The sequence below is a fragment of the Zosterops lateralis genome, assembly GCF_965231275.1.
Source record: "Zosterops lateralis genome assembly, chromosome: 1".
NCBI lineage: Eukaryota > Metazoa > Chordata > Aves > Passeriformes > Zosteropidae > Zosterops > Zosterops lateralis.
In genome coordinates, this window is record NC_139762.1 from 61135235 (window position 1) to 61651454 (window position 516220).

The 516220-nt window shown below is 38.4% G+C and overlaps 2 protein-coding genes across 5 annotated transcripts; both read right to left on the reverse strand.

The window, feature by feature from the left end:
• Positions 1 to 57102: 57102 nt before the first annotated feature.
• On the reverse strand, positions 57103 to 442362 carry CDKAL1 (CDKAL1 threonylcarbamoyladenosine tRNA methylthiotransferase). Of its 4 annotated transcripts, none has more exons than XM_083860251.1 (17): positions 442310 to 442362; positions 440524 to 440561; positions 438720 to 438886; positions 435740 to 435852; positions 375156 to 375240; positions 322529 to 322625; positions 314697 to 314745; positions 300502 to 300622; positions 270229 to 270332; positions 203227 to 203268; positions 201505 to 201671; positions 186937 to 187082; positions 160824 to 161004; positions 144742 to 144804; positions 84282 to 84365; positions 79961 to 80125; positions 57103 to 57422 (listed from the first exon to the last, which is right to left on the reverse strand). In XM_083860251.1, the coding sequence occupies exons 3-17, from the start codon at positions 438884 to 438886 to the stop codon at positions 57216 to 57218; spliced, it is 1791 nt and encodes a 596-aa protein (XP_083716377.1). In that variant the 5' UTR covers positions 440524 to 440561; positions 442310 to 442362; the 3' UTR covers positions 57103 to 57215. The 4 variants fall into 4 exon arrangements, with proteins under 4 accessions (XP_083716377.1, XP_083716378.1, XP_083716379.1 ...); XM_083860252.1 differs by having other exon boundaries at positions 438720 to 438908; positions 442310 to 442359; XM_083860253.1 differs by lacking the exon at positions 203227 to 203268.
• Positions 442363 to 446664: 4302 nt separating this feature from the next.
• On the reverse strand, positions 446665 to 488495 carry E2F3 (E2F transcription factor 3; the record flags this gene model as incomplete). Its single annotated transcript, XM_083881226.1, has 7 exons — positions 446665 to 448964; positions 449677 to 449812; positions 452119 to 452231; positions 454662 to 454822; positions 455376 to 455595; positions 457996 to 458107; positions 488178 to 488495. 7 exons carry the CDS (start codon positions 488493 to 488495, stop codon positions 448699 to 448701), a joined length of 1326 nt encoding a protein of 441 aa, XP_083737352.1. The 3' UTR covers positions 446665 to 448698.
• Positions 488496 to 516220: the final 27725 nt, after the last annotated feature.

Consider the following 516220-nt stretch of genomic DNA (forward strand, 5'->3'; position numbering starts at 1 on the left):
CTGACCCAAGTTTTGCAAGGTATGATTTATAGTTCCATTTTTCTTGCACAGTATGTGGAAAAGCCAAGAGTAAACAGTCCTTTTAGATATCAGGAATCCAACAATCTTGTATCCTAGGATAGCCAGTGTGATGCAACTTGTCTAAATATATTTTTGTTAGGTTTTGGCAATACTGTTTCTCACCAGGCCTCATGTAAACCTGTAGAGATTATAGAGATATTCCCAATTCATTTAAGTGCTCCATATCATATAATTTGTTTATAGAATAGGCAGTTCACAAAAACTAGGGAATGCCAGCATTGCAACATAGGCAAAATATTTTTAAAGAGAAATTTTTTTTCATTTATTTTTAAAATGAATCCCAGAAATAGAAACTCTCATAATATTCACCTGATTTTAGAAATAGGGGGAGACATACTTATTTGGAACAAATTTGCATAGCCACACAGTTTGGATTTTATTAGCTGGCTAGACATTTTAAAAAAGAGAAAAGAAAAAGGGATTTTGCAAGAGCACTACCTTTTTTTTTTGTTGCTTTTATTTGTTTGTTTGTGGTTTGGGTTTTGGTTTTTGTGTAGCCCGAAGTATCACAAAACAATTCCTGCTAATTTGCTCCAAAAATATTGAATACATATTGTATTCTATTTTTGCATACAAGAAAATGGCTTATTTTGAAACCAAATTGACCCAAAAAAAAAAAAATAAAAAAAAAAAAAAAAAAAAATCAGCACCTCCAGTAAAAAAACACACATCATAAACCCAGGATCTGAAGTCTGAAACAGTGCTACTCAGATATTATTTCATAATGCTACTGTGATATTTATTTCACAAAGGGCTGTACAATGCAGGAGTCACTCTCAGCCTCCACCAGTGTCAGACAACACTGATGTCAGTGGCTCATCACTCCAGTCTCCTTGCTGACACGTGACCCTGCTAGTGACAAAAAAAGTGAAAGCAAAGCTCACAGTGAAAATGAAAACAGAAAATTTACTGAGCTGAAAGTCGTTCTGCAAATACCTGGGCGCATACAGCACAAACAATTCTCCTGTGTCTGTGGTGTCCACTGCTCTGCTGAACACCCCAAGTGCAGCATCTTTCTCTAAGGGCTTTGTCTGCAAAACTGTGTGGGACACCAAGCAAAGTTATCCTCTCCAGATTCCCAATCAATTCAGTAGGAAATAATCTCTTAAAGCTCAGGGTGTTGGGACTGATTTTAGTGGCCTATATTGTTGAATTTTGAAAGGCACACAATGTATGCTGTCCTCACCTTTTTACTTGGATGCACGTGGAGTTCTTGAAAAACAACGTGATTTTCAGTGTGGGTGGAAGGAGGTTTTATGCCACTGGAACAAAAACTTTCATGTCAAACTTTTGAAGTAGGGATTCCAAAAGTGAACCTGCATTGCCAAAAACAAGAAAAGGGATGACACCTGGAAGTCAGATATTTGGATTTGAATTAGGAGCAAGGAAAAGAGTAGCAGTTCCTGGAGAGTGAGCAGAGATTCATGGGGAGAAAAGTGTAAATTTGGTGTGTCTGTGTGGATGTTTGTAAACATTCTGTCATCTCAATAAAAAAAAAAGAAAAAAAAATTATCAGCTTTTAGAAGACAGGGCTCTGTCTCTAGAGCAACAAGGCAAAGACCTGGAAGGACAGAGCTGCACCAGGCAGGGCAGGTACACAGACCTGAGGTGGCTGTGTAGAGACTAAAGCCTGACTTATTTTTTTTTTTTTTTCTGATTTACAAGTTACACATTCAGGGCTTGACAACAGCAAATTCAAATAAGCACTCTTGTAAACTAAGAATATTACAAGGCAGGATAACTTAAAAAAATACCATTTTCTCTACAATGAAAATCTACTTCTACAGTTAAAATTATTTTTTCATAGGAACTGAGGTTTCGTGGTGAGATAGAAGCAGCAGGATGGGGAGGAAATTTAAAATCTGGTCACTAGGGGAATTTGCTTTTAGGTCTTGTTTTTGACTGTTCATGACTAGGGTTTTACACCTTTCTCTGCCAAACATTTAGCAGGGAAGCTGGCACAGCTACAATAGGCACAGCCTGTCCATCTGAACCTGCAAGACATACCTGATGATAAAGCAGATGAAAAAACCTGTGTGCAAGACATGAGATACTTGATAGGAAATAAAGGATGCTCTCACTCCTCACTGCACACAAACACACTTTGGATAATATTTGTAACAATAATCAGACTTTATTTAAGTCAAATTTATTAAGACAACTTCTTGGTCAGAAAAAGGTTAATTTCTATGAGAAAGATGGGTAGAGTATGGCAAAAAATAAATGAGAGAAAAAAAAATATTTAGTTAATTAAAAAAGAAAACTAGTAAAGACCAGGATCCGGAAACAGCAGTTTGTATCAACCTATTAAACTGATGGATAACAAGCTCCAGAGGGAGGAATTAAACAAGCTGAATGAGCCTTCAAGTCTCAGAAGAGAATTAAAAAGCATAATGTCTCATCTTGGGAAGATTGAACCTTTTTTTTTGGTTTAGACAAAATAAAATTTATAGCTTTGTTTGGCAGCCATAACCATTTTTTTTAAGACTAAAATAAACATTTAGATTCCATTTTTGCAGTTCTCATAGAAGCAAACTCTGTGTTTCAGCTGATGGGAATATTTCATGAAATAATAGTGCCCTTCAACCTACAGGTACACAGACAAACATACAACTGCAAGATCAGCAGCTGCCCATTTTTCTCAGACTTCTGTAACCACAGTCATTTAAGCCATCCCACAGAACCACATAATCAAAATCTCTTAAAAAACCCACAAACTCCAGACAACCAAGAAAAACAAAATTGCCCCAGAGAAAGATACAACCACTGATTAATTTTTCCCCCATTATATGGTGGCCTAAGTGTACAAAGTGTCCCAAATGCAGCCTGTCTGAACGCAATTGACAAATATGTCAATATTAGATCTCCTTAGGACATGACAGAAGGCAGCAGTGGCAGTAAACAAATGTTCTTGATTCAAGGCCTCTTTCAGCAGAACACTGTGAGGCAGACTTGGTGCAAATGAGAAGGCCAGTGCAATCAGACACACTTTGCTTTTCCTGAGCCAAATCACTGCTGAGAATTCATCACCAATCCATAACATGTTAAGAATGATGGAAATGATTCTATACCGTCTGTGATGTACAGGTGTCTTTAATTATATTTTCCAGGCATGAGAAACAGCAGTCATTGGCAGATAAAATAAGTAAGAAAAGAAAAGATAAGAACACCAGAACAACTGAAGTTTGGCAGCAAAGGACTCCAGTGTTCCCAAAGAAAGAGGCACATTTCTACATAGTCAGTACTGCCTGGAGAAGTATGTCCTCTTCCATTTAGAGCAGGGTGGGTGGAAGGGTGAATGCCCTTTCGCACAAACTTTACCAGATGCCTGTAATTATCCCCACAGATGTGAGGAATGCATCTTTCTGATGTGGAAAAGGATCAAAATCAGAAGGTTCTGTAAAAATCTCACTGAATTCTGTCACTGGGTGTACAGATTTGGGCTTAAGTTTATAATTTCTAAAGAAAATATTTTGGTATTTACTTTTTATTAAGTATTTGGACAGCAAATAATAAACAAGATGTTATTAATAAATAAGCACTGTTTACAACGTTTCCCTGAAGTAAGCCCCAAAATTAAAAATGCAGTTAACAGAAGGACCAAACATTTTTTAGTGATAAGGTAAAGCAGATTTTTCCATCAGCAACTTGAATGTGTTCCAGCTACAGAAATCAATAGCTTCAGAGGTCAACAATGCAGAGGTGCATAGGCTGAATCCTGAAGTGAAGAGGCAGCTAATGCTGGAAAAATGCCAAAGCTACATTGAAATTACTGGTGGCACCCTGACCTGACACAGCAAACAGAGGAGGGCATGTTGGTTAAGCTTTCAGTGAAATTGTCTGCAGTACTGGAAAAAGGCAGAGAAGTAGCAGGAAAAGCAAGATATTATTAGCTCTTTCAGTAAAAATTGGTCCTGTCAGGGCAACAGAACTGCTACAGTTAGAAAAAGGAAGTACTGCTTTCCCTGGCTGATACTATCTGTGAGGAGGTGAACTCAGAAGTACTAGGTGAGTAGGTAAGAATTTTTAGCTACAAAGCCTACTGAAAACCAACTGGGTCAAAGAGCAGACAGTCTATCCTCATTTCAAAGAGTGTGGTCATTCAGGGAAATGGAAAACTAGAGGACAGTTACAAAATGGACAGATGAAAATGGGGAATAGAAGCAATAGAAATTAGCAGAATTAAAGGGGGAGCAAGTCCTTGTTTTATTTTGGGCTAAGCAAACAGAAAGGTGTGTCAGTGGCTGTTTTACACTGTGCAGCTATATTTTACAGTGCCCTGCAGAAGGGACTCTGCTGTCCTATCCATTTTGCACCAAGTCACTTGCTAGAAGGTTCTTTCAGGAACATAATTCCTGAGGCCAATTACAATTCTTGAGTGCCAAAACAACTATCCCTGTGGGATGGTAGAACCAAGCTGTTTCATTCTAGACAGGTCCCTTCCTTCCACTGAGAACATGCAGAAGGACAGTGGTGGCATTGTCCCTTTTCCCATGCCACAACAAAACACTGGCACCTATGTGCTGTGGCTTTCCTCAGCAACCAGCAGGACCCCATCCCTGGTCAGGGAGCCCAGCCTAGCACATGCACATGGAAACTGTGGAGCAGACAGTTCCTTACCCAAAAGTTGCCCAAGAACAAGGGGAAGGACTTGGCTGCTGTAAACAAAGAGCAATTCATGCTCTTTCCCTTAGCCACCACCTTTGCAGTTCCTCATGAGACCTACCTGGGGAACACAAATTTTCTCCTTTCAGCTGAGAACTTCTCCAAGCTCACATCCCTCCAGCATGACTGGCTGAATGTCCTTCAAATTGTGAAGAAAGAAGGCCCCAGGAAGAGGACAGTGATTATAGAGAGGCACTCACTTTCACTGAAACAATCCATTTTGAATTCCTCTATTCTAAACAATCTATATTTTTAATCCAGCTGTGGAAAAAGGGGTGGAGTGATCATTCTGGACACAAACCAGTCACTCCTGCTGTGGAACATGTCTTCAATTAAGAATGAAGTGTAGGAGGAGATGCTTTTGCCATCTTTGTTAAACTGAGGAATAGCTTTGTCGAGCCATTGATTTCACCAGGATTTCCCCAGAGGTCAGATACTTAGCATCAGAAAGAGTGGGCCAGCCATGCAGGTAGTAGCAATATTTATGGATGCTTCACAGATCAAAGCCACATTATACCAGGCACTGAGCTAACAAACCACAGAGCTCACCCAGTGAGCTGCTACTTGCACAGGTACCGGAGCACTGGCAAATACAGATGCCTGGGTGGAGCATTGGGAGTAGCAGATTTGCAGCTCCAAGTGTCCTCCTCCAGGTCTGTCAGTAAACACTGATCCCAGCCAGAGGAGCCAGCAAGGTGGCATGAGCCAATGAAACAAAAAGTGTTTAGAGGGGAGGGTTTAGTAAAAATGTGTTCACAGAAAGGGTGGTCAAGCTCATGACCAGGCTGCCCAGGGAAGTGGCTGAGTCACCATCCCTGCAGGTATTTAAAAGATGTGTAGATGTGGTGCTCAGGGACCAAGGTTTAATGGTGAGCTTGGGAGTGCTGGGTTAACTATTGGACTTGATCACCTTAAAGATCTTTTCCAACCTAGTCCATTCTATGGTTTGCAGGATAAGCAGCACCCACAACATGCAACTGTTAGATCATGATCAAATATTTTTGAATTTGTCTTACTAGAGAAAAAATTAATCGACCTTAATTTCCCTTAAATACACACCAATACAACTCTTTCTTACCTTCACTTTTCTGTTTTCAGCCAGCACTTAATGAATTCCTCTCCCCAACACATCCGCCCTATCCTGACCCCTCTCTTTTCCCACTCCTCCTCACATCCCCCCTGAGAAAAATATACTTTAAAAAAAGATATATTGTACTAACACTTGAAATTTTCTTTCTGTTTCCCCCCACTAGTATGCATGAGAACTCCCTCAGAATGCAGCACCTTTCAGAATCTGGCATTGACCTCTACCAAACCACAGCACAATAGTTTGGTATTTATCTAATTGCTAAAAAGAAAATTTTTTCCTACATAATATGACAAAAGGTTTGCTCTGCTAATAAAAGAGACTGAACATTGTTTCTGAACAAGCAAAGTCTTATTTTTCTGACTCCTCAATATAACTAAACAGAGAGGTTAATATCATATTCCTAAGTAACATAGCTCTGCTAATGTAAATTATTTTTTGCAAACACTGTACAAGTTCTGATTAATGAATCAAATCTGTTCAACCTGCACCAATGCACAAGCCCATCATACTTTATATGACCTTGAGGTGATTGACTGTGTGTTCCTTTCCCCAAAGGGTATTTTGTGCTTTTTCACTTTCTTGTTCAACCTTTTCGTATCCATGGACTGCAGTCAGTTGCAACAGTAACACCCAAAAAGGAAGAAAAGAAAAAACCCACACAGATGGCTTTTAGCTCATGCCTCAGGACTCAGACCTTACTAAGAAAAAAACCTTCCTGAAGCAAAAGATCTTCATGTCAAAGAATAAAATAATGTATCCTCCAGACTAAGATGCAAAGTGGGAGGAAACATGGCACAGACAATGCCTGTTTGTCCTCCTGAAGCCTCCAAACTCTCTGGTTATCTTCTCTGATCCTATTCTTGCTTTCCCTAGGGAAGGCAGTGCTTCATGTGTATTAAATTAATCACAGAGCTTTTACTGCACAAATGGGCATTGCTGCTGAAGTGCCTCTAGCAATAGTTTGAGGTAGGTGGCTGCATCCTGGCAACATTTTCAGAATTACCCTACTGGGTAGGAAAAGGGCAACATCCACTCGTTTTTCAGAGGCTGTCAGGAGACTATAGCACAATGCGACAGAAATTATCTTACACATATAGCACATCAGATATAAAAGCTAAGCTTTTACTGGGGACATTAGTATTCTTTACACCAAGCTTCTCTCAAGGCAATGTCACAAAGAGGTGGAAAAGGCCTTTGATTTGATTTCTACCCAAAATGTCCAAGTCCAAATGCCTTAAAAGAACAGGGTTTTTTTTCCTACCAAAAAGTCATATTTAATTTGGAGAAAAGAAGCTCACGTGCATGACAGAGTTTACTTGGCATGAAATTTTTAAAATAAGCTGAGTGCAGTACCACCCATCTGCTAATCATCATTACCTGAAGAGCAATATATATTCTGGGTCTGACTTGCTGTAGAAGACCCAAGGCTGACAGGATTGCCTGGCACTTTTCAAATGCATGTAACTGTACTGAACTTTTCCATGTTTCACAAAACTACATTTATTTGAGTGGTCCAGCCAAAACAGTTCAGCAATCTTTGGAAAAGTGTGAAAGAATACCACTCCTGCCTTGCTGCATTCCTTTCTGGGAGAAGGGAGGGGAGCAGCCATGCTGGTACTGCACAGCCAGTGCAGCAATACAAATTTAACTCAGTTCAGGAATGGGCCCAAGATCATATTTCCATTTGATTAGCCAAGGCATATGGATTTTATGCTTGCTACAGTTAGAGAGACAACGACTTGAGCTGATAGTAAGATAAGTGGTCAAAATCCTAATCCCTCAACATTTTGGAAGAGATTTGAAATGCTAGTATGAGTTCATACTCTGTCAGCACTCTGCATTACGTGGCTGAGGCACTTTTGATCTAGAGACTGTGAAATCCAACCTGCTGCCAAAACACAGACCCATGCTGCACCCCTACTGCTATTGCTCTTAGAAATATCTTATCTATTTCTGGCTCGGAAAGCTGGGAAAGGAAGGCCTAAGGAGCTTTTGTTCAAACCTCATTGTCCATCAGCCTGTTCTTTTTCTGGGTGCCCACACACTCGAGAAATTGATACTGTGAGCTGTGCAGTTCCTCTCAACCTCCAGAGCTCCTTGCTAAACTGAAATTATATTTGATAAGAATTTCATTAAGAGGGAAGAATAAATGCACACATTCACCATGCAAGGTGCCCACAAGAAGTGTCTCAGTTTCCTTCCAGATAATCTCAGGCAAAAACATTTTCTAGAGCACAGGGAGAGCCAAATTCACCCAAGGTGAGTTTGGCTGAGGGACTTCAAAGATGAACATGAGTCCGTTTGCTGTTCTATCCTCCCCTCCCCAGGCTCCAATACATTGCCAGCTGGGCTCAAAACACTACAGTGATATTTTCTTGGCAAGGCTCTTTATAACATGTTTAAGAAAACTAATTATTAGAAACACAGCCCACCTGCTGCATATGTTCTTCACTCCAAAATGAGCTGAGGTATCAGACAGAAGGGAAATAACAGTAGGATCAACTATTGATTTGCAGGTTAAGAACAGCTTCATAAAACCAAAGGCAAATAACACTATCATGGATAGTTATATGAATTTGGTGCACCCCAGTAAAAACTACAAGAACAGGTGAGCTGCAATCTTCCTTAAAATTTGTTTCCCATTGAAATAAAAGCATTAGATTTAAGAATGGCAGTTTAAAATAAAGGCAACAATTTGTTTCCAGCTGGTACAATCATTTAATAAAATGACTGTTGTGCCTCCAGGAAAAAAAATTCTTCTTTCCTTGGCAACAAACATGATTACCCTGGTTTTGGACCACCAGTTAAGTTCGTCCACAAAGTGTTCTCATTCTAAGTACATGACATTGAAAAATAATTATTTGCCATATGGAATATAAGAATTTTTTAAAAGCATCCCAGAATGTGCAAATGATTTGGGGGAAACATAAAAAAGTCTAGCAGAAGGTTGAAATCACTATTATAATTATTCACCTAATGTTTTAATAATAATAATTTAAAAAAACCCCAGTCTTTCCTTTCAACCAAATCTAAACTCCATACTTTGTAGGTGTTAAAATTAGCACCTTCAAGCTGCAGGGAGAAAAGGAGAAGAGACAGCTTCCAAACAGCACTAGACCGGATGCAAATACTACCTGGAGCTGTAGTTAATTATCTTGCTGATGTTAATTGGCCTTGTTTGTCAACAGCCAAAGAAGAATGAGGTGCTAGGTGCTGCAGAAGGCTTAGTGTAGCACAGTTTTAAGACTGCTTCCTTTAAAGATATCATTTACTTAATGTATAATAACTATTTCTCTTCTCCAGGCTCCAGAGCAAATATTTGAGTAATAAAAACAATAGTGATTATATTGTTCCTTTTTTATTATTATTTTCCTAAAGCACAAATAACAGAAGAGAGAGGAATAAAGATGTTTATGGCAGAACTGTCCCAGTGGTACAGTACCTTTTTCAACATTTTGATGAAGCCATTTGTTTCGGCAAAATAGCTGCATGTTTATGAAACAAGGTTATTTAGTACATTAAGCCTGGAGCTGATATGTATTGTTTCCAAGCAGAAATTTGAATGGTATAAAGAACACACTTTATTTCCCTGTTCCAATGTGTACTGCTTCTAAAAATGAAAAATAAAATCGGGAGAGATACATCTGATGGCATTTCTTAGAAATTCAGTCAGCAGCAGCTTCATAATCCCCAGCGTGCAGTGAGGTGATCATAGCTCAAGCACACATTCCTAACAAAGGGAACACAAATGTACAAGGAGGATGGGAATAGCTGTAGGTGCTGCAATTCAATGAGAGAAGAAGCTCATGTGGTTAAACAAGACCAAATGCAAGGTCCTGCATCTGAGTTGGGGTATTCCCAAGCACAAATCAGGCTTGGTGGAGAACGGATTGAGAGCACTCCTGAGGAGAAAGACTTGGGACTGCTGGTGATTGAAAGGCTGACAATGTGTTCTTGCAGTCCAGAAAGCCAATTGTGTCCTAGGCTGCATCAAAGGCAGACCAGCCAGCAGGGTGATAGAGGGGATTGTCCCTCACTACTCTACTCTGGTGACACCCCACCCAGAGTGCTGCATCCAGCTCTGGGGTCCCGCAGCACAGGAAGAGCATGGACCTGTTGGAGCAGGTACAGGAGGACCACAGAAATGATCAGATGGATGAAGCACCACTGCTATGAGTAAACACTGAAAGGGCTAGGGTTATTCAGCTTGGAAAAGAGAAGGTTCTGGAGAGACCTTTTTGTGGTCTTTCAATACCTAAAGTGGACTTAAAAGGAAGATGGGGACAATTTTTTAGTGGGATCTGTTACATTAGGTCTAAGATTAATGGGTTTAAAGTATAAGAGGATAGATAAGCAAAAAAAAAAAAAAAAAAGGTGTTAAACACGGGAAGAGGTTTCCCAGAGAAGCTGTGGATGCCCCCCAAGGACAGGTTGGACAGAACTCTGAGCAACTTGACCTAGCTGAAGATGTCCCTGCTCATTGCAGGGGGTTGGCTTGGATGAAACAACCCAAATTAATTCTGTGAATAAATTCATAGTCCTCAGCAAAAGCTGAGGACTCAATTCATCTCTCCTTTGGAAGGAATGTAGTAGGAGTGGAAAAAGTGGTGGGAAATAAATACTTCAGGAAATTTTGTTACCTTATAGAACTACACAGTAAAGTGGCAGGTATACAACAGCACAAAGATGTACTCAAAACCCAGATATTTATTACTGACTACAACTTTACTGGGGAAAAAACCCATATTGTGCTGCTCCCTGTCTGACTTTGTGTTCAGAAAGCCTCTTTAGAGTAGAATTGGCCAAATGGGAAGTAACACTTTAGCATGAATAATATATTCCACGGGAAAGTAGTCATTTTGTCTAAATTCAAAGGAAATTACATAAAAATGGAGATTCTTATGGAGGTAAAGATATTTCCTTTTGACACTTAAGCTCCTTAGTATAAGTGACATTATGACTGTGGAGGAGTCACAACCAATTGTGCTTCTTTCTCAGGTCAGTCTTTCCCAGGAGCTCCAAATCAAAATGGACAAGAAATATAAATGGGGTTATAACATACAAACATAGGACTAGACTGTAATACTTTCACTCACATTAAAGAATAATTTCTTATTTGAATAATCCCACTGATGTCAGGACTGCTGGTGAAATAAAGGACCTTTTTTTCCAAAAAAACCCCAATGAATCAATCACAGACAAGGCAAATATCCTGTGCAACCTGTGATTTGAATATATTTATTTGATGGCCTTACTTGTTTGCTACTTTCATTTTCATCATAACCGCTAAAGATTCCACTCTGTATTTACTTTGGCTAACTTCAGTCAAAAGTCTGAGGTTTCATCCCTTTCTAATCTTTCACAAAGTAATGAGGTTCAGCTGTTCAGATCTGTTTTCCAGAGTTTTGGTAGTCCTCCCTCTACAAAGTCTCTTCTCAGTGTGATTGAGGAGAAATAATTGGAATTAAATAACTTCACGGAAACAATTTTTTCTGCTTAGCTACAACTCATAATCCTCTTTAAAGAAGGCACAATAAGAAAACACAGTCGCTTCATGAGAGAGTAATAGTGAAATTTAGCATTTACAAGTAACTTTGCAGAGATTCTGGCTTCCACCAAGTGTCTAATTCATCATAGGTTTAGAGCTGCTTCATAGCTTTAATCATCTACAGCTTTGTATGTTCTGTCTTTGATAGGGTTTTCCAGTCCAAGCCAGTGGCCCTTCTGGAGAACAACTATTCTCTTCCAACAGCTTTCTTCTCTCATAGTTGCATGGACTTGATGCTCACAACAGCACCAGACTTACAGTTCTTGAAACCAAACCTCCCTCTTTATGTGCCAGACACAGCTCCAGCCTGCTCCCTGCCTGGCCTAGAGGCACATGAAACTCCTCACAGCCATAATCCCACTCTTTAAAACATTCTTTGTGCTTGTACATGAGAGAGAGAAACACAAGCAAGTAGTGAGGCCACTATGACAATTCAAATCCTGGCCTGTGCTGCTGAGTTACCAACCAATTTCTAAATGAGTGCTGCGTGGGAAGGACCTTTGTTCATTGGGAAGTGGGTATCACCTGTCTGTTTCACAGGAGTCAGTGACTCTAACATGGCAAGCAAGCTACTGTAGCTGACATCCATCAAATTCTAACCTGGAACATACAGAGCTTTTCACATCTAAATTGCTTTTCCTCTGTTGGCCGTGATTTACTGCAATCAACACTCTTTTAAGGTAAGATTCCAGCTTTGCTGATATCAGGGGTAATGGAGCAGAGATTTCACCTTCAGTTCACTGAATTGCAGAATATTCAGGTTTGGAGGGGACCTCCCAAGGGTCAGCAGGCCCAGTCCCCTGCTCAGAGAAGGGTCAGCTTTGAAGTCAGAGCTTGGTCAGCATAAAATCTTGGCTGTATTAGGAGAAAAATGGATTGCTTTTTCTTCCTGGAAGAGGTTTCCAAATTAAGGCATTAACCTTTTATAATTTTACATATATCTATATATAAAAATATTCTCAGTTTCTACTCTTTGGTGTAGAGCACCTTTTATGCCAAAACCACTCATCTTTTCATTGCAGTACAGCCACATGAAATGAAATTGCTACAGCCTGTTTTTTGCACACTCTCCTGCTCCCAGCACTCCTTCAGAAGCTGCTTTTTGCCTCCAGCCCTCAGCAACGGAGATTTTGCCTCTCTGCCTGCCCACGGCTGACTTCCTTTTCTGTCCCTTGGGCCCGATGCCCAGCTTCTGCCCTTTCTCCCCCCGGGGTGCAGCCACATCACCACAGAGTATGAACTAAGAGCAGATTTATTAGGCTGGCCTTTGCTCTGCTCCAAATTCCATTTTTAATATTCCTGAATCTCATTAGTGAGCACACGTGGCCAGCCGAGAAGCAAAAGAAAAGGCAGAGATCACTCAGGGCTCCCATTAACAGATATTTTAAAATTTTGCTTTAAGTATAGATATGAGTGGGAGACTAAGGCATTTTATCTGTGCCTAAAGAAGTCAGTGGCAAAATTTGCCAACTCTAATCTATGCAGCATACAGGTCTGTTATCTGCTGCAAAATGCAAGATAAAACAAACAGCCCCCAGCAGAAACTCTGTGAAGAAACCCTCCAGTCAAATGTGTCATGAGAAATACAGCAAGGAAAGGTTTTCCCCAGATGAGAGGAAGGACAGAAGTGTAGAAAACAGAGGTTACACTTCCTTTTTTGGGAATGGTTCACTGTGGTTTTAAAGAACAAAAAATGTGGTGTGTCAGCCACTGGCAGAGGAAAATGGTAAGTTATACTATTTTCAGCGATATTTCTAAACCTTTGTTTAGTTTGGCTTCTTCCCCAGTCAGGTTGCTCCTTAACCTCCTGTCCTCAGCAATGCTACTCTCTCCTCCTTCAGTGCTAGGCAGCAAAGCCCTTAAAGCAGAAGGCATCCTGGGGGGAGGAGTGTAACACACTCGGAAACAAGGGTTCATTTAAAAGACACCCAAAGCTCAGGCTGAGTCCTGCTCTCTGCCTGCACTTGAGGAATCTGTTCTGATAGTAGGGCTGCCTGTACTTATGTGTACAAAATGCTGGGGTTTTCTCATAAGGGTTGCAATGTGATGCCATATTTACTCTAACTGAATTTTGAATACTGAGTCCACTTACCCTATCCCTACACATCCCATTATCACATCTCTGAGTTCTTGTACTCACAATCTTGGAAAGGATATTTTTTTGAAAATACTATAGTTTGTACTGCACGCACAAAATTTACTGTCCTTGGGAATTACAGCCAATTTCAGCCTCAAGGCTAAACAAACCAACCTCTTTGTAGGAAAATAAATGGGAAAAATGCAACATAAAAATGTTACAGAAAATCGGCATTCTCTTGTGCTCTTCCCTGTCAGACACACTCTTCTCTGGCTTTAACCATGTGCTTAGACTTTGATGACACGAAAGGGAAGAATTCCTGCTGCTTCTTCTCACATGTCAATAGCATTAGTAACATCACTGTCTCATCACTGTCTATAATCTTGTCTTGCTGATGACACCAGATGCCAATTTTATACAAGCTTTCAGTTAATATTTTATATACCACAAAGCCCATAGGTTATATTTTGAATCCAATATGCACACACATTCTCTATAAATTATTTTATCTGCTTTTATGGCAGTGTTGGGGCTATCTATATCTCACAAGCAAAGAAAACAGTGTTAGAAATTAGCCACGTGTAAACACAGTGAAACCCACAATAGGACTTCAACATTAAAAATGCTCCCGTTACCATCTTCAGCTTCTGGTGTTTGACTTTCTTCTGGAGCTTTTCTTCTCTCCAGCTTACATGACCTGCTTCAAGTCTTGGCTTATAAGACAAGCCTCCACCCCTCCAGGGGTAAACCTAAACCTCAGAGTGCCAGGCACCTGGGGGTGCCTACATCTCCACTGTTCTATGGGAACCTGCTCTGAGAATTTCAGTGATGCTGAAGAGAGAGTTCAGTTCTGCACAGCAGGTTTGGCTCTTCCTGTAGCAGGCCGCCACCTAAAGCAGGGGTCTCGCTTCCCCAGCCTCAAACTCCAATTTCCTGCTCTTGGGGCAAAAGAAACTTCTGAAGACACAAGGACCTTCAAATGCTGAGACCCTTCCCACTAGTGTAACTCCCTGCTCACTGCAGAAGCAAAGGAATACAGCAAGGGAATAGCCATTATGAAGGCACTAAGCCTTTAGACTGAGTTAACATTACCCATTAAGTGCACTCTCAACCCCTTGTGGACTCATTTCCCTCAGTTGAGGTCTCTAGCCCAGGAGTTTTCTCCCCAGCCCAGCACTGTTATGCTTGGTTTTCTCTGCAGTGTAGTTCTATGGTGCAAAATAGGGAATACATTTTTTAATTTGTATTTAGGCAGAAGAAAAGAGAATTAATAAAGGTGGACCGCAAACTTACTTGGATGCTTACTGCTCTTAGTGCCTGTGAACATGTCCTTGTTGCTCAATTCCCTTTATCTGCTCAGTTTGATATCTAGATCTCATTTTGAAGGTTTTGTACATTGACCATTTGTTCCAATCTCTTCTTAATCTGCTTGTGGCTTCTTTGTTTAGCCTAAGCTTTCCCCATGTCATTTTTCTCACTAGAACTGGTTTCCTCAGCTGCTTCTGCAGAGTGGTCTGCTGGCATCCAGGAGACACAATGCCATCTGCCTGCAGTGACAAAGATGTGAAGGGGCCTTCATTGCTCCATCAATAAACCTCAGGAGTCTCCTGTGCCCTGCAGGACCTCCAAAAAAGTTCCATATAGCTGGTATCCCAGACAAGTCACATCTGAGACTGCGTCCCACAGAGCCTAATGTGAGTCAGCTCTGTGTGATGAGTGCTGGAGGCTGGGTAAGGACTGCACTGTCACAGCCATGCAGTGTGCACAGGACTGCCCTGTCAGAGGGACAACCTGCAATGGCCACACCTGCCTATCTGTTTGTCTGAAAAATACCATACCAGTTCTAGTTAGGCAGTAATTTCCAGGCAGAAATAAGAGATCTTTGTGAGGTAAAGGCTGCCAAAAGAATACATACAGGCTGTATTCCAGTGATAGATTAAAAAAAAGGATAGCTTTCATCAAGACCAGGAGAAGTAATTCCCCAAGCAGGAGGTGATACTGCTTTCTGAACAAGCTGTCTGTCTCACATGATCTTTGGGAAGGAAGCCATGTTGATGATGATGATGGACATGCATCAAGCTATCCCTGAAAAGCAGCAGGAAGGGAAACACCACCAGTTGGATGGGGAGAAGGATGTCTTGAACATCCAAAAGGATTGTGTAAAAAATACCACTACAACTTCCATGGGACACAACCTTGAGGCATGAACAAAGTTGAGCCCCGCGCATCCTTTACCTGTCCTTTACCACAAACACATTCTGAATAAACTGAGGACATGTCTGAACTTTCTGAAGTCACAAGACTATGGCTACATCTACAATGTGAAGAACAGAGAATACATCTGTTGATCGGACAGATTACTGCACTTGTGGTCTAACTGGGGGTATTGCATAGGAAAAAAGATGCCAGCCAGAAAGGTAGGCACTAGAGGGCTGATGATACAGAACTGGTGCAATCAGCACTACAGGGAATAAATAATCCATGATGACCAGCAAAACTTCAGAGTCTGACAGAAAAAAATCATAATGGTTATTAATAATTGAGGCCATTCTCAAAGTGCCCTGGAGCACTACATGTATTCCCTCAAGGACCGTGACAAAGTGTGGCAGTGATCCTGTCCTGCACATCTGAGGCAGTGACTGGCTGATAATCTGCAAGAGACCAGTGCTGGCGCCGGGGTTATCAAGTCAAGTCTCAAAGATAAGGCAGCCAACTGGCCCTGCAGCAACCACTGAAAGGCTGCTGCTCTCTGCAGTGTGTTTGCCTTTCTGCCTGCTGCCTCCTCCTTCTCCCCTTCTCCTGGAGGTGCCTCAGCACGCTGGCAGGGCTGGAGGGTGACAGGCGGGATGTGGCGGGTGCAGGCACAGTTCCAGGGAGTGCCAGCATCGCTGCTTAATGTCACCCCATGCAGTGCACAGCGTGGGTGGCCCTGGTGCTGATGAGGTGCCTCGGAAGCTCCTCACATGGACATATGTGGGGCAACAGCACAGCCAAGGCCACACCTTTCCCATAGCCCTCCATCTTTGCTTGTCTCAGTTCAGCAAGAACCCCATATCTTCATTTGCTCAGTCAGTCTCCCCACTCAGCCCAGGTCTCTAAATAGGCTCATTACATAAGCACTCACTGACATATTGCAGTGGGAAGGGCACATCCCAGCCTGTCACAACTGACAGGTAGCATATTACACAGAATAAGGTCTGAAGTCCAGGCTCAGTGGAAATCTGCAGGGCAACTCACATATTTACATTATATCCAAACTCAGTTTTCTTCTTTTCTGTCACCCTTTATTAATTCTTCCCTGGTTTTACTGCTTTATGTTGTACATTTTTTTTTTAGGAAAGTGACACGTGAGGGGTTTTTTCACCACAAAGGGCCATTGTTATTTCAACTATCAGCTTTTCCCTGTGTGCCCTAACACCCTCTCACAGCACTGTCATTATCAAAACAGCAACAGCATTTCAGGACCCACGTACAGACAATATATACTAACAGATTTAATGGTCTTAACTAGCAAAAAGTCAAAGGTTTCCCCACCCACCCACCTTTTTTGCTATTTGTTCCATTTGGTATCCAAATGTCAGCATTTATTGTCTGCAAAATGACTGCTGAACCAATGATTATGGTGTGGCACATTTCCTTTGAGTGACAGTGTCTGCACAATGACTTTTCTCCAACACACTCGGCAGTCAGCATTAAATATTCTTGGCATGCAGCCTGAATAACAACACACATACTGAGACCTGCCAGCATTGGAAAGTCCCTAAGTCCCAGGAGCTAAGATTAATTGCTAGCTATTCTTAAAATTTTCTCACCACTCCACCCAGTTTCTTGGGTCTTCCCACCCACTACAGTCTTACAACTGCCTTTCTGGAGTTTCATAAACCTTCCCGAGACAGTTTCGGATGAGTGGAGAGCACTTAAACTCCCCCTTGAACTGACTGATTTCACATGCCAACAGTGCTTTCCTTGACTTTACGGGGGGAGGCTCGATGGGGTAAAGTTTTACTCCCCTCTGTTACCACTTCTGAATTTTCCCACAATAATTTGTTTCTGAAACAGAGAATGGAAAAATATGACCTTTATGAAAAAGGCGGCAGAAAGACCTCCTGTAACTTGCTTAATCCCTCTTTTAAACCAGGGTATGAAGGCAAGTCCTGTGAGATGTTAAGCATCATTTACTTCCATTAAGCACAGATGAGGTGAGGGCATTTGTAGTAGACTACAACCTCAGAACTTCTCATTACTAAGCCCAAGTTTGTGCTAGTGGTGGAAAAACACAGACGGAATGATAATATCACCTATTTCTAAGCATAGATCAGCCTTTTGCTTAGGTCACATTGCTCTCTGAACAAGAGGAAGGTTTCACAATCATGAATCACAACCCCCTTTCACCAAGGAATCCAAATATGATGAGAAATGGGAGAAACAACCACATGGGAAATGAGAAAGTCCCTCCTCTGGCATTTCCAACTAAAAGGAAAGCAGGAGTTATGAAAACTTTCACATACTGTTCACTTTGGCTTTTTACCCACAGTGGTTATGATCAGCTTTGAAAAACCACCAAAGTTTTTGATCAAAGTTTTCTGGATAAGACAACTTGGCTTATTAAAGTAGATTGGCCTTTTTTTTTTTAATGAAAGGTGTGGGTTTCCCTTAAACAGATGCCTGTAAAGGCATCCAGTTCCTGAAGGCTCAAGTATCCTGGTTGAACCAGTTTTAGTGAATGAGTCAGTTCTCTGATAGAATTTACAAAGAAAAATGCAGCTCATTTTCTTCTTCTTTCACAAGTTTCTCTCCACTGCTTCTTGCTAGTTCACCTGCTATCATATTTAGGACTGAGTTAGGAACTCTAACAGAGGCTTTATATTACTCACCAAAAAAGACTGTTATGTTGCCTGTTTCTATTTCAGACCTTTGGCTCCAACCCCAGGCTTTCAACTATTAGAGAAAGCAATGCCAGACTTTTGTTTTCCTGTCAGCTTTTTTTTTTTTTTTTTTTTTCATAGGTGCCCAAGAAGCACTGGCAAAATATTTCAAGTAGCTGCCCATGCAAAACGTATCTCCTAGCTATCCTGTGTGTATATAATTTTAACAGCCTGACTGCAGTACTTCTAATTGCATTTGTATCTCTGCATCACTTGAGCATCTACACCTGAAAAAACTCTCAAAATCAAACAAGGAAGCAGACATCATCATGCGAACCTCCAAGCAACTTTTCCAGCACAGTTTCCATAATGGCCTATGTACGCAAGCAGATCTACATCTTTATTGTTTTACTATCTGATTAAAATACAATGCTTTTAAAAAGCAACTGCTCGCAGGTAAAGAGACACAGCCACCCTAACCCTCATTCAGGCTTGGTTTATACTAGGTGGTGTTTTGAATATACTGTCCAAAAAAAAAAAAAAAAAAAAAAAAAAAAAAAAAAAAAAAAAAAAGTACCAGATCTCCTTTCAACCTGCAACACTTCAAGTTATTGGATTATAAACTACTAAACTTCACTAAAAGGAGTTCCAGTCACAAGATATTGTTTCAGCATAAATATTGAAGAAACTGATGAACATATTTCTTTTAAAGTTCAGTCATCGAGGTTAAGGTAAAGAAACAGGGGGGTTTTTTTGCAATTATTCATGAATATTATGAGAAATTTTACCTATGGACCTTCTCTATAAAGTACTAGTAAGAATCACTCAGAAAATAGTCAGAGCTTGGAAGGCAATGAGGTTGAAATGCAGCAGTAAAAAAAAATAATTCAAATTGTCAAAACCCAACAGTGTAAATTTTAGAAACAAACATCTCAAATATTAGTGATGAAATGATGGTACCAAAGTACCATACTGATTCAAACCACTGGGCACATTTTGGAAGTGGAACATATTTTGGTAGCAAACTGATGAAACAGACCAAGACTGAAAACTAGCATTTTGTGGAGAGCTCTCCCATCAGCTACCTGGTAATTGGCCTGATGTGTTTCGAAATCTTTTGATGTTTTGGGAGTTCCATCTTTGCTCACTGCAGTGATTCCAATGACACCCTCTGGCAGAGATTAAAAATATGGGACACAGGAAGCTTCCAGTATGCTCCTTACCCATCCTCACACACATTCTCACACTATAATATATATATATACAGCCAGCACTAGGCACCATACATTTAAATCTGTATTTCACACTTCCTTAAGGCAGAAATTCCCTACTTGCTGCCTCGCTCTTGCTCAGTGGATGAGGAAAGTTGCCGAGCCCAGCAGCTGCTCTGGGAGGGCTGTGGATGGGGGCATTTTTCTGGGAGATGTCTCTCTCTTTCTGGGGAATATCTGAGTGTGTTTGATCAAGGGGACTTGCTTTCTGGGAAGGACTCTTCCAGACATCTGGCTTTCCAAAAGCAGGGAAGACTCGATCAAAGCCTGGGGCATTATGGACTCATGTTGCACTGACAAGAAAAAATGGGCCTGGTGGCAGTCCACACCAGAGAAACGGCTATTACATGGATCAATGCATTTCAATTTAGTATTTGAAAAATAAAAGGGCAAAAATGATCTCTTTTTGTAGTAGTTTTCGGTTTAGTGGCCATTACTATCCCTTTTAATAAGCACACCACAAATATTTTCAGACCCACAGAGTACATGAGCAGTGCCACGAAGTGTGCAACACTGAATGCTCTCAAAATAGTGTTATTGAAATGGCACATGAGTTCAGGAAACTTATGACCACCTCTGCAAGAGAGGATGGACACAACCTTCCTAACAGAATAATACAAAGATGTAAAAGCAACTCACTACCTGTAACTTTAAAGCATACTAATGTAAAGGACAAAAGATTTTTCCTCATATTAAAAAATAAGGAATGTTACAATTACAAGCAAGGTTTTCTCCCTGTTCCAGTTGTTTGTAAGTGCTACAATGTGAAAAGAAAATATGAGACCTTAGAGTCACTTATCCTCTGGCTCTGTTTTTTCTCTAATTAATTAAATGAGTGGAAAGTGGGAGTTCAGGGCCCATGGATCAGCATCACCACAATGCATTTCAAAACTGCTCTGTGAGGACAACTCCAAAAGCCAATCACAGGATACTTATTAAAGAGGCCTTCTGATGTAGCCCTTTATAGCAAAAAAACCTGCTGGATGCCCCAAATTACTCAGTTACACCTCATTAAATTATATCAGTTTTTGTTGCCAGCATATTCTCCATGCAGCCCAATGGCTTTGTAACTGAAGCTGTTGGAAACCTGTTTAATTGCTCAATTGGGTTTTTTAAAACTTCTTAGGCAGTGGGTAAAATACTGTAATTTGTTAGAAAATACATTAAAATTGAAGAAAAGGGGAAAAAATAAGAAAGTACAAATCAGAAAATCAATGCTGTTACATTAAGGTTTTTACTAGGTTCCTTTAAGCTACATTTGCTTTCATGTTCTTGACCAAAGAGCTCTCGGGTAAGGAAACATTCATAAGTTGTTTCCTGAACAAGTCTCCTCAATTACTGTGCTGCCACTGCAATTCAAACACTTACAGAATTCTTTCGAAGGGCAGCAGCAGCATTAGCACAGCAACTGGGGTGGTCTTGTTACTTTAAACCTCTTTGAAAATTCACAGCCTGCAATCGTCTCACATGCCAGTGTCCACTCTGGCTTGGAGGCAGAGGGGGAAAACACTTTGGAGAGGCCTATTAAATAAATCCTGTTTTCACAACAGTAAAATCCCTAATAGTTTTGATTCAGTGAAGCAGTGCTCCCAAACAACTCCCTTTGTTTTCAATCACTTTTATAATCACTTTTATGTCTCAAACTAAAAAGCCAGACCAGAATACCTGTCTGTGTGTGTACACACATATAAATTACCTCAACAGACCAATTTTTTAGGACTTCTTGTCAGCATGGAGTAATTTTTTATTTTTAATGTTTCAAGAAAATTAATCTGACTCCAAAAATAGATTTGAATCAATTTGTTCCTCCACACTTGACAACACTCCTTTGTTAGCAATTCTGTATTACTGGGAAGACATACATCACTTAATGAAAAACACAGACAATAAAGGCCTTGGAGTTGTGCTGCTGCAGATCCATTATCAGTCAAACACTCCTGTGTTTATTCCAGTTGAAAGGGGGAAAAATAATCTCTCGTTCCTCTTCAGTGCAAACTCCAAATAATTTTTTATATATTAAAAAAAAAGGAACTTTAGGGCCAAAAGGGAAATTATTTTAAGTGGATGGGCACCAGACACAATGCATTCCATTCAGTTTCTGTTCCTGCACTTACCAATCTCTAGCTGAAACATTAAACACTTAACCCACAAGATGCAAAGGGATTTTGAAAGACCTCTCTTCAGGGATGAAAATAATTATCTCCCAGGCTTTAGGTTCCAAGGGCTTAGAAGTGGGACTGCACAAAGGACTAATTAAGTTGGAAATGGCATCAGAGTGTGGTCTCCTGAAAAGGTGAATTTATGGGCTGCAGTGCATTGTGAGGAAAGAATTTTTGTACTGTTTGTAGAAAAATAAAAGAGCTCTCTAGAAAGTGATAGTTTTGTATTCTCAGCCCTAAAACCCACCAATGTCATGCTTGCTGGAGACACAGAAGTAAATGCTAGTACAAGGAATAGTGATTTTACGGGGTCAGGTAATCCTAAAGGAATACAGAGGAAACTCCAGAAGGCAGCCCCCAAAAGGAAATACAAAGTAGCTGGACGACAGGGGATCCAGAAAAACTTTTATTTGCAGGATTACAGCTAGATCTTCTGAATCTCTCTTTCCCACTCTGCAGGGTGCCATGTGGTAAATTAGTGCTAATGAGACATTCAGGTATCTGGGAAAACCTTGTCACAAAATTAAAAAGTACATTATAAACGTTGGGAAAGGGGAGACAAAGAAGGGAAAATATGCATGTTCAATGGAATGCTTTTCATACCCTCGTTCAACATCACATAGTTGTAAGTAAAAATTATGATATAAAAGACCAGCAATAGCTTCTTTTATATCCTTACATTGTATATATGCATACAATGTGTGTGCTTTACTGCAGCACCTATGTAATGAAGTGAACAAATTTCTGTTTCACATAATAAATGGATCCTTAGCTGAGACAGCATAAGATCATTTCCACAGGGTTTATTAGCAGATCTTTACTCCTGCTATGTTCTTCGGATTCACTGCTTTTTTAAAGCTTGGCAGGCAGAAGGAAAGAAGCTTCCACTTCTCTTATCAGCACAATTAATCACAGCCCTGCTTAAGCCACTGAAAGCTAACTAGGAACAGGTCAGGAACTGCAGCCATAAACTCACTGAAGATTAGTCATCTATTCTTAGTAAATATCTAATAGGAGGAAACAGGGAAGGAAATGGAGAGTGGAAATGGGCTCAAGACTCCTGTGGACTTCCTTGGTACGTTACAGAGGTGCATTCCTTAGCCAACTCCTCACAGAAAGCGTTCTGGTATTTGTGTACAATTTGATGTTTAACTAAGAAGTCTTGTCAAAATTGACAGCATTTGAATTAGAAGGCAATGTCAAATTTGCCTGAAAAGTCTGGGGGAATAATCATTGCAGATTGTTCTACATTTATGCAGTGAACTATATACATTCATCTGATACTTATACAAGATTTCTAATTTAATTTAAAGGAAGAATAAGAGAAAGAGTGTGTTTGTGCTGGAGACAAAAACATTTCTAATATGAATCTGCATGCAGCTAGAGGTTAGAAGAAGAGGAGTGTCAGCATCAATCAATTTACTTTCCAGTTAGGTGAAGTCCCAAAGTCAAATTTTAGTAAAAGTCAATAAAATTCATTTCCACTGAAACAGTACGGGCCACAGCAGTTGTGTAAAATCACACACTGGGCACACAACCATAACAGATGCAAATAGCAATTTGCTATCAGCTGGAGAGTAGCCATGAATTACAGACCAAAACATGCAAAACAATTTTATCTTCAAGGTTTCACAGAAAGGCATAGAAAAGTAGGAAAAGCAGCTAAAAAGAACAGGGAGCTAAACTTATGCAGTCTTGTATATCCTTTTGCAATGTGGCTCCATTTTTTTCTCTACAGCAAAACTTTGCCACGAACTTAACAGGCACATCAGTATTAAAATAAATTGTGCTCATCATAGGAAATCAATTTATTCTCCATACTGTACCAAAAAAGCCCATGGTCTGAAGACTAAGCAGTGTCTGTGGTTTGTCTGTATGCACCTGCTTTCTGACCAAATTACAGTGAACAATGTTTATACAGTTATTTACCTCATTATCGACACAGACTTCCAGAATCTCAAGGGTCATCAAAAGTTTGCAGGAAGTGAGTAAGTAAAATCGTTTGGCTGAACCAGACTGCCAGCTCTCCACCCAATCAAGGTCAAATAGCTGCGGGGGTGTGTGTGGTGCAGTGGTTTGTGTCTTCTTTTCATCTGTGCTTTGGTGAAAACACTTTTCCTTGCTGGAAAAAAACCCACAAAAAATGTATTCTGTCCCCATTACCTGAAAGGATGTTAAAAATAAAGAAAATGCAGGTATGTACAAAGGATGGCTGCAAGATCCTGGAGGAGTAACATGGTTTTGACAAGGTATCACTTATAGTTTCTGATGAGACAAAATTATAACTTTGACCTTTTAGCTGAAACAAAAGGCTAAAGAATCTTTAGGGCAGCACAACCACTTACTCCTCTGAAAATTAGAAGCTCTGATTATTATCCTAGCCTAGGGGAAAAAAGTGCAATTCAAAAATTGGTTGTTCTTCTGACAGTAAATCTTGACTGTTTTTAATGAAAGTTTCTCTCCTTTATGAAGTATTTCTTGCTAAAAAAATGGGACAGCACATTAATACAGGGCTTTAGATATCCTTAAAGTCAGGTTTAATTGGGGCAATTCCCTCCAGTGAATTGAAAGACAACATTTGTCTTCACTGCCTGTTTGGAATGCTAAACTGAAAGCAGGGCTGAAATGTCAAGGTAAAATAATGCTAATAATTATTCTGAATGTTATATTCCCCTTGACCTTGGAATTTAAGAGGCTGAGATGAAGGCCTTTTGTCGAAAGTCAGGAAGTCATCTGGAGACTTCATTGACATTTATGATTAATACAATCTGGCAACATTAGGGGAGGAGATAGAAAATATGTGATTAGCTTCCAGCACAGGGTAATTTCATCTTATATTGTTGTGGGATCTTCAGATAAAGAGCACACAACAACACATCACTTACAACATTACTGCTAGAGCTCTTAAGTGAGAACATGAGCAAATTTAATACAACAACCATAACCTCTATAAAACAAAATTCATACCACTGCCATGAAAGAGAAGAAAATATTCTCCATTTTGTACTAGTAATGATTTCCTCTAAGTCACAAAAAATAGGGCACAAAACTTCACTATTACATCTTGTTATCACAGAAGATTTTCCACTTAATTTGCAACTTAACACCAGAATGATAACTCTGTGGGGTGAAGATTTTATATATTAGTGTCCTGAAGAGACACTTGTAGACTTTATTTGCACCTCATATGTGTCGGAAAATGCTTCTTCTTTATGCCTCTTATGGTGAGTGCCAGAGGAGCTTCCATAAAAAATAGTGGAAGGGGGCAGTGCTCCTTTGATTAGATCATACTCCAGGTAAATGAAACATCTGCAGTTGGGGACAAAAGGTAGAGTGAAGGCAAGTATTTGTTAACATTTGCAGTTAACCCTTGCTGCAAGCTAAGGATTCAAGGAGATAATTTACTGACACTTCATGCTTGGCAGCTTACTCCTTCAAAAATCTCTTATGAGATTTGTCTATTTTAAGTTTACAGAAAGAGGTGCATTTGAAGACATAACCCTACTGAGGATGTTGGCAAGTAAAGTTCTCAGAACATGTCCTAACATGCCCTAGCAATGACGTGCAATAAAGAAAGCAGGTCTCATTGTCTGTCCTGATTCAGTGCTTGATCTTAACAGCTAAGCTGGGAAATAAAACCAGAGTGAGAAAGTAAGGAACCATAGTGTAAATGTAATTTTTCTTTAGTTTGGAATTAAAAATAATTTGAATTACTGGAGATACTTCCCTTTGGAGTATGTCTACCAGGCATGTAAAAATAGCGTATTTTCTCCATCTATGTTTTTAATTGTGGTCCATAGAAGTCTTAAATGGGTATTTGCATGGTGAAATCCTACAGCTCATAAAGCTCATTTTAGACTATTGAATAAACGGGACAACTTTTAAAGATGATCCAAATAATGATTCCAGTCCCTAGATGAGTTTAACCTGGAGAGAGTTTATAGTCTTTAACCTAGAGAGAGCTTATAGACTTTAGTTTATTAAATGCTCCATGCGATCCTCCTAAGAAACATCTGAAAATCCCATTAATAAATTTTATTAAAAGGAGTTTGCAACTATTACAGCATATTGAGGACTTTTGCATCTGATGCATCCTCTTTGAACTAGACATCTTTATGAATCTCTTTTGCACAGTGCTTTTCACTATCAAAATTTATTATTCAACTTGTGAATTTTCCATTAAATGCAAACAAGATGAGACCACAGAAATTGTTAGTGTTCTTCAATTTATGAAAACTGAGTTAATATTTTGACTTATGAATTCAGTAAATATTGTGCAGACATTCCAAAAAGAATAGAAATACATAGCCTAAATAAAGCAGACCAGATTTTTTAAAATGAGGGAAAACATAGAGAGTGCTACATGACGGTTCAATTTTAATATTCAGTTACTGCTACACATATGTACATGAAACAGCTCCCTGCATATGTCAGTACATTGGTAGGCACTAAACCAGCCATCTGTGTATTCTATATCCTCTTTACATAAATATAGTAATTGCCAGTTTATTCTCTAGGAATATTTGCATAGTTTTCCACATTCTTTTCTAAAAAAAAGGTCCTACAGAAATTCAGCATGTAACTGAGTGTTTTCATATATAGAGACCAGAGGTTATAATTTACAACTAATTTCCCTTGAAATATCAGTGCTATCAGGATTTCTCCAATGTAGGACTGAGCTTTGCAAGGACAGGTACGTTTCCAGTCACCTCCAAAATTAGGCATAAGCTGGATCACAACCGTGTGTGTCCCTTTCCAGCACTGGCTGTCTGAGGGTTTAGCATACAGAAAAAGCCAACTGCACCTTCACACTTCATTCTCCAGGAAACTGAGTGAGATCAGAAGAGGATGAAACTATGAGATTAACTGGAGCTGCCCAGAATGTGCTGTAAAAGTCATTAACCATAGAAAAGAAATTGGCTGGCAAAACACACGAACTCCTGAGTGAAACGGTCCACCTGGTCCAGTCTGTCAGACATGAAAGAACTGTAGAAGCTGCTGCCAGACTGTTTCTAACCTCTCCCAGTTGGAAAATGGCCAAAGCAAGGCTTTACAAAAGATGGCTCTGCCCAATAAGAGACAAAAGCCACAGACTCAGGCATTTTTTCCCAGTGAGAGTTCCTGCAGCAGCAGGGACCACCAGTGGGAAGGGAGCGCTGATCTCTTCCCCAGTTGGGCAGCATTTTGAACACACTCAGGCTCTGTGAGCAGCCAACATACCACAGCTTGGAAACACTCAGAGATTCAACCAAGAGTAAAAGCAAACATTTGAGTCAATAGCCCATTGCCCAGATCAGAAATACTCTTGGGAGCTGAACAGGAAGCTGGATGAGGAAGGAAGTGCAGGTTTAGTGACAAGTGCTCAGCCAAGGCTCCCGAGCCTGTCTTCCTCAGCTACTGCCAGGAGCATTGGCTAATAATCCCCATAATCTCTAATCCAAATGTTGTGCAATGATCACACACAGACATCTTACATGAAAGTAGTTACAAAACAGAGAGAGCACTATCACGGCTACAGACTTTTATCAAGCTGTATGTATCTGCAATGTATCTGCAAGTACATTTTGACACAAAGCAAACATAGGCTTAATCTGTGTTTTTGTACAAATAAAAATGTTAGCGAAGGGATGCTACCATGACAGATTGCAGGGGTGTAAGAAGTAGGTGGGAGTATGTGGTTATGGTTCCCTTATCTGTGTGGAGCAAATACACTGGCTGGGATCCAATTTTGAGGGGATGAGGCTGTGTAACAGAAGAGGGTGATGGACACCTTGTCATGAATATGCAGCGAAGAGCCCCTGGGCCAATCACCCCATGAGGTATCTGTGGCTTCTGCCATCTATGAATGCTGTGGGTCCATTTGGCCCTGAAGACATTAAGACTGGGAACTCCAGGCCTGAGTTTCCAAAGCTAGATGTTTCCACAACTCTCTCTCTGTAATTTCTTCTACAAGGCTCAAAGCAGGGGAAGGGGAAACAAAAACTGTTGGTACACCACTTCAGAGCACAGCGAAAGCTGGACATTTATTTCTCTACACATAATGACTTTTCCACAGCAGTAATATTTTGCTGCATGTGAAGAAATAGTTCATGGATTCAACTCCTTTGGTGGTGTACAACCTAGATAAAATGACAACAGTTACAACAATTGGTATTTTTCTACTGAGAAATTTTCAAGCACCAACCTTACAACTGAAGGTATCATTCACAAATTTCTTTCTTTGATGAATCCTACTGAGTTTCCAAACAGCACATGGTTGCAAGAAATTCATGTACTTGTTCCACGGAGGCTAAAATTAACCCAGTGGTTTCAGTGTTCTCAGCAAAAGAACTCTAAGCAAAGCAAGTCAGTAGGAAACCCTGGAAGTGGAGCTTGAATTTCTAATAGATACAGGACATTTCTACAGCCAGGAACACAACCTTTGGGATTCATGGTTAAACATCTGCATATTCAACACTGAGCCAGCCTGAAGATTATTTAGGAGATAATGTTAGGAGACAACTAGTGTTGAAAAGTACCTGCAGCTAGTCAGCACATCTTGCTTTAACACCTGTGGCTAAAAGAGAAAAGAGCATTTATGCATAAAACGTCAGGATTACGGAAGCATAAGTTTATTCAAAACAGCCAGTGCCAAAGTATTCAGACAAATAACCCCCAAAAATTCATTTAATAAAAAAATCAACGCCAACAAAGGTATTAAAGTCTAAAGAAACAGTGGCTGGGGTTTGTGAAAGATACTGCATGCTTCTACGGGTTCCCTAAACCATATCTATCCTGGAGGCAAAAACCTGAAACCATTAAAAATACATAAAAATGAAAACAATGCCTGGAGGGCTTCACAAACACCCATGCCCTCCACAGTGTCCTGACTGCATCTCCTTAACTGACAAAACCTGATTCTTCACCAGTTCTCCTGGGAACTTTCAAGTTCTTCTCTGCTTAGGCTCTGGCATGGGTTTCAATGCCCAAGATGTCAACAGGGCTTATCCATGCGGGTCTGACAGGGTTCACTACTTCTGTTCTTCCCTCTCTTCTTCTAACAAAGAGCAAGTACCACAGTATTGTCTGCCTGAATTGTAAGTGGACAAACTTCAAAGAAAAGGAGTTTTAGAGCTATAAATGGTCTCTCTACACAACTCTCCTATCTATTCCCTATGAAAAGAGTTTAGGAGCCTCAAGCTCCTCAGACCTTTCAGTAAGGTTTTTACATGAGGATATAGCTTCTTAGCAACTCCTTTGCCCTGATCTGAACAACATTTTAAATTCTTTGTAGTCCTACTGCTTTCCAGTAAAAACAAAACAAGCTGTTTAACTTCATTGCAGCCTGGCAGTTAATAGCTCCTGTATTGTCTCTTAATCACACTGAAATATCTGTTGAAGGATGTATCATTGTTTTAACTTCCTGCTAGCTTTTTTCTTACACAGCCTGCCATTAAACTAAATGAACTGTATTCATATTGTAACCATAATTTACAAGATTTTAAAGAGACATGACACAGTCCTTCTAAATCCTAAGTGGCCCACAAAGAAGGTGAATGAGAGAAGAGTTATTCTATGTCAAAAAACAACAACAACAACAAATAATAAATAAATAAACACTAGGAAAGGCAGGTAGGGGGTCCAAAGCCAAGAGAAAAGGATGCTTCTTTACACACTGTGTTGAGACTGTTACTGCACTCTCCTTGCTGTGGAATGCTAAAATTTACCTGGTCTAGAAAAGTCTGGAAATTCCTGGAAAAGAGTTTACATGACGACTTGCTTTGGCTCAGACAGTCCTTGAACTATGAGTCACTGGAGCCTGGGAAAATGTTTAGAAATATTGCTGCATACTCACCTTGTTTATGCCCTTTTGTCACTGCATTCACTATTCCCATCACCCTGTTCCTGAGGGCACTCCATTGCTATGTCCAGGCACAGAGAGAGCTCCAAGCTGACCTTCTCCTCCTCACACCCATGCAATATTGAGACCTCAAAGTGAAGATATGTCTGGCATTAGGTTGACAAGAACTGATATTGCATTAGATTTTGGCTAAAAGGCCAAGATGTGATGTGGAGGCAAGTTAGAAAGTCTGATCCAGAATGGCAGTTCCTACGGTCTCGCTATGGAGTTGGTCCATTCCCTGTCTGTGCCTCTGTAGAAAATCAAGGATTTCAAAATTCAAAGCCACTGTTCTGTACTAACGCCATTTCTGGTGTGAGATACTAATGAGTGGAAAAAATATGTGCCTTCATCTTTTCTTCCACATTTCAAAGTGCACAAGATTGTATTATAGTGCTTGATAGTTCCTTTTGTTTCCATCCTAACTACTAATCCGATTAGCTTATTTTCCTCATTTTTTCTTGGTTCCACAACATTTCAACACACCCTCTCATTCCCTCAATGAATCTCACTTGATTGCTATAAACACAGCTCTTTTGGAGCTCCTTCAATCTTAGACTCTCTGAAAATAAGAATATATTTGGCCCTTTGACATCCCCAAAGATTTGTATAGTATCAATCTGATTTTTAATTAAGAAGCTGTGGTCAGATAAAAATTAACACCCCATCCAAAGTCTGTGTTATTTGTGGAAAAGATGATAAGCAAGTAGCAAACTACTTGTCCTGTTCTCTATCTATAACATATTGCTGCATCCTGGAGACTGGAACCCACATAATAATCCTTCTGTTATTATTAGTCTGAAGGCAGCTTCCTTCATCCCCTTTCCTTACCAATTGATGGCAAATCCAGCAATTCTAGGTTCCTGAACAACGTGACGAGGCTCAACCCGTACACCACATCCTTTTTGGAAAGAAGATTTAACCCCCCCATAACTGTGAGTAACTGCACAGTGAAAGAAAAATACCCTAACACCATGGGACAAAGCAATAAAATCCAGGAACTCTTTCACCCATACATTCACAAATGCACCTAGATTCCAGGCTGAAACAAATGGCCAGCAAGGGTGGGATGTGAGAGGGACCTGAGGTGCCCACAAACTAATGATGTTGCCAGTTAGCTGAACCTGCAACCTCCATGTGCTCCAACCCACTTTGTGCAAATCATATAATACAGGTCCATGCTGTGTGAAACACATGACTCAAAAAATGTTCCAATAACTCCAGTTCACTTCATTTTTTTGTACCAGACAGTATACAAACAGCACCAACTTTGCACTGTTAAATATCCTTTCAATATTACTTTTTTGAGACTCTTCTCAACCAGAGTGAGTAGGAACTGTCTGCAGATCGTGGTTACCCTTAGATAAATCCTGATAGGTACCAGATACCTGCAGTCAAGATGATATTTTCATTAAATGAGAAAAGACAAGCATCCCATCTAAAAGAAAACTAGTAACTTTTGAGAAAAAGGGAAAGGCATGATGAGATGATACCACACTATAAGCTTTTGTTGTGAGCAAACAGAATCCTATAGTTCAAAGTAATTATCTCATCAAGTTCCACCTCATTAGGATTGAAACTAGACATTATAATGAACAGTGGACTAATAATTCACCAATGAGAATTTGGTTTTAGTCCAGCTTGATATCTTCTCTGTAATATATTTGTTGGTTTCAGCTCATCACCCCCAACTTCTCTGGACAAGATGACACACCTCTTCATTTTCTATTCATCATAAGCCTATGGGTGAATTAGTAAATTAGATTAAATTTCCTTTCCCAGTGCCAGAGGGGCACTGGGAAATTTGCATGAGCTCCCTTCCCAGGACAAGGCGCGTGGAGAAAAGGGAGAAGCAGGAATTGTCAGAGCAAGTTCAGTTTTGCCCCCTGGACCTTCTGCATTTTTGTGGAGGAGGGCAGAATGCATCAACACACCCTTTCTTCCACTCCAAAAAGATAGTGCCATGATGATAAGTGGGAAATCACTTCAGAAATTAAAGGTGGTTACAAAATATTTTAGGACATTAAGAATTGTCTGCAGCAGGACAACTTTGTGGTAGATAGGAAATGGCAGAGTACAGATTATGGAGTCATTAGTCATGCTGTCACTAAGAGGATTAAATTTTGCTACTTTCTTTTCTTTAATATTCTTCTCCCCACTGGGATTTTTTTTTTTTTTTTTTTTTTTTTTTTTTACCCCTGCACCTGCCCTCTAGATATTAGATAACCTGAACATGAAAGAGAAGAACCTTTTTGACAGTGGAGCTGAAATCCTCCTGTTTTGTCATGCATTCAAATGGGAACCAGACCAACTGAATCCTGACCTACTTATCAGACTGAAACTCCTGCTGGGAAGTATCAATAAAAAGACCCACTGGGAGGTCATTCAGACTGGCCATGGCTATTATGGAAATTGTGAAAGAGAAGGTAGCTATAGTTATAAAAATTCATTTTTAAATGGCCTTATTTCTTTAGTATGTACCTATCCAAAGTGTGATAACTTTCCATTGCCGTTTTCCTTTAAAATAAGCTTCCAGGTCAAGTTGCAGTGACAATAAATAAGCCTGCCTCATTAATCAGACTACAGCACTTAATGGACCACTTAACAGAAATTGTTTCTCTGAGGGTGGCCAAGGGTCTTCACTGGCAGTAAACACAACATTGCTGAAGGCCTGACAGTGTCCCACCACCTTTATCACACTCCTGAGAGTGCAAAAAGTGATTTCAGGCTCTTTCAAAATTTATTTTTAGCCCACATAAGGTAAAGTAACGCAATATCACTGGAGCTTTCAGTGAAAGCTTTTTGAAGTGAAAGATAAAAGCCTTGCAGCTCCAATCCAGCACAGATGCAGTGGGTAGCAAAGCAGGCTCCACACTTGCTCCTCAGCACGCACGTTCCTACCCAGCCTTTTCCCACAGTAGGCAGAGGGAAGGGGTTTTCAACATCCCTACGAACAGCTGAGTGCCTGGCCTCCTTCTGCCTTTTTAAAATGAGCCCCAGCTGAGAAGTCTCTGTCCTGCATCACATTTTTGGCAATTTCTTCAGGGCGAGGCAAGTTGTTTCTCTCTGCAGGCTTCTAATCCCTCCCTGTGCCGACTTGACTTCAAGGATAAACACTTCACCAGAGAGGCCCGTGATGAGCTGCATGTGAAGGTCATGCTACCTTCTGCCATCCTTTCCCAAGTTTCCTATGACTCTATGCACCCTTTCAAATCTGAGGTCATCTCTATGGTGCTGCCAACTACTACTACAACAAATGCAAAACATTTTAAAGGTGTATCTGCACACACATGTGTGTATTTTATATATCTATATCTCTCTGTATATATATGAATGTATTTATGTATATATTCTGAAAAAAAAATCCCCATAAATTAATTTTACAGTCTCTTAATTCTAAAAAGGAGTCAGATTCAGGCAGTTGAGCACACTGAAGGGTCAAAAGAAAAAAAAAACCCAATAAATAAATAAATGTCTCTCCACTTTTAAAATATAGCTGGAGGGTAACAATCACTGAGCTAAATTCTCTGGTTTGTGTTATGTAGAAGGTCAAACTACATGGCTGTAATGGTCCCTCTTGGCCTTAAATACCTATGAAAAAATATGGCACAGCTTTGCCTTTGCTGCAGATAATAGGACATTTGCTTTGCCCACCATGTCAGAAGCCTGTGCCTGGTATCTGCCAGGGAAACAGATATTTTTATTAATAATTTCAGATTAAAAATATTAAGTGCAGAAGTCAAGAAATTCACAGAACCAGTCAGTGTTGTTTTTAAAATCTTGCCTATGATCTCATAGTTTCTACTAAAGCTGATGATGTTTCCATGGCATTTTGGATTTGCCAGTGACCCAACTTCTAAACCATTTAATTTTTTATTAATGTAAGTTAAAATATATTTGTAGTTTATACACTTTTTACCCATTTAGGCTGACTAGAGCTCGTTTGGAGGAAGTAACCTTCAGTTTATTAGCTGAGGGCACTGTACAAGCCTCTAAGGCACAATACAGCTTTCACAGCAGGAAGCCCCTTCTTTGTACAACATAGGTAATATCCTACACACCCCAGCTTCTCTGTATCTCATGATAAACCTCTCCCATTGGCCAAACAGACTTAGCTGGTAATGTCCCAATATCATCATGTTCATTTTACCTTATCATTAAAATGGTTATTTTATGTTCTGTCCAAAGGGTAGTGGGATCTAGATAGAAACAAGTAAGGTGTTGACAGAAAACCCAAATCCCAAGTGTTTTTTTCCAATGGGGCTCTGGTAGCATGAAATAACACTGCTGGCTCATGATTTGGTAGCATAATTTCTTGATTTTGAGTGATTTTAAATATACATTACATGAATATTTATCAGCATTTTATAATTTTGCGCCTAATTTTAAACATCTTCCTCCACTACTCTGCCCCAGAGGCATAAGTGTACTTCATAAAGGTAGAACTAGACAAATAGCAAGAGAAAATACCACAACACCTTACATAAATCACAAAGATAAAAGATTTTTTTTGTGCTTGGTGGGAAGGGGGAGAAGTGCAAGTGATAAGAGATACACAGGGGCCAATATTTAATGTAAAATATTTCTGCATTTCCTTCAGATTTTTAGGAGGGGGAAAAATATCCAAACCAGGTAGGCATGGGCTGTGTCATTTGAATAACACGTTTAAAATGCTGTCACTGTTCCAATTAATATGTTGCAGCACAAGGGAAGGAAAGACCTTCCAATAGTATCGTTTAAGAGAGATGCTGAAAGGTATTTTAAGAGAGATGCTCAGAGGTATTTTTTTCCTGGATCTTGGAAGGTGACATATGAGTGGCTATTAACATAATCACTCTCAGGTCAAAATTCTTTCAGGGAGAGGATCTCCCTGAGATCCTGTGAGCATCTAATGACATCTTTTCATGAGCTTAATTTTTTGGCTATAAGCATATTGCCTGCCCCATTGTTCTTTGTGAAATAAAGCTGATGAGCAGGGCAGATCTTGAAGGGATTTAACACTTCTTCTAGCAGGATTACCAGCTCCTTGCATTCAAACATCATGAGTCAGTCTCGCTACAATCATAAGATTTTATTAAATGTAAAAAGTAATTATGCCGTGGTTTGGATTTTTTTTTTTTTTTTTTTTTTTTTTTTTTTTTTTTTTTTTTGCTAATTCGCTTTAAAAGAAAAGACGGAACTCCTGTTTAGACACTTCAGCAGTGTTTCCAACTATTTCTTGGCAACCATAAGGCACAGAAATGTGCTTCAAGAAAATGCAAGCTAAGATCCTCATACACTGAGGTGATAGGTACTGGAGTTTGGTGAAGACTCTTAAGTGATCCAAGCTCACAAGGAAATATGATGCAATTACAGAAGGGAACAACTACAAAACTCAGCTCCTTAAGCACTCCTTTAAGTCCTCCTTAACTGTCAAAGAATTCACTTTCTTCTCTTATCCCAGCTATGCAAATTTCCAAGCTCTTTCCACAGGCTGAGGCACTTCTGTCCCCATACAAACACCCATGACGTCGAGATTCAAGGAAATGGGGATACCTGATTTGCTGTTTAAAGCTCACTCACCTTGTTAAAACAAATTTTATAGAGTTTTCTGGGAATTAGGGATAAAACCACAAGAGCCCCAGCATAAAACCCAGCAGAACTGCAGTGGCAAAGACAGCCCAAGCTTCCCTGACCACCATGAAGTACCACAACATTTGTATTGATCAAAATGATGGGAGTTGCAAACACGGGTTTGCTACCCAACCATGCAGACTGAAGAGAGCAAGTGAAGAGCCTGCCAGTCTTGCTGCTGATGTGCCCTGAAGGCCACAGGTGAGGACAATACAGTGCATTAAAAATGACCACTCACCACCAGACTGATCAATGACATCTCTAAACTGCTTATTGAGGTTTCCATAGCAGCCTTCCCAAATTGGAAGTGCAACTTCTCAGCGCACAGAGTACTTCCTTTTTGTTTGCAAAAGGCTTTCTGAATTTTCTATAGAACTCTTTCTGAAACACTAATATTTTTTCTACTTCTATTTATTTTAACCAGTAGTTAGGAAGATATAATAAAAGCAAAACTTAACTCCTAATAGAAAGGAGCAATTGTAGTTGGTAGGTACTTCAACTGTGAGCCTGATCTAATTAGAGGTCAATGAGCACACTGTTCTGAGGTGTAGGGGCAGAGATAGTTTTTTTCCTTGATTTAGAAAATTGAACAGTTGCAAGCAGGACATCCCCCCTCACAAATTTGTTCCACAGTTCACAATAACTGGATGTTGGTGCAGAATTGTTCCACACCTCTGGCAGATGCTGTGCCTTTGAGAAGGACTATTCAACAGTCCTCCTGAACACAATGAAGCAGGCTGTGCAAATACATTTTGAAGACTCCAATATCATCAGCCTGTTAAAAAAGATCTTTTATTTCCCTTTTGATCATAAAAGGGCATTATTGGAGCATGGGGAAGTCATACTCACAGTGCCATTTGGAACATTTTACTGACTACAGTGAAGAATGGGTATGAAAAAATAAAGAAAATAAATCTTCTTTTAAAAAAGGAATTTTTTAAAAAACATTATTTTCAGAAATCTGAAATTGAACCACAAACTACTGTTCCAGGCCAGCAAAATACTGTTCCAGGCTGGTTTATCTCTCCACACTGGAGAGATAGACTGGGAAAGCAGGAAATACTTAACCCAGTTTCACAGTCAGAGAAAACCTCAGCTTTCACTAACAAGAAAAGAGACACACAGCAAATCTACTGCCAGAGATGAGGAGAAACTGGAAGCACAAATCTTAAATATTCCAAATCATGATAGTGACAAATCAAAAGGAAAAAAATATTTATTTTTAATGCTATTTTCTTGTGATTATCTTAAGAAAGATAGCATCATATCCAAGTTACTTTTGAAAACAGAGCATTGTGTTTCTTGTATATTCAGGACTGCATCTGTTTCCCAGGCCAAAACAGGCATTTGTTCTACATATCAGCCAAATTCCTGGTTTGGAATTTGGCCCCTCCAAATGGATTTCACCTGGTATTTCTCCTGTTTTACCTGAACACCACCCAAAGCCTCCACTGCTGAGCTCTTGTGTCCTCAGTACAGAGATGCCCCACCTGGGGCACCACGTGTTCACAAGACTGGCCAAGGACATGCTCTACAACCACTTCAACATGGCAGGCCATGAAGGGCTCCTGTTGCACATTATTTCATAATAGTAGTTTGATTTGTTAGTATATTGGTTTGTTAGTTTGATTTGGCCTTGCTTTAAGATTGTAAATGAAGGGCTGTTTGGCTGGCTTTTTTTTTTTTGCCAGGCCTGCTCCTGTTTCCCATGCCCCCTTTCTGTTTTTTTGGTATTTATAACTGCAACATTTTACAGCTGCATAAGTGAAAAGCAAGGTATCCTGGATTTTCACACATCTGCCCATGTGAAATTACCTCATTAGTAATTACCTCATTATTAAAGTCAAAATGAAGCTAACATGGATTGCTTGTACAGCCTTGTTACTTCAGAATGCCTAAAAACAATCTAGAAGGGTACATACCAGTAGAATGTGTTTTCCAGAAAAGGAAACTGATTTTCTCATGTTTTCCTTGCATGAGCTTTATTTCCTCTCCCAAGTAACAAAACTTAATATGGGATGAGCCTTTTGTCACTTACTTTTAACTTACATTGAAATATGGCATGGCTATTATCATGGGAATAAAAACAAATTTTTGTCAGACTAGCAAAAAGTTTATCTGTTTTATTTCTTAGAGGCTTTTTAAGATTTCAAGACCCTAACCTTTTGCTATCACATTTCTGTCCAGTATGGCTGCAAAGAACATACAGGTTCTGATTTCCAACTTGTTTATACATATTTAAAAGAGAAGAAAATGGAGAAGGCAGAAGTGGGGGACAAAAAAAAAGGAAAAAAAGGGGGGAAAAAAAAAAGAAAGAAAAAAAAGATTTTCCACGGTCACAAAAGCCAGTCATAGAAGCACAGCTGGGTGTCGGATCAGGATCTCTTGGCAGCCGGCCACAAGAGATGCACAACAGAGAAAAAACATTTCCTGTAAGGAAGCATTTGATTTTCAAAGCTGCATGAAATGTTCACAAGAAAACCATGTAAATGCCCACTGGATTGGGGGTGGGGAGGGGAGGATTTCATTAGTAACTGGAAGCCCTCTCTTGTTTCACCAAAAGATTTGCTCGTCACAAGCACTGCCAGCTAGCCTGAGGTGGTTTTCATGTTTTGTATCAAAACCAAGCAAACACGAAGTCTCTAGCAGTTTCGATGTGAATTTGCTTTGAAGTTCATTTCAATGCGACACTAGTCAAACTCCACAGATAATGAAGGATTTCAGTTCCTAAAGAAAGCCAGCAATGTTTTCCTGAGTCTCTGCAAAAGGAGAGGACAGGTTTCTGTGAAGTGCCAGCTAGTACAGTGGTGCTGTAGATACACACTTATACTGCATGCAGCTGCAAGGGCTGAAGACATTCCAGCTGCTCCTCCTCTCCCACACCCCAGTTGTTTACCACCAACCCACTGCTAAGGATTTACTGCCCCAAAGGCACCCCAGCAGGCCCACATGTGCCCCCCAGCCTGCAGCAGTGCACACCCAGCCCTGCCAGTTGGAGCCAACAAAAAACAGTTTGAGATAAGCTGATGAATCTGTACTGCAAGAGATGAAGGTGTGCTTGCACCATCCTTTCCATCAGCCAGGTAGGAGCAGAAAGAGATGGAACCTCTTTGACTGTGGACAAGCCAAGTGTAAAGATACCAGCAAATCTGCTTTTCTTCTGGATTGCTTACTTCACCAGGGGGAGAGTGAAAACTTTACTGTATTATTAGACTTCTAGCACTTTGCTTTTACAGTTGCACTCCTGCTGCATAAGGATTTACCACCAAAGTGTTGTACAGTGTTCCACAGACCACATTCCCCTTCTGCTATGTGCTGTACCTGGGCAGAACAGAGTGACAGTCCCAATCCCAAGGCATTCACAGCCTGTGCATAAAATGGTAGGACAGAATGGCCAGGGAACAGAGTAAAATAAGGAAATGTCAGCCAGACAGTCTTTTAAGGGGTAACATGGGAAGGAATAGCCTTATGATTGCATGCTAAGAGCCAAAAGAAGCAGCTTTACAGAGCTCCCACAGGATGCTCCTTCTGAGTATGGAAAATGTTTATAAAAAGAATGAGTGCTCAAAGAAGACAAGGACTGTGTGTTAACTCTTCAATACTGAGGAGGTGATTATAGGTAGGGAGAAGACAGGTCATGATAAGCCCTTGAAGTAATAACAAGTAGCTTAAATTTCAAGAGCAAGGCAGTGGGAAAGCACAGAGAACAGACAACATGGTTAAACTTAAGCGTTGGGAAAGTTATCTTTGCAGGAGCACTGGGGATTGGTACGGTACATCTGTCACATTTATGACAGGATGAGTACAGTGATTGATCCATAAGATAACAAGAGCTGAAGTTATAACAGCGAAGTTGTAGTTGTCTGGGTAGAGAGAAAAGGACGTATTGCATAGATGGCATGCAGAATGAAGTTAGGAAGACTGAGTTATAAATGAAAGGGATGTCAAAAAGAGTGAGCTTAAAAGAGGAGGAGGTGATTCAGATTCACATCTTTCCTAATGAGGAAGGTGCATGGCACACCTCATGAAAAAAAGACAGCATGCCGTAGTCATACAGGCTTTGCTGTGGCTTGCCACTGAAACACAGCAGAGCCAGAGGAGTTCTGTGGCTCTGGGGCTGAACAGCATTGTCTGAGTTCAGTGCCCAAGGGATCAAAGAAGGATAAGGGTAGAGAGTATCATGAAATACAAGAGCAGAGACAATGACACCTGAAGGGGCCAGAAAGGAAAGCAGGTCAATGACCCTGTTATGGACAGTATCAATACACAATTGCAGAGGAGAGGTGTGGAAGGTAGGCAACGGAAGGCAGATGGCACCTGTGCTCACTTGCTCTTGTGAGAAATTTGCAGAATCATATGCAAACAACCTGGTCCAAGGGGCCAGTGTCAGCAACAATAAAAATGCTTTACCTGTATAATACATTTGTAGTCCCACACCTGTAAAATGCTCCTAATGTTAACTTACCTTAACCCTGCTGTTTAAAACTGTATCTCTCCCAGCACTCCTTTTCTGCTACAAACATACCAACACACAGGACAGTGTCCTGTAGGATGAACGCTGTATTAAGGGCAAAGCTGCATCTCTTACCAGCTCAGCACTAACACTTCCCTTGGCAGTGCTCTTTACATACAACCAACAAAACCAGACTGCCCCTCAAAGTGTTTCCCCCTTTCCATGGTTTAGTGGCACAGGAGTGTCAGTCCAAAGTGGCACCATCACAGTCCTGTTCCTGTCATACTTGTAACAACATTCCTTTGTCACAGGCCATGCCCCTGTGCCTCCACTGTGCTGGAGTCCTTGGCTTCTCACAGCAGGGCAGCCAGGCCATGTGCTGAGAGAAGGAAGGCAGGCCCTGTCACATCTCTCTGCCTTCAGAGACATCCCTGCTTCTGGGTGTGTTTTCACCAGCTCCACCACACATGCTCCAGCCATGTAGCTCCATGCCTGGAGACCTGGCTTGGAGGCCCCTGCAGGCACTCTACAGCTCAGGAGCTCATTAATGCTGTGATTAATCTGGATGCCAAGCACATGGTAAGTCAGTCACATAATATTAAGCTGAATTCTTGGTTCTCTGGTTTAAGAAATAGGGCTTCCAGCAATTTCTCCTCCTTGGATCCAGTGATGTTCCTGTTTTACTAAGTTCCCTGCCCCATGCTTACTGCAGCATGTTCCCATCTAGAGAAAACAGAAAGGAGAAAACAACAGCTTCCGTTAGTAAGTAGTTTGGATGCCAAATATAGAGGTTGCACAAGATTTTATCCACCTCTTGGTGGGAAAAAAAAATAAAAAAGACACTTGGATAAAAAAAAATCTGAGAACAGAAAGTTTTTACCACTTAGAAGAGTTACTTATTTATAAACTTGGATCCATGCTACTCTTGGGTAGAACACAAGCACTTGTGTTATCTGCAGTTATCTGCACCTTGGCTTATGTTTCCCCAGCAGTCAGAACCCCCTTCCCCCAAGTTCTCCTGCTACCTCCTGTACCTCCTGCAGCAAAATGGCACCAAATAACACCTGGTTATGCCCAAACTCCAATTTCTGCCATGAGGATGAGGCAGAAATGCCAAAGGCATTGTGCTTATGTAGGACAAGAGATCTTTCTTTGGATTGCCTTGTATTTTTGCTGGGGTGTGAAACAGAAATCTGTCCATGCCTGCTCTGTATCCTGCTGTTAGGAGGCTGCTCAATAATTCAGTTATCTCTCCCCAAAGGAGGCTCCGCTGGCCTGCTGCTTGCTCAAGCCAGTTACTGCTGCTCAGCAATGAAGTCTGAAGGGCCACAGACTTCCAGGGGCCCCTTTGGCACCAGCTCTTTTGTGTTCCAGTGGCCGGCAGCAGCTCCTTAACTCTTTGACAGCCAAAGCTCATTATCATTTTTATATAATTAAACAGTGCTGCTCATTCTCCTCAGTAGATTATCACAGCAAATTGATGGTTATTTGAAGGAACTGCCACAATAGGAGACAAAACACTGGCAACAGATAAAACAAAAGGATGCACACAAAGCTCTTTAATTAAAATCCATGAAGGGATATGAATTCTAGCAGAGATTTTAGTTACCCTGCTGAGTCTCTTTCTGATTAGCTACAATGCATCTGCTGGCTTTCCTAGTATCCATCTGTACTGTTGAAGAGAAATTTATTCTGGCTACGGAAGACGACCTCAAAGATGTCAGTTGTGGATAGTCTAATAGTTTATTTATGTTGACAAAGTGGTTCTGAGTTCTCCTTGATGCACTGAAGTGAAGAACCATCCTCTTTACATATAATGATGTGCTTAATATGTGCACACACACACAAATAACAATGCCCCACACAAATAACACTGAAAGGCTAACAAGAAAGCCAAAAGAGGTTGGAAAATTTTGAGGGAAAGGATTTTTTCTCCAAATTTCTGAAACTTCTTACCACCACAGTTACTTTTTCTTCTGGCATGCATCATCTGTTTTCTCCTCATCCTGCCCCACCTCCTTCCCTCCAGCATCCAGGGGCAGAAACTACAGTGAAAGCTAATGGATGGTCAAGGAAAACAAGTCATAGGATATATACTGTAAGGCATATTGATAACAAATTAGGCTGTCACTTTGAAGTCTTTCTTTCAAAAAAATAAAAATAAAAATAAAAGAAAGAAAAAAAAGAAAGAGAGAAAAAATAAGAATTGAAAACAGATCTGTCATGGAGCATTTTTAAGAAGCGGTGCCACAAAACCCTTTGGGGCTTTCCACTCAGGTCATAAGGGATCTAGCTCAAATCTCATGGGTCCTTAATCCACAGAAAATTGACAGCACAGTTCTCAGTGACTCAGTGTGGAATAGTGCTGCAGTGCTCATTACTACTGCAGACCTTTAATCAGAATATTTTTAGTCACATGCACCCTTTTGGCTCTACAGAGCCTATTGAGACAATAGACAATTTGCACATTTATCATAATTAATTACCTGCTGGCACAATAAAAGCCCTTACCATCCAGTGTCCAATTCAGAGGAATGTATTTGATGGAGGAAGGCCAGACTATAAGATGCACATGCACAGCCTCAAAACACTCATGAGAAAGGGCTGTTCCCTGTGCTAAACGTGGTGCAGGGGTTTTTCCCTCAGAGCCTCAGGAACTTGGGTGGATGAAAGAGTTCTTCCTTATCCCTTTTGGAGCTCTGAAAACATCCCAATTCTGCCTAATTTATACAACCCAGTCCTCAGGGTCCTTCTCAGTTGCCAATACCCTACTGTGAAGGCTCCATTAAATCTTTTATTTATTTGTCCATAGAGGCCACTGAAGAATGTCACAAGGTATTTCCCTTTCCAAAGTAGGTTCAGCTAAACATGAATGAGGCCCTAACATTATTCTGGAGAAGGGTGTGTACTCGTATTTTTGCCAGACTACTGACAGGCTGCAGGGAGTAAATATTCCCCAGCTTGACTTCTGACCACCTTATGTGCAAGTAGGTGCAGATTTGTTACAGTCATGACTTGGCAGTATTTTGTGTTCATTCTATTTGTGTTCATTGTAATGTCACATGCAAAAGAACACAAAGTTCAAAACAATGGGGGGAAAAGTATCACACCGATTCTCCCCACACAGGCCTCAACCTCTGCTGCCCCACTGAGCAAACTTGAAGTCTAAGGCCAGATTTTTTTTTAAATTATAATTAAATAGTAATTAAAAATGGAACACTCCAGCACAGTTCTGGCAGTGAGATTTCATGCTAGCATTGAACAGTAGGTTTACTTGTAACTCAGACAACTGCACACCTTCCAAAAACTCTTTTTAGCCTGATCATTCCCAAAGATGTCTGTCCCGAACTATGTCCAGAAACAGCTGAACAAAAGAATCTGGCCAATTTCAAGTACCACTAGAAAGGACCAATATTTTCCCATTATGAAAACTCAACTCAGGAGAATCTACTTTTTTTTTTTTTTTTTTTTTTTTTTTTTTTAAATAATCACATACAATTCCTATTACAAAACTAAAGGTGGTTTTCCATTTGACTTGGTCTGGGTAGAAAATACATTCCTCAGCTGTAAAGCTGGTAGCACTCTGCTGACTCAAAACTTAGCAATTCTGTTCAGGTATTCTGCACAGACGAAAACTCTACCTCACTCCCAAATGCCCCAAGTGCATTCAAGATACACTTGTAAGGCTTGGTTTCTTTGCAGCTTCTGTCCCCAACTTCTTATCCTTGAAGTTAGTAAATTCTTGGCACCTTCTACTTCATTAGATTATAGAAGTCCAACGTCTGAAGGAGGGATTTTGGCACTATTACTGTAAATAGCTGGAAGCCAGTGTGATGACTGGTTACTTGTATTTATTTAAGTGTTCCTGTGTAGCATCCAAAGTCTGTTGACACCCAGAAGCACTGCATTCTGCAAAATGCTTTAAAAGCAAGCAGAAAGTAAGTTTCTGTTGCTGGCAGCTAATTCTTTTAAACTTGGAAAATGATAAGCTATGTAGTACATCTCCGGGTCACAGCAACCTTTTATAATAGCATAATCTAGAAGCGTAATTTTCTCACATCAAACAGTTTGAGGGAGATGAATCTGCTTCTCTATCTATTTCCAGTGTTATGAAACCACGATAAAGAACCAAGCCAATAGCCCAAAAACATGCTTGCAATCTGGAACATCTAAGGTACTTGACAAAAGCATTTGAGGACTTATGCATAATGTAAGCAACACCCTTCCCAATATAACATTAAAAACAAAGTTACATTGCTGAAAGAGCTAATGCTGCAGATGATGTCCATGACCAGTGGCCCTGGCCTTCCTCCTGGACAAATCTCTTACTGCTGCTGAGTATTACAAAATCCCTGAGCTGTGAAGGACAGTGATTGTCCCTGGGACCCCAGATTCTGTGGGATGCTGCTAACAAGTTAAATACATTAGGTTTTGCAAATTCTGAAAAGTGGAATTGCAATGTATTTGCCCAGGAGGATTTTCCAGAAGGTGGTTTCAGTATTGCACTGTAATGGGGTTTGAAGAAAGGGTCAATCCTGTTGTTCTGTTAAATTACATATCTTTCCAAGAGTGAAAAGAAGGGCAAAAACAGTTCAGAAATTATATGACGTGGTTAGTTTCTTCCAGCTATAGCACATCAAGCCTGTGTACTTTAGCTAGGTGAAAGACTGTCTGAAAAAAAGCACTTTTGGGAGGCTTGTTCAGTAAATTGTTTTTCCATGTCTTTCAGAAGAAGAGTTCATGGTACTTCACAAAAGTTGGCATGGAACTCCCCAGGTACAATGGTACATTCAGTATGTACAGCTACAAGAGCTATGGAAAGCTTTTTTTCTATAGGAATTTGAGTACCTGAGGCAACAACACTCCTCTAGTTTGGAAACTAAGCAGACATTTTTGTCTGTGTTTACTCCTAAGGGAAAGTAATGTGAGCATCATAAGGCTGTGAGTTACATCAATTTTAAAAATACTGCTTTGAATTAACAGAAAAGTGACTAGGAAAATTCTTCCTCCTGGAAATCTAGTTCCCAGCTGATTATTTATGTGTTGATATTCATTCTTTCCAAGTAAACAAAGAAATAAGCTCCTATGAGCCAAGTGAATCAACATTACTGGAATGAATATCATTCTCTTACATTAATTGTTTTTCCCCTTCCTCCAAGCCCTTAAGAAAGGGCCAGAAAACCCACCTCAGAAAAAAAATTCTGTCTGCAGTGACCTTATAAATTAAAACAACAGCAGCGATAAAATTATAGGGAGAGAAGGATTTAATCTTTCACTCAAAACATGCATTAGAAAGAATTCTATACTCTAATGCATATCTGCAAAGAATTATGAAAATGTGCCCTTTCTGGTGGGCTAAAGAAATATGAGATCAGCAGACGTATCTGAAAATACAGATAAATTAGGATTAAAAAAAATAACTCTGCATACAGTTCTGGTGCTGCCTTTTTACCCCAGGATTGCAGTCCATGTAGCCAGATATATTCTATTTCCAAATAAAGGGGAAGCAGAATGTTGTGGTTTGAAAACAAAACGAGTGAGAGGCTCCAAGTCAGAGATATAATTTAATGAGAAGAAAGGTAAAAAGGTAAAAATAAAATAAAATAAATGCAATAACACAAAGAATCACTGACAGGGTCAGAATACAACCTGAGCAGGATGGTGGAAGCAGTCCAGGTGAAGTGCTCTTCCTGAAGCAGTGATCCTGTAGAGAGGTCTGGGAGCTCTGGTCCTCTGGGAATCCAGTGGGTAAGTGCCCACTGCACTGTCCCAAATCCCAGCTTATATCCAGGTGAGAATGCTTGGCTCCTCCCCCTGGGCAGAGCACCTCACAATAGCATGAGAAGTGTGAAATGGGTCCTTGATGGCCCATTAACAGAGATAACCCTTGGAGGGAGTTACTTGTGACTCATGGGCCATTAGCAGGAGACACCCCAGAAGTCATTAGCAGAAAAACACCCCAAAGGCGTTAATGGGCCATTAGCAGAAAAGGCAGGGGGCTTGGGAAAACACTAGCCCACCTGGTTTCAACAGTTCATGAAGATGGTGATAGAATAAATACTTTGTGTACACCCTACACTGCAACCCAGGACACAGGACCTCAAAACCACTTTGTTGCAGTGGAATTAAAAGAGCCCACTCAGTCCTGTCATCAGGAGTGTCTCATTCTGACAATGATCCCCCACCACAACTGCTTTCTGTAGAGTCTCAGGCTGCGTGCAGACACTGCCATGTCACTAGAACTCATCCAACTGTGTTTTACATAGATACCAAACAACCATCATAACAATGTAGCCTGTTTGTGAGTGATTTTTCAATGTCTGCAATATAAAAGTCAATAATGGTCCCAGATATTGGTAAAGTGCCATTTCTAGTAGACACAACTGAAGGGAGAATTCCCGCTGCAAAAGATGCAGGACAACAGAGAGAAGTATTTCTCCTCCTAAGGCTAAGGCTAAGGGTGGGGGGTGAGGGGTGGAGACTGTCCTTCCAAAATCTTAGGCGATTATATGGCATTTTAAGATGCCAAACTTCTTAGTGTGGTTTTGCTCCAGTTCTAGGACAGCTAATTATGAAGGACAATACACAGCAGAAGCCAGCTGTGTAATTCAAGGACAGCACAAAGTTGTACCACGAAATACGTGGTCAGAGCAACAGGCAGTGATGTCAGATACATCAGGGAGAGTCTTCATTTTCTATTTGGAATGTAAGTAACTCAGTAGTCTGCCAAAATTCCATAACCATTGATCTTCTGTGAGGAACTGTTTCAGCCTAATGCAGAACACCACCAGCAACAACCAAAGCAAGGACCACTAGCTCACCAGCATGGCTGTGCCTTTTTGTAATATCTGATCAGCCTGCTGGCTGCTACATAAGCCCTTATGCCTGTGACAGCTCCTATTTTTAAAATGGAAATAAAAATCATCTTTATAGCACTAAAATTAAAAATCCATACGCTCCTCCACAGCTTACCTTCAGCCTCACTCTAGGCCCAGACTCCTGCAGAGTTGTAGAGTCCTCTGGAAGCCCAGCTTCACCCCATCCCATCCCTTGGACATGTGCTGCTCCCCAGTCTGCACCTCCACACCACAGAACTCCAGCTCACCCACAACACACACACAGAGCGGTGGGCACAAGAACATAACTGCATTTCTGTAAAAGATAGAAGGCTTATGGCAGTCTCAGGTATTTAGGCTGGCTGTGGAGGGAAAAATGATACCTTATCTGGCATCAAGCCTACTGGTACAAAGCAGCTTGACATATTTTGATCCACCAGAATGAGTACGTTTACACAACTCAGTGCTTTGTGTTTTTACTGTACCACCAAAACACAGCTAGAGAGTACACAAGTCTTACCATTACTGACTCCTTATCTTGGAAATCTTCTATGTGTATTTCATCCAAGTCCTTCAAGCACCCACTCAGTGTGTGTGCAATCCTGACCTCCCAGGACCGGTGATATTTGCACACCACAGAAACAATGGAGCCATTTGTCTTGCAAGCAGGCCTGAGCAGGGGAGACAGCTCTCTCCCTCAGCTGGCCCCAAACAGGGCATTTGTTTCAAACGACTGAATTTCAGAGCCTTTAGAAAAAGACACGGTGCTGCTGCTTAAACCTTATTTTCCTCTCTCTAAACTCACACAACCCTTCTCAAGCCACCGGCTACAGAATGAAAGACAAAAGTATACTGGAATACATATACAAGCAATGTATATAGTCTTTAGTAAATGCAAGCTAACCCAGAGGAAAGACTTACAAAAAAAAGTATTGTTAGAAATAGCAGGATGTCCACATTACTCCATTAAGAATACTGATAACAAACTGCTGTTTTCTCCTGGTGTTTCACAATGTAAACATCTAGTCATTTGCTTTCCACATGTTTTGGGAGCACTGGACAGACTGTCAAGCAAAGACCATTTCTGTTCTCACATATTTCTGTGAAGCTCTCATTAAAAGTCATTGTTTTCCTCCATGCTCACAAAAAACAAATTTGCATTTAATATCAGTCTGGCACAAGTACAGTGTTGCCTCCTTTACACTAATTAGGCTATTTAAAGATGTTTTCATCAAATGCATGATAGGAACTTCTGGATTTTACCCCTTGAAATGTTCTGCTGAATTTTTGCTAACATTTGGTAACAAATCTCATGGGAGCCTTTAATGGAAGTTAACATTTTTTTCATGTGTCACATTGCATGTCTTCAAAACAGAAGTTTATAACAAACTCTTAATGTGACTTTAAAGCTCCCAGTCCTTTTCTAGATATCTGCTTTATGTTTGCTCACATTGCTGACTGCCCAGAGTTTGGCTGGCTCTGACCAGATCTAAGCACGAAGCCAAACTGAAATGACGCAGAACTTACTCCTTTCCTCCTTTGAACTTCCTTAACAAATAGAAATTTAGCAGCCTGTGCATCAGGAAAGTAAGCAACAAGAGAAAAGAATCCCCCAAACCATAAACAACCAAAACCACCCACTCTCATGCCAGCTGTTTTTTAAACTGATTTCTATGGTTAACAAAAGAGACAGATTGGGAGTCATGAAAGATGAAGCATGTTCTACCCACATGAACAGCACTTCCTGGAGCCCACCAGCAAATTGAACTCACATTACAAAAAAAAAAAAAAAAAAAAAAAAAAAAAAAAAAAAAAAAAAAAAAAAAAAGAGGAGAGAAAAGGAAAAAAAAAAAGGTATATTTGTTATGTACCTCTATATATCAAAAAGGAGTTACTGGCCTAAAGGAGAGGACAGGTTGACAGCAACTTTGTATGTCCTTTATGTTCCACTAATCCTGAGCTGAACAGAAAAGATCACTGCACTAAACCCTATAGTTTAGCAACATCCTGCCTTCTCCATGGGCCATGACCTTAGCTCTGCAGTTCCCGAGCACACCTTACCTTACAGCTTCAGAGCTCTGTGGAGGTCTTCAAACAAGAAGTTTATGGTTCTGCTCCACAGTGCTTGCACAATAGTGATGTGTTTTCAGTCACGTATTTGCATGTCAATGGCATGCCTCTGCAACTCGGGAATGGAAATAAAGTGGTGGAATAAGGACCTTTCCAAAGCTCTACCAGCAAGAGGCACTTCAGCTGGTAAGACTCACAAAATCCTCTCTGGCAGTTCAAGGTGACATAAATCAGCCCTTGCCTTGCAAAGATGCACGCAGCAACATGAGCCATCCCAAAATGAACCCCACCAAAATGCTGTTTCAGTCAGATAAGCCACCCAAACTTCCCTTCAGGCAGTCTCATGGCAGCACTGCTGGTGCAAGCAAGAGCTTTCAATAGGAGGATGTGGGACAGAAAGGCAGCATCCTTAGTTTTAAATCTCTTTGGGCCACTGTGCTCACTTCTCGAAGCTGCCACATTGATCCTCCTTTCTGGGAAATTAGTTTCAGCCTATAGGAACTATTGAGACTCAAAATTTGTTTTTGTAAGAGTACCATGTGAGTTGCAGCCATTCTATTTTGAAATAAAAAAATTTAATCTGCCAAGAACTAGAAGGAAACATAACAACAACAAAAAAAAGTGTCTTTGTATTATTTAAAACTTGTCCCATATTGACAATTACAAGGTGTGGAAAGAACTGTCTATAGCATTCCTCTTCCATAAGGCCAAAATTTTGCTTTCCAACCAACTATGAAGTGTCTCAGAAAAGAGAAGTTTTATGCTTTCTTTGGCCATCACACCAGCTTGTTCTTACTGTCTGAAAGACAAATCGCATGTCTAGATAACTGAACTCTGATAATTAGAAAATCAGACTAGTTAGTGAACTGTCATTTTTTTAAAGCAAGGAGACCTTGTCAATTCTACCTGTCAAGCGAGTTTGGACAGATTGATAAACATTTCAAGAAAACAGATTAAAACCTGTTCTCTCCACAGAGCAGACTTTCGTTTATTTTTTTTGCTCACAAGCACATGATAAGAGAACACAGCACAAGACTTTCCACAGGACCAGACTTTATTACCAAAACTATTCCAGGTCTTTTGCTCAAGCTACTGCTGTGAATGGGAATGACTTGAAATTTGGTTTCATGGATTTCCTGGCAGATAAGATAGTATTTATGAGTTGCCTTAGCATTCCTACATTTGAAGCAATATGAAGTATGATTGGCAGCAACCCAATTTCATTATTCTTAGATGAGTCAATAAGTGTGGAAAGAGAAATGAAATGGGCAGCCAATCAACACACAAAAAAAATCAGATATTCTGAGGCCAAGAAAGTATTTATATGCTGATGACTCAACTTTTGCAGCAGTGTTTGCTGCAAGAACAGGAAATATACTATTGAACCCTCTTATGACAACAACTTTGATGTGAAAGGCCTGAATAGCTCATTCTGCCTGCTGTGATTCAGAGAGTCGGAGCTGTAATCCTGAATCTCTGCAAAATGCATTCACTAGAGCTTCTGAGCTCATTAAAGGACATCAGAAATACAAGGGTCCTGCAGGACACATGGTAAGTAAATGCCTTTTGAAGACTATGGAAAGAAACACAGGTGACAAAGGGCTGGCCCTGGAAGCTCTGCTGCTGTTTTACTCAATGTGTATACATATAAGGCTCATCCACCTCTACAGTGATAGATGACTGCTGCTACACAGTCTGGGAAGAGAAGAGATCCTCCATGCTTCTATCATGGCATGAAATCTTCTTATACTGGAATTTTCTGAACTCAGAACCTACAATTTATCATATCCTTTCATGAGTATTTGTGTTGAGGCTTGAGACAGCCACTTCTTTACAAAGTTTAGGAACTGCCTCTTATCTGCTGCTTATCATTTGTTTTTCTTCTTGCACTGCAGATGTTGTGGAGGATGTGGTGAAAGCAATGTAAAATAATGTCCTGGAGCAGTAATTCTTCCAGCAGATATATGCTGGGGCAAGGCTATCAAATGAGCTGTGTGTCTGACTTTAATGACACTATAAATTGGTAGAAACTGAAAATTTATCAGTGGATTTAGATTAGTTAACTTCAACAATTCTTAGTATGCAATACTGGCAAATCTGTAGATAGAGACAGTAAATATATTAAATTGGTTGCCAGCTAGAGTTAATTTTCTTGATACTCCTGGTAGTAATTCACAAACCAACTGAAAACTTTCAGTTTAGGTTCAAATCAATATAAAAATTAATCCTACCCCTCCTACAAGTTGATGCAGGCTTACAGGGCATGCTAAAAAATGCAAACAAGTCTAATCTTAAAACCAGAAACATAAGTGAATTATTTTTTCCAGTATTATTTTTATTATTTCAGGCAGATAAAATAAAAAAGTTTCAGGAACCTGAATATGTGCTTCCAGAAAGAAAAAAAAAAACCAAAACCAACCAACCAACCAACCAACCAACAAACAAACAAACAAACAAACAAACCCCAAATAAACCCAAATCAAAACAAGGTGTCTCTTCAGAGCAGCACAGGGAGGAGCTATAGAAGTGCAGGAGGTTCAGATTTGTTCTAAATTTCCCTCTCGCAGATCCAAAGCTTCTATCTGCTGTTAGGCTCTGTTTTATCCTTCTGCTGGAGAATGTCATTCAGATTACCCTTTTCACCTACTAAACAATCCAAGCAGGACAGAAGCAAATTAATGCTGCTGCAGCATGTCCAAGCTGCTATCTGTCTTTTCTAAATTTCCTTAATATTACCATAATACTTGGAGATTAAGCTGTCCCTTGAGTGTGAACGTCTTTCTCTCTGCCACTGGTTATCTGAACAGCTGACTTGGTTACTTGCTCTCTTGTTTCCTCCTGCAGTCTCATACTAACACTCATGTCACACACAGTCCTTTGTAATCTCTTGTATAGACTTCTTGTAGTTGGTGATTTCTAGATATTAAGTTTTATAGCTCATAAAGCCACTAGTGGATATCAAATTTAATATCTTCAGCTGACATCAATGATGTGTTTTATCTCTCACTCTGAATTATAGCATTTCTGGGGTTTGCAAGTTCAAAACTAATACAGCACAGCAGAAGAGGCCTTTTAATCCTGCTTATTAGCAAATGGGAATTTCTGACATAACCCAAAGGCTCTGGCAGACAGACACCACACAGCTGAAGGACAGACACTGCAGCACAATGGTTTCCTAGCACTGATACTCCTGGCAAATGAGCTCCACTGGAGAAGCAGCATTCTTGTTTTCAGGGAAGAAGCCACCTTACTCAGACTAATACTTACCCTTCTGAAAACGTCATCTTCCATAAAACAAAATGAGGTGCTGATAGCTTGGATGAAGCAGTTGGAAGAAAGGGTAAGAGAGAATGCAAGCTCACAGTGATATGGAGGTACTTAAAACCCAAACAAAAAGCTGAAGCTTGCAACCACTAATAATGCACTAATAGCATGCATTATTTACTGCGTGCCACCGGACTAAGCAAGTTTCTTAGCCAGCCACAGTTTACCCATTTCCCCTACCAAGCAGTAAGAAATGTAAGGCACTGAGAAGCAGGGTGAGAGGGGACAGAGTTGGGATGCTCTCCTCCATGAAACTGTGTGTGCTCAGCTCACAACCAGAGGCTGGGGGAGCTGGGCAGCATTCCTCTGGCTGTGGCACCAGTGTGGTGGGACAGACTGCTCCAACACAGCACAGGAACCCAGGTTATGAGCATTTGGGAAGGCTGCCTGTGCAGCAAAGCCTTCCAAGCACCATTAAAGTTTTATTTTTCAGATTATACTGTAATGATATCCTAACCATGAGAAGACAAATTTCTCATCATGTCATGATTTCATCACATTAATTTCTCTCAGATCCCCAACTCTTACTATGTGCCAAATAATCATGACCTTTTTTTTGGTGTGTTTCATCATCTCCAAGCTTCTCCTGTAATCTGCAATCCATTGCCAACTAACATTTGTACACCACTCCCCACAAACACCACCCAGGAAGAGAGTAGACACAATATTTTATGCTCACTTAAGCACAACTATCCTGTTTTGGCACTCAAAGACAGATGGGACATTTAAAGCATGCAAGTTGTAGGCACAAATCTGCATTACACTCTGGTCACCAACGAGGAAATTCACCCCATTACCTACAACCAGTATTAAGCAAATCACACAGGGCAGATCATCCTCTATAAAACATCACGTTAAGACCACTTTTTAAGAAGAATGGCTATAATTGCTAAATATTTTCCAACAAAGATTGTTGAAAGGATATGCAAATATTACTCTATTCAGAACATGACTGGACAGCATTAATGATCCAAGTCCATAATGACAACTTCCCAAGTGGGGACTCTGGGATACCAGCAGTTGCAGTGACGTGATTTTTTTTTTTTTTTTTTGGTATTGAGCTTCTTTAAAATTAAAATAAACTATTCATAATTCATCTCCCTTCCACCGACTGAAGAACCTCCACTTAAAGAAAAAAGCATTCACTTGAATGTTAAGAGCATGCATGAATCAAATATGGAACTAAAAGATATTTAATGATATTTGCACAAACACTTTCCAGCAATGACTCTGATTTTAATTATCCAGTGGATGAACTCTGCCTGTGAACAAGTCAAATGATATTTTGCAGCCAATTCCTAACTCTGTGTCCATGTCTCCTGGACCAAACCTGCTTTGCAGCTTTTGCACAAATATTTTTCATTTTGCACCCTTGTTTTCCAGCCCCTCAATTTTTTCCTCTGCTTTTTCATTTCTAAATGTTCTTTTTTTCTATCTATACAATCAACCACAGTGCACACAAAATATAATGTGAGATATAAAACTGTGAAAATAAAATCTGGGAAAGTTGCAAGCAATTTTTATAGCAAAAAATACATGTTTGAGAAGACATAAATAAAGATTTTAATAAGCCTCACACAAACAGGCACATGCCTACTCATTCCTCCAAATTGTCAGAGCTCTTGCATAAGACTTCTTTTATATTCGTCTTAGTCCCTGAAGTTGCACACGTCTTAAAGTTAAAAAAGATAGACTTGTTATTAACACACAAATGTTCATAGACATAACATCTTTACAGATATCCTCCGTGAGCAGATCAAGCCACTCTCCATATGTATTTAAACGCAGTGGAAGGCTGGAGTTTTTAACTTGTCAGATCTGTGCCTGGGTAAGAGGGGCTCTATTTTCACTCTTGGAGCAGGGAGAGATTAGCAGCTTGAAATCACTTTGACAGTTTCAGTTACTCTCCTGCATACTGCAGGGAATTTTAATTCCAACCTGTGAAATTGTAATTGCTTTTCAAGAAGAGCGGAAGGATTCTGGGTAATGGCCACAGCCGAGCTCAGTGTCAGAGTTCCCAGTTGCTGCCACTTCTGATATTACTTGCTGTTATTCAAAAATCACTCCAGCTTTCCATATGGGAAGTTGAACTGGACAGTGAAAGTGAAACTAGATTAACAGTAGCTGTCAGATGTTCAGAGATGTACAAGGAATTATGTAAGAGAGGTGAATCTCCTCAAAAAGCACCTCCTTTTTTCATCTTTGTCTTGCTTTATAGAAAAAGCTTTACATAAAACACTTCTTCTATGTCATACTCCTTTTCTAAACAAGTATACCATTTACTAGAAAGCTACAATGAAAAGACTAAATGACAAAGTTCTCCAGCATGAACAAGTAGAAAAGAAAATGTGTGTACTTAGTGTTGTTCACAAGAGATTTAAGGTATCTTTGCTACTCAGAACCCTGTGGTTCTGTGGTTTCCAAGATGCGTCACTGCAAACAGCCAAAGAGAACTCAGAGCTACCAGAAACACTTAAGAAAAATAGTTGAGGCTTTCTTGCTATCAAATGGAAATGGTATTCTTTTTTTGCTCTGACAAAAGGTCATTGAACGTAGATTGCTTATTAGCAGACATATTCTCTAGTGATGAGTGTGTTCAGCATGTGTGAAAGTGGGATCAATTGACTATGAGGTAACTTTTCCTGCAACGACCTTGTTAAGCTGGAGTGCAGCAGATTTCTCACCCACCCTGATGGCTTGCAAAGTGGGAATACTTGGAAGTAGGTCTCAAACATAAAGTTAATGTAAAAATTAAAAATGCCACCTGCCAGGGCACTTAGGGTATTCAGGGAGCCAAACAGGATCAAAAATCACAGATCAGATGTGTTCAGGTCAACTCATTCCACAAGGAGGGTGTACTTGGTACAGTTCACCCCACACTCACTGAGGCTTCCCAAGCTGCACCAGCAGCCCCAGGCAGTCCAGGCTTGGTCCAGCTGAGCTGTTTGACCAGAACTGATCTGCTCAGCTTTAGTTGTACAGGAAGCTTTAGTTGTACATAAACACACCACAATGACAAACACAATGCTGCTCTACAACACAAAGTGTCAAAAACCTCTCTCAAAATCCAAAGGAAGGCAACAAAATACGTGATAACACTCCCTACTTATCAGATTAAAACTCAGTTTAAGAATATAGGCAATGTCATTTACAAAGTCTTCTTTGGCCTCTTTCAGTATATTGCACTATTTCTAAGAAAATAAGCTGGTCCCATTAAAATCAACGATGCACAGAATCTAAATCACAAGCTTCGTAAATCTCTGTAATAGCTGATGCAATGAGTCTGTAATTGCCACGATTAGATAAGCTAGAGTGGCTGACAGAGATAATGCTAGAGGCACACAACATATCTGCATAGATTATTCCCACCACATGCGAAAATTTGGCTAGGATATAATGATTTTGCCAATCCACAGTTTTCCTGAGAATCTTGCAATCTGTGGTACTTTGCTGAAAATTTCAACTCCCAGAGTCATGCTGGCGGGGATTTTTTGAGAATTTCTCAGAACTGTTAAAAAAGTAAATTACTGATTGTTATATATTCCTTGTTGTACAGAAAAGTCTGAGAAAAAAAGCAGCCCAACAAACAGAAGCAAATTAAGGGCATTTTTTTGCCTTTTTTTTTTGTTTGTTTGTTTTGTTGGGGTTTGTTTGATTGTTTTCTTTTAAAACTCATGGATTTTGAGTCTTAGCTTATGACCTTCAGTGGTTGCTATAAGAAATATAATATTTGAGTCATCACACACCTGATTTCCTGAAGACTGTTGTTATAATTTACAGGCTGCACTTTCAGAAGCATCATGGTGGAACTTCCTGATTAATTGTCTGTAATTATTATGAATCCCCAATTTATAGAGTACAAAGCACTCTTACTAGGGGATTAGTCCTCTGCACTGTAGGGCTGGTTTTGGCTGGGATAGAGTTAATTTTCTTCACTGCAACTAGTATGGGGCTATGTTTTGGACTTGCTGCTGCTGAGCAGGGCTTGAACAGAGTCAAGGCCTCTTCTGCATTTCTGGGAATGGCTGAGCACCTGCCTGTCAAAGTAATGAATGATTTATTTCCTTGATTTGCTTTGCTTGCATGTGCAGCTTTTGCTTTACCTATTTAAGTGTCTTTACCTCAACCACTAAGTTTCATCACTTTTACCCTTCTGATTCTTGCCCCTACCCCACTGCAGGAGGGTGAGTGAGTGTCTTACCTGCCTGCTGGGGTTAAACCACAACAGCCATGTAAGACAGCTCAGCTCCATCTGGATATGACATAAACATTTTAAAAAACCCTCAATAGTGCCTGTGTTATGATTTTAAACAGTCTGCAAGTGGAAGTTTGGATGAAGATTCAGAAAGGTGACAAGGCATGAACAAACCAACAATATGATGCAGTCAGGTGCTGGAAGAACTGGGCACACAGTCCAGTCCCTGACTGCCCAGCACACTCTCAGGATGTGTGGAGATCCTGTCATGACAAAAATGGCTTGAAGAAAGTAATTAGAAATTTTCATTGTGTAAAATGCAGCCTCCCCACTAAAAGAATAATAATTGTTTTATTGAGCCAATGCACAGCTAAGAGATTCCCAGGCAGTTCTCTAAGCATTGTATAAATTCTACAGACTGTATTAAATTCATCTTTTAACAAAACTCTATCACCATTCAGTTATAAAACCCCAACACCTTTATAACTGTTTCTATGTAAAAAAATAATTCTACTTGTATTAACAAAGCTTAATAACTCATTGTGAAGTTGAGAGATGCAAGATGACAGGCAAAAATTCTTTCAGACCTGACAGCAAAATAAATAGCAACAAATAACACTTTAATGGCCTTTCAGTGTTCATTCTAATGTAAAAAGACAGATACCAAACGATCACACTGCATCAAACAAAATCTTTTGGAAAGCTTTAAATATCCTGCCCATAAACAATGACCAATATCACTCAATGGAAAGATTCGTTATAAACTTAATGCAATTTTACCTGATACAGCAATTATGAAAAGACTATGTAAAGCAAACATTGCATCATTTCAAAAGAGAAAAAAAAAAGTAAAGATGCAACGAACTCTTCTATCAGCCAAGGATCTCAGGTTTTGACAAGATAGGTCTTCCCACAGCTTATTAATGTTCTCTCCTTTGAATGACAGGAAAGGCAAAGAGTGAGTACAAATTATTGCCCAATTCATATTAGTTTTTTTTTTTTTTTTCTCTTAAAAAAATGTTGGTAAAAGTGTTTCCTTTGAAGATTTTGAACAGCAGTTTCATTGTTTTTATAAAAGCCCCATTCAGTTCACTGTTCTGTTTTCATTCCTCCATAGTAAAGCATAACAAGAACTGCCAGTAGAGCCAGGCTGACAGACAGGATCTTCAGTCCACCTCCTTCTTGTTGCCATGGGAGCTGCAAAGCCATCCAGGAGCTGAGCTGTGTTTTCACTGGGATCTCAGCAGAAGGCTGTGCTTTCCAGTTTGTGCCATTCTGTGGTGAACGTCTGAACTCCTGTAAAGAAATGCACACATTAGACTGAAACTGTTTTATGTCTTTCTGACTGTACACACCAAATACAATCTCTTCTTTATACTGAGGTTCAAATTAATGTCCCTTTCAAGAAAAACAATTCAACCTGCACCGCATCATCATCAGGCCATCAGTTTTTTGTTCAGGAATCTTATAAATGCCATACAAAATCAGTATTTCTAATGAAATTAACTGCCAAATCAATGCAGCTGTTAGCAACAGAAACAAATCTCCACGCCACAGACCTCACTGTCATCAGAGCAGCTGTTTGATGGTTATTTTTTTATTTGTTTTGCTGCCATCTCACTATTTTCCGATTTTTGGCTTCTCCAAAAGAAATGTCTAACCAGTGATAAAGGGGACCACAACACTCAATCCTTTGCACAGCAGGGATCTTCTAAAGTCAATCATCGACTCCTGGTGTGCCAGCTCAGTGGTGCTTGAAAATCCTCCCAAAGGGCTTTTCCTTTCCCCTGACCCTCAGGAGGCAGCTGTGCTAAAACACTCACCTTCTCATTCAGCATATTGAATCCCAGCTCCCTGCTGTGCCTGCCATTACCGTTCCCAACCTGACTGCAAGCTCCAAGATCCCCAAGAATATGATGTCTTTTAACTGCACCACAAGTTACAGATGTTGTGTCACTATTTCAGCAGAAAATCCAAGTGAAAATAATAAAATGCTCTTTTCTCTCACACCCTTGTTCAGTTCAGCATTGTAGATATTCAAAAGGAAAAACATCATCCAGTGAAACTCTGATGACATTTGCAAGAGATGTAAGTGGTAAAGGTGTAATTAAACAGAGGGGTAACGATGCTGCACCGTAAGATTCAATATTTCTTTTGATCATTTCTGTTTTCCTCCCTCTATTTGAATAAGCTCTCAGGAATTCAATTTAGTTCAGCTAGATTTTTAATTGGTTTGAAATTTTCCAGTTTAAAAAATGTTTCTGATTAAACCATTATGTGTTTTCCCCTTTCACATTTTGTATAAAACAAATCAGGGACCCAGAAAGTACCTATCTGGATAATCCTTTATTTCCAAGAAGCTGAAACAGGGACGCATGAAAATACAGACCAGATGCCCGCTCTTTTACCAAACATATTTCTGGGCAAACTCAAAGAAATATCAAAGTTCCAGGAAAGGTGCCTGCCCATGAAAGTGTGACAGCACAATTCAAACCTTCTGTAACTGCCTCCTGTTTTCCATTTCAGCAGTCAGCTCCATTATAGTAATTGTAGAAGGAAAATAATGATTACTACTTGTTAGGTAAGTAAGCATCAAAGGGACAAATGACAGCCTGGAATAAGTGCTATTCTAACAGCTGAGTTATTGCTGACTTAGATCCCAATTCACACAGGCAAAGGGTTACTGATCAAGTGAACTACGAAATGAGGATGACTTCTCACACATGCTGCACCTAGAAGAACATCAACTGGGTAAACAGAGGAAAGGAAACAGGTAAGCACACTGGGATGTAGTTCTCTACAGTGTGGGGCACAGTAACAGCACCATTCCAGAACTTCAATCTATATTGTGCAGAACATGTTAACTTAAACAAAAACTATCATTAAGTTATTAATTACTATCAATTTATAAGGCATCTGAAATTTTAGTACTTGGCCACAGCTATTTTGTCCTCCCAAATCAAAACTGATTAACCTTTGTCAGAAGATTAAACTGGAAAACATACAGGATTAAGGATTTTTTACAAATTAGTCAAAATTATTTTGAAAATTACTCTTTCTAGACATTTATAAAGCCTTTATTTTCTTTGCAGGTCTCACAAACCTCTACTAATGTAAGGAGCCTAATTTATGGTAATGACCTGTTTTTACATGTATTGTTGGTACCTTAACACTAAGGCTAAAGTGATTTAAAGGAATGGATAAGGCTGTAAAAATATCAGTTCAACTAAAGTCTTATTTCTTCTGATACTTATTTTTCACTGATTCATGACCTAAAATTTGTCTGACTACAAGCACTCTATTGACTCCTAATTAAATATTTCTACACTGCATGATAAAAGCCATAGTTATTTAGTCATACAAGACAAGATGCTATCCCTTGGCAAACAGATAAAAAGGGCCAGAACCTCATAAATTATGTTGGACCTTCTCCTCAGTGCTCCTCTTCATGCTCAGCTTCAGTTCCTATCCACATGTCTCAGGAAGACTAGGGACAGCCAGCAAAATGCCCTGAACACAAATTACAAGCTGTAAAATGTTTTGAGATACTTTTATGTTTTCCCCTTCACTAACAGTTAAGCACATCAGTGTTTCATGCATTCAATCATGTTTCTGCAACTTAGTTTACAGTAGTGGTTTCACTGGCATTTCATTTACGTTATGCAGTTTTTCTGTTTTCCAACACAAAATCAAAGAGTTTCATCTTGCTGGTATAATTTTGATCATACATAGCCTATACTGCTTTTTTTTTACCATACTGTTTTCTTACACCTCTACTGCAACATGCACTGCATATGCATTAGGTAGTGCTGCATACTGCTAGTAGGACAGAATGGCACAAGAGATTTTAGCAAGGTTTAGAAAGTTCCAGTGGTGATGAACACTGCTAGGGAGTTATCCTAGTAACATTTCATCTAAGTCAGCCTGTACAGCTGTGAAATCTGTTTTTTTCCTTACTTCACCGTATTTCCAATAAATGAGATGATCATACTGATACACTAAACCCATTTTTTGTTTTCTTTCAGTAGAAAGACAAAAATGTATCGATTTGCAAACTGAAGTGACTCTTTTCTTAATGACCTATATCACAGCTTACCACTTAAACATGCTGTGTTTCTGTTTGATCATGTCCATCTCTTCAGGTGATCCTGCCAAATATTCCATTTCAAGGAAAGTAAAGAGTGAATTCATCAGATCCATGTTTTCTAAACACTATTCTCTAGTTTGGCCCACAGTTCTGCCTGACACATGAGTAATACCATAGGCTTCCACAAAAATTTCCTTTATTATCATCACAGAATATACATTTGTTTAAAAAAAAAAAAAAAGTACATCTGGCTCCCTGTGACTGAAAGGCTCTGGTAGAAAATAATAGTCTTTTTGTCCCCATCCTGAAATTCATACAGAGCTTTTAAACCCACAATAATCACTCAGAGACACCTGCAGGTGGATGCCTCTTCCCCAGAGTCTGTTGTGCAGCTCAGTAGGAGATGGCACAAATTCCCCAGTGTGAAGAGGAGCTCTGCTAAAGGGACCGTGTCACTGCACCCTCTCCCTCCTGAGTAAGGGCTGAGTGGCCCTTGCCACACAGGACAACAGTGAAGGGTCTATCAAGAATATAAGCAGTTCTTCCAGACACACAAGTATCATACAAACAGCTGTGTTAGTGAAAAACACTGTATATATAAATTATTTGCACTTTTGGTGTAAAAAAACCTTGGTGGAGGTAAAGATCTCATTTTTTGAACTAGCATTTGCACTAGTCCACTCTCCATGCTCTCACTTAATAGAAGAATTAATTCTGAACAATCCTTATTTGTATCTCTGTCTCTAGATACAATATTCACAGTGCATTAGCTTTCCAAGAAAATCTTTAAGTAATTTCCGTAATGTTCTGAAGTGATATAGAAATTGTATTTACCACATACAATCATTAGTCAGAGTGCAACAGTTCCTTAAGCTGAGCTCAGAAATCACACTTTTGTAGCTGCAAGAGTTAGAAAGATTACCATAATGATTCATTTCAGAGGAATTTAGAACTAAATTCAAAGCCTCTTTTAACAAAAAAAATGCTTGGAGGAAGCCCTAAGGTAAAAAAGTTTCAAAAATATGTGTTTATACTAGTTTCAGTCTTGATAGGCCACAAACTCCTTGGTAGACTTGTTAAGCATTGCTCTCACTAAATAGGACCACAATGAAGGAAAAGTGCTCTTACTCTTTAAAACTATTAATCAAAAGGAAAGGAGGAAGGGAAATTACCAAACTGAAATGCAAAGACAGAGACTTTGAGGAAAGCATCTTGTATTTCCATGGAGGCAACCTTTCATCTTGTTTTGGCAGTCACAAAGTAAACACAAGACTTTGCTAATAAGGTATAATATAAATTATTAAATCTTCTAGTGTATGATCAAATGCATTTCAGATTATTTTTTGAATAATTCTGCCTTGACGACTGCCAGGAGTAATATATTTTGTGTACTCTTGCACAGACCCATTGATTGCTGTCTTTCTGAAACTCCACTCCCAGATTAAACCACCGTGCATGAAAGAAATATATAATCACATCAAACCCTAAGATTTGGCATCTGTCGATCATAGCCCAGCTTTTTGTAAGATCTCACTTCATGTTAGTCAACAAAGACATAAGAGAAACTCTTTAGCTCTGAGCTGAGATTTTAATAGATTCAAAACATTTCTTACATGCAAATTTCTTTTATGGCTCAGGGGCACTGTTAGAGCTTGAAGTGTTAGCTAACTGCTGTGAAAAACTACTTGACTGAGCATATCTCAAGATAAATTAGACTTCTGAATTTTTTAGCCCAACCAAGTACATCACACACTTGTACTACTGGCTTTAAAAATATGGACTTTTACATAATCATGCACAACAAGCCTGTGTGACAAATTTAAAGAAAACATGTTAAAATATGCATTACATATCCTGCTGCACTATTTGAAACTCTGGGCTATTACACTTTAAAGGCATTTTTCAGATTTAAAAAAACAAACAGTTACTGAAGGTGACACAGATTACACATCCAAAAAATATGTAAATTGAGTTTTATTGAATGCTTATGAAAGATACATTTAGTTCTGTAGGTATTAAGAGAACTTCTTTGATTTATTACTTTAAAAAATCTACCAGCTTTATGCAGATGTGGAATACTGATCTTAAATTACAAAATGAGTGGCACAGAAAATATTTTTTCCTAATGAAAATAACACGGTAATTCCTACAGGATGCATCCCTGCCATCATGTATTCCGATGAATGCCCAGTACAATGCTGTTAAAAGAAAATGCTGTCTACAAGCATCCTTGTGTCAGATGTTATCAGCTGTGCTGCATTCCTAGGAATTCACTGATTCCCAACACACAGAGTTTACTTACCCATTTTAAAAAGTGCGAAACCTTGAGGGAAAAAAAAAGCAGCCATGTCCTTTAGCAAAGGAATTTTGTATCTTTTTGGGCTTTGAAAACATCCAATGATGGAGACCACAACCTCCCCTGCTGGAGCCCACTCGTGGGGAAAATGCTTCTCTTGACATCCATCTGAACCTCTTATTTCAGTTCAGGCCCAGTGTCTCATCCTCCCACGTGTGCCAACGGCAGGCACTTGGCTCAGTCTTGTCAGGGAGCTCTGTGCAGGCACTGGGAAGCCTCAGCTGGGCTCTCCTGAAGCCACCACCCCTTCTCCAGCCCTCAACAAGCCTGGTGCCTCAGCCTGAGCAACTCTGTGACACAAATCTGAACTCATTACAGTTCCCAGCTCCTAATTTACATCAAGATCATTACAAATTACCTCGTCAAAGCAGGTCAGAAATACTCCTAGACATTGGACCACGGTCAGATGCAACTATGCAGGTAAAAATGGGAGGCTATAGAGATTGACTGACCTTAAGCTCCTTTGTATTAAATCTGACAGTTCCTTCCAGCTGTCATCCTTTATGGAGACCATATTTACTAGGGCCTTCCCTGACCTGCACAGCAAGTAAGCAAAATTTGTGTTCTTTCCAGTAACACCTGCATGATCTGTCTGATTCCTTTGATCAGCACAGAAAAAACAACTTTGCTCACTACTCTACTTTAACCTTGTTTACTACTACAATAATCTCTCATGTCCATTCTCTTTTCCTTCTACTTCTCATTTCTCTCATGCATCATCTGACCATGCAGCCTCTCAAATAAACAAAGGCAGAGATGCCACTAGGAACACAAATTTGTAATGTCATGTCATACAGACACACATCTGGAACTTCCTCCTCCTACATTAACATTAAATTCATATTTTAATATTCCTATTATAGAGTATAAAGTGAATTAATTTTCTCTCTGTAAATTCCCACCATTACTGTATGGCTGCATTTGTGTTTTTCTTGGCAGACATCTCCCTGCTCTCTGCCATATTCTCACCTAAGAGTAGGCCTGTGCCTACTTAGTTCTTTTTCCTCCCCCAGTCTTTCAGATTATTTCCTCAATCAGCCCTCAAAATTCACAAAGCACTTAGATGCTAGACAGAAGACTGAGCAACTGGGACTTATTAAATAACTGTGATGCACACTTTGAGGAGGAAGGGAACAACCAAAAAGCTCAACTAACACAAAAAAACAAAACAAAACAAAACAAAACAAAACAAAACAAACAAACAAACAAACAAACAAAACAACAAAAAAACACCAAGAGAAACAACCAACTTAGAAAACACAAGCCAAAAACCACCTCCAAAATGTTTAAAACACAGTCTTGTGCTGTTTTTCATCATACCCACTTGTTTTAGCCTGTTTCTTTATATTTACCCATAAATGTTTCATCCAGGACTTGACTCTTTTTTTACATATTTGTATTTTGTGCTGTTATCAAACTTAGTGATTCAGTATTATTCCACTACACAAACAATGCACTATCAAAATAACCTGTCATCAAGGTCAGACACAACATCTTTAAAAAAATAGTGTGATGCCTGGATTCTGAGATTTATTTTTCCAGAATAAGGTGTGTGGGGTGTCAATCACTATGACAGAATCAAAGGACATGACAGCCAGCATTCCAGCCAGCACCTGCAACTACAACAGGACTGAGAGATCATCTAAACAGAAAAAGTTTGCAATTCAAAAATCAGTCACCCAAGCAATTACTAGAAATGAAGAATGAACACAGCAGCACAATGTGGACAAATTCAGGATGGGGTTCTGTCACTATTTATCTCTCTGTGCATAGGACAGTTTTATGAAGGAGATGGCAGGTACTTGCTCTGGGCACTTATCTGGTAATTAGCTGGCTAACAGGCAAATCTGTTTCCTAGAGATCACCAGCACAAGCTTCATGGCTTTGAAAATACATTACAGTGAATCACTGAATGTACATTAACTTGTAGTAACACTAGATATCATTTCTCAGTGTGCATACCATGGCCTGTCTTATTAGATACAGTTCCATAGGATTCCAGCTTGCTCTTTCTTTAAAAGATCACTTAGATTTTTTATAGGGTTCTTTTGGGGGGGGGTGTTTTTTTTTTTGTTTTTTTTTTTTTTTTTAATAAAAGAATTTTAAGGCTATGTTTATAATACAACAATTTTCCCAGTTTATTTTGTTGGATGATAAAAGAATGACAGCATGTGAATGTACAAAGACTGCTCTACAAATGAGAATAGTAAATGAAATATGTTATACTTTTTCTACAGCACAAGCTTTCAGAGACCATCACCTTTTTGCTTCCCTTTTAAATCTTGAAACAACAGTGACAATTATGTGGAGGTCAATGGTAGCTACAGGCAAAGACACAAAAGGTTTCCATCAGAAAGAGTATCCCAGTAAAATGAATAGCTAAATCTGAAGATGTATATTCATGTCACAAGAACTACCAATATAACTGAAGGATATTCACATATCAACAGTGAAATGAGTAATACTGCTTTTACTCAAGGGACATTGTCTCACAAAATCAGGTAAGATTTTGAAGATCTTTCAGATAGAGCAAAGTAGAATAAACTGATATATGTACATATTCTTGGCTGAAGCCTTCCCCTTAATCCTAGAATATGTCATAATCCTGAATTTATAGTGTTTTCATTTCTTCCTACAGAACCAACCATTAAAATGGGATGTTCCACAGAGACTTATATAATACAACAACCTCAGAGACAAAGGATACAGCCCTTCTTACACTTCAATGTCCTGGATAATAAATATGGTTTAAAAAGAGCATTTTAAATACTTTGCAATGATACTAGGTTCCAGAGCTCCAAATTTCATTTTAGTAGGTATCTGTGGGATCTACATGCCTCCCTCATTTTACAGGGAGAAAAAATAAAAAAGATTAAGTGTCTCGACTGCCACAATGCAAGTCAGCAATCAGGTCTCTACAATTCCTGTCTCAGATTCCAGCTGCCACCAGAAGACAACATAGCCTGTAAAATCTTTTATGTCTGTCAAGTCTAAGTTTTAAAACCATTTTCTTAAAGCTAGGCAATGCCTTAATATGCAGTCTCCTGACAATTTCTCTTACATTTATTTTCAGACTTTTCTGTCTAGGATTAAACACCTCCAGCTCCTGGGAGTGCAGATGCTCACCAAGCACAGCTGGAAGCAGACCTTGGCAAAAAGAGGCATTTCATGTAAGCCTAAAATTTAACACTTAATACGGTGTGACTGATCTTGACCAACTTTGTGGGTTCAGTGATAATACAAAGGTTTTCTTTTCACATTGCCATGGCCTCTTTCCTTTAAGTATCCTTAGTTGTTTTAGGAGGTCTCCCACAGTGCCAGTTAGCATACTTTGAGCACCTGAGGGAGTGTCTGGAAATCTGTGTCTCCTTTTTAATTTCACACTCAGTCAAGTTCAGCTGCAGTTAATGGAGGGCTCTCTCATGGAAACATCAAACAATGGTTACTTTCTGTGATTAGCAAGCCTAACTGCTCTAACACAATCTCTCTATCCCCAGTCACCACAAATGATTCGTCAGCCCTTCCCCACAAGAAAGATTACATGAGAAAAACCTTTCTTGGCTTGCAGTGTATTTTATGCTAGATAATCATGATAGCACCTTGGCACCCTGTCTAAGACATCAAAGAGCAGTAAGTATCCAATCTGCAGGCTGGAACGAATATCTACCCTCAGGAGAGACTTCGTATCATTCACAGGGTGGTCTAACCAAACTTCTGCAGTTGTACAGGACTGAAGTGCCTCAGCAGAGACTTGCACCCTGTCAGGCTCAAATACTGACCATTTATACCCACTGGACTTCAGTCTTCTCCCACATGGGTGTTACACACTGTGCTCTATCAGGTTGTGTCTGATAATTCCAAGGATTCATAATGAGAAATTCAGTTCTTCTGGAATTAACTGAAGCAAAATTTGCTAATTTCCTCTTTTTCTTTGATATATCATCCCCTGGAGTTGTCTTAAATGCTAAAAAGTCAACACTGCAGCTTGCTTGAATACATGCTACAAAATTTTTATGATTTTTAAGTATCTATTTTCAAGCATCTTTAACTGGCCATGATCAATTTTATTCTTCAGACTAACCTTCTAGCAGATACTTTAGACATCTGTCCTATCTTTATCTGTGAAATGGGAAGACAAAAGCTGCATTTCAGGAGAATAATGTAAACATAAACTTATAACTGTTTCTGAAGCACTCAGAAATTTAGTTATGGGGGTCACAGGAAAGGTTAGAAAGAAATAAGTAACTCCCTTGAAAGAGGGGTTTAAAAAGCATGTAACAACACTAATACTACATGATAATGAAGAGGAAAAATATCTAACACTAATTTATCAAATTGGACACTAGGAATTTATTTTTTTTTACCCAAAAGGTTGTCAAACACTGGAACAGGTTGCCCAGGGAAGTGGCTGAGTCACTGTCCCAGCAGGTATTTAGAAGACATGTGGATGTGGCACTTGGGGCCATGGTTCAGTGGTGGACTTGGAAGTGTTGGGTTAGTGAGTGATTGGACTTGGTGATTTGTAAGGTCTTTTCCAACCTAAAAGATTCTGATATTAAAGGAATAGTCTCAGCTCTTTGCACAAAAAATTTGCACATGGACATGTGTGAAACTATTGCATAAGCACCTAATAAAAGACTAAAATACAGTACAGCTGGCATTTATACAGAAATGAGGATTGCTAAACATTCCTCTATTTAGAAAAGGCTACTGGTCTGTGAGAATACAGCCTGTAATATTTTAATATAGCTTTCTTTCATGTTTTGCTCTTGCTTTTGTCTCTAGGTGAGTACAAGTATTGATAGCAATTGACTCCTGCACAAGTGGTGTCCTCCAAATCATTTCAGTGTCTCTGTCTATCCCAGTAACTTTTGAACCTACTCACTTCAACAGCGGGAGAACACCAAGGGCTGGTAAAAAAAACCCTTGCCCAAATCTAAATCAGTGCTCCTGCTGAGGGAAAGGCCAGACCACAGCCTCAATGATCTATTTTATGCCACCACCCTGCTGATCAACCTGTACTCCTGAAACTCCAAATCACATGTGGTAGCTACACAAATCAGGAGAAGTTACTATAAAGTGAGATAAATACAAATAAAACAGAGCATGACCTGAAAGTGGCAAACATATACCAGGTGTCTACAGGGGTGAGAAATGCAAGCCCACAGGATGACAACTGTGGGGCTTAATGTAGTCTTTAACAAATTGATGGGTTTGGATTTTAAAATGTTTCATGTCTCCATACTAAAGCTTAACAGCACTACAACAGTTTTCTTTTATCACACAAGATACTCCCCCAAGTATAATTCATTCCTTTCCAGCTCTTAAGAGCTGCACATCTGGCTTTCCCCTGTGGTTCTGTGACAAAATCTGATTATACTACAGAATCTTAAGCACTCCTCACTGAAAAAATAATGAACTAACATTTCTTTGGACAAAAGACACATGAGCTGAAAAAGGAAAAGAATTCCTGTCATTCTAAGCACTACTTCCATCATTTCGCCAAATTAAAGTTCTTGTGTTTTGAAAAAAATATCTGTTTCAGAAATGGATATTCACAGCTGTCCTTTTTGTATGATAATTATGTTATCTGCACTTATCAGAGATTTTGTATGTGAGAATTGCAAAATAGTTTCCATACGGATAAGATAAATCACAGTCACACTGACTGAAATGACTTAACAATCACATGTGAAGTCATGTCAAAACAAGGATGAGAATTTAAAAAAAAAATCCTCTAGTCCTGATAACAGGACTCTTTCCTCAGGACCAGAAATCCATCTGGTCGATATTATGCATAGGTAGTTTTTGCAGCTATGTGATTTTTTTGACAAAAAGAGCCTGAGTGTACTGCCTACACATTTTTGTTCCATCAAAAGTACTTTCACAAACATTTCCAAGCCACTCCAATCCAAAATGGAGCATTTGTTCAAATTCTGTCCCAGTACACATATATAGGTATGAAGAAGGATCCATAAATTTGAAAGCCAAGACATTTAGTGAAGAATTTTCTTACACAAACTTACTTCAAAGACCCCCTCAATATACTGAGACTAAAGAAAAATAATAGTAATTTCCACGGGGCTTCTTCTTTTTGGTTTGCATTTGACATCTGGCTCTCTAAGCCAGCCAGGTTTCATTCCTTTCTCTATTTATCAATCACACATCCATCTCGGGTTGTAGCACTTGGGTGGTCAAACCTTTTTGAGAGCTCACATAGGCCTAGACTGCCATGCCTTGCCAATCAACCAGCCAGACAGAAATGCATCATGTAATTAATAGCCACGAGCTCTCCTGCTCCACACATCACATATGCTCCCACACACATGACACTGACCTGGCAGCCCTTGGGAAAGAGGGTATTGGATAACACCAAATGAGCCAGGTCAACTCTTTAGGTTGTCCCACACCAGAGGCCATTTCTGCCCTGGAACAGACAATGCTCACACGTGTGGAGAAGGCTTCTTTACAGGCCAAGTCTCACAAAACAGTGTTTCTACTGGTAAGACCAGGTAAAAAGGCAAAATAAAAACTGTCCTAAAGAAGACATTGATAGCACAGTAAAATCAACACTCATTTGCTGACTTAAGTTGAGCCAGAAATTTGGGATTAACTATTTTCTTATGGGCTGATGAGCTATCTAGATCGAAAATGGTCTACCTTTGGGTCCTTAATTATTCTGTGTGATTACCATCACCAGAACAACTAAAAATGTACATTTCTTCTAGAAAAATATTTATAAACATTTTAAAATGTATGCTTTTAATTTATAAATGATTTGTCAGCCCTTTTCCACAATATAGAATGAGAAAAATCCATATCCTTTCTTTCATACCATGGTGGCATTAATGAATGTGTAGAATAACTTTGGTTTCTAACTGCATTCTAATTAAAAATTACTTCATGCCAGTGCTTGTTAACTTAGTGATTAAAAGCTGAAGCACCACTGCAGTACAAACATTTTCCTCATCATAATTCCAGTTTTTTATAATATCTAGAACAGAAGAAATATGTCCTAGATCATGATTTTATTACTACACCACATCTTGGTGTTGTGATCCTGACTCGAGGAAAAGAAATGAAAGTAAATATGCTGGAATTTTAACAACCCATGGGCTTGAGTTTCAAGCACAGAAAAGCTGTGCTTGCAGCCCTCTGACTCTTTTGGAACCTCAAAACATAAACTGTTTCTGATGCCAACCTGCAAATCTGCTTTGAGTCAACTCCCTGAGAAAATGATGAACAATCTTTGGAATATGTTGTAATGAAAAAGAAAGGCTTAACACCTAAAAGACCCTGCAAACAGATGTAGCTCCAATTTTACCTTAGTGGGAACATGTATGGGATTTGAGCTATCCCTACCACACCACCACCATAACCTTTCATGCTAACCTGACGAGATCTTTCAGTGCAGAATTCCTTCATCCCAGTGCTGGATGAGACAATTACAACAGACCCAGTTGTAATTTCTGGCATTAGAATAAATCAGTGGAAAATCTTTTTGCATTTTTAAGAAGGGTTCCAAGGTCTGAAATAATAAACTGTAGGTGGGGTACTCTTCAAGTAATTTAAATACACAATGGGAAGTAGTCAGAGGAAGGTTATCCACAACCACAAGTAAAGCTGTTTTTAACAAAGTACTTAAATAACCAGTAATTTTTGTGTTTCTTTTACTTAATGGTCTTTGATAAAGCCCACAGGAACAGCTTGATTAGGAACTAGCTAACAAAAAAGAACTGATCCTAAAGCTCAGTTTAGGAGTCAAGCCCCATGAAAATTCATAGGCACTGAGCCAAGTTCCTTAAAGAGGGAACGCAAATTTTTACAGTGATTATTACCCCTGTAGTTTGAGAAGACTCCCTTAAAAAATATCTTAGTGGGAGAGATTGTAGTAGGAGGGCAAGGGTTTATTTCTATTGTTGTTTGGTCCAGTAAAACTGCAGCAACATGCTTTAATAGCTAAGGGCATGATAAAGGATCTGGAGGGAATGTTAAACTTGATATGGAATACAGCCTGCACAAACACAAAGTTACTGTACGTGACCTCTGAATAAGCACCAGTTTCTAAGCTGGCTTAGATGCTATAACATTCTGTGGACTGTCTTTGAGCACACAATCATTCTAATGTGTTCAACAGTCACCATAAGTTCTTTGGATATTCTAGAATAGTTAGGAGTATATCCTTGGTGGACTAAATTTAAGGCTGTGAATTTCACATCCACTTCACTGAAGTATAGTGTTTGAATATTTTAAGATACCTTTTTTTCCAACATGGCCATCAAATGGAACTTATTACTCAAATGCAATGTAATTTCAGTAAAAGACATAGCCCCTGCAAACGTGTCTTTGAATTTTTATATGAAGACATCTTCCCCCATTATGATTTAGTAGTGACAAAACCTTACAAAATTTATTTTTTTTACTGCAAAGCCTTTTCTTCTTTTTCTTACACTTTTTCTTATCTTATTGCCCTTGACACTACAAAATTAAAAACAAAAATCTCTTATCTCTAATAAATCTCTTATAAGTATATTAAAAGAACAAACATAAATCACTATGTCCAAATATTATAAAAGTCTGTCTGGGAAATTATGATTAAAAATGTATCTAGGTATCCTACTATAACTCACAATTAATCCTAATATTGCAGAGCAGTTCAATGTTTGTTCAATAGATTTGCCAGAATAAAAAAATAAGTTACTTGCAAAATTTATATATATCATAGCAATTCTCATTATCATAAAGGGAATAAGCAAGAACACAAAGGATGATTATTAGACTATTAGAAATCCATTAATCTACTCAGAATCTAATAAAGATTTTGAACATGTAATTATATTAAAGGATACAGAACATGGCAGTTTACCTTTAACATGGTTTGGTAGTTTTTTTGAAATGAGCTACACTTTTAAAACAGTTTTTAGTTTAAAAAATAGCTTAATCTCCTGACTGTAATTTTTATTGCTCTTCAAAACAATCTCAAAGGTAATGAATCATCTCACTTCAATGGTTTTGGCTACAACTACATTTCTAAAAGGCGGATGTTCAACATTCCAGAAATTTGTATGTGTGAATTCAAACCTCCTACTGACCTTTCATTTGGGGATGGGAAAAGCTGTATCATGAGCCACATGTGCCTTTTTTGTGCTGTCCCTTTCAAGTATTCATGTAGAAAGACTATTTTAATTACAGCTTCAACAAAGGAGGAACACATAAAAATAACATCCACTCAAGATATAAATATCTCATGCCTCTGACTGTATTTGCTCAGAGGGAAAGGAGAGACAGGGAAGGAATGGAGAGAGAAACACTGAAGTGTGCTTTTTTGTGATCTCAGGAGTACTAATAAAAAGAAAAGGGATGGCTAGGTACTGCTGGCAGAGATAAAATGTACACATGGGCTGAATATCCTTTACCTATCTTTGTATTAAAGTCTACTGGAGAGGTATAAAATACAACCTATGATCATTTTTGTGGATTGGATGTATGTTCCAAAACAACATAAAAATTGAGAAAAGTTGTGGCTGCTATATTTTTGTCCTGAAAGCCAATTAAAACTTACTGAACATTGCTATATTTATAATATATAAACTATATAATATATAAACAATATAATATATAAACAATAAGGGATTACCCAAACCAAGCACTATTTAATTTTTCCCAAATAGTGTGTTTTATAGAGATCTGATGGAAAATAAAAAATATTTTAAAAGGACCTCCTAAATACTACAGGGAGTATCAAGTAGTTAAAATTACCATGGCCACACATTTCCCTATGCTAACAGAGAGCAGAACCCACTCACTGATCTTGCAGTGCAGCGTCAGCAGATTGAGTACTAGAAATAATACACAAAAATAGCAGAACTATTTTAGCACTTAAGAGTTTTACTTTTGGAGGCAGAAGCGGTAGAACATTTCCATTTAACCTTTGCTTATTCCCCAGAAAATTACTTAGAGTTGAATCCTCCCAGCCATTACTATTTCCATTTATTGCATGAACTGCACAGGATTAACATAATTATGTAATTTAAGTGATTAAACAGTGACATTCAGCAAAATAACACTGTCTGTTGAGGAAATTAAAAGTAAATAAATTCAAGTTTAGATCTTTTCACCTGAAATGGACTGTGGTGAGCATTTGTTTGAAAAGGGTCTACGTTGTATGTGTTGTTTCAGCTGAGCTTTGATCACTGTAGTTGAAATTCAGCCCTGCCACAGGGATGGGCAGAAAGACAACATGTCCATTAAATTAAAGACACCAGGATAAAACTACTTTGTGAAGGTCTTATGCTGGCTCTTGGGTTTGCTGTCTTATATCACCTCCGTGTATTTTAGGCCTCTAAGCAGGGCAGAGAAATGTGTTGGATCAACACACTTGCGCTACCTTCTGTTCCAATTTGCAAGTCATCAAATGGCTAAATTTAAATGTTCATGGACTTACAGCATATAAGGCTAGAAACAAAGAAGTCACCCAGCCCATACCCAGGACCCAAGGTGACTGATTTACATTTACAAGTCTTTGTCACAGACATTGGCTAAGTATGTTCCTAAAGATCAGCATTGATTAGAATTCCCCAACCACTACCTGAGATTCAAAGCAGTATTTATCTAAATCCAGAAAGAAGAATTTACTCTGCCTATAAAAAGGACTCAACTGCAAGTTTCAAATTTTAAGCCAAGAAATGGGCATTCAAGCAGAAGAAAAATTCAAATCAACTCAATTTCTCAAATAGACAAAGCCAACACAGCACACATATAATGTGTAGATCATGAAAATCAGCATCTAAGAAACAGCACATGACAATTTTTCAGGAAATAATTAGACATTCGAAGGTCCTTTTAAAAAACATTCATAGGTGGCAATAAGCTCTGCTCTTCAAAAGGAAATACATCTCTTATTACATTAAATGTATAGAGACCTTCATGAAATAATTGAAGAAAAAAGTAAGAGAAAAGGATTAATTAGGAAGGATTTTACACCATCTTTTATGACCTCTATTTACAACTAGCAGGTAATACAAGTAACACATTAAATTAAACAGATTAACACATGCAAAAGCCCTAAGTACTTGTATGCTTTACCCAACAATCAGAGAATTGTTGAATCATAGAATGATTTGTGTTGGAAGGGACCGTAAAGGTCATCTGTTTCCACTTCCTCTGCCGTGGGCAGTGACACCTTCCACTAAACCAGGTTGCTCAAAGCTCCATCCAAACCTGGCCCTGAACACCTCTAGAGATGGGACATCCACAGTTTCTCTGGGCAACCTGTTCCAGTGCCTTGTTCCCTCACAGTACAGATTTTTTTCTGCATATCTAATCTCTTTTCGTTTGAATGCATTCTCCCTTGTCTGTCACTACCTGCTCATGTAAAAAGTCCCTCTCCATCTTTGTTGCAGATTTCCTTCAGATACTAGAAGGCTACTATTAGGTTAACCCAAAGTTTCCTTCTTTCCAGGCTGAACAAACTCAGTTCTCCCAGCCTTTCCTCATAGGAGAGGTGCTTCATCCCTCTGATCATCTTGCTGGCTTCCTCTGCACTTGCTCCAGCAGATCCATGTCCCTCCTGTGCTGAGGACCCCAGAGCTGGATGCAGCACCCCAGGTGGAGTCTCACCAGAGCAGAGCAGAGGGGCAGAACCCCCTTCCTCTCCCTGCTGGTGACATTGCTTTGGATGCAACCCAGGATGATCCTGGCCTTCTGGCTGAGTGCACATTGCCAGGTCATGTCCAGCCTCTCATGCACCAAGTCCTTCTCAGCAGGGCTGCTCTCCATCTGTTCATTCCTCAGCCTGTGTTCATACCAGGGATTGCCCTGCAGCACCTTGCACTTGGTCTTGTTAAACATCATGATCCCACGGGCCCAGTCCTCGAGCCTGTCCAAGTCCCTCTGGATGGCATTCCATCCTTCAGGTGCAACAACTGCACCGCTCAGCTTGGTGTCACAAAAAAAGTGTCAAAGTGGGAGACAGTTCAACTGAGCTAACAAAAGGTATGTTCCTAAGAATGCAAGAGCACCAAGTAGTGCATCGTATTTTCATAAATCATTACTTGAAATTGATTTTACATAGAAAATGTTCCTTTTTTTGTATGTATGTTTCTCTTTAATAGAAACCTCTCCACATTTCTCAAATTGCCCTTTCTTGGACTCTGTGATACAAAGATCCCTTTGCAAAGTAGCCTTCTGAGAGAGGTAAAAAATTATAGTCTAGACTAGTTTATCCTTCTTCTTTGAAAATTCCAGTCTTTCATTAGCATTTCTCATACTTTCTACAGTTTCTATAATTTTATGAAAGAATTGCTCTACTCACACCTCTATGCCATTTTTTGATCTAAAATTTGCTTCCTCATTCTCTTTTTGCCCTAAATCTCTAATCTCTAGTTCCTGTTAAGGAAGTAAATTTTCCACCACTTTGAAACTCCAGCACATGCAAAAACTCTGCTTATTAATTAAACTCGCATCTTCCACATTTCCTTCCAAGTCCTTGAAGGAAGTTTCCAATACAGAGATCTTAATTCTGACATGCTTTCTTTCATTTCTGTTCCAGCAGAAGGTATTTTCTTCCCCCTTCTCCATTTTATTTTGCCTGCAAGTGAAGCACCCTTTCTACCTGAGATCAGAGAGTTTCCTTTAAGCTATGCTTTGTTGAATTTTCTTTCTGGCAGGCTATAAAAAAGTGTTTGATATATGCATCTTTCCTGTTTCTTAATATCAGAAAAAAGGCTGGGTGATGTTTAAAGGTCATCTTTTGCTCATGTAACTAGAAAATATTTGTGGCTAACTGGAAGACCAGTAACATAAAGCTTTTTCATTAATATCCAGAAGCACAATAACCTACTGCAGTTAAAATGCAGGAAGGATGGGGGAGAAAACAGGAACAAGCAGAATGACCAAAAAATTGGTTGCTAACTGAAAATCACTGCCTCACTCCTCTTTTTCTCCAAAGAGCCCAATGACTTGAACAGCTAATAGCTTAACAGGCAAACTGTGGCTATTTCCAAGGCATGGGAGCCACAGAGATGTGCACCAAGATCCTGGACTCACAAAGGAGACATTGCAAATGGTATCTCCCAGCAGATGCCATTCACGGGGAAGTGTTAGACTTGGAGAATAATATCATCACAGAAACCAATGGAAAACAGAAAACTGAAAGATGTGCCTGTGTTTGTTCGAAAAGAAAGTCAGTCATAGATGCATTATAGAAACATGAACAATGAACATAAAATAATCATGACTGGGGATTAAACAGCCTGTTAAAATGATTTTTTTTTTCTTCCCTTAATTTTCCATCTGATTAAAATTTCCCACCAAAGGCCCTCAGACTTATGGGGCTTTGATTCTGGCAATGCATTGCAACTCTGGCAGGTAGCCAGCCTTTTATTTTTATCCCTCAGCCCTTTGGTCTTGTCTTCATATATTTCTCATCCTGCAGTACTTTTTTCCTCTAGTCACAGAACATATGTAAACAACCAGAATTATTTTTGGAGGACAGAAGCATAACATACTCTACTTCTGGTTCTAACAAGAGATCATATTCTTGCAGATTCTTACGTTTTTTCAATGACTAGTTTTGGGGAAAACATTTGTCTGTAAACAGGATACATTTATTAGGTATTTTACTTTATACTGCTGAGAAAGTCAAGATTCCTAAATGTGGCCAAATAAAACTAATACAAATATTAAAATTGGTTTTTCTTGTAAATTAGATTACATTAGACTCTTGATGCAAACTGCTGACTTTTCAAAAATATTATCCAAAGATAATATACTCAACATTATGTGAATTGCAAACCCACCTCCAAATCCTCAAAGACAAATTTACCAGAGTGCTTGAGAACATAAAAAACATTCTAAATTGCTTTTCTGAATCTCAAAATGTTGAAGTGCACTCTTAATACTTTATCAGCTTCAAGCCTTCCTCAATGAAAGGATGGAACATCTACGGCATTTACATCTTCTCTTTTTGTTCTTGTTCTTTAGTTTTAACAAAACTAAATCTTGATCAAAGGTTTGAAATACTTATTCACTGATATTTGTAATTGCAATTAGTAACTCATGACAGGTTTGTTGTCTGAATGTTCATTTTAAGGTTACTGTCACTACTTTTTAATGTCCAGTTCACATACATCCTATCTTAGATTTACTAGAACCAAATCCAAAAGTGCCTTTACAAATGTTCATGCTTTATTGACTTCAACTTGTGCCTATACGTCCTCTGCAATGTATATCCTTTAAACATGGTTCTATTACTGAATCATCAACTGCACATTTTAAAGCCAAGTAAGTCTACAGCAGATCTGTCAAATGAAATTTCCAAATGTGTTTGTCCCCTCAAATATCCCTCCTGTAAAATTGTGCCACTTGGAGACATCACTCCCTTTTGAGTGGCTTTTATAAGAAAATTTATGCTAAATTAAAAAAAAAAAAAAAATCCTGGCAAATACTTGTGCATTTTACTACTTAGTATGTCCACTACAATCTCTAAGTCTGATGGCTTTGACAGCTTTTTAACCCGAGCTGCTGACTCCAAGACTCTTCTGTCCTTCCTGTCCCAAATTCTGCCACAGGGCATAACATTATTGAATGTCAAGACCTTGTTCTAAGCTCGTCTACTTGGTTACAGTTTTTCCCTTAAAGAGTATAGTAACTGTAAGACATTCTACATAATTAGTACATTAATGGATATACGTATTCGCTGTGTTCTTCATACACTAAAAAAGCATGAAATGCTTGAAATATTTCAAATTAATTCTATATATATTTGCCTCCTTACTTGTCACAGACATACAATGTGTGAATATTTTATGGAGTCTCTAAATTTTCCTTTGTGTTTTTGCATTTTGAATTCCCTCTTTTTCAGTCAAATCTGCTGACTCCAGTTGGCGACCTACTTCTTTTATTTCTTTGGACCAATTTGCTGCCAGAGTCATGCAGCCAAAAAGGTAAAAAAAAAGGCCTACAACTGTTCCTTCAGACACACATGTTGCTTGTGGTGCTCGCTCTGAATTTGTCAGAAAAAATTATTGAGGGTTATGTATCGGATGAGAAAGAGCACACAAGTGCAGATAAGCTCTGATTCTTTCGAAGTCCTCCTCACAGCATCTCTAGAAGTATCTTCTTGCTTAGGATGAATTTATTGACTTGCTTTGACATCCTCACATGATGGTGCTCTCAATTGGTTAATTTCCTTAAAAGCTACAATTTCAAAAGCTTTCATTCTTTCTGTGAACATTCCTCATTAGGGAGAAGTACAGCTGTGATGGATTTTGAAACACCTTTTACTGTGTGCTATGAAAGTTAATGAAAACACCATTAATAATGAGCAGACCTTAATTCTTGCTCATATGTGTGCACAATGGAAAATCTATCCGAGGTTTTAGTTCTGCAAGCTGCAGAAAACACTTGGGATATTGTTAAAGACCCAAGATATTTTGCAACTTTTGAGTGAGTATCTAAATTCATCCATTCTGAGTTGCCTTCTTTGGCTTTCCCCAATCTGCTATCCATGCACATAACAAGCTATAAAAGGCTCCCATGACCTTCATATGTTGCCCCTTTTATCTTGCACAAAGCATCTTTGATTGGAACTATACATCCCAAGCATATGCAGCAGGAAGTGTTTCCCAGCAGTCCAACCAAACAGAGCAACTCAAATCGCATCTTGCAGCCAGCCAGAAATCCAAGGTAACTTCTGTTATAAACTATCTTTTTTTTTTTTTCTGGAAACCTAAAGAAAGTTACTGAGTTTCTATTTATATGTATGATTTTTCAGGGTGAAGTTCCCACTAGGAATTTCAGTTAATGTTCTATGTATTATACATTGGCCAAGTGTGATTAAAAGCTTTCAGCTACAGCTTCTATGTACCAAAGAGGTTCCATTTACTGAAATACTGAGATTCTATTTTTTTCCATTAAACAAAAGTTCCTAACATTTCCAGTGGACCAATCATATATAAGATACTCCCTTGAAGGAGCACTGGTAACCACAAAAGTCATGAAAAGCAATTTGCCTTAACATTTGCTTGCTGTAGCCATTTACGGGAGGATTCCAGGTACTTGTTCATGCCTATCCAAAGGGCGGGACAAGATTTATATATCTCAGTGAGTGCCTATGGAAATTATCAGTATCCTTGATTTTAATAATTTTATCTCTCATTTTAACATTAAAAAAAATCAGTCAAGAGTCTGCTTGCTTGTCCCCATGTACAAGTTTCTGGCAGCACATAGTTTAATGACAGTCTTGGTTCTATTCCAGCAGATTATTTAAAAAAAAATTCTAATGAAAAAGTCAGCTGTGTTTAAATAGCCACATAGTCCAACCAGACAATCTGAAGGTTTTGGCTGTTTTTTATCTCTTACAGACCCTTATCAGGCCAATATACACATACACACAGACAATATTAATGGAGAGCCTAGTAATGTGTTTGTGCCTAAGTGTCATGATCTGCTGAACATGTTACAGTAGGTGCATTACAGGAGTGCATTATTGCTGCTCCATGTTTCCACAGCCAGGCTTATTCAAGAGACCAAGGAGCTTAGCTTAGCACTGGTCACCTCAGGTATGCCTCCATGATGTATTTCAAATGTGACTACTTAGAACATAAACAAGGACATGTATATACTTTAATACTTATCAGCAATTTACTGTAAAAGCAGTAAGGTGGCTGATAAACTGCCAATTATCCTTCTCCCATGTGCTACATATTTTTTGGAGATCCTAACAACAGTGCTGGAGAAAGGACATCAAATGATGCTTAGAAATGTGATACACATTTTCATTTCACACTCCATCAGTTTTCACAACTAGAGCTCCATGAAATGTATGAGAATACCTGGCTAACAGCCATATCTACTGAGCTGTAAAATAAGAATCAGATCTCTTTTTAAAAGAGTTTCATTTTCTTTACATGATTAAATCAGATGTTGACCTTTTACCAAAATATATTGTAAATATTCCACATCTCTACCCATCAATTAATTTTGAATCTCTGAATAGTGTTTAGACCTGATTTAACAGATATGTAATCAATACATATTTTTTAAAAACAGCTTTGTAAAGCAAAGTAAACTGATTCATCCTTCCACTAAAGTGAAATACATGGAATTATATAATTATTGGTGTTTAATCTTTTCAATTCTAGTAATTTCTTTTCCCATCTTGCATCTAGAAACAAGTGTATTATTGCCTTTATAGTCAGCAAAGTAAAGCTACGGGCAGCAGCAAAAACACATTTTGAATGCAAAGTTCAATCTGTCAGAAAAGATTAAAGCTTCATGCATATATAAATGGGAACTATAAAATGATAACAGATACATAGCATGGAATCATTTTGCTTGAACAGCTGTGGATTTGCCAATGTAGTAAAGCAGAAAATGTCTTTTACTCACCTCTGTTAAACCAGAAACTTCTCCTTTTGCTAACGGTCTCCTGATGGATGCAGTGTGAACTCTGGCATCTGATACCGGCTCCCCCTTCATAAAATGTTTCCCAGCTTCATAAATATTCACTTCTACCATCTTACCCATTAACAGAGGATCCTTTGGCACAAGAACCTTTCAAATAAAATAAAGATATAGTTACTAAATACCACAAGGAACATTAGAGTCTCTAGTATACACTCACAAAACAGATTTTTGATAAACATCAGAGAAAATCCTAAAACATAAACATTTTAGTCACCAGCATACATTACAGCCCCTGGCACACTTGACCAGTAAGATCTCCAGCCTGTATTCTACAAGAGCTTTGCAGTGTTAGCTCAGCTCTTTTCAACTCCAAGTGATTCCTTAAGTCATGTTTTTTGATTGATGAGAAAGTTGGGCCTGGATTGCAGCTTTTGAATCCAGACCCAAACAGTTCCCAAGGGCATTTGTACTACACAGTTCTAACAGACTGCTGTAAAGCTTCCCATTTTCATCTCTGTCCCATGACACTTAAAAAAAAAAAAAAAAAAAAAAAAAAAAAAAAAAAAAAAAAAAAAATCTGAGTCTGTAAAGGCTTCAGGACAGAAAGTATACCCTTGTTTCTCTTTGCACAAGCCTTTATTTTGATTGTGCAGATCCTTTGCAGCTGAGATGCATGATTGACAATGAATGCCTGTAAAAATAGATGACTATTTCTTGGGTCAGCAACTAATGCCACTCTTTCCTGAATTTGCACAACCATGATATCAGACAGTCCCACTTCAAAAAAAAAAAAAAAAGACAGCACATAACAGATGTTCCTCGGTCATGTATTTAAAAAAAGGAAGAGCCCAAAATACAGGAGCAAGATTCTTCGCTGGAAGAATAAATGGACTTAAAATGGGTGTAAAATAGGTAAGCAGTTGAAAAAGAAAATGGAGTAATATTCTGCTGAAATTACATTTTTTTACACTGTTTACAATGAAAAATTGAATCATGGGGACTTATTTAACAACATTTACTTGAAGCTCATCCACACACAGAATCCCAGGATGGGTCAGGTTGGAAAGGACCTCAGAGGGGTCATCTGACCCAATCTCCCTGTTCAAGCAGGGTCACTGTTGAGCACATGGCACAGGATTGCATCCAGACAGTACTGGAATCTCTCCAGTGAGGGAGACTCTACACCCTCTCAGGGCAATCTGTCCCAGGGCTCGGTCACCCACACAGTAAAGAAGTTCCTCCTCATGTTCAGGGGGAATTTCTCGTGCATCAGTTTCCACTCATTGCCTCTTGTCCTCTTGCTCAGCAAGAAGAGCCTCAAAACATCCTCTGACACCTTCCCTTCAAATACTTATGGACAGTGATGAGATCCCCTCTCAGTCATCTCTTCTTGAGGCTGAACAGGCCCAGCCCCCTCAGTGTGCCCTGGTAACAGAGATGCTCCAGTCCCTTGAACATCTCTGCTGTCCTGCACTGGACCTGCTCCAGGTGCTCCATGTCTCTCTTGTCCTAAGAAGCCCAAAACTGGACACAGCACTCCAGGTGTAGCCTCACCAGGGCTGAGTAGAGCTTTTCAAAGGCAATGATCTCTGTATCTTGATTCTTTGATGCTGACATTGAAATGCCTTAAAATGGCTTAATTTTTAGGACTACATGAGCAGAAGACTTTCAGAGAAAAAAAATCTGTGCCACCCACATTTGGAGACCATTTTTTTGCCAAACACTGCCTCTCCATTTTCACCTATCACAACCATTGATTGTCCCACTTGAAGGAAATCCCCACCAGTGGTTTCCCTTCTTCCCTCAAGGCGTTCATGACTGTAAGTGTTTCAAGATCCTAGGATTCTGTTGAGCTTCCTAAGAATCTTCCAAGTAAAGCAGACATCTTTGCCTTTCAGAGATAGGCATGCTGAGACTAAGCAAAGGCAAAGCCAGGACCCTAACGCTCAGAGAGTGTTACAATGTGACTGGATCACGGTTCTTCCCATGTAGTTCATCTTGGGCAATTTAAATCAAAGGGAAACTACATAGCTGAGTATATCACTGAGCTGGTGACCTCTGTAAATCTTCTATCTCCTCATGCAAAAGGGAAGTAACTAAATATACACCCAACTACAGAAAAGGAAAGAAGTGAAAAAAACTGGGAGATAGTGTAAACAACCAAGCACTCAGGTTTGGCACACACTCAGGCATTTTTTGAAATAAGCATTTGTTAAGAAAAGTCCTCAAAAATATTGCTAAGAAACTAAGTTATACCAGCAGAAACTCTCACCTTGTCTGTGGATCTGGCAAAGCACTCTTTGGTCACTTTTGGTCACTACTCTGCTCAATGTAAACTGTATCATCTGAACCTCTACAAGTATCAGCTGCAGCTCTACCATTAAGTTTGCCAGTGCAGCTCTATTGATATGGGTTTAATAGCAAATTCTTTTAGTACAGATAAGCTCAGCGAAGACAGAATACATTTGATAACTATTTGAGTTAACAGAATACTACACCAGGACTCTGAGCTTCAGCTTAAATAATATATAATATGATATTTAGACTCTAGAGTGGTTTTCAATTTACTATCATTGAATTTACTGCTATTAATCTTAGTTACTACCATAGATTTTTGTGCTTGCCTGGGTGAGCAGTAGGATACCATCCTTATGAAACATGCCACATATAAGATTTTAGGGAAAAGATTTGCATTTTCTTAAACATTTCTTCTCCAATAGAATGTAAAATGATCCCCTACGTGACTATTTGCATTTCGTGAATTCTTTACCAGTCCCTACCATGAGCTGTATTAGGTGCTGTAAAAACACAACACAAAAAAATCAACACTTTGTTTCCTGTATATATTGCTCTTCATTTAATTTATTATGCTTCCACAAAACAAGAATTGAACGAAAAAACCCCAAGAAATTTCTTTTTAATCTCTTTGTGGAAGACCATGTTCCTCAACTCTGACTGATAAGCTACAAAATCAAAGAACATAGATACGTAAGACTTAGACAGAAGCTGGATATGCAACAAAAAAACCAAACCAAACCAAACCAACCGAACCAAAACAAACAAACAAACAAAAAACAAAACCAAAAAACCTCCAAAAAGCCACCACCACCACCACCACAAACAAAAAGAAAAGAGGTCTATCAAAAAGAAAAAAAAAGAGAAAGTAAGGTAAGGAAAAAATAATTAGTGACCCAGATATCTAACAGAAACAGGTATTTCAAGAATAGTGATGTTACTTACTACTAAGGAAAAAATAAATAAATACACTCTGTAACATAACCCAAAACCAGAAGAAAGCACAGCCATCATGTATAGTCTCTCCAGGTTCAGAAAACTGAGTACCTAATGGTAGCAAAAGCATAACTGTAGACAGCTTAGTGCAAGAAAATGGAGAATAAAACAATGGTGATTCAGGAAAACCGATTTTACTGATTTTAAGCAAGTCATCAGCTTTTGAGCAAAAATAACAGTTCTGTGAAATTGATGCATGTACTTCCTTCCCAGCTCAAATATCATAGTTTTGTGTGGCAAGAATTTATCTACAGGAAGTACACAGAAGGATATGAAAAAAACTAGAAGGAACGCCATTTAGGGGGACCTACACAAAAACATAATGAGGTTCAACAAGTCCAAGTGCAAGGTGCTGCAGCTGGGTTGAGGCAATCCCAGACTTAAGTACAGACTGAGAGAAGAACTCATGGAGAGTGAGAACTTTCCTGCCAAGAAGGACTTGGGTGTGCTGGTGGATGAGAGGCTGGACATGAGCTGGAAATGTGCATTTGAAATAGAAAAACCAATTGTAGCCTGTGCTGCATCCAAAGAGGGACAGCCAGCAGGGCCCCTTCCAGCCCAAACCACTGTATGATTCTATGAAACTCAACATGTCATGCTGAAGTGCTAATCTAAAAAAGTTTCTCACACTTCTATTGTCAGTTTTTTTTTTTTTTTTTCAAATTGCATTGCCTGAAACACTTCTCAGAAAGATGTATGCAAATTGTCATGACTCAACTATTCAGAAATCAATGCTTTGGGGACACAGAAATTAAAATTATTGTAATAATTAACACCTTTTTAAACCATGCTGTATACTCAAACATCCACTGTATATTTCTTAACACAGTCTCAGGTAAATTATATTTACAACACAATAATAAAACAAAATATCTCATAAAAAAGTGTTGATGGTCACATGCTTCCTGGAAAATGCTTCTTATTTATTTACTAGCTTTTTTTTTTTATCCTGACATGGGTTGCTGAGATTATCAGAAAGCAAAAAGATGTTATTTGGTTTATTTAACTGTACCTGCTCATAGAAAGGATTGTGAGCAACGTAGTAATTGGAGTCAAAGGATTCTTCTGTTACCAAAACTCTTTGCCTCTCACCAACCTGGAAAAAAGAAGATGAGAGATGACTCAGAAAGCAAACCAAATGAATAATATTGAGAAGACAACTGCAGCTACAAACAAATGCCCTTAGCGGAAATAATCAAATTCTTTGAGGAAATTCTGTATCAGCAAGAAAGTGGAGTAGAGAAAACCCTATTTGTAAGAGTCTAAAACTAACAGGGCCAAAAGTCAGAATCGAGGGATAGAACTGAGGGGCTGTAATGGCCTAACATGAAAATCCAGTTCAGAAATATAAACTGATTTTTACTTATTAATATGACAGCAAATAAAAATGTCAGATGTGAACAAAGTCCATTACATCTTCATCCACCTTATCAAAAAAATCTGCCATCAATCACCAGAAGGGTGTCTTTTCTTTAAAAGCCACACTTGTTATTTACAATACTGGGGCATCTCCTTATCCCCTCTTGGTGATCCCATTTTGCTGTACTCATGAGATCACACTGACTTCCATGACAGTGGAGCCAACACTGCGTATTACAAAGACTCAAGAAGAGTTTTTAACAACTCACAGACCCAACATAAAGGCAAAATAAACACTGGTCTGGAAAGACCTATGTTTCAATTAAACTTCCCAACTTCCAAATGCACTAACACAGTTTAAAGGAAGCACCAAATTTAAAATTAAATGGAAAACACCAAGACAAATCAGTTGCCTTTAGAGATGAAACAGATAAGGACCAAAATCTCACTTTCTCCAAAGTTCAAAATCCCCCACATAACACCTCTAGTCTTGTCCATTACTGAGTTTATGACAAAGTGTATAGCTTAATTCCTGCAAACCTGGAAGGACATTGAGCTCACATTTTTAGTCTGAGCCCATCTCTACTTTTTCCATCTAAATGTGCTCTGGATTATTTCCAAACTATTTGACAAATGCATTCTGCAAATTACAACTGTCTAGCAAGTTAAATTTACTCACTGCTTTTATTACTATTCTGAGACTCAAAAAGTTTTCACATTTTACTCCAAAGTTTTAATATCCATGAGCAAAGTTACATTCCCCTCCCCTCTCCCTGAAATATTCCCACCACATCCTAGTGGCAGCTGTTACACAGAAGTTTTAAGACCTCCATCATAAGTTCCATGTGAACTCTGCAAGATGCAGAGCACATAATAGTGTTTTGATTCTTAAAGGTACAAGCAGAAAAAGATAAGATTAGGATTTTGTCTTACAGCTAATGGCAGAAAAAGAACTTTAAGAAATAGGAACAGCAATGTCACATTGGCATTACAGTATTTATATACACACATATACGTATACACATGAGATATGTATATAATTCTCCTCCTGCTAAAACAATGACTTCACAGAATAACTCTTGCCTTCCCTTCCTCATGCATTTATCTGGACCATTCCCAAAGTAAGCCCTGGAAAGCAAGGGAGACAGCAAGCATTTCCCCAAAGGCAGATAGACTTCACTTCCCAGAACCACAAGTTGTGGGGTACACAGCAGAAGGGGCAAAATCCCTGAGTTCCAGACCCAGTAACAGAATCCTAATAGTATAAAATATGTATATTTTTGCACATTTTTAAGAGGTGCTTAAGACTTGTTTATAGCACATTTAGAATTTCAGTTCTCTGGGAAGTCTGGAACTACAAATAACAACAGATAAAACATACTCAAATTTCAGTAAAAATCCAGTGTAACCAACAGCATGGTGTTTTTTTATTATTATTATTATTACTGTTTTCAAGAAAAGAGTCATTAAATTTAAATCCCCAGAGGAGTTTTGCAAAACATGTTGATAAGGCACTTGAGATAACTACTCCAGTAATAAGATTACAGAAAACATTTCCCCTAAACTGAGAGGTTTTGTTACTTCTGTAATATTTGAGACCACAGCTGAAGTGCTCAAGTCTCAGATGTCCTGCAATACTATGAAAAAGATGAGGACAGAGTGTTAGACAAGCAACTTCTACCCTTGGGCAAACATGCTACCACTGAAAAGCACAAAGGCCAATACAAAGTCAGGTCCTCACATCTTATTTATTATTTACTGATGCCAAAACTTAGCAAAACCGGCTCAGAGAAATATTGGGTCTGTAACTCATTTCTCAGTTATTTTGTGGTTCCCTGGATCTCTCTGGTCATAACAGTCTACCTTCATCATGGCTATGCCTGTGTGAGACAGACTAGGCTAAATATGTTACCTTCATACTCTGAGATTACAGAACGGTAACCATATTATGCAGAAAAAATATTTTAAAAAATCAGAGGGAAGAAGAAAAGAACACCTGTGTTAGATCATTTGATATAAGCTGTGGTTTCTTCAGAGACATGCTGCCAGATTTTCTCAGCTTTGCTTCCAGAAGTCAAAAGAGGTCAGGTCTGCATGTCTCAGTGGGTCAGGGGGAGAGCTTCTGGGCTCAGAATTTCTTGGGAATGGGAGGAAATTAGGAAGACTAAATTCATCACATAGTATCAGAATGCCCAGATTTAAATTGAGGACCCAAAGTTCAGAGGAGTGAAATAGCCTATACCAATTTACAGTACATGCATACAGACAGACAGACAGACAGACACACAACACTAGCATGGCACACTGTAAGGAATGAAAAGTAAACCCAGTAATTGTTCACCTGCTGAAGTTATGGATCTGTAGCCTTGACCAAGGCTGAGCTCCCAGAGAGATACAATACTCAGCTATTTGCAGACTCTTTTGCCATAACAACAGAGAAGGAAAATTCCATTTAATGAGTTAGGCCATTGCGTATTCATGATCTACAAGACTAATTGGCTACATGCATTTGTAAGACAGAAAATTACTATCTATCCTGCATCCAAGTATAATTAAGAAGAAATGTAAGTACGTAGAACGCAGCTTTGGTATTGAAATTTGTTCAAGAAGTGGAATATGTCATCATTTCTGCAATTATTCCCCTGGGATCTCTAAGTGCCTAAGTTTCACCTCTCTCAGAATTTAAATATGCAGAAACCAGACATGATATCTAATAACAGTCATAATTATAATAACTTTGATGATTTTTTTTCAGGCATGTACCAGCAGAAGTAGTTCAGTATCTTATTTTTATTCCTATTCTTTCATCTGCTTCCATAGGTACACATGAGTTCCAACTCTCAGGGAACTACAATTCTGCCAAAGCATCTGGAACTGAGGCAACCCAGCCCTGGCATCTCAATTTGGAAAGGTTTCCTACAGAAGCATTTTTTTTTACTTTATGGATGACCTTATGAAAATATTTATGAATGACAGCAAAAAAAAACTTGCCCAGAAATTTTCCCCATGCCAAAGTGGACTGGTCACATAATTTACACAAGGGCAATTTGCTTTCACCAAAAACAGTGCAACAATTGCTGCTGGTCCAATCACTTCCTGCACTGCAACAGTTACCAGGAAGTTTGTAAATCTCAGAGTTAATAATCAAATCATTTAGGAACTTTTATTTCATTTTCATTTATCCTACAGGAAATTCTGACATGATAATTCTTTAACTCAGTTTTTCCTTTACCGGAAACCATGAAAAGTAGTTTTTCCAGCTGGCTGATTTTATAAAACAAATGAACAGCAAGAAATGTCCAAAATCCTTCTTGGCTGCAGTCAAATTAAGTTTCTTTTTTAAACCAAAACTGACTGAATCACATAAAACACAAAACCAATTTTTAACCTCTGTAACAGTTTGGGTGCGAAGGACTGTCCCTGTTTATGTGCTTTGACAGAATATTGCTACATAACATCAACAGTGGTGCCTGCTGTGATTACACTCAGGTAATGTATACCCCCCAATTTATTTTTTTTTGTCAGTGAAGACTATGATTGCACAGTTTGGATTAGTTACTTACTACAGCCAGAGCATGCGGCACCTGATTTTTCTCAAAGTTTTCTTATTGCTCTTTGACCTGTATTTTATCAGCTTTGTTTTTAAGAGTCACTGATTGGTTAAGAAGACATAAATTAATAAACACTGTATTTCTATACTTCTCCCACAGAAGAAAGCACACTGTCCATGCAGCATCTCCACTGATTTAGAGACAGCAACCAAAGCCTTCTTCAGGCTAAGTTCGATTCATAGTGGAATTGGTAAGCATGTCTCCATTTGTCTTGAAGGAGGCTAGCTTGGATTCTGACTCAAATCATCATGTAACATACTTAGTACAAGGCTTGAAAGCCACATAAAAATCTGCTTTCCTGTATTTGTTATTTAAATACGTCATAAAGCAAACAATGAAAAATACACACCATCACAATTTATGCATACATGTTTTAGCAGATTATTCTGATGTATAGAATATTTCTGGTAAACATGCATATTTGACCTTTACTAAGTATAACAAAGTTTAAGCAAAAGCAATGTAGACAGTGTTTATTCTACATCAGTTTTGGTTTACTTCTCTCCTGATTTTTCAGTTGTGGTCTAATTATTTTGAATAAATTTCAGTAATTATGCAGACTATGTATTCTTCACTATAAAGCAGAAATGAACTGCTGGACCTACTTTTTATAAATCCTGTGAATCCATCTGTAAATAGAAGCCACATTCCTGAAAATTATAATTAACCATTCTCTAGGTCTTCTGTTTACATGTTGTAGGTGTTTTCTTCACCTGACAAAGAAGCCGAAGTGTGCCACTACCTCCCTGTAAAAGAGAAAAAGTTTCTAGAAACTTATGATATGGTCCTGTTTTGATGATACCAGAACACATCTTTTTTCAAAATCTCCTTTGTACTGCTTTGTTCTGCTATGCTGCACTACTCCAAAATTTAGGATGTATACATCCCTCTCTTTCTGAAGGTAATCTTGGAGACAAAGTATGGACTTGGAGCTTTTTGACAAAGTTGTTAGGGATTTAAATGTGGATATTTGAAAGCAGTAACATTAAAATAGTTCAGCTCCTGAGCATGACAATTTTTATGCCTGGAAAAATATACTTTTTTAGCACACAGCATAGAAAGCTGCCACTTCACTAAGGCTCATGTTACAATGGCTGTCCCATTCCAGATGGGTAAATGCCTCTTTTTTATTATGTTATGTTCAGTGCATAACCCTGCACAGAACTACAGCAACAGAGTGACATAAATATTTAGAATTCCACATCTTTTACATCATAGAATAATGAGTCAGATTAATCTTTACAACATGCATCCCATTTTACCTGAGGAAAGAAACACAGAACTCAAGCACTCCATTGCTGCAGAGTAAGCAGCTGAATTCACCACACAGATTTCATGTATATCCCTACTTCTTCCTCCCAACCGAGACAATGCTGTCTCAGTCCTACAATGCCACTAATCAGCAACAAAACCAAAATTCTCAGTGTTTTTCCTGTAGTTATACTGCTCAGGTTTTTTCCAGCCTTAGAAACAGCATTGGGTGATTGTCTTCACATAAAAGAAAGTAGCTCAGCTCTTAACTAATGAACTCTGGAAACCCAAGTGAAAAGCAGACAACACTCAGCAAGGTGTCTCATTTCACCATCAACCAATATAGCTGACTTTGTTAAATCATCATTATTGAACTGCCTTTCTTTAAACAAAGCTGCAGCTTTTTTTTTTTAAAGATTGCATAAAAAGTACGACTTATGAAATAATACCTAGGCAAATGGCTTTTTAAAATTTTGCTTTAGGCACACTTGCTTCAGCCACACTGCTCTTTCCACAGCATCATTCAAAATTCAGAATGGACACAGGCAACAGATGCCCACAGAAAAAAACCCTTTCAACCATTTTCCAGGCTGGCTTGAGGCTGTGCAAGCTGGAAGGAAGGATTAGGTATAAATTAAAAGACAGCCAGCTCTAATAGTACACAATCAGCATAACAAAAAAGTGCTTTAGACCTTCGGCAGCAGGCACTGCGGCTCATTAACAGCAAGTGAACACCTTCTCTTTGGTCCCCTTATGAATTTGTTGGCATAGTTATGGGGGAGGGAAAAGGTAGGGAGAGAAGGGGGTGAGAGATAGAAGTAGACTGCTTCTGCTTTCTTGGCCCACTGCTCACGCTTCAGGGTAAATAGATCCTTTCTATTACTGTGCACCTGCATCTGACTGCTTCATTTTGATTTGGTCTCCTGCTGGGAAAATGTAGCTTCTCCCGGCACATACAAACCCTGCCATGCAGCTTAGATGAAAATTATATTCGGAGATGTGAGCGGTGACCTAAAAATGACAACTGGTCCTCAAAATATCTGATTCCTTTTAAATTCTGTAAGCTTGCGTTTTGCTTGTCTCTCCTTTTCATTGCCTAGAAAAAGGGGTAATAGAAGTAGTATGTTGACAACTCTGTCATACTGCATTTCTAAATTTCATTGACTGTGTACAATATTACAAAAGGAAAATAAGTTTTCTGAAATGGGAGATACATATTGCCCCTGAAAGCAGTCTCTCTCATTGGATCTTTCTGTTGTAAACCTCAGCTTAAGCAGAAAAAGGATGAGGTGTCAGAAACTGTCTTTTTTCTGGATCCAGCACATCGTTGCTAAGACGCTGTTTTGTTGAGCTCTCTGAAATGCTGTTTCCATGCATGCAAAATCCAATTCTGACTGTTACACAGAGGAGTGACCACAGAGCTGGGGAAGTTGCTACAGCAATATAAAACACTCTGGGCAAAACTGGTTTTGAGACTATCAGGTAGCATGAGCACTCAAGCAGCTGCCTTTACGTAATATTGGCAAAAGCCTCTCCCTCCTTCCTTTTTTCAAATGATCTAACAAACCCCATTAAACTGTTGCAAATAGAGAAAAAGCCTAAATAAAAAGATCATCTGAAAATAGGAACAAGAAACATCTGAGAAGGTAAAATATGCTTAAGGTCTTCTCATTTCCCAAATAAAAAAACTAGACAAAGAGTCTACCCTTAAGAAAACTTGACATTAAAAATAAAAGCATAGGAAAGCATATTATCAATGCTGATTTTATAGAATGGAAGATGGCCTTTAGGAGAATCTTTTCATTTTCAACTTCCAGCCAATTTGGCAATGAGATGGATTATGGTGGCATGAGTAAACAAGTATTTGGGTCCTTTAATTTTTTTTTGTGCTTTTTTTTTTCTAATAACAAGCTAAGCCTGTAGTAAAATGAGGCAACCAAGCTTAAAAGAATGATGGTCTTTGTTAGGAAAGGCCATCCTTATGCTTCTTCTGTGAAATTATTTAGAATTATTTAGATTGGGTGGTTTTGCTGGAAGCAGTTCCTTAAGATACACTGTGTATTTCCAAGTGATTTAAGCACAATATGAAGTGGTAGTTGCTAAGGCAACAATATGCAATTCCTGTTTCAGTGATCTCTCTTAACAGCTGCATAAGCCCAGGCAAGTATCAGTTATATGAGAATTTATAAATCAGCTTGGTAAATACCCTATCAAATAACTTCTCCAGGAATTGCTTTAGGAACTCACAATACCAAACTGTTTACTCAGGCTGAAGTCTTGTCTACACTACGGAAATAGAAGTGCTCAGCAGTGGCTCTGTCAGGAGGGTGCTGATGCAGCACAGACCAATGCAAGGCTGTGTTCAGCACCAGCAGCTGTGGGAGAGAATTGCCAGCAATAACAAAAGGCCCCAACGTAAGCACCACTTCAGTAAATCACAGGCCGAACCACAGGTTGCTTCCTCACAGACAAAACAAGGCAGGAAAAATTTAGGAATAGATAAAGATACTGGACTTGAGAATGCAACACTGATACAAATCAACAGTCAGTCCTGTCTCCCCTGACATAATGCTGGGAACACTCCAGTAGGACTGGGCACTCCTAGAATGCATCTGTAGTCTGATATTTTTTAATCAAATGCACCAAAAAGATTGTAAAAAAAGGTCTGACTTCTCTCCAAAATATCACTACAATTTTACTGCTCATCCTACAACTGAGGCCAGTGTTCTCTGTTCATCTCATCTGAGAACAAAGGGAGAGCAGATGGGACAAAGCAGAAAAAAACAAAGGTTCAAAATGACCCTGTATGCAAAGCCAAACCCAACTCTCCCCCAAAATCTACTAAAAGCTCTATTAATACATTTAACAACACATGAAATGTGTAAAATACCATTGTGAGTTAATTAACTTAGAATACAAAATGGTGGCACTAACTGGGGGTTAAAAAAGGCTATAAATATTTATCAGTTTTCTTTTCAAAAGAATATAAAAAATCCTCCTGCCTACACGAATCACAGGCTACCACAAAAAGCATCTCAACATCATCAGAACCTGATAATGTTAATGAGGACAGAATAATGATATTATTTTCTTTTATTTTGAAGGTAGACACTATATGATCAAAAATTACACACTTCAGGGGGTTTCTTCAGTCTAAGGCAAGGTGAGGCCCCAGAACTGCTGACACTTCTATCGGCATAATGCTGAATGACAAATAACATCAAGGGCTCACAGAGGGACCAAAGTGAATGAGTCATTAAATAATGATAAACGTAGTGTGACTCTATGTTGTTTAGAATTGAATAGCAACTACTGTCAAACTAGTTGGAGTGCATTTTACTATTTTTAAACTCTGTGCCAATTATTTGCATCTAAAAAGGGTAAGCAAAAGAAACACTTCTGCATTAGCATACTAGAATGATAATTCTGACCAATTCTTTATTATCCATTCAAGTAAATGAAAAGAAATCAGTTCAAGAAAATTTTAAGACAAATCATTTCTGTTCTAAAACAAAAATAAAGAAATTACTACTATGGACTAAATACCTTTCTAATGTCTTCTCTGTAACTTACTCAGTTCTCAAGGCTTAGCATAAAGCTAGCACAGGAATATCATCTGGGTGCTGTTGTGTACACTCAGCACATTACCTTTTGCATGACATCAGAAGAAATATGTCAAATTAAAGGCTTGACTCCTAAGTAAATTCTGTTCAATACCTACTCCACTGTGTGCCATCTTCTCTTTAAAAAATCCCTTACATAGCTCAGACAGTAAGAAGTACTTAAAAATTGGAAGAGACTACAAGCTTCTACAGTCCTTCATATTAAGCAGCAACACCCATTGCTCTATTTGTATTCTAATACAGCAGAAAGAGGAACCAGCTGTACAATTTAATTGCAAGGGAAATCAATTATTGAGATAGGTCAACAAGAATAACACTAGAATTTCTAACCCAGGTGTTATGTCCACATCATAAGCGTAAAAAAATAATAATTACAGCTGATGTCGAACCTTTTGTATGCAGTTCTGTGCATATCACATCACTAATCAGACTGTTGTGCTCTCACCTAGCAGGTTTCCTATTCCACACCAAGTGTACTGGCTACTTTATCAATTAAGCCAATAGAATGGTTTGGACATACACACTGAACAATACAATACAATACAATACAATACAATACCTAGACAGGCCTGAAACTTCTTATGGTAAAAAGCCTTTGACAACAGAAGAGAACTAGGAAAAAGAATGATCAGCAATTGTGTGACAAATCTTTTTAACCCTCTCTGTGGGTATGGCAAGAGGGGTGAGTTAAGTGTACATGAAAATGAGGATTCAGAGGAAGATTTACAGATTGTTCAGCAGTCTTGAACACTCAAGGAAGAGTGGCCCTGTCTATTTTTATGATATTTGCCGACCATCCACAAAGGAGGTTGACAGCTATGAAACAGGGCCTCAAGAATAAAGGCTCTTCTTATGCCTCTGTGAAAAAAGCCTGCAAATACAAATAGAAGCGTGCCATGTAAATACAACAATTCTCCAAGGAAAAAAAAAAATCAAATTTCTATTTATGCTCCTTCCCTTTTGTAAGTAATCTCCCATTAATTACAGTCAAAATGCAACAGAAAATCAGAGGCACAGGAAACAAATCACCATTCATTCAAAGAAATGTATTAATGAATGTGGCACACTAGGCAGAAATCACTGTTGTATTCCCACAATTGCTGTAAATGCTATATTCTAATGTTCTTAAAGCCCAACTTACCAAAATTATGTAGAAATACTTGTGAAAAAAGTTCACACATTTGTCTTTACTGTTGTCTTTGCTCAATCGTAGATTATATTAGAAAGTCAGTAGTATGCAGCATTCTGTTGTCTGTCCTGCCCTTTTTCTTCTCCTGTGTTTCCACCTTTCAGAGTACTATTTTCCCCATGCTTGACTGGAATGAAAAACCTGAGTACAACTAAACAATGCTCCCACTCCTCAGAAGTGTTCACTAAGAACTCAAGAGCAGCAAGATTTCTCCTGGCTTCTTTCCTCCTGCCTTCAACTTACTGACTTGCTCAACACATAGTTTTATTAGACTTTTCTATCATGCCTGGCCTAAGACAATTGATCTTTTTATTTTCCCTGAAAGTTTTTCTGCTCCTGAAAGGACTCTATGAACCCGTCTCATGTATTCAAGAAGAAACGCAAACCATTGTTTCCATTTCCTCCATGCCAAGATGTTACAAACATGGAGCAGGAAAACAGATGCCCACATGAAAAAAATGAAATTTACGGTTTTCCACTTTTAAGACCTACTCCCCTTTCACAGCTTACGCCTCTCCCTCTATTGTACAGCAGTAAAAGCAATAAAACCGTAAGATGCCAGATTATTAGTAGGCAAAAGGCTAGTAATTAACTTGAAATTGCCTTTTAAACAACTGAGATGGGGCACAAAATGAGCCAGGTCTAGGTCTTTTTAGTCCCTCTTACACTTTATCAGCCAACCAACTATGAATTCTCCAGAAGGATTTCTGCATTAGAATCAGCCTTGCATCATTTGTGTCTTTCTTCTTATATCAGAAGCAGCAAGAAGAGTGCAAGCTACTTTCCATGAGGTGATCACATAAAACAGGTATGTAAGACAAGAGAAAAGGATGATATTTACATTTTACACTGTTTTGTGCAATTATGAAGATAAAGTTGCCTGGCACAGTAGCTGTAGTTGGATTCCTCAACTATACTGGTGAAGAGCTCTGTGCTGATGGAAGTTTCATATTGCACAAGCAAAAAATATTGTCAGGAGTGCTGGCATGGTGTCTGGAGTATTATTATTAGCATACTATAATAAGAAAGAAATGAGAATGAAGCCAGCTGCCCAAAAATAAGAAAACTCCTGGTTAAAAAAAAATTAGACTGTTCCTTTCTCCTGCAGAATGTGGTAGAAATGACGCCACAACTCACCACACTAAAAAAAGTCATATCTTCACATTAACTAGTTACTTTGATCAGTTCTAGCTAACATAACATTTTTGCCAGTATCTCCTGCATCCTAGTGACTCTCCACATATTTGCACTTTCATCCTACTACTTTTCCTAGCTAATATGTCAAAAACTGTACAAACACCTCAGGGTCACATAGGTTTCTCATGCTCTGGAAACCTGACAATGATTACAGTAAAGATGGGGATTGGTGGTGGAAAACTGCAAATGGTGGCAACAGAACTCAGCAACCCAGAGGCATTGCACTGGTTTTGTGGAATGAAAGGGCAATTTTTGTCCAAACAAAGAGAAACTCCACTCAACCTTCAAATCAACATTACCTGAGAATATCAGCAGCTGCATCATTAACATGAAGTTGGGCATGCCCTTACATTGCTTTTTAGTTTTCAAGGTCATAAATTAAAAGAACTTACAGACATGTCTGCCAAAAAGGCCTTGCCATTTTATATAGTGGATTTTTTTTTTTTAATATATAGTGGATTTTATATATTTTATATCGTGGATTTTGCTATTCTATCATGGTTGAATGCCAGTAGAGACAGTAGAGCTTTTGCTATATTTTTTAAGGAGTACTGTTAAACTCTGAAGAATGCTTCTGATAAGGAAATATTTGCCCTTTCATTTGTTCTGTATAATCAAGGACAGAATTTCTTCAGGCAGTATGAGACAACTGGTCATGTTTGTATCTGAAGCACTTTGAAAATACATCTTTCAACTTCTGGCATAGAAACTCTGACCATGTAATAAATTTTCCAAACATTTTTCTAAATAAATTTCTTTAAGCTGCAATGAATTAAGGTAAGCCAGAGGGTGTGCCAAAAGTACCTGATGGTCCTACTAAAGGCAAAATAAAAAAGCTTCTAAAACAAGAATTCATCCTAGGTTTTTTCTTTTTATGAAGGCCAGATGGCAAGGAAGGAAATAGAAAGGCTCATCACTGCTAGTACCCAGCAATCCTCACGCAAGAGAAGGCTGATGCAGCCCAAGTCCAGTATTTATGAATGACATTAACAAACGGGACTGATTAAAAGAAAACAAGGACTTCATACAGAGGCAAGGAAGATGAGGGGTCTTGTTAAGTCATGCAATAATTTTTCTCTCATATAAAGAGTCCATTGCTAAGAAAAGGGCTAACTAACAGGTTTAACTTTATTGGTAATAATTGTGCACAGTTGATACTCCCTCTGCTCCAGGGTTGAAGAAGAGGTAATGCCTCACTTTCTAGGAAATTATTCATGACCCAGCTTCAGTGAAGAAGAGGTTAGCCTCTCAGAGAGGTTGAGATGAGTTATATGATCCAAACTCAAGAGAGCATGAAATAAATGCAGAACCTGGGAGAGAGGATATGCCATTTCATTTACACAAAGAGAAAGGAGATTGAATGAGGAAAGAAGTCGGCAACAGAAAATCTGTTTATGAAGGAAGCAGATCAAGTAGAACAGAGTATCTGGAAGGGCTTTTTGCAAAACACAGATCAAATAGCATTATCTGCTCATACTTCAGGCTTCTCATGCATCAAGTATAAATTATTGCATGGAAGAGAACATGCTTTCAGAATCTGTTTATTGAAGAGAGTCAGGCAAAGAGTTTGCTGCACAGCTCTCAAAAAGAATCAGCTTTAGGCCTTGTCACATCAATGATTTATAGGGTGACACTAGGGAAATCAATTAAGCTCTCTACGCGCCCCAGTTTTCCCATCTGTAAAATAGGGGCAAGCTGTTATTCAAGGAGAGTTCTTTTCCATTTTATAGCCTTCCTTCTTGTGTTTGGGTGTTTGTTATTTTGTTAATTTTTACACTATTCTAAGTATTAGTCTTATCTGGATGTGGTTTTATTTTAGCATTAGAATATACCTGTTCTTGCTTCATTTTAACTGTATCTTAAAATATGAAGGGAACACATACCTTTCCTAAAACACAGATCTTTCAGGAAAATATTAAAGAAATCTCACAGTAGGCATGAATAGAAAATACAAAAATAAGGAAGTCGGGCAAATAAATAAACGCTATTTATTTTCACTTTAAATTGTTTAACAATTTTGCAGCATTTTAGCACTTCAACACTTAGTAATTTGTTGAACAGAACTTCATAGAAAAGAATAATTGACAAAATACAGCCTAATCATCAGGCATCGAGGACAAAAAAAGGCATGGTTGTCCTTGGGCTTCTTGTTTCATAAATTTTCCTTGTTTGTTCTCTGGTATCCACAGAGTAAGAAATTCGCTATTCAGAAGGAACATCTAAATAAATACCTTGCTGATGTTTTAGACTGGAAAAGGAAACTCAGTCCAGAGCACTGGTAGCTTTTCTATTCCTACAGATAGACTTTAAATACACTGGTAACAATTTTCTTCACTTTTATACTATTCTACATTGCTTAAAAATGGGGTAAAGGATAGAAATAAAAGCAAAGTAGTTCAGAAGCACAGAGATCTAATTATTTATGAATGACTGTCAGGAGGGCTTATATCTATACAATGCTTTTGCCTGTACTAGGAAATTTACCCTTTTGCCTGTAGCGGTAATAATACATTCAACTTGTAAAGTGGGAAGAAAACAGCTAAGGAAAGGTTTTAAAATATAGTTTCTGTTTCAGTATGAAATGCTGCAGTCTCTTCTTAGGAGGAAGCCAGCACAAATGTGATTGGCAGATAGAGTAATAAGGATTTTTTTCTGTCCCTGCCACCTGAGCCCACTGTTACACTGTGACTTGCATGAAGGATAACCATATAACTGTGAGGCCATCAAAGTCTGACTCCAGCCCTGCCATGGTTTTGAAATTCTCCAGCAGACAGCAAAATTTCAACAACCAGGTTCTTCAATTATAGGAGGACTGGGAGATTAATTTAATGTGTTTAGATACTTGTCTTGCCATTGCAAATGTAATCTTCTTACTCAAGACACACCAGCTGCCTTGGGCATTAGAAAGAAAATTATTATTCTGCTATGCATGGAATAGTGCACAGGACATTGGCTGAAAATAAAGAGAAATGATGGTAAAGCAAACATCAGTTTGTGGTTACACTGAATCCTCAGCAAATGGCAAATGACTCTGAACTGGCAAATCCTTTTATCGTTGCAGTTTTTACAGTAATCTCAAATCTCTCCTTTATCTGCTTGTTTTTTGGCTTGTTTAACACAGAGACTGATGATCAGTGAAGCAAAAGATTTAGTTTAAAGGTGTCAGCTAATATCTACCACAGAGCTGCCACTGCTCTTCAAACTGGCTTTACAGATAAGAGCTGGCTGCTCACTGGGTGGCCACAACAATATTATTCGAGAAAATATCTTAAGGTGTTCATATTGGCAACTGGGTTACAATATACCATACATGTGTCCAGAAACATTAACTAAAGTCACTGAGAGGTTAACAGCAAATGTGTATGCTTTGTATACAAGATACTATTCCAGGAGAATGCTGTGGCTGGGTGGTCTGATTTAAGCAAACCAAGTTGAGTCATATCATGGAGTTATCTATTTTTATTGTTTCGTTTTGTCCTTAACAGATAACCCTTCTAGCTTTGTTGACTATAAGGTATTTTCTGGTTTTAATCCCATGGCATTATATTTTTAAAGAAAACACGTCTCTGATCTTTGTAAACTTCCATTTAGTTGATTTACTCCCCCTTCTTCCACAGGTTGCTCTTTACACTTGCACTTTCTCCTCCTTGGACAAAGCACTCTGAAATGCTGCTGCAGCTCATTGAGACCGTGCCATTTTATATCCAAAAGCAACAGTGTAAATTATAGACAAACAAAGCCAGTCTTGAGCACAATCTGGAGATCTGAAGTGTGTAGCTGGCCAGGTGACACTGTGTGGCCTTCAACAATTCCCTGTTACAGTGACAGTGTTTTGCATTTCTGACTGCTCCACCTGAGCATTCACACGCTGGAAGTCACTAACTCTCACATGAAATTCTGAAAATACTGTATTATTGTTCGTGTGTGTTACTGAAATACCAGACCACACAGTAAAACAGTTTTTACATTAGCCAGTTAAGTTTGAATAACACTTTTGTCATTTAGGTTAAGATGGGATAAGATTATCTCAAGTAACAACAGTCAATGTTTTCACAAAACCAGTCTGAATCAAGATCAAAGCAGCACCTTCTTGTTTTCACTGCACTCATGGTTTGAAACTGATTTCTATTTCTTGTGCATTTGCTTGAGGCAGTTAAAAATAAACGATCAGTTTAAACAAACAATTTGAAAAGAAAAACAGATAAAGGCAAACTCTATTCAGAACTTCAGTGTATTCCAAAGAGAATTTCAGTGAATGCACAGCAAAATCCCATAATTTAAATAAATTTTAATTTTATGACAGACTGATGCAGCCTTTCTGAGAATTATTTTCTTCAAAGACCATAATTGTTGTAAAGATATATGGCACACAAGGGAAAATGGATAGTGAGGACAAAATTCTTATTAGGAAATACTAAAATTAGAGTAGGAAGACTGTTGTGTCTATCAATACTTTGCATTGCATACACCTGATATTTGGATTATGTAAGAAATACTCACCAGTTTAATCAAAAGGAATTTGTTTAAATCGAAAGATATTATATACAATTATTTGAAGAATGGAGGGATTCCTCATTACAAGTGTACCAGAGCTGCATATAAGTTTTACATATGGATGTAATGCAATAAATCAGACGCAAAAATGTAACTCTTGAAAGTAGACAGACTGCTTCTTCACAAAATGTAATACCACGTATTTCCCTACTTTCCTAGAATTTCACTGACAACTTTAAGCTTTTAGAGTAATGGGTTTCACCCCTTGAGCACATGCCACAGAAGACTGAGGGAGGCACTGCACAGAGTTCACTATATAGGCTGGAAACCTAAAATTTGGTTGCATCATAGAAAAGAAACACATGTACAGCAGATCCATCTGACATTTTCACACTTATTTTAGAAGATCTCTTCAACTTCCTCATGATTTTAGTCTACATTTAGTTCATTACTAAGTCCTGCAATTGCAGAACTAAAATTAATCAGAATCCCATTTACTTTCTGAAGAGCACTCAAAAGTCTATGATTTTAAATTAATTTATGCAAAGAGAAAAGCTCTTGTCTTTGTAAGTATAATTCTAAGCCATATAAATCGAAAGTAAAGCTTTAAACCCGTAATGACCCCTTTTCCATCCAGTCTTAAATGGAATAATTAAGCAATAACTTCCATTCCATCTAAGTACATGCAGCAGTGATGGGTGTCTGCTTGCTGACTAAAGCCTGAAGCATTTAATTGACCTGTGGGAGCTGATTATTGCAAGTACAGTCATATGGCATAGAAGCTATCTACTTTTTGCTAGAAGAAATCTTTCAAAGTAATTAATAATTTTGGTAATTTAAAAAGATTATGCATAACTATTCACTCTGAAGAGACTTAAGCTGCAGTCAGCAAGCCTGCTACAGATTTTTAAAGATAATAATATCTGTAGGTGTACTCATTTGGGTTGTAAATTTGACTCTTCAGAGTAATAGAACAAAAACGAGTCATTGGCCAAGGGCTCAGTTCAGAACTCAGGAATTATCTCTGGATTTGCCTGGAGTGACTGACAATAAGGAATCCCTCACTGACTTTGCTTCAATCTGATGTTTGCTATTTATATCCTTGCAGCAGTTGTTTAAGAAAAGTCTCAGGCAAATAACATTCATACAATTGAAAACAGAATACATGTTGTTTCAGACACCCTTCATAGCTGCTCACAAGAACAGGCCAGTATTAGAACAGGCAGTCTTCTTGAAGCATGGGCTCCAAAGTCACGAGAACACTGAGCCTACAGAGACATTACAGTCTCCACAGATAATGCAACATAAATACATTTTCCTTAGCCAACCTGCACTGCAGACTCAAAGAGTGCTGGGGAAACTGCTGGGGAAAAAAAACCTGAAAAAACTCTTCTACTAGAAAGTGACAGTGTGAAACAAGGAAGAATTTAGAAGACACTTGTTTAGAAGTTCTCCTCTGTCTAAAGAATGGCACAATAAATTCACTCTAAGTATTGTGTCCATTGTTTGCTGTTAATAGATATTGCCTCTGGAGTACTAGGATCAAAAACAGATTAATGTTTTCTTAGCATCTCAGGTGATGCCTTTCATGCCTCCTCAACTAGACTTTTTAAAACTAAGAAGAATTACAAAATGTAAGTATCCAGTCACAATCATGGAGTGCTTAGCATATTAGAAGATGAATACTACTTGGTTTTCTACCTAATAATCCACCTTAAAAAACTATCAGGTCCTAAAAACCTTGAAAGAGAGGCGAAAACTTGGTAGAAATTTTCACATGAAAAGCAAGCTGTTCCTAACAAAACAGTTTCCTCAAGACAAAACTTTTCTCATAGAACAACTGAAAAAGACTCAAAGATCATTGAAAACCCAGTTCAGCAGTCCTCAAGGGATTGTCTATCCCTTGGCATGTGGATCTTCATATGGGAGACCATCATAAGCAGCTGCTTAAGAGATAACACTGACCACACAGACCAGGTGGGATTCAAACTATCAGAACTCATGCCTTACAATTTGAAAATCTGCTCAATTTGAAAAAAAAGAAAGCTTAACAGCCAATTATTTTCTTTTGATTAAAGACAGGGATGTGGGAAGGAGGGGTGTGGTGGGTTTGTTTGTTGTTGTTTGCTGTTTGCTTTTTTTAAAAACATCTGTCAAAATTTAGGGGACAAGAGAAAAGTCATAAGTACAATAAATACTCCTTGGTAAATCCCTTTATACAGTGTAGAATAAACTACCATTGAGTAAGATTTTACATATATATATTTTTGAGACAAAAAATATAGTCACATCCTGGTTATGAAATGGGAATTATTTCTAAGAGACAAGCTGCAATATCTCAATTTGCTGGAAGCATCAGATGGAAAACTTCAGCTATCAGTTACACATCCATCTTTATTTAATATATTCATACATGATCTGGAAAAGGGAGTAAGTAATATAGACTTGAAACCCATGGAGAAGATTAAAATGGAGGGTATATGCAAACACTGGTAAGAGAAAACAAATTGAACCATGTATAGAAAAACATGATTCCTATTCTGAAAATGTCAGCTAATCTATTTGGAAATACATAATTTGAAACACAGACCTTCTCTGGGAAACTTGGAAAGCAACAATGCTGAAAAAGATTGTTGGGAGGACAGAGCACTGGACATGAATTTGTAAAATGACACAGTAGTGGAAAATAACACAGACCCACATTATATTAGAATAAATACACATAGCATTTATATCATGAGTGTGGCACTAAGCCATTGAACCTAAACATTCCTTCAGGGCCTTGGAAATAGAGAGTTTAATTTTTTTTACTCTGAAAACCATAAGTACTATCTCATTCCCCTTCTTTTGCTTTTGGAAGTTTTACTAAATTAAGCCTACACTAAACTAGAAATCACTGCTATTTTCTAAGGCTGGTTTTGCCAATAGTGAAAAGAGCAAAATGCACAGACAAATGGCCAATCAGATGTGAGCAATGTTCTGCTTTGTGGTCACTGGACCCAGGCTAAGGCTTTCCCTTTCAGAAGTTAAATTACAGAAAGATTTTGGAATTCCAAGAAAAACAACTAACATGGGAAATCTGGAGCTGAAAAGTAAGGAGGCAAGACCACAAGGCTGACAAAGACAAGGAGAAAAGAATAACAACAAGGAATGAGGCTGTGCAGCACCTTTGGAAGATATGGTAGGACAAAACCACTTGACAAGGAACCTCAGTGTATGGGTCAGTCCAAACCACACCAATCAAAATATTAGGAAAAAAGTCCTGTGCCATGTGAACCTTTATTATTGCATGATACATCACATAAATAGAATTCTTTTCAATATGTAGCTTTTTTTAATCTTGGTTAGTTTGAATATGAATGACATTTTAGAAATGTAAGTATTTCTCAGCATGCATTTGAAATTTTTCTTAAAATTTCTACTGCTTTGGTTACCCTTTAAAGTATGTTCCTGCTGCAGCACGTATTGCCTTTGAATGTCAGGTAGCATCAATGCCCTTCAGAAAAAATATAGAGTTTTACCTTGAAATTGGATTGTTATACTTTAAAGGAAAATCTTTTTATTTTCTCTCCTCTGTCTCATCAACTTCAAATGTTGCTCAGTAGGTGAAGCCTGTCTACCATTATTTCCCCTTTTATTAGTGGTTGGTTTTTTTTTTGTTTTTTTTTTTTTTTTTTTTTAATCAAATAACTTTTTCACAATTAAGGGATACTAGATACAGTTGTTTCATCCCCATTTGGGTTTGTGTAATAGTGGAGTGAGTTTTGCAGTTTGTTATCTAATCTTTATAGCATCACTTATAAGTACAAGTGATCAGGAAAAGGCCTTGGAATTCTGTCCCAAAAAAAAGAAAAAGGGCCAAGACTGTTTTTTTACCTAGCACTAATTTTTCCCCGCTTAACTTGACTGCATGAGTTTATGATACAAAGAATCAAATAAACTGAGTACGTTTCTCAGAAATCCATTTAGGTGAGAAATGGATGCTTAATCCCGACATATTTTGACCTCCCTTGATCATCTTCACAATTTGTGTGGAGTGGGAACTGTCCAAACCATCCCCATGCTAATTATGTAAAAATAATAAGTGATATTTTTCTAGCTTAAATATAGAAAGAACTTTGGCAAGGATAAAGCAGCAGTAAGATGGGAAATCAGCATGTGCTCATCTTTACTGACCAACCCTTTAACACAGTGCTTCTCTTTTAACTGGATCCTTCACAGAAACCAACACAAATGAGGCCAGTTCTGGGCTTGCGATACACATGGAGTTTTTCAGGCAATATTGGTTCATACTCTTCGATGTGTTATGAATGTACTGTTGGATGACAGGAGCTTTATAAGATGTCAATCAACCAAACTATTCCAACTTTCAGATCATGTATTCATTCAGCTGCCCAAATCATAATGAGAAGTAGCGGAGGAAGTACATATTCTGGTATTTCTAATGCTAATTTGCTCACTGGCAGCTGCAAAAGTCCACTTTCTAGATTTTGGGGGCAAATGAAGATCCAGTCTAATATTATTTTCCTCTCTGACATCAGCCAGCTCTCAGATAAGGACAGTTTTAAGCTGTCTAGCAGCTAGAATTCAGTTTGGATACACTGAAACCTTATCGGAAATATTTGCAAGAGTTACCTTCGGCACAAATAGCGGGTCCCAGCTGACAACCCAGCTGTATCCCGGAGATATACATTTGCATACCTTAGGGAGTAACTAACAGTAATCTTTAGTTGGCAAAAGACTGCAGCCACTCTTGGAAAGTTACTTAAGCTACAATTGCCTGTGTTTACTCTTGCCAACTCGGCACTCACAAACTGTCCTCTAGCCCAGATGACAAATAAATAAAGGAATATTTTGGAACTTGTGCCTGGCTTGCAATTCAAACATCTAAGAAAGCATTAGCACTAGCACCAATACTATGTTGCCATTCATCTCATTTTACAGATGGAGAGGCCGTGACTAAGCTGAGAATAAATATCTAAAATTTTACACAGCCCAGATACAGCTTCCCAGGCTTTTGACTCCACAGGTGTGCTAAGTGCAGGCTATCTCTGCATCCAAGGACATTTGCTCTGTGATGACTGTGCCCCAAAGAATTGTAAAGTAGTTTGCTATCCTGAAATATTGAACAATTTTTGAGTCTCACTACCCAAAATCTGTGTCCCAACAAGCCTTTTTAGAGATAAACAATTAATATAATTTTTGCCTTTTAAAATAGTCCTTTTAGACTATTTAATCTCAAACTACAGTGACTAGAAATATTTTTAGAATATGTAAATTGTACTATAAAATCCACTTACTTTGAAGGCACTGGAAAAAAAATCCTACTTTGAACTAGAAAGAGACATGGTAACAAAAATACCCCCAAATCTTAGCAGTGCTTGATTTCTCTCTTAATTACATTTCTGAGTGATCAAACCAACATATAACTTCAGGAAGTCTATCTGAAAGCGAAGATCATTTAGCCTCAGCTATAAACCCAAAATAAATCTTACATATTTCTTTGTTCATACCCTCACATTTCAGTTCAATTTGTGTCTAAACTAGACATGTCCCTGTCAGTTTATGTTCACAGTTCACCCTCATCTTTAACCTTAAATCTAAGCAGAGCTGATAACCTCTCTTTCAAGTCAACATGTATTTTGTTGGATTGATCCAACCTCTCTGCCTTTAATAGAACTCAGCAGCAGCTGGTTTCAAACTGTTTGAAACCTTGGAGATCAAAGTTTGATGAACCCCTGTCATTCTCCCAAAGAATTAAGATCTGTGAAGAATGTATGCACCTCCTCAGGCTCAGATTTCAAAAATACAGCAACTGAAATGAAGAGAAATTGTTTATTAGAGAACCATGCCAAGCATATTCACACTGCTGGAGTAGGTATTTTCAATACAAACAGATACTTTCAACGAAGCTCTGCAGCCATCCTCACAACAAATTAATTTCCAGAGTTTGCAAGACAACTGGATTCTTCAGGGATAATACTGATGGAAATTGCTCACTACTAATAGTTAACACAGAGAGCATGTGGCTGTGCATAATAATGTGATATCCCGGATTAAATTCAGATTCTACATATATATGTGAATTGCTATTTTCCCTTTCCAAACTACCACTCAGTATGTGGAATGCTGACATACTGGCATAAACCACACACAGTAATTTGGGCTTTCTCTCATCAGCCAGATGCTATTTATTAGGCTAACTTTCACAAGTGTTCAATATACCATGGAGTTTTATTAATAATCATTAGGTTGCCCTTCATCATCCTATAGGAAACACCTACTACCTGTTTTGATTGCAAACTACCTAACCAAAAAGCATGACTGCCAGAACCTGAAGAAGTCTGATGAAATAAAGAACGAAGCAAGATCCCATCAAAAGTATTTCAAGAAAAAAAAAATCATAAATTAATCTCTGCAAATTCCTGTTTTTCCTATTGAATGCTTTGAGGTCAGGGTAGATATCTGCATTTGTGTGTTCAACTAGAAAAAAAAAGTGTTTCATATTTGGTTTTGCTTTTAAATTAAAGGATACCTTCCTTTAACCCTAAAGTTAACAAATTTTCTCCCTCTCTCCACAGCTTGCTGGATAATGACAACAAATGCAGTTTTTATTGATTTACTGAACTCCTAGGTGATATACTACACAACCTAATTAAGATACATAGAAAGTAATATCAGATTTGCATTTTTCAAATGCCAGATTTATAATTAGCCATTTTTACAAATGCAAAATATTTTTCTTTTCAGCTACATTTTTCTCTGAATTGACATGTATGTGTGTGTGTGTCCCACTGATCATTCATAACTTGAATTTATTCTGCCATATATATACACACCCACAAAAAATGCACACATAGACATGCACTCTAAATCTCACCCTGAATGTGTAATTCTTCCATCATCACCATTTATTTATCATATAGTCCTGGAAGAACAATCTCTCTCCAAGATAATTCACATGCCATGTGCAATCTCCAGTGACAGAAAACAAAACCCACCCTAAGAAAACAAACAAAAAAGCCAGTAAAAACACATTATCCTTTAAGGATCAAAAGCTGCAAGAAAGGGGAACAACTGTATGAGGATTTTGTGTGCTGAGCTTTGCTCAGGGTCCTTCTACCCCTCCTGCATGCTGTGCAAATTCAGTCACCTGAACACAAGACCAGAGTTGCTACATCAGACTCAACAGCGTGTGTGAAACACAAGTTCCTTCTTCCAACCCAGGGGATTTCTACAAAAAGCCTGTACACATGCCTTAGTGTACTTCTTGTCCCTCAGGTATTTCTTCTCCTTGCAACAAACACAAATAATGAGTTAGAGCCAGCAAATTGAACATCTGCAAGAACACCCATCATTCATAAACACAGTGCCTGATGTGTTGGCTGCACTGTTCACAGATCAGGCAACAATCAGTAATAAAGTGGATTTAGGTAGAAATTTACCTTTTCCAGTTAAAGAAATAGAGCATATGCTGTGGGACACCAGGTCCTGGTATTCTTTACATGGTACCTCATGAATTACATTGCTTATTTCTTCTTGGTTTATTGTTGATTTATTTTTTGTGCTACTACTATGCTATGTTTTGACTGACTTTTTAAATTGGTTTCTGTAGTAAGGATCCTTAATAGATAAAAAGCAGCAAAAGCAAATCTTACCTTGGCACCAAACAATCTATAGCTCAGGATTTTCTACTCAGATACAACTAAATTCTTATTTAGAATATCAGATTATTCTGAATATAAAAAGTTACCACTTGTACTTCTTCTTTTGTCTGGTATTATTTGATACTTTTCAAATTTTCACAGTGTTAGAGCACAAAGTTTAATTGGAATGAATGTATAAAAAATGAATTATTAGTTTATGTCAAATTTACTTAGCTACTTTTTAGAGTAATACACATTTAACTGTGTAATGCAATCTTCTTCAGTGTTCTCACCTTTATTTAAGTTTACAGAGTCCTAAAATTAATAAACAAAACATTACATTTGAGGAATTATTTTCTATAATGCACTCCCCATACTGATGATGTCTAAGTTGTACAAATGGCAAACAGAAGAACACAAATCTTTGGCAGCTCTGAAACTGCTATACTAATGGAATATCCAGTCAGACTGTGATAAGAGAACCTCCGATGCAAAACCCTGAACTCGGATCTCCAACGTGAAGCCCAAATTCATTTTGCAGCAAATGAAGAGGCAAATTGAAACAGAAACTTTTTTTCTTTGCTGAACACATAAGCTCAACATCTTTGCAAATCAGACTCTACAGTCATAGTGTATACTGTCAGACAAATTTTAAGGCAATTCTTTCCATTTTACTTACTACATAAAACATTACTTTTCTATATTAAGTAGATGACTGCCATACAGTAGGGCATGTTACAGATATCACTCTTAGGAAGACTCTCTCTATCAATAATAGTGAGATCAACAGTACACAATTCTAGATCAATCTCTGCTGAAGAACAAACTCATTCAACTCTTAGTTATTTTTAGGACAAAAATTTTATGACAAAAAACACCAAACACTTGTCATCAAACAACATGGTTGTAATGGTCTGAGCAGTATATTTTGAAACTTCAAATTCAACCATGCTGTCCCTGTTTGCAAACCCAAGAATATCTTGGTAAATCCCTGAATCCACAGGTTATTGAAATCTGGAGAAGAGTATTAGGTCTGGCTGAGCTGGAGCTCATTTTCCCTTAGCAGTCCTCACAGAGCTGTGCTGTGCATTGGCAGCTGGAAAGGTGCTGATAACACTCCTGTATTTTGGTTGCTTCTGGGCAGGGCTGGCACAGCATCAGCACTGTCTCTCCAAGATTCCCTCCACATCAAGGGGCTGGGAGTGGGCAAGATCCATCCACTACAAGAAGTCACCTGTTATGTCCTATCTGAGACTCCACATATCACAGCATTTTACACACAAAAAAGACAGGTTGTTGCAGGGGATGCAGAGCATTTTAACACTTGCTGTAGGCACAGCAGTGCATTGAAGAGTCAGCATTTGGGATGCAAGCTTTCTACAGGGTCAGTGGAAGGAGGATAAGTCGGAGACCAAATGAGTCAAAATGTCTGAAGAAGATGGTTTAGCAACAGACTTATGATCTTAGAAGATGCTTGAAGGTGTTTATGTTTTTACGTTTCAGGACATTTTTATAGTAGAAGACCTTAAAACTAAGAGGATCATACTGTTAAAACTGGGCATGTGCATACAGACAAATTCTGTACAAATGTAAATCACAGTATTTTTTTAAAAGCATATACCCAAAGTATCTTTCATCACATTAAAGCTACAACAGTAGAAAAACTGCAGCGCTGGATTCCCATTGCTGGGTCTCAGCTTGAAGTAGGACTTGTATGACTGCACAGACATTGCAATTAATATCACCTGAAAAAATGAAAAAGGTAGAAGATGCACTACAGTAAAATGGAACACTTTTAGAACTGAGAATCCTGTGACAGGATTCCCCACCTCCACATCTCACACATATTTGCCAAGTCCCTCTGTAGCTTTGTGCACACATGCAAAACAGTTTTTATCGTCCAGGGGAAACCACTATGTAAACCTGTGGAGAGAGAGGAAATAATAATGGCCCACACCTAGCAATGCCATGAAGTTCCACACCATTACACTTTGGAACATTTCAGTAAATGAGAAAAGACAGCCAAGAACCACCCATCACGTGAGAAGCTGGAAGGTTTGAGAAACCCAGTCAGTGTGTGGGTGCCTGAGAAGGGAAGGCATCGCTGCCACAGACCCCAGAGGTTCCCCAGGCTGCAGCTCCCTGGCTTTGCTGCCTCAGTGACGCCTGTTTGATGGTCCCCCCCTTCCCCTGTAATGCAGGGGTAGCATATCGGATCACTGCAGATGCTGGGAGCTGAAGGCAACAGAAAGAAAAGCTTTGACGTTCTGTCATGGAGATGACAGGACAAAATGGCCTGCAATAAACAACAGTTGAGCAGGATAATTTAATGCATTGAGTTCTTAAGCTTTTCCAGACGCTGAACTTAGCTTGGGATGTGAGATAAGGGGAGAGCAATTACTTCACTGAATAGAGTGTGGTTGTGTGAAACCAAGAAAAAAGAACCTTTCTGTGAATGCAGAAGAAATAATCCACATGCTCTCTTTTATTTTATTTTTTTAAGCCCTTTTTCCAGCCATCAGCTTTTAAGAGGATTCATGTGCCGGTCATATACTCTGCAGACTGAAACAATCAATGCTTCTAATCAATCTTTAGTAATTTTATTTTACCATTGTTGCATTGCCACTGCAAAACAAAACAAAAATTAAAGCCCAATAAAAAACCAGCAAGCCTACACAAAAACGTCCTTTCATTCTCCATCCTCCAGCAATCAGATTTACAAAAGTAGCTTTCTAACTGCTGCATATGTTTTAAAATCTGTGCAAGCCCCAGTTTCATACATCATTGTGGCAGTTCAGCATCTCTGTGCTCACGAAAGAATATATGAGCAGAGTTATGTTTGTCTGGAAATTGGCCCCTATTATTGGCACATAGACAGACTCGCAAGAAAATCATGCTGCTGGAGTACTTTCCATAAATAACAAGTTGTTAACCCACGCCTGTTGGGTCCAGTCCATCCTTTCTAAGCAGTTATTTAATGATATTGCACATACAGGGGAGCTGTGGGTAAACATACACAGAAACTGTCTCTCTGCAATCCAAATGACAGAATTGTGAGCCTCAGATTTACACCATACTTGAAAAAATAATGAGCACCACAGGTAATTTTAGAGCTGAAAAAAGATTTTTTTTGCAAGTCTAATGGGATTATATATGCTTCTGCAAATAAATACCCAATAGGCAAGGATCATCTATTAAATACTTGGACTGGCCTTTGTATACTGCACTTGATATCTAGAATGTTTACTGATGTTTGAATTTTCTCTCATGATACAGAAATTTAAAGACAATTTTCTTCTCATTTAACATACTGATTTTAATAATACTGCATGTACCATAGTGGGAATTTAATCTCAAAGACTCTTCATAAATTCTAAGAGAAAATGAAAATCATGCAGTGCAAATCAGGATTATTACACCTATCCTCTAAAGAAGCATATAAAACGTTTAAACTTACATTGTCATAAAGCAAGACAAAAAAGGAGACAAATCACAATCATTTTAATGAATTCAGCAAAATGCAACTGACACCAGCTGTTGCCTAAGTGGCCAGACTTGGAACACATCAAATCCTTGCAGGAAGTTTTGCAGGACCAGGCAAATGACAATTTAAAATCTCTCTTTCACATTATAAACACATAGCAATACAGTCACAGGAAACAGCTCTGTTTGCAGAACACTGTCATTAGTATATTGGCTTTCATTAGAGGTCACACTAGTTAAACACTATGTTTGGGAAGTTGGGAATTGGTAAAATCAAAATTCACAACTGCATCTTGAACACACAGACTCCTAGCCTTCCAATTACTAAATATTTGGCAATAAACATTAAACTTAATTGACAGGACAATATAATAAATTAATTGGCAATATGTTTTCCAACACGTATTTATAATTACTAATAACCCACAACTTCTAGTCCCAAATCCCTCTGAAGAAATACACTCTTATTCACTCTTTCCCAAAGAGGCTTGCCAGAATTTTCAAATTTCAGCACTTGCTTTAAGGTCAAAGCCAGTATCCTAAGGGAAATAAAATATTTCAGAGCACTCTGAGAAAAATGGTATTTGAAAATAAATTTTACACTTCATTTGTCAGGAACATCTTGAGGTGTTGTCAACACAAGAAGAATAATTTTCTAGAGATGTTTCTTTCATCACCTAAGTTCCAAATTTCCAGGGATGGGGAAATTACTCATAAGATTAATATTCTAGCTAAGGCAATGTCCCTCCCTCCATATCACTGAAGGAGAAGAACAGGATCTGCTTTCTATATGGAATATATACATTCCCGCATTTCCCTTTCAGTAACTGCTTGCAAATAAAGTTTTAGTGTGATTTTGCAAAATGGTCAACCATTTAAAGTTTTTTAATGTTTTTCCTGCACTTTTTACAGAAAGTTGAAAAAGAAACAAAAACCTTTATATATACTACAAGCAGTATATATATATATATATAGATAGATAGATAAGAAACAGGGCTACGGCACCTCCCTCAGAGACTTAATATTTTACCTGAATGGTCCAACACCGACCTGCAAAATTTATATAATACATTCAAACTTAGGAATTGAGAAATATTTTAGAGCTTTCTTAAGTGACAAATATTCTTAGACAGCTTCTTCAGTGATTTTCTTTAATACAAAGAACAGTTGGATATAAACAGTTTGAAGGAAATGTTACTTTTACCACTTCATAAAACACATGGCTCACAGAGACTGCTTGGTTAGCTAAAACTGCTTAATTGAACATGCAAGCCAAAATCAAATATTCAAAAGTTACCTAATTCACACCATGAATACTACTTCAGAGTTGAATCGGAATGACAGAGTTATTTAGGATTTTCTGCTGAGGATTTTTTCTTCCCTAGGTCAAAACAGCAGGAGAGGTAAATGATGCTGAGTGCAATTAAGATTTTTATTTGCTAATTATTAAATACCTTATTTAGATATCACTGAAGTTTAACAGACGAATAAAAACATCATCTCATTTTCTGCCTACTCAGGAGTCAAACATTTACTCCCTTCTGAATGACTGATTCCCTGTCAAATGCCCTTGTGACTCACTTTTATTTTTGTAAGGAAAAAATATCATTTATGAACTCGTTTTTAAAGAACTCATTTGTGACTGACCTTCTTTACATTCTCTTTAGTTTATAAAATACTACTTCATACATATGCTAATAAATTCTGCAAAAAGCAGGGTTTAGACACTTCTAAGAGACACAGTGAGCTAAGGCACTTCTGCAAGGTTTGGTTATCAGTTCCCTGTACTTCAGATCCCTGATGTTAGAGCAGTGCTCTTTCAGTACTTCACAAGTACTTGTGAAAAACTTGTGAATGCAGAGATGGCTGATGCCAATTAGAAATAGGTAGGAGGCCATATGTAGAAAGAGGATGATAAAAACTTAATGGAAATAATTAATTGTTCAGTGAGTACTGTGCATGCTTTGCAGCACATGTGATAACATGAGATCATGTAAATGTAATTCAAATGTACAAGGAAGTAGTAAAAGCTGTCAGACAACCATGAACTTGGTCTTGCTGATTCAGGAAATCAGACATTGTACAAGGTACAAAACCCAGTAGAGGCGATGAACTTGCTGCACCAGCGAACACCAGAGTCAGGCATGTGGTGTCAGGGCTCTTTTTACACATCTCTCATAAAATGGAGATTCACTACACCTTGAAGGCTACTCATTCAAGTGGAAGCTTGGTGAAACAGCAAGAAGTTGGAAAAACTGGCCAGCCAAGCTTGCCTGAAGAGGAAAAAGGGGTATTGGATTACACTTAAAAGGAGAAAAAAGTCAATGCGTTACAGCTGGATCTTATATCTCAAGGCACCCAAAAAGACTCAGAATGAACACATGCAAACTAAAAGAAACAAATGAAGTTTATGCAAGGAAGAGGAAGAATGGGTCATACTTTCTTGGCAAAGGCATAAAATCTATCTGTAGGATCAAACACAGACAAAAGCAACAGGTGAAAATTGGACGAGATAAGGACATACTCCATGAGAGGAAGAGCAATGAATGCACAGGGGAAGAAGCTCTGAGTTCAATAATGTGATTCTTCACCCAAGAGTGGTAGAAGAAATGAAGCTGTGAAATAGAGGCAGCCATTTATTACTCTGCCTGGGCTTGTACACTACTTACATAAAGAGTCTGGCATTTGGAACCTTTACAACGTCCATGTGCTTGTTAGACTGAAAGATTGACCAGCCCTGAAGAAACAAGTTTTAATAAGAAGCAGCCACAAAATTGTGCAACCTGAGTGTTTCTGAGCAAGTAATTTAATGCATGACGACACATGACATAGTTTTAGTAAGAAATGTATGTTTGTGTTTATATATGATGTCTATATAGATGTACTGGGGAAGCAAAAGAGAAAAGGCATGTTTCTCTTGGCCAAATTCATTGTACATAAGAGAAATTCCTTGTATTTGGTATTTTTTTCCTACAAGCTCTCCTGGTACAATTCCAGAGCTCCATTTGAGAATATTATTTCTATTAGTCTTTCGTACTAGAAATCACACGTTTTCTGCTTTTACCTTCACTTCCTAATATTTTTGCATCCATTCTTTGCTAAAATCTCTGCCACTCCAAAAGCTCTTTGTACACCCCTAACCATATTATCTGTTTTCTTTCCTCTCCCAAAATCATTATCTTGTTTCTTCTCTTCTAGGGAACCATCATTAAAAAAAATACTGAAATAATGAACAGAACTGAGTGTGGGAGTTGGTCTACTACAAGATGTAAACAAGGCACAATCTAGGTGAAAGTGGACCAAATGACACATCAGGGAAAAACACAAGCTTTCCTCCCTAAGCACTCCTCTTCAAGTCATGAAGGTGTTAATAACTGCTATCAATCAGGTCTTTCCTCTACAGGCAGCTACAGAGGTGAGATGTTTATCTGCTAATTAGGTATCAGTACTTCAATATGTTCTACCTTTTCCCTTCCAATTCTGACTGAAATAACAATGTTCTGTCCTCCAAAGCATAAAAAATCCCTTAAAATTACCAGATACCACATTCAAAACTTGTGATACCGAAAGGTTTAAGCACAGAAATGTCATCACATCACAGTAAAGGATATGAACGCTTGCCCAGCTATGACTCCTATCAATATCATACACATGCTGGCAAGACCCTTACTTTAACTATTTCTCTTTCACTAGATTGGTAGCTAGTTTTTGTACTTGCTTGTTTTGTAATTAGTAACTGTTTTTGTCATAACTTTGATTAACCTGTCAGCTTTACATAAATAATTTTTCCAAGGATCAAAAATGCTTTTTTTTTTCCCACATCCAGTGAGACATTAGCTATGCTGGCACCTAAAGTGTTCCACAATAGACTTAAAGAGAGAGTGGAAGACAAATCTTGCTAAGAGGTTTGCACTGCTCTTTGATGTCTCTGAATAAATCTGTAATGGCTGTAACCCCACGATAGAAACAGCTCATGAGCAATTAAAATTTAATTTTACTTCATTTTCACTCAGAGGGAATATTCACCCAATTTCTGGACTATAAGCACCTGGTACAGCTGTATGGTAAGATGGAGAGTTAAGCATAGCAAAGCAAACAAAAATTCCCTCCCGCAGTTACCTGCTAGAGGCAGATCTACTGTCAGTACCATCACAAAAAAATCTTTTTGTCTGCTTAGCCCTTCTGCACCTGTTTTTTTGCCCCAATAGCATAGGGAGGTGGAAACAACTTTATTCATAAGATGCCTTTCTCTAGAACTTGTAAATAAATAATGCTCACTTTCACCAAGGAACAATGCATTTCAGTTTGTTTTGTTTAGAATTAAAAGTACAGAAAATCCTGCTTTTTGGTAAGCACAAGGCTTTCCTTCTTATTTTTAACTTGCATTAATATTCCACTTAAATGTCTGTTTGTGCATACATTAATCGAAAATATTATCATGGTTTTCAAAGCACTGGAGGAGATTTTTATACTCTCTGTGTTAATAAGGACATCCTGCAACCACTGATCAGCCTTGCTGCAATTGAAATGATACTATTTATTTTAAATTTAGTTCTTACTCGTCAGAAGATACTTGTTGCTGATAAAGCATTGCAATTTATACCAATGTTATAGTAATTGCTAATTTAAAAAAACCAACCTAACAAGCACTTGGTTTCTCCAACATCATATTTCTTCCACAAGCAGCTTTTCCTGTCCTAGCTCTTTAATGCTATGTTAATGCAGTAGTGTGTTTTTCCCCATCAACAGTAAAATAAATCACCATGAACTACTTACTGTGTTTTAATTGCTTATGCACGTGTTTAATTTAATTTATATCATCATTTACCTCCTTGCTGAAATCACACAAGGTTTTCAAAGTTGCAGCCACCTAATACCAATCTAACGATCAAACTGCTTGATCAGGCTTTTATATTTAAAGGATTAAAGATAACAGCCATAATGTCCTATTAGACACAATGGCATGATTTCAAGGCTGTCCTATCAACCTCATCCTGACAGCTTTTCTATTTCCCACAGCTGCCTCGCTCACTTATTCCTTAGTGCACAGAAATAAAAGTATAAATCCAGGTAATGAAAACAGTCAAGCTGCTCATAAAATGTCATATTACTCTGAGACTGCACATCACTTCCCAAATAGTATCCTGTCAGTCACATGCTCATTCTTTAAGTGATGGAAGCGCTGGCCTGAAACAAGCTTGGAAAAAAAAATCCACTCTAAAACAAACAAACACAAAGCCATCACCAGTAAATTTCAGAATTTTTTCCTCTTAATCCCATACTTACAAGGCATGCAACTATTTAAAAAATAATACTGTTGTAAAAATAATTTTTTAAATAGCCATATACAACATAGAGGAGAGTAAAGGTGACAAGACATCACTGTGCTCATTGTGTCACTGACAAATCAATAACTGGGATGTGTGGATATGGAGATACAGCTCTTTTTTTTTTTTAGGACTATGATGGATGGAGTGTGTGACACTAACAAATGTCAGTGCATTCCTTCAATAGAAATTTATGCTGTCAACAGCAGAGTTTTAAAGTGCTGGGTTTGGTTTGGGTTTTTTGTTTGTGGGGTTTTTTTATCTTCAGGAAAGTTAATAAGTTTGTAACTGCTGTGACTAATCTGTAGGCTTGTGATTAACATCCTTGTTTAATATCTGCGATATTCCTGAAAAGATTTAACTCATCATCCTTATTCCAAACTTGCAAATTTACTGTTAAATATGGACTATAAAAGATTAATTTATATCTCTCCAAAAGTCATAAATCTGGTGACACAGAAAGACACTCAGAGAACTTGCAAGATTCACAAAGCATTCCTGAAAGCACTAACTGGCCAGTATAACCTACTTCATTTTTTCATTAAAGAAACGTGCTCGTCTTTAAGTAGGTTTGAGGAACTGTGAGCCTACTGGAAAGTGAGTAATCCAAGAACCAAAAGTTACCTCTCTGCACCCCTCACACAATCACAGTTTTAGCTGGCATTGTACAGATTTGGGCTTGCTGGTTTATTTTAAAAATTTAATATGGTAATGAATGTAAAAGCATCTCAAAGTGTAGACCAGGTTTTCCAACTAACGTCACACAACTGAGATTCACTATCATAATGTACACAAGTGAAACAAAAAAATTAAAGACTTAAAAGAATGCAAATCATCATTTGAGGACACTGAGAAGCTTCAGAGACATAACAAGAATGATGATTCTATTTTGTCCAGTGTGTAAATCGGCAAAAATATTCCTATGATCACTGTTCTCTATGAAGCTCTGATGTTTTTAACTTCAAATATTTCTAAATTCTTGCTTATGTCATTTACATCTTGTATATTATTAGAATACACACAACATAGTCTCCTTTTTATGGCAAGAAAATCTACACTTCTGGAATGTCTTCTTTTGCAGACTTGATTTCTCGCCATTAACACGGCATTAATTAACATCTCTCACATGTATGCAATTAAAACAAATTCTGTTAAGCCAGAAGACACTTCTGCAGCACGTCATGATGTGCAGTCATGCTGGCCATCCTGGAAAATCATTGGCAAATACTCCAAATTCCACCTCAGTGCTCTGAGAGGACACAATTTTACTGCACAACAAGAGGAAACAGGCCATAAAAGCAGGCTTACAGCTGAGGCAACAAAATATGCCACTGCCATTGAAGCAAAACAACTTTAATGGTAAAATCGGTATATGGAAACTTGATAACTGCTATCCTGGTAGCAACATGAAAATCAAGGCTGTAGATGCAGGCACAAGAAATACTGCATTTCTGGAGCCAGCTGCTTCTTCAGACAGAGCCAGGGAGCTCACCTTGCCAGCTGACGGAAAGTCACCTACACAGTTACTTAAAGAACCAAGAAGTAGTCTTAAAAATGAAGAGCTGTTACAGAAGGTGGATATAAGTATGTATCTTTCACTCATCAAATCCCAACATCCTACTCAACTAAAGCTTCAGGAACATCAAAACACAGACTCAGAATTTATTCCCAAGGATCTTTACATGCTTAACTGCTTCTTAAAAGCCTCATCTTCCCCACAGATCAGAAAGGATGAAGGAATGTAAACACTTTTCAGGGCCTTAAAGTTCATCTGTACAGGTGGTACAGATGTTAGAATTCTCCTTCTTTATTTTCAGTTTAATCCAACATTTCCAAGTGGTGCCTATGGACTACCAAGGACCTGCAGCCATGTGAACAGAAGTATTTAAGAGTCAAGTCTCTCTGCATGTGGTAGAAAGGAGGCCCAAGGTCTGACTCCTATCAGGAATCCTTAGAGATGATACTTAAATGTTCTGCAGGATTAAAAAAGAGAAACAATGTCCTGAGAAACACATATGACTAAAATTATTTTTGTGAAATGTAATTGAGTGGTTTCACAGTAGCTGAGTTACCTAATGGTAACCAAATTCTTTTATTTATGAACACAAAAAATAGACTTCGGCAGATGACTTTGGCCTGTTTTTCTTCATTAATCAAACTTTATTGCTTCAACTTTAAAGAACAGAGCAGTTTGTCATTCAAGCAAGAGTAAAATATATACACATATACATTAAGAATGTAACAGATATACTTGATAACCTTCCAAATTATCCATATTTTACAATAATTATTGTTACATAAAAGAGTCCTTTGACCAGCAATATAAATACAAGCCCTGGGATTAAAATTTACCATTGCAAACAACTTATAAAGATGTTTTTTTCTCTCTTGCCTCTTTTTTCTACAAATCCTAGATCTACTATAAAAAGATCTACGCTAGATCTACTGGGACCCGGACAATCTTGAGACTTGAGCCCATGAGAAATGCATGAGGTTTAAGAAAATCAAGTGTAATGCACTGGGGTTGGCACAGCCCCTGGTATCAGCACAAGTTGGGGGATGAAGAGAAGGAGAGCAGCCCTGATGAGAAGGATTTGTGGGTGCTGCTGGATGAGAAGTTCAACATGATCCGACAATGTGCACTGGCAGCCCAGAAAGCCAAACCACTCTGTGATTCTGTGGTTCAAACCGCTAAGTATTTTGCAAATAGAGTGAGAGAGCATGGATCCGCTACCAGCAGTTTCCCAATACATGAGGCAATTTACAGAGGATCAGAAGGCTAGGGCAAGGGCTTTATTTGGGACAGTATTTACATGAAATAGAACAAGCTCATAGTTGGAAGAAAACCAGGTAGAAATAGGAGCAAACCATTTCCACTGCACTCTCCCTCAATCTGCTGCAAATTAACCCAATTAGTTTAAGAATATTTTCCTCCTCAATTCAAACACCTCCCTAGATCAAAATCAAAAACATTTATTAACTGATGCTTCCAACTGTGACAGAAATTACAGTCATTTTTGTAGTAGAGATGGTGTAAAAATGCAATCTAAAAATATGATTAAAAGCTCAAAAGATGAGTAACCTGAGTTCATCTTGGAAATGGCTGTTTGGATACTGCTAAAGAAATGCATTTGGAGTTAATTAGTTTGCTTTTTATCTGTTCCTCAATTAAGAACTTCCTAGTCTCCCTTAATCATGAAACAGCTATTAAATTTAACAGACCTGCCGAGATGACCTTACACGAGAAGAATAAATTAATTGAACAGATTTTCTTAAAAATATGAGAATCGTTTTATGAAAATAATGGTACTAGCAATGTTCTGATCCTTCTAGACTTTGAATCATATCAAATCAACTCCATATAAAACATCTTTAATTTCTCCTGTAACTCTCATAAAATAAGAATTTTGGAACAGTGGTTATTCAGGTATTTCCTGAGAGTAGATGAATTCTTTTTACCCTTTACAAAAACAAACAAACAAACCAGAAGATAAAACAAAACAAACAAAAACCCACCAAAACCAAAAATCACATCAAAAAAGTGCCAACAAGTGAGATCACACATGGGTAAATCATGTAGTATTTCAGTCATTAACACTATATTGCAAAGAATTAGAATAATGGGGAAAAACCCTCTGGAAGATGTGATTAGAACACATTTCTACATACAAAACAAGGACTCATTCCTTCAGTGTAGTTCCCTTAAATCCTGCTGGAATCCTGTGTTGAAGTGTGGCGGGTTTTGTCCAAGAAAAGCCTTCATGTGTCAGAGCAATTCCTTTAGTGTTTTCCCCTTCAGAAAGTAATTTCAAGTTTTGTGCTGCACTTTCCTCACGTGTGAATATGGCAATAATGAACTAGAGAGAGCTGCAAACTGTACAATGACATTCACAGATACCTGCTGCTTTCTAATGCATTCTAGAAATACTTCTTTTTCAAAGGGCAGACAAACCGTGACAGTAGAACTGCTGTGCAGTCTTCATTCACCCCACAATTAATTCACTCAACTAGCAGCTGAAATGCCATGTTTAAACTTCAGTATTAGGTTAAAAAAAAAAATCAACCTTTTTTAAAAGAAAGAGGTAATATTTTCTCAGATCTTAATAAAAAAATAATCCCAAATCCACACAGTGTTGCTATGTTCTAGGTTTGCCAAAAATAATAAAAATACACTGTCATAACAATACAAACAGTGTCATAAACATGGAATCATATGCTATGAGGATGGTGGTAATGGGGAAAAAAAAAATGGACAGCCTTAACTAAATCCAAAGCTACTTCATCCAACAGGTGGGCAAGCAGAATCTTAGATGCAGAAGTCTACCTCAGGAGACTTAAACTTACTGAGACATATCGGAATGGAGATGTGAGGAAAATTATTTTACATGCATTTAAGAGACTAAACACAGGTCTTAAGATGTTCATTAGCCACCTCTATAGTTTTAAAATTTGCTCAGAATGAAGCTTTGTCCATCATACAAAGCTAGAAAGGCTAGTTCCCACTGGTTTAATATAGCAACAAAATTAACTTCCAAACACACAGCTTAATAAAATGATACTTTGCACCCCAAAGAAAGAAGCCTTCTGGGGGCATCATGAACCAAATTTGATAGTGCTGTAAAATAAAATTATCTTTACATGTCCCTTAGAAGAAACAAGGTACTAAACACAGATGAGAAAGGACCATCCTTTTAAGATTGGGGTGAAGCAATACAGGAATGTGTCAAGATTTTTAATCTAGACGCCTGACCTCAAGGCTAATTGAGAGTTCCTCCTGTCTGTACTGTCAGCGCCATATTACACAGACAACAAAAATAACAATCAAAAGACAACAATGGTAAAAAGGCACATTATTCTGACTTGCAAATTTCACCTGTTAAACAAGTGCCCCTGTTGATGTTGCAAGTAAAAAAACAACAGTATTCTTCACCTCAGAAAAAAAATAATGATTTCATGAAGCTGCAAATGCAGCTGTGCCAGGCATAGGAGTTACACAGCATTTGCCTGAAGGTTACAAAAGAACAGCTTCAATAGTTTCTTGGCTTGTTTTACAGCAGCTCAGTACTGCTGACCATCAAAATAATTCCTGAAAGTGTATGATAAAAATGAGACGAGATGTGACTATCTTAATAAATTCATTTTCCAGAACCTAACTGCAGTGTGGAAGCCTGACTTTGACTCTTCCAGCATCACCTCCCTTACCAATTTGATCAATCCTTTTTATTTAGAAAAATTATTTTTATTATATGATTGTTCCAGTCCCTTGCACTTGATATATGTACTGCTGTAGTGTTCTGCATGTTGATATCTATTGACCAAGAACACGGAAGAACTGAGTTGAGACCTTAGATTGATAACTTTTTGTAGTCAGATAAAGATTAGATCTTAAGACAAGATCTTTAAGATAAAGAACGTGTAAATCCGACTCAGTTCCCATGATTCAAGTCATCTTGGGCAGCAGAACAGCACTGAGTAACCCATGGCTGTCTGAACTCTAAGCCAATATAACTTGTAAGAAACATGATTGGAAGGACATTAATTCCATCCCACCATCATACCACCAATAACCATCTTTGTTCAAAATCCACAATGTATTACTTCTATCATTTTAAACAAACACACAATGTCCTAGATACACCTGGACTCAAATCCCAATAGTTCTACAGAATTCACCTCATTTTTTTTTACTGCTAGTAGAAAAAACCCTGACCAAGTTAACAAGGAAGAATAGCCAATGAATTTGCTTTGTTCTTGGGCCTTGCAAGAACTGGATGGATAAAAAAAGTAAGCCTCCTTTCTTTTTCAGATGGATGCAGACAGCAACAAATAGAGACTGTTAATACAGGAAGCAAAGCAGCAAGGACAGCAACAGATTTGCTCAAGTCTTTCTAGAGAGACCAATGCTGGAGAGACAGAAGTGAGGCTGCAGACTCCTTGAAGCCCAGCAGTACGTTTTTGAAAGCAATCTTCTGGTACAGGATTTTGTTTAGTATTCTGACTTTCTTTCCATTGCCTCACTTCTTTCTTCCTCTTTTCTCTTAACCTCTTCTCCAGCAGGATAAGAGAAAGTTTTCAAGGTGAAGTAGATGAAAGAGATGGGAACAGCAAGGGAATGCTCAGCCTCCAGCAGGTGGAATTGTGGGATTCTCACTCTCACTGCTCTCCTGCAAGGAGTGCAGGCTACCAAAAGATTGAGCTATGTTAGCATTATCACACTTCTGTGGATTATTTTGTGGAAACAAGGTGGGAAGCATGTATATCTGTAATACATATTCAAGGACACGTTCCCTCCTCCAACCCCTTTTAAACATTTCGCATGTGATCCCCTTAAAAGTCTCTTTTGAAACCCAAGTAAAGCACTGATTGTCCTAAATAATCACCCTAAACGTTCACCTTTACAGCTTCAGAATTGGCAAGTGTAAGAGAACACACCTAAGATAAAACGTGGTTTCCACTCCAAAGAAAGAGAAAAGATAAATCAAGCCAAGCTGTTTCCATATTTTTCAATATGATTTAAATAACAGACCTGTTTTCTAGGCCTGTACATTTCCTCCAATGCATGTGCTAGTACCATTTCCAAACTGGGGGAAGACTATTTAAAAACTGCATCCGCTACCACCCACCCCCTCTTTGAAAGTTTCTTTCTTCTTTGACCCAGTGCCAACTCAACAATTTCACATAAAACAGGAGTGTAGGAGGGTATTATTGGCACTAAAGCATGGGAATAACCTGCGGGAGGAAAAGCATTTCTCTTATTCCTTCCTTAAGCATAACTTCTGAAAATAAAATAGGTGGAGTTTGGACAGAAGAAATATCTGTTTTAGCACAAAAAGGCAGAAGATAAAGAGGTTAGATGAGAAATAAAATATGAGAGGAGTTGACAAGAAATTACTTGGAAACTGAATTCAAAGCACAAAATTTATCCTAAGGAAAACTTAATTTTTTCCTTCCTTACCTGCAACAGAGAAATTGGAGGGCCCACAGGGATTTACACAACATGTGCTGTATGTGCGTGGTGAGGGGTAGAGAAATGTCTGGCTGCAGGAGGCATCCAGGAATGACAAATAAGGATATTGGATTGGATTATATTCCAACCACCTGTACCTATTATTTCAGCAGACACCATGACAAGGCTGCTGTAAGCACAACAGTGTTGGGATTCTTCCTTGGCACAGACAGACCCCATTCCATGGGGGAAGCACACATTTTCACAAAAGTCTGGAAGGAGGCTCCTAAACCAAAGGAAGCATTTTTAGTACCTCTTAGCTCTTAGAACACCACCTGTGTATTTATACCACCCCTTCTCATTTCAAGCACTTTCCTGGGAGGAAAGTGCCCTGCACAGAAACATGGGGAGGCTTCCTTGCCCATATCATGAGGTTTTTTTCCATTTAAAGGAGCATCTGGTCTAATGTGTATGTTTTAATTAAATGCAATCATTTGTAGCTCAGAAAAACATATACAAAAGGCCATACTGAATCAACATAACTGCGGCCAGTGACAACTAGATTCCATAGTAAAACAATAAATACTCCACAATAGTATAGTTCTAAGATTAAAAAGGGGGGCAAGCAATTTCAATGAATTATGATCTGTGGTTCCTGCAGCTATTTACAAAAGAAAAAATCCTTTGATCTTTGCTATAAAGAACAAACAATACTTGTGCTGCAGTGCAAAGAAAGCCTGGATTTCTACTGAGTTGAGGCTGTATTCATTTATTAAAAAAGGAAAAAGGTGACTGCAAGGAAACCAGTGCCATGAATCATTCCAATAATTCAGAACTATGCCACCCAGCTGCACATATCTCTTAGAACCGTATGCAAAACATTACTGTACACAAGCAGGCAGATTAGCTCAAATAATGGTCTAGCCTAGCAAGACAGACCTCTTTTTGTTGGCTTGAATAAGCTCATACAACTTCAAATATGCAAATCTGAGCCCAGCTTAATTGTACTTGATTGTAGGAGATGCTGTGTATGACAAGAGATAGAGTTGCTTCCAGTCAGGAAAAAAGTGCCAGTTACGTCTACAAATCACAGTACTAATCAAATAAACATAATCCAAATATCCCTTTGAGAAAATACCAAATTAACATGCTTCCTTTGGTTAACGCTTCTGTTTCCATTTGCTTCCAAATATTTCCCTCAGGTCATGCCACCTTCTGAACTGCCTGACCCACTGCCCAACGTCAGCCTTGCACGGGTTCTGTATTGCTCTCTTCCACCTTGTCAGGCACAAGTGCTGCAATTCTTCCTTGCACTACTACAAAAAGCAACAGGAAAGTTAAAAAAAAAAAGATACAAAACATTCTGAAGTTGACTGTGTTTGTTGTAATTTGGTACTTCATAAAGAGGTAGCAAGATAGGAACCAGAGAACCCTCCTTGTTCCCTGAAAATTCATTTCTGTTGTCTTAGGCTAAAGGTAGCTCAGGAAATCCAAAGTGACCCAGAAAACAAAGCTAGGAAAAAAAAAAAACAAAAACAAAAAAAACCAAACCAAACCAAACCAACAAACAAACAACCAAAAACACAAACAAAAACAAACAAACAAACAAACAAACAAACAAACAAAAAAACCCCACACCAAACAAAAAAGGGTGGAAATAACCTATCCTTTAATAACTTATCCTTTTGTTGATTTTAAAATAGTGGTGGTATAGCCTTAATGATCTAAGGATACAAAACCAGCAAACTTCATAGGGTGAACTATCCTTTTAAAAATAAATTAATATCAGGTGATACAGTTGGGAGAAATGGAGGAGCTTCCAACAGCTGGAGAATTGTTCTGACAGTAGCAATTTGTCTAATAAAGGACATTATCTCTGCATACAGACTGCCTCTACAATCTCTGAAGTCATCTTTACCCAGAGAGTCTTTCAAAATGGCACAAGGCACATGGCCTGACCAGGGTGAGGCTTATTTAACACCAGTTCTATAGACATGAACTTCACTGGCTTTGATTGACCTTCCCCTGTTCTCCATCCAAGATTCTCTTCCTCTAGAAATGAAGGGAAATTGTAGGACTACTGCATGTGTTTTCTACAGTGATCTACAACTCCACAGTGGCATTTAGCTGAGGTTTTCAGACAACTGTGACCAAACTCAGAACTATTTCTTTGACCTGCATACTTGACATTTGATAGATGACTTCAATGAGCTTCCTCTTCCATGACACTGCCTTTGTGAAAACAATGTGTTTGAAGATTCTCTGCATGAGCTTTAGGAAAGGCCAGTGAGCTACCTTGGGCTTTTCTGAGGCAGCAGATGTCCAACTACTTATTAAAACATACAACAGTTAAATCTGGACAAGAAGGTACAGAAGAGGAAAGTGGACTTTCATGAAGTTTTATCTAAAAAGACAAAAACTCCAAGCAATATCTGTAAAGGCATTATCTCATTCAAGAGTTCTTCCAGTTAAAGCAAGATTTTAGTTTCTATTTAGTTTCTAATTCCAATCCAAACTTTCTCTCATTCTGACACAGAAATAAAATCAATAATTTGCTGTGCATCTACAAAATGACTTTATATTTAATTTGACCTTGCAAATATAAAACCAAAACATTTTAACCTTGTGTACTGGAGCTAACTGGAAGTGAATCTTACTTCAGAAGATACAAATTTAAATAGATTAACTGCCTCATCAAGCAAGATTAAAAAAATCCAAAACAACCCACACACATAAAAAAAAAAAAACAAACCCACAAAATAAAATTAGTACTGAGATTCATCTATAAAACCAAATGTACAAAGTTGAAGGCTGTGAAAAAAATACTATAAACATTTTAAAATCACTGGTATGGCTTTAAGTCAATGAAATACAGGCAGGAAGCTCCCCTTTAACTATCTAAGAGCAGCATGTCAGGGCAGTGTCAACTGTTCTCTTCTGTTTTGAGAGGTTTTGTGCACACAAACACGGAGATGATTTGAAACAACTGAAATATGACTGTAAAAAAACAGGTAGACGATGATTCAAACCTTCTTGGGATTTGGGATTAAGCAGAAGCAGCCAACTAATTACACATTCTGTTTGTTTTAGCTGAAGGAACAATGAAGGTTTTACAGTTGCTACATTCATCACACATTTTTCACTGTTATATGGCAAACAATATTTATGTCTTTCCTCCAAGTGAAGCAGACAGTGAGTCTGGTAAGACTGTTTTTTCTTTCCTTAAGCATTTGTTTCTTTGCTTGCTGTTTTTCTCATATATAAGTCTCTTGAGGTGTATCTGAAGGCACATTCACCTTGGTATTCATAAAAAGAGTTTGTATGAGGCACACCATTTACAAGGGCATTCCCTCATTCCCATCACTTTTTGAGGAGAGGGGCCATTGACTATAATTTTTTCATTTTTTATAAATGTTTGATTGACTGCATTTGCAACATTTCTCCTTCCATCATTAGCACTTTTTTCTAGGTTTCTTGTACCTGGAATATTTCATTCTCAGAGCAGAGAGAACATATAACGTACGTAGGCACAAGTTCAACTCTGTAGAATACTTTAAAGGAAAAACAGCAAAAGAAAGCAATACTCTTTTAGTGTTTTTTTCAGAACAGGAGATCCAACTGTATTCAAGGAGCAATTTTTTCTGGACCCCAGAGGGAAACTTTTCCACGGTCAAGATGTGTGCAGCATGCTGTGAAAAAACAGCTGAGCTCTGAATGTGGGGTTCTCATCATCTGAAGGGACGAAAGATTTACTCATTATCTCTATCCCTCTTTCAATTCTATTTTATAAAAGTAGCTATTTTTTCCCAGCTGATCACTGTCAGACTTTCTTATGGATATCCAGAAAGAGCCCTGCACCATTTCCACCTCTCTCACACCCTTCCTGCTCTACTGAGAACAACACTTACTGTAGACACACAACTGAGCATGCAGAGCAAGAAAATCACATCTGAGAAGACATCTTCTTATCCCTTAAAACAATCTACCACCTCACCATTGCCTCTATTAAATTCTCACAATACAATACAAAACAATACAGGATTTCTTTCACTTGCATAAGAAAAAAATGATATCAAACAGACATTTTCAGGATGAAAATGTGCTCACAAAATTTCCATTAAAAAATTCTAAGTAACCAGTAAAAGTCATGCAGATAATTATGCCCCATCTTCTAATTCTATAAGATAGCTTATGTTCATTTTTAAGATGCAGTTTGCTGTCATTTGGTACATAAATCCAAGCAATTGGGATTCGTGGTTTCACACACTGCTCTCATTATGTGTGCTCACTGCAAATGCTTGCGGTGTGGATATCACTTTCTTAAAATAGAGTGTTTGAAAATAATTTAGTCTTTTACATGAGGTCACCTTTTCTCAAGGCACAGTGTAATTTTTAATTAATGCTGGAGATCCTGTATCTCTGACAGAAAGATTATGATTATGCAGACTTTTTAAAAGTGCTTAAATGAAAAAATTATGCAGGTGCTTCAAGTTTCTGCAGAGACATGTGCAGATCTTTGGTTACAATTTTTAAGTGCCTATTCATTAGGCCCCTCACAGGACAAAGATGTGCATGGAGCCAGCTGGCTTTCAGGTACTTCTGCTGCTGTCCAATGTATTTAACTGTGCAAGTGGTGCAGCATAATAATTCACAGGCTGAGACCATGAGTACAGTTACACCTTAACAAAATGGAAAATGATGAAAATGTTTGAAAGTGGAAAAAAGTAGCAGTAAGACAGCCACATAAATACTATTTCACTAGGAATTCTGGGGGAAAAAAAAAATCCACCCTAACTGAATCTTGTTTATATGAAAGAAAAAGGGGAATGTTGCATTTGAAAAATTATCCTGTAATTTCAAATCTCACCATGCTGAAATTAAAAAAAACCCTAAAAGACATTGCTCACAACATACCACCAGCAAAGTGTTTAAAATTCAAAACCACACAGAAATCCACCTTAATCCCTCCCCCTGTTCCCTGACCATTAGAATACCTTTCAAGCCTTCAGATGTAAAATAATTACTTTATTGTGGATACAAATTACTGTGATTGTTGAAAAGATTTGTTGTTATATAGCGTGTTTATATACAGACTTGTATTTGTGGCATGGCATAGCACAGCACAAGCAGCAATAAATCTGCAATATTTATATACACACAGTTAGGTGTAAGCCCAAATTTACACCCCCAGAGACAAGGGATATCACTCCTAACAGGGCCTCACTTGGAACTGATCCAGCTTTTGAACTGTAGATTAAATACTATTTTTATTTTCTTGGGAAAATAAGGTAGAATTTATCATATTCAGGCAAGAACAGAATGGCAGGGTTCACAAGACAGATGGTGCCTGAGTACTACAGCAGTTGTCACTTTGTTGTTCACTGCTGAGGAAATACAGCAGAACAATAACTTTGGACTGGTATTTGACTTAGACACACAAATACATGTCAGCCAAGTCCTCTCCATACACTCATACATCCTCATGTGCCTGTTATTTTTCCTATGAGATGCAAATTCCTTTTGCCTCCCACAAATAAGCTGCTAGCAATTTTTAATTCTGGATGATTTATAGGTTTTAGCTTAGAATCAAAAGCTATCTTACTTTCCAGAATAAAATATGCTGATGCCTTATTTCAAGTACTTCAGTGTAACGGAGATTTTGAAAAACTGTGGAAGAGGAGACTGTTCCTCAAAAATCACAACTGCTATGACAATACACACACAGATATTGTCAATTAATTTTCTCTTCTCATTGGCTCTATGTTTTTCTTTTTGTGAAATTATGTTCTCAGAATCAGGTAAAGGAAAAAAATAAACCAAGGCCTAGCAGAGCTCTTTCTAAAGATAATTTGGAGCATATTCTCCACAGAAATGACATACATGTATGTGATACAGTGGCATATTATCTACCAATAAAGACAAAATAGCTTTCTTGGCAATTACATTATCCTATTACAATATGAATAACTGCATTACTTTGATTTAGATATGAGGTATTACAAAGGTTTTACAGTAAGTAGTTTTGCTTTCCATACTTTCACAAAGTGTTTTGACGTAGAGACCCAATTTCTTACCAGACACACTGAGCTTGCACTGTGTGCACAGCTGCCAACTATTTCTCCTGTGCTGCATATCCTCATAATCCCAGCCATACAGAGCTTCCCCTCCCCTTAAAACTACACATATCCCATACCCCAAAGGAAACACTCAAAGACAGTATTTATAAAGGAGTTGGTTTAAAAGCATCAAAAGCCTGTATGACGTTTCAAGGAAGAGAGAATCCTTTGTAATAATTTAGAAAATCTTGGCATGTATACTTTCCCAGATTATTATATCAAATTCATTCAAACACTGTGGATTTTTAAATACAAACATACAGAAATTTTAAAAACAAGTACCAATGGTACTTTTCCAAATTCAAACATCCTAAAATAAATTTACATTAGCTTTTGATACAAAATTGTTAATAACCAGAGCAAGAGCAAAACCAGGTATCAGTATATTAAATATTCCTGGAAAGTAGTTAATTAAAAGTCATCTAATTTGTTGATTTGTTACTGGAAAGCTTTTCAAAGAATGGAATATGCAATAGAAGCAAGTAAAACTTAACAGACTTTAGAGTATTTATTTACTCCTTATATTTCTTTCAAAACAAGGAGTGACAATAAAACTAAGAAAGAACAAAAATTCAACCCAAAAATACAACCTAAAATTTCACAATTTCTCCATCCTCCCTACTGAAACTGAAGGAAAAACCACAGAGGCCATAAGAGCACAGGCAACATCACTACAGCAACACAAGGCCTGTTTCTACAGAATTAATTGACTGCACTGCCTTCAGGAAGCTAATTCATTAAACCAGCATGGACTAAGATAAGATTGACTAGAACTGATCAGCTGAAAAGGCAGGCCCTGCATTTTAATGTTTCTGAATATTGAGCTGCTTACTGAAAGTCAAAACCACCAGTAATCTGTATGACAAGTTGTTGTGGGCTGCTGTCCTAAGGTGGCATATACAAATTTGGAAGGAGATGAAAGGAGATCTACCATAAAAATGTTTCACTTGTTATCAAGTTATCAACCATCCTGCAGGCCCTGATCTCACCCTTTGACACAACATCCCAGTGTTTGAATGACAATATTGATGTTTTTCCATTCTCAGGAAGACATTGGCATATACATTTTACCTTTCTCTCCACGTTTCGAAGTGTAATGCAGAACATCTTGTATTCTGTATTCAGAATATCTTGCTCATATCTCTGACAAAACTAAGAGGATCTTTTTCAGAATGTTGCTATCAGTAACTGTTCTTTTTACTGCAGACCTTTGTTATCAACAGTGTGTTGGGTGTCTCCAGCTTCCACAAGCCTGTGTGGTGATGCTGTTACTCCAAGCTGGAGGTTGGGTAATGAGAACACCAGGGAGCAGTATGCATACTGAAGGCTTCTTCTGGAGCTTGAGGATCCAGGCTTTTATGAACAGCTTAGGAAAAGATACTGACTATGCCTGTTGGCAACACTTCAACCTTTTAACTTCCATAATATCTCTGAGGTGAACTTTAATTACAATGACTCAGGCAAAATAAGGTGGGAGTTCTGTATCTCTGAGGCCACAGCAAAATTACTCAAGATCAGCTGTTGATTTATGAGAGAACTGCAATTCAACACTGGGCACAGTTTGGTCAGAAGTGCGGTCGTGAAGATTTTTTTCAATATCCTCCTTGTCAAGCAAATGAAGATGGTGCTTTTGTAATAATGATTAAGCAGGTTTTCTTTATCCTAATTTTCAGCATCCATACTTAATTTAACACAGTTTAATGGTGAATTATGGTTCTCTCAACCCCATATGTATATTTTAAAACACTGTGAGACTAAAAAACCCAATCAAGACTTGTTTTTATAATAAATTTACAAGAATACAAGAACACATTAAAGGGAGACAACAGAAAAACTACTTTTGCAGAAAACTGGAAATGAGCAAATGTGAGACAGGATGCTCTCAGCATCTGCATAGTACTAAACCTTAGAAAATTTGTATCTTAAATACAGTGATTGAATTTTCTAAAATCTTCCTCGACAACTGTTCTTATTATAGTATGTCAACATTCTAACATGCTGTTAGCTTTAACCCCAAGAACAGTTTTCAATTAAAGAATTCATGCCAGATATCACAAAAGAAACCTCATCTGATCTACGGAGAGACATCATCAAGCCAGGCAGAAATAAAATTAGAACAGGAAATTTTGCTTTAGTTGGTGCTATGGATGAATGTTGTTCCACCTTCCTGTTAAGTTATACATGGAATTCTGCTATACCTTAGTCTCTTAAGGTATTATTTTCACATGGAAAGAAGAGGGAAAAGTGTGTATGTATATACATGTAAAACACCAGAGTACCTGCAAGCTCTTTGAATGAGACTACATGAGAAAAAGTGAGAGAAAATGGGACTAAAAAATTAAAACATGAAACAAAAACCCCCTCCACAATAATTCATTTCATAGCTGTCAATGAAAGCTTGGTGGCTGGGATGTTTCCACAGCATTTGACTGGAGAGGAAGAGAGGAACACCTCAGAAACTTTTTTACCCAGTGGACAGTAAAAGTTGGTTTTGGGGATAGAGAAAGTGTGCTCACTTGATTTCTTATTAAGTATATAAAACATTGCTGACTGTCCCCCATTTCACGGAGTGTTAGATCCATAGGTACAAGGGAATTCAGGGCAGCTTCTGACCCCGTGGTCTTTGAAACTTTAAATGGTGAAGATTAGGCAGCTTCTGAAAGCTAACAACTAGCTCATTGCTTCAATGTCACAGAGTATATAACACAGGACAATTTTTCCCATTAAGTTAAATTGTAAACTATGACAGAATGAAAGCAACCTAATGAGAAGGCGTATAGATAATTGCTTTACTTGTAAATTAGAAAACCAAATAAAACCTGGAACACTGAACAACTGCATGTTGGCTGTTTAGTTCCATATTGGGAGATTCAATTTTGCTAATCCACCAACACAATACCCTAAATACGCTATTGTCAAACTCTCTCAGGAGCTTTCAAATATGGCCAGTTACTGACTTAAATATTTTATCTATAATTCAGGTTACTATTTTTTCCCTTTGGATGTGAATTTAAATATGAGTATTTTAAGATGTTATACACATCTAAAACCTGATAATGTTGCAGAGAATGGTTCTAATAACACCAAGGTTGCAGGTTCAATCCCCCCATAGGCCACTCACTTAAGAGCTGGACTCTATGGTCCTTGTGGGTCCCTTCCAACTCAGAATGTTTTGTGATTCTTGGATCTCATGCTATGTTTATGAAGAACAAGGAACTGTAGTGTATCAAAAAAGCAGCAAAAAGAAATTTTAACATTTACTTGAAACATCTGAGACGCAATTCAAATGCTTTAGACAAGTCCATTGTTCTTAACCAAACGTGATAGTAAAAAAATCCCCCCATAAGGCAGAGACTATAAACAGATGATAGAAAGCAAAATAAAATAAAGTTTAAACTAGGAGTAAAATCGAAATATGGGCATTCATAAGTAAAGATTTATTTACAGATCTGTGTAACTCAATCTGCAGGAGAGGCTTGTTGCACTCTTTCATATGACTGGAACTTAAAGGAATTAAATACACAAACACATACAATCATGCACTTTTCAACATACATCATTAAAAAAATCCTGTCTAAATTTTCATCGTTCGGAATATGATTAATGCAGCCTATCAGAAGCCAGATGGTGCAAAACCAGAGCCATCAATCAAAATGAAAAGACCACTGTGTGCTATCCCGAGCGATGTGCTCTCAAATGGAATTTCTGGTCACAGATCCTAAGGCACGATGTGCAGGGGAAGCCATAAACATCATGGCACTGCCCCTAAGGAACAGCCACAAACACAGCAGGCTTTGTTAGGCAAAAAAAATATGCAGAATTAGTACTTGCTGCTGTAGGCTCTGACTGGGAAAGGCTCTGCAAGCCAAATAAATGTACTTTAAATAAAAAATTAAAAGCAATGCCTTTAATGAGTTTAATAATGTTTGCACTGATGACAGTACCTGTCAAACTGTGCACTTGCCATTTGATTTAATATGGGATCGTGCCATACATAAACAAAGCAGCTGCCACTGTCTGTCTGACACGTGAATTGGTATTTAATATCTGTTCCCATACAGGACTTACAAATGGTTCATGTTTTTAGCTTTATATTACACATTTTCTGCAAATGTTATACAGAAAATAAGGTTGGGGTTTGCAAGGAAAACAGTGATGGCTTACATCTTGTAAGGTTTTGTACTAAGCAGGCCTAGTACTTAAAAAATCAGCCTTTAAAAATAAAAGGCATAAAGAAGCATAATTATAATAATATAAAAATTATAAAAATACCATACACATACTTCATAAGTGATGATATCAATATTAAAGGAGATGCAAAAATGAGCAGCAGTAATAACAGGTAAGTGTTTTTACTTGGAAGTAGCAAAACAGTATGAAATCAAGGATTTGTTAGCATGACTGCTTGTTATTGTAGCATGAAGTGTTTTTCACAACACTTCTCTCATGTGTGTTATGTAAGGGAATATATCAAATACATCAAATTTCACAGAAATGTATTTGGTAAAAAATAAAATATGTCACATTCTGTTTTAAAGACTTGCATAAACTACCCGCATATCCATCTTTTTTTCTATAAGGCTTGGAGACTAGGTATGACTGTCATGATTGCATGAGAAATGGGTGGAAGAAAAATTAAACATGACCTAAAGCACCATTTATATAAACTAAAATGTCATCTTTCAAGATCAGCTCCTTCCTTGCTTTCAGTAGTATTACAAAATTCCACACACATCACAAAGAACCTGCAATGCTTTTGTTCCTTTAAAGAGATATAATCCACCATTTTTATTCCAATGATCATGAGATACCAAACCTTAAATTCATCATTAGCCCCACAACCACCTTATACTTCACATAATGCAAACCAAAGAAAGGGAGCTTGCAGAATCACAGGAAGAATCTACAGTGTCTTGGAAAGATGTCTTTTTTCGGATGTTTGAATCTCATCAAAATTTTAACGTATAAGAAAATTCTAGAGAAGATGGCACCATAAAAGTCTCTCATACTGGAGCCTTTCCCTCAAAAAATGCATGGAAGCAGGTATAGTTTCTTTTATCCCTCTTTGGATGGGTACAGTTTTTTGGATGAAAAGTCTCCTATGTTCTTAAAATACAAGAATACCGAGAAAAAAAAAAAAAAAAAAAAAGAAAAAAATTAATGTCATATTAAAGGAACGAAAAAGGCTTTGTTAAGGTCCACTTAAAATAAAATCCAGGTTTGTACCTGGATCTCTTCCTACTGACTAGCACCACTCCTTCCTTCTGATACACTAAAGCTCAAGCACAGCTGAAATTGAATCGTACGTTTAGGGTGCTTCTTTCACCCCAAACTGGGACCCAAACTTCCATGGCATGTCCACACTGCAGGCTGAACTCAAAGTCTCCATCCTTGCCCAAGGTTTGAAAGTCTTTCAAGTCTACTTTAATTCACACAAGTAGTAAATGTTAGTATCTGGGATATTTAACTTAATGTTGGTAATTTTGCTGTAAACATGTCATCAGAAAACAGACATTGTCCAGCACTCATCCCACAATTCTCATAAAGGATGAGCAATTGGTAGAAGCCACAGGATGTTTGTCTAATTACATCCAAATACAACCACTTTCTGTCTCCTAAGATCATGAGAGTTTCCCTCCAACACAGACACACTGAGTGCAAAACCACTGACAGCATGTTTGAGAGAACCCTAAATTTTATACACAGTTAGGACAATCACCTAGATTATGCATGGAAAATCCATGTTGTTTGCTGGCAGTTTCTGAGACTCCTCCTCCAGCTGCCCCTCAAAGCAGAGCTCTGGAGCTCACACTGAGTGGCCAAACTGCACTGCATGTAGAGACAGCAGGAGAATTAGTTTCCTGTGTAGAGCAATCTAATGCCCAAATTATATCCATTGTTTTACATGGCCACTTTACTGAGACTTGTCTTTTCAACTGTATGATAACTAACCTCTCTTCATGCTTTTAAGTGGAATATAATGCAGAGAAGAAATTATAACAAAATAAAAACTAATGGAGCATTTCTAGTTCTCCAAGAGTTTAAATGACAGCAGAAGATAGAATAAGTAGCCAGTGCTGACTTATTCTAAAGGGGGAAAAAAGTGATCCTATCCTTGTAGGACTTATGCAAAATATACCAGACTGTTTCTGTATGATACTTGGAATCAATCTCAAATCAAAGGTTTTGTTAATTATTGGGTTTCATGAATGTGTGTACGCAAGGCTGTGCAGAAGATTATATCTTATTATCAGACAAAAAGTCAAAAAATCCACACCTCCTTCACAACTTTACGTCAAAGGGTCATTAAAACACTATTTTAAACTGGAATAGTGAAGAAGAAAAAGAAATGGAATATCTTCACTCCATGGAAGAAAGTAAAAATCTTACTCAAGATTTGGAGTACCAGACAACTACTCAAAATTTTCCAGTAATAAAAATACTGATGCCTACTTGATTAACACCTAAAATTTTAAATACTATGCCAAATTAATTACATAAAGCATAAAGACAGTTATCAAATCTATTAGTGAAGTTCCCAAAACTTGGGTCTCTTAGTAAGTGCTTAGTTAAAAGCAGGCAAGACCAAGAGCTTGGTCATATGAACATTTACATAAACAGCAAAGTTTAAATAGTGGGGAACTTTACTACCGCCTCTGTGGATGGGTTTCCAAGACACTTTGCTCATGCACTTCCACATTTGATGCACTGATACCTTCCTCTCCCTCAGCCACTTCAATGCCGTGACAAAGTACAGCTTAATACTAAAGGGCTCCATAAAGTTGAAAAAAATGAAGAAAAACAGAAGGGAAGGTGAAGAAAACAGAGCAAGAATGCAATGTTAATACTTGAAGAAGATATTAAAGAAAGAATAGTTAGATAGAAAGAAACAGAAAGAAACATAAAGGAAAACCCCTTTTAATTTTTGAGGGGAAAAATGGGATTAGAATAAAGAAAGAGAGAGGGGTTGGAAATGGGAAAAGATGGGAGATAATTAGAAAATCCAACCCACTACAAACTGGAAAGCCAGAGAGACAGAGGTCAAATTGTGGTGTTAAGGAATAGAAAAGGAAAGATACCTGAACTTGAAATTCCCATGCTAACTACACACTCCATCACATTTTGATGCGATTTTGATGCTAACACAAGACTGAAAGGAGCTTTAAAAAACTGTAACAGAGTCAAGCCTGTTTATTTTTTGTGATGTCAAGGTTCTCCAGCAACTAATTTGAAAAATCCTAAAACATCTCTCTTTTTTGTATTTTTTGTCTCCGTATCAGATCAATCAATGATGGACAAGGTACGTAAGTGATCCAAGACATGCAGTAAAACAGAATGTCTTTCTCCAGAAAGTAACAATAGGATTAATGTGTGTCAAAGAATTTGTTTCACTTGAGCTCATACAGCACGTATTTAATGCCACTGTAAAACCTGTCTCTCATTTTACATTTCAATATTTTTTTAGAGGTAGAATATGCTTATTTCAGGCAATCTACTATACCAGGTAGCATTTTCATGCTGCACCAAGGAGAAAAACTGAAGTAAACAATCACTATTTTCAGTTGTTTAACTGAAAAGGTGATACATGTTTTTATATGAGGTGAGGGATATATGTGGATTTCATGAGTTCATTTATTAAAACTGTTCTCAAGATCACAAATAAAGATATTTCAATAATACATTGGTACCTGAGAAACCTTGTTAAACATCTAAGCATATAGCATATATACACCTTTGTGTATAGATGCAAACATGATTTAACAGACTATCATTAAATAATTTTTTGAAAGGTAATTTTAAAAAAAGATAGAAAAATGCCTCTCTATCCTGAAACAGGACAAGCCTCCCTTCTGGAATAGAGGCAACAATCCCAAACAATTCAGTCAGCATCAGACCAGGTTAGATGCTTTAAATGCTCAACTACAGCAAAAGTTACTGGCATTAAATATGGTTTCAATTGAAATATTAATAATATATACTAATCATATATATACTTGTCTGTATATATTCCAGGTTTTGTCTAAAACAAAACCAACCAACAAAGCATTGGTTTTAGAGCAACAAATTCAGGAACTGGGTTCTTTGTTTTTTGATTTTCTAGATGTAATGTGGACTTCAAATAAGACTGTGATTCTTTAACCACAACACTTCAGCTACAGAATTAAGGCAGAGCAAATATGTATTTTTTTACAGCATATACAGTGGAGAAGTAAGTCCTTTTGTTGCAGTGCTTGCCTTGTTTCTTTGCCTATTCTCTACAAACCCTGAAATAATTATTGGTATATGAACAACCCTTTCTAAACCATCTCTGTTTTAGCTCACTCTCTGTTACAGATGACACAAACTCCAATGTAGCTTAGAGATAAGTCAGGAATAAGCAGGAGCTTTTGAGGCAATTAGATTTTCTCCACTATCATCAAGTAATGTTCAAGTGTGCCATTAGCACGAGGCCACTGAACAGCTCTTCCAAATAGAAATTGCTTTTCTCTTTCAGTAGTCTTCTTTGAAGCCTCACATCATATCAAAAGCACAAAACAGCTTTATGTAACCTGCTCCAAAAAGCAGCTCTGAACATGAGAGAAGGGAACAGAAAAGAATGGATGTAGGTTACAATAAGAGTATTTCCATAAAAAGTGGTCATATCTGACATCTGAGATATTAAATTAAATCCAAAATCTATTTCAAGGCAGAAGATAGCAAAAGGCTCTGGCCCTTTTCAGCAATAACCTAAAAAACCTTTTCATCTTACAAAACAAAAATTCAGAGCACCTCCTTTAGAAAATTCAGATCATGGCTTATATCACAGGATTGCAATCTCACAGTTGCCTTACAATTTAGTACAATGCTGTTCTTCGAATAAATGGAAAGCAGGTTAAAAGGCTTTTTGTTATTTTCCAGCATCATACACCCAAGTAAGTACCAAAAAAATCTGAAGGCTAACAGAGTACTGCAAAACTGCTTTCTTTTTTTTTCTGGCTCAAAAATAAAACCTACACATTCACAGTACTTCCAGCACACATCTTACAAAAACACAGTTAAGAACTGAGAAAAATTATTGTCCTGATGAAAAACAATAAGAATTGCTTGTGGTTTTCAGCAATTCTGTAATTTCCCATTTACAGCCTCCAAAAATCATCCAAACTTGGTTTACTTAAACCGGCTACTACCATGCCTCACATGTAAAACAAAACACTTCCTAATGCCAGTAGCTTTTAAAGATGACAGCAGCAAACACATAAGATGTCAAAGTCTGAGAGATCTCTAACTATGAACACAGAAAGATGTTAATCTCACCTGCCACATGTTTAGTGCTACAACTACATTTTAGTCCTTCACATTTAGTCCAGCTACTCTCATAGCAATGCTTCCAACTCTACAAGTGTCCAACATGTCAATTTACATGTCCTCTTATGAAGCACACTGTCCCACAGTGCAGACACATCATCAAAAAATAGTTTTAGTACCTAATTAACAGGAGTAGTGTAGTGATGTCTGCCACTACAAAGTTAGCCAACATCAGGCATTTTAGTTAGAGTGGTTTCTTTCAATAGACATCAGAATTTCTTTGGTTCAAATTGGCTTATTTGTGAAGGAGTCCCTGTAGATGGGAGAAAAATGAAAGCAAGCAGTTTATCATTAGGAAAACTGGTCCCAACTTGAGCGACTGGCTTCCCATCTCCCCATTTCTGCTCTTGAACTGAAGTCTTCATCTTGGTGAAGACAGTTTTGCGGTTCTCAGTGCTGCCACTACAGCCTCCATTCCCCTGCCACAGTCTATTGTTCCCAGAGGCCACCAGAAGAGCACAGAGGTAGAAGGAATGCAAGACTTAACAGGGTTTTTTTTATTAGAAGCCAGCTGACTCCAAACCCTCACCCTTCACCTGGCACTTTAAACTTGCTTTCCAATAGTTTGTTTCACACAGGTGCCCATGATGATTCCTAGACAATGCCATAGCCTTGGGCATTGCTATGATTCATATGTTGTGTTATTGTCAATGAAAACCACTTAGAGCATACAGATATGCCTCCTAAGGCAGTGCCAAAAGACATCCCACCTGTTTCACTGTGAAAATAGTTTCACCTCCTCATTACTTACAGCCTCTTTCAATGTATGGTAGCTTAATTTTCAAAAAATTTCTGACACAATGTGTCAAGTGTCCAGAAGAGCTAAAGAATTCAGCAGAAGAAAGTTTAAGGAAACTGACACTAGATTATTTATTTTCCATTAAAAATAGGGTCTGTGTACTATTGAAATAATTGCTTGAAAGCATCATAGGTCACCAAGTGGCAGCAGCCATTAGTACCTTAAGAACAGCCTTACATAATCTTGTAATTAATGTTCCTTGAGTGAGTTATGCACATATCTACCCTTATCAAAGACAACAGGACATAACTCCCTCCCCTTCCCAAAATTGCTTATGAGACTAAGAGCTGGGAAAAAAAAAAAAAAAAAAAAAAAAAAAAAAAAAAAAAAAAAAAAAAAAAAAAAAAAGTCACTTAATTGTGTATTGTAATACAATGGCCCATATATCTTGCCAAAATCTTGCCAAATACACAGGCATTGTTTAGAGGGTTTTGCTCTTTTGAGTGTTTTAACATTTCCAGAACATATTAATAAAGAACATTAGAAGCATGAAGCTTAAAGATTTTTAAATTATTTTAGCAGAATTGCATCAATTACAGCACATTTTGAAATAGCAACTAATTTTTTTTTTTTTTTTAATCCTGAGCATGTCTTCCATTTGGGAGAAAATCTCTCAAAAAACTCTTTTCAGATCACATGAATGTTGACTTTATTTCTTACTGGGCTGGACACAGTATATCCAAAATAAATCTCTAAAGCCGTAATACATGACCTTATATTTTCACAGATCATGCTCTATTGTACAGCAAGAAATTCAGGTTGCAAAAGGCAGAAACAAATAGGGAGCTGAGTTTTAAGCACAACTCTCGGGGGATTTCTCACTGTAACAGCCCTGTGCTGCCAGAGGCATGTATGGACATGTCCTAAGGTACCCCTGGGCATACTCCCAAGAAGGCAAAGCAGCAAAATGTGTCGTAGTTCTGATATACTGTGCTTACAATATGTAAAAACATTCTTTTGCAGAGCAAAAATTGAGAATTATAGTTTTAAACAACCACTCCAGGGCTGGACTGAATACTTAAACTCATCTGACAAAAAGAAGAAAAGGAACTAGAACTCTGCACTTCTAAATTTGGCCATTAGGCACATACTGAATTCTGAAACTCCTATTAAGCTTACAAAACCTGTTGTTTTGACCAGGTAAACTATTACAACAACTACTTTGACAGCTTTAAAATAACTGGGTTGCAAATTTTAAAGAGCAAGGGTCATTTAGGAGAGTGTTCCAATTCCATTATTTCTGAGCTAAACATCTACTGCAGACAGAATAAAATTCTTATTGTGTGAAAAGTGAAACCTCATAGTGTACACACAAAAAACATTCAGCAGGAATGACTTCTGTGCAAATATAATCTTTCATTAAATGAGCTTGTAGAAAATTGGCCAGAATATAGCTCAATTATCTTCTCCTAAATTTTAAAATACTAAAGCTGTTGTTGGTACAGCTTTATGAGGATTTCAATTTTATCATCTTCTTCTGATGGTCCTAGAAAAAGATTAACTGCATTTAAACCTGGAGGTCAGCTGTTCTATTGCTAACTAGAGAAAAGTTACACAGCAATCAGAACTTGACTCTCAAGAAAGCCAGTCCATACATATGGTCTACTTTACACAAACACAAAAAAGCAAGTATTTCAGTACAAGGCATGGCTTCATTTACAAACAGACTGCTAGGTATTTTTACACATGCTAACTGAAATAAGTTTGAACAAATGGCAATCACACATCTGGAACAAGATATTGCTCAGCATTTCCTAAGTAATTATTTAGTTTTGAAAAGAACAGACTTTAGAAGATACTTATTTTACTAACAACAACAACAAAAAAAAAAACTGAGAAAAGGGAGTTCTTTGTATGCGTCTCACATCAAGAATTCAATATATTTGCTAGGCATTCAAGACTGATGCTAAAACGAGCTTTGTTTGTGGCACAGTATCTGAAAGACCTGCAGGTTCTGTAGTCAGAGGCTCTGTAAAGCACTATAGTAGCACTAGGTTAAAGAGAGCAGGATCAAATCTGCCTTGATAGGATAAGTATATAACCAATGGGCAATTTTTGAGATTTGCTGTTGAATGGTTTCATCTGAACAATGAGAAGGGCAACTAGATGGTAATTTTTATTTGTTTAGGCATTAAAGAATACAGGAGCTCAGCTAATTCTCCCATGATATCAGCAGCGAATCTCCCACATTTCCATCCCTTCCGCAGGAGCAATTTGAAAGCCCTGCCTCCTCTGCTGCTGAATTAAGGCCTTACTGGATAAAAGATAAGACTTAACATCTGGAAGTGGAAGGGAAAGTAAATCCTTGCTTCCACCTCTATAAAAGCACTAGGTTTTCATCTGGGAATGAAGAACCACAAACATTTAAATTTCTTTCAGGATGCTCTAAGTTACACTACACTACATATATACACTATATATTGAGAGAACATTTTCAGGGGAACAATTACTCTTTCTAAGAGCTATTGGCTTCCTGAGTATGCATTAATAGTAACAAAGTTAGTATAGCTACTTCATCAAAGCATCACTTTCTGGTTTAGTGAGTGAAAAATGAGCATAGAAGAATGAACACTTTCTGATTTTCTGATTGATTTTTCTCCTTTCTATGAGAAACCCCTATCATAAAAAGATAAAATACTATCAAATCTTTGTAGCAAGTCCTGTTTCAGACACTGTAGTTCATGAGATTTTCACATCTGTTTTAACTGCTACCACTAGGCACCAACTTACCCTTAAGTTTTTCTTCTATTTTAGAAAGCTTCTCAGAGAAAAATCTTTTAATCAACAAAGTAATAATCCTGGAAGCCATTAATTCCAATCACTCATGCCATGATCTTTCATCACCAACATTTTCACAAAGCCATCATGTAATCTCCATTTTACACTTCCTGAAAAAAATATATCTACAAAACAGCAAACGACAAGTGCCCCCCACCCTGCCCTCAAATCCTCTGGCCATGTAAATCAGACAAAACAGAACTAGAGCAAAGCTAAGACACACCTCCACTAAAAATAACTATATTCCCAACTAATGTTAGATTTAATACAAAAATTAAAAGCCCTCTCCTATACTGCAACACATGTGAAATTGAAAGCTGAGGTGGAAATTAAAAGCACAGAGCAAGAAATTTGCAGTAAGCTTGTTGCAGCCTCCAAATAGGAAGTAGCTAGGAGAAGGAAAACCTCCACTGTCAAATGGAAAATAAGGAAAGGTCATAACTTTAATAAAAACTTTTACTTGTCCTTTCCCCCACACTTGTACTCTCAGATATACATACAGAATGTGATTGGATACAACAAAGGCGTGGAGATACAAAAATCACCCACCAAACCATTGTGCTAGTTTGAATAATATATTAAAGACCCTAAAACAAAGATCAAAAGCGAATATATTTAAGCACTGATATTCAATTCCACATTGCCTGATGACTAATTTGTAAAGAGTGCAGAAGTCCTCACAACTGCAGCCAAAATCATTTGAGAATACTTTGATATAATGCCACAAAGGATATGAACAGGAAGGCAGCAGGAGTTACAAATGGCCAAGTTCCATTAAAAGTGCTAATAAAAGAATAATGGAATTTCCTTGTACTATGAATAAAAAGTGTTTTGTACAGGTGAATTAAGACATGGAGAGGAATATCAAAGTTTCTTGTTCATCAGTTGCATCCCCTTATGAGATCTTAATTTACTTACTATTACATTTACCTTAAAATGTTTCAATTCAAAAAAGCAACAATCCCATTCAAAATCTTATCACACTAGTTTTTTTAATTCTTCATATTTCTCCATTAAGGCCATTAATAATAATGTGAGACTATTTATGAAAAAAGTACTAAGGAGAGATGAATTTGAAATTAGGTACGATTATTAAAGTTAGAGAATATAACTGCTGTTTTACAAAGGTTTTTTTAACAAAATTTTCAAGTAGCTCATAACTACAGAACTCTCACAGCAACAACCTGCCTGATAAATTTAATCCATTAATTTACACACTGCATTTCTCATTGACATATATGTAGTTACACATGTATTGCATATATGTACATGTGTTCAGACAAAGAGATAGATGCACATACATACTTCTGCCACTTTCTTGTCCCAAATATAAAACCTAGCTCTTTTTTCCAATGAATTTGGTACACAGCCAGGAAAGAGATAAAGTTCAGAACTTTCCTTTGAAATGTCTAAACAACAACAACAGAAATATTTCAAATCTTTCTTTGTTTTAATGGATACTTTCAAAATCACTCAAATGTCTCAAAACAGCAAAGCAGCAAAGACAGACATTTCATAGTGCTGACAAATTTTTAAAGAGTTTTGTGCACTTGTTAAAAGAATATGCCCACAGAGGCATCAAAGATAGTAGGAACTCCATGAAAATATTAAAAAGCCTACTTAACTTCTCTTCAATCTGCTGCTTAATGGTCTGTTTTGCATAATGCCTAGAAGAATCCCATGACATAGCTATAGCACAGAAATACTGAGATTGCTGTCTCTTGGTTCTCCAAAATCTTCTTGTAACAACTTTATATTTTCTTTATTTCAAATTGTGATGAGAAGGGACCTTTTTCCCCCCAGACTTTACAAACAAGGAGCAAGTTATAATGATGATGTGTGTTTCTACTTCTTCCCCCAGACAACCACCAGGCTGTGCACACAGCAGCCTCTTCGAATGATGCTTTTGTGATCAATAGATAACTCATTAGTATCATGTATCTCAGGGCCTAATTGACACAACAGGCTAAGCAACATACTCTAGGGTAACACAGTTCCTAAACAGAGAGGAAAAAAAGAGGGGAATCCAATACCACATGTGGTCACTTTGCAGGATTTTGTGCCAGTCTATTAATTATACTTCCATGAGGTTAATGCGAGTCATTGGTTTCACAAATCAGAAAAGGCACCTTTTCAAGCTTGGCTTTAAGAAACTAAGAAACATTTATATGACAGCAGGAATTTAAATAACATGCTCAGCGCTTTCAATTTTACCATTTCTTCCCAATTTTACATTAAACAAGAAATATAGTTACCACAAATGTTTGGAATTTTTCTTAACAACAAACATAGCGTATTTTTTTCTTACCTTATGATCATATGGATTGTATGAATGAAACAGCTGGGACAGATCCTTCGTTCTCTGTTTTTTCTATAAAGGAATAATAATAAATAAGCCATATTAGAAAAGCTACAGGAGAAAGAGAGAAAGTACTGATCAAACAAGCTGTATGCAGGTACAAGCACATTCTCTCCCCACCTTGTTAATGAAACTGTAGGTACGAAGAGCAGTGTATGAAGATTAAGGATATTAAATATTACAGGAAATAATTAACATACATATTAACAATATTAAGGAAAATACCCTAAATAAATAATAAACACTAATCTATGGAACATCGATGGAATGTGTAAACAATTCAGATTAGGTTTAGTTTTTACACAATATATAATAAATAATATTTTAGAATACAGATAACAAAACTGAGAGATCAGGCCACAATCTTGCAAAGACTTGTCTACTATTCTAGCATGTACATGCAGTATTGCCTTACAGGAGATTAGGTGTAAAGGGAGTCAGTTTGAAGAAGAATCATTTATTATTTGTTGATTTCTTTTGATGCTAATACTCTCATTGCCTTGATTGTGGAAAATTAATAGGTGATACATCATTTAATGCCAAGGCAAAGGAAAAAACTAATTCTTTCTATTCAAAGCATAGTTCAAAGATAAAACCTGCTTGATCCAGCTCCTACTGAATTTAGTCAAAGGGCTTTTAGTGATTTCAGCTGATGTTAAATAGAATTTCTCAGCTGTATCCCATGGAGGGTGGGCAGGGAGAGGAGAAAAACATCCTTTATCTTTAATGAAGGGATGAGTCACAAATAGGTTCAAAGTTTTATTATGTCAAAATCAATGTTTACTTATTGCATAGCTGAGGAAGGCAAAGCATTGCATGTTGGAAAATGTGCAAAGGGGAGACAACTGCAAGAACTCCTTGCTTGTAGTCTGTACCAGTGTCTTATTTAGTCATTGTTTCTGTGAAAGTAGTTTCCCAGCTAAGCTGGAAAGGTCTGATTATGTTTCCAGCATGCTGGGAACTATATAGACAGCTGCATGACTGCAGCATTTATTTTAACTTCTGGAAACTATAGGGCAATGTAGTAATTTTTGATCATGCAACATGAACTATGTATTTTCTTTCTTTACATAGTTTTTATTTTCACTGAAACATTAAGCAACTTACAATGACTTCTTTTCTGGTGGTACAGCTATAGACAGTCAAAGTACTTAAAATACTATAAAAATTATTTGGAGAAATGTGATAATAAAATAAAGAGTTACAAAAATGATTACTAATAAGATTGCTTGAAAAAACCTAATTTAATGTAGCATCATGCAAGAAGAAGACAAAAGCACTTGAGTTTGGATTATGGAAACCCCACTAATCCTTCTAGGAAGAAAACACTTCAAAATCCAGAAAAAGTCCAAGTCTTGCTCATTGTTACTGATGACTATTTCTCCCTGTATCCATTTTGACTGCAATTACTTTAATAACACTCAATAAAATGATATGACAGAAAACCACTCATCTTTCACACTCAGACTCTCGCCAAAATGCTGGTTACACACTCAACCAGACAAAGAGTGAAGACAGCTTCCCTTACACAACACACTGACACAATCTTCAACTTTTTGTTATTATATAAAATTATGGTTTCTTTTCCTACCTTTCCACAAAAATTTTATTCTTTTGTACAAAACCAAAACTCTCCTGATTGAGGAAATGCTGGAAATCTCTAACAGAGAAAAACATGAAATGAAACTTCTCAAGATGCAGATGAAGAAATGCCCCAAAACTCCCAAGATGCCCCATAGGCTTAGCTGAGCTAAATCTAAACAGCACTTGACTGTTTTGTACAGAATCTGAATATACAGAGATAAAAACATCATAAGCAAAGAATTAAGGTTGCTTAGTGATAATTTCTGTCTTTCTACAACAGAAAGTGCTGTTTAACTCAGATCTCTAAAAACCAGAAATATGTATTATTTCAAAACACAAGACACAGGACAAGGAATTCATGCTGCTCCAATGGTAATCCCTTCAACTCCTACAGCTGGCATGAGTCACATGGTATGAATAATAAGTTTTTGAAATAAAGCAGCAGCATGGTTCACAGCTCACCTCTACGCAGTACAGAGCAGAAGGTAAAACAGACCTCTCCATGTCTGGATGTGGAAAATAAGGAGTGCAAAAGCTCCTTCTCCTTTACCACCTCCAGTGGACTATTTCAGTCCCTAAACTACCTATTTACACACATCTACTCAGAATTTATTCCCTTAACATAGCTTCATACCCCTATTTACGTTCCCTCAGCCTAGTCCAACATCCCTTTCAAGTACCCTTTGACCAATATAAAAAACTTGTCTTTCCCCACTCTTTCTCCTAATGTTCTGATTCTCCAGTCCTTTGTTCTGTACCAATAATGCTGCCAAAATCACATTGTAAAAAGCCACTCAAAACCCCTCTCTTAACTTAGGCAAATGTACTATCTTATCATATTGTTCCACATGCAGCAGATTTCAAACATGCTCATAGACCTACAGAGGATATATTCTAATTCTTTCTGAAAAAAACCCAACTATTTTCTTTCCAAATCAGCATGAAAAGGCCTTCCAAGAGTCCGATAGCAACATCAGACTCATAACTTATTCCTGTACTTCCCTCAGGCTTGCCATACAGTGAGATATAGTCCTTAGCTTGCAGCACTTAAAGAAACAGGTTCAGGGAGATGAGATCGATAAAGACAGAAATTCAGCTCCTATACTGATGTGAGCCACTAAAAAAATATATGCATATGACTGTAAAAATACATTTTCAGTTTTCTGTTTTAAAAAGTTGTAAAAATACCATATTATATAGGAGATAAAAAGGAGACACTTTTTATATCTTTACAGGAAAAGTATGTGAACATCTGATGAAGAATGAATTAAAATGCCACTGCAGGTCTCAGTTAAATACTGTAAAACCATATATGCTTGTACACAAGTATGCCAGGATGGAAGGTTTTCCTTAAATAAATCAATACTTTTTCTAGGTGAGATATTTCAAGCTTGTTACTATAATACACCTAAGTAATTAACTTCTGAAAAGACAGGTAGTGTCCAAGATATTTATAAAAATAAGAACCAGAAACCATCGACTAATGAATTTCTTAGGACAGAACACACAGACAATATTAGTAGAGAGGAAACAAGACATTACTACAATTTCATTATTTCCCTCACCCTGCAAGCAGATATGCAATGAAACTTACACACACTTTTCTCCATTTATTTCCTTTCTCTCTCTCTCATTTTGCTGGGCCTCAGATTTTTGACTACTGGGATTTACTGAGGGGATACTGGTCATCCAATATGAATATTATATGTTTAAGGTATAGTAACAATAAAGGTTCCTTCAACAATAAAGCTGAGTGAGTGACCTTGGTGTTTTTACTCTTTTTCTAGAGCATTGATTTTGAGCAATAATAAAACTTTTTCTAATGCTTTATGTGGGCTATACTGTCGATTATTATTCTACTTTTAATCATGAAACACCAGTTAAAGAACAAAATGTAAAAGAATCAACTAACCAACAAAAAATCCAACAAACTCTGTAGTACAGAAGGAATCTAAAACTGTTTGAAATATTTTTGGCACAAGTAAACCAGCATAGAATTTTGTGCTGACTACCTTGGAATTTTACATTGTTTTTGCAAATAGTGGTGTGAAAATAGGGTAAAATTAAGGGTACTCTAATAAAAAAAAAAAATCAGAATATACTTTAGAAAAATAATTTCACAAATGGAATACTTATAACAAATGCTAAATATTGTAGGCTCACACATGTATATTGCACTTATCTCGTGATCCCCTTTTCATATTCAGGTGATAATTACCTGTCTTTCAGAAGATTTTAATGTAGCCCAAAACCTGTTTGTTTTCTTTTCAAGCATGGTGTCATAGGTCTGCAATGTTTATTGTGAAGGAGAACTACAATATCACTGAGGTATTTATATTATAGATTACTTAGAAGCTACTTAAATGGAATATTCTCAGATTTTCATCTAAGAATAAAAGGAACAAAATTACTCCCAATATGAAGGTATTACTGCTTTCCTTTAGACTCAACTTTCAGTTTTATAAAGCCTATTTTCACCTTCAAAGTTCTTAATAATGCCAGCCTAATACCGTGACAGATCTGCAGATTCCAGCAGTTCCACTGAAAGTCTCAGCATAAATATATTGCCAGCAAAGTTCTCTTGCCTTTGTTTTCTTGATCCCATGATTTAAAATCATTCCAATCTACAGGGCTGCCTTCAGTAACATGAACATGTATCTGTTTCTGTTCAAACACTCTTCTTTCAAGGCAATCAGATTAATGTCTTTGTTTCAGTTCTGTTCCCTCACTTACCAATCATCTCCCCCATTTCTCTTTTACATACTGCTGATCAGAACTTTATATATATATATATATATATATATATATATATATAGCCACAGGAACCTTATTTAATTTAGAGTTTATAAAACATCCCTCCCCCAGCCTTGAGCATGCTAACAACCAATAGCAATATTGAGTTTTTCTTTCAAACAAGTCTGGAAAACCACACTACCTTCTTCTGCAGGTAGTATCTAATGAATTACTTAATTTGAAGTCCTATTAAACTTAGTAAGTCAAGGAAAAATTTAACTACAATTTTGATACACTTTGGGAGAAAAATGAAGCATTTTTGCAAGTACTTTCACAGTTTTTCTCTGTGAAATATACAGAGTATAACTGAAAGCACAGGGGCTCCACAGCAACAGACTCTCACAAAACCATGAGATAGGATCTTTCTTGAAACAGCACTTTCTAACATATTTTGTGTTATGGCATTCTCTGACTTCAGTAGCATCCATTTTTCTGATCAGTAAAAAAGCTGCGTCTTTCTTTTCACTTATGTTACATCTGTGATTTTAAAACTACAAAGGCCTTGGATAGTTCCAAACTCAGAACTCTTATAAATTAGAATGAAGCAGGTAGCACTCCACCTAAATACACCCCCTGGACTAACTTTAATCTCCACAGAATTACTTGGCAAAACACCAGAGAGGGAGATCACGACTACTCCAACCAAGGTACATTTAAAAGCCTTGCTTGGAGATTCAATCCATAAAATCTTAAATCTATGTATCTATAACCACAACAGAGATATGAGCCAAGCCACTGGAACCACCATGTTATCAAAGCTTGCAGATTGCTTTTTGGTCTGCAAAACAGCTTTTTTAAAAAGTGATCAGAAACCACTGAACCATTCTCTTTGACCTCAGTTATTCAATGCATCACCCTCTTAGAAATGATCCTGAAAAAACACATTGTGCCCCAGACAGATTTCTTGATAAAATCATACCTGGTGTTCATTTTGCACTTGCATCCATGCCCTGTAAGGTCTGACAGAACAGAAATGACAATACAGGCCTGACAAGTTGTCTGCTTCCTTTCACTAACTCACCTCTACTGACATTATTCCTGTCTTTCTACCCTGTCTATAATGAAGTATACAAAATAATTTGGGGAGTAGCTAGACTTTTTGACCTAACCTACCTGAATTACTATGTTGAAAGAGACCCACTGTTCCACTTAAACTACTGACCCACACATACATTTAAGAAACAACTTTCTAATAATTTTTGATCCATACATAGAAAATATCATTTAGTGTATAGAGTGTGCTATTCAGCAGTTCACCTCAAGTGGACTTTTTTCCCAGCTCCAAATAACAACAGAACTATAGATTCATAATTCATATTTTGTATAGTTTTTTTATACACAATGATTCTTAAAAAAAAAGCCACAAAAAAACCCCCAAAACCAGAGCATGGTTTTATGACTGCATACAATATGTTTATTGTGTAAAAGACCAAAATAGATAAAAATTCACACAGATTTACTGATATTAATACTAGAAAATGTTTGGAAACATTAAAAGAATACTGTCTTCAGGATTATAGTAACACAAATGATTATGGTTTAGTCTGTTTTTCATTTTATGCAGAGATTCTGATTTATGGAAAATTACAGACATTTTCAAAAAACAGAATAGGATCTTCATAAGAACATCTGTAAACCTATCTGAAAATAATTTGTTGAAGGATACATTTTCATTAAATCATATACTTCTTATATATTATCTATGTAATACAGACACTTAAAACTCATACATTTTACAGATATTGCCAAATTTTACTCTTTCTGGTAAATTGGAGAAATTTTAATTTATCTTACGATTAATGCTTGTTATTCCTGTCACTTTTTATTAGAGAGACAGGCAATCACCAATCATATGAAATTTAACAAGGGCAAAGTGCTGGATTCTGCACCTGGGATGGGGCAAACCTGGACATAGTGACAGACTGGGGAATGAGATGCTGGAAAGCAGCACCACGGAATGAGACCTTGGGTCTTGGTCAATGTCAAGGTGAATCTGAGCCAGCAGTGCCCTGGCAACCAGTAGGACAACTGTGTCCTGGGGGCATCAGGCACAGCATGGCCAGTAGGGACAGGGAGGGGATTGTTCCACTCTGCTCTGCACTGGAGCAGCCTTACCTCGAATGCTGGGGGCAGTTTTGGGTGCCACCCTATTAAAATAAAGGACTTAAACTGTTAGAGTGTCCAAAGAAGGGCCATGAGGATGGTGAAGGGCCTTGAGTGGAAGCCTTGTGAGGAGCACCTGAGGTCACTTGGGCTGTTCAGTCTGGAGGAGACTGAGGGGGGACCTCACTGCAGTTACAGCTTCCTTGTGAGTGGAAGAGGAGCGGCAGGCACTGATCTCTTCTCTGTGGTGACCAGTGACAGGACTTGAGGAAATGACACCAAGTCAGGGGAGATTTAGTTTAGATATAAGGAAAAAGCTCTTCACTTAGAGGGTGGCTGATCACTGGAAAGGGGTCCCCACAGAAGTGGTCACAGCACCAAGTCTGACAAAGTTCAAGATGCATTTGGACAATGCTCTCAGGCACTAGGTATGATTCTTGCAATGTCCTGCACAGGGCCAGGAGTTGGACTCAATAACCTTCCAACTCAGGATATTCTACAATTCTACAGTTCTATAAATGATGCAAAATTTATTCTCAAAGCTTTTACAAATCAATTCTTAATTTCAGATAAAGCCTTCAGCACTTGTTCATTTTGAGGATTCATAAATTTCATATAGTTTGTAAAATGCTCCGGCTCACTTCTGAGAGATTTTTATATCTAAAATTCATGTAGAAATTTCAGAGTCTATATGAGGTGGATATTTCCTAAGGATGCCACTATAACTTATTAGGAAGCCTTCTTAGGTCAAAAACAATTTGTAGAACAAAATATCTAGCTGAATCGTGGCCTGGGGTATCGACTATATTTCAAATCAGATTGACACTAAATCAGAAATAAAGTGATTGGTCAAGAGGGATAGACTGTTTTTGAATATGTATATTTATTGCAGCCAGTCACACAATAATATAAACCAGAATGAACTGCAAAGTACATCTTAGTAATTAAATGTAATTTTAAAATATCTGTGCATCTGTATCTATAGATATTTTAAGTCTAGAATATACACAAGCTCAGGACAGACCTGTCTGCATGGCCCTCTTTTCCTTTTTATGATCTGGTAAGGTGTGCTGTATCATACACAAGCAACCTTGAAAGCAATAGGTTTTCCAGCCTTCCAAGAAGAACAGAAAAAGAAGTGTGGAGAGAGTACAGTGTGGTACAAACTGTGAGGAGCAGTGCTCATGTGCTGCTGTGTGAGAGAGACCACAGGGTGCACCTACAACACACAAATTCACTAGACACACAAAAACTACTCTCACTGTTTTATCTTCATCTATTATCCACTCCTCCACTCTACTTCCCGGTTTTCAGGAATTCCAGGTTCCAAGACTTTTAGCCCATTGACTGGAGGTGCAGGTGCAGCAATGAAAACACTGGAAGATACGAGTTCCAAAGCACTCACTGACTTGATCAATTGTGATGGCTGCGAGGGAGTGTACTTGGATCATCAAAGACAGATGAAGTTCAAGAAAGGGTCACCAAGAACCCACCTCAGGATATTTCAGTGTCCTTTCCTTCCAAACAATTTCATATGGACCATCATAAATGTTACATTATTTGCAAATGATGGACAAGCTTAGTTGCCTCCATTATACAAATTAATTTGCTGTCTGTGTTAAGTCACAAACCATTACACCTAAATCACATTCTTATTTCAAGAAGTCCAGAATTTTAAAAATATTTTGTTCTGATGCTTATATGCAGGTTGAGGGAATAAGTTATTATTAACTACCACAGTTGCTGGCACTGTTTTTAGTTCTGAGCAGTCTGGCTTATAAAATGAATTAAAAATCCTAATCAAAAATCGATTAATTTTTTTTCTGTTTTACACAAGTTACCTAAAGGTAATTCAATCAAAAACTACAAAAAGGCACAGTTGAGACTTCTTCCATGGTTCTTCCACTTCATTATGAGCCAATGAACAGGGTAGAAGAAAAAAGAATTGATTGGAGATAAAACTGTTTTCTGTCTTGAAATCAAAGGCTATTCTACCTTATCTCTGAGAGTATCTTCCTTTCCTTCTATTCAGCACAGGAGTATGTGGTGTTCAAAATTCCCCATGCTATTTCAGCTTCCTCCCAACTAAAAATATCACAATTCCATCAGGGTTTTCAGGCAGACTCACAGGGGAAGGAGGATGGGCAATGAATGCTCATGGCCACTACAAATCTTGGAGGACTACACTTTACAAAACTATTTTTTTATACAATGTATGTTCTGCACATGGCTGTATCAGTCCACAAAGTTACATGATGCTAACAGCAGTTTCATAATTCTTGCAAATTCTGTAACTATTTCTCACCTAACAATGAAGTTTAGGAAGCACTCTACCTCTTCCTCCATATGCATATTCTCCGTATTTTATTTTCCAATTCTATTTTTTAACAAAATGGCCCAGATTGAACCCATAGTTGTACTTTACTTTAAGATGCTCTAATTTTCAACTTGGATTTGTATAAAGTTTATGAGGAAGCTGCTGGTAATTTTCATTCCAACCAATTTCTTCTGTAAGAAAAAACCCAAAATTTTAAAAAGTGGAACACCAAACTAAGGTGGTTTCCTATGTGTATTTCCAACCTAGCTTTGAATTTTGAATTGTTTTCTCAAGCAACACAGTCGTGCTCCTTGAAAGCACAAGACTTCTATTCTACGCCAGGGTAAGATTTAATAGCCACAGCTCCAGGTTAGAGTAAAAATACTTTCGTCCTTTCTCAGGAGTCTGACTCTGCACTGTCCAGCTGTTACCACGCAACTTAACTCACTCCCCAGATTCAGCTCTGAACTGAATTTTCAGCTGCTCCATAAGCAGATCATTTATAGCTCTCAAAAAAGGTTTGACCTGCTTTAAAACCTACCAGCTCAACTGTCTCCCACAACAACAAAAACAGATTTTTATTTCAGCACCTGGTCAAATAACTTAAAATGGTTTGAACTTGAGCTGATTCTAGCTCTAAAATAAAAAGGTCTTTAAATATTTGAAAAATTCTGTTTAGTAGTTTTGTCTAACCCTATACAGTTGTAGGTAATTACATTCCTTTGAATTCATTGCAAAAACCTGCAGTTCTGGCTACACATCAAATGGTGAGCACTGGGGTAGACTTCAAGATCAAGCATAAAAGTAGTCAAATGTTTTGGCCATTTTTAAAACAGAGGAAAAGAGGAACCAGGCTTTCATAGGTCAACCAGTTTATATAGTTCCTGAAAAAAACCCATGGAGGAAATAATGCAAAACTATTTCTAAGCGTCTAGAAGGTAACAAAAGGAACCGACATTGATATGGCACTAACCAACAGACACATCAATCAAAATAAAACTCACCGAAAAATAACTGGGTTTGTAGATGAGAGATTTCATAGCTATCTATGGTTTGTAGGGCTTTCTGCAGTACCTCACATGTTGTTCTCATAAAAATCATAAGGGAATATGATGTAAATAAAACTACTAGAAAGCAACTTGATGGAAAATGTTAACTTGGAATACTACAATAGTTCAGTGAAAGATATGAAAAGTTATATATTATTTTTTTCTTCATGGTCTACATTTCTCTCCAGCCTGCATATTTTTACTCCCAGGTCCCAAAGTTGGCATAAAAATCTTCACTCAGGTCTTTATTCTAGCAGAATAACAAACAGCAAATAAAAGTGTAGTGCTGAAAAACAAACTGTAGTACAGAGGTTCAGCAGCCAAACTCAGACATTAATCAGTCTTGGCTTCTATTACACACTAAGAACATTCTGCATGTTATACCATGTATTATTGCATGTGCTGGGGAGGGGAGATGCGTGTCAGGGGCCAAAAACCTTTGATACACCAAAAGCAGTTATCACAGCTGCATCCAATTCCTGGGGCGTGTAATGCCATTTAGTCACAGCACTTAACAGCGGAGCTCAGACTCAGTGATGATAGACTGAAGTAATAGTACTGCTGAAAAAGTGACATTGTTTCTTTTTCTACTTACTTTTCTTTCCTTTTCTCCCACCTTATGATCCCCACAGCATTGCTCTTTAATTTTAAAAGAATATCCCTACATAATCCCATTGCATGGTCTTTGGATTGGCCACCATTAATCTGACACAAGAAGTGTTACTGATTCTGCTATGTCTGTGAGAATTAGAAACAAGATGGTACCTTCTTTTCTGGGCATTTAAGTCACATTAACTAATCAAGTCCACCTGAAACTGCACTCAACCTTCAAGGGCTTAACAGTGCCACTGGTTCTGTCATGTATCAGAGTACATGAAACCTTACTAAGTTATTTCTAACTCAATATCTGACAGCAGATGGATTCTTTCCTTGCTTTAGCTCCGACCCTGGCCTCCCCAGGCATCTTGTGCCCCATCATTACCCACTGAAGTCTGAAAAATATGCTCAAAGGTAAGAGTGGTCCTCAATTGTCATCTTTCCTCACTGTCTGCTCAGCAGGTAGCTTACCAGCCTTTTTTTGATGGGACACCTACAAGGTTCACTTGTGCTCCTTTCCTTTAGAGGTCTGAACATGGCTAAAGGTGTCCCTTGCACAAGCAATGCTATTCCATTTGCTGTCCAGCTACCTGAAATTAAAGAATGCTGAAGCAGAGGACAGCTAATACTGCCTGATGCAGGAGTGGTTATTTTTCAGTGAGGCTGGGACAATTTGGCAATATTTGGATTTTGAATAGGTAAGAGCATGTGAGTTTTCACAGAAGATAGAGCTGTTCGTGTACGGAGCTTCAAAACTACAAAATCTATATCCATCCATCCAACAAAGGGGAAATTAAACAAGACACTGTATCTACTGGCACTCAAGAATGCCTATTTCTAATGCCTTGCAGAATTCTAATCAAGGAGAAATATGGTGGATCTGCAACCACTCAGTTATGAAAGGGTGTCATGATACTTCTTGGAGACCTCCTAGAGGGAAATAAAAGTAAAGCAGACTAAGAAAAATAAGTAGCCATTACAGAATAAAGACCACAAGATTTCTGCTCCCACAGAGCTGATCAAATACAACTTGTCTGACAGACAGCACTGAGGTGTACATTGTATTATTCTATCCTTATGGAAAAAGAAAATCTCTTAGTGCATTATGTACTGCTCCTGTAATTGGGAAATGTGGGAACAGATCTAAGTGACAGTCTGATCACTGATATTTATTTCTGCTAATAATGGTGAGTGTGCTCACAGTGTGCTAGTTTTCTAACTCTTCAGAGTGACCAAGCAGCTGCAGCAGCTGCCTCTGGCCAGCTCTGTATACTCAGCATGATGCCACACAGTATGGAATATCCCTTTGCCCAGCCTGGGGCAACTGCCCCAGCTGTGCAGCCTCCCAGCTTCTTGTGTCCCTCCAGCCTTCTTGCTGGCAGGGCACGAGGAGCTGAGAAGTCCTTGACTTGCTATAAACACTTAATAACAACTAGAAATATCGTGTAGTGGTATCAACATGATTCTCATATTAAATCAAAAACACAGCACCATACCAGCGACTAGGAAGAAAATTAATTCTATTCCAGCCAAAGCCAGGACAGTTATGAAGTTTGTAAATTGGTTATTCACCTCAGTATAGTAAGCATAGTGCTTAATTCACTAATATAGAGAGGAAAAATTAATGAGACACTTCAGAAGAATTAAAGGAAACTTCAATAGTTGACTGACAAAATTTTCTAGCTCAAAGCAATGTAATTATCTGGGATATAAAGAAAGAGAGAAGGAAAGAAAAAGTGAATATATAATTAAAACCTTATTTCTTAAAGTATTGAAAATATATACAGAAAAATTAGAATCCACAATGTATTTGATAGCAGTGTAATTGTGAAGCTGCAGTCACATTACTGCTCTCAAAATAGCTGCCATCTCCTATTCTCAGTAGAGATGAACCTAATTGTACCTTGTTATGATCCTTATTTTCAAAATGGCTATTTCCTCATGTAATTTCCAAGTGACAGAAGTCAAGTTGACCCTGAGATGATAATCTCCACTAATATTTCAGAAATTGTGATGGACCAAATCATGAGGACAGAGAAAAGAACCACATTAGTAATAGCTGCCTTGAAAAAATAAAGACCAAAGAAATTATAAAAAACTTAACGTATTAAACGCTCTTGATTTTAGAGAAAAAGGTAAGCTTCCCACTTAGAATTATTCTGATCCTTTGCAATGCAGCTAAATGTGAGTTCCCTACCAGATACATCTGATTCATGTTCTCTTACATTGCTTATTATTAGTTTCACTAGAATCTACAATTTGAGTTACACAGTTACCAGCACTGTCACTTTTACAAACAAACACAGTAATAAAATTGAGAAATTCAGATACATAATAATAATAATAGCAGCAATAACAATACACAAAGTAGTATTTCATTATTAACACACTTCAGAGTGAGAATTTTCTACCCACTGGACATAAGGAGCATCCAGACTCATCTCTGAAACAGTGTATTTACCAGAAGGTAGATAAAATGGGGGCAAAGAAAAGAAAAAAAAAAAAAATAGGTAGCATTTAAATTTTGGACAACATCTTGGCTCATTTTCCATGCACATGACTCAGCATTACTGTAATTGCTTATTAAAAAAAATCATGCCTAGGTTTGTTTTAACTTTTCTCTAAACTGGAGAGGGTATTTATGGTAAGCATAATCTAATTGATGGTTATGAAATGATGAGACCATTCAGACAGATGTCTGATTCTCCATGGACATTTTTTCTCCAGGAGAAATAAGAAAGGCCTGCAGCCTTAGCTGTCTTTTCTAAATTTATGGTGGCAGAACTGTCCATCTGGATTAGAGTCATGTGCCCTTTTAGCAAAATATTGGTGCCTGTAAGGCTTTCAGTGATAAATTATCTATGTGAAAGGATGATTCCATGTTGACCTACTGATTGTTTTTTCTATTAAGATAAACTCAAATGAGGATTTTTTTCCCAAAGGGAATTATATTTTAGATCACCATCAAAAGACCCACTAAAAATATAAAAGTACTAAGTATTACTATGCTTCATACTCTACAGATTGTCTCTAGAAGCAGTATAGTCTTCCAAAAAAAGCTAATCAAAAAGAAACTGACATGACAAGTATGTTATTATTGCAGCTGTGATATTTGGGCAGAATCACCAAAGCCATCGTGAATCAGAGTTACTGAAGAGGAACTCACTAAAGTGGAGCAGTTTGCAACTAGCAATGGATTTGCCCATTGCAGAAGCATTTAAAAACTGAAATAACATAGCAAATACTTTTAGTCTTCAGAAAAAAAATAACAAAGAAGAAAAGAAGAATAACAGTTGTCAGATAACTTGCTCACTGATTCAGCATCTGTTTTTAAAGAGTACAGAAAAAATTCTTTTCCCATAAAGAAATGCTACCAAGAGATCCACTGCAGAGGATACTGTTATGAACATCCTGTGAAAACATCAAGCTCACAAGTTCAGACTGGTGGTCCAAGGCACACTGAGACACTTGCACAGACCAGCTGTACGGCAGTGTCTGTGCTATTTCTTACCCAATGCAAATGCAATAAAATGAATTCATTAATGTGGATAATATTTCATTAAAGGACAAAAGGGTCAGAGTGCACAATGCGGATGTTTGTGTGTTACTTCCTTTTCCTAGTAGAGAAACGTGAGTTACTCTAAGCAAGGAATGACAAATTAAATGCCTGTCCATTTCTGGTAAGGCAGGAAAGATCATCAGCTGCTGTCTAGAAGTAATGTGAATACGAAACATAGGAGATTAGCACAAGCTCTTCCTGCTCTGTTTGACTAGTTGCTCTCCATTTCTACTAAGAGATAAAAGAACAAAGGATCTCATAACACAGGATTTCTGAAGGACTACAGGGAAAAAAAAAGAAACAAAATCTATTAATTACAGATTTTCATCAGCCCTGGATTAGAGGCCCCATCTTCTTTGAAGGTTCTAATTCACTGAAAGCAATAAGTACTACTGCTACAAATAAGAAGGAAGAATGTAAAACTGGGTTAAATTGACAATTACCATTTTTCAAGTAATACTCCTAACTACAGAACAGCAAATGTTCTTTTAATAATTTATCTCTTCACAGATTGCCTTCCCATAAGTACCCAGTTAAACAGAAGTGGGTAAATTAATTTAAACTCTCTGCACCTTCCGTTAAAATAGCATGCTTAGGAGTTTGTGCTTAGGAATACAAACCTGAAACACAAATCAATGTTTTGAGTTTTAAATTTCCTACCTTGCAAAAATTACATTTCTGAACTTTTTTCATTTATCAAAGTATCTAAAAAGCATTCAGAACTAAGACAAATAATGCAATTGTGTGAGTTGGTTACACTAAGGAGACTACTTCAATAGCAGGTATTTATTCATATTTGAAAACTTACAATTTCCCGTTATGAGATAGTCTATAATACGTGGACAGTCATTGCTCAAGCTGCACTACACTAAACAATAAACTGAAGAAGCCAGATATAATTTCATTTTATGTTTCCAGCAGCTGACACATCCTATGGAATTCATGGTATATACTGAGAGTAAACAGAGATACTTTGTTTTTAATTCAGACATATAAGCAAAGGGATGTATCCACAAGTCCCCATATATTGTTTTGACTTTGTGTTCATGTATCAGGATACATAAATTGAAAGAAATAAGTTTTTATTTAAATTGATTTACATTGCTGGCTGACTTTCTCACATTGAAAGGAAATATAAATGTTATTTATGTCCATAAAAATGATACAATAATGAGCTGAATTACTACAGGCAGCAATCTTGTATACTTTCCTGTTTTGAGATTCAGATTACAAAATATAGCAAATTCATTTTTTTTTAATAAATCAAACTATGCCTTCTGATATGATTGCTATTATTATTGCTTGTAAATAGCTATTTATATCAAGCAAAATACAGTCAATAGCCATGTACCTTCTATATAAAAACAGGCTGGAATTCAAGATGAGAAGGTTGGAAGTTAGAAAGTGGGGGGGAGGGAGGGAGGAAAGGAGGAAGGAAGGAAGGAAGGAAGGAAGGAAGGAAGGAAGGAAGGAAGGAAGGAAGGAAGGAAGGAAGGAAGGAAGGAAGGAAGGAAGGAAGGAAGGAAGGAAGGAAGGAAGGAAATAAAAATGAAATACTAGATGCCATTTTATTAATGGCCTTTAACATGCAGGCTGAAGGAAGTAAACGAGCAGTGCATATGGAGAGTCTCATGAAGTGGCCTTTAAATTTAATATTTGACAAATAAATCAGAGACTATCACTGTTTTTAATAATAAGCAGAATTATTCACAATAAGCTTGAGAATGCTAGTCACAGAAGTCTTAAAATGGAAAAAAATTACTGCATGTAATCAATCAGCTACTATTGGTAATAATTCACCCCAAACTTGACAGAAAGCAGACAAGATCTTCAGTATAACCACTGTATTACCCTTCCTCGCAATCTGAACAATCATCTATATATGAAAACACATTCAGTGGTCTAGCTAGCATCCTTTCCCTTACTGGACTGAAAAAATCCTTCATTTGAATGTGACACAGTTCTGCAGAAGATGTACATTTTCCTGTACATGCTTTACGTATTAAAGGCATCTGAAAATGGATCTTACCACTGCAGCTGGAACCTGAGGCATTTTTGCAGCTGGAGTCCCTGGACGTGGGTAGAATTGATTAATAAACAAGCTTGGAAACCTGTATAGTTCTACAAGTTTCATAGTTTCTTGAAAATCTTCATCTGTCTCTCCTGGAAAACCACAAATGATGTCTGTAGCAATTGTTATTCCGGGTACTCTGTAAAGGAAGCAGAAAGAAACACTTAACTGAGGACACATAGAAGTCTTGTTCCCTTAAAAGCCAGTGTACATAGACGTATAACCTTCAACTCTATCTACAGAAATTGAGACCTACCAGGATCTTGGGAGAAAAAAGATTTTCACACCACTACTTGGTAATGAGAAATGCATCTGGTGCTCAGTTGAGAGCACAAGCAATAGAAGATATTGCAGCAAATACTGGATTAGGATTGTGACAGAAGAGTAAAAACATCCGGATCAACTCTTTCTTCAATCAAAATTAGAGGTAATCAGCAGACCTTGTTATTTCTTGAATCTGATTGCTTAATCCACAAAATGCAAACCATTTGAGACTCAGTCACTAGAAGATGTCAACTATTTAATGTTTTATAATGCTGCTATCGAAGTAGAAAAGGGTATCTGAAAGAGGGGACTGGCATGTCATATCACCTAGTAAATTTGAACAAAATTGGTTTAGGAGCCAAAAATACATCTTTAGTCACAATTTTTAACTCAGCATTCTAAAATATCAACCTATGCCCTCCTTCAAAAGGAAAACAAAATACTTAAGTTCACAAATGCACAGACAGAGAGTTCTTTTGTTATTTAAGCAAGGTCACTATTCCCTAACTGTTCCCCTTGGACTGAATATGCAGAACCCTTGCACACATCAGGTTAAGGCAGCACAGCTGACAGAGACAGCCCACAGACCCAGAAGGATGCACGTAACAGGGTGAAGTTAGGGAGCTTCAGTTGAAATTGTGCCACTGTCACAGTGTTGGACATGGTGGGAACATGCCATGAACACTTTCCCAGTAGATACTGGAGCAGCTGTCAAGGCTTGCACCCAGATGAGCCTCACCTACAGTGGGAATAATGATAAGCATCCTCTGGAGAGGGGCAGAAACACATAGCGCTCAGTGCTCCCTTCTGACACAGATGGGACTGTTTCCACGATGCAGAGTTCACTCCACACTGCCACTAACAATGATAAACTGGAGAAAATACGACTTAGGGAGAAAAGTAAGAACTCTAAACAAATATTGGTGGTATCTAGCTTGGAACTGGCCCTGCTTCAAGTCGGGGGAATAGATGAGATATCTTCCAGAGATCCCTTCCAATCTAAATAATTCTACAGCTCTTACATAGGCTACAGGCAAGGGAACAGCTAGAGGGATTGTTTTAGGGGTGAATAGCATAAAGGCAACTGTCACAAGCAAAGTTTACACTTGAGGTTAAAAAGGGGCCTCCAAGACTGTCTCTAACAAAAAGAAATGGATGGAAGGCTTTTCTTCCCCTCATCCAGTTAAGACAATGCAGAACTGTGAATGTGAATCCATGTAATCAAAAATACATTTATGAAGCATTCAAACAGCCAAAGAAAACTATAATTTCTTATTAGACACTACATCACCACAGAAAAAAATGATGCTGTGGTTATAGTGAGTGAAGAAACTTGATTTTGAATAATTGAAAGAAAAACTTCCTGAAACAATGACTTCTACTGGAAAAGGAAAAGCAGAAAAATACTGCTCATGTTAATTTGATTAGGTGCAATATTAGAGCATGGCTTATACTCACCACAACACCCGTCAGACAAATTGTATCTGGTAGTAAATATATTTCATTATTTTTTTCTCCTAAACTTAATTTTTTTTTTCCTTCAAGTATTGGCGATGAGTTTATATTAAAGTGAATGTCTTGTCCTTTTAACATGTGTCTGGACATAGAGGTAGCAGCACAGGAATTTATCAGATGTAATTAGAATCTTCTTCCACCTTTTCCTTATGAAAACTCCCCACCAAAGAAACCAAATTCTATGAATTCCTTTTTGAATTCAGAGTCCATCATCTGAGCTGAGGTTGAAAGCTGGCATTTGAATGAAAACCAGTATAAAGCCGAACATTTTCAAGGACTTGTTCCAACAGCCCTAAGTGGGAACCACAAGCTGGATATTGTGCGGAACAGCAGAAATCCCCAGAGCTGACAGCTCAGCACCCTCAGTTACCATTGCTTTCTTAAGACTGACAAACATCAAGATATGAACTTCTGCTTGATATCAAGTAACAATAAAATTCCTCATCTTTAAGGACTGAGTGAAGAGAGCAGCACCATATCCTGCAACGTGATTTTGTTCATACCACAAATATCTTGTGCAGCAGTAGTAAGCTGATGGAAGAAAGAGTATATTACTTTATAAACCAATGCCACCTAACATCAGCTGCCATTTCTCAGAACATTAACAGAACATTCATTACATTTGACAAAACCATTATAATGAAGTTATTTTATCCATTTTAATGACACTATTGGCAACAGTCAAAGCATTTATTACCAATGGTAGTAGTAATACCATCCTTTATAAAGGCCTGGTTGTTTCTATAGCAACATGAATTATAAGGTCCAATCAAGCTAGATACAATAAAATATGCTCTTTTTCTCCATAACACCAGTTGTCATTCAGTTAAAAGGAAATTACATATTTTAAAAATTCATAAACTCTACAAATGTCTGAACTCCATTTGCTGATAAGGTGTTAATTATCTTAGTAATTAGATTTCTTCCTGGGTGGAATTATTACACATAAAGAAAAGCCTGGGTACAAAAAGAGAATAAGGACCATGGTGTATTCAGCAACAGCAATTAATTACAGTTCAATCCAGTGTAACTGCCTAAAATATGACATTGCATAGTGCATTTTTATATCACTACTGATTATATTGTTTAACAAGCAGTTTAAAAAGGGGAGAAAGGCATGAGATTTCACTCAAAATTCAAAATGACAAAAAAATCAAGCTCTTAAAGACTTTTCAAAGCAGTGATGAACAAAAATATGTATAATTAGTACCACATGTGAAACATAGTTTTTTTTAATGAAAAAAGAGGGGGAAAGATATAATTATGGACATATATAAAACACATACACACTTGAAAATTAAAGTGACCTTTTCTCTGACAGCCTGAAAGAAAGCAGCACAAAATTCTTTATTACTTAGATTCAGATGATGTTTAAGAATTGCTCCATCTATGAAATATGATCCAAAATCACACAAAAACAAGTTCTTGTGCACCAGCCAATATTATTATTTTTTTACACCAAATGGTGCTTATCTATTCTGAAGCAAACAATAAAAAGCTGCTGAACATCCCCTCTAACATTTATTACATGAACACGTTTACAGTTAGTCTAACTATTCAGTTTATACAAATGATTTTTAAGGTGCAAGAGAGAAGCTCTACAACATGTTGACTCTCGGTTGGGATGTTTTACAATAAAAATGTGGAATTTCAGAAAAAGATGAATCAGAGGAATAATTAATGCCATGTATAAGATGAAACAGCCCTAATTCTTAGGGTTCCTGAATATTCTCTCCTCTATGTCCCTCTACGTATATAAATCCCTTCCATCTACTTAAGAGACTGATGTTATTCCATTCCAAACTAGACCAGCAATATGAATCCCATCATCCTGGGCAATTCTGACCACCCAAAAAGAAGCAACTACTTCATCTTACAGTGAAGACACATCTGTTTTAGTGTGATGCTGTAAGGACCACCACACCCATGAACAAGTGCAGACAGCACAGGTGTCCAAACCTCACAGAAAGGAAGAACAAGATGTGTTTGAAAGAATACAGAAGAAAAGCAACATCATACCCTCTGCCTAAAGAGGAGCCAAGTCAGCCTCTGAGGTCAGAGATAAAAGTCAGATCCAAGGAACTGACTGATGCCTAGAAGCCAAGTCAGGGACAAGTGACTTAGAAAAGAGATAGAAAGGACAAAAGCTGCCAAAATAAAACAATAAAAACACCCCTTCAACCCCATGTTCGCAGAGCAATATTTCTAAGAAAAACAGCAGCAAAACTGAAAATTTCTAGGATTCACTTTTTACATGGACCATTTAATGAGTTTTAGCTACAGAAAACATTTCCTTAAGCAATAACCATTACAAACCAAATCCATGCCCAGGGAAGAAATTGTGTAAAGGAGCTAAAACTATCACTTCACCTTGAAATTCTTTTGCATGATCACATATTCTTCCCACTTCCATTTCAGCAACTAACACTTAAGTCCAGAAATTACTTAAAGCCATAAACTTGCTCTTAAGCAAGACCAGCTACCTCCACCCTTTAAAGTCTAACAGAATACTGGGTTAGAATAAATAGCAATATGAATAAAAAGAAAACACTATATACCCCTACAGAATGGTATGAGAACTCCCTGTGTAATCTATAGTAATTAAACAAAAAATGTGATGACATAGAAACTTCTTGATCCATTAGAAATTTGCATTGGAAAAAATGTTAGGGAAAAAAAAAATTGATTTTTTATGAAAATAAAGCTAGTCTACTCTGAAATGTTATTTCAGCATCATACATTGTTTTATATGCTTCTGCAGTATAAATATATTATTTAATGTTTCTGCAGAACAAGCCCATTCAGACAACATGAAATGGAATTAATGGATGAAACAATTTTAAGGCATCTGAGTTGATCTTTCAAGTGTATTTACAGAAACTAACAGGCATCTCAATGTGCCGTTTTGCGATGGAGCTGAAGGATGTGTTCGCATCTTCCCCATGACCACACACAGTCTTACAGAAGCCCTTTTCACCCCCTTGTTCTCTTTTCTCCATGAGGCCTAGTCTTGTGGGATTTTGGACTTCAACCTTAATTGCTCACTGAGGAGTCACACCAGTTGGAGCTAGCACAAGAGAAACAGACTGCTCAGCTGGAAGCACTGCCTAGGAGCATCAGGAAACTTTACCCCACTTCTCTCTTGGCTATATGGAGATAATTCTGAGGATTAAGCCATGGAAAAATCCCCACACTTTGAGAAAGGAATTCAGTCTGTTTCTGTTCTGAAATCCTCCAACACCCTTCTCTCTCTCTCTCTCTCTCCATGCACTATGAATGCAGCACAGGACAATATCCTCCTAAGTGTCTGGAGCTGGGAGACTAAACCTGAACATAATTTCTGAAGGAGGGGGTTCTCCATCCTTTCCCATTTATAATTTACCCTAAATTACACAATGGATGAACAGGCATCTCATAAATGGATATCCACTGAAAATGTTTTTCTTAGTAATCTTTTCCATATGTGTTTAAAAGTAGTCCAGGTTGTGTGAATTCAGAACCTCTGTGTCAGAAAAACAAGCTCTTTTGAACCCTCACATCAACTGCTGAATTGATTTACATATGGGGTAAAATTGGAAAGTACCTTGGTTAAATGACAATAGGCATGTCATAAACACTTCTGTGTAAAGTCTCTTAAATGATAACATACTGAGCCTTATGGCCAGATATAAACTATACTTTGGTAAGACACCTTATTAAAATGCAGCTATATATATATCAAGAACATTAATATTTAAGAAAATTTATATAGGAAATATATAGTATACAAAAAATTATCTTACTTCAAATATTTTAAAATGTTCTCCATTACTGTGTAACACAACTCCAGGCTGTCTGAAGGAAATCAGTTCTCCTTCACCTCAGTTTGGCTGAATGAAAGCAAAAAAGGTAACTACATTGATACTGCGTGTAAAAGTATTTAATGGCTTCATTTGTAAGTCAATTCACTTACTTTTACTCAACTATTGAGACAATGAATACTAGCAGATGTTTAAGCAAATCATATTTTGTTTATATATGTAAAAAGCATAATTTTAATACTTTTTTTAAAACTTATTTTCACAACTTGGATCATATCTCTCTGAAATTGATGCCCAAGACACAATAAACCAGAAAGAAAATGTAATGCTATATTGTTTATATGCTTGCTTTGATTAAAAAATAATAAAACAGACAAATGAAAGCCAGACAGGACTACAGAGAAACTCTCATTTTCAGAGTATTCTTGCAAATTTCCCTGAAGGAAGGTACATGCACCTGGGAGAATAGTTGGCAAGGCCATTAAATCCTACCAGTTAATTTGGAGGTGCTTCATAGTGAAACACTTCAAATTTCAAAGGTAGCAGAAACTACATAATAAGACAGCTACAGAGTCAGGGGATGTATCCTGCTTTTTGCATTCCACACCTTACAGAGCACTCGAGGCTGCTCCTGGTGGTGATTCCCATAGGGAGCACATTACACCTGAGCTTTGTGATCTACAGCAGTGTCCAATGGATTTGCAAGTGCAACTTAATATGTTGGGTTTGAACTTGGGAGTCGTTAGTGATTTTGATGTAAGTCACCTTCAACAGGCTGTAGAAAAGTATCTGTGAACAAGAAGCACAATTCAACAGCTCTCAGAGTTTAACTGAAAGTGAGAACAGGTATTTTTTAATGACTGTTCTTGTCCCAACCCACTTTCAGCCCCCAGAAGAGCTCTTTGAGAAACTGGGCTGAATGACACCTGGAGGCAGCGAGCAGACCTGATTTCCAGAACTCAGCTTTGGAAGGTATAGGTGTGGAGGACTGTGCGAGTAGGGACTGGGCTGTCCTTGTTACCAGGGAATAGTGACCTAGATAAAAAGTATATCTTCTAATTAGCATGGCTCACTGCCTGAGGATCAGAGAGTACACATGGTTTTATTCTCTTCAAACAATTATTGTGAAGGTTGCCAGAGTTCCTACTAGATGCAGCCCAAATGGTTTAGGAGAAGTATTATAATACTTCCCATTATCAATTTTCCTTAAAAAAAACCCAAACCCAATAAACCCTAAACCAAACATTTAAGGCTTGGACCAACTTTATTCAACTATAAGGTGTTCTACTCTCCCCATAAACAAGAAACATTTTATAGAACTTCATTACGGATTTATAACTTCAGATCATTATTGTTTTATGATTAAAAAATGAGCGACTTAAGACAAAAAGCTCAACATCCTTAAACTTCATTTCCATTCAATCTCTAATAAATACCATCTGCTGTGTACTTTAGGGATATAATACCCATCAAAAACTCAGCCGTATTATGAGAACCGGCACCAAGTTGATCTGAAACGCATATTTGAACAGATGTGTTTAAATTACATCTCTCCGTCTATCCACACACATAAATTCAGAATAAGCATGTGTTGATTTAAAATGCATAAAAAAGGGATTTGGAGATGCATCAAAAGTGAACAGCATCTCAATGGATCAAGACTCGCATTACTAAAGGTCATCCCTAAAAATAAAGTTTGAATTTATTAGGGGTTGCACCAGGGAACTGTTCTTGGGAACTGACTTAATGTTTGCTGCACTAAAGCAGCCATTGAAATTACACTAATTTTCTATGACCCTTCACTGTTTAACATTAGAGCTGTCAGGCATGGTCAGAAATAATAGGATCTCAGCCATGAGTAGCAGAGAATACGATATACTTTTTCTCAGTCTGACACAATGCTTATCACCAATATTAAACGTCTTGGGCTCTGAGGACCCATCCACGTCTGTTTCAGTGGCAGTCATTTAGCTCTTCACTCTGACGCAGAAATCAGGCATATCAAACAAAATGATTAACATGCTTTTTTGGCATGATGAAACCAAATGAAAAAATTGCAAGCAGGGCTCCATTAACAAATGCTAATTAAAAAAAAAAAAAAAAAAAAAGAAAAAAAGAAAAAAAAATCTGAACATGTCTTTCCATCCATCTATAATCTACAGTCCTGCAATATTTCCAGGATCTTGAAAATAAGACACACTGATCCAAAGGTTCATCTAGCCAGCAATCTACTTCTAGCAACAGGCATCAGAAGTAAACCAGGGAAGCATTTCAGATGTTGTGCCACCCCAGAATACCTTCATCCTTACAACTGGGTTTTGTGAGAAAGATGTTTCTGTAATCAGTCCCTTCTGATGAATTTCTTATCCATTGACTTGTCAACAAGTCTCTCCTTAAATCTAAGCCCCTCCATATCAAAATCACATCAAAGAAAAAAAAAAAAATCTCTGGTAAGCCTTCCATTTGCTAATTTCATTTGATATCCCCTAATTGTTATGCTGGGAGAGACCAGTAACAATTCTATTCACCTTCTCAGAACCTCTGTTCTAGTCCCTCTTGATTATCATTTTTCCAGAGTGAAGAGTCCTTAATTGTCTTTGTGTGAAAATCTGTGATGCCTCTGATAATCCGTTAGTCTTTACAGTAACATTCCTCATTGTAACCTATCCTTTTTGAGAGGGGCGTTGACAGCATGTAACAATACAGACACAACAAGATAAAAGTCTCTTACAATAGTTTTAGAATTTAGATAAATGATCTCCTTTAAATTTGTTTTCTATTAGGCAGATAGAAAAAAGTAATGGACCTTACACAAGGTGAGGGACAAGAGAAATAAGTTTTAGAAAATAAATAAGCTAGAAGGAAAACAGAAAGACGGCCAAGCATATTTCAAAGACAGGCCAAAGTCAGCAATGTGGTGGTGGTAAAGGAGAACAGAAGATGTTGTCAAAGGAGAAGTAGTACTATGGCAAGTCACAAGACTTTAACAGAGAATATAAGATTTCTGTCTGAAGCAGAACCAAGAATTGATCAAGAATAAAAAATGAGGAAATAAAATTGCCAGTGGGAGAGATGTTTTATTCCAAGGTGTTGGTTCAAGATCATTTATATTTTGCAGCACAGAGAGAGAGCAGAGAATAGCAAGAACATACATTAAAACAAAGTTTTTGTAAAAAACGTGCACAGTGTGAGAGAGTTCCCTGCAAACAGCTGATGGATTTTAAAGAGACAATTCTTTCACATCACAACCTATACAAACAAATTGACTGGATCTTTTTTCCATCTTATAAATTTGTGAGAAATCATCACACGAGAAGTTTTCCAGTTGCAAACATCAACATGGAAAGGATCAACACTGTGAAGCAAACAGCAGTAAAAAACATAGGCATGATGTGCACTAAATTTAACATAACCTCCATTCCATTTTCAAAGTACCTAATGGAACACAACTTTCACCAGACCAATCTGATCAGCCAAAACACAGCAGCTTACTTGCTACATCCTTATCAACACAGTACTTCTGTACTTACAGAAGGTGTTGTTATAATTAAACCTGAGAGTCACAGTTTTAACAGAGCAGCAGGCAGGTCGTCTGGGGCAAGGCTTTAGCAGCCATAAGCAGTTTTCCTGAATGTTAGCTAGAGGCATTTAAATCACAGTTCTTGTACTCTAACTAAAAAATGCTGCAGTTTTATACCAGACAGTTTTTGATGTACATTCCTATATACTCTTAAATGTGAATTTTTCAGAGCCAGTATCTCTCATGTATGAAGTATCTGGTAGGTCAAAACCTTTTACTTTCACCTCTCTAAAACTTTTTTTTTTTTCCCGTTAAAGAGCAATGTATGTACAGGAAAGAGGTTGGACTACTCCTACCAGAAGTGCAAAAAACAAATTTGAATAATAATAGTAATAAATTTCTTAGAGTAAGTGTAGTATTTGGCTCAAAATTCCAGTACCATCCTCCCTACTCCACAAAGACTGAAAGCTGCTATCGTGTATCTTCAAAGTTTTTAATTTTTATTTCATGATCCACTGGCAAATGTGAGTGTATGGTCTTCACACTATAAACCAAAGTGTGACACAAGGACTGGGATGTACTCAGAACACACCACCTATATAGCTGCAGAATTATATTTTCAGAGGTAACACTTCAACTCATAAGCAATGCTATTTCCTTATTAAGCCAAAACCCATGAGCTTAACTTCAAAGAAATCCAGTGTGCTTTACTAATTAAAGTGTGATAAGATAAAGTTAATTATATTTCAATATAATCATACTTCAATCAGCATCATGCAATATAACTTGGATCACTGGGAAACAGAGAATTTACCTTGCAAGAATGAATTTAAAGAAATTATGAAGTAAATATTTCAAAGGGCATGTATAAAGAATTATTCATTCATTCATGTAAAAATATAATCGAAACAATACTCAGAAAGGGCTGGGCATGACTGTTAAGGTAATGGACATCACTGGAGTGATAGTATACAAGAAACACCATCTGCAGATCACTGTCTCATCCCATTCATGACATGCTCTGATAACAATCTGAATTTAAAGAAATCACACCAGAAATAATACCCATTCTTATGAACAAGAACAGCTTACTTGGCTAAATGGAAGGTAGCAGAATGGCTCTGACAAGTATCTATTTTGTTCTCAGATATACCCAAAGAGCAGGTGAGTTCAGAATACAAGAGATTTTTGGTAGCAGCTTCCTTTGTCTAGAATTGCCAGTAATTTAAGAACATTTCTTTGTAAAAGACAGAATTAGTTTAGAATATCGGGGACAACAGAAGTAATTAATGCATGCACTCCTTCAAAAGTTTTGAAGGACATTCAACTTCATACACGCATACCAAGCAACACATAGGGGACATCGCAGGCAAAATCAGGAAAATCAAGACAGTATTTTAAATGTAGACTGTTAGCCTGCCAATGACAAAGTTAAAACAATACAAAATCAATGGACACTGTTGCCTCAGGGAAGCTCTTATCCATTTCTCTCTGTTCAGTTCAGTGAATTACTTCACTTTCAGTGTGCCACCAAGTTGCAGATAGCTTAATAATGACAATTAGGAGATCTCACCATATTGTTATTAGTGTATACTGTCACAGTCAAAAGCTTTAAATAAAATAAAGGACTGTTAAATGTGTACAAATTCAGGTGCCTTTTTTTTTTTGAGGATTCTGACAGGCTGTACACAGCCACAACCCTTAAGCCATTCAAGCAGTAGCTTTGCTGCCTAAGGGTAGGGTTACTAAGAGGGAAATTTTTTTAAAAAATCAGATAAACATAAAAGGAATAATGCATGTCATTATGAGAAGAGGTACTAATATATAATAATAAATATTTAATAAACAATAATAGCAAAGCCCATTAATGAAGCCCAACTAAAAATCCAGAAGTTTAGAAAAGACAATGAAACCCCAACTATTCAAACAAAAGCCTGGAAGGTGGTCACCTGAAATATTTTGGGCTTACATGATGACAGATGTCTTCTGTGATGCTGAGGAGCACAGGCCATGTAAATGTGTTTCTACATTGTAAAGAATTAAAAATAGCCAGAAAATGGAGCTTTCAAAGTTAACAAACTCATACTGCGGAGAAATAATTAAGGCAACTTGATGTTGTGAGCAGTCACCTGATTTGACCTGCCAGTGACTGAAAGTTAAAAGAGAACTAGCACAAAATCTAAAATATGCTTTTATCACTGAAGAATCATCAAAGACAAAATTAAAAGTATGTTTTATGAAGAATTCAAAGATATGACAGCATTCCCAATTATGGCAACTAAAGCTCTTTGGCATCATTAACCATTAACATTGGACAGGTAATGTATGAAAATTGTATTTAGGGAATAAGGTTTCAGGTAAAATTAATAGCAGTAGAAGATGAACGAAGGTGCAACTGAGATGAGTAACTTCTTTCTCATATGTGAACTTATGTAATTAGGTAAGAGACAGGACCAATACCAGTTGGATTTAGCAACCTGATTCAAAGCACAGAAGTAATATCTGAAGGTTAAGATTAATTAAGATAAAGGGAAACATATTTTCTTCCATCTTGACATAGTAAGACAGAAAGGCCTGGTAAATAAAATCCCAGAACCCAAACAGAGTGTCTGAGAATACCACAATTAGTAAATTAGGAATAACAGTTACTATTGAAAACAAAATAAGAATCAGGATGAAGCAAGGAAACTGCTCGAGATCTAGCATCAGTCTTGTATCAAAGAAAATTATAAACTTCAGGAAGTCCCCAAGGAGTTGGTAGAAGTCAAAAAAGCAATGCTTAAGAAGGAGATGGAAAAGAACCGAAAACCTTCAAAAGCATCATTATGAAAGAAAATCAGTGATGTCCTCGGACAGTAATGTTAAATACAAGACTTCTGATAAAGGAAAAAACTGAAAACTTTTGTCACTAAAGAGATGAGTATAGAAACAAAGAGAGAGTATTTTGATAGTGAGATTAACAGAGATGAAGAAAAAAATAAAAAGCTTTTCCTGAGGTTCCCAATATTTTAATCAGAGAATCATATTACAATTTGCAGGGAAAAAGATGCCAAAAGCCAACAAACTTCTAGAGTAGGCTAAAACTGCAGAATTAAATCAAATCAATACAGAGAGAATTGAAAAATACCTCAAATGAATGGAATAAGGTGGTTATAAGTACTCAATTTTGCAAGCTGAACACAAATAGTTACCAGGAACTCCTTCTGTTAAAGCCTACTTAAATGTAATGAATAATTTTATAAAACACCCAAAGTAAGATACAGAGGGAGTAGAATGCAAAAATGGAATCTAATCAATTCAGTGGAAACAGCAGTGTGTGCATTCAGACCATATCACTGAAATCAATTTTATCAAATCACATAATGTTCCACAATAGCCTTCAGGCATCAGTTAAAGAACCTGGAAAGCCTGTCAAATGCCTGCCAGGCACAACAGTGCCCTTTTGTCTCTGCAATACCAGCACAAAATATGAAGAATTCTTAGGCAGCAAGATCCACAAGGCTGATGCAAAAAACTAATTTCCCAAGCTGAAATCCTGTGTCTGGATATAACATGTTGGGCCTAACACCGACACTGGCTTTTCAACCTTGGGAAAAACAGAAGGCATGGTATAAAATGAGGAATGAAGGAAGTGACAAATTAGGATCATTAAGAATGAAAGAGGCTGTATCTCAAACAATTTAAACTCATTTATTATGGAGAGAATATTGAGCAACTGATGCAAAACTACCATCTATATAACAGCATTCCAGAAATGTTTATTCCATGTGGGTGGGAATTTCAGACATGTTTGAAGTAGGTAGAAAAACATGGAATAACTTCAGAAATTATTTATTGATTTAGCCTTTGAGTCCATTAATGAAAAATATTTCATCCTCTGTGATCTATTGCAAGCCTTTATAATTCACAGCACCTCCTTTCCTTCAGTTTCAGTGCTAGCATTGAAGTTCCAGGAATTTCAGCAGGTTGGGGTTTTTTATCAGCTGAATAGAAGACACAGTAGTTAAGATGTCACTAAATATTTTTATAGGGTTTTACCTTATCAGAAAAAAACACCATTTGAAAATATTAATTACATTTTACAGCTCTCACTTCTAGGACACTCGTATTTTTCTTCTAGAAGATATCCCACTTTTCTGTCTAATAGGTTTAAATGTTAGTATTTCTCCCTTTAGAGAAAACCTCAATCTTGAAAACAGTAACAATAAAAAAATTTCTTTGGTATCTGGCTTGCCATTAACAAAAAGATATCAGAGAAGAAATATTCTAAGGAGAAGGCAAAAACCAGTTATACACCTACGGACCACTTAGAGAAGATGAGTTACCTACATATACATGGGGGTGTATGCAAGCACTGAACTATGATATGTTTTATGTCAGCAGTATCCAAAGAAACATGGATACTTCTTTCAGCCAGAAGTTCATGCAGTAACAGGAGTAGCCTAGATCTCCTCAGAGTCCACTGATTAGACCTAACCAAGGACCACAGCTAAATGGAAGGGTTAAATGTGTAGACAGCTGTCTTAGGTTGCAATGCAAGATGTAAGCAAAAGAATGTATTCTATTCCCATCTGTTAAAACCAGGTGGGGCAGTGTTCTTTATCTCTTCCATAACCCATCCCTCGTAACACCAAGGGGATATCTTATGTTAATGGGCTATTAAGGATCACTGCATGACTGATAAAATTACATCATCCCACTGTGAGATGCTCCACCCAGTGGAAGGAGCCAAGCATTCCTACCTGGATAAAATCTGAGAGTCAGAACACCAAGGCAGTCTGTTTCCACTGGATTCCAGAGGAAGACTGACCCATCTACATTACCACTGGACCTTCAGAGGAAAACTACACCCTTCTACAGGATCATTGCTTCAACAGAACCACATCTGTCACTTCAGGAGGACTTGATTGGACTGCTGCCGACACCCTGACCAACAGAGTGTCAGGTTGTATTCTGATTCTGTCGGTGTTTGCTTTTTTTTTTGTACTACTAAATTTTTATTTTACCTTTCCTAGTAAAGAACTGTTATTCCTATTCCCATATCTTTGCCTGAGAGCCCCTTAATTTCAAAATTATAATAATTCAGAGGGAGGGAAACTTCATTTTCCATTTCAAGGGAGGCTCCTGTCTTCCTTACAGACACGTGTCTTTTCAAACCAAGACAATAGCATGTATCAATGTAAGATCTGTTAACAGGTAAGTAAATAATCTCTCCTCAGATGGACTCCTGCAGTCACTGCAAATAAATCAAGAGTATGGAAAATCTGAAGAAAGGCACGTTGTGTCTCTAAATGAACCAAGACTGAAGGAGAGCTATGGCAAATGCAGCTTTTTGCTAGGTACAGTAGCACTTAGCAAACATATAAGTGGTTTCAAATGTCCACTTCACATATAAAAAATACAAAGGTATGATGCAGAGTGCTGTTGTGTGAGGTTTAACTGAAGGAGCTATTAAAGAAGCAGCAGATGAACCCTATTCATGACTCTAACATTTCTCTCATCTATTGTGAGAGCCTGAGGTATCTGGTAACCTGCCTGAACTCTTCATCACCAGATACAAGATCTTCAGGGACTGCTCTTCAGGGTTCTTCCCTAACATATAGAAGGTAAAATGCAGGCAAAATACAAAATAAGTATCTGTAAAGGAAAGCAGGAGGCTTAAGGAGAAAAGCAAAGCACATTGACTTTCCTAAAATAACTAAATGTTAGATGTCACCTTGGAAAAGGACTTCAGAAATACTACACGGGCTACTTTGCCTGTATGGTAAACAGGAACAAAAGGAGAATCAGTGATGAGAGCTCAAATCCCTTTTTTCCTTCCAACTAAAATACATGCTGCCTTCACAGACAAGGATGGTAGTGAACCCCCAAAAGATAATGAAACGCCTAAAATCCATTGTATATGTGCAAAAGTAAATAGGAAGATGCAAGATTTTAAAATCCTGTGCTCCAGAATCACAGCTAATAATTCCAGAACAAATTTGGTTTGGTGATAAAGGTAACTTTGCATTAACTGTGGCAGCCTACAAGGTGCAACAATGGTATGTCAGCATAACCCTCACCTAAGAGCATCTGTCAAACTTGCAAAGGCACCATATCTCACAGCAAAAACATTTCTTTCTGAAGCCTGCTTCAGGTTTCAGAACTTGCCAGAAAGTTGCACAAGGAGAAGATGCACTCTTGCACCTTGTGGTTGTGCCTCACCAAGCCTTCAATGCTGGCTTTCCGTGGAGGCAATATAGGTGCTACTGGAGTAATTGAGAACTTGCACCATGGGTGAATTCCTTGACAAAACAACACACTGAATTTAGGAAGTAAATACTTGGACGATGCCATTACAAGTTTCTGGCTCAGAGCTAAATTATCAGCACGATAAGGCATTTAGATGCAATGTGGGTTTTCCTCTCATAAAGTAAAGGAATTTTATTTATTTATGAAGGAAGTCCATCAGAAAATTAAAAAAAACCCACCCACATTCAGGCAAATAGGAAAAGTCACATTTATACCAGGTAATTAAATACACTCTTGTTTCAAGGGCAAAAAAACCCCAGCAGATCAGAGGAAAAACCTCAGGACAGAAGTTTAAAATGAAAGGATAAACTAATACTAAGAGTTCATCAAGGGTATTAGAAGAGGATTTAAACTGAATGTGAAACAAGCTTTTGTGACAGAGTTAAAAAGTGAAAGAAGTATGCTCAAAGTTAGCTTCTGGATGCTCCAGAAGCCTAATGGAAGGAACAATTAATTTCTGTCGAAACTCTATGCATAAGATGGGAGCACATCCCATAGAGATGCTACATTACAAAAAGAGAATTAAAAATTCCCAGTCACTGTCATTGTATAAACATAATCACTGTTTGAATGCACATTTAATTCAATTGATAAAACAATTTTTTCTTCTTAAGAATTATTTGAACATTTGCCTTAAGAAAAAAATATGTTTATTTGCATTATTAATGAAAACACAGAAATATTATCTCATCACTTAATGTCATAATTACTGTACTTCACTTAAATGCTGTCAAGCAAAAGCTGTATTTAGTGAAAACATACGTTAAGAGACAGACTTCAGCTTCTGCTATTCTTGTAATGATGAAAACTCTCAAAATACCTCAAGAATTTGCATTCTTTAGAAAATATAACTAAATTATCTAAGGTAGAAAAGCATGCTATGACTTACTGCCATTAACTCCATATGTATTTAAGACATAAACAAAGCAGGAATGTAAATCTTAACAAAATTATATCTGATCTTTTATATAAAACTTTAGCATTTTTGAAGACAAAAACCAGACAACTAGGAGATTATTTTTGTATATCATTCTGGAATACTCTGGTAAAGCACTAATTGTTCTGTTCACTAAGTTATGATAAATGTCAGTAAGTACTTCTTTTTCCCACAGAAAGGTGTATAGGGTTTGTGTGGCAAGGTTGTGGTAGTGAGGGGGGGTGCAGGGGTGGAGTACACTAGATAGAAAAAATACTTCCCTGGTCACAGCTGGGAGTCCAGCTGGCTGCCTTAGTCATTTCTAGGATTGAGAATGTGAGTATGAGAGCGGACATTTCACTGCAGTGGAAAAATCATGCCAGTCTATAGTTCAAACGTGAACCCTATAGTCTGTCTGCCTTCCTCCCTCACTCTGCAGAGTCTGGGACAGTAGATTTTCTTTAACCAAGCACAGTGGCTAAAAAATAACCACAGGACATGGACACACACGTGCACAAACACAGGAATTCAGCATTAGCTCTATGATCAACCTCAAAACCCATTTTTCAGATGCGTGTACACTTTTGTAGTAAGTTGGAGGCTTATGTTGAAGTTTGTCTCAATAAAAATCCTTCAAGGGAGATAATTAGCTCAGAGAGATCAGTACTTTTCTATGATACAAAGCTTTTCGTAGAAGACTGATTCAAATCTCTGCGGGTTTGTAATGTCCAAAAGGTATTACCCCGGAGCTGACTGCAAGTCTGTACAGAACTGTGTTCTGATCTCAGAGTTGCGTCTCCTGCTGAGGGCCATGGCTCCTCCAGAGGCCAACCAGGGGGGCACCTGACACAGCAAACCATAAGACAATTCCTTCCTATGGCCTCTGAGTTTTGCCAATAAATATTTTCTCCAGATCCAAGACAAAGTGGCTTAAAGGAGCCACTCTAGCTTTCTCTTCTCCTATGGGAAAAGTGCTTGGACATACTAACATTTTCCAGCTTGAATTAGTATCTGAATTACAATTACAATTACAATCCAGTAGGTGGATTGAGAAGAATTTATATTGTTTCTTGTGCCTTTACATATAACCATATTTTCAATATTGTTCTCCTGTTATGAATCGATTTAACACCTGTACTTTGTCAATTACTCCTACTAAACAAAATGACAGTTCTGCTTAATGTTGAGAAGCAAAACAAAAAATAATTATAAGTGTATGAGATAAGTGGTTCAGCTGTGGAAAATAAACGTTCATCTGTTATAGTCACTACTCTTATACACAAACTTTTTAAGATTTCAGGTCTGTGACTATTTTGCCATGTAATATGAAGTTTACAACTATAAATTTCATTATTATCAAAAAGAGATGAATCATCAACTCCTGAATACAATATACAGAGCAACATAAGATGAACAGGAACACAAAATTGAGCTTAGCCAAAGTAATCTGTATAACTGTCCCCAAATGGATGTACAGACAAAACCTCTGGGTAGCAGGATTGTCATGCCTCTTGAATGCAACTGTGTTTTAATTGGATAGCTACATTTTTAAAGAGGTTTAAAAGGCTTTGCATATTTCCATTTCCTAGTTTTCTTCATTTAAGCAGTCTGTATTTAAACAGTGACCATTAAAGATACTGATCAGCTATAGAAATCTTGTCTCTTCTATTTCTTAATTCTTTTCAACTTCTTTTCCCTGAAAGTTCAACAAATGCAGATTCAATCATCCCTTATCAGCTGGCCAGCAACCACCCTCATGAAAAACTCCTTTGTGCCGCACTGTCCTACATGATCAGAATAGCATGGGTTCCAAAATGAATTTTTTACCTAGTATTACGGCAAAAATCTGAAAAAATTACACACTGAAACGAACAAATACTTTTGTTAAATGTATAGAATATGAAAATTTAATACTGTCATCAGAATTTTCTAATGCACGTCTGAGTACTATAAGGTGTATACGCATCTTGTATTTATAGTTCTACTAATTTGCTATCACAAATACTTATACATCTTAATATATGTTTGGACAGGCTTAAAAGTTCAGGGGCAAATTAAAACTAAGGATTACATGACAAGTCAATCTGCTATTAAGCAAATTGGTATGAATTAAAGTTATTGTTTTAAAAACAAATTAGACTCTACTACCCAGGTTCTAAGTTCTATGTTTCCAGAGAGTGAAACAATAAAAATAAGTATTCAGAAAAAAAAAGTGATTTTAGTTATTTTGCTTTAAATCACTAGAGAAATATATTATCCCAATAAGTACAAACAAGAATTTAAACTCATAAATATTAAATGCTCTAAGACTTATTTCTACTACTGCATTCCTTCCTTATATCCTTACTACAGATTTTATATCATTACTTCTGAAGAACACATTCACATGCCTTCAGGGGAAAAGAAAAAGGAAAAAAAAGACACCATCTTGCTACACTTAAGAAACTGAATTGGATGTACTAATTTTTATTCTATCATCTAACAATATTCCCACATCAGGATTTTACAGAAGAAAACTGCAGATGAGGCTGCCCAGAAAAAGAAGGGCCTAGTCATAACTGCCTACAGAGAGTATCACTCTAAGCAACTTCACTATTTATATTTAGTAAAAAGAATAAGCCAAGTATAATAAATCAGATCAAATTGCTTTTATATTTAATAAGGGCACATATCTTCTCTTTCCAGCAACCATTCAAAAAAATTCCTCCAAATTTTGGCCAAAGCAGAGCATCACAGTGTTGTGGTCTCAAAGGATTTGAACTGCAAATGTTCCGTGTGGCCACTAAGTCTGCACTCAGCAAGCTGTGCTCATCCTGGGCACTTTATTTCCCAGACTTCACCCTCCAGTTCTTACTATGGGAGCTGAATAGTAACCTGAGAACTAGGAGGAAAAACCCCTCAAATTAACCCTCTCATAATCATTCTCTTATCTCCAGAAAAACATGCAAGTATTATTTAAAAGAAAATTCTGCAAAATGGGAGTACCCATACACAGGCACATCCTGCTTAAACCAGTATGCAGACCCTAATTGCACCAAAATCCAAAGAAACTTCATATAAAAAATTACAGAGCATAGAATTGTTGAAATCGTTTTCCTATAAAGTATCTTCCACCAAAATAAACACATAGAAGTTACATTTAGTGTCAACTAATCTTCAAAGTCGTCTGTAAATTTGGAATTACTTTATTTTAACATCATCTCACATGATTCGCTTGGGACTTCTGTATTTGTATGTGTGCACCCTCACACATGAACTGACAAGATGCACAAACAACAGGATAACTGAGAGCCAACATCCCAGAAAACTCCAATATTCTTGATGCATTTGGCATGAAAGACTATGGCTAGCAAATGGTGACTAGTAATTTATAAAGTGTCAAAAGATCTAATCCTGTGAACCATAGCAGTAAAGGGGTCTCTCCATGAACTACTGACACCTGAATTACAATCTGTAGAACCAGTGAAGACAAAGATTAAGAAGGTGCAGATATTGCCTTCCATTACCTCTCTAGGAAAAGTATATCTCCTTGCTAAAAAGTAAGGCTCTGTAGTTGCATTAGCTGAGAAAAGAGCAAAGTGCTGTACAGGCCAAAATGGAAAGACTGATCTCCTATAACAACGTTTAGCTCGGTTGAAGTCATGTTACAGTAAAAAAAAAAAAAAAAAGCTAACCTGAAATACCTAATGCTTGTTTCTCCCTGGTCCGTTCTAAAGAAAAACAAACTTTTGAAATGTAGATTGATAAATGCTGATATTCAAAATAGCCTAATGACATTAAAGGGATCTGCAAGTGTTCAGCACCTTTAAACCTCTCACCTACTTACACCTTTTTCCAAGATCTTGTGAATCAAATGCAGGGCAGGAAGGGTTATAAACTTAGTGACGTCCAAATTCAAATTTCAAGACAACTCAAGACAACTAATCCTGTGATAAAAAGGAGCTTGTCCATCAAAAAGCTACACCATGAGGCATGAGGGTCAACTCTAGAAACAAACTCGAATGTACCTTTGTGCTGGGTGATGAAAAACACCCATGTTCTAGTTTTTGGTGCTAATTCAATACCTTTTAAAGGCACTCAATTAATTTATAACATAAGAAAAAAAAGAGACACATTTGGTAAAGTGATTATTTGAGACTCCAAAAGCAGACAAAAGACAGAGTAGAGAGAAGAGTCTAGAGACTGAGGTATAAAATTACAGATAAGTACCAAATACACTCAGCAATTTCTTAGCAGAAAACGTCATAAGGGTTTTAAACAGATGACATTTGCATTTACAGTAGTCAGACTGACAGAACAGATGTGCTAAAACCCATTAAAAAAAGCCCAAATCTGAAAGACTTGTCAAGGTTTGCTAGGGACACGATTTGCACGTCTGCAAAATGAGCTTAACAATATCTCTCTCTGAGAAACAGAAGTGCACTTTGAGAAAGAAAATGAAACACATTCACATTGCAAAAAAGTGAGGGAGTTGATATAGTCTACTTCATAATTACCTGCATTTTGAAAGTGAGTAGAAAAAAGTATATAAAAATAGTAAATGGCTATTTTAAAATGACTCCTTTCATTGCCTTCTAATTCTACTTTCAGTAAATGCCACGATAATGTGCCGAAGACAATATTACTGCCACAAGACTTTGGGATAGCTTTAAACTGCAGGTTTTCTGACACAACTACAAATTTGATGATGACTAATTTAGCTTTTTATCTTCCAATGAGAACTTAGCAATATTCAGGAGCTTACTATATGGACATCATTCAGAACAAAATTATTTAAAGTTACAAGTTATTTATAGTGTTTTGAATTTCCTTGATCACCCAAATAATAGTATTTAGAAACAAACTTTTGGGAAGATGTTTCTTCCCTGTTATTTCAGTCAAAAATGGCTGCATAAAATAGAGACAATTTTTAAGCCAAAGACTTGTGAATGACAAGACACTCACAAAACAAATACAGAAGGAGACCATGATAGCCAGCTGATTGCTCACACAAGTTCTCACAGCATGTGTTATGATGCCAAGAATAAAAAACAAAGTCACAATAGAAGACTGGAACCTGGGAAAAAATTATAGCTTGTGAAAATGCCCAGAAAGGCAAGAGCAGCCATACTGAAACATACTGGACAAAATTATATTAAGAAAGTGGACTCTGAAATGTTCCATTTAGACACTCAACTATTGCTGTAAAAACCACTATGACTAGCAGAAGACAACACCAGGGTCCACTCTGCTCCCAGAGACAAAGTCAAGGCAGATCAAAAGAAACACAAGACAAGACAGGCCACCTCAAATCCTTAAAAACAGAATTAAAAGTGGCCTAGGGAGCTGCTGAAGCTACCAATTTTCGGCTTAACTCCTGGTAAAGCTACAGGGAAGTAGGGAGCCTCACTGAAGCCAGCTGTCCCAAAAGGACTGTGTAACACCTTCTCTCAATTTGGACAGTATCTCTAGTTTCCTGGGACATCAGGCAGTTGTCTGTAACTGCTGGGCAATTAGGTCTTCAGTTTGCGCTTGAGCGAATAATTTCCTTCTAAGTTTGTGATTTATTTTCCACATTTACTACTTTAGGTCCTTTACTGCCTTTTTCCAACTGTATTTAATTATGTATCTACATATGCTGAAAAATCAAGGCTTGATTACAACTAAAAGTAATGGAGGCTCAGAGAGGCTTTCAAGTTGGTCTGACTTTAATGGGAGAACCAGTGAAACGAAACCCCAGAACTTTCTGCCTGAGAGTGCTGTGGCTGCTCTGCTGGCAGACCAAGTTTGCTGGCTTTCTGATGATATTGGAAAGCTCTGATGTTTCCAGTCTAAATTATGAGACAGTCTCAAATGAACAGCAGCAGCCAGCCACAATTAATGTTATTGTCCTATCTCAGAACACAAACAAAAACAAACTGTGAGGAAAATGCAGCTTTTCCTCAGCATTATGCTGTTCTCCAGAACAGAAAGTATAGTATTTCAGTCTAGTTCTAAATTTCCCTACTTTTCTATTTGTCTAGATTTGGGTTTAGAAGTCTCTTATCAAGCAGCAATAATAGGAGACATAAATATAAACTTTGATGAACATCAGAAGCACTTCACAAACCAAAAAGGTGAGAGAATACAGTCTGGGCAACAAAAGCAAATGACATTTGGAAAACACATTACCAGTCTAAGGACTTTCTAATGGGTATATATTCACATTGCTGATTATTCAAGCAATTACAGAATATGACATTCAGATCTCAGGTTTCTTTAACTAAAATATATTCCAATTGTTTGCTTTTATCATCAAAAGTAAATTTCAGGGGATTAAGTTTCAGAACTTCAAGATAATTAAAGCTGTCTTGCTCTTTTTGCTACTACAAACATCACCTTTCAGAAATATAATCTAGGCTGAATCTTGAAATTTGAGATCACTTGAAAAATAACTCACATTTTGATATAATGACACCAAAAAGAAGACTTTCTGGTATAAGACTAAATTGGTCCCTGGATTAAATTTACTTAGCAGCAATTTCCAGAAGTCCTGTATTTAGTTGCAAACACATTCAAATTAACATCTCATGCAGGAATCATTCTTGTGAATAGTGCCTGCAGACTACTGTATTAAACCCCAGAAACCACAGACCAGGGCACTAGTCCTTATTTAGTCCCTACAGACTGTGTACACCCTCTACATTAATTAGTACATCCTCACTTTATGCTGTTGCTCTCTAGAACAGTTTACAAATAAATTTTCAGGAAATATATCTGTATCTCTATATCTACAGATTAGATCTCCAGATATATGTACATTGACGTATCAACTGCTCAACAGTATTTTCCTGAATAGTCGAACTTAGTGACATTTCAATGCAAAAAAGTGCAAAATATGATAAAAGGAATTTCTAAAAAAAAGTATAAAAGAAGATTTCTGTATTTAAGTTTTTCACACCCTAATGGATTTGCCTTTCTTGCTTTATATTCTATGCATTTTACTAGTGATCTTCATAATAAGCCAAAAATGTCACCTGGTTGGGGAAAGTGGCTCTGAAATATAAAGAGTTGCATATCAAAAGCCAGCACTAGAACATCAATACTAATTTTTAAAGTTCATTTCTATTGCTCATGCCTGCAGAGAGTCCTCAAAAAGAGGAAAAACGTGACATTTCTAACTTCACAGACAGAGTGTCAAGAATGCTCCATTCTTTTAAGAAAATGAGTTTCAATATAGAGAGTACTCTGTCTGGAGTACTCTTTGAGAACTCTAACTTCTCTATAAAGTATGCTGTGCTCAGCAGGATATACATAAATCCTCACTTTGAAAAAAATACCTCTGCAGTCATTCATGGCTCTCCAGAGGAAGGAAAAGCATTTTTTTCTTCTTGGAGAAAAAAGCCTCAGAGTGTTTTGTTGGCCTGATTGAGAAAAAGATTCAGAAATCATTTGGTATGTCTTTGGGGTTACAAAACAAAAATTATGGCATGGCTGTTTCTTTTGCTTTTTCTTTTCATTTTCACTTGCTGGACTTAATTTTATGTGCTTAGATGTTTGACTGCAAGTTATTAAACACTTAACTGATAACCATTAGCATTCCTTGATGCATGGCTTCACTTCTTCAGCAGGTCAGCTTATATAATTATTGCTTTAATAGAACTTTAGGTGAAGTTATTATCAGAGCTGATGTCACATTGTAGAGACAAACATGACATTTGGAATCTACTGACAAGTCCTTGTACATGTGCAGGAAGCTTCTAGATGACTTTATGACCAAAGCAATAGAGAAAGGAGATAGAGGGGATTCTACTTTTGGTTTATTTTACCTTTTTGATAAATGGGAGATAGAAATAATCCCTTTTGGCCATTAAAGTAGTTTAAACACATATTTAATTTTAGCTATCCTGGCTCTAGGTTCTGGAGTTGTCGGCAGCCATGTTAAGTTCTGGCAAATTTTGTGCTGAGATCTTTCTGGGAATATCTACATGGGAATGTAATAGCTGGCTGCTGTCACAAGAGGAAAGTCTACAAATGAAGACTCTATGCTCTTAAGTGCAAAGGAAAAAAACTTGTGTTTAACAGATGAGCACATATTCAAATATCCAAAACATTTTCTCTGCTTTGCATAGCTTCTTTATCCTGCTGCCATATGGTACAAAGATTTTTCCATTTTAATATCTGGATACTATATTCTAACAGGAACTACTAGATAATTTGGTATTTTCTTAATAAGCAGGATAAATAAAGTTTATTATTCTTTAAAATCAAGACATCAAACCAGTTTTCTTCCTTGTTAAGTTCACTACAAAAAAAAGCCCTGGAAAAAACCGTATGACATACATTACTGTATGCTCAGTGACCAGCTGTTTTAAATTTGTATATTAAGTAATTCACTCTTTTCTGTGTGCAAGAGCTGAATGATTTAATAAATCCCCATATGCCCCAACATGTGCCAGCTATACTGGGTTATCGAAAATCCAGCTGCTGTTATGATAAGAGCTGCCAATGCCAAACTACTGAAGAGAATAATGAATCAACTTCAAGTCAACTAAGACATAAACTGACACAGTTCCACTTAAGATACGTGGGAATACAATACATCTGTTAATTAAAAACTAACACTGATCCATAGTCACATGAAATTTAGTGCCAAGAATTCATGGGCATTGTTTGCGGTGGAAAATTAATGCAAATCAACCTGTATGAAGACAAGCAGCCCCATTTCCATCAGTTGTCCTAGATGCATAGGAATGTCCTATAAATGACACATTCAGTTTGCAAAACAGATTCTATTGTGTCACAGTTGGCTTTCTTTCTTACATATTATAATTCCCATGCAGCTATTAGATGACATGTTTTACACAGCTAAACTTCTGAATTTTTCAATTATCATACAAAACTGATTATGCAAATTTGATTGGTTTGATGTACCAGTATTATCATGCACATGATAAGAGTCAAAGCTACAATGCCAGTGCCCTTAAAGTCATTGAACAAGTACACAAGCAAAGGCAGCAGAAAGAGAGAAAGTAGCCAAACAAGGTGCCAAAAATGACTCTGCAGACACATATTTTTTGGACACTCAGTGCAGAAATGTCTACCAAAATATGTCACTATTAACTTTTTAAAAGCCAAGAAGATACTTCCTTGGATATTAAATTAATACTTGTATTTACAAAAGCTTTGCAGGTAGATGTAACTTTCATCTTGGTGTCAGCATAAGTAAATACATTAATGATACATTCTTTAATTTCTCACAATTAGCTCTGCTGTTAAGGGAAATAATTTTGAAATTAATCTAGAACTCACCAGTCCCCAAAGCAAGATTAGAGTATTATTATATTGATATAAATTTACATAAGATAAAGGACATAAAATACTTAGAACAAACACAAACCCAACCCATATACGTTTGCTGGAACTGGATCATCTCTAGTACAAAAAGGGTGCAATGCTCAAAAGCCACATTAAAGACTATTTCAGTAACTCCAGCTTCAAGCAATCTATATATAGTAGTTTATGTACAAAAAATAATTTAAGAAAACATTATTTGAAAAAGATTAAGAATATATTGACAAATTAAAAGCATGTCATGCAGAGATTTAAGATGCTTATAAAAGCTCGAGCATAGGGGCCAACCACATCAAGGGGCTCACAGAAAACTCAAAGACTTTGAAAGCTTAAAGAACTTCATTTTTTTCATACCTTAATTATGAAGTTGCAAATAATTGTGTTTTCAGCCACATGTTCTTGACATTGCAACAAACCCAACACTGTCATTTTCCCAATTATTAGTAGACTTACTTTTCTTTAAGGAAATCCACTACTTGTTTGAAGTCTGCCACACAGTATTCTCTTTTCATGTCCATGAGCACACTGTCAGAAGCTGACTGGACTGGTATGTGCAGAAAAGCATATACTCTTGGATGATTGAGAATCTTGGCCATTTCCTAAGAGTTATTAAAAGAAAAAGAAGCTTTAAAGTATTATAAAAAGTAATACAGAAAACTCATTTAAATTAATACGTGGGGTAAGTATCAGTGGTAATACTTCTAAAACTCAAACAATACTGAATTTCCACAGTTTGAAACAGTAGGGAGAGGTGAAAATATCTGAAAGCAATTTTGCTTTAAGAGAAAATAAGAAGAAAGCGATGAAATCGAATTTCCTTTGAGACAGGGATTACATTCCCTAAGTTGTATTGATTATGCAATTGAAAGAAAATTTTAAAGGCAAAGAATTGTGAAAATTGGTGATTTCAGACAGTGGCTGTTTTCAGAAGATGGCAAGGGCTAGTTGCCTTCTTGTTGGAGTGAAGTAACTTCTCAGACATCAAAATGAGAATGCTTATAATTGCTGCCTCCCTAAAGCTGGCCACTTAAAGATACACCTCATCACTTGCAAACCTGCTCCAATACTGGCCTGAAATGTTTCCTGTGTTACTTCAGAGAAAAGGCCAGAAATTAGAAGTGCTTGGCTATAAAATGAATTAAATCAGGGGGGCAGCTTAAAACTGGAGTGATAACTCTTTCTCCTGAAAGAGACACAGGATGTTATACATTTTGCACAAATGCAAAAGGTCAAGGAAAAAACCCAAACAAGTAGAGATAATAGCAAAATGAAAAACTAAATCTCCTAATGAAAGCCAAATCAAACCCCCAACAGAGGCTTGGCAAGGTGACAGAATGTGAGACAAAGAACAGAATATGGTGGTCAAATTTCTCTCATTTTTATTATTTAACCAATCAAGGACATACAGTCAAGCAACAAAGTTTAAGCATTTTTAAAAGTTGAAACCAACCAGCATGTAGACTGCGTGTAATATGGTACCATACTGCTTGTTAATCATTGTCCTGCAATAAATAAATGAACTTGGACAAAGAACCATATTCCATGAACAGCCAGGTCTTCACATATGGTTTTCCCTTTCTCCCTGCGCTGTGGACATACATGAAATGGCCTGGGCACTGCTCTTCTGCCAGTGCATTCTGCATGCCTCAGTCACAGGCTCACTCAGGCCATTTCTCCTGATGGCACAGACACTCTGTCTGACAACACATATTGCTGCCAGATTTCGGTTTTAAGATACAACTATTTACAAATTCTTTCCAGACCATTAATCAGCAATATTTGTCACGCATCTAGATTTTCTCTCTGTATTTCTACAAGAGTGGTCTAGATTGTTCAAAGAGAAGGCAGACATCCTCATGCCTTTTCACTTGCAGGAACTCAGGTTTTAAAAGCATTGATTTTTAGAAGAAATGCTCTCCCAATACTCATTTTTCATCTGAAAAACATATGTGTACAAAACCCAAACTCTATCAAATCACTTCTGGAAGCAGTTTTGAAAGTTTCTGTCTAAGATCCTGTTACAGAAATGAGAAGTGGTTACATTACTCAAGGCAACTCAAGGCAACAGATACTCCATCTCTGGTATGTAAACTCAATTTGATACACAGAATTGCACACAATTTGATACACAGAAAGGCTGTGTGCAGTGAACCTGGCTGTCAGTGGAAGCTGGAGGTAGCTGGTTTCATGAAAAAAGACTGAAGCAAAGGCCACCATGCAAATTTTGTGTCCAATTCAAATGGAACTATACTCATCTGTGCCTTTAATAATTGTAGATGTTCAGCTAGAATATATTTTCAAAAACGAAATTGTACAGAACAAGTACATAAAATTGGGAAACATTTTTTTTTTAAGCTTTAGAAAATCTTGTAAATGTAATTTATATGAAGCATACTCATAGTTATCTGTGAGTTTTCTGTTTATCAGTAACCAAATATGTTTCTAAAATATGGGAAATATGAGCTGAAACTTAAGCTATGGATCACAAGCCTATTATTCTGCTTATCTATTGGTTCAAAGTACTTCATTCAATCTTCAAAAGCAGATTTATGATATAAGGAACCAATGAAAGTCATTTTCATAACATGTTTCTAAATCTGCCAAGTTCTTAAAAATAATTTGCCCTATGACACAGGAAAAAAAAATTCTTTCCCACTCCTAAAATTTTGCATCATCTGAATAATGGACTTCAATATGAGATCAGTTTGTGAATTCTTTTTGAAAGTAATAAATCATTTATTAGAATCTCTAGATACAAAAGTACTATTTTATTCCAGCTTTTGTAAGGCTGAGAATCATTTGATAGAACAAAAAAACCAGAGTCACTGTGTCTGTTTGCTTGTGATAGAAATATTAGATTTTAAAAAACTCTACCTTGCTTTACCACAAAGTTTTCATTTTTAAAGTCACAAATGTGGAAATTCTCAAGTTATATGAAAATTTTGGGTTTATTTCTCATATTCACCTTAAAAAATGAAAATTTTGTGGTGAAGTATGATGAATGAAAACCAAATTCTAAAATCTCAAAAGTGTTTTCCTACCCCATGGATTCAAAAAAACCAAAGCATCCAAGGGCACTAGCAGTTGATCTGACAGTAACATGCAGAATCCTGCTGGTCTCACAGTTGATCTCTTTCAGGGGGATGTGACCAAGAGGGAGCTTTTGACTGCACTTCCTGTAAGAGGAACTCAACCACTGGTGTCCAGCAGCCAGTGTTAAACAAGACTAATCAGAACTGCTTTTTCCAGTTATCCCTCATGTAAAAGAAAGAAAACGTATGTTTTCTGCAATCACTGTTGTCGGTAACTTTCAAGATTAAGAACACAACTGTTGTCATTTAAAGTAATTACCCTTGGTTCTGTACTATTGGGACACAAAATGCCTGGCATTAATTAACTGAACTTTTCAACTATCACTACAGGTCCCCACATACAGTGAAAGCTACAGCTGTAAGCTCAAACACATTATTAACTATTCCACTGCATCATTTTGGTTCAGAAAAATACTCCATATCAAAAGAACTGGCATTATTTAGAAAGTAAATTACCCGTCTTGTATATCAGAAATTCACATACAATACACACACGATCTATCTGGGAACACTAACACAGCCTAGCTGCAGTGGTCATGGGCTTCAGGGATGTTCTGGAAAATAAAAGCTCCTCCCAGAGATAGGGAGGCTGCAAACAGCTCTTCATACTGTGAACTCCTTTCTTTGCTTGCTTTCTGTATCTAAAGCCACACAAAATGCGCTGTATGTGCTTTGAATCAAAGGTCCTAGTGATAAACTGATTTCCCAGCAGGTACTTGAGGATTTTAACGATTAACTTTGTGAATTTAGCAGAACACAAATTATTAACAGAAACCAAACACAAGACAGAAATACCTGATGACCCACTGTTTCACTGTTGTTCACTTTTAAGTACTGCTGGTGGTCTTAAATTTACCTTTTATAACCAGAAACTCTGAGTGAGCTGTTCAGAAGGAAACAGAATAATGAATTAAACAAAAGTTTTGCATGATTGCACCAGAAAGCTGGATAAATCTTCCAAACTTTGCACTGTTCAGATAGAAATATCACATTCTAACCTGTGGCTTTAAGGTAAGACTGTTTCAGTCTTATCTTTTATCCTCCCTACCACTAAAATAACACTAAAGCTCTTCACCACATAGGTTTGATTAAATTACAACTACTCTGCACTGAACAGTCATACTTAGTCAATGCTGACAGATTTTCCCATACTACAGATTGAACATAGAATACCAGATTTCATCACTGAATAAAACTATTAGCAATATCCCAAAGAGTATTTGAAGGACATCATGGGCTAATGCATATTTGTACTCCATAGTGTCTTAATATTCTAAGCTTAATATCTCTTTCCTGTTGGTTTTTTATAAATACATATATTTATTTTTTCTAAAGTGTTTTGCATTACTAGGTATAATTACATATTTCAGTTAGAAAAAACATCTAGAATTTTATTTCCATCTGGAAACAATAAATGAACGACGTATTGGAACTGTATCACTGTGAAAGAAACTTTCTGGTTTTCATCACAACTGAAACGGCTGACTGCCTTCTCTCACTATTCCCTGGAATCTGATAATGTGTCTATGAATGAAGGGATGCACTACGCAAAAATGAAATTTCATGTAGGAACTAAAAGGTCAAAAAGTAGCACAATTTGTTTTAACCTGACTCTACAAAAATAGGCGTCATCTACATTTAGAAAAAAACGATGTATGTGAAACATCCTTTAGGATACTGATCACATATGAAATATTTTTTTCCAGTCCTTAGCAGCTGGAGTACATTAGAATACAAGGAACATTACCAGAAAGATTTCTAGTCAGTGTATTTTATCCTAGCAATTACAATACACAAATTTAGCCACCTAACCAGAAAATCATACCTCCTGTTTGCAATGACACCATGTGCAACCACAGAAAATTGCAGAGAAACTAAACATCAATATCTGTGCATCCTTATGTCAGTACCAGCAAGCTGTTCAGACAGCCATTCTTTCCCCTTACCTAAGGCAGGCAAAAATCCAAGTTATTTGAATTCTGTCTCATGTTTGAGTCACGATAACGTGAATAGCTTGCTCGCAAGCAAAAGGATTTTGTCCTCTGCCAGCTGTGAAGCCCAAAGAAACCCTCGTCCATATGGAAACATGACAAAATGGCACTCCCTCAAAACTTCATCCCTTTGAGGCGGATATTAGTTTGGGATATGTCACGAGGGGTGTCTGCTGACTGTTGTCTTTCAGAAGCCGAGTGGTGCCACCACCAGCACAGTCTGGATGAAAATCAGGTGGCTGTGGCCCATTTTATAAATTCCTCTGCTGCAGTGCTGCTCAGGAACAGATGTGATCTTGTGACGCAGGCACGGGAATGATGACAAAGTTTTGATCCAGTCTGGAAGGCCCATAGTAGTTTTGTTAAAATTAATGAACAGGGAACTCTCCCCTCACTTCCCACCCCCTGTGAGCAATGGGGCTGAAAAACCTAGGAACATGTGGGATGTCCCTGAGGACACTTGATTGGAAGGCAATGCCTCTCCCTCACCTGTGTATGAACTGGGGGAGATGTACTGAAGCCACACAATGGGCAAGCTTAGTGGCAACCACTACCTCGTAATATGGCATGACATGCTCAGGTCTTCATCCTGTCATTAGGATAAAGGCAGGTCACAGTGGAGCAGTTAGAAGCCCGTGCAATTCTAGCCAATGTAATTTGAACCTTAAAATCAAATCTTTGGGTTGCCAGATGGGAAAAATGCCTTCTCCATTACCAAACAGAAAACTGGTATTAGCTCAGGCCACTCTTCGAAGTGGATATAAACCAGACGGCGAGCTGTGATTTGCTGATAGGAAAACAAGCCATGAGAGCCATATGCTCTGCCCTAGCTGTTCCCAGCTGTTCTCCTAGGTGTGGGATCTCCATACTGCTTCCAGCCTCAGAAAACAGACAAACCACAGCTAGCTAAGCAACTTTTTCCTCTCACACAGCTTAGTATGTATTAAGCCTGATCTCTTAAAAAACTAAACTCTGCCATACTGAAACCACCTAACATGCCCTCAAGAGCTTGCCACATCTTCCTTTATTTAGCAAGAGCCCAAGCTAACTCAAGTTCCTGCACAAGAAGTGATATTCAGATAATATTCAATATAGTAACTGTATTTCACAGTCCAAAACTCCAGGTGAAGTTTGTCACATCTCTTCCCAGGAGTCAGTAAACAAAGGAAACACACAGCACCAAATACACTAGGTACCTGATTTGTAAACACAAAAATATCAGGAATTCTATTCTGTTAACAGGTGGATATGGTTCTAAGATTATACATGGCATACCCAGGAATAAAAAGAAACTTCTTGCACAGTACCATTTATTCACATTCTCTGACAAAACTCGTAACTCCCAGTACAAATATCTTAAACCTTGGTTCCTGAAATTCTTCACAATAAGCAAGCTGACATCCCTATCACAATTTGCTTCCAATATTAAAGCAGGACTGCTTTCACATGGGGTAAAATGTTAAGCATCAGCATCTCCATTAGGTGGATTGCTTATTACTTACTCAGCCTGTGATGAGCCATGAGCCCAAGTACATCTGAGTCTCCACATCACCAAAACACAGCTGATTCAGTGACACCTTCAGCATTAATACCACACTAATTTATTTGCACCATGCAGGAAAATCAATACTTTCAAAGGTGAGAACTGTATTGTTGCTGCTGCAGCCACTGTTACAATCCTAAATAGCCTTTGTGGAGCTTCAGAGTGCTGTTTGTCCAGTTCCAAAAATTGATTCACTTGAAGGTACAGTATACATTTCATTAATGGTTAGAACAATGGTTTAATGATTTAAAACCAGCCAACCAAAGAGCTAATACTAATTCTTTGTGAAATTATTAATTCTGACATGCAAGAAAATACACCTTTTTTTTTTTCTCTCTCTCTCTCTCTGGTCCTCTCTTATTTCTCATCATTAAGCACTCCTCAAATGAAACATTTTCTTCTAGAAGTAAATGAATATACCTTTTTTCAATATGTATTAAAAATACATATTGGGAAGGCTGCTAAAAAGGTGATTTATTGCAACAGCACACTGCTACTTTAAATAACTCTCTGTCTCAATCATAGTTTATGCTAATAAAACCATGAAAATTAATTAAAGGAAAGAGAGGCACACACAATAGGCAAGTAGGCTTGTCACACTACCTTTTTGTCTTCAGAAAGCTGCATGAGTGAAATGAATTGCTACTTTCATCCATACTATGAATTTGCTCTCCAGCTCAAAAATGAGAATCCCATAGGATAGAAAAGAATTGATGGTTTCTGCTCAGAAGGAAGACATAGAATGAATTGCACACCCCTCCAGAGTTCATCTGCACCAAGACAGAGCAGTGCCAGGAAGCCTCTCTATTGTTTCCCTTCATTTCAAACAAGTAAGTACAATATCTAAAATAGCAACTGCTTTAGCAGGTTCCAGTGGAAGGAAAATAGAGGAAGGTTTTAATCAAAACTTAAACCTTTAGGCAAATACTATCACTTTATTTTGTGAGCTGACCTAAATTTCATAGTAAAACAGAATAAAAATATTCCAAACCATAATGATGAGATTTATATCATAGAATTTACATTCTTCAGTAACCCTTGCCCATTTAACAGAGCTAAACCAACTGAATTCAAAGAATGAGATTTTACATATTTTCCTCAATTAACAGGAGGTACAACAACCCAAAGCAAATATTACCGTGCAGTTATATTAATGCTTCTAGAACACAATGTATTTTCTTTTTCTCTTCTTTAAAGAAAATCTTCACCTCAATAAAATAAACCTTTTTTTAAACAAATGCCAAAGCCTAACGAAGCAAGCAGTCTCACTGAAGATTATGTAGATGATGCTGCAAAGCACAGGAAATGTGACAGCTCATCTATCAAAGAAAACAAAAGGGTTTGTGCATCTAAACTAAATAGAAGCTTTAGAAACAGCATGGAGAGTAGCTGGTAGAACTTTACTTATTATAATATAAATAACTAGGAAAGCGAGATGTTATTTGTTTAACAATGAAGGCAGAAATATTAAAAGAAGATGGCACAGTTTGTTATGCAAGCTCTATGTTTGATAATAGCTTCTACCTCAATGCCTTGAAGCACATGGCAACTGATAAAATCCTACTATTATTTAGCACAAATGCACAATCCCATATATGCATTTCCCATTCTTTGAACATATCACTCAATTAATGGTTATTTTATTTTCTGCTAGTAATTCACCAGAAGTAAGCTCCAGCTCCAAAGGACCGCTGAGATGAGACAGTATTGTAAGTAATTGACAGACAGCCTGACACTCAGCACAAGATTGAGTGTGGATCTGTCTGCATTGAAATACTCTTCCTTCTCGGGCAGTCTAACAAGCAAGAGCAACATTCATATGAGCAAATCATAATTAAGGTACAGGTAATGTGCACAGATTTAACTGGTCAAGCAGTGTGCTACTTAATGTCAACCCCTTTTTGCAATACCAATTTTTATTCATAGATTATTAAATATAGAAGAGCACTAGATGCATGCATAAAATATTCTGTCTTGATGGAAAACTGAATTTTGCACAAATAAAGACAGTTTTTTAATGTATCTCAGAGCATTTTTTCTACTGGCATTATAAAGAACATGAGCTTCATTCCCGACAACACAAATATTCCCTTCCATGTTGTCTGCAAGGAAACCTTTATTGTTCAAAGTCCCCAACTTGTTAAGGTTTTTTAGAGAACCCAAAATTCAAAGACACAGCATAAAACCTTCAGGAAGAGCAAAATGGGTTGTTATTTTGATGTTTATTAAGCCAAATCATATTCTACCAGCTGGAAATGAACATGTCACCAGGCATTTACAGACATTAGAACATGCTGTGTCTGAAATGTTAAAATTCTAGATAGACAAAATGGTGTAACAAAATGTACCCCAAAGCAGAGCAGAGATTCACCCATTTCCCAACTCCATCATAAAAAAACCACATTGACTCCAGGATGAACTCATGTTCCCATGACACCATGTCTTAAGGAGTAATTTCAAGGAAATGTGCTATATTGGAGACAAAGAACACTCTGGAGGAAGAACAGGAGAGACAGACTATTTTAGCACTAAAAACCAAAAATCAGGAATACACAGAGTAAGCAAAGATGCACATACAGCTTCCACAAATAAGCATTTAACATAAACCCAAAGGAAATAGTAAACATCCCTCATACCTCCTCTCTCTCTCTCTTTTTTTTTTTTTTTTTTTCCCCAGGAAGACAGAGGCAATTGCTCCATCCTCCTCCCTTTAGTATCTGAGGTTCTCTTCAGTCCTACTGCTAGCAAAACAGACACAGTTTGCATAGAGACAACTTTGTAATTACAGCAAGAAAAAGTTGCATGGTCCACCGAGTACAAAACACTACAAAACTCACAGTAATAAGAAGTCAGGGGCTTAACTATTCATTTATTTAAATATATGCTGCAGTTTTCATTTTTTCTGGTCAAATCAACAGATTTTAATTGGCACTTTCAAAAGCAGCAGTCTATGAAAATGACAAAAAATAATACTAGAAACAAAGCAAACACATGCCCTAAAGTCCTTTTAATTCTTCAAATTATGCTGCCCTTTCATTTGCCATTGAGGAATGTGTGCATATTATTCCCTTTTTAAACACATTTCAAATCAGCTTACACTCTAGGTTATTCAAAACTTGAGCTTATGCACAATGCTTAAAAACGCTTGGTGCACTCAGAGGAAAAAAAAGGACAACAGAGAAAAAAGAAAAGTGAATAAGTAATTTTACTGTAATACTGTAATAATTTCCTATGTGCTGTGTCAGGGCACATTTGAGGGAGCCATCTGTAGGGTATCAGCTTCAGTGAGGTTAGGGAACATAAACACTGAGCTGACATGAAAAATCAAAGCAAAAGAGCAAAGAAATACTACTGCAACTCGTGGTACGCTTGGCACACCTTCTGCATTTAAAGACTCTGCTGCCATGCAGACTCCATCTCAATGGCTGGTGTATCACTCAAATGTCCTGAATTAATAACGGAGATACAGCCCACAGATGGCATATAGTATGGTTTGAGACAGACTCATTTTGACAGGTGACAAAGATGACTACTCATCTAGTCATGTGAAATTAAGCACTTACGGGAATGGCAGGTGTGAACTGCCTCCTTTATACAGATTTGGAAGCATCCCATCACTCACAGAAAGTGCTGTACTAAAATCCCAGACAACTCTGGGATTATGTTAAATCCACAAAGGAGGAAAGCTAAGGCTGAAATGTGAGTCCCTGCCCTTTTACAGTCTCAATGATCTAGAGTCCCTTGTGATTTGGACAGAGCCCCAGATACGAAAAGAAAACTAAGTTTAAACCTAAGGAAAAGTGAAATACAGTCAAGGCAAAATTAGCATCCAACACTACGCCATGAACATTAATTTCAAGCTGCTATACATTTTGTCTTATTTTTTTTACTTTTCAGACTAATTCCCATTCATCGTTTATCTACTACCATCGCTTTAATGGATTTTTCCCAATCCTCCCTCTCCATCAGTCACTGGAAGTGGATGTTAACCATTATCTCACCAGAGCACTAGAAAGTAGCTTCATAATATGACGGGGGAAAAATGCCTGGAGGTTGCCGCTAAAGCAGGTTGTATTCCTTACGTACTTTTGCTACACACTGATACCATGGGGCGATAAAATCTTTGACACCTGGCACTGTGTGTAATTAGAGCAGTAGCTCTGTGCAAAGACATATGGGCAAGAATACACAGGGTAACCACACACATACACTCCTTGCAGGTATTTCTAGGACTATATAATGGATTCAAAGACTGACCTCCTCCTTCGCATTAGATAAAACAAACAAACAAACAAACAAACAAACAAACAAGTCTGGGACAAATTATTTTTCCCTGGCCATAGTCCATGCCTGTTTATTAAGATTTTCTTTCCAAGTAGATAAAATCCCAAGTTTTCCTCAATGTCATGTTGCATCAACATTTTAAGATAGGACTGACACTGGGCAAGGGCATATCTCAAAATCTCAGTTTGAGATCAACCTTGAAGTAAGCAAGCTACATGTTTCATGGTGGATGCATTCAAACAGACTGCTAAGACTGTGAGAGCACTTGGGAAAATGCAATACTTCCTCCATTGTTTGGCCAGGTTTTCTCTGAGAGGAAAACTGAGGATGTCTCCTGCAGGTAAACCAAACTCCAACTTCTTTCTCAGTCTAAGTACCAGGACCAAGAGTTGGAGTCTGTAACCCTTCAGTTTCTTTAAACATGCCAAATAATCCTCTCAGTCATAACAACAAGAAGTCATCTAGAGAAGTGCTGCCAGGATTTGCTGTGTTCACTTTGATGTGAAAGCAGCAGTGAAATTTTAAAGTGCAGTTCCTCATGCTCCCTTGTTCAGTCTGGGGTGAACTTTGTAGTGGACAAACTGAATTAGCTTCCAAGGAAATCAGTGCAGTAGCCATACTCCAGGCTCACTTGAGTGAATGTACTCAAGCCCTGGGTGGGAACAAAGGGATGCAAACTAATGGCATATCTTTGAAACAGCTTTGGATCATGGGTAGTGGGGAAGTTTGATTAAGAGAATTACATTTATTTTGAAGTAAAGACTCCAAAATGCAGATAAATTTAGATAGAGTAGCTTCACTACCAAACTCTGTGTTTTCCTCATCTGATCTTAATACTTCATACTATGCACTAATGTAAGCACAGACATCATCTGTGGCTAATGAAAATAGCAGATTAAAAAAATCTAGTACTTTGGATTATACCCTGAATAACTATGATAAAGGCTCTCTTTGTAATGACAGCATGCCAAAAAGTGTTTAATATTTTGCATGACTATAAAACATTGCATGGTTCCAAACACATATTTCTCTTTAGACAAGAAGGCCTAGAATTTATAATTTGACAACACGTGTCTGCTTCTCATCCCAAGACTATTCACGCTATACAAGGCACTAATACCACCATATTTACTGAATAAAAAACAAAAGTACTAAATTGTCAGACCACATGACACAAGCATAAGTGAGGATTTTCATGAGATTAACAGTATACTCTGAAATGACAAACATCTTCAAGTACAGAAGGGCATTTATCTGACAGTACTACCTGATGGAACTGGTTATTACTATGTTAAGTCACATGAGAATTTAAACTGGTTCCCTATCTCAAACAAAAAAGAATCTGAATGGCCACTGGCCCATGCCCTCAGATCTACCAAGCCTTCCAGCATAAGAGCCTTAAAGCCCATTACAAACTCTCCCAGCTTTCCTTTGCCCCCTCCTCTGCTCTAATCCCATCCACTTCTGACCCAAAGGAAGTTGTTGTCTTCCTCCTCCTCTCCTTGTTCTCCAGTGGAACAGCAGAGCTGCTGGCTACCACTTCTTAGTGGAGACTAAGAAACTGATTCCCAGACACTGAGGCAGATGAAATACTCTCACCTGCAGGTAAACCCCCAAAAATATGGAAGAAAAGTAAATTAATCAAAATTACTGCTTTTAGGCTGAGTCTCTAGAGAAGCTCTGTCCAGACCTCAAAATTAATTTCTACATTTTGATGACTATTGTTGCTCTATGCTGCATATAATTTCAAAAGTGAAACAAACCCCTGCTGAGCAGTTGCATGTGTACAATTGCATGCAACTGCTGAAAATGTCTGATTTTTAAACAAGATACACGATTGGAATGACTTTGTCCTTTGCATTGCATACAAAAAGTGACACAAGATTAGTACATTTGCCCAGGTAAATTTTTTCACAGAAAGCTAAATGACATCATAATTAGACAAGAGGACTTCTAATAACCTAAATTAATAAAATGCAGCACCTTTTAAAACAATTAATGAAAGATGTTTGCAACAAATAACACATCTTCATACCTTCCTTAGGAGATAAGATCTACATGAGAGTTACTCAGCTTCTCAGTTAATTTTGGTTTTTTAAAACAAATTAGTTCTACCCTTTCCTCAGCTGGAAAGTTAAAAGCATGTTGCGCATAAAAAGTTCACTTTGTTTGGTGAAAATGTGTACAAGAGACTGATTACATTCCCCAGTGATCCTTCAGAGAAAAGTCTGGTAAGCTTGGAAGAGGAGATTAGATGGAAATGCAGAAGTGAAAAAAAATCACTAATTTAGTTTGACAATTCAGTAAAATTATATCACCAAATTTCAAGATCGGAAATTCTTGGTCACGTGAAACATAGAAATGTGATTAAATAATTCTTAGAAAAATCATATAAACTGGAAATTGTATGGAGCACTGGAGAGGATGAGCAACAGCAGATGTTGCTACTGCACAAAAAAGGCTGGTGCACACAAATGTATGTTCTGCACAGCAACATTAGAGGCACAGATTTTCAGTAAATTTCCATGAATTCCTCTGCCTTTCCCATGACACCTAAAGGTCCATTTTCAGAGATAAGGGTACTTTTCCTAAATATGAGTCAGGTAAAAAAGTAAGTCCTACCTACAGCACCTTCTGGAAAATTTAGAAACAGGAAGACTAGATATCATAAATTTACAGATTTGTGACATGCTGACACTTACTATGATTGAAGGAAAGCAACATTCTTTCCACTTTTCTTGGATTATATCAAGATGCCCCTTATCTCAGCAGAGCAGTTTGTTATTTACAGAAACTGATTTTTCTTTTTTTTTTTTTTTTAAAGCTTCGAGAGCACTCATACAATGATCAGCAGTGACAAAAGCAGCAATCTATGCCAAAACACTTTTAATAATGTGAATTAAAAATGAAAGCAAAGGAACTAACTGTGAAAATTGCTAAAAGCTTGATTCGCTTTTGTACAAGATGCTGAAAAATGTTAAAATAAAAAAAAAAAAAGAAGAAAAGCTTGTGGCAAATATGAGAGTCCCAGACACAATGCAAAGTTCTCAAAAACACAACCACACCACTTCCTAAAGGCTCCTGTTCAGTGTGCTGAGTTAAAACTCTTAGTGAAGTGAATGCCAAACCAAAAAATAAAATAACAAGCCAGGAAGTTTCCTGCAACTTTCTGAAGTTCAAATTCTTTAGCTTATGAAGTGAAAACCTGCTTATTCCTACCAAGATGAGATTCCTCCAGCCCACATGCTTCAACAACAGGCAAAGGTGCAGTTATAGCACTCTGATGGGAAAATACTGTCCTCGACATCTTAAGAAAACAGAAGTGCAACTATTTATGTTATATTATCTTTGGGAAAGCAGCATGGATACTAGCTACTTAACTGGGTATTACACATGGACATGGTTACAAAATTCACCTTCAACTACATCCTTCCTTCCTCTTTACAGTTATGTTCATTCAGTGGACAGTTCTTAGGAATTTCAATAAATTCATTTGGTGACAGAATCCATCAAAACCAACCTACATTTCAGAAGACACTCACACTTCCTCCTCTGCATGAATAGGCCACCCTTTCAAATTCACACTGTTGCATACTTCTAATTTCATTGAACTGCATTGTTACATTTATTTTAAACACAGATATACACTTATATGTCTATTTCTTACAATGGAAACTCTAAACATGCTAAAAGTAGGATAATTAATGCATCACTGAGTGAGCCCACCATATAATGTTTCTGGAAATACTTGTCTGAGGTGCAGGAGGAAGAAAAATCCAATCCCATAGTCCATCATTGCAAACGACATTTTCTTTAGTTCTTGGAATCACTTCTTCATACACACAAATGAGCATCACTACAATAAAGTCCCACATGTCAGAGATCTCAGTCATATTATAATTCAAAAATTACTTGAGTATCTTATTATCTCAGTAACTTGCTGTGTCAGGAAAATGGTTTAACAGTGTTAGTCTAATTTTGTAAATGTATTTTAGGTCTATTATATTTTTAAGCTACTGCTTAAAATGAAAGACACTTCACACATGGTTCCATGCTGACTCACTCAATGAATGTCCATGTCGGCATATAAATGATTCCTTTTCTTCCTTACCTCCAGATGCTCTAAAATATAGGGAGGGTTTGTCATGCCAAGCCTCAGCATAGCTCCCTCAGGAATAACTTCAACCAGCTTCCACAGAAGCGTGGGGAGGTCTGTGCCAATGTCTCTGCCATAAGCCCCTGTGTCTTCACTGGTCAGCCATATCTCACAAACACCCTCTGTGAATAAAAGAAAGAGATAATTAACAAATCTGTTTTAGAGCTGTTTATTTTATCATACAGCTGCTCACTCTTTTAAATGCAGTATTTCACATGGCTATTATGCAGCCAGACTGGGTATTCAATTGCAAAGGGGAGGGAAGGAGAAGGAAGGCTTATCCCATGGGTGGCAGTGGGTTATTAAGTTCATTTTATGAGCACAAGAGTGCTACAACAATGCTGTAAATTATCATTGCTGTGGAGTGATTAACATTCACAGCCAATGACTAATTCTGTGCTGCCTCTACAGCAAGTCAGACAAGTTTAGTACTCTGTTTTATTTTTTGAGCCTAATTCATTAAACACTGCAAGAGACATCACCCAAGCAGAGTTTGCACTAATGGTTATTACAGTAGTTAGCCTATTAAATGGTAAGCTTCCAGTGAGCAAAACCAGCTGTAAAGCACTGTGATTAACATTCCTCCTGAAGTAACTATTAAAACCTTGTATTCTTTAAATTATACAATTAGCAATGCAATATTAAGGTTGCATTGAAAAGGTTAGTGACCACTGCACGACTGAGTGATAATACAGGAAAACCTGTTTCCTGGCAGTTAATGCTTCATTTTCCATCAATCAGAGCCTTAGGAAGTAGTGCATTTGATTTATATTATAAATAGCAACCTTGAACACTGATATTTGGTGATAATATCCTCCTTCTCAAAGATGGGAAAGATTACTCCACCCTTTAATAATAGTTGAGAGCATTGAGGTTTCACACAGCCACCTCTGCCAGTCTGCCCAGCCTTTATCCTTTTTGCAATGCAATCCCTCTCCCCATCCTTACCACCCCAAAGCAAGAAATAAGCCATCGAAAACAGGGTGTCTGTGAAGAAAACACCTGTGATTCACAGCAAGATAAGACATCATTAACTCGGTGAAGAGTTAAACTTCTAAAATCAATCATGAACTGGTAAAAAAATAATCAAACAGTAGAAGATGCATAATTCCCTAAAACACTCTTTGGGCCAGCAGAGAATGTATCATAAAACGTAAATGTTTATGTTACAAATTTATGCTCAAATGAGGAAAACTTAAACCCATACACAGACTTTAATCACATAAAAGCAGTAAACCTAGAAAACCAAATGTTTTACAAAACATAAATTCAAGACTACCACTCTTAAATTCACACTGTAACAATAAAAGCAGAGAGCAAGCCATGCTGAGCATCTAAGTTAATCCTGTTGGCACAGAAATGTTTTCAAGGTAATCTATTACTTGAATGAAAAATGCTTTAAAATTGAAGGTTAACTGGAAAACTTATTACTTCTTAAGTTTGCTCCAAGAATAGTTTAGTAAGGGAGATGTACAATTTGGATCTTGAGAGCAGTCTGGTGTGCAGCATTCCTGAAGTACTAAGTGCTCTCTGGTTGACCATTTGCAGTCACAAATTTGTAGTCACACTCAAACTGAGCTCCCTGTGCAGAATCTGCCTGCAGGACACAATCACACAGTGGATTTCAGTGCACTTGCTAATGTTTTTGGAATTCATCTCACCACAGGCAGTACCCACCATGAAACATGCTCTTGGGTTTGCTGCCTGCCCTACATTTTCCTGGAACACATGAAAAAAAAGAAGTGAAATTATTTATATGCTGTATGTTAAAAAGAAGAGAAATGCAAGGACTCTAAATGATTGATAAGATCTTATTTTGTTTAGTGTGGGTTTCTTTGTATGAGTCTCCAATAGCCATAAGAACACTCCAAAACTTTTTGATTTGCTGAGTTTCTACTGTAACAGAGTAATTCTCATTTGCAAGCTTTCAATCTGAAGAGTTGCATGGGGTTTGGGCTGGACTTCCTTTTTCTTTTTTTTTTCATGAAAACGGCTAATGGAATACTGCCTCACAGTTACCAGATGAACACTGAGGAAAAAAAAAAAAAAAAAAAAGCCACTGGCTAGGAATGGAAATAATATTCTGGTGGAAAACAACAACGAGCTTTTAAAGCCGCATAGGTGGGGACCATTAGCCCCCTGGTGGGCTGAAACTTCAAATTAAATCACAAGAAGAGGAAGCAGCTGTAATAGTAAATCAGCAACAACAGGAATAACTGTCTCATCTGCTCTCTGATCAGGGTGTTGAACAACAAGCAATGGGAATAATTCATGCTGAGAGATCCAAGGATGTAGTCTTATTATTGGGGGGGGAGGCAGGGAGGGGGAAGAACACCTGTATTTTAGGAAAAAGTTCACGTCCCAATTTCGGGTTGACAAAATGGATCTTCAAATACTGAAAGCTGCTGTGAGTGATAAATATTTACAAGTAGGATCATTAGGATAAATCAACTTTGTACATAACTGTGTGTGACAGAGGTTTTGTGTCAACTGATTTTAGGGCTGTTTTTTTTAGTCCTTTGCATCCTCAGTTTAGGAGCCTAAACTTAAACCAGGTAAGAGGAGAAAACAATAGACCTCTCAAACACTATTAATGAAGTCAGTCAACACTTCCTATTTTCACTCCACCCAGTTCCCCTCCAACCTCCAGCCCTCCACAGGAACCTATTTAAATCCACTGTCTAATCACGTACAGATTTTTTTTCCTTTCTTTTGCAGTGAACCTCATTCGATCATTCACCACCCTGTTACTGGGCAATTTTGGTGCTAATAAAGGCAAGCTGATTTTGTAAACAAGAAAATTGATCCAAACAGCAGACTTCAGATGTGCAAACTCAGAGCATTTGTTACAGTATTAAGGCCAATTATCGTTATATCCAAGTAATTACAAGTCTGCCTTTGGTCACAGCTCGTGGTTTATTTCTCACTCTGCCATCACTATCCAGCACAAAAGAGAAATCTTAATAGTTGGCCTCTGATCTCTGCTCTGCTGTAACTGCAGATTACTGAGAATGAAAAATGTTGGAAAAAAAAGTAGGTTCCAAGCAAATGAAGACAGTTCTGACCCCATTCCTTCTCACATGTCTCAAATATAAAGAATACTCATTGCAGATTATTCGACATGGGTTTTAACTTCATTTTTGTGGAGTAGACCAGCCTTGTCATAAAGGAGATAAGAAATCTTACATCTATCACTTTTACAAAATTTGTGCATTTCTGGTTTAGAGACCATTTCAAATTATTAATTTCTTTATTAAAAAAAAACCTCTATCATTTTTATTTTGCTTTATTTTCACATCACTATCTTAAGCACTGTTTTCAGCAGTACCAAGCATCCTTTAAAATGAAGGGAAGTCTGCATCAGAAAAATTAATTTATCTATATCTACAAAAAGATCTGAAGATGTTAAAATACTGGACACCAATCCCAGTGAAATTTTTGTATTTGATAAGTGACTTTGTACAAATGAAATTCAATCCCAAAATTCCCCTGTTTTTTCCCTCTCCTCCCCTTCTTCTTCTCCTCTCTCCTGGCAGATTTTTTAATGTGAACCGGAATGGCTTTTCCAACAGCACAATTCCCTGCAGGCTGCCTCAGTGGGAGGCCCCTGACTCTGACCTTCTCAGTAGCCCACATATGCTTATCAATAACTGCCTGACCTCCTTGTGATTCCTTCTTCAACACTGAATTCTTATGGCAGCCTGCAGTGCTGCACAGACCACAGAAATACCTCTCCCAATGCACCACAGAAAGCTGAAAGACCATCTGCCAAAGGGAGGCCTTATATAAATGTTTGTATCTTGCAGACTTGAGGACAGTCAATCTGACCATTCCTGATCACCACCTTAGAATTACTGAAAAACAAAAAAATCACGTCCAAAGATAAAGGCTTAGAAAACACCAAAGAAATTGTTTCAAAATGAGCTTACCCCACTTTGTTTTCTCTTCAATTATTTGAGTTTCTCCTTATTTATTCAGCATGGATTTTACAGAAACCATTTACATACTTAATGCAGTGTATGTGCTAGATTAGTTTGCTGAATCAGTGCCTTAACTGGGAAATTGTGAAGACTTGTGCATATAGCAGATCACTGTACCAATCTGGATTTAACACAAGTTTAAACAGAAAATGAGATTTGGAGGAATCAGTTTTCTCCTGTAATTCTGAAGTACTCTGCAAGCATTGATTCGCCATTGTCCAACTGTCCTCTTAAGATAGTTCAACCACATGGTTCAGCAAGCACTGAAGCATCCTATTGCAGGGACTTCCCTGAAAGAGAAAACAAACTGGGAACCACTCACTGATGCTAAGGGGATTTGGAAGGATTCATGTCCAGTTCACCAAGAAACCCTTATCCTTATTTAATCTGTATATATACAGGGCCTCTGAAAGATAGAAAGAATGGAGCTGGACACAATCCTGTACAAACTCTAGTTATTCAGATAGTAACTCACACCAAACTTTCACAATTAAGAGAATGCAAGATATCTGGCAAGCAGATGATGCAAGTAGATTGAAGTAAAAAACTCTAGGTTCAGGGCTGGTGAAAGAGGTAAGCTGTCAGGCTATGACCTAAAGGATCAATGTTTTTTCTGTATTTTGTAAAGTGCAGGTCAACTTATGGTTCAGCACTGTATTGTACAGATAAACGCAGCTGCAATTCTGCTCACAACACACTGCATACAAACTCCCTCACAGCCTGAATTTCTAGAGGAACTTTATTAATGCTCAGAAGTATTTCCTCTTTTAAAAAGACCCATCTTTTTACCCTTCTGGACAGTCTTAAGGATGTGGAAGATGGTTGTCTGCTCCTGTTTTTTTAATGCTTGTCACAAACAGGAGAACAAGATCTGAACATCATGAATGTGGGCTGACTTACTACAAGTGCTCTAAGTATTTCCAAGGACAGCAATATCAAAGCCACTTTGGGTAATCTGTTCCATTATTCGACCACCCTAAGGGTAAAATATCTTTACCTGCACCTAATTGCAGCTTGCTGTGTTCCAACTTGTCCAGGTTGTTACCTACCCATCCTACCTCTGCAAGACCTGTCTGATTTCAAGACAGTCTGGCTCTGTCTTCTCTGTACTGTCCCATTAGGCAGTCATAAACAGCAATAATAACTCCTCTTAGCTTTCTTTTCACTAATCTGTTTCTTGATTATTATGTGTTCCATCCTCCTGATCATTTCAACGTCCCTCTGCTGAATTGCTGCAGTGTCAGCCTTGTCCTGAGGCACCCAAAAATGGACAGAGCACTCTCTGTGATGTCTCATAATTGCCAAATCCAAGGCACCATTCGCTCCCTGGGGCCTATGGCTGAACTCTCCAACAGCAGCTGGGGCACAGCTGGCAATTGCAGAGGGGTTCCACTGCTGACTCATGTGCACCAGCTTTCCCAGAGGAACTCCAAAGACTGCAAAGCTGCTTCCCAGACAGCCAGTTCTCCACATCTATAATGCAGCATGGTGTTATTTCACCCTAGATTTGAGACTTTTTTACCTGCCTTTGTTGAACTTCATGAAGTTACAGTAAGTCCATTTCTCCAGCCCGTTGAGGTCCCTTGCAATATTAGCTGTACCCTCCAGCCAGTCAAGTACTCCCCTAATTTGGGTAACATCTCCCACATTCTACTTTGTTATGAGAGACATGAAATACTGGCTGCAAAATATCCTTAGTAACTCCCAGCTAGGCCTTATACTATGGATTGCCACTCTAGGAACTTGACAGTCCAATAAATCCCTTTACCATCCAGTAATCCAGTCTATACCTCACCACTCTAAGAACATTAAGAACTATGCTGAAGTCATAGACAAATTTAAGGTAAACAAAACCAATAAACTACACCTAAACAAAACAGAAAGCCTCAAAAGAAAACAAAAAAATCCAACTCCACCCCAAAACAAAAAAACAACCAATATCCTACTGCTCCCAAAAAACCCCAAACCAACCCATCCCAAAACACCTCAACTCCACTGCTTTCCTATCCTTCACAAAGCCAGACATCCCATCTGAAAAGTCACTCAGGCCCATCACATGGTTTGCTGTTGGTAATCCTATGCCAAGTGTTCACAAGCACCCTCTTGCCCTTCCTATGCCAGGACGTGGCTTCTAGGAGTATTTGCCCCATACAGAATAAGGTTCAACTGCCTTGTGGTTCCTCAGTTCTCCCTTCTCGCTCTTTCTGGAGGGCAGAGTGACATTCCCCCCTCTTCCAGTGATCAGGAATCTCGCCTGGTTGTCATGTCCTTTGAATGATGAGAGAGAACAGTCTCATGATGACATCAGCCAGCACTCTGGGCACACTTGGATGCCTCTCACGGCAGGATTATTTCTATTACTTCTGGATGTCAGTCTGCAGTTACAAAGACTAGAGCTGTGTTTTGCAGGAGCTTAGCTTAGTACAAGCCTTTAAAGCAGTTGTGGTTTCTACTACCCACAGGATGACACATATATTAGAGTGCTTGGGAAATGAACACAGTAACTTTTATGGTCTACATATTTTTGAGAACAAATGTTTGGAAACTAATACAAAGTGACATACACACCAAGTCATACTGACTGAGATCATTCCACCTATGTAGGAATAACATGTTATTTTAAAAGTAGAACATTGAACAGTATTACTTTGGAAGATTTTTTTTGGCTGTGTTGTCTACCACACTTATTAATGAAATTAAACATGTTTTTTTCTCTTTCCTTGCTAATGTACTTTAGTAAATATTTACTCTAACGAACTATTAAAGTTCTCATGTATTTATATAAAAATGCTATATATTCATATATATTCATGGCATGAAATTGTCAGACCCTCTGAAGCCATAACAGGAACTTGATTTAAAGGGTCATTTACTACAGACGTGACATAGGTACTTACAAAGAATTCCTGATCCCGCAAACTAATGCAAAAAATTTGGGCTATATTCACAAACTGCACAACAGAAAAATTAATTGCACGTTGGCCCCCCTTAACTTTCCCAGCAATTGCTTTTTCAAAACCATTTGAATTTGGATTTTGGTTAGATGAAGTTATATTTTCAAAAAATAAAATGTACTGTCTCTCACTTATATACTAAGCTGCAATCAGAGCTTAAATGAACTTGGTGGAAAAGAACTGAAGAAATACCTCATCAAACACAATACAAATTAGTTCAGGAAACAGCTTGGTTCTACTTCAGTAAAAGTGTGCTAATGATTTTTTTAAATGTATATTTTATACATTTCCCCCCAAAAAAGCATTCATATTTTTGTGTTATTTTATATAATTTACAAAATCTAATCAGAGCTGAACCACAGTAAAAAAAAAAAAAAAAACAAACACAAAACCAAAAACAAACAACAACAAAAACCAAACCAAACCAAACAACAAAAAACCAAAAAAACAACAAACAAACAAACAAAAACCTACCAAAACCAACAATCAAGCATTAGGAACAAGAACTCTAATTACTTTTAAGTTAGAATAACAAAACACTGTGGTTTTGCACAAATTAAAAACCCTCCCCCATCTTCTCCAATACCACACCATATGCACATACTTCTACTACCACCTTTCACACCAATTTTTAGGATTACTTTGGAGATTTTACAAGAGCAACTCTATGCTCTAAGAGTTCTGGCCCAGCTACCCATCTACTCCTTAGTAACACCAAAGCAAGGTTTAGGTAATGATCTTCTACCATCTGCTTTATATTTAGATAAGAAGTCTGATAGACGAACCTAATAGCCACATGACTTATAGCTGCTTTCCATTTTATCTTCTGTGGTTAAGAAAGTGAAAACTGCAAATGCACTTATTCCAAATTTTACTTTTCCAAAGTCATGCATCTGAGAAACGAAACTACTTAGAATATTGGTTCAGTGAATTTGCTTATTTATCTAAATCCATCACATCAAAGTCTCAAAGCCAGAACTGCTCCTTCTGCAGAAAATGCTTTGCCACCAAGGCATTTACAAAGGAAGTTCACTACCAGTGGCTGTTGCAGAGATTAGCAGTTCTACAATTTTTATCACAGTTTATTTTACTCACATCTACTACATTGATAAGCAAAGTATTTTTCTAGCAGTTTTTCAAAACAAGAAATAAGAAAGCTTGTAACAGCATTAAAAGTTTCATTTAAATTACACCTTCTTCCTACGGCATTAAAAGAAAAAAAGTTTGAAAGTTCCCGATAAAAAGCATGCAGCAAATAGAGCCAACTAATCATTAAATACCAAAGAAAGCATAAAAGGTTTCTCTCTCCCACAAAGCAAACTCTTGTCCTTGCTTACAAAAGAGGTCATTCTACCCCTATAGGGCCCTCTGTTCCTAACAGCTCACTGCTAGAGCATAAACCAGCAGCCCTGTCTCGCTCGTTTTGTAGCTGCAGTGTGTGAGCAGAGGGGAGAGGAAGGAGGGGAAGGAAAGGGAACAGGATAATAGGTCACTTGCTGCTGCAAACAGCATGATAGCTAATCTTATTACGAGTCCAGTTTCATTCTGCTAGAACAAGAGAGACTCAAAGGGGCGTGAAGACAGTCAGGCCACTGAAGTTTGCTCAGTGCCAACACAGCAGCATTATGCATCTTGCCTTCAAGGACGATTAATGATACCATACATCATGATGATAAATTGGGGTTTGTAGCCAGTTTGAAGACAAAGGGGAGGAATAGAGTTTTTAAAAAATGGAGGGAAAAGTGCATAGTTGAATTTCATGAGTTGGTACTATTTTTCAGGCTGTTCTTTAAGAGAGGTCTTTGCTTTTTCTATTGGTCACCTGCCTGTGACCCTACTATTTCTAGGCATGTGTGTTATGTAAACAATGGCCCGTTTTGAAGGTTAGCTCTTGCACAAATGAAAGAATGAAAAAAAAAAAAACCACTTAATCATTATACTTGCCAGCTGAAAAGAGATAAAACTAAAATTTGCCATTGCATGTACAGACATCCTACAAGAATTCTGTTGGTTTTCGAAGAAGTGGACATTACTGCCTGAGTTAAGAGAGTAGAAGTCTTATGTGTATTAATGATCAGGGATATAGTTTCCTGATGTTAATTAGTTCTTTGCAGAACCAATAACATTATTCAAGGAGCAAGTTCAACATAGGCAATGGTACATACAGCAAGAAAATAAGGCATAAAGGACAGGGAACAGATTTGCAAAAAGAGACTGAACCACAAAGGAAAGCAATTTCAGAAAACACAGACAAGGCATGAGTTTAGAATTGTTCTGCACCTCTGTACGTAGCATATAGAAATGCAGGTTCCTGAAGCGTGGAATTATTGCTCTCTACTCTATGCCTCACAAATACACTTTGTGAAATATTGATATGCTCATGTTGTTTGGGTACTATAAGCAGGCAGAGAATATTCAACCCTCCACCAGAAGGGTCAGCCAAGCACCTTGCACAAATACTCTTTAACTACTGAAAAGACAAAGAGCAAAATTTCCATAAACTTAAAAACTGAAGAAACAAACTTTATTATTGCTATGCCTATTGTCAAAACACAAATGAAAAACCTGCACTGAGCTCTGAATTCAAAATGAGGTATACGAGAAATCTTGTTTATGACTTTGGAATTCATTGGGAAAAAGAGAGTAACGTGCCACTCATTATAACATACGCTCACAGTTTCAAACCCAAAACATGGGCTATCGTTCTGCTGTAGATGAATATCAGATGCAAAGGGTCACACACTGCACAAATTCAAGGAAATGGTCACGAGCTGTAAGGCATACTACAGGATGCAGCGCTAATTAATGGAGGCTTTTTACTGAGTATCCATCTCTGTAGTGCTAATGAGTTTGGATTAATTTAAACAACATGTTTTCATGGAAACTGATTAATTCTTGGGAAGTAGGATGGCATACCAAGTTTCAATCATTAAAAATGTTTGTAGCCAAGCTAAATAACTCTCTGAATCTGAGTTTACCATCATACAAGCTTCCACAGAAAGAGAATGACTTAAAACTTCTACAACAAGAGCTTGCACACAAGCTGCCAGGGTGTGTTGGAAGTATTTGACATGGAACTTCATCCTCCACAGAGCATTCTTCTGTTCAAATTTCATGCATTTTCAAGAGCTGAAACCTATAGCCCCATTAATTCAATTTTTTTTTTTTGACTTCTACTTTTTTAAATAGATGAAAAGCAAGATGGGAAAGAAAACACATTTGGGGTATTTATAGATGATACTTTTAAAATTAGCTGAAATAAGCTGGTTTACAGAAAAACATTGACATTTCAGAAGTGTAATGAAAAAAAGGAGATTGCTTATGTCTTTCTTTGACTGAAAAGCTAACAAAAATTAATAAATAATCTTTTTTCTGTGACATATACCAGGATTAGGGGAGACACCTTTTAAAACATTTCGTGTTCTAATCACAAAAGAGCCCTAGAATTCAGAATAGAGTACTCTAATAAGGGACAAATAAAAAGGTGTTAAGTGCTTTGTTTCACACGAAGTTATGAGCCAAGATATAATACTGCAAACCTCAAATGGCAATGCAGAATACAGAAATACTTAAATAAAGACTTGTTTTCCCTTGTTTTTCATCAATTCCTCAATATATCCCAGTCATTTTACATGGAAACACCAAATCCTAGGGAAAAGATTGATTTTAATTACAAGTATTTGTATAAAGTGTGAAAACAGCTCAAGAATCTGTCAAACTGATATATCTTAGAAGACAAGAAATCAGGGAAAAGAGTCAGTGTGTTCAGGGGCAAGGTGGTCAGCTAAACATGGAATGCACTTAGGGGATTCTAGTTCCATAAGCCAGCAATACAGAGGACTAAACACCATTTCTGGGATAATAATCTTTACCTAAAGTTACCTTCTCTCCACAGCAGAGATAATACCATTCATTCATTATGGCCTGTATCTACAGGTGAGCCAAGCTTGCTGCACCTGGCATTAAGCTAAAACAATTCCTTAGCAAGTCTTTAAGCAGCAAAACTAAGGTGGGTGTATCCTTTTCTGGTTTGGGAGGTTTTGTTTTTTGAATGAGAAAAATAATTGCCAGGAAAATACACATTACAAATTAGAAAGTCTGCAGATAGAAATAACATTCTAATCCCTTGATTTCTGTCAAACCTCTTTTTTAATGTTCACTGTTACTTAAAATATTTTCTCAAATGAAGGGTATTGTCTCTGCAACTCTGAATGGGTCAGTTTTAACAAACAAGGAGAATTCTTGCATTGCACTAGTAATATACCTTCTCCAGTTCTAAATCATGAAGTTCTTTAATAATAATAATAATATCCACTGAATTCTCACAGAAGTACTCAAAGCCTTTCTGGTGTGTAGCCACCTTAATCTAAATTTAAGTATTCAATGATCAACTGCCAAAATATATCATCAGCAGAATGCAATTAAAATGTGTTGGAGATGTCCACAGGGAGGTCAAAGAGAAATAATTCAAGGGTTTTGAAGGATATTAATATATTTTTCTCAAATAGATTAATGCTCATAAAGGTCTCAATCTAAACAATAATTTACGTTTTGATGAACTTGTTATATGTCAACATAGGAATATGAATTAAATCTAAATAAAGATGAGCTTCTATCCATGAATCTTCAACGAAAGAATATTGAGAGTGAAATTACTTAGTGTTTTAAAGAGTAAAATTCAAACAAGATCCTAATCACTCAGAAAAAGTTTGTTATTCCATCTATTAGAAAGCCCAACCAAACAAATGACACTAGGAAAGAAACCCTTTAAAAGTATTACTGAAATAATCTAAGAACATCCATTTATTAAATACTTTTTATTTAAACACTATAAACACAAGTCTACAAGTGTTACGCAAGTTTAATTTTGTCTTCATTTAAAATTTTCTGAAATGTGTTTCTTGGACTTATTACTAACACCTTTAGCGCTGATATTCAGCTCTAAAAGACAAGCCCAGCAATGAAACTTGAGGAGAAAAATTATAAAGGTACTAAACCTTTCAAATCTTAGAACAGCTGCTCAGCTGCATTGACTGTTAGAAACCCAGCACTAGGGAAATCTTGATGAAAAAAATAACATACTTGTCTCAAAGACTTCTTTAATGAGTTATCCCTAACCCTAGGAGATCGCATTTCCCTTCAAACCAGGTAATGGCATTTCAAATACTATTCACAGCAGTTGTAATAGTTGAAGAATCATGCTGCTGTTACTTGTTCTTTTGTTGTCTTTTGTTTCCCAAAACGGCTTTTCCATCAGGAGTACCTTCCATCATTTAACAGAGAGTTCAGTTTTAGGAGATTCATCCAACCCTGCCAGGGGCCTGTGGAAGCACCAGCTTATAGGTGACTATGGAGAGAATGTGTATTTGATTTAGAAAGGGGTGGAGCAGGGAGCAAAGGCCAGGTTTCAAAGCCTGGATGAGCTGCTCACACACGGCTACAGGGACACACCCCTGGGAAAGGAAAATGCAGAATATCCCGGGGGTTATAGGAGTGCTGCAGTTTGTCTGGAATGGTGCTCTGCCCATGGCACTGCATACCAGAAGTTTCAACTGAAAATTAGGTTGAAGAAAGACTCTTACAGGCAGCACCAGTTCTGTCACTTAGCATGGACATGTGTAAGAAGTTGTATTAAAATGTAAAATATTCAGCCTTTCAACACTTAGAGCAATATTACTACAGCAGATTGATGACTAATCCATGTAATTGTAGAATTGCAATCAAGCTTCAGAATTCCACAATTACATTATTTTTAGAGGAACTTAGAGAATCATTTTCTTTCCCTACGAGCACTGAAAATAATTCCAAACTCTAATGTTCTAGAGGAAACACAAATCAAACACAAATGCTATTCCAAAATGTTTCTCATATTTTCTAAAAGAAATATGATCCAACAGATAAAGGAGCACTTTTTTACATATGTTTATGTTTTCTGATAATGATAGATGGGATATTTTGCAGAGCAGTTTTACTAAAAATGCAAAATACGTATCACTAAGTTGGATAAAGAAATAAAATACAGACAATATCCTACAAAGTTATCAAATATCCAACTCGAAGTACAACCAAAATAAATAAAATGTGTACTATAAAATACCCCGTGGCAGAAGAAACTTGCTGAATGTTCATGCACCATTTGTCACTTCTACATATGCCACAAGCTTCAGCAATGCTAGAAAAAAGAAGAAACCTAATAAAAGGTCTGATTTTAGTCTGTTTAAGAAATGGGAGAAATGTCTTTTCTTAAATAGCATATCTTAATTGTCAATAATTTCTTTTTAAGAACATGAACTTTAGCCTTGGGTCATGTGCTGTAATATCCAAATAATCTAATAAAGAGCTTATAGTAACTGTTAATTTGTAGCATAAGACATCTTTTTGTCCCTATGCAATGTTAACAACAATCTGGCTGCAACTTATATCATGTTATATACCTTTACTTGTTTTTGTATGAACAGAAACAATTGCTTAATAGACAAGGGAATAAAGTGGCTTTGTTAGTTTACCATATTTTCAGAAAGATTCCTTCTAATATTTTCTCTCTCTTGTCTCCATCCTCTAGTAAAATAATGAGAGCAATTTCAACGGCTTGCCTCAAAGAAAAATTAAAAGAATTCCATAAATCCTAAATACAAATCACAGAGGATAATGAAACATATAAACATAAACCCTAAAGTGACGCACAGGATGAAAACACTTCCCTGAAACCTACAGAGAACCTCTAGACACACATGTAGTATCTCACATACGGTTTGAGACTCAGCCATGGGAAAGAAGCCTTTTAAGACTGAGTGTGAACACATGAACACAAACACAAATCAGAGAAACGAGCAAAACTGCTCTATTCAATAACACCAGAGTCTTAACTACAGATTGGCACAGAAAAATAAACTAAAAGCTCTTAAAAGAAAATTTTCAAAAGAAATGCATTCCTTTCCTCCAGCTGAACAAAATATCCAGTCATTTTGGGATTATTATGAAGTTTTCCCTCATTTGTTTAGGTTTAGAGTTACTATTCAAACAGCAGTTTTGATGCCACTCTTACTTATGAAATATTAGTTTAAATCAGAGTGGGTTTTAGGAATAAAGAGGAATGGAGAACATTCAGCTTCTTTTTTTTTTTTTTAACAACTACTCTTTTGCTTTTACTTAGAATTGAGTTAGTAGATCCCAATACTGGTAATTGAATCCCCCTACTCAAGTCTCCAATGTGGACTCAGATTCCTTAAGCTTGTATTTAAGAAATATAGCTTTAATCAGGATACCTAGGAAAACAAGACTTCCAGGACTATGTTGTGTCTGTATCATTCTATTCCAACAATTTATTAATTAATTGACCAATTTCTATGAAATTTAGCAGAAAAATAGAATTCACAACAACAGTAAGTTCCCACAAGTTTATTGAACAACAGTAGCCAGCCAGAGAAGCATTCCCCAAGCATGTGTCCCACTACAAGGGAAAGTGGACAGGACTGCCTCTCAGTTTATTTGGGTATAGCCAACAGCCTGGAACATCACACAAGGAAGAAAGTGGGGCTCATACTGGTGGAGAAGTCTATCATCATCACAGGGCACCAAACTTTAGAAAATAGGCTGCATCACATCACAAAAAAAAACTGGTCTTCAAAAAAATAACACAAGCACTGCATAAATAAAAGTACAGATTCACAAGAATTTGCAACTTGTAATTATAATTACTTGTGCAAATACTTAAATTTACTTCTACTTAAACCTAAAGAATAGTATGTGACAATAATCAATAGGATGGGGCAGTTAAATGATTTGCCGTCTTCAGGTTGTTAATATTCTTTATCACCAGGGCTCCAAGCAATTCATCAAACCATATGCTTGAATGCAAGCCACTGGAGCAATAGTTTTTCTGCATATTCTCTCTGTGTATGTTTCTATGCATGACAGAACAAATATTGAGACTATCTGACAGTCTCTATTTTATTTTGCAGGTCTGTTCCAACACATTTAACCACAATGCATATCTCCTCTCTTTCCTCTCCTTCAACCTGCCCTGTCGATGACCTTAAATGCAATTTAAATGAACCACTCTCTGCTAGTAATGAGAAATAATTCAGCCTCAATGATGGTTTGTTAAAGCTTCTCTCATAAAAGAAAGCACACATATCTTTTCAATCATTTTGAATAATACAAAGACATTTTGGCTTAAAAAAATCATCCACTAGTGATGTTAGGGAGGCTAGATCTAAGTCAAATTTCAAAGTAAAATAATTTATTTATTTGTTCCAGGCCTTAATTATAAATTTAACATAAGGGAACCATAGCCTGACCAATTTCTGTGCTGCAGTCTCAGAATTACTAAGCTCTGCTGTCTTCCCAGATTGAGAGGAAGGATTTAATAATTCTCCCCACTGCATATTAATGCTTTTTTTCCCCTCTATAAAACAGCACACAAAATACAAAAATTTAACAGCATAAATTGCACAAAAGAAATTCACTTGTAAATAAGTCCAATAAAGACATGTAATACCAAACTTTTGTCTAGTTCTGAGAAATTACTATAGACAGATCTACAAACGCATTCAGTCTCCCAGCTCCGATTGATATCCTTGAGCACTGGTCTTTACAAAGGCATTTAAACACCTCTGAGCATATTTTTGGGATATATGAACAGTGAACCTTGCTAAAACATTTTGTGTGCAGTTCATAATTCTTCTTCAACTTCACAAGACCTTCTGCTATCATTTTTGTTTAATCCAAGTGCTGAAACAGAAAGATATAGTAAGACAAATTCTGGATAAGATGCAAAAATTTGCAAAATGGACTCCACTTTAGCCTGGATAAACAATTTAACATGTAAGGATCACAATGTACAAGTGTTACTGATTTAGAGGAGGATAATTCTTATGAAAGTGTCTGCCTCATTAAAAACAGGATCATAAAACAAAAAGCTCTGTGCTGCTAGACAAACTCCATTGTGTCTTGCAGAAGTGTCAAGGCTTGGCAAACATCCAATTGCTGAAACATTGCCAGGCACATCAGATATATATTAATGCAGGATAATCTGTAAGAAAAGCATTCTTTCATAAACATTTTTTTTCTTTGTAAAACCATCAATCAACTTCCTAGCTGAGCACCATGTGGCTCAGCTTAAGAGATCCTCAGGAATGCTTCAGTGTCTATAAACCACTGACTTACTTCACAGACTTGGTGCCTTTCAGTGCCCATTGTCCTAAGTATTTGCTGAAGTTATTTGGCTGGCTGTCAGCAGCTAATTCTGATTTGTAACTTGGGAAACCAGCAGCAGGAGGTCCTTGGATATGACTAGTGACATCCTCAGCACCAATTAGCCAAGGTGCAGACTGCCAGTAAAGAATTTTTTGCAGTTCCAATTATTTAATAGGAAGATACAGGACCACCTAAATATCTGTCAGAAAAAGAACTAAGACAAACGTCTTGTTATTTAGCCCACCTTGAACCACAAAAAGAAACAAAAGGATACATGCTTTTGTTCCAAAGTTGTGCTTCCTAATAAAGATATATTCTAAAAAATGCAGCTCAACACACCAGCATTGTTAAAATAAAATAAAGCACAAAGTTTCTGAAGAAACATTACTACAGAACAGTAAATTTACATGGCTTATAAGGATTGAACTCAATCTGTCCAGAGAATATATACATTGAAAGAATAGCTGAAGTTATTTCTGTGCTAAAGAAACTCTAATGACATTCTGGGGAGTTCAACTCAAATTATCAGTATCTGCCTCTCTATTCCATAGGAAAAGGTAATTCACCTAACCATCTGAGGGCCACTCACTAGTTTCTAATCTGAAGCATTCCAAACTTATTAATTAAAATGTATGTTTGAATTCTGTAACATAAATTAAAACACTGATTTCTCCATAATTTCACAAGAGTCAGGATGAGGAAATTAACATTGTTTAAGTCAGTGGGAGAAAATATAAACAACTTCACTATAGCTGCAACTACTGGATTATTTTTTGTCCTCAGATTTATGAAACGTGAGGGACTGGATGACTCCATGTTAAGGCAATAATGCATTTCGTCTCAGATTAACTCGAATACAATCCAATTTAGAGGAGACTAGAAACCTGAAAGGTTTTTGATGGCTCATATATCACCAATTTGCTCTCTGTATGAAGTTCTAAACAAAGTGCTAATTTAAAGGAATAATACAAACCAGTGCATACATCCTGCAATACTGTTTTTTGCTTGGACATCCCAAATGACCTAGCTTGCAGCAGCTATCCCAGACACTTATTTGAAGGAAAACGAATCTACAGGAGAACCTTGAAAAATAAAATGATGGGCTGAAACTAAAGTACTAGGAGAAAAAAAAAAAAAGGTTGCTTATTTCAAGCTAGATTGTGTGCCTTTTGCTGCAGCTGTGCCTGTAGTCTAGTCATATTTAATTTAATTTCTTTAAAAATGGTTCTTTAAAAAGAATCATATCACACTCTAATGTTAGCATTATTTGTTGATGCCTGAATGATCTTAGTAAATAAATAACATTCATCTTATCCTACAAAGAGCACTTAATTAGCTCTCTTTTAAACTGAAAACACTTCATGGCTATGTCAGCCAATGGAGATGCAATTTTTTATTTCAAATAATTAATGCATGATAGAAATAAGAAAATAAAGTGCTTTTTGAAAGAGTGCCCTTCATCTCATTTATCTTTCTATAACTAAAAAGTTAGCAGATAAGTTTTCTTCTTACCATAATTAGTTCTAACATGGTAGGAATACATATGACTCTAACCAGTGCCAGGTACTGTATAAACATCAACTCAATGCATCTTTTCTAGAAACCACACTCTTATATCACCAGTTTGGATACTGGAAGTGAAAAGCGTACACATGACAGCTCTCAGAAGTCACATTTTCCTGGAGTAGTTATTTCAGGGGATGATTTTTCCTTCACTCCTCCCTTCTAAGCCCCCTCTATAGACTGAAATTATGACACATCAGTTTCAACACTGCTGCAGCCTAAAGGAAATTCTCAACAGACATTTCTTCATCAAACATGAGCACTTCTTTGCAGACGAAGCCTGACAATCAAGTCTACTTGCCTTGCCAGATCTGTTCTGCTTCTTCCAAGCCTTTGTTTTTCTTTTAAGGGGCCAATCCTACAAGAATCTTAAAAGAATCTCTCTTGGATCTACAGTGGTCCTACACTTCTATTCGCTGCAGGTTTATATCCCCTACTTATCTTTGCACAAAATCAAACAGCAAGCTAAGGAGACAAGCTTTTTCCCCTATCCTTCTTATTTCTTAATTAATAAGTTTTCTGTTGAGAAACAGCTTTCTTACATGACCACCTGATTGGGCTCCTCAGTAATGTAAGCAATGTAACCAGAAAAAGTAGTTGGAAGGAAGAACATTTGACAGTGGACAGCCCTGACACTGACCAATGTAAACTGCTGCTTAGAAAGAATGAAAAGATGTATCCAGGGATAAAAAATGATGAAAACAAAACAAAGAAGAATGGTATGGCATCTCAAATAGTCACAACTTTTCTCTGACCACCTATTTTTCTTCTCCTCCATCCTGCGGTGAAAAGGATAGAGAAATTAATTGACTAACAATGACTAAACCTAATCTGTCTGCATCCTCATAATGCTATTGCAATCCAGACTAGCTCTCCAGATGTTCACAGAGCAGCCATCCAGTGCATCATCCATCCTAGGGGAGACGGCAGTACAGGAGCCAGTACAAAGGGCCAAGAGTGGGAAGAGACTGAAGCTGTCTCTGGGAGCTCACTGCGAGCTTCTGTCAGCTTTGAAAGTGAAACTTCACCTTCTGCCTCTTCATATTAGGGCTTTTCTCCCCTCAAATCAACTTCTCATTTCTCAAGATCAGTTCAGTAGCTTTTCAACTACTACAGAAGTAGCTACTGTGCTCAACTCAAAGGCTCCAAAATTTCAGCTGCCACAGGTGCTGCAAAGTGTTTTTCATTATACATACAAATTTGATAACATGGATCTAGAAAAAGCTCTGTAATAGCTTAATAGCTACAATTCCAAGTTCAAGCCTAGGATGGTGCAAATCAAATCAGACCTGCACCTATACAAAAGGATGTGATATTTAACTTCTCCATTCCTGATGCAGGAATGCAAGCCCTACCAAGTTTCACTGTGGCTTGTTTTAATAATTGATATACTGCAAAAACATTCTGCATAAGGAATGCATCTATTAAGTATTTAAACTAAGTATTTAAAATTAAGTATTAAAAATACTATGAAGAATTTAAAGCATAAGACATTAAATACCTCTGAGCCCCAAACTGCACGCTATATGAAGGTGAGTATAACATTATTCTGGTACCATTCCTTCTAAATTCTTAATGGAACTCCCTACCACATTAAGGGCAACTTGTATTTATGTCAATGTTAATCCTTATGCTTATGTGAATTCATACGTTTATTACACTTTTTCCATAATTTAGTTAACATGTAGACAAAACAGTGCATATGGATTTCCAAACAGCTCTCAAATGTCCTTCACCAATAACTTGCAGAGAAAGTAGTATCTCATGGGATAGAAGGACTGATGCCTCTTGTGGATTGCCTTGCTACAGATAAGAGGCAACTGTTAGAAATAATTTGCTAGCTTTTACAATAGACAGAAATTACCACATTTGTATGAGGATTGTTATGTTCAAGAGGCAAACAACCTGAAAAAACTGTGGAATAGGAACACACAAAAAAATTTGTGATGACATAAAATTATGCACAGGAAGTCAAAATTAAATTAGTACTAACAACTTGCAGAGTTTATAATGAACAAATGGGTAATAATAATAACACAGACAATGAAAGCCTGTACAGATAAACACAAAATAGCACACCACCAAAAAAACCTAAATGAAATGCTAAAAAAAATGGGCTCAAAATTATGTAGTACAGCCTAGGTAAGGAGAATAAATGTTTCTCCAGATAATTTTTTGAAAACATTATCTAACTAAATAACACCAATCAAAAAAAAAAAAGTTGGTAGAACATAAACACTGAATAAAAAAAGAATACAGAACTAAGGAGAAGCTAATGCTATGCCTTTCCCCACACCTTGGAATTTCAAAATTCTTAATTCTATCATGGCATTTCTTCATAAAAGTTATCATAAAGACTGTAATAAAGCAAACACAAGAAAACAGACCAGGTAATCCTGAAACAATTCCACTTGAGATTGACAGAGGTGAAAGAGAATACAACAAAGATCTACATAACCATGACCTTGCCAAGAAGATCATCAGGAAAATGACAATGCACCTGTTTTCAGTATTTCAGATTCCATAACTTAATAGAACCAATGAGTGTCTTGGGCAAAAGCTCTCAGTAAAAAAAATGATTATTGCAAACAGAAACTAGGGAACTCAGTGCTATGGGCTGCTGCAGATACTGGAACCACAAGTGTCTATAAGAAAATTCATGAAGAAGAGGCTATTAAAGATGATATTCAGACTGTTTTCTCGGACATGAGAGGGCCATGGGGCTGGGAGGCCATGCAAGGCTAAACTGAGCCTCACCTCAAGCTGCCTTGCTTCTTTCACTGTTCCCAAAGCATCCAGTACTGACCACCACTGGAGAAAAGCAGAAAGCTTACTGAATATTCTTGGCAGCTCCCTGACACAACAGAGCAACACTTCTTCATGATACCTACTACAGTCACTTGTCAAGGTGCAAACAAGGCAGGAGAAAATGCCAAGTTAACTGATGAATCTATGATTTTATAATAAGAGACAGTGTACTGAACAGCAATTCCAAAGATTGATACAATTTTTTTATCCTCTCTATTCCAGGCTTTGGTCTCAATTCAAGAGAAATGTGGACTTTGGTGAGACATACTGGGGAATCCCATATTCTAAGGCAAAACCAAGTATAGATACGGAGTTATATTTTCCTCAAACACCTTGTCAAGCTGAAAACATAAACCAACTGAAGGAGAAACTGAAATGTCACATTAGGAAAATAGGCAGCTGAGCTCTGCCTAAGCACTTACTTACAAAGCTTTATCTAAACCATATCGCTCGTCTTAACAGAAGGAAGCCTTTTTAGTCGAAGTATTACAATATTTGCACTTGAAAAGCGGAGACAAAGACACAGAATTCAGATGCCTAAATCCTGGAATTTCAGTTCAGTCTAGTGATGTGTACCAGAATGCCATTAGGCATCTAAACAGAGTAGGAACACCAAGAGCAAAGAGAATGAGGTGTCACAGAGCAGGACGTGATGCAAGCATGGCAGAGAGCATCAGTGCTAAGTGCAGACAACTGTGCCACCTGCACCCAGGCAGTAAGATGACCACCACTTTGTTTTATTCCAAGGAAAAAGAACTGCCAAAAACGAAGAGGTCTGGGCTTGCTTAAAAAATACTCATCCAACTGAGATGATTTTAGATGAAAGAAAATGGGAACTGTGTAATTATATACACTTACCTTGACAAATAGAAAGCAATCTGTGATTAGAACGTAGTAATTAGTTACAAAACGCTTCCCATGGATTTAATTACCCATCAGTCTACATGTTTCTTAATTACTTTTATCTCATTGAATCAGTAAAAATTTCTGCCTGGGGCAACTGCCACTCACTTATTTACACAGCTTCTAGTTTTTACAGTGAATATATTATAGCAACATGGCCAAACAATGCCAGAATTACAGTTTAAATTTCATGCAAAAGAAATTTCTCCCTCAATTTTCTATGGAAATTATTTTTTTAGATGTGAATTCAGACCTAACTTTATTATCCATGTGTTCAGGAAGCTTGAAAATATCCAATATATCATTTAAAAGAAATTCAAAGAAAAACGGCAAGTTCTTAAGTAAAAAGAAAAAACAGCAACAAAAATACATTACACTCACATAAATGAAAAATATGGTTGACAGGCAAGATTGTAGACCTAATATACACATAACTTCTCGGAAAAATGTATGAAATTTCTAAATTTGAATCAAATCTTAAGATATAAGAACTGCTGAGGGAGTACAACTGACTCCAAAACTGCCCTGTTATTGGTAAGATCCTCCATCATTAGTGCATCCTCCTTGGGGTCAGTATCAGTTAAGGTCAAGAGATATGATTAAGTCACTCAACCTGCACAGAGCACACAGATGCCAGAATGATTCACATGGAGAGAGATTATTCGCAAAAAATGAAACCAAATTTATAGTTGCAGAAGTAGTAAGAATGTCTAATTTCTCTACACAAAACCCAGAAGGGTCAATTCATCTGCCTGCATTTTGGGTACAATGACTTCTGCTACAGATACCTGCTGTTTGCTCTGACAACAGACTCTTTGAAGCAAGAACTTTGTCTTTCCATCAAATTGATGGGCACAGTATTCCCAATATGAAATAAATAACTACTACACATTGCATACATTTTTATAAGGTAATATGCAATGACAAAGCTTATTTTTTCACAATTGAACTTTTCAGAATTTATGATTAGCAAAAGCATAAATATGGTTTAAGGGGCAAATGTCAAAAAGTCCAAATAACAAAAACTAATATAATTTACCTTGAGAAAACACTAGAGTTATTCTGGCAAATAACAACAACAAAAGGTAGGTTCCTTTATCTGTTAACACATTAGTTATTATATATTTCTCAAAGAAACTTTCTTAAATGGCTATTGTCCTGAAGTTTGATAAATGCAATGCCTTCTCTAATGAGGGTTTGTTTTGTTTTGGGCTTGCTGTGCTTTTTAATTTAAAAAAAAAAACCCATTATTAACATATCCTAGTGGACCTTTTTTTGTCTTTCTATGCCAGCATTTCTGTAATTTCTCTTTCACGTTATTTGAGACACCATCAATTTCATATCACATTTGCATATGCCTATAATTTAATGAAGAATAAAAACATTAAAAATTGTCTATGAGATGCTATATTACTGTGTGTTTTCTTAAATGTTTTTCTACCATTTAGGGTTTTTTTTAAATGTAAAGTTAGCAAAAAAAAGGTAATTACAGGATATGCCTTTAGCCTTATTAATTCAAGTGTGTATAGAAGACTGTATCTCCTATACTATATTTTTATTTCTAGAAAACACAACAGCTTAGATTTATTTTCTCATATAGGTATTAAAAACATTTCCACTAGAGCAAAGGAAAAGGTGTTGGACCAAAACCTTCTAGCAAGAAAAAAAAAGCAAAATCAGCCACTGCACATCAGCAGGGATGCACATGGCATCTTTTGGAGAAGCAGCAAGGTCAGCAGGTTGAGGTTGAGCAGTAGCAAAGCTCAGCTGCAGTCTTTGAGGACGTGGGACACCTCACCTTCCGGACACAACATCATCCCCTCTGCTGGGCTCCTTTCACACCTGGCCCACCAAAGTCCCCTGTTACCAGTGTGAGTCTGAAATGCACATCTCAGTCCTCTCATCAAAAGCCAGATTTTCCTTGTAGCTTTGGTAGTTAAAAATCAATGAGTAATCTTAATGTGCAAAAGTTTCAGGTCTGTTGAATTATTAATAAGCAATACAACTGTAAATGCTTTTGTTCACCATTCTTCAGTGCACTTGCAAATGATTTCAAAACGAAAGGTGCTGAAGCATGAAGATTATAGGCAGCCATTGCTTTTTGAAATCACAGTGCAGGGAATTGGTGGAATTCTTGCCTGCCTGGGTTATAATCAGACATTGTGAACTTTCCTTGAAAGCAGACTTCAAATTCACAGGGGTCCCCAGCCTTCAATCAAGAGAATGCTTGAAACGACCTCCATCTGCCATTTTAATGTATTCTTCCCAAAGACTTCCATAAATATTTAATATAAGAAACGCACTGTTTAAACACAATGAGTAGCTTGTGAAATTAAAATTGGCTGACGGATTACACAATATAATACACAGTAAACAATGGTAGAGAAACCATAGGCAGAGCCACACACTTTCCTTCTGCTCTTCAACTAAATGAATCAGAAAGGAACGTGAAGGCAAATTTCATGACACCCTTATTAAAGATATAGCAAGCCTTGTACAACAGTCTTAATACAGAGCATGTCCTTAATCTCATGTGTGCATGGGCACACAACAGACACTTGCCTGTCAGCTGGAGAGAAGACATATACAGAATCTTTTCTTTTTTTTTTTTAATTTTTTTTTTTTCTGAATCGCTTCTTTGCAAGGCAGTAAAAGCCTTCCTCCCTGGCCTCTTCAAAGCCCTGCAATGACAAAGCTGAGAAGACAAAGCTCTGTCCAAGATTTTAAATTGGGGCTTAAAAGGGTGAATAATTAAACGACCCGATTTTGAAAAACACTAGACATCATATGACGCTAAACCCACAGCAAATGCTTTGCAGGCTGCCTGACATACAGCCTCAACCAAATCACTGAGACAACTGCATTAGCAAATCTGTCAACAAAGCACATCCTGGCAGTTTTTTCACACATTTGCACTTTCTGGAAAAGCAGTTGTATGTAATTTACAAAATTCCAAATTTTAAACATTCACAAGGAGCTTAGCAATGTATGCTGCTTGCTCTGTGTGCCTGCATTTGATATTTACATACAGATACATACACACACATATATATACAGAGGAAAAGATACAAATTTATTTTTACCCTACACATTCACTTCTTATAATAGCTGAAGCATCTAAACAGAAAAGCATAAATACTAAGAATATTTGTATGTTTGCAACACAAAATTACACCTCTTAAATATTTTCAAATACATCTGTGGTACATAACATCAGAAAGTAGTTTTCCACTCCAACCTACAGTGTTGTTTTTTCAGTAAATAAGAAGTAAGCATTGCTTCTGTAAGAAAAACAGTTCTTTTCTAGAAAATATCATGCCCTTGGTAGAAAAGTAAAAACAACAATCCAGGACAAGTATGAAAACAATGCTTAGTCCTGCACAGAAATGTGTATCTAGATAAGGCTTAACTCCACATGAAGACTGAAATATGACACAAATACAGGAATTCACTGAGGAAACCAACCCTAACATTTTTTGTGTGTGAGAATGATTCGTTAAGAAACCAATCCTAACATTACTTCTGTATATACACACACACATAAATGTGTTTACATGACATGTCCATACATTTGTTGTCTTGCAGATTTCTCAAATCCAGAAACTCATAATTCTGTGAAAGCACCAATAGAAACAGACATACAGTAGTAAACCACTGCAGTTACAGTCCTAATTTTTATAGTAACCTTTTATACCTTTTGCAATAAATCAAATTAATTTTAAAGCACATTAATTTTAGGCAAACAAATTGTTCTATCAGATGTATTTTTATATTATTCCTGCTTACCTACAGTATCAGAAGAGGCTCCTTTTCCCATTTTTAAAACCCAAAACTCTTTGACCAAATTTCATTTGAGAGAAGTTACACATCAAATTGATACCTACCTATTGCCCAACTCAAGCCTTCCCAATCCAACTGCCAAGATCTAAATTCTTTAAACTGTGATTAATTATAAAATTTACATGTCATATAATTCTAAATCTCAGTACATTTATTCTTACCAAAAATTCACCAACACTTGTTCTCCCTTAGTCTCTCTCTCTGGATACACTTACTTCTAAAAAAGCTCATTTACTGACATTATCATACCAAATATATTTTCTGCACCATATGCAAACCAGAGTCTTGGAATCCAGGTAGATCATCCACTAAATAAGGTTTCTAATTAGTCTTCACTCAAGGACACTAAATGAAACAAAAAAATCCTACTATACATCCTTTGAAAATGATTCCTGATTCTCTTACCAGCCATCGTTACATACAACATACAAGCACATACACATATGTGTGACGACACATATCTTTAACAGAATGCAGTTTCTGGGAGACAGAAGAATATGTGAAAGAGCCCAAGATGATAATCAAGATAGCACTTCAAATCCCTTAACAAGTTTCAGTTCAGCCTGAAGCAGCATTAGATTCTAATAAAATACAGAGCAATATGAAATGATGGGAAACGTCTGGTTTTCTCAGTTTTACTCACAAGCATATATTGATGGGTTGTTGGTCAAAAAACAAAAACAAAAACAAAGCAAAAACAAAAACCAAACCAAAAAAAAAAAAAAAAAAAAAAAAAAAAAAAAACCAGAAAAGGGAAGGAGGGAGGGAAACATAGTACTCTTTGGAAGAAGTGGAATAAAAATGAGTAACCCTGACCGTGCAGAAAATCTGAGAGGAGGCAGAGTAGGAGGAATGCAAAAGTCACAGAATAACAGAGGTCATGAATCTGGTGTTTCCGAGTGCTCAGAGCACTAAATCTGAATTTACTGTTGACCCCAGAGAGTAAAAATGTTCTCCAGTTGTTCAGACCCATCAAGCAGATCATAAAAATTAAGATCTATAGAGATGCTCCTACTTAAAAGGGCAACTGCTCTTTATCATCTTCACTACAATTAATTCAAAATATTTAAAGTCCACGAACTAGGAAATTACTGCTTTCAAGAACAGATTACAACATTAGATAGCAGTGGCTTAATTTGCATTGCTGACAAGAAAATCCAGAAAACTCATTAATTTTACAACAGATACAACTCCTTATTTCATTACCTTGTTAACATTTTTTTTTCTGCTTTATGTCTTCTTTTTGGAAGAAGAGCCTTGTTTCTCTCTCATTTAAACCTAATGATCTGGTCCAACAAAACCATTTAGCTACTTCCATTTGGAATGAGTTTCCTGCAAGCTGCAATAAGTAAGCTTCTAGCTACAACTACCAATGCACTGGCACTCAAAAAACACACAAGTTTTTAATGTCAAGGAATATCAAGAAATATGTTATTTCCTTTTAGAGGTATTTGTAAAACAGTTAATAACTTTAAGTGCCAGAAGCAATCAAACTATGAGGGTTTTTATAACGTTAAGTTCCCAAAATGCTTATTAACTTTTCCTACTTTGCAAGTGAAATGTAAAAACACAATTTTGGAGAATTAAGCCATTGTATCACTTGAAAAAATTATCAGAAACCCCAAAGAATGCTCCCAAATGTATAATCTGAAAACCAGGTTTCTTCACGTGTTAGTAGAAGTCTTTGCTTTGAGGGTGAAGAAGACTGACAGTGGAGGCACAAATTTTGGCACTCTCACAGCTGGCAGCACAGGCCACTTAAAGAAGGGGTGCTCAATAATTCCTGTTTTAAATAATCAGTACCTGTAGACAACCTTTTATAGAAAAAGCAATGCTTAAGCACTAAGTTGCAGTTACTTTTATGCCAAATTAGAATAAAATAGCTGGACCCTATTTCCATCAAAGGGACGTAGATACTTAATTGAGTAGATACCATGACTGCACACTTACATGATTCTGCCAGTCCAAGGAATTTACAAATGTCACGTTATAGACCATAAAGTGTCAATTCTTTCATTTATAAGAAATTTGAAAAAGCAGAATCAGTGCTGAATCAGAGGACAGAGAACACCAGGGTGGGTAGTGCTATGCTGAAGATGGTGCAGCTGTCTTCCAAGAAGCCAAGAACTCAAAAAAATCTCAAATAAATACTCAACAAATCTCAAATAAATGCTTATGTATGTAAAAACACCAATATTAATGAAAATTAAAAGTGGTGATGAAGACTAAGAAAATCCAATACAATGAATACTAAAGAAAGGCATTTGTTGGCATTTTCATCCAAACATAACATCCAAAATGTTGAGAATATTTATGTCAGAGCAACTGGAAAAATATATATTCTGAAAACTATTCTCGCCTGAGTAACATCAGGTGTGTACAAAATTTTGCTGACTTATGAATCAAAGTCCATCTTTTCTCACCAGGTCAATATCCAGGACAGAAGTATTTTATCTGATTTGTGGAACAGTGGAGATCTTTAACAGGCCTATAAATTCAAAATACTTAGCACCTTAAAATGATGTATTTCATAAAAGAAAGTGATGCTAATAATATAAATTTCCCAAGACACTTGGTGATAAACACAATAAATGCAATTGAAACAAACTAACTTCAGAAAAATAATAAAATACTGTATTAATAAAAGTTGCCAATGAATAACTTGTTCGTTTCTCCCTGAAAGATTTTAAACTAGTTCTGGACAAACACTCTCCCCGCCCCCACCCTTTTTAATTCTTGTTTTCAATTTACCACTCACTTGGAAAAGTGACCTTACTTTTACCCTGCATCTCCCTCTGGTGGTTTCGTTTTCTATTTAAATGCAATTGTAGTAAGGAGATTTCTCTTGCCTTGCTCTAAAGCAAAACAGAGTTTTAAGTTTCAACTATTTTCATCTCCTTCTCCTTTCACTAGAGTTAAACTAACACAATTAAACTGAAGTTGTCAACTCAACTTTCCTTCTCCCTTTGTCCCTGCCAAGTGCTCTTTGGTGTTTCTCTACCTCTTTTTCTCTGGCCATTCCTTCAGCCATACCCACGGAAACCCCTCAGTTTTCTGAGAGAAGGAACTAGCAGAATCACAAAATCTGACAGTCCATACTGCAAACATTAATGCTCTCTGAAGTATTTCCTTCCACACATCGGCGTTACTACAGTTGTCTGCTGATGAATTTGCATCACTGGGATCTACAAACCGGAATTGCCAGCACTCCCTCCCATGCTGCAGATCCCCAACAGCATGTGAAGGTTTTACTGACACAGTTTGAAGAAGAGATGTGAATGAGCCAACACCAGCCCTCAAATTTCTAAAGGATGTCAACCTGTTTGCTGACAGAATATAGAGGCACACGCACAAGAGGAGAAATGCAAAATGTAAATCTCAGTTAGCACTGAAAACCTGTTCCTACCAAAAATAACACCAGCAAAGAGTGCATGTAACTATCAAATTTGCTACATTTCATGTTTCTTTATCTGGATTGTTTTGGGGTTGTGTCCTTGTAGAAGTTGTTTTTTCATCACTATTTTTATATGGAGAATATTGCCAACAACATCTGATGCTTTTTGAACTTAAAAAGAATGAAGCCAAAGTTTCCAAGGACACAGGGTAACTTTTTGATAGGCTTTCTGGTACTTATCACTTTTTAATTACTAATAGTTTAAGTTATTAAATCATTACAGATGGTTCTGAAACTTTTATCTTTTTCCTTAACTTGGTTTTATTAAAATAACTTACTGTTCCTAACACATACAAACAGTTTCTGACACTAAAAAGTCACTTAAGAAAAATGATTCCTCATGGAATCGTGGCAGTAGGGAGAAGAAACCACTGCTCTAGAGTGATAGATGAGTATCAAACTCACAAATTGTTTCAAATCAATGACAAACATTCAGGAAAATTATTGAGCAAGAGAAACAGAAGAACTTTCCTGGCCTCAGAAAAATATGATAAACAATGGACAGAAAAAAAAATGCATTGAAATGATCACACAAAGTCTTTTCAAATGATATCTAATGTTAGCACTATCCTCCCCTCACTTTTATGCTTTTTACACACGTCAGTGTACCAGAGAACCATCAATCATCAAGCAAGAGAAAAACATAAAACCTATCAAACTGTAGGGTGGTCTTTTCTCAGGAAAAATGTCAGAGCATTTCACTTTGATCTTTTTTTTTTTTTCTCTTTCAGAAACAGACCAGGAAAACTTCTCCACCCTATAAAAATAATAAAGCACAAAGCCACACTTTCCAGTCCAGTCCAGTCCAGAAAATAATTTCCAATGAAAATCGTTTCTTTCCAGTGACACCAAGTGCCAAATTAACATTAAAAATGCTGGATCAGAAATATTATAATCATAATTTCATTTGAAAGAAGAAATTTCTGCTTTTATCATTGATCAATAAGAAAAAGGAACAAATATCTTAATAATGACACAGACTAATTATACATCTAATTTTCAGTGTCTAAAAAACCTACAGACTTCATTTTGTCATGTCCAGAACCCTGTAAATTGAATATAATCAACACTATAATTAGGATTTCAAAGTAGCTTCTATTGTAAGAGTTTGCCTTCAGTAATTAATTACTTCCCAGGGAAAAAAAAATCTTCTGGGATTAAGTGACCATTTCACTCAGGAAAAAAACCCAAACCACTCTCTCTATATATAATTTAAGTAAGTCTGTTCTACATAGAAAACAGATTTCTCTTGGAAGTTTTTTTTTTTTTTTTTTCCTAAGCTGAAAAGCAGAATATAACACAGCAATTTCTTAGCAGCATGAGAATACAACTGCTACATTTTAGTAGGAAACTGACCACAGTCTTCTAAAGAGGGACCTCTCTGTTAAGGAGACACCGGGAATATCAATACTCACTTCTGGAATGCACAACTGACCTTTAAAAGCAACTGATTAGAAATACAAGTCAAATGCACAGGGCCTGGGTGTGATGGGCAAAGGCTGAGTCTCTTAACAAAATGTAATTATTGTTTCTATATCTGTATTACATTGAAGGCATAGAAGTAGATGGGTAATAGACTAGGAGAGTAAAAACTGAGTTCAAGAAGAAGCCACTTTTCAAAAATCTCTGGTAGCTCTACTATTGCCCGTCAAGTATTTACAGCACCTCATAAGACACTCTCCCTCCGAGGAAAACAAATCAAGAAATGAAATTAACTCTTGAATTTACAAAAGTTCATTTTCCCAATACCAGGATTCACGTAAGAATTTCTTGTTATATAAAAAGGCAAATGAAACAGTTTTATCATAAAAGTCTCTTTCCTGTTCCAAGCTTTGGCAAATAGAAATCCAAGTTAAGGAAACCGGGAAATAGTTAATGACTCAATATTGAATAAAATTTCATTCTTTGAAATATATGACCATTGAAGTCCTAATATACTGGTATTAAATGCATTTTGAAACCATATTTTGACAAGAATTAATCTTAGCATAAATATTTTTCTTCTATATGGAAAAGATTTTTATTGTGTGACTATTAAAAAAGTCTGTCATTCCTGTGCGATAATTGATCTACAAATGTATTCAATCACGTAATCTTCAATGAAATTAAAAAGCAATTCCAGGTAAATAGCCTTTACAGGTCACATACTTAAATATTTGCTTGTTACTAGACACACAGAGCTAGGTTGATTTCACTGAAGAAGCATAAATGGTGTAAGTAAATAACAGAGGCCTGAAAGGTAACTAAAAATATTGGTGTAGTTACAAGTCCAATGATAAATTTTTTTCTTTGCCTATCCAAACCAAGATACAAACTGCTAGCTTAAAGCTTGGATGATGGTGAATGTGGGCAAGAACACCTAATTTTATTGATTTTCCAGTCTTCCATGCTGGTGGACAAAACACAGGCCCACAAGGCTGAGGGCAGATGTTCAGGTTCAGCAGGGAGAAAGGAATCCCCTATACAATCAATATATTAATAGGCCTCACCAGAGTTTTATTACAGAGTCCTTTGAAACTGCTGACCCAACACAGCAAGAGGAGCATATACTGGTCAACAGCCTAACTCTGATTAAAGGAATTATGACCAACAGAAGTGGCAGAAACAATATTAAAAGTAGCATGTCAGTATCTAGTGTTAAAGAAAGTTGTTACTGAATGAGATAAAAGTCTGATACAGTTTACAAATGCAAATATGGAAGGAATACAGAAAAGCTTGTTTCAGAAAATCCAACAGCTCAGCAGATCTGTGTGAAGAAGCCTTTTATACTTATCCCTCAAGATTTTTCAATTCTAGTTGGGCAAATAATTATCAGCTCCACATGAGACATTTTACATTTGTCGAAACAGAAAAGTACAGAAAAAGAAAAAAAAATACAGACAAATTTTAGTAAGTCCTTTAGTAAGTCCTTTATACTTGAAGGAGAAGCCCACAAAATTACTCATAGAGCTCTACAGCCAGCAGTGCAATCTCATAAGCTCTTGATTAAGTTCTTCAAACTTCAAAAAAACCCCATGAAATTCAGAAGGGGCAGGAGATGTACTCCTGAGCCAAAGAATCTTCAACAGACTCACAGGACCCCAGCAGAATCCCTCCTTTTGCTATTCAGAAAATTTGCCTGAAAAGGAAAATTTAGAATGAAAAATGCTTGTAAAAATTGCAAATTTAAAGTGCAATAACAACAAGCTGGACAGCAGTACAACTACCATGCATTATGTACAGCTGCAAAAGTCCTGGAAGAATGCACAGAAAAATGGAAAGAAAGAGTGGGGTTATGAAAGCCTTGCCTCCTAAGAAGAATCTGATGCACATGAAATAAAAATCCTGCAATAAGCAGTCAGAGACCTTTTTGAGCAGTTTATTGCCATAAAATAGCAACAGATACAATGTGACAAGTTCCCTATCTTCTTAGAAAAACACTAGTTCCCAAAACCCAAGATTTTACTACTTTGAACCAGGAGGGAATGCTGGAAGTATTAAACGCTACAGTATTTCCAATTATAAGAGGTCACGAATTATCAATATATACCAGCTATAGAAATGACACTAATTAAAATGCAGGAAAACAACAACAACAACAATAAAGCCCAAAGAAACACGTCTATCTATGCAGTATAAATGTACAGAAGTGTATGTTTTCTGCCAGGACTCAGACAAATCAGTTACCTCATAAGCTGTAATTTTCATTTGTGAGAAGTCAGTCCAAGGCAGGCAGAGTCAAGTTAATTCAATTCAGGTTCATCTGCAACAGGACAGTCTGAATCCTGTATCTGCCTATGCTGCAGTAAAGTTCTAGCAGTTCTCACACATGCACAGCTAATACATTTATGAAGAACCAACACAAAGATGTAGATATGTAGATCAACACCTCAGTTATAGCTGTGAAAACCCCTTCTTATGGAAACAGGAGCGTTAAATCAATAAATTTAATATTAAAGCTTAACATGCATTTTATGAAGCTTAAAATCCTGGAAAGTGGAAAAAACTATATATTACATATACTGTGCTTTTTGTATTCTTATTAGGTCTTATGTTAGGTAAAATTAAATATTTCAAGGAAATAATGATAGATATAATTATGATTTACTCTAATAACTACACTAGAGTCAGACATCGCTAAGAAGATCATGCAGAACCGAGTGGTTTATACTGAAGCTTTTTATTGGTGTTTCTATTAAAATTACACTTGTATGTTAGCATGGGCAGGTTTGGAGGTTTTGGTGAGGCTAAAGATATGTAAGGTCTTTTGTTTGTTTTCAACCATGTGAGCATGGGCCTGACAAGGACTTGTAACATCAGTCCAAAGGACACAATTAAACCTTTAAAACTAAAATGCAGGTAAGGACAGACTGTCTCTAGAGATACAAACTAGTACACTGAAAAACTATAAGCCATTACAAAGCCTATTCTATGATACAAAATAGATGATCAACATAAGTCCTACACACTTGCTTCTATATTCTCTTGTTCAAAACCATTAGTTGCCAGTAAACAGTATTAATAAACACCTTGCCATACGACAACCAGAGGACATAACAACTGGATAGCCAGTCAAGACCAGCAGAAAACAACCCCAAACACCTTCCAGTGAAACCACATTCTTAAATTTAAGGTTCTAAGGATAGCAAACGAAAACAAAACAACAAACCATCAAAAACTATGCTAATAGCTCTGTAGCACCCTGAACCACCAACAATTTGAATGCCAGCATGCTACAAACCAAATGAGTCAATTTTCTGCCACCTGACCTACACCAGTCATTCATACTACTCTATGAGCAGTAAAACCTATCTACATGTCTGCTAAGACAAACAGGAAAAAGAGTTGCTTTCCCATATATTTTCCAGTAGTTTCAAAATTCAGCCATAGAGTCAGCTATACTTTCTACAACAGAGCTTATTTATTTCTTCAGGTTTTAGGACATATGGATACTCCGACATACACTCAAACAACTCGCTGTGGTTTATGATAGACAGCGTGCATGATCCTTGGGCAGCTTTAATAAATTTTAAAGTTTGGATAAAATAAATTTGCACCTACAAATGGATTGTTTTAGATGCTAAGCCGTGCAGCTACCCCTAACAAACACCTTGCAATGAGTTTTAGCATTTGCACAGGGAGATTATCACAGTAGGCTCCTTGACACAGCAGAGCTCACTGTGATAAAAAACAAAACGCGCCTTCTCCCTGGGGGTGTGCAGGATTCTGAACCATTAGCAAATACAACTCCATTATGTGGGAAGGAAGTGGGAAATGGTTGTGCTCTGCAGGTGTTCAAAAATACATTTTCAGTAAGGGAGCAGATGCGTGAAAAGAAACAATTCAAGTAAGCACATGGCACCATAATCAGTCTTACTACTGTATTTGAAAGCAACTGTCTTCCTCTCAAATATACAAGTTGCTTGCTTTTGGCATCACATGTATTTATTGCACCTGCAAGTGCTTGAATGTATTACACTTCTACATTTCAATGTACGGTTCTTTTAAAGCAACAGGACACAAGAGACCACAAAAAAAATATGAACGAGTGATGAGCTTGGTCACAATAAACCCTGTCAATATAACCAGCACAGGGAGTTGCCTAAAATGCATTTTAATTTTCAAACTTAAATGCCAATAATGTATACAGAATGAGGTGTAATAAAATAACTTTGCCTTCATTTTAGATGCTTCTGCTACCTACCTTATATTGCCAGACAATTGCTTGTTAATATACTCTGAATATGTGAAACATTCATTGTTACAGAACACTTTGGTTCAATTCATTTTGAGGAACCAATAAACCCAGAGAGAGCCAAAGTGCTTCAAAAATAAGTGTCAGGAAAATTAAGGTCCTCCTTTGCAAATGTAAACCCAACAAAAACTGGATCATTCAACTGTGTTGAGTAAAACAAATAACCCTCAAGCAGAAACTCTGAAACAAAAACATAAGTTATTTTCTCACTAGTCGCACTTATCAGTGCACATTTCTTTAACATAGCAACAGCCCAAAAGGTTACAGGACAGCACTCTGCATGACTACTGCTTTTTAATAAAGTTTCACTTTCTTCTGAATACCAGAACTTGAGGACTTCTAAATAAGGCACTTAGAACCTGTGACCAAAGCCTCAATTAGTGTTAAAGGCATCTGAAGGGCATCTAAAAGTGTTGATTTATGATTAAATGATCTAGCACTGGGCCAGTAGTTCTAGTCAATGCACTAAGAACTGAACAGGTCATGAGACTGAACTATCCTGTCTATTTCCAGGTGGCCCTTGCAGGTGAAGAGAGAAGGGAATGATTGGGCCAGAATAGTCTGCCTCTTGTCATACTAAATTCACACTTAAGGAGAGACATCAGTCTGCGGCTGCTATTCTGACACTTCTTGTGAATATTCAATAATGGATTTTTGCTTTGTTTTGCTTTTTAAAACTGTTAAATTAATTTCCTAAGAAACAATTTCTACTACCTTAGAATCTGTTTATTATTTTACACTTCATAAATTAAACATTTTCTGTGCCTGCATACATGTAGCTTCTTGGCATTAAAAACTCCCTCTTTTTTATTTCTCTCAAATAGTATGCCCTATCAAGACACTCACCTGCCTTTATGCTAATAAAAATCAATTTTAAGCTGAACCAGTTCCTCCTTCCTTTTTCACTTCGATTGACAACATAACCCCAAATAACTTCCTTATTCCTCCCTTTCTGGGTTTTTTTTTTAGGTCCTCTAGGGACTCTCTCCACCATGACTGTCCCCTAGAAAAAATTCAATGCAAGAATGGGCTGCTTCTTTTATCTATTTGAATTCCTCCAATGTCCTAAATCATTTTTACTCTATACTGATTTTTCAGTTCTATTTCCAATAGGCCTATAAATGACATTATCAAGTTTGAGAGTAACTACATCACTCTTTTCCAACCTGTTGAGCTATTAAATAGATACTGTGCTACCAAATCAAATTTTCACTAAGTTTCAACCATATTTCAGCAGGGTCAGCATTTTAATAGGTCCATATTCTTATTTCAAGAACTTTTTGTTTTAACACTCAGGATTAACTGATGACAACTAGTTTTCCAGATGACTCTTCGATGTTCTTGCATCTATCCGCCATTAGCATTTACTCTACCCAGAGTCATAGTCTCCTTCCATATTCTGAAGGAGACAGTAACAAACACACCAGATAGGTTTAATTGCCTAGGCCATTCACTGCCCACTGCTTTAAAATTCTGTTTGCAGTGCTCTCAGAAGGAAGCTAAAGACACAGTTTGCTTTGACCTAACTTTATTCTCACAATTGTTAATTATAGCTATAGCTCCTTTAACATATGAATGATGTGCAAAAAAACCTACAAAGTTCCAATGACGAAGAAATCAAAATTTTAAAGTTCATTATGCTGAAGCATAATGAATTGTCCAGTGGTTTACTGGCTGTCTACATTTGACTCTTCCCTAAACAGTACTATTGATATACACACACTTTTTACACAACTATGAGAAAGAAGAAGAAGTTGTAAAAAGTGGATGCCTTTTAAAAGTAAACATTTACTATGCCACGGTACTGACCTACAGTGGTATTTCCTATGCTCAGTACACATAGTGCAGTGAGATATTTTTCCACTGTAACTGTTTATCATTAATGCATTTCTGTTTCATAAGGGAAGGGTAACAGCGAGAAAGTCTCTTTCCGTCGTTCAGTGTCGATAACAAAGCAATCACAGTCCTTTATAGAAACAATAAAGCAGTATTGCTTTCTTTTCTATTCTCTTTCCCCTTCCACCTATTGCTACACTGCCACAAGCCACACAAAGAAGTTAATGTTTTCTAAGTTAAACAACTGGCTGTCTGCTTATCTGAAAACTTCAACGTGGTGGTGCAACTTCCAGCTACCTGTGGGCGAGCACAGTGCCTGGCAACCCTGCAAAGCACGCCGGCTCCAGCTCCAAGTCCTGGCGCGTGCCTCAGAGCCAACATTCCCAGCCCGAGTGGGCACTACCAGCCCCTTCTCCCCCACTGCCTGCATGCTCTATGAACTGTGGTTCAAACAGCCAATAAAACCAAGCTGCACACAGAGGTGGGGGAGGGAGGGTAAAAAATGCAGATATTTGGGTCAGGGCCAGGCCCACCTACCGGATAATCCCGGTTTACATCCGACAGCTGTTTATACTTACCTGGTGTGCAGCAGGTGCGGGACAAAAGGGTCACAGAGCCCTGCAGCACCTGCTGCCTCCACCCTTGCCCAGGCCAGCAGGCAGCACCCAGCACCTCCCAATACCTCCACAGGCTCCTGGAAGCAGCTCCCAGGAAGCATGGCCCACCACCCTGCCCCTGGCTCGCTGGGGTACAGCCTGTGGCACCCAGCTGAAGGAGGTCGTTCTTCACCAGACATCAGCATGTAGGAGCTACCAGCCCATCATGGATGGCCCTCTGAGTGCCTCCTCCAAAACACACTCAGAGAATCATCACTCTGGCTGTGGGAAGGAAAAGCCAGCTGCTGGTGCTCAAACATTTCCTTTGGCTCGATCTTAAAAACCACAGAAGGTTTTTCGCTTTACTATGCCCAAATTGCACAGTGAGCACAATTTTTGGAACAAGTTCTCAAGGAAAAATAATAATAATTTAAGTGCAACAGACAGAGGGCTGGAAATGTCACCACTCCTCGTTCCAAGCCAGCTGTTCAATCATCACCGTGTTGTGCTCATTTTGGTGCCCCTCTAATGCACTGTCACATGCAGTCCTTGCTACATGAAGTATTACTGGCAATAGGATGTTACAGCCAACAATACTTTTTAACATTTTCCAGCCAGCCATAGTCAAGAGTCCTTGCTGAACAGAGTTGAAAGATTGTCTTCCTCTTTCGCAGGTAAACCAGAAATGTGGAGAATGTGTCAAAACTGAGAATTTAACAACCAGGCCTAAATACTACAAAGGTGCAGGACTAAGGCAACATAGAAAGGAGAGGAGAAAAGAAAAAACCAAAACCAACAACAAAAATCCAAACCAGACATGATGGCCACAGGTGCTACTTTTATACAGCTCCATGGGATGTTGTTTTCATGAAGGTCATTTAAAGAACTAAAATTATTTCACATACCAATTTTGTTTGCCTTGAAAGTCCATGAGGTTTTTTTCTTGGGCAGGTAACTGAAAAAAGCCCTTCGCTTTTCTACAGGAGAATCACAGAGCAAGTATCTCCAGATTAAGAAAGGGAACCCAAGGTCCTTTGACCTAGCAGCTTTCACTTTCATCACGAATGGGAAAAAAAAAGGAACAAAGACAAAAGCTGATGGGTTTAAATCAAAAAAGTCAGGCATTCACCCTGAACACTATGAGTTCTACAAAGAAAAGGGAGCAGTAACTGCTTATTACCTGGAGGTTGAGCAGCACACATTGTCTGAAAAACATTTCTTCAAAGTGGTACGGAGAGATGATAAACCCAGCCCACACTACAGTGCATTTGACCAAATTCCCAGATATATTAATTTAAAAATGCACCTATTTCGACTAGACTGTGGCATAAATGACACACATACATCATTCCATAACTGATTCATCCACAGGGAACACACACCCACACACAAAAAAACACCCCAACTCTAAATGCTATTAAAAGAAAAACAAGAAAAAACATGTGGAAGCACAAAAACATTAAAAAGTAAACAAACCTCACTTAAGCACATGGAAAGACTTTTACTGTTAGAAGACTCAAACCTTATGTACAACTGCTAAGATCCCAAGGAAGGAGAGAATTTTTACATCATGGTGTTAAAGATATGAAATTTACCTTGTTCAAGCACATACCTTAATCCAAAAAGTATAATCAGTAATAATACAAAATCAGCAAGCCAACTTTTTGAAGCCTTTAATATACGCTTCAGCACTTATGTTTATTAGTTGCAGCATGGTTCCAACCATTACATGAACAATTCTGAATGGCTAAGTAACCAAAAGCAGCTGATAGGACCAGAATATCAGAGTCACAGAGTACTTGAAATGATAAACTGAAATTTATCCATTACTGCAGTGAAAACAGGAAAAGATGATCCAAGCGTCCAGCAATATTTCATACAAAAACTACGAAAACAAGAAATACAATACTTGAAAAGAAATCCAAAAGCAATCTTGCAATGAAACCCAAATTACTGCAATCAGTAATCCAATTCGAAAAACAAAGTTTCTAAAAATCAGATTAGTAAATTTGGTTTACATTTATGCATTTACATAGTAGTAACATAGATTCTTTCCTTAACAGTATATCACAATACAATATAAAGGAACTCCTCTCACTTTATAGTATCAAATTAACTGTAATGTATACGTTCCTAGTAGTACATTGGCCAGGAGTGTGGGAGGTGTATCTCACCAGGTACCTTTTCTGGCTGAACAAATTGACATGCTTTGCAGCCCGGACTGCAGGTAAAGAGCTACAACATCTCTAAGGTTAAAACAGTTGACAATGAAAAGATCTCTTAATGGAAAGGCCTTCAAAAATCTGTCCCTGCCTGAGCAGGAGGTTGGGACCAGAGAATACCGAGAGGTGCCTTCAGCCTCAACCCTACAGTGATTCTAGGAAATAAAATTCTCCCAGGTCCCACACAGGAAAACATGACATCACCTCAGGTGTTATTTGAAGGCTGGCAAGATACTGTGAAGGTAGTGTCATGTTTATTTTCATCTATAAATTCTGCAAGGGAATTTTCTGAATACTTTGGGGAAAACAGATGGAATCACATTGATTTTAAGTATCTCATTTAGGTGTCTAAATAAGAGGATTATTTTTCTTTATATTCAATGGAGACTGGGTTTTAGTTCTTAATTCCTACACATCTTGGGTAGGTAACCTAAGTGCATATCATACTTGAGAGAAGCCAGGAAGCAATTCTCTTGGAACAAACTATGTCATTTTAAAAAATGAAACCATGGTAAATAACTTTCACTATGTTTGAAATCCGGCTTTCTTGTGCCATTTTCTGTCAGTTTGACAAAAAGCTTGAAGAACTGTGTAAGATACAGATTTATGCACATCAAGCCAAAACAAGCTCAATTACACACTGAAGTCAAATAAATGCATCTTTAAGACTGAAATCCATATCATCAGATGAAGTCTACCAACATTATCTTTCCAAGTTCATTTAATGGCTAAAAATCCAACTTGCACCTCTGTGCTGAAAATGAAAAAAAAAAATCAAATGACTACTTAAAGTGGAAGAGCAGAATTCAGAAAACAGTAGAAACATTTAAGACTTGCAGCAATTTTGCAGGATTTAATTAAAAGCTGCAAGACATACTTACAGATAGGTCTTTTAAAAAGAATTCATGCCTTTGGCATATAGTAATATATAAGACTTCAGCCAGTCAATAGTTCCTTGTACTAGTGCCCAGTTTGTCTCACTGCGCATACATTATGGTTAATATTAAATTATTCCATCCTTAGTGTGTACCTGGGGGAAGGAGAGGACTGCCCACTGCAAGGGTTTTTTGTGCCATACTAGCACATATTTCTGCCTTCTACAGCCATGTCTGCATAGCAAACCTGGAACCAGAAATTCCCCAGAAGTAATCATGAGAATGACTGTGACAAGTAACACAGGCCAGGTATTCTTAAACAATGCCGTCACCATAACATCTTCAAAGATTTTTTTATTTCTAAATTTCCTCTTAGTCATGTCTTAGTCAAGATTGACACAGGACTAAGACAGTCTAGCCAGGAAGCAGCTTAGATAATTTCATGTATTAAAACAATGGAAGAATAAGTTTGTACTTCTTTTTGCAGTGGGCATATCCAATAGCAACCTGGATGCACAGTACTATTTAATGATGGCATGTTAGCATGCAATGTGAACCACATTCAGGAAACTATTAAAGATACTAATCACCACATAGACTAGTTTTAAAATTAACATATTAGGAGAAGCCCTCTAGTGTGTTCAGACAATGAGTCAGCTTCTAAAACCAGAACAGAAGCAGCTAATACAAATGAAATGCTAATTTTTCCCCAGACAGTGAAGCAACACTCTCTGTGTATTCCAGTTCTTTTGCAGCATGAGAACATCTGAGTTTATTCTCTCAGACTACAGTGTGGACCCTTGAAGAGTTTTTTGTTATTCCTTCCCATCTGGATGAGTTCTGGGAAAAAAAGAAGGTTCAAACTTTACATTTCCAACTACCAATTAACTGTACACAAGACGTGTTTTTCCATAACTCTTAGTACCCACACATTGCTAATGTCACAAAAATAGCCACAGTTATTCTTCAGATGTTCTCTCAGTGCCAAAATAAGCAATACACACTTGTTTGTCTATCTCCTCTTCACCCTCAGTCACAAAACTGTATCAGCACTTTTGAGTGCTGAGGAGTAGCTCTGCTCTATAATAAGAATATGTAGGACAATCACCTTCCTCAACAGACTTACTTTCCTACATGTATGGAATACAAATTGAAACTATTCCTGTCCCCTTACACCACCTCTTAGGTCATACTCCAAAAAGAAGACAACTTCTTTCTTCCTACAACCAATGCATCATCAGAAAGAATCAAGCAAATTTTACTCCTGCATACTTAAGAACTATCTCATATTTAATATGGCCCCACTCTACACACAAGTACCTAATAATGTTTTTTTATATACTCTGGTATATTTCTGCAATACAGTCACCTTCTGATTACAGTAAAGTTGTGAAAGTACCACACAACATATTTGGCCAGTATATCTTACTGCTTACAGCATGTAGATCAAAAAGTATGCAGTTTGACATTTAATTCCCTAAAATTAATATGATTGTGACAAGTAGAAAATGAAAGATTTTATTCTGAATCATCTAAGGACAGACATAGTAAAATCAGAAATCACCAGAGAAACGTAAATTAAAATTTCATATTAGAAATATCTGTTAGAGAAAAGAAGTCAGCAGGTCCCCTACATGTACTCTTCAAGTTAATACCTTTTGGCAGGATGAAGCTGTTCAAAGAAATAAAACTGAAATAATAACCACTGCAATGGTATTAACAGACTTTTTTTCAAGCTGCTTTAATCTTATAGTCTGTCCAAGAAATTAGCAGAGCACATACATGTGACTTACTGGCAAAAAAGAAAAAGGAAGGTAATTGAGCCAATTTTTTTTTTATATCATTGCTGCCCTCTTCTGGTTTAAAATTGTTCATTCTCCATACTTCACATACTAACTAATCCATCTCAACTAATTACATTGCATTCATATGGAACATGTTCAGAATTAAATTAATTTCATCAAACACACAAGCAATTCTGGCATGCTAAGAGTCCCACACACCTTTAAATATTATAATTTGAGAGTTGTGGATTAAAACCTATTATTAAAATTGATTGCTAGTATAATTTTTAAAAATTAACTGTTACTCTAAAGTATAGGAGTCAGCTTTGACATCATGACAGGTGTCAGCTTAAGGTTATCAGGAAAACAGAAAGCCAAAGGAAGAATTTGAAAATGCTTATTCAAAAGAAGTATAAGGAGAAGACAGAATCACATTTTTCATCTATTCAGGCACAGAGCTTTTATCTGTTCCATTACATAAATATATCCAACAAATACAATTCTATATAAAACCAGTAATTCATAATTAAAAGAGTTTATTGTGTGTTTTATTGTGAACTAAGCACTTTTCATATTGCCAAGATCCAGAAAACCAGGCAGGCATAAATAACATCTATCCTTCTTTCTTGCCAAAATATCAAACATGTCAGTACGGAATTCCAGAATAAAAACAGTGAGTACAAGGTTATGCATTGCTCAAGGGTTGTAGAAACTCAGCATACTCTATCTTCATGATGCATGTAGCATTGTCCATTCCCCTTCTTGTTCCCATACATACCTTTCCTCCCACTAACTTGGCATCATAACTTCTCTCATCTTTTGCTGCTGCTCAGAGCAGGCTTAAAGAACAGCATACCCCAGCAGTTCATCAGGGTTTCGTGTCCAGCTCAAAATCAAGAGTGACCCATGTTTCACATTTAACATCACTGTTGCAGTTCTTTGTTCTCTGCATTAGTGGATGGCAATGGCTTCACTTCTTACTGTCAAATCATTGCATGAGCTTTATCTGCACTTCTTATATAATTGCTCTACTGAAGACAGAATATTTTAAATATATTGTCAAACAAAAATAAATAAGTTTATTGTAAGTTTTTCAGCACCAAATATTTTATAGCAATTGAGCTGTTAGTCAAACAGAGAAGCTGCACAGTAATGGATATTTTACTCATGATGACCCTACAGATTCCAGGCAAGAATAAATCTCCTTTCTCTTGCTGTATAAAAGTTAAGTTACTTATGCTGAAAGTTTTCAATGTAACAGCTATTTTTGTCCTAAGAATACAAATAATATGAGTGAAAGCCACTATAGTCCAATCTAGAAGCTTGCCAGAATCAACTATGTTTTTAAGCCATGCTTTGTTTCGGTTTGTTTGTTTGCTTGTTTTTGTTGGCTCTTTCATCAGCTGCTATAGAATTTAAGGCTTCATCTTGATCTTTAAAAACACAGCATGTATACTTTGGAGGATGGAGAAGGAGAAGAGAGATCCCTGGAGTTCAAGAGCTGCTGTGCTTCCATTTAACTTGGAAATGTCATTGCTACTGACAGTTGCCACCTCATATCACAAACCAAGGCCAACAGAAACAGTTCCAGAGGCTTATGCCTGCAAGGACAAAATAGGCTCTTTTTCTCAAGAGAGAGATGTGTCTGTCTAGGCAAGAATGACCAAGAGGATTGAGGTAGAGACTACATTTAAAAGACAAACAATACATATGCTAAAATCTTGCAAAGTAAGGTCTTGTCTGAAAAAAGCAGGCTGCTACTTTCCCCCATCTCTGTCCAGAACTGAACTTCCCATAACTTAGGACAGAAACACTTTAGAGATTTCTTGCCTAGTGGTAAGCACTTCACCAGCAAAACTTTTAAAAAAAAGAACAAAAACAAACACTCAAAATCCCAAACAACACAAATCAAAACCTTTTACGTGTCAAATGCTGATTAAAAATCTCATCCTCAATCTCCAAATCAAAATACTTCTTAGTTTAAGTTCCCAAACCGAATGCACTTATGCCTTTCTCACCATGTATGAAACAGGCAGAAGGAAGGAGGAAAAGCTACCTGAACCCCAAGTCCACATCAGGCATTAAAATTAAATTCTAAGGGTAACTTATGGGGACAGTTAAAAAGCCAACATGGTTCTTGGTCTGTGAGGTTATGATCATCAGCAGCATAACAATGCAGACAAGGTAAGTGGGTAAATGGACTCCAGAGTTTCTGCAAGCATGTGTGGTGTGCACTGAAGTATCACCACCTCCAATGGCCATTTAAAAAGACTCATTCATGTAAGCATGGTATCTGTCTTGTGGTTGCTGTTAGAGAAGATCAAAAGAATCTTCCTGGACCCCATACCCTGAAGAGAGAAAAAATATTATATCTGGTAGCAGAACAAAAAAAACTCTGAACCTTCCTTGTTTCCCTTGAGTGTTACAAAATGCTCTACCTTAGTGAGATCAATGGGATAAACACAATACTCCAGTACTCTAATCAAAAGAACTATTTTAAGTATACTAAGAGCACCAAGAGTTGTACAGCCTCTCAGGTCACAGGCTGCAGAGGTAATTTATCCACCAGGCCATGAGATGTTGATGCACTCCTCTGATAAAGGACTGCCACCAAGTTAATTCTTAAAAATGGATCACTCATGCTTTCATTCTGCAGGGGTTCCCAGAAGTGACAGAAGGGGCTTAATAATGTTTAGAACTGACTGACTTTCATCAAGCTGATAAATTTGAATGTCTTTGCCATCCATAAAAACCTTTTTCATTCAAAGTTTACAGTGATTAAACTTTTATGTTCTCTGTACGTGCAGCATAGATTATCATTCTGCTTCTACACATATCTACATTTAAAATTTCCATAGTTTCTCTCACTACAGTAATCAGTTTAGTATGTTTTGGTTTGGTTTTTCGTTTGTTTGGGGGGTTTGGGTGGGGTGTTTGTTGTATTTACCTCATAAATCAGCATTAGCTTGCACTAATCAGCATGAACTTCAAAAATCTGAGTTTGTTTGCTTACCTAAACTAAATAGCTATCAGGAGTTACCTCAGACATATAGAAATCATTTTATATCTAGAAAGATAATTTTCTTTTTATTTTTTTTTTTAAATACTGTAACAGGTCAGGCTCCAGTTAAAGGCTACATGCTTTAACAAAAGCTGGGTGAAACTCATCCAAGGTATTACTCCACTGACTTCCCTGCAGTTACATCAAGTACAAGCCTGATCCTAGGGTACCCTATTAAAATGTTTTAAAAGTCAGATCCAGCAATGTTCTTTTTTCTATTAGAGAACAAACAGTACAAAATTTATATAATGACCTATATTCAGCGAGGGAAAGTAAGATTAATCAAAATGTCAAAGATGTATAAAAAAATGCATTAAAACAGAAAAGCCGTATCAAGTACAAAACATTTCACAATAATACAATCTGACTATGGCCCCCAGTCCAGTAACTGCTTTGAAAACACTGCACACTCTCAGGCAACTGAAAGAACAAGCACAGATCAGTTCCCAAGTACAGATGAATGCATGGAACCTGAGATACATTAAACCTTCTCTACCTGAGACTACAGCCAAGCTGCATGTGTGGCACATCTACCACATTTGGAACATTTGTTGTTCTCATGTGAACAGTGCCTACAGAGGCACCAAGCTCCTTTTCCATTTTAAATTTGAAAATACACATCCCCATTTCCCCTAGTAATTACCACAAATGAATGGCAGTTCTCATTTCTTAGTCTGCACAGTGATTCCAAAGGGCAAAAGACACTTGTAGTGTTTTCAACTAACGACCATTTATTCACAGTATTTAAGAGAAATGCAAGTAATGTAAGGCTTACAGATTTCCACTCCAATGAACAGAAAACATAGATGCCTGTCTGGAGGAATTCTTAGTATTTTTCATCACCTATTTAAGACATATACATTTCAGTAAAGACAACCCATACGCGCACAAAACCTTAGAGTATTAGATACTGCCTTAAAATATAACAAGAGCACATTTTCCTACAAGTCATTTTGAGAGAAAGTTTAAGAAGAATACAACATATGTCTCGGCAAGCTCCAGAAGGCTGTATTAATACATTCTACTCACAAGAGCTGCTGTTTTGCATCACATCCACTCCAGTGTTTGGGCCTATAACCAACTAGAAGGAGATGTGATACTGAACAGACCAAGGGCTGCTCCAAGTTCGTGCAGTCCAGGCTTGGGGGATAGAAGGATTAATGAGGAAATGAGAAAAAAGCAGATGGTGCTGCAGTACTTCTTTCTGCGTATCTGCCACCTCAAGCGGTTTCTATACAGGCAAAGCCCCAGGGCCCCACCTGGTAGACATATAATTACCCTAAATGTGCACTTATGTTTCATTACACCTTAACCATCACTATGCACACTGATTACAAGTATCAATCCATTTCATTTTCATACACCTCTGCAGTTGTACAGCATTCAACTGTGAAAATTCGGCACTCTCGTCACTTCTAAAACAAGGCCCATGCTGATAAACAGCAGTGGGCAAATTATTTGTCACTCTGTAGGGTGCCAGTAGGGTTTGATAAGGATGACATCACTCCCATTTTACCAATAACAATGACACTAACAAGAACATGTAATCAGCGAGCCTCAGCGCTTGGTCTAGCTGTGGCAGGTGCAACTTTTTTTATGCTGTAAATAAGCCAGCCAGCATTAGCTTCCAGCACAAGTACAAAACTATTTATTTTATCAGAATGTTAAGCAGAACTTGGCTTCCATAAGGCACTGCAGCTGCTGTCGCTGCTTCTACAGATGCTTTCATTAATTTTATCAAGGACATACTGAAGTAAGTGCTTGATCAGCACAACGGCTATTTAGGAACAGCTGGAGAAATGAAACAATTAACTTAAGGAGACTATGCAAGCCCAATATGCAAATTAAAATAATTCAATATTTTTTAAAAATGCATTAAAACACATGTAAGAATGGAGCACAAAGCTTTATAAAGCAAGATTTGCAGTGGGGACAGGCCTGGCAAAAAAATAAGATCTTCACAGAGCTAACTTACTTAATTTAGGTAAAACACTTGTAACCTTTAAAATTATCCATGTTTTAATATTGTAATACTGGCTTAGGTACTTTAAAAATAAGTTACAGTAAAAGATACTGCAGTTTTTAATAACTAAGCATGAAAAGGACTTTAATATCCTTAGAGAAGTTTCATTTTATTATTTGCTGTGAAGAAATAGTTTGCTACAGTGGACTAGAAATTTTAAAATGTTATTTGTTTTATGACACTTTTACTACTTGGAATAATTAAAGGACCAAACATACTTCCCACCTAACAGTGGAAACTGAGTAGTTGAAGTTTCACCTCCCTGCATCTTCAAGGCTATCCAGCTACCATTCTTCAGATTTTGGAAAGGACAGCACCAGATAAATTAATGCTAGTTTTATTTTCTTCTCTGCCTCTGCTCAGGATACTAAAGATTTTCTGCAACATTATTATTCTGTCTCATTGCTGCAGCCTGGGAAAAATATGTCCAGATCTGGCTACTAGCATATTCACAAAGAAGGAAAAAGAAACAGAATGGTAAAAATAGTAGAGAGCATTCTTCACAGCAGAAAATCTGGTGCAGGGCAACAATAATTACTTTTACACAAGTGCTCTGGGTAGTTTTACTGAAGTCAGCTTAGCTGGATCTGCCTGTGGCAGATGTGACACACTATCCTAGATAATGTTTGCTGTTTTCAGTAGGGGATGTGGTGGGGGGAGCTGCAGCAGACATGCCCAAATAAGTCACTCCCAGGATGTGGTAAGTTTTGTCCAGACATGCCTTCTGAATCTCTCTCCTTTCTACACTCAAGAATGATACAAAGCGTCTTGTACAGAAGACAGAATAATCTACCCTATGTGCAGAAACTGGAAAATACTGAAGGACAAAAGATAAGTCTGCTACACCCCTCCAGTGTTTGAATGCACTTAATATTTACATCTACGTTTATTGTGAGTAATTATTGGAGCAGTCTGCAAGTACATATATTTCCAGTGAAATCTATGAGATATACCTGCATAGATTAACCACAAGGCCTTTAAAAACCCCAGAGTTTCTGAGCAAAAATGTCTTCGCTAGTGGTAATGAAACTGAATTTCCTTGAGCTCTTCATGAACCCTTCCTCTTTCATGTTCCCCTACTAGAAGCTCTATACATTAAGCTTTGCTATGATAAAATGTGTTCTAACAAAATTCTGTTCATGTCCTCTGTGTTTAAATAACAATACTGAGCATGACTGAAGGAGAGTCACATACTAATATAACATTAGCTTGTAATGATAACACAGCCCACACAAATTTTAGTTTAAATACATAAAGGTGAGCTTTACCATTTAATGAGTATTACGTAGTACTTGCATTAGATAGATCTCTGTTAAATGACTGCTATGAGTATTGGTCACTTTCTTTCAGTAAGACCTGAAGGTTAAAAATTTATTTTTTAAAAAAAGTGCTACTACTAATGTTCAACTCTTGTTCAAAAAGTATGTCAGCTTACTGTTTATCCAAAGACAATGAAAAGGCCTACTCTGTAATGAGTAGGATTCCTATTGTGCAGCCAAAAAGGAATTGGGGGGGGGGGGGGGGGGGGCGAAGCAACCGGATAAACTAGATTTTCCTGTCGTCCCAGAGTATTCATACAGATGAAAAATCATGTATGTTTTATCTATATACAACAAATTTGATTTTAAAATATATGTCTATCAAACCCTTCAAACAGCTTCATTTCCTTAACCATTACCTATTCCTCTCCTTAAGTGATTGGGAAATTTTTGAGGATTTTATCACATACAGAAGGTTAAACAGTCTAGATTCTGATAAGCTAACTGCAAAGCAAACCATCAAGAAATCTAGTTAAGGGAGAACACCTCGTTCTACTCCCAAATGCCACTTCTTGCTCCTAGCAAGGCAGTATTATTAAGGTAGATGAGAACTGCTTACTCAAACCACACAGACTTTTCTAAGATGACAAAGACAACTGAGATTTCGCCTTTAAAATTGACAAAAAATGTCTCACAGATTTCTGATGCTTGCTATACATGGTACAACCACAAAATTTCACTTGAGATATTTACACATTAGTGTCCTAAAGTGACTCGGGGATTGCACCCCATGCAGCACAGGATTGTAGTCCTGAAACAAAAAAAATAGTTTAACTAGCAGGAGAGCCATTTAGGAGATCAAGCAACAGGCATGCTTAACTATAGGTGACTGAAAGGAAGCTGGGCCATGACAGCTACAATCATCAATATCTAACACTGTGTTAACTTTCAAAACAATGGCCCATGATCTACAACACCTCCAATATGAAGGAAACTGATCCATAGTTGGCTGCCTCCTTTGATCGTTTAGGAAACTGTTGTTATGCAGGGGTCTATTAAAATGGTATATTACATCCGCTATTGCATGGAAAGATAAAACCAGAAAAAAGAGGAAAACTTTCAGGCTTAGGTAGGTCCCATTTTTTCCACTATCATTGCATTGCTTACCACAATTTGGTAAGAAGCAGATCTGGCAGATTTTGTTAAAATTTACTTTCTGAGGAAACTATAAAGCCATTTTTGTAACAATGAAGATGTCTTCAGGTTAAGGAATGAGATACTTCCAAATTTCTTCTTCCTCTTCATTGTGACAACAGCAGACACTTAATCTAAGAAACACTTTGAAAGCTCAAGACGCCAAATATAAAATTGGCACCATTTAGCCTGTTCTCCACAATGGGTTCAAAGAGATGAGCCAATATTCATTCCACAGTGAATTTCAGTGCTAAAGGACAGGAGTTTATGCACATGCAAGATAGAGACCCATGTCACTGTAACACGGGGCCTGCTGCAGTGTTCCAGTACAGATACATTAGTTACATGCACTCCATATTTGCTTACCCTCAAACACAGAACTTATTTTTAAGACAGCCCGCATCAGTATTTTACCATTCCTTTTGGTAATTCATTTTTGAAAAGGGAAAACTAAATTACAAGAGGAAAGAAAGCACCACCCATACACAAAAAATGTGATTGGTACTAGAGCATCCTGTAAGTAATGACATGCTTTTCATGTCCTTTGCACTTGTATGTCTGCAGCATACACACAGCATCAAGTTTTTGTCACCAGCCTGACAGCTTCTGATAAACTATTTTCATAGGAAAGTAAAAAAATAAAATGTCTCTGCTAAGAAGTTTCCAGTCAACTGATATATTAAATTCAGAACTAAAAATTGATATAAAAATACCCTCAAGACTATCCAACAAAAAGTCTCTGTGTACAAAAGCACATGAAATTCATAGTTTACTATATATACACACAATTTTTCAGGTTATATTCGAAATCAGGGCAACACTCACAGACGCTCATCATTATCATCCACTAATACAGAAGACTGAAAGAGTCATAAAAATAAGTAATGGATTTTGTTACAAGCATAAATTCTCATAACATTTTTTATTACAAATCAAGACTAAAGAAATGGGTTCTGTGTGGAAATAATTCAATGTATAAAAGAATTTCATTTCTCACCTAGAAAGCAAATAAGCACTTGTGTATTTTAATGTAGTGAAAAGTTAAAGGTTCTCTCCCCTTTTGATCTGCTAAGTCAGTTTTGCAAAAATTTTTGGAAAAAATATCCTTGTCTAGAATGCCTAGCACCATGGCCATAGAGTATAAACACTTTCCACTTTGAGTACCTCTGATATTTGACAGCTCTACGAGCACTTGAACATCATTTATCACGTTTATTTTTAATAGCTCTCCCTGGGCACAGCTGCCTTGGATGCCAATCTTCTTTTCTTTGGCCTCCTGTAAATATTTGAAATAGCTATTCATTAACAGTTGCACATTTATTCGGCACTGTTGTACTGCTTGTGAACTGAAAATAGCTTTTATTTTTCTCCCCCTATCTTTTGGCTGATCTGAAAAAAGCCTGCTGTTTAGGTTCAGTCTGTCAGGATTTAAATTATGCTCCAGCTGAGAGCTAATCAAGGGTATCTGACCTGGTTTACAAATAAGCTAGGAACAAGAGCATTATTTTTCCTTTTTTTTTCTTTAGGGCATTGGGCCCATATATGAAAACAAACCATGAACAAGTCACAAATACAGTTATCCTAAATTAAAGCAGAAGCAATTTGTCCAAAACAACTTGTTCTCACAGGTGCCTTCCTAGAGGTTCTCGAGTATTCTCACTGACAGCTCTTACACCTAGCTTACGTGCAATATTTGAATTTCAGATTTCAGTACTTTTGCACAATGTACACAGCATTAAAAAGGCATGTATTAAAGCTATCAAGACACCCTGGCGTGCACATCAGGAGTCTCACATATCTGTACAAATCATAGCTTTTATTTTCATGGAGCGATATTGCAGAAAAAAAAAATTGTGTCATTCATTATGATTGCTCCTAATCTATTTCCACATACAAGGAAACTGTGCATAAAAGCCATCTCCCTAATATCTGAGCTTACCAAATTGCACAAAACTCTGAAGTGTGTTTTAAGGTCTATTTACTTTGGATTTAGACTAGAGAGGCCACAGAGCTCCCTAAAACATACCAGGGCAAAATGCACCTAAATTGTCACTTCTGTAGCACGTAATAAGAACATCAGTTTTTGAATGCAGACTCTTTAACACGTGAGAGGGTTTTAAGACATGAAAAACTGTCTCATCTAATGAAAAAAGCCCCTAATGCATCCAATACAATATAACTCTCTTTCTTCAGAAGGCTGCTAAAGCTGCAGAATATATAAGTGTTGCTCAACTGGTATTATGTGGTATGAATGATGACAGGGCAGCATGCAAGTAGCGTTTTCTTCCACCTAGTCCTGTCCTGTTATTTCATGAACAATTACAATCACTGTAGCATTATATCTAAAGCTGGCATCAAAATATTTTAACACATTGCCTTTTATCTTAACATAGTAGGAGATACTCGAGGGAAGGTTAGCAAAAAGCAGGGACAACTGTTAACCGTAAGACAGATCCATCTAATCTCTAGGACCAAGCCTGCAAATTTATTTTTTATAAGATACATTTAGTATTCTCTCAGCAATCTCTCCCTGTGGTGACTGGGCTCATCATCACCCAGAATTTCACTCTATGACTTCACTGACTGCAGTATGAAAGATTAGACAATTTCTTTTTATAACTTACATTTAACACTTGAGATATGCTGTGAGTTGAGTTGCTTGATGTTGAAGTCTCTTGCTTCTGTAAACTGTACCTTTATCATTTAATCACATAACACTTTTAAAGGTCTTTGAAAGAAAGTTATCTCAGATCAAAACAGCTCTTAGTTTCCTATTAAATTAATCTTGAAAGTTGCAATCTTATATTAGCATTAGATACGGAGATGGCATGGCCTTGAGTCACGGTGGTATTGCTCAACATGTCAAGAAGATCACCACAAAACCCAACCTCCACATGGAAGGTGAGCCCTCTTTACAAAAGGTGATTGAGAGCAATATTAAAAGCATAAGACACACTTCATAAAAGTACACTGGGGGAAATGAGTGACTTGCTGAAAAACAGCTTAAGAATAACCATAAGTAAGGCCATTAGTCAGCTTAGCTCAGAGTGTTCTCCCACAGGATGCATAGTAGAGAGTATAAATAGAGGCAGCATAAATTATTTGATGAATGCTCCAAAAATTGTAACACTAGAAGTAGTCAGCACATTGGTCACCTTGCAGTAGAAGGGGTAGTGGGGCACGCACAACTCATTCAGCCCATAAACAAAAACACAGAAAGGAGGTGGGCAAACTTTATTCTGAGAGATCCTAGTTCTGTCACAACTTCTATTCTCCAAAAAGAAATATCTCCTTCACATTCCCACAGCAAAGAAAAAGAAGTTAGCAGAAGATACCATCTTGAGTAATCTTGTGAGTAGGAGGATTCAGTGGCACAGAACAGCTAAGGCTCGTTCCTACATAAGGCCAAGCTATCCAGCAGCAGACTACTTACCGAATGACAAAAGGCATCATTGCTGTATTCTGATAAATTATCTTTGGACATATTAAAGATGACCTCAACTTGGTAGGTGCACGGTGCAACACGGTGCATCGAATTTGTTAAGTTAATGATTTGGATTCTGGCCACCATATCTGTGAAAAAATTCCAAGATCTCCATCTCTTCATTCCAATGGTTAAGAAGCCACATAAAACCAAACTTCCACTTTCAAACAAAATTAAAGACAAAACCCCTTCCCCTCTGAAAATCACATTTATTTAAAAGACACATCAAGATTAATTCCAATTCTTTTTAAACTCAAGACTAAATACACAGAAAACCAACTTAATCTGCCTGGTAAAGAGTTAACTACTGGCTTTGGCATTACAGAACCTTGTGGTTTACACTTCATTTCAAATAATGCAAACTTGGCAAAAGTAAATTTATAAATGAAATTAGCAAGCAAATAAAGCTACCCAGCTTTTTTCTGCTGCTGTTCCACTAAATAAGCATGCAAAGAATATAATATACACTATTCTTGTATAATCTAAACAAATTTTCAAAAAAAAAAAAAAAATCAAGTAAGAAGATGACACAAATGAGCCAAACATTCTGTTAAAAGGCATGAAAGACTAGAGTGTGTTTCATCCCTCTCTGTTTCATCCCTCTCTTTTCCCTTTCCCCAGTTAAGCTGGAACAGGTATCTCCTGTCCTTGGAAGATGAGAGAAAACATCCCAGTGTGTCCAGTATTACAGGAAGTTTTGTAGGACTATTTTTTGTCCCAAAAGCCAGCTAAACTGGCCTAGGAAAGAGCAGCTCTGTGATGAGACAGAGAGGCTGGGGCAGATTATTACACTGAGTTTCCCAAACACCCCTTAGTCCTTTGTTCCAAAGGCAAGTTCCATCAGGACACTGCAGAATTGTGGTACATCTATAACGTCAGCATCTGGGATGATTCAACTTGTATCACTTACTAATGCCACCCTGTGAGGTTTCTGAAAACACACTCAGTTTTACCCCAGATCAGTTCCCCAGCCTGATTCACACAAGGAACACTCTCCCAGCCAAAAAGCAGGTGGCCTGAGGAAAGGATGAAAAAAAAAAGGGGGCAATGGGGAGGATGGATGGAAGAGGAGAGAGGGTAAGAGATGGCCAAGATATGCTCCTTCTAATTGCAGTGGTTGCTGAAAGCACAGCTGAAACTATAGCCTAAGGCTGAGGATCAAGTAATAATTTGAATTGTATGCATCTCTACTTTGGCTCTTGTCTATTTAACTCTCATTTCGAACAAAAATAAAATGCACCTTTTTTCATAACAATACAAAATTAAACAGGCTGGCTGTCATTCAGGGATTTTAACAGCGCAAATGCAAATATTTGAGTAGGAAAATAAAAAGGAATGAGAAGACTGAATTACATAGAGCAAATGTGACCAAAAATTTGGGTTTTCTTTCTGCTGAAGAAAAAAATACAACCTTTGTTAGACAGACTTTTCTGGTTCTTGAAACTGCCAAAGCTAAGAGATTAGTGGAGTCTTACTGTCTCTAGGACTCCAAGTCAGGCATGCAAAGTAAGCATTCATGTATTCAATTTATAATCCTTATTTCCAACACTGTAAGCTACAACAAGCGATGCAAAGTCCAAAAGACTATAAAAAAGGAGCATTACTAGAATAGGTTTGATAGATACAAAAAGATTATCTGGTCAAGCTATCAGACATTTTGGCAACAGCTTCAATTTATCTGGCAAGTTATCTTCTGGACAATACCTATGTACCTCTGGCAACAGAGAGAGGTACAGCATCCTAAAGCAGTAATTGTCCATATTTGCAAAATACATGCCTTTTACTTCATGTTACAGAATGAATATGCTTTATGTTTTGGAACAGACAACTATGCTATGAACAACATTTCGAGGCATCCAAGGAATCTATTTAAAGCTATTCAAGCTTATAATAATCCCCATAGATGAGAAAATATTACTTTCAGAAACACAAGGCAGCACATGGAGACTTCGACTCTTGATAAAAATCTTTAAGGAAACATGACTTTTTGCAAATTCCAGGGTGACAGTTCCTCATTAAATGAATGACCCCTCCTTGTTACCGCATTATCTTGCTTCCAGTCTCCCCTAAACAACAAACTTTCCACTGTCATCCCATACAAGACCTGAGACAATGCCACGATAGCAAATACAGTGACCAGCCATTTATTATCCTGAATGCAATCATGTGTTACTCTACTTCAGATGCTTACACTGCCACATTACAAGCTCTCTGAGGGCACTTTTTTTCTTTTTTTAACAGGTACACAACACTTACACAATAAAATCCCAATTACACAAATGGGAATGAATGACAGTGGTTTTCCTTTAAAGTAAACAGCCCCATTACAGCTCTGCATGTAATGCTGCATACTTGCAAAGGCTATTGTGATTCATTTATGTCTTAATTGAAGCATAGGCATGATATTTTGGCAAATTAACTGTTATGGTATGATTGCTCTACAAGGCTGTTTGACGGGACTAAATCCTATATGAACAGTGGAAGAAGGCATTGGTGACTGGATCGAAAGAGGTTTCCCTTCCTTGTTTCTGATGCCTAATATCATAGTAGACTTGGCAGCAAGGGAAAAAACATAATGCATAAAACCAAGCTGAGGCATGGAGCATGCCTTCCAAATCTAACAGGCAAAATGAAGTGAGTCGCCACAAACCCCATTTGAACCAAGAAGAAAATTTATTTTAAAAAAAGGAGAAAAAAAAAGGTCATCTGGGGCAAAGTATCTGATCTGCCACACTAAGGCATGAAGGCCTCCACAACTTTTTAGTAAGTTTTCCTAGTTTCTAAATCTGTCAGGAATTATGTGTTTTCCCAAATCAAATTCTTGCAAATAATTTGATGATCTTAACTAGAAGTATCAATTAAAGTTTGACAGAGTTATAAGGAAATGGAAGCAAGATTATATTACTGAAAGTTCTTGGCAACTATAAAATTAGAAGATGCCATGTTCTACATCCTTAATGAAAATATTAACAACATAATAAACTAAATCTGAGCCTTCTGCTGATTCTTAGTATTTCTGTGAAAAATAGTGGCATGTTGTGAATCCCAGAATCCTTTGTGGCCAGAGGGCACAGAGATGATCAGTATGTTTAATATTTTGATGACAACATCAAACATACTGCAAGTGCACTGCGGAGTGATCAGCCTTTGGCAACAGACCTTGAAAACACTGAATTTATTCTGCATGAGTCTATCACCCAGCATGTGCAATAGGTTTGAAGTATTCTGACAGCAGTGGACTGACTGCACACACTACAAAAGCACACGAATGGCTACATGGCTTTTGGCTCAGTCAGCTCACATCTGGCCATCTCAGAAGGAGGCCTCAATGCTAACTGCAAAAGGCCAAGTAAAAACATGCAAATCAAAGGAAAAAGATACAGAGAAAAAAATATATATTTTTAAACGCAGCAATTTTTAATAAAATAAAGAACAGATACACTTTCACATTACTTAACTGTCATAATAAAATGAATGGAGAAACTTATTTAAAGCATGTTAATAAGGGTGTTGTTCAAATGCCTCTTCAACACTGACCAGCTCGGGGCATTGACCACCACTGCAGGGACCCTGTTCCAGGGTTTGAGTGCCCTGTAAAGAAATATTTCCTCTTGTGAAGACAAACTGCCCCTGAGGGATGCAGCTTTGAGCCATTCCCATGTGTCCTGACACCGTAGAAAAGGGATCAGCACTGCTCTCTCCCCCTTTCCTTCTCAAAAAGCTGGAGAGAGCAATGAGGAAAAAACCTAGTCAGCAAAAATTTAATGCAATTGCCACTACATTTCTGAAGTAAAATTTAAAATAATGCAAAGGAATCTTTTATGCAACAGGACATGCAGAAGACAACAGAAATAACAATAACATAGTGGCCAACTTAACTGAATAAAAAAGTGTAGCAGGACGACAACAGGGAATTTCCTTCAGAGCCAAGAAGAAAGTTCACTAATTTGCTCACTCAAAAGAGCTTGAAAATACCTCCAATATTGTAATTTACTACTGAAAAGACATTTTTATCCCTTAAATCATCTCTATGCCCCATGACATTGGTTTTATATGTTTATATATGTACATAGTAGTTCTCACATACTTGGAGACGGTGCTTCTACTTACTACTGATGGATTATACCTTTTTTAAAAAAAATAAAGAATACATGTGGACAACGAAAGCTAATTCATTATGCTATCCCATCTAGCTATGAAATGACAGGCTGGTACAAAAATATTTATCTTGGCCTAAGTATTCTGTGCATTAGCGAAGTCAGCAGTAAGAAAAACTTGAAACACTCATAACACACAAAAAGCGATACAGAAAGAATTTTAAAAAACTTAAGAACAACAACGAAAAAACCCCTAGCTCTGTAGCCATACCCAAAAAGCACAACAAAACAAAGAGAGGTTTTTTTTATCAAAGCATCTCAAATACAGCCCAAGCTTCCTGGAACGCAATTCCAAATTATAATTCAGAAACAATATTAGAATAAAGTCTATATTTTCTAGAAGTCAGTAGAAAGGCTGACAGAAAAGATTTCCCATAGATAAACAGTTACCATTCTCCTCCTTCCTCTATCTCTCTAAGTCAGATCTACAGATCCAAGTGCTCTCTCTACAGTGTTAGTTTCAGCTCTGGAAGGACCCTGAGTACACAGCCCAGGTTCCATCTGGATAATTGGGCACCCATTCTCTGTCAGCGTGTTCAGACACCAAACCCACTACCGAGAGCGTGGCCCAAGCAGCCTGGTTTGGTACTGCTTCTGCTAATCAATGGGAAATTAAAACTTGGGCAATACTTCATAGTTGTCTCTTCATGCCTGTCAGCTGCCCTGAAATCAGAGAATTTACTGGTCTTCATGCAAGAACAAAACAGCTACTAGGAATAAAGCAGAAGGTCTTGATAGTACCTCATGAGAGCCGCTAAAATCAGAGATCCTCAGCAAAGCTCACAGCCATCTGAAAAGCTCTGGAAACTAATCACATTATATAAAATCAATCCTTATAATCACCCATACACACCTATTTATGGCAAACTTGTAGAGAGAAAAAATATTTAACACTAACCTCCTTCAAACCCTCAACACTCCAAAGTCCACCAGGTTAGGGATAATTGCTAAAAACAATGAAACTCAGAATCTTAGTTTTGGTACTCCCCTGCTTTGTAATGCTACATGTTGTCCAAGATTTCCTTACAGAAGTGCTATTCAGAACTCAACACCACGCATGCCAGTGAACCATCATGCTAATAATGGAAGAAAAATAAGTGCTATTTTGCCACTACAATTGTCCATCCAGAAGTAATCATTTCACATAGTTCGAGGAACAGGGTTTCCCAACAAGACTGACTTTCATCTGAGCACCCTGACTGCTGCCATAAAGTAAGATAATATAGTAGTTAATTATACAGTGTATATTTTAATAGCAGTATATTCCCTGCCATCTGCAACAGACATGCAAAGCTTAAGAAGTATAGTTTTGCAGTGGTACATAGAGGAGATTTTCATTCTAAACTAGAATGAAATTAACACCCAATTCCATTAAAATATTTGTATTTTTAACTTAGTTTGCTGACTGAAGCAAAATTGCTTACAATATAAAATTTTGTCTTTGATCAGAAACTCTCTCACAATATGTAGGGCTTTTATGATAATGAAAGTCCCACTTAAGGAAAAAAAAATAAAAATCAAGACCCACAACTTCGCCAAAGCCATCCCAGGACACCACTCTACACAACATTCAAAGCTCAGGCTTGTTTAACTTTTTTGTCTCCCTGGAACACTGTTCACCAATGGCAGCTCCCCCAGCCTTCCACTTCATATACTAAGTAAAACCACACTGTTATACATTAAGTTGCCTTGGACAGAAAAGAAAGAACCCTCTCATAACTGTAAATGCAATCCCCTAAAATACAGCACTGAACATGACACAGCACATTTTGAAAAAAACTTACTAATAAATTGATGACACAAAGAAAGTGCTGTACAATCAGCTGCACAAAAACTCTGCATAAACAACCTTACAGTAGACATTTGTTCTCCACTCAAAGACCACTTTACTGTATTTCACAATGCTTTTTCTTTTACTAGCTTTCTTACAGATGTCTACTATATATTCTGATTTGACATGGCTGCCCATGTAAAAAAATTAAACTACCTAATGACAGTTGAGGTTTACAGAAAAAACATTAAAGTTAAAAAATGAAAAAACACAACTACTTTCAACTTGAAATAGATTATTTTGTTGCTGAAATTTTGTGAAATATTTAAGTTCATGTGACTTGTAACTTCAAAACTATTATGGAGGTCGGAGAGGAAACAAACTATGCAAAAGTATGTAAATCCCCCTTAATTTCAGTACACTTTAACACTGAGTTCAAGGCATTATGAAAGTATGCAGCATCTACTAGAAATCTCCAACAGTTTTTCTGCACATTACACTGAATTCAAGATATTGAAATAATAGACAAAAAGAAAAACAACTTATTTCAGAGGTTGGAAAAGTACAAGAAATAGGCTGGTATTTGTTCAACCATGGCAATTTCAGCCATCTCTTTTTAATCAGTTTTCAAAGTGGAACAACTTTTCATGGCACATCTGTACTCTCTGTGTTTTTAACTAGAGCTTCAGCAATACATCTGCAAAAACAGAAGTGATTGTTGAAGAGATTGTGGCTCAGTAACTCAGCACGAAATTGAATAATGGCTTAGAATTGCTAAAGTCTTTCACTGGATTGATGAAGTTTCTGCAGCCCACAGCTGCAGCAAGCTGGCAGTAATAAATTCTCCATGCACTGCAAACTAAGTATCTGACTATTTCATCCATTTCTAAGTATATGAAAGCTGGAGGCAAAGACATTTTACAACTGAATAAATACTTGCTTCTTTCTTTATGTCCAGCACAGTCCCCTAACAGAGGTAGTAGTGTAAGGGCAAACAGGAATAGAATTCCCTGGTGATGCCTGCTGTGAGAAACGTCATAGCGTTTCTTCAAGAAATTTCAAAACAATAGCTTAAGGGCAACTTTTTCCATTAGAAATAAAATTATTTTGAAAGAGTCAATATTTATAATAAAGGCCACAGTACAACAGATGAATTGAATTACTGATTTTTCAATCCAAATGTACAATACTTAAGTTCAAAATACTTTCCAAAATTTCACATTCATTTTCTACGAAGACAAACAAAACTCGAATTTTCTTTCTTGTTATGCCAAGTAAATACATGTTTATGCTAATATCATGTGAATTGATGGTATGTAAGTGCAATTATAACAAGAGAGACTGTTGCAGCAGCCCTCTTGTTAGAGGGTAGAAATGAGTGGAGACACAGACTTCTTGTTTATCACAGCATGAAAAGAGTCCTGGCTTATTCCTCTTTACAGTTTGGCCATCCTGACTCCAGCTATTCACTGACTGTGCCTGCAGCAAGCTCCTGCTGTAGGCTTCCCTTGCAGACTCTGACTGCAGGCTTTTACCTGGCTAGACTACAACTGCAGACCCAGAGCAACCTCACAGCACTGTTTCTCTCTCCCCAGGATCCTTTTTCTTCATCATCCTCCTCACCAGCTAACCCACTCCCATTTATCACACTGATCTTTATTGGCTATAGCTGTGACTCATCAAGGGTGAGGCTGTATTGGGTAATTAACACAGCTGTTACTTATCAGGGATGAGGTCACCTGTATTCCCTTCTCCTACAAGAGACAAGTCTGGTTTTTTTCTTTCCATACATCCCATAAATCTAAATAAAATTAAGACAGTTAACTTAAACAAGGTCATAGTACTGACTTATTACCCATTTTATCTTTGTCATTCTTCCTTTAAGAATAGTCCACTTTCTGTAGAACAGCTATATAATGCTGAGTAACACTTCTTATGCTACTTATAAATGGCAGCTTTTCTCCTGCTCAGTAGCTACTTGCCAATTTCAAAATCACCTGTCTTATATTATGAAAACTTCCAGCTTTCTGAAACGTGATTCCTGAACTGCTTCTCCACCAAAATAACAAGTGTATTTATGCATCCTCTATTTCAGTTACTGATCATTTCATAATATGTATACAGGTTTTAGAAACTTGTCCTACTAACCAAGAAATCTGACACAACGGGATTTCTGTCAGACAATCCTAACAGACAACCCAATTCACAGCCACGAGAGCATTATTCAACACACCTAAGCAATAGGAAAAATTTAGTGGCAATCACAGATGAGGTTCACAGAAGAGAGGTGCTTGGCTTTTAACAAAAGTGAAAGAAAAAGGCATTCGCAACCTTAAACGAGAACTTTCTGTGTGCAAAATGTAGAACTTAGAATTTGTGAACACAGGCTTTGATTAGGAAAAAGGCTGTTCCTTGAATACTACTGATAGGGATAAACAAAAGTTCATCACTGGCCTAAATAAGGTTCGTAATGGACCCCTAAACATGGATAGATTTAAAAACACTTTTAATCATTGGAGACTTCTTACTAGAATGGTTGTAACACTTGGAACCATAAGTGAAGCCCAATGGATGTACTGCCTGTACATCTACAGAGGATGTGACATCAAATGTTGCATTTATTGTTTTTGATTCAAAGTACTTCATATGGAAGGAGTTGCTACACCAGAATTACCTGAGTATTTCTAATTGTCCTGGATTTGTGAGATAAGAATGTATTCTATTTGCCATCTGTTGGAGGTGGGGGGCAGTTATCTTATCTCTTCCAAGAACAATGTCTCCCTCCGGGGAGATGTCTCCTGCTAATGGGCCATTAAGTGACTCACTGCATGACTGATAAGGTACATCATCCCATTGTGAGATGCTCCACCCAGAAGGAGGAACCAAGTATTCCTACCTGCATAAAATAAGCTTGGTCTAAGCCATCGGCCCCAGTTTTCTTCACTGGATTCCCAGAGGAGCAGCCATCTTCGCTGGATTCCCAGAGAAGCAGCTTCTTCCCTGCTGGATTCCCAGAGGAGGACCAGGCCCATCTACTCTATCACCAGACCTTCACAGAGAACTATACCCTTCTACAGGATCTCTGCTTCAGCAGCATTTCATCTGCCACTGCAGGAGGCACAGCCACCATCCAACTGGACTTTTACCAACACCCTGACTCCTCAGGGTGTCAGGTTTTCTGACTGTATCAGTAGTTTTGTTTGTACTAATTACATTTGTTGTTCTTTTTTTTCTATTTTAGTTTTTTCTAGTAAATAACTATTATTCCCATTCCCATACCTTTGCCTGAGAGCTGTTTTTTTATTTTGAAATTGTGGTAATTCGGAGGGAGGGAGGGGGTTTACCTTTCCCACTTCACAGGAGGCTTTTGCCTTCCTTTACAGACTCCTGTCTTTTCAAACTAAGACAGATCTTGGCGCCCAACGTGGGGCTCAAGGGCATTGAAAGGAAAAAGGGAATAATAGTTCTTAAGTAATCTAATTGTGTGTACTGATATAGAAACATCTTTGAGTGTCACCATGTGGTCTAGCTTACCTTGGTTTGGGTGGCACGTGATCGTGGCTGTATTTCTCCCATTTGCAGGCCCTTATCTAGATATGGGTCCTATAACTAAGGCTACTGTGGCTGTTATCCAGTTTGGCTTATGGGTTAATAAGGTGAGGAATTCATGGATCTTTAACTTCCTCTGGAAGGCAGGTACATGGATTCAGAGCTATCATACACTAACTGTGTGTTTTTGGGGTTACCTTAATAATGGTACCTATTGTGAAGAAATGACACCAGGGGAGATTTTCTCCCAACCTTTTAACCATCTTTTTGGGTCTGCTCCACCAGTTTTTGAAGAGTTAAGATCCACTCTGAATGCTAATGATGTCATACAATGGGTGGTGTTGTTGATATGCCTGTTATATTTAGCACTCAGAGATAAGGGAAGATTAACATGGAGAACTACCCTGACACCTGCCCCAGAGACTAGAGATGCTGCTGTTCCAGAGCCTGACCCTGCCCCACAGTCTGTCTCAGAAATGAACCACCCAGATTGGGTGGGGGTTCTGGTTAAGGAGATACGTGAGATGAGTCAGATGCTGAAGGAGTGCATTTCCCCAGCTATTGAGAAACCCTCACTTTGCCTTCAAGAGGGACAGCCAAATAGTACAGCAGTGGAACCCACAGGTGTTACAACTGTCCAGGGTCCAGCCGAACCACAAAGGCAGTCACAGCCAGCAGCAGTTGCCCCGGTAGAAACAAGGAGGTCTAAGATGAAAGCTGAGCACCCAGATAAGGATAGGAATGGAGGAACCTCACAACCCACAGGGGAGCCAGAGGTTGCAATCATCACCGAGTCCCTGAGGTACGAAAGTCTCCGTAACCTGCACAAAGACATTGTGCGACGGGGACGTGAGGCTTATACTACCTGGTTACTCCGGGTCTGGGATCTTATGGGTACAGGCGTGCAGCTGGATGGTGGTGAGGCAAGGAACTTGGGACCCTTGACCCAGGACTCAGGTATGAATCAGATTTTTGTAAGGGAGCCAGGGTCTCTTTCTCTCTGGGAGCGGCTTTTAATGAGTGTCAGAGAGAGGTTTGTCCACAGAGAAAGAATGCAGGAGCACCACCATAGGATGCGCTGGAAGACCCTTGAGGAAGGGATCCAACAGCTGAGGGAAGTAGCAATATTGGAGGTACTCTTCGGGAGGGATGGACAGCATGACAATGACCCCGACAAAGTCAGGTGCACAGGGCAAATGCTGTGGAGCCTAGCAAACCTTGGGCCATCTCAATACACCACTTTTATTGCAACAATTGATGCAGATACTAACCGAGAGACCGTGGGTTCTGTTGCCAACAAGCTGAGGAATTATGAGAGCATGATCAATGGCCCAATGCAGGCTCATATCTCAGCTGTGATTAAGGAGTTCAAAGAGGAGATGAGGGAGATGAGGGAGGAGATGAAGAAAGTTAATGCAGCCCCTGTGCGAGTTACAGGCCCCAAATTCAGTGCCCAACATTCCCCAGCTAGAGACAGAGGGTACACCCCAAGGGCCAATTTGTGGTTCTTCCTGCGTGACCATGGGGAAGACATGGGTAGGTGGGATGGGAAACCCACTTCTGTCCTGGCAGCACGGGTGCGTCAGCTCAAAGAGGGAAACTCTAACCGAGGAACTTCCACCAAGGTGAAGGTAGCCTCGACCTCCCATGACCGAGCTGCCGGGTATGATGTGTCAGATCCCCTTGAAGGAACCTCTAGTATGTATGCCCAGGAAGGGAATAATAACCAGTGTTAGAGGTGCCCTGTCTCTAGCCAGGGAGAGGCACGGGAAAACCGGATCTTCTGGACAGTGTGGATCCGATGGCCTGGCACATCAGAGCCACAAAAATATGATGCTTTAGTTGATACTGGTGCGCAGTGTACTTTAATACCATCGGGACAGGTGGGGGCAGAGGCTGTTTCCATTGCTGGTGTGACAGGGGGATCTCAGCAACTGACCCTGGTGGAGGCCGAGGTGAGCCTGACCGGGAAGGAGTGGAAGAAACATTCTATTGTGACCGGCCCAGACGCTCCATGTATTCTAGGCATAGACTTTCTCCGGAACGGCTATTACAAAGACCCAAAGGGACTCAGGTGGGCTTTTGGAATAGCTGCTGTAGAGGCAGAGAACATTAAGCAGTTGAACACCTTGCCTGGATTATCAGAGAACCCGTCTGCAGTAGGACTCCTGAGGGTGGAAGAGCAACGTGTGCCAATTGCGACCTCGACAGTGCACCGCCGGCAATATCGGACAGATCGAGATGCTGTGATCCCCATCCACCGGATGATTCGTGAGCTGGAGAGCCAAGGGGTGGTCAGCAAAACTCACTCACCCTTCAACAGCCCCATCTGGCCTGTGCGCAAATCCGACAGAGAATGGAGATTGACTGTGGACTACCGTGGCTTGAATGAAGTGACTCCACCGCTGAGCGCTGCCGTGCCAGACATGCTGGAACTCCAGTACGAGCTGGAGTCCAAAGCAGCAAAGTGGTATGCCACTATTGACATTGCTAACGCGTTTTTCTCCATTCCTCTGGCAGCAGAATGCAGGCCTCAGTTTGCTTTCACGTGGAGAGGTGTGCAGTACACCTGGAACCGACTGCCCCAGGGGTGGAAACACAGCCCCACCATCTGCCATGGACTGATCCAGACTGCACTGGAAAAGGGTGAGGCTCCAGAACACCTGCAATACATCGATGACATCATTGTGTGGGGGAGCACAGTGGCAGAGGTGTTTGAGAAAGGAGAAAAAATCATCCAGATTCTCCTGAAAGCCGGTTTCGCCATTAAGAAGAGCAAAGTCAAAGGACCTGCCCGAGAGATCCAGTTCCTTGGAGTGAAATGGCAAGATGGACGCCGCCAGATTCCCACTGAGGTCATCAACAAGATCACGGCGATGTCTCCACCGACCAGCAAAAAGGAAACACAAGCTTTCCTGGGTGCCATAGGATTTTGGAGAATGCACATTCCCGAGTATAGCCAGATTGTGAGCCCTCTCTACCTGGTTACCCGCAAGAAGAACGATTTCCACTGGGGCCCTGAACAGCAGCAAGCCTTCACCCAGATCAAGCAGGAGATTGCTCATGCGGTAGCCCTTGGCCCAGTCAGGACGGGACCAGAGGTGAAGAACGTGCTCTACTCTGCAGCCGGGAACAATGGCTTGTCCTGGAGCCTTTGGCAGAAGGTGCCTGGTGAGACTCGAGGCCGACCCTTGGGATTCTGGAGCCGAGGTTACAGAGGGTCCGAAGCCAACTACACCCCAACAGAGAAAGAAATCTTGGCTGCCTATGAAGGAGTTCAAGCCGCCTCGGAGGTGATTGGCACGGAAGCACAACTCCTCCTGGCACCCCGACTCCCGGTGCTGGGCTGGATGTTCAAAGGAAAGGTTCCCACTACCCATCATGCCACTGATGCTACATGGAGCAAATGGATTGCCCTTATCACCCAGCGTGCCCGTATTGGAAATCCGAATCGCCCTGGGATTTTGGAGATAATTACGAACTGGCCGGAAGGTGAAAACTTCGGTCTCACTGATGATGAGGAACAGGAACAAGTGACAAGGGCTGAAGAAGCGCCACCATATAACCAACTACCAGCAGAGGAAACATGCTACGCTCTTTTCACTGACGGTTCTTGTCGCATCGTAGGGATAAACCGAAAGTGGAAAGCAGCCGTATGGAGCCCCACACGACAGGTTGCACAGGCTACCGAAGGAGAAGGTGGATCGAGCCAACTCGCTGAGCTCAAGGCTGTTCAGCTGGCCCTGAACATTGCTGAAAGGGAGAAGTGGCCAAGGCTCTACCTTTACACCGATTCGTGGATGGTAGCCAATGCTCTGTGGGGGTGGCTGGGAAGGTGGAGAAAGGCCAACTGGCAGCGCAGAGGAAAACCCATCTGGGCTGCTGATATATGGAAAGACATTGCCTCTCGGGTGGAGAAACTAACAGTGAAAGTCCGTCATGTAGATGCCCATGTCCCCAAAAGTCGGGCTGATGAGGAGCACCGAAACAACGAGCAAGTAGATCAGGCAGCAAGAATAGAGGTGTCAAAAATAGACCTAGATTGGCACCATAAGGGGGAGTTGTTCCTGGCTCGATGGGCCCATGATGCGTCAGGTCATCAGGGCAGAGATGCCACCTACAAGTGGGCACGAGACCGAGGGGTGGACCTAACCATGGACAGCATTTCTCAGGTTATCCATGACTGTGAGACGTGTGCTGCCATCAAACAGGCCAAGCGGGTGAAGCCCCTATGGTATGGTGGACGGTGGTCCAAGTACAAGTATGGGGAGGCCTGGCAGATAGACTACATCACACTGCCCCAGACACGCCAAGGCAAGCGCTACGTGCTGACCATGGTGGAAGCCACCACTGGATGGCTGGAGACCTACCCTGTGCCTCATGCCACCGCCCGGAACACCATCTTAGGCCTGGAAAAGCAAGTCCTGTGGAGACATGGCACCCCTGAGAGAATAGAGTCGGACAACGGAACCCATTTCAAGAACGGCCTTATCAACACCTGGGCCAGAGAACATGGTATCGAATGGATATATCATATTCCCTATCATGCTCCAGCTGCCGGCAAAGTTGAACGGTGCAACGGACTCCTTAAGACCACCCTGAAGGCACTTGGTGGTGGAACTTTTAGAAACTGGGAAATGAACCTGGCAAAAGCAACCTGGATGGTCAACACCCGAGGGTCCATCAATCGAGCTGGTCCTGCCCAGTCTGAACCCGTGCACACAGTAGATGGAGATAAAGTCCCTGTGGTACATATGAAAGGTATTTTAGGAAAAACTGTTTGGATTAATCCCACCTCAGGCAAAGACAAACCCATCCGTGGGATTGTTTTTGCTCAAGGACCTGGTTATACTTGGTGGGTAATGCAGAAAGATGGAGAAACCCGTTGTGTACCACAAGGAAACCTAGTCTTAAGTGAGAAATGGGTGTAAGATTTCATTGTGATGCAGATGGAAATAGAATAAGGGGTGGATAATGTCCTGGATTTGTGAGATAAGAATGTATTCTATTTGCCATCTGTTGGAGGTGGGGGGCAGTTATCTTATCTCTTCCAAGAACAATGTCTCCCTCCGGGGAGATGTCTCCTGCTAATGGGCCATTAAGTGACTCACTGCATGACTGATAAGGTACATCATCCCATTGTGAGATGCTCCACCCAGAAGGAGGAACCAAGTATTCCTACCTGCATAAAATAAGCTTGGTCTAAGCCATCGGCCCCAGTTTTCTTCACTGGATTCCCAGAGGAGCAGCCATCTTCGCTGGATTCCCAGAGAAGCAGCTTCTTCCCTGCTGGATTCCCAGAGGAGGACCAGGCCCATCTACTCTATCACCAGACCTTCACAGAGAACTATACCCTTCTACAGGATCTCTGCTTCAGCAGCATTTCATCTGCCACTGCAGGAGGCACAGCCACCATCCAACTGGACTTTTACCAACACCCTGACTCCTCAGGGTGTCAGGTTTTCTGACTGTATCAGTAGTTTTGTTTGTACTAATTACATTTGTTGTTCTTTTTTTTCTATTTTAGTTTTTTCTAGTAAATAACTATTATTCCCATTCCCATACCTTTGCCTGAGAGCTGTTTTTTTATTTTGAAATTGTGGTAATTCGGAGGGAGGGAGGGGGTTTACCTTTCCCACTTCACAGGAGGCTTTTGCCTTCCTTTACAGACTCCTGTCTTTTCAAACTAAGACACTAATGTACATTTTAATCCTTCAGAATAGCACGCAAACAGAACAAACTCCACCTGTGCCTTCACAATGAATACTGGCATAATTTGGAAATCTATATTTTTGAAACACGGGTAAAATTTAGATATAAAGAACAAATACTAAGATAAAAGAAAGCTATCATAACTACCAGACATACAAGAGTTTTAAGCAGATACTGGCCCCAGGTAGTGTACTACAGGAAAAAAACTTAATATTTGATTGAATCCATGTGACATTACAAATATCCTACTGAACTTAAAAGCTGATAAGCTTTGTATGGGTCTCAGGAACATCCCAGAACCTCTCCACTAAATCAATTACCAGCAAAAGCAATGTATTCCTAAACAGGATTTAAGAATCCTTGAGTGGGTCATGAAATTTACTTCATAGCTGAATGAAAAAAACGTTTCCATCACCCTCTTTAAGAAATTAGCAAGAGAGTAAAATGACCAAATTTTACCATTTCTACCTCAAAAAGATGCATGCACAGAACAGCACTTGAACAATCCTAAAATCAAAATAAAATACTGCTTAAAGACTACATTTTGTAAATAGTGGTGCACACCATAACAAAAGTATGTTTTTCTACCACAAAGGCACCAGGAGACACAGGTATGACTATTGATAATAACAGAGTCATATTGTACTCCAATTATCATGTGTAAAGGTAACCCCAAAAATGCTTCAGTGGCTGATTTTTATTGTAGGGATAAAACTCCTTACCTTGAAAAGACTGTTTGGCTCTGTCCACCAGTTCTTCAACAGGATAACTTGCTAGATCTCCTCTGGCATGCTTAGTTTTACAGTAGGTACATGCATTGAGACACCTGTTCAGAAAATGAAAATACTCAGTTTCTAGCCAGGAAAGCCTTTATATGCACAGCTATATTTATTAAGTACATCTGGAAAAATGAGGTTTTATATCTATGACCACAAAATAGTAGCATTCCACTTTAAAATCAATGGGATAATTTTTAAAACATTTTGCTGTCCTAACTTCTTAAAGTATCTTTCACATCTATATGAAAGGTTGAAAAACAATCAGTGGGAACCACATACAAAACCTACGAGTGGGAATTTTTTAGAAAGGTACAACAGGGTCAATAGTTGTTCATGACTAAAGATGAATCTCCAGGTTTCCCATCCCTCTATTACATAAAAAATCCAATCCAAACACAAAAATACAGGAAAAAATTCCTGAACAGCTAAAAGTAGATTTTTGAAAGTGTGTATCCTTGAAAAGACATTTCAATTAGCTTTTCCTACTTTCCTTTGGCTTGAATAAATAGAACAAATAACATAACCACCAACAGAATTACCAACTAGAAAGACAGTTTAGCACAAAAGATTGGGGAACTAATGAAAACTTTTACAAGAAAATGAAGGAATAATCTGATTGTTTTCAATTTACCTGACAATATACTAAGGGCAGACTAATGCAGACTATAAGGATGGAAAGACCAAAACAAACAAAAACTATCTCTCATTGTAAGCTTGTTGTGCTTTCTTTCCCTTCTCCACTTTTTAAAGCTGACATTGCTCTAGCTTTTTATAGATTAAAGCATTTAAACTTAAGCTCTAAAAACCTCACAGACCCCCAAAAACTCATTATAAATATTTCTATTGTTCATGCTTACTAGAATACCATAAATTCTATCCATTTTCATAGTAAAAAGGCCACAGCTTCATAAGGTCACTGAATTTTTAGTGCTGGAAAAGACCTCCAAGGTCATCAAGTCCAACACTGGACCGATCACCACCTCGTCAAATAAACCACAGCACTAAGTGTGACGTTCATTTCTTGAACACTTCCAAGAATGGTGACTCTACCACTTCCCAGGGCAGCCTATTTAAATGCCCAGCCAGCCTTTCAGTAAAGAAGTTCTTCCTGATGTCCATGTTAAACTTCCCCTGGCACAGCTTGCGGCCATTTCCTCTTGCTCTGTTGCTGCTTGTCTGGGAAAAGAGACTGACCCTCACCTGGCTACACCCTCCTTTCAGGCAGCTGTAGAGGGTGATAAGGTTCCCCCTGAGCCTCCTTTTCTCCAGGCTAAACACCCCCAGTTCCCACAGCTGCTCCTCATCAGACTTGTGCTCCAGACTCTTCCCCAGCTCTGCTGCCTTTCTCTGGACACCCTCTAGCCCCTCAATGTCCTTCTCTAAGTGAGAGGCCCACAACTGAACACAGGATTCAAGGCACACTCAGCCTCACCAGTGCCCAGTACAGGGGACAATCACTGCCCGGATCCTGCTGGCCACACTATTGCTGACACAGGCCAGGATGCCATTGGCCTCCTTGGCCACCTGGGCACATGCTGGCTCTTGTTCAGCCACTGTGAACCAGCATCCCCAGATGCTTTTCCATCGGACACTGTTCTGTCCACTCTTCCCTCAGCCTGTAGCAAGGCAAGGGGTTGGTGTGATCTAAGTGCAGGACTCAGCATTTGGCCTTTTTGAAATTCATACAGTTGACCTTGACCCATCAACCCAGCCTGTTCAGCTCCCTCTGCAGACCCTTCCTACCCTGCAACAGACCTACACCCCAGCCCAACTTTAGTGTCATCTGCAGGCTTATTGAGGATTCACTTGATCCACTCATTCAGACCACCAATAAAGATATTAAACAAGACAAGAAAACATTTGGGTACCAGATGCAGGGCACCAGGGCAAATGTTTCAACCGCAGCATAATTTGAACTAATACTACAGAACTTTCAAAACAATACTGAAAAGACAAAGATAGCAATGGGTTCTGATGAAGTCATGAGTTACAAGACTGTGTTTACTACTTGGCTATATCTTGTCTTCTATTATGATGTATGGCATCTCCATGACTAGGTGATTACTGCTTTGCAAACTCCAAAGGTTTTAATTCACAAAGAAGTAGTCAGTTTGTATATGTTAGTTCTGCTGCATTTGCATAAGCAGGGGGTCAGGAATGGCAGAACACTGCCGAGAACATTTGTTCAGGTATCCTCCAGCCACTGCACATCCCTTCAGCCCTGACACCTTCTCCATTCAACAGAACCTTAAGTTCTGCGAGAGAACATCGAGGTAGTTTGTGATCCTCTCTGCAGGACTGGATATGTACATTATTTGTTATGCCTATCAGACCAAAATATCAGATTTTAGCATCCACTTCAGATAAGAAAACTAAAATTAAAAAATTAAAAACTTAACAGCAGCAATCAGACTGGTCTATTAATTAAAAATGTGTGTGAAAAAGGTTGCCAGTAAAATATCCAACTGGCGATTAAAAATAGAAAAATTCCTTAAATCTGAATATTTACAACCTGTTCCAAATAGCTGATTCATTGTCACCCAAACACAACTTATTCATCAGATGCATCTCACCTTTCTTCCACAAATCAAAAACTTTCACTGCACAGGATCTGAAGCATGTGCTAAAGGTAGTACTTGAAATCAAGAAAGTGTAAGCAGATAATTAGTTTATACTTTGTCTCTGTAACCTATGCGCCAAATGAAAATGCTTTTCATTTAGGTCAGTGTCATCTAAAGTCTCCCATGAACAGCTTTCCCTCAAAGCACATGGGTACTTCTTTCTCTCCATGCTGCCCTTACACAAAGCATGTCTACTTCCCTTTTTTACTTTTCTGGATTTTCTTTTTCTTAGTTTGTTTTTAAAGTACAACTCTCCATTCAATCCAACACTTCATTTTTAAGCAGGGACTCCATCCTGACATCCCACTGTCACACTCCTCTCCCTCCACATTCATTTATCAGCTAAACCAGCCTTTTTCCACATAGCTAGTCAGAAAAGAAGCATTATGGATCAGTCAAGGAAACAAAATCAGTTTCAGAACGAGTATGTCTGCCCTTTTGGAACCAAAACACAAAAAGTGTGATATTATGTACTAACTTCTGTACTATACTAACCTTTGTTTTCCTCTAAGAAAATAAAATTACCAGCTATTTTGCCAAACTTCTCAGATCAAGAAGAGATTTTACTAAAACAGTCCTGCCCCTTCAACATCAACTTGCTTTAACACTGGCTTTTTCACTTGCAGAAGGGAATTCTGTCAGCCATCAGTAACAAAGGGATTCATCAAGATTTTTTTTCTCTTAGGATAAAGTAAATTTATTGAACTCAAATTTAAGCTCAGATTTGGAGGGAAAAAAAACCACACAAGAAAATCTAACAACACCTTTTATAATTTCCTTAAATTTGCAAATTCTGGCTTAATAAATCCAACAAAAACTTTATCACAATTTTTTTGTTGCCTTGAACTGTAACCTTAAATTAAAACAATGCTTTTTGTAGACCTTCTGGTGTGTCCATTCATCCTAAGATTGATAAACACTGTAACACTAGTAAGTTATTTAAAAACTTCTAAACTTACTTCTGTGTAATAGATCTAAAATCTAAACTGGTGTTGATGTACAGTAAAAAAGGACAATTTATGCTATAAACATAGAATTTTTCTATTCCTTTATCATGTATAGTGCATCGAAAAAATACACCATTACCTCTTTGTCTCTTCTCCTTAAAATTAATGCATTCTTTACTAGGTATTTTCCTCTGTATTTGGGTAGCAGTATTGGAAAAACTTTACAGCAAAAATAGTAAACATTAGGAGTGTTAAGTACTATGCAACTGTGCCAAATACTGAAATCTCCAAACGCAGAGCATAATTTTCACATCTTCAATCAATGCTCTTATCCTACAAGACTGTGCTAGCTGAAAAAATGCAGGAACAGCAGCTCTTCTATGGTACTTCAGTAAACTGTCACAAAGAGAGCAAATGTGGAGAAAAAAGCACAAATTCAGAAGAGGAAGATATTTTCCAAATACTCACAGTATTATTATAATATTTGCCAATACTTTCACAATATTATTTTCCAAATATGCACAGTATTATGTGGTATTGTTTCCAAGACATTTATTACTATATGGTCTTTAAGTACAACTGCAGGGGGTGTGTTGATTTATTTTGGTGTAGGAGCTGAAAGTTGGAACTTTGAGGCCGGCTTTTCTCAAGTTTTGCTGTGGTAATTAACTCATTCCTACTATAAAAAAGAAGTATTGGACATGTCAAAATAAGTTAGGTTTTCACATTTTTTGTTCTTAAAGGGATTATATAACAAAACCAGAAAGAGACAGACTTAGATGTAACATAAAAAAGGATCAGTTTTAGAAAACAAACCAAAGAAGACAAAAATTCTATATCCTATTTGTACCATATTTGTTAATACCAACTTGGAAAACGAAATAACCTTCTGGGCTACAGCTGACCAACGAAAGGATGCAGATTTAAACTACTTGTAAAAATGCTGAACTAACCACTTTTCACAGATATAAGAATTACCAATTCTTGAAAATAGACATTTAAACCAAACCATAAGTATAATCAAGGATCTGTAGTGGTTTCTTCCCTAGTAAGCCAGCCTCCACTCCAAGTTTCCAGGACAACAAATTACTCATATGGCCATGCTACCACACATTCAGACCACAGACAATCAGTTGGAAAAAGGCTTTTGGGAGCTCTGAGAATCTGAGCACTCCCTCTTACTAAGTGGCAGCCACCACCAAGTGGATCACCTAAAACCAACATCTCCTTAAAAACCACCCTTTACCACAGCTGTAGCTCAAATATATAGGAATAAACACCCAAGAGGACAGTAGTTGCAAAAGAGTATTTGCTTTGTGTTAAACTGGGAGCCTTCTTCAAGCATTTATGGCTGGTTTGTAAATGCTAGTTTGTATTAATGCAGCTTTTTTTTTTTTTCCCACAAAGAAAGCACAGACATTGTAGAAAACAATAATAAACGATCATTGTGTTTGTAATTGCCAATATGTTCTGGCTAAATTTTATAGTGATTCCAGAACAAAAACCACTGAGTCCTGCTTTTCCAACATACTAAACTGATTAAGGTACTCTGAATTATTAACCTTTTGCTTTGAATTATTAACCATTAATCAGCTATGTGCCCAATACACAGAACTGTTCACAGCAAGATAAAATATTATGCACAGATAAATTACTACCATGTGGCTAATTAAAAAAACTTTTCAAACACATTACCAAACTGAGCATCATCCACATTTTGGTAAAATGCCTAAAATTTTCTTGTAGACCTAGGTAACAGTGGTCTTCACAATGTTTAGCTAGTATGTGCTCATGTCATGCCTTACACTAACTAGACTCTTCATTTTCAAAACAGTAATATTCCTCATAAAACACACATTTAACATTAAAGGCTCCCCCTTACAGATGGAACTAATTGTGAGTCAGGATGCTTATGGCACAGCAGACAAATAAAGACTTTCCTTCAGTGGGACTAATCAGTGGATTTCGGCAGCAGACGAACATGAGAGTGCAGACATGAGGGACAAAATTCTGGTTCCTTTTAACGGGACTTATGCCACTAAGTTTAGTCAAGACAAGATTCCACGCTCAGATATGAAGAGTACAAATTGTCTTTCATTCAAGGATCAGAAAACAGCTCAATTACAGCGTGTGATGAGCCATTAGTGCACATGTCACTCAGATTGAATGTGACTGATCAAGACCATACATCTGTGAGCAAGATGGGAGAATTGAATGCTGCAATGGTGTCATATGATAGAAGATCTCTGCTACTCTGCAGGTGGTTAGACTGGGGAAGTGTTCCCTCAATATCTGGAATAATCCAGTAAACTCCTGCTGGCTCCCAAGGTGGTCTACCAAATTGGAAATTTGCATAAAAATATTAATCACAATTCAGACTAAATACTAATATTTGCCTTTATGAGATCTGACTAGCTGACATATTCAAGATTTTATGAAGTTCACCCTATAAATAAAAAAAATAATTCTGCTGGTATTGCAGTGCCACTGACCCCCCCGGCACATTACATCATTACAAACATGGAAAAATTGCTCATCATTGTCTCCCGCACCATTTCTCAGCACCCACCACCACACTTCCTCAGGTGGTCTCAATAGCTCTAAGCCAAGAATATTTTGTATTAAAACTATGGTTTTCCTGAAAGGGGAACATCATTTGCTTCCTTCAAAATACAGGTTAGAGAAGAGATTTATGCTTTTATAAGATACTTTTATCTTAGTTTCTATCAAATGTAATGTTGACAAAAATGCTCTGCAGTGTGACTACAGAGAAAATTCCCTTTGCAGGCTTGACTGAGCAAAAGAAATACCCAAAATACCTACTCCCAGCAGGTGACAATATGGATACTAGTCACAAGTTATTCATCAAAAGCTATTAGAATTCTACTAATGTTTTTTTGCTTAGAATACCAACTTTTGAAAACCTAACAACACTTACACTATACTTACCGTTAAATATACTATATTATAGAATTAAATGCCAGTAATACTTCATAGCATTCTACCTCTATGAATTTTACTTTTTTTACTTCCAAAATATCTAAATTCCCTCAAGCATAACTATAATGGATCAGGGGAAAAAATAGTTCACAGGAAAATAAAAAACTTTTTTAAAGAAAAAAAAAAAAAAAAAAAAAAAAAAAAAAAAAAAAAAAAAAAAAAAAAAAAAGGCATGCCTGATATGCCTGACTTGTTTTCAGGAAACTGTTCTTATTGCTTGAAGTTTGCACATTTTACAATAAAGCTTTTCAACCAACAATGACAGGGAATATAATTTCCTGACAAATATTTGGGGCATGGGAGGTTGTTTTCACTTTAGAAATATTCAGGATTAAATACTTTTGAAACAGTGTGAAGCAATTTCTCATAAAGTCTAATTAGTCTAAGCAGTAAACCACATTATTACAGAAATACTGTTTCTGGTATCCCAGCTTGTTCAGACTGAGCTTGGACACCAGCCACAGGTATACACAAGCACTTGAGGTTACAACATTTTTGATATGATAAGAACAGGACTTGTCCAAACTTATCTTTGTAGCCAAGTATTTTAGAGATATGCTGTGATAAAAGATCTCTGAAAGTGCAATTCCAGCCTAAAAAGTCTCTCAAAAGAGTTTTAGCAGAAAATGGTATGACCCTTCAAGTAATACTATACAACAAATGGGACACTGCACACATTTTTCTCAAAGTATCATACAACCATGAGATGCTGTTTTTTAATTCTGCTACTCATGCCATGCTCAGCAAAACAGCAAGAAAGTGCATTAAATTTTGTTCTTCTAAAGACCTTTGAAGCCAGTGTTTTACTTGGTAATGTCTCACTAGTTACTAATCAAAAGGAATTTGGAGAGAAGGCAGCTCCATTGGTTTGATAAGCCATAATATGATTTAATTTCGCACTTTAAATATTTGCATTTTCTGAAACTGAATTCCTACAGTCAAGTGCAGGTGATTCAAAGGTCACAGCTGTGTAGTTATATCATCTACATTCACTTTGCTCACTTCAAGGCCAATGATTTAACATCAAGTGCATCAATGGCACTTTTCAATGTTTGTCTAAAGAACTTGATTAATTACTCTGGCCATACAGTTTTGCAACTGAATTAATGTATTAAAGCATTCTAAATTGATATTACAAGATAAAATGTCCCATTGCTAAGGTGCACATATCTGTGTTCCCCATCCTGACCCAAAACAGTGCAGTGCTTGATGCTTACTGGAAGCTGCAATGTTTTTTTTCTCTACAATTCAAACTAAAGCCCTATGATTCACAGAGACATGAGTTATTTTAGAAGTATTTCCAAACAGCAGCGTGGCTATGAAGAACTCAGCTTTGGGGGCAGATCAAGACAGGCATTAATATCAAGAAAGTGACTCAGCTAAAACAGCACAGGTAGATAAATGAGGTTCTATGGCTGCACGGAACAGAAAATGCCATGGCATTGTAACTACAAGTCATCAATTCCTTCAGCACTTCATAAACAGCAACAATATTTAGAAGATGGTGACTCCTGGTCTCAGTCAAATAGTAGTAATGAAGGAGGTATAAATGAAGAGCTATGGCAGAAAAATCTCAGATAAAAAAGATACTTTCTTAGAAATCTACTCACAGCTAATCCCAGAGACGCAGTGGCAGAACAGCCCAACATCACTTTATCACCATGCATAAGGAACTGTTACTCTCAGATCTCTCCTAATGAATAGCAGTGGCTAGAAAACGACCTTTGAGGACAGGATTCCTGGAGACTTGCTTTAATTTATAAAGCTGCAGAGGGCTGTGACTTGACAACTACCTTAGTATTTAAAGCAGCAAATACTATAATTGTATTTAAAACATTCTACTGAGGGGCAGATGACTTAGCAATAAAATACTCTACAGGGGGATAGATGACTTAGCAAAACTTACACAGTATGTGCTGCAAAACACAACTGAGTTTGTAACAAACAATTTCAAAAGCTTTTAAAAATCGAGTTTTCAAGGTTTTTAATGAAATACTACTGTTTAAAATTGTGATTTTTAGGGGTGCGGGTGTGCATAATGTGAACATTTGAAATTCTGTTTCAGGAATGAAGCATTTCAGCAGGTCTCTATGCCTGGAAGAAGGCTAAAGGGAGTCAAATGTCCTTCTATAACCAACCCACTTCATTTACCATGCATCTTCATAACATTAGCAGCTCCTGAATCACTCCCACAGAAAACATGGTTGAAAAGTAGACCACTGCCTGTGATAAGAGCTATTGTTTTTACTTCCTGAATGGCTTTTGGGACAGACCCTTTTAGAGTGGTGAAATCTCACAGGAAACATTAGGCTGCAGTTAATTCTGTAACATACAGCAGGTACCACACAGATTCTTGGGATAAAAGGTATTGTTTTTGTACTGGTCAAAACATCCTGGTGTTAAAAAAAAAAAAAAAAAAAAAAGTTACATTTCAGCAGCACTAAAACTACCAGGCTTAATTTAGACTTTATCTGAGATTGCCATCAGACCAATTTCCAAAAAAGCATTTGTAAAATGTGTGTGGGAAAGTGGATCTGAATTGTCTGGGTAAAATAATGGAAATAACTGCATAATAAAAACAAACTCACCACTTATAATCTAGTGATGTCTATATAATTTAAGTCGAAGTTATAAGGTTCTTATATAGCTTGAGTTACAGGATATCAATATAACCAGATATATCTATATAACCTGATATCAATATAACCTAAATCATGATTTTTTTAATATATCTACATAACCTGAATCATAGCCTTTTATACCTATATAACCTAATATAAATAACTTTTTATACAATGTAATGGCTAGTATATGGTTAACTAGTTGCTTAATACTGAATAGACAAAAAAAAAAAAGAAAAAAGCTCACCAGGTGGATAGCTTTAAATACAGATTAGTATAGTATTATTGAGAAAATGTTAATTCAATTAGTCACAAAATAAAGAATCTAGACCAGTAAAGACCTGACAGACCAAGGAACATTGTAACTGTGCGTGCCCTGAAGACAAAGTTGAAAAGTTCAGTTGCGAAGACGACCTGGGAAGCCTTTACCAAAGACCCCTGACAGCTCCTGAACTGGGGAAATGCAAGCACAGTGCAAAAGAACTAACTAATAACCAAGAGACCATACAATGTAAATTAGTTCTGGCATGTATGTGATGATGTTGTAGTGACATAGTGACACTGAGCAATACTTAGTGTATAAATATACCACAGCACTTGACAAAGGTGGGTGACTTAGGTGAAGAAAACCCCCTCATCCCCAGCGGTGCAATAAACAAATACCTGCTCTACAAACATTGGTCTATGGGGATTTATTTCCAGCCTACCTTTCCAGCATCACTGGAAAGAATCCCTTCCCAATGATTGTGATCCACACAAAGCTTCCTGCCCCAAAATGTCCAACTGGTTGTGGTAGCAGTAGGACTGTTAGAAACTCCAATGTGGACAAGGATCTAAGCAATTAATACTATGCTGGTGCTCCTAAATGTCATTTCTGTCTTGCAATATAATTGTTAGTCTTGCTGGGAAATAAAGGTGTCTATGCAGCAGTAGATGCATAAATGCTTCAAATACATACTCTTCCCTATGTATTACTTCATCAGTGTGAAATTAAAGAAGGCCACGCATTTAAACACTAATTGCCCAATTCTAAATCTCAGATTTCCCACGCAATTTAATGGACTGATTTAAACAGTTTTTCTTATAAGATGCATGGACTGATTTCTTTTAAAAACAGAAATTTAAACCAGGGCCCTTATGTTTGCCTTTAAGACTCTCCAAAGGGATTTTCAGAAGCAAATTAATGCCTTTTGCACAGTTACAGAGCTGAGTCACTAAGACCATGGACATAACTTTCTTATTTAACCAAGAGTTATGAATTATTTTATTTTCATTATTTTGTAATGCTATTGTTTAAATGTATTTAACTATGTTTTGCAGAATTTAAAACTAGTGACAGTGCAGAAAAACAGAAAACTGTAGTTTTTCATTACTAATGATTATCAACTTACCCATCTGCTTTACTTCTCTAAAAATCTCAAATTCTAATGATTTCTCACATCTTTTATTCTACTTCATGGTGGTTTTTTCCCTACCATTTTCTTAACTTTTTCCTCTTGTCTTGCATTTGGTGACCTGTATGCTTGTACCTCTCCTGCCGTATCCTCACGTCCCAGTGACTGGAACCGTTTGACATTCTTCCAAGCTAGTTGGCCAGTGTTTGTATGCTTTGATTTCCTCTTTAACTACTCAAGTCTGTGGTGAGCCTGAAACTTTTCCAGTTCAATTGCTGCCAGCTCTGACAGAAACAAAAATTTGCTAGCCTTTTTTTTGTTTGTTTTAGGGGTTGGTTTGTTTTTTCTCGCAAAGCACTAAGATGGACAACTAGTTTAAGACTTAAGATGATTTTTTTTTTGTTTTTTTTTTTTGCTTGGTCACCGCCATTGCAACTCAGATAGTTACAGTCAGTAATTTAAAAGAAAATTGGAAAGACTATTACTAAAGCACTTAATGCATAAATCAGAACATTAAAAACAGGCCACAGAGCCTCTTGGGGATTCAGGATCTAAACAGCCTTCTAGACATTACAGGCTGGAAAATACACAAGAGGCAGCTCTAGTCATCCAAAGCAAGACTTAACAATAAAAAGGAATGGACAGACAAAACACAAAGTAGCTCAGCAATTCAGTTGTTTACAGGCCTTAGTCAATACTCAAATAGAAGCTTTTTTCATATTTCCACATCTCCATCTGGTTACAACATTATCTTTGCAATGGCTGACTTGAACTATTTTTTCAGCTTCAAACAAGTCCTTTAAAAGACCCAGACTTTTGGATACAGGGGGGTTTTGCAGGATGCGCCTATGGGCTGTTGAACAGACTCAACGAGCTGATGTAGCAAGGAACACAAACCAGTTACTTCCCTGCAGGAATACCTTCACAAATATGGTTGATGATTTCATACTACAAGATGTTTATGTGTCTTTGTAGACATGGGTTAAATAGACATTTTCCTCGAGAGGCTGAGTTGTCTAAAGAAAGACATGAACTGACTTTGCCTTCTACAAAGAGCTGGTGACTGACCCTGAGGGATGGAGAATACTGGGAATGTCATTTGTTTGTCTTCATTTTTTTTAATTATTTTTGACTTGCATGGTTCCTCTAGAATCTGTAAAGTCAAACTTCTGTGATAATGGATTGAATAAGTGTCAACAGATTAAAAATGGGCTGGACTACTGGGAAGTGGTGAGCAGTTCGAAGTCTAACTAGTGGCTGCTTAGTATTGGTGTTCTTCAGGGACTGACTGATGCTGGGGACATTCCAATCTCCCAACTTTATTACCAATATAAGTGATGTGGCAAATCTAAAGGTGTAGGGGAGGGATGATTAGTTCACATGCTGGGAGGCAGGTTTGTTATTCAGAGGGACATCAGTAGCCTGGAGAAAGGGGCTAACAGGAACCCTGTGAAGAAAACTGGCTTGTTCCTTGTTGGGATGAGGAGCTCTTACTGCTATCTACAAACAGATGATGGGAATATACAGTGAAGGCACAACCAGGCTGCTGTTGGAGGTTCAAGGTCTCAGGATTAGAAGCAATGGACACGAGTTGTAAAACAGGAAAACACCATTAGACCGAAGGAAGTATTTTACCACGACAACCATCAAGTACTGGAACAAGCTACACCACAACTGATCTCATCTCTTTTGAGACCCTGGAACTTATTCCTTCCTACTAAAGACCAAGGACTTTTGCTGCTCCAGGTTTATGTTTGTGTCCACACATATGAGTGTGAGCAGATGTGTGCCCATAATTTAGTTCTCTGAATGCTGGAATATATTTGTGCCTCTCCATATTCCTTTGAAATGTTCAAATCAACCCAAAATGTAAACATGTCTTACAAAAAACAAAAGGTTAAATTTATCCATTTTGTTGTGAGTTACATATGGCCATATTTTAACTTTTGAATTCACTCAACTTGAATTCATACTAAAATCCCAAACTCTCTTCTGCAAACACACCTTTACCACATGTAAAAGAAAAGGATGGGGGGTGGGGGAATGGACCTGAATGCATTGTATAAACAACAAAGAAAAGCCCCCCAATGAGCAGATGTGCAGTAAGCTGTTGTGTGTGCACATGTGTAGGGCAGCTTATGCAAACTGTAGAATCAAACTTTCCAGTCTCACAAGACTTAATGGAGATAGGTCTCTAAGCTTTGTTTCACAGAGCATCCCTTTGAAAAATAAAGCCATTCAGCTCCTATAGCTCCTAAAATTAAAAAGCCACTGTATTTACTGAGTATTTCTGGTATTACTCTCATAATTTCACTTCAAAGGGAACTTTACTTTTCCCCACATATTGTTTGCGTAAGAAAATAATTGCGCATACAATATTCAACAACATTCATAAACTATTCCACATATATATAAGACATATCATAAATCCTAAAGTCCTAAAGAAAGAAGAGTAAGAGGACAGCAGAGACCAGAGTTTTAAGTGGATATAGGTAGAGCATTATTACCTTTGAGACCTAACTAGCAGTAAGTGCCATTCAAAAGAATATACATAAATCAAATTGAAAGAAAATAGAATTTAGATTAGATAAAAGAATGAAATTCTTCACTGTGAGGGTGGTGGTGCACTGGAACAGGTTTGCAGGGAAGTTCTGGATGCCCCACACTGGAGTGTTCAAGGCCAGGCTGGATGGGCCTTTGAGCAACCTGGTCTAGTGGAAGGTGTCCCTGAGGATGGCAGGGGGTTGGATCGAGGTGATCCTTAAGGTCCCTTCCAGCCCAAACCATTCTGTGACTGTAACTCTCTGTTTTGTTTAACTGACTTTTGTTTTATTAAGAAGTATGGCTTCACTCCTATATTTAACACTACACTCAAGGAAACAACACTCAAAAATACATAAGCTGCTGGAATGAGCCAGCAATACAGGAAGAGGGCCTAGTTTAAGGATGACAATTCTTATTATAGTCTGTGCAGTAAGTTCAACAGCTGTCTGAACCACAAAGAATGACTGTGTTACATATTAGCTGCTTAAAAAGTGTCTGCACAGATGCAGGGGTTGTGTAATGAGTGTGTGAGTGAAACATTTACAGGAGAAAGGAAGCTATAACAAACAAGCTTGTTTGGTGCTTTCACATACACCAATCTCTAAACTTGTAGTACATTCCCTGTTCCCACAAAACCCCTGCTGGATTAGGATTTTAACATCTCTAGGAAACACTTTTGAGACCTGCTCTACATATAGCCAGACATCCTGCAAACCTATAAACTGCAGACACAAGCCAACAAGCATTATCGTACTCCTTGTGTTCAAGCAAAATGGCCAAGCCTAGAGAAGACATCACTTCTAAGCCTTTAGTCAGAATCAAAGATTATTTACATGCTTACAGTGTGCTTGGTGAACACTCAAGCTGAGCTTTCCTAAAGATGTTGATACTTACATAAATTGTATGCATTTATGTATTGTATTAACCTCTACTAATATTTTCTCTCTATTGCACAAAACTGTCCTTTAGACTATTCTTAAACGGTGAATCAAAAACAGTATCTCAAAAGTATTTTATTTTACTGAAGAATTATAATATACCTAATGCAAAAGATGAAAGTTCCAATATGTATTTGACTAGTTATAAATAACTATTTTATTCATACTTAAAATTTTAAAAATTAACTGATAGATAGTTTTGGAAAGGAAAAATAAATTTTAGAAAATCAGCTAAAAACCATAACTTGCAGAAAAAACCACGTCTGCACCAATAATAAAGGAGTTCTTCTTTAAGCTCTTTAACAAATGATCTAAACCAAACTGTTAGAACAGAGGAATGTGAATGACTAAACAAACCCTTCAGTAAACATTCCCCAGCTGCACTTTTCAGCCTAATACCAAGTTAAAATGTGGAGACTCCATCTACCTTCTGCAAAACGATTAAACTTCAGAAGCAAAGCAACATTATATGACATACATGACTCACAAACCATAGTCACTGCAAACAAAAAAAACCACTAGACATTTATCTCTTAAAAACAAAAAAAGACACCAGGACTGGCACCAGTCTGCAATGCAAGAAAGAGCATGTGATACTTAGACACTTGTGTATTAGTTTAAAAATAAGCTAGATAAGCATGTGATGAGTGACAATTTTGTACTTGACCTTTGCTTTAATAGCTCCTTTTCAAAAAGTCCACACAGACATCAACAAAACTCTTGAAAAAAAAGCTAAAACCTTACATCTCATCCAGTGTGTTGAAAATAAACCCTAAGCCCAAGATTCTACATAGGAAAATAAAAAACATATGTTTTGAAGGACAAATTCAGATATTTTTTTATTTTTTTTTTTAAGCATTGAGGTCTTCTTGTAAATCAAGCTGATGAAATTCAACATGTTAAGTTACAGAGACAGAAGCTTGGGGTGTATATTTCCAGTGGGAATATTTCACTCTGCCTAGCAGGCAAGGAATTTGGAAATAAGAGTTCCTCCTTCCTGAGGCTGACCAGGCCTACAGGATTGCACAGGAAATTCTTTTAAGTCAGGAAATGAGGATGCATTCTGCATGGGACAAGAAACCCTTACTTTAGAGTATTACTTTCTAAAGTGTGAAACCACAACATTTACCTCTTCACTAAGGGTCTCCACCATCATTAAGCAAGTCCATTATTATCCATAGTGTTTGTATTTAAATCCTCGTGAGTTTTTCTGTTGCTGTTTATATTTATTTAAAATAACCCAGAATCAAAGAGTGGTTGAGGTGGGAAGGGACCCACAGAAGTCATCTAGTGCAAGCCCTCACTGCTCAAAGCAGCAACAACCAGAACAGGCCCAGATGGCTTTTGACTATCCCTAAGGATAGAAACTTCACAACCTCTGGGCAACTTCTGCCAGAGCTCGATCACCTCCACTGTAAAAGAAGTTTCTTCTTATATTTAAATAAAATTTCTTATATTTCAATTTGTGTCCCCTATCTCTTGTTCTGTCCCTGGAGAGTACTGAGAACAGTCTGGCCCTGTCCTCATTAGGCACATACAAGCACACACTGAAAAGCTCCCCTTTCACTGGGCCTATTCCAGTCTCTCTTTATCTCTCTCGAATCAGAGAGCTCCAGCCTTGACCAGGGCTGGGCAGAGCAGAAGGATCATCTCCCTCCACCTCTGGAGACACCCTGCACAGTGCAGCCTGGGAGGCCACCTTTGCTGGCTCACATTTATCAAGCACTTTTTCTTGTGAAAAGAAGCCTTAAAAATGTGGTTTGCCCATTTTAAACTGAAAGTAAGGAGATCTATGGCACAGAGTTTCTTATTTTAGGCTTTACCTTAGGCTTTTTTCTAATTTTGTGCTTTACCTAAATATATATGGTGGTGTCAGTGGTGATACTAAACAAAGCTTTCAGAAGCAAAACTGTTAACCACATTCCTAATAGTACAACACATTCTTTTTGGCTTCTTTCTTCACTTAAATTTAGTGTATTCAAGATACAGAGTTAAAACTTAGGAGTCCCCAACCACTCCTCATGTAGACTAAGAATCTCCCTTAAAATGGGCAACCAAGGGTAATTGTGAAAAGAGGAATTAATCATTACAATTAATCATCAAAAGAGGTAAAAAATTTAAAAACAGAATTTTCATTTACCACCACTTCTCCAAGAGCAACCCCTCTTTATCCCTGAAGTGAAAACCAAATATGGAAACATTGGAGAAAACTTCTCACTGCTTCAAAAAGTCAGACAACTAAACTCCATTTGTAGGGGTAAAGCCTGTTTTAAGTAACACTGACACAATCCCACCAGCAGGCACTCTGGTTTCTTGACTCCCTGGGAATGATATGCAAACAGGAAAGCACCAGCTTTCAGACTTGCAGTTGTGTCTGCAAGAAAGGACATTAACAAGAATCACACACAAAGCTCCACTTTCATCATGCCAGGACTATTTCTTTCGGATTCACATTCTCACTGTACAGAACAAGATGAGTCCCTGAAGATGTAAATAAGCCAAAGGAAAAAGAACAGATTAAACAGAGGTCTAAAGACCTGTCTCCTTCACATGATGATATACATGACTTAATGCTACACTGCTAACCATAACTGTCAAATTTAGGCTCATTCCATATAGACCTTTCACGTCTGGAAAGATGGTTTATGCAAACACAAGTCAGGAGCTCCATCGAACACCTGACATACTGATGTAAACTGTTACTTTGGGGAGTTTTATCTCCCAATACACTTCATAGGGACAGAGAGAAACATCTGATCCTAATTTTCTAGACACAGTAGTTGGTGACCACTTGACTGAAGCCTTCTGTACATCTTGCCTACATCAGAGCAGAAGGGAATACAGAACACTCGTACAAGCCTGACTCCACACTCCTCAGCAGAACTAGCATGCTGAAAGAATTTATACAACTACCTTTTGTTGTAGTCTAAATATGGATCTACGATCTTATTTTACCACCTTTTTTTCTTTCTCTAAATTAAGTCTGGTCTTAAGACAAACAAGGATGACAACTTGAACGAGGAACTAATGGGTGATCTCTGTAAAGAGAGGAGCGTATGAAACCTTCTCTAGTCAGGGAATTATCCAGTTCAGTTAATCCCAAACACAACTATTAATAGTTAAGGAAGAACTAACTCCAGGCACTTCTCAAATTTCATTTCTGCATTTGTATTTCTCTACTTGGAAAAAAAAAACCCGGACATCTTTTAGGTAAAACCCCAACACAGAATTGTTTTCCACACCCTCCCATAATTGGTACCCAGTTGATAGAGAAAGTAATTCTTTTTTGCGTGCCCTGACTCTGCAAGTCACCCCGAATTACCACAGTACTGTTGCACAGAGCTCTGCAGCAAAGGAATCCAGAAATATCTCAGCATTTTTTGTGATCTGTTGGGTACCCTCAGTTTCTAAAGCAGCAACTTACCCAGAAATGGATGGTCCTGAAGGGACCTCAAACTCAGGAATTCAATCTCATTTGTACTAATAGATGGTTAGTGAAAAAACATTTGTGATTTATTAGATAGATTCATCTTGGTACAGTGGGAAAAAACCTAAAACAACTAGTCAAAAGAAAATTTAAAGAAAATATTTTAACAGGTTTTTGTTGACTCCTTGTTGGAAAAAAATGTTTTGTGTCCACAAAAATTTACCATGAATTGCCTAAATTGCACAGCTAGGGATAAGGGACCCTTCAAGTGCCTCTTTTAAACTTACTTATTCTTGGTGTAAACACTAAGTCTTCTAACATGCTTCTTGTAGGAAAACAAAAGGAGGAGGAACACAGAAAACTGCTCTAAGCATCTTACATTTTTTTTAGTATCTGAAGCACAAATAAAACTATTACTCAATCAGTGTAACTTGTTTTTGCAATTGGGAATTTGATCTTTTTCAAGAATGATAGTCAAGAATAATAATACTGAAAATATCCGAATTTGAGACTCTTCAATAACATCAACAGATAAAGAAATAATAGAAATAATGTAAATTATCTAAAAAATAAATGTCTGGTAAGCTAACAGGTTAAAAACTCACAGTTTACTTCAACTTTAGCATAAATATCAGAATTGAAGAGCTTTTTTTTTTCCCCATATAAAAAAGCCATATAAAGAAAAACACTATCCCACACAAAACATGCAAAATAATATTAATAATCTTGGAACACGTTACATTGGCTTTTATGCCATCTATTATCTTCCAAGCATGGTCTTAATATTCAACTTTCCATTTAGTATTTGCCAGGATTTTTAAAAGTACCTTTTCTTCAGTGATTTTGCTCCTATGCTCCATATTGACGATCACAGATTAAATACCTTGTTCCTCCTTATTTTTCAAATCTAACAAATTTATACATGTAAATGAGATTATCATAAACACATGCCTTGTGTACTTGATAGGTAATGCATTTTTATTTTTTTTTTTTTTTTTTTTTTTTTTTTTTTTTTTTTTTTTAAGCCCATACATCATGGAAAGCTCTTTTTCCAATAAAACTCCCTCTAGGTCAAGTCTAAGAACAAATTCAATCACGAGACATTTCCCAAATCTGATCCTTATTTCTTTATACCTCCCTTAATACATTTCCCTCTCAGGTCTCCAAAAAGAATTCCACCTTGACCTGAAAGGGCACAAGAGACACTTGAATCAGACCCTTTGACAAGACGTTTTCATTTCTGGTGATGTTTAAGACATCATAGTGATGCCAACAAAATAAGTTGGTTGTATTGTTAAGCAACTAAAGTTGCCTGATTCTGCTGATGAGCAGTAAAGGCATAAGCAGTTAGCTTTAAACATTTAGGTTGTATAACCCTTAAAAAAATAGGCCACTAAACCAGCCAGAACTATGAGAACATAAAAGCCCAGGCATTTCTCATACTAACATTCAGCAAGACAGTATTTTTGGAAAACAATGGATTCTCTAGTGCTTGTCTTGTTTTTCTAGTTTGGGGTTTTTTAATGTGAAAAGTTGGGACTAAAGGCAACACAATATCAATTGTAAGTTTGACATAGGAGCTTATTTCTCAGTCTTTAATGTAATCTGAGAAATGAATAAAGTGTTTCTCAGTATTTTTTCCATATTTCCCTTAGGAAATACGTATGTGGGTGTTAAGAGAAGGGACGCAGATGAATGCTCTGCTCAACAGGGAGGAATTTATCTCCAACCTCAGAGAACATACTGATGTCAGAATTACGGATATATGAAATTGCAAACAACTTCTAAACGACCTCTTCTCAGACAGACTACAAAATGCAGCTTGTTGTGTGATCCAAAACCACTTCTGGAACTAAACATCTGCCAGAGAGGCAGGCAGGAAGACGCCTTACGATACTCTTGTGCTAACCTGTAATCAGGTTCCAGGATGTTAAAGCTGTCTCGTCTTCTGAATCAGCCTTCAAAATAATCATGAATGTGGCACTGAAAGGAACGACCTAAAAGTGCAGGAAACTATATATCATAGTTACACAGAGCTAAATCAAGCTTGGTTCCCACTTTCCCCCAAGTAGTTTAAGTTGAAAAGTGGGGATTGTGTTAAAACTCTGGTGATCTTGCTCTTGGGTTAAGAGAGTCACAGAGCTGCGCAGTGTGGGAAGCCACCTAGTGACGGAGGAGCACAAATATGCCTGGAGCTGCCCAAAGTTTTAACGAGATGACGCAGTTGGAGCATGTGATTACTGCTGTTTTTCTCACTGACTTGCAAGCTGTGTGGTATACTAGAGTTTAGAGAATTGTACGGTGATTTCTGGCAAGTTTTATGAGTCTTACTAAGTCTTGTAAATGAACTGTGAAATAGCAAATTTTCTCAAGACGAGATGCACAAGAGCAAAAGGAATTATATCAAAATGTATAAGGGTAAGGTCTGATGCAAATTTTAAACTCATGGTGGCACTATGCAGAAAAAGTTCAAATTTGTGAGGCTGGAAGGAAATAACCTAAGGGAGGCAAATGGGCAAAAATGGAAACAATCAAAACAATTTTCTTCTAACTTGATGCAGAAGTAATTCAGCAGACTTGAAAGAGGTAGTTTTCATGACCCAGAAAAAATAGCTGTAGAATTTACATGTACTTAAACAGCATTTTTCAAAAATTGAGAGCTCACAAAGTAATGTGAACACAAAACACTGAACAGAAAGATTTCCAGGCCAGTAGTGCTCAGTGTGTACAAACAATGTCATAATGATTTCTGCCTTCACCAACATGTACCTTCTGACTCCACTGAAAAACCTCACTGCATGAGAACTGCACATGACAGAATTATGAGAAGAGCCAAGTGGATAATGCAGATTTACATGTCACTTTACTTTGACATCATCAAATAGCACCATCGAAGCAACAGGCACAAAATCCATCATCATAATGACAGGAAAATTAAAAATATGTGTTCCATTACATTCCAATACAGGCAGACTTAGAATATAGTATGAAATTGCCAGTGTATGTCATTCTAAATAGCAGAATAAAGCCAAAGAAACAACTATTTACAGGAATAATTCTTAGGTGTCATATGTCAGCAAACTTAATGAAAGACTGCCCAAGCATTTCTTGGAAAGGACAAGATGTATGCTGTTCATTGAACACATGCTGCTCCCAGAGCCATTTTAACAACATTAAACAACAGCAACAAAAAATATAACCTGAGAAAGGAATATGAGTTTTTGGGTCATACCACAAATGATGTCACAACTTCAGGTATTTGATGTACTAATAAGAGAAGTGCTTTAAAGACTCTTTGAACTCTGTATTTATTTTTTTCCTCTCAAAATTACTCTTGGCAGAGGATCATGCTCTAATCCGTACAGGGAAAGTAAAGAAGCCCAGTTCAGGATTACTTTGTCATTGAAAAAGACAGCATGACATTAGAGAAATTCAGATCCTACAGCTAAGGGGTTTCACAAGTGCTGTACTTGAAATCCCAGGGATAGAACTGGAATTCAAAGAAGTGAGTTCAAGCAGTAATGACTAAAAATGAGAAAGAAGTAGCATCATAAAGACAGTAATGGTGGCAGAAATCATGAAGGTATGTACAAAGCTTGAAAACAGCAGTCTTAAAGCATATGAGAAAAAAATATTTCTCACAGGCAAATACTGGATGAAAAGTTCATATGCTAATTACATATTTAATACAGGTATGCAACAAACTTTTTGTGTATAAACATCCTCCTTTTTGTGAGGGATTATCTTGAGTTCAAGACCATCTTCCTTTCAATGTTAGCATGGTGACAGACATTTCCTCTAGAGGGATGTGCAACACATCTACATCATATTCACTAGTCATCAAAGCAATTTTGTACAATATATACCAACACAAATGGCAGAAATACCATGCAACAGCTTCCACCTTCCCAGCAGCAGCAAGGAATTTATCATACTAAACTCCAGACAGTCCCACAAAGATAACCAGGCCTGATACTTCTGTGAGATGAGGACCACAACTACATCCAACAAGAGAAAGAGAGAGAAAGGGGTCCCTTCTCCTCCTCCTCCTGCCTTCAGCTGTTGATTTCCATGAGCAACTAACCCCTGTAAGTTGGAACCAGCAAATGGAGGTTTTGGCACTGAAGGAGGTGCAAGTCCACCCCCCAAAATGAGCTGCAGAAGACAGAAACCAACCTATTCAGGAGGGAGGAAATGGTCCTCTCCTGGCCCAATCCACTTCCTTTCTTTCCTGCTTTCTTAAATGACCTGTCTGCTTAAGCTGCTGAAGGAAACTCCCTTGTAAAACACCACTTTTCTGCATGAGGAAGCACAGGAGGGCAGGGACATTCTCAGCAGTGGGGACACAGGAACAGGGCAGACACACAGAACAGAAATGACTACAAGCACAACAGGTGGTAAGATCAGAATGCAAGCCACACTGATATATCACCTCTTTATGATAAACAATACAATTTTCCCAAGGTTTCAGTGAAACTGCTACCATGAAGCACCTAGTGATTTCATAGCCCTTTTTGTAGCAGACTATTACATATAATTTTGTATTCCTTCTACAAATGTAATTATAATAATTGCAAGAAATTAGTAACAAAAAGAGAGAAATCTTTCAGAGAGTGTCATCAATATGCTATTTAAATATCTTATTAAGAAATAATGACCTTAGATGTGAGTTACAGTAAGTTGCAGTGGAAAGAGACCTTGGGCAAAAAAAGGAGATTGTTAAGACTTTCTGTTGTAACAACTGGTTTTCCTTTTCCCCCAGTTACAGTAATGTGGTTTCTGCAAATTTTGGACCACTAGCTTTTCAAATTTTATTATTAAAATTAAAATGCCTAGATACACACAACTATGTCATACATAATTTTCATTGGAATTTGTTTTGTGAATTGTGCCAAAACACAACAGATCGATATCTGTTACATGCACATTTGAAATACCTGCTTGGTAGATAGCATAGCTAAAATCGAAACATATGAACATGCAAATACTGATTAAAATATAAACAAAAAAGCCTGATGCAGAAATTTCCTTCAAAAAATACATACAGTACCTTTCTAGACTTTCTTCTACCTTCCCTGTTTCTGAGGGTAACTGACATATAGGCTCTAGCAAGTCATCAGTGTTTGAGCTAAACAGTTATGAAAAATGCCTATTTAAATATTATAAGGTAAGGTAGGACCAAAGTAATTCTATATAGCTTCGTATTTCTTGGGGAGTTCACTCTAAGTGTTTACTTTGAACTCCACTAGAAGTAAATACGTGTTCATGTAATAGGTAATTATATACTAACTGTATCATTGTAATCCAAAGAAATACTATTTAGTCTTTCCAAGCATAACACTGAATGTAAATCAAAACATGTTTTCATTTTGTATTCTAAAAATCAAAATCTTCTTTTGACTTTAGCGTCACTTACAGGAGTACCTTGAAAAGTAAAACAGTAAAATATGGAAAATGTATATGGTATTAATAAACAAACTCAATCAGGTAAATTGAAGATGTGGAATTCATCCTTGTAAGTACTCAGTCAAAGATTTTTGCAAAATATGAGCAGTTTTGTAATTCAGACTCACTATTCATTCAAAATGGGGAGAGTATTTTAGAGAGCAACTTGAAAACATTGTGCCATAGCTGGATAGACAAAAATATACAAGTAGTTGCCAAAACCACAAGTCTATCACTGTCAAACAGTAGGTGATCCAATTTTTCACATACCAGAAAGATTTCATTTTCCATCTCTCTCTATATTTTTATCTGGAGATAGCTTTGTACTAAGGAATAGATTTCAGTTCACAAAAGTAAACACAGAAAGCTGAAGAACTAGCTGTTCTGCTGAATTGATGAGATTATTACTGAAATATCCCACGAATTTCAGCACAGAAAGGCACTGGCTTCACATGCTCTCATACTTAAGCCACAACATCCTTATCTGAGAAATCAAAGATATTTTGATATAGTTTCAAGATGGTGACTCTAGAAAATTCATCCCTGTTACAAAGAAATCAGAGGTGATGCGAACACACAAAGCATTTTCAAAGGTGGACCCAGGTGTAGGTGATGTTTGCTGCATGCCACAAAAAGGTAGAAATCTAGCTCACACAGTTCAATTAGTCAAAAATCTGCAACACAGGTCACTGCAAGAGCTCAAAGATTTAACAGTCACAGTTAAGGCCTCTTTTTGTTTAACGAAAGCAATTTGTTACTGTAATTAGAAAAAAATCTAGTGGATACTAGTAGATCTCTGTACTACTTCGCAAAATATTCATTTCAAATCACTCTTTAGACTGGCTAGACCATATTCAAGCATGATTAGATGCATATTTCACTGAAAAAAAAACCCCACAGGAGCATCCTGAAGTGTTCCCAAGGACTTCAGTATCTCTCAGTGGAATATCTTATGCTGGTTCTGACTGGACTCTACACATCTGTCAGTGTACTGGCATCGAATTTGAAGCAAAAATTGTCCCTCCATCACAGTAGGCAAATAGAACCCTGTGCTTCTCTTTTTGATCTCTCTGCTGACATTCTCCTCATTTTTGGGATTATGTCACTGCCCTCCTTACATACTGCTGGCTGGGGAACCTACTGGTATTTCTTTTCTTCAGACTTCTCACCCAAGTGCAGCAAAGAGATGGAACATGATCTCCTTTTAATGCCAAAAGCAGCCTGAAATAGGTGTTGATTCAATGAAGACTACCTGTAGCAAAAGGAATATATGCATATCACCAAAAACTTTCCAGACCTCTTACCAGAGTTATTTTACTTTTTTTTCACAACCTAACACCTCACAGGTACCTCATCAATAAACATCAGAAGTAAGGAAGGAAAAAACAGCTAATGCTGTTAAGTTTAAATATGACAAAAGTTAATCAAATATTCCAGATAAACACATTTAAAAAAATAGAGAGCTGAAAGCATTTCAATTAAGTTTATGACCTCTTTTTATTTTGGCACAATATTAAAAAAAAAAAAAAAAAAACCACCAACAAAATACCAAACCCCAAATTACCTACACTTTCATGGACATACAACTCCAGGGTATTTTATACATTCAAACCTAAGCAAATGCTGAAATTAAATATATTGAAAAATTAACATGTGATCTCATACAAATTAAAATGCAGCTCTTGGAGAAAATTAAATTCTCATGCTCCCCAATATATAAAACTGAAAAATCTGCTTATAACAGAAAATGATGAAGAAACAGAATTTTACTCTTTCACAATACATAATGAGGGAAATATTCCTGCTTGGGAAAATTAGGATTGACAATAGTAACTCTTTAGCTTCTTTTTAATGCTGAATTTTTGGTCACCTGATTCATAAAATAAACTGAGATCTGTATGTAAAACTACTTTCTTTTTTTTATTATTCTGCCTAGATTCAGATCCTTTGGCAGCTTGGAAACACTTTGAATGACCACCACTAGATAACATGACTTAAAACACCCCTACAAAACTAGCAGGATGCATCGTGCTTCTAAGCACTACTATGTCAGCTCACTCTGAAACTTTGCTATCAAGGGCTGTCCCAGGAGGAAAACAGTTGCAACTCATCAACACAGTGTACTAAGCTTGAAGTGTATGTGTTAATTAGCAGTTAAGACACAAAAGCAGATCTGAAAATCTTTTTGAGATAAATTAACCTGTTGGTCTTCTCTAAGATGCTGCAGCACTGTGCAATAATCTAGTCTAATACATGCATGTACATTGCTATGTTCCTTTTGGTTTTGAATTCCCTGTTCAGTGTATTTTAATTCTTCTCTAGCCAGTCATATGAGCACTGTAATAACTTGCCTGCTCCATTAGGAGAGGTAGAAACTTCAAAAAGAATACAGAAATCACTTCAGTAGACCGATGTGCAAGTCCACCCATCAGTAAATTCTAGTGTAGGCTCATATTCAGGTGATATTATGCTCTTTTCATGCTTCCCAGGGCATCCAGAAAAAGCACAAATAAAGTCATATTTGAATGTCTGTGAGTGGCAATAAGGGAGTTCAAGTCATACCAACAACAAAGATACATGAGTAATAGTCCAAGCTACAAAGCAGATACAGGACTAATTAATATGTGGAAAAACAAGTCTCAATCCCATTAAAGAGAGCTGTCTAGGTGGCTACATGGGTTATGAAACTGGCACTAATGAAGCTGAGACCACAAGGAGAAAAAGATTTTTCCCTAGACCTAAATGAAGCTGTAATACAAAATGAATTTGAGAACATTTCTCTTTCTTACTTCAAAATAACAGAATAATCACATTAGGAGATTAGTTTAAAAATTTATGTCTTTTCTCCAAACAGCATTTAACATGCTCTTCTACTACTAATACCTGGCTTGTTCCAGTAAGATGATGACCTGTACAATATATGCTTATGACATAAATAAAAGTGGAAGAGATTTAACCAAAGAGATTTAACCTTAATTCAAAGCAGAAAATTATTTTGGAGTACAGGAACAAATCACTGTTTCTAGGTTCAGATCTACTAGTATCACTGCAGAATATACTAAGATTAAGACAGCTACCTGGGCACTGTGACAATCCCTGGGTTGTAACTGCCTGTTTTATAGGGAAAAAAAAAGAGAATATTTGATTTGAAAAATATTGTAAGGTGTTTTCTTAACAATAACAGAGAAAGCAAACCATACAGGAAGAAAAGGTCACTTATTTCTTATGGAGAAATTACAGAGGCCAATCTACAGCTTGTATGGGATACTGGGATGGTAAGGAACTTTTTATGTGTCTGGGTATGGAAAAATGAAGAGTCACTAACACATTTTTGCGTGTCAGAGAAGTGTGGTAAATCTCTTGTGCCTCCATTCCCGTAACTCACCATTAGCCTCTGCAAACATACTTGGAAACTCTGAAACATGTCACTCCTGGGACGGGAGCTTTTCTCTAGAGTCACAGTCTGTTGACAGAAACCACCAACTGTCATGGTAATTTTAACAAATAAGTTGGATTTCTCAATGAGAAAACAACCCTCAGGACAATCAAAATTAGTAGGAAAAAACTGTCCATTACTTTAAAAAAAGAACCTAAGTAAAAGAAGTGCCAAGGACTGAACAAGACACAGGTCCCTGTAGGGGCCGAACAACACCATTTTAGGGACAAACACGCTGCTGTGTAAAACCTCTGAGCTGGCTCTCGACCGACAGAAGCAGCACCTGATCTTCATGGATACTCCATACCTAGTGGGGTTTTGTTTTGGTTTATTTTTAATTATTATTATTACAGACTGCACAGTGTAGTGGAGACACAATATGTCTGTGCCTTGATAGGACAGATATGATTTATGCAAAAAGTTGAGGACACTCATGTACAGCAGCAGTCTGGACAAAACAGCACAGAGGGACATGTGCATATGTAGACAAGCATCTGTGCTTGGACAACTACAGAGAAAGTTCACAGCTACTATACAAGGACAGAAGTCTTTGGGTCAGGAATTTTTTCTCCTCCATTTCTGGGAAAAGAAGGAATCAATAAAAAAAGTTTCAAGCCAAAATTGCCAAATTTGACACCAACTTGAGTTAAGGAACAAAGACACAGATGTATGGGTATGAGAGATGTCTTAACAATCAGCATTTCTGGAGACTCCCAAAAATTAAGTGGTCCTTCTGAATCCTCAGAAGAACAGTTCCAGCTGGAAGATGTACACAAAGGAATTCATCCTAGTGGAGAGGGAAAGGGGTTAATGCCAGCAATGGAAGACTCCAGTGCTTTGGGAAGGAGGGAATATACATGCTCCAATAAGCCTTTTCTTCCCCCACAGAATTACAGAACAGGCCAAGGTTTCATTAAAACCCCAGCTGGAAATGGCAATTCAGCACCACCTGTCACAGCCCCGTGGGCACCCCCAGGCCCTCACTGACCTGCCCAGCCTCAGCTGCTGCCTCCACAGCCCACTCTGCACCAGGAGCCCCACTGAAGCTCTGGCTTCTGTTCCCAAACCTGGCTTAAGCTTAAGTACCATGCCTGCATCCAGTCCTGTACTCCTCTCCTCAGAACCGTATTATTTATACTCTTCTCTCCAGGCCTGTCTCCATCTCATATCCTTTTGATCCACACTGGAGCCCCTGGACAGACCCAGGCTGTGGGTGATCATGTCATCACTCAGGCACATGGTGTGTGTGACTCTTAGGGCTGTCCTGTTCAGGGCTAAGAGTTGGACTCTATGATCCATGTGGGTCCCTTCCAATGCAGCATATTCTGTGATTATGGAATTTTTCATGTCTGGGACTATTCATGGGTCCTACTACCAGCCCCCAGCTTTGCAGCACTGCTCAGGCCCCATGGCACCAGGTGTCCTGCTGGTGTGGGCACTGCCTGTGCTGGTGGCAGCCTCACGTCCCTTCTTGGCCTCCCTCATGGAGAAGCCCTGCTCATGTTGCTCCCAAGTGCTATCATTTAACAGCATCGAACAAAAATATTACAAAAGAGGAAATCACTATTTTTAACAAAGTATTTTTTCATTATTTTAAGACCACTTAGTCTGATCCAAACTCACCTCTTAATAAAGAGCACTGTACCAAAAATTAGTCTTCAAAGTTTTCTCCAGTCTCTACACAGAGAAAACTCAGGTCCAGTGTGGTGTTGGTACTAAAAATTGACATAACCAGACTACTAAGGCAAAGTTGATAAAATTAGCACAATCAAATCACAGTGACTAATACATTCTGTGTTGTCCTGTTCTTCGTTCATTACATTTTTATATTTTCAGAAACTGCTGAGCACTGCTGCCTTAAAGCTACACTTTGTTTTTCAAACCCAGACTAATATGTAAAAAAGTCACCTACAATACACAGCTGGAGAGGCTGGGAAGGGGGAAGGGGATAGACAGGAAAAACCCAAGAATCTGTATTTCTGAAGAGGAGAGCAGGCAATATAACATAGATTGAGACAGTAGTTAATTTAGGCGTCTTATACAACTAATTTGTTTGTTTGAAGCTTTAAGAATGCGTTCGCCTTATCAACTCATATTTGACTTTCTGCTCCAGGAAAGAAATATGTTTTTGTGGTTTCCAGTATTTTTTTAATATCTTCTTATGGTAGAAAATAGGTATTTAATTGACCTGATATCAGCAAGAACTACTACACAATGTAATTTTTGTTTGTAAACTATCAGGTTCTAAAGGAAAGGGTTTCTGAGAGCAACTTCTTAGGAGATGTCACCAGTCTGCAGTTTGATCAATTTGGGAAGTAACTGTGTTTTCAAAACCCAGTAAAAAAATACTTCTGTTCAAAATATATTAAGCAGAAGTTTCATATGGTGGGTACCCTCATCAGTCATCTAATGCTAAGTGTATATACCCTACAGTACCCTTGTATTAACCTCTGTAATTAAACTAGTAACAATCTGATATTTGAAATAATACTATTTCTAATTTTCTTATCTTAAACCCACTACTATACACCAAAAGACATGAACAAGACCATAACTCAATTAGCTTACAACCTTGACAACATTTACAACTAGAAAGATATTATAACATTAAACTGTGATAAATATTAATGGAAAAGGAAATTTTTTACTATCTGAAAGTCAGACACAGCCAAATGTAAAAAAATGGGTTTTATAATGAAAAGGATTTTGATGGGCACAAACAAGATGTTAATGGGAAAGAAAATAAGGTAAAGAATTCAGAACACTTGAAGTAACTACACTGAAGAACTTATATCCAGACTTCAAAACCAATTCATGAACAAAAATGATGTTTAAAAAGGTATTGCAATTCAGCAATATTAACAAATGTCACCCATACATTTACAAGAAGTCAGAAGAAGAAAAAATAACCACACTAAGCCTTGAACAGATATTCTGACCTAAACAGCACACTAGGTTTCACAGAAACTACGAAGGCCACATTACTAAAAGACAACAAAGTAAGAAAGAAGATGGTATCAAACCTCCTCTATGAAATGTTTATGAACGTGCTAATCTAAACGCAGAACTGAGATACACCACTTTTTTTTTTTTTTTTTTTTTTTTTTTTTTTTGCATTCTAGGCAGTAAGTTCACATCTACCTGGGATGCCCAGAGCAATACATTTTAAATTTAACCACCAGGGAAATTACTACATAAGTTGGAGAAGATGGGAAAATCGGAAGGGGACTTGTGTGATTCTTGTTGTTGCTGTTTTGTTTCTTTTTTTTAATAAATTGACAAAATGGAAGGATACCAACTGGCATTGATAAAAGGAAAGCAGCAAGGGAAGGAAGATTAAAATAGAATTCCTCAAATAAAAATGCTTGTAGTCTCATGGTGAAATGGGCATCCAGAGTTGATTGACAGGAGAGAGTACCTTGTTCAAATGAATCTAAGAACGAAATATATACATGATGACTCTCTGCACACAGGTTAGAGGAGCAAGACAGAAGTAACTATTTCTAATTTAGCCATTAATACATCTGGTCTGACAATCACATCAGACAGATCTTAACGACATTTACAAATCATAATAAGCTACTAACAATATTCTCGAACTACTATAATAGAAAAAAAAAAAAAAAAAACAAACAAAAAAAAAACCCTATAAATTCTCTTCTCAAACCAAATATGCAAGGAATTCTTTTCCAAAATGAATGTAATTTAACATCTTAAACTATTTAGAAGTGGTCATCCTGCCTCCTCCTGTGTAGTTTAGGAGTAGTACACTAGATCTGCAGGAAGAGATAAAAGGAATTCCTCTGCAACACTGAATGTTTTGTAAGTTTGGAAGATTCTTACCCTGTATTGATGGAAATTATTTCTATCAGTGGATTCTTCCTAATCTTTGGCAAATCCAGGCGTGCTCCCCCCAAACGTTTTCCATTATCCTTTTTCTGACCCAGCAGTCTCACAGAATGACCTTCAAATTAAACAAAAAAAATGCAGTTATTACAAAGAACAAGTCTCATCATAGTTGTTTTGATTTGCTCTTCTTCAGAAGTAGTGTTTATATTTCAAAGACTGAAAATGAGAATGAGATGTAATAATATATTTCCACCAGCTGGAGCATTTAAAAAGAGACACTGACAGGTAAAATAAATCATCTTAAAATGAGCAAATTATTTCATCCAATTATCTTTTCACACTTGCATTTTCTGTTTCATATGATTAAAATTATCTAAGCAGTCTCATTTTCAGATTCTCTAGCAAACAACAACATAGCAATAATATTTAAATGGGTTGTACGGCAGGATCAAAAGATTGTTCCCAAAAATTTCATTCAAACCAAAATTAGTAGGTAATAAACAACTAAATACTTTTTTAGCTTGTTATATGGAGAACCAACACATTTCAAAGTTACCTGACTGTGTTAAGTGTGAAAGTGCTGCAAAGCATAACCTCACATGTCCATGGCTAAGCTGACTACCAAGATTTGCACATATTCCTCCCACAGCAGGACAACTGCAGGTCAAAAAAGTGCCTCACAACCATTTTCCTGGAGCCATTAATATTCAGAGAGTAAACTACAAACAATTTCACCAACTGCCCTACAACATCAGTAGTACCATGATAAGTCCTATATTTAAAGAGCACAAATGACAGAGTTCACTGGTATTTTGAAGCAAGAACTAAGAATGAAGAATCAAAGCAATGGTATGTATTATTGCATAAGGTAGTCTAAAATGTTCCCAAGTTACAAGTGTAAGACTTGTGACATTTACACTGCAAAGCCTAGAACAGGCAGGTGAGAGACAGCAAGTGAAAGCTCATGGTAGATACCTGAATAGAGCTGGAAAACAACTCAAACTGGCAGGAAGAGAAAGCATGTGTCTCTTGAACTTGGAAAGCTCTATGATAGTAAACCCTATAGCTTCAATCCACCTAATATTTCAGGAAAGAAAAAACTAACTCTAAAATAGGATGTGATTAAAATAGGGTTGAGAGGAATGCATGAAACTATACAAGGTGAGCTACATCCAGCACAGCAAAGCCTATGACCAATTCAAATCAATTAAAAGTTGTGTTACACCGAAGCTCCTAATTTATGTTACCAACAGCTATTTACAAAATTAATTCCTTTATCAGTCAAAGCCCTTCTTCACTGCCTGTTTTGAGGAGTCATAAACTAATTTTTGAATAATGTGGCATTCATGCTCTTAATTTCTTTCCTTGATATGGCAACAACAGCCTGGAAAAAAACCCAACTACTTCTAGAATAACATCTTCCTCAAGTTTTTCAAAGATACATAAAAATCCTAAATCAAAAAATGTGATCTAATGAACAAGTGAGCAGGACTGACCTGATAGCATAAAGGTTAATACCAATAGGAGACATAATGGTTAATACTGATAAAAGGCATCATAATGTCAACAGGAAACAAAAGGCATTACTTCTGCAATTGCATTTGACAAAAATGTCATTACATCCTGTGGCCAAATTAGTAATATGGTGCTCGTGCTGCTAGCATTTGCTGAATAACTCACTTTTACCTTTTCCTAAGAATAACAGCAGTATCATTGTCTCACAATGCCATCAGTTATTTTCTAATCTAATGCTTAATTGAAGACCTGCAAGCATAGCATCATTTTACTTACTCATACAACAAAAGTGAGTGCCTTAAACCAGAAACAGAGAACATTCCTTTCTGCATTTCTTAATACTGTGGTTTATTTGGAATAAACCAGTTTATCCATTTTTTAAAAAATATTCAGCCACATTGCCATATTAAAGGTGTATCTGGATTTATGGCTGAAAATACAGTGGAACTATTCACAGTAGTCTTAAAAAAAAATCAGGCTTAACAACAAGTTACCCAAAACTTAAAATTCACGCACTTAGAATTGGGGTCAAACCACCATCCTTAAGTTTAAAAAACAGAATAAAAAACAACAAACCACAAAATCAACCTTCCCTGCTTCCCGAGTAATATCTCAAAGTGCAGAATCAGGGACACCTCATCTCCTCAGAACACAGATCCTAACAAAGAGAAGCCATATGAATTACTGCTCTCTAACTGGAATTTAGCTCATGCTCTCCCTTTCTCATACTGAGAGTATTACTCAAACAGGCAACCACCCCCAAAAACACCCCACAAGATTAGGCCATTCTCCAGATAGAATACAACTTAGAGCTCAAGACTGAGCTTCTTCTATCATCAGAGACTTCCTTTATTCAGAAAAGAAATCCCAGCTCTGTGCCCATGTCCGATGTGATCCACTGAAAGCTAAAACCCACCCCAACCCTGAGCCTGAGCCTGAGCTCAGGAAATCTGTGGCCTGGCAATCAAGATCTGTGGCCTGAAGCTTATTCTCACTTAAAATACATTCCCCATATTCCTGCTGAATTACACTGAAGTTCAAATTAATATGAGCCTTGTAAGACCTTTGGAGTACTCAAGAATAACAACATGCCTGTACTTTTCAGTCCAGACACCAGAGGCTAAAAAAATGCCTCTAGTGGGAGATGACTTTTAGCAAGAGAGTTTAATGCTTCCAGAAAGCAAGCAACACATGCACATCCATCCATTGTGACTTGTGTGGCAGGCACACTTAATTATTTTTCTCAAGAAGAAAACCCCCTCAATTACAGTATTCATGACCTTAAATCCTTTTTGCCCTACTCCATACAAGGACTATTTTGTTTCATTTTAAGTAATCACTAAAGCATTTGTTTACAGAATTGTTCCTATTAATAAAACATAACTTGATAAACACTGAATCATGCTTTTTCACATGCTGTAAATCTCCTTTTCTTCATGCTTATTTCAAGAAAACTTAAAAATAAATACTTTGCAATTTTCAACTAGGAAAAGGCTAAATAACTTTTTTTAGATTGTCTAACCAGCACTATTAAGGCCAGACCAACATCAAGTTTAACAGAAAAATCAGTAATTTTAAATCTCATTCATGACCTATCAAAGCTTAGAATGGGACAAAAACTGCAATTAAGCTTTACTTCTAAAGCATTTTATCTGATTAAGTTACCTTCTCTCTGTCTTTACAGGTTGCATAACTTACCTAAGCAAAGCAGGTGTCCCAACTTAAAAGGAGTCTCTCTTTTCATGTTTGTTTTGTTTCTTTCCTTTTTTTTGTTCTTTAAGTTTTGTACAACATTTTTGAAAACTGAGTTAATCACAAGTCTGTTACCATAATGATGAGTGCTCCTTCTCAGATATCAAACAAACACCACTCGTTTTTTGAGGGCTCACTCTACAATGCAAGCTTTGAAACACAGCTTAAAGACAAACAGATCTAGGCAGGTTAGATAGGAAAGCCTAAACGACTGAGGCCTATTAACTGCTTCTGCTATAAAAATAACTTTTCTACTTCCACATAGTCTAGCTGCATATAAAATTCCATTAAGAAAAAACAAAACAAAACCTGAAAAAGTTAATTAGTGGTTTAGGTCATGCTTCTGAGCAGATTTTTACTAATTAGTAGATAATTAATACAGATTACAACGTAACAGCAGTACTAACCAAGTCCAGCAAAGACACTTGCAGAACAGAATCACTCACAGTAAGTGCAAATGAAGTCAAGCTAGGAACAATTTAAAATGCATTGGAGCTCTCTAGTTTTCAAAACTGTTTAATATTAAACTCATCTTTACATAGAAGTTGGTAGACACAATTCACGTTACTTGGTACTATCTGCAAGAAGGATGAGGTTGGAATGAATTAATCAGGATATTAAATCCTATTGTTAGGCTAAAATAAGGCATTTAAATGTGTCTAGTTGGATAATTCAGTATGCAAAATGAAAATATTTTCAAGCTATTTATTTTCACTTGTTAAAAAGGGCACAAAGAAGTAGCAGAGTTTTAATTGCATGTACATATACCTTTAATCATAAATGTATGCTTCAGGATTGATGGAGAAGGCTTGAAATATGAAGGGAACAAGTAATAGAATTTCTTTGTCATAAGATTATAGCCTAAAATGCCCCGGGCACCTCAGGCTACCATCAGATCCCTGTGCCCTAGAACCACAGAGGCATGCTAATGCCACTGGAGCAAACAGATTTAAATGGGACTGGTACTTTTCTAGTTTATTACAAGAATAAGTCAGGGGGAAGTAGCCTGGCTTAGTAAATTTTAGTAAACTTTACCTGGCTATCAGCATCATATTAGATACTAGTAGATCTATATTATAATAGTCAGTTTCATTCTGTCCATAGGCTGGCACTCCTCAAGAACTGCTGGGAAATTATATCTGCTTGAAAGACAGAAGAGGGCACCCAGTGAGGATCCTTCCCCATCCCTGCACACCCCACTGGAGCTATACAGTGAGACTCTGAAACACAACTCCCAGCCAGACACAGATTTCTTAGCTATTAGCTTCCAAGTTCAGCGCAGAAGCATCTCAAGCAGCTCAAAACCACTATTTTACAGAAAATCCTCAAAGATGCAGGAAACCCCAGCCTTGGCAGCCACAATTTCTATTGTTTTCTGCTTGTTCGGTTACCCACTCTTTCCCTTTCCCAGTTACATCACTATGCTTAGAGGTTATTCACTATTTCCTGAAAGACACTTTTTTTCCTCACAGCACAGCTGCCAATGCACTGTTCTGCACTTCTCAGATGTCTCTCACCAACCTGTCTGATCTCCTTTAGCATCTTTAGGGAACAGGATTAAGCACTATTTCATGTACTCTTGCACACATTTCCTTCCACCACTGTTTGGTTCTTAATGAATAGAGGGTTTCCTTTCCTCAAGGTTAGCACTGGAAAAAATAGCACATAGAAGTAGTGTAGCTAAGGGAAGGAAGGTAAAAGCCTATGAAGGGAAAACAAAGTAATACATTTCTTCAAAGAAAAATTAAAGGAAGAAGTGTAAATAAGAACCAAAAGCAGTAATAAAGACTGAAAGAAGCATCAAGCAAGGGCAGACCATAAGCTCCTCTCCCATTTTTTTCTCCCTGCCCTGCAGCACAAACATGCTGTCCCACTGCAGACGTGACTGATTTCAAAGGAATTCCCAAGCTCCCCAGAGCAATCACATGCTGTCAGACACACACAAGTGCAAAAAAAAGGATACTTATTGGTTTAGGACTCTGCTTGTGGATGCTCCCACCCAAACCAACCCCAGCTGGCCAGCAGCACACTGGTGTCCCTGAATGTCATCAGCAGCTTTTCCTGTCTCAAGTAAATTCAGGGAGCAAAGAAAAGCCAAACCTAACTGAAAGGTATATGCCCTGCTCCTGACCAAGCAACTAATATAAAATATTCCTCTTCTAGATAGTGAAGATGGGAGTGTTCTGTAACAGTAAAAATCCTTCACCTGGTATAGGCACGAATAGGGAATAATTCAGACTAATGCTGTCAGAGTTACTGATCTTTGCTTATGTACTGCATTTCCTTTCCTGCACCATGCCTTGGGCCAGGCATCCAGTCCCATTAGGATCCTGATAGCAGGTGGTATGTTTGATCCAGTCTCTGCACTCAAAACTCTTTCATATGAAGATTACTTTCCACCCTATACCACCAAATCAAAAAGCTCCATAGAAATGTGCAGGCATTACTAAGCATACAGCAAGCTTGTATGTAGCTTGAAACACAGAGAACTACTAAGTATTGCACTTGGAATTAGCATCCAACAAAAATACTGCTTTGGAAGACTCTGGAATGTGAGTGTCACACCGGTGAAGACAGGAGTTTTTTGAAATTCATTTAATGTAATTTCAAAAACAAGATATTCAGTAGAAAAGGTCCACAGGTGTCCCACATTGCTAAAATTCATATACCACTTTCTCTCCATTAAACATGCAATGCCTCTTTATTCTTGGTATGTCTCCAGTGTATGACTCAATCATAACAGTATCTGTAAGCACTAAAACTGTACTGTACAAGAAGTCATACAAAACAAGAGGTAACTATTAACAAGGAATTACTGTGCATGTAAAAATTTCACCAAGTTAAATTAGGAATATAAGTATTCAAGAACATTTTTGACACGTCCATACTATTTTCCTCTCTCACAGCAAAAGCACTTGAAATGCCCTATTAAGGCACTATTCCTATTTTTTCAGGATTCAATAGCTTCACCCTGCTTATTCTGAGATCATGCAATGTTATTGTGTTCCTGAAAAAGTGCCTGAACATTGAATCTCCTGTGAGCTCAAAATGCCAGCCACAATTCCACAGCTCAGAAGGACAATACTAAGAATCGACTACAGGAAGAGTTCCCCTGACCTTCTGTCCTCACCTCCCTGTGAAGAAACGCATTTGATTAGGATCAAAGTTTCTGCTCAAAACCTCAGGAGATCCCGGAGAGAAACTTCCAAGGGAAAAGACATTTTGAATCAGATAAAACAGGCTGCATTATGAGGAAGGGAAGTGCTGAAAGCAGGATTGTCAGAGCCAGCTGCAGCAGCACAAGCAACTTGCCTAATATTTTGGGGTGTGCAGACTGAACAGGACAAATTTAGCCTTAGAGTGAAACGCTGAGCTGAACTCCTCACTGTGTGCAAAATCATGAGGTACTCTTTACCTTTACCAGCCATGAGGATTCCCTATCCAGGTGAGTCGAATCAATGTGAATAGGACAGAAAGATAGGGATGCTGCAAGATAGTCATTCACTCAAGCTGTGGAAAGGAGCATAATAAGGTCTGGAGGAAAAGGCACCTTTTCCATGCACTTCACAGGCCCATTTAACAATGAGCACTTACAATTGTGCTACTGAGATTTTCAGTATGTTTCCCCTCAAATGATTGATTTCTTCTTCTGTGGCACTATTTATCTCCCATTCAGCTTCTGTGAGCTACTTAAAAAATAAAGTCATAACAATGACAGTTATGAATATAGCCAGTTCTATCAAATTTATAAATTAAATCAATGAAATTACTACACTGAGAAAAATAATTACAAAACCTATCTAAAGTCCTGGATCATCTCACACACCTAATAGTCTCTGCATGCCCAAAAGCATTTGAACAGACACAGCAAAAACAGCAGTAAACTTTCTTGTAAAAGCAAAAACCAGTTGATGGTAAAGAAATCTCTTGCCCCAGCAGGGATGATTTTAATGTTGAGTTAAATCACTACTGATGTTCTACAAAAGCAATTAAAATCTGCCTTTGCAGAAAAGGTTTCTCCACAATTACTGTGTATTCCTTATCATGCTCTACATTTTTATTTAAATTACAGTCTACAAAGCTAAACTCTCCCAACTGATTATAGCACAGATCATGGTATTGCTATTTGGAAGTCATCAGTACCTTTGAGTACATCACATTTTTAGTAAGCAGCCAGAAAGGGGCAATCAAAATGCAACCTGGTGCTCTCACTGAAGCATCTGTGCACAAAAAAAAGTGTTTAAAAACCATGCAGTGGGGCACCTTCCAGCCAGGTCCTTTATAAGCCAATGCTTGTTGTCAAAGTAGTTCTTAAATAACAGAAGGAAAAAAACCCTACTTGTTTGAGTAATGGCACTCTTTCTACCCACAATGCTTTGATGACAACAATAAATTTATAATTTTGTTTAAATAGGAGTATCTCCAAAACTTCCAATCCAGGGCACACAAAACAGAGGCAGGTGACATAAACCATATTATGCCATTAACCTCAGTGATTGGTACACAAATGAATCATAGGTGAATCTTTTAACCACAGTCATGGCCCCAAGTTACTGACTCATTGTAGCTCTGTGGATTGCCCACTGAAAATATGATTTCAACCCCATGCAATTTTCTTAAGTCTGTCAAACACAGCCCCTGGCACAAATTCATAGCATCAGAATTCTTAGTTAAGGGGTTGGAAAGAACCTTAAAGATCATCCAGTCCCAACCCCTGCGCCATGGGCAGGTGTATCTCTCACTAGACCAGGTTGCTCAAGGCCTTATCCCTAAACCTGCTTTGAACACAGTTTTTCCAGTTAATGCCTTTATTTTTCCACAATCTCAGTTTAAGAGACAATTCTACCTCCTAGAAACAGCATTAGGGACATGGTGCTGCTCCTGGGCTGTGTGGAGTGGGCTGCAGGGGCCTCTGCAAGGAGAGGCCAGGGCTGCCAAGTGCCAGATCCAGCTGGCTCCAAAAGCCCTGCCACAGGGCACAGTGGAGCTGTCACAGGTGTAAGAAAGGGAAAAACACTGCCTGGCATCCAGGAAAGAAGTGTGAGGGAAAGCCCTGTGAGCAGCAAGGTGAGAAGAGGAGGAGGAGAAAGAGAAGAAGGAAGAGGTGCTGTGAGCAATCCATTGGATTCCCCTGCAGCCACTGGAGAAGGACACAGCAAAGCAGATTATCCCCTGCAGCCTGCATGGGAGCAGGAGCCTGGAGCAGGGCTCCTGACAGGGACTGCACAGCCTGTGGGGGACCCACACTGGTGCAGCCTGTGTCTGAAGGACTGCATCCCTGCAGAGGATCCGTGCTGGAGCAGTTCTTGGATCCCCACAGCCCAGAGGAATGGCCCAGGCTGGAGCAGAAGGACAGTGTGGGGAAGCAGAATCAGCACAGAGGGGCTGTATTGGGCTGACCACAGCCTCCACTCCCCATCTCTCTGCACCACTCAGGGGGAGGAGATGGAAGACTCTGGGATGAGAGACTGAAGTTGAGCATGGGAAGAAGGTGGGTGAGGGAAGGTAGCTACAGTTTCTCACCACTCTATTCTATTTTTAATTAGCAATAAATTAAATTAATTTCCCCCAAGTCGAGTCTGTTTTCCCTGTGATAGTAACTGGCAAGTGATCTTCCTGTCCTTATCATGACCCAAGAGTTATCCCATCTTATTTTCTCCACTGCCCTCATGAGGAATGGGAGCAAGAAAGCAGCGGGTGGGGGTCTGGCAGCCAGACAAGGTCAACCCACCACACAGTGAAGTAAATAAAACAACCCACTCAAAACTGTCCCGCTCACCCCCCCCTTTCTATGTCCTTTTAAAGGAGACAGAAACAGAGACTTGATGAGGCCACCACCCTCCCTCTGACCCTCCTTAAGCTGCACTTTGGCACAAACAGTCAGTTTCCTGACTGGGAGCCAAATGATACTTCTCCTCAAATTGGAACTCCTGACTCGTCCAATTTTTATTCTTCATTTGGCCTGTCATCAGCTTCTTAAGTCAAGGCTACTCTTCCCACAATCAGAGAAATTGAAAAGAGACTATTTTATCTACCACTACCAGCAGATTATAGTGAAATCAAGCAGCACATACAAATATTATTCCACAATCTTGCATTCACATATGTACACATATGTGTGTATATATATATAAACACACTCACTCTCAGGTGGACAATCCAATATAAATTCTACACTTTAGCCTATATTTAATATAGCTACCATTTATCTCATTTTCAAACAGACAGACACTGAAATTATCATGAATTCCTAACTGCTATCCACATGAGGACAATTAAACAGTTTAGCAAATAAGGGTCAATGTTTAAACTGGGAATGGATGGACAACTTCACCAGACAGGTCAATGTGACTGAAACTGAGAAAGGTTATGTTAAGTATAAAGGGCTCAACCCTGAAGTAATTTCCTTCGGTTGTTTTTTATAATCAGGTCTAATGGCCCATTGTAAAACTATGTTTTGTGAAAGTATTAGACAGACACAATATGGACTAAACTCAATTCAGCCAATGTCCCTCATCTCCCTAAGGCCTAAGCTAAAAGCAGACTGTACACAAATACTCTGGTCCCACGCCTCCTACCCCCACAAACCCTTAATAACATAGGATTTGAGAGCATGTCTAGAAAGGAAGGGGGAAAAACCTAAATCTCTGAAGACCGAAATTCAAAGCCAGAAAAGAGGAATTTCTCCATTCAGCAGTTAACATTCCTCCTTTAAAATACAGAAAAAAGTTATTCTCTTGCCTACTGCAAACTGTTTATAGCCAAACTTGTATACACACACAGACTTTTTTTAAAGACAGATTTTAGAGTGATTCACAAAAAGCTGACTTGAGCAGTCACTATAAAGACATTCTGCAGTTCCCACCAAAGACAGATCTTCAGCTTATTGGAGCATACTATAGAAACTGATCATCCCAAATAACGTTCATATTCTATACAGAAATTTTACTAAGTGATGGAACACATATCAATTACAGGCCTGTTTTCACCAAGCTCATAGACACCACAACTCCTTTGCAACATTTCCTAACATTCTTTGTTATTGTAACACCTGACTGGAAAACTGAGCACATGAGTGGGAATGGTGCCCTAATGTTGTAAAAATTGCTGTAATCCAGGCATAAAATTTGGATAATGTGAAAATGAAGCAAGGATTGCTAAACTGTTAAATCAGAACCCTGCATGACAAAACCATTCTGTTTATCAGGAAGACTGACAGACACAGTGGCTACAAAATTGTGGCCTTCACTTTGAGAAACTCCTGTCTGAGACTGTGAATGAATTATTTTGTCTAGTTTCTCACCTGCAGTATAGAGGTTTCAGATTATACATTACCATATCATATGAAAAGTACATGAAGATGCCTCTAGTTAAAATATCTTGGGACACAGTATAAATATTAATTAGACATGACCTGCATACAAATACTGCACTGCTATTGAAGATTGCTTCTGGAAGTGACAATTTACCTGCTAATTTACCTGCTAATTAGGAAATTTCAAAGATTCAATTCAACACTTGTGATAAAAGTTAGGAAGGCATAAAAATGAGAAATCACTGAGCCTCTCAAAAGTCTCTCTCTCTCTCTCTCTCTCTCTCTCTCTCTTTTAGCTGTCAGTGCAACAACAAATGTGTACATCTTTCTTTTCCATTTTCTGACAAAACAGGATAAAAAGATAAAGTCACATAAAAAGTGTTCATCAGAATTATCTCGATGGAAGGCTGGGAACTAACAATTACACTGTCTTCACACATATGTGGTAAAGACCACCACAAAGACACATTTCTTGAAACTACCATCTCCTGACCCAGCAGAATGGAATTGTTATGAAAAGGTCTTCCTGACAATGCCCTTAAAGATTAAGAAAAAAAATCTAGAAGAAAAAAAATCTTTCATGTTTCACACAAAGAGTTCTAAATAATTCCAAGAAATCAATTTCCTTCGGGAGCACAGCAAGCTTACAACCAAATCCAACAAGAAATCTATTTTCATGAAAAACTGAGAAGATGACTATTAGGAGAGAAAAAAAAAAAAAAAAAAAAAAGACAAAAATCTTTCTACAAACTTCCCCTTTTTGTAAACTATGTACAACAAAATTTAGGTATCCAAGAAAAAACTAAGGTACCAATTAAGAAAGGGGAAGTCAGGGAAAACTAGATTTTTAGACTTAAAACTAGCATCAGGGTAACCCGTTTCCACCTGGGAATTTGGACAGAAATCCAGACAACTCATTTAGGCTGACCAGTCTAAAAAGCTGCCCTACAGAGCACAGACACTATGAAGTTCCACTTATTGAGCCAAATATTTTTTTGAACATTCAATATATAATATTTTTAAGCTTTTAATATATACATAACCACACTACAAGAGTATACCAGCCAAGCAACCTTTAGCTTTTCCTTAAAGAAAAAGGTGAAAAAAATTGTGTTGCTCAGCTATGACAGATATCCAGCTTAAAAGTCACTGGTGTAAGTTGGCTCTGAATTCAGAATTCATACTTAATCCCCTGTCCCACAACACCTCCATCTCCTGAAAGCATTAGCAGCTTCAGAAGCTGTTACCAACAATGTAGACTCATGAAAAGGAAGGGTTACATTTCATTTGATCTTACACTAATTTTATCTTCTACCATGTATCTATTTTATATAATAAAATATTCTAATCAACAGTCCTGTTATCTACAGTATTTTACTTCACTTGGATAATGGAAGTTTGCACAGTTAGACTCTTAAAGCACATGAAAAAGAGCTTCGCATTCTTCTCCATTAGTAGATGATTCAAAAATACATAACACAATGCAGCATCTTTAAGTAAATTAAAGACATATAAGTAAAAGCTACTATTTTTATAGCTAGCTTTCATCAAAGTAAGCCATTATCATATGCTATGATCTCTGCAAACCTGATTCTCCATTTCAGTTGTAATTTTATTGTCACAGATGGGTTACAGTTAGAAAGGACCTCTGGAGACTGCTCTGTCCAACCCTCTCACTCAAGGAGAGCTGGTTCCCCAGGACCATGTCCACGATATTTGGATACAGCCAGGGATGGAGTCTCTACCAACCTCCCTCAGTAACCTGAGGTCCTGCCTGTGGACCAGAAAAGAGTCTGTCTCAATTCTCTTTGCACCCTCTCTTCAGGTATTTATATACTTTGATGTGATCCCCCTCCCTGAGCCTTCTCAGGCTCTTCTGTGAGGAGAAATGATCCAGTCTCAGTCTCGTATCCATCTCTGACTCTCTCCAGTATGTCAATGTCTCTCTCCCAACAGAGAGTGGGTTTCTGTTTATTTTTTTTTCCAATAAAACTTCAGAAATTCTGCATATCATTATCTTTTGGGAAACTCCTGACAGAATTGGCACTATGTATGGAATTCAGCAGCTCACTTTCTAATCACTTTTAGTAAGCTAGAAAGGAACAAAAGTCATTCCAAAAATTCAAACTTTTTAAAGTTTCATTTTATTAATTTTATTTTAAAGTTTAAATGTTCATTAACATTCCTATGAACATTATTTTCCGGCGTTATATCAATGTTTAAAATGCAATCTAAAAATCCAGTGAATTTCATAATTCAGTGAAAATCATTATTTTAACAGCTGCTACTAGATCACTTCGACTCTTCCTAGTCATGTAACATTCAGTCACCATAACCTGAGTAATTATGTTATCAAAAAAGCAGTAATATCTGGAGTAAGCATAAATATTACAAAGCCCAATTTTGTAAAGGGAGGGCATGCTGACCCAGGTTATCATCTTACTCCCTTAAGAACAAATAAAATTTAGGAAAAAGCAGATAGGAATCTGAAATACCATTGTAAAAATCATTAGCATCCTCATTTCCAACATATTGTCAAGAACATCATGATGTTTCTGGGAAAACAGTTTGGCTTAATAAATAAAAAAAATATGTACTGAATGTATCTCTTCTTTGTTTGTATGGTTAAGTAGGTTGTATCCTCCAAAAATAGATGCCATAAGTTAAGGACAATCTGGGAAAATTTTCGGTTGGGAGTACATAAAAATACAAGTTTCACTCCTGAAAGCATCCAAAGCAACATGAAATCTTAAGGCCTTCAAACCACAAGCTCTAAAAGCCTTACACCACACTACACAATTTCATGACAGAACCTTTCTTTCCTTTTAAAAATTTGCACTGCTTTAAACTTTCATGTTGTAATTAAAAAAAAAAAAAATCATATTCCAGCATTAAAGTTACTGACAATGCCTTGTGGACTAGACACTTGTTTATATTGAAAGGACAGCCAATTAAACTAAACCTTATAATTTAAGGCTTCATGGAACAGTAATTTTTATGGCCTGATAAGTAATGGAGACAAACTTAGGTAACCCAGAAAGACCCAGACAAAGATATTTATTTAACAGCAAATGTTTACTGGTCAGGCTGCAGAAACAATACTGGGTTTTTTCCCTCCTTCACTGCAAAGTTCTATGAGTACACACAAGAACAAAGCCAGAGAGAACAAGGAACAAGTTACAAAAGAACATTAAACTAGAAGATAATTTATCTGCCCTGCTGAGAAGAGCTAAGGGAGGTAGGCCAAAACATGGGAAAAGAAGAAAATACCAGAGAACTAAACACAAGGAAGTAGAAGAGTAACACTTAATTAAGATAGTGCAGGAGCTTTATACAATAGTCTACACCAACATACACTGATGAAATGATTTCTTGAAGTGTCCTCTTGATCATTTACCTATGGAACCAACAGCCCACAGAGCTCCTGACAGAAAACATCTCTGAAATTATCACTTATACAAAGCATACATGACAAAGTATAGCACTGCCCAAACATCCAGCTAGAGCACAAAACAAGTGTTAGTTTGAAGAAGAACACACCAGCAGCACTTCTGCTAACGCTTACATGTTTCAGACCAGCTGCAATTAGTTCAAGTGTGATGCTTACCTTTAATAGTTTCCTCCACAACTTCTACTACACGATCTATCTGCTGAACCTAAAAAAAGTCAGAAGGTAAATACCTAAATAGTCAACAACTGGACATACTTTCATATTAACTAGTCTTTCAAAAGTGTCTTCTTCTGGATTAAGGGGGCATAAAGAATTTTGGGCTGTGTTTTCAGCCAGCTTTTATCTTCTGTGGATTTTGGTCAATCTGCAAAAAGTAACTTTAAAATTCATCACCCAATTTAAACCAAATTTTGTCCTCAAATATGACAAGCTCCCATAAGTTTGGCAAAAATCAAATAGCTAGAAAAGAGTTCAGGTGTTAAGTGCTGTTCATGGTCTGTGACAGGAAATGGTGAACCAGGCCCTCAGCACCTGTGGCTCAAACAGCCAAAGTGTTCCCTCACCCCAGTCTCCACAGCAAAACCATGAGTGGTAGAGAACACAACAAAAAGATGAGGATATTGTCAGGGCAGAATACAGGGGAGAAAATTAATGATGTACTGGAGGGGAAAGACAATGGAGCATAGGAAGAAATTAAAAAATACTGTTGAGAAGTTAAAGAGAACAAGACATTCTCCTGAACTTAATGCAGGCTGTGTTTGGAAATGGAGAGAAAAGCCCTCATGCTTTTCACAACAGAATAATATTTAATGACCATTATGTAATCTCTGCAATAAAAACAAGAAATTGATGCTCGAGTGTTACATTTGCCGAAATTCACCAATATGAGATAAACAGTTCAATTTTTTTTAATAGATATATTAATCTCTATTTGAAGTCAATGGCCAACACACTGTAGAGATTTTGGCATATAAAGCAGAAGGAATCAACATTAACATTGCAAAATTAAACACTCAGAATTCTTGAAGCTGAGATTCTTTCCAGAGCTTTCATCCAAACCACCTATTCTTTGTAATTCCACTATAGATATTTACATACAATGCAGGAAAGCCAACTTGTAACACCTAAATTAGTTTGTAACTTTTCCACAATATTCCTTTTTAAACACTGCTTCTCTAAGCTGTACATTACATAAACTAGATTTAGTATGATTTTAGCAGTCTTTTCTTGTTCCCAAAACAAGTAGAAAAGCACAAGTTCCAGAGGCTTCAAGAGAAGAATTCAGTCTGCAACAAGGAGCCTGGAACTTGGATCCCTTATATCAAAGCCATTAAGTCTCTGTGCCTTAAACCACTGAGTTTGTCATTTCCTGTAAATACAAGACTGCAAAATCTTGTCTACCTCACATTCATTTTTCCAATCTGTCTAACAGAAGTTAAAAAAAAGCTCACCTATAGCTGGAGTCTGATTTTAAATTCCCAGCTGAAGTCAGTGAGAGTCAGTTCCTTTCCTTCTCTGGGTGTTGGATTAAGTTAATGTAAAAGTATCTTTCTTTTTTTTTCTTTTTTTTTTTTTTAACCTTTTGAAATACAGCCTTTTAAAATAGGGATGTCCACCATTTCAGATCTTTGAATACAGTATAGTAGTTATGATTTCTAGAAATTAAATTATAGTATTGCTAATACTTGCATTTTATTATTTTTATTGAAAAAGAAATATATTTAAATTATTTTCTGAATCACAAGCATTCACATAACAGACATACTGACATATCTAGCAATCAACTTGTAAAGAAAGCACACATAAGCAGTCATATGGAACACATGCATATTTTCATACTTCTGTGCATATCCATTTTGGTTTTAAAAATTATGACTCAAGATATTTAACACATATACTTTCTACTAAATGTTTAAACAGTAAATAGAAAAATTCCACTTGAAAACAGAAGTGTACACATTTAAAACCATACTACAGACAGGGAGCAAAGTCTGTGTTATATTACCTAAAACATTATTGCTGTATGTCTCAGTCCTAGACTGTTTAAATTCATAACCATTTTAATCATTTAAAATATGAGAAATCTGGGTGGTTCATAACCTGAGCCACCAATTACTTTCTGCATTGTGTTTCTGAGGAATTTTTGCATTGCTCCAAATCCCCTGTTGAATAAAAATAGATAAACCAACCAACCATTATATTGCATCTTCATTTTATTAGATAAATTAAATTATTCTCAATATGTCTGTCAAGAAGATGGCTCATGTAAGTAATTAAAATTACAGGTCTGAGAGATAATGAGATCTGCACCTAGAAATGGATGTTTGTTCTGCCTTACATGTTATTTCCCACATTAAATATTTTTCATTTGAAATTATTGGAAATTATTTGGCTAAAGCCCCAAGTGCTCAAGAAAAAATGTGGAAGGTTTCCAGTCTGCATTTATGAAGATAAAAGTGTCTTAGAAAATGTGAGGTGAATCTGAAGTGAGAAGAGGAAAAGATTTAGAAGATTTGTATTTGGAAAAAAAAAGGGGGGGAATGAAAAAGGAAAAAAAATTAAAAAGTCATAGTAATGAAATTTTCTTGTGTATGTAAAGGTCTGCTGGATTCTTTTCCTCACATCTCACTAACCTTATGGATAATTCTGCTCTAGAGTGGTACAGGCGTCAGTAAGCCCATGAGACATCCTGGTGGTGTATGAAGGGAAATGACACCATGCCTCAACATTTCTTTGCAGAGTGTCTCAAAAAACCAGCCCCCCATGACTGACAGCAGGACACCACTGCTGGGTGTGGTCAGTGCACCCCACTTGGCTCCATAGATCTTGGGGAACCTTAGTTAAGTACATTTTGGACTTAATGTCCACTTCAAATAGTTCTCCATTAGGATGTGAACAGAACAGGAGCTACAGACAGAATGGAGTCGACAGCTGAGTAGAACTATGCAAAAAGAAAAAAAAAAGAAAAAAGAAAAAAAAGAAAAAAAAAAAAAGAGAGGAAAAAAAAAACCACACTCAACCACCACAAATGAGGGCTGATGCAGAAATCTGGGCTGATATTGGTGTGGGCCAAGAGCACAAACCCATGAAAGAGTAGCCAAAGCAGGAAACTGGTGAAAAAGCAAGTATAAAGACAGTTTTATCAAAACATGAAGGCTGAGGAGTAGAAACAAAGGTGAGGAAATATCTTTGACCCTTCTTGGTGGGATCAGAGCTAGGCCTAAGTACAACTCAGCAATCATTTGTATCTGTAATAACCCAGCACTGCCAAGCCCCTCACTAAACCATATCCCTAAGCACGACATCTTACATGACCTTTTAAATACCTCCAGGGATGGTGACTCAACCATTTCCCTGAGTAGTCTGGTCCAATGCATGAACATCGTTTACATGAAGAAATTTTTCCTAAGATCCAATATGAAAACCCTAGGAGTGAGCAGACATGTCTATAAAACAATCTTTTTTTCTCATCAAGGAAAAACCCTACACATTGAATCTCACTGACATCAATAAGAAACAAAATGGTCACTACATAGATAAAATTATCTTAGGTAATTAGAATATGCTATTTATAATCCTGAAGATTTTAACTCCAGTTCACCAACTCTCAGTTTCATCTCACCTTGTTTAGGGATCTCTGCCAAATGCTGGATGTTAAAAGACTACCCAGCCTACCCCCTCTCTAAAGCCAGTAAAAGGGAAATACATGGCTTCAAAAGGCACTTCAGGTCTTCTAAAAATCTAAATTATTTTAGAGATAATTATCTTCATTGACCATAAAGAGAACTGAGCAAAACAGACTCCCAAATTACAGCACTTAGGCAAGATAAATCTAGGGCTTAATACGTAACTTCAAAAGGCATGTGACTAGCCACCCTGGCTTCAGAGGGATAACATCTGTCTTTAAAACCTTTGCTGACAATACTGACCATAGTAATAGGCATTACTCTGGGTTAGGAATGTATTCTGAGAGGAGGATCTACACAAACATTAAAGGGAAGGAGACTACCTAAAAGAAGCACATAAACAGCTGATTTTCATTGCTAAACACTGACACAGTTGAAGGCTAATTCTTATCTAAATTAATTGCTACACCCTTTGATTTATAGGTTAGTACATAACTGCTGTAGAAATGAACATTTTCTATTTGCACATCCAATTTTCAGTTTAAAATCATATGCTTGACTGACACTCTTTTCTGACTTTCCAGGTTCCAGTGTCCTATCTGAATATCAACATGGGAATTCAAAAGCCAAAGCTGACCAGCTAAGATTTGTATGAAATCATTCTTAGCCATAAGCTACAGAAGAAAAGCCTCCACCTGTTCCCAGGTTTTCAGCATGCTTTCCAAGAAGTTCTGCTAATTCAAATAATTTGGAGTAAAATACCATCAAATGTGACTTTCATGAAGTACATATTGGATATCTGCATTTATGCAAGGCTCTGTTTTAAGGGCAGCAGACAGGCTGGCAATCTTGAATGCAGTCTGTCCTTATGAACACTGCAAGGTAGGCAAGTATCAATATCTCTGTTTTGCAAACATCATCAGAACTTTTATGAACTGAACCACTGAAATCCCACACCATGTATCTTCCTCCTTTATGAGGCCAAAGCAGTATGGATGTGCTGACACTTGGAATCTTGGTAAGGTTCCACTGATTTCCTTTCATAATGGCACTGCCAAAGCTCCACTCACTGGAACATTTTACAAATGAAGGAATAAGGTACATTAAACTTAAAAGTACATACCAATTACAGAAGTAGAGTTTGAGAAATAAAGTGTCTGGTTTCTGTAATGCATTTAGCATTTTTTATGCTGCATCATCTATTTTATAGCAGTGCTCCTAGTGTTACGTGCTGCTGCTGGGAGAGTCCAGCACTCTCACTAATCACATTCCAGAGTTTCAAACTGGATATGAAAAGAAAATTACTTAAAGCTTGCCTTATACAGTAGAACAGCCAGGGGAAAGGGTTAGTTGGAGGTCAGGAGAATGCAAGGAGCCTTGGCAGAGGGCTTTTCATGGCTATGTATTTGTCCTGGAAGCAGTGGCTTCAGGCTAACCTTGGCCCAAGAGCCTGCAGTACCCTACCATGGCACGGGACCTGCACCTTCTGACTCAGAGGGCAGCAGCAAAGGGGAGGGTTACAGCCTTCTAGAGCAGCAACACTGGATTGGTTGTGTGTGTTTGTGCAGGTGAAAGAACAGGCTGAAACTCCTCCCCTGGGCGATGGGTGTATGGCAGAAGGTGATAGGTTTTTAATGCTAGATATTACACTGAGAAAGATAAAGAAGGAAGTTCTCATTCAGGATTCACTCACCTGCAGAGTTACTGCATGCCTTTAATGGAAAACATATGTGGATTAGGCCCATGGTTAAAGTCTGCACAGCAAGTTTGATGATTTCAAAATACAGATACATGGGCCTTGTGAAGCCTCTCACAACCTATAAACCCTCAGAAACCTGACCAGGGTCACAGAACATATAGCATGATTTGGAGATCAAGCACCTTACAACTCCAGAAAATGTCAATGAAATAAAATATACCATTCCAATGGCTGAACTATCACTGGGAACAAGGGTTTTGTGTGTTCTTGTATGCAGCTCAGGAAGTGAGGAAACACTGCAATTACCTACATCCATTCACGAGTCCCAGAACACAACCTGTTGGCTAAATCTTTCATTCCCCCTTGTCCCTCCTTTTCCTTCCCCTATAATCCCCTCAAAACAATCAGCAGAGTCACACATCCTAGTCTTTGGCAACTAAAAATAAAAAGTGAGGGATAACTCTACATAGGAGAGTTGATGTCTCTTTGTGCACTGTACATGCGCTTGAGTTCGAAGTGAGTACACCACAAACACAAAGGAGCAATCTTTGAAAACTACCTGAGGGTAGCTGGCTGTGAACCCCTGTAATGCATCATTATGTGCTTCAGGTACTTTACACCCTTGGCAGGTTTATTACTGCTGAGAATTTTCCCGTTCCAGAAAAGAGCTCCTTCACCTTGCCATGTGACATTATGGTTTGCCTTACACACAGCCTATGGCACCACCTCAACTCACATTATAAAGTTTATTAAGTAGCAACTACTTTAAAGAAACACAATAGCACAGTAACATCTCAAATGGTAAGAAGAATATGAAGTTGCCCTTCCTTTCCTTCTGCCCAAATCAGGCAATAAATACAGAACAGTGTAAGTTCAGTCCTGTATTTTTCAAATGCAGATCAAAACAAGCTCTGATTTACTAGAATTTCTCTGGTAGTTACAACACAACTTCCTCCTTCATCCTAACAAGAGGAGCAGAAGAGCCTCTGACACACTGCCTTTAGAAAACCACCCCGAGGGAGTTATAATTGCTGGTAAATAAACACATCCTCAGACAACATGGTCCTTTCAAATAAATATTTAAAAAGAGAAAAAAGAAAAGGATGGGGAGATAAAATAGCAGAACTTATATAAGCAACAATAAATCAACTATGTCTCTCAGCCAAGTTGAAGATGAGACCAACCTGGTACTAAAGAAAGATTTCCAAAACTGTACCCTTAATGATTAAAATTTTAAAGTAGAATCAATATCCTATTGCCAACAGAACATCTTCTATTTCTCAATTCTGCAAAAACTGTCTTTCAAAAATATTTTGCAATAGTAAGATAACAAGTCTTGTCCTTTAAATACAGTCACCCTCTCACACACATTCTTTGTAAAATGGGAAGAAAATCATAAATGTACAAACTGAAAACATGGACAATATGTGCTCTTAGCTTTGTTTTTGTTAATAGTTTTGCCTCAAGTTTAAGACCTTTCTGAGCTGAGGGATGTCTTATTTAAAGCACAGTAAATTTTACCACAGCAATGACAACTAGAGGACAGTGTCCTTATTGCAAAGACTACATTTCAGTATTTTCAGGTCTAGTTACAAAGTACTTGGGAACACTGCATTAACACCTAATTAATCTCCTGACAGAAATCTTTCTGTAAAAAAATACAAAACTACTGATATTTTTCATGAAACATTGGTTCTAAGTACTCAAATGAAGATGATGATAAGAGGCTAATTTTCAGAAACTACGTTACCTAAAAGAATTTTTTTAAAAGAGGGGAGGAAAAGAGGTTTTTTTTTTTTAAAAAAAAATGAACTTCCCAATTTTAATAGGTTAAATTCATCAAAACTGAAACATCAAATTACAGTCTTGGTCAAGGATAGTGACTTGCTCTTTTTTTTCCCCCTCTGTCTACAGATGTGTAGGTATTATTATACTCGCTATAACAATCAATTATGGATCAATAACTATGTGGCATCTGAGCAAAGAGGAAATCCATTTACCCATTTTACCTTTTTCTTTTCCAAAGGTGATTCAATTATACAGTAGTACCACATTTTAAAGAATACTGAAAGCACTTTATTACTGAAATCAAAGCTCTGTGGTTTCATTTTCAAGGTAAAGATTAGTAACTTTTTAACAAGTCAGTCACCAGTGGATTTAACTCTTCAGACTGCCTCAAATTTAAACAGAATAACCGTTGCTATTTTCCATTCTACTTAGTAGTGTGAAGTAAAGAAACAACCATTAAACCCTCAGCTGTGTCTGTGTAATTCATATGCTCTAGTCTCCTACGCTTCCTCCACTGATTTTAACAAAGGTCTTAAGGCTCGCCTTAGAGCAAATAAACTGTGATATTTTTAAAAATACGGTAATTGATACCTTTATCCTAGATGAAGCCTGGAAATTTTCAGGCTTCAAAGGGCACTGTAAGTCAGCTCCAGCAACAGCATCCTTTTCTTTTTCCCCTCATGCCACAGCCAAATCAAATCACCCTCGATTGAAGGAAGCTTTAAATGTTGTATAATGCAAAAAACTGAACAGGAGGGGGACACAGCAGGAAGCTTCTCTGCTGCATTTTCCAAGGGAAAGGCAACAGAATCTAGATATTGATATTGACTTATTGAAAACATTTATGAAAACCTTTGATTTCTAAAGATACATACCCCTATAATACTCAAGCCTTTCAGGTACTCCTGGCGAGGTTGGGCTTGTGGTACACAGCCTGCTAGAACAACTTTCTTCTTCCCTTCTTGAGCTTTCCTAAAGAAGGACAAACAGTGTGTCAGTATCTTTTTTTTTAATTATCATTTTCAAGTTCAAAACAATCATATTATGCATCTGACAACAGAAAGCAACCACAATGAAGACCTCGCCAAAATCAGAAGCAACTTGTGTATGTTTGAGCTTCAGAAACCAAAGAAACCAACACACCAAAAGAACCCCATCTGAAGCTACAGCACGCCTGGTTTGGTTTGGGGAGTATATACAGAGACTATGACCATTGCTTATCTTGGACAAAAGCACAACCTTGAAAGCCCTAATGCAGTTCACTTAACTTTATTTGCCAAAATGGTAGAAGAGAAACTGGCCAAGAAAGATGGGACAGAGTAACCGCGATTGAAGAAGTTACACAGAAGGCAAGGGACAGAGGACAGGATGCAGGCAGGAACTCAGCTCAGAGCAGACACATTTATGTAGTACCAGTCAGAACTGACCAGTTACATCAGTCTTCTGATGTTTACTTAAAATGTTTGTTTACTTTGAAATATGCAGTTACTTTAAAATGTTGAAGTATTGAAGCACATTAAGCACTTTGAAGCTTTAAGTATTGCCTCTGGCAGAGAAACATTTGTCTGGATATTACCTTACATAATTCCTTAGCTTTAATCCTACCTGAGCGTCAAGCAGGAAATCAAAACACTAAGATTAAATGGTTAACACTGTTCATTTCATTAGTAACATTTTTACTCAGTTTGAATTCAACAGTATCAAGCCAGCACTGAGTCTCAGAACTAATGGAAGGCCTGCACAGAACGAGCAGCTGCACACAACACATCGAGATGCAAAACCTGCATTTCATTAAACTTTGTAGATCATCCATCAGAACATTACATCAACACAACTACTGCATTACAATGTGCAAAACATGAAAGAAGAAAAGTGATTAATAATTTTAGGAGATTTGCTAGGTCTAACATATTATGGGTTTCTCCAAGAATGATCTTTTGTAGTTGCATGTTGTATCACGACCTCCTGGAAGGCTGCTGTCAAACTGGAACCCAGAATCTCTTCTCCAGCAACGAATGAGTTTGCATAGTGTTTACTGTTATGTTGGAATAGGCTAAGACACATCACAACGCTTTTCAGAAAAAATATCCACAATACACAGGTACTTAGACAATTTGATACTCTTCAGCTTGCTTGAGCTGTCTCCAAGATGCTTAATGAGTATCTGTCTATCTCCAGCAAAGGCAATTTTAACAAAAAACTCCAAACCAACCCATAGTGGTACCACAGACCTGCTCAGAATTTGCAATTCACACATGTAATATGGACAAATCTACTTAAAATTTACAGCTCAAATGAAAGCTCATAATAGCACACAAATTGTAACAGTAAAGGAAATCACAGGCCATTTTGCCAAATACCTTGTGTTGGCTGCTGAACTAAAATGAAGTATTTTAAAGGAAAGAAACAAACACAAGTGAGAAATAACAGGAAAATAGATCATGACTGTTACTTCATATCCAATATAATTGCAGCAGATGTCTGCAAAATATTTGATTTTTTTTTTAGTGGGACTTTCAGGAAATGTTCAGACATTCATCATATAGAACCTTGTTGGTCCTCTACTTGCATATAATATAAATGCAAATCTTTTCATCTCTTCCTTGATAATATTTCTGTGAGTAAAGAACTATGATAAAATGCTAATTTAGTATATTTCTTAGGCATAGAACACAGAAACATGTCTCCAAAACCTGCAATCTCTCATTTAAGGGTTTTGCAAAATTTCAATACAGGTTACCTACTACATATCCAAGAAAAAGTAGGAAAGTAAAAATTATACTTCATGCATTAGTTAAAAATGTCACACAGCACCATGTGACACTCCACTAATTCAAAGGAGAAAAATCACTACTTATATAGTCTAACAGACTCAACCTAATGCCTGGAGGCAAGACAATAAGCCCTGTCTCCAGCAAACAAAGCGCACATCCCTAGGCAACTTGGCATCTGGTATAATCTGCTGCAAGCAACAGCCCGCTCCATCTACTTGAAAACCTGTGAGCAGTACAGAGGAAAAAGCTTTTATTCATGTCTTTTTATCTGAGAAAAAAAAAAAATAAACAAAGTTTCCCTTGACACATTAAATGGCATTTTAATGTTATTTCACAGCTTTAACATTTTGCCGTGTCTTCTGGGACTATAACTAGAGCTAGGGGAGAAAAATTTAAAATGAATATTCTTCATAATAAGCATTGCCTTCATGTAACTTTTTAGAAGTTGTACAGGTCTCTACAGAGGAAAGAATTTTGTACACTGAGATTCTTTTTCTTTAAAATGCAATTAAGTGGAAATGCCAGAACTAAATTTTAGCCAATTTTCATTACCTTCATAATATATCACACAATACATAAAACCCGCCATAAATGAAAAGCCATTGTAAGGAAATTTTTTTGCTTTGTTTTCAAGAAACTACTTATTAAAATATGCATTCCAGTGCTATATTGTCACCTCCTTTTAATATTGTTTAATGAGCCCTACTCATATTAACAAAAGACTGTAAAAATTATTCTTCAGAAATCTAGTTAGCACAAGAACTGTACTAGAAGACCCTTTATTCTTAAAAAAGTGAATAGTAAGGAGAATAAATACCTCATGGAATCTAGTAGGTGGCATGAATAAATACATCTTCTCTTTTAGAACCCTTTACATTTTTAAGTTACATGAACCGTACCTTGAACTTTCAATTTAATTGACTCATGATACATCTTCTAGAAATATTCTTTTCTAAAAGCTACTTGCTAGATATTCATCTGAATAGAAATTTAATTAGAGTTTTTTTGGTTTTTTTAATAAAAGAATTATTCAAGCTACTTCCTAATGAAACAAATGGGTGGGGAACAAAAAACAAGTTGGAAACAACAGGGGCATGAAGTGCTGCATATAGCAGAGGACTAATACAAGATCACAAGATTCATACTCTGTTGCAGAGATCATGAAATATGTTCCATGTCTTCTGCCTTTAAAAAGCAAATTTCAGAATGTAACTGGAGAACCTCTGCCTTGCTCATGCACACTTTTATTTATGTTAGGAACCCTCCCAAACTGGAAAATTTTTCTCACAATTCTATGTAATTTGTTGCATGGTTCCTCTAACTTTTATTTTTTAAGCTCCAAGAAAATTTAGTCAGTAATACGACAAAGAAAAAGAAGCACCTCTCACCCACCAAAAGAGCTCCCCATAAGCATTTGCTACCTCAGGGCTGTGTGTATAGCAACACTGCTGGATACCATGGCAGCCAGTGCAGGAAGCTGTTCCACTTTTTCATGACTCACACAGATACTCGGGTGGAACTACCAAAAGAAAAAAGTTAGGGACATTTCCCTAAGGTTCAAATCTAAGGAAAGCAATAAAAAAGTGAAAGCAGAGAAGATGGGCCAAGTTCAACAGAAGACAATCTGTGATATTGAAAGTAATTGCTGACTTGCTCTTTGACAGAGACGAGCCAGACCACCACTGCTTGTCTGCTCATATCCCTTTCCTAAGCAGAGCTGCCCACTGGATTTTTGTAAGCTGTGAACTCTTAAGTAACTACTAGCTTTCAGGGAGCCACCACTACTCCCCATCAAGGGATCCCAGATGCACAGGAAGGCTTAACAGGCCTCTGAAATAAAAAGCAGTCTGGTCTGCAGGGAGGAAAGCTGATAAACTACAGACTTGTCAGCATGAAACATGCAATTTGTAAAGTGCTGCTCTAGTACCAGATCGGTGAAACCAAGTATTTTGCCTGCAAAACCCAAATTTTTTCCTCCAGAACCCATTGCTGGTGGAATTAAATAACGAAGAAGTGTAAAACCAATGAGCAGAAGGTTGCCTGCAGCAGAACTAAGTAACAGCCAAATACAAGTAAGAGAATAATCAAGAGAGGAATTTTTAAACAAAAGCAAGAAATTAGGGGGAAAGTGCTTTACAGTGAGCTTCTTTAGCTTTGAATTGATAGCACTTGGGAAATGTTCATAAAATAGGAACTATTTAATGCTAAACTACAACAGGAAGTAACTTTGTTATCTGACATGGAAAAGTAATTATTTTAACCTGAACCCTACTAGAGAGATGACAATTGACCATCCATGAGCTAGCCCCACCAAATGCAGCACTCACCTCCCATTGTTGTACCTGAACAAACCTGGCAACTTCCCCATAAGATGTGTAGACTTAAACTGAATTTTGCAATGCATCATTGTAGCCTATTCATACCACTCTCATGGCCTCCTATTACTCAAAATCCACAAGAGCCCCTATCAGGTGTTTTAGAAAGGTGTGAAGCCATAAACAAAGGGGAGCTTTGTGTCTACAAGTGCCCAAAGAAATGTCAGCATAACATGAAAAAGTTCTGCTGCAGCAGCTCTAGCTAAATACAGTATTAGCTGGGTACATGATGAGATCAGGCTGCCAATGGTTATAAAAAGTAAAATTCAGGAGATACTATTCCCAGGCTGTAGAAATGGTGTTGTGATGTCTCTGGGGAAAAAGAAATGCTATTTGGCTGAAGATGCAAATATGTAGAAGATCTTCCAACTCTCTCATCTGCTGAATTAATCAGCAGAAAGCCACAAGTTTTAAAGAGAGCACAGCATACATGGAATGAAAAGATAGAGCCTATACAGCATTTGGAATACATTCCTGAAAATCCATAAAATCATACAGGTATTTTCTGTTTGAAAAATTACAAATGGCAAGTTGAACCGTGGCTTTACAGGCTTCAAGCTAACGTAATGTCTCATTAGTACCCAAAGGCTCGCCTCCCATCCGCTCTCTCTGCTGTTGTTGCTCTTACCTTTCTCCAACTTCAACGCCCCCTCTTTCTCACTTCTGACCATCTGGTATCACTCCTCCTCTGCTCCACAGCCCCGTTAAACTCACTGATATAGGAGAAATTTATTGAGCCAAGATTGAGGGGTTTTAACCATTTGGTTCCATTAAGTTAGCTCATGGGAGAAGGGATGCAGCAGGACCAAAACAGAGGGAAAATGAAGCTGTTGGGAAGGAAAAACAAAAGGACACGGGAACTCCTTTATCTCTGGTGAGTTTAATAAGTCTCATGAAACCTTTGAGGTCGCAATACACTGAGCTGAATGGGTGAGTACGAAGCAAAAAAGATATTAGAAACTCTTAAATGTTCTGTTTTCGAAGTTAGGGACAGCCCCATAGACAAAGGCTTGTGGAAAACCTGATGAAAGCTTGTCAACATTATTAATCAGAGCAGAGCTACTCAAGAGTCAGCTTAAGCATGTCAGCTTCCTTGTGCACTTCCACAGCCCCCAAAGAATTACTGTCATTTATCTGGGAGGCATGTGAAGATGCAAAGTTCATTTGAGGATGCTTATGCTGATTATTGGAGTTCACTGATCTGCTCTTGGAGGACCAGTCTCTAGCAAAGAGGCCGTCTCACTGCCAAGCTGCATCCACCAAACTTGTCAAATAGCATTTCCTGTGGCAAACACCATCAGGTAACATGCAAACATTCCAAGGCAAAAATAGGTGCCATGTCCTCCTCCTGACAAGATTTTCTTCTCTGAAAAAAATTCAAAAATATGAAAATGCTTTCTCTGTCAAACTCCAAACAGGTTGCAAAGACATGTTCCAAGCAAAAATTAATAAATAAAAGCAGAAAAATATCCTTCCCTAAAAGAGTTTTTTATAGCAGGTGAAATGTCAGCTCTGAGAATAACCCCAAGACTCACATGCTACATACCAAATTACTCCCCAAGTTTCTGAAATGAATGGAAACTTGTTTTCACCCAACTACCTGGCAAGCAAGTGAAGAGACTGCAGCTTTGTCTGCAAAAGGCAATCTGAATTGAAACTCTAGACCCAGTCAAATCGGTGCCTGAGTTTTACTCAAGTTTTCTGTAAATGTAACTTTATAGGCAGCAATTAAAGATGCAACAGCTATTCCTGGCCAGTCATTACTCACACAAATACAGCATGTTAGTGGTAATGATGATCTTTTCTTCCCACAAAGGCTTTCAAATTAATAGTTCAAAGACTTCATCAAACTGAAAAATCAGACCAGAATGTATTCAGGGAGAGAATGGGATGAAGGAACAAATCCTCAATTTCACCTTGGCCCTGGCTAGTAATTTTTGTAGCCCCAAGAAAGGCTGAACTGATCAACATGAGAGAGAAACTTCCAGAATGTCTTTTGGTCAGGTTAGGTAAAAATGGTTACATGCCAGTTACTGTCTCCAGATGATGAAGGAAACAGATTTTTAAAAATCAATATACCACAACTTTAAAGCAAATCTGCAAAACCCATAATTAGAAGTTATCAGCCTTACAACTGTTCTTAAAAGGAAAGTGTAATTAATGACAATCTGCTCCTTAAAAAAATTTCATCTTGGCTGCTGGCAGACAGATTTTTACTTGTTGGCTAAAAAGCAGATATATTTTAAATTTTAATTTTTTTTCTTGTAATTGCAAAGTTGTTGGTTTGGATTTTTTTTTTTTTTAATTTATTTTTCTGTTTATTGAAAAGACTGAGGGACCTTGACATGTAAAAGAAAATACTAGAAATAGCATTTGTCCTCCCAAGCCTGTTAAGCAGACTGGGGCCCGGCAATCTGCTCAGGGGGTGCCAAGACACCCACTCACTGGTTCAAACCTCCCCCAGCTCTTGTCAAGTGAACAGCACAATCTGCCAGGACTTGTTAGACACTGACAAACCTTCACTGCCTAACACAGGTGACATCCACGCTTTGTAGAAGGTATTCACTAGGACACTGAGAGAAAATTTCTTCCTGCAGTATTTTCCAAATGTTTAGGCTCCCACCATTCTTCAGATAAAAGAGTCAGCTATTTGCCTTTGCTGCTTTACAGATCTGGGATTTACGAGCTTTGGTTTCAAACACACTGTTGGTAGGCTACACTACTGTGCTCCTCAGCTCCTTCTCCTCCTCCCTGCTTCCAGTGCTCATCCTCAGCTCTCTGCTGACAGCACGAGTATCCTCAACTTCTCTGACACACAGAGTACCCGATACACTGAAGTTCTGCCCACTCAGTCTTGCAAAAGCAGAGGCTGCTGGAAGCCAAACCACCAGGGCACTGCTGCAGGTGACAAAAACTGGAATTGCCTTTAAAAAAATAAATCAGCAGTTTCTGAACATCCTTGAATCTTTACATCCTTTAGCACATAGATGACAAGTTGTAGTAGGGTCATAAAAATGCTTCACTGTCTTTCTACATCTCCAGATGCATGCTAGCCTTTCTTCACAAAGAATCTAAGAAGCGACAACAGTGAGAAAGTTTTCAGAAGGAGAGACAGTTCCAAAGCTCTACCTGTAATATTGTCCTTTCTCTTTGCCTTTTGACACTTCTTTCCTCCTTTAAGTGTGATTCTTTTCACTTCTTTCTACTACTTCAAAAAAGCAAGACTTCATGCTCCCCCTTCAAATGGGAAAACGTAATCCTGTTCTGAACTTATTTTTGTGTATCTAGATATTAAAAGGTACACTCGTCTGAAAAACAGTGAAAGGTAATATATAAATTCACTTGGAAAGTGACACTAAACCTCTGACAGATTAAAGAAATGGAAGTCAAAATCATAATAGTGAACTTTTATATCAACCATACAGCTTTTATGCTATTCCTCTGTTCTTTCAACATATATTCCTGTAAGAATAAGAATATTCTATCATAGTATTTATAGCATATCTCTCCTCCTTTATATTTAGTTAGCTGACAATTTATTCTACTTCATCTTCCCAGTCTTACCCACCCTCTTAGTTCTATTCATCTCTTTAAAAACAGAAGTGGTGCAGTTTAGGGCACAAAATAATGATTGTAATTAATGTGTGAAATACTACACTGCCTCTCAGGTTCAAAGTACAGACAGGCTTCAAGTTACATGTATGCATGGCCAGTGGTTGTAATAAAAAACCCTGTTGATACAATGACTAAAAAACGGAATTAGTGTTGAATGAAAATTAAACAATCCATCCCCCCGTGTCCCCCAGAGGTATAGCATGCTTCTCACTAACGAAATTTTAAAAGGATTTGTTCTAGAAGCTGTTATGAGTACTTCTCCATTTTTTTTTTTTACTAAGTGTAACACACCAGGAATCTTCTTTCATAGGGTCAGGATGGTGAAAATCCAGAATAAGAAAGCAGAATTTACACGGACTAAACACACAGAGCAGTATATGACACCAACACTGTTTTACAAAATCATCAGAACAAAACCTCTGCACAATTCCATGGTGTGTCTGACATAGAATATTCTGATAAAAAAATCAAGGATAACAAAGAAACTAACAGCCAACTCATTCTTTCCTGGACTCCTCCAGGGCAGCTGAGGAAGAAAACCACAGACCTGAAAGGCAGCCAAAATTCTGAATATCCAGGCTTTTTTTTTTACTCAAAATCAGGTGGCTACAACCACTACATGAAAGAAACTAAAATAACTTCTTGGGAGCCACTAAATATAGTTTTCATCTTATGTGCACAGAAGACTGTCAGAAGTTATCCGATAAAGAAAAGAAAACAAAATTCAATGAAGTAATTTTTCTAAACAGTAAGCTGCATGTTCTTTTTTCCTTATGGAAATGCTACACAAGTGGCTCTGCTGTGGCTAGTTTTTGTGAGGAATTATGAAATAGATCAAGACTATAATATAGCGTGATTTAAAAAAAAAAAAAAAAGGCAACAAAGAACAGAGCAGAAAACTTAAGAGATTTCACTCCTCAACACTAGAACCTTCATTCTGTCCAAATTGCACTGTACCACATTTTGATTAACCTTTGGGTTTCTGTTTGCTTTAAATTCTTCCAGCAAGCTCTTCCTAATCAAAACAGGTAAGAACTGATCAGAACAGAACAGCAACAGAAACTATCCACTAGCCTCCTACATGCCTGACTCATGACACCTTGACCATTTTAGCAGCTCTCCAATGGATCTACTCCAGTCTTCTTATATCCCTCAACCGCCCCTTCTGCACTCAAGATACAGCAACTCAGGTGAAGCCCCACCAAGAGCAATAAATGCCTCCTCTCAATATCTTGTTCATGTTTTACTTATTCACAACTGAGAATGACTCATGAGAGTTGGCTCGTGTTTCTGGGTCTTCACCCTACATGCCACATTCTTTGCGACAGGCCACACAGCCACCAGCCTTATCTCTGTAAATTATGAAGAGGTTGAAATTAACTCTTCATTGATATCTATAATTTTTCATTGTTTCACAGCACATCTGAAAGCATGGTAAAGATCCAAACAATTCTCCATGGACTACATTTTGACATACAATTTATTTGTATGGTTTTGTATGGCTAGAACATCTTAGTGGTTTCTATGCTCACAGAAATTCATCACAATCCCTGAAATCAACAGATTCCTACACTGCTTTAACTTTATGCTTTAGAAGGGCTTTGCACCACACACTACAATACAAATGGAAGAAAGATTACTATTTTATTTCCTTCAGAGACTGAAGCTTTGAGTCTGTGCTTACATATATAGATTCAAAAGTGTAATCTTGCTTCTGAAAAAGAAAAAAAAAGATTTTGCCTTTTTCTATTCAGGCATTTTTAACTACAGTATCAAGAGTGACTGGAATGATGACTGCACTTCCCTTTTGCCTGTAGAGCTGGAAAAATTCTCCACTCAGTTGTTGTCACTGATGTTTAGACAGGGGAAGGGGAGAAGATGCTGTTAGAAAGGTGGAAGCTCAAAAGTGCATCAAGCAGCGTAAGATGGCTTTAGTGCACTCCCACTGTGAGGTGGGACCGATCAGAGTAGGTACATCTGCTCCGTGCTTACAATTTATGCAGCACGCTTCCTTCCATTCTGGTTTAGGCTTTTTGATGTCTGTAGTTGGGAAAACATTTCCTGGGAGGTTGCTGAGAGGAAGAAGAGAAAAAGGCAAGTCCTAGAAGTAGCTCTGAGAAATTACCAGTTTAGACATCTAAATCTAGTTCAAAATGTATTATTTAGAGAGCTAAAAATTGTAACTTCTGTCAGAGCTGAAGGGGTAATTTCTCCAAGCATAATAGCTTGCCTAAGAATGTTTCCTAAAATAACCAAGATATCATTCTAGTAGTTTTCACAATAGATGATCTTCTAGAAGTTTAATACACCACCAGGCATTTTAAAGAGATCATAATAGATGTATGGGTTCATGTAAGATTTAGGTCGCATGCATATCCGAAAGGTCAGAACAATTTAAGGGATTTTGGCAACAAAACTTTTAATTTCTAACAGACAGAAATCCAATGTGGATTGAATACAGCACCAAGCCTGACAGAGTTCAAGGAGCATATGGACAATATTCTTGGGCACATGGTGTGATTCTTGGGAATGGTGCTGTGCAGGGCTGGGAGTTGGATTTGATGATCCTTATGGGTCCTTCCAACTCAGCATAATAATGACATTCTCTGTGTGTGAATGAACATAAATATTTGCATATGACAACAGCTACTTCACTCCCAAAGCTCTGTTTCCTTTTATCCTGTCCAATTTTTCCATAAAACTTAATTCTATCAAATTCATACCACCATCTTTACAGTGCTCCTTTACCTGCACAAAGAAAGAATATTCTATTTTTGAAGAATAGGCAGGCTGCACAGCACTAGGTATACAGTAGGTAAACCAGCAGCAGTAACTCTCTGAGCACAGTAAATCACATGTAACACTTCAGCAGGATTTCAGTTTTGTCACCCATCCCAGTGATCAGGAAGGTCAGGACAAAAGCCTCAGTGCAGTATGTTATTGAACTCTTTAGAGCTAATAATCGATCAGAAGAGTAATGAGTAATTTTTAAAGGTTATTTTGCAAGTCCTAGGCAAAATGAGCTATGTGTTTTACAGATAAAGCTTCTGTAACCATCTCTAACCTTTTTCTCCGTCTTGTTTCTGATGCGTGATCACCCAGAGGTGAGAATGGGAAAAGGAGGCAGACTGCAGCTGCATGTTTGTGGGGCTCAGAGACTGTCCTTGTGCAATGGATTCATCTTTGTATTAAAACTCTAATGAAAAAGGCCTTCCTCATTAAAGCTCCTTCCCTGGACTTCAGACACATAGTAAATTTATACCAAACTTATAATGCTCAAGTTTCTCTGTAACATATAAACTGTTCATAACAATGATTACATCAACCTTTAAATACCTCTAAGAATTATGAATTGCTTAAACAGCATTTCCTATGCACCCACTTCATATTTTTAATTCATTTCTATTTTTTATACAATATGCATCTCTGCAGACTTCAAGACACCTCACACCAGGAAACTATACTAAATAATGCAGGACTCTGCATCAAGCTCACTTAGCTCAAAATTCTACTGAATCTCACTGGAAATTGTCATCCTGTTATGAAACTCCAGAAAAGAAATCCCTCTGCTCCCACCAGCAATTTCAAAGAAATTCTGTTCTATGGCTCCCAAACACTGCAGAATTTAAGAGGGTGACAGAAGTACTAACTGCACAACTTATGCCTTTGAAATTTGCTCTAAAAGATTTCTCATGCCTTTCTTCCAAATTTTTCTAGCAACTCAAGTACATTTTTCAGACTCTGATGGCATTAAGTGTATATTTTTTTCTTTGAAATACTAGTTCATTAATAAACATCATGATTTTTTTTCTACCATAGCCTTTGTACAAAGATTCAAAGTATGAAATAGGCAATTGAGCCTTTTTTTCTGAACAGTCTGCACACAAGAAGATCTTTGCCTGTCAGCAAGCAGAAGTTTGTCTTTAAAACAGGTGCCAGAGGAAGGCAGAACTTTCCTTTTGAATAAAACTCAGATTAGGAAATTGAGCACTGCGCTCCCTGAAACACCTTTCAAAATCTGTGCCCTGTTCATCAACTTCTCACATCTCTTGTATCAGACAACACACTCCAGGTTTCCCTAGAATTCAGAGGAGTGAAGCGTGTGTTAACCTTATTCAAGATGATATAAAAGGCCATATGTGTGAGATATAGGCCTACCTCTATCAGCAGAAGGCAGCTTAATTCCTCAGTAAGGGACAGGACACATGAGTTTACGTGCATACTTGTACTTCAAAATACACTACGGAATTACAGAAGTAAAAAGGTAAGTTCTACATTGCTATTATAACAGCACCCTGATTTTTTTAAGGTTTCTTAGATTTAACAGTATAAAACAGAAAGGAGCAAACATCTTAGACTCCTAACCTGGTTTTAATAATACCCTTTACATAGAGCCAAACAATGCTGAACTTCTCACTTGTCTTTTGTTTTGTTTTATTCTTTTCTTCAAATTAAGCTTCTACCCTGTTTTGTGCCCTGATCATGGGTCAAGTGAAGGCCAGATCCACTCTGATAACCTTCAGAAGACTTGAGAGCCTGCATTCATTCCCCATGCACTCTCCTTAAAATGTTGTTACATCTACATCCTCCCTCCCTACTCCCATGAGCATGCCAAAAATTGCTCTTACTTTCCGCCTCTGTACACAATATATCAATTTATTTCTGCCAGTATTTGCCACTTTCTGAAAAAGCTACCATATGTTCCATGCAAGAGTGTCTTCCCTCTGATGGGAATTAGGCAGGCCCAGACAAGACCCTGTGAGTAAAGCAAGGTTAGCTGAAAGAGACACTGTATGGCTATATTCATCCTGCTCTATGGAAATAGTTGTATTTAAAATAACAGAGATGGATAAACCGTGTATCATCCAGTTTGAGATGTCATTAGTACCAGAAAATCAAATTGCCAATAATAGGGATGCCAAATTAGAAAACACAAAGACAGACACCAAGAATTATTTGCTGCAGCAAACTTCTCCCAAACTGTGCCTCTAACAACTTCTGCTTTAAAAAGTGACCCAGGAGAAAGCACAGATAAATATTTTTAAATATTCATACATTGGCTTTATCAATTTTAAAGCACAAAACCAGAGCACATGTGGTGTTCACGAGCTACAACATTCAACAGGATTGCTCAAGCTCTGAAAGTACATTAATAATTTGAAAGTTTGCACATAACTCTCAAAAGTTATGATTTTTAACAAGCCAACTCCCTAATTTCATGTTCTGTATTCTAAATATGTGCACTTGACCTTGACATCAGAATGGCCAATGATATTTTACATATTTTCAACTTACATACATTTTAATTAATATGTTACCAACCATTCTCATTCTCATTCTAATACCAGGTATTCTATATCCTGGTATTAGAGAATCTGCAACACATTTACTTCATTTAATACTGCTCAATATAATACAAAATATTTTCATTTTTATTATGATTTTTCTTTCTGCAAAACTGGACATAATAAAAGGGATGCATAAATTGAAAGGAACAGTTCAAGATGCCAATATTTTCCTGAAAACACTGTTTGCTGACTGTTACTACAAAAAGAAGTCACTGAATACTAATTTAGAGAAACCACTGCTGAGGCTACAGTCTACAGTCAGTGTCTATCCCAGCTATCATCTTCCAGAATTTATCCAACCCATAAAACACACACTTCAATCCCTAGCTGTACCACAGAAAGTGCTTGGGAGCTGTTGGAAAACCTGTCTTTTCTCTCCTGATCTTCTCAGACTCCTCAGCTGTACCCACCCTTCCTTCTATAAGCGCAGCACTCCACTTGCCACATGATCATCAACCAATATCCCAGAAAGAGCACAAATACCAGACTGGCAGTCCTGTGCAAGCCCAAGCAACACCAGATGCTTTTTCCATGGTTATCAACAACAGTTTTCTCTAGGGACTATAAATAATGCTTTCCTATCTTTTGCTTAGCTTACAGATCTCTCTAGGACAAAGAGAGCTTACGAGTACATTAACAGTCTGGAGCATCTTGCTTTCTTGTTGTTATTGTTTCTTTTATTATTATTCCAGTATTAGCATTGCTCTGGTCTAATGGAACTTTCTCAGCATTGTGACATTTGTTCGATTTTTCACATCCATAAATTACTACCACAGCCGATGGCATTTTAAAAAGGTAACACTTACATGCTTTGTATAAATTTATACAAGAAATACTCATGATATGTAATAAATACACATCCTTTAACATCACTTCAAAATTGGCAGGCTCTCTCTTCTTAGGTCTAATGCACATAGGCTTTCACTTGTTCTTAGAGCTCTCCACCATATATATTCCCTTAATAACATTAATGTCTCTTTGCCAAAATTCTATGCTTCTTACTCTTCATCTTGTAACTTTTTTCCACTTTCCTGTGGATATCTAAAAAAGCTGCCTTAACATCACCCAATTAGACCCTTATTCCACATTCCTCAAACCTCTTGATAACAGAACTGTGGACTACCTAAGGAACTGTTCTCACATAAATCATAGTGTAGTCTAAATTTTTCTACTCTGACAATTTTACTGGCTTCTTTATTTCTTTCCAAATTACAAACACATTATTCACTGAGATAATCCCATTGAAGATAATCAGCTTCATAAAATCCTTCTCCATCTATCAGTTTGAAATCCATTTATGATTTCATCTTCACCTGACACAGTTCAAAAATAGCTATCACCTTCTTCTAGGCAGAAAAATGTTTAGGGTATAATATAGCCATAATTAAATGTGATGTTTTAAGTTTTCTAAAAAACACTTCTCAGTTCAGGAACCAGATGAACAGTCCAAACAGGTCAGAGGGACAAATAGTTGTGTTGGAAGGTACTTTGTAACACTGAACTTCTATTTGTCAAGCAAATCTCACTCCAGCAGAAGTTGCCCATCTGTTGCGTATAAAAATAGCAAAACCAGTTTGTTTGCATTCCCAGTAAAAGCAAATCATTGTAGGGGAGCAAGACACATCTTTGCTTACAAACAGGCTTCTTGGAAGGGTGATGTAGAAGTTACTATTGACAAGGACTCCTGGGAAGTGGTAGCAGGAGGAAAGGAGAGCTTCCCAATTTTACTGAAAATCACCTGGTTAGTTGTGTTAACAGGGTGAAAACAGTGAAGGTCTTGGGGAAATCAGTAAAACAACAATCTCAAAGTAAAATTGTATGGATTTATAGTAGGAATTTCAGAAACTCTCATAACATCATCACAGATTATGGGTGTATTCGGGGACAGAAGAAAACCTCCTTCTTTAGGAAGCTGAGGAAACTACCGTTTGTCCAAAGTTAAAAAAAAGAAAAGTACTCTTGGTAAATAACAAATCTAATGAAATTAAAGACTGATAGTTAAGTAGCTGTTTTCTCACTATATAATAAATCATTTGCTTTCAAGATAAAAATGATTTTTGCCTTAAAAATTATGTGTCTGAGAAGCTAACTTGCTGAATCCTCCCAGCTTCTTCCAAGACATATCTAAGAAGTGCTGTTTAGAAAATATTCCAAAGACAGTAAATTATTTGAGAAGAAACACAAACACCAGTGTAGGGTATCAAGTATTTTTAAGCACCACCTGCAGCAAAGAGAAGCAGCAGAGCAGCAAAGTTTCTAATTACCTGTTGTAACAAAAACCACACAACTCTTGAAAATATCATGGGTAAGTGAGCCCTAATAGAAAAAGTTCATTTTTTTGTTACATCTGTTTTCCCAAACCACAGTTTCGATTAATAATTTAATATACTTGAATGGTTAACACATTTATTACTCCATATTCTACATAATCAACAATCTCTCCTAAAGGAGGGCAATTACCAACCATCAACTGTCTGAACATTTTAAGTTCATTTTATTCCTCTCATAAGCCTGTGGTTATTGATGCAGGATCTTAGACACCATTGCTTTCATAAGGATTTTGGATAGAGTGAACTTTTCTCAACCAGGAGAAGTAAAAGCTACAAAGCCAGTTGACACAAAACACAGAAATCTAAATCTTGCACATGTGAGCCTCTGGAAAACTTGGCCTTACTTCTAGCAAAACGGTATTTGCAACAAAATGAAAGTGCTGAACAGGCTGAAGACTTGTGACAGATAACAGATGATTTTGATCTATGGTTATGAAGGATCAACATCTGATCTTGAACTATGCCATTAGAAGAAATCATTAGCAAAACAAAAGCTCCCAAGTACCAAAACAACTGACATTCACTCACAAGTACTGCTCACTAAATTAGAATTAAACTGAGCTCTGAGAATTCTAGTGAAACATGGAGATATTAGCACACCAAAGAACAATTCATGGCATAAATAAAATTTTACTTATGGAATAGTTTGGGTTGGAAGGAACCTTGAAGATCACCTAGTTCCAACCACCTTGTCATGTGCAGGGACAACTTCCACTAGCCCAGGTTGCTGAAAGCCCCATCCAGCCTGGCCTTGAACACTTCAAGGGATGGGCGTCCACAGCTTCCCTGGGAAACCTGTTCCAGTGCCTCACCACCCTCACAGTAAAGAATTTGTTCCTAATATCTAATCTAAATCCACTCCCAGTTTGCCACCATTCCCCCTTCTCTTGTAGGAATGCCCTTGTAGATGGTGTCTCTGCATCTTCTTTGTACAAAAGATACCAGATAAAAGAAATTTTCCTTTTGCAGTATTTATTATGTACACACATACTTTTGTGAGTGTCAACAGTGATAAAGTGAAAGGGAAAAGTAACTTCTTCAACATGATCATTATTATCCAATTCTAAAAAAAAATAGTATGCCAAGTACCTGAGTAATACCACAAGACAAATGCAGAAGTTGAATTAAGAATTTCTAGTTTACCAGAAAAATTCTGTAAACAACCAGCAACCAATATTTTTATTATTCTGAATGCAAAATCTCAACATTTGTGTTCTTTTTTTCCCAAGACCTGGGATACATTAAGATTGCACTGAAACAGCATGTCAGTACTGTTGTAGAAACTATTTTATGTCAATGTGGTCTAGAACAGAGGTCTCTCTCAAAATGTGAAGCCACCTGTGGTCTCTGACTGATGGGGTCACAGCTGAATAGTTCACCTAACTCAGACAGGTGCACCTCGTCTCACAGCAAGGTGGGTCTGTCCACATTAAAAAGTTTGGCAACTTTAAATAGCAAGATGAAGGGGGTCAACCCCATACCTTGGCTGCAGGGGTGGACAACGTCTGGAATGTTGCTTTCCAGCTCAGAGCTGGCAGTGTTTACATTTAAAACTCACAGTGAGTTAGGAGTCCTTTTATCAGACTACAGATAAACCAAGAACAAAGCTACAATGTGAATAAAATCTTACATGAAAACAAAACCACCATCCCTCAGACACCCCCTCAACAATACTGGATACAAGAACTAACCTCAGGGAAAAAATTCTGAGATCAACCTCAACTGGTAAAACAAAATAAGAGGTCATGTCAGTTTGTACTTGCATGTTTAGTATGTTGTTAAACATACTTAAGATTTATTATCTTAAGTTTATTAGACAAATTTAAGAGACCTTGAACTCCTCTTGCACTAAATGAGGGCACCTACTTTATTTGACTTGTGTTGCTTCTCACATGATCTCCTCCCCATTAAAAAAAATAGGGTCTTGGAACTGACAAACAAAAAGCCCTCAGTAAGCAAACAACACAAACCAAGAGCTTTATAACTCTGTATAGAAACTATTTGGTAGCACAGTTACCAAACACCTTCTACAATGGTGTATTTTATAACCTCAACATCATAAAAAAATGGATGAGTGGACTAACACCAGGACCATTAATATATTCATTTTCAAATGGTAATACAGTGTGTCTAGGTAATAAACAATATTTTTCACTTAAATCATCAAGTGTTCTTTTAAATACCAAATCTCCTCATACCTATCTGGTTAGTTCTTATCCACTTCTTAGGGTGGCAAATACCTATACAAAGACTGAAGTGGGCTGAAGGGACAGTAAAAGAAGAATTATTATGCCTGAAGTCTTGACTGTGAATCCTATAACCTAAGTCAAGAGAATTCTCTGTTTACACACCTGATCTCCACTCCCACTCTTGAAACATTTCATCCACTTTCACAATGAAGGAAGAGTAGGGGGAAAGAAACCTCAAACTTCCATCCAAGAAAGTTATTGCTCTAAATTAATCAAGGATTACTGATAGAATAGAAAACATATCATTTCAGCACACATGTGCTGGCAGTTGGGTGAAAGACTATCTCAAGCATCCCAGTTATACTTGAAGTTATTTGTTATGCTTATTTCAACAAAGGTGAGGTAACTGCTGAGCAAAAAGTAAGAGTCTACTAGATTAAATGAAATCTTAGACTCAGAGGGGATCTCTCATTCAACAATTTTTCATCAAAACTCCACATTTCAAAAGACATGAGCACTTAAAATCACTTATTCTGGGTTGTCTTCCCTCTATGTTCCCCATTACCAACAGAAGAGATTGCATGAGCACTTCCAAAGAACACTTTTAGCTCAGATACTTTTGCTGGAGGCTCCCCATTTCACTCTCACTTCTGAATTGCTTGGCAAAACTAGGAGGCTCATCAAACTCCCCCTCGCAGTCAGTGTGCCAGGTACAAAGAGCAGGTGATACAGGGATGGGTAGAGCAGCAGGGACACAAAGAAGGACGGCCAAGAAGACAAGATATGAGGGATTCAGTATATTACAAGAAATGTTTAGTGATTTACCAATGCCTAATGAGATCTGTCATCCTGCCTTCAAGTTTCACAAGTGCTATTGGAATCCCTTCCCTCCAGGCTGACAATCTGGAATTACTCAAGGTAACTCAATTACAATGCTGTACAGGCTAAATGCTCTCCCAAAAGAGCTCGAAGAAGCTTTCCGCTTTTGCAGAGTACCATCATAAGCTTTTAGCCTAATGCCAAAATCCAGAACAAGCAGTTATTACACTGTTTAAAGAAAAAAAAAGAAAAAAGGTAGAAATATCACAAGTCTTCACCTGAAGTAAAATATTTGGGGAAACAACATATTTAAACAATAGTAAACAAAATTACCTACAGACATATTAAAATACTACAGGTAAGTAATGGACTATTGCTGATTTACTACCACTGCAACATCTAGCAATGTGTAAAATAAGTGAAAAATGCAACAAGCAGTGTAACACTATTTCCTGGAGAGCAGGGCAGTCGTCCTCCACACAAAAGCAGGCTGTATCTCACACATTCATTTGGACTGCTGTGTAATAGCTGCACTTAAGTAAGCCCCTGAAGTGGACTGAGTTCTCAGAATGTGAGACTCAGAATAACAAGTGCTCAACATTTCACAGTCCAACCAGTACAAAAGACTTAACATTTTCTTAAGACTGTGGTATGCAGAACTGCAATTATCATCGACAAGACTTTTAAGACTCCATCCATGTTATTTCAGACTCAGCTGGATCTAAAACATTTTCCTTCAGGATGTTTGTGCTTTCACTGAGTGGTTATCTGGTCTGTATCTGTCAGCAGTTACTTGTCACTGGCTTAGTACTGCAAGAAATTTCAAACAAAAGACAGTATCATACCAAGTTACATCTCAAAGTAAGAAAAAGGACAAAACGTGTGGTAAGGGACAATTCTCATGAACTAAAGTCAATGAAGCATGACTTTTCATGTATCTAATACGGTACTAATATTTTATAGAAATTTTGTTTCCTATGTAAAAGCAGTGCTGCTAGAAGAACATTATGCCCTGCAATAATTATAAAAAATATTTTACAAAACAATTAACTTACTATATATTTGTTTATCTCAAAGCATAAACACACTGTGAGGGTTGTGAACTTCTCAAAATGCATTTTTCCTGTAACTCCTGAATAAAGGGACTGCCCAGTACTGTCCAGATACTCCTATTCTAATGCTGCATGTACAATAAGGCAACCAAAAGCAGTGCCTATGTCATTCCTGCAATTCATTCCCAGACAGCACACTGCCTAAAAGCCCAGTTCCTCCTACCTTATTGCTTACTTTCCTTCACTCCAGCTTTTTGACTTTCTCTATCTGTGTTAACTTTTGCCATTCCAGTCCCAGAAAACCATGAGACTCAGAGTGAAACTCAAACAAAGCAGAGGATGTGAAGAGATGTCCAATGAGGAAGTCTACTGAGGGAGAAAATGCCAAAACTCACAAAAAGGGTGGCCAGAACTATTTCCTTTAGACCCCATCAGCAGGCAGGGTTTTCTTTTGTTTTGTTTTTAACGTAGTGAAATGTAGCATTTTTATCTATTTGGTAACATCTCTCTGTTGTACATGTGCCTTCTAACTTCTCTTCATTCTCACTCAAAAATGGACAAAATTTCTAATTACAGTAGGTTGTAGGTAAGCAATTGAAGACAAGAGAATCTAGAATAACTGTTATATTAAGTCAACATGCCACCAGTGTATTTGCAAAACCAAAATTTCCAATGGGACTACCTGCTGAGCATCCTACCCAGTAGCCATTTTCAAATGTATCACATTCATTACTTGTGTTGCTTGAAAACAAACACATGGGAAAATATCAGGTGAAGCACATAATAATTCACCATCATCACCGTGAAAACCTGTGCCTAAAGGAGAATTTTAAGTGCCTAAATTTGCCTTACACATTTGAAAAGTTAGCCTTTATAGCAGTGTATTGCTAGAGTTTGTGGGTTATCATTAAGGAGAAGGCAGATATCAATAGATCACTGGTCAGCTCACAGGTCCAGCTAGGCAGAGATGGGTCATTTCTGGATGCATTTGCATTTACACAAAGCAGGAACAGCCAAGCTGAAACCTTAAAATCAGATCAAAAATAATCTGCTCTTTTTATCTGTAAGTTTTTCTGAAGCTGTAGCTAGAAGTCCTGCAAAGTGTTACAAGTATTAGTGAAGAAAAAAAGCACAGTAACCATAAACATTTAAAATTCATATAATTGTTTGTAATGTAAATCACAAAATCACAGAATGGTTTGGGTTAGAAAAGATCTTAATGATCCCAACCCCCCTGCAATAGGCAGGAACACCTCCCACTAGCACAGAGTGCTCAGAGCCCCATCTGACCTGGCCTGGAACACTTCCAAGGATGGGGCATCCACAGCTTCTCTGGGAAACCTGTGCCAGTGCCTCACCACCCTCACAGTCAAGAATTTCTTCCTAATATGTAATCCAAACTTACTCTATTTCAGATTGAAGCCATTTTCCCCCTTGTCCTGTCACAAAATGCTCTTGTAAGTCTCGCTCCATCTTTGTTGTGGGCTCCCTTCTGGGAACTGCAATTTTCACCAGATCTACCCACACACACGGAAAATACACATAGCTAATTTTGATACAAAAATCCTTACTTTCTCTGCCCTGTTTGATAGTTCAGCAATAGAGAATACAGCCATACTAATGGAAGCTATGAAGTTATTATTTTGGAAGTTAAAAAATTCAAATTTGAACAGTGGGACAGATGGGGAAACTGCTACGCTTACATAAAATTGCATATTTCAAAGGCTGTTTTCTGGCATGATAATAAAAAAAGATAAATCTGCTAGAAACCATGCCAGAGGCAAGTGGAAATATAATCAAATCAATGCCTGTAAAGCCCACCTTCTGAAGACAATTTGCTCTGTTCCCAAGCAAAAGACTGTAATTATCTTCTCAAATACCTACAGCAGGCTGTTAAGTTTAATGAATTTCACTGTTTGCAGAAGAGTAACTGCATCACAGTAAGAGTTAATACAGTCCCTGTTATAAATAAATAACTATCTCTTGAAACATCCCTTTAAAAACTCATAATATCTAGGAATAACCTGGTAGCCCTCTGGCTTACTAAGACTCCTACCAAAAGATCAACTTTACCATCACTATGAATTCATGGAAGCTTGCTTGGTAACCATACATAGCAGACAGATATTTCAGCTGTCATGATATGCTAGAGCTGACTATTCCATTGCATACTAGAATAATCTTGTTGTTTGGTGGTTTTTTGTTTTGTTTTGGGGTTTTTTTGTGTTGTTTTTTTTAAAAAACCCAACGCCTCAGAATGGTGCTGCTTTGCATTTTATGTATCAGCTTTCATCTGAGGATCAAAAATACTTTCTTTGTCCAAGAACCATTTTTTCTAGCCTTATATCCATAAGGTGGATATCCTTTATCACAGTTTTACAACCCTGGAAACTAAAGACTGACTTGTTCAAAGTCACTCAAGCAGTAAAACCAAAACCATGTTCCAAAATCCAGACCATCATCCTGTTGTCAAAAATTAAGCCAGCCTCGATTGGTGCGAAACAAGAGACAGACTGGCTGCTACTTTTTCCAGTTCAGTGGACAAAGCTTTCCCTTTAAGTGTGTTACAACATCGGAGCCAGTGGAGCCAAAAAACTGCCTAACATAAAATGAACCACATTCAGACTTTCACTGCCCAAGTGTTGCACAAAGCCTCCATCTCAAAAAGACGACTGGCACACGTTCAAAGTGATGAGTAAACCTATCTCCTTCAATATGCCATTTCTGATACGGCGTGAGGGACAAACAAAACCCTTTGTGCTTATAAGAGAGTCAGTTTGGGTTTCAATAACTTGGGCTTCATTTTACCTACCTCACATGACTGATTTAACTTTACAAGGTTAAATCAAAGAAACCCATTAGGAAATAATACAGTGTCAGGGACATTCTCTTTTCCAGAAAAAATACTAAAAAATGCCTAAGAGTCCAAATGAGGAGTTGTTAATTGTCTGGCTCCAGCCAGCTGGCTAACTTGTAACCCCGAGGCCAGACCTCAGGCTCAACCCATTGGGTCTGAGATGAATTCACAACCACCTGAGAAACAATACAGGGATGCACCCAAAAAGCAGACAGCCACGCACTCCTTCCCAAGCCCATGCTCGGCAGTAACTCCATGGAGTTTATTCACAACGCTTACACATCAAAACAGTTTAGCTCAGCCCAGCCCCATTTCCTGTGCTCTTCCATGTATTTTAGATAAATTGACAATGGGCTTTCAATGGCAAATTGTCTTGAGAGATGATGAGCACACATCAAATATCCAGACTTCATACTGCGCCAGTGAAGACTGTGGATTTAACTGCACACAAGCATTTCCAAGATGTCAGTATCAATCAAAAGGAAGAGTTTTCAAAATTGTTTATTTTTCCTCAAAATAATCAGCACAACATTTTTAAACTAGAGTTACAGTTCAGCACTACAGAACCATAGTATGGACCTTTTTGTTATCAAATTGCTAGCAATTTTTGTGTTATCAAAAACTTGTAGTGAAGGTAAAGCATCATTTTTCACATCCACTCCAATGTACTTCAAGTGCATTTGATAGATTTCTCCAACAAAATAATGGTTGGTACACAGAGGGGTTTTTTTCAACAAGTAATTTAAGAAAATTATCACGTTTTCTGCCAACAGAAATGTTAGCTGCCCACATCTTAAAATGCTACCCCTACTATGCTTCTACTGTAACCAACCATACTCATGGTTTACAAAAACAAAATGGAATTACCACCACACATGGTTTTTTTTCTCATCTGAACATTTTCTCAGTTTTCTTCTGAAGGAAACCTGATGTGTTCAGGCTATGAGAAAGGAAGTTCAGCTGGTATTTATTTCCACAACAATGTTTAGCTGGCTTTGGAAATCAAGTTCCTATTGTGCAACTCCTGGTCCTTCAAAGCACAGAGGCTGCAGAGGCCATGCTTTCTGACTGGCTGGAAGAAACAAGGTGTTGTGTCTTTGAAGGGGCTACAGCAGGTACTAGAAGCAGCCCCCAGCCATTCCATCAATACATTCCACCCATGCTGAATTATTTTGAGGATAACTCAAGCAGGATTTTGCTGCAGCTGACTGCAAGTCAATTCCCTTTGAAACAAGCTGAGGTACCACTGGCTACACCACCTCATGTTCCAAAGAATGGCCTGACAGGGTGACTGGGTTAGCACAGCTGATAAGCTGTTGTGATTCAAGGTACAGTATTTCTACCAGAGAAAAGCCATAACAGGGCCAGCACTGAAGCTTCCCAAAGCTACAAAGTGGGGTTCAGAGCAGGAACACAGGAAAGGGACAAGATCTGATCGAACAAATGTGACACTTCTAAACTTCTAACATCCAAGCAAGGCAATTTATGAAATGCCTTGACATCCCATCCAAGCCTAAAACATTGTTTGTTTATATAATCCATATCCACATGAGAGCTAAAAGCTATTTAAATGCCTACTGGTTTGGTGCAGACAGAACTGACTCAAGTAAAGCAGCTTCCAGGATGCGTCAAATAATGTTGGAAGCAAGAATACAAGAGGCCAGCATTTGTCAGTTAACAAGCTGACACAGGAATGCATTTGTGATAGTTACTCAACACATGATTGTTTAATTTGGTTTTTTGTAAGCATCTAATTTGAGTCTCTGTAAGCAAGAACTTTTAAAAAACAACAAAGAAAAACCCACAAAAAACCAAACCCCCAAAACTAGAAAAAAACCTCCAAACAAGCCACAACAAAAGTACACTACACTAGCTTTCTTCTGATATTAAAATTACAGACATCTCCCAATAATGCTCCTTTAAAAATCACAACAAGCAAGTGCAAAGAAGTTTTCAAATATCTACAGGAGTATGTATAGTACTGTCTTCCTCATTGTTTCTGACTGCACTTCCTAGGAAAAGAATGTTAGCCTTCATAATCAAAAATCACATTGCTTCTGTAGCCTAAAGAAACAAATACATGAAGACAACTCATTTAAAATTATCAGGATTTAAGTACAGGACACAAAATACTACCAATGCATTTCAATACAAAAACAGTAGGTAGAAACTAATTGTGTTATTTATTTCATTGAAAAGATTTCAGATGTCTATGCTTTTCCTTTAGAGCTTATTTTACAGTAAATACTCTCTCCATTCTTATATAAATTTAAACATAACACACTAAAAAAAATCCCAATATACCATGTGGAGCTTTATGGTTAAGTTTTCAGCTAATTACAGAAATAGATGATTCTAGCCCTTTGGCTTCCTAATCAGTATCCAAACTCAAAATTCACCAGAATGTAATGGTACAAAAATTACACGCCTATTAGTATTTAAATAATTCCCATGTTCATTTCCAACATTAGTGGGAGTACCAAAATATCCCTGGGAAAGAATCAAGTTAGAGAAAGCTGAGAGTTACACCAACAGACCACAGCTGCCAAATCTAGGCTGGGGGTTTTTATCCAAAAGCCAACTACTCTAGCACCTGCCTGGTGAACTGGAGCCTCCCTGGTTCCATGAGGGCATAAGCAGCAAGTGTTGCAACAGCACTGGGAATTATGTTACCTGAGAGTGGTGCAGTCCTTTTTACTTTAATGGTTAGCAAAAGGAAATAAGTTAACCTATGATGAACTTACAATTCACCTGTATGCAACAGAAACACAGTGATATACTTTGTGATCACTAAAAGAAATCTTAGCAGTTTGGGGTTCTGTTTGTATTCAAGGGGCCAGTGGGCAAGCAACCTCCCAGCCTGTGCCAGCCCAGTCAGTCTGCAGCTCTCCTGGATGAATCCTAACATGCCCAACAAATAAAAGCACCAAAATAGTGCAGCCACTTGCCAGATTGCCACAAGAACAGAAGTACAGCAGGTGGCCATTCACAACTCCAAATTAAATCACATGCTGCTCAGAACTTTATACCAATCCCTGTGTAGTGTTGTATCTGTTTAATGTTATTCTTCATCCTCAATTTTCAAAATCAAAAGAAAATGGGTTTTAGTGACACACGAACCATGGCAGGAGACAATGATCCAAATGGTCTCATTCAGCACTCCATAAAACAGAGAACAACTATGGCATCTTTCCCCCGTCCATTCTCCATTTTTTTCCCTTTCAATATTTATTAAGTAAACCAGTGCTTATCTGGGCTAAATCCCCAGGCTCAGTGAAACACCAGGTGGTAGACTGGGGTAGTTTTTCTAGCAACAGATGGCTCAAACATTTTATGACAAACGGACCCGGGACTATTGCTCGTCAGCCCATCTTTCAGTTACCTCTTTATGTAAGAGCAGCACCTCACCGGGGGAGCTGGAGCAGCTGCTCACCTGCACCAGGGCCCCCTGGAAGGAGCCAGGGCTGTGGGAGCCTCCCTGGCTGCTCCCTGCCTGCTGCTCAGGTGACACTGCAGCACTAACCCACACTGGGCACAGGGAGAAAACCCAGTGCCTGCCACCTCAGACAGGAAACTTGGGCAACACTGGGTCTAGAGAAAAGCCACAAAGTGCAGCCTGTGACTCTCACGTTAAAATGTATTATTTCTCAACTGTTTTCACTTTGCTCATTGTCTTATCTGCCTGCACCCAAAGAAATTGTGAGCAGCTACTTTCAGTCTTATAAAGGAAAGGAATTTACTGCCTTCCACACTTTGCTGTGCACCTTAAAGGAAGGTTACTCAGTTCACCTGAAGTGAAGAAAAACATTCTGTCATTACAATTATGTCAGTCTGAATAAACAGAAAGAGAGAACAAACCACAAAAAGCAGCACTGAATACTGCATTGATTCAATTCATTTCTCACTGGTAATTTAATTCCAGTATGTTTGTACCTGAAATGCATACTGTAATACTTTCTCTCTAGTCATTCAAGGGGGATGGGGACAGCACAGAAGCCACCCCTCTAGGCACTACTGCACTTCACATGCCCCCTTCTCCCTCCAGGATTTCTCAGACAGGGACATGGGAAAAACATCTGCCAGTCTCATGCTGGCATTATCTTGAAATCTGAAATAGCATTTGCATTTATTTGGCAAAGGTTAATAGTATGCTTGTAATATTTTTAGTGATATAACATTGCTAAACTGATGTGACAGAAGTAAGATATGCCTAAAAATAATCCCCAGTCCTGCCTGCTCTGGGATTTTGTTTTCTTGATTTCATTTATTTATTTACTTCTTTATTTTTAAATAAAGGACATCACCACTTGCAGAAGTGAAAAGGTTATGAACCTAAAGTTTATAGCCTAGGAGAAAGGGCTAAAGGATAGAAAATCAGAGGCAGAAGCCTGAAGACATTTTACATCCCTAAAAATACATTAAGGGTTTGTTGGTGCTTTTTTCATAAAATAAATTTAGTAGGCTGAGACTGAATGAAACTTATGTTACATGCAGAAGCACTAAAATTACATAGAACTACATGTCATGTGAAAAAGAACATTGCTACTTATATTTTGTATTAGTTTTGATGTCTTCAGTCTCTGGCTTTCCTCTTGCAATACTATTAAATTCCATTCTGCTTACTGCAGTAGTTCTCAGTCAAGGAGGCATCAGCTCAGAAGGAGCATAAAACAGTTGCATAATCTACTTGATATTTAATAAATAGAACTGTATAATACATGAATACAGTGAGAATAACAAATTGGCCTACTAAACCAGATTTTATTCTTCAATTCCTCACTGGTTTGAGATAAAATATTTATCAATATTTCAACTGTAATTAAAATAAATTCGGGCCCCAGTTTTGGCATCCATGCCCATATCACAGCGTTTTTAACACTGCAGTATAATAAAATGGAACATTTTATAATGTTTGTTACATTAAGACACTATCAAACTACTCTGATCAGACACACAAACCAAGTCCAAATAAGACATTCTCCTATGCACTCCTCCTTCTTCAAGAAAATACCCAAACCCAGAGAATACCCAGTTGTTTCTTCTTGTCAAAAAATAAGTATCTCCATGTTGCATGAGTAAATCTAGGTTTAACAGTAACTTCCTGGCAAACAGGAGAAATTGTATAAAATAGTCTATAAAACTAGGGTTGCAATAGGAATGTGGGAACTAAATGACCATATTTCTGGAGCCATAACTACACACCCTACAGAAGTTCTAGTCTAACCTCCACAACCCCCAGTCTGAGTAATGCAAGGAGGACCTAACACCAATGAAAGGAAGATGTTTTGAGGGCACATTGCCTTTGTGAACTTTTAGGGCCCACCCCTGTAATGCTGAGGTGGCAGGAGGGAGGAAACAATCATATACTCACACCTTCCAGTAATAACTAGCTCATCCCAGCTTCACTGCTTTCACAAACTAGAGGAAAACCAGAAAGGTACCACCCCTGTGAAGCCAACAGTAACACTCTGCTGCAATGTATTTACACCCTGGCCAGGGATAGTATATACAGCATTTGTCAAACCTTAGCTGCAGGGGGCCAATGATGCAATTCTTGCACTTCTTAAGTCATAGCAAAGATCGCTCTTCCCAGGGCCACTAGTCAAACTGTTGAAAGCAAGACAAAATTCCAGTAGAAATTGCATATGCATTAGTGTTTATTTCATGTAGTTTGTTTTCAGTCCTATATTGAAGTGGGGTGGTTTTGCAGTTCATTAGCTAGATAGTCTCTCTGGCCAAAAAAATCAGCCCTTTTGCTCCCAGTGACCAGTCAGCATACCCATTATGTGGTATTTAATGTGGTGTTATACATGCTACACTACAATGTAGTTTTCCAAGGAAAACAAATACTTTGAGTAGTGAAGGATTCAGATTGCAGCAAACAGAGTAAGCAAACATTGTGTTTGCACACCTGTGCAGCTTCGGCCCAAAGTTGCCTTTTATCACCTGCAGCTGTTAGGACAGACAGGCACTAGTTTGACAAAAAGCAGGAGGACACTTTCTTAGTAGACACAGGGCTTAAAACTGACTGTCTAGATTGTAGTTTGAGGTGCATGCAAATATCTTTCTTTGATACTGAAGAGTCATTTTTAACTGTACACTGCAGATAAATTTTAGTAAGTGGTACCAAGGCCCAGGGACACTATACCAAAGCATTCCACATGCGAAGACATGGAGGGGGAAAGAGTGAGAAATATGGTCACACCTTTATCAGCATTAGTCCAGACAGAAAAAAAGCAAGAGTCCATCTTACATGCTCTCTACTCTAGTCAAATCACTCAAATCCCTGCACCTCTCACAGAGGTATATGTGTAGCTAATGATGTACCTGCTCACTCCAAAGTGGGTCTGAGCCACAGCTGCAGGCTGATGGTGCTTACAAGGAATGGAGGTGGGAGCCCAGCTCTCAGTTTTGAGTCAGGTCAAGACTCACAGGATTTTTAAATCATTGCATGTCAGATCAGATCAGCCACCTGTCCTTGCAGGCTGGATACACAAACACACTCCAACTTTTTTCTGTTTGAGCCATATTTTTAAGCACCAAAATATGGCAAAAGAACAGACAAAAATCTAAGCTGTTCTTGAGTAAGTCCGTACTCAGACATCAATACATAATAAAGGAATCAGCGCCAATAGCTGACTAAATTCCAGGCACACAGGAGCTTCCCTTGAGACAAAAGACAGGATCCCACAATCCTTGACTCAGAAGAGAGAAGCAAATGGGTATCATAAAATGCACCAATTTCATGGACTATGAGGTTCATTTCTGCTAACATTTCAGGAAACAAATTCTCTAGCCACAGAGGCAGAAACGAGCTTACAAAAAGTTAAAGATGTATTGAGTATTTTAGAATAGTTCAGTTGAAAGGGACCTGCAATGTCCAACTAGTCACCTAGTCCAACTGCCCTCCTTTGGACCTACCACTATCTCTTCCCAAAATCAAGAACTATACATCCAAGGTGCAAAAATCTTAAATCAAGAAATGGAAGGATTATTCTCTGAAATTCCTGCTTTAAGGATTAAGCAATTTCATTTTAGAAATTGTATTTCTAGGAAGGCAATGCCTGCAAACAGTTAACAATTATCTTGTTTACTCTTCTACATTTTTCCATCTTGACTCCTAGCCAGCATTACAAGCATGGTACTCTGGCCTTACTCAATAATGAGGCCATTTGAAAGTGTATATGCTTCTATCTTGCTACCCTCTTTTCTTAGCAAAAGGATGAAGACTGTATTTACAAATATCTGGACTTTTGAACAAAAACAAGGGAACAGCAGTGCTCCAAACTAGCTGTGTAAGCAAACAACTAGTTTGTCACTGAGAGAATTTTTATTTGTAAGAATATTGTTTTGCAGCTCTTTTTGGCTCTGCTCTTTGACACTAATGTTTTCTGAAGATGTCAAAAGAAAACATCCCCACCCCTGCTCGCAGTCAACTAAGCTCCTTCCAAAAAAAGAGAAAAAAAAAAAAAAAAAAAAAAAAAAAAAAAAAAAAAAAAAAAAAAAAAAATCACTTGAAATGACATATACATACACACACTCCAGAGCTAAACTGGCACAGTCTCCTGGCCTCAAAAACCAAGGTTCTGTTACATGTGCTTTGCATAAGACAGGTTAATATAATGATATAGAAAGTTGTCTTTTAAAACCTTCAACAAGAGAGCTGTATAGGACCATAGAAAAACTATGGTTTAGATGGGATCTCTAGAGTCCCCTTTAACTCCCCATCATCTGCTTAAAACTGGGCTAATTCCAGAGCTCAATAATGAAACCCAAAATTGCCCAGTTGAGCTTTGAACATATCTGATGCGACAGATCAAAACCCCATGTGTGTCCCTCCTGAAGCTGTGTGCTCCAACAGGATGACCTGCCTGATAGATGGTCCTATTCTATGGTCTCAGAATGGAGACTCCCAAAGGAGGACACAAGCCTCTCCAGGGAAACTGTTCCTTCTACTTTACTCCCTTTTGCCATGAACTTTTTTTCTTTGTAACCAGTCAGAATTACAATAAAATCATTATTCCTGTTGTTCCCACTACTACACCAAGGTCTTGCTGCTAAGAGCACTGCTTCCAGTCCTACCACTGGGCTCCTCTGAGAAAATTCAGGTTCTACTTTCTCTGTAGCTATGAATCAGGCAGTTGAAAACAGCAATGAGATCTTATCTCCAGGTCATTGATACCCATTTTATCTTCAGAAGTCCTGTGCTGGGCAGTTTTCCAGTTCCATTCTCCCAAGTGGTAAACAAGAGTAATCCCTTTCACCAGTTTTCTGGCTACATTCTTGCTGATACAGCCAAGACCTTGGCCTTTAGCATTACAAGGGCACAGAGCTGACTCAGCCTAGTGTCCACAATTTTAATTTTCTTTAAAAAAACAAAACACAAAAACAACAAACAAAACCAAAACACACAGATATATAAATCAACACCCCCCCAAACCAAATCAACCACAAACACAACCCACACATGAAGCTGCGCCCAGCCCACGCTGTCATGTGGAGGCTGTTCTAATCGAGGCACACATATCTTCACTGAACATCAGGAGGGTCTGTCTGCCCATTCCTCCTGCTTGCTGAGGTTCCACCTAATCACAGGCTACTGTGCTAACACTCTCCTCCCTTTGGTGTCATCCACAGGCCTGGTAAGGACGAGCTTCACCCCACCATCCACATCAATGAAAAGAGCATTGCTTAGGATGAACATCCAAGAAACCCACTGATACACGCATTATGACCATGCACCTTCCAAAAATCACTTAGAGTGTCCAGGCTGTTAGGTAAAAAATGAGCAAACCAAATAGACTTTACAGTATATGGTATATCTTTGTCTAAGCACAGAGTTGGAAGGTCCTACACTGTTACAGGTATGAAAGATTAAGACTAGTTGACTATCATGGTAAATTCTCTGTGTGAAAAACAAGTAGGAAACAGTCAAACATGAACTGCTTAATATCACAAATTCAAAATTAATAATAAACTGCTATTTTTTATCTGTATAACCAAAAATTGTGAGTTGGTGCAGTGAAATTGCCAGTGTACAGGCAAGGCTGACTATTATTATTATAACACAAGAATGGTGCACACAGGCCACATGGTCCTAAGACAAGGAATGTGGAGAGAAAAAAGCCTCACCCATATCTAACTGAAAGTATGGTCCTAGACCCAGATAAATGTGGCACAGAAGTAATAAATTTTTGGAAAAGTGGGACAATTTTGGTCCACCTTTGAGTTCTTTAACACAACAGCAGTAAAAGTCAACCAAGAATGATGAGATTAGGAGTGATGGGGCTTTACATCTCACTTCATTGCATTGAGGCACTGAGCAACAGCAGCAATGCAGAGCAGCACTTCAATATCCTTGAATTGCATGAACATATTGAACACAGCCTCCCCATCCTACAGGTGAAGAAAAGACAGTAATCTGACTTAAGAGAGCAAGAAGAAACAGAGGATGGAAGTGCCAGCAGCCACAGAGGCATGTGGCTGCACAGAACAGCAAGGGCACACGTTTCTGTGCTTCTCTGTAAGTGTTTTTTGTATCTCAAGACCCAGTTTAACAAGACACACAAGATTAGCGTGAAAACAAACGCAAGGCAAGCAAGCCTTTCACCTGTGGTAAAAAGACATTGGCTTTTTGTTACCATGAAGCAAATCGAAGATCTTTCAATACAGGTTAACAAAGAGAAAGAAATGCCTTGTGTTTTTGTTTTTCTTTTAAAATGAGAATAAACAATATAGTCTTAAAAACATGACTGGATTTGGCTGTAAGCTCTGACATACACAAGAGCAGAAAAACCTTAATGTTACTGGATAACAAACTGCAGTGGGATTCTAGTAAACCAGTTTGATTTTCTATCTCTGCCACCAACTTCCTATGGGAACCTTGTCAGTTCTCCTAATGTCTTCATTCTCTTCAAACAAAACTGATTATCCCTTCCTTCCTCACACAGCAGATTAATTACATTAATATTTGTTAGCTGCTGATTATGCAAAATGGATTTAAGTACATAAATACAGTTTTCTTTCTCAAGATCTCAGGTAGTTCTCTCAGTGTCCTCATTCCTAAAACTCATGCTAGGTTCAAAGATCAACTATTCTATGGAAGATGCTCCAAGAAGCCTACCAAACAAAGCTACAGCCAGGCACCAGAACACTTATAATGTCACAGTCTTGAACATTTGCCTTGTTCCCAAATAACATATAGCTGGGTCAGCTACAGCAAAAAACCCTTTAGAGAGCACAGCTGCCCGTTTCTCAGCTCCTGTCACAAAAGTTGAAACCCAGTTTCCTTGCTTTTGTCCATCCTAGAAGTCAGGCTTTACAAGATACAACAAGAAACTCCGCATGGAGAGGCAATATTTATTGGGCTCTCTCACTTTAGGGATCCAGGTGTTCACAGACTACATAAATAAATCATATTTCGTTGCTTACTAAAGTATTGTAATTTTACATAGGAAGGAAAAAACGAAAATAAGCGCTGTGGAGGAAGGGGGACTAACAGCTTATTTCCATGCTAAACCTTGATGCATGTTACTACTGTCTTGTTTAGTATAAGCAAGTACAACAGATTTATCAGACAATTTCCCTTTTTTGTTTCCCTAAACAATGAAAAGTACGAGCATCATCCAATTACCTGTACTGACCAAGGAAATGAGTTACACAAGAAGCTTAATACCAAAATTAATTAGGATAAAGCTAAAGCTGCTGCAAACACATGCCTTAACTAAGGAATCCTGGAGGTAATTCAGCTTTCACCCCATCACCTGTAAATTATTACCAATCTCACCATCTTAAGTTTTAGATTTTCTCTCCGTACTAATGGGTTACTCCAACTGACACAAAACCATCTGGAAATCACAAAAAAAAAGCCTTTCTATCTTTAAAAACTTCATCAATTAGGGTTGAGTTAAACCATGAGCAGCATTTAAATTCCACTATCTGCACCATTTTTATCCCCTCCAGATTTTGGAGTGCTCAGTAATGGATTTCTAGTAATAGAAGAGCCACATGGCTCACTAATTTCAGCAAAACAAGGGCACCAATTCATGCCTACAAAGAAGCATTAGGGTGTAATTCTCTCATTCCTCTCAGATGGGAGTGGAGAAAACCCTTCCTAACGTGGCTCATGAGCGTGGAGAGTGGCTGCACCTCTGACCTGAAGACACAGCCGAGGGAGGGTCCTTGAGGGGAGAGGCTTCCCGCCTGTTACAAGACGCTTGGAAAAACGCTTTGAGCGTTTATCCAACTCAAGTTACAGCCAGGCTTTCCCTACCGCCCACCTGAGTGCAAACTCTCCTTCTGACTACTTGGGCTCTTCTCTCCTGTGCAAACACCACACCTGTATCCCATGGTTTCCACACAACAAAACATGTCTCAACTCCGTGCACCAAAAGCTCTGCTTCCTCAACCTGCTTAGCCCAGGTACCTGCATATACCCACACTCTGAGCATGGCAGCTGCTGTACAGCTTGTGTTTAAGGTTTTTTGCTTTAGAACAGCAATTATTTCCAGCATTTGACAGGTGCAAAGCTAAAAAAAAGCCTTTGTTTCTCCTGGTCTGTAGATAGTTAACCCTCACTGTTTAAACTTTAACTTGTGAAAGATGAGACAGATTTTTCTTTCATTGTTCAAGCTCAGTGAGCCTTCCACAGTGACATGCAACTGAAGCAGAAAATGCCCAAAACATATTAAATGTTGTCCTTACAACTACTGAGGTAAGCGTATCAAGTAGTAGTTATATTTTCTGATTAAAGCTAAGCCATTACCATCATCTCCATTTGCAAAGTGTCAGTGATGAATGACTGGAGGTGTTTCTCAATTTCATCCTTAAAAATAATGTGATGGTCTTAAAAGTTCAAGGAACACCCAGAATCCATTGTACTTTCTTTAACCATTTTATAATCTTCAAGGACCAAAAAAACCTAGCTTTATAGACACACTTCAAGCCACTGTGGCTATAGCTGTTCCTGAGCAATATCAGTTGTCCAGCCTATTCATTAGTTATAATGAAACACCATTTTAAAATGCCATTTGTAGAGCTTTAACTATTCCACTCAGTTATGAAACTGCCCCAGAAGGCACAAAGTTATTTCCTCAAGAAACCATTAACATTTGGTAAACAAAGTGTATCTGTTAACTAGACCTCCATCTGCAAGAACACATACAACCCCCACTATCTCCCTCCACCACCTGTCGAACCTTTGGGTTCCCAGGTCACTGCAGTGTGGATGCAGAGCAGGAGAGGGCAGAGAGGCTTTGACATCTCTGCACCTCTTGGCCTTCTTCCTTGTAAAAATATAATTATTCTATTAGTGGCCATTTAAAAACAATTTTAGGATTACCAAACTCCAATCAAGTACTACTCAGCTGGATTACCAAACCGAAATCAAATACTACTCAGCTGCTGTATTTTTCAGATTGCTTACAAACAGTTGGCCAATACCTTATTTTTCTTCTCAGAACCCCTCCCCTCCAGTAGACTGTAATTTCTAGAGTATCTAATTAGTTCTGGAAACTCCAGCATGAAATCTCAACTCTCAGAACTGTGAAATCACAGTTGTTTTTCAAGACTAAGACTGAAAACCCAGTAGAGGCTGATGCACTGAGTACAGCCAGGTTAGGACAGCTTTCCCTCCAAACACAACTGCAGGATTCAGCAGGCTGCATCCCAACCACGCAATCAGCAAGCAGTGAGCCTCTGCTACCTCTGCTTCCAGGGATTCCAAACTGTTCAAGCAATAGCTGAACTACAGAGCACCAATGCAGCATAGAGGTGAACCAGGGAGTGGTACTGGGGGGAATAGTGACCAGCTTGGTGGCCTGGGAAAGACAATCCAGTGATGCACGGAGCACAGCATTATGTAACAAATTGCTGTTGGGATTTTCTCTGACTTACAAAACAAGGCACACAAAACTGTGGGCAAAACATACTATTTAGGTTGCAAAGTCAAAGACTCAAAATGTAAAAATGCCAGAAGTGAGGCTGCTCCCACACACTAATACTTCCTCCTATATAATTTATAACGCAATTATTTACATAGGCTCATAAATTTCCCCAGGACTCACATCTCACCCCATGCTGGATAAGATCAATTTCCACTGCTTGTGTAATGAGGGAAACTGTACTTTCTGAGATCATTTTAACAGTCATGGCAAACATGATTTAGTGGTCTCCAGAAGGAGAAAACATGGTGTCCTAGTGAAGAGCCCTGATTATCCTCAAAAAAAAAAAAAAAACAAAAACACACACCCCCTAAAAACAACAACAACAAAAGACAGAAACCCACCCACAACTCAGTTTTGAAGAGTATTCCTGCTCCAGAATTCAATTATACTTGCAAATGGTACCTATATTCCTTTTAGAACACACTACCCTGGGTGGAGCCTGTCTGACTTGCACAAGCAGCTTTCACCAGCCAGGCATGGAAGGTCACAGCTGCAGCTTAAGGTTCAGCAGCACGAAACCTGTGGGAGTCACATATCAGATGACTAAGCTTGGGGATACATTTGACCCTATTCCCACTTGCTAAGTTGCCAAACACTAAGAAACAAGGAATACCATGAAGTTCTGACCACAGAGAATAATGTGAAAATAAATTAAACCATTTGTTTAAAGCACTTGCATATTACAGTGATGGAAAGTAAGGAAAACACATGCAAACATTAAAAATCATGCCCTCTGCAAGAGTTTTCAAGTTTTAAAAATAATTAGATACCAGTAAATAGCACCTGAGAATGTGCCACGGAAGTTGCAACACAGCACTGAAAATGGAAGTAACCTTTGGCAAACACCTGCAGGTAATCACCAAGTAAGAATTGTCAGGAGGTACAAAAACAAGGCTGCATAGCTGTTCTTCATACTCATCTTCATTTCTGAGTGCTTGATTCTGGAAATTCAGTAATACACTTTATAGCTGTACATCTTCAGCTATGAGAAAAAGGAATTGTCACCAATACAGACTGAAGGCTGCAGAGATAGCTACTGACCAAGGCTTTAGGTCTGAAATTGTAAACCAGATTTCTAGTTATAACACCTACAGAGTGACCTCAGTCTTCCACTTTATAGATTTTCATTCCCTTTATTGTGTTTCATGGAAGCCTAAAGAACTGCTTGAAAGAATGGAAGAAAACTGACTACAGATTTTTCCACTACTAAGTGTGATGTAGGTGCAGTAACAGGTCTTAAACCATCAGAAATGTTTTTGTTGAGCCAGGGACAGGGTAGATTTTAGTTCAACAGACTTCAGGCAAAAGGGTGGTGCCACAGTAAAACACTTCAAGAGTAAAACACAATTACTTTGGTTTGGGTTTTTTCTCTCCTCGTAAGTCAGTCTGTGTCTAACAAAGCAGCAATTCACATTCCCATTTCAATTTTACTCCCTTGTTTTTCTGTATTTTTACATGCTAAGTTTATTTTAGCATAGCTCCCCTATGCTGTAACAGAATATATGAAATACAAAGAGAAAAGAAACACTTTTATTAAAATGTTTGTCCATGCTTGATTTTTTAAAACTGATAGATATTTAGATATTAGATAATTTACATATCAAAGATCTAGTAAAAGTCTGCCTCAATGCATTTTATGAGAAGAGTTACAAGGAAAACCACCTGCTCCCAGCTAGAAGCATTTGTGGTCACTTGCACACACACACACAAAAAAAATCTTTTACCAATACATCAAAAGTAAAAACCAGTTCTTATTCTAATATCCATCATGTTTGAAGAAACTTATCCTCAAAGAATGTGTGGAAGTTTACAGATTTACCCTATTCCACGTAAAGCAAAAGCTGTCCTTCTCTAAGCCCACCACACATAAAAAATATATTGTACAATTATTAACAAGACAGAGCAAAGAACATGAGATTAGTAAGAAAATCTAAAACTTTCCTAAATAATCGGTACCATAGAAGAAACTATCACAATCTCCTTAGTATTTCTGTTAAAACACGTTTCATGGTTGCCATTTACATAAAATAATTCAGTGTCAGTAAAGAACATTTCAGACAATGGACACCTGACACGTTTCATATAAATATCTTCCTCGAATCACCTGACATCCATCATCTTGGACTGAGATAAACACTGATGAACCCAGGTGCCTGCTTCACCTTCCACAAACCAACAAAAAAATTCTGCTTATAATTTGACAGGACAGTTTAAGGCTAACTTTGCCCATGTTTCTGAATTACTAACAGTCACAGGAACTTACAAGTTAAGGAGCAGGTTTGTTAAGTCTGCATCTTTTGAGAAAATCCTACCTTAAGACCAGAAATGGAGTTGTTAAGTACATCAGCAATTTACCCCAAACTGACTTTATGTCAGAAAATAAGGTTGTATCAAACAAGTCAGGCCTCTCTAGAAGTGATGGAATGGGATTTTTTCATAGTCTTGCTTCCAGTCTTTACCAAGGAACATCTGTAAGCTATCTGGGATTCCTTCCCATAAGTGAGCAAACAGGATGGAACAGCTCAGTGCCAGGAAGTTTCATTAGCAGTTTTCAAGTATTAACATCAAACATTAGATCAACACAGAGTAACAACTTCAATTCAACATTAGGGCATAGGTGTAGTACTTCCTAGTGGACTTTCGTATACACAAGTATTCCTTCCCTTCCATATTCTGAATATATTTTCAATTGAGAGTTAAACAAGGACATAGATTTCATAATGACTCCCAAGGCAGTAACCCCTAATAACAAAAATCATGTATCTGTGTATGGGAAAATATTTTGAGTTTGAATTTGACCTGCAATTTCTGTTTCACACATGACTTCTCTGGAAATTGCCATAACAAAGTGCTAATTGTAACTGCTGACAAAGCTCCCCGTGTTTCCTGCTGTGGCTCTTATCACCCTGATATCTCCTTTAGGAAGGCCACCAGCTAAGCCTGGAAGGTGCAGTGGGAAGGTCCTTGGTCTCTTCAGTAGTAACTCCTTAGAGTCAGAGTTAGGCATATAACTTCCAGAGAAAAAAGCTTGCTCTATATCCATAAGGAATTAGAAGCCAGACACAACCACTCTGCTTAAGACTAAAATGCCTTAATCCTTCCCAATGATACTATTTTGGTTAAAAAAAGTAAAATTTTGCTCTCAAAGAGACATATAACAATATCCTTAGGTGATATAAAGCTAGCACATAACCAGGAACCTTTACAGAGATATATATATACACACAGAGACATATATATATATTTATATTCCATATAAAACATTTTAAGTAATATACGAACCTGCAGTGCTTGATGTAGCAGTGTTTATCCTAATTTCAATATTACAAGTACAGAAGAACTTGAAGATTGGTACTAGGTGATCTTGAAGGTCCCTTCCAACCCAGCCATTCATGATTCATTCTTAGAAGGAGGTAGTTGGTTTATTGTTTGGGTTTGTTGGTCCTGGTTTATTTGGGTTTGGGTTTTTTTGGGCTCTCCACCCCACAACTGCCAAACATTGTATTTCTCTGCAGACAACTATGGACATTATGAATGCACAGATCAGCACAACCAGCCCATGCTTATGTGCAGAGAAGAGTAAAGCAATAAATAAAGTCTACTTAAATTACATGAGGAACTATTATTTTTGCACACACAATAGCAACAAGGAAATTGGATAACCTACAACAGTGAAGAGGGACTATTTGAGTTAGCTACTGCTTGGCTATGGGGCTATCACAACCAACTCTGATAGGGAAAACAGACAAGAGACCTTAGGAATTACTGATCCTACATACTTGTATGTGCCAGTTGTACTTATTTAACTTCTCAACCTGCATAAATGCTAATATCCCTGAACAAAATAATTCAACATAAGTATATCAGATATCAAAAACTATAAACAAACATGTTTGGCTTAAATTATTTTTAAAGAAATATTTAAACAGTTTCAGGAAATTAACTAAAGCAGTTTGATCAAACGCATTAAAGAAAGCAATGGTCCTATGCTATTTTTGAGTATTTTCTTGTTCTCCATCTATGACACAAACTCCTTACAATCCAGATTTAACCTAAGCCTTCCTAATACCTGGGTTCATCTTGTAAAGCCTTGGGATTCCTAGGAGACAGAGTACCAGAAACAATGTTAAGGTACTGAATAAGGCACATCTGCCTTTGAACCACCTATGTTCTCAGCTCTCCTTTCAATCTTAAGGACAGGTTATACAGGATGACAGAGAGCAATGGCCTTGAGGAACAGCTCAGTAAGGAGAGGTGCAGAAGCAGAGCTGTTCATCTGTGGGCATGGAGAGCTGATCTAACTGAAGATGACTGCTTTATTTCCATACTTGTCTCAGAGTTCTTGGACAGTTAACTAAGATACACAAATACAAGCACAATAATGTTACTGCTGGTGTAACTCAAGTTTACCAAACCCAGCTAATAATATATCTTTTTCCCCTCCTCACCCGCAGGGATATCCTGGAAAACAGCCCCACTTGTTTGTATGCAGCTATGAAACAGTAAGAGTTTTTCCAAAATATGATCACTTTTCCCAGATCTTTCATCAGGTTTTGTTGCACTATTATTACAGCACTGTGCTATTAATACCTATGTGAGATCCAGTGTATTAGTCAAAGATGAAGTGAAATCACTTATCTAATAAGAGGTTCTGCAAATAGTCTCAACTTGGATTTCAGGTTCCAATTCAGAGCCTTCCCTGTCTCTTAAAAGCAAATACCAAGAGACACATGCTCTAACAAATCAGTAATAGCTATTAGCCATGCTCACCATTCATATGCATTCACATAGCAATATATATTTTTCCTCAGAAATGGAAACTGAACCCCTGTGAAGCTGAATAAATGATGGCTGGGCTAATGGTTCAGTGTGTTCACATCGCTGCTATGGGTAAGTGTCCTTATGAAAAAATAAAGCCGATCAAAGGAAAAACAACAACACAATCCAAATTTACTGTGGGTCAGTAACACAACCTCAAGTTATGCAACTTCAGATCTCAATGCTGAGAAAGGATAACCTTGTTAATGTTCTCATTATCACTGAGCCAAAATAAGAAAAAATATTCTTATTGAAAACGTTTGCCTCTTCCTATTACAAACACATCAAAATTAGAAACCAAGAAGAAAAGCATTACCAATCAGCTCTGGAGAAGTAAAAAAAACCTTGCCAAACAGTGATCTAATGATTTTCTAGCCCTATTTCGAACCTCAAATCCTCAGGACAGTAGGCAAATGTTAACAAAAGAGCACCAAGGCTGCAAACAGGTGCATGTCCCTGTCAGGAAAGACAAAGGTGGGAAAGGAACATGTAGCATCACCACAACTAAAGCTACTTGAAGCATATTTTGAGAAGACACAATAAAGCTGCTCCCTCTCTCCATTCTTGCTACCTGCCATCTGCCCTTGAGGCCGCAAAGCAAAGCCACATCTTTGGCACAGGGTGAAGCTGGTAGTAGCTGCATCACCACAACAGCTCCAGCAAGGAGCAGGGGAAAGAGAAAGAAATGGGGCAACTCTGTATTCTCTTTGCATGGAAATACTGTACCAAGCAGTGATTCCCAGCTGGAAACCTCGTTATGTAAGCAATATCATTTAGGATCTTAGAGGAAGTCAGTTACAGCTCATTCTCCTCAATCCAAACATACTCCCTGACCATTTTCTTAGAATATGACAATGTCATCTTAGCATGTGGTTTCTGAGCAATAGTCACAAGAAATTCAAGATCAGGTCACTGCATCTCAACCACAGCACCAGTAAAGAATCACAACAACAGAGTGCGCAATACCTGGCTTATTCTCACTAAATGTCCTTCTTACAATAATTGTAATATGTTAAGTAGCATTTCACAATAGCTTAACATAAAAATTTTGCAACAAGCATGCTTAACTGGTGTCTTTTGAGAAATACAAATGGAAACCACAAAACCAAGAGCATGCACTGCTTGATGTAAAAACTGTGAACTGTTGACTTAAAAAACATGTTGCTCAAGAGATATTTTAACATTGCATTATGCCATTAACACTGAAAACCAATGTATTTCAAATACAAAGCAAATAATCCCTTTCCTGATGAGAGGAAGCCAGGAGGGCTTTAGGGGTGCTGCAGGATGAAATACAACTTCAGCCACCAGTGTGCTCTTGCCGCCCAGAAAGCCAATTGTACCCTGGGCTGTATCCAAAGCGTGGGCAGCAGGATGAGAGATTGGATTCTGCCCCTCTGCTCTGCTCTGCTCTGGTGAGACCCCACCTGCAGTGCTGCATCCACTCTGGGGTCCCAGCACAGGAAGGACATGGACCTGTTGGAGCGAGTCCAGAGGAGGCAACAAAGATGATCAGAGGTCTGGAGCACCTCTCCTGTGAGGAAAGGCTGAGAGTTGGTCTTGTTCAGCCTGGAGAGAAGAAGGCTCCAAGGAGGACTTTCAGTATGTAACAAGGGCTTACAGGAAAGATAAGGACAGACTCTGTAACAGGACCTGTTGAGATAGGACACAGGGTAATGGTTTTAAACTAAAGAGGTTGTCTAGAGAGCTGGTGGATGATCCATCCCTGGAAATATTCAAGGCCAGGCTGAACAGGATTCTGACCTAGTTTGAGAGGTTCCTGTTCATTGCAGGAGGTCAGATGAGGTAACTTCTAAAGGTCCCTTCTAACTCAGACCATTCTGTGATTCTGTGATAGCGAATCCTACAAATTTACCACATCCTGAAGCTCTAGATTTACCATACATTGAATTTATGTTAGTTCAGGACTAAATTAGAAGCAACTCTGCTGAGCCATAAAGGGAAGGTCAAAACAAAGCCTCTGCAAAAACACATTTCACCTGTTTTCTATAATGCTTGAGTATATATGTGTTACATCCATGTATACATAAACAGTCAAATTCACAGGTTATAAATACAATTATAGGACCAAAAGAGATCACATAAATTTCATATGTATAAAAACAAAAGAACCATAGCTTCCACTTCTTGGGTAAAAGTCCATCCATTTAAAAAATCTTTCCATTTTTGCTCTTTGCCTTTGAACAGCTTAAATGTCTTTGCTGGTTCAGTCCAGCACAGTTCATATAACTAAGCTAGCAAATGTGTCTAGTACAGGCTAAACAAGAGACAAGATAGCTCCTACTAATAGCAAGAAAAACAATATGAAAAGAAGAAGTATCTGAAAGAACAAATTCAAGTTCAGATAGTATCTATTAAAGAGACAGTATCTAAAGCTAAAAGCAACCTGAAGTACAAATCCCATTTCCTGCAGCTTTCCTTGCATAAGAAGGAAATGATAATCTGAATTCAGGATTCTAATTAAACATGGTATTCTTTTCTGAAATGAGGTGAAAGAAAATTCTTCATTGTATTTAGGATACATCCATTGTTACATCTTTTCTATCTCTAAATAACATTTTTCATTCATCTTCATTTTTTGGAGTTGCAGGTATCAATTTGACAGCTCCACAAAGTAAATGTTCCAATTTAATGACTGGTATAAGGAAAAGCATGCAAACTAGACATCTATTATGGAAATGGGCTACATTAAAAAAGCACAGGAAGAGACAAAATAAAAACTGGAGGCATATGAAGTATTTAGGAAAAAAATCCATGCTACCCAATTAGATTGAGGTAATCACAGATTGCTTCTACAATGAGTTTTGCTATATTTTAGACAATTTTATTTAACATTGTACTTTTGTAAAAAAAGAGCCTCTGCCTCTTCACTACTGAGTTTCCCTTGAGGTTATGCTAATAAAATATAATAGACCCAAGCAAAACAATAGGTTTTTTCCTACTTGGAGTAAACACATATAAAATTTCTTGGTGAGTATTTGTGTTATGTTGGTAGCTGGAGGCACTAACAAGCATCAGTTTCCATTGTGCTTGGAGCCATAAAACCAATACATGAAAAAGTTGATTATTTATCCTGTTTAAAGTAGTTACCAGACATTATCTCTTAGGAAATATTCAAATTCGAACACATACTTGGAATGAAACAATTCTGTGGTCAAATGTGTCTTGGTGTTGGCCTGTGTTTCTGCCTTTTTTTTTCATTGAAAGCTAAAAAGAAAATTTTACAAGTAAAGAAAAAAAATCTGAATAAGAAGTTAAATTCAAAATGAACAGTTGTCCATGCTCATGTCCCTCCCAAGAGTGATGCACTAAGGGTCAAGTCAGCAGCTGATGTGTACAATGCCAAACATGAACTGCTGTACTGCACTGGTAGCATCCCAACTTGCCTTGACTAGACATGCCACAATAAAACCTCAGTATACCATCAATCTTTGCAGATTCATGTTAAACAGACACAGGAATTACAATGGAACTCCGTGTAAAAAACAAGAGCTTTGCTAGATGCAAACAAAAGAGAAAAGTCACCAACACTGTTTTTGCTCTTTGTGGGTTAGCATCTAACAACCATGAGAAAAAGGCTTTCAGAAGGACGAGAGAAAATGCTTTTGACTCTCAAGCTCACCTGAACAAGCAAGCATTCTCTGTTTTAGGACAAACACCCATAAAGTATTAGTAGATAATCTTTTGAATCAAAAACAAATGAAATTATACTTGTCACTAAGGACATGTTTAGATCATGTTGATTTTTGCATTAGTCCTGCTACAGCAAGTTTCTGCATGTTTTCCTATGCTCCCTCCCTAGGAAAAGTCAGGCCTGCTAGGACAACAGCCAACATGCAGCTAATTAGATAAATAGTCAAACCTACCAACCACCTGCTTCCAGCACTCAAAGCATTAACCTTTCCTGCTCAATTCATCTGTCTGAGATGGTAAAACAAAACATCTGGTAAGGTAGGGGGACACATAATATGTGAAACACTGATTCTGTAAAGCTCATGTAACCCATCCAAAAACCAGCTAACAATTCGTATTACTGAATCACCCTTTCATCATTCTACTGCATTTCATATATTCTGGTCTACTAGTTACAAGCTCAAAAGAGCAAGGCAAAAAAGGAAAACAAAGAAAACCAATAAAACATTCCATTCTTTTTCACCTCTTATGACTGTACTTTCTGTATGCAGGCAAACCCAAACCAGCCAGAGCTCTGTCCTCATCCTGTGCCACGTTATTTCAATAGGCATCAACTAATACTACATCCTCTCTCAGTAATACTATTGCTTATTTGAGGCAAATCTAAAATCTCTTAGTATGTCCAGCACTTTTTAGTGCTGGAGCAAGTAATTTGGTTACCTCTCAATACAAGAAAGGAACAAGAAACTCCCCAACAGATGGGAGGTGAATGTCACATGGCAGAAGCAGCAAGGATTCCTACTGCACATCCCCAGATTAATTGCAACACAAAGTTCAGTTTCAGTAGTCTACTACTGGGCACAGTCTGCTTGGATAAGTCATAAATATTGTTCCAAGGACAAGAAAATATACACAGCCTACTGTTTGAAGTAATAAAAAACCACACTGCAATGTCTCAGATTGCTGCTGTGTCCAGCAGTTGTCCGCTATCTCACCACTGTTTGAATCACAAGCTCCTCAGGAATTGTCACCAGCTCTTTGCTTTGGCAAACTCCATAGGGGAATTCTTCACCTGAAGGCATGCTGACTTACAAACTGTTAATATTCTGATTCCATTCACCTTCCTTAAATTCAGGTACACAGTGGTAGGTTTTATTCTTTTGCACACCACAATCCAAACTAGACGTTTAAAGTCTTTATTCAGTAGCCTAGTTTTTGAACAGCAAACAGAGTAAACAGAAAAATCTCCAATCCACTAAGGACAAACTAGAGGTTAAGGTGCTAATCTGAAGTGTGAGTTAAATCAAGGAAGGAACTTGGTCATGAGAAATCATTGTCCCCATTCTGTTAAATGAGCCAAGACATTTCAAATAGATTTCACAATGTTTTTTATGCACATGCCTATAATAGGAAACCAAGCACAGTTTTGCTCAAATGTCTCCAATCCCCCAAAAAGCCTCTTCTTTAAAGCCCTTGATTAAGCAACAAAATAAACTTGAAACTTCTGGCCCAAAATAGTGCCTCCATCTTCCTGACAGTTCCTACTGTATCTGTCCCTGGTCTGGGCAAAGAGGGGGTCACCAGCACTATGATCCCAAGAGAACATTCATCCCCAAGGCAAGCATATGGCAGAACAGCACAAGAAACACTAGGAAAGTCCAATACTTACTTTTGCTAATTTTATTAACTCTGTCTGGAGAGGTTTCCTAAAATTATGCATTTTGACCAAGTCTGAGAGGAGGGGGAAGAACTCTTTGTTTTTTAACAGAAGATAACATCAGCAATGCAGTCTGAAGAGAATTGGGTATCCTTTCCAGTGTTGCTCATTTTCCTAAAACGGGTTTCAGATGGTTATTCATGCCTGCAAGTTCTTGTTCCAAAATGCTGAAAAAAGACCAAGGCACAGGACCCAGGACCCAAGGCAATGGCACAAAGCTGTGTCAGGAGAGGTTAGGATGGATAGTAAACCTTAGAAAAAGGTTCTCCACTGAAAGGGTGGGTGGGCACTGGAACAGGTTCCCCAAGAAAGTGGCCACAGCACTAAGCCTGACAGAGTTCAAGAAACATTTTGACAAAGCTCTCAGGCACACTGTGTGACTCTTGGCATGTCTGTGCAGGGCCAGAATTTGATGATCCTTATGGGTCCATTCCAGCCCTGGATATTCTACAATTCTGTGATATCTGTGTCCCCATTTTGGTTGACAAGGAGAAAGGTGAAAGCATTATGCCATGAGCTACCAGGAGAGCTACACTTTTTAAATCAGAATTCTTCCTTATTTACCCATATCACTGAAGTGTAACGGTTGATTGCATTTGTAAAGGAAAGTGTATCTTGTATGTTTAGCAATGAACTTAACTGATTTTCAATGTCTGTAAACTCTGCCTGTGAAGCAGAAGTGCTCCTGGAGCCTACATAGCTGGGGACCTGTACCTCAACAAAGAGTTAAAATACAGATATATGAAGTCATGAAACAGAGTTGGCCTCTCATGCCCTGGCCATATTTTGTTCTCTAAAATTGCGATCAAATGTACATTTGTCCCTAATGATCTGGCTCAAGACGTCTAGAGTATCTAAAAGCTCATTAGCCCACTAAAGCATCTGAGGCTTAATCAACACTGCACTAATATCTCAAAGCATCAATATCATGTAGTACTTAAAGCAGTCCTTAAAGCAGTCCCAAATGCGTTCCTATCAGAATAGAAAAGATTTCTAGAATCACGTTTAGAAGTTGATTTTAACAGGTTCTGTTCTTGTACTTTTTTTAAAACCTTTTAAAATATTAAACTGAAGTACACACAAGTTTATAATCCAGGCTTTTGCAAATCTCTGTAAACTGTGGTCATGTAACACATGCAATCACAAGCAGTCCATAATCCTTTTATCTTCTAAATACTATGCAATAGAAAGCACTCAGTTCTATATGGTGTGCTTCCTCTCTGCATTATATAGCATCACGTCAAACAGCTTTTAACATTCTTTTTCACAGCAGAGATGAAGAAAAAGATCACACTCAAATGCAGCTAAAAAACTTCCACTAACAAACATCATTTAATTCACAGAATTCTTCGCCAACAACTATGTCTTCCATCAGCCTAAGACACTAAAAGCATGGATGACAATATTCAGTAAGTGTAAAAAGAAGAAAAAAATACTTGCTAGATTGGTAAGATTTTAAATAAAGACTTAAGTTTAATAACATTTTTGTTCTATAAAAACCCCACAAAATCCTTCTGCAGCATTTGGAAGCCATAGTGTATTTGAAGTCAGCTGTGCTCCTTGGTAAAGCCTGACCAAATACATAACTGTGAAACTGGTATTGCTTAAGCTGAGAAATGTTAACTAGTAGAATGAACATTAAAAAAAAAAAAAAAAAAATCATTGTTTTGTAATACAGTTGGGTGCAGCTGTACGAAAAAAGCCTCTCAAATGCTAAAGTAGAAAACCTTTCTGGAAATTTTTGCCAGGAAAACCCAGAAGCTTAAAAAAAAAAAAAACCAAACTGGTGAACATAAGAGAAATATTCAATGTTTTCAATTAATTAATTTGTACACATTACATCAAAGATTAGAGAACTTCCTAAAAAATATTTCTTTACAAAACAGAATGAGCTCCAAAACTCATTTTTAAATTAATTTTGGTTAATGGTGTGTGATTGCTGAGATCCCAATAGATCTCTTATATCTGCAAACATGTAAATGTTGTGCCTGAATCTATTCCAATCAAGATTTTGATGAAGCAACTTCAGCACTCACCTAAGCTGCTCAGGTTGTTCTTAAAAAAGAATTGTGATTTTAAATTCTAGCTAATTGATTTACAGCTTCCACTCAAAACCAAGTAACTCCTATTGGCCGGGGAAGGAGTTCCTCTCACTGTGCATATGTCATAAATCTTGAATACAAGCACTTCCTCATTCTGTAAGTGTGTGAGCCTTTCATCCTGGCAAAAGGCAAGGTTCTCACCAACATTATCTAGACAGTTTAGAGAGTCTGAGCAAAGAGTATTATTGGCAACAGTCTTACAGGAAGAAGAAATCCAGTGTTAAACTTCCTCCCACCCAATGAGGTTTGTTTTACAGGTTTGTTTTACATTTTTACTTCAGAGAATTCAGGCCTTCCTCAGATTTCTTCAATCCAAATGGAAAACAGCAGTACACCTGCCTACAATTCTCAGTACTGCCCTGTTAACCTTAAGTACTCCGACACAAACACCCAAAGTCACGGCAACACACTATTTCTGTAAAATGGAACAAACAGCCAGGCTATGACACTCAGCTCAGAAATTTACACCTGGTGGAAATGATCTTCTTATGCTAACAGGATGTATAAAATAAAGAGCTTTGAAATACTTATGTTTCCTCTGCTGGAAGTACATCACAGCTTAGATTTTATTGCATCAACGGAGTAAACAACTCTAAATCACAGTCTACTTCTACACTGGAAATGTATTACAAACAGCAAAAGGATTAATGCTGCGTTAAAGACAGTGATAACCCTGCATAGTGTGCAATTTTTCATTTTGCTCAACTTGCAAAATGCATCATATAAATTACATTCATAAATGTTGGGGGGGAAAAAAAAATCTTCTTCCAGGGTTATTTTCATTTGCAAAGATTTCAAGCAGCAGAAAATTATTCTTATCCCTGAACAAGCTTTTATATTTCTTAAATAACCTCCTTCTGCACTTAACATCAACACAATTGTATCTGGTGAACAGAAATCCTGCAGCATCCAAAGGCAGTCGTTCCTTTTACTCTTCAGTTTAATCCACTGAGAGCTTTAAACAACTTGCATGGTCTACAGTCACAGTCCTCTTAAACCAACATTTCCACAGATTCTATGGTTTTTGATGCTCCTTCTAGCATGAAAGTGAGATCCCACACACAGTGTTTATCCATGAATTGGTGAAAACTGAAGCAAGGACAGAAGTGGAAGCCACATGGTGCTACTTCAGTGCTAAAAGCCCTCACATCCCTGTCACAGCTCATAGCTATCAGAAAGAAAAGGGCTGAACACACACTGGAGGGTGCCTTAAAGCAAATGCAGCAACAAATACATCAGAGAATGTGTGTTAATGCTACATGTGAATTATACATAGTAACAAAGATGATTATTTATAATAATAATAATCACATAATGGTAGACTTATTCTATACCATGAGACAAGCCATGAACACCTCAACAGCATAACCACCTCTTTCCTCCCAGATTACATCATTCTGGCTGTTTTGATAAGAGAGACACCAAATTGCTATCCATGATACTTCAACCAGCAGGAGAACCCCCTAAGGAAAAGCCAAAGTCCCCGAACATATGAGTAACTTATACCAGCTTATATTCAGGAAAGGATTAAGCAAGGGAAAAGACTGTTACTAGAAACACTCAAGAGTCTGAATCTTCAGAGGTCGTCAGGAAAACTGGGTTGTATCAGAGATTAACAGTCAAGAAAACAGTACCGGGGCAGCACTCACAAATTAATGGAGCATGAAACTGAAGAGCAAAATAACTTTATTTTAAAGGAAGCAAGTTCCTCCAGCACACACACTTGGGCTTAATTCTCTTCATCAAACAGTCTTACCAGATTTACTGCGGTTTAAACAAGTTAAGGTTAGTAACTTACTTCTTGGGTGCTTATTCTTGCTATTACTAACAGCTAAGTTTTAAGAAAGTTACTTTTGACTAAAATAAATGATAGCAGAAAATGTTACCTGATAATCTTATGCAAATGAGGAAAAAAAAAAAAAAACACACACACCACAAACAATAAGCAGAGGCACATAAATGAACTACCAAAAAACTACCCAATATTCCCCAAAATAAATAAATAGTGATATCTGACATCTCTCTGGAAGAACTTTAATGATATTTTACTTATTTTTTATTTTTTTATTGTTTATAAAACATACATACATATTCAGTTAACTCATCCAAGTTGGTCACACTGACAGATGATAGGTACGAAACAAAAAAATCAAACTGAACCATTATCAGCAAAAAAAAGATGGCACTGACTTTTAAATAAATAGATTACTTTTTAAGTACTATTTCATTTAAATTCTAAGGCAAAATAAAGTCAACTTCAAAAAATGGAACTTTCCAAAAGCTGGTAATTTCCTGGAATGCCCAGCATCTGCTCTACTAAAGCACAAGAGATAGATCAATCACTAATCAAAACACAAGCCTTAATTATTTTTTTTAACTCCACCCACATAATTATAGTGGAAATTCTCTACTGCTATTGCCTAACTCTACTTTAATCTTATTTTAATATTAACCAACTGAGAATAAAATCTGCCCAGGAAACTCTCTCAATTCTCATCCATATATGCTAAACAACTCTTTGCCCTTCATACCATTACTCTGGTTCAACAAGTTCAAATGTATTGATACTGAAGAACAGGAGATTATTCCTAAGAGCTGTAAGGAGGGAAAAAAAAAAAATCTTGTATCAGCTGTGTACACATCTGCAAAAGTTCAGAGTGTCTGGGAGTGGTGTCGTCCCTTTCTTAGAAGAAAATCAGACCAAAAAAGGTTAAACCTACAAGACTTGTTGGGTTCTGGCACATCCTTTGGCCCATTGTATCCATGAGGGATCAGCTTTTCACAGTCATTCTTTAACCAGCAGTGTGAATACACTACCACTGATTTGAATCCGTGCATTTTAAAGCCATATATACAAGCAATGTAGGAACTGTTGCAGAGAATAAAGAAATACTTTTCTCACAGAACATGAGGAATACTATGCAACACTTTCAGACTGATTTCGGCTTTTTAAGAAGAATCTTGCAGAGCTGAGTATTAATTTTTCCACTCCATGCATGTTTGCATTGATAACACAAACACGTTACCTGTTTATTTTGTTACTCAATTGACAAAAACAAAGATCTCCATAGTACCAACAAGATCCTGTGACAGGATGTAATGGCAGATCATTTTGTATCATCCAAACTTCATGCATTGGGGTTTTGCTGCAACAAATTAAGAACTATTTGGGAGAAGTTGTGCTCTTTAGAGAGACAATGTGTTTCCCATGAGTTTAATGCACCTTACAAAAAATCAGAAACAAATACAGAAGTTGTCATTCTCCATGGCTGGGAACTGCCAGGATCTGCAATTAGGGAATGAATGATGCATGCTACAGGAAAAGAACAAGTATATGGAAGATAAAAAGAATAAATAAGAAATAAAAGAATATACAAGTAACATCAGGTTTGTGAACAGAGCAGCAACAGAAACATGTTCTTCAAAGAAATATTTTTGGTCATTTGCTTTCAGTTAGGCCCTCTTTCTTAACCAACTCTATTCTCCTGGCTAGGACACACACCATATCACATCATTTCTGGCACAGGATTAGTAAAATAGAAGGATGGCCACAACTGAACTGGAAACTATCTTGTCATCAGTTCTGTTGGCCAACACATACTAACTGCTGGAAGTATTCTGGGAATAGTTTGCTGCTCTTTTTTTTTTTTCTATTTTGGCAACAGAGAAGAAAAGCCATAAGCCATGCCATTTGGGTCACCAAGTGCAACACCAGCAGCCAGGAATTGAAGCACTCTCAGGGTGGAGGAAATTTTGGCTGTGCCATCTACAGCAGGCAAGTGGCTTCTGCTCCAGGTTACAGCCCTGAGAGTCTGTTAGTAACTCCAGCATTGCAAGCAGGTAGCTTCTCTCTCTTCTTTTGCTTCCCAAGATCTATGTGTTCTAACCAAAACGGATTTCAACAGCCGGTCCACCCCCAGTGCACCACACTAAACAAATGACTGCACAAATATCCAAATTTGTTTACTAAAATAAAAATCTACAAGACACATACTACAGTATTTCTTTATACTGTACAGGTTTTCTAGTTACTGTCATCACAAGTTTGCTTCTGCAGAAATTGGAGGCAAAAGTCACTAACATGTCATTTTGTTTGACACCGATGGAATGGTACTGAGCAATAAAACACATTCTTCACGAGACTTCTATTACAACCTAATCAGATAATCTTTCAAGAAAATGTATTGTGAAATAGCTGGCTTTAAGTTCATATCAGATACCTTTTCCAAAGAATCACAGAATTGGTGGGGTTTTAAGGGACTTCTGAACATCATCTTGTCCAACCCCCCTGCCAAAGCACCCAGAGCAGGTGACACAGGGACACGTCCAGCTGGGTTTGGAATGTCTCCAGAGAGGGAGACTCCACGACCCCATGGGCAGCCTCCTCCAGTGCTCTGACATCCTGAACATAAAGAAGTTCTTTCTCATGTTAGAGTACTTCTTGTCATTTAATTTATGGCCATTGCTGCACACCACTGAAAAGAAGGTCCCAGTTAGGTCATATTTAAGTAAATGAAAAACATAACAACCTAACAATTCACATATTAAAAAAAAAAAAAAAAAAAAAAAAAACAAACAAACAAAAAACACCACCAAACCCAAAAGCATAGTCAGCTCTTCAGAAGACCATTACAACACTGTCTTCAAAAATGATATAAAAGTCCCTATCTAAATGGGTCAGCAGCTCTCCTAAGTAAGTGTAGTGATAATCACTTGCAAGTTATTATTACGTAAAAAAATACACCCTACCTTACAAATCCATTTACCATTGTAATACTCAAACTCAGCACATTTATTGCTTTCAAACATAAAATTACTTCTAGATTGAAAACACAAAGCTTTAAGACAAACAATATTCATTGATAGTTATATCACATATATAAGTACCTTTGTAAGGAGACAACTTACTTGATTGAGTTTCTGAAGTGGTCCTCAGCAGGATTTTTTACTGTGCAACTGTTCAGCAACCATAAATCTGCTTCAGCAGAGTTGTCTACAAAACAGAAAGAACCTGTGTTAACCTGTGTTAACAATTATTTAACCCGTCAACTCCTAACTTGTATCATATTAAAAAAATACCAAACTGAGCCATTAATAATAAGTTGGATATTTGTAACATTACTTTATACTCAAATACATTCTTGGAAGGGGGTTTTTGTTGTACTTTTTTTGTGTTTTAGAAAAAAAAGAGGCACATGAGCATTTCCATTGTAATTTCTTTTTACTATTTTTGCCAATAGGGAATGAATTGTTATCTCATTTACCAGCTGAGGTGCCATTAGGTTGCACATCATGGAAAACAAAGCTAAAAAGAATGGTCACAACTCCAAGAAATGCACACTCTCAGAAAGATCTTGCCTAGAAAAAGGCAAAATTAAGTGTTCAACAAAAGCAGGTTTCACTAAAGAAACAAAATCCCTGTTTCAGCTCCACTGTGAATTAATACTACAAAAAATAAAAATCACAATTTATAAAATGTGAACCTCTACTAAAGAGAAAAGTCAGTGTGGCTGGTTTGGAAAGAAACATACATGTTTCTAGTTTTGATTATATCTTGGTTATGGTGTAATTATAGCTCAGCCATTTTCAGACAAAAGATATTATGCAACCAATATCTGCCTCCATTCAGATAAGGATACTATTTTTTTCAGGATCCAAACCTTTCTGTATGTTCAGAGCCTATTGATAACTAAATTCATTAACAGAACTGAATCCTAGAATTATCTTCAGAAGCACATATATAAATTCTAATCCTGTAAAACATGGTCTATAGTACAGAATTACTAGCATAGTCATTATCCTTGAAGTTAGAGCTTCTTTTTTTCAAACCAAAGAATAAAGATAATCCATCTCAAATAGTTTAGTGCTTTAGCATTCATCAGAATAGCCTGTATCAGTTTGGATAAGAAAATTCATGTCACTTGCTACTATTCAGTACATTGAGCACTGAAGTATTGACTGATGTATCTTTAAATAACATAGGCCAGTGAGCAATAAGTACAGGTAAAACATAATTTTTAGGATGCTGTACTCGAATTGACATCCTGCTAAAGCAGGAGAAAGTCTGCCAAGACTTAGGCATATTTATACATGCACTCATCATGAATGTATCCATACAGGCATGAATATCCTTTTTCCTCCATGCACATACACTTAGGATGAAATGCTAAAATTGAAAAAGCTTTCTGTCTCATTGGAATTTTCTTCAAAGAAATTATCATTTACAATTAACTATCAGTCACTTCACCTATGAAGCAGGTAAATTGAAAATCATACATAACATGCATCTAATGCTAAATAAGAGAGAACGTTCAGGGGGGATCTAATCATTGTTGACCAAGAGTACAATATTAATGTGGCTAAAACACAACTTTCTTTCACAATAGGGAAAGGCCACAAAGCAGTCATCAAAACAACATTCAGATCTTTAGCTACTTTAAACAAATATTTCACCCTGTCAGGTTGGGAAAGAGCACTCAATTCTTAGCCTACATAGAAGTCAAAATAAAAAATGGAACAAGACAAAGAACCCCTCTTCCCACTCAGGTTGCATGAAAACTATTTTTTTGAGACTAATGAACAGACTCATTACTACTAGAAAGATAATCAGAAGTAAAAAAATTGATTAGGAATTATGTACAGAAAAGCAAAAAAACCCAGATTTTCAATGTCAGAAAAAGAGTGATCTCTTGGCCTAGTCATATGTACCAAGTATGAAAACAAACACATTTTAAAAGGAGTTTTCCAGTCACACTGCCAAAACCTTGTATTTCTTATTCTTTTCAGCAGCATAAAATGTTTATAAATTCAGCCCCACACCCATAACACACCCACCTGAGAATAAGGGGTGGGACACACACACAAAATAGCAAGAGGCCAACATTCAAGTGAGACATTACACTCAACAGACAAAAGTTGCAGTAGCACTCATTTACCACTGTAAAGCACAACCATTTTCAAGAGATGTCTTTATTCAGAGGAGAGATGCCCTGAGACAGAGAACACCAGTTCTGGGCTTGGCTTCAGTTCCTCCTTGTACCTGGTCTCCAGCTGTGCAGAAAGAGACAACTGTGGCAATGCTTCTCCCCTAAAGCCAAAATCAAATCCCTCTCTTCAAAACAGCCTTGGAAAAAGTAACACATTTAAGTTTAGAAAGTCCTTACATACTAAGCCAACAGGACTCATTTCATACAGCAGTTTGGTTTCCAGGCTATGAATATATTGACTCCTTGACTGAGGGACAACTGCAACAGTTTATATATTTTACACATATTAAAAAGTCTCCCAAATATATGTAAATTCATTCCTTAACAGGTTTCAGCCTCTGCAGAACAGAAGACAACAATCAAAGGCTTTTACAGAAATCTCCTGAGCAATTTTGGAAAAGAACTCTCATTCATCTACACATCTAAAAATAATTTAAGGAAAATAAAACGTAGCTGAGTTCGTCCTCTTACAGCAACAGCATTTTTTAATCATATTTAGTTGTTCTATTTGTTTAATCATATCTAGTTGTTCTATTTCTGCATTTATTTTTAATTTTTCCTAATTCTCATTATCTCTCATATGAAAATAGGTACATACAAGTTTTGATTATGCATATATAAACATACAGACACACACTTATGAGTTACATTCATTTATTAAGTAAGACTCCATACTGTAACTCTTCAAAATGATAGCTGAATTTTCTTAGTACTTTGCTGCCCTATTCATACCTAAAATAATTCATGCACTGGTGTAAACTCACCACAGTCTACTGCATTTTCTCAAGAAAATTTCAGTTATAAAGAAAAAAAATTGCCAACAGGGCCTTTTTGTATCAGGTTGCAGGAAGATCTGAATATTTGCAACATTGTGGGAATAATTTGTCAGTGGTCACATTTTGCTTTGCAAGCCCTTGATGGATGTGTGGAAACAAACATGGACCAAAACAGCAGACTGGGCTTGGCATGTATAAAAACATCTTCTGGCTTCATAATTTCTAAATATTAAGCAACACCGGGGTAACAATTCTTTATTCAGGGCACAGAGACTGGAGCGACTGGCTGTGTATATATATATATATATATATAGGTATATATGTGTGTGTGTGTGTATATATACACACATACACACACCTGTAAGTGTTCTGATGTGAGTAGATGAGACTGTTCACGCTGTCCCCAAATAAAGAGTGAAACAGCTCTGACAAACAAGTTCAGGCTTCTAAATCCATGCCTAGAGGGGCAGGGGCAGACAGCCCTGAGGATTCCCTGTTTATACTCCAGGCAGACACATGATGGATTTAGGTCTGGGTGGGAAGTACCACATGAACATGGTGCTGCACCCACTGAGGCAGCCGTGCACCCTTCCCTGAAAGTCTCCACCCGCCACCTTGTACAACTCCCTAATTAAGGTTTTTGAGAAACTTCCAACATTTCAGTTAAGAACAAACAGAGGTGTGTGTCTGGAAGCTCACACAGATCAAGAGTGAACTGGACAATCTCAACTTTACAGAAGGTTTTCCAGCAAGTCATAGAGACTGACAGGCAAAACTGAAGCAAAAACCCTACAGATGTACAGTGAATACCAATTATGGTAGTGAAAATGATATAGGTGCATACATCCTGCAACAAGCTTCTCTAAGGGGATCTTCTTCAACTTATTTTTGCCATATATTCAGCCTAATGATACTTTTTAATTATGATATTTTGTTGCTGACTTTTTTATGAGCTACTTAAAAAGTTTCCTCTATGATAAAACATTTTTAGGAAAAAAAAGGATATGTCAAATCAGCTTTGTATTAAATGCTCAAAAACACCATGGTCTTTCTGCATTGTGACATCTTTTCCATTAAAAAAAGGCTACACTGGAAATAAACCACAAAGTCTATCATACTCTCTAAAAAACAACATAGAGTACAAAGGAACCTAAAGGTCATGGAAACTTCTGAACACTTAAGTTAATTGGGAAACTCTGGAAAACATGAATTAGCTGCATTATGCAATACTAAGATGATAAAATGGCAAAAGTCTGAAACATTAGTATACCTACAGAGGAAAATAATATTTACAATTCTTTTTTAACTAGCAGTGTCAGGTTTGTTATCATTACAGAAATCATAAATCAGCAGAATTTCTTAAGACTGTAGTAATACTATCAGCTGAAAATAAACAACTGACTTGGGGGTTTGCCTGGTCTCTTAGCTTTAAGTCTTTTTTCTTTCAATTCTTTTTCCAAAACTTTGTTTTCTTCCAAACCCTCCCAAACTACATCTCCTTGAATATCAAAACACTCACAAAGCAAAAAATTAGAAGAAACACAGCTACTGAAGCCCTAAAAGAACAGCCTTTCTTTACTTCAGCACATCACTCCTCTCTCTGCACTGAAACCACTACCAGATTTGCTCAGCACAGTTTGCTCAAAAAACATGACTCATAACTAGCATGACATACTTTTAAATACTGTACATCAGTCTGAGAAATTCAATCTAAAAGCAGAGCTTTCTCTGTAATCATTGAAGGCTCTTCGAGGACCTTTTCCTCCAGCTGTCCTTATCCTGTTCCTAATCATTCTGCAAGTCTCCCTTCTCACCTTTTCTGATTTTATTACTTCTAACTCTCTTATACAACAAATATACCTCCAGTTTCTCTGTTTCCAGGTGCTGTATTCTAGCCTCTGTTCCCATTTATGGACCTCCCCATTAAACACTTTGTCCTGTGCATTCTTCCAAAACACCTCTGCTCCCTCAATACCCTGGTTGCCAGATCCACTAACATCCAAGGTATCTGGAATGTATGCCCACAATTGTACTCCACGGGAATCATCTGCCCCCAAAAGACACAAATATCTAAGCATGAGGACACCTCACAGCCAGTTACAGAAGCCATGGAGCATCTTGACTGGAACAAAGTTGCCAAATTAATTCTTCTCTTTCGACATCCCTGTGTCACAGAAAGCCACTGTCACTCAAATTAGGTCACTGGAATTAGGTGCTGGTTAATTGAATGATTTCTTGGACCACAGCACACCGAGAGACCTCAACAAGTATTGGGAAAGAATCTCCTCATAAATACTAGTGCAGAAATGCTGTGAATCATCAGTGCAGGAGGAAGGTACATCTTCCTCTGGGGACATGGAGTTTGGCTATTTGTTTGCAGACAACAGGCTTTGCTTGGCAGAAGAAAAAAGCTCAATAAGGTTAAGAATAACAAGAAAAAGTTTGGGGTTTTAGTTGTGTGCCTTTCCTTGGCACACAAAATACGTAGCTACCATTTGCTAGTTCTCAATATTGCATCAAGATATAGTGTAACTATCAACTTTCATGTAACTTGTCCTACAGAAAAGATTCTAAGCTAACAAGCTCTTTCCTCCTGTCTGCACCCCCAACAGCAACTACAAATCAAAACCACAAGTTATCATCAGTTTCCAGATGGTACTTGTTTGAAATCTCAGGGACACATTATCAGTTCCCACCTCTGAAGACGTACCATGCATTTGCCAATGATACAAAACACTCAAAGGCATGCTGAAAATACCAACTTTGCAGATTGCAAATGTCTTTCAAAACAATCCCACTCATGTCTTATCAACAGTATCAGGATGTAAAATATAAAAGGATCAGCTTGATTGCAACATGACTTCTGTTTTCTCATTAATTTTCTGAGATACTCTGGACATAACAAATTACTTCATTCTCAATTAATGAAAATACAACTACTGGTTTCACCCTGCCAATATGTTATCTAAAGTTCCAAAAGGAAAGCCAGGCTGCTTATCAAATCAGGTAATGTAGACAAGCCTCCATGAAAAAAATAATTCTCCCATCATGCCTCTTGCCCTGATTTAAACTACAAATATGCAAATTTGCTATTTTTATTCTTCATTAACATTTTCATTATTGAGCTAATAGTGCAAGTAAGCTTTCTTGAGTTTCTGGTTTTTAAGAAATTGAGTATTTTTAGCAAATTTTCTTGAGCAGACAGACATCTCAACAGCAGCTACTGCTGGACTATAAACAGATTTTATAAGGCCTTCTAGGTCAGGATGCTGTGTCTGCTATCAAAGGGTATTTCTCACTATCCAGGACCAAAACAGAGGTGCACAGGGACTTTTCCACTGAACACATCAAGTAAGTAGGAACTGAGCACACCTAAACACAGAAGATCTAGCCAGTTAAAACCCAGTAATCTACTACTGGATTCAAAATATGACACACTAAATCATTGTCTCTCCTCATTTCAGTGTAACAGACAAATAATTCAATTTTATGTATTCATGTCTACTTTCAGAACTGAAAATTTTCTAAAAAAATACCGGTTTATTTCCAGTCACCTTTGAAAGCCCATTCCCAAAAAAGAAGCACTCTTTTCAGCTGTTTAGGGGGGTATTCTGCAGTTACAAACTACTAAGCTATCAGTTGATGTCCATTCAATCTGTTCATGACCTGGAACTTTGCCTTACTACTCCTTCCCAGCAACAAACTCCTCCAAAATATATTTAGTTTGCTGAAGTTTACCAAGGCCAGCAGAACAGCTTATGGCTTCTGCCACCATCACTAAAATTAAATAAAGGGTGACTTTGAGATCATTGAGAACATGTAACTGGAACTTAAGAAATTACAATAGGCAAACACCTGAACCAACATGAATATTTTTTAAAATAATGCAGACAAAAGAATCTGTATTTCAGAGCATGCCCATCAACAGAATACTTCAGGCCTGGCATGGGGGTACTCAACACCAGACAACACAGAAGAAAAGTACATGAAAGAATAAATTTAGCTTCAAAACATTGAGGATGGTAAACTTTACTTACCACTTCTACTCTGCAACCATCAGCAGCACTTACTCTTATTTATATTGGGATTTTGAAGTGAGTAATCCGTTCCCTAAATACTTTTCCTCTCTGCTCTAGACACAGCACAGTCTACAGTCTGGGTCTGAGATATTCCTTGGAGTAAATCACCTTTTTCTCCCAATTTCTACACACACACACTTGTGTCAGACCAGCAGGATACCCCAGCTATAATGCTTACTGCAGCCCAGGGCCTGCCCTGCAGCACCCGGACATGCAGAGCTGGGTAGGAAGGCTTTACCCATCCACCCTTAGCAACACATAAGCTCCACAAAGTAAAGAACAGGAGAGTTAAACATACTTTAAAGGTTTATCTTTTAACAGTGTAAAAAAATTCAATTAGGTTGTAACTTGTATTTTCACTCCTGCAACGTGCAGCTGGTTTTTTTGCTTCTGCACCCAGCACAGAAAACAGGAATTGACAAATTACTTTGGTATTTTGTTCATTTTACGCTAATTCACTAGACTTCCCGTGCATTAAGGCACCTGAGGGTAACTTGAAGTTGCAAAATGATTTATGTTTAAAAAGGCTAAACCTAAAAATGTTTATTTTGAAAAGCAGCAGGTTTCCTTTCGGAATTTTAATACTCTAAAACTGCAGTTTGCACCTCTAAGACATTTTAATAATTCCCCCATATGAATGAGAACTTTCCCAAGCCCATAGGCATTGAACAACTCATTCCAATCAAGAAAGGGACTGATCATTTCCACATCTTACCTGCTTGCTATCTTTGTTGATCACAGAAAAAAATACATACTTCAGTTCAACTCTGGGTACAATTTTCTGTGCCATAATCTGGTGCATTTCAGTCTACATTCCTGGGAAATGTTCCACTTGTGTAACAGCTCCCAGACAGACATTTTAAAGGAAAGGTACTCCTCTTAGAACTATACAACCATGGCCATGTTCTAATGGAAGCTTATTCCAACATGACATGTCCTTAATGGGCTACTCTTTTCTCATGGCTCTTTTTTTGATATAAAATAGTCAAAGCTGACTCTGCACATGGTCTTATATACCAAAGGTGGAAAATTTAGGCTGATTTTTTTAGCTCATTCCTTCAAAATAAAGACTTCACTACTTTGAGAAAAGTGGATCATGCAACTATTTCTTGAACAAAACAAGACCTTAAAAGAAGAGAGGATAAATCTCACTGCTAGCTAAGAGGTGTGTTGGCAGAAAGCCTTAAGCACTGCCAATGGCTGTTCAGCACAGAAACACCTCATGTTAAGGTACCCAAATCATCCTGGGCAGCAGCAGATGCAGGTGCCATAGCATGGTGCTCTAAGGTGGGCATTTCACCCTGCTCTTGAGCACAGGCAAAATCTCAAGGCATTCCAAGAGTCGACTGCTCCTTTCACTTCACTGAAGATTTAATGATCAGTGCAAATAATTTCAATATGCAAAGTAGTGATGAGTGATTTATCAGTCTCTTGGGAAAAGTCCCATTACATTAGGAACAAGGTCAAGTAGCCTGTTTCAGCCAGGCTATGCTACAACAACACACAAGTAACTCCAACTCATTCTGATGATTAATGCGGGTAGAATTTGTTTTGTTGACAGAAATTGGAAAAATCCCAGAAACTCCTCCTCCTCTGACTCTTAAGCCTGCTTGATATTCCAGAAATAGCACACACAGTACAACTCAGTGCTTTTCTGTCCCTACATACAGTTTCATACGCAAAACACGAGTTATTCAAATGAGCAAATACAGACTGATTGCTCCTGTCTTAGTCACTCAAAATCCAAAGCCAACCAAGAACAAAACATCTTGCACAACACCGTGCAACTGAGGCTTCAAAGCACGCTGCAAATATTAACTGATTTACCTTCAACAGCCACATATTAAATATGCACCCTTCCCTACACCAATTCATTTTCATCTTATAAATGTAGACAAGTAGTTTCAGAGTTTCCAGAACTTGATTGAGCCACACAGGATGTTTATGCAAACAAGCCAAGATCCTAGCCAAGTTGTCCCTGCCTTCAGGCCTGTCCCCGAAAACAAAGTCACTGCCTAGATTCATATGCACAAACTATTTCAGTCTACATCCTTTAGACAGGTGATATCCAATAAATTTTTGACAAGTTTAAAGGCAATCACAAAACCCAACCTTTCAGTAATTTGGGTTGCATATGAACAGAAAACACTGAACAGCAGATCAAACTGACTCCTTTCTATGGAACAAGGTTAAAAAAAAAATTAAAATCCCTCTCTCCCCCTCAAAAAAACTAACACAAACAGATTACAATATCTCTAACTCCCCATGTGTGCTCAAGCATAGCTCTTGCAGATGTGTTACCAACTGTCTCAGAGCATTTATTGAAGTCCAACTGTGGCCTTAGAAGGATGACAGCTGATGGGGTGAGCTCCAAAAGAATCTCTAGATTTCACAGGGCTCACTGAAAAACAGCTGTTTGATACAACACTTCAGAAATCTCCACTTGCTTTATCTGTAGTCTCAGAATTAGATTTACCTGGTAAAAATGATTAAAGAGGATTCAGTTATTTTGCAGATTGCAGTTTCTAAAAAATGGCTGAAATTTAAATGAAACTGCTGATGTTGAGACTGGCAAGACACAAACTGCAAGTCAGAAATGTCATCTAAACTGCTGTTTTGAAAGTATCACATACTGTGATGTTTAAGGTACAAAAAACCCCCACTGCAGTCAAGCATAAGCAGGTATTTCATATGATGATAGCAAAGACATGGGTAAATGAAATATGAAAAATCTATGTTTTCCACTGCATCATATGATTCCATATGAATTTGCTGTAAACAGCAATAATTAGTTCAGCATCAAGAAGGATTGACTGGAACCTGTCCCAAGAATATAATTTTAATCTCACTTATATAAATGCTTCTATCTACAGAGCTAATGGAATGTTCCTCATCATGTCTATGGGATAGAAAAAAGAAAATATAAAGTTATTCAGTCCCATCATACACCAAAGTACAACCTGTTGGGCTAAGGAACAGAAAAGATAAACCAAGGGCCTTTATAAAATGCACTCACTCAAATTACCAACCCAAAGGAGCCTCTTGCACTTCTAGTCCCTGTAAACCACAAGCAAATCAACAACACAATTCCCAAGCAAATGGAAAAAACAAAATCTTTGCTTCATTTCTGGTGTAACTTAAAATGGATCTTAGGTAATTAACATTATTAATTTATGGTTTCATTTAGGGCATAAAGAGAGCAGCATTACTCCATAGATTTTGTACTTTTTCAGTACATCTAATTCTGTACAAGTTGGCCCATGGCACTGAACTTCCACACTTCCACAACTTTCTAATCTCCATTCATTTTCACAACAGGCAGGATTAGAACTTTGCTATACTCTGCAAAATAAACCTAAATTTTATTCCTGTATCTGTTTCACAATCTTTTTTCTCTAAATTCTGTCTGCATTAAGTTGTACCTAGAAGCCATTTATTGATTTCAAATGCCTTGCTTCCACTTATTTCCCGTGATACCTAATGCCACAGGGAATATGGATTTAGGTTTTATCTATCACTTTTAAAAGAGTTAAAATTATAAGCTATTTGAGCCAGATATGTCTAAACACTTATTAAATTGTAGCTTCCGGCTACTTATTGACTTTTTCAGAACTACCTTCACACCTCATCTATTTTCTACTTTATCAGTTTTCTGAAAAGCAGGAGATATGAGCTTAAGGTACCATACCCAGCAGCCAGATAAGCCTCTGCTCTGGCTAATTCCCAACCATCATCCCCAGTTCAGACTATCAGCAAAATTTAGTGCTTGTGAAAGCTCCAGACTAAGCACAGCAGAAATTAAAGCTCACTCTTTACACACACAACCAGTAAATGCAGCACAGCAATCAGCAGTGCAAGCTTCTTCACAAAATCCCACCACCAAGTTTGGAATAAGCTTCATCTGGAAACATTTAGGTCAAAGCAGCAGATCTATTTCTATGTCCATTGAGCCAGAATAGTAAGGAAGTTTGTTCATGGCAGAGGAGTAAATAAGCACTGGGAAAGAAAAGCAAAGATGGCATAGGCAGGTGTGCAAATGTGTATACCAGCCCCTCCTGCTCTTTCTCCATGCCCTGGCTCATGCAGAACAGACACACCAGCACGTGCAGCTGCTGCAGAGCCATGCCTTAAAGAGGCTCAATAGTTCTGCACCAATACTGAGATACCCGTTACAGCCTCACACATTATTTCTCTACTGTGCCTCCTGTCAATCTTGACTGCAGGTCTGATATCCTTGCTAGAGACAGTTTTGTTAGATTGCTATCATTTGTACAAAAAAAGTGCCAGAAAATATTCTTCCAGTACTAATAAGGCTGTATGCAATAAGACAAGTCTATTCTGAAACTTTCAGAAGCACTTACTAGTGCCAGAAGTTAAAACATGCCAGTTTTGCACTGAAAAATGCAGTTTTATGGCCTCAGAGCTGTTAGATTTCATCAAGCGCAAACCAGTTCAAACATTAGTTTGAGACATGTATTATTTGAAGTAACAGCAGCTCCCAAAAATAAAAAGAACATTTTGACAAACAAGAGAACGTTTGTGAGGATCCGTTTTCTCTTCCTATTTGGAAGCCACATCTCAGGATTTCAAGGACTGTCACAAGAAGTGGTGTTGGTGTACTACAGCAGGGGGAGAGCTGCACTTTCAGAGTGAACAGTGCGTTCTAGCAGTTCTCCATTTCCTTCAAGGAAAATGCAGAAGATTTGCTGGAAGAGCTCCACAGGTCAGTGACAGGAGTCAAAACTTTTTGGGTTATCTTCTTCCTGCCCCAGGCTCCACATTGGGAGTATCTTCATTTGGCTGGATTTAGCTGTCTTTCCTACTTTGAAGGCAAGGTGAAGAGTAACAACAGAAAACCTACATTTCATTACAGTGCTCAAGGTACTGAAGAAGCCATTTTGACCTTTCTCCTTTCTGGAAATTGAAGATACTTCACTTCCTTACTTTTAAGACTTCAAGATCTGTAGTTATCCAGAATTTAATTTATATTTTCTGATGTGAGAGGGATCTTTATGCAAACTTCTCTTTTTCATCAGTGACTGAAGCTTAATCTGGTGTCTTCTATGATCACTATCTTTCTTTGCATATTTTTATCTTATGAATTTACCTTTTCCTTGCTTTCAAAGATGAATTTTACAAAATAGCATATCAAGTTCCTATAAATCACATAATCCATCCCTCTCTGGCACATTATCTGCCCATGTGCTTGATACTGACATTATTTTTTTAGAAAGCTTTTGGTGAACTCTAGTGGTAAAGTTAAAAAAAAAAGGGGGTCAAAAAACAAAAGCAAACTTCTTTTTATTTCATATATACTTTGCAGAAGTAAAAATGCTTATGGGTGTAAACTCCCTTGGCTAAAGGGTTATGGTCACTTCCAGCAGGAAAGAACATTAGCTGCTTCTTGTCCCTCACCTTTAGTCTTTTAATCATTTTATAAAAGAAAAATCCAACAGTAATTAATCAGAAGGTGATAGATACAAGGGGAAGTGGTACAGTGGCAACAGGTACCAGGAGGCCCATGACTACATGGAAAGCTTAGACTACCTACCTCCAGTCCATAAAGTTACTGATTTGTAACCAATGGTATTGGTTTGTAATTAGTCTTTATTTATTTCAACTGGCCTTGAAACCATAACCCTGAAAACAGTACCACCTCTAAGTGCATTAAAAGACCCCTTTAAGTAAGGAAAGTTTAATAAAAGTCACCTGTGAGTGCCACCCTGTCAGGATGCATCCAGCAAGATAGAGGAACACAAGTATTAGCTCAGCTTTAGGGTCATCAGCACAGCTGGGCAGGATCCAAGCCGAAATACAGCTGGTAACCCAGCCTATGAACACAGCATGGCTCACACAGCAGAGTCCCAGCAACAGACAACATGAAATCATCAAGGTCTCTCACAAATACAGGCAGAGCAGATGGTTTCCTGTCTTTGAAATCACTTCATCTCCATTTCAGGTTCATCCACACATTCAACCTCTATAAAGTACAGACGTTAGCTGCCACAAAGTACTTAAACCTTTGCACTTTACTACAGATCCCACTCTAAGGTCTTCCAACTAAAACAGAACTCGGATAAAAGTATTTACTACCGTTCTGAAACTGGGAAAATAAAGATACCCTGAAACAACCACGTTAAGTTCACATTTTCACGTTGTCCTCTTCCTCAGTCTCACCAGCTCTCTGCTAGCATCCCTTTAAAATACTGTCAACATAGGTATTTAGCCAACAAGGCTGCAATTTAGATTGAATTTAAACTCCAAATACTTAAGCTCTATAAAGCTAAGTTACTTTAATGTTTTATACATGAGACAGTATACAGCACCCTGTCTACTGCTCCAACGGCCCTTCTTCCCTTACTAAAAACCAATTATCACCATAAAGTAACAAGTACTTTATAGCACCTACTTGTAACTTAGGAAAAAAAAGGCAGTACATTCTTTTAAAGGTTAAGTACAGAGAACAAAAGGTATGTGCTTGATGTACATTAAAATTAAATGTCTTCCAAATGCAGAAATGAGAATGCAACATCCTTTAGTTTGATTTAAATAAGATTCATAAGAATACTGTCATGTGAAAATCCTCTACAGTTACTGTCACATTCCATCTGACTCCAGGAAACACTGTGATGCTTTCCAACAGTTACAGAGAAAATGTTAAGAGAACATTTCTCCTCTCCTGTATGAGGAATCACAGGGGCCAGAATGAGCTACATGCAGAGTATGGACAATTGGCTAACTCCCACATAAAAATAAGTGGTTTAATGGTAGCTTGAAAGCGTTAACCACAGTATTCCATCAAGAGATGTTAACAGTCATTTTTAATAATTTATTTCACAAACCAAACAGCATTAGCACTGACCTGCACAGTTAAAAATTACTCCATGAGAGGGAGAGAGGGCTTATACATTTGATGGTAGTGGTGAAGAGGCAACTGTAATGGAGAGGGAACAAAGGCAGTATACAGACTGACAGAAAAAAATCAGGAAATAAAAACACTAAAAGCACTGCCACTTCAGGACAATTTCCAACAGTATTTTTTCACATTTGAAAGCAAAGTATTTCTTACACCCTGAATATAATCTGCCAATTTGCTTGTTAAAAATGACAGACATTTTATCACAAAAAAAAAGGAAATAAATTTTTAAAAAATAGTAAAGTTTGTTTGTTGTTTCCACCAAGTCTGGATTTTAAAAAAGAAAAAAAATTGTACTCAAACTTACATTAATATATTCAGAAAACAAACATCATAGCACTTTCACAGAATTATTCAGGTTGGAAAAAAACCTCTAAGATCTTAGAGGTCTTAGTACTGCCACATCCATCACTAAACCATGTCCCTTTAGTGCCACACCTACCGGCCTTTTAAATGCCTCCAGGGATGGTGACTCAGTCACTTCCCTGGGCAGCCTGGTCCTGCACTTCACAGCCCTTTCTGTGAAGAAATTTTTCCTAATATCTAATCTAACCCTCCCCTGGTGCAACTTGAGGCTGTTTCATCTTGTCCTGTTGCTATTTGCCTTGAGAAGAGACTGTCCCCTAGCTCCCTACACCCTCCTTTCTCGTGGTTGTGGAGAGTGATAAGGTTCCCCCTGAGCCTCCTTTTCTCCAGGCTTAACACCCCCAGCTCCCTCAGCTGCTCCTCATCAGACTTGTGCTCCAGACCCTCCCCCAGCTCTGCTGCCCTTCTCTAGATATGCTCCAGCCCCTCAATGTCTTTCTTGTGGGTGAGGAACCCAAAACTGGATACATGACTTGAGGCACAGCCTCACCAGTGCCCGGTACAGGGGGACAATCACTGCCCTGATCCTGCTGGCCACAGTATTGCTGTCACAGGCCAGGATGCCATTGGCCACCTGGGCACTGCTGGCTCATGTTTAGCCACTGTGAACCAGCACCCCCAGGTCCTTTTCAGCCACTCTGCCCCCAGCCTGCAGCACTGCCTGGGTTTGTTGCGACTGAAGTGTGGGACCTGGCACTTTGCTTGTTGAACTTCATACAACTCGCCTCAGCCCACCGATCCAGCCTGTCCAGATGCCTCACCAGAGCCTTCCTACCCTCCAGCAGATGGACACTCCCACACATCTTGGTCCTCAAACCGACTGAGGACACACTTGATCCACTTGTTTAGATAATTGATAAAGGTATTTAACAGGACTGACCCCAACACTTAGCCCTGGGGAACAGTACTTGTGACCAGCAACAGCAGGATCAAACTACCTTCATTCCCACTCTCTGGACAGAGAGCTTTTAATCCAGCAAACAGGGCATTCATCTAAAGCATGAGCAGCCAGCTTCTCCAGGAGAATGCTATGGGAGACAGTGTCCAAGGCTTTACTGCAGTCCAGAAAGACAAATCCCCAGCCTTTCCCTCACACTGTAAGGGGGTCACTTGGTCCAAGAAGGTGAGTACCTCTGACAGTTCCTTCAGTACCCTCAGATGGATCCCACCCCACCCAACCCAACAGACTTATATCTACATGGCATAGCAGGTCACTGACCATTCCCCCTTGGATTATGAGGGCTTCATTCTGCTCTCTGTCCCTATTTTCCCTCTCAGGAGGCTGGGTACACTGAGATCAACTGGTCTGACACTTAAAGAGTAAGAAAAGAAAGCATTAAGTACCTCAGCCTCCTCCTCATCCTTTATTTGTTTACAGGCTTTATTTGTTACAAGCTTTTAGTAGCTATTAATCATCACTGGGTCCTGCAAGCACACACTGTATTTTCCATTAATCATCTGGCACTTAATACACAATATTGGAAGTGGCTTTGAACAGATGTATTTTGCCAATACTTCCCAACAAAGCATCCACTTCATTGCAAAGCTTCTTGCACTTGCCACACCTGAAACTCCTTTATCAGACCTCCCACCTGCAACCCATGTGTTTTCAGTGTCCACATCCCCAACAACCCCTCCATGCCAGGACTCTCATCATCTCTCAGTACAAAAAACAACTTTCAGCTCCAAGAACATCAGCAGACATTGACAACTTTTGTTCAAGTTCCACAAGAGCCCTGAGATAAGCCCCAAACCTTTGTAGCTCTCAGAGTGCCCCAGAGGGGGTGACTTCAGTTCTTCTGGACTCTCCAGCCCACTGCACCCTGCCCTGCCTGTACCCCCAGGCAGAGCAAGGTAAAAGCACCGGCTGCACTCAAATGCAAAAGCCCCGCACAGCCTGGTATTCCTGATGCTGAGTAATGTATTTCTGTCACATTCAGTGTCATCCTTAAATTTAGAATTGGTATGGGATCATCAAAATAATTATTAAAATTGCTGTATTTGATTTTAAATTGTACACATAGTCCAAACTCCCCAACAAATGTGAACTCTTAGACACAAAGCACAATTACACCCTCAGATCAAAGCAAACACTCAAGATAACAGGTGTAATTTCCTCAAAACTGTCCTGCACAAAAGGACATTAATTATTCACAACTTAGCCAGTGTAATTAAGTAGAAACAAGATCGATCTACAGCAGATGGATTGAAGAAACTATTTTTGAACACTGTAAAAAAAACAAAGCAACAACAACAAAATCTTAAAATCGAATGTTTGCAGCTTCTAATGCCATAATATACAATAACCAAGGGTTCTTGTAAGGTCCCCATTTTTTGCTGAGTTTACTTGAGATCCAGCACTACATTTATTTTCAAAAGCAATATTCACCACAAATAGATTGTTAGCCCCTTTTCAAAACTTTACGTGACTTATCTTTCTGTTTTACAGTATCTTTTTACAGTATCAATATATAGTTAACATTTTTCCTTTAAAAAAAAAAAAAGGAAAGCCTTACTTAAGTGTCATAAAATAAACAGCTATCTCACTTTTCTTACACTTTCTGATTTGTTTCAGCATTTGTTGAAGTCCTAACTGAGGATGTTTAATGAAGATCTCTATTCTTTCAGATAGGGTGTAACTTCAATAAATTCTTGCAAGGCTTAAACTATTCAAAAGGCTGAGGCACGCAGTAAAAAGGTACAGAATCAGTTATCATTAAGCTCAGATTGAAGATTTAAATTAAGTAGGGGCAATAACTGTGCATCACGAATACATGAAAGGTGACACCAACAGCTTCTGAATTCTCACAGGGCCTCTAAGATTAGGAAGGAAGCAGCCTCAGGTTAAGACCATGTTTAGGAAGCACACAGTAAAATCACAAAAGAATACATTTTTTCAACATATCCACAACAAAACCCATAAAAAATTAACGACTGGAAAAAGTGCCAGTAGCAAATATAAACAGGTATGTTTACTGACTCAACCATTTGAAACAGATGGTTAGTGAAATAAATAATTAAGTGGTAGAACTTAATTACTTAAAAGCATTTACGAAAGCGAGTAAAAGCCACACAAAACATTCTCATTACACTGGCTCACAGGAGTATGCTGAGAAGTATGAAGAACTGAGATTTTGCTAGAAAACAAACTTGTAAAATCTCTGTCAAATGCAGATATTTTATATATTCCACCCTTGATTTCACAGGAAAATTTCAGTTTCAACATAAGCATTTAAGAGGTCTCTATTGTACTACAGAAGCATATTTGAGATACACTATTAGGATGACTGGATCAAAGAGGAAAACATACTACACACTACATGTTTCAAGCAGGTGATATTTAACACCTGCACCTCTGAAAAAGTGAGCATTGCTCCTTGAAAAAGTCACTACTCATAGACGGCTTTTACTTCATTTTAATAATACACTGCAAATAATATGATAATGAAATCTTCATGTTGCTTTTGTCTCCTTGTTTGCTAATTGTACATCCAGGGTCTTTTTACCATTCATGAAAATATTAAAAGGAATCTTACTAGCAGAAGTAAACCTAGCTGTTAATTATATTTGTTGCCCACACATGCAAAAAACCAATATATGTACAAATAATCAACACATGTCAGTCTAGAGGTAAAGTACAATATGGACTATGAGGTTGTTTGCGTTTTTTAATCCCTTCAAAGAAACTGCATTTGCATTGAAAAGAAAAGTTCTATATGACCCTTAAATCCTTTATTTTTATGCATTTATTACCACAAAAGACAGTCATTAGCCAGAATATTGTCTTCAGTGCATTTTGTATTATTTTCTGATGCATTAAATAAAGTCTGAATACACCCATATCGTCTGTTTTTCAATACACTCATTTTGGTCAAAATGTATCCAAATATGCCATGTGAAGTTCAGTGTGCCCAGCCTCACAACACAAAGCACTACCAGAAATACTTCACAGAGCTACAACAAGTATTTGGGCAACTAGAGGAGTCCTGCAAGAAATGTATTCTCACTGTGATTAAGAACTAATGATGAAAAATTGAAAGAGGTACCATTTAAATTATACCAGACTGGCAGTGAATTTGACCTCAATGACAAATAAATAAAGGTTTATTTATGAAAACTATCATGCCATTCAGGGTATAGTAAGGTCTACAAGCCAATGGGAAACTGATTTTTTGCCCACCAGACCTCTCAGGAAATTGAACTAACACAAACTAATGTAAAGCATATGGGTTTCAGAAACAAAAGTACCACCTTACTAGGGGGGATATTTCATAGAGAAATGACAAAGTATGAATTACTTTCCTCAGGAATAAAGCAAGTTTCTGACAAACCTTTAAGAACTAAGGACCCTTAGCAACCCAATGGGCTAGCAGACTCATCCAATAATGCCTACAACTTTATTTTGTCAGCACTCTGAGCTAATCAGCATACAGCAGTATTTCCAGACACTTAACAGAGACACTGACCAGCAATGCCTACCTAACAGCATGCTCACACACACCTGAAAAGCCAAAACATCCACTGTGCTACACGTTGTAATCACCCAAGTCAGACAATTCATCAGCTTTGGAAGCCAGGTCAGCTACCACACATCCCACAGAAAAGTAAGCCTCTGTGCCTCCCCACAAGAGAACTTCAAATCAGCATTTATGAGAAATAAGTTAAACTCTCTTCTTCCCCCAAAGAAAATCAACCTTTTTATCACCCTTTATCATTGGCCCCACCATAAATTCACTGTCCTTTTTTTTCAGGGATCTGTGACTGAGCAGCCGTTCTCAACCCTTATTTGCCTTTTAAGTCAGCTGTTTTTATTTCAGAGCTTATGTCTGTATATGCAAAAGCACATCTACTTCTTCTGTAATAAAACAAAATCAGCCTTATCCATAAATGTTGTACAAGTTATAAAGACTTCTATGGCGTGTATGTTCCAAATCTTGTGTTAGCACTTTCAAAGGTAATTAATCACCTTGGAATGAAAATAAAAACAGGAACAGCCACCAAGACTCCTCACCAAAGATGCTGTCCAATCGATACTCACCAAATCATAAAGCATCCCAGAAAGATACAGTGGCCTTAAACATTTACAAAATATGATTAGATTAAAACCAGTGTTTAGCTACTGTTACATGAAAACAATGCATTCTCTCAGACACAACCTTGAAAACATATTCCTCTTCTATAGCTTTTGTGTCATATGAAATTAGTATTACGAGATCCTAGAATGTTGCAGAGCTTTGAGTATGTAGTTCTGATAATTAATGAACCAGTTCACAAATGTCAAGAACAGGCTGGTATTTGCTCCATATAATCTGTCTCCTGCCTTCCAAATATCTGACATTACATCAGTTTATAATACATCATGGAAGATTATGTCACAAGTCAAGTACACACAAGCTGTGAAACACATTACAATTCAACAGGATATTGCTTCTGACAATGTAAATTGATTCTTGAATCCTAAAACAATCCTGCTCTGCCCCCAACAAACTCAAGAGCTGATGGACATAAGACAATGAATGTATTCTTGGGTTTAAATGGAAAGATTTCCAAGTCACATATACTGACCTTGTGCCATGTAAATGCACCAATTCTACAGTAAACTACAAAAATTGATTTGAAGCAAAACTATATTGAATACTAAAATTCAAGTTGCCTTTCACCAGATAAATACTCGTCTGTCTTCTTTCTTTCCCATACTAATCATATACACATAGTGCATTCCTGCTTTAGACCCTTACCAAAAAACCCAGGATAGGCTTATCATACAAAAAATACATTAAAACATATAGTAGGTAGTTAAGAGCCTCCCTACTGACTGGGGTTTTTTTGGCTCTTTTGGGGGGAAAAGCACACAAATACCCACAATAGTTGGGCAGGGTGAAGGTTGTTATTGTGATGCAGCAGAAACACATCCTCCAATCTGAGGTCTGTATAAGGAAGCAGTGCATGGAAGACACAGAAAAATAGTTTCTCCCATAGCTAAAAATCAACAGAAAGTTGGGTTTGAAAAGGACCTGTGGAGGTCATCTGGTCCAAATCCTTTGATCCAGAAGGGCCACCCACAGCCAACTGCCCAGGACAATGTCCAGATGGCTTTTAAATATCTGCAAGCATGGACACTCCACCATCACCCTGGGCAACCTGTGCACCTTCAGAGTAAAAGAAGTGTCTCCTGGTGCTCAAAAGGAACCTGCTGTGTCACTGCCTGTCCACTGCCTGGCCTGTCACTGGGCACCACTGAAGAGAGTCTGGCTCCAGTCTCATTCCACCCTTCCTTAAGGGATTTAATACACATCAATGAGATTCCTATAAGCCTTCTCTTCTCCATGTTGAATAATCCAAGCTCTCCGAGCTTTTCCTCACAAGAGAGATGCTCCAGTCCCTTAATCATCTTCACGATCCTTCAGTGAACTGTCTCCATTATGTCCATGTCTCTCTGCTGGGGAGTCCAGAACTGGACACAGCACTCCAGGTGTGCCCTCACCAGTGCTGGGGAGGGAGGAGGATCCACTTAAGAAGCTACACCTTTTGAAATCAGGTTCATTACCTACACAATTCTTTCAATTACATATCTACAGTGTAAAAAGGCTTTAAAAGCTAGTGCAATAATTAAAATACAGTTGCAATCATATACCCGTAATGAAAAATGGAACTGCTACTTAGGCCCAAGAAGCAGATGCTAAACACCACAGAAAAAGCAGTCTCAATTACAGAGCCCTGACTGAAAGAGGTAACTTCTACTGAAACAGCTTTCAAGAGTTCTGTTACCCTCTTCCTACAGTCTGGATATCCAAGTTGTTTGCAAAACAGATCCCAGGCAGCCCAGTGCTTTAAAAGAAACTAATCATTAGCTAAACAAAATACAACCTAAGTTGCCCCTCCTCCAGCATGGAAGTCCTCAGTGAAAAACCAGATACTCTTAAGTGGACTGAGGTGTTTCCAAGGTTCACAAAGACACATTCAGCCACAGCAGGTAATGGGAGACAATTAATTTTATCTTTTTCGCTCTCCGGGAGAGATGAGCTGTAATGCTAAAGTACACGATACAGGTTAATACATGGTGATAAATTTAAAAACTTTCCTCAGCTTCTCTTCCAGAAGATTTAAAATTTTACACAGTGCAGAAGATAAAAGCAAGTAGTAACACCTAAAAAGTCAGATAATGACTTTTAATTTGTAGGACAGTATTCAGATGAGAAAGAATACGAGGCACACTGGAACAGGGTCTTTATCCATGACTTTCTCTCTACACTTTGCAGCACTGGAGAATGAGCTCAAAAGCACCAAGACGACAGCACATGTAAGGAAGCACAAATCAGCTCCCTAAACACTGCCTGACTACAGGTGTGATGTCCAGAGGCTTTAAACACCAAGTGTTTAGGCACATGAGGAGAACAAATTTAAACCAAGGTCTACTCCAAAGAATATCCTCCCTATAAAAGGCAGAGTTTTGTGCTTACCCTAATCCTATTGTTACCAAATTTTGCCTCCTGTGACACCTTTCTACATGTCTCTATTTAAATATACTGTGTAAATGCAACTGTCACAAACTACACATATAATTCAGTGAAGTGCCTAGAACGCAGCTCTTTTGGTTGTGGCACTCCTCTCATGCTCACAGAACGGCAACCAAAGCAGCCTGGTCACAGTTACTAATAGGAGTCTGTTGAGGAAATCAGCAGAAACAGGACAAAATAAGGCTATGGTGATTTTTGGTCAGCTTTCTCATTCACTGCTGCTATTATTTTTAGTACAATCAAGATAATGAAACATTTTTAAACCCCCATTTTAATAACAACTTTTACACATTCACAAAACATCGTTTTAATAACATCTTTTACATGTTCACAAAAAATGGCTATCAATCTGTGCAAGAGTAATTCTCAGTAGCTAAAAACCCACGTTTTACTACAGATATAAAAATTATTTCTGGAATCACTAACAGTGACATTCAGATACAAAAGTTAAAGAACATTTCTTGAAGAAAATGCATATTTATCTGTTTTGTAATAAGTTTCAAAACACATTTCCCCTTCAAGGTACACTGATAGAGTCTATAATATACTTTCTCCTGCATAATCAGATCTACTTTGAATTTCTGATGTTCATACAATGTTGACATCAACCAATGTAATGAAAAAGTTATTGTTTGTTCCTGTTAATCACTTAAATTGGGAAAATAATATTTCAAGATCAGCATGAGCATGTGAAAAAAGAAAAGTTATTTTCTTTGAACTTAGTCCTACGAACTCCAAGTATGTATTCAAAGACAAAATATGCAAACCGCAGGCAAAGCTCAGGCTTTCAAACACAGCTTATTGTTCTGCCTAGTGCAGTGTGTAAAGCTAAGGAAACATGCCAGCCATCAGCAACAGCAGTAAATCATTGTATAAAACCAGTCATTTCATTCCTTACAGAAATTCTTTGGTCCTCTCTCCTACTGACAGGCCAGTTCTGGGCCACACACACAATTTACATTTAATTTACACACTGAATAGACTTGGGGCACAGCTCTACAAAGCTTCCCTCTTAAGTAGCAGCCCAAGCTCTAGCAGCTTTCCTGTTTCTCATACCACCCTTTCACGGGAATAATACAACTATAAAGTTTAGCTGGATATTTGAGCTGGGATAAAAAATTGCACCAGGCCAAAGGAGAGGCTCTGTTGGTAGTGAGTGTGAGATGCAGCACATCTGCCCAGCTGGGCAGGCAGGGGAACACAACAGCAGCTACAGATGCAGTTACGGGCATTGGAATCTACAAAAATGTTTTGAACAGTTGACTGTCCTACATGAATATGCTAACAGGCAAATTAGTTACTGTTTAGGAAGAATACTTGATATTACCAAAGTTATAAAGTTACCACAATTTAGAATTACTGAAAGCAAATCAAGCTGAAGAAGAACTAGTCACACGCACGTGGCTGAATTATTCTGACATGCAGAGATAGGATTTTTACACATGTGTTGTGGAACTACAGAGCATCACACAGTAAAATTTGTTAGTGACTTGACAGTCAGGCTTCAAGTACATTTATTTTCCACCAGTCTTTGAAAAAGTGTAGGATTTTAGTAAGTTTTCAGAGATTTGAGTAATATCAGTTCAAGCCTGTAGATCTGAAATAACAATGAATATTGATTATGCTTCAAAAGGAAGCCAAAATTAAGTAGGAAATATTCTGAACACAAATGGCAATTTACTGTCAAGAACACAACAAATGGACAGCTCACACTATCAATCATGAATGTGGCAATGAATCAGTGCTTCTGCGGCAAATGAATGGAAGAACCAAGGGAGAAAAAAAAAAAAGAAAAAACTACAACAAAACACACACACACAAACATCACAAACAATCCCCTGTATCTATTTTTCTGCATCTTCTATGAAGAATGAGCTTCAAATTTGAGTCCTTGGTAAGCTACAAATGCAATTAAATCTGGAAACATGCACCCAGCACACGCATGTACTCCTGAAAGGTATTACTGATTGAAACACTTCATACTTATGTTGCCCTTTTAAATCTTGTGTTTGTTACAAAGTACTAAGTAGTACCAGATTTTTTTTTTCAAGTGCCTTCCACCCAGTAACAGGTCATGCATAAAAAGAGTTAATTCCCTGAATTCTCTGTAAAGCTTATTTCACTCAACAGAAAGCAAATCATATGCAAATTTCCTAACTGCAAGTACAGTGTGGGGCTAATAAGCACATGAATGCTTCACTGTGCAAAATCCATGCAAATACCTGCAAAAGTTTTTAACCTGGGAATATTCAATATTCAAAATGTATGCAAATACCTATGAAAGATTTTAACCTGGGAACACTGCCTGTCGCACTCCCTTTCTGTGTTTTGTGCACATTGTAATATTTTTCATAACCATAACATCCGTGCTCCTGATAATACAAAATACCAAGTCAAGTGATTAGGCAAATTCCAAAAGAAACCACTTTGAGAAACATCAAACAATAAAGGAGGTCATATTTATATAACACACAGACTGTTTGCATATGAACACAAGTTTGCACGGGTTGGGTCAAACTGAAACATTCACTAAGGATGCTTCCTCCATGAGGACATACTAATGCTGGATTAAGAGAGGTTTTCAATGAACACAATTTTTCTCCAAATGAAGCACATGTAGCGCCACCTCCTAAACTCCTTTTAAACAATACAACTTGGGTACACAGTGCAGTAAGAAATAAATCAGTACAAAACAGTGCAAGAATAAAAAGATTCCTAAAATGCCACGCAAACCTCAATTTAAGAGACTTCAGGTAACACTGCAGATTTACTGAGATGTCATATTGACTAATTTTCTCAAATGCCTTTTTTTTTGTTTGTTTGGGGGTTTTTTGGGTCTTTTTGGGGTTTTTTTGTTTTTTTTTGTTTGGTAAACTAACTCTACTTACAGTTTTTTATCAGGCAGTAGCATCAGAGCCCTCATATGTTAACAAGTATGAAAAAAATCTGTTTTAGGCAATTACAAATTTGTAACTGAGACTTCTTCAGCAAATACTGAAAAAGAAGTCTGGAATGATACTGAAGCAGAAGTTAATGAACCTCAACACACAGTAATACAGTCTCACCAAACCAGAAATAATCACCATAAGATTAAGAAAGTGGTGGACTTACGAAATTATGGACTTCTATAGACTAGCTTTCAGTAAAAGAAAAAAGAATTTTGAATTAAAATTACAGACTTGGATTTGACTATTTTTCCCTTAGACTTGCTGTTCCTCATTTTCATCCTCTACCAGTGTTATTAAAAAGTCAGAAAGACAGCACATGCATGTTTAACATCTAACAGAAGAAGCCAAACAGACTGAATAAAGCTTAAAATGTGTGAAGTGATGAAAACTTTAAAATCAAAGCGGTTTGCATATGAATCGTTTAGACCAGTTTTTACAGATTAATACTGAGGTAATGCATTTTCTGTTAAGTTTTTCTTACACATTTCAAAGTCCCTTCACATTTGGCTTGATCCATCACACGTCTGCCATTGCTGACTTTTGTCTTGCCATGATGTGCTACGCAGGCAGCACGATGCAGTGATAATGTGGGCTGGAAGTGTATCATTGTTTTTAAAATTATGTCTTTCTTTTTGTGACTGGTCATGAAAGATCATGAAAGCCAGAGTCAGCTATAGTACTGTGAAGTTTCAGTGCTCAGGCTAATATCAGTGCTGCAAAAGTGCACTGGACTGTAAGGTTTGAAATAAAAGCTGCTATTTAATTGTCCTGTAACCAACGGCTCAAAACTCTCCTGCTTTCTGTGCCAGCCTCCACTGAATTTTGCTCAAGTACTGTTGTTAGAAGGCTGTATTTAAATGCTTTTTTGACTGCAGAACAGGCACGAGATGTATAAAGCAAAACAATTTTCAAGAACATCTACATCTCTGCCTACTATTCACATCATAGCAATACATCTGCATCTCCATCAACACTGCAAAGCATTGAGGTGATGCATCAAGCAATTTCAGTTTAGCCCTCAGAGGGCTTTCCTCTAAAAAACAGACATACAGAATTAAAAATTATTCTGGTCAATGATTTTTTTGCCAAAAAGAACAGTATGTCTTGCTCTTCTTACCTACCATTCCAGAACCTGGCCTTGCACAAACTGACCAGCCCAGAAGCCAAACACAGGCACAAGAGCCATTCCTGCTAGCCCAAGTACACCAAGTACTGCTAGTCCTGCATCACAAGTACAGCAGGGATGCCACAAGGTTAAGTCAGTATTCCTCCTTGGAGGACAAATGACTCACTGAGCCCACTACCAGACTTCTCTTCAGCTCCTTTTACATTGCAAGAAGGTATCAGTCAAGCCTCAAAGGAGGCTTTCTCACTATTGTACAGATCTGCCTGTATTGCCCAAGACCTCTGAAACAGCAACAAACCAGTCTAGCTATGAATAAGCAGGAGACTGAAATCTATGAATATGAGGAGATATTTTTATCCACTAAATGAGCATTTGTGGAAGACTAAGGTAAAGAGAATAGTTTCCATTATAACAGCATGAATAGAAGCCTTTTTCTTTAGGTTAGTGACTTGCCAAGTGGAAACTATAACCCGCATCTCTTATTAAGGATTTGGAATAAATCCAACATCTGTTGTAACTTAACGTCAAAAGGCAATCTCAAACCTGCACTTGAAACTTTTCAAACTTACCACATGCCCTTTTCCATGGGCATGAAAAACTGATTTAAACTGATTTACTGAAGGTGCCATCTCACCCTCAATGCTATTTACAAAGAAGAGCTTATATACAAAAGTAGATGATTGGCAGGAAAGCTGTACATCAACAGCCAGTGTGCCATTACAGTTTAAGGCAGTGTTTTTAATGTTTGCTGCAGGAAAATCTGCAGGCACATTACTGTAGCTCAGTTTCCAATGCCATGTCACCAACTCCCACTTCCTCCAGCAAACTTCTGAGCACACGAACCACCTAGTCAATGGGTCAGCAGGATAAGCCACTCAAATTAATTTCTATCAAGTGTGCACCAGCAAATTGTTTACCTCATGGCACTCAAAGTTTAATTTCCCTCCACTTAAAAAAAAATCTATTTAAGTTTCAAATTCCTTGATTTTCAAATTCAGTGGTAACATATTTCAAACACATCAATACTGAAGTTCAACAGAAAATCGATCTTCCATTTGAAAAAAACAGGAAGTGAAACACTTAAATTTTCATTAAATATCAATTCACAAAATGGAGAAAAGATCCTTACAGTGTTATGAACTATACTTTTCATGGTTTTCAAATAGAACTTTTTTCCCCCTTTTAGATATGACTCAATATTAAATGTTTAAGAAATTCTCATTAAATGTCAGTGAAAATGTTTCAAGTTACTATTTTATTTTGGAGAAAAATATAATTTTTCTGCATAATTCCTAACTGGAACTCCGAAGCTCACTATCTCTCATTTCAATCTTAGCGTTCTAGTCATTTAGGACTAGCAGCTTGTTGAAGCTGAAATATAGCCCAAAACACATTAAAAACTTAAATTAACACTTCATTGAAGAAGAACAGATATTTTCCTCCTCTGCCGAAAGCCTGCCTTTTTCTTCCAACCAAATTGTAACATTTGACACAATGGAACATTTCAGTCAGAACAAAAAACGCTAAAAATTAAATCTGTTTTTCTTTAAACAATTTTAATCATAAACAGTAGCTTCTGACAAAGTAATATAAAGTAACATGCTGAAGTTGATGCCACCACATGAATAGTAGCAAATTCTTAACCATTACAGTCTTTCAACAACGCTAGCCACAAAACATGTCACCACTTCAACACTTGCAAAGATTAAATGTTATCTTTAGGATGACTTTGCTGCTTTGAAGCAGCTTTGAATATCAGCTCGGTTTGAAAAATAAGACAGCAAGCCTTCAAGGTTAAGCATGGTTACGTAAAGCTACTTGCTTTCTATTTTACTGTAGTCAAGAAGCACAACTTTAACTTCAAACTCATGTCATAAAATAAAAGCTTGCTCTGAATTCCAGTCTTTAAGTAAGTTATAACCTCTACCAAAATCCTTCTTTGCTAATCACAAAATATACTTCTTTCTATACTTAAGTAGTTGCACAACTTCAAGATAGATTTTTGCAGATTCTAAAACTTTACATTTTCACATGTTAAAAATAATTGCTAAGTATTTTTCTTTACAAATTAATTAATGGTTAACTTTTCCTTTGTCATTTATGTAAATCTGTATTTTGGATTGAAACCAAAGACTCAAAAACTCAGTAGCAAGCATAGAAAAGCCTCCACTTCCTCCTCCCTTCACACGAGCAGTTCTAAGAGAAGAATCTGCTCAGTTGGTGTCACCATCTTTTATTCCTTAAGCTTTTGGCCCACTGTTAAGAACTTACCTATTAAACATTTAGACACTCTACACAACATGAGGGGGTTTGGGCTAGATAGATTGTGCATTGCTCTGTTTCTCTACACTAGACTATATGTCATTTTGAAATCACTTCTGTACCAAACAAAGACTGAACTTAGGAGAATACTACTTTAAATCTTACTCTATAATATTTTCATTCAAAGAGGTATTGGCACAGATACAAAGGATACCATGAGAGAGATATGTAAATCCTTTTCTCTAGCAGGCTTTGGGATCAGGCAGTGGCAACATACATCTCTATTTCACACACAGTCATATGTTGTAGAAATACAAAAGCCAAGAAGTTTAGTCCAACACCCATGTGATAAATGAAGACAGAAAAAGCAGAACAGTAGGAAACAAAGCTTTGTGACAGGTCATAAATGTTAAATATTAAGAAGAGCTTTAACATCTTCCTGTCATGCAAACCCCAGCTACATTTATGAAAGTCACAGAAATCCTTCTGACACTGTGCAAGAAGTACTCAGCCTTCATGAAGAAAATAAATTTTCTTTAAAATTTTCACATATACTTAATATTATTGCTTTTTGTAAAAACCCAGTGATTTCATAAAATAGGCATGCTTTTTGTTCTCTGCACTGAAAGCTGCACATATTACAAAAATATTATCTGAATAATCCTTACAACTTCTTCCACATACTCTTTGGACAGTTAGCTGATGCAAAATAATAGCAGTATAGGATAAGCGCTTTTTGCTTAGCAATTTCCTCACTGCTGACACACTGGCCACTCTCTTTGTCTAGCAGTCTGGCAGAAGGGCACACAGCCTCTTTCACAAGAAGAAAGACACAAGAAGGTGTCAGAAACATAAGAGCAAGTGAGTTATGAAAGAAGCTGCTTCTAGTCCCATAGGTAATGATACCTCACCTAATTTATGAGGTATGAATTCATTCCTCAGTTTTTGGCCCTGAAGATACTTCCAGTAATGAGTTTCAGGAGCTAAGCTTACAGCACATACAAAAGCACTGTGTTTTAAAATTTAGCTTTTTGTAGTCTTAGCTAAGCTGTCTGTCACAACAGTAGCAACACAGTAGTGTAACAAGTCATATCCCTTCCAATATTTCTCACCTAGTATGAGCTGAAACTCTCGTTTTTGCGCATTTTCTCACTGATCGTTCTCTACATCAAATCTCATTTTCACAGCTCCCTTAATCAGCTGTGACTGTCCAGTAACTCAGAAAACACTGCTCATACCACTTTAATCATAGACACCGCTTTAAATCAAGGAAAAAAGAATTCATAGAACCACAAAAGCAACACCAAAGAATTGGTCATTTCTCACCAAGAGTGAGCCACATGCCATAACAGAAGAGCAAAGTGCAATCAAACTGAAAATTAAAATAACTACAGACAAATCACCATACTGAAAGAACTGATTTTTTTTTTTATTTTTTTTTACTATTAACCTTTTAAAGAAAAGGAAAAACTAGCTTGTTAGCTTTAGCAATCCTGGTCCTTTTGACACTAGTAAGAAAAATAACCCCCAACTTTCAAGACAGCTTTGCTCTTCTACTTTCATTATCTTTCAAATCAGATACTTTTGACACAAAACCAAGCATTTTCAGACTCTCTTGATCAGAGAAATCTTCAGCTTGCTCCTCCTGTCTCTCTTATCTGTGTCTCACCAACAACTTTCTGTGTTGTTCCTCCCCAAAAGTTTCTTTGAAGCAAGCCCTAACGTGTTGCATATACAACTTCTGTCTGAATAAATTAAAGAAATCATCCATTGAAACAAAGAATAGTTAAAAAAAAAATAGAACTGTAATCTCCTGAGACTTTATCTAGAATAAATTTCATAATGTTACTGCATACAACTATTCCTTCCTGAATCTCTGCAGGAAATCTCAGTATTCAGAGAAAGCCAATGGACCACATGTCATTATTTATCATTTTTCCCCCTCTCTTTTTTCCTTTTTACTCCACATCCTGGGAAGTAATGACATCTAACCACGTTTGGTGGATGACCATTTCAGTGCTCTGGCAGGGACAGAGAGGCTCTGCTTGGGCAAGGCAGCAGCTCAGGTGGACGGTCCTGAAGGCCACTCTGCCCAAAGAGGTGAGAATTCAAGCTGGTCTGCACGGGCCAACACACACAGGAAAGCCTTTACAGGCACACGAGTGCCAGCACTTAGCTCTCTAAACACAGAACCCAGGGAATACAAGTGGGAAGTGCTGTTTCCTCACAGCCCTGTCGGGCAGCCTAACCCTATCGCGGTCTGGCTCACTCTGACCACAAGTCCAGTGCAGTCCGGGGATCGTGGCGATATAGAGGGATGGGAATGATGGAGTTGCCCAAAAAATAAAGAACTTTAATACTGAAAATAACAAACACAGACCAAACAATCTGAGAGGCAACATCCAAAGACCAAAGGGCATGGTGAACTTTACAATATATAGGGGGATCTGAGGGCAGCGGTGCAATCCCGAACACGGAACAGGAACATGACCTTATATGTGACAGGTCTTGAACCAACTGAGAACCAGAACCAGAACCACGGCCTACTATGGAATGATTCTATTAGCATACTAACTTCCATCCTTTCAGTATCCCGCCTCCCATAGTCTCAGGTTGAAGCCCTCCAAGGCTAAACCACTGCTCATCCCAGGCAGCCCGGCTGCCACATAACTCCTCTCTGCTGCTCAATGCAAACGTCACATATGTAACTGAATGCACGGAATGCGAGGGATTAAGAGAGACCTGCCCCTCAGAAGTAGCCCAAGGCAGGCTGCATGTTCCTGGGGAGCAGTGTTCCCAATGCCAGCTTTTCATCTCACAGCAACTCCGGCATGTGCCTTTCCTCCAATACAAAGCAGTGCAATCCAGCAGCTGGCCATCACAGATGGCAGGCAGGGGGGCCAACTATCCTCTTGTTATTACTACTTTGTATTTGGATGCCTTAACTATGAAGAGGAGACATATTTTACTCTGTTACCTCAGGGCTTATCAATCCAAAAGAAAACAAATCAAGTTAAACTCAGTTGCACTTAGGAGAACTTTCAGGAGAAATCTTGCAGATTTAAAATAACTGTTCTGCCTAATAACAAAAGAAGGTGAATAATAGTAAACAAAGAGCATCTCTTTAAAACAGAATAAAAAGTGATTTTTTTTTTTAAAGACACAAAATTAATTGTTTTAGAATTTCAGTGATTTAATATAGAGATATAAAACTGCTTTGCGCCAATCTCTGGACAGAGAGCATCTCACAGTAAAATTCCAACTCTCAACACTTAACATTCAAAATTTCTGTGACTATTACCTACTTAGCAATGAAAGCCTCTGTCATTTTACTTCACATAAAAACCAAAACCATTAGTCCACTAGCAAGCAGATTTTCAGTAATTTATTAAGATTTATTTGATTAAACGTTAGAAAATGTGTTAAAAACTCAAACAAAATAAATAGTAAATGCTTTAGCAAATAGAACTGGAAACTATGAGAATGGAATTTTCATAACAACAATCATCATCTGATTTTAGAGCCATTCATTGTTTAGCTATTCAAAAAACAAATTTCAGACAACATGTGCTAAAAATAAACTCTCCAAAACAGCAAATTGCCCCCATGCTGCTTCATCATTTAAGCAATTGCATTTCTCAAATAAGGAAGTTAATTTATTATACATTTACAAAAAATACATTTAATTCTTTGCATGGCACTCCTAAAGACAGACTCCCCACTAAGCTGCCGAACTCATTAAGTGGAAAGACGCAAATCCTGTGGCGTAATCTAAGGTGTGGGGCATAAATTATAAGGAATGTGCAATTTCAGAAGACACTTGTCATATAGTCTACATAAATACACAAATAAACACTCTAAAACTGAAGTTTCCTTACTTAACCAGTGCTCAGCTCTTAAAAAAACCCTACCAGTCCTAGGAAGAGCTCAAACCCCAACCTATCAGCACTGATTCCACTAAGAGCAGTTCTGGGTATGTTTTTGTTTGTTTGCTTTAAATCTGAGCTCATACTCTACAAAAGAAAAAGACTGAAGCAGAGGTCTTCAAGAGCTAGAAATAAATGTGTGCAAGATGTGTACATGCCTTACTTTTCAAAACATATCAAATAGGTTCCTGCAAGCTTAGCTCTCTGCAATTTACAGCTTCATGATCAAAAGAAAAACCCTCATTAGATTGCTAAAATACTGGGGTTTTTTCTGTCCCATTTTTTAGCATTCAGGGAGCTAATGAAGAGATGACCACATTTAATTACAGTTGTTACCACCTCTGCCTTGCCAGCATGGCTGGTGAGCTTAGGAGAACCCAAGTCAATACCCAAAAACTCATTCAGCGTTAAATGTGTTGGCCTTAGCAGCTCAGCAAAGGCTACCAGGGTTATAGGTTGTGAGACTGGATGTCTGATGGATATTAAACCATGGAGCTGTGACACCACGAAGGCCCTGTGGCAAGGTGAGTGCATAGGAGACACAAGTCTGACATGCTGTGTCGTGCATCACAATATTCAGTCTGGTGCTATCATTAACACTTCTACACTACTTTCTAATTTCGAGTTATACAATTGACTTTCAAAAGACACTTGCATGTCATCTGTCTTAAAAACAAGGTGCTGAATAATCTAGTCAAAAGGACTAGAAGGGAATTCACACAGAATCAAACCGACTTCTCCCCCACTGATGATGTACTGTCAAGTACTTAAAGCACTTTTAAATCATTATGCAAGCACTTTTCAGAATTAAATTACAAGTGTGACATATGGCATGAAATGAAGGAACCAGACCACAACGCTGTCACTGCTGTTAAAATCCTGTATCATTCAAAACGTGAACAAATTAGTTATGCCACACTTTTTCAGAATTGGTACATTCTGAAACAGCAGTATCAAAGCTACAGCTTTTGGCATCATGCAGCTCGCAGTTTAAGGTTCTTGTACTCTGGCAGAACTGTGCTGGTGCAAGAGCTGGTGAGGCTGAACACTGGAGCACTCCAAGCTACTCTGGGCTTTAAATGTCTTCATGGATGGAGACTTTACATCTCAAGAGACATGTTACAGGATTTGATCAAAATCACTATGAAACCAGACCTCAGGTCCTGTTCTTCCAATTCCCTAATGACAGCCACTCCTATTTCCACTTGCTTCCTCTTGCTCCGTAATTGACATACATGCACTGCCCATGAACAGGGTCTACCTGCCTCTCCTACACAGTGGTAGCTCTCCTTCTCCCCAGAAACACCCCTAAACAGTCTACCAACAACTGAACCCCAACACAGAGCTGTCTCTATTTTCAACTCTGAACAGCAGCTACCAAATTCACCCTCCTGATCCTGCAGAAGGAACTTTTCTTGTAAACATAAAATAAAATTTCTAGTCAAACATTGCTACATTTTATTTTAGGGAACTCCCACTGTGGTAGACTGTGGATAAAGGATTAATTGTGTTATCCATACTGCTATTTAATTAAGATGCACCAAAAAACACATCCACACACACACACAAAGATAAATGTTTTGCAGATTACCTCTAATGTGTTCCAAAGCTCTTCTATAATTCCCAAGTTAAACACAAGCAAATGGGAAAAGCTGCTTTGCGCCTTAAAATGAACAGCAAAACTGCTTCCATGGGTTTTTATGAAGGTCATGAGATCTTATGTGCCCTGTTGATCTATCTGCCTCAGAGAACACAGAAGCAAAGACTTGTATTATTCTAGAACAAAAATACAGTTGCAACATATTTTCTTTGTATTCCAAGAAGGCTGAAGATACAGGACCAATGTGTAAAAATAAGTAATCCCTCCTAGCTTTCCGGTGCCTGACACACAGATGGGTGGCCTGTAAGGATGCAGAGCAGCGAAGTGCAGCACCAGCTGGGAGCAACATCTCACAGCTGATGCCCACCCCCAGCACTGGGCAGTGGCTGGGAGCTGCCTGCTCCCCTTTATGCTCCCACCAGCAACCCACACCCCCTTCCCATTTGCACAGGACACCAGGGATGTGCTACCACAAGGAAGGGATCCGTCTGCCCATCACCTCTTGCTTCCCAGCCACCAGCAGCAGAAATCAGGTGGCCATGATTTGGAACAGCAGCGAAGGAAGGTGCCTGACTGTACGTTTTTGTTATTTGATCATCTTTGTTGCTTCTCTTACCAAAGCTCTCAATACACTAATGTCAGCATACAGTAATTGAGCAACCTAAACCAATTTTGAAACTAATCGCAATTCAAGACAAGAGAACTTTTCATATTGATAATGATTACTTCTTTTAATACTTTTCCATCTATAAAGGCTTCTTTAGTCTTGTTAAAGAAACCCATGAATTACATTTTTGTGGTATCTTTCATACAATGATTTTTAAAGCCAGCAAAAATAAGAGATGAGTTGAAAGGGGAACGTATATGAAAAAGAAAAGCTATCCAAAATATTTTTTCTCCATCAGTCTGCATTCCCAAATATTAGTCCACCTCTCCACCACACAATCCAGGGAAGGACGTGTGGTCTTTCCCCATGTACAATTCATCTTTTAGACAGCTTATATTGTCAGAATATTGCAGGTATGCAACAGGTTGACAGACTCTACTCATTTGGCAATTACTTCCAATGGAAAATGAATTACTCTGTTGTAAAAGCAAAAACCACACTCTTCAAGTTCTAATTAGTTTTATTAGTTGAAGCAGCAAATCTCAGAACAACTGCAGAAACTGCAAAAGAGCAAACAGAAAGCTGAACTCAATGTTGAAACTATTTAAAGGTCTCCAGCACACTAAATAATGCCTGGAAAGGTTAACTTTATTTCTTCAAGTGAGAAAAAGCAGACAGGAGCTTGAGTGCAGGTTTTTGTTACATAGCTTCCAATATTTAGCTTCAAAACATGAAAAGAATACAATATAATCAGGACAGATGTGTTTACAAAGAAACAACCATCTAACATATCCTGTTGCAGGTAAGACAGATTTTCAAAACCACTACAAAAAACTTAGAAGTCCATAGCAGACCAGAATAAAGAAAAATAAAACCCTGCATCTGACCTACAATGTTCTCCTCTGGTAATCTTTTTAATGCAGCAGACCAGAGATAAGGACAGATTTGAAATATTGTTCTCATGGTTATACGAAACAGAATCTTTTGTTTCGTAATGCATGGAGTTTGCAGTAAGCCCAAATGAAATTATAGCAGAAGAAAGTATCAATAAACATATGCTGTAAATGACACAGGCACAGTGTACAAAATAACTTCACAGTTAGTTCAGCTTGCAATTGCTTTCTATCACTCAATCTAATTGTAAAAGAATTATTAAAGTGTCATTAATTAATCCACCAATTTATTCATAATTATGCACATGTAGTTAAGCAGAATCTCAGTAATTTAAAGCACTTAAGATTTTTTTAATATCCTAAGGAGAGTAGGTTATTTGTAGCATACCAGATGTTTGCTGACAAGAAAAAAAATACACTAAATCAGCATTTTAAGCAACATGTAAAAATTCAGCCACATAATTGTTCAGATGATGAACAGGTACCCACTTAAATTCTCCAGGTCACATTTTCTGCCTCTGATAAAACTTTACTCTTTCTACAGGGATACACCAGCAGGGAGCTATTTCCTACACATCCCCTACAACAAAAGACACTCTTAGTATCTTCCTCTTCTTCTTCTTGCAAGATCCAAGACAACCCAGCAACTTCTACCACCTAGCAAGTGTCCCATTAATTTCAGTCAAAGTTCTGTGTGGAGAGCCTTACATATGAAACTCTTGCTAAGAAGTATAATATTCTACTAAGATGAGAATCAATTAAAGTATAACTAAGCCCTAGCAATAAAAGGTGAAGGTCTCCAAAGCATGAAGGTAAAAGGCTGTCAGGAAAAGAAAAAAACCTTCACAAACCAAAAAGAGTATAAAAGAAACATCAACTGGTTTAATAAAGACAAAGTGCTGCATTCAACCTTGAAAATTTATTTTTTAGAAGTACTTTATGCTCACTTTGAGTTCTTTCTCATCCTTCAATAGTATTTCACACATAATCAATAACTGAGCCTGAACTAAAAAGAAAAAAAAATGAAACCACTCTTCCAAACAGTACATCAATTCTAAAGTTTTGATCATAGTTTGATCAAAGGAAATGGTAGCAGAATCACATTTCTCCTTACTGAGACTTGGGCAGTTTCATTTAAAAAGTGATAAAGACAGTAGCACTTAGGTTAGTACAGAATTCAACTTCATAAAAACTACCTAATGATGAGTCAGAAAACACTTTCCATAAGATAAAAGAAAATCATAAGTAAAATTCTTCTCTATCTTCTCTCACTTCCCTTAAGTGCAAGAAAACCAGCCTTCCTCCTCCATGAGAGATAAAGACACCTCATGATATCCTAGTAACCCAAGCGCAGACCCACAGACTGAAAATATAAACACCAAGGACCCACAACTCAGAAGACTTCATATAAAAAGAAAAACGAAGTCTTTCCCCCTCCCCAACATCTTCCTCCTTATCTAGAAGCTTCCAAAGTTGACAGTATTTTGTAGAATCACAAAGGAACCTATGGAGATTCTCCAGTCCAATCTCCATCCTCAGCCACAGGATCAACTGGAGCAGGTTGCTCAGGGCTGTGGTGAGTTGGGCTTTAAATGTTTTCGTGGATGGAGACTCTACACCTTAAGAGACATGTTACAGGATTGGATCAAAATCATATAAAAAAAGAAGTCTTTTCTGATGTTTAAATGGAATTTCTTGTTTTTCAGTTCATGCACACTGCCTTTTGTTCCACCACTGGACACCACAGATGCAAATCTTAGCACAGCTGGGTACCACTTACTTGCACATGCAGCAGGGACATCAGTCAAGCCCTGCACAGAAAGGTCTGGTAGCATTCATGAGAGAACACAGCAGATACATTTAAAATAGGGCTATTACAAACCTGCTGCCAGATCCCAAAGTTAGGAAAATAAAACACTTATGCTGTTACTGGCTCAATTATAGACAATAGAAATCTTCAGATCTTATACAGTCACCAGAAAGTAAATGGACCTGCAGGTCAGCCCTGCTCAAACTTCTCTCAGATTTGAAAATTTCCTTCTTTCTCATAAAGGTTTGAGACAGACTCCAGGTTCCAGCCTGTTCCAAACCTCTACACTTCAAATTCCAGGCTTGAACCCCTTTCAGAGGGTAATAGTTCATAGTAGCTACTCCACCCCAAAGGAGTAATACCACATACCTGCTGGCCAACATCCACCCAGGCAGGCTAAGTATCCCCAAATGTGGCATATCCCATTCCAGCAGTTAGCAAGGCAAAAGTATTGGCACCCTTTCAGTCTTCACACATCATCACCAACTGAAAGAAATCATTACCTTCTCAATGTAGCTACTGGAGAGGAGAGTTTGTGTGATGGAAAGGGAGATAGTCCTGGACAAGTAGTAAGCAGCTCATCATATTCTCCTTTCCTCAGAACATTATTCTATGTGTGGTTTTCCCAAAGAGTCCATCCCTACTAGGTCTTACACATGACTGATGGAATCTTAATAGCAAAACCTTCATATTAACAAAAAAAAAAAAAATTCAAAATTGTGCATGTTTCCTGTAAACACTGTGGTAAGTAGACTGAAACTGACAAGTGAAAAGTTTAACATTTTGCATTTTTAATGCAAAACCACTCCCCCTTTTCCATTACTTCTGTCACCATAGAACCAGACACATGAGTGACCCCAACTCAGAAATTTAAACTGGAACTAGCTACTTAGAGAGGCCTTAGTAACAGACGCCTGACTTAGTCCAAACAGAGCTAAGGCTCTCTGATCCATGCAGCATTGTCTACACTGCAGGTGGCTGCCAATCCACCTGCACCCCACCCTGCTGTAATGAGCAACCACTGCATGACTAACAAGAGGCTCAGGAAATCCCCTCCCTACTTCCAGAAGCAGTCTCCTTCTATTTCACATCTTTCCAAAGGTCTAAGATGTAGACATCAATTTGAGATACATGAGAGACACCTGTGGCCAGGTGAGTAGTCACCAATCAGCTTGTCCTCTGACTGTCCATATGGGCTTACTCTGCCACCTGGCTATTTCTTCCCCAAAAATCAAACACTTATTAACATTGCTGGTCATTCTTCAAATCTTTATCTATTGTTGCTGATTAAGCACTAATACAAACCACTAGTGAACGTTTCCAAAACACAAAAGTGTCAGCATTTTGTACTAATATTTGGATTAACCATGTAACTCATCCATAATTTCTGTTTGTAGAAGTCCCAATAAATCAGAAGAAAGCTACAGAAGTTAGTCCAAAGCCAAACTCATGCTAATAAGCTACATCTGGAGTTCTAGATTAAATACATCACTCCTCTGCTTAACAGACTTTTACTCTAAGATCCCTGACTTTCTAAGGCTCTTATCAACCCAAATCCAAATCATAAATATGCCTCCCTGAACCGGGCCTGCCTTTTTTTGTGGTACCTCTGTTTACACAGCTTATCCCTTATCACACTGCCAACACTGGGAACCACAGCAGATGGTCCCCTCAGACACAACTCTAACAGGTTTTCTCCACTCCCCCATTCCACTTATTTTTTTTGTGCAAACAACTGATAAGGAAGGCTGCTGCAATGATTTACTGATATCTGAAGTTGAAAATTGACAAAATGCAAACTGCTTTTGTTTACCCCCACCACCCCCTATGAACTGCTTAACTTCTTAACTACTAAGCAACACAGACAAAGAGTATTAATAATTGTACAAACCATACAGTCTGCTGGATTTGCATTTCAAACACAAGCAGTATTGATGAATTTAAAGATCATTACTACATAACTTTAAAAGTTATGCCAGATACAACAAGCAGCAGTAAAGGAGAAAATACGAGGCAGTCTCTTTTACTATTCAAATCCACTGGTTTGGAAATGCCTTGAAATTATGTGCAAAACCATTTCCAACAGTCTACTGAAAACAGGCTCTCAAGCAGAATTTAGCATAGGGACTGGATATTTCATTTGTATTTACTTTCAGCTAACAACCCAGAACAACCTGAAGCTCAGTGACATAAAAATGATAACACTCTCAATATTGCTATTAGAAAGACAAAGATGCTTAAATCTAAGCTCCACATAAATTCCACTTCCAACTCCACAATATTAAACAAGCCAGGGTCTTACTACGGGAGAACATGAATTTGCAAAACCACTGTAGCAAAATGTTGCAAAAAAAACCACCAAAAACCTGGAAGTCTGCAAGAGCATCTCAACTAACCATCTATGAAGAAGCATCTGCAAGTAGACAGTAATGAACCAGACAGACCCAGAGGGCTTTCTTAAATGTAGGTCACGCCTGTCAGACCATAGCAAAAGACACAGTAACATTTGCTGAAGAGAACCATTAGTTATTATTGCACTACTTTGTAGGCAAACATTATTAGTTACATATTTGCAATGATCACTATCTAATGCTTAAGAGGAACAAGAAGGAAAATCTACATAAATTTAACAGCTGTACTTAATTTAAGAGTAAGAGTCATAAAGCATTCCCCATAACATTTCACACTTTACATGCTTCTCTCTTCAGAAAGTGGTAACAAAGAAGAAAATTTTCTGTTGAAATCCAATGTTTGTTTTACACCAGGGATTGGGAAACCAGCAAAGAAGTAGGCCAAAAGGTGATTTAGAAAAAGTATTTTTTGCTCATTTATGTAATAATTAGATGAAGACTTAAATTACCTAATTACTGAAATGACATTGTTAAAACCCTATGAATTATTACTCTTGATATCTGCAGCGTTCTCTTTCCTTGATTGTTGTTTTCAGTGTGTGATTCTGGTATGCTGTATTTTGTTAGAACAGAATCCCATAGAAAAAGACTGTATAATAACTTAAGATGTGGATACAGATACAAGAACATGAGATAGCATAATGGAAGTATATCTACCAATAGCCTGATCCCTAGCTGGGTTTTCTTGGCTTTTTTCACTTACAAAAGTAACACAGAAAAAGAAAAAAAAAAAAAAAAAAATCTTGATAACTAAGAGAGTCAGAAGATTAGAAATGCAGTTACTTTTCACCTGAAGATCAAAAAACTACACAGCTAAGGAATCAGTATTTCAAAGCGTAATACAATGAAACCAACATTACTCAAAAACATATAGTTCTGCAATCATACATACGCATCTCCTGTTGTAAAATCAAGGACACATAGCAGTATTTATTTCTTTCTAGAGGCCAGTAAGACAAGGAGAAGTGAGGAATCTCTTTTTGCCCCGCAGATAGCTTAAAAAGAGATTCACAGTCAACTAGGAAACGAGAAAAACTGCTGTAAGATTCACCACAGATGAATCTTTCTGGAAGTAAGGTATCAGGTGAACCTATAAACATTACAAATAGGACACAAAGAAGACTGGAACTGAAAATTTAACCAATAAATGTCCACATTCAAATTCTACAATTAGACAGGAAAACTTGAATTCAAGCTAGAAAGTTATCTAACAAAGGAAAAATTAAGTACAAAAAAATTCTGTTTGCTCATTCTTTGTTCAGCTAGTAGTTGTCAATTATGAGTACAAAAGAAGAAGAAAGATCCTTCACTGGCCAGCAGCAAAACTTCCCATTCACAGCTCACTTATTACAGGTTATCAGTGTTTACATTTCTCCTGTGAATCTACCAAGATGACATTTACCAGCAAAAACCAGTATCAGGATAACACCTCTTTCAGATTCAAACACAATCCATGTGCAGATGCAGTTACGCTAAAACAAACATTTCTATATATGTTAATAATTCAAAATTAATTGAGGTGTTTGTGGGGGGATGCGATGGTCTATTTTGTATGACTGATTTTCACAAATTTATGTTCTTGGTAAGTTTCAGATTTTAAAATCCTGTCTGTTTCTCTGAACTACTTAGAGCTGAACATTGCTCTACAGGCAACAGCTTTGGACATATGTTCATTATAGTCTCAATAGAAGCAAAATAGATAATGTACCAATAGGCTTTTGAACATGACCTCCAGTAATCATCAGGGTTATTTATTAATTTTTAACAAACAAAAAGAAAAGAATCACTGGAAAGATTTGCCGTTGTCATGCTACTGTAAAAAGCAATTGATGCAACAGTACATCAATCAGTTTTCTTATCAATAATTGTCACTTCTGCAGACACACGCATGAACCTCAGTTTTGCAACATTATAAAGTTTTGGGCTGACTGGAAAGTACTTAAGTGCTTGAACTTTACTTGACTTACAATCAAACAAAAAGTAATATCAAAATGTTTGTGTTGTCAGGGCTGCAGCTCTCTTTTAAATATAAGAGTTAAAGTAATTTTGCAGTAGTGTGATCAGGGATAGAATGAATGGCAACATTTAGACTAATTACCTTCTGGGAGGTTTAAGAATACACATATTAAGGGAGGGGATGCTGTGGTCACATCAAATCTCTGAAAGGCCACAATGCTGTTCACTGGAGAATGTTTCTTCTTTGAAAGAAGCTTGCTCTCTAACCGCAAAACCTACAATGATTCAAACTTTCCTATAACAAAATAATAATTTCTAAGATAAATTGCATGTATATATGCAACTAGAAAACAAATTAGATAAATTTTTCAAGATATATGAAAAAAACCCACAGAGTGCACACTGAACTATGCAGAACCTGAAAGCTGTCACTGAAATGTTTTAAAATCTTTTAATAAGTACTGTTGACAAATAGGAAAAAAATGAGTTAACATAATTAACTTGTACAGTATTATCGCAAATTTTACCTGTACATACTGTAAATAAAGAATAAAAATAGCACATGCATTTCCATTTAAATTTGCCTGAAGATAATTATGAATGCACTCTGGCTGAACTTCAAGTATTCAGATTTTAAACATTAATTTACTTTGACTATGTGCATGTCAAAATGAAAGATTGCTGTCTGGATCCAGACATGCAGTATTAATACTGAACACGTGCATTCATTTCAGGTCAGCAGACATTCCAACTCTACTTCAGCAGGTGGTAGGAATAGCACTCTAATTAAAATCTATATTAAAAAGTTCACAATGGGCTACCTAGTCTGAATAGCTCCCATACAGAAACATCACTGCAGCTGAAGGACTTAGACTACCTTCCCTCAAAATCTGAATTGGCTCTCACATAAACCACCTTTCTGAACAATTTCTACTTTTTCAACCAACCAACAGATTTTTCAAGGCAGCCCACTAAAGATTTCAGCACCAATTTAAGATATTAAGAAAGGTACCAAAACATTTCTTCAAAATAATTTCACATTTATATATCAAAGCAATGAAAAAGTGATAAACAAAGTTCATTGCCCATTAGATATTTGTCTCTGATAACTTCAGAAAATTATTGCCCTTCGTAAGTAATACATCTGAGAACAGTGTAAACAAAGTCAAGGCAATCTCAGCCTGGAAAAAAATTATTTAGTCACAGTTTTAGGGTAAATATCTACCTGTTTGGGGTTTGGTTTTTTTCAATCATAACATTTTTTATGTTACACTTTCAGGGTTAATGTTTTTGTTTGTAGTCAATATATACTATCCTGGATTCCAGGAATATCTTGACATTTAACAACGCACAAAGTTCTTCAGTTACAGTGTTTCTTACAAACCATACAGAGCACTAACTGCACAAAACATACAGAGTCCACTCACTCCTTGTACCTCACTTCTGCTGCTGAATGAGGTGATGGTATGACCACCATAGGGATGAATGAAAGTACTTAAAATTTTATGGCAACTACAGCAAATGAACTGAATAGGGAGATGCCAAAAACACCCAGAAACGGAACATGTAAACCAAAGTTTGTTCCTCAAGTGTAACTGATAATTGCATTAAATACCTTACAGGAAAAAGAGTGGTAGTGGTCTTCTAACTCAGAAGACAAATAAGTCCTTTTTCCTCTTCAGATTTGAAAACAACTAAGGATAAAGTGAAGAACTGTTCTATTACTTATAGCAAAACCAGAATCTTTCTTTTTAATTACCATTCCCATAGAGAGACTAAAACTTCCACAGCGAGCATCAGGATGATGACAATTTCAAAAGTATGCTCTCTTTCTTTCAGAAAGCACTTGTTTTTCTGCACTCATACTGATGTCCCACGTAATGAGACTTGAAATGTGGCCTACTCCCTTCTCTCTTGAAAACCACCCATAGCATACACCTTTACACCTCCTTCACCTATTTACTAGCAATAAGATCAAACTGATACACATTTTAGCCAAGGACAAATTTAAATAATGTTGCATCCCACACAATTTACTGTATTTAATGAGACTCCCATGTGGAAGTAATCCAAGTTTGAATCGCATGTGCTGGTCAAACAATATTGGATGGCACCTGGATAACAGGTGCCACTTCAGATCTATAAATTCAAATACTATAAAGTGACAAAAGCTTAAGCTTATTCTACAACAGCTGGTCACCATTAGATACCTGTGAAGTTTTCAGCACTCAGAGAAATGGGCCTTTGCAAGTGTAAGCAGAAATAAAGGAGCATTTTCTTTCCTTGGGTACAATATCTTGCTTTTCTCATGTGTGGAACTATGCATTGTATTTCCTTTTAATCCAACCAGCCCAGATACTTAGAATGTTAGTTTGTCTAGTGCCAAGTTAAAAACATATAAAGTATATTTGACCTGCTTCTTTCTCCTAAATGGAATCTTATTTTATCCTTCTATTTAAAATAATTTTGGTTCCTAGTGAGAAACATCCATTGCCAAACAGCAAGAAAATCTATATATAATAGTAAATTACTAATGTTGCATTGAACTTTTGCTACAAAGCAGCACATTGCAGTTTGACTATTTATTTACAAAACAAAAGCATCATGTAACCCCTAAGGTACAAGGGCATACTAAGAATATTTAACACATCGTATTAGGGGAAAACTTTAATGGTCTTATTCTTTTTACAGACACAAAAAGAAATCATTTGTGAATTTTGACAGCATGGATAGAATTCAGCAAAACAGTGTTGGTTTACCAGACAAACACATTCACAGCTCCATCAGAGAATGTCAGACTGGTGTCATTGCACCAAGTGATTCCTCCACCTTCTGTTTTGTTTCTTTTAGCCTATAGGATATTGCTCAGTGTATAAACATAGGGTATATATACAGAACCTGACTGAATCTGTTTCATTTCAGACAGAAATAGCATTTTAAGAGCAGACAGCAAGGCAGCCCAATAAGCAGATACTGTATATTGTCAGATGCACAGACAGATCTGCACCTGTTTACAGGATATGTCAAGGAACTGTGTACCTGCTTCTCTGTTTTAATGGTGATGTATGGATCCACAAATAAAATTATCACACAAGGCATATCAGAAAGGCATAGCAATTACACTTGCCAAAGCAGAACTGGAACAAGAATCATTTTTATCAATATATTCATGGATAACTAAGTACCTTGTAGAAACTCTGAAATTAAAACACAAAACCTTGAGCCCACCCAAATAATAAAATATGAACTAACAAGAAATAAGAAACTTGAAAGTTGAACTGAACTTGAAATAGTATTGTCAGCCTGACCACATTACTTTTATGGTAACTTATTAACACATTTCACATGCTTACCTCTACACATAAAAACTCTGTAGAACTGTAAGGTTGACTAAACATTGAAAGGATTTATGCAATAGAGAGAAGATAAGGTTAAAACAAAACACTTGGTCTTACTGCATTAAGACATTCATATCATTTCAAACTGCATCTCTCTTAAGGGTCTTGCCTGAGTTAGGACCAGAACTCCCTATAAAATCAAAGGAAAAAAGCCAACACACACAAATTCCCTTACCTCCAGGGGGTGCTTCAGGAAAGCAAGTATATTTTCACTTAGCTAATCAGAGCAAACTTAGAAAGCTAAACTATGGGATGTATGGCAAAAACAATTTCTGAACACGTATTTTGATAGATATTTGAGCATTCCCAAAGTAATCCTTTGTTTATCATTATTTTAATGTAGCAGCTAAAACATACATTTAAATAAGGACAGGAAGTCCCATTTTAACAGTTTTTTGCTTGGGGGCTGTTTGCCAAAGAACTCTTTTCATTGTTTATTCCAGACTGACATTTTCAAAGACACTACTGTATTTTCAAGGTGTAACTATGAAAGCATTTGTGAAACAATGTTATAGAAATCAACGCTAAAAAGCAGTAGACTCTGTAGAGGTTAAAAAAGACATGTTTTTGTATATAGAAAGCTATACGAGTAGTTCCATTTAAAACACATCTTAAATCCACCTCATTCATCAGGCTTTATATCCTTCATTTTAGGAATCTGTTTCTTGAGGATATGGTTTGCAACATAGATGGCACATGTGTTTTCAATACTGGAATGTGTCTAAAGTAACTGGGTACAAGTCGGTATCAAATGCCGCAGTTTGTTTTGCAAGTCGCACGCCCCTTGATGTTAGCAAGACATTAACTAGTTCCACACTTTCCACACATCAAAGTTATTCTTGATTTAGTTCCTGGTACCTGAAGCACATGTTAATGGGAGTGGAACTGCTTTTACAAAAAGCTAGACTATAGTAATAAAAATGAAAAAAATAAGCTATGAAAGCTTAAAACAAGGTTTTGCAGGGGTGAGAAGCTGATTAGCAGGCATTTCTGTGTCTCAAGTCTCATAAAAACAACAAACCCAATCCTAGTCTAGAGAGATTTTCAATTTTTTTTTCCTTTGTATATGTACCAAAATTTAGAAAAATGTTTACAGTTTGCATTAGTTTTCCTTTTTTGTATGTTCACCAACATAAGTTTGAAAAATGCAGACTCCCTTCAATCACCTTCTTGAATTGCAATTTGGGCATTGGTCACTAGAAAAAAGAAATAAATAATGGTCCTTCAACAGGTTGTTCTTTCAAAGTAAGAACCTATAAATCAGTTCATACAAAAAAATTATTTTCCTTATAAAATAATTTTCCTGCAGAACCAAATTAACTGAGATACGGGAGGAAAGATCTCAACTGGAATCAACTACATGTTATTAATTCGTCCTAGAAGCTCCCTTACTGCTTCAAACCAAAGGCTGTGAAAACCTGCAAAATAAGAAAGAGAATTATGTTAAACTAATTCTTACACATTTCAGACTGAAACTGAACTACCTCAGAAGCACTGCATCATGATCAGGGATCAGCAGCTATGGATGTGTTTTCTGCAGTTATGCATTGTTTTCTAAACTGAGGAAACTTTCACCTAAGACAACAGATCTTCTTTGGCGTTCCACTGTTTAAAAAAACAAACTTCTAACTTTTGCCATCCAATCACATACTACAAACCAATCCAGATCACCATGACATTGATGTCTTGAGTTACATATGGCTAGAAACTACTTTTCATTTCATTCTGCTATACAGTATTCCTAAGACCACTTCTTCAATACAAATTAGTTTTATTCAAAAACTGTGAAAAAAATTGTTCTGATTAAGTTTTTGCTGCTAATAAAAAGCAAAACACTTTTTTTTTTTTTGCTGCTCAGTATTTCCTTAGAATCTTTCTATAAGAGAAGTTGTTCTGCTAATATTTTTCTTTTTCTTTTTTTTTCAAAACCTAAGTGTTATGCCAAATACCACATTTGCTTTTTAGTATGTGCTAGGTAGCACACCTGGAACTTCAAGTACAAATTTATCAACTGATTTCAGTTAGTGCCAGGAAGGTGAGCCAAACTAGAAATGTTGTATACACACAATGCAAATCATCATTGATACACCAGTAGTGGTGTGATCCAAGGCAGCAGCCAGCAAGATCTGAGGAAGTAAATGAAGAATATACTCTAACAAATAAATCCATGTAATCATTACGGTAAGAAACAACTACAGCATTCACCACCTTTATCTGTTCCCCCTTCCCGAAAAAACCAAGTAAAACACACTTAACAATGGAAAAAAAAATCACGCATGCACACAGAAAACATGCAGTCTGGTAACATAAATGCCATTTTTGCACTTCACAGACCCTTTGGAGTTTGGTTGGGGTTTTTTTAATGATACATATAACAAGCTGCAGCTGAAGCAAACTTTCTTCTTTTGCTGGAAGAATCCACATCTTTAAGAGATGCAAACTTTCCTGGAGTACGTACCTGAGACCCATGAAAATCTGCCTTGCCAAAATTTCTAAAATGTTTTTAAGCATGACAGTAAAGGAAACGGACTGCTTAGCACATTGTACCTCCCGCACAGTGAAAACCTCTTGCTAACGCTGATCATTATGAAAAAACCTCACGCCCTCCTGATTGGACACACAAAACCCCGGCTGCATCACGTTGCAAGCGTCTTAGTACCACACCCAGAAAGCTTTATTTGGATATGATCTTTTCCATGAATGAGCAACTACTTGCTTACAACTATACAGCACACTCCGAAACCAAAAGTCCAATTTTAGGCTAGGAAAAAAATTAAAAACATTTTAAACTTTCCCAGCTAAAATTCTGAAAATAAAGAAAATATAAAGTTCATAAACTAGCATGAACATACATGGATGATGGCTAATTAATAAAAATCATACAAATCCTCTAATCTCTAAAGATTTTTATACTAATCACTGCTTCATTTCCTTTACAACCATACTTGAAGTGACAGTGGATCTCATTTTTTTGGAATAATCTTCTAGGATATTTACACAACCCTAATGTATGCAATGTTCCTGCATTATTAATAATTTCTGTGGGAAAGAAATGAAAATTTTACCTCACTTGCTAGGGTTTCCTCTGAACTTTTGAGTCCTTTCAAGCAAGGCAAAGCAAGGCCCTGAGCCAGGAGATCATTTGTAGTGGGATCAATTAAGTGACTAAATTGAAAATAAAATTCAACAAAACGGCATTTTTAACCTAAATGTTAATTTAAACTGCTCTCAAGAAGAGATTTCAGCACAGATGCCGGTGCCAGCACGGTCACACAGCGCCATCTAGCAGTCACTCACAGGACGGCAGTTACTGTGACACCGAGTTGGACACTTTGATAAATAAGTTTGTAAAGTCCTCACTCATTTAAAGAAATTCCAAGAAACCAGGGAAGTAAACTGTACAGTTGCTATAAGCAAACATAAAGGTGAAGCTTTATAGACCGAAGCTACACCAACTGCTGCAATTCTCTTCCCATTGACCAAACTCTGGCCTCATAAAAGGGAGAAGGTGTTAAAAACATCTTTGATAGCTTGTTACTTCTGCAAAAAGCTTTCTAAAAATGATCTGGAAAAGCTACGTAAGCATTAGTACTAGAACTCTTACTGTAACATAGTCCTGTAAGTCCAGTTCTTATTTCAAGTCTGACATCAAACTCTGATCTAATGGTTCTCCGACGTGTTACCTTCACTTATTTTAAGTGGCCAAGACTTCTCTGCTTGTCAGGACTAAAACTGTTGAAACATCTCAAGTTACGTAGGCCAATAAATTCAAGGTTTCTAACATACTGGGTGGGGGAAGGATCTTTTGAGGCCCTAACAAATGGCATCAAGATGGATTCTTTACCAGATCAAGTTGCTCAAAATACTTGCAGAAATCTATCATGGCACAAAACACTAAAACAAAGCATTCCAAGTTTAAAGCTCTAGTTTCACAAGCATATATTTTAACTCAGCACAAGGAAGCCTTAGTGCTAAATGAAAGACAAGCCATCTCTTGTAAAGCCATCTCATGCCCACTCAGTCCAGCTAATGCTCTGCCTTCTTTCTTTCTCAATGTCTCAAGGCATATGCACAGACACAAAAAGTTGCACTGAATCAAACCTAGGAACTGATATGATTTTACACTAAAATGGCTAAAAAAAAAAAAAAAAAAAAAAAAACAAGAGTATTTTTGAAACTACAATGGGGAAAAATACAAGCAAATGAAAGAAGTGTGATGAAAACCCTTGGCTTAGCAATTCAGTTAGTATTACTAAGAGCAGTTATTATGAACAAATGGTGACCCTAAATGAGGTGTGAAAGCAAATCCTTAAACCATTGTGAATATCTATAAATTAGCAGCTTTCACTTCAGACACATTAAAAAACAGAAGCAGACAAGCAAGCCATTTTGACTAGGATAGTAGACAACCCAGCACCAAGACTTCAACCTCCCCATCTTCAACAGTTTTATTCGAAAAACTGTTTCCAAAAAGTATTTTTCTACGGAAGTGTATATTAGTGTTTCTCATCTTATACAAGAAACATTAAGTCAATTTTGACAGAGTTATTCTCTAACAGAGTTTGATCAAGATTACAGTTGTCCTGGGACCTAAATTTAAAGGTTTCATAAACTGTATTTTGAGTAAGGCAACAAAAAACCTCCCTCCTCCACATTTATCAAAAATGGACATGCTAGATAAACATCCTAATGTACTTGATGATTGATGCAAATAAATAAACTGGAAATTGTCCAGAGGAATGAAACAAGAAAGGTCAGAGCTCTAGAGTACACGACCCATGAGAGAAGCTTTTAGGAATTAGATCTATTTAGCCTAAACACAAGACGCCTATAAAGAGAAGGCATAAATACATTCAAATATGTGAAAGGTTGCTATGCAGAAGAAAATAATCAGATGTTCTCCATACCCACTAAAGAACATACAGGCAGCTAAAGGCTTAATTGTGCTAAAAGGTATAGGTCACATACTCAAACACTTTTCAACCAGAAAGGTAGTTAACCATCCAAAAGGGCTTATGAATGCTCCATCACTGCATGTTTACAACACCCAGCTAAAATAAAAGCTGCTGAATGGCCCAGCCCGAGGAAGGAGAGCTCACCATGTCAGGTACTTTTTGGCCTATGATCTTCAACAGAGTGTATCAGTCTAAGAGGAGGCTCTGTCAGTCATGAACACAAACTTACAACCAACTCCCTGCAGGTGCTGAGGGAAAACAGTTCCACTTAAATTACTCTCTCAGTCCTCCTCCGCACCAGTTTACACCCCAGAACTAAACTCCTCTTCCTGCACCTGGGAATCTGCAGGACTGCCTGCACCAGGTGAGCAGCACCAGACTGAGGTGCACATAAACTATGAGAATTTCTTCTCAAGCCACCAAAGAGCAAAGTTCACAGCTCCCTCCATTTAAATGTAATTCTGCCTCAGTAAAGAGAGGAACCACTTACAATGCTGAAAAGCAGCATCTGTAAAAGAGCTGGCAGTCACCTACAGAAGATGACACTTTTTTCTTGCTCTGCTATGTTTTTTTATTTGGAAAATCAAGAGACTCAAAGACAATTCTGAACAATTCTGACAATTCTGAATAAATTTTCCAAAAAGCCATTTTTAACAAAAAGAAACAAGTGGAATAGCAAAAGAGGTTGTCAAGAAATTTCTTTCCTCTCATAAGCTTCCTGGAGTTCGGGTTTTTATGAAAATTAAGACCAAAAAAAAACCCTTTAACAATCAGTGCTTTTTTTATTCTACTTTAGTGTTACAAAGAATATCTGTACCCATCAGCAATATATATAGGTGACTGTCTTACAACTGAACTTGTTAATTTTTTTTATTTTCTAGTAAGACTTCCAAACCATATTCACTCGATATTCTCTTTCCATCACTACCAATTATAAGACTCGAATTTCTACTTAAATAACTGCTGGATTCTTAAATTTACCATCATGTGATGCTCTACATCTTTACAATCACAAATGAAAATTAACATTTCCAAAGGGAAATGAATTTTTCAAAGCATGATAAAGACAAGCAGAAAAGTGGCAACCCATGAACAAACAACAGACTCTCAAAAGTCAACTATCACTTGGGGAATCAATTACAAATAAGCATGCTTCTACCCTTAAAACCTAGCCAACAAAAGCTGAGGGTCCAAAACGCCTAATAAAATCTGCAGTCAAGTCTTCTGTCTTCTATTAAACTGCAAGCCAAAAAAATCACTTCTCTATATACCAGTGCCTTGTACAAATCAACAGCAATTCAGTTTTGGCACAATTAACTCAAAGTCTATTTATAGTTATCCAAGACAAAGTTCCTGCTTAGCTTCTTTCTGTAAGCAAATTCCAAAGCCAGGGATTTGAGACAAGACAAAAACTAATGTCTTCTGCTTAAATAGCCTGTTCCTCAGCCCCAGCACTTAATCTGCAAACTCCAACTGGTAGCATACAAAAGCTACAGGATTCACAGCAGCAAACTCAAAATCGATGGATGTGCATTTCTGTAGGCCCATCATGCCCTGGCATGAGTGTTGGAAAGACTGCACCAGCTCAGTCAGCTTAAGGTCTCCATGGGTGCTGTGTGGCCATAACAGCTATCCCACTTTCCCCAAGTAGTTGAAAATAGCACAAAAATCACTTAAACTGGACAGGACGAGGCCAAGGCTTCCTATGAACACCAGAAACAAGTTATGACAATATAAAACATTCTAACACACAGTTTTGTGATGCAATGAAGTCATTTCTCTGCACATCCTGAGATGTAGAGCAGCCTTACCACTTCTCTCACAGCGAGAGGGCTCATTATCTATCTAGTATTGCTGAGACCAAATAATTACTCAGTGTCTGTGAAACATTATGAGCCTGTGCATAACTTGCTTGATTTCAAACTACATTTTGGAGTACGGCAATGCCAGAAAAGAGCAGGACTGAATGGTTATTCCATGAACACCAGGAGCAGGATACAGGTCATATGGGAGTCTGCTCCAGCTCTGGTTCAGATGGCAGCACAATGTCATTTCACTGTCACAGAGTTCCTTCCCTGCTAACTTAAGAACCTCCTGGGGCACAGTTCTATGGCCCCAAGAGGTACAAAGGACAGACTGTCCTTTGGCAACTTGTTTGTCTCCACTATTTCAAATATAATTCACAATAAAAGATTTTTACAAAATTATATTTAAAATATTTAGATGGAAAAAGCAAGAAAATTATACAACTCAGAAGTTCCTGAAGATAAGCTCAAGAAAATTATATGCAGTCAACATCAACGATTTTTTTAAAAAAATTAGTACTTCCACAAACCTTAAGTTAAGCACACAAAATACACAAGTTAAGTACCCAATTAGGCCTTACCCATAGTCAACTTAGGATGTTAATTCACAGTAGATGGCATCTTCTCTCAAAAAAACACATTAAATTACATCCTGCATATTATTTAGAATTTGCTAGAACAAATTAAAAAGTTAGCTTTGGAAACTAAGGATAGCACCACACTAGTGACAACAGTTACCAAATGACAAGCCCTGACAAGCTGTTAGGCACCCAAACAATTAAATACTGATGTCCAACCTGAACATCATCTGCCTTTACACTCACAGTTTTATTTATGCTGTAGTTACACATTTCAACAAGTAATGTTTGTCCTAACAGTTTTTAGTGTTTTGGTGAAATGGTAATTGGTAACATGGTAATAGTGTACATAAGGTTATTAAAATTAAACAATTTTTTAACCATTCCTCAAAGAAAACAATATGTTGATCATTATAAGCAAACACCTCAATGTTTCAAAGATAAGTCCATATATAAAAGCAACCCAGCCTACCCAGATGAGCAAACAAAACAGAAAGTGCTTCCAAATTGAACAGTTCTTCAAAAGGTGCATTTAGGCAATTACACTTCATGAATCTCATCTCCTTTACAGACACTCTCTAGAAGGGAAACTGTGTCCAACACAAAACATAACTGAAGCTAGAAAGTGATAACTCTCCAGACAAAACGGAAGTACAAAACATACAAAACCTTTCTAATCAACAGCAAACTTGCCAACTAAACCGGCATGAGATCAGAATGCCAGCAAATAGCTTAAATCAAAGCGGGTTTAGTCAAACGCGTATGGCTCCACTCCAAAGGTGCCCGATGCTGCAGCCCCTCCGTTCAGTGGTTCTGAGCCCAGCTGGGCTGGGAAGGTCCGAGCCCTCCCGGCTGGGCTGGCGGGAGCACAGCACAGCCACAGTCTCTCCTTAGGCACTGCTGCTCCCTCTCGGCTGCTCCCGGCACGGCACCGCCGCCACGAGGTTCCCGCACAGCCCACAGCAGAGCCCGGGGCTTCGGCCTTTCAAACCTTCTCCAGCTGGAAAATGCCTCAACTATTTCATACATTCATTACCTTATCCCAGTAGTGTGTGTGCATGACCACTGTATAAACATTCTTTTAGAAAGAAAGCAGAAGGGTAATGTCCAAACTTGCTCATATAGCCACGTGGGCCTCGGGAGACACAGAGCTGTACCATTAAATAAAAAGAAAAAGGCATAAATTAAAAGCACAGATGAGCTAAAACAGCAGCAGACACACTCCAGGGATGGGATGGGAATCAAGGAGAGATAAAAAATGGCTACATGTTTCACATGTAGCTACTTTGCTACTTGTTCACTCAGCGGCAGGACCTGTTTAAACACCTGAGAACCATGGAATCACTTACCAGGCTTACAGGAACATAACCAAAGCCACTCACAAAGAAGGGAAAAAAATACACTCAGTCTGATAGTCCTTTTCTCTCTCTCTGTTTTTTTCCCTTGTCTTTATTTGTTTTCATCAATGAGGAAAAGCACCAAAACCAATTTGTATCTATTACCTGTTCTAGTACATTTCTACTGTCTCCAGCCAGCCTCCATAATCACCCGGCAGTCTTTTCTCTTAGTATGCCCTCAGGCATAACAGAGGGAGAGCAACACAGATTATTGTTCTGTATTTGGAGACACAGAACAGTGTGAGTTGTGCTGCACTCAAAATGCTTAAAAGCACCAAGCCAGAAATCAACTAACCCCGGCTTGCCTTGCTTCCCAGAGTAACTTACGGCAATTCACATATAGAGGCATCCACATTGCAACTGACAAAAGAGCATTCCCAAGATGTAGTAAAAGCGTCTTAATGAAAAGCTGAAACCATGGTTAAGTTCCGAGAATTATATCCTCATTGGCAGCTAAACTTTATCCTTTCTAGCAAACTAAATTGTAGTCAAACTGACACAAGAGCCTGCAGTGAACATTAACCCTCTACCACTATTCCTCAGTCATCCAGGGTAACAAGCACGTTCTTTTCGAGTGCTCCTACAAATGCTCCTGATCAAAATATAATTCCTGCTCCTACCTCTGAGAGTACATGGTCAAAGAAATTTCTTCAGGTTATAAAAAATGGTCTGTTCTCTCATTAGCTTTTCTAAATCTACTATAAATTTTGCTTAAGCATGAAGAACCATGAGACATGTAAAGCTAATGCCTCCGTAGAACACCTTACAAAGCTCCTCATCATCTGAGTGCTTATGCTGAACTCACTTCATCACTGCTATTTATGCTTCACTTGCTAATTGCTTAACCATCTACTACTGGGACATACTCCACATAGGAGGATGGATGCTACCAGGAGTTGAAATTTACCTTTCATGGTTCAATACTTTTCAAATTCATTCCTCTGTATTACATGAAATTCAGCATTGTCAGAACTAAACTCCATTGCACAACCACCAGAGCATGCAGCCAATGCTTTGTCACTAGAATTAACCCTAAACATGTCGCGCATGCTTAAATTTACCTATGTGAGCTCTCTACAAGTGTCTCTGAAGATTATGTGCACATACAATTTATTAGGTTCTTCAACGTGCTCCCAACTTCCAGCTGCCTGCCCTATGATTGTAAAATAAAAACACTGAAAGAAAAAATAAAAGTGCCACTCACAGATGAATAGACAATTTTAAAGAGGATAAAGAAGGACAGTACACACTTGTCATATGAAGTGCTAATGGCAGTGATGCAATTATGAGGAGAAAACAGACTCTAGTTCTTATCTAGTTCCCCCATAAACAGAGGACACATCTCCCAGTTTGAGAACTTGGAGTTCCATCCTGTAACAGAGACAACATCCTCAAAGCTGGACTCCCCACTTAACAGAAAGTTGCCCAACAGGAATAAGAAGTTGATGCTGAGGAAGCCGAGGAAGGAACAACTCACCGCAAAGAGGTCGTAGATCTTGCCCTGTGCTAAATGTCAGAAGTGATAAGTAACAGAAGTCTAGCCACACACGGGTTAGGAAGTTTTACAGGGAACACTGGAGCAGTAATACACGGCTGCCAAAACCACAATTATACGTTAGTTTATGGAGACTTAGGGAACATGTAGTGCTGCAGATGACTCACGACATGATGCCGTATGAACTCCACACTGCAAGAAACCATCCCAACAATATCCAGACTCACTGTCCCCCTCACTGGCTTATAGGACACTTCTGGATGCACTGGGAATACCTATTCCTTCCAAACAACTGTGAAATCTTGATCGTCTACAGTTGTGCAACTCCATCTGCTACATCCCATAAGTCTCACCTGTTTTCTTCCCCACTATGTCCCATCTCACCCTCTCTCCTCATCCTCCTACTAAGCATCTCACCATAAAAGTTTCAGATTTTAAAAAGAAGAAAACCTCCACCTCCCAAGTATTCCCATACTAACTGCACGTCAGAGCACACTTTTGAAGCCTGAGAACCAAGAATCAGCACACAAAACAAACTTATGCCAAGCAGCAACTCCAATCTTCTAATAGCAGGAATCTGCATCACTGGAACTGTAAGGCAATTATCTCAGGACAACAGCTACAGAAATAAATTACTTTACTGCCTTGCTCAGTATCAACATTTGAAAGCTTTTGCATCCAGATTAAAAGTCAGCTTGAATCTGAAAGAGAAATCTGAGGCAGAACAGGTATGCCAGTAAGGTTATCAAGCAACGCAAAAATCAGACAGGGCTGTGACTCTACACGTTTTACACAATGGGGGGAATTCTTCAGCAAGGGTACAAAACACCAGAATTTACATCTCTGTTCACTTTTCTCCATCACTCAGCTGCTTCAGAGAGTTTCATGACTGCAGTGTTGTAGAGAAAACAGGAACACCTCTCATCAAGAGAAAAGTAGTGTGGGGTATTTCGCATATTTAAGCACACACCATGCATACCCTGGCCCTCGAAAAAGGATTGTAAATTATCTTTTTTTTCTAAATTGGAACTGCATTCACAACCATTTGAAAAGTACAAATCCAAACACAACTACTAACCTTGAATTCCCTGACTGAGAAGGCACTTAATGAAGTGCCTTATAATGATTTGTCTTTTAGCTTAATAATAAAGAATACTAAAAATACCTCACAATGAGGATGCCTCACCCCAAAAATTATAAAGTAGTCACTACTATTTTACATGATACTTATAAAGAAACAGATAAGCCTTACCAGCAGAGTTAAGTGCAAAAATCAAAAGACCAACTGCTGATTCTGAGTGACTAAAAGCATACACTGGAAACCAGTCAAAATACTTCATCAACCACTGTGTAGGCTGCAGAGAGCTTATTTTAATAATACAGTAACCTATTAAAAAGATCTCTACTTTAAACAATAAAATAAAAATCTAATTTAAAATTTTATTGTGTAGTACAGAAGTACTTCTAAAACAACACTTGAAACAAAGGACCAGATTCTGAAGTGATTCAGAACATGAACAGTCTTAGTAACTCACAATCTGTACAGTCTTAGTAATTTTCTTTATTTTGCACTTGGATGAATAAAACTCATGCTGCAGCATGCTTTGCTGTGTCTGTATGGGGATGACCAAAGTCTACACAAGCATGCCTTATGCAACACAACGAACATGACACAATGCCTTTGAACGCTGAAGTCCATTTTAGATTGTAGCACCCCGTCTGCTTTTCAGCAGCAGACTCCTTCCTTCTACACCTGTCTTCCTTTCAACATGAGGTCCTAAGGAGATAATTTTTTTCTTCCTTGTCTTCTTCCTTCTTTCTTCTACTCAAATGTCTTGTTTAAGCAGATGGAAAGTCTTAATGACACCTCAGTTATATCCACTGGTAAGCAAAACTGACAAGCGTTTAGAAAATTAACAAAACCCCCCAGATAATTTGACAGGATTTCAAAATATTATTTGATATTTGCTTTAGAGAAATACATAAATTCTCTGCACAAAGAGTTACAGCGCTGTAAGACAAGTAACTTGGACTATAAACCACTAAGATTCAATAAGAATTGGCAAGTCTCACTAAAAAAAGTCCTGCCAACTAAAAACAATAATGGAGTGAGCTCTACACAGCAACTTTCCATCCAGCACACTTACAGAAGAAATTTCTGAAACAGTGAATAGGATGTCTGAACTAATTTTAGATTAGTCTAAAACTGCTAAAGTAAAGCTAAAGGCCTGTAACATAATCCAGTTTCTAAGTGCTACAGCAAAGCCAAGCCCACTGAATTAGCAGAAATAATTCTTGTTTGTAGAATCCCATGCTAGAGGAGGAGTATGTTCTGTGCTAGTATTTATTTCTAAAATCCACAAGAGTGTAGTGCAGATAAACTGTGACTGGTTTTAGACTCACTGAATGTTTAATAACAGTTTTTGCTTTGTCTTCATAAAGTTAGTGTTCATAAAAGTTAGTGTTCATTTTTCTGATATTTCTAAGTTACTAGCAATGCCTTTCCTGCCCCCAGCACATTTTACAATGGCTGAGGAGGGAATGCTTTGGACTTGAACAGCCCTGAGCCAGAAGCAATCTGTAAGAAATAACAAGCATACTTAATGTCTTGATCCATCAAAATGCATTCAAAGCTGGGCCAAAACCCATTAATTTCACAGAACTAGAAGCATAAAGGTGTCAACATATGTGAATACAACCACCCACTTCAGAAGTCAAAGCATTCTATGTCTGGCTATACATGTGCAGTTCCATTTTTCAGAGAGAAAGTACAGCTACACAGCAAACATACTGAACTCCCTTCCCAAGCAAAAACCTTGTTCACAATATTTGAAATCTCCCAGCTCGCCCACTTCCTGTTTTTCACAGCAGGCATTACTCGTCTGTACCATGAGAGTTTCTTCCTCCAGGGCGTATCTCACAGGGGGCACTCCAGCAGGTCTGCAGGCATGTCTAAACTATACAGCAAGTCCTGCTGCCAAGAAACCAAAACCAGTTTTAGAACCAGTAAAGCCACCATCAGCTACACTGTTTTCAGAATATGAACAAGTACCCATGGCCCAACACTGATAGCAGCTGGTCCACACATTTCTCTGTGGCTCAGGCTCACAAAGGAGCTTTGTGTTCCCACAGGATGGTATGCAAGATTTGCTCAGAATGCTGCCCACCTTCACACTGTAAAGTAGATACAAAAATAGGTTCAGCTCTTCTGCTGGTTTCCCTTTGCCTATTTTTAAGCTGATGCAGTCCCTGACTTTTAATCACCATTGCTGTTATTGCAGTATCTGTGTATTGCTGATTCACACTCTGGTTCTCTCCCCAGACAGAGGCAATCTTTGCTGTGAAAAGCACATCCCTCAGTTTTCACCTTTGGATATAGACACTCCTGGAAGCAACAAAGGGTGCTTGTACAGAAAGAACACTTTTGAAATACATGAAAAGCAAGGAGGACATTATATCCATGTTCAGTTTCAGATGAGTCAACTTGAAAGGCAGCTTGCATTGTTATAACTTCTAGTTAGCAACAGGAGCCTGTCTGATGCTGCTTTTCTTCCTTCTATGTTTTTTTTCCAATATTGCAATTAGACAGAAGACACTAGAAGCAGTGCTTGACTCCTTCATAATGGAGCAATAACTGCAAGTAAAGTTCACATCTAATTTTTGAAAGCCAGAGCTTTATTCCAGCATCTTTTCAGTAAATGTTGTCTCAATAGCTTAGGAACATGTAGGAAATAAGTTAATCCAAACACTTTTATTTAAGTAATAGCTGTCCAAGACATTGTGACAACAGACAATCTTTCATCTTAGTGAGTATTTCTATCTTTTCCCCAAGATTATAACCGTTTTCTCTTACAAAACATTTTCTTCTTATTTTTGCATACCCTAAACAGTATTAAGTTGAATTTCAAGAAATGTCTGACATTCGGATCATGTTAAGCAACAGTTACTATTACTGAGTAGCTGCTTCACTGTATAGGACAAAAAGATTAAATCTCTATTTGACATTCTATCTGAACTTCCCAGATGACTTCATATAAAAAAAAAGCCAAACATGCCTTTTTAAGAACACATTGAAAGGAATTATTTAATTTCAAAAATAAGAAACTACACTGCATAATTTCTGCCTATCACCTAGCACTGAGGCTTTTTTGTTTGTTCCATTTAATGTATGCACATACATTAACAGAAACTAAATCAAGACTTGGATTTAATAATGACTAGAAACTAGAGATCAATTTTGTGTGCAACTACCAAAATGACTCTAGGACTCCTCTCCCAGCAACTGCAACTTTTAAGAGGTTTTTAGTTCTCAGATTCAGATCCTAGATGTAGACTTATTTCTACTCTAATGTTATAAACCGTTAATTTTCTGAAAAGATAAGGTATCAAAAATTTAAGGTAGTTCTTTCCTTGGCTGCACTCCCATCTTTCCTACATCTCTCCCACTAATAAATTCCAAGAGCACAGAACAATCATCTGAATCTGAAGTCAAAAGTAGCTTCTGGAATAGTATGCATCAGAACAACCAAGGTAAAGAAGAATTAAACTTAAGAAAGCCATAATGAGAACATATTTGCAATCTCAATCAAACAGCTGCCACAAATAAGGTTTTTTTGGACCAGCACTCCACTTGTCTGTGGAAAGAGCATAAATACATTTAATAATCACCTGGGTTCCCTAAAGTAGTTCAGCACTTGAATAATTCAGCATCTTATTTCTCCATAAGAAAGACCAATGGCAATAAAGAAAATGAGATGCAACTGTTTACCAGTATCACGACATGTTCAAGAAAAGAAACGGCCATTCTGTGAAACCAGGACTGATTTTAGAAAAACGTAAGGGACAGGCAACTTTGTAGTCTTCCAGTATGCAAGTTTAGGTGCAAGACACACCTGATCTTGAATTAATTAATAAAATTTGGGTTTCTGTTTTGACTAGTCAAAAGTTACACAAAATTATTCAGATAATACTTGTCTATTGAAATATGGTATTAATCCAACTTTTCAACTTTTTTGTCAGCATATTTTGCATTAATGAGATGAAATGTGGTCAAGCATAACCACAAGTTTGAGTATTTTTAGGATTGGCGAGGCAGAACAAGATGACGGGAAGATTTTTGAAGTACTTGGAAGGGAAGGAGAAATAACATTCTCAGCTCTTTGGAACCTACAAGGTACAATCCTGTATCATCCCACCTCCATCCTACCAATCATCTCTCCTGAAACAAAAGATCATTCACATGGAGTAGACCACCTCTGCTCCAGTGCAAACACAAACACACACACCACCAAGTGAAAACACACTGACTGTGCCTCTCTCCATCTTCCCCTTAGGTTCCACCAACTACAGTTAAAAATCAAGAATTAATATATTTCCTGTCCACCCCTATGAAAACTCTTCAATTCAGTGAACCAAGTAAAATGTCAAAAAAAGGCACTGAATGACATCTATCTGATGTCTGCTCTGTCAAGAAAATCTAACCATTCTGAAAGCACTAGTCCTGTAATCATTCTGCTTAATGCCAGGGAAACACTTTACCTCCTCACCTTCAGATCAGAAAGGCATCAGAAAAAGATCAGAAGGGGACTTTTAGAAGCATAATTAAGACTGAAAACATTTGATGACAGCTTGGCAGTTCTGAACATTCACCCCAGAAAAACTGAGAGGGCTCACTCATACTGTTACCTGTTATTTTGTATCCATATGCAGCCAGCTGCCCAGCCATGTATTCACCATCCGAATTATTGTGAGAACATCCCCATGTACGAATCCAGATCTTCTGAACACCAGGAATAATGCTGTCAAGTAAAAACAAATGAGAAATGCAAGTTAAATGGTGAACAAGCTTCCCCTTTAAGCCCACCACTGAACTGACTGAATGAACAGTAATTCTTCAAACTAAAACAATCAACTCAAACAACAACAACTCTAAAACAGCTGAGGAAGAACAGTAATTATGTGATTTTAGTGTAATGGGCATTAGGTCTTGCTGGGATAGAGTAACAAAAACCCATATAGGGCTGTGTTTTACATTTGTGACTGCAACAACGTTTCAGCTGTGATTGAACAATGCTTGCTTGTTTCCCCGCTGTGCTCCATCCCACCACAAGCAGGCTGGAGATGGACAACAGGTTGGGAGGAACATAAACAGCACAGCTGACCAACAGGATAATTCATTCCGGATGACATCATGTTCAGCAATAAAAGCTGTGGGTTTGGTCTTTCCAAAATAATCATTGTTCCGAGACTGGTTGGGTACCAGTCTGCTTGTGGGAGGTGCCGAATGGCTGCTTTTGCATCACTTGGGGTTTTTCCCTGCTCCTTCCTTCACTTTATCTGTCTTCATCTCAACCCACAAGTTTTCTCACTTTTACTCTTCCAGTTTTCTCCCTTGTGGTAGAGTCATTCCACCACAACTAGCAAGAAAAGAGACAGAAAAGAGTTTTAAACATGGAGAAGGTGCAGGAGCTGTAGGATAACAACAGATTCAGTACATTGCAATTATGTTAAAGTAACAAAGAAAACCCCACAAAACAAACAAATAAACACAAAAAAAATTTCCCAAACTTAAACCCCCCAACTTTGTCAAAATTATCTTATCATGTAACAAGTAACCTTCAAGTGACAGCACTGAAATTAGGCCACCAGCAAACAAACTGCAACCTTTGATATTATGGCATGCACTGACTGTAGCTCCCTCCACACGAGCTGTATAAATCTACTTGGTGGCCAAAAGCTGCACGAAGAGCGGGAAAGCCCCATCCCAACCTTTCCGGGCTACAGAAGCAGCACGGCAGACACGCAGTGCAGAGCCAGCACATACAAGGCTCCAAAAACCAACGAAAAGTTCTGTAAGAAGCTCTCATTGAAATTCCTGGGATAACTGCCAAAGAGCTAAAGATGCCAGTACAAGAACACTACACATCCTGGAACACAATACTGCGCCCTGCCTACAGCTTTTTTTTCCCCTCCCCCTCCCTTTTTAACAGATACTTCCCCTGGCTAAAAATAGAAATTTGTTGATGGAACATTAATGATCATTAACTGTAAACACAGGGTATTTAGACTTCCTGCTGTCTAAACAACACATGTTCAATGTACTTTCTTGGGTACAAAACACTAGAACACAGCGTGCCAGGGAATATACAGTACCTGAACACTTTGGGGCATGAAGTACTTGTGTCAAGTATCTACAGAGCACCAGTTCAGCCGTCCATACATTCCTGGCAGACTGGGGCCAATGCACTTTTAGAGGCATGAGGATAAAAAAGCATTGTTATGCTTATAAAATCTCTTTTAAATGCCAGTAAAAACCCAGAATTTTATGTCTCCACAGGCAATTAAATTTCCATACACAATTTATTTTCATCTTTATCATCTAGGGAAATTGTATCCAACGACTTGAAACTAATGTGTGAGACAAGAAAAAAAACAACAAACCCAGATCTCAGGCCTGCACTAGAAACTATAATCAATAACTGAGTTGACCTATACTCTAATCAATTCCACTGCAGCAGAAAGTTGATTCTGTTCTTATGGAAATCACAAGTAGGAAAAATGCAAAGATGCATTTTGTGCTTATTGCATACTATTTCCACTGAAATGAAAACAGCAAGTTCAAAAGAAGTTTCACCATGTCATTTGCAGGATGTACATACAAGAAGTACATAGAGCCTTTGCAAATCCCAGGATGCAGAAAACAGGTTGAAAGACTGAAGCAAGGATGATGCACCCTTCATGAAAGGAGACTGGGAATAAATAGCTCAGCACACTGAGCAAACACAAGGGCCCTGAGAGGATGCACCCACAAGACAGACAGGGACAAACTGGAGACAGTCCAACAAAGGGCCGTAAAGATCACGAAGGGACTGGAACATGCCTCATAACAGAAACAACTCAGAGTGCTGAGACTTTCTGCCTGAAGAAGAGAAAGCTCAGGGTGATGTCATCATAGGATAAAAATACCTGATGGGAAAGTGCAAAGACAGCAGAGCTGGGATTTTTTTCAGTGGTGCCCAGTGACAGGATCAGGAGCAACAGGCACAAACTGAAACCTGGGAGGTTCCCTCTGAGCATCAGGAACACTTTTTCCACTCTAAGAATGACCAAGAACTGGCATGGGTTACTCAGGGAGACTGTAGAATCTCCATCTCCTGGAGATACTCATAAACTACTGACTGCCAACTGGCTCTTTGTGCCAGTGCTCAAACACTGGGTTTGGTAAAATGACCTTCCAACCCCAATCCCCTTTTGCAACTCTCAGGATTTCATTCCTATTTCTCATTTCAGATGTCAAAAGGCTACTCCATAACTGCATTTTGAAGAGTTCAGATTGTATTTAGGTAATTAAGATAAAACGACAATTTTTCGGAAATCTTTTACACATAAAAGCGTAACAGAACCCATTTTTCCAGTCTGATTATTCCGTTTATCAACATCTCAGCGATAATGGATTTCTACAGACAATCTGTATAGGAAAAGAAATTTGCTTAGGATTTATTATTTATTCTCTCTACATTCTTCAAAGGACTATTTCACTCATTTTTATCTTGTACACAGATTTTACATGAAGATATAACACAAACCTCCAGCTTATTTCTGAAAGCTGACAAGCACATAGGAGATACAAGAAAAGCACCAACACAGGGTCGATGTAAGACTTCACCTGTCACTTGGGGGCTCATCATCTGCCTGAACGTTTTTTTGGGAGTTGCGTTTTCGCACTTTGGGAAAAACATTCCTTCTCACGAACTGCCGATCGTGTGGCTTTAGATCTTCTGCTGACACGATGTCTTCAATATCCTCAAGCACTGACTCACAGGCAGCAGGCATCTTCAGGAAGTGTTGGAGAAGACTGGCATTAGGAAAGCATTTGAATACAAAACCAGAGCCTCATATCTACTGCACATTTCTCATAAAGAAAAGTCAGATATATCTGTAAGCACTTGTGCAATACATCCCCCACGTGAGGGATACTGAGCACACAAAAATAATCCACTATCAGAGACATTTCCTGAATGCTCTCTTCCCCCCACACCTCAAACACAGGCAGGGAGAAAGTCACAAACAATACAGATTCCTAAGAGCTGATTTATAAATCATCTGGACCTTGTCATCTCCTAATTCAAAACCCTTTCATCTCCCTTGACATGACACATCCAAGATACAGGTATTTTTAATCACGGCAGCATCATAATAAAATAGTGACCTCATGTTATATGCTGGATGTACTTGCACTCACATCACAGAAGAAGAATGAAGGACACAGAATCCAAGTGAGGCCAGTCTGGCTCTTATTTGTGTGTGGACACTATCCAAATGTGTTCTCACAGTCCTTTTGAAAACAAACCGAACTATTCCTAGAATTCCTGGTCCCACAGGCCTTTCATCTGAATTAGTTCATTCACTGGGACAGTAAAATAAAAATTTCTGTTTTCAGGTACAGAATGTTAAATAACTGTACCTAACTAATAAAAAATAAATATACTATAATCTGGCTAAAGTAATATATTAAAAGATTGCTAATACCTAATTATATTTTCCACAAGAAACTAAATATATATGCATATGTATCTCCCAGCAGATGTAAATATCCAGATTTGTTTTCAGGAATCAAAAAAAAAAGCCATTTGCTAGAAAAGTTTATAAAAAGAGTTACTGTTTTAATTACACACCACAGTGTGCTGTAACTCCTACTTAGAATAAAGTCTGAAGCACAACTGGAAACTCAGGTGTTTTACATAAACCAACACTTCACTAAGGAAATCATACAAGGGCGTTTCACTGTTTACGGGGAAAATACAACACTTTCCTAACTGACAATGAAAAATAAGGCTTTAGTTCCTTTAAAATTAGATTTCAGGAATGGAAGGTTTGCTACTGGCATAAAAACACTTCCAGGCGTTGCAAACGAATTACTGAAGAACATAAGAAGGTAAACATCTGTGCATGTTCCCAGCTTGTGTCTTTCAGTCAATTTCACAAAATATACTTCAAAATAAAACTTCATGTAAGCTGAACCATCACACATCTGCATTTAACTTAAAAAGGAACAGAATGGTGTCACAAAGAGGATACATCTGCCCTAGCTACTCAGGCAACTAACATGCTTCTAAATAAAAAAAAAAAAAAAAAAAAAAAATAAAAAAAAAAAAAAAAATAAAAAAAAAAAGAGGATCTATACAATTATGCAGCAAAATAGGAACAAAAAAAAACATTTGTGAAAAGTCCGGTAATAAAGAATATGAGGGAAAGGTGACATCTCTTACACTAATTTATACCACTGAGAATATCTACAAATAGGCAAAGTTATGATATTGATATCAGAAAGCGAATAAAAAGTCTCCATTTGTTGTTTTTTCTCTCTTACAGAAAAATATCCAATGTAATTGAGCAGCTGGAAAAACAAATAAGCTCAGCTTATTTCAGAGACCATGGAAGAAAGAATACAGCCAAACTAAAATTCTTACCTTTTCAAGCAAGATCTAAATCCTCTTGGACAGTAAACCTGGAGGGTGGGGAAGCAGGGAGGAGGAAAAGGAAAAAAGACATGGCATAAACAAGCAGAACTGGCAGACAGAAAACCATTAATTTGTGTTACTGTCCAACAAGCACTCATCCTCCCTTTGCAGAAATACATTCCTGGCTCAGTTTGACCCCATGTGGACCAGGTACACACACTAGCTGACTGGCAAGGTGGAAGAGTTCCCACAATTTCCCTGTGTCCTGAGCAGGGGCACTGTTCTTTTTATTCTTCTTCTATGGAGTCTTTTTTTTTTTTTTTTTTTTTTTTTTTTTTTTTTTTTTTTTTTAATTGGTCAAAGTCAGATGTATTTAAGTTATCTCAGATTTCCACCAGATTCTGTGTTCAATCAGTGTAAAATTTTGAATGAAAGAAGAGAGAAAGATTAACAGTAAGTTTTAATTCAAGTCATTCACAATTTTTTAAAAATTAAAACACTGTGAAGTTATTTTAAAACAGATTAGTTGATATCTGCACTAGTTCCATATGCATGCACGAGACCTCCTTCACAGGAAAAAAAAAAGAAAGAAAGACTGATTCCTGCAGCTATTCTGGTAGATTGACTGAAACAAGAAGTGATAACAAAAATAGAAGTTAATGTATTCTCATACAGCCAAGCTGCACCTACAGAACTCTATATTTAAAAAAAAGAAAATGCTAGCAAGCAAATAAAAGACTAGAGTTGTTTTAACATCTTGTCACAAACAAAACTTCCCTTGTGCCATTCTGGTCTGCTCTGGTCACCCCTCCTCAATCTCCTGGCAGGTACCGAAGGAGAACTTCCATCCAGGTGTCAGAGGACTGCCCTTTTCAGCCATTTACCAACGGGCGTCTGCAGTAAAGCCCCGGGATTTTATCCCCGGCCTCACACAGAGCAGAAAAAAAATTGCAGCGTTAACACACAGCGAGACTGAGTTTGAAGTACACGTATATATGTGTGTGTAGGTCTTACAGAATGATGGAATTGTCAGCGTTGGGAAGAGACCTCCAGAGATGATCCAGCCCTGCCAAGGCGGGGCCACCTGGAGCAGCAGGTTACAAGGGAATGTGACGGCGTGGGTTTTGCATTCTCCAGAGAAGACGCCACAACCTCCCTGGGCAGCCTGTTCCAGTGCTCTGCCACCCTCAATGTAAAGTTCTTCTTCCTGTTAAACTTCTTGCGTTTTAATTGATGGTCACTGCTCCTCGTCCTGTCAGTGGGCGCCTGACGAGTCTGGCACCCGCCGCTGAGGTATTTATACGCATTAATGAGTCTCCCTCTCACTATCCTGTTCTCGAGACTGAACAGCCGCAGTTCCCGCAGTGTCTCCTCACACACATAAACACGTAAGCAGTACACGTGTATATAAACACACACACACGAGCACGGCCCGGGCCGAGGGGCAGCCGGGCCGCCGCCCGGACCCCGCACAGCCCGGAGCCCGGCCGGGCTCGGCCCCCCTACCCGGCCTCCAGCCCGCCGAGGGTGCCCCATCCCCGAGCCGCCCCCCGGCCACCGGCCCCTGCGGAGATTCCCGCCAGGACGCTCGTCTCCTCCTCCCGACGTTAACGCGCAGCTCCGAGAAGGCCCCACAGGGGACGGGAGCATCGCGCGGGCAGGAGAAGGGGAACTCGGCCAGACCGGCAGAGCCAGGCAGGGGAGGGAAGGCCGGGACGGGAAAGGAAGGATCGGCGGGAAGGGAAGGGGAGGGGAGGGAAGTGAAGGCGGCCGGGCCCCGCGCCCCGACACTCACCCGCGCTCACCCGGGCTCCGCCATCGCGCCCCGCCCCGGGGCACCGCGCGCAGCTACGCCAGGACGGCGGCCGGCGGAGGCCACAACAGCGCGGCGCCCTCGCTTCGCCACTGAGAGCGCGGTCTGCCGGAGCCTGGGAGACTCACCTCCTCTTTAACTGGAAATCAGCGATTCCAGCAACACCTATCCAGTTAAAACCCTTGCGATGCTAATGTATCTGATCCAAATGGGTGATGAGCTATTCAGTCCTCTTCTGGCCACAATGCGCTTTCTTTATTGTTATTTCCCATCGTTAATTTCCTCAAAATGCAATGCTAGTAGCAATTTCGCTGAATAGTATAAACTATTTTGGTTAAAATATTTAGTATCAGATGGCTGAAGTTTCTGGCACTGTTTTCCTCCAAACTTTTCTGATTGATATTTAGGAAAACAGCAGTGTGGTTATTGGCTGGCTGAAGCTAAAGCTCTGAGCAGATTAAGCCTGCAGTGTCCTTGGTGATCAAAGTGTTGTAGAGAGGGAGCACATTATTATTGCTTTGGTTTTAATATACACAGTTGACCTAAAACGATTATTCATATTGTATCTTTAATATATTCTATTTTGAGGTAGTCAGCTTTGGAATGTAAAAGCCACCATTTCCTGTAGTGGCATTTCAAACATTGGGTTTCTCTCCTTAGAAGGAGCCTTTAGAATCAGTTTATTCTTAAAAACGCAGATTATAGTCTCCCTGGAACGAGAGGGAAAGTGAATGAAAATCCTGGGTGTATTCCATAATAGGTCTCTTGGTCTACTCACAGATAAAATGTGATAACTTCTAGTTACAAATATCATCTCCCTCTCCTTTTTCTTACAAACTTATGCTTATTTTATATAATGTTCATCTGACAACGCCCACAGGAAGAAAAAAAAAAAAAAAAAAAAAAAAAAAAGGAAAAAGAAGAAAATATGGACAAAGGAACAGAAGATATTTAAAGAAGAGAACCAGGACAGAAAGAAGGAAGCACTTCACTTAAATCAGCCTTTAAGAACAAATTGCTCCGAGCAGGACTGAACACTATTAATATCACCCTGGTCCCACGATAGAATCATTGTTACAGTTGAAGATATATTTGCCTTCCTGTTTGATCTTTGTTGGAGCACACAAGTACTTTCCAGAGATACTCTCAGTGAGACACTGTGTGATGTAATTTGTTAGCTTTGTGGCATTTTTAGCCCAGGAGAGAATGGAGGGAAATATTTCAAAATGGGTGGCCATGCTGATCTATTTCAGACCTCCTCCTGTGGCAGTGAGAAATCTTTACTAGGTCAATAGTAATGGTAACTATATCCCCAGTCAGCATTTTAACTGCTGTCTGATAAGGTTAGAGATTCTTTTCCTTCTTTCTTTTCAGTTTCCCATGTTCAAAGTATTTCACATGCAGTCCTTGAAATCATCTTCTCTGTTCTGGGGGCACTGCACTGCCCTCCCTCACAGCTCTCCTCACCACCCAAGTGTTTCTGCTGTATTTAAACCCAACACCAGTGCTGGTTCACAGCTGGCTGAAAGAGCAAAGCACAGCCTGCAACGTATAACCAAAAATCTCCAAATGGCCAACACTCACAAGCACTACTCATTAAGGGGAGGCAATGATCTCCAAGAGCAGCTCCCAGGCAGGAATAACCCATGAGTCCCATATCTAGTGACATAAATAGGCCACACTGAGCAGTTCCAGCATGATCCAGCAGAGCCTTTACTTTGTCCAGCTGCCAACAATTCATAGTATCAGGCAGTCCTTGTGCCAGCACAGTCCTGTTGAGTCCTAGGATGTAGCCACAAATTGGAAGGCACTCTCCCAGTGCTTTGGAAGCTCACAAACCTAAATTGCATTGTAACATAGGCATAGTAACAAATGAAGCTGAGCACAGAGAGCAGGTAGCACAGCAGGGAGAAGGGAGCAGATAATTCTCAACCACCCCCTGATCACTGGAAGAAAGTTTATCCATATCTACCTGAGAAAACTGCTTTTTATGTGACAAGTGGTTGGGAGGACAACTTCCAGTGCTGGCCTTCTCTGAGCTGGCAGCATACATGCCTCAGTTCCTTGAGTGTCCAAAGAAGAGCTTTAGATTACATCCTTTCCAAGTTGCCTGCAGACTTTACTTCCTACTCTTCAGGGCTGGTGGATTCAAAGACATCAGCCTTGGGTTGGGTTACCAATTCAAGTCATAGGTTTTGCAGGAGTAGGTAGTTGGAAAAATACAAAAAACTACTGGAAAAATAAAATCCAAACCTCGGTTTCAGGTCCTGGCTAGTAGAAGATACATCCTTAATGGGTTTAGAGCATCTCAATAAGCATCCGTAGGGAAGGAAAACAGCCAGGGAGGCAAGGGCTCAATTTTATATGGCAACCTTATTCTCTGATAACTAACATCAGTTCTGTGTGGAAATGGGTGAGAAGGTATTCAGAAAAAGATGAGGAGTCTTTTAAGAGTTACAAGAAATTAGATCTTTTTTTCATCTACTCTTGAAATTTAGGAGAGTCTGGCTGGTCATTTGTGAGCAATATTCAGCACCACTCAAAATTGGTAACAACTCATTTTTTCCTGCTATATATGACACTTTCTTCCTCTCAAGTTTTAGAAGGAAAATAGTGAGTAAAGAAACTCCCAGACTTAATAAAGGCCAAGCATTCTCCTGATCATTGCTTAGCTGTAGAGTAATATCCAGGCAGATCTTACTTCAGCAGAAAAAAAAAAAAAAAAAGCAGAATGGGGAGATGACGGATTCTATTTGTTGATGCTTTGGTTAATATCACTCCACTGACTTTACTATACAGGCTCATGGTTCACTTAGTGTTGAGAATTGTTGGCTGCAGGAACACTAATGGCATTGTGCATTAACTGTGTTTCACACAGGGAAAAAAAATACATATACTAAATTTGGTGGTTTTAAACATGTAGCTGTTTCATGCTACAGAAAGTACCTCACATACCTTTCATTTTTCTACAACAAAAATGTTCATGTCTGCATCAAGACCAAGGTACAATTTATTCTTTCAGGTATAAGTCAAAAGGAATATAGTGATTGTTTGTCATTTGTAGGTGGATGAGTTCTTACTGTAGTTTCAAGAGCGTGACCCTCCCTTTTTTTTTTTTTTTTTCAAACTCCTATCCTGTGTGTAAGGGAATAAATAGTTGTCTATCATTCAGACCATGCTGACAGATTTTTCCAAAACCTTTTCCATCTGCTGGCAGCCAAGGAATGCAGCACATACAGGCCCCAGTAAAAACTCCCTGGAACTAATACTTGTACACTGAATAATGTTGAGGTACACCATGCTAGCCCAGAGGAGCAGGATTAAGTATTTTAACTGACTGGCTTTTTTTATCCTGCACCTCAGCACATCCCAAGTTTGCAAAGCAGATACAGAAAGCAGAAGGAATGAGAGGGGAAAATTATATGAAAACTAGTAATCAGTAGCAGATTCTAGGGGCAAATAAAAAAATGCTTATGGCAACTGGAGAATAGAGAAACTGAGAACAGGCCAGGGAGGTACAGCAGATATTTATTGCCACCTCTGCTTCGAAGGGAGATCAGAGAACACAGCCCTCTAGCCCTCCTTTATTATTTATCAAGAATATAGAGGGGACCTTTGTAATCTTCCTTTCAGTACTGCTCTGTGCATATGTTTGAATATGTACAGGTGCACAGAGAAAGCAATAGCCTTCTCCTAGTGTGCAGGAAGTTGACAAGACACACTTGACTTGCTCTGAGGTACAACATTTAAGTAATCAACCATATTACTGTGATTTTATTATCCTGATTTTTTTCCCTTCTTTTGCAGTTGATGGATGGCTGTGTGTCTAAAAAGATACAGCACAAATACCAGAAAAGAAGTTCTTAAATATATGTCTGGCCCAAGGGACTGTTGGAAGTGACTCACAAAAACATAACTTCTTTTCAAAGCTACTTTTAGGAAACTTCTGGAGAATTATCAGTAGGCAGGTTAAGCAGATCCTCAACAACTGCTTTCATGTGATTTAATCCTACAATAACACCGTTTCTATGAAGTTTGCAAAAAGTCTGCTCCTAGTTCATATGAGAGGAGAGGGAATAAATAAAAATAAACTTGTATTATCGCAACCTCTGGATCACCTGCTGTGTCTCTTAACATGTGTCTTTTATTCTTGTTTCACTCTGGCTTAAAAAACCCCACTGAACTTATTGTTGGCATCATAAAAAAAGGGGATTGAAACTATCCAGTGTCAAAGGAGTGTTTGCACTAATAAAGAAAACAGTAACAGGTTTCAAGAAACAGTATAACAGGCACCAAGAGTAAGAAAAATTTAAATAGATGTATACAAATCTAAAGTCTTTAAAAAATTTCATTTTTATTGATTCATTACCATACAAAATTTATTCAAATTACATCCATTTGAAGTGGTAAGATCACAGCTAGAGAACATGTCAGCCTTTAATAAATCTATTTACAAAACTCACCATAAAAGCTTTTTTTGTTGTTTTTTTCCTTTTTTTTTTTTTACAGTATTTTACAGAGGTTTGTTTTGTTGTTTTTTTTTTAACTAGCATACAATGCAAAGCTAAGTTAGATTAGTATTTTGCCCACACACATTTGGACAAGTGTTTTATTTGTACAAAAAAAAAAAGATGGTCTGCATTAGTCTTCATTTTCTCTTCCCTCGCAAAAGTGCCCCTTTGTCTCGCAAAACTTCATGCTCACACAACTTTTACTGTCCTCTTCCACAAGACGAAAACTTTAAATACTACAATTTTATTTACAGATCCACATCTAAAAAAACTCTTAAAAAATTACAAACCAGATAGAAAATATTCTGGCAGTGTTTACAAATTAATTCTATTGTACAAAACTGCTAGATAACTAAAGTGTGAGTCGAGAACATATATCAAATTAAATACAACTGCTGAATGATCTATGCAAACATTTGTACATATAAACACACACTTAACACTGTTTAACAGTTCTTTATGTGTTGCCCTTTTTACATTTGTTATATTCCAAAACCCACACAGTCATACAGTTTCCTTATTAGTACTGTGACTTCTTGCCTTTTCGTGTGTGAGCTTTCATAGCAGCAACTCAATGGTACCAGAAAACCTGCATACATAATATTCTACTACAGTACAAATAGTACTAATTTTCTGAATACGTCAGATAAGCACAACAGTAATGCAAACAAAAAGATTATACGGGCATCATCTAATCAACATTACATTAATTTAGCCCATGGCAAAATATTTTACACTCAAGAAAAAAAAAAATTATTTAAGACTTCTTAGAATTCCTCTGACGTTCAAAAAATAAATATTGGTACTATACTATACTAGCAAAGATCTTAAAAAATAAATGCAATTCAGTTGATGTGGTACTTACAGTTATGTACTTTGGAAAAAAATTAGTTCCATTTTGCTGGCAAAGAGAATTATAAAAAGCTGTAAGCAGAGGAAGCTAACCCACTGAGATAAATATGATATATTGAACAAACAAAGCTTGGCAAAAGTGTTTTCCATAGAGGGAAAAACCCACAGTGCATCTCTAGTAGGCACTTGACATGAAGCCCCACTTAGTACCACAAAAATTCTTGTACCAGTTCTAATGCACACTGGGGGCAGTAAAATTGAACTGTGCATCTTCGTTCTAGTTTAAAAAAAACAACCAACAAAAACTACTTTCACACACACACGCACACACAAGCATTTTTAAAAATCTGCAATTACTACAAGAAGTGGCAGAACTTTATACTTTTCAATATCTGCAATATACACCACATTTACAGTGTATTTTCTTTTCATTAAAAGCTTTTAAGGACATAAGTATTTGACCTCATAATGAGACATATACACAGCTCAAAATGAGCATTATGACAGCAATTTAAACATTCCCACAAGTAGCTGAAGAATCCCATTCCACTCTTTTGCATTACTTCATATTTACGTTCACTGCATGTATACAATCCATGTTGTGACACTCAAAAGACATGCATTCTCTGCAGAAGGCACGACCTGAAATACTATTACAAAATTGTTATTTAGGACTAAAGCAGTTCATGGAGCCCTTCTCCGTAAGCCCACTTGTCACGGTAAGCAGAGACTGGGGGAGTGTGAAGACAAAACATCTACGGTCACCTGCTTGCACCTGCTGACTCGCAAGGCACTGGAGCTCGGGGTCAAGGAGAAGGCTCTGCTGTAAAAGCCTTCCCTTGTTTCTTATAGTATTATGGGGAATATTCAATTAAAATATCAGCACTGTTCAGGAGCCTAGTTTATTCAAAAATGCTATTTTATGGTAAGTAGAGGACAACTCTGAATGATGGCAGGTTTTTTGATTCCACTAAAACATAGTTTAGATATGGACAGCACTTAAGACAATCAGCTGTATATAAATTCATCCATCAGTGAAGGAAGTTTTTCTAAATCATAAGCATCAAAGAGGTCACTGATGCCTTCTTCATCCCCAAGGCTCAGCAAATAATCTTCCTGAAGCAGAGGTGGCAGCAAATTCACAAATGGTCCTTCAAAGTTTGAGGGAATTTGGTCCTCGGTCTGCTGTAGAAGGTTGGCTGGAGAAGCCAATGGAGAAATTGTTGCCATATTTACTGAGCAGTCACCTTGTCCTGAGTTAGCAGAAGCCACTTCTGCGACAAGAGGGAGAGAAAAAAAATAAAAGATGACACATTTAATCTCAGCAGAAATATCAGACACACATAAAACATCAAACAAAGTAACCGCTGCATAAAGGGGTTTTCATAAAACATCATTTCAACAATAAGAAAATGGCCTCCATATAATTTCTAGCTTGTTTTTGATATGTTACAAAGGGCTTCTCAAAAATGATCATGTTGCTACCATCTCTGACTTTTCTATTAAAAAGTTATCTTAAAAGATTTAAACAACTAGAGGGGGAAATACATCAAACATAGTGAGATGCCCATTTTCCAGTGGAGTTCACAGTCAAAACTGAGAATTTTCTAGGTACCAGATGTCATCAGTGAAGAAATGTAGCTTCACATATACAGAGAGTTTTGCCTCTTGTGTGGAGATGGATTTTTACTGCTACTGTCTTATTTGAAAACTTAAAAAGGACAAAATTGTTTCTTTCTTCAGTATTACATACACTTTGATTACATACAATATGCAAATAGGAAACCTACTTTAAAAAATGATGAAAAGGCAAACTTATTTCCAACTATATAAATCAGAAATACACAGTGAAAAATTGATACTTTAGCTTTTCACTTCTTAGAAAAATAAAACCAAAGAAAAAGAGCTGGAAATCCAAAGTTCAAACTGAAACCTTGAATGTGAGCTTGAAGAAAGGCCATTAGTATTGCAAAGAAGTAATTTTACCTTTGGAAATGGTTTTGGAAATATTTCCATTGTGGTCCTGACTATAGGTTTTCATTGGACTGAGGGCATCATTTTCCTCTGGGCACAGATAAACTTCAATGGGTCCTTGAGTACTAGATAAATGTATCAATGCACTCTGCTAACAAAACAAACATCAGAATGGTGTCACACCAATGAACAAACAACAGAGCTTTGATGATACTGAATAAATTCTTACTAGGTTGTGAGTGTTTGAGTAGTTTTACTAATCAAAAGAACCTGAAAAGAACACCAAGCCTTTTTTTTTCCTAGATGTGAAAGGTTTGGCTGATGTATCTTGCAGACTAGAACATAAAAATATTTCCCACTGTAGCGCACAAATCTCAAAATCCCACCATTTCTGTGTGTCATATCATTAGAAGGGAGGCATAAAGGATTGAACTCCCAACATTTTCTTATAACCAAAATAGCCTGAAGCATTCTGATAGAATGGAACTGTAGGATGCAAGTCACAGGTTTTATTATTATTCATAACAATAATATTGGATGCGTTTGTATAAATGTTTCTGCTTTAAAAAGATGCCAAAACATCTTTCCCACTCTCCCAAAAGCCTTCAGCACCTACTCAACTGAACTCAAATATTTATATGTAAGGTCACCTAGTTATCAGGCAGCATTTCCAAATAACAAAAAATCCCAAACCAGATGCCATTTTCTTCACCCAAACTACTTATGTAAGTCCTTCTGCCCTCTCAAGACAGTGATTTTAATGGTGGTTCTGAATAGGAACTGCTGATTTGTTGCAAGAAGTTACATTTTTCCTAATGTTCACACACTGATGCAATAAACCAACATGACCCAGGCACAGAAAACCTCCAAAGCTGCTCTTTGTGTTATGATGGAAAATCATAAATTACTCTGGTTATAAATAAACTTGCTGCTGCTGCATTGCATCAATAGTTTTCTAAAAAGCATAAATATAGGCATTAGGTACCTCTTTGCAGACTTGTTTAAAATACTTCCTTTTGTGCCCTTTGACAAAATGTTCCTCTTATTATTTGGGTTCTGACAGTTATGTAACATAACAGACAGCATTTACAAATACAGAGAACAGCAACTGAATGGGGGTTTGCCAGGGAAAACAGTGAAGAGTACTTAGGGCAATGCTACAGATAATTAGAAAAAAAAGGAGATGGGAAGAGCAGGAATTGAAGAAGGAAGGTACTATTGAGTGACTGAGGTATGCAAAAATAAGAACACTGAAACGTAATTGCATGTGACAGAAAGAAATAGGACCTTACTGCCTGAAGCTGAAAATTAAATAAGGTGGGTATAGAGGATAAGGGAGGTCTAAGCACTAATTTTAATGACTGTGTGCATCTCTCTCTGCCTGCCTGATTTTGCTGAATTAAAAAATCAAAGCATAATGCCCAGGGGAAAGGAACAGGAAAGCAAACAATAATAACAGTATATATTTATGAATACTGATATAAATACCCTTTTGCAGCAAAATGATTTATTCTTCTTGCCAAAACCTGCAACAAGGTTCAAAGGGGAAAGTAAGGACAAAGGCAGAGAAAAGAAAAAAAGAAGGATGCAAACCATAATGGGTGTAGGCAAGGGAAGAACAATCTTAGGAAAAAAAAAAAAAGAGTGACAAGGAATCCAGAGCCTGTTCCTGCTCACAGGGCAGCAGGTATGGCTGGGCTCACTGGCCCAGTGTAGGGATGAAGGATAAATGCACAGGTATGAACAAAACATTAGCAGTGTTTGTGGAATTAGCCCCATCTCTAGGTGCTGCTTGAGTGAACAAATCAGGTACATTTTTTGAATCCCTAAACCAGTTCCTGTCAATTATTCCCATTTGCCCAACATCGGGTCTCTCTTCACAAGTGAGAATTATAGTAAGTGCCAATGAAGCAAAGACAAAGATGAAAGAAGGAAGGGCAAGAATGTGTTCTAGGAGTAAAACACAAATTTCTACAAAACTGCAATACCTCAGAAAAAAATTCCTACATGAAAACATGTTTTAATAAACTGCCTGTTATAGGCTATCAGTTATATGAGTCATCAAGATGCTTAAGGCACTGAATTGTCCATTAACTTTTTAACTAAAATAAGAAAGCTGAATTTCTTGTGAAAGATTTTACACTGTTACAAACCAAGGAAATTTCAATTGTGAAGAAAGAGTTTTTCTTTACATAAAGCATAGCAAAACAAAGCATCTGTAAATAGTGTGGATTACTTTGAAGAAATCTAAAAGTGAGTGAAAAGGAACAAATAACAATTCTTCCGTGTAAATTGATTTTTAAAGTTTCCCCTTCCTCTTCTACAGAAACATCCCTAAAATTTGTAAGAACATAGGACTCTGTACCTGGGCACATATTACAATAAGGCTCAGGAGACACTGCATCTGTAAAAGAATTACCTGTAACCTGGCAGAAAGTGCCAGGTTCTCCTTACCTCCACTGGGTCAGGCACTTCAAGTCTTGTTTCTGGAGGAGCTTTCACAACTATAACAGTTTGGTCTTTAAGGCCACTAATTTTTCGAATATCTTGATACGTCACATAAGCTAATGTAATCACCGTTAAGGAATTTTCCATCCCAGGTTACCATACACTCAGACTATTTGAAGAGGCAGAAGTCTATGAATTATTTTTCCATTTTCTCATGCAACATAGCTCTTAGCCCAAGGTTTTCTGTTCTCTACACTGTGATTGCCATGGAGCCATGTGAGAACTTCCCTTTGAAGTAACAGCTGGGGACACTACTCAGTGAACAAAAGGAGTTCTCTCTGCTGAGTGCTTCTCTCCTCCTCTATATGCAGGAAACTACATAAGCTAAGGTTCAACAACCTGAAATTACTCATAAACTCCATGAACCAAAAAAATTTATGCACTTGCTATCAAAATGCAGAGAGCTGGAAATCATTGAAAATTATAGATGCATGCTATAGAAGTGTCACTGAATCACATAATTCCATTGGACTGGAAAGGACTTCAAAAGATCATTTAGTTCCAGGCCCCCTGACATGGACAGGGAAACCTTTCACTAGACCAGGTTGCCCAGATCCCCATCCAACCTGGCCTGGAGCAATTCCAGGGATGGGGCATGGATAGCTGCACTGGGCAACCTGTTCCTGTGCCTCATCATCCTCACAGTAAAGAATTTCTGTCTAATATTTCATCTAAACCCACCTTCTTTCAGTTTAAAGCCATTTCCTCTTGTTCTGTCACTAAATGTCCTTATAAAAACTCCGTCTCCAGCTCTCCCACAGGCCCCCTTTAGGTACTGGAAGGTGCTATAGGGTCTCCCTGGAGTCTTCTACTAGCTGACAAAAATCCTAATTTTAGATTAAACTTGAGGGGCTTTGCAAACATAAATATATAATACACAGAACATATATAAAATATACAAAAATTTATAAATATTCATGCAACATTCATATACTTAATATATTAACTTGTATCATATAAAATTATTTTTAAAGCCTGCTTAAGCAGCTACTTTAAATGTCAATTTCTGCATAAGCAGAGAAAAAAAAAGAGAATATTTTGCTGTTCAACATGTATTTGTCAAAATGCCAATTTTTAGGGGTTACTAAGTGGTAAAGCCTCACGTCCTGATCCATGTTTGACACTGAGGTGTCAAAGTGCTTTTGGCTGTGAAAAGAACTGTGAAATGGCCATGATCACATGCATACAGTTCCAGCTCTTTAGTTTTGTCATCTGTGAGGTACCTGCCGTAATGTTTATGCCAGAGAAATAAAAAGCCTGACTTATTATACTTTTTGGTGGTGTGAATGTCTGCTGTTACTGAGCAGTACAGCAAGATAGACAGGTCAAGCTCCAATACATCTTGCATCTATCTTGGATCAAACAGGTCAAGAGGCAAAGTGACAGGTCATAATTTTTCACCCAAAAGGTTTTTATCAAGGCTTTTACCACGTGTTAAGTAAGGTTTGCAAAGGCAGAGTTTGTCCCCCCAGGATTCAGTGCTACAAAAATTGAGAATTGTCATGTTCAGTTTTGTCTTGCTTATGTCTCTTCAGGGACATAGCTCGTAGCTGAAGGCAGTGCTGATCCTACTTCCCGTGTCACTTGATGATCTTTGGTTACATCAAAATGTCTATGAAATACAGTCAAAAGACAACACAGTTCATGTAGTTCAAGTACGTTTTACTGGTACTCCCACAGTTATTTCCTGTCCTTCAGAACAGAGAACTAATCCACTTTATTAGATGCTACTTAAACACTACTTATTATATATAATAATGAGTTTTCACATCAGCATTTAATAAAATGCTTTCTTATGTGGCTAATGGGTGGGAAATCTAAGGAAAATAACTACTGGTTATTTACGAAGGGCATTAACAGACAAAATAAGTCATATGAACCTTATGCAATTTAGTATTGCTATTACATTAAACAATTCAGCCTAAGGTATTTTGAGAGCTCATAGAAGTTTTATCTATACTTTATTATAGATTCTCTAACAAAAGTAATCTGAAACTTCATTGCAAATTTCAGACTAAACCAAATCCCAACTTAATTTTCCTCTCTGTGCCTGTAATTTATATACATATCAGTTTAAAATGAAATAGATTTTAAAAAAGTAATGACTAAACAAGTCTGTTACCTTATCAGACTTTCTCTTCATGCCTTTATTATTTCTGAACACATAAAACTGTGGTTTGCTCTAGGCTCGAAAAAAAACAAGGGACCTCAAAGCTAATAATCAGTAAAGGTTCTCGATTCTACTCTACATGAACACAAATGTTAACAGTCTCCTTCACGTATCACCTTTTCTGTTTTTTCCTTTCACATTCAAGAAGCATTGCAGTATATATATAAAAGCAGCTTTTATATCAAACTACATTAAAACCTTTTCAAATTCTTGAAGCTCCTGATGCTTTCTTTCTATGACATCACATAGAGGAAGTCTCTTAGTTTTACAGGGCACAGCAAGGAGGCTGAGCACCTTTGAGGTTTTGGGAAAAAAGGATATCTCTGATTCTCTGAGTCCTCCGTTAGCAGCTTGAGGTCCAGGGTGCAGCTTTGGATTAGCTCATCCAGTTTCTTCTCTTCCTGAGTCAGTTCCGTCACCTCCTTGGTGAGGCCCTGGCGCTGGGCCAGCATCCCCCCATCCTCTGACAGGCTGCAGCCCCTGCAGACACAGAGAAGGAAGACACACGGGCAGCTTCTGTAAAATCTGACCCTACACCATGGTAAAAGGGAGAGACAGGATTTTATGCTGCAGATCAAGTTCTCAGTCCTTTCTCCCTAAACCCAATCCTAGCGAGTCAGCGTAAACTATGCTTTCCAGAAAAAGCACCTTTTTATAACAACAACACATTTTGGAACTGCCACCGAGATTAAGAGTTGAATATTTCTAACTACTTCCAAAATCTTGTTTCTAACCACAGCTTAAAAAAAAATCAAGGGAGGTAGTAGGTAGAGACACATACCTAAAATTATTCCACGTGAAGAAATAAATTAATTTATCCAGTTTTCAAACAAAATGTTGGTTTCTAATTTCCCTGACAAATGCTTTTTATAAACTTTTCTTAATAGAAGAGTAGGACTTTATCTTGCTGGAAGGCATTTTGGATGATTGCTTGGAGCAAAGTGGTAGAATGAAAGGTGGAAGAAAAAAAACACTGCTGCCCTGTGATAGTGAAATCAGCCAGCAGGGATGGAAAAGGATAATGAATACTTACATCCACTGAATGTTGTTTTTGGATTTTTTCTTAATGAGATGGATGCCTTCCAGTACATTGGTGATATCGTAAATCCTCCTTTTTTGCACCTTGAGGACCTCTGCTGCTCTGTTCAAATCTAGGACCCCATCAGGAGATTGGCTCAGCAACTGAATGAACTTCTTTGTAAGAAGGCCAAGGGATGTATCATACCGAGTCTTTTCTGAAGGAGATTTTGGAGCTTGGAAGGAAAAGGAAAAAGAAAGTTAAATCAGTTTTTTCTCATTTTGGTCCCGAAAGGAGCAACCAAAAATGAAATTATATATATTACAGTTACTTCTTTCATTTTTACTAAAGAAATCTCTCATACCTCTGCATCAAGACACAACTTACCACTACATATTTGTATTTCAAGATGTACATTTCCAAAAGTCACAGGTACATGAGCAAATATATACATTTTTTTAAAATGCAAATATTTCCAGTAGTCTGACAGATACATATACCAATATTCTGCTTAGGCTTTTACTATGTGAATTCATAATAGTATTTTTAGCATCTATTTATCCTGGCAGCAAATCAAAAAAATCCCCTGTGACACTCCTTCATCAGACTGATAGCCAGCTTTCATCAGAGTTTGATTTTCCCCTCATGTGAGATAAGTGTTTCATATGCAATTAAGCAGGACTTAGGTGTACTTCAGGGGGTGAACACAATGACAGATTCCATCAGTGCCAGACTCCACAGCTTGAGAAAACTCAAGTGAATTAGAGGAGATTGATGTAAAATACAATCTATAATCATCATTGCTCTATAGCCAAGCAATGCTCAAACTGGGGGAGACTACCCATATCTTCTAAATTAGAAGTCAGCAAATGGCTTGGACCAATTCATGGTTTCCATGCACAAACACAGCATCTATATACTTAACAGATGGGCTTTTAAAAGTTTAAATACTTGGATCAGAATGACTTCTAATTCTAAATGTTCAAGGCCTTTCTGTCAAGGGAAATGAGCCAGCCATTATTACAAGTCTGCTGGGCTGGTACATCTCAAACCCTTCATTTGCTTCCAGTATTATGCAGCATGGAACTTGGGCTGATTTGGTGGTCTTTTCCATGTTTTCAAGGGTCAGGTCATACATTAAACTGCAGAAGTCAGTCAAAACTGAAAATCCCACCTACAAGTGAACCTTTAGATTACCCTGAAATATTTTGAAGAATTCAATGGCTTTTCAATGAAAACCAAGATGTTGCAAAGAGAACCAGCTAGCTGTATTTCTTTGGGTAGATTCAGGGCTTGTCTGCTCTGGGATATGGAAAAATATTCATAGAAAGGCTTGGGTTGGAAGTGGAACTTAGAGATCATCTAGTTCTACCCTCCCTGCCATGGATAGGGACACCTCCCACTAGACCAGATTGCTCAGAGCCCCATGCAACCTGGCCTTGAAACACTTCCAGGAATGAGGCATCCACAGCTTCTCTGGGCAACCTGTTCCAGTGCCTCACCACCCTCTGAAGGAAGAATTTCTTCCCAACATCTCATCCAAATCTCGTTAACATCACTAACATGACCTTGTGGATTTAGAGCAAGGGTGGTTGGTTTGTCTGGGTTTTGTTTGGGGTTTAGAAAAGAGTAAGAGGATCAGAGTGGTAACAGTAAGAAGTGACTGGACTCGCACATAAAATGGCTTGTGCCCCACATCACGCACCAAATTCTTTGTACAGGCTTATCAATGCTGCAGCAGCATCCTGTGCACCAAACAATACTGAATTTCTACAAGAACCCACTCCAATTTAAAATAGGCTTCATTTAGCTTAATGAAGTTTAGTTCAATTAAATCAACTGTGTTTTTTTAACTCCTACGCTTTAAGTTTGTATCTTCAAATAATTTCAGTTTTTCTATCTGCCTCAATAGAAACCAGAAGACTGGTAAGGAAGGATCCCTTGGCTCTGACATCACTACCACAGCTGCCCCAGTCCTCTCCTTGCTCTGCCAGCCTAAATCTCCTGCTGAAACCCCTCAAACAAGAGAGCAAGGCTACATCTTCCAGCTTCTGTCGCAAGAAGTCCAGTGCCCAAGGCAATGCAGATGTGCAGAAATTAGTACTTAGAGCACCTAGGCAGTGGCAGTATCCAGAGTCACACTGCAGGAGCTGAGGGCAGCTTGGTTGCCGTGAAGAGTATTTACCATGCAGTGCTGCTGAGGCACAGCTAGCACTCTTTGCAAATCCCTGCCCAGGGAAAGAAGCCTGGCAGCCAGCTGCTGTAACTCCAGCAGCAAAGGGGGAGGCTGGCCTGATGAGCCTTGCCTAATAACTGTGCATTCAATCCCATGAGGCCACCTTCACTCCTCAGCATCCACCTCTCTAAGCATCCCTGCATCATGTCCTTGGCTTAATGGGAGGCCCTGGGCAGAGAGAATGAAGGCTGCCCAGCAGGCAGAGGGACACACCTGGCAGCCAGGAGCCTCTGCAGCCTCTGAGCAGCTCTGCAGCAAGCCCTGCATGCTGCAAACCTGCTGTGCATTGCCCACCTGAGGGGTTGAGTTTGTTGCATACACATCTAGATGAGGACAGCAATAAACACATTCTAAGGTAGGTAATGCAGACTGATGACAGCATGTTACAAGTTCTCTTACTTTTTGGACTATCTGGACTTCTTGTTGCAGCTCTTCCTTTCCCCTTTGGAGTCTTTAGTCCTTCCGCAAGATACTGGTGGCCACTTTCTCCAAGCTCCAGCCTTCGTTTTGCCTGTTAAAAAGAATTGTTTTTCTTTAATTGATGGTTTGCTAAGAAGTATATTTCACTTTATCAAACACAGCCTTGAGACTATAGGAAAGCCAGAGAGAGTGGTGAACTTTTCACAACAAGGTATCAGTACAGGTTCAGAGCCCATATGCATCACAATGGAATCCAAATATTTACTAGAATCCTAAGGCGGACAAATATTATTCAAAGGGTAAGCTGATGAGGCTTTTATTTGAAAATTCAGCAATTTTCTTCAGATTTGAAAAGCTGAGTGACAATCATGGTATATTTCAGTCTAGTCTGGACCTTCTTGAATAGGTATGAAAGATTTTGGCCCTTACTTGAGTTGAGAACATTTCATTTAAGAAAATCAAAGTTAGCCTCTCGGGCACCCACATGTATGAACCCACAAAGCTACATTTCCTTTGAAAAACTCTTTATATCCATCTAAGTTTGTGCAAAAGTAGTGCTAGTGCAAGTTATATTCTTCCCTTTGCTATCTGAGAGGATGGCTTTGAAGGGGACCAAAAATTTCCACTACTATGAACTTCGCCATCAGTGAAATAAATGACACAACACCAAGACCAGCACTGGACAAGTCTTCTCCTCTGCCTCTCAAAAACTTGTCCTCATTGAAAGCACAACCACTACATTTACTTCACATTAACTAGCACATGTGCTCCCTAAATAAAAGTAAGGTGGAGCAAAAGTAGTATTAGACAATGCCTGAGAATCAGCTAAGTGTTGCACTCAGCTCAAAGGAAAGCTGTGTACATCTTGAAAAATGAAAACAGTGAATGAAACCCTTAAACTTTGCAACACACAGACAAACTGCAATGAAAACCACTACCAATATGAATTCTGTTCCTAGACAGAAACACAATATACTATCTTTGGAAACAATTCTATACCCTTCCCTGCCACTCAGGTTACTGAAATTAAATCTGGGGATACTTGTTATCCTAACAATAGAAAGCACATTACCTGGAAGACACAGGAAAAAGAAGTTTTATGTCTAATCAAGTTTAGACAAATAACTACTTCTGAAGAATGTTGTTTATTCAGCTAGACAGAGTAATTCAGAGTACATTATTTGCTTGTTTTTTTAAGATTCACCCCACAGGGCTGGATAATGTCTTGCTGCTCAGTGAATCAAGACAAAACAATACATTCTGCTATGGAGTTGTAGACAGGTATTTCTGGATTGTGAATTTGTCTTATGCACTTTACTTTGGGTCTGTGACCAACAGAAGGCTCTAAATAAATTTATATGCATTTATTTATGGATAGCTAACTTACACCTCTCTGTTGGACTCTGTTTGCAAACCTCAAACTTATTAAAAGGCAAGTTAAAGCACATGAAATTCATACAAGCCCATGGTGTAACAGCACATGCAGAGCACTCATGCCACTCTTCTCCACATTTTGTGTGAAGGAGCACAAAATTCACTGGCAACAGGGCAAAACTGAACTGCATCCTTCTAACCAACACAGGCACCACACTCCCAGCAGACCACTGGTGGCAGCTTCTAATAGCATGAAACACCTCTGCTCCCTTCAGCTCTGTAATCCAAGGACATAGATTTCTAAAAGGTCAAGTGTTAACAAAAGCATCCAGCTAATATGTTTAGCCAACATAATTGGATTAAATTAAGATTACAGCCATTCCACAGGGAGAAATACATTTCACACTTTTTTATATAAGTGTTTTTCCACCCTAAGAACTGTAAGAGCAAAGGAAGGAGGGGTGAAAAGGGAACAATTCAGGGCGTGGGAAGAGTAGGTCAAAGGGATACAATTAAAGATAAAAGAGAATCTCAAAACCAGGTGTGAGGAGGGGCAATGCTTAGGACGTAAAATCCAGAGATTTGCAGCACTTTCCATCAGAAGAGAAACTTAGGTTTGGATTATACATCAAAACTTCTTGTCTCAACTTGTTTACAAGACACAAACAACAGTATTTTGCCTCTGCTTTTGTGGTTAAAGACTTACATAAGTTTTTCTCGTGAACTTCAAATAATCAGAGAGAACACAGACAGCATCCTTTGGCTGCACAGAGCAGCAAAAGCCTGCCTGCATGTGCTGGGACTGGTACAAACAACACACTCTTGCCAGGTTCACCAGCACGGTGCACCTACAGACAGTGTAGGGCTAGTGAAAAAAATACCACAGGACAGAGAGCTTTACAAGATTGCTGGTTTTTAGGGTACAAAGCACACAGGAAACCTGAGAGATACGTAGAGCAAGAGATTAAAAGATCCTGACTACTGACAGGCAATTTTAGCAAACCCTGAGGAATGTTTAATTTCAGGCCAGATGTTACACGTCACTCAGCAAGTGCTCACTTCCCCTTCCTGTTTTACAAACTTCATGGCTGATAAGATGTAGGACTGAACTGGTGTATTCTCTCAATTTCTTCTTTCATGAATTACAGGCTAAAGATTTCTTAGTGCTGTTTTGTTTGCACTAGAGATACTTGGTGACTCACAGTTTCTCTCCCATCTCCAAAACTATTCATACTGCCTTCTGATACCTGGCTTCTCTTCAGAAATCTCAAGATCTGTGATCAGCAGAATCAGTGAGCCTTTTAAAAAAAATCTTGATTGTGTCACTTATTTTTGCTGCAGCATTATGTTCATTATTTTCACTATTTATACAAAATAGTATTATTTGTCCTTATTGCATTATTTGATTGAGCACAGCATGCACAACCATCTGACACGGTATGAGGGACCTGCTAAGAAGTAACAACGAAAGGACACCAGCACAAAGCATCCCAAATGACAGGGACAAATAGGAAGCAAAGAGACAAAAAAAATCTCAATGACATGAAATCTGAGTGCAAGAAATGAGAAGCTAGATTCTTTAGGGGGACGGTGAAAGGAGCACAAAATACATGGAACTGTGAGACAGGTAAGCCACAAACTGACACATTCCAGCAAGAGACAAAAGTAATAGGAAGCATCCCATTAAGCTAAACCAGATACCTACCTACCTAGCCCCTTGGTCACAACATAAAATTTGTGGCATCAACTATTTTAACTCAAGTTTCCCTTCCAATACTATGAGCAAACCCTGATATAGATACAAACTATAGACCACTGTTCAGTGTAGACCACTAAAACCAGGTAGCATCTTGAGTCCTCTGTAGGTTTGACCTTTTAGCTTCAATCCCTTTAAAAAAAAAAAAAACAACGAAACCCAGATAGCTACCACAATCAACATCAGAGGCAAACCCACAAGAATGTCTTTTATAAGAACACTTGTCTCTAGAGGAAAATAGTTTAAAAACTCCCAGGATAAGCTAAGTATTTTCAAGTACACAGGACCTCATGCAATTCACTTTACAATACTCAGTCTCATGGATTAACTTTGAAGAGGCGGTTGGAGGCAGGCTATGCTTATGGAAGAGAAGAAAAGGAGCATGTGCAGTAATACTTAAATTAATTGAAAAAAAAAGTGGTGGAAAAGGAGCAAATGGGAAATTATAGCCCATTCCCTTTAATGAGCTGGTTTGACTTCATGGCTACCTGGGTCTATCAGGTTGCAGATACCACCTCTTCTGCACTCTCCCTCCATCCCTGCTCTCCTGGTACAGGCAGCACCTCATTGGTATGTCCTCAACAGCCCCCACAGACAGCGGATTCAAGAGGCCCCTTCCAGCAGTAACTTAGTCCTACTCCAAAATAGAAATTATTTTTTTGTGAGTGATGAGCCTGCACTGAGAGCTGCTGAGAAGCTCTCAGCCTGACAACCACCTAATATCCCTCGAGGCATCAGATTGACCTCTGAGCAGCTTCACTGTCACACAGCAACCAACTTCAGTTCTCGGGGAAAGAAACTGGCAACAATTAGAAATAAAGAAAAATTTCAGTGCTACCTTGTAACAGATAAGTAAGTTCCAAGCATCAGGGAAGAGCCATCACAGGATTTTGTCAAGACAGCAGAGCACAGTGCCCACCCAGGTGGAGCAGACATCAGTTTTTGAGGACTGCATCATATCCAACCAAAGCCTTAGTTACTCTGAGAATTATATACTTAAGTTTGAGGGAAGAAGCAGTAAAACACTCTCTAATTCTTCCCAGTGATAAAATCATGGAGAATAACTTGCCAAACTATGCACACTAAAATTTGTCCTGCTAGATGTGTCTCAGCTTTACTACTGGATGCAAGTGAGTTGTGCTGTTTGCAAGAGACAGACCTAAGAAAAATTACATTACCTGTGCCACCTTCTGAAAATCTTTTGTCTGAAATATTGCTGCACCCATTAGGCTTCAGCAAGCACATAAAACTTGCTGGAAGAATGATCTGAGCTGGGCATATTCTACTACCCCAAAACCCTAAACTTAAAGTCATTTGGAAAGTGTAGTCAGTACATTTTCATTACAAGGGTGAAGCATCAAATCCCACTTCAAACTCCTGTCACAGCTCTTGGGCCTCCCAGGCTCTGCACATTTCATGTCCTTGGATTCCTGAGACCTATCAACATCCCCTGCCTTCCTTAGCAGGCATTCAAGGTGTATTTGAGGAGTAGCAGTCTGATTTAAATACAAAAGGACAAAAGTTGACCTCAGCAAGAGAACAAAAGTAACCTGGGACAAAGCCTGCTGAGATGGGGACAGAAGATAAAAGCTTATTCCAAAAAACAATGGGATGAGGAGCTGAAAAGAAACTCCAGTTTATGGCCAACTGGGCTGGAAAAACAGGAAGATTGGAAACAACCAAGCATGACAAGGAATAAATTGTTTGTATTAAGTGATAGCTGACAGTGAATTAAGCAGCAAGTCAGAGAAATGCATCTTAGGGCTCAGCTGCAGGTGTCTCAGAGCTAGGAGTAAGATGGGCAAGTTCAGCAAGGGACGATGACTAAGCCTGGTGCAGTCTCTAGAAGATATTACAATTGCTAGGGGCAGATAAAATGGCAGCTTCTCTGCAATGTCACCACAGTGCTGATATTACTGGGGAGGGGATGTAAGCCTTTCCAGCGAGCACAGATAAATTTTGACTGCAGCAAGGAAGCCATAGCATAGGTTCTTTACCAATCCCCACATGCTTTGCACAGGCTTTCTTTCACATTTTCTAAATTAAGCAGTCACTTAAAAATACAATTCAAAAGCTAAAGTTCTGGGGGCATGAATTCTAGAAAGCTGTTCCAGAGGTCAGGAGCTGCAGAGAAGAAAGCAAATACATTACATGAAAGGGTAAATTAAACTGGAGCTTGATGAGGAAGGAAAGAGAGGAAGCAAAGGAAAAAAGACACCTTGGGGTGGATGCAGGGAAATATCCATACACTAAGGAAATGTCTCCACTGAACGAAGGGATACGGCTGAGCATTTAGAACACACTCATATGAACAAACCCTGGTATGTGGAGAGCTGTGAGTGTCTGCCAGAGGGCTGCACCCAGCTGAGGGCACAGCAAACATTCAGAAAGCCTGGAAAATAAGGAGAGGTGCAGAGAGGAAAGCAGAGGAGTTCTCAGTAAGGAAGGGGCTCAGCTCTACTGGTCAGCTCACAAGCAAAGAAACACCCAAGGTCAGCAAAAAGATGCAAGAGGAGTGCCAGAGTTCTTGCCTTCAAAATCCTACTGACAACTAATTTCATATCCATCACCTCATTTCTCAAGAGAAATAAAATTTTCAGTTCAAACTCCTGGAAGGGAGAGGGATTTCCATCTTCCATGAAGAAATATTACCCCAGAGGTCTACACACAGATACCAGTAATTTGTACCTTACTACCCCTGGTTTCAGTAGTTAACTTTTGACAGTATGAAACATTTAAGAGCAGGTTTAAGGGAAAAATAAGAAAATAAAGAAATGGCTGGGAATTAAACTATTGGTACGTAAAAGACAACAAAGCATGTCCTTAAAAGGAAAGTTCTGTAAGTTCTCTCAGGTCTTCCCAAAGTATTACTTCCCTATGAAAAACAGGCAGTCCCATACAGAAGAACAAGACCAGGAATGACACTTCTAATGAAAACATGACCTCAAAATTCAGTTTTAGTCATAGCCATTCATAAGACTGAGGTAAAAGAACACAAAAAGATATAAAAAAAAGTGTATTTAAAATTGAATGCATTGTAAAATCTACACAAGGCAGAAAAAGAGTCTGAAATAATAGCTACTTATTCAGGTGGATTATTAGCTGAGTGACAAGCAGCTTGTATTTAAAGTAAAATTTAAAGAGTCTTTTTAAAGCAAATGAAAACACAGTTTACAGAAATCATCCTGATCATTCTAATCCAACACAAAAGCTCCAAATTGTCTTCTCATAAAACAGCAACTGTATTTAAAGAAGGACCAAAAAGTACTTTCTATTATAACTATTTCTGTTTCCTAAGTTATCACCTTATTTTTCAGCTTATTATCGTTTTGACTGAGGGAAATTCTTCTCTAGTTCTTATATTGAAATTCTTAATTCAGCTACAGTCAAATTGTTTGTTTTTAATGTAAACGAATATTAAAAGAAATTCCCTTCTATATGTCTTAATTTGGTTTATAATTCAGTAAGAGGCATGTCACAATTACCAAATTAAATGACATTCTGATCATATGCAGCCCCTCCACATTAGGTATCTGACACTGAGGGCTGAAGGTTGATATGTTGCTCTGGTGAAGTTTCTTTCAAGGCCTAATTAAACCATCCTATTTCTATCCATTTTCATGATTCCCTCAAAAGTATCCAAGAGTCAAGGAAGCCATGAACTGTAAACACTTAAAAGATGAAACCACACAACTTTCATTTAGCTCCAAAAAGTTAAAATGTGGGTGGCCAACTTTCAGCAGCAAATTCTTGTATGAAAGTGGGACCCAAGCCAGAGGAACTGAGCAGCAGCTTTCCCTTCTCAGGATGAATGTGCAGGAAGAAGCCATGCAAGTGCCATGAGTGCCTCCCAGACGTTGCTGCAGAACATCCCACAAAGCCATTTCTGACACCCACAGAGAGGAATACATCAGCTTTCAGGCACGCTCAGCAGTTTGAGCACGGGCAGCTTGCTCCCGTGTTAGCGGTGCTGCGCATCGATGCCACCCCAATGAGGGACTTCACACTCTCATCTCCAGCCTGCCTGAACAGAAGAACATCTTCAACTGCTTTTAGAGGAAACACAACGGCCTGAACCAAATCAAGAAAGCACTGAAATGTGGCAATGAAAAATGGCGGTTTCTCCCTACACCTGGACAGCAGGTCATTTTTACTGAAGCAGGATTATAATCTTAATATACTAATTACCTTTGATTTTCATTCTGATATCTCATGTGACCTGGCCTGCCCTCTGGTCAAATTATCTCATAGTCACCAACACTAATATAATTTTGACACCAAGGTAAGTGGATAACCCTGTTTGACATCACTCCATTTTAGGCTCATAGATCTACTGGAACACTATGGGTTCAGCCCCACACCCCACCAGAATTGCACTCAGCACAGTAGCCAGTGGCAAAACGTGCAGCTTATCTTGTTTTCCTACTCTGCTGCAGTATTTTCTTTGCACTAAAAGAGGAAGGACATTACAACGGTTGTGCAAGACATAAACCAAAGCGTAAGCCACGTTTCTGGCCTCAAACCAAGAGAGAGAATTACACCTATGCTGCATAGGAAATGAATCATCTGAGATCTTTCTTATTGCAACTTTTCCACCAAATATGAAACAATTAGTTCTTACTGGAAGCAATGGCTTTGCACTGTACTAAGGCTGAAAGCTCCAGTCACCACTTCATGTTGAAATATGAAAAGTTGTTTTCAGGAAACTGCACCCAGTTTTCATCTCAACTGCTACATTGCCCAAGGTGAGGAGTGTCTGTGTCTCTAAAACCCACCAGCTGCCAGGGGCTGAGGTGCACCTGCTTGGTTAAGGTAGAAGCTGTGGAGACAAAACTTCAAGAAAATGTAATGACAAACAGCCAATACTTGTATTCAAAAGCATGGCCAGACTAACACCAGCATCTGGGGTGTGGAATCCTGACCACAGATTTTAGGGGTGTGTCTGGATGCAGCAGGATCATTTCCCTCCCATTCCCTGGGAAGCATAGCCTGGGCCATGGTGGTAATGCCAGACATGTCACTAGCAGGCTCCAATGCCAGCCTCATCCTACAAACTGGTGCCAAAGCTACCAGCCCATTTGCCCCCCATTCCCAAAGACATCATCTCAGCAAGGCTGATGCCTCCAGAGCAGAGCTCGGGGATTTTCATTTGTGGTTGGCATCAGTGAGTTCTCATCATGCACATCCTTTGAAGAAAACAAGATTGTCACAGAACAGCCCTGATACTGAACTTGCAAACTCATGGCAAGCAGCTGGGGTGGGGGTGGGGAACATGACAGGACACAAAACAGAGAGGGGACAGGATGCGACAGCAGACCAGCCACGTAAGAGACTTCTTGGTGTCATTTCTTAGTATTGCCTTTATATGTAACAGTTCCACCAGGAGTCCACTTTTTATGTTACCCATTGAGATCAAAGTAAGCCCAAATAAGGAAGTGATAGTTCAATTCACATGGTGTATGTATGATAGGGCAACATCTCCGTGTGGCTTCAGAGCTGCTTGCAGTGTTTCAGCCCTTCAAGAGACTTTCAGCCTCCTGACTAGCAAGGCTAAAGTTGAACTGGACCAAGGGAAAGAAATCTTTCCTATCATTTTATGGTTGATCCCAAAGAAAAATCTCTGCAAAGCAAATCAGTCTCAAAATACATCCTAGAAATATTTTGGTCTTTTGTATTTAAGGATTACTTTTTAAAAAGCTACTAACATCAAAATAAGACTGCAATTGGATTTGTTTCACTGAGTGGCTTCCACTCTACGTGTGGAAATTTGCACAGCTACTTAGAAAAAAAAACTTTCAAACACTGTCAGTGGTCTGCCAAATTGTCTATTAAACAAACAAGCCCTGAGATTGGGGGAGGAAGGACACTGAGAGCTGGAGAATATAATAGGATGAACTTCCTTGTAGGAAATTCCAGTAAATGCCATGGAGCATTAGATAAACAGATTAAAAATTAGCAGCAGCATTCCAAGCACATATATTGACATAGAAATCAGGAAAAGCGTTATTCCTCACTTACAAAACATACAGAATACAGCGATAAACTTTTCTAGGAAGATGTAATTCATAAGCCTGGATACATACAAAGTGAAAAGTGAGGAGCAAGAGGAGCACTTCCAAAGCCATACCAGTACTATCTCCATGTAGGTGCTCTGTAATGGTACAAGACTGGGCTTGCTTTACAAAGTTTGCTCACTAAACTGCCTGCTTAAACCACGGCATATTGAGCTTTGTTTTCCTCGAATACAGGATACACACAAGAAAGGACAATGTCTGTGGAATTTCACAAATGAAGTCTCCGGAGTGCAAGATTTCATGTCTACACGTGTCTATGGTTCGCGATGTCCCACCCTGACACCCCAAACCTTCCTGTACTCCATACAAAATACCCATGCCAAGTTATGCCAGAGCAGCACCAAGGGCCTGCATCACTTCTCTCACTGAGAGGTGATTCACAGGGAACAAACAAACTTGTACATTCCTACAAAAATTAATGACAAAAAGAATACGTATGTAAACACTTCAGAAACTACAGTAGAGAGCTACAAACTAAAAGGTAGAAAGTTCTAAATACTCAGGTGCACAGGAGCATTAGCATTGGCTATTCACATCCCCAAAGCAGGTGAATCCTTCCTTAAAGAAGGTCAACACCAATGTTGACTTCATATTTTTAATTCACTGCCTGAGGTACAATGGCTCTTACATCTATCTACTTTTTCAATTAATGTCATTAGTAATGAGAATTCAGATCTGAAGTAGCAAAACCTTTTATTTTGAAGTACTTTCTTAACCCAGTTCCCCCAAGTATAAAAGCATATAGCAGGATTCCTCAAAAGTAATAAACGGACTTTGAATCCATTTAGGGTGATAAAAATATTATCTAGCTTTCAAAGGTCATTGTGAAAGTTGACAAAAACCATTCAGAAGACCCAGGCGAGATACAATGATTTGCATTTACAGAATCAGACAATGAGAAATAACATGGGTTCCTAAGCATTTACTGCAATACAGGATAGTTCCGTACATTGTGTAAATTGTGAGAATATTACTCCACTTTAGGGAAGTCTCAACGTTGTTCAAACAGATTAACCCTGATAAGTTATTTCTGCACCTACAAGTAACTGTAGTGCTGACTTTGCAAAAGAGATCAATTTATCATTCACAATTAAGTATAGTTTTGAAAATTAAATTACCAGCATTGCATAAAAAAATTTCTTACATAACCTTGATGAAGTTAACACAATAACCTCTACCACATACCAAACTTCAGAGTGACAAAAACAAGTAAGTGCCCAAGAAACAGGAAAACAGAGTTTATATATCCAAAAGCAGCTATTGCTAGAAGCAGTCAGAAAGGAGGCTCCAGATTAGAAGAAAGTTGCAGAAAAAGATAAAAGATTTTAAGAAGAGCAAGGAAAAGAATCACAGATAGCAGGGATCTGAAGACCCCAGTTTTGGATGGCAGCCTCCACCCTAGATCTGGAGCTGGTACTGCCATCAGAAGGCTTCTCTTCACAGCACATTCCTTTGACTGCAAACTGAAAATGCTGTTCACCTAGCCTGGGTTGCTAAACTCTAGAAACTGATTACTTCCTGCCTCCCCACATCAAGGTAGGCAGCTGCTGCATTTACTTTTATTGCACAGGTCAGTTTGGCAACAGCTTACATGGCTGAAATGGCACAGAGACAGCCAAGTTCCTGATGTTTTAAATGCTGTGTAATGTCACAAAGAACGACTAATCCACTGAGCTTTCACTGTGATGCACATTCTACCTTGGCAGTATTTTATCAATCCATCAGCCACACCATGGAGCAGAACAACCTGAGAGTGCTGGCAAAATGACGACAAACTGATTTCAAATAGGAGGTTTTACTTATTCTCATGGACAAAGTGGGAATAAAAAAGAGACCATATGGCAGCAGGCCTTAAGTGAAGTGAATGAGTGTTGGTAGACTAAATAACTTTTTTTTTTTTTTTTAACATTTAGGAAAATTCTGTCATGCACAGGACAATCTAAAACAACTGATGTGACAGCCTAATTTACAAGACAACAACCAAAACAGATGGTTTTCCAGGGAGTCACAGGTAATGAATTTCTAGAAAAAAAGACATTGAAGTTGCTGCTCTTTCAGATTATATATGATATTTTCAAAAAGTTATTCCTTTTGGTGATGCAGAAAATCTTCAGTCAGACAATCAAACAAGGGCTTGAACCTATGTGAAAACTGATCCACACCAGACACAATCTGTCGTTTCTACTTTGTCTTCTTTACAATACATTTCCTAGACTAAACACCTTGAGATGACTTCTCCAGAAAAATTAGTAGCACCCTGAAGTCTCAAATTTTAAAATGAAGTGAATTTGCATTTTTCTCTCTAATCTACACTTCGATGAAAGAAAAGAATCTGACTTTCTAATATGACCTCCTACATATCACAGACCCTAGTTGCTGTGCTATTGTAGCCAAGGATAAGAATGCAATTTTAGAATCTTTGTTATGCAAATGAGATGAACAAGCACCTGTCAGGAAATACAATAAACACAGTTGCTCCTACCAAAAAGCAAGTAGAAGGATTTGCTAACCTCAAAGCTGTTCAGAGTTGAAATTACAGAGCATAACTCTACAGAGACATAACAGCAAAACAGTCATTGTGTCAAAACTTGAAGGCATAAACTCATTATTTTCCCCTCATTTAAAAAATATGATTCCCACTTTGAATTTGCATTGTTTAAGCCTTCAGTATTAAATTCTCCATGTGCTCAAGTTCAACAATTTAAGAAGTCCTTTAACACCAGAATCATCTCAGGGAGTGGGTGAGGTGGGAAAGCACCTGTGGAGATCATCTAGTTCACCTGCTGCTGCTCAAAGAGAAGGCAACTAGAATAGGATGCTCAGGGCTGTAATCAGTTGGGTTTTTAATATGACGAGTGAATACAACTCCACAACCTAAAGGACCTGTTCCAGCATACCTTTGCTGTATAATCTTCTGTTTAAATTGACTTTCTTCATTTTGATTATTGCCCATTGCCTTTTATCCTGTCACTGGCCACCACTGAGAATAGCCTGGATCCATTTTCTCCCCTCTCTCCCATCACGTGTTTAAACATGTCCAGGCTCAACAGCCCCAGATCTCTCAGCCTCTTCTATATGAGATGCTCTGAGGCTTTACCCACCCTTGTAGCCCCTCACTGGACCTGCTCCAGTATGTTCATGTCATCTCATAATGGGGAGTCCAGAACTGGACCCTGCATGTCAGCTGTGTCTCACCAGGGCTGAGCAGAGGGAAAGGATCATCTCACCCTGCAGAACTGCTTTACAGCAGGTTTGTCCCAGCCCATTCTGGTACCTGGAATTATTCCTCTGCAGAGACAGGACTTTGCATTTCCTTCATGAGGTTCCTGTCAGCCGCTTCAAGCCTGTCTAAGTCCCCCTGGACAGCAGTGCAACCATCAGTTGTATCAACTACCATCCCCCGTTCTGTATCTCCTATCAGCAAGTCACTCTTCAATATTAATTTCATAGGCAAAATACTGCTTAAGGTGCACTGAAGGGCATTTTCTTCAGACCTCAAATAATTCATGCTGCCCTATTTAATAGCACCTTCTAATTTCAAGATCTTTCCCTTACAAATACTAGAACTGAATCACATATGTTACTTTAGGTATCAGTCACACCGAAACTGCTGACTGAGGCAAAAGTATCCCCACTCTTGTTCGGGTTTTTTTTGTACATGCCTCAGTGCCATCGCCTCTCAACGTTGTGCTGGAAGCTGGTGTGCAGTTGCTTGTCCACTACAGACTTCCCAGAAGTGCTGCTTTCCAGGATACAGGCCCCCTTTCATAAGGCAGGGCTCTGGCATACAACTTTGCCTCTCGCCATATTAAAGACATGGTGTGTCTGAATGTGCCTACAGAGCAAGTTGTGAGAGCTCCATTATCATTTACTATTCTGCTGGCAATTACTATCAGTAAGTTGTTTTTTTTTTACTTCTGCAGTAATGATGAAAGCATTCCATAGTATTGGGATTAGTGCAAATACTCACTGGAATCAATCAAAAGGACTCTTTTCCTGCCAATTAGCCATTTTTTTTTTTAAACCAATTTCATATTGACCATTACTTTTGTTAAACAAAATGCTTTACAAAATAAAACATATTCTCTATCAGCCTCATTCACACATTGGACAGCTGTACCTTTGTTAGCTTCTAGCTTTCAGCAAGAGAAGGGTGAAGGTAGGAAAAGCTAGCTGTGGGATACTGCTGGTAAACACCTCTGGAAACACCACAGGCACTATTTGCAGTGCTGTATACAGAAGAACTCCATTCTCACAATTGCACACTATTTAAACCCTACAGAAAGGTTTATTTCAAGACTCTTGGCCGTCCCAAGTATTCTGGAAGTTTTCAGGCACTGGCACAAGGCTGGAAGAGCAGAACATTAGCAGAGGGGTAGAAGAGACAACACCTGGATTGAAAGCAGAAATTTTTGTGTCTATACATGAGCTTTAATTCCTATTCATTGTAGCCTAAAGTCCAGAGAAAATCCAGCTGGCTTTTTGTCCACTACATCCTTCCCCCTCATTCCCTTTCTGCTACCTGTCCTGCTGTATCACCATGCAGCTATTAGAACTATCCCGAAGGCGATGGACAGCTAAATGGGATTTTCCAGAAGCCTGGGGAAGTCTTCCAGTGGAATCTAGCACTAAAATATCACCTATTAAAGGCTGCACTAAAAATTCCTTTCTTTAAATAACTTTGAAGACAGAAGGAATCTATCTACTCAATTCAGACCCATGGATTCCTCCCCAAATGTACCTTAACCTGCTCAGAAGATAAATGACCATATGGTTTAATTGTGAAGCCATAACTTTTTCTCTTATGATCAGTACACCTTGATCCTTTTCATTTTCAAATGCAGTCCCACTTATGAGTCATCTTTCCCTCCTCTCACACACAGTTTTCAGTCTCTCCTCTTCATCCTTTTCCTCTTGTTTTAGTAAAAGCTGTAGGTAGGGTGAACTAAAATAGCAAGTTTCACAACTGGACATGAGACATCCTTAAATTTAGATCAAATAAGCCCTTCAAAAGTACACAAGAGCTTTCCATCCAGACAGATTTATAAAAGCTACATATAATTATGGAAAGGAATAGGAATAAAAATAGTCTGTGGACTATGCCCTCTCTCAACAATATATGGATAGGAAGGAGGACAGCCTTGTTCTCTTAGAAGCAGGAGAAAAGCTAAGGTAACTTGAGGCAGCCGTGGGAAGCACCCACCAGCCCACAGGCTTGCTAGATTGCTAAAAATCCTTAAGCGTGATAGATTCCCATAGAAACTCTTATTTTCTACACTGTTTTCTCAACCCTAATTCCAAACTATAATCAAACTGTAAAGCTAAGATTACCCCAGAAAACTTGACTACATCTCACTATCTGAGACTACAAGTTCTTACCCAAGCTAAAGCAAAGACAGTCTTGGACAAAACCTGCTTTTGCCAGTCATCGGTTTGTCTTGGAAGTCTAAAATCCAAGAAAACACAAAAACCTGTTGTCTTGCCTTGACATCCCTAACTCCTACCCTTTCAACAGGCGCCTGCTGATGATAGCAGCAAGAGTTGTCTTACTCCCGACTTTCCTCCCACGCTTTGCCCTGGCAAGGAGCCCTCACACACTCTGTCCTGGCTTGGAACAAGTTCTGCAGCCTGGTCCCACACTTTCCACCGCAAACTGGAAATTTCGTGTCCACTTCAGGTAAATACATTTTGTTGAATTAAATACAAGAAAGTAAATATGGCAGAGTTACAGTGCTCCTTGTGTAAAACATTGACTTCCAAGATAAACAGGAATGCTACACAGCTTTTGCATACTGCTATCCTGCAAGCGTTTCAATGCACAATGGTGCTAAAGAAAGTATCGGGAAAAAGATGGAAATTTTGGCAGCTGCTGAGGGGAGAGCTGAGGCTACTGGGAATGGGCAGCATATGTAAGGATTGCGAGATAAACACATCAGACCTTTTTCACAAGTAATCAATAACAAAATAGTTATGTTTGAAATCAGACAACAGATTGAAGTGAAACTCTATTTCACAGCCTTGTGAGTTACAGGCTGTCTCCAGAGAGAGTTCTGCACTAGTTGAGCTTGCAGTGGAGGTTTACTTATAATAACAATGATACACCTTCTTTTAAGCCAAAGCTGAAATTCAGCAGTATATATTCTGGTCACAAAGGCAGAATTCTGCTGTAGCATGGAAATAAGCAGGGCTCTGGGTGCTCTCGCTGCCACGCAGGCTGGCTCCACCTCGCCATTCGAGGGGCAGAAAGGAGACTTTGCTAAGAGTGCAGTCATGAAACTCAACCTTCCTTGGCCAACTTTGCATGTGATTGGCATTCATTACCACCCATCTGAGCAGTAGCCCTGTGAGCCTTCCCACCTTCATAAGCTACACGACAAGACCCTTGGCCACAGCTGCTGCAGCTGTTGATCATAAAAGCCATCCCAGTTGCTATCTCCAAGGATTCTAGGATCTTTCATGCAAGACCACAACTCCTTTATTTTCACTAATTAACAATCAGTCACACTAAAGTCCTGTTTAGAGCTGTACCTGCACAGCCAGTCTTTCCTCTGGAGGTATACCCTGATAGCAGTGATTGCCAAGAAGACCTCCAGTATTTCAAGCTCACTACATACATAACTTCCAGGCACAAATTACATTTATATCTTCACCTACTTCAGTGCCAGCCATCAGACAGTAATTAAATTACACGTAGCCTGGGAGCCTTGGTCAGGGGCTGGAAGACAAGCGCACAAGGCATGGTGCAAACAGCACTGAGCAGATTCCCAGTTTAAGCAAATATGGCTTTCCTCCATGGAGTGAGGATGTTTTCAGCCATAGTTACTTCTCCCTGTGCTCACAAACCCACTATAGTGCCCCCAAGCCCTTCAAAGCTGGAGATGGGGAGAGTGTGCGAGTTCCCTGCGGCGCTTGGGCACTGCAGGCCAGGCTGTGGCAGCTGCACGCCCTCGGTAACCCAAGCAGCGAGCAGCGGCACAAAAGGCGCCTATTTCTTTGCGGAGCCATCTGTTAGGGTTTCGTTCCGCACAACTCCACTGGCTTCTACGAGGTGCTGAGGTCACACACACGGCGAGGCTCTTGGTCTGCTGCCACTCCAAGCAAGTGTCCCATGCGTGGGGAGAGGGCATGGCCAGGGGCATGGCCTCCCTGGCCCAACCACGTGGCCAGCTGGGCCAGGGAGCTCCCTGCGCTGAAAACTAATCACTTGGCCAGTGTTAGCTTTCAGCTGGAGCAGTCCCCGGTCTGACAAGCACAGAGAGGTATGAGGGCAGGAGCCAAAGCAGGGAAGGAGGGAGGGCAGCATGACCCTGTTTGTGGCGGCACCAACTTGGATCGCTGCAAGTTGACTGTGAGACCACATCCACAAACGGTCTCCCAGGATGGTTCCAGGAAATCCCCTCTGTCACAGGACGCACTTCTAGTAGCACAGACCTGGCTCCCAAATCATCTTTTCCTTCCTATCCCAAGAGGCAATTAAGGCTACTCTGCCTATGGGAGGGTTACATCTCATTTCCAAGAACATGCAGATAGGAAACAGCAGGATACTTAAGCATCCAAGACAGACAGCCATTTTCGTGCTGCTGAACTGAATGAAAACAGCATGTTGGTCAAGGGCACGATGGCAAGGATCAATGGGAAGACCTCTATCCCTCAATAACCTCCTGCAGAAACTCATCATGACTGAATTGCTTTGCATTTCAATCCCTGTGTGAAGCTAGTGACCACCTGAAGGATCTTGACATGGTATTTAATCCTCTTCTCCATGTTATTGTCCTCAGAAATACTCAACAGTTTACCAAACAGCACAACTGCTTAATGGCATGTGGTTATTTAATCAAAAATGCTGAAAGCAAGTGTTATCATATCTACCCTAAAAGAGTATCCTCAAAGTGTAACAAGGAAGAAACTGGAACCATCAGTTAATAATGTTATCACTCTTTCCTTACAGCAGAAAACAAGGAGAAAAAAGCTAATCAAATACTACCACCTTTCTTCCCCTCTGCTATTGCTTCTCCTAACATTGACCACATTTGTGGTTAAATGCAGGGAGTCAAACTTCCTATAAGCAGTGTTGTTACGGTTCCAGATTTCCACTGTGGTTCAGCTGTATCACAGCTCTGGAAAGGCAAACTGGCACGTGCTCAAACCGCCACCTTCCCCTGTTAGGGTGAAAAAAAATTCCATACTGTGACTCTAAAAGGTTCTTTACCTGAAACACCTTACTGGCCTGTCTTCTAAGATTTAAGATCTTGATAGTGAACTTAAAAAAACCACTTTGTTGAAATTGATATTCTGGATAAAAACATTTAGTGAAAATACTGATGCTATTTCATCACGCTACAGGAGATGGATGTAGTCAGTTAAAAATGTAACTTCCCATTAGGACAATACATTAAATTCAGGGTTCTGGCTGGGAAGAGCAATGCACCTGCTCCATGCTGGGGCTCATGCCCACGCAGTCATGGAGAGGCACTCAAAGAAGAGTCAGAGCAACAATGAGGACAAAAAGCATCATCTCTCAGGAAGGGGTGAAGTACTACTTGTAGAACACATACAGCATTACTCTGCAGCAGAGGGAACAATAGATTTTCATATTTGATCAACACTAACCAAAGAGACTGGGCTGAATCTGATATCAGCTTTTCAGGAGGAAAGCAAACTTTCCAGGACCATTACAGGCAAGCATGCTATTCCTAATCTTCCAGGCATGTCACACTTGCACTTTCAGTGGGAAAGCCTGGGTAGCTCTGGTGGGCAAGTATGTGTGCTGGGATCTTTATGCCACTCCTCTTACACCATTGCACTGTCACACAAAGTTCCAGATCTGTTGGCTTTTTCCATTTCAAAAAAGGTATTGCCCTCCAAGTCAATAAGGCAAGCTCAAGTATCTGGTATTTTTAGCTAGATATACTATAGCACCTCACAGATGCCTCAAATTTTCTCCCTGCGAGGTCTGAAGGCAATTCCCCCCTTCTCTGCTGCTGGTTGAGCAGAGTTTGGGACCTGCTCTTCATATGCTGAGGCAACTGAGCTTTTTAAAGAGCTGGGAAAGCCACATTTCTACACTTCAAATTAAGTACTTAGAACAGATATAATCCCTGTCTAGTACGACTGGTGCTGCTTCCCCACCTTGGGTGAAGTAGGGAAGAGGTTTGAAATTGGAATTGAGGCCATCAGAAGAGTGAAAAGATAGTCAAAACCCCTCAAAACTGCACAAATCTTAAGGGGAAAGAAAAAGACTGACATTCTGATCCTTTCTTACTGAAAACATGATAATAATTCTTGATCCTCTTCAAAACAGGAAGACATGATTTTGGCCTTAAAGAAAGGAGTCCATCTTAGTCTCTGCATTGCAGATGAGAACAATGAGAACATTTTCGCTTGGTCTGACTTATCGCTAAATTGATTATTCTCCAGAACTAGGAAAGAGCGAGAAAGAAGGAAGATTGTAATCACCCTTATAAAATTATTCTAGGTGAAAGAAGTGAATGGATGTTACTTTTCCTAGCAACCCTCTTTCCCAATTCTGAAGCAAATAAATCACACTAAGGATAGTATCTTGAACATATGGCTCCAAATAAGGGGGATTTGCCTCCTTTTCTCTTCTCTCTTTTTTTCTCCTATGAATTAAATATGTCAGTCTCTGGAACTCCCTACAGATTCCCTTTCACAGCAAAAGGGGTTTCTGTCCCCCTAAAATACAAATACCACAAAAAAAAATCCTTCGTAACTACTAACTTGATTCTGCCCACAGAAGGCTGTACCTAAGTTTAATATGTAGCCAACTGCACACAACCTGTTCACTACTGTTGCGTTCACTTCCCACATATTCAGCAAACATGATGCTACCAAGACAAGAATAGGGAAGGACTTCAGTGCACCAAGACCAGCAGCAACATGAAGAGCATCTTTACAGATGAACAGGTCATAACAACGCTGAGGACTGCCAAATGATCTTGCATCTTTCTTTGCCATCTCTCTTGTAAACACCTACAAAGCACATGGCTCTAAGTAAAGACGCTCATGGGATGTGTTTTTATTTTGCCCTCTGCTTTTCCATGTACAAGACAACCCACGTTGCATGGTGTGGGCTTTGAATGCTCCTGTCTTTCTGCGGAGCAGCTGAAGCGGAGGACCACTGGGAAGGATGCTGCTAACCCCTAGATCTGGAAGAGGCTTCCCACAGGCACCCTGCAGGAAGGGGGAAACACCCCCTGAAGTTCCTCATTCCCCTGCCTGCAATCCAAGAAGGCAGCTGGTGACACTGCGTGGAAGACGATCACAGAGAAGTTTGCCAGCAGGAACGAAAGGGTAACGAGGATGCCAAAAGCCAACGGTCTGCATTTTTCTTTATTTTTGGTAAGCAAAAATAAAACCAAGCAACACGAATGTGACTAGCAATAGAAATCGGGAAGGAAATGTAAATGATTTTATAGAAAGCGTGAATCCAAGTCATACCAAAAGCCACCTGAATGTTTCTCTATCATAGGCAATTTCTCATGTTCTTTTATGTCATCTTTGCAGTGTCAGTTTTCGAGAGAATAATTCTCAGCTCAGCACGACAGAACAGTATTACCAACGGGCATGCAGAACATTAGCATGTTATAAATAAACTGCTAATTTGAGGTGGGAAAAATCATCAAGGCAGCTCTTATGATTAAGAACTAGAGAAAGAAAATGAGCAACTTGCTTATGCTTTCAGGACACTGGATTTTACAAAAAAAGAAAAACCAAAAACAACCAAAAACTTTTTCTAACACCTAATTCCTGAGGGAAAGAAAGAATAAACCCAGTGAAATACCCACTGTTGAGACAAAGAAGCCAGTGAAAATGCTATTATAATTTTTAAAGCCCTCCCTGCACCCACCTCAGTTGTCTTTTACTTGCTTAAAGAATTTTGTGTTTAAGGGTACTACAGCCTGGTTGTGAAGTTTCAGCTTCCTCTCAGCCAACTTGCAGTTTTACATAACTCCCCAGAGACACTTTTTGGTCACAGATACCGCGCAGCTGAGAGCAAAAAAAAAAAAAAAAAAACAAAAAACAACCCACCCCAAAAAACTACGAGGTGCAGAAGCATTATACAGCAATTCAGATCTGGGTTACTTAGAGCCACTCAATAAAACTCTTACCATGAAAAGTAAAACTTTATTCTGTTGAGCCGGCAGCCAGGATTATTCGTGTCTGCGATAGCCCTGATCACCACCCTCCGTCTGCCCCGCGTGGGGCTCCCTTCCCACCCTGTCCCCAAGTCTGCAGGGACAGATAACTCCCCGCCACGCCACGGCTGCCACCTCGGGTATTATTTCTGTACCGCTCCAGCATTGTCGCTCTGTCCCAGCATGACACTTACCAAGCATTGCTATAAAAATTTCTGCGTATATCTATGTTTTCCACGAGCGAGGATAATGGCCTCATTGCAATAGCCTTGATAAAAGCTCCAACAAGACAGCTTTCAGATATCACCACACAAAAGCCTTCTGTGAGAGCTGTAACCAACATCAATTCCCGCTATGCGAAGACATTAGACAAAGTGTGAACTAGCTTACTGTATGGGGACAAAAAACTGACTGTCAATGTGTGGGACCAATGCTGTCTAAAAACACAACGCTGGCAAGGCAAAATAGCACCAGCATATATACATGGTAATTGCCATTTAATTCCAGAATTAGCAGCACAAGAGAACAAGTACTGAAGGCACTATTAGGTTACTAGCATTGCTCAAGACATTATAATTCCATATAATTCCATTTCTAGTGTCCTTGGAAGGAAAATTACTTTAAAAACAGCAGATGTTAAAAACACCCAAGCAGAAGGTGAAGGAAAGCCCAGTTTCCATTACAGAAGCACCCAGAGAATGCAGCAAACCCTTCAGATCTGCTCCTTAGAGCATGTATTTTCCTACAGAATCATGGAATAGCTTGGGTTGAAAGAGATCTTTAAAGGTCATCTAGTCCAACCCCAGCTGCAATGAGCACTAACATCTAACTAGATCAGGTTGCTCAGAGCTCCATCCAACCCAGTCTTGAATGTTTCCAAGAATGAGTACCTATTCCCCGTCTGAGCAACCTGTTTCAATGTTTCATTAGCCCTGCCGTAAAAACCATCTTATACCTAGTCTAAATCCACATTCTTTTAGTATAGAACCATGATCTGTTAATAATCACAGAACAACCCAAGTTGGAACAGATCCATAGGATCACTGAGCTCAACTCCTGGCCCTGCAGAAGATAGCCCTGATAATCACAAGATGTACCTGAGAACAGCATTATCCAAAGGCTTCTTGAACTCTGCCAGGTTTGGTGCTGTGACCACTTCCCTGGGGAGCCTGTTCAAGTGCCCAACCACCTTCTGGGTGAGGACCATTTTCCTAATACCCAGCCAAAGCCACAGTAGGACACACAAACCACTATTTCACCCATGGTACAAGATGAAACCTTTTCTGTGCCTCATATTGTACTTATTAATACTTATCTGCTTACATTTGGGTGGCATCTGAAAAGTCAGAAGCCTATTGTCAACCTCAATGGACCGCACCAATATAATCGCTGGGCCAAAAGATAAGATTTTACTTCCAGACTTGAATTTTGCCAGATGACAACTCTTAAATTGAAGGTCTAGAAAGGAGGGATGCAAACAAGTCTATATGTCAGTTTGTTTCTGAAAAACATTTGAAAGGCAAATTTGAAAGCTAAGTTTTTAGGCAGCATAGTACACTCATCCCATGGAGAAGTATTTCACTCTAAAATTACATCTGTACTTTAAAATGTGTAAAAAATATAAAATCCTACAGTGCATATTCAGTGGTTTGCAAAAAAAAAAAAAAGTATCTGTTACTGCACTCTAATTTTAGTATGATTTTATAACAAACGGGTAGAACTAAAATTAAGACAAAGTTACATTCAGAGAGAACTAGTAGAGTGGCCCAATGAGCCTGACATGATATATAAGAATTAGACCCTTGCAGTGCATGGTGTGCACCATTGAGTCCTAAACCAGAGACTTTTAATGTCACCACAATTAACAAGGAAGGAAGTTTGCCAATGAGTTTCTTCCCCCACCCCCCTTTTCTAGCACTAAGTTATGCAATATGCAACAACCTTTGAACCAACAGCTGTACAACAAGCAAAAAACCCCAAACCAGAATAGCATGGTTAAGATGAGAATGCGTTTCAAGAAGTCCATTAATGAAAATTACCTTTAGAATCTATGCATACATAACCAACAGACATACCACAACTCGGGCCAGGAATGCTGGAGCTGAAGCAGCCAAGGCTAAGCAAACATCTCTTGCTGTCCAGATTCCCAATACAACTTACTTTTACCAAAAATAGTTCTTCATGTGTTTTCTAAAAGTTTTCATAGATTTTCGCAAAACAACTGGTGGCTCACAAGGTCTATGTGACAAGACTGTAAAATTTCATTGTAAAAATAAAGAAATGAAAAGCCCAAATAATAGCAGCCTCTGCTTTTAACAATGATTTGTCCATATAAAGCTCCAGGTACCAAGGACTCAATATCTGCAATACTGCAAGTGTACATCACAGGAAGTTGTATTTTCCAAAAAAATCAGGTTCTAGACCCTTGAAGTGAGACACCTGAATATGCCACCAGCCTCAGCTAGTGGACATTTCTGGGCCTAAATGCAGCCACATACAAGTTGGAAGAACCTTGAAAGTAGCTAGAGGTGATCAAATTAAGTGTCCTACTCAAAAAAAGCAATGAAAGGGGATACTGGTTTTACTTTTAGGAAACGGGATACTGGTTTTACTTTTAGAGGCAGGGATAAAAGAAAACCATATTTGCCCATATAACTTAGCACACTCATAGAAGAAATGCCAGCTGATTCTGAGAAGGTGATCTTTAATGCTCCACTTCATCTTCCCAGCTTAGTCCCAGGCCAAAGAGCTTGGGCACAAAACACCTGAGAGCTGCAGGGCATGCACATTGGAGCAGTGACAGAGTTAGCAGGTTAGTTTCCACACTGTCACAGGTCAGGTCAACAACTGTCCACATTCATAAGTGGGACAGGAGACTCATGACACACACCATTAACCTTAGGCAAGCTCAGTTTGCAAACAGCTACCAGCACATTTGCTATGCATTCATGTATGTATAAAAGGGATGCTAAAACCTATGAAGTAGTACTCTCTTACCACACAACAGGGGCCATTTTCATTAAGCTCTGGCTTAATCAACACCTAGTCAAGCTCCTGCCTTCTCCCTTTACAAGGCTGGCAGATGCAAATATTTACCACAGCTCATGTTGAGCTCACAAGGCATTAAGAACTCCATGAATGCCACTAGATCCAGCAAATAGCAGCAGCATCCAAGCAGACATCACAGTACTTCAAGAGACACCCATGCCAGGCATAGCACTCCCAAGTGTGGTTTTGGACCAACTTACTTGAGGAAAACAGAAGTTAAATAGTTCCTTTTTAAAGATGTGATAAATTGGGCAATTTTGCCAAGCCTGTCTTCAAACAGAACTGAAATTGAAACAGAATCTAAATACCTCACCAGCAGCACCTCTAGCACTGCAGCAACCCCATCCCAGAGGTATGGGCAGCATCCCTCCTGCACACCACTGCCCCCAGGGAACATGATGGGGGTTTCTTCTCCCCAGAATTACAAACATAATCCTGGTCTTGAAAAATAATGCAGAAAGTGATTAACTCTGTCAGCCAAAACAAAAGCCTGAAGTCCAACTTAGTCATTTGTAAGGATGAGAGTTACCTCCATATATACACACTTGGCACTGCCAGCTGTAAATGAGATTATTTGCAGAGACTATATAATCTGGAGATTTAGTTACTCTTAGAGTTTTCCATCTGCTGAAGTCCCACACTGGGCCAGGCTGAATCTTCATCACCACCACTAGTGCAAGAAACCCACTGGAACTAAAGTCAAGAGTCTCCAACTCATTCTTAGCAGGTAATTCCCCCAAAAACCAGGACGAAAGCCTGAGGCACCTTCCCACTCCTGCACACCAGCACCAGGACCAGCCCTGCCACCAGAGCCATGGCCACCAGCCAAACAGACACCTTCGGAAGTGAAGCCTGAGAGATAACATATTTGAAGCTGCCAAGAAAAGCCCCTATCTTCATTTCACAGGCACCAATCTCATTCTTGGTGCTTTGAGCAGGAGGGATGGGCTGAATTTCCCTCCCACAACCACACCAGGACTACTGGACTGCACAGGACTGGACTCCAAAGAGAAATGGTGCTACTTCACTTTCCTTTTTGCAACCTGCATCTCCTAATGAGCTATTCCCACAGCAGCCAGGTCTACTCATCCCTCTGCCCCACACATCCCACTCCCATCCCCAGGGCCAGGTTAAGACCTCACAAAACAAGCTGGGTCTGAAAGGGTCTCTGCAAAGTGAGTCTACTATGTGTTCCAAACATCTTTCAAAGCTGGCAGTCCACAGAAGTTTCACAAGTAAAAACAATTACAGACACATTTGTTTTCACACCCATGTGGTTCCTTTATAAAAGGACACCTTTATCTTTACATTAATGGCTTTCATTTCAGGAGAAATTAATTGTCTAACACTCTTCAGCTTGGAGAAGACATCTGAGGACAGAAGATAATTTGTCATAAACTGTGCAGAGAAACATATCAGAAAATCATTTTTCCCTACCACAATATCTAGGATCACTCAAGAACACTACAGACAGCAAGTTCAACTGAAAAAAAAAAAAAAAAAAAAAAAAAAAAAAAAAAAAAAAAAAAAAAAAAAAAAAAAAAAAGCAAGGCAAGAAACAAAGAAAACAGTTCTTTCCTTTCATACAAAATGGCTAACTTATGGCTAGAACTAGTTGCTACCCAAGTTCTGAACTACACCTAGATTCAAACGGGGATCACAAAAATCACCAGCCACTGGTAGCTATCAAACCCATTGTAACTCCTGACCAAGAAATTGCTGTCTTGAAGCAAAAGGGTTTTCCTGTGCAAGCCTCCTTCCCTGTGTTCTTTCCTGAAACACTTCCCACAGTCACAGTCAGAGAAGTAGTGGGGGAAACACTTCATCTTGCAAAATACACAGCTATTCCTAAATTCAAAGATTATTTTCCTGGTAAATGCTTGCACATACTCACAGATGAGCACACAGTAAAAATTAACAGAACAGCACCAACATACCTGGCATAAAATGAGGGGAAACAAAATGCCTGTATTTGCTCAACCAGGTGGAGAATTCTCTACAGAAGAATAAACTGGCCATAAAGCGACCCCTACCCAGCTTTTGGTAAGCAGACTGATGGTGCAAGGAAAATACATTCACAGAAAGAACAAGTAAGACCAACATCATAAAATGGAGGCTTGCTGGGACAATTTAACACCTCCACATGGGCAAATTCCTGTCTCCTTCCTTCTTCTCACTCGGCCCATCTTGGGCCCAAGACATCTGCCAGACCCCAATGCTCACACCCAGCTCTTCTACCTTGTTAAAGCAGCAAAAAGCAACTCGTCAATGCAGCCAGATGCTCCCCAGGGGCAGCAGTAGAGGAAGAACCCTGTCTGGCCATAGGCAGATCAAAGGAGATGATACAGAGGAGACAGTGAGGGACAAGCAAGCCTACTCCTTCCAGCAACAGTGAAGCCTCTGAGCAGCTCAGCTGTCCATGGAAGCCTGCCAAAAACCCTTATCGTCATGGGGCTACCATACTCGGGAGTTGTGGCGCAGATGGAGCCACACCAACACAGCTGGACTCTGCATGAGGATAGCAAAGCCAACAGCAAGCTACAGCCTATTCCTGTAGGGTTTTATTAGGATGCCCACTTTTCGCAAGATGTTTGTTGGTGTGGTTAGGGCAACCAGGATTTTATGTTTCTTTGAACTCGCCTCAGATGCTGCACCCAAAGTACCGTGTGGTACCTCCTCAGGCTCAGAAACAGTGTGTTGCTGGAGGAGAGCAATTTGAACCCAAGAAAACCCCTTAAATGCTATCCAAAAAGCTAAGGTCCCAGACTCATACTAACATTCATTTCTATTAACACAAACTATCAGGCAAAGAAAACAGGTCTGAATATGAAAACATCAGTGTCTCCACATACAAACCTTCTCATTGCTGCAAAATAAAGAAAAGCTACTACGTTAACTACCTCCTTCCTTCATGTGACTTACATGTTGTTCTTCTATACCTTAAATCCTTGTTCATTATTTATGTCCTATTTGGCTTGCTCCTTTACATAACACCTAGGAGAAAGGCTGTGGGTTATCCCATTTTTCTCCCTTTCCAGCTGCATCTTGCTGAGAAGCAGGGAGGAAGGAAGAGGTATTTTCTAAACCACCAGAAAAATGAGAGAGGTACTAAGTATTCAGTTTGGAAATGTAAATCCTCCTGCCCCCTTCTGAAGTATGCCGAACTAGCCTCTCCACAGCTCATGTCATCTAAAGGCCACAGGAGTTCTCTAAAGATATTGTTGTTAAGAGGATTTAGCCCCTTTTAAAAAGGACTTAACATGTGGGTGGTGTCTCCATTTAAGCATTTTCTCATGGCTAAGAAAATGGCCCTCTTCTTAAAGGCTTATCTTTATAACCCAAAGACAGTAAGAAATTCTCTACTATTTGAATTAGAAACATTTTGAGCAGCTTGCTTTTGTAACAGCCCCCTTTCTGAGTACAGGGAATTGCAAATGGCAGTGACTTTCTCACACCAAGTGACAAGGCAACACCAGCCAGAATGCTACTGGGGTACCTCATCAAACATTAATTTCCCCTGTGTTCTCATGAGGATCCAAGTCGATTCACAAACTCACTTACACTAAACCAGCATGGTGTCACAACTCCTGTGCCATATCCCTGGCCACCACTTTCCCTTGATGGTCCCTGGTACTTCCCAGACCTGCCATTAGCTGGTTCAACCTGCTTGCCCAGCAGAAAACCTTTATTTATTTAGGTCAGGGTTAATTTTCCATCCTGGGAAGCCTGAGATTCCAGAAGGGAAAAGGCACCGGCCCCCAGCAGGGTGCAGGAGAGCATGGGAAGATGCAGGACCACTGGCCCTGTCTCCAGAGGCTCAGGCTCTCCCAAGGGGTGCAAGCCCTGATGGTTGTTTTGCAAGGGTTAATTCTCCACTATTGCTGGTGTTTAAGCCATAGCAGGGGGTCAGATCCACCTGGTAACACTTTCTATTAACTCCTCAGGAATCCTGCAAAAGCCCCTCAAGCTGAAAGGGCAGGCAGGCTGGGTCACAGCCTCCCAGAGCCAGGGAAGCTCTCCAGGGTACAAGGGCCCAGTTAGCAGCCCTCGGCCACAGGAGCTGCCACGACACAGCAGGGAACTGGCTTTGGACACTATGGAGATGCTTGCTTGGGACATGGAAGAGTGTGCAAATTCTCACTGTGGGCCTGGAGAGGCCTGTTGTTATGGACTAGGCCACTTTCCAAGGCTTTTCCAGCAGTGTTACACATACACGACCACAGATGAAACAACTAACAAATTTCCAAGGGAAAGCAGCTTACTTGGGCCTTTTCCATTTGCTCATGTAGCTGAACACCTCCTTGCACAGCCTAAACTATATTGATGTACTGACTCTTTTCCAGTCATACCATGATTTATATTTGGAAGTGATGGGTGGGTTGCCAGTGCAGTTACATCTGCAAGGCAAGAGTATTTTCATAATCCTAACCACTGCAGGTGTGCTGGCCAAATTTTTGACTTATCTCTATAGTCTTTTGCATAGCAGGGTCTTGTTTTCAGCTGGGGGGTCTCAGACTCCCTCCACTACTTGCAATTCAATAATCGAGAGCTGAATTTATATTGGTGCTACTTGCCTGAGTTCACTGCTTCACCTACCCAGCGTTTTCTCACTTCTTTCACCAGTCCCTAATACTAGTTTGTGAAAAAAAAAAACCGCTCTGCTAGGAGCCAAGGGCAGAACATCCTCACCTCCCAGTCCCGGAAAATCCTCCATGACTTTTGAGGAAAGCTACCTGGAAGGTGCAGACCAGAAAGGGCCCAGATAGCATCCCTGCCAAGCAGATTGGGGTGCAGAAAGACAACGCAGAGCACCAGGGTGCTCCAGCCTGACTTCCCAAAAAGATGGGTCTGCGGCGCCAAGAAGGGCACTTCCATGAGCACAGCTGTCAGGGCAGAGCAGGATGCACAGCCCCTTTCCTGGTGTGTGCCATGGGTGGCTTATCGCCCTGGGAGGGTGCCAGCCAGGGGCTGTAGATACTGCTGGCCTGACCACACTCTTCCTCCCCCATCCCACATCTCTCCGCAAAGTTAATATGGGGGCTGAGGGAATACAATAAGCTTGCAAGTTGTGTGAGGACTTGTTTGCAGGCAGAGGCCAAATCACTTTCCCCACTTACAAACCTTTAAGGTGGAAATAAACCTTCCTAGGTTTTTAAGGCCAGGAGTTCCTGCCATTAGAGAGATGAGCAGCATTTAAGAAAAAAAAAAAAAAAGCACTAAAATCTTATATGATGGTCTTATAGAACCCATTAATGAGAATTTTTAGGAGTTCCTATGACATCAACATCCCTCCCACAAAGCCAAAAAAGCCTGTATAATTTTTCTCCCAGAATCTTCGTGTAACATATGCTCCTCTTTGAATTCACTTACCACCACCTTCTAGGAATCACCCTTCACATAGGACAGCCAAATATTTACAAAGTGGCCTGAAGTAGCCTGCTTGACACTGAGTGCCATTAGGATATGTTGACCACCAAGAGCACCAAAAAAAAAAAAAAAGATTACATTTCTTATACAGCAAAGATGCTTAATTTAAAAGTAAATAATAATAATAATAATTAAAAAAAAATGTTTGGATAAAATTTGATGAGCTTTGAAACTTCCACCACTAGCCCCGCAACCAACACCTGCACAAACCCCGACAAGAGGCAGCTCATGCCATCCTCACCGGCCCCCCAGCTGCTCCCAAAGCTCTTCCAGAAGTATTTCAGGATTCCAGCACCATCCCATACCTGGACCATCGCGGGCTGGATGCAGGGAGGAGGGAAAGGCGTGGGGGGAAGGGGTGCTAAGCCCCCTTTAGCCCTGGCAGGGGCGCACGGGGGCGCGCAGGGAGCGGGGAGGGAGCCGGGCCATCCCTCCCACGCGGCCGGGCGGGGTGGCGGGCCCGGGGAGCCCCTCCCGCCCCGAGCCCCGCACGCCGGGGATGCCCCGCGCCCCCCCCGCCCCAACTCGGCGGAGCCCACGAGGGCCAAGCGCGCCCCCGAAACCGGCGAGGACAAAGGAAACCCCACGAGTGGGGGAGGCGGAATTTTTTTTCCTTTTTTTTTTTTTTTTTTTTTTTTTTTTTTTTTTTTTAGAGAGGGGGGCGGTAAATTTTAAGGAGGGGGCGTAAATTCTAAAGCGGGGGCAGAGGAGGGTGGGTGCTCGCCGCCGCCCCACGAGTGACTGACCTGCTGCAGGGGCATTTCGGAGAGCGGCGGGGGCCGGGGGCAGCCGGCCGGCGGTCGGGCTGTCCCAGGCCAGAGGGAGGAGGAGGAGGAGGAGGAGGAGGAGGAAGCGGCGTCCCCCTCCCCGCCCGCCCCGGCTCCAGTCACAGCCGCGGCCTCGGCGCACGTGTGCCAGACGTCACCGGCGCTCGGGGCTGGAGCGGAGACACCGGCGGGGCACGGCCCGGCCCGGCCCGAGCCCCCGCCCCGGGGACCGGCTCCTTCCCTCCGTGCGCCCCTGCGGCGGGACGTGCCGGGGGATTATTATTATTATTTCCCCCCCCCCCCCTCCCCCCGCGCTTTTTTTTTTCTTTTTTCTCCTTTTTTTTTTTTTTTTTTTTTTTTTTTTTTCCCTCTCTCCTTTTCAATAAACCCGGCAGCGGGGGTTGGGAAGGAGGCAGGAAAGTTTATTGCAACAAAGCGCTGCCTCCGCCTTTCCTGCCCGCCCCCCGCAGCCCGCCCGCCCCCCGGGCCCGGCCGGCAGCGGGATCCCCCCCCGGCCCCTTCGCCCTCCCCGCGGGGACGGGGGGAAACACGGAATTACCGGGGGGCGGCCTCCGCCGAGAGCGGGCTGCAGCAGCGCCGTCCTGCCGGCGGGTCCCTGTGGGGTGCAGTACAGCGAGCTGCCGGCGGGCTGGCCCCCGTCCGCCGCCGGGCCGAGGGCACCGGGAGCCTGCGGAGCGGCGCCGCCGGAGGAGGAGACAACACAGGGCGCCCCCGCCGCCGCGCCGGTGCTGCGGATCTGGATGAAGGTGCCGGCGGCAAAGCGGGCCGGGAAGCCGGCGGGGGCTACTCTGGAGTCCGTGGCCGGCGCGGGCGGCGCCGCCGCTGCCGGGGCCGAAGGCTGGAGTCCCCTTCTCATCCTTCCCTCCGGGTCTGTCCCCGCAGCCGCGTCTCCTCCTCCCCCCCGTCCCTCCTCCCCCCCCCGGCCTTCCCAGCTCCTTTCCTCCTCGATGCCGAGGCCCCGCGCAAAATACTGGGGGCTGCGGGTGCCGGGGGGGCCCCGGCTGCGGGATGCGGGGCGCCGGGGGGGGACGGAGGCGGCGGGGCGGGCAGATGCGGCGGATGGAGCGGGGCCGCTCCCGCTGTGTGGGGCCGGCTGGAAAATGGCTCCAGGAAGCGGCGGCTGCTGACAATGAATGAAGGGAAAGGAGACGGGTTACGCGCCAAGGGCCTCCCGCGAAACTCAGATTTCCCGCCCTCTTTTCAAACTAAATTTGCATGTCCCCGCCCCCGGGGCGCGCCCCGCCCGCCTCGCCGCCTCATTGGCCCCCGCCGCCCTCCGCGCCGTCCAACGGGGGGGCCGCCTCCCCGCCCCTCCGCCTTCCCATTGGCCCGGGCGCGGCCGCGATTTGCATGCGGCGCGGCGATTGGCTGCGGGGGCGAGGCTGGGGGATTCCCCCTGCGCGCGGCCGGGATCCCGGTTCGCCGGCTCGCTGACAGTGACAGCTGCTCCCGCACGGAGCGCCCGGCCCGCCCCGGCACCGCCCCCAACCCCGCCACCGCCGGGCTCCCCTCGGCCCGGGGGAGTGCGGGGAGTGCGGCTCTGCAGCCCCGGGAAGGGTCTCGCCCCCCCGCCCGGTGGCCGCGGTCCGGAGTTGCCGGTTCCAGCAGCGGCTGGGAAAAGGTCACCTGAGTTGTCGCCCCGCTTTGCCCGGAGAGGCGCCGGCCGGCGCCAGCGGGGAAGTTCTCAGGGAGCCTTTTAAAGGCCTCCCGGCGCGGGATGTCACCTCCGGTAGCCGAGGAAGGGCTTTTCCGCTTTCTCCACGCGCCTGCATCCGCACATTTTCAAATCAGCGCACCCGAGGCGCTTAACTTAATTTTTCCCTCAAAAAGTGAGCTTTTAGCAAAACATTCCCTTCCATCGTGGTCTGCATTACCTCCAAGAGGTGAAACAGTGGAAGTTTGCCCACTAGCTCTTCCCAATTTCCTGTAGTGTCTTCACTTACTAAATGCCCCCTCAGAATCACAGAATCGCCAAGTTTGGAAAAGACTTCCAAGATAATTCATAATTCAATGGTCCAACATTCGGCCGAACACCACCCTGGCCCCTGAACTTCAGCCGCGTTGCCAACATGGACCCTTAATTGATATTTAATAAAAATAAATATTTAATAAAAATATAAATATAAAAATAGATAAATATAAATTTTTATATGAATATAAAAATAGATAATTAATAAAAATATTTAATAAAATAATTAATAAAAATAAAATAAATAAAAGATAAAAATGCCCCAGCCTGCCCAGCACCCCCAGCCGTGCCCCGTCTCCCCACGTTTCATTCCCAGACACGCCTTTCCCAAGCAGCGCTCCCGGCAGGCAGCGTGTCCGGGCTGACACTGCTGACTCAGGCAGATAAGGATCCTTTTCCTTGGGAACCTTCCGCATTTCCATCTCTAGCAGGTACCTGAACAAGTTGCTCTGTCAAATCCTCAGCTCCGCCTAAAGGTGCCCCTGCTCTGACCCCTGGTCAATCAGAGTGAATGGCTGAAGTGCAATACTGTTGCATGTTAAATAAGGGCATCTTCCATTCTGGGCATGTTTTCCATCAAAGGAGCAAATTCTCTGCTCTGTTCGGGGCTGAAAAAGCCTTGATTATCCTACTGAATGCAATTTTGGGCGCTGCACCTTAGGAAAGACACCACATGGAGAGAATCCATAGAAAAAGGGGTAACAAAATCTGGTCAGAAAAAATGTGTCCTTCTTTGTAGAAGAAGAAACCTCTGTAGGTTGACTTTTGTTTTGTCACAGGGAAGAGTAGGGGAAGAGGACATGGTAGTGGTGACCTGATACACAAAAGGTCACAGAAGATTGTTCTTCTTCTGTAGAGAGGATAACGAACCTTTTAGGAAATATTAAATTTAATCTAGAAAATTGGGGATCAATGAATTTTGTGGTAAGGAAATCCTACCATAGCTTACCCAGTGGTACTGGAGTCTTTTTAACAGATGAGAAAGATTTTTGTTTAGCAAGTCTCTTAGTCTTGCATTTGTGCTCAGCATCCAAGACCTAAAAGCCTTTCCAAGTCTTCATTATGGTCTTTCCAGCCCAGGCAGGAGATGGGGTTGCCTGGAAAATTTCATGTTCTTCTTCAGAACTTTAGCACTCTTCAAAAAGTCACCCAAATGATCAGTTCTGCTAATGTGGACTGCTCTTAAGGAGTCAGCCAGCAATGTCCAGCTCTGTGCACAGGGTGAAGCAGGTAAAAGCTGTGCTAAACATGCCCTGGCCATGACATGTGTAGCAGCACCTTGCTGGCTGGGTGAGGCAGGTCCTCAAGGAGAAGCAGGGAGAAACACAAATCTCTCCGTACTGTAGAGTTCATCTCCAGTCTTCTGGAGCATCTTCTGTGGTTTTCCTCTGCCACAGTCCCTGCCATCTTCAACTAACTACCCATCCTGCAGGGTGCTCCATGCCAGGAGTCACTGCCTCATGAAGAACTGAGGCACATCCAAGGGCCAAAGCAGGGAAGAGGCTGAGGAACAAGAACAGCAGGTGAAGGGTGAAGGAAAAGTCCAGATATAAAGAAAAGTGCAGTCAGGCAGTCAATGTGTTTATAGTTCAGAGTAAAGATTTCATTTTTTATATGTATGGAAATGGTAGCACTTCATTGGTTTCAAGGATCCTGCAAGATGGAGAGAAGAAACATGGGCCATGATGTTACAGCATAAGGAAAGAAAGCAATAAATAAAAATAAAACACAGCAAAATGAGAAATGCAAAAATAGAGAGTCCTTAGAGCAGACCTTTAAAGAGAAAGAACAGCAAAAACTAAAGTATAAAAAGAGCCATGTAGATGCCATGTAGTAGACTAGCCAGGATCTCAGGAGCAGAAATAAAGCACAAACTGAGGGAGTAAAACAGGCAGTGCGTGGTGCACTTTAGAATTCACTTTCATGTATTGGTTCTTTCATCTAATTTTCTAGTAGCTCATTACTCTGCCAAGATTGCAAGTCAAGAAGTTGTAATAAAGTAAAGCTAAACAATTAACAGTTAAACCCTATCTTGCTTCTTTGTGTGTTGTTTTTCATTTTGATGGAAAGGGTCTGGCCTATGCATAAGAAAGGTTAGAAGTCTCCAAGAAGCAGGGAATACACTGTTAAACTCAGAAGGACACTTCAACTGAACTGCAATAAACCCAGAAAAGCAACATCTATTTTTACCTAAGAATAGAAAATAAATCCTTACCACAGATTTTTGTCTGTAGCCAGATGTTAAAAGCTAGTCCCAAAATTGCACACGAACCAAATGGGATGGCCAGGAGACAGGGTCGATATCATCTGAATGGGAGGGTCATTTGTTCCTGTCTTCTGGAAGTGGAGTTTGCTGTGACTGTGGGGTGGCTGGTGGAAAATCTTCAAATAGAAAGCATGGAGTTCCTCTGAACAGTAACTTTGCTGTCCATAAACTGAAATCTGCAGAAAACACTGTGGGAGAAGGGATGTGTTTTTTTTTTCTTAAAATACAATTCTGTGGCAGATATTTCAGTTTGCAATGGGACCTGTTAAATGTGCAATTCACTTGCTGGAGGTAATGGAAGGAACCTGAAGAAAGTGGAAATTAAAACATACATAAGTGTACAGAGAGCTTCATAAAGGAAGCTAATTGCAGGCCCAAAGACTTCTGTTGGTCTATAAAGAATAAATTGATGCCTAAAGGGATGTCATCATCCAGGTATGTGTTGCGGAGAAAATACCCTGCAGAACTCAAAGGCTTAGGAGATACTATAATTAAGGCTGGTATGCAGCTGTGATTTATCTTTCTTTGTGAATATGGTTCTATGGTACTATCCTGCTATCCTTGTGAATATGGTCTTTATCTGTGTGATGATAAGCAATTTTACTCACGCAGTGTCATTTAGGGAAAAAGCTGCATTTGTCCTGAAAATAGTGTGTAATGAGAATTGCTTTCTTTGGGATTTTGAATTGTTGCAGTGGAAGCATTAACAAAAGCTTTGCCTAGATGTTAAAATGTTTAAATCTGACTTGAAGACCTGGATTCCAATATGACTTCTCCCATGAAGAAGATTCTGGACAATATTACAATGGAGACTGCAAAGCATTCCTAAGTGAAAACTCTCTCCAAGAAATCTTGTAATAGGAATAGACAGTAAATCAATGTATTGCCCTGCTTATGGAACAATTATGAGGGCAGTAAACACTCAACAGCTAGTTACTCCATGAGATGTGCCCATCCTTTGTACTAAATGAAAAACTGTGCAGGAAAAACATGCAGATAATAAAAGACCACATCATTGTGCATACATGTGAGGGGTGGAACTGACATAGTACAAACCCCTCCCAGTTTGCTAATTATTAAACTTTAAGTAATTAATTTCCAACATTTTGGAGCTTGATTTCACAAACATGCAAGGAAGAGTTGAGAAGGGATGGATGAGATTGTTCTCAATACCAGACATCTGGAACACAACCTGCATGACAGCAAAGGGACATCTGGAGAGAATACTGAGACTGATGGGATGTGTGTTTCCTGTTGTCACTGAAAGTGTGACATCCCATAATCCAGGTCATTAAAGAAGATGTTAAACCAGACACCACTAATGATTGACCTCCAGCTGGACATTGTGCTCTGGATGAGAACCCTCTGGGCCTCACAGTTCAGTCAGTTTTCATTCCACTTCACTACCCACTTAACACAGCCTACACTTCATCCATTTTTTTCATGAGTGTGTTACTGGAGACTCTGTCAAAGGCCTTAATGAAGCCAAGATAAATATCATACAGTGCTTCATCCTCATCCACTGAACTAGTCTTACTGCAGAAGGGTATCATGTTGGTCAAGCCTGTCCTTATCTTCATAAATCCAAACTGACTACTCCAAATCATCTTTCTGTATTTGGAAATGGTTTCTGGGATAATTTGTTCCATTACCTTCTTTTTAGGGACTGAGGTGAGGCTGACAGACCCGTAGTTCCTCAATCCTTCTTGCCCTTCTGAAAGACAGAATTGAGAATTAGTTTTTTCTCATTGTCAGGAACCTCTCCCAGTCTCCATGACTTTTCACAGATTATCAATGGTGGCCTCGCAGTGACATTGGCCAGCTCCCTCTGCATTTGTTGGTACATCCTGTCAGATCCCATGAACCTGTATATATTTGTTTAGATGTTCCCCAACTTGGTTCTCCTCTACCTAGAGTAAATCCTCTTTGTTCAAGACCTTCCCACTGGTGTCTCAGAAAGCTGAGATTCTTGAAGGCAAATCTTGCCAGTAAAGTCTGAGGCATTCTGTAGGAAGGCATTCTGTACCTCATCTTGTTCCCTGTCCTTTGTTATTAAGTCCCTTTCTCCTTTGAGCAGTGGGCCCATATTTTCCCTCATTTTTCCCTTTGCTGTTGATGTACTTAGAAAAGCTCTTCTTCTTGCCTTCCACATTCCTCTCCAGATTCAACTTCACAAGGGCTTCCACTTTCCTAAGCCCCTCCATGAATGCTTGGACAGCATCTCCATATTATTGTCAGGCCACTTGTCACTGCTTCCATCTCTTACATTTTTCCTTTGAGTTTTGTCAGGAGCTCCCTGTTCATCTATACCAGCCTCTTGTTGCCTTTGCTTGATTTCTGGCTCATTAGTGTGGGACCATCTTAACGGTGGAGGAGGTCATCCCTGAAAAGCAACTGATCTTCTGGTCACCTCTCCAGGACAATCTCCCATGGGATTCTTCCAGTCAGATAACTGAAAAAGCCAAAGTCTCTTCTCTTTCAGTCTGGATTGTGATGCTATTTTTTGCTCCCTTCACTGATGATTGCCATTCTAGAATGACATCTTCTGAATTTCTCCTAAACACTTGTGAGCTGATATGTTTTGTATGTTTTACTTTCAGGGGAAAAAAAATCAGAAAATTTGTATATAGATTTATTCTTGATCAGATTTCAAGACTTTGCTTCAATGAAAAGTCTGTCAGATTTATTTAAAGACAGCTCATTTTCCTTTGCCTTGATTCTCAAGCGGTTTCTGTGTGACATTTCAGACCAAATTATTTAGCTTTTAAAAGGTGACAGAAGGTTGAAAACCTGTGTCTCAGAATAAGAAATGCTGGATAACTTTAAGTATAGGCACATACACCCTCCCAGAGAATAATATACAGGCATCCCTTCTAGGGAGCCTTTTGAGAAAAAACATAAATAAAAATCTGAGCAATTTCATGAATCATATCTACACTTCTGGGATTATTAATATTATATTTTCTATGATATAGACCAAATTTTAAAAAACAGAGAAATTAAACGAAAACTAAATTGACTTCCTTAATCTGTAAATTCTCCTAAGAATGTGATCTGAGAATTTAGAAGTGAAATGACTGTTATGAGCAGCATGTGATCTAGTTACTGCATGTCATTAACTAAGAGTTTCTGGAAGAATTTAAAGGATTATTATCCCTTCATTTTTAAAAGGCATCAACCTTGAAATGTCACTTTGCCATAAAATTATTTATACACGAACACAATTATTTTACTAATGAGACATCTCTTCTATTTCAGTGGCTTCAGAGAAAGCAGGGGACCACCTAACTAGAGCAAGGACATACAGTTACAGAGTGTCGTTTGGTAGCATCTCCTCATTATTCCTGTGTAACATCCATTAAAGCTAAATATCAAAAGAACTGTATGGTGAGAAATGATTTCCTGGTTCAGATGGGTTTACTTGTCAGGGTTAATGATTTTTTTTAAATCCTAGGCAAAGTTATCGCTATCTGTTGATATTCCAAAATAATTTCAATTCTTTGCATGTAGCCATATATTTGTGTTAAAAAAAACCCTGTATACATCTAAAAACTTATCAATGTCTTCCTTTTCTATACTTCATTATCTACATACATGGGTAAACATATAGTTTTGATTTGTAGCATGTGTTGCTTATGAAAATAAAACAAAAATCATGCATGCATTATAAATTCTGCATGTCAGCATAGTTCTGCTTTGGGGAGGATTTTAGTGAGGAATGTTGAGCCTGACCATCTGCTTGATGTGAGGGAAGGGCACCATGCCTATCATGGAAAGACAGAACATACACTTGACCTTGTGCAGGCCAGTTATCACAAGGTGACTTTAAGTGTCTGTGTGTTGCAGGATTAGGGGATTGGCTGCTTGCTAGACTGCTCGTCCTTCTGTTGCAACTTTCTGCCTTTCCCTTTGCGAGATTACTGCACACCTCACAGTTCTTGCCCTCTGAGAACATGGCCCAGCACACGGGGGTTTCACTGGGAGTAAGAAGAGACATCGGGTCTGCTCCTCTCTGTGCAGTTCCAATCCCTTTTATCAATTCAGTCCAACTCTGCATAAAGAGTTAGTGTCCACAGTAGTCTCCTGCACCATGTCCTGACACAGTAATCAATTGAAACCTTGTTCCTCTTGATCAAGTGCTATTTAAAACACAAAGCAATTTAATGTAAAGCTGCTCTCTAGTCATCTAACCTCTTAAGTCTACTCCTCAGACCTTCAATCTTTTAGTTGTTTCAGCCTTTGTGTAACTGAACCGTTTGCCTCCCAACAGAACAAACAATCCCCTTGCAATAATCAAGCCTAAACAACTGTTTGGAAAAAGACTCTGCACCCAGAGGGGATTGCTTCACCTCAGCTCCTTGGCCTCTAGAGTTTGTAATGTCTGTGGGACAGCTGCTCATGCAGGCACTGAACCTCTCATGCTCTCAACTTCACAAGAACAACTGGTTTCCAAAAGTTTTTGAGATCAGGTATATAATACTGACAATATATGATTTGTTATTTTTTGTGTATTTTTGTATCAAATGTTTTTGTTTTAAAGAACAAGTTGTTTAGTGACTTTCAGGGTGACTTACAGTTTCAGGGCATTCTGATTAGGAATCAGTTTCAAACTTCTGGAGTTTTCTTCAGTTTTCCACACTAGACCAAGGGCTTCAGTCCAGGTTTTTGGTTCAGTTACTTTGTTGAGGATTTGCTCTGACAGTGGTCTGGCTGGCAGTGGAACAAGTCCCTTGGAGTGTGCACTTTCCTAGGGCAGAGAGACATGTTTGAACCCATGTTCCAAAGTAAGCAGAGCACAAATTTGAACCCAGGCCTCTGATATCCTTTGCTGTGGGCAACCAATCCGAGAAAACTACAATTTCTGCTCAGTAACTTTCTGTGAAGAAGTGGAGTAAGAGCTTCTCTGAAGCTTCCTGCTCATTTTGTTGGGTTGTTTCGGCTTTTTTAAAATTTTTTTTTAATTTTTTTTCAATTTTTAAAAATTTTTTTAGAATGTAAGGCCAGTTCTTAACTTTGAGTGCCTTTTTCTCTCCACTCAGTGGATAGCAGGAGCTTGAGTGTTTTATTCAGACCTGGAGGTTTCACTAGGAGGCCAGGAATGTTGGCTGAGCACACAGCTGCCTGGTGGGAGCCCAGGCTGAGGGTGAGCTTAGGCTGCAGGCAGAGGATGAGGCAGAGCACCAATGGCAAAGTGGCTGGAGGACTGTTTCCTTCCCTGAGTCAGGACCTACAAGACAGGCGCCACAATGCTCAGTTCATATCCCCTCCAGCTCGAAATTACCCCCAATTAGAGGATACACGAGCAGAACTACTTTACTAGGGCTCTGTCTCTTCTCTAACCAGACTTTCATCTCTGTGTACACAAGGTCTCCTTTATCCTTCTTTAACTTATAAGTGGGCTTATTGTAGGAAAGTTATACTAGTGGAACATCTTAATTCAATCCAGGTTTGTTAAGTCGCTTTTCCACATTCATCCAGATCAGATAAATCGCATGCTGTATTTACTTTTTTGAGTAGTTGCCTAAAATGTCCAGGCACTGAGGCTGTTTCTCATAATGTGCTGACTTTTGGAATGAACTCTTTATTTACAGGCTTTGGCAAAATGGTTAGATTTATTATTTATTAACCAGAAGACCAACAACCATTTCTCTTAGAAAGGTGCAGAGTTGCAGGGAGCATACTTTGCTATTAGAATTACAAGTTTTGTTCTGGATTTTTTTCATAATTCATATTATCTGTCACTTAATGTAGAAATTACCTTTTTTAGAGAAGGAAATTCTGTCAGTCCTTCTCTTTTGCTTTTGAACTTCCCTAACATTTCAGAAAATTCTCTTCGCATAAAAAAATATTTTTAAAGTTTACCTTGAGATTACAGTTAGATTTTTCTGTGCCTTGTGGAAAGACATTTCTTTACTGTAGTATTAATCTTCTTTCTGAAATAAATCCATTTTTCACCTCACAGTGGGTTTCTATAAGTAAAGTTATGCTCATAATTATCTTCCTCTTTTGTATGCCTGTATAAAATATCAGTTAAATATTTTCTTTGGTTTGAATTGATTTGCCAATATGGCTTTTGCACGAATATGGCCTTACTTCTCTAATACCTGGCAGCTTGTCCAAAATCTCAGACTTCATCATCACAGGAGTGCAGCTGCGAGAAATGCACTTTGGAGGCATCAGAAGTATTTACAACAAATACTTTCAAATAATACTTCAATATTATTTCAGCACATAAGGGCTTCAGAAACTCATTCTGTTTAGCCTACAGTAGAAACCAAGTTAGCAAGACCCCAAGGTTTCTACATGTGATAAGAACTACTCCTGTGGGACTTTTTTCTGTCTTCTCTGCTGTTAATGTGTCATGATGCTTATGAGGACATTTGGGAATTCCTGTTTTCTGACTTCTGGCCTTTTGCTTTGTCTAGAGCTGTTCAAATTAGGTACCTCTTGGAGACACATGAGCATGGGGTGCAGGCAGAGCAATTCAGTGTTGCTCCAACAATTCGGGCTTGAGCACTGACCTTGAAAGCCTCTGCTCTGGGGCTGTAGTTACATGCACAACTTGAGCGGGCAAAAGCTGTCACTGCCAACAGCAGAAACAGTCCTGCCTTTCACTTATCAATTGTTCCTGTTCCTGTGCTACCCCTCCCTTTGCTTGTGGCTGGGGAACTGATCTGAGTTAGAGCCAACTTTTAGTTGGGCTGGGTTAGCCTTAGCTTGTATCGGTTCCTGATCTGTTTCACTGTAGTGCTGAAGAGAATTTTTCTCGTGCCAACACAAGGACGGAAACAACATGGAGATAGGGATGATCCAGGTGCCTGGAAAAAAAAAGGGAGCTGAGATGACAGCCGCTAAAAGAGTTAATGAAACTCCAGACTTTTTCTCAACTGTGCTTTGCAGGAGTTCAGTTAATGAGGCCAACGAGTTTCATTTTTGCTGTCTTACCACATTCCTCATCCGTTTCTGTACGACAGGTGACTCACACAACTTCCCATCCCATTCCTCTGGGCTTGCCTTGCCTACCACTCCTGCTTTCCAGAGCGGGACTCTGGGAGCACCGAGCTCGGTGGAGCCGTGCGTGTCCCAGCCGCCCGCATCCCAGGCAGGAGAGTGGAGTCTGGTGGCCAGAGAGGAAACTGCAGCCAGCGAGAGCTCACCTGCCGCCGCAGGGCTGAGCAAACAGCTCCTGCTCCACCTGCACCACAGCCCGGCACAGGTTTCCTCTTGGCTGAGCCACAGCTGGGCGAGCTGCTCAACACTGCACTAACAGCAGTCTCGGTTCTCTGTGGAAGGGATCTTAGACATGATGTAGCAGAGCTGATGCATTCTCTTTTTGCTGTGGCCCTGGGCTGCATTTGGTTTGCTTGAGTGCAGCTGCAAAGTCAAGTTTCCTCAGAGCTGGCACTAAAAGCTGATGTAGCAGAGATCAGTTTGTATTGTCTCACTCTCCAGGACTCTTTTGCATAAAATGCATACAGGGGTGATACCATCTGCCCCCAAACTCGAGGGAAGAACCAGCTGCAGATGCAGCTGGAAGAACCAGCTCCAGAAGCAGCTGTCGATCGATCTCTTGCTCTCAGCTTTAATATACACCTGTCCCTGGCAAGGCCCTGTCTGCCTCCTTTTCTTATTATTTACTTAGATTGGCTTTTCTCAGAACCTCCTCCCACCAAACCATGCCATTTCCTGCCACCAATTCATTGCACTTGACTTAGCTTTGATCTCACCAGTCTTTGACTTTTTAAAATAAATCTCTTTATAACCAACTATCATTGCACTCCATGGTTACCATTGCAAGAATAAGGATCATAAATATTAGAATAGTTGGGTGTTGAGGTTGTGATTGATAGTGGTGAGCTGGGAAAGACTGAGTAATATCACAGAGGTGGGCAAATCTCTCTCCCTTTCTTTGGAGAACTTCCATATGCACAAGTAGGGATGCAATAGTGTGGCTGCCAAAGTCTTCTAGAAAGATGAAGTTCATAGAATGGACAGTTGTGAGATGGGACACTAATGTAAATTGTTCTGTACCTCTAGTAGGGAGCAGTGTCTAATGAGATGCACTCGTTCCCCACAAGGAAAATCTCTTGTCAGGTTTTCAGGTCCCTCTGTGTCCCCATGTTTTAGCACAATCTCATCATGCATAAAGAATTTAGGATTCAATTCTCAAAGTGATCAATCTTGCTATGCATGTGTAAAAAACCCCAAAGAGATTCAAATCCATGAGAATCTCATTAGCCAGACATCAATATTCTGAGACTAAAGAAAGTAGCTGTTGGAAAAAGCATATAGTTGCAAAGCATATTATTATTTATAAATGTTTATAAATGGGAAATGGTTCTCTGATTCTAGCTCTTTTATTCTTTTAGGTTTTTTTAAAGGATCTTCTTTTTAAATGAGAACAAAGATAATTTGTGTCTCATATTTAAACTCTGAACTTAGCAGAATAGAAAATAAAAGCTTATGCTCTGTTTTTCATAAACAATTTATCATTTTAATTTCAGAATATTGTATGACGCAGGTTAGGTTAGCTGTGCTGGGGTATAAATGCATCCTTGTTTTGGTCCTTAATTCACTTTTATGTCTGACTCATCTGGGAAGATCTTGTCTTTCTGGGAAAGAGATGGCAGCAAATCAGCTGGGAAACGAACAGATTTCTTCAGATCTCACATTCTTCTGATTTTGCAGAATGCCATTTCTGAGCTTGTGAGACAGATGGGAAACCTTAAGAGCCTGGAAACTTTGGAGACTGTTGCACTGAGATTTCTGAGATCTTCATGAACTAGTCAACCACTTCATCAATGTTATATCAAATGTCTCTTTGCATTCCAGGAATCACCATGGGTAAATGTGTAATCTCTCAGAAATACAAGAAATCTCATTTTTGAGATAAAGGGCAGCAAAAACAACAGGATAATTATGTACTCCTGATTTACCCAATGGGGCAGCACTACTAGAACGCAAAAAGCCTTGCAAACTTTATAAAATGTGCTGTCTTAATATTACTTCCTTGATCTCAGGGCTGCCAGAAAGGGTGACATGCTGCTGCACAATGAGCCAAGCTTTATGTACAGGTGCTTTACTATTTCACATGCTGATGCTAGAAGATGCTGGTGTTAATTTAGCAGAGGGTTGTAGAAGCAGAGAAGGCTGCCAGGTCATGTGGTTGTGCAGGTCATTCTCCTCCTTGGAGCTGAACTATTGCCTGACTAGATCAAGTCAGATGTGACCTTGAAATGGAAGTGTCATGAGAGAAAGAAAGAACAATCCCCTGATTATTAACTTCCCAATAATAAATTGTAGATTTTGTTTTTCTTCCACATGCAGTGGTCAGAACCTTACCCACACACACTTCCTCAGATCACTTACAGCTGTCTGTTCCCTTCCAATTTATAAAGCTCTACTCGCTGACCAAAATACCTCCATGCAAAATAACAACAAACAAGCAAAAAGATACATATCCAAGTTTTCTCAGCTGTTTCTCAGAATCCCTTTCCCACTGCCAGTTGAATATAATTTTAAATTATTGTGTACTTAAGGAACCAAGGATTTCTACTGAGACAGTACTTAGAAACTTAATAACTAAGTGCTAATTAAGCTTTTTTAGGAACTAGGTTTCCTTAGTGGTGCCTATTCAGGCTGACTGTGACTTAAACAAAATCGGCTGTGCTAGTACAAGTATGAGGTCAGTGAAGAATTCTGTGAATACTGATTTCACAGGAATGACAGCAGAGTATGTTAATAATGTGAATGCTGAGCAATACAGCATGCTTCTGCCTGCTGTTGAGGCTCTTTGTCTAAACCAGGGCTGTCTGTTTCAAGTGCATCTTCTTGTGCTCATTGAAATTATAACAAGTTAAAACTGTTCCTGCACCTGCTCACTCCTAGCTGTCTGAAGACAATGTTAAAATGAAGTGACCCTTCATACAGAGTTAACTGGTTGCATCAAACTGACATACAAGCATTAATGGTTTCAATTGGGATGTAAATGAGAGGAATAGCACAAGTAACCCTGCTGTTACAAGATATGGAATGAGGCGCAGGCTAAGGAACAAAAATCATGCTGTCTTCTGAATGTTGATATTTCCTCATCTTTTGTTTCACCAGGACCCATTTACGTTCAGATGATGCATATCTGGAGATCTTTTGGCACCAAGTGTGCAGTGTTAACTGTCTGGGCAGGGTACATTTAGAAAACAAGGGTTGGACGGTGTTGGGAAAGGAAGTGGGTTTTTTTCTTTCCCTTCCCCAGCTGGCTGGAGATGGGCCCGAAGAAGGTAGGATGAGATGAGTGAGTGTGTCGTTTCAATGTTCTATACTCATAAAATGTTCTGTTGTGTATTTTTTTCCCCCTGGGTTTTGTCTAACTTACAGTTTTGCTGAGGAAGAGCCTAATTTTTGTGTGCTACTGAATCATGTGGTGTTGCATCTTAGGCCTGAATTAATAAAATCACCTAATTCATGCTTTCCTTGTGTAAGAAAGGGAGAAATAAACTAAGAAATCTAGATGCAAAAATCTCAAGTGAGATTGTCTGTTCAGAGACTTTTGTGTAACCAAGAAATTAAAAAGCATTGGGGAACTCTTCTGGACCTTGGATTTTTAAATTTATTTATTTTAAAATTTTTAAATTATTTGAATAGTTGGTGGCATGTTTATGGTCCTGACTAATCATTATCCCAAATCAGGTCTGGGCATAGTTCAGGAATTATTGCAGGCCCAGGACCATTCCTAGTAAACCACTTGAATGTGGCCATTCTCTTTTGGAGGATATTATGGATTCTTAATTTTGAGTGATATCTCCTACTAGTTCTTTCAATGAGTCCTATTTTATTAGAATACTACACTTCAGTTCTTGGAAAGAAATTTAAATTATATTTTAATATCAGAAGAGATGGAACATTCCCCACTTTCTGGACAATTTATTCCTCTAAATCATTTGTTTTGAAGTACATGGCTCCAATTTCCAGTCATTGATTGTCATTTTAATTTTCTATTCAGTACTTCTTTCTTCAGAAGACACTTATACACTATAATCAAACATGACTTTTATAACAGATTGTGTTTTTCAGGTCTTTGTCCATAAGGCATTTTGTACAGCTCTATAATAAATACTGCTGCTCTCTTCCATATGAACACCCATTTTCAACATCCTTTTAAATAGTGATGGTTAATGAGGTTTTTCAGAGGATCATAGAATGGTTTGGGTTGGAAGAGATTTTAAACCCCTCTGCCATGGGCAGGGACACCTTCCACTAGCCCAGGTTGCTCAGAGCCCCATCCAACCTGGCCTTGAACACTTCCAGGGATGGGGCATCCACAGCTTTTCTGGGCAGCCTGTGCCAGCACCTCACCACCCTCACAGTAAAGAATTTCTGTCTGAAATCTGCTCTATTCCTTGTAAAAAGTCCCTCCCCACGTGTAGGCCCCTTCATTGTACTGGAAGGCTGCCATAAGCTCTGCAGTTGTGCAGATTTCTAGTGCTCTTCATTCTCAACTGTCTCTCCTTCCTACCATTCCTCCCTGCATTGTTTTCCAAGCCCTGCTGAACGTCAGCACTGCACTCACTGGAGGCTTTGTTCAGCTACAGTTCCCTGCAGTTCCTCCCAGAGTCACCACTGCCCAGTCTACAGCCTCCCCTGCTGCAGGCAGAGCCTATTCCTTGTTCAGCTGCAGGTTGTTTGAAAGGGTCCAGCTTATCCCAGAATGACTCAGAGCACTCTGTATGAGTGCCTGTCCCTTCAAATGACTGTAACCAGGCAAAACTTTGTTGTCCACAGATCTTGGGGGAAGTGGTACTTACAGCCTTGAAACCATTTTTCTTTCTTCATTTAATAGTACCCACAAATATAATAAAAACTTCAGACAAACAAGTCCCTGAAAAAAAAATCTTTCTGCCACAGCAATTCATTGACCTTTATTTCCATTTTTAAACATTTATTTCCTTTTTAATCTATGTTGGGTTGCTATATCTTCATCCTTTTTGCATTTATTAAACATTTATTTGAATACTGCCCATTTTTTTGTTAATATGGGTTTTTTCTTTAAAAAGCATTATTAATAAAATCATAAAATAACTGATTTGGAAAAGACCTCCAAGATCATCAAGTCCAGCCTTCATTCAGCATATATTTTAAGAGCTACTACAAATCAGATGCTTAATGGCATTCAAACTTCAGCATCATAATTTTTGGGGCAGATTTCTGGGGATATGGATGGTTCCTTAAGATAAAAAAAAGCCTTAACAAGGGAAAATCTTGAGCCACTTTCACTGTGAACTATAAGGGGAAAATGTCAAAATTGAGCTATCTGGTAATGAAAACAGTATTTGAAAATGCAGACAGTATTGTGGAGAAATTTTTGCCTTTTATAAAGTATTCATCTACTTCTAAAAAGCAATGTATTAGCAAGCAAAATCCCCATTATTTAATCTAAGAAACATTTGATGATTGTGATGATTGGGACTGTGATTATAAATCTAAAGTAAAGTAGAAGTTTAAAATTTTTCCCTCATGTGTTCTGGTATACCAGACCAGAGCCTTCCATGAAGTTCAATATTCTGAAGTTTCCCTAGGCCAAAGATGTATACATAGTTTATAGGGTCAAAATAAACAATTAGCACAAGTTTTAAAAGATGTCTAATGTGTTACTATGGGTTATTAGCCCAGCTGGTCAATAATTTGCTGAGAAGCCTGCTAACCACACAGAAGTTCCTAATGTTATGCCCCTGACTATGGATAACATTCAACATTCATGGATAATATACAACATTCAGTGCAAGCTGTTTACAAGAGACTTTACACTTTAGCTGTTAAATAGGCCCTTGAAATATTTGCTCGGAGTAATAAGTATTTTCCAGACTGTAGTTTCCAGCTTTTCCTGTTCACAGTCTTGAATTCCGACATGAACTTCAAGTGCTAGAAGGTGTTCAGTGCTACTTCTCAGCCCTAAGTAACTGGGGCTATCTCCTGAGTTACAGAAATTTGCACTGGTTAAGCTGCAAGCAAAACAATCTTCAAGTGCAGTCACATACTTAGGAAATAATTGCTGGTCGTTCTTTATAGCTGTGGAGAAGTAGCTGGGTTTTCCTTGTGCTTGGGCTTCTCAGCCTGAGGAACCCCAAGGATGATACCAGAAACTAGAAAGTTATTCAGTGATGTGTGGGACAGCCTCAGACACATGTTGCAGAGGTACAGGATGGTTTGTTTATCTACAGGGAATATCCTCGCCAGCAAAACTACTGCAATTTGCAGATGTTATACAACAGAGAGTTGGCACCTGCTGAAAGGACCACACTTTTCAGAGCAGTGTGGTTTTTGGATCCACAGCTTGTTTCAAATTCTTAGCAAGCCATAGTATCTTGACAATGCAAAAACATTTTAATAACTTAGTGGTTATAATTTTGTTTTCTTTCTTTTACTTCCCTTGGGAATATTAGAATTACCTGTGTGTTTTGCACTCTTTGCCACATCCAAAAGTGAAGAGGAATGCTACATCTGCAGGGATCTTGAAACAACAAAATTTGGACTTTGTAATATTTTTTTTTCTATTTCATGGTACCATCATGTGTGAGAAACCAAAGAAACAGTTTGAGCAAGCAGTCAGCACTTAATTATCTGCCCACCCAACCTGAGCTGAATTAGGCAGAGGCAAATTAGAATGGGAGTTGCAACATTAGGTCATAATTTACCATACTGTAAATACTGGCACAAGTTAGTTTTAACCTTCCAGAAGTTTAATGTAAAACTCTGGGATGCTTTTACCAATCCGCCCTGCCACTCCTATGACCAGAAAAATCTTACAGGAGGAAGAAGGCAAACAACTTTGCTTTTACTTCCCACAGCTAGAGTCAAAACTACAGTGTAGGGGCATATGGAAAAGTTGGCAAACCCAAGGGAAAGAGGAATCAGGGATTGCTCAGAATTAATATACCTTCAGCAGTGTTAATTCTCTGTTACACTCTATTGTTTTCTTCTGGACATCTCAGGAGTCAGAGTGCTTTGTGGGGAGAGTCAGACCATGACAGCACAGTCACCGAGGAAGCTTCTCCAAGGTGGCTGAGGAGAGGGCTTTGCCTGCAGACATGGGAGTTCAGGATGGAAGTTCTGAGTATTGTTGTGTTCCAGATACTGTCCCACTGCCTCTTCCTTTCCCTGGTCCTACAGCATGGGTGTGGAGAAGATGCTTCCCACTGGTAGACACAGTTGAGCAGTGGAGCTGAAACCATTCTTTGTCCTCTTCAAGACAAACAACTAGCTACATCTCTCTGTTTATGTAGCAGATATAAACTGCAATCCTCTATGGTTTGAATTTAAACCAAAATCATTACATTGCTTGATTTTAAGGGGTCAGGAAGCTCTCTGAAAATCCAAGCCCAGACCCCTAAAATCAGTAGTGGCATTTGAAAAACCCACATAGCTGGAATATGTTGCCCATAGTGGCACTGAGCAGCAATCTATAAGACATTATCTGCAGTCTAGCTCCAGAAAATAAATCCAGATTAGATCAGAAGCCTAAATGCTTCCTTATAGGGATAACTCAGGAAGCTGCAGACATCAATGGAAACTACAGGAGTACAATAACTATGTAATGGTGATCCCCCTCATTGTCAGCCTTGCCTATGCATGGGATGGGAAAGAACACCCTTCATTAACTGTATAGGAGGCTGGCACTACAGCAGATCCATATCACGCCGTGTCACATAGGATGCAATTTGTCAGTTCCTGTGCAGTGAATTACTATGATATCTGTTTAAGAACATGTTTGCAAGCAGTCAGCTGGCAAGTGCATTGTACACTGGCCCATCTGTTACCACAGTAATTGGGTCATCCACTTCAGAAGAAGCTGTTCTGCCCATGCAGTGACAGAAGCAATGACCTCATATAAAGAAAGCCTGCACTGGACCAAGGATTCTAACAATGGGATAGAGGAAAGAAAGTATTCCTATGGAACCAGCTGGGAACAGCAGAGCCTTGTTAGGCACGTGTTCAACTGAGGCTCTGGAGCAGTTCTAATTGCACCTCAGAAATTATGCTGAAGGAAAGCACAGAAAAAGTTTCCTAGAGTTATCACTACCAAGGGGCCTGCCAAAGAGAAGGTTGCCAGGACTAGCTGTCTTCTTGCCCAGCACCACAGATCACCAAATTCAGGACCCTTCCATTAACACTGATGCTGTCCATAGGTGAAAAAATGGAACTGGGAAGGTACTGGAAAGTATTTTTAATTTGTGGGTTGGCATTCTTGTTTTGGAATTTCTTATTTAATAAGAGTTAATAATAGAGTTGGTTTCTGATTTAAAGATAATCAGGATTGTGGTTACAAATTTATAAAGTTATTACAAAGTTATAACTCCTATTTTACCTGTTCATGACAGGAGAATAAGTCCTTCCTCTACATTAAGTATTCACTTTTTACCTCTCTGTCTGTCTCTCAGGGCAATTATTCATTAAAACAACTTCAATAGGACTATAATTCTTTTCTATCCCTAGAAACTTTAAAAGCTAGAGAATCTGCCTGTCTTAAAGTTAGGCTCTGGTCTGAACAAGAACTACTTGTTACAAAAAGCTGATTTTACTACATCAGATGGATTTCTCCCCCTATCTTTAACCCTTAAACCTTTTAATTTTCTGACACAAACTCCATTACTATGTATGCAGAATGAGTTTCTGAGAGTTCAGGTGTCCATGATGTCTTGGCCACTTCCATAGAACAAAGTTGTGTAAAAGCTTTTTGTAGTGAAACTCCACTGTTTCTCACTATGCACACATAGGGAAAACATGCAACGAAAACTGAAAAATAAGCCAAAACATCTCTTCAAATGGGAAGCAACTTATGGCTATAATTTTTGGAGCTTATTTTCTACATATAGTACATATTTTCCAAATGAAGTCCAAAAGCCGATTTAGTATAAAAAAGCTACAGAAGGAAGGCAAAAGGAAAGATTAATCATTCTAAAACGAAGCTTGTTCAGAATTCATGACCATCAGAGTCACTTCTGGCCTTATAGCCAGTAAATCTCTACCAGCAATATGTGAGGAGTGAAGCTTTCAGCTACATTTGCCATTCCCATCACTTATTTCTCACATTTTGAATCCCCCAAAGCATTTAAGTGAGTCATCACTTGAACAAGACAACAGTTACTGAAAATCAATAATATTTGACTTAACCTAGAAGAGTGCACCACTGCTGATCAACCCATTTCTTAGATGACTTGTAAAATATGCAGTGAAAAACATTCAGCAAAGACAAGCTCATCACATTTCTGCCAGCTTAGGTAAAAGGCTTCTTGCTAGTGGTAAGGGGAGCTAAATAGTAGGACCAAGGCAGAGAGGGAAATACTCAAACATCTTTCCAATAGATGCAATCTTGTTATATAACATCAAGCCCCTCATTTGAGGGATCTTTGCATATTTTTTTGTTGCACCATTCTGATGGCACTTGGAGGCCGTTTTCTATGCATCATCATAGCCTGGTTGGAAAGGCATCCTGTGCTATGAGATAGGTTTAGCTGGACCACATATAAAGCTGAACTGTCTTTTGGATGCTCGGTTTTATAGTAGGAGAAATGATTACTTTTTATTTTATTGCACTGCTAAGAAACCTGGAATTTGTTCATTTAATAATGTAGGCATGGTGCTCTCTCTGAGCTACTGCTAAAGCAGACAATGGCTGAGTTAATCTAAATTGTTCTCCTTAACTACACTTCCTTTTTAAAATGGAAGTAGCCTCATGCTTATGAGACAGCCAGAAGGTGTGCCAACATCCATGGTAACTTTGTAAGACATCTGCTGACAGATGTGATTGACGTGAGACTTTGAATGTGAACATCTCAGTTTCTCTTTCTTAAAAGTATGCACAATTTTTCTTTGATTATCCTGGCTTGAGGCAGTGACAAGGGCTGATCCATACAGGAGGGTCTAATAAGTGCCTGCCTTTAAAACAAACATCATCAATGTTTTACAGATCGATCAGCAGGGGTCCTGCCTTTGCCAGTGATGAAAACACACCTAAAGATCTCATTGTTAATTGGGTCAGGTTCTTTCTGGTAGGAGTTTACTGGGTGTTGAATCCAGACCTTTTCCTCACACATATAAATATTATACACATAATGATAACCCCAGCAGTAATATGTTTATTGTGTTATTATCACTGTGCCAAGCAGCTGCATTCATGGAGGAGGACCCTGTTTTGCTGGATGTTACACAAGCTCAGAATAAAGCAGGCGGCTCTGGCTGAAGGGGCTAATGATCTAAGTAGGAGGCAGGACTCAAAGCTGGATATAGACCAGCTGGCATAGAAGGCCAAGGAAACAATAAGACTGCACTAATCAGTGAATATGCTGTGATCTCAGCATAACAAGTCTCTGTTGACAAGCTTTCAGTAGAAAAGCATTTCCCCCTCCCCCTTGAAACCAAAAGAAAAAGAAAAGTTTTAAGAAGTAATTAAAAAGAGGATAGTATTTTAATCTTGCACGGTTATTGGGGTCAAGTCCTAATTGTAAAACGGCAAGTTTAGAAGAAAACCCAGGAGTGCTCATTTGAAAATCTAACATAAGGGCTAACGCTTGTCTTAGGGTGGATGAATAGACAAAGGGAACCTAGAAAAGGAAGAATGGCATGAGAAGGAGCAAAACAGAATATGCAAAAATCAGAGTGACATGTTCTAAGAAGTGAATTTGGAAAATACACTTTGCAGTAGCTTACTGGTAGGAAAGGGTCCAATTTGACAGTGCTGGAGGAAAAAAGCTTCAGTAATCACAGCAAGAGACAGTGAGAGGGTGCATTAGATTTTAGCTGAGCAGGTGTTAACCAGATCTCTGCAGGTATTTACTCAAGCAGGGTAATGAAGTACCAATTTAAAGAAGAAAAAGGCAAAAAAAAGTTAGAAAATCTTTACAACCCAAAATTTCTTGTAACTATGTAATATATATATTGGTAATCTTAAATAACATTAATCAGCATTAAACCATGCTTATCCCTAATTTCTTCTTTTCCCTTCAGACATTATTTGGAAGAGTAGTGACTATGCACAACTAGAACAATAATGCAAACAATTAAACCTCTTTAACCATGTACTGAGGGACAAAGTGTTCAGTTAGTACTAGTATTACTAGATATCTTATTCAGGCTACACATGTTGCTGAGCACTGTTATCCAATAGCATTAGTGGACAAAAAAACTTTGTAGATCTTGGCTCTCTCAATCTGTGCACCAGTACTGAATGATTCTTGCAATGTAATTGAACCTTTTCCATGAGACTTTTAACTACAATTGAAAGGGCTTGTTTGATTACACCAGCTTTCTTTCTCCTTCTATAAAACTGTAGTATTACACCTACAGCTTCAAAATTCCTGAAATATCTTTCTGCTAACTCTGCCTTGGCTGGTTTCAACAGCTTTTTTACCCACCTGTTATAACTAATGCAAAAGGGAATTCTAGGAGAAAAAAAAAGTAATTTAAACTATTTATCTATCTAAGTTTCTGTAAAAGTTAAATTTATTTTCCTCTGTGCTGTACAATTTCTCCTCTAGATGGTAGCAGAGAACAAAATCTAAGGGACCTTCACCGCGAAGACTGGGGTGGCTATTAAATAAAAACCTGCTGCTGGTGAATTGTGATTTAAAGAAAATGAAAAGTCACTCTATAATAAATTATCTTCATCTTCAGTTTTCATTTGACAGGTAAAAGAGTTATACTGGATACACTAATGGTTCCTAGTAAACTGGAGTTTTGAAGGAATTTTTTAATCAAAAATCTTAATGCACTATGATTTACCTTTATACAAACCCTTCCTTAAAAATATAAACATAATTATTTTAATAGTCCTAGACATCTTCTGTTTTCTTTATAAAACTTCCTCTTGATTTCTTTAAATGTACTTGAACTGAAATCTCCTGCCATGTCCAATAGTTACTGGATACTGAAATATTTGCATGAACAAAGGTTCATGCAAACTTTTTTTTATACTAGCTATGAGTAATTCATATTAAACTTCAATATTTACTGCTTCTCATTTTGTACATCAAAAGTACCCTTCCAGCTTTTTAGTTTCAAGCAGTATTACACAGTCTTCTACATCTCAAAATGTTCTGGAATGAAGAGTAGTAGAGCTCACAAAAAGATCCCATGGAAACCACCTTCTTTTCAATTCACTAGTAAATGAAAAAAGAGAATCCTTCTATAGGTACATGTGCCTACCATATGACCACTGGTTTTATTAAAGTCAAGACATCCCTCTGAGCAGCAGGGAAAGAAACCAGGCTGCAGAATTATCTCAAACCTGGACACAGAAGGCCTCATATTGGCAGAGTGAACAACAAGCTAAAAAGTGTGTGTAAGCCTCTGTTCATGGTCTTCTGTTGTCTTTAATTTCACATCAACAGATTCAGATTCTAATTCACTATTATTTGGAAATATTAAAAACCATCATCCCATGATCCCTGAAGACTCCTTCAGCAGGCAAGAGGCCTTTTAGATAAGGGTGGGTGCTCCTTTGCAGCAGCAGGGATCAGCAGCAGGAGGAAGGGGCTGTGCTGGCCCTTTGCTCTGTGGTGGAGTCCAGTGGCTGCTGCTCAGGGCAGGTGTGCTCCAGCTGCAGCAGGGCACTCTTCAGGCAGCCCCTGGAATCCCTCTGTGAGGAAGATGGCATGCTGCTCTGGCCCATCTAACTCCTGGGCATCCTGCAAAAAAGAGGGACCTGTGACAGAGGAGATCTTCCACAGAGCTGCCAGCAGAACAGCCCTTCACGAGCTGATGAAGATTGCTGAACACTGGCAAAGAAAAGCTGTGCTGCTTCTGGCTGTCCTCAAGGTGATCCCTCCTGACCTGATGCTGGAAGAGCTCCTTTCTGGCCTGGAGTCTCCAAAGGCTCACTGGAAGCCATTGAAGGACTTCCTGCAGAGCATTCCTGGCAGAGAGTGTCATGACAGAGCTCCACAAGGAATGCATGGCAGCCATGCAGAGGAGCAGCAAGCAGGCACCGCTGGAGGAACTGAAAGCATAAGCATGGATTGCAGCCTGCTGGATAAGCAGGCACTGGGAGGAGACCCTCACTTGCCTGCCAAGGGACTGCCTCCTTCAAAAGCTGGTGTTTCTGGCAGCTCACCTTTGCTGAGGTAGACTTGTGTTTTGGGGGAAAATGCATGGACAGCAAGCTTTTCATGGTGTGGGGCTTGGCTGGAATCAAATGCTGTGAGGCAGTGCTGGGCTTCCTTCCTTCCGCAAGCACAGGAGCCCTGATGGCTGGCTGAGAGCACCTGCAGAGCTGCTGGCTGCCTCTTGCCTCAGGTCAGCTTTGGGATCGACTTGGTGAACCTTGTGTTGCTGTTCCCTCACTGTGGCTGAAAAGCCACTGGCAGCCAACCTCTTCTTGAGGCAGTTGCTGACCTTCTTTCAGCACAGTGGCCACAACACCTGTACAGTCCCTCCAGGAAGACAGTTTTCCAAAGCAGAGTCTTTCACCACAGAAGGTGGTACAGCACCAAAGGGCTCTCCACAGAGCTCTGTCTCATGAGAGCAGAGGAAACCCCAGTGGAATAAAGCAGGCAAACCTTCTCTTGGCTGGAGAGCAACTGCAGGCTCCCTAATCCATGTGGCACCTCAATGAGCCAAGGGTCACGCTCCCAGTGCATGAACACTGTGCTCCCAAGGGAGGCCCTTGAACAAAGGTCTGATGCAAGCCAGCCCAAGGGAACTCCTCTGCAGAGCAGAGACAGGAGTGGGACAGAGGCTCTTCCTGCTCCAGGCTGTCCCTTGCCACCTGCAGACTCCTGTTGCAGCAGCCCTCTTGTTAGAGGATAGAAATGAGCTGAGACACAGCCTTCTTGTTTATCACAGCATGAAAAGGGTCCTGGCTTATTCCTCTTGTGGCTTAGCCATCCTCACTCAAACTATTCACTAACTCTGCCTGCAAGCTCCTACTATAGGTTTCCCTTGGAGCCTCTGACTGCTGGTTCTTCCCTGCAAATCTATGACTGCATGTATTAGTTTGCAGACTCTGAATGCAGCTTTTACTTTGCTAGGCTATGGCTGCAGGTTCCAACAACAGGCTCTAACTGCAGACCCAGACTGACCTCACAGCAGTGATTTCTCCCCCAGGATCCTTCTTCTTCAGCCTCCTCACCAGCTAACCCACTCCCTTTTATCACACTGATCTTTATTGGACATAGCTGTGACTCATCAGGGGTGAGGTTGTATTGGGTAATTAACACAGCTGTTACTTATCAGGGACAAGGTCACCTTTCTTCCCTTCTCCTACTGACTCCAACCCTTTTGCTTTAGGTCCCCCATTACTTTGTCTCTAAGCAGCCCGGAGACCACGGTTAGGCTGTCTGGGATGTGAAGGAGAACCAGGGAGCCTGTCAGGAGAAAGAAGGTAAAGGGAAGCAGCTTTGCTTAAATCAAGAGCTGACTGCAGTTGGTCCTACCTGTCCCTATCTTGTCCCACTGTGGCATAGAAAGTTTTGTAGGCTCCTCACGAGAAAACAAAAGACCAAGAAAAAAAAAGAAGTGAGTCCTGGGCAGAGGAGAGGGAATGGCATCCTGCAAGGAAAAAGAGAAGGAGGAGACTGAAACTAAGCATAAAGGTCCAGAGGAGGAAGGGGCCCAGTTGAGTACCAGGCTCAGCGACCCCTTTTTCCCAGCTCTCAACCCTGCTCTAAGTCAATTTAATTCAGCTTGCTGGCTAGGGACAGGCAGGGATGGTGCTGCACAGGGTTTGGAAAGAACTCCATGGCAGCTCCCCAGGGGACTCCATTGAGTCCTGTGCCTTGGCACTGGGGCACTATGCATCTCTGCATGTGCATGGATTCCTAAGGACATTATTTCCTATGGGCATGAGATGCCAGAGGCAGCCTGTCACCAATGACAGCACTAGCTCTCTCTTCTGGGCTGTAAAAGATTCCTTTTCAATCATGTTTTCCAGAGTAAGGAGAACCAAGGCATGCCTATTCCTGCCTCTGGAGGTTTATCAGAGCTTTTTGGCTCTGTCATTGCATACCCTGTCCCTGGCTAAAGCCCAGTGATCCCTGGGCTCCTGCACCTGATGTCCATCAAAATAAAAGGGGCTTTTCTCTCTCTCTTTTACTTTCTCTCTGTCATAATTTATGCCTGTTGCTCTCAGTGGGCACTCTGGAGAAGAGCTTGGCTCCCTCATCTTCATTTCCGCACAACACATTTAGAAAGAAACATACATTTTAGTTTTAAGTTTATGTTTCTAGGGAGATACCTATTTATAACACATACACCCTGGCCCACAGTGACAGAGGAAAGGCTTTCCCTGGGGAAGAGCTGGCAGTGAGATGCCAAGAGGGAGGAAATCCTCACCATGATTTTGGTGGTAGATGGAAAGTTCTGAATGAGAGATGAATTCTCCATCTTCCAGAGCATAGCTCAGGTGGTTGTACTGCAAGTGCTTTAAAGACCTGGCTGGCCTTTTTTTAGACACCTGGAAGCCTGGAATGTAGCAGCACCACTTTCCTGGAAACCACCAGTGTTGAGGCTGTAATTTGGGAGTTCTGGAGAGGAATTTAGCCTCAGACAAACTTTTACATAATTTATTTTGTAGTATGGAGAAAGTAAATGGCTTGAAAAATTCTTCTATGGAGGGAACTCGGATTAGGAACTTTTCTTCACCTGCTGCATATCAGTTCTGGTACAAAAGCTGGGGTCCAGCTCATAAAAGTGAATGTCCAGTCAAACTACTTATAAAGACTTTTGTAAAGAAGTGGCTTATACACTGAAATTCATTGATACTAATCAGAGTTCACAGTATAAATAGTATGCATAAAACTTGTGCCTTTGAAAATCTGTTAACTATAGTCATGAAACTACGTGTTCTTGATATACAGAACTGTGAATTGTTTTACAAAGAATTAGTTTCCTTCTAGTTTATTCCAAAGAAGTGATTTTGAAAGCTTTTTAGAATTAATGAGTAGAAGCTCTCAACTAATAAAACATTAATTTTTAATTAAATTTTGTTCCCACTGAAAACAAGGGAAAAGCAGGGATTCATTTCTAAAATAGCAAACATTAGTGCTAAGTATCATCACAGGTGCAGGTGACAGCAAGAAAAACATGAACATTTAAAGGCATTCTTGATAAACACAGAAGTTATTGGAAGTCTGCCTACTGTTTCAAAACCCTCCTCTGTTTAAATCAGATGTTCCCTGCACTGTAGTTAATACTAAAGACTTTTCAATGTTTTGGTATCACATGTGGTAGTAAAGACTTTTATTTTCTTTCTTGAATTTTCCAAATCCTGTCCACTTCCTTACGACCCACAAAGCTCCCAGTTGGTTTTAGGCCACTATTTCCATATTACTTCAAGGCTTCAAGAATTCTGAACTTGGTTCAGCAAAGCACGAGGGTTCATGTGGCATAAGAAGAGAGACCACCCCTTTCATGAGGTTATTACTAGATTTAGGTATATTTTTTTTGTGTAATTATAGCAAATTTCAGCTACAACCAATAATATTTTCCCATTGCTAATATTATAAGAAGATTAAACTATTAATATTCAGATTATTTATGTGTGCAGTGTGAGCAGATAGCAAATGCCTCTAGTTTCAGCACTCACACACATCTATAAGTTGATGGATACAAACGTGCACACACAGAATAATCTACAGAGAGCAGATGGCTCCATGTCTATTGCCATGTCCACTGCACTTCTTTTGATTAAAACTTAGATTGAAGGCTGTCAGCCACCCAGGACAAAACATCCTTGAGTGCATCCCATTCAATCATTCTGATTGCAACTACTTAATAAATACACCCTTCCTGAAGATACTCCATTTGGTATTTACATTTATTATCTAATGGTTGTTTTAATGTACATTTGGGGTAATTAATCAAAATACCCAAGCAACAATCCTCTGCCTATATTTTCAAATAATCAGAATACTCACATTATTCTATTCTGCACACAGGTTTATTTCACTGCACTTTATATGAAACTGAGCAGGGATTATATTTTCCTTATTTTCACCCATGTTTTACACAAACTAACTTTATTTTGGCTCTGGCATGTCAAGGCACCAAAGCATTAGTTAAAGCTCAATGAAAACTGCAATCCTATGGGATTTCAGCCTATGCTTTAATGCTTTGCTGAAATTAGGAATCTCTGCAGGGAGACATGTAGAAGTTTGGTAATGTTCCCAGGAATTGCCAATGAACAGATAAAACTCACTTCATTTGCTGAGTATTGCCTGAGCAGCACACACATACCAATAACCCAGGCCTAACCTGAATTGTGACATTTAGAAACTCCCTGAGCAAGTTTAACTGTGCCATTAGTCTTACATTTATAACTATGTATCAGCTAAATTGGCAACATATTTTCTTTCACAGT

Coding starts and splice junctions, on each gene's coding strand:
- CDKAL1 (XM_083860251.1), bottom strand. CDS start 438,886: ATGCCTGCTGCCTGTGAGTCAGTGCTTGAGGATATTGAAGACATCGTG. Junction 375,241..435,739: donor ATATGGATACAAAATAACAG/GTAACAGTATGA, acceptor TCTGTTTTGTAG/ACAACTCTGCTGAAGCAGAT. Junction 161,005..186,936: donor GTGGATTTCCTTAAAGAAAA/GTAAGTCTACTA, acceptor CTTCCTTTACAG/AGTACCCGGAATAACAATTG.